Source organism: Sphaerodactylus townsendi, linkage group LG13, assembly GCF_021028975.2.
Source record: "Sphaerodactylus townsendi isolate TG3544 linkage group LG13, MPM_Stown_v2.3, whole genome shotgun sequence".
NCBI classification, from domain to species: domain Eukaryota; kingdom Metazoa; phylum Chordata; class Lepidosauria; order Squamata; family Sphaerodactylidae; genus Sphaerodactylus; species Sphaerodactylus townsendi.
The window spans coordinates 118,452-695,167 of NC_059437.1; the positions used below are offsets into that span (position 1 = coordinate 118,452).

General features: G+C 48.0%; 2 protein-coding genes and 2 long non-coding RNA genes across 9 annotated transcripts in view; 3 read left to right on the top strand and 1 right to left on the bottom strand.

Annotated features, from left to right (window-relative positions):
• The first annotated feature begins 14,095 nt into the window (after positions 1-14,095).
• ARHGEF9 (Cdc42 guanine nucleotide exchange factor 9) lies at positions 14,096-282,610 on the top strand. 5 transcript variants are annotated; one of them, XM_048513765.1, is made up of 12 exons: positions 14,096-14,265; positions 31,742-31,889; positions 38,081-38,193; positions 192,213-192,392; positions 220,019-220,213; positions 233,252-233,431; positions 240,675-240,907; positions 246,775-246,904; positions 262,423-262,554; positions 272,338-272,581; positions 273,429-273,497; positions 280,590-282,610. In XM_048513765.1, the coding sequence occupies exons 1-12, from the start codon at positions 14,116-14,118 to the stop codon at positions 280,769-280,771; spliced, it is 1,956 nt and encodes a 651-aa protein (XP_048369722.1). In that variant the 5' UTR covers positions 14,096-14,115; the 3' UTR covers positions 280,772-282,610. The 5 variants fall into 5 exon arrangements, with proteins under 5 accessions (XP_048369722.1, XP_048369725.1, XP_048369724.1 ...); XM_048513767.1 differs by lacking the exons at positions 14,096-14,265; positions 31,742-31,889; positions 38,081-38,193 and adding exons at positions 138,062-138,544; positions 143,698-143,759; XM_048513768.1 differs by lacking the exons at positions 14,096-14,265; positions 31,742-31,889; positions 38,081-38,193 and adding an exon at positions 102,585-102,750.
• Positions 53,299-77,844, bottom strand: LOC125442424. Its single transcript, XR_007246000.1, has 4 exons — positions 77,714-77,844; positions 54,883-54,889; positions 54,524-54,526; positions 53,299-53,311 (listed from the first exon to the last, which is right to left on the bottom strand). It is a non-coding gene; the product is annotated as an uncharacterized LOC125442424 (long non-coding RNA).
• A 766-nt stretch (positions 282,611-283,376) lies between the features above and the next one.
• Positions 283,377-296,008, top strand: LOC125442423. The gene is made up of 3 exons (XR_007245999.1): positions 283,377-283,773; positions 288,187-288,190; positions 295,998-296,008. It is a non-coding gene; the product is annotated as an uncharacterized LOC125442423 (long non-coding RNA).
• A 52,422-nt stretch (positions 296,009-348,430) lies between these two features.
• The window catches only part of LOC125442741 (vascular endothelial growth factor receptor kdr-like), a 264,688-nt gene continuing 36,402 nt past the window's right edge, over positions 348,431-576,716 (top strand). Inside the window, exons 1-24 of one of the 2 annotated variants that reach the window (XM_048514384.1) lie at positions 348,431-349,059; positions 435,451-435,547; positions 439,768-439,988; positions 461,942-462,069; positions 465,912-466,077; positions 466,234-466,370; positions 467,421-467,589; positions 470,018-470,135; positions 471,427-471,602; positions 493,751-493,910; positions 506,841-506,961; positions 518,341-518,449; positions 529,056-529,349; positions 537,826-537,972; positions 539,838-539,963; positions 540,935-541,041; positions 545,184-545,319; positions 549,468-549,572; positions 551,892-552,008; positions 558,766-558,854; positions 562,996-563,161; positions 565,084-565,181; positions 568,746-568,868; positions 568,990-569,101. In XM_048514384.1, the coding sequence (XP_048370341.1) occupies positions 348,963-349,059; positions 435,451-435,547; positions 439,768-439,988; positions 461,942-462,069; positions 465,912-466,077; positions 466,234-466,370; positions 467,421-467,589; positions 470,018-470,135; positions 471,427-471,602; positions 493,751-493,910; positions 506,841-506,961; positions 518,341-518,449; positions 529,056-529,349; positions 537,826-537,972; positions 539,838-539,963; positions 540,935-541,041; positions 545,184-545,319; positions 549,468-549,572; positions 551,892-552,008; positions 558,766-558,854; positions 562,996-563,161; positions 565,084-565,181; positions 568,746-568,868; positions 568,990-569,101 (3,319 nt within the window). In that variant the 5' untranslated portion in view covers positions 348,431-348,962. The remainder of the gene's footprint in view (positions 349,060-435,450; positions 435,548-439,767; positions 439,989-461,941; positions 462,070-465,911; positions 466,078-466,233; positions 466,371-467,420; positions 467,590-470,017; positions 470,136-471,426; positions 471,603-493,750; positions 493,911-506,840; positions 506,962-518,340; positions 518,450-529,055; positions 529,350-537,825; positions 537,973-539,837; positions 539,964-540,934; positions 541,042-545,183; positions 545,320-549,467; positions 549,573-551,891; positions 552,009-558,765; positions 558,855-562,995; positions 563,162-565,083; positions 565,182-568,745; positions 568,869-568,989; positions 569,102-576,716) is intronic. The other variant, XM_048514385.1, reaches the window with a different exon arrangement.

Genomic DNA, 576,716 nt, shown 5'->3' on the forward strand with positions numbered 1-576,716 from the left:
CTCCCACTGACACCCCTACAGCTGCCATGGAAACGGCACAGGCAACAGAAACAGGTTCCATGAACCCCTTGTTGCCTGTGCAGAATCAGCCCTATTCTCCCCATCTACAAGCAGTGATCATGAAATGAGCATTTGTCAAGTTAAGCCAGGAAATCTGCATATTGGACTCTGGTTTCACAAGCTATCCAACTCAGAGCCCTTTGGGGGTTGGGCGGTATAGAAGTTTTAAAAATAAATAAATTAAATAAATTAAATAAATAAAAGAAACCTTGGCTTCATGTCAAGTCTAAACTGAGCATTGTTACTATAGGCTTGAAATTTACTAATACTGTGAGGTTCAATTATTTTAAGGTATCGATTCTTTCATACCCACACATTTGCCCATTCTGGGCAAAGCAAGCAAAGGGAAACATGCTGGCCAGTGGTGGTCAATGGTGGCAGCTCTACCAGCGGAGATGACCTATTGGAATGGTCATTTTCTGATGCTGAGTCTATGGCTTGTGACAAGAGTCCCCAAGCAGGGCAACTCTCCCTAAGATCAGTGCCTGAGACAGTAACTTGCCCCTAAGTCCAGCCCGAGTGGGAATTATTTTTGAGTAAATTTACATAGGAATTTTTGCATCCACAATATGCATGAATGATGCAGTCCACATAGTGGGAAAATGGGCAGCGCTTCACACAATGAGTATGTTTCGCAGTGTGCAGGGGAGATTTATTGCTGTCTGCACTTTGGGTTTTCCCATGGGGAGGGCACGCTGGAGGAATGTTCTGCACATTTGGGGCAGCAAGGCCTCCCTCTTACCATGTTAAAATCTTTCCAAGGTTGGCCAATGGTTTGTGTGAGTTGTGATAGTCAGGCAGGTGCCAATCTCTGATGAATTTTCTCAGGGCAGGACAAGCCCTAACCAGTTGGCTTCTTGTGAGTTCAAACACAGTGTCCCGCTGTTTGATCTCACCCAACTTGTCTCTTTTGCCTAATGAAGAATTTGAAGCTTCCACTGCAGTGTGTTTTCCAGCCAGGAGCCTCCCCCCTTCTTCCTACAGTTTTCATGCATTTCCTTCAGGGAATCAGCACCGGAAGTTTGGGCCTGCCTGCTGTGAGTCCTTCAGATTTCTTTAACAGATGTTGGTAGCCGCCTGGTTTTTTTCCTCCTAGCTCCTCCCCAACTCACACAACCTGTTGTAGTAAGTAGCATCCCAAACTCTTGTGTTCCAAGTTCACTGCTAGATAGATGAAGTCATAAAGCTGCTATGTACCAGGCCAGGCCAGCAAGGTTCCTCTAGCTCCGCTCTCCCAGCCTCTCTCAGTCAATCCCTGAGACCTGGTCTATATAATGCAGCAGAATCAGGCGATAAAATCTGGAGGTTTTTGAATGCATGGGAGCGTCAGACTGCAGATGGAGGATCACATTTTCTGAAAACTCTATTGCATAAAGTATCTTGCAAATAAGAATCAAATACAGCAGGGAGCACCCAGAGCTAGAACTCTGGTCTGCTAAGTCTTTACTGACAGAAAGTTTACAACTCTCTTGAACCCAGCCCTGCTGGGGAAGGGTAGGGTTTAAACCAAATCAAATAAAAAAAATAGTTTTTCTAAAATAATAGTTTCATTAATTTTCTCAAATATAGTTTAAACACAGATAAGAAAATGTAGAAAGAGGAAAAAGAAAATACAGTTACCCATAAACTATAACTATATTAGCTCTAACACATTGGTTCTTAGACTTACCACACTAATATCATTTAGAGAGAATATTACATAGCTTTAAAATTCACTACCTTCTAACCTTTAGTTCCAAAACAACAATAGGTATCTAGTAAGCAGTAAATTGTATCTTAATAACAAATGAACATTCTTACTATTATTATTCTTACATAATTAATTCAGCCTTATATAAGAAATACAATTCCCATTTCTCATCAAATTCTTGTTTTGACCGTCTGTTTGCAAGACTTGTTAATTGGGCCATTCTCTAACTTTGTCTTCCCAGAGTTCTGTGTTAAGATCTCTTTCAGTTTTCCAAGGGATGCAGCTGTTACCCTTGCAGAAAAATAAAATAATTTTACAGAAAAATAAAATAATCGCTTTTGACATGGGGAAAGCATTCAAAAAGGGCTGCCTTCCACCTGAAGCCAAGGCGCTCTATTCTGCCATGTTCTCTGTGTCCCCAACTTGGAGGTAAAGCAGGCAATGACTAGAGAGACACGGCATTTTCTGTGTTGGCACATCACCTCTGGAATGTCTTCTCCATTGAGCCTCATCCAGCACCTGCTTACTTTCTTTTAGGTGCCAGGGCAAAACACATCGGCCCCTTCTGCACACGCAAAATACTGCGTTTTCAAACCACTTTCACAACTGTTTGCAAGTGGATTTTGCTATTCCGCACAGCTTTAAAGAGCACTGAAAGCAGTTTGAAAGTGCATTATTCTGCATGTGCGGAATGAGCCATCTTTTTTAACCCAGACTTTTAATTGGGGTTTTTACTTTACCTGCTTTTTTAATGGTTTTCTTCTGTTTTATAGATAATTTTTACATCACAATATGTCCAAGGGTCATATTTCTCAAGGGTTTAAGAAAGCACAGATTAAAAAAAGCTTTCACGTCTGTTGATATTTGCTTGACAGAACTGCAGAACATTAATAGAGCTGGAGGCATTAAAGAGATTTCCCTGTTGCTAGATGACCAAGCATCTGTTTCCTCCCCCCCCCCCCCATTTTTTTGATGGTCAAATATAGTAGCAGAAATGTGTTGTTGCTTTTGGTGGGGGAGCTTTCTTGCTTTCTTGTTTTCTGTGCAGCGGGAAGTTGTGTGCTCTGGATCTTAAAAACATCTGAAATAAAGAGTGTTTCCCTCAAGGGTCGCAAGACTGTCCCCCAGTTTCCCCTCTCCCTTCCCTGCCTTTTCCCTTCCTGGAGAGGAACGGATATGATTCTGAATGAAGCCCGGGCAGAATTTCCTTTGCTTCCTCGGTGCCTTTGGGAAATCAGAATTGTGTGCCTCATGTTAAGCTCTCCCTCCTTCAAGCGAACAATGGCTGCCACACAGGCCCATCTGCTGTTTTTACATTTTAAAGCAGGAGAGCCAAATAGGAACATCTATCTCCAGGACCCAGAGTTGCATTTCATAATCTTTCACAGGTTGTCAGAGGTATTGGATCTCTTGAAATGCAACTGACTATGCCGCATGCACGCAGTGGTGGGGAAATAGCTGCATATACACATATATGGAGTGAAGAGTGTGTCTTTACATGTTGGAAATGAAGAGCTGTCCAGATGGTACAGTGGCCAACCACTCCTGTGAGCTCACAGGGGGGGAAAGGCCATAATTCAGGGGTAGAAAACGTGCCTTGCAGACAGAATATCCAGTGTTTTATTCTGGAGTAATCTCTTGCAGCAGCCTTGGGGAACTGTATTCAACTACTGGATATGTGGATGTGAGATGCCAGCAGCGTGACTTGGTAGGATGCAACTCTGGTAGGTACATATAAGAAGGAGGAGGAAGAGGAGTTTGGATTTATATCCCCCCTTTCTCTCCTGCAGGAGACTCAAAGGGGCTTACAACCTCCTTGCCCTTCCCACCTCACAACAAACACCCTGTGAGGTAGGTGGGGCTGAGAGAGCTCCGAGAAGCTGTGACTAGCCCAAGGTCACCCAGCTGGCGTGTGTGGGAGTGTACAGGCTAATCTGAATCCCCCAGATAAGCCTCCATGGCTCAGGCGGCAGAGCTGGGAATCAAATCCGGTTCCTCCAGATTAGATACACGAGCTCTTAACCTCCTACGCCACTGCTGCTCCTGACAGGTTATCAGAATTTGGGGACCCAGAAAAATTGATTGGGTGCGGCTCACCTGCAAACTTATGTTTATCTACTTGCCATCAGGATGAGGGCCCGTGCGTGTTTTTTTTCTAGGCCACATCACACTTGTCACTTGGTCCCCTTTCCCTGGGCCCAGCCCATGCTTGTAATCCCGTGACACACACAAGGAAAGCATCTCTTTTCTTTTTGAAATGCCATTAGTAAACACTTGCTGTCTTCACTGGTTTGTCACAGAGCACAACCCACCAGGTAGTTGATTCACTATGGTCTGTAGCCCACCTTTCAACCTTGTGGATCTCTGGCCACATCCGTGGGCTTACATGACAGTTTCCCACACGAGACAGGACCAGGGTCTGAGCTGTAATGGCTTCCAGCCTGCCACACATCATGAACAGTGATGACTGCTGTTGATTTTTCTCACTGGCTGTAGAGCCAGGTACGGAGGATAATGTCAGTGTATTGCCCTCAGTGACTAACTGGGCTAACTCAGTGGCTAACTGGGACCAATAACCATTATATGCCAGGATAACCCTGGGTGAAAGCTCTCAGATGAAAAATCAGTTGTACCATGAACAAATGGAATTTTATTAATAATCATGATTGTAAACAGGGAATATATTTCAAGCAATTGACACTTAGGCTCATTCCGCACATGCAAAATAATGCACTTTCAAACTACTTTCAGTACTCTTTGAAGCTATGTAGAATTTCAAAATCCACTTGCAAACAGTTGTGAAAGTGGTTTGAAAACGCATTATTTTGCGTGTGCGGAAGGGGCCTTACATGCATAGCACGCAAGGGCTGACTAAGCAAAAAAGGGAAAAAGTTGGATAGGATTTCTGGGTGTCCAGTGGAAGCAGCACTGAAGAAGAAAACAACCAGCGTTTTCAGGAACTGAGGAAAGACACACACACACCCTCACGCAAGTGGGAGTGTGCACATGGATCCAGAAAACACACACACTATGAATGGCCAAAGGATCAATATTTGTAGTCCAAAATGGGTCATGAGGTAAGCGGGCAGGAATGCCAGAGATGACAAATGGGTGGCTTTTCCGGGGTAGGAGAGGATGGATCAGCCATCAGGACCCAAGAGAATGCCGGGACTGTTCTCTTGACTACCAATGGATTGCTGGGGTGGGTGCAGATAGGATAATTGCTAGTCTGCTTGGAGTGGTGATTAAATCACCTTAGCAGTGGTGGCGAACCTTTGGCACTCTAGATGTTATGGACTACAATTCCCATCAGCCCCTGCCAGCATGGCCAATTGGAGTGCCAAAGGTTTGCCACTACGGCCTTAGGGTGACACAAGGGGGTTAGCTAGCCCCATAGTTCAGCCAGGCATACTTTAGAGCCAGGAAGTTCAGTTGCCAACCTCCTTCTGGACCAGGCTTGACCCTCAAGATCAGGGGTCTGCAACCTGCGGCTCTGGAGCCGCATTCGGCTCTTTCAGCTCAGCATGGCCTGGAGGTTGGCGTGTGATTGTCCCTCCAGAGCAGCCGCCATCCCCCCTCTGTCCCACGTTGGGCAGAGGGGTTTCCCTGCCTGGCACCACTGCCTCCTGCAGAGCGAGAGGCGGCAGAACCGGGCAGGCCACAGCCACCATCCCCCCTTTGCCCACAGAGCAGGTGGCTGCCTGCTCCATCTGGCAGAGCGGGTTTCCCTGCCCGGGGCCACTGTCTCCCAAAGCGCGAGAGGTGGTGGCACCGGGCAGGCCACAGACACCATCCCCCTCTGCCCCGTGGAGCAGAGGGGGTTTCCCTGCCCGGTGCCTCTGCCTCCCAGCGCTGTTTTTAGTGGGACACTATATACCCAATCCATCTGGGATGTTCCTGTGGCAGAATTTACTGGGGTTTTAGGTTCTCTGTGCAGGTTAGCTGACAAAACATTTTTTTAAAAAAAATTAGTTGGAACCTGTTTTCTTTCTTTTCTTTTTCTTTTTTTTAAAGAGCTGGTCTTTGGCAGCCGTACTCATATCCACTCCAGTCTGTTATTCCAGAGCAGGGGTCTGCAACGTGCGGCTCTCCAGATGTTCATGAACTACAAATCTCATCAGCCCCTGCCAGCATGGCCAATTGGCCATGCTGGCAGGGGCTGATGGGATTTGTTGGGGGGGGGGGGGGTGGGGGGGTGGGGGGGGTGGGTGGGGGGGGGGGGGGGGGGGGGGCGGTGGTTTGGGGGGGGGGGGGGGGGGGGGGGCCGGGGGGGGTTGGGGTGGGGGCGGGGGGGGGCGGGGGGGTGGGGGGGGGGGGGGGTGGGGGGGCGGGGGGGTGGGGGGGGGGGGGGGTGGGGGGGGGGGTGGTTGGGTGGGGGGGGGGGGTGGGGGGGGGGGGGGGTGGGGGGGGGGGGGGGTGGGGGGGGGGGGGGGTGGGGGGGGGGGGGGGGGGGGGTGGGGGGGGGGGGGGGGGGGGGGGGGGGGCGGGGGGGGGGGGGGTGGGGGGGGGGGGGGGTGCGGGGGGGGGGGGGGGGGGGGGGGGGGGGGGGGGGGGGGGGGGGGGGTGGGGGGGGGGGGGGGTGTTTCCCCCCCCCCCCCCCCCCCCCCCCCCGAACTGCAACATCCTTGTCGCAGTTATGAACTACACTTTTCTGCTGGAACAAGGTCGATACCGCTTCAAAGCTTCGAAGTGGGGAAGCAGAGAAACGACACCTCATCCATTCAACCAATCAGGAGCCGCTTCTGTGGAATGCGCAGAACGGGAGAGTTGTGGCGGGCAGAAAGCGCATGTAACTGTAAACTGTAAAAACTGTAAAAAAAAAAGAATGCTCCTGTTTCCCGCCGTAACACAAACGTCAGTCACGATCGCGGAGCGAAACAGGCACCAAGATGATCCTGCCCACTTAACTCGGTTCCAGGGGGCCAACTCAGTTGCTGTGGGGACAGCCTGGAATCGCCCTCTCCTTGTGACTGACCACAAGGACTCACCCTTCAAGCTTCCAGAGCACTGGGGATTCAAACAGGTGTCTTACAGATCCTACTTGGACTCTCTAACCATTACACCACCACAGCAATGTATCTTATGGCCAGAGGTTGGATGCGTCTTCACTTCTGCTGAAATTTTGATATCCAGCCTAGAGAAACGGCAGGATACCCACCCACCCCGCCTCAGCTGGAGTTGGTCAGTGAACTGAGAGTTGCATGCAAAAGGAAGACTGCCTTACAGTGGGGCAGACCCAGAGCTGAGCGTCCAACATATGCAGAAAGTCCCAGTAGTGGTCTTTGGTCTGGGAAAGGGATATGGTGGAGACCCTGCGGAGCTCCTGCCAGTCAGTGCAGGAGACATTGAGAGAGCTGGATCAGTGGTATGGTCATAGGAGGACATCCTGTTGTGGAACACTTTCAGTTCCTCGTCCACCTATGACTATGGCCCTTTCCCCACTTTCCTTAAGCCCCTCGCTACTCTCCTCAAGTAGCGTGGGGTCCAGCTGCACTCCCCACTTCAGGGGCGGCGAGAACGCAGCCCCCCCGACGCTGCCTCTCTCGCGCCCCCTCAGTGCACGTAATTCCTGGTGCCTTTTGAAATGGCGCCTTTTGATGACCCCGCGCAGAACGTGGGGTTGTGGGGAAGCCGGGGCGCGCGCCAGGAATTGCGCACGCTGGGAATTGCGCGCAGCAACCCTTGGACAAAAGTGAGTGGGGAAAGGGCCTACAACATTGCCTGAACCTTGTCAGTAAGGGTTTATGTTTAGGCGGGTAGAAAGTGTCAGACTCTCGAACGAGGGAATTGACCGTAGGAAAGTCCAAAAGCAGTTTATTCCAGGTGATGCAAAGAGTAACAATGTATAGCAGGATCTGAGCTTATGTATTTTTGTTCCTGAGGACAAAGCAGCAACGTGGCTGGAAGTTCAGGATCTTTGCCAATCTGTGGTTGGGTGGAGAAGTGAAGCAGCCCCATCCCAGGTTGGCCCTGCCCCTTGTGAGGAATTCCAGCCTGCAGAGTTGCCCCTGGGTGGTGGCGGGTGGAGAATTGGCTTGCAGCTGCCACAGAGCCCTTGACCACGCCCATAGTTCTTGGGCGCAACCCAGGCTTTGGGCCCTGCTGCAACTTGTTCACCTTGGATGAGAAAAAGGAGGCCGGGGATCTTTCCGTGTCTGATGAAATATAAACATCCTGTTCAGGTTGATTCTTCCTTTTTTGTTCACCTCGGTGTCCCTTTCTTCTTGTGCCTTGGAAGAACAAAACAACGTGTAAAATTCTGGGGGAAGAAAAGGAGAGGAGAACCATTTCGGGCTTTTGTGAGCATTTTGTGAAGATTTGTGTGCTTGTTGCTGTTTCTCGGGGGCTCTTTTTCTTGCCTTTTGTTTTGAACGATCCTGAAAATGGCCGCCATGAATCTTGGGAATGATGACGAGACTCTGGCACGGGAATGTTTGGCTGGGGCCAGAGTTTCCAGGAACCTAATTGACTCATTTGGCAAGGAACGTGTGAGTTTTAGCAAGTGGTCAGTTCTCAGATCTGCACTTTCCATTGTCACCAAATGGAGGCAAAGTGAGTCATATTGGTCTCAGGGTTGCCTTCAAAATGATTATGTGCGATTTCAGACTTCAAGCCTGCCCCTTTTTACTAATTTTTGTGCAGCAGTTAGAGGTGGGTACTGTATGTACTTATTCTGGAAATGTGTAATGTTCAACAGTCCAAATTTCAGCAATTTCTGTTGAGAAAAATCTGCATTTTTCTCTCATCCCTTTGAGAGCAGGTGCGGAGTGGGTGGAGGTTGAATTTTCAGCCAAGAATTATATCTTAATGGTACACACTAGATTTCATTGTAATAACTCAATTCTCAAGGTTGAGGTGGCATGGCTGCATGTTTTATATCAGTGATGCTCTTTGACATGTCACCAGTGGTTCTTCTGAGCACTGTTCCCCAATGTGGCCCCTGCTCCATGTCCCAGGACACTGGACAAGGCCCACTGGTAGGTAGATCCCAGCCTACAACCGCTGGAGTACTAGGCACAAGCAAGCTGCAAGTCTCCCTGAGATGCAGGCCTGATGCCAAGAATATCAGTGTGGTTGTCTGGATTGACGGCAAATACCTACAGGACCGCATCACCCCTTATGTCCCACACAGGCCGTTACGATCAACGGCGGCAGAACTACTGGTGATCCCAGGCCCTGCGAGGATGTGGCTGGCCTCGACCCGGGCCAGGGCCTTTACCGCTCTGGCCCCTGCCTGGTGGAACGCTCTTCCTCCAGCGGTCCGGGCCCTGCGGGACCTTGGCGAGTTCCGCAGGGCCTGTAAGACAGAGCTATTCCACCGGGCTTTTGGAGGGGCTGGCCGCGGTTCCCCCCCCCCCCCCCACTGAAACTGAAATAAAAGCTGCCTGTCTGGACCACCTTGGTTGGGCCCTAATTCCATCTTGGGCCCTGCCTATCTCCTCCCCTTCTTTCTTCTTTTTTCTTTTCTTCTTTGGCCTTTAGATCAAGCGCCTGTGTATATGTGTTCTACACAATCTTGTTGTTTTAATTATTTATTGTTATTAATTGCTGCTGAGTTTTAATGGGTTAACTTTTATGTTGTATCAATCTCCTGTTGAAACAGCTGTGTTGTGAGCCGCCTCGAGCCCTTCGGGGATGAGGCAGCCTGTAAATTTAATAAATAAATGAATAAATGAATAAATGAATAAATGAATAAATGAATGCAGACGTGGCTCTCTGCAAGCCAGAGAGAGAGAGAGAGTACCTCTGCCTTGTGTCCTTGATGGCCCCCTCGGAAACAGACGAAGTGGCCCAACTGGGGTTCAGATCAGAAGTGTGCAATGTCCTTGTGTATGAATACATCTGAAACCAGGTCAGACTGGTAAGACTGAGATGTTCCACCAGGCAGGTGGTTGAGGACATTGACATCCAGCTCCACTTCCCCCCTCACCCCCTTTCCTCCCCCGGGTGTTTGTGTTGAGGACATTGACATCCAGCTCCACTTCCCCCCCCTCTCCTCCCGTGTTTAGTATTTAGGGACGTTGGCATCCAGCTCCGCTTCCCCCCTCACCCACACTTTCCTCGGCTGCCTTTGTAACTGTAGAAGCTGCCATTTGAAGCCATCTCTGGATTCAGGGCTTCTGGATTCCATTGCTTGCCGTAGCTTTTCGCCCTGTATGTTTTATTACATAATATAGTTGCGAAATCCGGCCTGTTTATGCTTACATTATTACATCTTATAACTTCTGATGCAATACTTTCCAGACCCGGTGATGAGGTATAAAATAAAGGTGAAGTGTCCCATCCTCCTTCCCGCGGTGGCCCTCGGGTTTCGTTTGAACTGGAGAAGCCTGGGACTGGAACCTACCATGTTTTGCATGAAATGCACTGCACTCGGAGTCTACTGAGTTACGGCCCCTCCCGCAGTGAATTCCCCACAGTCAATTACACGATGGTGTCCATTACTCAACAGCGAAATATCAAGATTTCAACAAGAACTCCCCACTGCTTGAGCGATGAACAGGGATTTATCCTGGCTGCGGCTCATTTTCCCTTTATCCCGCGTCCACGGGCGGGCCGCCATTTTCCATTACCCAGCTTTTATGTTAGCACGCGGATCCAGTTTCGTGGGGAGGAATTGATTCCAGTCAATCGTTAAAATTCCCGCCATGGAGCATGGCTCGGTCTGGCAATACATCAGCTCTCAGCGGGCACTGGAGTGATCTTGGCAGGCCTCTTCCGAGTTCCGGTTAGCCGTTGATCTCATAGAGATGTTAGTATAACAAAAAAGCGTAAACCGGCGAACCACGGTTCCCCTTCCTTCTAAGCGGGCGAGCCGGCTTGGCGCCTGGCACTTAAATGTTTCATCCTTTGCGAATGAAACCAAACCTCCGGGTTAGCAAGTAGCAGGGAAAAGTTTCCCACCCCAAAAAGGTCCCACCCCAACACGGCACGCCAGCCAATCAGGAGAGGGCCGCGAAGGAGACCAAGAACAGTATGGGGATTGCTACATTTCCGGGATCTAAGATGGAAGCCTACATCATCTTCACTGAACCATGCCGCGGTGGGGAGGTTGAGAGCCCAATGAAAGAATGTAGGTTTCTTCTGAAACTTGGTTTGATCTGAATCAAAATTTCCCGTACGGAATCGGCAATCAACCAGTGTGAGTCACTTGCAAGTCCTGGTCGTGCTCACGAGTTTACAGTCCATTTTCAAGGCTGATGTCACATGCTCTTCTTCCCTGTTAAAAATAAAGGTATAGAGTTGGTGGGTGTTTGAATCTGACATATTAAACGTGTGCTGGTACTTTAAGGGAGAGAACATCACAAACACACCCACAGAGAGAACACACTGATGGAGCAAAGGCCTCAAACTCTGGCAAAGGCTTCCTATTGTGTCCAGCCCATTATTGCTTTGCTCTTTGCTCCCTTTTGATGGTGCCAATGAAGCTGCGTAGGGGAGGGTGACGGTGGTACAGAGCTACTTGAATGCCATTGATAAATATAGCTCGATTTGAGTCCAGTCGCACTTTAGAGACCAGTAGGATTTTTGGGATATAAGCTTTGAAGGGTCAGAACTCCTTTCTTCTAATACATCCTTCCTAAGCACGCACACACTTTTACTCACTGTCTTCTCTGTCTCTCGCCCATCCATACACACTCACTCTCACACACTCGCACTGATCCATACAAAGCAAATCTATCTGATGGTCCTACCGCATCACGGAATCCCCCTTTTCCGTACCTGTTTTCTCACCCCCTCCTCTGGCGGCAGTGCAGCTGGGGACCTTGGCAGTGAGATGATATGAAGGGAATCAAAAGGGTTTGGTGCATGCTTTGCAGAACTGCGTGAAAAATATATTTGCAAAACTACAGTTTTGGATAGGATTTTGGGTTTGGACTTGTCCTCTTTGGTTTCTGGCGAGGGAGCTCACTGCTACAATGCCTGGAGAAATTCTGCACTTTACAAGACTAAAGTGTTTTCAGTTTTACAACAGATAATGTCACACACACACACACACACACACAATTGCATATTCAGCATTACATGTTAAAAGGTTTTTTTTTAAGAAATGGCCTTGACAGCATTACTTCCTCCACCCATACAGAAAGTGGTTATGTTCTGTGTTTAAGACCCTATAGAAGCTGATTGCTAAAATAGCAATTGATATCGGAGGAATATAGATCTGTTTTCAGAAACTGAATTGTCTAATTTAATTAATGTTTTCCATACCAATATCTGCAGAACAGGAGCGCCGGAATTGAGAATTGTGTTGGGAGCCACTCGGCGTTTGGATGATGGATTTGTCAGTTGGAAGGATGGAATTTGTAGACCACAATCAACATGCTTGTTCGACACCAATTCCAAATGGATACACCAATAAGATTTTTCAGACGCATTCAAAGGAAAGAACTGTGGTTCCAAATTCTGGTGGCTGTGATAACCATGAACAGGAAAATGCAGCAAGATATAAAAAGAAGACTAAGGGCAGTCGGATTTGGAATCTGGTTAGCCGCAAGAAAGGCACCTCCATGAATACCAAAAGGCCCCAGTCTATGATCCTGTTTGGAGACAGCATGGAGATCTTGGAACAAAATCATAAGATGTCCTTTATGGACAGGGTGAGATCTTTCAAGAAGCTACGGTCGTCTGGCACATCCAAGAACACTTCCAAAAGCAAGCCCTCTGCTATCGCTGAGGAAACTGAGGGTGATGTGGAGCAGAAGGCACACCACAGAATTAAGAAGCTAAGTGAAAATCAAAGGCCTTTCCGTCATTCCTACGCAGGCTACATTGAGGATTTGGATTCTTCTTTTGAAGACATGGAGCTAAATAGCTGTGTGCTAGATATGGACACCAGTGAAAGTAAATGGCAGCGGATTGTTGACATTGGAATCAATGGGGAAGATACCAGCAATGACTGTCACAAAACTTCATCTTGGAAAAGTGGGGCTCCAGGGTTTGAGAATCATCAGAAATCTGAGCCTACACCTGGGGACACTCAACGGAGACACACAGTCGTTGTGCCGGAGAACAGAAGAGGGAGGAGTTCTGACGTATGGAGTTATCTGAAAGGGATTTCACTAACAAGCAAGGATAATTCAAAGCTACGAGATGAAAGAATTAAGCCAAATTTTCAGGAGCTGGACAGTGCAATGGATAAGTCCTCATCTTATTTAGACTTTGATTTGAGATGTGAGGAGGAGATGGAAGTTTGCCAGATGAAAAGAACCAGTAGTGTGGTTAAAAGCACTCACTTCAGTGGAGTTCGTCGATTTTTCAACAGCGTTGCTGAGGCGGCTCGGAAATGGCGAGGGTCTTCCAGATCGTTTACACAGGAAGAACAGAAACCTGACACCAATAGTGGACCTCAAGAGGTCTCTCCCCACCAGCAGCCGTTGGTCATTGCAAACGATAATGCCAGATTTTTATCGTCTACTGGAACATTTCCAGATTCTGGTATCTGGGATAAGCCCAATTCAAAAAGCTCAGGAAAGGAAAAGGTGCTTCAAATAAATGAAAAGACAGAGATTTCTCAAGAAGTCTCCAATTCTATGTTAAGTAGTGAGAATAGCAATTTCAATGAGGCATCCTTTCTGCCCCACGGGACAAGCATGGCTGCTTTTCCCTTCTCAGAATTTTCTGATGACAACTGTGCATTTCTTGGTGCGCATGATCTAGCCATGGATTTGTTGCCAATAGATGATGATCTTCTTCATCAGGTTGATCATAGGGGTGTAGGTACTCCTCCAAGAGAAACCTGGGTATCAGATGCTTGGGTCCAGAATAACACTGGCAGCTTGGATGATACTTCAAGAGATACTCTGGGCTTGGATACACCTTGGTTAAAAGGTCAGGATTTTACCCAAGCTAAGCTGGATACTATAGACATGGAAAACACTCCTCTGGATTACAAAAACTGGTATGACCCTGAATCAGAACTTCCAAGCAAGACTGACAGGAGTACTTTGGGCCTAAGTCTTTCCACAGAGGATATTGGACCTTTAGCAAGAACTATGGATGATGCTCAAGATTTGGGCGGTGCTGTAGCACAGATGTGGATCCCAGCAGATAATAAGTGTGTTGATGGCATTGCTCAAATTAGCCCAGCTATGGCGTTTATTCCAGTGGATAACCCAGACTTGAGGGCTACCCTAGCAGATATGCTAGATCCCTGGGAGTAGCTAGGGGAAAGGCAGCATCTGGTGCCTGGTGAGGGTTTAGCTGGTACAGGTGATTGAGAAGGTTCACCACTGAGACCTCAGAACATTTAGGCCAGAAACTAATACACACAGTATGGACAGTAAACTGGAGGGATTTGGTTCCTGTCCATCTGCTTCCTTGGCTGTCCCACTGGCGTGGGATCAGAGACTACAGGTCCCTGCATGGAAGTCAACGGAGAAACCTTTCCATTCAGACAGAACTTTAGGAGGAAACTGCATAGTGCAGGAGACTTTAAGTACCGGGAGGTCTGTCACCCATTCCAGATGAGGCTGTGCACCATCATCTCCTTCAATGAATTTCACAGGGAAAAGGTAAGACCTCACTGAGATCTAGCAGTCTTCTCCATTTGTCATTATCAGAGACTAGTGGGGCTCGGCCATGCGTTGCTGTGGCAATTGTCCTTCTCATCACAGTCCGCAACCCACACAGATGTCCAAGCAGGTCCAATGATCCGCAGCATAGCCTTTTGGGGTGGTCAAATGGAATCCCTCTTTCCCTTTTCAATTCACATTGTTATATGGTGGTGTCTTGTTTTTTTAGTATAAGGTAACCCTTTCCATTCCACAACGGAATTGTCCAGAGTGTGAATCCCACTGTCCATGAGGCTGGTTGACACGCACTGATCTGGCAGGAAGGCAGAACTGAGACAAGGAGGCTATCCCAGTCAGGCAGCAGAGGCAGGGAGGTGAGGCGGCTCAGATCGAGAACCAGCTCCCTGGGTTCTCCAGGGCCCGCGTCTGCAGTGAAGCAGAGCCGGTAGTGTTGGTTTGCCCCCACCCCGAGGATTTTCTTAGAAGGAAAAGACAAACTCCAGCTCACTTTTAGTAAAAGAGGGAGGGCAGAGTGAGGTGTGTGAGGATGAGCTGGATGTGTATGAGAGTATGTGTGTTGTGTGGTAGCAGTGGGTGAGGCACAGAGAGTGAAAGTTACCTGCGTGTGAGGGGGGGGAACCCCACCTGACGTCTCACACGGCAAAGTATGTATGTGTTTCACTTCCACTCGTATTACCTAACAGTATTACCTATTTACTGTTTTCACTGCTCATCTCTGACCATCTGCGTGAACATTGTAAGGGCAGACCAAGCCCTCAGGCCACAGACTTGCTGCACGAACCTTCTAAGGGTGACAGTTAAACACAGCCAGCTTCATGGCCTGGTGCACCAGGAAAAAGACGTTTTACCTGGCTCAGGTATGGACTTTTGGCGATTTGAAGGTCTGATTACCTGCCCGCAACAGGGAGGGACGTCATGTGAAAATTTGGGGGCGATCCGTCCAGCCGTTTCCGCGTTAGGGCATGAGGGCTCGGCCATGCGTTGCTGTGGCTGAGTCTGGTGAAGTGGAAAAGAAAGAAAAGGGGAAGCGAACAGTTCGAACATGTGTCATTGCACAATGATTGCGGGAGGGAAGGGCCTTGCAAGGGAGTGAGGGCCCCTCACTCCCCTCCCTCTCTCCTGTTCCCTTGCATGGCAACCCAGCTGGTCCCTCCCTAACGTTCCCCTTCCTCTGCTAGGGTGGGTGGGCCATGTGCAGGTGGGCTGATCCTGTCCCTTTCACTCCTTCCCCTTGCAGGTGAATTATCTAGCGTAAAACACGCTGGGAGGCATGAGCTATGTTGTGTTCAAATTTCACAGCGTTTGGTCCAGCAAACCCCTGGACCCTCCCTCACCTTCCACTTCCTCTGCTAGGGTGGGTGGGCCATGTGAAGATGGCCCGCCCCATCCCCTTCACTCCATAAGGCAGCGGTTTTCAAGGAAGGCATGGTTGTTTCCCTTGTATCAGAGGGTGTTGCTTTGACGGCCAGCAGATGGCGGTGTTGCGGAACAGAACTGTGGTTCCAACTGTCACAGGTGTGGCATGTACACAATAACTGGCACAGTTGTGACATGTGTACAGGAGGTATGGAAACGGTATGGAAACCTGGCCACACGCGAATGCGACGTTGTGTGAAAATTTCAAAGCAATCGGTCCAGTAGTTTGGGAGATTACCTGTCAGCAGAAAAACGCACTGATAGATTTTTATATATATAGTTGAATGGAGTTCCTATCCTATTGCATTCCTTCTGTGACTTTGTTTCCTATTGCATTCTGTTCCTCCTTAATTCCAGAACTGGGCATGCACAATATGCTTAGTTTTCATGTCTTACTTCAACTCCTTTCCATCTTCTTTTCTGCTCCTCTCCTGAATGTTATTGATGTGCAGATGAAACACTTCAGAAATGCAGTCTGAATGTAATTATATGTATGATTGCATCCAGATTCTTTCAGTGTGTTGTTTTGCGAACATACACATTGCACAAAAGAGAATTGTGGTTGTACATACAATTACATCATGGTTGCTTTTTTTAAGCAGTTCCTCAATATGTGTGTGTACACAGAAAAATGCCCAAGTGAGCTGGAGGAGCTGAAATCTGTAGTCAAGTGCATGTGCACAAGAAGATTGCACAGTCTTCTCTCTGTAATAAAAAAGTGGAACATTGGAGGCTTCCTGATTAATTGGCTGGACTTTAGAACCAAGTCCAGCTAATTTAAAACTCCCCAAACCAGGGAGAATTTGAGAGACATCCTGAGTCATTGTGGCTTATTTCTTACTACATTTCTCTTCCCTTTAAGCACTGCTGTTTATACACACTGTCATTTTTGAGCACAACTCAAATGTACGAAGATGGCCAGTTATCTTGTATACATTTCATCTTTACCTGGAAAGGTCCCAGATTGTGCCTTTGTGTCGCTGAGCTTTTTAATTCCAGTGTTTACTGTTTTTCACCTTCTCTGCTCATGTCTGTGTGTATTTGCCAGCTGTGTCTCATGTATCTGATGATGCACTCCTTAATGCTCCAGGACACCCATGTGACAGCCAGAGAGAAGAGGAAAGATTGTGACCATTACAGAAGGGGGGACAAAGAGCTACTTTGAGAGGCTTGGAGGGTGACTGGCCTGCCCACCCATTTTAAGATGCCCCTGTGTGCTTTGATGTGCTTAACCACTAATGCTGTCCCATGGCCCCACCTACAGGCCGTGCCAGGTTCTGCAGCCCAGTCTGTTGTGTTTTTAGCGCTCCTCTTTCATTGGGGTGCAAAATTCCAGTGTTCAATTAGCTGCAGTTACTGAAGAGCAGAGAACACAACTGTTTTGCACCCCTCTGCAGCCTGTTTTGTAGTATCTAGCCAGTGGAACCAGCGTTCTGCCTCCAGAGTATAGAGCTCAGTTCCCCTGGACAGCAAGGGAGCTTCAGAGGGCGGCCTCTATAGCACTACACCCCAGCTGAGCTCTTTCACCAGGAATTTCCCAACCTGGAGTTGGCAACTCTCCTTGCAACAGCACTGTCATGTTGTAAATTGGTCCTGGCCTCAAAATCCATCTGATACTGGGAAGAAAAACTCATCCCGTCAATGGAGATGAACACAGCACATCGATGGGGATGTCGGCCAAGCATCAGAAGTGAAGAGGGGGCCAGACAGAAGATGCTCACCCACAAAAAGAGAAGAAGAAAGCCAAGCCTGGCAGGCGCCCCCCTCCCCCCCCTCTGGTTGGCAACCCCAGTTGCAAGGAAGAGTCATGGAGAAAGTTGGGGAGGCTGCTTATTGCTCTTCTCTGCGGGGCTTCAGGAAGCAGCGGTGGGCGCTGTAGAGCGTGGCATATCCTCCAGCAAATGGATGGCATTGAATGCCCTGCTGAGTAGCTTTGCACCCCCAATTCCAGAAGAGAGCCCTGCTCTGTGAAGTAAAGCCAGGTTGCAGAATGGACGGTCCTTCCTGCATCACGTGAAAGTTGCCGTTTTTAGCACGCTCCCCTGGCAAGTACACAACTAGCCACTGTTGAAAGAGGCCCCAACTCAGTCTGCTCTGTGCTCTGCCAGCATTCTTCTTCCTCTGAGTCGTTGCTTTTTAAAACATGGATGCTTGGAATCTTGTTCCATCGCCTCTTTATAAGCAGCATGTTTTGATCAGACCTCACTTCACGGATAGCCTGGAACTCTCCTATTGGGCAGCCTCTGAGCTGTCCTGCTCATCAGAAAGCGCTCCAGAAAGATTCCTGATGGGGTACAGGGTTGCCAACCTCCAGGTGGGGCCTGGAGATCCCCTGGGATTACAACTGATTTCCAGCCTACAGAGATGAGTTCCTCTGGAGAAAATGGTTGCTTTGGGGGGTGGGCTGTGTGGCATTACACCCACTGAGGTCTGTCCTGACCTTAAACCCAACCCGTCCTAAAGCTCCCTCTCCCGACATAGAGCTGGCATTCTTAGATATCTCAGTAAAATTGGAAACTCCTATTGTACCCTGAGTTCCCATATTTAACTGGGAGGTGTAACTCAACCCTCTCCCTTGTAATTTGCTTGTATGGCTGCATCTGAATGGTTTTCCAGGGCAAAGGCACCAAACTGGAACAAAACATGTGTTTGTTTGGTTCTGCTGTAGCTTATAAAAACACAGTCTAGTCAGGCAAACTGGCCTGAGAAAGCACTCCGGAAATCCCCCCCCCCCCCGCCCCGCGAAAAGGAAAATCTGATGAGCGCAGGGGGCGAGGTGATAAGAGTGAACTATTGACTCTCTGGCCTCAGGAATGCAGAATCGTGTGCTATTTTGGGCAAGAAGGAGGCCAAAAGGCACAGAAATAATGATCCTCAGCTAATTTGTGATGCTTTTTGCAGACCCAGATAACAGGCATCTTGAGAATCAGAAAACTGGTTATAGGGCATCAGTGTTCTAGCGAAGGGTGAAAGCAGAGCCGCTGGCAGTTGCCCTCCGTAAGTGGGACTGGGCTGGCACCCTGGGCAAAAGGGCCACGTGCAGAATCATCATGACGCCTTTTTATGACTTGATCTGGAAAAAAACAAGTGAAACAGCCCTGCGCCCACCAAGCCCAGCACAGCCCTGCTCTCTTGTGTTGGGCTAGCTCCGCCTTTGATAGAGCAGCTCAGAGATGTGGTGTGGAAAATTCACGGAAGGCTGTTAATTGGCAGGAGAAGAGCAGTCGGAGTGGCGGGTGGCTGCTTAGCCATTTTACTTTTGCCGTTTGTCTGTTAAAAATCCCTCTTTCAGGGCCCCCTGCAGAGGAGAAGGTGGAGGGCCCAGGTGCCTCTTCTGCTGCTCACAGCTTCCCAAAATGGTTTTCGATAGAGAAAAGAAGCCACGGAGGAAAAGAGAGCTGCTATAATGCCATTTTGTGTTTAGTTGTCCTTGGGGGTCTGGGGATGTGTGTGTAAAGAGAGAATCTGTGGCCCCCAGTTTAAACATTGAAAGTGATGCTGTTTCAGGGTGGGGGATAATCCACCCCAAAACAGCATAACTTTCAATGTTGTTTTAACTGGGGACTCCAGAATATCCCTTTTAGGTGGATTTGAAATGAGAATCAGGGCTCCCTAGTTTAAACACCGTTGAAAATGATGCTGTTTGGGGGTGGATTCCAGCATCACAGCAGCCGCTCATTGCGGGGAGTGGGGGCACAAAACTCAGATTTTGCACCGGGCTCCATTTTCCCTAGATACGCCTCTGCCTGGAGGGGAGGGCAGAAGGGACAGCTGGCTGGGAGCCCAGCCCGGGGGGAGGGGCAGGGGAGTCTGCCATCCCTGACCTCGGAGAGCTGCTTTTATAAGCACTGAGGCTGGGGGCAGGGCTTGGGGAGGCATGGCCACACCCCCCTGAACCCACCCCATTAAAAATCTATACCTACATCCCTGCTTAATACTGACACGATCCATTTCTTGCAGTGTTGTTGACCCCGAAGGGTTCTCTGGCAGGGAGGGGCTTTTCCTAGTGCCTGCTGCTTGAGGTGGCAGGGATCGAACCTGGGGCCTCCCAGATGCAAGGCAGATGCCCTGTCACTGAGCCACACTCCCAGATCAGAAAATAGCCCCAGCGGAGAAATTTAGAAGAAGAAGAAGAAGAAGAAGAAGAAGAAGAAGAAGAAGAAGAAGAGGAGGAGGAGGAGGAGGAGGAGGAGGAGGAGGAGGAGGAGAAGAGGAGGAGGAGGAGGAGGAGTTTGGACTTATATCCCCCCTTTCTCTCCTGCAGGAGACTCAAAGGGGCTTACAATCTCCTTGCCCTTCCCCCCTCACAACAAACACCCTGTGAGGTAGGTGGGGCTGAGAGAGCTCCGAGAAGCTGTGACTAGCTCAAGGTCACCCAGCTGGCATGTGTGGGAGTGCACAGGCTAATCTGAATTCCCCAGATAAGCCTCCGCAGCTCAGGCGGCAGAGCTGGGAATCAAACCCGGTTCCTCCAGATTAGATACACGAGCTCTTAACCTCCTACGCCACTGCTGCTCCTTATTAATTTATTAAAACATATCAGTTATAAAGATCCAAGTAAGGGATTTTTAGTGGTCACTGGACCCCTCTTAGCACTCTGGACTCTGCGGAGGACTGAGCAAAGGAACTTCAGCCATCTTAAGTCTTGGCAGGGAAGAGCAGAGTTCAGGAATTTCCAGTAAGATAACAAGGGAAGCAATGGAGACACTTTCCCGGGCAAGGTCATGTCAGGTGTTGCTGGGAACGTTCATCATGTTTCTGTAATGCTTTGACTTCCAGAATGGAACAGTTAGGCGTGTTTTGTGGGTAAGAGGTGAGAAGCCAAGTATCTGCTTGTTTTTAGGTTTAGTGGGGGCAGCGTGCCAGCAGAGAGGTGCCCGATCTTATTAGCTGTAGCCAAACACAGTGAGGCACGTTGAGCTGTTGTGTTCTGCCGGTCGGAGAAGACGGAGATGCTGTCCAGGTGCTGCTGATGGGCAGCAGCCACCTGTGTGTTTGCGTCAGTTTCTGATTTGGAGACCCAGTCAGCTGTTTCGATCTGTCTAAGAGAAGATCATTTGGACTTTCAATAACCCGCAAGTCAGCTTATCCCAGGTTGACTCCTCACTGGGTACTCAGCCCCCTGGCTTGTACCTCGCTACAGTTTACCTCTTGGTGCTTAGCTCCTGTCCTGACTGTCTTGGCCTCAGCGTGTTTTGCTTGACATAAGGGGGGTTATAACTCGGATGCACACTCTTCCTGTCATGTGACTGTGACATCACATACTTGAAGTTCATGCTACCTAAGGGTTAAAGGTGGATCCTGGGTCTGGAGTGGCTGAAGCCCCCTGTGGTTGCCTGTGCCACAAAAAGGAAGAGAGTGTGTATCTTTCAGACGGGCTCACTGATGCCCGTGGTTGTACAGAGACTTATTGCTCAGCCTGAGGGCATGGACTGCTGAAACATTGGCCTGGGATTCTTGGAGCCACGGTGTGATGGGCTGGTGGGAAAGAGCCACAGGGCGGCCAGTTGGGACTGAACTGAGAAGTCCATTTGGAGGGAAACTGGAGAGAAGATGGGGGCTGGCAAGCAAACCCAGAAGTTTGCCGGCAATGGGCAGATTCCCCTGCAGCCTGAATGCAGAGCTCTCTGCACTGTTTTGATCCTTCGGACACCTTTGGAGCTCTTACAAAGGACAATGGTCACTGCGATGTAATCTTAAACTTTAACAGCTTATTCCTTCAGGAACTGAGCAGTCCTTTTAGCGTGGTGGTTCTTGAAAACATGGCGTGTTTAAGTTCAAAAAATCATTTTAGTTTTTTCCTTACAGACCTGAACAACTGTGCCCTTTTGAAGTAAAGTTTCACTTAGTCTCAACCTCATAGTATTTTTTTAAATTTTTATTTGTGTGTACAAAAATCAAACATATGAGTCGAGTCAATCTCTGACATCAATCTTCATTAGAATTTTACAATATCACATATATACAATCTTTAAAAAGATTAAAAAATATAAAAAAGCTAAATAGACTTCCTTGTTGTATTTCAGGAGTTAATTTGCCTTCAACCTCAAAGTATTAGGCTTCCTTTACACACCAGGTTTATAAGATTATGGTCTGAGACAGTCTTTGGTAAAAACTTTTACCTTGCATACTTTAGACACCAAATTCCTGGAAATTCAAATCATATCTTTCTGAGAAAAAGGCATATTCTCTTGAGCTTCATTTTCACTCCAAATGAAGATAAAGGAGTTTTTTTTTAAATAAACATCTTACTGATAAACTTGTAGAATTTTCCTGTGAAAGCTGGTACCTGATGGGGGACTGGAATGGAGTGATAATGCCATCGCAATTGAACAGATTTTTTTGAAGGTAATATTTAAAATACACAAGGTAAATTGCCAAATGCTTTTTTTGATGTGGTAGAAAATTTGGGTCTGGTTGACAAATGGGTCGTATGTCAGGTTTGAGCAGCTGTACCTTGAGTAGGGAAGGAATGGCTGTTGCTTGTCTTCATTCAGCGCATGCGCATGAACACGAAGGTACCATACTTAGCCAGCCACACGTGGCAGATGCCGGGGTGTATTTTGAACAGTTGGCCACAGGTTGAAGAATATGTTTCTTCCCGAAGGCTGTTTGCCAAAGGACAAAACCCTTTTGGCTGGTCAGGTGGTGGCAGACAGACGGTGCTTGCCGCAGACAGACGCAGCCTGCCACAAGCGAGTACATCCATCAGCAATGATTAGGAGCAGAGAGGGTGGGCAAGGCCCCCCCCCCCCACTTTATCAGCACAAAGGTCAGAGGGGCGCTCTTGTCCCACTTGACTTTTATTTATGTCTGATCCTATCCATTTTTTCCGTTGGACCAAAGTCCCAGAGAATCAGGTCACGTGGGTGGGGCATATTGCACCCATCCCTCTGTGTTTCTCATAACCAACTAAGCAATGAACAGGGTGGGCAAAGAGTGGGGTGGCCCTGATCCCCCCCTCCAAGTTGCTTCCTTCCATGCTCACCGAAATGATCAAAAAGGTCCCCCAGGCATCCAGTTCTTTGCTTCCTGGAAAGAAATGGGCAGGATTTCTAGGGGCAGGATTCAAGAAATTTGATCCATGTGAGGAGCAGGAAGTTAAGGGGCTGTGGCATCAGCCAGGGCCCTCTACGATGGAATCAAATGTGGCAATTGGAGATCTGAGAACAGGGGTCCCAACATTTCTTACAAAGCAGAAAACGAAGTGCACAGAGGTTTAACCCTGATTCTGCCGTGCTGTTTCAAATTGGCTCCTCCCTGTGGTGTACATGCCCTTGAAGGGGAGGTGACAGGGATGTGTCTGACCCGGTTCCTTTACAGGCCCAATAATAATCCCCAGGAAAAAAGGACTGTTTTCAACTAGCAAATTTAAATACGGTACACGTGTACTCAGTGGTGGGATCCAAAAATGTTAATAACAGGTTCCGATGGTGGTGGGATTCAAACAGTGGCGCCGCTGCACACACGCACCTCCAGTCCCTATTGGGCAGGCAGGTTGCTTTAGGAACCCCTTCTCGGCACTCAGAAAAAATTAGTAACCACTTCTAGAGAAGTGGTGAGAACTGGTTGGATCCCACCTCTGCATGTACTGCAGCCTTGACTTAAATGTGCATAGCTGCTAGTTCCGTATAAAAGTGTTGTGGAGTGTTGTGTGATTGAGCGCCTCCTTCCACTAAACCTGCAGTGCATATATATAGTAGCCATGGCTAGCCTTTGGTTTTATGGACGCCTGCTGTTTCTTCACTGTAGTCTTTGAGCGCCCTCTGCAGGCGCTGGGTGAAATCAGAGTTTTCTGTTTTCGGAGATTTGAAAAGCCCTGTTTCTCCAGCCATCTCTGAAAGACGTCCACTGACCTCAACCTGGCACAACGGCTTGTCTGTTGACCTTCCGAGTTTCTACTTGTGGGCTTTTGATGTGGTTTTCGCTGCTGCCTCCTTCCTGAACCCTCAGAATTGCCCCCGCCACCCCCCATCTCCCCCCCCCCCTCCACTCATATGTGATTCTGTTAAGTGCTCTGCACACGCTGGTGAGGATAAATATATTAGCACATATTGTTCATCTTCTTTTCAAAATAATAGCATTTGTCTTCTGTGGCAGATGACCTTAAAGTTTGTGTGTTTCCAAGAGGATGATGAACTACAAAATGAACACAAACAGGTGCGCGGCGTGAAACTAATTAACCCAGGAAATTGCGCAGCACACCGGCTGGCTGGTAGTGAAAACATAAACTATTATGGTCAAATAAATAATCTACTATCGTCTCAAAAACTCAAATGTATCTTATTGACATAAGTTCTTAAACTATTGGTACAATTGCATCACAATTCTTAAATGTAAAGAGGTATAGTTCATAAGAAGCTAGATTCCTGAGCAGCACTCGAACTCTTTGGCAAGAATTTGCTGGCACTGCATTCTGTTATGGACTTTTGCGGTTTGCATTCTGCTGTTTTTGATACATAGCACTGAATAAGGAATCTAGCTTCTTATGAACTATACCTCTTTATATTTAAGAACTGTGATGCAATTGTACCAATAGTTTAAGAACTTATGTCATTAAGATACATTTGAGTTTTTGAGACGATAGTAGATTATTTATTTGACCATAATTGTTTATGTTTTCACTACCAGCCAGCCGGTGTGCTGTGCAATTTCCTGTGTTTCCAAGAGGAACGTGGGGCAGCACCGATGTGCCCTGCAAAGGACCAGGGAAGGGAAAGCCCTGCTCGACGCGCCTATGCAACCCTTTCTTCCACCATTTGGTATAGAGTGCCTGTCTAGGGTTTGTGATCTGCTGGCACAGGCTCTCTCGTGGACACCCAGGGCAGGTAGGCGTTGTTCAGCTCTTTTCATGCCTTGGAGGCCTGCCCTTCTTTTCCTCCAAAGGCAGCTTGCAAAAAGCAGATGTAAGCCGATGCTGGTGGTCATGTGTTGGCAGTGCGCAGAGCCATAGGTCCTTCCTGGAGAGCTGGGAACTGTCCCAGAGGGAGGAGCCCAGAGCGGCCTGTCGTCTGCTTTCTCCCCTTGGCATCTTCTGGCTAGGAGGTGGCTGCTGGCCAGGAGGAGGGTGCTGCTCAGGGCAGGCAGCAGAGCTGGGGAATACTCCTGGGACCTTCCCTGAGGTTGTGAACTGAGACAAGGCGGGGCTGGGGAGCTGTTCCTGGTGGTTCTTGGCTGGATATCCAGGTGTGATAGACAGGGCCGGAAAGCTCCTCTCCTCCTTGCTGCAACATCTTATTGTGTCGTTGGCAAAGAGAGGCAACCTCTCCCTTGAGCCTGTGGTTAAGTGATGGTGATGAAAAACACAGGGGCTCCCTCTGAAATCGGCAGCCCCTCAGCCCTCATAGTGTTGCCATCATAAGGTGGGGGGCTCACTCAGCAGTGTTGGCTTGAGGGGGTGGGGGAATGCATGGCACTCAGGTTCAGGAGCCGGAGAGTGATTATTGCAAGGGGCCAAATGCTGCGGTGGGAGACAGATTGCCACGGGACGCACATTCACCCCGCCCAGGTGGAGCCTTTGGGACTCTGCAGAACAAGTGTGCAGGGAGCTCATGACTCCTGATCTTCAGGGTAAAATTTTCTTCTCAGTGTTGACCTATGTTATCAGCAGTGGTGTAGTGGTTAGGAGCCAGGTGTACTCTAATCTGGAGGAACCGGGTTTCATTCCCCGCTCTGCCTTTTGAGCTGTGGAGGCTTATCTGGGGAATTCAGATTAGCTTGTGCACTCCCACACACATGCCAGCTGGGTGACCTTGGGCTAGTCACAGCTCTTCAGTGCTCTCTCAGCCCCACCTACCTCACAGGGTGTTTGTTGTGAGCGGGAAGGGAAAGGAATTTGTAAGCCCCTTTGGTCTCCTTACAGGAGAGAAAGGGGGGATATACATCCAACTCTTCTTCTTCCTAATAAAATCCCGTGAGATTTTCCTAAGCTTGCTGTTCTACAGAAGATGCTCATTGCAGTTTATGTGGGGGAATGTGCCAAAGGCTCCAAAATGCTGTGTCCTGTGGCGCAAACTGCTCCTGCATTTAACTTTCTCGCCCTTAAAGTGATGGTCGTGGGGCTCAGCCATTGGGCTCAGCTGGCCTGTTCACAAGGTGGGACACAATGCAAAAGAAGAGCCATGTTCCAAAACAGCTGCACCCCAACTAGCAAAAATGGGAGGGGGGCTGCTGGGTATCAGAACAATACTAAGGCGAGAACAGGGGTCCGAAGACGTCCTGGGAGCTTGTGGGAAAATCCAGGACATTGTCGAGGAGGAGAGATTCCTCAGTGGCCAGGATGGATGGATGGAACTCCCACGTTCAAAGACAGTGTACCTCAGAGTACCAGTTGCTGGTGTGGGGCAAGCAAAGAGGGGAGATTGTGGTCTCGGGGCTTCTGTGCATGGGCCTTACTTGGGCATCTGCGTGGCCAAAGGAGAGGATTAGGTTGCCAGATGAAAACTGCTTTGGATCTACTCTCCAGCTTTGTATTCTCAGCCCAATAGAGACTCAAACCCAGCACTTTCAAATGTCTGGTACATTTCAAAACTGAGTGGGTTTTTTTTCATAGCATTCTTTTCTCAGAAAAGAGCACAGAGCTGACATATTGTACCCAGTCCTAGTGGCAATGAGAGCGGCACGAACACAAATGGAATAACTAAAGGGATATCCCCCCCCCCCCGCGCCCCCGATTTTGAAATCCTAGTCAAAGCCTTGAGGCCTGGTGGCTGGTGGGAAGACCACTAACTGGGAACCTTTATATCTGCTTCTTGGTCTTCAGATCACACAGCCCCCCCACCCCCCACCCCCCCACACACATAGCTCGGTTCTGGTGCATGTGAATAAGACCCAATTTGAGCTGAGATTCCACAAAGGCTTCCCCTCCTGAAGACTACATGGGCATCTGTGAAAGTAAAGCAAGCAAAGCAAAGCCTTTATTGGCATGCATAGAACAACAGTAACAAAACACGGCAAACATAAAAAATTTTAAAAGGCAAAAAGGATAACCTCAGATAAATACATATTGTTCCTGGCTCTGAATTATTTCCGTAACAAAGCTTGCAACCTCTTCACAAAAAACAGAATCAGAATTGTTCAACAAGAGAAATAATCTAATCGAATTTGTTAACTCAGATTGGAAGAGATTGTAGATTGACATATTAAGTCCTAGTTTTAGCAAATTTAGTGCAATGTAATAGCTGGTGAGCCAATGTTTCAACTACCTTAGAATTACAGCTACACAACCTTTTAGATTTTTCCAGGTTATTAAACCTGCCATGTAGTAAGGCAGATGGCATGACATTGAATCTAGCAATTGTGAAGGCTCTCCTTGAGCAGGGGTTAGTTAGAAAATATAAGTAGCGGGCCATATGACCCATGGGCATCTGTGGCTGAGACCAATTGGTCATAACGGACAAAGGTCAGCATATCAACACCCATCCGCTGCCCTTGAAAAGTAGGGAGACTGGGATGGTCAAAATGAGGGGCTTGCCTTTGCAAGAGCGATTTTGATGATTGGTTCCCCAACCCTTGAGACTTTTGACAGAGATCAGGCCACCTGTGTAAATGTGGCATTTCTAATATGGGAAAGTTGGGATCCTGGCCTGAGTTCAAATCCCAGCTGAAACATGAATGAACTTTGGGCTGGACTTTTGGACCTTGGGCTGGGCAGAATCTTGGGTTCTAATTCACCTTGCAGGGATTTGGGGAGGGGGGGGGGAGAATAAAAAGGAATTACTTTGTCAACATCTTGGAACAAAATTGGGATCAGTGAAGCACATTCTTGGCCATGCTGCCAGGGGCTGATGGGAATTGTAGTCCATAACATCTGGAGTGCCAAAGGTTCACCACCACGGACCTAGGTGCATTTTACAGAAGCAGCCCTCGTTTTCTTTTAAATAGTCGTCCTGAGAGTGGAGAGGTGTGTTTTCCATTAATTTTGTCACCTGGGAGACCGATCCATGTTTTAGAGGGGGAAATTAATCTGTTTTAAAGAGAGAGGAGGTCATTCGTATAGTGCCCCGTGAGCGCCGTGTTGGGGACCCTTGTGTTAGTTAGTCCAACACTCCAGCCTCTATTCTCTAGGCACTCTAGGCGGTCTATTAAATTTTAATAATAATAATAATAATAATAATAATAATAATAATAATAATAATAATAATAATAATAATAATGAAGAAGAGGAAGAGGAGGAAGAGGAAGAGGAAGCAGCAGCAGCAGCAGCAGCAGCAGCAGCCAACCACTCTGGCTTTCAACCATCACAGCAGTAAAATATCACCACCAAAAGTACCTTCATCTGTGGCCTAAAGGCCATCAATCTGTTGTCACGGAGAGCACCGAATCTTCATTCACCAACACTAGACTCGCCTTGAAGGCAAGGGTTCCTGCAAGAGGACCCCTGAGCCTAAGGAATGAGCAGGGTCCCAAGGGAGAAGGTCTCTTTCAGGTATCCTGGACCAAAGCCATTTAAAACCCTGCAAAGGAAAGCCAGCTCTGTGCCTAGAACAAACAGGGGACGTTTATACATGCTCTGTTTTGCCCCGTGGCTGTTTGCTTTGCAGGGCGGCTTTCCTGTGGCCTTTTTTGTTCATTTGTGCAGGGATTCTCCTCCTGCGAAGGGTCCCTACCTGAGCTGATCTGCCATTTTGCTGGCTGCCGTTTCCTCATTGTTTTCATGCAACCTTCATTTGAGAAGGGTTTTTTTTTAAGGGAGTGGGGTGGTTGCTGTAGTTGGACTACTAGACCATGAACATTTCATGCCAATTTCACTGGCTCTATCGTTCCAGTGACAGACCTTCAGCATTTGAAACGAAATAAAACCTTTCTGGCCATTGTGACATGATAGCCCAAAGAGTGGGATCTGGGTGGGGGATGTGGGGGGCACGAGAAAATCTGAAGAAAGCCAGATGCATGCTGATCTCCTTCACTTTCCTGCAGAGGGAGAGTGCACTTTGTGATCCTTCAGAAACCACTGGGATTCTCTGATCTGAGAGGATGGTCAGTTCCGAAGCAGGAAAATGTCTGCGTAACCAAAAATCTAACCTGAAGAAATGTGCGCTTGATGCAAAGGAGACCATAAGTGCAAAGGAGACCAGACATAAATGCCTGAGAGCTGGTGAAGATCTTTTAACATCTGGAAGATCTGAACTCAAGCTCTGGCTGAAACCCTGGTCTTGTCAGCTCTTGGGAGCTAGCCTGGTTGCCATCTCCTGAACTGGTAGAAGTCTCTGAACAACCTTCAAGGGCAGTTTCATATAGTGCACAGTTGTAGTCTAATATGCATTTTACTAAGGTATTGATAAATTTTGGAAAGTCTGTCCATTAGCCGCCAATGGCACACTAGCCTGTGGTAGTGAATGGTTCCATTATACCATGGAACCACTTGAACATTCAAAGTAAGCTCCTGAAGCTCAGACTTTAAGTGGCAGAGCATAGAAGCTAGGGGGTGGGGTCCAATATATTAGGGACGGGGGGGGGCAGTGGGTGACTATTTGGGGTTAGGCCCAAGATTTTGACCATCCCTGATGCCTCTGATGGAGTCCAGTGGACATATGTGAATTTGCTGCAATGTCAACAACTGTCATGGCCAGTCCCTTTTGATTCTTCGATGTCTTTTATCTCCTGCCTGGGATGTGGGAACCTTTCTCTTCTTATTCCCTTTTCCTGTTGTGCTTATGTTTTTCCGCTTTGCTTCTCAGGCCTTATCAGCTCATTAGACACCTGCTGTTGTAGCTCTGTCAATAGTGTAGAATGTAGGCTGTTTTGACCCTGGAGGGAGGTGGTTTCTTCTTCTCTGGACTGTGGGACTGGAGGGGTGCCATCCCCCCTTGGGAACTGGTAGTAAGGGGTGGGGGGTGATGTGATGTGATGTGATGTGGGGGTTAATGTGGGGTATAATGATGGTTGCAATGCTGGGTATGCTTAGTTCTGTCACTAGAAGTCTAAATGCTTATTCCTGATGCTGTTTCATAATGAAGACATCAACTGAATACAGAGTCTCATTACTGAAGAGTCCAGGGGCATGACAACAACTCTCAAGCCAAACAGAAAAGAGGATGCCCCTTCGATTACGACCCCTCACCCTGAGATCAGTAGCATTTGCAGAGGCCAAACTAACTTGGGGCCCGAATACTCTAGAGCCGTGGTGGCGAACCTTTGGCACTCCAGATGTTATGGACTACAACTCCCATCAGCCCCTGCCAGCGTGGCCAATTGGCCATGCTGGCAAGAGCAAATGGGAGTTGTAATCCACTAACTATCTGATATGCCAAAGGTTCGCCACCACGCCTGCAACATTCCATTGTCCTGGTGAAGCAAAGGTGCTAAAAAAAGAATACATTTCAATTTCCAAGGTTTCTGTTTGTCCGTCCCTGGTCATTTCCTGCGGTGCCAGTTGGGGGCACCGCAGGATCAGGAATGGGGGTGGGGGGGAGGGGGAGGAAGGAAGGAAGGAAGGAAGCTTCTTAGATAAAGCTGGACATTCTCCAAGCTGCTGTTTTTGGATCGAGGTAATAAATGGATTGGAATCTGCTGATCCAGAGCAAAGAATCTCACCTGGTCCATCAAGGCTTTCTGGTTTGGCCAGTGCAGATGCCTCTCCAGCACAAACAGCAGAAAAGCAAGTTCATTCGAACAACAAGAGCACACCTTGCTTTTGAACATGGAGAGGAAACATGTGTCACACATCACATATTTTTGAAACGCTGCTCCGACCTCGATGGCTGAGAATGAAAGCCCTGAATCTTATGAAACTCTTAAGGGCTAAGCATGGTTGGCCCTGCTTTAACCTTGGATGGGAGGCTGCTTCGGGGTCCCAGAGACACCTTACAGAGGCTGTGGCTGGCGGTTTGGAACTCCTTTAGTTTGGAGAGGAGATGTCAAAGGGGGGATATGATTAGAAGTCTATCAAACAAAATTATGCACAGAGGGTAGAAAGAATGTGGACGGAGAGAAATTTTTATATCTTTCTCACAATACTAGAACCAGAGGGCATACATTGAAAATGCCGGGAAAGAATTAGGACTAATAAAAGGAAACACTTCTTCACTGTGGCGTGATTGGTGTTTGGAATATGCTGCCACAGGAGGTGGTGATGGCCACTAACCTGGATAGCTTTAAAAGGGGCTTGGACAGATTGATGGAGGAGAAGTCGATCTATGGCTCCCAATCTTGATCCTCCTTGATCTGAGATTGCAAATGCCTTAGCAGACCAGGTGCTTGGGAGCAGCAGCAGCAGAAGGCCATTGCTTTCACCTCCTGCAGGTGAGCTCCCAAAGGCACCTGGTGGGCCACTGCGAGTAGCAGAAAGCTGGACTAGACGGACTCTGGTCTGATCCAGCTGGCTTGTTCTTATGTTCTTATGTTCTTAAGTCATTCCTGTTCCTCTCTTGTCTTGAAACCCCCAAGCTGTTTCGCCATCAGTTGGTTGAGACTTGAAGCATTTTTTACCACCAGCTCGCTTTTTCTTCTTAGATGCTTTCTTGTATTTTATGAATGCAAAAAACAAGCGTTACTTACCAGGATGCTCATCAGGGGGTCAGACTGGCTCAAGCAAATACGGACCACAGCTGCGTCTGAAGGCTGAACTATTTTAACCATATATTATGAAGGTGTCCACATGTTTTTAAGTGTGTTTTTAACATTATTATACTATTTTACCATAGTTGTGTATGTCCCTCTGTGTGTCCTCATTACAACGGCCCTTAGCCTTGTACCATAAAAAGCCCTGAGAGGTATCCTGATACACCTGGATTGATTTCTGCAGGGCTGGTTCAAGGTGGTTTTTCAGCCCAGAAAGCTACATTCCTCTCTTGGGATTACACTGTTGCCAGCTGGCTCCACGAGGGAATGGGAGCAAATCACCTGCTGTTCTGGTGAACCCCAAGGGTGAGGAAAGCCCCTGAGGGGCACTGACGCCTTCCTTATTCTGATGCCCTAAGCAGTTATCCAAGGGAGGGGAGGGGGGTAAGCTGGAGAACCAGTCCTGGCTTGCTTAACACCTTGAAAAGTCTCAGGAAATAATTTCCCTCATTTTTTCCCTTTTCTGTCTCTCTCACAGCCGCTTTCTCATCCTCTTCATCCATCGCCACAGTCTCCACCCTTCAGACCCTACCTGGACAGGTGCCACTCCTTACCCCTTTCCCAGAGCACACCAATGGGGCTAGATCAGCTGGGCTGGAAGAGGAAATTGTTGCTAAGTACCGGAGGTAAGTTGAATTTCTCCAGGGCTGCTGTGAAGCAAAGGAGACAAAACGTGGTAGTGTCATGTCCAAGGGTACAAAGCCAAAGGCTGTTTCATCCACGCAAAGTAACTTGCAAGCTGCTGCAGCCTCAGTTTGCCTTGGGGCCCTGCAGGAAAAGGAAGGGATTAATGCTTCATCCTCTTGTTGATTTTGCCATTGGCAAGTGGGCTTTCTTAGCATTTTAAAGGAGAAAAGATGCATCTCTTACAGCAGGGAGCCCAGTTTGGAAAGTTTGTGGGAAACTGGTGCAGAGACACATTAGAATAACCTGCCTGCCAATTATCCGTTTACAAACACTGCTCTGTCTATTGCTCTGCACTGGCTCACAATAATTGCCTCCTGGCACCTCAGTACCTGCGTATCTTGCCCACTCTTTGCAGCCTGCATTTTGTGAACAAACACACTAACTCCCTTCCTAGATCACTCGAATGCCAGAGCTAAGGTTTGAACCCACAGTCTTTTTGTTCCAGGGCCATCCCTCTTGAGCCCGTCTGCCTGGAGCAATCGCTCTGCAACGAGCCCTCATCCTACTTTGATGCACAACGTCACGTGGGATGAAGGTGGCTGAGAGAGGTCGATGTTAAAAACATGCGTGGAGTGGCATGTAGAGAGGTTTCCACCCCTTTAGGTAGGCGGGAGAGACCGTCCACTAGCCAGGGAAAAAATGTACAGTAAACTGGAAGCGAGAGAAAAAGTCTGCCCAACGGAGTTGTTTAGCCGACATTTTGGTGGGGGTAGACAAGGCTGTTAAGTTCTTATGATCTGACCAGACCTGAAAAGGGTGCGCCGCCCCCTCTAACCAGTGCCGTCCAATTCAACTCAGGGCCGGACAATTTTTTCGACAAGTAAGCACACGGAACGAGTTTTCCATTTTTTATTTTTCTGCAGTAGGGTGGCGCCTAGAGCTTTATCGGAGGCATCCACATGAACAACAAAAGGGATAGATGGATCGGGGTGAGCCAACACCGGTTCTGTGGTGAGAGTAGTTTTAAGCTGCTGAAAAGCCCGTTGACACTTGTCAGACCAACGAAGGGGGGCACCTGGCTTCGCAGCCGAGGGACCCTTGCCTTTAGTCCACAAAAGATTCGTTAGTGGTAGAGCAATTTGAGTGAACCTCGGAATAAAATCACGATAAAAATTGGCAAACCCTAAAAACGACTGCAGTTCCCGCCGAGATGAAGGGGCAGGCCAATTAACCACCGCCTCCACCTTGGCAGGGTCCATTTCTAAGCCCTCTGCAGAAATCCAAAGCCCAGAAAATCCAACTTCTCCTGATGGAAAGCACACTTGGGCAGTTTGAAAAACAAAAAGTTATCGAGGAGACATTGTAAGACTGTTCGGACTAACTTGATATGCTTCTCCTCTGTTTCCGAGTAAATAAGCACATCATCCAAATACACCACCACACCTTTAAATAACAAATCCTGTAGCACTTCATTGATCAAAGCCATAAAATCCCCCAGAGCCCCGTTTAATCCGAAAGGCATGACATGGTATTCATATTGACCAAACTTAGTGTTGAACGCTGTGAGGTGTTCAAAGCCTTTGGCAATCCGCACTCTATAATAAGCTTCTTGCAAGTCCAACTTAGTAAAGATCCGTCCCGATCCCAGGGCATCAAGCAAATCCTTAATCAGCGGCAAAGGATATTTATTGGAGACGGAAATAGCATTCAGACCTCTGTAATCAGTACACAATCTCAATGAGCCGTCTTTTTTTTTTTTTTACAAACAACACTGGAGCTGCGTACGTACTTTTAGTCGCTCTCCGAATGAAACCTCTGGCTAAATTTTTATCCAAAAAGGCCTGCAACTCAGACTCCTCTGTTGGACTCATCCTATAGATTCTTCCCTTGGGGAGTTTGGCACCAGGAATCAATTCAATTTTACAGTCAGTATCCCAGTGGGGTGGCAATTGATTACACTCCCCCTCCTCGAATACCCTGGATAGATCCCAATAGTGTGGGGACTCCGGGCAGTTCCGGTGGTGGGGTAACCTTCGATGCTGAGGCAACGATGGCCATTTCGGGTGGGTCCCCTTCTTGCATGTGATCCCCACAAGGAGGATCGGTGAACCAGACTATGCGGGGAGACCAATGTATGGTGGGATCGTGGCCCTCCAACCAAGACATCCCCAAGACGATGGGGTGTCTCGCCACCGGAGCCAAAATGAAACTGCGACGTTCCCAGTGTTCGGCACAGCGTAATAGTACAGGTTCAGTTTTAAAACGAGCTGGTCCTCCCCCCCCCCCCCAGTGGGCTACCATCCATTTGGGTAAACGGGATGGGTTTGACCAAGGGGATACGTTCCAAACCCAATTCTTCTGCTATTTGTGGATGCATGAGGCAATGGGAACAACCAGAGTCTATAAGGGCTCGTGCAAGAACACGAGTGTTTTTTGCGGGGTTGGTTAGGGTAGTCATAAGAGTAATAGGGACACCACCCTCACTCACCGCATCTTTCGGAGGCTCGAAACTCTCAGAGGTTGCCGTAGAAAGGCCGACTTCAGCCGGTTCCTCATCCTCCTCGTCTGGGTTATCCAAGTCCTCTACTGTTAACGCCTTGGAGATGCCTTGGGATGACTTTGGAGCAACTGAACGGCGGGGTGGTTTCGCAGCCGCCTTCTTGGTTTGGGATCCGGGACCGGTTATACTCTTCTTTGGGCAGTTGGCAGCCATGTGACCCGGTTCCCTGCAGTAGAGGCAGAGTCCTAATAGACGACGTCTGTCGGAGATGGTTTCCGACGTACCCACGTTTCCAGTAGGTTTTTTTGTTGCCGTCCCAGCTGGCTTAGTTGGTTGGGTCTTGACAGTAACCCCCTTGGAACGGTTGAGACGGCCGACTATGATACTTCCGACCTTGATCCATTCTGCTACGGTCTGAGGTGCATAACAGCCCATTGACGAATTTCAGGGTCAACAGCTTCATAGAAATATTCACATTTCATGCGGTCGGGCCAGTCAGGGATTTTGCTAGCGGCGGCCCGAAATTGACGTGCAAAGTCAGCGAATGGGCGGCCGCCCTGCTTGATAGTTTTTAGGGTTTTTCGCGCCTTCTCCACCACATCTTTATCTTTGAAACAAGGCGAAGGCGAAGCCCTTGAAGTAATTCAGCCACCGAATTCAACTCCTCGGCTGTTTGAGATTTGGGGGTCAGTCCTCGCATAATGTAAAGAACCAGTAAAGTCCAGTCAAAAGTAACCGTGTCAAGTTCTTTATTGAGCTGGCATTCTTAGTCATGAACAGGCAATGCGAGAACTGACTCCCCAAATCTCAAGCAGCCGCTTATACAGGGCATCAAACAAGCTCCCGCCAAAAGAAGTTGAACAAGTCAAGTTCTCACACAAAATCTCACACAGACAGTTTCACACAGGCAAGGAGCTGAGCTGACCTAGGGAGGGTCCAGGACAGACCATTGGTACTTACCCGTGAAAGGTCCTTCTCCTCTGAGTGGAAGGGGGACATCTTGCCCTCCCTTCTGTCATCACCTTATATTCCTAAAACACTCTAATAATCAAGCAACCGAATTGATTCAAAGTTTACTAAATTTCTGTTTTCTAACATTGTTATAATCATTCATCTTATTTCCTATTTCACTCTCTATGCCAAGTTTAAGGGCATGTTATGCAGCTTTAGTTGTTAATAGTCCACTGCTTTTTACAGTTGAGGGAAGTGGGTGTTCCCACCCCAACAGGAAGAGGAAGATAAGGGGAAAAAATCATTTTCCTGCCTTCCTGATTGAAGGATGGGAAACATCCACATCTTTCCGCTTAGAGGAGAAGGGCCTTTCACAAGTTGATCTCGCCATTCCAACCCCCCCAGAGCTCTTGGGAATCCTTGGGATTCAATCCTTCTTCAGGGTGGACCATCTGAATTGGTCCCCCACTGTCAGGACCCCTGGACTCTTCAGGGAAAGCCCTTCTGTTTTAGCAAAAGTCTTTATTTAGAAACAGCAGTTCAGGTAAAATAGGCCTCCAGACGTTTATTGACAGAACTGGATAATCTCTGCCAAAATTCCTCTATGAAAAACAAATGACTAAGTGCCCTCAACATCTGAAGCCTAAACTTGTCCATCCATGACAAGGGACAAATCTATTTCCCAAAGAACAGATCACCTCCAACCTGGCCTGTTGCAAAGGCCAAGCCAAGAGCATGTCCAGCTGGGTGTGCTGAACCAAAAACAAACTGAGACAGCCCCGTGGTGGCCATGAGGTCCCCAGCTGGACCGTCAGAGGCATCCCTGATGTGGAGATCACTGTTCAGCTCAGGCAGGGAGGAAGCTGGGCAATGTGGTGAGTGGGACACTAGCAGCAGCCTCAAGCTTGAATGGCCACAGGCAGGAGGGTCATCTGAGGAGGAGGATGGAATCTCTATGGACCACACCCACTCCCCACCCTGCTCCACCAGCCTAGGCTGCTGCTGCTGCTGCACACAGTAACCTGGGAGGGAGGCAGAGCTGGGTAATTTACTGGTCGTTATCTGTACATTTCCCCAACAATGCAGATGGCAGCTCCCCAGGATCACTTTTGGTCAAGGAAGCAGTACAGGGTGGGACAAGCTAAAGATCCTTTGGCTCTTCTGATCCAATTTTGTGCATGCCTGAGAATTAAATTCCCAGCAGGAACACCACGCACGTGTGTGACCCCCAAGTCCACATGGTGACCCTGGGAGATGCTGTGTATTTTAGGTTAGAAATGGAATCACAGATGGCCACGCGAAAGATCTGTGACCACAATCCAGGAAGTGTTTTAGGCAAAGCAGCAGAGAATAGACTGGGTTTCAATCCATGCACTCTGGTTTTGTGAACTGGGTCATTCATCCAGTTGGGTTGACCAGATGTAAAGGAGGTTGTACCTTAATGGTTGCAGAAGAGGGCAATTTGAAGAGGTGTGCCCAAAGTTGATTCAAGGAATTTTGTTGCTTCAAGCATGGTTCAGCCATTTCCCTTACCTATGGAACTGAAGGGCAGGAAAGAGAAAGCTAGCTTTTGAGTTCCACAGAACTCTTCCTCAGACAGCTTAGTGAATAACAGGAACAGTGAGACAGTGCTCTGACTATGTATCAGGTCATTTCCTATGTTCACATGGTCAAGAATCTGGGTTTTTCCCCCTTCCAGAAAATAATGTCATTATTCAGTCTCTACAGCGACTCCACCCTATAACCTCATTCTTCTGCACCTGAAGTTACACCCCAGTTTGGAAGTTTCTGTGTAATAGGTGCAGGAGTCTTGGTCACCCTACATCAGTGGTGGCGAACCTATGGCACGGGTGCCAGAGGTGGCACTCAGAGCCCTCTCTGTGGGCACGCGCAAACAGAGTCGCGCCCCCCCCCCCCACATCTAGGCTGGCCTGGGCCGCTGGGCTCAATTATTAACATTAAACCTAAGACCTAGTTTTGGGGAAGCAGTGTAGGTAACCCTGATAAGCGCTGCTAAACCCCACTGATTTTCATGCAAAGAACTAAAGCATGATCCTTTACCTGGGAGTAAGCTCGGTTGCTGGCAATGGGGTTTGCTTCTGAGCAAACCCTCCTGGGGTGTGATTGATTGATTGATTGATTGATTGATTGATTAATTGATTGATTGATTGATTAATTAATTAATTAAATTTATAGGCCGCCTCATCTCTGATGGGCTCGAGGCAGCTCACAACATGACTGTTTCCAGAACAGTAAATCAATATAACATAAAATCTAACTCATTAAAATTCAGCAGCAATTAAAACAATAAATACAGATTAAACAACAAGGTTGTGTAAAAACACACACACACACATTTACCTGTTGGAACAGTTGCACGGTTGCTTCAAAGCAAAGCCACTGACTACCATCAAGCTTACTCCCGAGTAACGCACGCCTCGGAGCCAACCGTTTTTTCTAAACTAAAACCTCAGTATTCAGGTGAAATTGCTGTGTTGGCACTTTGCGATAAATAAGTGGGTTTTGCATTGCAATTTGGGCACTCGGTCTCAAAAAGGTTCGCCACCACTGCCCTACATCATTTCTTGTTTGTGAAAGAGTCAGTGGTTAGAGTTCAAATCCAAGGAAGCTGGAGACTCAAGCTAGGACTTGGCAACTGGAGAGAAGTGAGATTGATCAGTTGGGCCTTTTTCCAACCACGTCTTTGTTTCTTTCTCCTCCTGAATCTCGCCCCGGCAGCGGAAAGTGACTTGGGTTCCAAAACTCTACAGGTGTGCCATCGACACTGCAAAAATGGGAGGAATAGATGGAAGCCCCTCAAGCCTGGAGTGGAACAGCTACTGCTCAGTAAAGTAAGTCCCCTCTAGTCTCAAGGATGCTTCTAACTGTCTTCCTAACTGCATTTATCTTCTGCACAGTTGCGTCGAACGTGAGCAATACGGTTGGTGGAAGCATTTCCAAAATACATCCAAAATGTGTTTTCTTGAGCAGCTGTGGTCTCAATTTTTTAAAAATTAGTAGTCTCTTGAGTTATTTTATGAAAATATAAAAATAGCACATTTAGCTTGCCATTTCTGTCAGCTGTCAGTCAGGGAGTCAAAACCTCTTTCCCTTTGGCTGAGCTGTTTTCGCAGATGGAGAAACCAGGTACTTTTAACATATTCTGTGGGATTTGATCGGTGCTGTTTTTTGGTCTGGGAAAATGTTATTGCTACCGAACCTATCCCAATGGCTTATGTGTGCAGTTGCTTCATTCCAAAGGAGGCTCCAAATACAAATCAAGGGATTCTTAATGAAATAAAAACGCAGCCCGCTCTTAGGTGCACTTGGAATGCCCGCGTGTCGCACAGTCAGATGCTCTCCTGGGGTGCAGCCTGGGGTCACAGAGGAGGGGCTTGGTGGGACTGTGGGCAGACCCTCCCTCATAAAAATCTCAAGCATTCAACGTCTGAACTACAGTGCAGAAATGTTGTGCTCCATTTGAGGTTGAGAACAGTGGGAAGATTCCAGTAACACTTTCTGACACACTGAAGAATGCACTTTGCAACTGGATTTCACTGACTGAAAAGGCAAAATGTACTTGTGAACCGTGCATTGGAAGTAGGTTGAAAGTTCATTGTTCATTGTACGTGAAAGCAACCCAAGACTGGAAGAACATGCTAGTTAATTATCGGTTGGGTTAAACTTTAGATTGGGAAGAGAAGACCGTGAATGGATCATTGGGAACATAGGCTTGTAATTACTTGCAGCATTTAATTTAACTCCTAATTTAACACTTAAACCTATAATTTTTAAGTTGAACCCTGCAGTCTGCCAAACCTATTTCCAAATAGTGCACTTGAAAAACTGCAGTTATTCTTGCTACCTTGCCTACGGGTCAGCCTGCCCGCTGATCTGTATTGTTGCTGAAGTCACCATATCTGGGAGGACCCAGTGGCAGAAGATGTGCTTTTCGCTCTCAAGGTCATCTCAGGCTCAATCCTCAACATCTCCAGTTAAGAGGGTCAGGCTGTAGGTGAAGTGAAAGACCTGAGTAGTGATCTTGATAGACCGAGGGCCCAACTACTGTCCCCCAAAATTGGATGCTAATATTCCAGTATACCAGTGACGTAATTGGCTGAACTTTCCTTCTATCACGGAAAGGCGAGTCATTCAGAAGGCCTTTTGGTTCTCACCGGCTGTTGTGCTCTGAGCCAGGTCAAGTTGGAGCAGACTGAAGAGCTGATGGAAGGGGAGGTCAAAGGAAGGAGGAAGCAGCAGGCCAGCCAGGAGGAGCTCAAGAAGGGAAGGAGCGCTGAGAGAGGGCACGTGGGCAAAGAGCGAGTGGGTGAGGGTGCAAGCAGGCTGCGATTGAAGGTCACATGCATTTTTATTTATTTATTTATTTATTTATTAGCTTGCGTTATTAGTGCACCACCTTTCTTTCTAGTGGGGACTCAAAACAGCTTACTTTGCAGTACAATAATCAGAGTTTTTTTTGCAGACAGTAGACAGACCTCATGATATGTTTTTGGGGAATACCGTTGGCTTGTTCCAGGAGGAACTCCCTGCTCTGGGGAGTGATTTGGAGTGGAATTTTGAAGGATCGTGTGTGTGTGTGTGTGTTCCTGTCATTACTGGGCTTTGTGATGCCTTATTCCTTGGGGGGTGGGGGCTCTAGGGCCATTGTGCTGTCTCCATGGAGGGAAGAGAGGAGTCAGTCCTCATCTTTTTCTCTGCCTTGCTGGATTTATGAATCCTGGTATCGTTGCTGGGGCTGGCCTGCCTTCTCTTCTTGCCCTTGAGTGGCATTTTTACCAAAAGAGGATTGAGCCACAGGAGGTGAAATTGGTCACAAATCAGGAGCTTATTTTATGAGCTGCTAGCTTGTCACCAGCTTGGCTCCTCTAAAACAGCTTGCTTTGTTCTCCTTTCGTCCATTTTATCTTCTCAACAACCATGTGAGGTAGGCTGCGCTGGGAATGTGTGACTGGTCCACAGTCACCCAGCAGTTTTCCATGGCAGAGTGAGGATTCGAATCTGGATCTCCCAGATTCCACTATACTTTAACCACTATACCATGCTGACTCTCAAAGAACCACTCTGATGTTGGCCGTCAGGGCTTTAATTTTACCTAAATGTGATAACACACGGTGGAGAAGACGGTTCAGCTGGGAAGGTTAATATTTCTGTGGGAATTCTGCTACAGCTACAAGTTCCTAGTGGACTGTGTGCCATTTGCAGGCCCTCCTGAGCGTCCTGCTTAAACGAGGTGGTTGCTTTTTGCCTTTTTCCCTGCATTAAATAATCCTGTTCAAAAACATGTCAATGCACCATTCAGCAAAACAAACGAATGTTATTCATTTAAAATATAGCATACCCACTGTTCTTCTCTTTAATGTGCTGGAAGCAGCACTGGACCAAATTACACCAAAATCCAGTCAAAAGTGAAACTGGAAAAAAGTTACCCTTTGCCAGTGGTCAGAAATAAGACAGTTGCTTAAATATTGTAACCAAAAAAGCATCAAGAATGAATAGTGAAAGTTAGTCTCGTTGTTGATAGGGTATGTGCACCCAAGCAGTTCAGTGAATAAGGCATTTCAACTTCATTAGAAGTAAAGGAGGAAGACAGAATTTGACATGTGACCGCGGCTCCTCCCAATTCATGTCTTTCTCCTCAGACGGCTCTATGTTGAGAAGAAAGGTTTCAATAGAATTGAGATAATGCTTTTGGTGGTATAATTCACTTAAACTTTTTTGTGCTCTTGGACCACTGAATGGGAGAATTAGTGAACAGCATCTTGTGGATCCATCTTGCTACCGTGTTTTCCCGAATATAAGACAGTGTCTTATATTAATTTTTGCTCCCAAAGATGCGCTATGTCTTATTTTCAGGGGATGTCTTATATTTCTGTATTCTGTTCGTCAGGCATGCTTCCAAACAAAAACTTTGCTACATCTTACTTTTGGGGGATGCCTTATATTTCGCACTTCAGCAAAACCTCTACTATGTCTTATTTTTAGGAGATGTCTTATATTCGGGGAAATAGGGTAGTGAAGATGCGTTCCTTACACCAAAAGAGCCGTTCTCCTGCTGCGTGAGCCTCAAAAGAGGGACGCTCCCCCCTGAGGGCCCAGAGTGTCTCTATGAACACAGTGGATTCAGCCCGCAGGCTGGCACATTATCCTTTCCATGGTATCAGCAGTACTGATTTGTGACCAAAATGTGTCAGTTGTTTTACGGCAGAATGGTGCAGTAGAACACACAGACCTGGGGGAAAGGGGAGACCGTATTGGTGCAGGGTCCCGATCCATCTGTCGTTCCTGTGTCAGGGCTGTGGTTGTTCAGAGCTTGTGCGGTGCTGCTGTGCTGCCCGGCTGCTGCCTGAGGAGCGCGAGAGGATTCGGAGCCCAGAGAGGGGGGGACCTGCTTCGTCTTCTCGTAGGCCTGATGTGAAATGGGGAAGAATTCCCCAGGCTGATCACATATCTGTCTGAGATGGCCTTGCCGTGCAAGTGTTACTGCAGCGTGCATACTGTTCTCATGCTGGCTGAGGCTGTGGTTTTTTGGCTTGCTAAAGTTGCACCCCATGCCGTGGGGGGCCCAGGTGACCTGGGAGCTGAGCTCCCGCCCATCCACCCACCATTACGTCAGGCCTGAGAAGTTGCTGCAGGGTTGACGCTCTGGGTTGAGAGCAGCTTCCCATACCCCCGGGGCAGGGGTCTGCAACCTGCGGCTCTCCAGATGTTCATGAACTACAATTCCCATCAGCCCCTGCCAGCACGGCCAATTGGCCCCAGGGCATCTCATTGGGGCCTCATTTTTGCTGCATGTTTCCCTTTAATTCTGCCTCCTTGCCTGCTGCGCAGACTTGACGTGGCCGTTCATGTCTGTTTTCATTCTATAGATAGGAGGAATATTTTGAGGGGGGGGGATTTGTGGCTGCCGGTGAGCCTGGATTCTGGGTTCCTCTGGACGGGTCTTGGAAGATGGCTTGCACGAGAGGCTTATTGGCATGTGGGAGGCCTCCACGTCTGCTTGCCAAGCCGCCACCTTTAATTGGACATTGTTTCTCTATTGATTTTGCTGGCTGGGATATAATCCATAGCAGAGAAACTTTTTAATTAGGGGCAGAGATGGCCAACTCTTCACCTGCTCCGTTCTGTTTCAGTTTGGATGGTAATGGCTGTTGTATTTTATCTGCAACAGGAACTAGAGCGAGTTCCTCCTTCATGCCAGATGCTGTCAAATGCAGAGCGAAAGCCTTAGGCCTCCAAAATAGATGGGAGCAAGCATTGGGAGGCAGCTGACTCAATTAAGGTAGCCTGGTCAGGCGCAAGCACAGCCCACCTGATCTGAACCTTGGCGGGAACTGGCTGTAAGGACCCTGCACCTTCACCGTTGCACAGTCGGCGTAGAGTGCATGGAGTTTGCTGCTAGGCCTAAATTTGTGACCTTGAGAGGGGTCTTCTCTGGCTCAAGCCACTGGTGGTCAATAGCAGAGGCATCGCTCAAAGGGGATGGGGGGCGACGTACAGGGTGCACGCCCCTGTTGAGGTGTGGCGAGGGCGTTCCAGGGCAGAGTGGGGCGTTCGGGGAGGCGGGGGCAGAGGACACACCAGTGCACTGGGCACTTCCCCCCCTTGCTTGTAACGAACTAGTCCAGGCAGCTAGTCCAGGCAAAAGTAACCGTTCTCAGTTCTTTATTGTAATGGCAGTCATAGTCGAATACAGGCGATGCGAGTTCTGAGAGCCTCAGAACTTTGATAATAGTTTTAACACAGTAGCAAACCTCTTTCCCGCCACAAGAAATTCAACAGCAAATAGTTTCACACAGTCAAGCCGAGATGACGTGAAAGCGAAAGTCCCCAGCCTAGGCAGAGAGCCAGGGCTGACAGGCGGGAAAGATTCAAGGACAGAGCACACACCAACATCATCCTGACATTGCTACACCTCTGGTCAATGGCGAGGGCTGGGCACTTAAATTTGTAAAGCTGAGGCTGGGAGGTCCTACCCCGTGACTGGTAAAGTCTAAAAGGTCAGATTCCCATGATTTAGAACACGCCTGGCTAGCCGAGAGGCTTGCACTAAATCAGGACTGGATCAGGACCAGAGAGATGAGGGTCACACCCAAGAGTAGTCATCCCTGCAAGGCTTCTTTTTTGGTAGAATTGTATCAGTGCTCACACAATAAGATCTAAAGCGGAGAGGAAAAGAGGCAGGAATTAATGGAAGGAGGTGGAAGTTGCAGCAGCAGGTGTGTTGTGTAGCACAGTATATGCAACTTGGAAATCAGCAGGTGGGACAATGGGGAGTGTTCAGTGCACCAGTTCAAGTTGGCAAATGTGGGTGTGTAAAGTGCTGTCAAACCGCAGCCAACTTAAGCTACCCAGAAGAATTTTCAAGGTAAGAGACTAACTGTCATGAGCCAGTCGCTGGGTGACGCAGACTCAGAAGTAGAGTCTGAAGACATCATGAGACCAGAACTGGCTCCTCATGAGGAGATGCAGGCAGTGGCGTACCACTAGTGGGGACATGGAGTATCCCATGTACCCACGCCCGGCCTCTCCCGCAGCACAGAGACCCAGCTGGTGCCGGCCCCCCCCCCCCCCCCCCCCCGGGTGCCGGGGCAGTGCTTGGCGGGTGAGCTGTTATGCTATTTTTATGGAGATTTATATTTGATGTTTTAGTATACTATTGTACAACCCTCCAAAGCCCTTCAGGGGTGGGCGGTATAATGGAACAAACGAACAAACAAACAAACAAATAATGCCAGAAATGCCTCTGCTCATTACAGTTTCTGTGATATAAAACATCAATAAAAGCAAGAATAAATTTTTACCATAGTTTGAAAAGGTTTATGGCATGTGCCACTTTACCTAATCCAGAGTCACCTAGAGTATATTAGAAAATTGTAGTTTATTCTGTTGCCTCTTTGATGAGTCATAACATGAAGACATTCATTTTAATATGCCACAGTTAAATACATGAGAATGGATCCTTAATTTGTGGGATTTTTGTCCAATGTAACTGAATGCTAAGTAACTCTGTGTCCCTGTAAACAAACTTCCTTTAATGTAGTATAATTGAGACATTTGCTGGAGATGCCAATTGGTGCCATTACTACAGGTGGTCAGAAGGTGGCATTGCAAGCACCTGCTTATCAGGGGCCAGGTGATCCGAGAAGCCAGAAAGTTGCTGGTTCTAAAAACTGCCTTGGCTTCACAGATGGAGCGATTCGTCTTTCTAGCACAGACTGAGCTGCCCTTCACACTGCCCGCTGCCCCCGGGGTTCTTGTCTTGTTGATTCCTGCTTGTCTTTGTAGCACCAGTCCTGGTAGCTTTGTCCCATGAAGAGCTCATGACATGAAATCCAGAGAGGATGCTGTCGGGTTCTTCTGAATGCCTACTGAGCCTTGTTAGCAGCCTCTGCCAGTGAGATGTTGCATCTGGGGTAGAAGGCACTGCTTAAGGAGGGTCTGTCAGCCAAGTCTTCCATGTTACAAAGGTGTGCATGGGGTTTGTACACGTGTGTGGGAGGAGCTCCCAGAAAGGGGCCAGCTTGAAACCATCACAGTTTGTACCTGAGCAGGCAGAGTGGAGGCCGGGGCGAGCTGAAATGACCTGGGCTGGGAACCTGATGCTGTCCTGATGTGATGTGTCCCTTCACCGCCTGGGACCCGGAGAGCCTCTGTCAGTCCGAGTAGGCTGTGCTAATCTGGATGGTCTGAACAGCGTAAGGCAGCCTCCACCGTGTGCGCCTCAGGACTCCACCGGCTCAGCCTGCTGCACCCAGCAACAGGAAATATGCAGGAATTCTGTCCCCGTTCTTTCTGTTCCGTAACCACTCGGTTACGTAAGCAATCGGGCCGGATGAAAGCGTGCTCTGTTATGCAAGGCAAAGCCCCTGGGCTACTTATCTCCTCCTCTTTTTTTATTTTTAAGTGGAAATTCCGCATCTGCCGTTGGCTGGCTTTGCAAACACCCCTCTGCGCTAATAGCAGGGAAAGTGCAAACCTGCTGTGGGAAGAAGGTGTTTAGTATTCACAGGGGATGTGCAGCTCTCTGAAATAAATGCAGGCTATTTCTGGAGGCTGCTGGGATTGACGTAGGTGCGTGTGAGGGGGCTGTGTTCCTGATGGGCGGTGCCCCCAAACCCTTCCCCTCATGTAGATTTTTCCAATTCATGAGAAAACAGTCAAAGCTGTGCTTTCCCAGAGGACGAAAGATACGGGCAGTCAGGGTGGTTATCTCTGTGTTCATGTGACGTGCAAAGACAGGCATCCAAACGGATATTGGATGTCCTACCCCATCCTGGCTTGATAGGTGGCTGTTTTTATCCCCTAGTGAAATGCTGAGCGAGCGCTTTGTTTGGAGGGCCTGGTTCTCAACTTGCTTTCAGTAACTTGTCTGACACCATAATTCTCTCCTCAGAATGGGGCAAAGAGGGAATTGTCACCTGTGAGAGAGAGGGAGGCACGTCCAGGATTTAATTAGGTCTGTTTGCAATGTCCTTTATGTCTGAGCTAAAAAGATGGCAAGAAGAAGAAGAGGAGGAGGAGGAGGAGGAGGAGGAGGAGGAGGAGGAGGAGTTTGGATTTATATCCCCCCTTTCTCTCCTGCAGGAGACTCAAAGGGGCTTACAATCTCCTTGCCCTTCCCCCCTCACAACAAACACCCTGTGAGGTAGGTGGGGCTGAGAGAGCTCCGAGAAGCTGTGACTAGCCCAAGGTCACCCAGCTGGCGTGTGTGGGAGTGTACAGGCTAATCTGAATTCCCCAGAGAAGCCTCCACAGCTCAGGCGGCAGAGCTGGGAATCAAACCCGGTTCCCCCAGATTAGATACACGAGCTCTTAACCTCCTAGGCCACTGCTGTTAGTTGCACAGACTTACCTGAGCGAATTAGTTTTAGTATCCGTTCACTCTGAGGTACTTGTGCAGAGCAGCCTGAGACGTCCCGGCAACCTCTCCAATCCACTCGTGCCCCCAGATCTGCTCTTTTAAGAAAGGACTGTTCTCTTCCTTCACCTGACCTTAATTTTGGAAACTCGTGGAGACCAGAGTTTTGAAACAGACGTTTGTGCAGCCTCTTGTGGGCCTGGGGGCGGGTTCTGTGGGAGAGGTCACATGGGATCTTTGGGACGAGCCTGTGGGAAAGCTGCTGTCCTTATTGGGCTGGATGTCTTGTGCTGGTCTGATGGCTGCAGGTGATGTGGAAGACCTCTACCTGACACCCTGGAGAGCCACTGTCAGTCTGAGAACAGCATGGAGCTGGATGGACTGATGCTCTGAGTCAGTGGAAGGCAAGAACCAGCAACAACCTCCATTCAATAGGCTTTTTGGTGTTTTTTTCCACCCTGGTTAATCCTCAATTGTGTTGTTGTGTATGGAAAAATCAGGGGCAGCTGGACATGCTTCAGGATTCGCGGCTCAGTTCAAACTGGGCCTTTGCTGGTCTGGTCTTCCCTGACACGGGCTCTTGTTCCACTGACCCTGACCTCTTTTCTGAGCTTCTGGATCCTTCTGGTCATGGCTGTGCTGTCAGCCGGTCACCTGTGATCACCTGTGGGGCTGATGTGGACAATGACTGCCAGACCTCGAGAGCGGTCTTTCCATCGTTATATTTTGAGCCTTTCCTCTGGAGATCTCCAGGACAGGCAATTCCACAGTCTCCTTGGCGGGCATTTTCACAGCTGATGAATAGTGGATCCTCTCCAAGAAAATACCAGAGGTCACGCCCAGCTTGCGAAGGTGAATTCTTGGGAGAAGAGCTGCATCTAAAACCGAGAGGCACTCTCTTGAGAGCCCTCTGAGGCAGGACCCTCTCAGCACCCCGAAGTAGGGGGACCACTGGTAAGGCTCACTAGCAGTAACAGGCTGGTGTGGGTGTTTGCAGCAGCATCCAGGAATGCCTTAAAGCAAGGAAAAGGCGATTGCTGAAAATGTTTATTTCCTGCTTTTTCCTCGCAGGGCCCAGCTAGTGTTCCAGGTGACAAAGGAAAAAGAAAAGTCATTGGATAAGAAGAAGAGTTTGGATTTATACCCCTTTCTCTCCTGTAGGAGACTCAAAGGGGCTTACAATCTCCTTGCCCTTCCCCCCTCACAACCAACAGTGGGTGGGGCTGAGAGAGCTCTGTAGAGCTGTGACTAGCCGAAGGTCACCCAGCTGGCATGTGTTGGAGTGCACAGGCTAATCTGAATTCTCCAGAGAAGCCTCCACAGCTCAGGTGGCAGAGCTGGGAATCAAACATGATTCCTCCAGATTAGAGTACATCTGCTCTTAACCACTACGCCACTGCTGCTCCCTGCTCTAACATCTATCCCTGCTCTAATTCTTGGCCTCTCATTGATAAAAGGTCTGACAGCATAGGATTAGATAGGACATATCCACCTTGTCATGGTCCACATGCGTTGTAAGCAAAGGCCGTTTGGTTCTCCGGCACAGCTGCACTGCCTTCTGAGAAAGGCCAATTGCTTAGAAGCAGTTCTTACGTGTCACAGACCCAGGCTGTGCTGCTGTTTACAAGGCTGGGATTTCTGCTGCATGGAAGAAGCTGCGGGGTATTTTTCTGGTCTCTCACTCCCTTGCAGACAGCTAACAAGCCTGCTTTGTTACAAAAAGGACAGGGATCTTCTTCGTCACCTCTGTATCTCATCCCCCAGCTTCTGTCTGCTCAAAAGGTGCAGCATCAAACTTTCCAGACCATTCAGATTCACGTAATCTCACACAGCAGAACTGTGTGGGGCTTCCCGGAGCATTTATCTGGGTGTATCTGGAAAGTGCTATCGGCCTCTTGATTTCCTGGAAACTGGGCCAGGCCCTGCCAGGGGAAACCCTCCTCACAACTGCCCTTCTTCAGGATGCACATGGATTCCTTTTAGATTACAGTTGGGGTTTGGTGGACAGAGGTGTAGATAGGGGAAATGGAGTTTTGCCCCCCCCCCCCCCCCCCCGGTGTGGACGGCCTCCCCGAGACCAAAGGCCGCCCTTCCCCACTATGACCAAAGAACAATTTTTGCACCATGTCATCTCAAAGTCACAATCACATTATAGAACAGTGGTGGCGAACCTTTGGCACTCCAGATGTTATGGACTACAATTCCCATCAGCCCCTGCCAGCATGGCCAATTGGCCTCTGAAGATGCCAGTCACAGATGCAGGTGAAACGTCAGGAGAGAATGCTGCTAGAACACGGCCAGACAGCCCGGAAACCACACAGCACCCCACTTGTCAAATCTGCTTATAGAAGTTGGGTTTGCTCAAGCAGCAGCCTGAGCCGGACTGTAAGTCCACCTGGCATTCAGCCATCATCCATAACTGTCCATGGCTCTCTGTAGTTTGCACTGAGAAGGACCTTTCTTGACATGTGCTAAAATCCTTAAATTGAGATGCCAAGGTTCACAACGTCCATGGCTTGCCCTCTCCCACCAAGTGGTGGAAAATGCCATCAAGGCGCAGCAAACGTACGGCAACCCCATAGGGTTGTCAAGGCAAGAGAAGTTCAGAGATGGTTGTGCCATTTCCTGCCTCTGTGAAGCAAACCTGCACTTCTTGGGTGGCCTCATTACTAACTGGGCCAGCCCAGCTTAGCCTCTGAGATGGGAGAAGGTTTGGTTAGCCGGAAGGCACCAAGCCTCTGTCTCTTGGGGAAAAAAGTCCAGAGCTTGCAATCTGAATTTGGACGATCTTCACCTGAATACATTACAATTGTACTGAGCTCAGTTGTTTTGCAAAGGGTTGTGATCTTGACTGGGCTCCTCCAAAGTTGCCTTCCTTTCTGTGGTGGCTGGAGGGGTATGATAAATGCAGTTGGAGCAAGCACGTACAAATGTCATGTTTATGCTCCTGCAGAAATCCCACTCTCCTTCCAAGACCACGTCAAAGGATTTTCCTCTTCCCTTGAACATGATCTGTGGATTGCTTTTTAGTACAATGTGCTGATTCTAATCTCCTAATGATTTCATTTAGCTTTGATCTGAAATAATTCTTGCTGCAGGTTCTGATTTTTTTTTTGTTTAAAGACATGATAGAGCGCAAAAGCTGCTTTGTACAGAAAAGTAAAAAGGAGCACAAGCATCCTTACTGAGTAATCACCACTGAAGGATTACACAACGTTAAGGCTGACGCGGAAAAAAAACGACATTGTTAAAGATTTCCTATTTCTTGGATCCATCATCAACCAAAAGAGAATCAGGAAATCAGAATGAGATTGAGGCTGGGAAGGGTAGCCATGAAGGAGGTAGAAAAGGTTTCTTATGTTTAAGAATGGGTTGCTGGTGACAAAAACCAAGAAGGGGGAAGGCGGTGGGTGTGTTTGCGTGGTGCAGGCCGGGTCTCTTTTTAGACTCAAGTGACGGGAGAAGTTTTCATGTGCCGGGGAGGGGGTGACCTGGCAGGTTCCAGGGTTGGCGGAGCAGGGAGGAAACAGGAAGCTAGATTCAGCTGGTAAGAGCACAAGATCCTATAAAAGACTCAGGTACCAGAGATAACTTGCTGTGTGACTGTGGATGTGTTTCTTTCCGTGTCATTGCAATTGAAAAAAAAGTTCTTCCCATCAGTGATGAAAAATGGGACGATTGCCCTGTCAGGGAGACAACGCTGTCCCGTGGCATTCTCTCTCCCTTTTCTAAAAAAGATCCTGCCAGCATAAAATTTAATCATGTTGCCATTTACAGTTTGCACCCAGGACATAGATTCCTGGTGTTGCAATTCTGCATGCCCAGGAGCTGTATTCTTGAACACTCACTCGTGTCCCGCTCACTAGTTGCAAGCAGGATGCCATTCAGACATGCCCAAATGAATGTGAGTGTGTCTGTTTCCATGATTGTGGTTTTCATATATGTCCACAATGCCCTGCCGCTGCTCCTGCTACTCATCTGGGCACATAGTGGGGGGATATCTGCTTTGCGATGCTTTCAGCTGACTTTTAGCACTCAGGGTCTCTGTGGTCTCTCAGTGTCTGCCCATGCATGGTAAAATCCCATTTAAAAAAACATTAAAATGAACACCCCTCCCAAACACATCATTGACCAATTTAAAAGAGAGGTAAAATACATTCAAAACATAAAAAACAGCAATTGGAGCTTTGGTCAGGAAGGAGGGATCGCTGAAGGAACGCTAAAAGAAACAAAAAAAGCCTTCATCCCCTGGTAGAAGAGAGCAACCGAAGGGGGCAAATGAATCTCCCGGGCCTCCTTCCCTCCTTGCCACCTGCCTAGCCTGGAGTCGACTGTAGAGGTCCAGCACATTTATAATGGAGCAGGCAGCCCTTCACGTATGTCGGTCTCAGACCATATGGTGCTTTGAAGGTCAGATTATGCCCAGAAGCAAAATGGGAGCCGGTGGAGACAGGCTGGTGCTCTTTGCCCCATGTCAACCTGACAGTGCGCAGGCAACCTCTCCGATGTAAAGCAGCAGGAGAGCAGGCTGCAAGTTCTTAACAGGTTGCTCATTTCAGAGGGTGGCTGTGTTGGTCTGCAGGGGTGGCCAACCTATGGTGCTCCAGATGGACTACAATTGTAGTCCATGAACATCTGGAGCACCATAGGTTGGCCACCCCTGAGTTAGATCCAAGTCAGGGAGCTCTTTAGGGACCAACTCAATCTTTTGAGAATCAGAGCCAAGAAAAGTTTTTCAAAGAGTCTGACAAAGGGAACTTTGACACTTAAAATCTTATATCTTGAAAACCTTGTCAGCCCTTCAGGTGCTCCTTGACTTGGATCTACCTAAGAACATAAGAACAAGCCAGCTGGATCAGACCAAAGTCCATCTAGTCCAGCATTCTGCTACTCGCAGTGGCCTACCAGGTGCCTTTGGGAGCTCACATGTAGGATGTGAACGCAATGGCCCTCTGCGGCTGTTGCTCCCGATCACCTGGTCTGTTAAGGCATTTGCAATCTCAGATCAAGAAGGATCAAGATTGGTAGCCATAGATCGACTTCTCCTCCATAAATCTGTCCAAGCCCCTTTTAAAGCTATCCAGGTTAGTGGCCATCACCACCTCCTGTGGCAGCATATTCCAAACACCAATCACATGTTGCGTGAAGAAGTGTTTCCTTTTATTAGTCCTAATTCTTCCCCCCAGCATTTTCAATGAATGCCCCCTGGTTCTAGTATTGTGAGAAAGAGAGAAAAATTTCTCTCTGTCAACATTTTCTACCCCATGCATAATTTTGTAGACTTCAATCATATCCCCCCCTCAGACAGCCTCCTCTCCAAACTAAAGAGTCCCAAAAGCGCTGCAGCCTCTCCTCATAAGGAAGGTGCTCCAGTCCCTCAATCATCCTTGTTGGCCCATTCTCTGCACTTTTTTTCTATCTCCCTCAATATCCTTTTTTTGGAGATGCGTGACCAAGAACTTCGGACACAGTACTCAAGAGATGCGCGTCAGCATCCACTGCTTTATATCAAGGCCATGACAATCTTTTGCAGTTTTATTCTCGAATTCCTTTCCTAATGATCCCCAGCATAGAGTTTGCCTTTTTTTACAGCTGCCATGCATTGAGTTGACATTCCCATGGAACTATCAACTAAGACGCCTAAATCCCTCTTTCCTGGTCTGTGACTGATAGCACTGACCCCTGTAGCGTGTATGTGAAGTTTGGATTTTTTGCCCCTCATGTGCATCACTTTTACACATTTTGCTACATTGAACTGTGCATTTGCCATTTCTGGAGCCCACTCACCTAATTGATCAAAGGTCCTGCTTTGGAGCTCTTAATCCTTTGTGGTATTCTCACCACCCCTACATAATTTGGTATCATCTGCAAACTTGGCCACCACGCTACCCACCCCAACTTCCAGGTCATTTATGAATAGGTTAAAGAGCACTGGTCCCAAAACGGATCCGTGGGGGACACCACTCCCGACATCTCTCCATTGTGAGAACTTCCCATTTACACCCACTCTTTGTTTCCTGTTTCTCAACCAGTTTTTAATCCATAGGAGGACTTCCCCTCTTATTCCTTCATTGCTGAGTTTTCTCAACAGTCTCTGGTGAGGAACTTTGTCAAAAGCCTTTTGGAAATCCAAGTAGACAATGTCCACCGGTTCACCCCTGTCCACATGCCTGTTTACCTGGTCTACTGTAGACCAAAACAGCCACCCTCTGAAACGAACGATGGGTTAAGACTTGAATCTAATTGCTGTCATTTTTAAGGCCTCTTGCCCAATGTTGAAGGGAAGCAAAGCCCAGCAACCCCCCAGAGCAGGAGAGCTCCACCCAGCCAGCCATTTGCTTACTTCAAGTGGCCAACATGTAGCTTGAGCGTGGCTCAACACGTAACTTGGAAGGATACCAAGTAGGCCTGCCCATGCTGCTTGCCTAGTGGCTGAGAAACCAGTTCAAACATGATGCTGGCCTGGCAGGCACACTTCGCTTGACCCTCCCCATCTGCAAGGCAGCCCCCTGTGGGGGGTGGGCAAGCTGGGACCAGCGCGAGGTCCCACAACCTGGTGCAGCCGCACTCAATCCCTTTGACACTAATATATGCAAACATGGAAGCCGCAGGGAGTGCAGCACCGGCCGGTGACTGGAATAATAAGCAGGCTGCGACAGGTACAGCCTGAGCCACAGCTCTGGCGCTGTGTTTATTCTGCAAATAGGCAGAAAATAACCAGGGATGAGTGAGCTCAAGTCTGGGCTATTGCCAAATTGGAGAAGAGCTAAGGCTGAAATGTGGGGGGGGGGGGGTGTACGCAAGGGGTGTCCCTGAAGCTGCCTACTTCAGAGTGTGTGTCACAGCTGCTGACTAACAACTCACGCATCCCAGTTTAGTTTAGCCAACAAGCCAGAAAAGCTTAAAAGGCACAAAAAGTAAGTCAGTTTGGAAGGTAAGATTGGGATCCAAGAGATAACTTTACTGTAATGGGGTAGATCAGTGGTTCTCAACCTTCCTAATGCCGTGACCCTTTCATACAGTTCCTCATGTTGTGGTGACCCCCAACCCTAACATCCATTTTACAGATGGAGAACACTGATGCAGAGAGTCTTAGGCGACCCCTGTGAAAGGGTCGTTTGACCCCCAAAGGGGTCCCGACCCAAGGTTGAGAACCACTGGGGTAGATTTATATTGCACTCACCCTGTTTGGGAGAATCTTCATAGCCTGGCCTGCAGGAGGGATTTCATTTTAAACCCTTCTCTTTTCAAAACTCCCCCAGAGACATTGCTGAACTTGAAGGGTCAACCTCAGGATTTGGCACAAAGCCAGTTTAGATGTACCTTCGGAAAGCAGGATACAGTGGCTCCATGGAGCATTTGCTTGCCATTCAAGAGGTCTCTGCTTCCATCTCAGGTCAAAGAATCTCAAAATGGGGGCGGGGGGGGGGGCTTGGAAAGACCCTTCCCTGCCTGGGACACTGGAGATCCTCAGCATGGAGAGCTGAGACTGTGGTGTCGTGGTTAAGAGCAGCGGACTCTAATATGAAGAACCGGATTCGATTTCCCATTCCTCCAAGTGATGCCTACTGGGTGACCTTATGCCAGTTACAGTTCTCACAGAACTAACTCAGCCTCACCTATGTCACAAGATACGTGTTGTGAGGAGAGAAAGGGAAGGAGTTTGTGAGCTGCTTTGAGACTCCCTAAAGGTAGAGAAAAACAGGATATACAAACCAACCTCCTCCTCCTCCTCCTCCTCCTCCTCCTCCTCCTCCTGCTGCTGCTGCTGCTGCTGCTGCTGCTGCTGCTGCTGCTGCTGCTTCTTCTTCTTCTTCTTCTTCTTCTTCTTCTTCTTCTTCTTCTTCTTCTTCTTCTTCTTCTTCTTCTTCTTCTTCTTCTTCTTCTTCTTCTTCTTCTTCTTCTTCTTCTTCTTCTTCTTCTTCTTCTTCCTGGAGTCAGCAGCAGTGGTGGTGGTAGAAAATGCTGTCAAGTCATAGCTAACATATGGCGACCCTGTAGGGTTTTCAAGGCAAGAGGTGAACAAAGGTGATTTGTGGTTTCCTATCTCTGTGTCGCAACTCTGGACTTCTTTGCTGGTCACCCATCCAAGTTCTGTCCAGGGCCAACTCTGCTTTTCTTCTGAGATCTCTGAGATCTTCTGAGATCTCTGAGATCTTCTGAGGCCCACTCAGGTCAGGGCAGAGTCAACGGTACTTGGATTTACAAGAAGAGTTTGGATTTACATCTCCCCCTTTGGAGACTCAAAGAGGCTTATAATTTCCTTTCCCTTTCCCTTTCCTTTCCCCACTCCCACAACAAACAACCTGTTGGGTAGGTGGGGCTGAGGGAGCTCGGAAGATCTGTGACTAGTCCAAGGTCACCCAGCTGGCTAGTGTTGGAGTGCACAGGCTAATCTAGTTCCCCAGATAAGCCTCTACAGCTCAAGCGGCAGAGCAGGGAATCAAACCCAGTTCTGCAGATTAGAGTGCACCTGCTCTTAACCACTATGCCACTGCTGCTCTCTAAGAGAGTTTCACATGTTCCAATATGCTTGATCTGAGAGTAAACTGGAGCCATCCTTGGGCAAAGCAGAACTTTGATGGGTGTCAGGAAACTAAATTAATCAGAATATTGTTGCAAATATTCTTTCTTGTGGTGTCTTTCGGGTGCTTCTCAAGACACTGTTTCTATCAGAGCTGCTTGGCAGAAGGTATTTTCCCAGTCATTACATAGTGTGCTGCTTTTGGCATGATTCTCTGTTCTCAGCGTTGGAGTGTGATGGTTATGTGGGCTGCATTCGGGAATCAAACACTTCAGCAGACATGAGCAAAGAGCAGGTGAGTGTGGGAGCCTGCCTCTCAGATTGCGGACTGACGGAAGCTCAGGTCCTGCTGGGAGGTTCCTCCCCACCCGCTGCCCCCCCCCCGCCCCAAATAGTCTTGTTCTCTCTTACATGTCTTTGATCCTTGGGTAGGAAATGAGCCGGGTTTGTTCTTTAAGTTAGGACCGTTCACTGTGTTTCGGAGAACAAGAGGCTAGGATCTGAACTCGACCACTTCGGTCTGCAGGGAGATTCACTCGTCCCCCTCCCTCTGCCGGCGAGTGAAGACTTGTTCAGTCCACTTGGCATGCCCCCAGGAACTGTTGTTTATTTATTTTATTTATTTATTTCTTCGATTTTTATACCGCCCGATCCCCAAAGGGCTCCGGGCGGTAAACAGCACAATTCAAACATCAAGCAGGAGCAGGTCATACACAAAATATAAATACATAGGCTCCATCCCATAATCATCAATAAAATAACCTAAAAACTCATATAAAACAGCAAGTAACAGTTAATACATAAATAAACAAGAGGCGTCCCGGCGTCCAGAAACCCCAATTTAAAACCTACCCCCAAAAGGGGGGACGGCAGCCCACTCAATATGAGGGGACCCTGATGTAATAGCACCAAGGCAAAGAGCAGTAAGGGGGCACCATATCAGCAACTGGACACTCCAAAGGCCTGGTGGAACAGCACAGTCATACAGGCCCTACGGAACTCGCCAAGGTCCCGCAGAGCCCGGACAGCTGGAGGAAGGGTGGCCCTCCTCCCTGGCTCTGAGGTTGTTTACATGTTTTCATTGAACTATTTTATGATTTTAAGTGTTGTTTTTAATTGTGCAAATGTCAGTGTGTGTTGCCTTGGGGACCGCGATAAGGTAAAAAGGCAGCATAAAAATGTTTTCAATAAATAAAATTAAAAACAAATTTTTGAATGTTCCGCCAGGCATGCGGTGATTTTCTTCCTGAGTGCAGTCAGTTCGCACAGTTGGTCTCAGATCAGTTCACACATCCCGGAGACAGCTGTGCCGAACCAGACATGCTAATTCGGAATGCCTTCTGCATGACCCGGGGTTTCCTCTTTCCACATTTCTGAACCCACGGGGCCAAACCACCCACTTCATACCAGTTCATATAACAAAACCCTCACCGTGGCTTCTATGAAGGAATATTACTTGAAAGGGGGACAGTTAGGATCAGAGAGTTTCTGCACAAGAGGATGCCAGTCCCCCCCCCCCCCATCCACGCACACGTACGCATTCCTTTTCTTCCTGCAATCCTGCAATCCCCATCCCACTACGGCCCCAAATCTATGTTTGCCCCATGGATCCCCACAAGGAAGGGGAGACAAGGACCTGGCAAAGGGAAGCGACAGAGGAAAAGTTATGGGTGTATCAAGTATGTAAACAAGTATGTATTCCTCCCCCCCCCCATTTTTTCTTTTATTTTGAGTAACATCTGTGGGGGTCTCATCAGATATGTCCCTCATAGCTGGAGCCAAGCCGGAATGAAACTACTGAGGTGGCTGGTTGAGTTGTCCCTGCCATCTCACAAAAGGCCCCTGTGAGCTTTGAGCCTGGTTTTCTCACACACAGGACCCACAAAATGTTACCTTTATCTGGGACAACTGGTGAGAGCAACCATAGTAGTGGATAACTGGTATTTGTGTGTGTGTGTGTGTGTGAGTGTGTTTTTTTAATCCACTCCTTTGGTATAAGTACAATAGAACAAAAGGTAACATTTCCAACCCCTATAGAACGGTGGAACATTCGGCCTTTCCCCACTTACCTTAATCCCCCCTATGCCGCGCGCCCTGGCGTTCCCATGACCCCGCTCTCTGTGTGGGGTCATCACAAGGTGCCGTTTAAAAGCGCGCCAGGGATGCCGCACGCTGAGGGGGACGATTAGGCAGCAGCGTTGGAGCGGCTAGCCGCCGTCGCCTCCCCTGTGATGTAAGAGTGCCAGGACCTCAGCGCTACTTTCGAGTAGTAGCGTGGTTTGCTTAAGGTAAGTGGGGAAAGGCCCATTGATAGTATATTGATCACAATAGGATGTGCCACAATTTTGTAAGGAGGTTCACTTAGGATTTCAGAGGGTGGGCAGTGTTGAGTTCCTAAGTCAGCCTTACAAATAAGTCCAGAAAAGTTGCTAGCCCTCTTGTTTACCGAATTATTTGCCCACAGGAGTGGCACAAACGGAAATGTTTAAAACTGTTATAAAGTTTCTCCTTCCTGGTTATTCAAAGCCAATTCTTGCCATAGATAAAAAGAATAAGAAGCAGTTGCCAGTGTTTGATATTTTCTGGCTGTTATTGGGCTCTGACCTCTGAACTTCTCTTTCCTTGAAAACCCCACGAGGGGGTCACCACCAGAGGTCAACAGCAACTTGACAGCAAAAAAACCAAACAAAACCTCCTTTCAAGTGGCTGTTGCAGTGCTTTAAAATAGGTTGTCGGCAGGGTCCCTCTCTCTGAGTGTGGCAGGACTCTGAGACATCTGACTGTTGTTGTTGACCCTTGAAAGGAAGAGATTGGCGTCCTGTGAGAGTGTTGACATGAGAAGTCTTTCACATGGAGTGACATATTTTGCAAAACAAGGGCTACATTTCAGCTACCCCCTAGAATAGTGGTGGCGAACCTTTGGCACTCCAGATGTTATGGACTACAATTCCCATCAGCCCCTGCCAGCAATTGGCCATGCTGGCAATTGGCCATGCTGGCAGGGGCTGATGGGAATTGTAGTCCATAACATTTGGAGTGCCAAAGGTTCGCCACCATGGCCCTAGAAAATTGTTTCTTTCTTGCTAACCTGTAGAGTAAAACACAACCTGTGCTATCACCTGTCTGAAACAATGCACAGGGAGTGCCAGGAGGAGAGGTGTGTGGCTCTGCCTGCTATCAAACTGACAGTTTCACAGAAGGATATTTTTGTATTTTGTCTCGCACTGGCCTCTGCCAGACCAAATGCTGCAGTTTGCTCAAATAAGCTGACCGGGTCTGGAAATCAGCATGCGTAGCCACACCCGGCAAAGGGCGATCAGTGCTGATGTATTGGCCTGTCAATTAAATGAGATCACCGGGATCCTTCTCTGCACGGCTGCAAGATAAATGATGAGGGGGCAGCTCAGACCAGCCTGTTAGAGTGCCGTGCACACACCTGCTCTGTCCTATGAATTGGTTTTAAATTAAAATCTTCGTGCATCCTGCCCACTTTCAATATTGCTTTGGAGATTAATTTTGAACTGCTGCCAGGGGGATATGTTTGTAATGCTTGTTTCCCTCCTCTGTTATCAGGAAGGTGATTATTGAGGAAATTGCATGTAGATTTAATTGATGCACAGGAACATAAGTGGAGGCGGGGCAGAAGAAGGTGCAAAACCAGATTCAGATTTGATTGTGGGTGACAGTTTATTTATTTAGACATTTTATCCCACCTTTCCATTAAAATCTTCCTCAAGGCATTTTATAGATTCGGGAAGATGATATAAAACAATAAAAGTAAATTAAAAATGGTCAACACAAACTGCAGTGAACGGAATAAATAATTAGTATGAAGAAAATTACCCCCAGCATTTGATGTCGATAAAAACGTGGGCAATATTAGATTTTATTAACAATATGGGCGAACAAGATAGACTTCAGTGTATTGTCGAAGGCTTTCACGGCCGGATTCAACTGGTTGTGGTGGGTTTTCCGGGCTGTGTGGCCGTGGTCTGGTGGATCTTGTTCCTAACGTTTCGCCTGCATCTGTGGCTGGCATCTTCAGAGGTGTATCACAGTTTGGACACAGTGTGTTACAGACTTCCTGTTAGGAACACGATCCACCAAACCATGGCCACACAGCCCAGAAAACCCACCAGAACCAATGTAGACTTCATTTGGCTCATAAAAATTTGTAAAGGCAGCATCAAGAAACTCTGAGGGGGGCTCTCCACAGCCAGGATACAACCACAGAAGATGACTTCTCCCTCATAGCTTAATTTCTGCTTATCACTGAAAGCCAAGTGGAATGAGCTGGATTATTTAAGTGGTGGGTATTGGCTGGGGGAATGCCATTTGTTTTAACAGCCCTTCTAGGACTATTTTAAAAATATTTTCTGTTTTAATGTTTTTGTTACTTGTTTATGAAGCATGTGCACTTGGCAAGTTAGGTTTCCAACCACTGGAACTAGAAAACATGATTAATCCTTCCTTCCTTCCTTCCTTCCTTCCTTCCTTCCTTCCTTCCTTCCTTCCTTCCTTCCTTCCTTCCTTCCTTCCTTCCTTCCTTCCTTCCTTCCTTCCTTCCTTCCTTCCTTTCCTTCCTTCCTTCCTTCCTTCCTTCCTTCCTTCCTTCCTTCCTTCCAGGAAGCCACTTGATGTGGCTTACAAAATAAAACATGATAAAACATAGAAATCATTTTAAAAAATTAACAACCATTGGAAAGCCAGTCATTAAAAACTCAGCTGTAGCACAGCATTATAAAATATTTAGCAGCTTAAAATAATGATCACAAAACAGTCTTCAGATCAAAATCACACACCCCAAAAGAATTCGAAAGTGATCACCTCCCTAATTAGAAGTTGCGGGGGGTGGGGTGTTGATGTTTGCTGGAAGTTCAGGGGTCCCAGATACACAGTGGCCCAATTCAGATTAAGACTGCAGTGTACTGGAACCCCCCCCCCCTTTCACTCCAAGAGGCTTGAAAATAGAGCAGAATGTGATCAAAACACAATACATCTAAAGTGACGCGGGGCAGTGAACTGATGACTTTAAAAAAAGGTTGAAGACTTATTACAGTAAGAAGAATAAGGAATTGGCGGTGTTTGGAAATGCTGTATAGTTTATGCTCTTCCACTCTGTGATACCCTCCACACATCATTTGCTTGAATTATTGAGTGAAACCATTTTCAGGTTTGTGCAAGAAAAATCTGATGCTTGCCGAAGAACCTGCTCTGTGTTATCCCTCTGGATCAATACTTTCCCATTGATTGCACAGTCTGCTTGAAATGTACTGATTTTGTGCTTGCTTCTCACTCAGGCGGGCGTGGAGGGGGATTTCTCAAAAGGAATTCAGCTCTAAGCAAGAGTTCTTGGGCTCCAGACTCGAAAGGCTTCTTTTTTCATTTGCACCTCTGTCTTTGCCCCTTTTGTGAGATTTTCTGCAGTGGCGTAGGAGCAGCAGTGGCGTATGAGGTTAAGAGCTCGTGTATCTAATCTGGAGGAACCGGGTTTGATTCCCTGCTCTGCCACTTGAGCTGTGGAGGCTTATCTGGGCAATTCAGATTAGCCTGCGCATTCCCACACACGCCAGCTGGGTGACCTTGGGCTTGTCACACTTTTTCGGAGCTCTCTCAGCCCCACCCACCTCACAGGGTGTTTGTTGTGAGGGGGGAAGGGCAAGGAGATTGTCAGCCCCTTTTGAGTCTCCTGCAGGAGAGAAAGGGGGGATATAAATCCAAACTCACCTCCTCTTCTTCTGGCTGCCCTTCATCTGTGTTTCACCATTGCGAGAGTCGGGAAGCAAGTCAGGGACTCTCCTGTATTAATTAGTCACATTTTTATTCCTGCTTGCTCCGTGGAGGTCTGGGTAGTGTGCACGCTTTCCTTCCCAGTGCACCAGTGAGGTCGGTTGGGCTCTGAGTGCGGCAGAACCAAAGGCCTCCCGTGGACTTCGTGGATGATGGTGCAGTCCTCCATAGGACTGTGCTCTTCCAAGGCAACAGGTTTCAGTTCCCTTCAGTGGAAGGTTTTAACTCAGCCTAGGATAGCTCTGGGGAAGGGTGTTTGAGCTTCTAAATCTCAGCCTGACCCATTAACTAACATACCGCACAGTCAGAAAAACAGAAAGTGGGAGCTGAAAACAGGGGCAGTTCTACGCAACTAATTTGGGAGAGGGAGGGGAGGTGGCACGGCGTAGCTCGCTCTGGTCAGACCTCAGAAGCCAAGCAGGGTCGGTGCTTGGAAGGGAGGCCGCCAGAGAAGGCTCTGCAAAGGAAGGCAATGGCAAGCCACCTCTCCTTCTCACTCGCCTTCTGGGGTCACCAGGATTCTTAATGGCATTTGGACAGAGAATGTGAGGGAGCTACGAAGTGGCGGCGGGACGGGCCATCAGGTCGCAGCCCCCCAGCGTGGGGTTTTCAAGGCAGGAGATATTCAGAGGTGATTTGCCACCGCCTGCCTCTGTGTAGCCACCCTGGACTTCTTTGGTGGCATCTTATCCTAGTACCAGCCAGGGCTTGACCTGCTTAGCTTGTGAGGTCTGATCAGATGGGGCTACCTGGCCCATCCAGCTCAGGTTAGTGGTGGCTAGAGAGACCCTGTTTTTGTCTGCTTGTTTGCATGTGTTGCCATAGTGAATAGCTTTAATCTGCTGGGACAGATCAGTCATTTGTTTCTCTTTCCATGCGATTTATATGATATTTATGTGTACACACACACACACACACACACACACACACACACACACACAGAGAGAGAGAGAGAGAGAGAGAGAGAGAGAGAGAGAGAGAGAGAGATTTTTTTGAAACATGCAAAACATTGCTAATGCATACATTTTATAGGAAGAATTCAACCTCAAATTTTTTTTAGGGGAATTAGGCCTCCTGGATTTGCTTCTCACAAGGGAGAAGCAGAATCAAACTGCAGATAGTCTGGCTGATCCCGCAAGCTTGTGAAATTCGGTTGCATCCCCAGTGAAAATCTGGTGGCACCTCGGAGACTAATAAGTTTTTATTTTAGCAGAAGCTTTTGTGGACTGCAGCCCGCTCCATCAGGTGCCTGTAGTGTGTCGTCACTAAACAAACATTTGTGTGTTAAGTTCCAAAGGAAAATATGTATCTATCCACAGAAGGGTCATTGTGGTGGAACGGGCTTGCTTTGCCTGGCAGGCCCTATTCTGCTCTCTGCACACCCCCAGGAGTTACCAACTTTTCCTGGGGAGGGCTAGCTTTCTCTCTGGCTACGCTGCCACCACCTGATCATTTGAGGACTACTCGCTAGGGAAGATCAGGATTCCCCAGCTTCCTATCTGACCATGAGGGCTCTGCCTCAGTTTCCCCTTGGTTCCCCTCTCCTGGGTTCCACAGGGTAGGTTGGAGATCCTGGAGGAAAAGGTGCTCAGCCTTCCTCTCTCTCCTCCTACTTAGATAGCGCCAAGACAGTGGGCCATTCGTGGTACAGAGAAGCATTCTCCACAGCTAAGGTTTAAAAATATTTATTACAAATAAAAATGGATACCAGTATATTTTAGCACAGCACCAGATTGAGCAAGGGTTTCCAAAGCAAATGAGATAGAAATAGTGACCCCTCCGTTTTTTTGTGTCACCTCTTGTCTGGCCTAGACTGATACTCTCAGGTCTAATATCCTGCTTCTTCTCAGAGGTTAGAGACTCTTCCTAGCTAGCTTCCATGCTGGCAGGGGCTGATGAGAATTGTAGTCCATAACATCTGGAGTGCCAGAGGTTCGCCACCACGGCCCTAAGGGGTCCTTTATATGCTGCTGTTACTTTCGTCAATCTTTAATGTTGTCTGGCACCAGCATTAGGCCTCGGGCAAGCCTGAGTAGGCATGAAAGTCTGATGGACTCCTGTTGGATCAGGTTTGGCCACCCATGCTTTTTGTCTCCTCCTCTGGCAGGTGCTATCTGATGCTGTCTCTTAGGTCTGCGTGTGGGTTTCAGCATGGGGCAAATGTAGCGGCCGGTGCCAAGTCATCACCTTGCTGTGGCATCGCTTTCCACATCTTTCTCAGTTCAGAACAATCTTGGAAGGCAACATCTGCCCCAATAGAGTAAGCGGATTCCCGCGAGGTATAAAATACAGCACCCCTGGAATGTAAAACCATCGCCCGTGGAGCCAAGTATGCGTGGCTGCCGCTGCCTCTGAATCCAGGCAGCTCTTGTGCTTTCCCCAGGCCTGCCAGCTCCCCTTTTCAGCACCTCCATTTCCCCCCACAATCACCTGCTCTCCTTGCTGAGCTCTGCAGGGACAGGGAGCCCCTCCCATGCTGCCCTTCGACCCCCGGGGGCAGAGGGTGGCGTGGGCGTGGCTCCTCATCCCTGCGGAGCTCGGCAAGGAGAGAAGGTGAGTGCGGGGAAAGGAAATGGAGCCGCTCTGGGGCCGCTCGCACCTCAGCATGCAAATGGCCCCGGGGCTCCACCGGCATCATATATGCTGGTGGAACGCTGCTGCCCCCACCCGTGTGGAATCTGCCATAGTATTTCAGGCAGCGTAAAAAAATTCTGTTAACCATTTGGCACGTGGTGTCCAAGTGTGCATGACACAGTTCAAGCATGCTTCACACTAGGCCGTTTCCACATGGCCACGCTGGGGGTTAATCGGCGCATACGACGCCGAATTCAAATCCCCGGTAACCCCATGAACGTCCCGAAACTACCGGAAGACGGGCGCCAGAAAGTTGTCTATTACCTCGATATCGAGTTTGCATCGCCCGGGCGAACGGCTTATGCCAGGGGACATGCCCCCTACCTCTACGCCGACCGCTTCCAGAGTCGCAGAGGGCAGGGGGGGGGTGTCTCAGGCCTACACGCGCTCTGACGGCTCCAGGGAAGGTAAGTCGATTGGGGAAAGGGGAGGGATATGCTTTCCAGCGCCGCCAGTTACGACAGTAGCAGTTGTGCCACTGTTTTCAAAAAACCTCGCCGGGAGCGTAGGTTGAAACAGCGCCGCAACAGCTCCTCGACAGTGTTTTTTGCCAGGGGCCTCCTAGGCGCTAGTAATTTGGCCCATGCGGAAAGGGCCTCAGTGAAAATACTGAAACTCCCTCCCTCCCACCCAAAAAAAAATGCTGTCTGAGCAGGTCTGAAGTCTAGCTGGAAAAGGGTTGTCATCATTGTTTGACTACCTGTCAAACTCAAATCAGACTCTGCAATTGGAAGGTTAAGAAGCCTTTATTGGGAGACTCGTGGGTTAGAGAGAAAAAGCTGATTCTGCCAGAACATTCAGACAACCCGAATACATCAAACCACGTTCCTCCCCCCACCCCCCCCCCCCCAGCCCTGCCCGGTATTTATCATTCCAGCAGGACAGAAGCGGCGTATGAAAGGAAAGGCAGGCGTTTGAGGGGATGGACTCATACCTGTGGGTCAGGTGGCTGCGATGATGTCTCTCATCCTTGGGAGCCTCTGCTCAGTTACCTGGGGAAAAGTCAAGTCTTTTGCCAACATCTGGAACTCTGCATCCCCCCGGATGCCTTTTGGCTGGTTGCCCAGCTCCAGCCTGACACCACCCTTGCTTGAGACAACCATGTAGGATAAACTATCAGTGAGAATGGTCAGTTTTACTTCAGTGTTGCAGAAGATAGAAATGACATTGCATTTCCAATCCCTTCTGTTTTGACTCAGAAGTCTCCATTTTGATTTTGATTCTTCCTTGTATTAATCTTTATCTTTAAAATAAATTGCTAATGCTGTTTTCTGTTTCTTTGCTCTGATCCCCCCCCCCCCAGTGTTTAAAATATTATTGGTATGTCAGTAGATCTACATTGTACATTTATTATGTGTATATATTGCTGTATAAATTGCTTGTAATGAGCATCCAACTTCTGTACACAATACCGGGCCAATGCTTAACCTATAAAGCTGAGGAGGAAAAATGAAGGAAATCAAATATGTTGGACAAAATAATATAAATGGTGGGTATAAGAAGCTGAACATGGCAAGGACGTAGGCCCGCTAAGGGTCAAATCCAAGGAGCAGCAGTGGCGTAGGAGGTTAAGAGCTCATGTATCTAATCTGGAGGAACCGGGTTTGGATTCCCAGCTCTGCCGCTTGAGTTTCAATTTTTTTTCAACAAGCCTTTATTGGCATACAGAACATACAATTATAAATGGCAGTTAAAATTACTAGATAAAACTTCACACTGGATCATAATGCTTCAGTTCAAGGCAAACCTCAGCCAGAAACTTTGCCACCGCTGAGATCTATTGCATACAGTCAAGATCATTACAGTTTAAGAGCATATTTACTTTTATCAAGCTTCATGGTTGTCAGGGTTTTTCATAGAGTCAATGATTTGTAATAATAATAAGCTGATTCTTGGATTCTGCAAAGTGGGCAGTGGAGGAGGATGTGCCATCGGAATCCAACTGCCCTAGGCTGCAGGGCAGCCCCTCTTTATCGCTTGGTAGACCCTTGAGTCTTCCTCTCTATGGAGCTGGTAGGATGGCATAATATTAAACCTAGCCAGCAATGTAGGCTCTCTATATATAGGCTTGGTAAGCACTGCAAATATAGTAGGCTGGGGCTCTCTGCACAAATGGAATTGCCACGCTCATTGGCTGCAGCAGTGATTTGCTGCTGGCCAAGCTCTGCAGTTGTTGATAATCCATTGCTAGTAGCCGCTTCTCGATGAGGGCAAATGTCTCTAGTAAAGGTTGCCATTAGCATGTTCTCAGAGAGTCATCACTATCATATCACCAATTCCGCTAATCTTTTGATATAACTGTTGTGCACCATTTAGAGGTGATGGAGTTCTCTCAAGGTGAGTTAAGGCCAGTGAGTTGTCGGAGCTCTTGATAATGAATATGCAAGCCAAAATTTATGGCGATGTTTAACCAGATTGTCAGGGCCTCTATTAAATAGAGTATGATTGAGCCAGATTGGGATCCGTTTCGATTCCAGATGCTGAATCGCTAAATTCCTTATCAGCTCTTTCTGTCAGCATGGCCAATTGCCATGCTGGTAGGGCTGAAGGATGGGAATTGGTAGTTCCTGGAACATCTGGAGAGCCGCAGGTTCTCTACCCCTGTTCTAGGTAGACATAGAACCGCATATGGGACGAAGTTTGGCACGCCAAAATAATTCTATGCAGAAATTTAGAAATGGAATGATCTAATGGCACTGTTGCTGGGTGTTAACTAAATGGACGCCCATAAAGCAGTTGTGCTCTCGCCCTTGCTTTGAAAAAAACTTGGAGAGCTGGGGAATATATATTGGGCTGCTGCCCCCCTAGAGCTGATAGAACCTCCTAGTGGCATTTGGCGCTTTGACTGTCCGGAGCCCCGGTTACAATATATATTTTGGTGATGAGTGGTCAGCTTCCACTCTACAAAGTTATTGCTAAAACCAGAGTCCTAGATATTTGAAATTTTTTAACTTGCTCAATGTAGTGACCTCTTTATCTTCCAGACTTGTTTTTTTACTGCTTTTTCTCCAAAAAAAACCAGGATCTTAGTTTTATGTCATAATTCACCTGCAGATCATCATTTGTCTCGACAAAAGTCAATGAATCCATGCAGGAGTCTTGGTTAGACCCACACTTCCAGAAAGGGATAATAGGGCTGCATCATCCGCAAATAACAGGAGAGGGACATGCTTTGGGCCGATCTTAGGGCTGTGCCCATCCACTCAGGCCAGGGCTATGGGGAGGTCATGTAAGAAGATGTTAAATAATAAGGGGGCTAGTACACAGCCTTGTTTGACTCCCTTTTTTACCTGGACTGGGTTCGACAAAAATCCCCTGTGGTCTTTTACCTGGCATGAGTTTGGGGTGTGCAGTTGTTTTATCAGAAAAAGAAGTCTTGAATCAATATTAAGGGCAGCAAGTTTTATTAAGGGCGAAAAACAGGACCCCTGGAACAGTAAAAACACCGCTTGAGTTGTGGAGGCTTATCTGGGGAATTCAGATTAGCCTGTACACTCCCCCACACACCAGCTGGGTGACCTTGGGCTAGTCACTACAGTTTCTGGAGCTCTCCTCTACACTCTCCACCCTCACTTACAGGGTGTTTGTTGTGAGGGGGGGGAAGGGCAAGGAGATTGTCAGCCCCTTTGAGTCTCCTACAGTAGAGAAAGGGGGGATATAAATCCAAACTCCTCCTCCTCCTCCTCCTTCTCCTCCTCCTCCTCCGCCTCCTCCTCCTCTTCTTCCTCTTCCTCTTCTTCTTCTTCTTCTTCTTCTTCTTCTTCTTCTTCTTCTTCTTCTTCTTCTTCTTCTTCTTCTTCCAAGTGTTCGTTTCTACTGAATAGCTTTCCCCTGATGCCTTCCACTGCCACCCCCTAACTCTCTGGATTGGATTTTCCACCAATCTTCCACCTGGAAGATTTGATCTGGAAAACATCTGCAGTGGGGCGAAAATACCAGTGTCTTCAAAAATGTGTCCTTGTGCGCTGCAACAGTTGAGCCAGCATCAGGGAAGAAAAAAGTTTCTCTTCCCCAGCTATCATTATTTTTAATGTGCTGTCGAGAGTAAAAAAAATATTGTAAAAAAGAGAGGAGAGTAAAGTCTACCAAATCTAAGTTAAGAAGTGTGTTAAATTTTTAAACAGTTACATAAACCCATCAGAGTCTGTCAGCTTGGAAATACAAGTTCCTACAGGAAAAAAATGAAGGCAGCAGGGTTTTTTGGGAGGGGTGTTGGGGGAGGGGGGCTGCTAGAAGTTTGCAGTAACTGGGAAAGTCATTTTATTCTCTGAAGCTGATAGCTAAATTAGACGTCATGGGACGTCATTTCATAGGGAAAGAAGGGCAATAATCAGTCTGGATTTCATGCTCATTTTCCTGTCTTGGACATGTGTCTAACAAGCAGCCAACAACAAAAAAAAAGGGGGGGGGGGCAGGAGAGAAAGAACTCAACCAGAAAATTACAGAGAGCCTCAAAAGTTCAGTTAGAAATGGTAAAATCTATAACAAAATAATTATTTTTGTTATATGGTGCGCATAACAAGGTTTGTTAAAAACAGAGAGTCTGGAGTACAGGCTGCACATTTAAAAAATCAGTACATGTTACAAAGATCTTAAACACTGTTGATGGTACAATCATTATAAATGACTGATGTAGGATTCATTTTGGACTGTTTGGCCCTCTTCAGTGGTCATAATTGAAGACAAAAGAGGACGACTACTTAGGATTTGTACCCTGGTTTTCTCTCCCGTAAAGAGTCTGAAAGTGGCTTCTAACTCCTCCCTTCCTCTCCCCACAACTGGCACCTTGAGAAGTAGGTGGGGCTGAGAGAGTTCTGAGAGAACTGTGATTGGCCCAAGGTCACCCAGCAGTCTCCATGTGTAGAAGCAGGGGAACAAACCCAGTTCTCCAGATGAGAGTTCACTGCCACTACATCATAATATTCTTAAAGAAAACATCTGGAAATATACCTTACAAATATTTTTGTCTGAAAATGGAAAACTCTTATATTTTGTGTGGCCTGATGTTGCCTATTCACACACACAAGGGGTCTTTCAACACTGAAATTGGCTCACCATTATTTCCAGATGTATATGACATCAATCAAAGATCAATCATGTCACAAGCAGCACCTTCAGGCTGGAGCGAGGGTGGGATGGGGTGGGGTGGGCTTAGGCCCCTTGAGTCCTGACCCTGTGCACAGAAATGCTACTCTTCCCCTTTTCCTGTTTTTATGCAAACTACCTAGGGAGTTGGGTGTGAGGTGATGTATATATATTTATACATATCTGTGTTTCTCCAAAAATAAGACAGGATCTTATATTACTTTTTGCTCCAAAGGATGCTAAACTTTTTTTCAGGGATGTCTTAAGTTTTTTTCTCCCATGATCCCCACCCATGGTGATTCAGCTTCTGCACCTGTGCAAAATCTGTAACTAGAAGAAGAAGAGTTTGGACTTATATCCCCCCTTTCTGTCCTGCAGGAGACCCAAGTTGGCTGACACCTCTTTTGCCTCTTCCCCTCACACAACAAACACCCCTGTGAGGTGGTGCAGGGCTGAGAGAGAGCTCCGAGAAGCTGTGACTAGCCCAAGGTCACCCAGCTGGCGTGTGTGGAGCGTAAAGAAGCTAATCTTGAATTCCCCCAGAGAAGCCTCCACAGCTCAGGTGGCAGAGCTTGAGAATCAAACCCGTTCCTCCAGATTAATAGATACATGAGCTCTTAACCTCCCTATTTATCGCCACTGCTGCTCCTAGCAATAAACTAGGGCTTATTTTTGGAGTAGGACTTATATTTCAGGCATCCTCCAAAACTCCTGAAAAATCCTGCTAGGGCTTAGCATATAAAATTAAAAAGTGATACATATAGGACTGCCCACTCTGTGCCAGGCACTTCCTGGAGCCTCGGGGGTGGGTGGGGGGTGGATTTGGACGCCCACCGGACCCTCTGGCAGGCTGTCAGCTGGAATTGCCACTTGAAGCCTCACCTCCACCAAAGCAGCCATTTCCTCCAGGGGAACGGACCTTGGTTGTTTGGAGATCTGTTGTAATTCTGGGAGGTCTCCAGGCCCCACCTGGAGGTTGGCGTAACAAACAATATAACAAACATTAACCCGGGCCAACCCTGCTTAGCTTCTGAGTGAGATCTGACGAGATCGTCAGGCTAGCCTCGGTAATCCAGGTCAGTCCTGTTGTGGGTAATGCTTGAGAATCACTGTGGTGACCTGTGTATGGCTCATGGCTGATCCCAAACCCATCGTCCCCTCCTGTCCTCGCTGGCAAGGGCTGCCAAAGCGGCTTGCCAGTGAGCCAAGAGTTGCCTGGGGAGTGGCCAGGTGCCACGAATGCCGTTCCTTTGGTTTGAATCTTGGACCAAAGAATAGTTACAAATTATGCCCTCAAAATCCCTTCGTGCTGGAAAGCCATTTTCAGCCTTCAGCTCTACATGGGGTGTCTCCATGGATACCTTTCTGCATATAGGAGAGCTGTCATTATATGGAGGTGGGCATTTGGAGAATTGCGGCATCCTTTGGATTTCTGATTTCCTTGCCCCCAACTGTCATGCTACACAAATCCTCCTTGTCTCTGATGGAAGAATAGGAGGACTATAGTTAGATTGTATTGCTAGGAGACCAGGGTGACTCTTAGCAACCTCTTTTTCTTCTTCTTCTTCCAGCAGCTCTTATTTGTTGGTAATTATTAACGCAGGGCAAACCCTGCCTTGGGAAACAAAAGGGGTTTCCTTTTCCTTTTCCATTTATTTTTGTCTGTTTTTATCCCACCTTTCCTCTGAAGCATTTAAAATTGTTCTGCCTAGGAGAAGGCACTGGTTTCTAACTTTTCTCTACCGAAAGGAGTCTCGAAGCAGCTTACAGCTTTCCCCTCAACAAGCACCTTGTGGGACTGAGAGAGTTCTGAGAGAACTGTGACTCAGCAGCTCTTTTGCTTTCCAGCATCCGTGACGGGTACCAGAGGAGGTAGAGACCCAATTGCAGGGAGTTGGGAACTTTATCTTCAGAGCCTTTTTTGAAACGCAGCCCTGAAGACCTCGACAGGCTGCCTTGCTGAACACGCTCTTCCCGTCCGCCCTTCCTGCCCAGGCCCTGTGGAAGCACTGACAGCAAGCAGGGCCTGTGATGTGCAGATATGACTCACTCTACATTTCTTCATCCCTGCTCTGGTGACGCTGGACCTGGGAGAGTATCTCAGGCTGCATAACTTGTTGCAAAGCAAATAAATTCACAAGCAGGCAAGCTAGATCAGAATTCTGCAGGTTTATAATTAGAAAGGAACTTCTATTCCACAGTGACTCTTTGCTTTCCTTGTCCTTGAACTTGCAATGTTATGGATTTTCCTTCCCTCAGAGATCAGTGGAAACACACCCTCCCCTTTAATCTGGGTCTTCAACATGGTTCAAAAGCACTGTGGCCAATTAATATCTGACGTCTGTTAGCTGAGGGTCAGAGGAGAGATTATTGCTGAAAGAGATGTGTGGCAGGCTCCTTTTTAAAATTAAAAGCAACCACAGGAGGCTGCATTTGAGAGCAGGAAAGACTGGGCGGGGGTGGCCTTTCCCACAAGGGCGAGCAAGGCAGTTAATAAGCTAAAACATAGATGGTAAAACCATATTGGCCGATTACTGCTGCTGCTGTCTGTTCCCTGCCCTTGCCCCATTCTGGCATGAAAAGTTGTGCCAGAAGTTCTCTCACTTTCCCCATGGAAAGTGAGAAACACGCGCAGGGCAAGAGGGAGCGCAAGAGGACAAGGAATCATGCCCCAACACGCCTCCTCTCTTGGTGCGCTGTAAAGAAGAAGCGCGTCAGGACATTTCTTGCTGATGTGCTTCCAGTCACACCTCACGCCCCAGCGCCGGTGGGCAACCAGCCATTAAAAACTTCTACATTCAACCCCTTCCAAACCTCATCAAAACGATTTTAAAGAGTTTAAAAACAGCTAACATACATACAAACATGGAAGCATTCAGGAAGGAGGAATCATTACAGGAATGCTAGATGAGACAAAAAAAAAGAAGTCTTCACTTGCTGGCAGGAGAAGGTAACAGAAGGGGACAGGTGAATCTCTCTGTGGAGGGAGGTCCAGAGCTTTGATGCTACAACCTAGAAGTCCCTGTCCCAGGTTGCCTTCCGCCTAATCTCAGAAGGCGGGGCACCCAAAGCAGGGCCTCCAAAAATGACCACAGAGGTAGGATGGGTTCATAAAGGATTAGGCAGTTTTTCAGGTGTGTGGGTCCCAAACCATACTGGGCCTTGAAGGTCAAGACCAGCACCTTGAACTGTGTCCAGAAAACAAATTGAGAACCAGTGCAGGTGGACCAAGACTGGAGTGATATGATCCTTGTGATTGGTCAACATTGTGGCTGCAGAATTCTGTATCGTTTTAAAGTTTCTAATCTCTTCTTCAAGGGCAGACCCACATAGAAAGCATTGCAGGAGTCTAATCTTGATGCAAGCAGGACATACCCCATAGTGGCCAGGCGAGGCCACAGCTGGCTAAACCAGTCAAAGCTGTTAAAAGGCACTTCTGCAGGTAAAAAGAAGAAGGTGGGGTAAGTGTAGAAATCCCTGGTGGGTGAGGAGTATCATCAAGTAGCCCCTTCCACCGGCCATTCTGTCTACTAGACCACAGAGGCCCACCTTTGCTCAACTGAGAAAGAGGCATTATGAGGCCCTCCTTCCAAAATGCATCTAGGTCAAGCCTAGGATGGCTTTTTAAATCTGTATTGAAATTGGAAGGATGCTTTGCTTGGATCTCCCAGACACACCTGTATCTGCATTCATGTCAATATCTGCAAATAGGGTGGGGGTTGGGAGCCTCCAGTGGAGCAGCAGTGGCGTAGGAGGTTAAGAGCTCGTGTATCTAATCTGGAGGAACCGGGTTTGATTCCCAGCTCTGCCGCTTGAGCTGTGGGAGGCTGAGCCCTGTGTGGAATCTCAGATTAAGCCTGGGCACTCCCCACCCAGGCCGCTGGGTGACCTTGGGCTAGTCACAGCTTCGGAGTTCTCTTCAGCTCCACCTGCCTCACAGGGAAAGTTTTGAGCAGAGGGGGGGGGAAGGGCAAGGAGATTGTAAGCCCCTTTGAGTCTCCTACAGGAGAGAAAGGGGGAATATAAATCCAAACTCCTCCTCCCCTCCTCCTCTTCTTCTTCTTCTTCTTCTTCTTCTTCTTCTTCTTTCTTCTTCTTCTTTCTCCTTCTTCTTTCTTCTTCCTCCTTCCTCCTTCCTTCTTCCTCCTCCTTCCTCCTTCCTTCCTTCCTCCTCCCTCCCTCCCTCCCTCCCTCCTTCCTTCCTCCTTCCTTCCTTCCTTCCTTCCTTCCTCCCTCCTTCCTTCCTTCCTTCCTTCCTTCCTTCCTTCCTCCCTCTTCCCTCCTTCCCTCCTTCCCTCCTTCCTTCTTCCTTCTTCCTTCCTTCCTTCCTTCCTCAGAGCAGGTGTATTTTATGCTTTTTTATTTTTGCAGAGGTGTCTGTGTGGCTGGCTTGAGGGAAGAAAACCAGGTGTGGATGTATATTTTTTCTGTTGAGGGAAGGGACGGGAGATTCTGCCAGTGATGCCGGCCAACCCTGCCTTGGCGAGGTTCTGCCTTTAATTAACATGCTCTGCGCTGTGGCAGACGGACGATAAGCTGAGTCCCTCATTTCTTAAAAAAGGTCCTTGACCGTGGTTGTCTTGTGCTACTTCCATCAACAGCAATGAGAAATGTGCAAGAGACAGCATTGACAGCACAGGACTGAGAGGCGCCTAGAGATTTTGGGGGTAGAGCTTGAGAAGCGGCGGGGGAGAGAGAAGGAACTGAATTGGTTTACGATGTCATAGAATCCACCCTACGAAGCAGCCATTTTCTTCAGGAGAACTAATCTTCTTGGGAATCAACTGGAACAGCGGGAGATCTCCAGACAGGACCTGGAGGTTGACAACTAGGGTTGCCAGCCCTGGGTGGAGAAATACCTGGAGATTTGGAGAGTGGACCCCAGGGTAGGCAAGGTCTGGAGGAGCGGAGCGGCAGCATCTACCCTTCAAAGCCGCCGTGCTCTCCTGGGGGACTGATCTCTGTTGCCTGGAGATCAGTGGTGGTCATCGTGGGGAATCTCCAGCCCCCACCTGTAGGCTGGCAACCCCAGCAAGAGAACTTTCTCCGGCTGCAGGCTGGCATAAGCTTTGAAGCGTCATGCTCCAGGGTGGTTCTTCTCAGCTGACCCCTGTGGGAAGTGTATCTTTGTTAGCAATTCATGTTTCCGGCGGAAATGCGTCACAGCCATCAAAAGGAGATATTGGCCAAGACCTCCCCGTCAGATGAGAGCATTAAAGGCCTCATTTGGGATAACAGCAGCTCTGGGCATCAGGAAGAAAAAACTCTTTCTTGAAAGCATTTTCTCCACCATTTTCTACTGTCATCTGTTTATAGCCCTGCAGGTATTCCTGGAATATCCAATTTTAACTTCTCGACACCTGTTTTGTAAAAGTCGGGAGGTTAGCAGAATCCTCTCCTTAGCTCTATTGTGACTCGCTCTTTCAGGAGGCAAGCCTTCCGGTGACCCAGTAAAAGAGACTGAAAGAGTTCAGGCTGCTTCAGGTTGCTGCTAAGTCAGACTCGGTGGGAAATAACAGAGACCGTAGGGAGCTCCTGCAAGTAAAGCAGCTTTATTTCTTGCAAACTCGTGAGAGTCAGCCAATAGAAAGCAGGATCTCATTTCCAGCTCTGCTTTGGATCAGGCAGTTGTTTGCGCTAACAAGGACCCCTCTTCAAAAAGGAGCATTCGGAGGAGCGGGGAGACTAAATCCCCCCCTCCCCTTGACTTGTGAGGGCCTTGTGCTCAGTGGCCGAGTCCATGTTTTGATCCACAGTCTGCTGGTTCCCATCGCTGCCATCCCTGGTGAGAATAACAGTTTGGATTTATACCCCACCTTTATACTGCAAGGAGTCTCAAAACAGCTTACAAAGCCTTCCTCTCCCCTCCCCAGAACAGGCACCAGTCAGTTGAAGCTTGGGGCCAAGCCAGCCGTAGAAAGGTAGAGGCTCAGTCTGGAAGCAGGACCCCCCCCCCCCCAGGCTGGATGAGGCCAGGGTCCAAGGGGCCCTTGCTGCTCTGATCTCCGCATGGAAACCAGGGGTCTTGAACTCAGGGTGAGCCTTGCTCGCTGACATTCAACTGTTCCCTTGTCTCAAACTCTACAGGGGATTCCGGACTTGGGTGCAGTTACGGTGGGGGGCGGGGAGGGGGACCTTAAATGCGCCCCCTGGAAGTGATACCTGGGGCTGCAGCCCTCCCCTCTCCCCAGCTATGCCACTGGGTACATCCGTCTTATCTTCACATTGCCAAAGGGAGATGAGGGTAAGAAGAAAACACTGAATTTTCCAATTCCTGCTGAAGGTATTTTAATTGGCCGCCCTGCATCCCTGAGATGAACTGCCGGGCGATTTGTCTTTGACTTGCTTTGTTCCTTCCCTCTTGCAAGTGGCGGTTGTGCGTCACTGGCTCACCTAGTTATGCCATATTGCTTTCTAAATTCTGTTCAAGCCTCACTTTGCTCAGTGGGCAGTTTTGGGAAAGCTCCTTGCTTTGGAGCTCCTTTCCGTGTTCCTATTTTAGATCAGGGATTAGTGAGCTTCTGTGTCTCATGTTTTGTGCCTTTGAGCTCTTCCTTGAACCAGAGAAAAGTTTGCACACCGGGTGTACCTTCTGCACTTGGCGTAGAAGCTCTGTCATCTCCCAAGGTGTCCAATCAGGAGTCTCTCTCTCTCTCTCTCTCTGTGTTCTCTGCTAAATGATTCAAGAATATTAAGAATAATCCAACACAGTTTTAGTGGGATTTCCAGAGAAAGAAGCAATGCTCACTTAGGATACCACAGCAAGACAGCTGAGCAAGGGGACTTGTCATTTGATGGGGGACGGCCTGTTTGAAAGCTTGCCTCCGGCTGCTACATAGTCTGCTCCAGGTAGAGTCAGGGACGTAAACATCAGCATCATGATCTCCTGCATCTGACATCTGTTGAAGAAAATTATGTGACTGGCTCCTGAACCCAGCTCCTAGATAAGACTAGAGCACCTAAGACTGGGATGGCAAGATAATGCAGCGAGTGGGCCTCGCTTGTTTTGTTTTGAAATGGAAGCTAAGTACCATTTTTAGTGGCAGGTGGATAAAAAAAGGTAAAGGTAGTCCTTTTTGAAAAGCCGAGCCGAGGCATCCCAGCCAGATGGTTTGTATTTCATTTCTGGTGGGTTGTTCTAGGTGGATCTCCAGTTTCAGATTAGAATATACTTCATCAAGCCCCTACCAGCATGGCCAATTGGCCATGCTGACAGAGGCTGATGGGAATTGTAGTTCCTGAACATCTGGAGAGCCGCAGGTTCCCTACCCCTGTTCTAGAGGGCAGCTGTGCTCGTTGCAGTGAAACAGTTTGATTCAAGTCCGAAGCACCTCAAAGACCAACAAGAGTTTCAGGGAATAAGCTTTATTTTATTTATTTATTTATACTTTAGACTTTTATACCGCCCTGTCCCCGAGGGGCTCTGGGCGGTGTACAACATATAGTGTGGTACAATCGTAAGATAACTAAAACCTTTAAAAGCAGCGATAAGAACAATAAAACTAAGTATACTAATATAATAAATACAAATTTAAAGATATGGCATCCAGCAACTCACAGTTTTTCAAAAGCCCATTTCCCCTAGAGGGAGGAGCCATGAAGTCCCATTAGCTGACAAACGCCCGATGTAAGGGCCTAAAAAAGGCACTATCACGGCTGGTCCCTCCAGCGCCTGGGCGAACAGCCCACTTTACAGGCTCCCGCGGAACTCACTGTTGCGAGAGAAGGGAGAGCTTTGTCCCTTGAACCTTATCCCCTGGTCTCCTAGTTGCTCCTGAACTTGGAATCTAGTAATTTCTTGAGGGGTTATTGTCACAGAAAGGCACTTTGTTAGGAATTAGCAGGGTGCATCACCTGTCTTATGGAAGACTGAAGGCTAGCCATCCATGGAGACTCTGTTTGGCAGGTAATTGCCATTCACAGCCTAGAGGTAACCTGAGACAGAACTGCCTAATGGGTCCCCCGGTGGCATCCGCTGGTAATTCTCGGTTTACTTCTCTTCAATGGTGCTTCGATTCGCAGATAGTTAGGTGCTCGCAGGAACTTGTTACTTCCAGCGCCATCTATTTCAGCCCCTGCCAGCATGGCCAATTGGCCATGCTGGCAGGGGCTGATGGGAATTGTAGTCCATAACAACTGGAGTGCCAAAGGTTCACCACCACTGGCCCAGGCTATCTTTGAAAGCTAAGCAGGATCAGCCCTGGTTAATTCTGGACACGGCGACCCCCGGGCGGAAAGGTGAGTTGCCGCGCTATAGAGCAGGAATAGCCAACCACCTTCGTTCGCCTCTTTCCTCGAAAACCCCACGAGGGGTTGCCATACATTGGCTGTGACTTGATGGCACTTTACATACTCGGTGTCATCTTGCTTCTGAGGTGAGCTGCCTCCCCTGCCCAGTGGTCGGCTGGCCTGGTGCTCATGTTTCTTCAAGCAAGTGCCCCATTGGTACATGGTCACTTGCCCATCTGTGCTTGGTTTATCCCTTGGAATTCTTCTGGGTTCTTCAAATCAGATCTTGCTTTGCATCCCATCAAAAGTAGAACTGTGATGGCCAGAAACGGAGCCTTTCTAGTGGTAGCCACAAAGTCCTCGGGGCTCTTAGTGGGAGGGAGGGGTCCATCTTCCAGTGTCTGCTGGTCTTCTGACTGTGATTGCAACCAGAGTGTCTGTTCCTTTCCTCTGACTTCTGAACCTCCCAAACAGCTGAAATTAGACCAGAGTTATTTCTGGCTGAAGAGGTGGAGTGGGGTAAGCAGGCTCCTTGGTAGTTGCTCACTCTCTGGCTAATGGCTGAGGCCTACTTGGTCTTCTTCTGGCCGGGATACTTTCCAGGGAGGGGGGGGGGGGGTTGCAGCCTCTTCCAGTCCTCTGGCTTGTGTTTGCATGTGTGCACACTTGTGCATGCATGAACACAAATTCTTCTATGGTGTAACGAACTATCAAAGTCCAGGCCAAAGTAACCGTTCTCAGTTGTTTATTGTGCTGGCAGTCATAGTCAGATACAGGCAATGCAAGGTCTGAGAGCCTCAGACCTCTGATAGAAGATTTTACACAGTGGCATAATGGCCATATCTCCGCCAATACAGGCGAATAAACAAAGCCAATACTTTCAAAGCAATACAGAATAAAACAAAGCATAGCTTCCTGTTCAGGCAAGTTGGGAGATAACCTACAAGCTACAAAATCCCCTATCCCAGGCAGAAAGCCAGAAGCAGCCGGGCGTCACACTCCTTAAGGACAGTAGATGCGCACTAAATCTCATTATCCTGATATATGGCTTATTTATGCCCTATCTTAGGAATATGGGGGGTGGGGGGGATACCGAGTATGACAGGGTACCCAGGGGGGTGCTTCTGGGCACCAGAGCACTGGCCAACCTAGTTCCTGGTGCCTTCCAATTGTTGTTCATGCATGGGGCCATCGTGTCGGACTTATCTCTTTAACCTCCCCGTTACTTCACACCAAATGTCCATTGCAGTTTCTGCTACAAAGCTGCCAAAGGACTCTTGAACCTTTCACACCTTTTGTAAGATGGGCTGACGCCAGGAGATTGCTACCAGGAAAGATTGCTAGGAAGGAAGAGGGAAACAGGAAAACAATTGCAAATCACCCACAGCAAGACATCAAGATACTGACAGGCATTTTTTTGGTCCTTAATAATTCATATAGGGCTTTTGTCCCCTAGCTGTTCTACTTAGGGGAAGGGTGACCTTTTGGCACTCCAGATGTTACTGAAAGATATCAGCCCCTGCCAGTATGGCCAATTGGCCATGCTGGCAGGGGCTGATGGGAATTGTAGTCTATGACATCTGGAGTGCCAAAGGTTCACTGCCACAGAACTAGGGGCCATGTGGGGCTTTTGTCCAGCAAGGCTTCTGATTAGCCATTGGAAATTTGATTGACCAATTTTTAAGAGCGTTGCTTTGGCAACAGCTGCCACCACAGCCAAGGATCTTCACCATAGCTGGTTTTGCTCCCTTTGGCAGCCATTTTGTGGCTGCTGCACCATGCTGTGTAGAATTGCAGTGGTGCCTGCAAGTTCAAAAAGCTCAGGGATTCCTGGAATGTGGCAATGCGTGCAAGCAGCAACCTGAGAATCTAAAAATAGCAAATTTCTAGCTTCGGCTGTACAGAGATTTGCATAGAGACCTTGTGGCCACAAAGACGTTAGAGAAAGCCGTGCTGGGTGGAGGCTTACAGGGAGAGCAGGTCTTTGGGGCTGCTGTAGCTCCTTTCCTTCTCCCTATGACTGGGGCAAACAAAGAAGCAAAGAAACAACCCAGAGCCGTGATGCTCAGTAACACAGAATACTCAATTTAGTAAACAATTAAAACTGCTACCAATAATTAAAATTGAGTCCAAAACTAATTAAAATACAACTGAAATTAGAATCTACTTAAAGCTTAAAACCAAGATTAGGGCCGGCAACAGATAACATAAGAACATAAGAACTAGCCTGCTGGATCAGACCAGAGTCCATCTAGTCCAGCTCTCTACTACTCGCAGTGGCCCACCAGGTGCCTTTGGGAGCTCACGTGCAGGATGTGAAAGCAATGGCCTGCTGCTGCTGCTGCTGCTCCCGGTCACCCAGTCTGCTGAGGCATTTGCAATCTGAGATCAAGGAGGATCAAGATTGGTAGCCAGAGATCGACTTCTCCTCCATAAATCTGTCCAAGCCCCTTTTAAAGCTATCCAGGTTAGCGGCCATCACCACCTCCTGTGGCAGCGTATTCCAAACACCAATCACACGTTGCATGAAGAAGTGTTTCCTTTTATTAGTCCTAATTCTTCCCCAGCATTTTCGGCAATGGATGCCCCTGGTTCCTAGCGGATTGTGAGAAAGAGAGAAAAATTTCTCTCTGTCAACATTTTCTACCCCATGCATAATTTTATAGACTTCAATCATATCCCCCCTCAGACGCCTCCTCTCCAAACTAAAGAGTCCGAAATGCTGCAGCCTCTCCTCATAAGGAAGGTGCTCCAATCCTTCAATCATCCTCGTTGCTCTTCTATAAATTGTATAGGCCTCAACTGAAGGTCTGGCAAAACAAATCTGCCTTACAGGCCCTGCGGAATTGCACGGATCCCACAGGGCCCTGATGTCAGGTGGCAGAGCATTCCACCAGGTGGGGCAAGAGCTGGAAAAACACTGGCCCTGTCTGTGGCCAGTCCAACAGTAAAAGGGCTGGGGACCACCAGGAGGCTTGCATCTGCTGACCTCAAACTTTGCTGTGGGAAATATGGGGCAATGTGGTTTCAGAAGTATGCAGGGGGACATTCATGGCCTTAAAGGTCAAAACCAATACCTTGAACCTGATCTGGAATTCCACCGGTAGCCAATGCAGTTTGCAGAGGATTTTGGGGTGGGTGGGGAGATGTGCTCCCTCACTGATGCCCCAACAACGACTCTCGTGGCTTCATTTTATCCCAGCTTCAGTTTCTGGATCAGAGCTAAGGGCAGGCCAGTGTAGAGCAAATTACAGTAATCTAGCCTGGAGGTGACCATTGCATGGATCACAGTGGCTACATCAGACTGGAAGAGATATGGAGCCAGCAGCTGATCTAGGCAAAGATGGAAAAAAGCTGTGCGCACAGTATGGGCGATCTGGGCCTCCATAGAAGGAGAGGCATCCAGAAGCACCCCAAGAGTGTGGGCAACAGGGATAGGCTGGAATGCCATTCCCTCTAGCAACGGCAGCTGGATGTCCACTGGCCTCTCACCACGACCCAGCCGGAGGACCTCCATCTTAGATGGATTCAATTTCAATTTGCTCTGCTTCAACCAGCCAGCAATGGACTCCAAACAATGTGGAGAGCTTCGGGGGCAGCTAGTGGACAGCCTTGGTGACAGTTCGGCCAAGCAACGGCGACAAAAGCGCTTCCTGCGGCACTCCACAACTAATTGGGTGGATCAAAAGATCATAATTGACCACATTAAGTGCTGCGGTAAGGTCTAGTAACACCAGCAGCACTGTCTCGCCTCGATCCAGTTGCAGGTGGAGTTAATGTTAGGTCTCAGACCTTGAATCAATAAACAGACTCTGTATTGTTGATCAGCAGTGTTTATTGGTAGGCAACGAAGCACCAAGCTCGGTAAAGTCAGTTCTGGTGAATGTGGCTTTTGCTATCCCCTTTATGCAGAAATTAGTCCCTCTCTCCCAATTCCCCAAAGAATATGAGAAAGAGTTATTTCGGAGCTGAGGCACCCCAAGGTCGGCAATAGCGAAAGCCACCTGGCCTCCTGCCCCCACAGAACAATGGAAACATCCTGTTTCCCACAAGACCAGAAGTGTCAGGGGTAAGCCTAGTTATCTACTAAGCTTGTGAAGCCTTATCTACTAGTTATCTACTAAGCTTGTGAAGCCTTAAAGTAAAGATCAATGAAAGAATGTCCCATTACAGCAGTGGTAACATATAGCAGGCTGGTTACATATATCTTGTAGCAATTGCATTGAGGCAAAAATGCAGTCAACTAGATACAATCACCAGCAATATATTTTGCAACAACTACATTGAGTTAGGAATGCATCTCAGTCAACTAAGTGCAGTCCCTGATAGTTCATCTGTTATGGTGCCTAGTACAGTCTCCGTCCCAGGCCCACACGGAAGTCAGACTGGAAGGGATCCCACACTGATGCGTCATCCAGAAAGGTCTGAAGTTGCCTGTCACCTTACCCAGGAACGGGAGATTCAATACTGGGCGGTAATTGGCCAGATCACCAGGATCTAAAGATGGTCTGCCTCCTTCACCTGACCTGGATACACTCCTTGCTCAAGGGAGTGGTTGACAATATCCAACAGGTGGCTGCTCACCTTATCCTTACTTGCCTTCACCAGCCAGGACAGGCAAGGATCTTGGAGGCAAGTACTAGGTCTAACAGCAGCTAAGACATCGTCTGGGGAGAGCAGAGAGAAATGGTCTAACAACTGACTGGAAGATGACAAGGGAACCTCCAGTTGCACTGCTGTATCATAAGTGGCAGGAAGGTCATGGCAGAGGGATGAGACTTTATCCACAAAAAAGCTCCCAAATGCCTCACAGCTAAGGGCGATTTCTCATGATTTGAGCTCAACGATAATGCCGAAAGTTGCCGAATTACCTAAACAGTTGAGCTGGGCAAGAGCTAGTCCTTCTTCGTGCGCTTTGTTGCCATCTCATAAGCCTTCATCAATGTCCTATAAGATGCTCTCGCACCTTCGTCATGAGATTTCCGCCACATTCGCTCAAGCCATCTCAGTTCCCACTCGCTCTTGCCTCGCCCCTCGGTATACTGAGGAGTTGCGAGGAATGCTCGCAACTCCTCAGTATACCGAGGGGCGAGGCAAGAGCGAGGACAGAGAGGACGCCGGGGAGCAATCCTGTCACTGGCCTCGGAGAATCTAGTATTCCAGTCCTTGACCACATCATCCAGGGAGCCGGTAGCCTTTGGAGTGTTCTGGTAACCCTCTGGATCCATGAGACTCCACGGGTGAGCAAAAATGCGCCCGTCGCCTACACCGGAGCTGGCAGCTAAATCTAGTCTCATGGATCCAGGATGCTAATTTGGGCCATGACTTGACTTGCAGATTTGCTTTGTGTGAATAATTGATATCAGGCTCAGACTGTTGCTTGCCTGGCTGCAGAATTTGCATTTCTTTTAAGAGAGAAGAAGAGCACACTCAGCCCTGAATATGTTCTGAAGAATAAATGCACCTCTTCTCCCTGCCAGCTGTTAGGAATGGGGTAGCTGTTTGTCAGGGAGGGAGAAATGTCCCCTTTTTTGTATCTTTTTATAGTCTTTTGTATAGTTGCCTGGGGACTGCGTTCGCTGTGGTAGATTTGTTTGCAGTGTGGATGTGAGTTGTATGGTTTTATATTCTGTTGATACAATGTTCATACAATTTAAATGAATATATACATTTAATATAAACTGGAATGCTGATCTGTTGATACACAAGAAATATTGAAAAACAGCATCATTTTATGGGGGAAATCATGCAACAGAATAGAAAATGGTTTGAAAATAAAGAATCAATTCATTCAGTTTGCACAAAGGAGAAGTGCTATCAAAATGAGATTTTTTTTTTGTACTGAAATAGGATAAGAAATTCAAAATCCTCCCTACTGCCTGTCTTGATTTGAGGCTGTTTATGACCTGGCCCAGTTTGCTCATGCTGGTGAGGAAGAAGAAGAAGAAGAGTTTGGATTTATATCCCCCTTTTCTCTCCTGCAGGAGACTCAAAGGGGCTGACAATCTCCTTGCCCTTCCCCCCTCACAACAAACACCCTGTGAGGTAGGTGGGGCTGAGAGAGCTCCGAGAAGCTGTGACTAGCCCAAGGTCACCCAGCTGGCGTGTGTGGGAGTGCACAGGTTAATCTGAATTTCCCAGATAAGCCTCCACAGCTCAGGCGGCAGAGCTGGGAATCAAACCCGGTTCCTCCAGATTAGATACACGAGCTCTTAACCTCCTACGCCACTGCTGCAGGTGGGTCCATCCTGGCTATTGCTTGGGTAGGAGACAATGAAGGAAGTCCAAGGTGGCTACTCAGAGGCAGGCCATAGTAAACCACCTCTGTTAGTCCCTTGCCTTGAAAATCCTACAGGGTCACCATAAGTCAGCTGCCATTTGCAGTTTCCACCACCACCACCACCACCACCACCACCACCACCACCACCACCACCACCACCACCACCACCACCACCACGTGGGTCATGAAGAGCAGACACACATTGCGTGTTTAAGTAACACTTTCCCCAAGTCCCTGGAATGCATTGTCTCTAGAATCCATACAACAATCCTGTGCAGTAGATCCACTAAAGCCAAGTTTTCAGTATTTCTATATGACAAATGAAGTGGGGTGAGGGCTAAACCTGGAGAAAAAAATGACTGATGCTATGTACTGAGATTTGAACCCAGGGCATCTTAGTGTACAGCTCATACCTTTCATTCTCGTGGTACACCAGGCTTCTTACCATAAACATGATATCTTTGTAAGGCCAGATGACTCGATAAGGCGGTCAAGGGGATGGCGACGGTCTATGGCCGAGCTGGCTGGCCGTTGCTGGAAAAGCTCAGGGCTTGGAGAGGGGAGAGGCAGAGAGGAATCCCTTGGCCCAGATCAGGCAGCTGCCGGGACAGGGAAGCGCTCCTCTTTCACTTGAGGATTGTGCTTTGCCTTTGGTGAAAGGCACACAAGAAGGTTTTGGACGGGGTTCTGGGAGAAGATCATCACAACTGTTGGGAGAGCTTAGCTGTTTCCTGTAGTCTTACAGCAACGGAGGCAGCATGTCGTTTCGGCCAGTGAGAGATGCAGGGGACAACTCTGCTGTCCTGTTTTCCCCCAAGCCCTTTTATTGACAGTTTACAAGAGGAAAAACAAACAAGGCAGGCAGGGGTCTGCAGCACCTGGATACAAGACAATGAACAGGGCAAAGGACGCAGGGGGATTTGGGCTGGGGATTTGGAAGTTTCACTACACATTGGAGCCAGGAGGTCTTGCAACCTCAGCGGTTTCTCCGAATCCACACTTTGGAAGGAGAGGTCAGTCAGGGGAGTGTGAGAGACCCTTTTCCGGTGATGTGCCCCCGTACTTGAGCATTTCCCAGGCCCTCAGGCCCTCAAACGGTTTCCTTTCTTCTTTTAGTTGCATATTGAGGAAGAAGCGTTGCATACTCCGCGGATCTCGGTACACAGGGAGGAGGGAGAGTTTCTTGGCCTGGAGCTCCACTGCGGTCCTCTGCCTCTGAACAATGGAAGGATGTGCCCTGCCTTCCATTTGTGAACGGCACAGCCAGCCCTCTCGTGCCTCCCTTGCATAACCACCTTACATAAAGCTCCTGCTTGCAGGCAGAGATGCTTCCTGATCAAGAGACTGCACCCTGGCACAGCTGCCTCCTGCTGCTTCCCTCTGACCCTCTCGTCCTAGAAGGATTAAGGCAACCCCTGGTGAATAACAATGATGGGCTAATTATGGGATGGAGGAGTAGGCCGCGCCAGCTCTATGCTCAGTGCTGCTCAGCTTTGAGCACAGGACTGGGAGCTGAAATACCACACCTAGCGGCTGAGTTAACTCTGGGTTTACTTACTTCTTTACTTCTTTCATATCCTGCCTTTCTCCCCTCGGGGATCCAAAGCTGCTCACATCCTTTTCCTCCTGCATTTTATCATGACAACACCCCTGTGAGGCAGGTTAGACTGAGAGCGTGCGGCTGGCCCAGGGTCACCCAGCGAGGTTCCGTGGCAGAATGGGGGATTCAAACCTGGGCCTCCGAGATCCTAGTCCAGCACTCTAACCATTACACCACGTCGGCTGGCACGAGGATGAGAAGAAGAAGAAGAAGAAGAAGAAGAAGAAGAAGAAGAAGAAGAAGAAGAAGAAGAAGAAGAAGAAGAAGAAGAGGAGGAGGAGGAGGAGGAGGAGGAGGAGGAGGAGGAGGAGGAGGAGGAGGAGGAGGAGGAGTTTGGATTTATATCCCCCTTTGTCTCCTGCAGGAGACTCAAAGGAGCTTACAATCTCCTTGCCCTTCCCCGCCCCCCCCACAACAAACACCCTGTGAGGTAGGTGGGGCTGAGAGAGCTCCGAGAAGCTGTGACTAGCCCAAGGTCACCCAGCTGGCGTGTGTGGGAGTGTACAGGCTAATCTGAATCCCCCAGATAAGCCTCCACAGCTCAGGCGGCAGAGCTGGGAATCAAACCCGGTTCCTCCAAATTAGATACACGAGCTCTTAACCTCCTACGCCACTGGCCCCTAGCTTGAACCCTGGCTCAGTGGCACAACGGCTGCTTGGTGTGCAGGCAGTCCCTGGCTCAATCCTTCACATCTCCAGTTTAAAAAGGTCAGGTGATGTGGAAGATCTGAGGCCCTCCGGTGCTCTGCCTCCGAAGTGCCGCCTGTGCGCAATCAGTAACAGACGTGCCGTAGAGGAGGGAAGAGGAATGCTGGCATTTGGAATGCAGAGTCGTTCCAGTCCTTCTGGGATATCTTCTTGCTTGCTTGCTTACAGCTCTGTGTTCTCGTGCATATGTGGGTGGGGGTGATGATCAAGGAGTTCCCTTGAGTTTCTTTTTGGAGGCAAGCAGGGTATGAATATCTTAAAGAAAGAACAAACTATTTTAACTCCTGCCGCCAAGCACACATGGATCTGTTGCAAGGACCAGCAACGTTCTCAGACTACTCCGGCAAGCATAAGTGGGACCATCCCATTTTCTCCTCACTACTTCCACCCTGTGAAGTCGGATGGAGATAATCAGTGATGGAGCCCCAAGGATGTCCAGACCAGCTCTCTATCCACTACACTACCCTGCCTTTCCACTGCAGTGGTTTTAGACCTGTGATGGCGAACCTTTGGCATTCCAGATGTTGTGGACTACAATTCCCATCAGCCCCTGCCAGCATGGCCAATTGGGGTCAATTGGGGGGGCAATTGGCCATGCTAGCAGGGGCTGATGGGGATTGTAGTCCTTGAACATCTGGAGTGCCATAGGTTCGCCACCATGGATCTAGACTGTAGGTTCAGATCCTGAAAACTTGCTGGGTGACCTTGGGCCGATCACACACACTCAGCCAAACCTACTTCACAGGATTGTTGGAGGAGAAGAAAACAAGAGCTATTTTGGGTCCCCACTGGGGCAAAAGGCAAGTCATTAAAGAAAGTCAATACATTCTATGCTCAAAAGTGCATCAATACTACAGGCCCCCCCCCCCCCCCCACCCAGCTGCCTGGTTTCAGCCAGCAAATGTGTTTATTAAGCACTGAATCCTCTCTGTAATTCCCTCCCGCTCCCCCCGCCCCCCGCCAGAGGCATCTGCTACTCTCTGTTGGATGCTTTTGTTTCTTAGCAAATAACTTTCAGATCATTTGCATTTTGAATATCCTCCTAGTACTGGGCACTGTTTAGCATCATGCTTGGGTGGCATCCCTTAAATGTCTCAGTGGCTGGACGCTGGAACTCATGTCTCTTTGGGAGCACCACCCCTGGGAAGCTTGCTGGGTGACCTTGTTTTTGAAATTTTTGTAGTATTTATACCCCGTCCTCCCTGGCTGAAGTCAGGCTCCGGGCGGCTTACATACAAGATTAGAAAAAAACATTCCAACCCCTGGTTTTCCATAATTGAAGAAAAAATGGCCTCTATTGGACTGTCAGTGGATTCACTTTGCCCTTTGTCCTATTCAGAAGCTTATAGGAAATTAAAAGGTCAACTATTGGATAGAGAGTTCTCTTACCCTAATCACCGCAGCCAAGAAAACATGCTCCCCCCTGTATTTTTCTCTCCCATTTGAATGGGGCCACTTGGCACACTACCTGTATTGCTTAATAAACCCTGTTCAAAGGAGAGCCATAATGCTCGCCAGGTTTAATGTTATGCCTTCTGCCTTGTTACATGGTAGATTTAATAAGCAAGAAAAGGCTAAAAGATTGTGCCCGTGTAACAATGGCGCCGTTGAATCTCTGGCCCACCAATCACTTCACTGTCTCAGATTCAAGGAAATCAGAACCAAGTATGTGAATCTTACTCCTTTACATTTACTTAATCTCCCCAATTTAATTAGATTACACTACTTGTTGGACAACCCTGATCCTTCTCTCTGTATGATAGTGGCAGATTTTCTCCTGGAAATTACTAAATGCCAGTAGATTTCCTTTGACCTAACATGTAGTTTGTATTGTATATGCTTTTTAATCCGTTTTTTATTATTGTTGTACTGCTGTCTATGCCAATAAAGGCTTGCTTCTGCTTCTTCAAAGATAAGAAAAAACAAACAGTTCCAATAATATCAGATAAATGAACACTAAAACCTATTATCCATGCAGATGGTGACCTATTTGGTATCCAAGGAATCAGCCTACCATTTGTTTCCTGTCCTGTCCCAACATAATTCTTTCTCAGTTTTTCGGGAAGGTGGGGGAGAGGGAGGAAGGTGGGCAAGTTGGAAAAGGGCAAAGTGGAGTGAAAACAAGTCTGCAAAATAGATTGCAATAACTTGAAGCGAATTTGAGATGCCGGCAAGATGGAACAAATGAGACTAGTGGTTAGCCTCAACCAAAACCCTGGGACCTGTGGAACTAATTAATACAGGACCTTGGTGTCAGCTGGCAGACAGTTCCACCTTGGGCCAGTCACATTTTCTTAGCCTTACCCACCTCACAGGGTTGTTGTGAAGGTAAAATGGTGGCTCACATGGAGCTGGCCCCAGGAGTGGAGCTCAGCACAAGGCCACGTGGATCCACTTTTTACATTTTTATCCCACCTTGGTTCACATGGCTGTCCCCTCCCAATATGTGTCTTAAAGGCAGCAGTCAGTAAAAACCAACAGCATTATACAATGATAAACTTAAAAAGCAAACTATAAAATAGGGGTGCCAACTCCAGGAAGGGGAATTCCTGGAGTTTGAGGTGGAGCCTGAAAAGGATGGCATTTGGGAAGGAGAGAGGCCTTGCTGGGGCCTCGTCGTAGACTCCGCTCTCCAAAGCCTCCATTTCCTCCAGAGGAACAACCCCGTGGGTCTGGAAATCAGTTAAACTTCATGGAGGATTCCAGTCCTCACATGGAGGTTGACAACGTGTTGGCAAATGATAAAACAGGGTAGAGTAATACAGTGAAAGGGGAGGAGGAATCTACTCAAAAAACATGGCGGACTAAAATGTTCTGTCCTGACTCCTAGATGCTAGGACAGTGGTGGCGAATCTTTGGCACTCCAGAAGTTATGGACTACAATCCCCATCAGCCCCTACAATTGTTGGCAGGGGCTGATGGGAATTGTAGTCCATAACATCTGGCATGCCAAAGGTTCGCCACCACGGTGCTAGGACATGCGATGCCAGTCCTGTCTTTTTATGCAGACTTAGTTTGGAAAAAGCTCCCTTGAGCTCAGTTGGCTCATTATTATTATTATTATTATTTAATTTTGTTTTCTATCACAGCTGCCAGTTCTTTAGCTGGTTGTTGGTCTTTCACTACAATTTGAGCCTCACCCGGAGACCTAGGAAGTTGGAATGTATTCATGCAGATCCCAGCAGGGCTGCCTTCTGAATTTGATGGATGTTGATCTGAAGATGTTTCAAGTAAAGTCCTAGTGTTTTCGGAACGGCAAAATAATAGTAATAATATCATATTAATATTATAATTATTATATGATGATGATGCCATCAAGTCGCCGCTGACTTATGGCAGCCCTGTAGGGATTTCAAGGCAAGAGATGTTTGGAGGTGGTTTGCCATTGCCTGCCATTGTGTCATGAACCTGGTATTCCTTGGTGGTCTCCCATCCAAACACTTGCCAGAATGGGGGCTGAGAGTGTAGGACTGGCCCAGGTTTGCCCAGCAAACTTCCATGGCACAAGTTGGGATTTGAACCGGGGCTTCCCAGGTCCTAGTCCCGTGGTGGCGAATGCTGGCAGGGGCTGATGGGAATTGTAGTCCATAACATCTGGAGTGCCAAAGGTTCGCACCACTGTACCTAGTCCAACACCTTAACCACTACCCCAAGCTGGCTCTCTTCATTGATTTTCTTCATCTCAAAAGGCAGGACATAGCTAATGTTTTACCAGCATCCAGACCTACAAAATATGGGCTATCCCTGTTAAACTAGGAGACTAGAAGACCATGCTGTTGACTTCTACTGGAACACGGTTAGCCCAGTGGGCAGCAATCTTACGCACAGTTAAATGTTTATGAGTCTTACTGCCGTGGTGGCGAACCTTTGGCACTCCAGATGTTATGGACTACAATTCCCATCAGCCCCTCCCAGCATGCTCAATTGTCCATGTTGGCAGGGGCTGATGGGAATTGTAGTCCATAACATATGGAGTGCCAAAGGTTCGCCACCACTGTATTGTGTGGGGCTCCTCAAGAGCAACTGCATCCAAACTACCCTTCAAAAAGGCTTCATATCCTAACCCTGCCTCGCTACGTTTGTCCTGGGGAAAGAAAGTGAATACAAATATTTTGTAACAATAACCATTTATGCGCCTTGGAACAAGCATTAAAAACATAGAAATGTGCATTATTTAATGCCAAAGCCAACTAGCCTTGTGTGTTTTCAGGGTCTTCAAGTGGGGAATAAATGTTTATTGTTGAGATTTGCATGGCTTAAAGACCCCTTTGGGGATCAGAGTCATTTGCATGGATTACCCAGTTCTGTTGGCCGTGCCTTCGGGGCCTTCTTCGGCTGACCTGAAGTGGACCGTTCCAGAGAGACTCATGTCTCCTCTCATTTCCACCCCGTCCCCTTTGGCCAGCTTGATTATTTAAAAAGTCATGCACGCAGTTTGCCTGCAGAAAATATTGTGGAGTTTATGCTAATACATTTTTAATGGTTTTTTTTTCCTTAAGAAGTTAATCTGGAATGATTGGCAGTCCCTTTTGTTAGCAAGAGTAGGAATGCAAATAACGCCCTCCACGGAGGTGAGCAGAGAGGACCTGGCAGGACTCTGGGAACCTGCAAGAACATTCGCCGTTTGGCAGCGAGGAACACTGCTCATCTGAGTAACTTTTAATCCCCCTGAAATAAAACAGAATTGTGAAGGTGCAACAGAAGAAAATCCTCAAGGACTCTGGTTCTTTGGAGATGATTTTGAGAGAGTGTGTGTGCGTGTGTGCGCGCGCATGTGTGCGTCTCCTTGACATCATTGTGCACTTTATGAAGAACATCAGGGCAGAAAGAGACTCTCTTCCATGCCCACATTGTAAACACCGGGGGAAGGGCCTCTCGTGGCACTCTCCCACACAGACGCAGCCATAGCATATTTGAACGTTTCATCTACCAGGGTAGCATTGATCAGGTGGATCTTTCCCACCCCAACTATCCTTGAATCCTGGCTACAGTCCACATGTGTGTGACTTCCACTCGTCGCAGTGTGTGTGAATCGGAAGGAGCTCTACAGTTGCTCTACAGCATTTCAGGCATAAGGAACTTTCTCTCAGGACTCTGGTTCAGCCCCCAGCATCTTCGGTTACTTGGCTCTGGTGATGACCCTGAAGAGCTCTAGCTGCTTAGGGTTGCCAGCCCACGGTTGGGAAAGTCCTAGAGATTGGGAGGTGGGGGCCGTGGAGAGGGGAGGGGCCTCAGCAGAGCATAACGCCAGGCGCTGTGCCCGTCAAAGCTGCCGTTTCTTACAGTGGAACTGATAAATTTGTCATCTGGAGGTCTGCTGTAGTTCTGGGAGATCTCCGACCCCCACTTGGGGGCTGGGCACCCTAACTTTGGTGGACCAAGGATCTGGCATGGTACGTGCAGCTTCATTTGTTCAAGTTTCTTCCATGTCAGAAGCCATCTCCAACCACAGCTGTCTAGCAGCAGTGGCGCAGTGGTTAAGAGAAGGTGCATCCTAATCTGGAGGAACCGGGTTTGATTCCCCACACTGCTGCTTGAGCTGTGGAGGCTTATCTGGGGGATTCATTCCCACACACTGCACTCCCACACATGCCAGCTGGGTGACCTTGGGCTAGTCACAGTTCTTCTAAGCTCTCTCAGCCCCACCTACCCCACAGGGTGTTTGTTGAGAGGGGGGAAGGGTAAGGAGTTTGTAAACCCCTTTGAGTCTCCTTTCAGGAGAGGAAGGGGGTAAATAAATCCAACTCCTCCTCCTCCTCTTCCTCCTCCTCCTCCTCCTCCTCCTTCTTCTTCGTTCTGATCAAATCCAGATTAGATTACTGCATTATACTGTTGTGGGTTCAGTAGCTGGTACAAAGCACAAGAGCAGGAAGATTGCTGTCTGGTGTTTGCTATTTCTCACTCATTTTGAAACAACAGTGTAAGGTACTAGTTTGGTTACAGATACCCTGGGACAGGGACGTAGGTATAGATTTATTTTGGGGGGGGGGTTCAGGGGTGGGGCCATGCCCCCACCACCCCCTGGGGCATGGCCACACCTACCCCAGCCCTGCCCTTGGCCTCAGTGCTTTTAAAAGCAGCTCTCTGAGGCCAGGGACGGCAGACTCCCCTGCCCTGCTCCTCCCCTCCCCCCCGGTTGGGCTCCCAGCCAGCAGCCGGCAGCACCTTCTGCCCTCCCCTCTGGGCAGAGGTGTAGCGAGGGAAAATGGAGCCCGGTGCAAAATCTGAGTCCCCCCCCCCCCCGCATGGGCAGCCGCTGTGATGCTGGAATCCACCCCCAAACAGCATCACTTTTAATGGTGTTTAAACTAGAGAGCCCAAATTCTCCTTTTCAAGAGAGAATCTGGGCCCCCCAGTTAAAACAACATTGAAAGTGAAGCTGTTTGGGGGTGAATTATCCCCCACCCTGAAACAGCATCACTTTCAATGTTTAAACTGGGGACCTCAAATTCTCCCTTTAAATCCATGCCGAAGGGGGTGGATTTAAAACGAGGATCTGGGGAAATTTGGGGGGGTGCCTGCTGTCAGGGGTGTAATTGTTAAGCTAGCAACACCAAACTTTCAGGGTATCTTTAGGAGACTCTCCTAATGATACCACCCACATTTGGTGAAGTTTGGTTCAAGGGGTACAAAGTTATGGACCCTCAAAGGTGTAGTCCCCATCTTCTATTAGCTCCCATTGGAAACAATAGGGGATGGAGCACCCATTTTGGGAGTCCATACCTTTGGACCCCCTGGACCAAACTTCACAAAACCTAGGTGGTATCAGTAAGAGACTCTCCTGATGATACCACCCAGGTTTGGTAAAGTTTGGTTTAGGGGGTACAAAGTTATGGTGTAGCCCCATCTTCTATTAGCTCCCATTGGAAACAATGGGGATGGGGCACCCCCTTTGGGAGTCCATAACTTTGGACCCCCTGAACCAAACCTGGGTAGTATCATCAGGAGAGTCTCCCAATAAATCCCTGAAATTTTAGTGCTGCTAGCCTTAAAAATGTGTCCCCTACAGGCCAAAAACCGAAAAACACTAAAAAATACAAAAAAAACCCACAAATGGGGGGGTGGAGCTTTGGACATGTAATGGGGGATTTTGAACCCAAGGACCCCCCCCCCCTTACCTACATCCTCGCCCTGGGATCAGAATGTTTGAAAGACTTCTTACTCCCTGTTAAGAGCCCCCTGTGCTGTTTGCCCCGATTGGGGGATCTACTAAAAACAGGGTCGTATTTTTTTGGGTGGAACTTTCTTCCTCATGGCACTAAGGTTACTTCTCTTAAGGCACCAAGATGGAACTGCAGCCAGAGCCTTTCCCTCCTCTCCCCGTGCTTGCTGTCTGACTTGATTGGCATATGTCTGCCCCGCTGTTCCTTGGCACCTTTCCTGTGGAATGGCTGAAATGTTGTGAGAATTTCACTGGGTGCCCCAATTCATCCAGACATCACCAAGGTCTGCAGGTGACATTTGAAAGTAAATATTTCATTGGCAACCTGCCTCTCTGAATATTAAGGATTGTTAAGCTCTGCAACCTTTGACCCTTCCTCATTTGTATCACCAGAAACCTTAGAAGTGCAAATGACTAATTAATTCACAGCACACAAGTATGCAGCTACGTACTAAGCAGGATGGGAACTTGAAATCTTCTGCTTTTTTTCTTTTTAATTAAACTTTCTGCAGCTATCTTGTCCCTTTTGCTTTACAAGACATATGCATCGAGCACCTCGGGCACAAAATCTGCTCATTGTTCAATTGATACTGCTCCGGCATCCAAAATAATGAAAAAAACCAATCCCAGAAACCTGAAATGTGTGCTATAGCATCTGCAATTAAAAAAAAAACCCTTCTCCTGGATGGTGTAGGCCATGTTGTTGGGGTGCTTCCCACCCATCGTCGAAGAGGCAGGAAATATCTGTCGGTCACTTCCTGTTAGTTGAAGCGGCCATTTTAGATCCCAGTATCTTCCCTGCCTCGTCACGGAGAGTAGTGTTTGTCGTGAGCTCTGACTCTTCGCTTGTTTTGGGCTTCCTTGTGTCTCCCCATGTCTTTTTTGTGGAGAGATTCCTTTGTTTGGTCTCGTCGTGCCTTTTGGTCCCCGTTTTGAGTCTCTGTTGGGGTGATTTGTTTGTGTGTTTGGCTCCGTTCCCCTTTCCCGCCAAAACAGCCCTCATCTGCAGGGAGTTGGCTACGGCGCCATTTTCTCCCCCCCACCCCGCCAAGAGTTCTGCCGCTCTGCCGTTGAGAATACCAGGGCTCTTCTCTTTTCGGCACGGAATCTTGGTTCAGACCAAGGACAACAGGAAGACCATGCCTAGCTTCGTTCGGTCTGACAAGCCTCGATTCGCTCCCAAGCCCGCGTTCCGCAAGTTTCGGTCTTCCTTTCATTCCAACCGGGAAGACAACAGACCCAGCTGGGCACCACAGAGTTCCTTTCGGAAGAGGTTGGATTTTCGCAGCCAGGGGAGATAGGGCAAGTCTTTCAAGGCCGGCTCCACCAGCAACAACAACAGCCACAACAACAAGGCATGACTGCGACAGCATTCCGTTCGGCAGGCAGCTTCTGTCCTTTCACCATCGTTGGACGGGACCGCATGTAGACTCCTGGATCCTAGAGATCGTTTTCGGTTACTCTGTGGAGTTTCGTCGCTTGCCAAGGGACAGATTTCTTCCTTCTGCAGTCAGCTCCAGGCCAGAAAAGAGGGAACGCCTGCAGACTGTGGTAGAGCACCTCTTGTCCATCCATGCCATTGAACTGGTTCCCAGGGGCCAGAGAGGCAAGGGAGTCTACTCCCACTTCTTTATGGTCCCGAAGAAGAATGGGGATGTCAGGGCCACTCTCAACCTCCGCCATGTCAACCTCTTTCTTCGCCGTTTCAGGTTCCGTATGGAGACCCTTCGGTCTACGGTCGCAGCTGTGCAGCTTCCTCACGTCGTTGGACCTGACCGAGGCCTACCTGCATGTCCCCATTCACCTGAGCCACTACCACTACCTTCAGTTCAACACTATCAGTACGTGGCTCTCCTGTTTGGGCTTGCCGCGGCTCCCAGAGTCTTCACCAAGGTTCTTGTGGCTCCCATCATGCTTCTGAGAAAGCAGGGGGTCCACTTGCACCCCTACCTGAACGACATCCTCATCGGGTCCAGGTCATGCAGCCGGGCAGCTCAGAATGTCACTCGAGTCCAGAATCTCCTGTCCAGGTACGGGTTCGTAATCAACCAGGAGAAGAGTGTGTTCACCCCCTCTCAGAGGATGGAGCACCTGGGAGCCATGATTGACACCATGGTTTGTACCCTCTTTGTTCCCAGTCACAAGGTACAAAAGATCCAGAGGTCCACCCTCCAGGTGTTGGCTGCACGGTCCTCCACATTGCTACAACTGTCCAGTCTACTAGGGCTTCTCCTCTCGACTATGGATCTCATCCAATGGGGGAGGACGCATGCGAGACCCTTGCAGGCTTTTCTTTGGCCCTTCGCCGGGAGGATAAGTCTCAAGAAGGACTGCACATTAGTCATCTCGCCATCTGTACGTCTCAGCTTAAAATGGTGGACTTCCCAGAGCAACCTCTCCAGGGGGAAGGTGTTCGCACCGCACCAGCAGTTCCACATTTACACAGATGTCAGCCTGAGGGGCTGGGGGGCCAAGCTCGACGCGCAAGTAGCCCAGGGATTCTGGACCAGCTCCCAGGCTCAGGCCCCTATCAATATTCTGGAGGTAAAGGCAATCTTTTTAGCTCTTTAAGAGTTCCAGCAGGCGATCCGCAACTCTCACGTTGTCATCCACATGGACAGCATCTCTGCCAAGTGCTATCTCAACCATCAGGGGGGATCTCGGTCCTCCAGTCTGCACAGGAAGGCCTTCAAGATTCTTCTGTGGGCGGAGAGCAACATGGCTTCCCTCAGGGCAGAGCATGTCAAGGGTTGTCTCAATACAGAAGTGGACTGGTTGAGCAGGACCAGATTGTCTCACTTGGAATGGTCTGTGAACAGGGAGGTGTTCCGAAGCTGGTCGCATGGTAGGGGTCATCGACCTGTTTGCTACCCCAGAGAACGCGCAGGTTTCACCCTTCATTAGCAGGTTCCATCATCCAACTTATGGTCTTGCATTGCTGAGGCACATAAGGCCTGTCATCTTCCAGTCCCTACGAGAATCACGGCCCATTCCACCAGGAGTGCAGTGGCCAACGCTGCGCTTGTAAAGCATGTTTCATTGGAGGATATATGTAGGGCGGCCACCTGGGCCTCCCCTTCCTCCTTTGTTCGGCACTATAGGTTAACATCTATAGATGCCATGCAGGCCTCCTTTGGGAGGAGGATCCTGGAGCATGTTATTGGAGATTAACAGAACCCGCCCTCCTTGGGATACTGCTTGGGGAGTCCCAACAAGATGGCCTACACCATCCAGGAGAACGACCCATTGGATACTTACCATGAAGGGGTCTTCTCCTGGGTGGTTGTAGGCCATCTTGACCCTCCCTGTTCGGATTCCTCTCCAATATCGTGCTCCCGTTAATTTCTAGAGCTCATGGTTATCAGTGTTCAGATTCATAGGTTTCGGTCACTTCCTGTTGTTTGTTGTTCTGTGTGTTTTCAAACTGTTTCAGTGTTCATGTTGGGGCTTTCCCCACTTACCATTTGCTGCGCGCTACTCCGGGAAAGTAGCACGGGGTCCAGCGGTGCTCCCCACTTGCAAGGACGGCAACCACGCAGCCGCCCCGACGATGCCGCTCTCCCGCCCCTTCAGCGCACGTCATTTTTGGCGCTGAAGAAACGGCACCTTCTGAAGAAACGGCACCCGCAGCAGAAATCACTCGTGCCGGGAGCGCGCTGGGAGTAGCGCGCCGCAAAAGGTAAGTGGGGAAAGCCCCCTTATGACAGTTTGTTCTTCTCAAACTTCTCCCTCCCCAAGATGCTTTTCCCAATTCTGCATCCCACCCATTTGGGAAAGTGGGATTTAGCATGGCGGGGAGGGGGGGGGGCATTTTCTGCTTTATACTCTGGTGGTTATAAGCTGTCTCTGTCAAAGTGAATGCCTTGGCAACAGATTGCATTCCTTGACAACAGGTTTCCAAAGTTTAATTACAGCAAGCATGAAAGTGGAAAATGTCACTTTTGGGGGGAAGGGATTGAAAGACAAGTAGTTAATCAAGCAGGGCTGAGTGGGAACTGCCTTGAGGGTTCCCTGCGGAGGGAAGGTGTGTGGAACAAGGAAGGCTGAGTTGCAAAGTAAGTCGCCAGGTACCAAAAGATGCCTGAAGGCCAGGGCTATCTTCATGCAGTCATCCCCTCACGCCTCAGATCAATCAAACTGATTCTTGACACATACGATTGCCTTTCTCCAAGTGCCCAGGATAAAGTTTGCTACAGTATTTCATGACTTGCGTGGAAGCGAAAGGAAGCCGGGCGATTCTCATTCTCCTGCCTCCTGAGTGTAGGATTATATCAGCAGTGTGGCTGACAGTGCAGACATGTGTCTTTTCCACTGCCTGCGCAGGGGAAGTGAAGCAGACCAGCGTGCATTTGCCTTCCTTTTAAGTTTCTACTTTTTTCTGCCCCCCCCCCCCCCCCCCCCCCCCCGCTCATGCATGAGCAACTCTTCCCACTCCTTGGCTTGCATTTCCAGGGGGTTGATGGGCCTGCTTCTTATTTAAGAAGGCAAAATGGCGGCTAGCCTCAGAAGAATCATCAGGGTACTTCCTTGCATATAAACCAAGAAATGTGGGAAGACCCCCCTGCGGAGCAAAGAGCTCTGGGATTAGTGCTGCGTGCATAAAAGGCCCAGGTCCTCAGTGTCACTGCACTGGCTTTTTGCATTTATTTGTATCCTGCTGTTCTTCCCAGGTAGGACTCAGAGTAGCTTTTAGAAAACCGTTCTCCCCTTGTCCAATTTCTCATCACAACAACACTTTGGGGTAGGCGAGGCTGAGATTTTGTGACAGGCCCAAGGTCACCCTGCGGGCTCGCATGGTAGAAATGGCGATTTGAACCTGGATTGCCCAGGATGTCAGCCCACGACTCTCTGTCCACGGTGACACGCTGCCTCTCAGTGGATTAGTGTCAAATGACTAATGTTCCTGAACAAAAGCAAACTTTGCTGTGTGTGACACCGTGACAAACATTGGGGATCTAGTGATACAGATACAGTACAGGTAATGATAGAAGCAAGCCAAAGATCACATCGCTGTTATTTATGACCTGCATAATAGCCTCTGCTGCAAACCTTAAAAGCAGTTTTTTTAAAAAAAATTAATCAACCTATGTGTGCTGCGTTATGTTTGCCACAGTTAGATGAATCACAAGCAAAATTTTCTGAAGGGGCTGTTACAGTAGAAGAGGGAGAATATGAAATAAAAGCTATGAGTCAGAATGTGAGCGTGGGAACAGAAAGGTCCCCATATGTTGGGGCCAGTCGGTTGATCCCCTTATTCCATGATGCTGTTAAAGAAGACATGGGTCAAGGGACGTTGCCAGGACCTGAAAGAGTACGGTTGTTATGGCCCTTCCTAAAACAATGACAGGGATTACTGGTACTCAAAATGTTGAATTCTAGGCCCACTTCACTGATCAGCTGTGATGCTAAAATATTCTCAGCAATAGTGGCTGAAAAATTGACACAAGTAACTGCTAAGACTCATTAGCTAAATCGGTTTTCTTAATAAGAGGCAAAGAGCAATTTACACAGGGCTCCTTGGAAAAATAATGGAAAGAGGTGGGAACAGGCACTTATTGGGGTCAAATGCCGGAAAGCCCTGCAGCATCCACTTCCGAGCGCATTAATCTTGTTATGCCTGGGAAGTTTTGCATCCCAGTGGCTTTTAAAGACAGAACAAAATTATCTGATCAATAGCAAGAGTGGTCACTAATTCCATTACCTCTGGTCCTTTTCCAGTTGCTTGCGATGTGGGACACAGGTGTCATTTCTTTTTGATCAACATGATGCTCTTTTAACTGTGATGGAGCCAGAACATCCATTTCCAGTGTTGTTGATGGTCTGGTTAAGTAAACTTCTGAGGTGAGCTGTAAAAGTCTGAGGCTGTGCTTTTGGGAACTTTAGTCCCAAGGGAGTCTCAATCAATTATAAATTTGAACTGGTGTGGCACAGGAAATGAAAGCAAAGGGAATAAAAAGGTGGCTCTGTGTCTGGTGGTGATAAAAACACCATCAATTTGCAGCCAACTTATGCCATGGGGATTTCAAGGCACAAGAAGAACAGAGGTGGCTTGCCCATTGCTTGCCTCTGCATAGCAACCCAAGACTTCTTTGGTACGGTGGGCAATCTTGCTTAGCTTCCAAGATGTGATCAGATTGGACTAGCTGGGGCCATCCAGGGTTCTGTTTCTGCTGCCCTATTGTAAATATTGTAAACTAGAATCTGAGAGGTTGTGAGTTTTTTTACAATGAAGACCAACCTTGACAGAGAAAATGCACTTGATGATGGCAACTGATTTAGATGGATTTAAAAACAGCTTGGACAGCTTTATGGACGGCAAGGTCTATCATTGGAAGACCTCCAGCCGGTGGTGGGATTCAAATAATTTAACAACCAGTTCTGGTGGTGGGATTCAAATAATTTAACAACTGGTTGATTACAAGCACCATTTTAACAACTGGTTATGCCAAAGTGGTGCGAACCGGCTGAATCCCGCCACTGCCTCCAGCACTTGGAATGAGAACTGCTAGTCAGGGGCTAATTTGTACGTCTGCTGAATGGGACTTCTGGGTTCAGAGGCAGAGTGCCTTGGGTTGTCAGGTGCTGGGGAGCAGTCAGTAGGGGGTAGCTGCTGCTGGCAGGGTCTGCTTGTGAGTTTCCCTGTGACATCTCAGTGACCATCACTGGAAATCGGGTGCTTTGGTCTGATCTGGCAGGGCTACCCTTCTCTTGGAGGCGGAGACCATCTTGATGGGTGATTTCCACCCCCATCTCAGGGAGGTAGGATCAAATTCTTTACTTCCTGTCTAGCTAGGCTCCACCCTCTCCAGTATCTTTCCTACCTCGATAGGGAATGCACGGATCTGCTAGGGCCCCTTAGCTTCTTCTCAGCTTTTTCCTTGTTTGTCTTCCCTTGTGAGTCTCCTGTGTGAACCTTCTTGTTTTCCTTTTGTGTGTTCTTTTTTAGAGTACGGAGGCGTGGGGAATTCCTTTATTTCCCTCGTTTTTTCCTCCTCCCACCTTTTTTCCCCGGGGCACTTGCTTCCCGCCAAAACATGGCGGATCAAGAATTCTTTCCCCCGAGGGAGACCTTTCACAGGGGAACCGCAGAGGCTACTAGAGCCTACGCTAAACGGGCTCTATCGCCCCAACAACCCATCGCTCCAGGCGCAAATCCTCTTCAGCCACCAGGAAGACGCAATCGGAGGTGGCAGCAGCTCCGGCGTGCTGCAGCGGGATCGCTAGTGGCAAACGCGCCAACAAAGAAAAACACCTCGAACCGCGAGTAGCAGAGAGCTGGACTAGATGGACTCTGGTCTGATCCAGCAGGCTGTTTCTTATGTTCTTATGTTAATAATTAGTTTGATCTCTGTATGGGTTTTTGTGCACAGGGGAGCATTCAAAAATTGCCACCACCCTGCACCTGCTTAGAAATCTGCGGTGGGAGACTTTTGCTTCAGCCGCTCCACGGTCTGCTGACCCAGCCACATGACCCTGGCCTTGTCCTCTGAGGCTTCCCTGAATATCTGCCCGAGAACTCCAGGAACAAAAGGCAGTCTTGTTGCACCTCAGCGACACAACAGATTTACTGTGGCGTCAGCTTCTGCTCAAATCAATCTGTTCAGTTTCTAAGGTGTCCCAATATTCCTTTTTGTTTCCCCCACAAAAGCTTAATGTGGCTCTCCGTCTGGAGTAGAACGCTAGCACACTGCAAAGGATTCTGGGTAGTGTGTGCTAGGGTACATACCATAGGGTTGCCAACTTCCAGGCGGGTACTAGAGATCTCTCAGAATTACAGCTGACTACAGAGATCTGTTCCTCTGGAGAAAAGGACTGTGTTGCTGGTGAACTCTACAACATCATATTCTGCTGAGTCCCTTCCCGAATTCCACCCTCCTTAGCCTTTGGCTCCAAATCTCCAGGAATTTTCCATCCTGGAGCTGGCAACCCTATAGGGTCATGTTAGCCAACCACTGCATGTCCCGTTCTGTCCATGAAATACAAATGGCCAGTTCACGTCACCTCAGTTTGCATCAGGTCTTTGCAGAGAAGGGGCTGGAACGTTAACCCATAAACCTTACCTCCCTACTCCTCATTGAGTGTTGTTAATGCTTTGAAGGACAAGAGATGAAAAATGTGCATCTGTTTCCTTTAACAAGCAGCAAGCCCAGTTTCAGTCAGCAAAACCGAGTGGTGGTTGAACAGTTAGACCCCACTGTGAGTCTCTTGCAGCTCAAGGTAGATCTGTCTGTCTGTCTATCTGCCCATCGATCCAACTCTCTATCCAAAGTGAAAGGAAGCACTGGCAGGGGGGTGAGGTGGCTGCTGACCTTGCGGCAGGCCCTGCCTCCTGGGCCAGCTCCATGTCCTTGCTGGTGCCGGCAGGAGACACCACAAAAGCAAGGGGTGCCAGTAGTGTTGCCACGGTACCCCTGGGGCATGCTCATGGCACCCCAGGGTACCACGGAACCCTGGTTGGGAATTGCTGCTCTGGGGATTCAAGCAGTGCAGCGCAGGCCTGCAAGTTGCATTTCGTGGGCACATGAAATGAGTGTGCGCCTCTAAACGTGGCTCTGTGCATTATGGGCAGGTCTGTCGCTTGGCAGGGGTGGGGGTGGGGAGGAACGTCAGGGCCCTGCAGGGCAGCCCAAAATGAAGGAACCCCATTTTCGTGATCCAGCTGATAGGGTCGCCAGGTGCCCCCTCCACTGATGGGATTCCAGATCCAGGTTGGGAAACCCCTGGAGATGTGGTTGTGGAGTCTGAGAAGGGAAGGAGCCCCAGTGGGGCACGAGGCCATCCAGTCCACCCTCATTTCCTCCAGGGAAACTGATTTCTGTAGTGTAGAGATGAGCTGTAATTCTGGGAGATCCCCAGGCGACCCCTGGAGGCTGGCATCCCTACCCACCAGTGTATTTAATTTCAGACAGAAAATAAAACATGTCCATTCGTGACTCGTGTGGGACTAGCAGCATTGCCGGACTACAGAGGCCAGTTTAACCTGCAGCCGATGGCTGCTGCAGAGAGTGGACTGTGCTATCTATGCATTAGATGCCAGGTGAAAGGCCACCCCAAATCCCCCCTCCCCAAATAAGCAGTGCTTGTTAAGGGGTGCAGTACTGAAGCAGGGTTCACACCCCAGATAGCAGGGATGCGCAACACTCACACTGGAACACACAGCAGGAACTGAGACTCACACAGCTATATCAGCTTCCCGGAAGCGATCCTTCTTTATTAGGTTCACAGCAATGTTGCTCTCTCTGACAAAGTGCTTCACCAGACGGCAGGAAGACAAGAGTCTCACAGTACACAGCACACTGCTGCATTATATGCATTTCATCAACCAATCAGAAAACCTTTCCAATTAGCTCCAGAAAGAGGCTGTCATACAGAGGTAGTCATATGACACCTGTCATTTAGATTTTGTAGATCAGACATTTGTCCTGACAGTGCTTTCTCAGGCTGGAGTTGGCAGCTCCTGAGGGGGCCATGGGGGCACATTGGGGGCCAGAGAAGCTTTGCTGTTGTCATTATTGGCCCTGCACCTGTTTGATTGGAGGCCTCACAGTGAAAGGCTGGAATCCCCCCCCCCCCTCTGCCCGCTGTTTAGCCCCAGTCAGTGGTCCTGGCAGGGCCTGGGACTGAGCTGAGCCTGGGAGGTGCTGCCCCTTCCTCAAACTGTCCCTCCTTCTTGGTAGCTTGGGTGCAGGACCCCCCCCCCCCCAGTGTGGCCTGCCTGCGGCCTCCCCTGTGCATCATGTCTTGTGACGCGGGTGGCCCATTGGAGTCCTGTACTTTCAGTGCTAGATGGGAGAAGGGGGGTTTCCAAAGGTAATGCGGAGTCGCTTAAGGAAAAAGGACTGGATGGGGAATCCCTGCCTTGAAATCCAGGTCACCTGCGAACTCGGAAGGGAAGAGGAAGGAAGCGGAGCTCTCTCCTCTCCCACCCCCACTTTTTGGAGATCCTGGTTGTGCAGAAGCTCGGGGAGGGGGGGAAGCAAGCAAGGAAGAGGGAAGAGGGGCTGCTGCCAGGTGTGGAGAAGCAGCCCCCCCCTCCCTTCAGAGTCAGCGGAAAGCCAAGTGGCTAACTTGAGCACAAAGGGATTTGCTGACTCTGCGCCTTCGGGGTAGGGGGGGGGGCGGTCAGAGCGGACGAGGGATCCTTCCGCAGCCCCTTGGGCTGGCTGCTTCGTTTAGCAAGCCTCTCTTGCCCCCCCCTCCCCTCCCCAGAGAGCAAAGCCCAGCTGGGGGGATCAGGAGCCAACAGGGAGGGAGGGAGGGAGGGAGGGGGCTCGGTCCGTCCGCCCGCCCGCCCGCCCGTCCGTCCTGCGGGGCTTGCAGACCAAGACCCCCCCTTGCCAGGTAGCGCCAGGCGGGCGCCCGCTGCTCTCCGCTCCCGGCAGCCTTGAGCGGGGTGGGGAGGGGGCTTCCCGCGCAGCTCTCGCCAGGCAGAGTCTCCCCCCCCCCCCCCCCGAATAACCGGCCAGCGCAGCAGCAGCCGGGGAAGAGATGCAGTGGCTCCGGAATGGACCCGGCATGGTGAGTAGCGCGCCTTCCTCCTTCGGCTTTTCTCGCCGCCTCCCAGCCGCTCTGCTGCAAGAGCCGCCGCCGCCGCCGCCGCCGCCCCCGGGGGTGTCTTCCCCCCGCCCCCTCCCGCAGTTTTCCAGCTTGATGGGTGTCTCCATTTTAAGCCATGCAAAAGCCAGAGGAGGGCGGGGGGGGGGAGGGTTGACACAGCCGCCTCTTGCGGGGGCTTGGGGGCCGGGGGGGGGCGGGCTGGCAGAGGGGCCCCTCGCCAGGGATGCTTTGTTGAGGGTGGCACGGCCAGCCGAGGCCCAGAGGGCAGCAGCCCACCTGGAGGTGGAGGGTGGGGGGGATCTCCTTGGGGTCAGGGGCGCCTGGGGGGGCTGGGGGTGGGGGGCAGGGGCAGGCGAAAGGTGTCCTGGGGGGGCTGCAGTGGGCACGCGCTCTGGCCAAGGAGAGAAGGACAGCTGCAAATCGCGGCTCCCCCTCCTCATCTGGCGCCCTCGGGTGTTTCCTGCCCTTGCGGGGCTGAAGGGGCTTTTGGCAAAGGACCACGGAGCACCCCCCCCCCGCCCCCGGCCTTTGCATCCGGGGCCAAACCAGGACCTGATCTTGGGAACTGAACAAAAATTCTCCTTCTCCCTCTCAAAGTACACGGTGGGGGTGGGGGGTGGGGGGGACTGAAAGCCAACGGAGGAAGGAAGGACCAGAGAACACTGGAAAGGGTGGGGGGCTTTTGTCTGATGGCAAACCACACATTCAGAGGCGACTCTCAGGGGAAGGCTGCTTGCTTGCCGTGGAGATACTCTTTTGTTCTGGCTTGGTACTTGCCTTGTGGAATGAGCTGCACATCATATTCCTAAGGTGGGACTGGATGCCTTTGTTTGCCATATGCTCAGTTTTTGGCAGGTGACTAGGGACCTCCCCGCCCCCCCATAGGCTCAGGGCCTCTGTGCTATTCTGAAAGGACGGGCAGAGGGCACACTTCAATAGCCTGGTTCTGAAAACCTCACCTGGGAGCTGGGCTGAAGTCCACACCCCGGCCTCCCTTTCTGAGACTTGCAAAACTTCCTGAGGGCTGTAGTCAGATTAGCGCATTGGGCAAATCATCCGTGATCAGACTCCTGGGGCATTTGACCACGCAGACTGCCAAAGGAGCGCCACGCTTTTCATCCACTGCCACCCACTCTTGTCCTCCTACACATCTCGTGTGTCTCTCCATGCCCCCCCCTCCACATCCAATGTACAGCATGTAATATTCCTGCCGCATGAATTCTTGTTCCCCGGGCTGTCGAAGCCGCCCAAGCTGTTCTCTGCCAGGCTGCTTGCTAAGATGGTAAAACAAGGACCATGTTATTAATGTAGCGATGGGGAGATAGTTTTTTCTATGTCTGGGAGGAGGGGAGGGGGGGATTTTGATTGAACAAAATATTCTGTTTCCTGAGCATCTGTTTGCTATTTCAAAATGGGCACTTTTGGTTAATTTTCTTCCTCATTCTTCAATCTCCGGAAGTGCAAGGATTGTTAGATACCTTGATCTTCTCTTTAATGTTCTGTAGGGATGCCCATTCATTGAATATATAGCACTTTTCCAGACATCTGTTCAAGTGTGCCCTCAGATTCTTTCTTCCCTTCATTCTTCCCTTCTTTCTTTCCACCGCAAAGGTAGCAACTTAAACAATCCAATAAACATAACACATATTCGAATGCTACATGTTGCTGTCTATGTTGTACTAAAAGCGCCCCATGCCTGCTAACCTCCACCCGTACAAAAATGTAAGAGTTAAAGCACTTTCCCCGATATGTTCACTTTCTGTGCCCCCCCATTTATTTCTTTATATAAAAGCAGATTTGAGGAGGAGGAGGAGGAGGAGGAGAGGCCTCTCAGTGACCACTAGCCGTGGTGACTAAAAGGAACCTCCACATTCAGAGACAGTAAACCTCTGAATCCCAGTGCCAAGAGGCAACGTCCAGGGAAACCTGTTGTTGGACCTCCAGAGGAACTGGTTGGCCACTGCGTGAAAAAAGATGCTGGAGTAGATGGACCACCGGTCTGATCCAGCTCTTCTTCTGTGTTTATGCTTATCACACAGAACTGGGGGAAACCCCCAAAAGAGCAGCATATTGTTATAAAATCTTATGTATCAAACCACTTCAGCACAGGGTGTGTGTGTGTAAAAGAACCTGCTGTGGCATTGTGACAAAAGCACTGATAGGCCAGCCCTTTCCATCCCCACCTTACATCTGCAATTCTGGGATTATGATGCCCACTCTGCAGGACTGTTGCCAGACTTGTAGAAGAATAATGTATGCAAAGCACCTGAACACCTGAGAGGGCTATGCAAATATTAAAGATTAATATTTGCTTCTAGTGGTATTAATAACAAGAAATATGACTGATGGTTTGGTCAGTTGTGCTTGCTGTTCTTGTGGCCAGTGCACGGACGTTCAGTTGGACAGGGCTGTCTTGACGGGAACTGCAAGGCAAACATACTTGGACGCAGGGCCGGGTTTAGATGAAGGAGAGGCCCTCGGCTACTCCACTTGTGAGGCCCCCTCCCAAACCCCCCCCCCCACAACTAGAGGAAGATGGCGAAGCGTTTTAACACTGCGTAAAGGTGTGGATGATAACAGGTTTAAAATTCCTCAATTCACAATTTTTCCTCTAAAGGATGGACATAAGATGTTGTTGTTAAATACTGTAGTGATTGAAAAAATGCATAAATGTTAAAATCAACACTGTGAAAAATTTGCCATAATCAATCTTTGTGCAGGAATTTTTAGGAAAATGAAATTGCAAGTTTACTGTTATATAGTTAGAAAACCCTTGAATTTACACTTTTGCCTGGGAAGTGTTACTAAGATGATCAGGACTACCTGAAAATGACAGTGTGACACTTTTAGATTCTACTTTATATTGTAATTAAACAGTCGGTTTTAAAATACGCATTAAGAAATAAAGAAACTACAATACTCAAATATACTAAGACCAAAAAAGTTTTTTTCCTCATAGCAAAATCACCCAAAGATTCACCAACATTTATTTGTCCAATTTTGTCACAATGCACAGAATGCTCAGTGCAGACAATCCCTCTTAAGACTTTGTAACCCTTCATTCATGTTTAATTATTTTGAATTTTGAAAAAAGATCTCTCCCCCAAGCTGGTAGTGACCATTAAGCTAAGAAATAGCCGCAAGATTGCTTCCACGTTAGGGAAGGCCATTTGGATTTTTTCCTTGCATATAGTTTGATAAAGGTCTGTATGAGGGAAAGAGTGCTCTTTGTAGGCCTATGGCTTTGTCTCATGTACAAGTGAAAGTGCAAAAATTCATCAGTAAGTTTCACGCCAACGTCTTCTGGGTCTGCTTCCATCAACAGTTCAACATCTTGCTGAATTTCTTGCTTAATTGCTGTCCGATTAGCAAGAAAGGAAACCATTTGTGCAATATCACTGTACACAGCAGCTCTTGTTCTTAAACTGGCTTCAAGGGTTTAATCCTGAGTGTATCTCTTGAAGAAAGTTCATCTAAAGTATCAGGACCATCATTTCCTTGCCGTTTTCCTAACTCTGTCTCCTTGTGATCGTTCTGTAGTTAACATTTGGCAACGTGGCTTTTGCTTGTTGATCAAGATCATCAAAATCTTCTCTAATTTTGTTCAAAAATTCTGAAGTGAACTGTACTGAATAATAGTTCAGATTTCTGAATGGTTTTGCTGACCCTGTGAAAATGACCTACCACATGGGTCCAAAAATGCAGCATAAACACCAATTCCAATTCTTCCATTTTCTGCAAAAGGTCGTTATCTTGGGAGCTAATTTGCGATCCTTCCCGTTCTAGCATCCGTGTACAAAGGGCTGAAATCAGTGATGAAATTTGTATAACTTTCCAAAACAGCTTCTGTGGCTTTTGCATGTGCCTCTCACCTAATGTCTAATAAATATTTAGGCACTTTTGACTAAGGGTGCAAAAATGATTTTAGAACTGTCCATCTCTTTGAGAAGGTTGAAAAGAAGGTATAAATGTCATTGATAATGCCAAAACAGTTCACTGCATCAAGGCAGCAGTCGACAGCCCAACGGCCCTCCAGATGTAAAGAGTGACCAGTGCATGGAATAGAACAGGGGATAAAGCATGGAATAAATGGAATAAAAAATGCAAGCTAATAGCCAATCAATGTAAACACAATCCCCCCTCCAGCAATCAGTATAAGAAATTCTCATACCTAGAATATCAATGTGTAGTTTATATAACAAGGCTGGAGTTCTTCTGAGGGGAACGACCTGCAGCTTCAGGCCCTCCAGTCAATCTGAAAAGATGCACCTTTTATTCCTTGTATGAAATGTCCTAACTCTCTAGCTCCCCTAGTGGACCCAGGGTTACACAAGGAGAATGGTGATGGAGGTGGTGATGGCCACTAACCTGGATAGCTTTAAAAAGGGCTTGGACAGATTTATGGAGGAGAAGTCGATCTATGGCTACCAATCTTGATCTGCCTTGATCTCAGATTGCAAATGCCTTAACAGACCAGGTGCTCAGGAGCAGCAGCAGCAGCAGGCCATTGCTTTCATATCCTGCATGTGAGCTCCCAAAGGCACCTGGTGAACCACTGCGAGTAGCGGAGAGCTGGACTAGATGGACTCTGGTCTGATCCAGCAGGCTAGTTCTTATGTTCTTAATTGCAGTGCAGATTACAGCATGTGTAAGAAAGGCCTATGAGACAGTGTCAAAAATATTATCCACCTTGGCTGGAGGCTTCCTAGATTTTGAGGCCCTCGGCTTCAACCTGCCTGGCCTGTAGATAACTCTTGCTCTGCTTGGATAGCCCAGCAGAAGGTTCATCTGGTTGTTCGAAGCTCCACACCACGACTTCCAAAGCTGGCAAGGAACGGTGCTTGTCTCGGGCAGCTGATTGTCAATTATTGAATCTACTAGCACTAAAACTCATTTCAGATTAAAATAAAATACAATGGGCTCTAAATACAGGGGAGGGCAAGCGACCCCTCCCCTTTCCTCTTAGCATAAACCAGCCTCTGCCCCAGCAGCAGGGCGGGGGAAGGGGGCAATGGGGAGGCTTGGGGCAGGGCAGCGGGCGGCCAACCCATCGGCTGGGGGTTCGCTGTTGGACATTCCATCCCAATTATGAAGAAAGATTATTTTATTTTTATTGCTTAGGTGGAGGGAGAGTCTGATTCAAACACCTAGATCCGTGGTGGCGAACCTTTGGCACTCTAGATGTTATGGACTACAATTCCCATCAGCCCCTGCCAGCCTGGCCAATTGTCCATGCTGGCAGGGGCTGATGGGAATTGTAGTCCATGAACATCTGGAGTGCCAAAGGTTCGCCAGGCTGGCAGGGGCTGATGGGAATTGTAAGTTTCGCAGCAATACGAAAATTTTAAAAGGTTCGCCACCACTGACCTAGATGTTTGGGATTTCTTAGCCTGTGATGCAGAGGTGGGGGAGGCTGTGTGTGGGAGCAAATCAGACAGCAGGCTGTTCTGTTCAAGACTGGCTCCAGAATTCCTTGGAGGGGAGTTGGGAAGCAAATTTATAAAGCCACAGGGTATTTAAGTCTAGTGATTGTGTGAATTGTAATGGGTTAATTATTATTCAATTAAAACTGCAGCCCTAAGGAGGTCTACTCAGGATCTTGCTCAAGTCTATTCAGTGGGGCTTGCTCCCAGGAACGTGTCCTTAGAATGGCACTGTGAATGTTTCTATTTACTTGGCATCGTGTGCATAATTTGTACATTGGCCAGAGGAAGTTCTTTCTCAGAGGGAAACCTGTGTCACGGTGCAATCCTCTGAAGGGCCCCAGGCCAGGGATTCCCATAAAATGTCATTCCAGTTTAAGCTTTTGTGGGCTCAAATGAAATAGGCCCCTTCCGCACACGCAAAATAATGTGTTTTCAAACCACTTTCACAACTGTTTGCAAGTGGATTTTGCTATTCTGCACAGCTTTAAAGAGCACTGAAAGCAGTTTGAAAGTGCATTATTCTGCATGTGCGGAATGAGCCGTAGAGTCTAGTCAACAAAGTCTTATTTGGGAATACAGTTTGGTTAGAAAAAGAGTTGGTTTTTATACCCCGCTTTTCTCTACCTTTAAGGAATCTCAAAACAGCTTCCAAACTCTTTTCCTTTCCTCTCCCTGCACAGACACCTTGTGAGGTCGGTGGGGCTGAGAGAGTTTGTGGGGCTGTCACTAGCCCAAGGGCACCCAGCAGGCCACTTGAAGAGGAGTGGGGAATCAAACCTAGTTTTGCAGTTCAGAGTCTGCCACTCTTAAGCACCACACCGCACTTATCGTTTATAGCACTACTGGGCTCCTATTTGTTTCCTAGAAGAGGCCTCCCCTGTTTTAAGAGAGAGCAGGAGAAGGAAAGTCTGCTCTGAGCTTGCATCTGTCACCTGAGTTGGTTTGTTTTTGTATGCGCTCATATTCCCAGTAGCCCCGATTTGCGTGGTCCTGGATTGCCCAGTCTTGGAAACTAAGCAGTCGCCCTGGGTCAGTGTTTGAATGGGGGACCTCCGAGGAAGTCCACAGTCCCAGTGCAGAGGCAGGCAATGACAAACCACCTCTGAACGTCTCTTTCCTTGAAAACTTTGCGTACACACATTCACAATCATAATTAGCCATTTCTTTAAAAGAAACGTCTGCCGTCCAATAAATCAGGAACACCTCCTCCATTCATCAGAACATTTTTTGACTGGGAAATCTGATCAATGGATGTATTGTTCTGGCCACGGCAAATAAACAAATCAGGGCATTCAAGTGAAATCTTTATGGCTTTGCAGCACGAATTGGAAGGATCTACAAGATAAGAGAAGGTCAGGTCATCCAAGAGCCCCCTGGTTAGACGTGACACAGCAGAACTGGATTAAGCAGGCATCCAGTTTGCTAGAATCACGTCTGCCAGCTCCAGATGGGGAAATTCCTGGAGGTTGGGAGGTAGGTTGTGGAGGGTGAGGTTTGGGGAGAGGTGATCAGTTGTGATGCTGGGAGATCTCCAGGCCCTGCCCGTTGTTGCCCCCAAAATTGGTGTTGGGAGGCTGACTGCTTCTGAACTTAGAGGTGGTGACATCTGATTATGATCAGAGCCCTGGTGCTAAAAAGAAGGTTATTGTACACAGTTTTCCAGAACTCAAATGCTTCCATGCTCCAGAGCTGCTTGCTTTTGCTTTTGTGAACTAATAGCTGCTTTGGGTTGGCTGTGATTTACAGAGCAATCCTGAACAGAGAGCCTCACTCAACATTACAAGCTGCACAAGTTTGCCACAGGGACTTGCAACTGTTCTGCAGCGGCTAGTTTTTGGCAGCAGCTCATGAGGAAAAGCTCAACATTGACTGGTCCTGATGGGGGCTGTTGGGGGCGGTGGACTGCGGGAAGGGAGTTATTTGATCTGAATAACATTGAACCAGTCCCATGGTCAGAACACTTTCTCCGAAGGGTCGGTTTGGGAGTGGGCATTCTCCCTCAGGGGTGATGAGCATGTTTATGCTCAGCAACTAAGGGACCCTGACGGTTTCCAACATGCTCTGCGAGATTTATCCAGACTTTCCAGCAGCTCCCTCAATGAGTTGACAGAGGTCTGTAATAGAGGTCTTCAGGAAGCTATTGATTAGATTGCTCCCCAATTCTCTCTGTGCCCTCACGTCTCCTTGGTATGATGAGAGTCCAGAAGATCATAGGTTGCTCAAATGGCTAGAGCAGAATTGTGGACAAAATTGACACAAAGCTCTGAGAACACACTATAGAGCCGTGGTGAGCTTCTTTGGCACTCCAGATGTTTACTTGGACTGAATTCCCATACATGCCAGCATAGTAGTGTCGTGTAATGAATCTATTGAAGACCTGTGTGATGCCAGTGAAAGTAACAAAAGAGATTTTTTTTGGTTGCCTCCATTGTGTCGGCTAGTTCACAACCAGCTCAGTTATTGAAACTGGCTTGACAGATGACCATTCCTTTGGTGTGTCCTGTAACTGACACTAATTTGGCCCTTAGCTGTGATTCATTTGCTACCTGTTTTGTGGATAAAGTCTCTACCTGCCCTGAGACTGTAGTAAAGGGCAGGACTAACAACAACAACAACAACTGTGCAAGGAAGCCAACGAAACTGTAGATCACATACTCAGCTGCTGCAAAAAGATTGCCCAGACTGAGTATAAACAGAGGCAAAACTCAGTGGCCCAGATGATGAATTTATGCAAGAATTACAACATTAGGTCAGCTAAAAATTGGTGGGAACATTGTCCAGAGAAAGTCATGGAAAATGAAGTCAAGAGCTTGTGGGACTTTCAGATCCAAATGGACCAAGTGATTTATTTATGATGACACATAATACATCAGACAGCCCAGTGATTGAGGACAAAAAGGTGACCATTGTCAATGTAGCAGTACCTGGTGGCAGCAGGTTCATTGAAAAAGAACACGAGAAGGTCACTAGACACCATGATTGGAAAATCAAGATTCACCGACTATGGCACAAGCCAGCTGAGGTCGTCCCAGTGGCAATCGGCACTCTGGGCACCATTCCGAAAACACTGGGGCGCCACATCTTCAAATCGACAACATCGGTCAGATTCAGAAGGCAGCCCTGCTGGAATCCGAATGAATACTATGTCGATACATTACAACTTACCAGGTGTCAGGGGGGGGGGGGGGGGGTGTATCTAGGTGATTGAGAAGTATTCCTACCTCATTGTAACTTCTTAACACTACAAATCAAGTGCTGCTAAATGATATATTAAACCAACCTTCTATATGTTAGCACTGCCATCTGCGGTATTCTTTCCTTGATCTTTACTTTATGGCTTCACACGCTTTATAGATAACTAGGCTTCCCCTGACACTCTGGCCTCATGGGAACCAGGATTGTTTCAGTTATCTCGTGGGACGGGAAGCCAGGTGGCTCTCTATCACTATCTGTTGCTGACCTTTGGGCGCCTCAGCCCCGAACTATCTTTTACATTTCTTGAGAAAATGGGAGGGGGGATTAACAATGGGATAAAGGGGATAGCAAATGCCAGGTTCGTCAGAATGGACTTTGCTCTGACGCTTCTCAATAGACATTACTGATCAATTATACCGAGTCTGTTTATTGGCTTAAGGTTTGAGACCTAATACTAGGTCTCTGGGTGAGGCTCAAATTGTAATGAAAGGCAAACAACCAGCTGAAGAACTAGCAGCTGTGATATCAAACAAAATTATACAATAAAGCTCTGCCAGCAGTTGGCCACCAAACTTAATAACAGTAGATCGATGGAGGTTGGACTTTGGCCAGGTCATCCTTGCAGGTGGTGACAGAATCCTGATAGCTATAAAGCCAGCTACCTACTCCTTGGATGCTTGTCCCTCGTGGCAGGTAAAATCATGCCACTAAATGGTAAGTAGCCCTTTGAGAGAGATTATTGATTTGTCTGTCTCACAGGGCTGTTTTCCCAGCTCCCTTGAGGAGGTGATTGTTAGATTTTTGATAAAGGAATCCTCCTTAGATTAAAAAGGAGCTGGTCTATTACAACCCGGTGTCTAGGCTACCTTTTCTTGGGGAAGGTAATTGGGTGGGCAGCGGCAGCTCTTTCCAGGTGAGGCAGCTGTCAGGCTTCAAACCTGGGTTTGGGGCTGAGAACGTGCTGGCTACTTCGGTTGATGATCTCCATTTACATGGAGCAGCAGTGGCGTAGGAGGTTAAGAGCTCATGTGGTGTAGGAGGTTAAGAGCTCATGTATCTAATCTGGAGGAACCGGGTTTGATTCCCAGCTCTGCCGTCTGAGCTGTGGAGGCTTATCTGGGGAATTCAGATTAGCCTGTGCACTCCCACACACGCCAGCTGGGTGACCTTGGGCTAGTCACAGTTCTTCGGAGCTCTCTCAGCCCCACCTACCTCACAGGGTGTTTGTTGTGAGGGGGGAAGGGCAAGGAGATTGTAAGCCTCTTTGAGTCTCCTGCAGGAGAGAAAGGGGGGATATTAATCCAAACTCTTCTCTTCTTCTACATCTGAATAAAGATATGCTGGTACTTGGGTGCTGTGTGGTTTCCGGGCTGTATGGCCGTGTTCTAGCAGCATTCTCTCCTGACGTTTCGCCTGCATCTGTGGCTGGCATCTTCAGAGGATCCTCTGAAGATGCCAGCCACAGATGCAGGCGAAACGTCAGGAGAGAATGCTGCTAGAACACGGCCATACAGCCCGGAAACCACACAGCACCCAAGTGATTCCGGCCGTGAAAGCCTTCGACAATATGCTGGTACTGTTGGTCCTTCTGGATCTATCAACAGCCTTTGATACAGTTGATCATTTTGTCCTGATTGACAGCCTTACCTCCCTGGGAGTGAAGGAAACGGCCTTCAGTTGCCTCACCCTGTTGCGCCAGAGGGTAGCTGTCAGGGCGGAGAGGTCAGGATGTGGAGGCAGGCAATGGTAAACCGCCCCTGAAGTCTCTTGCCTTATAAACCCTACAGCAGTGGTGGCAAACCTTTGGCACTCCAGTTGTTATGGACTGCAATTCCCATCAGCCCCTTCCATCATGGCCAATTGGCCATGCTGGAAGGGGCTGATGGGAATTGCAGTCCATAACATCTGGAGTGCCAAAGGTTCGCCACCACGGCCCTACGGGGTTTCCATTAGTCAGCTGTGACTTGATGGCAAAAACAAAACAAAAACAGGGTTCAATCCTCTCTCCAATGTTATTTAACATATATAGTCACCCTCTTAGTGCGATTGTCTGGAGTTTTGGTGTTGGGTGCCAACTATATGTTGATGACCCTCAGTTCTTTGTCCTGCTGGATAAACAGAAGAAGAAGAGTTTGGATTTATACCCTCCTTAAGTCTCAAAGGGGCTTACAAACACCTTCCTTCCCTCTTCCTAAGACAGACCCCTAGTGGAGCTGAGAGAGTTCTAGGACAGGGGTAGGGAACCTGCGGCTCTCCAGATGTTCAGGAACTACAATTCCCATCAGCCTCTGTCAGCATGGCCAACTGGAGAGCCGCAGGTTCCCTACCCCTGTTCTAGGAGAATGGTGACTGGCCCAAGGTCACCCAGCAGGCATCATGAGTAGGAGCTGGGAAACAGATAAGAGTTTGCTGCTCATGTGGAGGAGTGAGGAATCAAACCCAGTTCTCCAGATTAGAGCCTACCACTGTTCACCATTACATCCTGCTGCCAGCAGCAGAACTCTCAATGCTATTCCTGTGCCTAGATACAGTAGTCTAATGGTTAAGGGGGAGCTGGCTGAAGTTGAAGGTCATGTGACTGGGAAAAAGTGAGATGCTAGCTGGAGAGTCACTCTTGAGACTTTATGGTGCTGTCATTGGATAAACATGGGTTGGCATTTTTTTATCTACATCTAGGCGGACAGCTTGCTCCTTATTTGTCTGGGTCAGAGCTCACCACATAGATCCATATAATAGTCACCTCTGGATTGGACTACTGTAATCCACTCTACGTAGGGCTACCCTTGAAAACACTGTAAAGCTGCCAGGTTGCTGATGGGAACATCATGGTCAGCTCCTATTATTCTGATGTTGCTACAGCTGTACTGGCTACCAGTAAGTGTCCAGATCCAATTCAAGGTGTTGGTGTCAACTTTTAAAGCCAACATTCTGAGACCCTCATATCTACAGGACCTCCCCTCCTGGTACAATGCCTGCATTCCTTTCAGTCATCTTCTAGAGCAGGGGTAGGGAACCTGCGGCTCTCCAGATGTTCAGGAACTACAATTCCCATCAGCCCCTACCAGCATGGCCAATTGGCCATGCTGACAGAGGCTGATGGGAATTGTAGTTCCTGAACATCTGGAGAGCTGCAGGTTCCCTACCCCTGTTCTAGAGCATAGGTGTCAAATTTGCGGCCCTCCAGATGTTATGGACTACAGTTCCCATAATCCCCTGCCAGCATCATGCTTGGTTAGCTGTCACCAGGATTGTGGCCCCCACCTTCTGGAATTCGCCCTCAGGTGACACCTGTGCCCTGCTAGACATGGTTAGTTTCCGCACAACATGCAAGTCCAAATTGTTTAGGTTGGCCTTTGGAGTGTGATCCACAATTTTGGACTGTTCTATTAGTGGATGGTGCATATTTTGATAGCTTTATATTTTATATGATCTGATGTATGTTATTTTCAACACATCTGTATATATAAAAAGCTAACCATCCATTTGTTGGTGACTCCCTAACGCCGAAACGGCTGGACGGATCGCCCCAAAATTTTCACATGACGTCCCTCCCTGTTGCGGGCAGGTAATCGGACCTTCAAATTGCCAAAAGTCCACACCTGAGCCAGGTAAAACGTCTTTTTCCTGGCACACCAGGCCATGAAGCTGGCTATGTTTAACTGTCACCCTTAGAAGGTTTGTGCAGCCTGTCTGTCTGTGGCCTGAGGGCTTGGGATGAGGGATTAGGATGTTTGTGCAGATGGGCAGAGATGAGCAATGAAAACAGTAAATAGGTAATACTGTTAGGTAATACGAGTGGAAGTGTAACACATACACATCCAGCTCATCCTCACACACCTCACTCTGCCCTCCCTCACATCCAACCACCACTTACCCACTTTCTCACCCATATTCGCCACAGCTCTCTTTTACTAAAAGAGAGCTGGAGTTTGCCTTTTCCTAAATCCGCGGGGTGGAGGTGAAACAACACTACTGGCTCCGCTTCTTTTGCACATGGCCCTTTAAGAACCCAGGGAGCTGGCCTCGATCTGAGCGCCTCACCCTCCTGCCTCTGCTGCCTGACTGGGATAGCCTCCTTGCCCGAGTTCTGCCTTACCCAAGCCAGGACTGTGCGTGTCAACCAGCCTCATGGACAGCGGGATTCGCACTCTGGACAGTTCCGTTGTGGAATGGAAAGGGTTATTTTATACTAAATAAACAAGAAAGCACCATATAACGATGTGCATTGAAAAGGGAAAGAGGGATTCCATTTGACCACCCCAAAAGGCTATGTTGGGGATCATTGGACCTGCATGGACATCTGTGTGGGTTACTGACTGTGAGGAGAAGGACAATTGCCACAGCAATACGTGGCCGGGCCCTGCTAGTTTATACTATTTTAAAGATATAAGTTGCTGTGATACCTTTGGATTAGCAGCAACTAAGAATCTAATAAATAAGAAACAGTAGTAAAGCGTGGGGAACAAATCTAAATAAATTTATAAATGCAAATGAAAATAAATATGCTCCATTGGGAGCTAGCATGTGTACGCATTCTGTGCATGAAGTGAACAATGCTCCCCTTTCCACTGCCAAAAATAAAGGGGGGGGGGATTCCTCCTTCTTCCACACAGTTTCTGGAATTTTTTGGAGCCTGCTGTGCTTTTACTCATGAGTAGCCACCAGGAAGTGACAACTACAACTTAGTTGTAAGTTGTCATGGTAAAACTGTGCAGTGTGTAATATCAGGCAAGGCTCAAACTTACACTTCATAGGACTTGGAAAGGTGTAGCTCTGCTTACAATTGCACAAAGGTGGGGCTACAAATTAACCTTCCTTGTACCACGTTCATCAAATGTGGAGATCCTGGAGGCCTTTTAAAATGTTTTATGTGCTCTCACAGATCTTAGAAAAGTTGACCTGAAGACCAGGGGAAAGACATTTTAAAAAATGTTTTGAAACATTATTACCCGATCTGAATGGCAAAAAAATCCCTTCCCACCCAATATCTCCAATTCAGCATAGCATGCCATTTTTCTTTTTGAAACCTGTATACCTCTCTGCACTGTACTCAGTTGTTTAATGGTTGAGTACCCAGATTTCCATCCATTTCAAAAACTATTTAATCTTCAGCTGTTGATGTGAACTTCCCATGAGGATAGTTTACCTTCGTCATTGGAAGTAGCGAGTGTCTGAACTCTCTCAGTATCTGCTGTAAAATAGCTGCATCTCCAGTCATGAGGATAAAGATGAACATCCGATTGGCACAGCAATGAAGGAGCGGCCTGGCTCTGGAACTCGCACCCATGGCCACCCACACTCACCCCTCCTTTTCAGATTTATGGACCCTCATTCCTTTCTGAAACAAAACCTAAGAGTTCAAGAATGCATATTCTTCCCCATGGGCAATTCAAAGCCAGATAGACTAGTGATGGCGAACCTATGGCACGAGTGCCAGAGGTGGCACTCAGAGCCCTCTCTGTGGGCACACATGCACAGGGTTCATCATGCGGGGGGGGGGCAGAAAATCACACCCACACACACACCTAGGCTGGCTTGGGCTGCTGGGCATGATGCCCCGCGGAGAGCAGGGAGGAGTCGGTTGGCGGGCCTGGTGCCTGTGCTCTGGGTGGCTGCTGCCCGAGGCGGGCAGAGGCAGAGGAGGCAGAGATGCTAGAGAGGCGCAGAGCAGTGCGGTCAGGACTTGCTGGAGGCTAGAGCAGGCTGGCCCCTGCTCAAGGGGGTGGGGCGGAGGCACTGGAGCAGCGCAGGACTAAAACCTCAGCATTCAGGTTAAATTGCCGTGTTGGCACTTTTCAATAAATAAGTGGGTTTGGGGTTGCAATTTGGTCTCGAAAAGGTTTGCCATCACTGAGATAGACCCTTCCTCCCTGGGTCCAAACTCAAGACGTGCCTGCAGGGTCTGGCCAGGGGTGGCCCCAGGTGCTGATGCCAGTCATCTTCCATTGCTACTGGTGATTGTCAAGCGCCTGAACCTACATAGCTTGGTATTTAAAATGGCCAGTAGGTGAAGCTTATTGATTGCAAAAGAGATGGAAGTGGAATGCCTGATGCTAGAGAGGCAGCGTGGTGTACTGGTTAAGAGCATTGGGTCAGGGTCAGAGAAACCCAGATTTGAATCCACGCTCTGGCTGGGTAGCCTTGGGCCGGTCACACACTCTCTCATCCTAACGTAGCTCATGGGGTCATGGTGAGAATAAAATGGAGGAGAGAATAACTTACACTGCTTTGGGTCCCCACTGGGGAGAAAGGCGGGGTAACAGTGAAGTGAATTGGGCAGGATAGATGGCCGCGGCGATGCCAACGACGGCAAGTTGCACTTGGGACACGGCGAGCGCGCCTCCTTCCCTGCCCCCTCCTCCCTCCCTCCCTCCCTCCCTCCCTCTGGCGTCCTTTCCCCTCCTTCCCTCGTCTGGCACCTGCTGTCACCTGCCTGGCTGGTGGCGTCCTCCGTTAATGCAGCCACTCCTGCAACTTACTTTGTCCGTCAGCTTGTGTGACTGCCTTGCAGGCTGAAGGCGGGGCTTGGGGAGGCTGGAGGTGGGGGCGGGGCTTGGGGAGATGGGGCCACGCCCCCATGGCTCTTTGGGTGTTAAAGCTTGCCGACCCTTGAACTGGACAGTCTATGGGACCGTCTCTCCCGATATGTGCTCCACAGGAGGCTGCAGTCTGCAAATAGCCGTCTGCTGGTGGTCCCTGACCTGAAAATGGGGCGGAATTTCCATTCGTGCGTCAATGTGAGATGGATGCCCGTATGCCCACAGATGCTCAAAATGCCCCGTGGTCGTGTGAGGGAACGTCTGCCCGAACCAGCTCTTGAATCAGAGGGTTTTGTGTGAAAGATGCTGTCTTATTATCCTTAATTACTCTTTTTAGAACTCCAGGGAGGATTTCCACCCTGGCCACCTTTCCTCTCAGAATCTAAGCCCTGACCGCAGCAGTGCTGGTTTTGTGCCGTGGCAGCAAGCCTCTTTGAATAAATGCCATATTATTGTTAGATATCTACACAAAATTGACTCGAGTGCCAATCAAAAAGTGTGGATGGAATATCAATGAATGCTAGAAACGTAGCTAGGAAAAAATGGAGCCTGGGGCAAAATCTGCCCCCCCCCTCGCCACGACCAAACAATCTGCTAGCAGCAAAGCCCATTGCAGGGGAGATGCAGTAGGCCCTAGAAAAGGGGGGAAGAGGAAGGATCTCCCCAGCAGTGGGCTTTAGTTGGGCTGTAGCAGCCCCCACCCCACCCTTACTCAAGGTGTGACACTTACCCGGGTGTGCATCTGTGGCTTGGGGGTGGAACAGGTCGAAGAGTGTGGCTTGAGGTAGGGAGGAAGGTTAGGATAGGTGCAGTGTGGAGAGGAGTGGGGTGGAGGAGGGCAGCAAAGTGAGGGCTGGAGTGGAGGAGGACGGAACGGAGTGGCTTTGGGTGGGGTGGGGGGTTGAAAGGGCCGGCTTGGGGTGGCAGATTGGGAGAGGGTGGAATGGGAGGCTTCAGGTGAGGGAGGTTAAAAAAGTGAGGGTTCTGGTGGAGCAGGGTGGCAAGGTGAGGCATGGGGGAGGGTTGAAATGTAAGGTTTAGGGCAGTGATGGTGAACCTATGGGTTGGGTGCCAGAGGTGGCACTTGGAGCCCTCTCTGTGGGCACGCACACACAGAGTTCATCCTGTGGGGGGCGGAAAATCACACACACACCCCACACACACACCTAAGATGGCCTGGGCCACTGAGCATGATGTGCACGCACCACAGTGAGCAGGGAGGACTCGGCTGGCGGGCCTGGTGCCTGCGCTCTGGGTGGCTGCTGCCCGGGGTGGGGTGAAGAGGAGGCAGAGATGCTAGAGAGGCACCGAGCGGTGTGCACGGGAGTTGCTGGAGGCTAGAGCAGGCTGGCCCCTTCTCAAGCGGGTGGGGTAGAGGAAGAGGGAGCCAACCGTTTTTTTCTAAACGAAAACCTCAGCATTCAGGTTAAATTGCCGGGTTGGCACTTTGAGATAAATAAGTAGGGTTTGATTTGCAATTAGGGCACTCGGTCTCAGAAAGATTCACCATCACTGGCTTAGGGTGGTGGGGTGGAAGTGTGGCTAGGGGTGGAGATGGTTATAGGAGAGCATGAGGGTGGGTAGGGTTATCAGGTTGGAGATGGGGTGGGGTGGAGCAGGGTGGCAGTTTGAGGGTTGGAGTGGGCTCAGGCTTCCTTGTGGGGGGGGGAGTGAGCCAAAGAGGGCTTGCTGGGGTGAGGAGGGGGGGCGATAGGCTTTTAGAGCCCCAGAGCAGCGGCAGTAAGGTACCGCTGCCCTGGGGCAGGGGTGTGGCCATGGGGGGCAATTTTCCACCTCCCCCCACATGAGTGAACAGCGGCCACCCGGGGCGTTTGTCCCCAGGCTGCCCCGTGGAAGCTCTGCCTCTGAGGAATGCTGCACTTGGACCTCTAGGGCCTATTTTTGAATCTTTAGGGATGCTGGGTCCTGCTCGTCCCAGGCTCCCTGTTGAGAACGAAGGCCATGTTTCAACTGGATGAAACCAAACACAATAGTTCCCAGAAGATTAATCTTGATTCACAGGATGCGTGTGTGTGTGTGTGTGTCTGTGTGTGTCTATTTATCTATCTATGTATCTGTCATAGTGCAATTCTCTCATGCCAGCTGTTTCCCCTTTTGTTTGTGGAACTGAAATGGCATGCCCTGTCAGGACTAAAACACCCAGCATGCACCGGCTCCCACCTTTTTCCAACAAGAGTGGGAAAACAAACTGGGAAGCTACATCCCACTGGAGCTTCACGGCCAATGAGAGGCCAGAGACTGGGCGGGGGGAGAAAACTGATTGGTTGTTGTTAAGTTCAGAAATAAAATAAATCCTGGAACTGAGAACATGAATCCTCAGTTCCAGCACACTGTAGTTAGGGCGACACAAATCAATAAAGCTCTTTTTTAAAGTTTTTGATGCCCACATTTGCAAATTTTAGAAAAAAACGTGAATTGCTTGCTGAGGAGGGGGACATATTGTTTTTCACTGTTTAAATCTGAATGGCAAGTAAGGTCTTCCTTGGAACTGCACCCAAGGATGTAGGTAAGGGGTGGGTTCCTGGGTTTAAACCCCGCCATTACATGTCCGAAGCTCTGCCCCGTTTGTGTTTTTTTGGTGTTTTTAAGTGTTGTTTCAGTTTTTGGCCTGAAGGGGGCACGGTTTTTAGGCTAGCTGCACCAAAATTTCAGGGATTTGTTGGGAGACTGTCCTGATGATACTGCCCACGTTTGGTGAGGTTTGGTTCAGGGGGTCAAAAGTTATGGACTCCCCAAGGGGGTGCCCCGATCCCCCATTGTTTCCAATGGGACCTAATAGAAGATGGGGGCCACACCTTTGAGGGTCCATAACTTGGGATCCCCTGAACCAAACTTCACCAAACATGGGTGGCATCATCAGGAGAGTCTCCTAAAGATACCCTGAAAGTTTGGTGCTGCTAGCTTAACAATTGCACCCCTGACAGCAGGCACACCCAAAATTTACCCAGATTCTTCTTTTAAATCCACTTCCTTCGGCATGATTTTTAAAGGAAGAATCTAAGGTCCCCAGTTTAAACATTGAAAGTGATGCTGTTTCAGGGTGGGGGATAATCCACCCCCAAACAGCTTCACTTGCAATGTTGTTTTAACTGGGGACCCCAGATTCTCTCTTGAAAAGGAGAATTTGGGCTCTCTAGTTTAAACACCACTGAAAGTGATGCTGTTTGGGGGGGGGGGGATTCCAGCATCACAGTGGCTGCCCATGTGGGGGGGCACAAAACTCAGATTTTGCACCGGGCTCAGATTTTGCCTAGCTACGCCTTTCCCCAGAGGGTAGGGCAGAAGGGGCTGCCAACTGGGAGCCCAGCTGGTGCGGGTGGGTGGGGGGCAGGGCAGGGCAGGGCAGGGGAGTCTGCCATCCCGGGCCTCAGAGAGCTTTTATAAGCACTGGGGGTGGGGCTTGGGGAGGCATGGCCATACCCCCTGGGGTGGGTGGGGGTGTTGCACCCACCTCCCGAACCCACCCCATAAAAATCTATACCTGTGTCCCTGGCTGCACCCACTCTTCAATCACGGGGACACCCCCAATGATAAGGCATAAGTGTGTGTAGTCTACTAAATGGCTGTCTTCATTAAGTGTCTTCAAATATCACCTATTGAGATGGGGTGACTTTTGTTTAGATCTGTTACTAAACCTCAGGTAGTTAGAAGCAAGGCTTCCAATGGAGGAATCAGGGTAGGGTTTTTTGGTCATGTGCTTATTGTTTTTCTTTGAACTATCCTCCTCATTTCATATGATTACAATAGTGCCGTGGTGGCGAACCTTTGGCACTCCAGATGTTACGGACTACAATTCCCAATTGGCCATGCTGGCAGGGGCTGATGGGAATTGTAGTCCATAACATCTGGAGTGCCAAAGGTTCGCCACCACTGCAATAGTGTGTATCTGGCGTAACAAATGGAGGACTGAAGTGGAAATTGGGTAAAATGCTGAAGCGTAAAGCTGCCCTTAACAAAGAGAGAGAAAATATGTGGAGAGGCAGAAAGGTATCTCTCTTCGTGTGTTTCTGTTCCCATGGTATTTGACGAAAGCACCGTTAACTCTCAAAAGCTTATGCCCAGAAATGTTTGTGACTCTCTGAGGTGCTACTTGACTCGAATCTAGCTCTTTTTTTGCATGACATTACAGCTATGCTCTGAAACTGTTCCCATATGATTATTTCTCTGAAACTCCCATGTTTCTGACAATTTCCTAGGGTTCTCTCTATGCACTAAGGATCTGTTCAGATGGCATACACAAACTAAGGGGGTTTTTTTTGGTGAAGATCAAAAAAACTGGTTCGGTATTCTGTGTTCCCTTCATCCTCCCTTGATATAAGGAGCTGTTCTTGAAGACTTCCATTTTTAGGAAGTCTTTCATCTTACTCTTATCTGTAGTGGTGTTAGACTTTAGACGTGTTAACAACGCATCTCCAAGGACGAAAGGCAGCTTGGTATAACTCGATCTTGGTAACTAAGCAGGGTCAGTACTTGGATGGGTAGACTCCCATGAAAAGCTCTGCAGAAGAAGGCAATGGTAAACCACCTCTGCTTCTCAGTTGCCTTGAGAGCCCTTTGCTGGACTCTCTATAATTCCTCAAAGACTTGCTAGCATTTTATATGCACACATCTCAGTTTAGAGTCCTCATTACTAAGAAACAAACAAACTCCCAATTACATGAGTAACCCAGTTTCAGACAACCCAACAAACTGGACTTCATTTGAATATTTCATAAATCAAAAACTCTTTATTTGTGGCTCCATGAAAAAGGCAGTCAGAAGCACATGACTGCAAGAATAGATCACATTCATGCCTGTCGCAAACAGCCAGCAGTGGGAGGATCTCACTGCATGGTCATTTTCCCTGGAGTCCACATAATTAGGCACTTGGAACTCAGTTCCCAGATGCAGGGAGCTAGGAAGGAAGGGAGGGAGGGAGGGAGGGAGGGAGGGAGGGGTTGCTGCCTCTGCCCCACACCATTTTCCCTAGTTGAAATGCCCTGGTGGGGGTAGACTTCATGTCTACTTGGGTGCACGAAGGTTTCCCTGATGAGGAATTTCAGACTGGGAAAATAGCTCAAGTTGGTAAAGCGCAAACTCCTTCCCCATGGGCACCTTTCCCCCAATATGAATCTAGCTCAGTGTGCTTGGGAGTTCCCAGCAGGGAGTTTGCAGGTGGGCATCCCGCTGACAGTCCTTGTGGTGCTCCCAAACCCTTTCCAGAACTGTGAATTGGATAGTTAGTGTCTGAGTAATTGTTTTCATGAACTTAGAAGCCCTGTGGCCTATGTGTGCTCAGACATTTTGCAGCAGACTGCAGTCCCTGATGGTTTCAAATCATTGCCGTTCAGACAAACTTCCGTACATTTTGGAAGAACAAACATATGGAATTTATGTTCTACTAATCTTAAAGCTTGTACGAGACCAGTACATATCTGGGTTCTCATTAGCTTAGTAGACTTTCTCTGTATTACATGGGATCTTTGCTTTGTATTACTGATTTTTATCAGTGTTATTAGGGTCTGCATTTCAGATCCCTTATATTATTTATAGACTAGCAGCAAAGCCCATTGCGGGGGAGATGCAGTGGGCCCTAACAAAGGGTGGAAGAGGAACTATCTCCCCCTGCAATTGGCTTTAGTGGGGCTGTAGCCCCCCCCCCCCCCGCTCCTGGCATACCGCTTGCCACTTACCTGATTTTTGGTCTATGGGTTGGGAGTGGGAGAGGTCTCACAGGCATGCACGTAGGTAAGGGGGGGGGGTTCTCGGGTTTGGACCCCCCCATTCATGTCCGAAGCTCCGCCCACCCGTTTGTGGGTTTTTAAAACGTTTTAGTGCCTTTTCGGTTTTTGGCCTGCAGGGGGCGCATCGTTGTTTAGGCTAGCTTAGCACCAAAACTTTCAAGGAGATTGTTTGGGGACTCTCCCAGTGATGATACTACCTGGGTTTGGTGAGGTTTTGTTTGGGGGGTCCAAAGTTATGGACTCCCAAAGGGGTGCCACCCCATCCTCCATTGTTTCCAATGTAGGAACTAATATAGAAGATGGGGACTACACTTTTGAGAGGTCCACGCAACTTTGAACCCCCTAGAACCAAACTTCACCAAACCTGGAATGCTCTATCAGGGGAGTCTCTTATTGTCTGCCACCCAGGTTTTGTGAAGTTTGGTCCAGGGGGGGTCCAAAGCTATGGACTTCAAAGGGAGTGCCCCATCCTCCATTGTTTTCAATGGGAGCTAAAAGAAGATGAAGGCTACATCTTTGAGGGTCCATAACTTTGGACATCACTGAACCAAAGCTTCATGCCAAACCTGGGAGAGGAGGGATCATCAGGAGAGATCTCTTATTGGTACTCTATACCTAGGTTTTGTGAAGTTTGGTCAGGGAGGCCAAAGCTAATGGACTCCCAAAGGGGAATTGCCCCCCCCCATCCCCGATTGTTTCCAATGAAAGAGCTAATACGAGATGGGGGGGCTACACTTTTTGAGGAGTCCATAACTTTGGACCCCCTGAACCAAACTTCACCAAGCCCTGGAGTGGTATCGATTAGGAGAGACTCCTAAAGAATACCCTGAAAGTTTGGTGCTGCTATCTTAACAATTGCACCCCTGACAGCAGGCACCCCCCAAATTTCCCCAGATTCTCCTTTTAAATCCACCCCCTTCGGCATGGATTTAAAGGGGAGGGAAATCTGAATCTCAGTTTAGAAGAAGAAGAAGAGTTTGGATTTATATCCCCCCTTTCTCTCCTGTAGGAGACTCAAAGGGGCTTACAATCGCCTTGCCCTTTCTCCCTCACAACAAACACCCTGTGAGGTGGGTGGGGCTGAGAGAGCTCCGAAAAGCTGTGACTAGCCCAAGGTCACCCAGCTGGTGTGTGTGGGAGTGCACAGGCTAATCTGAATTCCCCAGATAAGCCTCCACAGCTCAAGTGGCAGAGCAGGGAATCAAACCTGGTTTCCTCTCCAGATTAGAATGCACCTGCTCTTAACCACTACGCCACATTGAAAGTGATGCTGTTTCAGGGTGGGGGATAATCCACCCCCAAACAGTATCACTTTCAATGTTGTTTAACTAGAGATCCCAGATTCTCCCTTTAAGGTGGATCTAGTTCAAACACCATTGAAAGTGATGCTGTTTGGGGGTGGATTCCTGCATCACAGCGGCTGCCCTGGTGGGGGGGCACAAAACTCAGATTTTGCACCAGGCTCCATTTTCCCTCTATGCCTCAGCCCAGAGGGGAGGGGCAGGGGAGGGCAGGGCAAGGGAGTCTGCCATCCCCGACCTCACCTCGGAGAGCTGCTTTTATAAGTGCTAGGCCAGGGGCGGGGCTTGGGGAGGCGTGGCCATGCCCTGGGGTGGGTGGGGGTGTGCCCCCCCGACCCCCCCCCTAAAAAAATCTATACCTACGTCCCTGCTCACAGGTGTGGCTTGGGGTAGGAGAGAAGGGGAGGATAAGGGGAGGGTGGAGAGGAGCGGCTTGGGGTGGGGCGAGGGCGACAAGGTGAGGCTTTGCGGGGGGTGGATTGTGGAAAGGGGGGACAGAGTGACTTTGGGTGAGGGGAGGTTAGAAACATGAGGGCTCTGATGGGAGAGGGTAGCAAGGTAAGGTTTGGGGTGGGGGAGGATTGAAAGGTAAGGCTTGGGGTGGGGAAGGGTTGTTAGGTGAGTTTTAAGGTAGGGGAGGGTTGGAAGGTTAGTATAGGGGTGGGGAGGGTGGCCAGGTGAGTATCGAGGTGGGGAGGCTTTGCTGGGAAGCTGTTCCACAGCCCGGGCTGGCTGTTGTGGGAAGGCGGGAGAGTCTCTGGGGGCAGGGGAAATCAAATGTCCCAGGCATGAACCCTCTACCAATGGAGGAGTCCTCCTCCCCCATTGTTGGAGGATTAGTTGTCCAACATTAATTTCCTTAGCATTGTATTGTTTAGGATTTGGACATATATCGTACTTATAACAAAGACTTCATCTAAAAGTAGACAATAATTGCTGTGAGCTGCCTTCAGTGTAATTTCTGTCAGGTGTACTATTTGTGCTCATGACGGAGACTTCCTTTAGGAAGAAAAAGCATAGATATGTGATGTATTGATAACCCTGTTGTCATTGTTATGAGCCACAGACTCTGCAGAAATATGGGTAGATGGAATAATTTGAAAATTGCTTGGCACTTTTGAGGTTTCCTTCCAGATTATATAAATGTTCAAAGGCATGAAAATGTTAATACCCACCCACACCCACCCTGCCTCCACTGCCAATTTAAAAGCTGTCAATATTCTGAGTCCTTGGAGTTTATTCAAACCTTATCAAGCTGGTTTTTGAATGGTTTCTAAAAAGGGATTGTTAATGTAATGCTAGTCCTGTTGCTTTACTTATTAGATGTCTCAGCCTATTCATTGCGTTGATTTACATTGTGTGATCCATCTTGAATCTCAGTGAGAAAGACAGACTATAAATAATATAAGCACATAGTTTTCTGCATATCTGGGGGATCCTAAATATGTAGAGACACCTCCTTTTTCTGTGTTGCGTTGCAATTGCCATCCCTCCTTGTCTGCCATTTAATCTTGATTCAAGAGCAGGTCTTTAATGTGCAGGCCTTTAATGTGTCTATTCTTAAAATGTGGGGAGATGCTCCCTTTGTGGTCCTGGTTTGGCTGGGATACTTTGAAACAAAAGGGTCCATTATGATACTGTCAAAACATTACATGTGATTTGAAATGTGAAAAGCTGGTGGATTTGTACACATTGGCCCTACGATGGTGTGACACTTTTGGCATCTTTAACTGATCAGCTTGTATCTAGGCAGAGCCTTTTATTTATTTCACTATTTTGTCTTGTTTTATTTTATTACGCTTTTACCCCGCCCAATTTCTGCCCCAAACCTCTCATATTGTAGGATATTTTTGGTGCTGATGTGGCTTCAACATGATTAGGGCAGAGAACATTCTGTGATTTTTGACATGGCTAATTGAATTCTAAGGCTAGCTGAGATGTGAGATGCTCATCAAATTACTCAGCAATTGCACGGCTTGGGAAAAAAGCTTTGAGTTATTACAGTGTAGTGATTACAGTGCATTGATATATAAATGTTTTAAATGTACGAAAAAGCTTTGCTTTTTAAAATAATGGTGGCATTATAACCCTAGTCAGTAGTGGAAGCATGGTTTTGGAATAGGTAGCGAAGGTTATAGGTGTCACACTTGAAATTCAACTCCAGGTATTGAAATAATTTTGTAATTCCAGAGGAATAGCTGTGTTGATCTGTTGTAGCAAAATTAAACAGGAGTTTAATTTTTAAAATTCTAGCGTAAGTTTTCATGAGTCAGAACTGATCTGACCAAGAGAGCCCGTCTCACAGCAGTTTATAGCGAAGTAAATTTTGTCAGTCTCAGGGTACAACGGGGCTTCATTTTAATTGACCAGTTATTAGTCTTTTGAACCCAACTATCTTATTTTTTCTCTTTTTTAAATTCAACAATCAACAATATTATACAAACGATCAATAATCAAGAACAGTATAATTTACAAAAAAAACACAAATTACAAAGCGCTCAGAAATACATAATGGACTCAGCTTATTCACTCAGCTTATTCACTCACATAACCAGTAATTTCTTCCATTATAGATTACATTAAAATCTACAACTTCCTGCTAGGGAAAAAAAACTTGAGTATAGTTCTCAATTCTGCATTAACTAAAGCACGTATATCCAAACAACAGCATAGTATTTCTGTGAAAATCTTTATCATATCCTATGTCCTTGTATAACTTATTTGTGTATTTCCAATCTTATCTCTAATATAAATCTTAAAACTAATATTATCCATAACCTTTCACCAGTATTTTAAACACTCTTAACATTGTTTTCTTATATCTTTATTTGCCTTCTAGCGACTTTATAAATATCATCATTAGCTAGAGTTGCGAACTTAATGATACTCAATGTCAAATGTTTGTAATCCTCCATGCTTCCCAAAAACACAGTTAATGGTTTCCATATTTTAGTACAATTTTCTATGCTTTTATTATTCATCACTGTTGAAAACGTATCTATTACCATATATTCTGTTAATTTATATTTCCAGTTCTTTATTGTTGGCATGTTCAGGGATTTCCATCCTTTAGCATGTAAAATTCTTGCAGCGGTAATCGTATATAATACTAAAGTTTCATTTTGTTTTTTAAATATTGTATCTATTAAATTCATCAGAAAATTTTTGGCTTACATTCAAATTAGTTTTTCAATATACTTTTCATTACTTCAAATATTTTAATGCAGAATATTTTAACCCTTTTACATGTCTACTTTTTTCCTTATTACATTTCCAACAGCATTCCAATATTCCCTTATATAGCTTAGCCAATTTTGATGGAAATAAATTCCATTGGTATAACATTTTATAATAATTTCCCTTTAAATTCATACAGCTGGTAAATCTTTCAGACTTTTTCCCACTCTTCTACAGTAATTGTTTTGTCTAAAGTCTGGGATCATATGATCATGCTTTCTTTTACTTATTCAGACTCAGTTTCAATTTGTAGCAACAACTTATACATTTTTTAAATAAGAGATACTTCTTCTTTACGTATAGTATTCCATAATTGAGATTATTTATCTTCAAAACCTATTTTTTTAATCTTGCTTGTATTTCTCCTTTAATGGATAATAAAGAAACCACTGACAGTGGTCCTTATTAATATTAATTTCCTCCCTTTTAACATGTAAACTTCCTGTTTTTTAAACAGTATGTTTTTATACCTTAAATATCCACTTTTTAAACTCCCTCTCATAATTGTTGCATCATGTGGTGAAATCCACATCGGTGTTTTTAAAATATTTTTTCCTATATCTCCAGATTTTATCAATTGATTTTCTTATATAATGATTGAAAGTCTTTTAACATTTTCTCTTTCCTATACCATATATACAAATGCCACTCATACTATAAATCAAAGCCCTTTAATCTTCATTGGTTAATAGCATCCATTCTCGAAACCACACTAAACCTGCAGCCGGATAGTAAACTTTTAAATCAGGAAGGGCTAGACCACCTCTCTCGGAAGAATCACATAACATTTTATATCTTATGCTAGGCCTCTTCCCTTCCCAAATGAAAGATAAGATATCTTTTTTCCATTTCTCAGAATGCTTTTCTGGAATTATTACCAGGATTGTCTGAAATAACCCAACTACTTTAACTTGACTCTTCATCCGCAGAGGAGAGAAATGGCAATGCAAAGTTCTTTCTCTGGCCCTGATACTTTAAACTGCTTACATAAGCCAGTACTTTCTGTTTGTCTTGAAAAATCCCCTTCTGGTGTTGGAGAACAGTTGTTGAGATAATTAGTATTAACGATGGGGGAACATCTCCTCCCCCCCCCCCAAAAAAAAAACCTGCCAGCATTTATTTTAAGCAACTTGAAAATGTTCAGTGGGGCATTTGCAAACATTTCAGATGCTTACAAAATGTGTGCATCTACTTCGGAACCGACGCCAGTTCCTCCTGGCAACGGAGGGCAGCTGGCCAGTTCCAAAGCTCTCTAGTTCAGCTGGAGGAGAGTATTTTATGGGGGGTATATTTTACAATAAGTCTGTCCTGAGCACGTGTCTTTGCTGCCTTTTGTGGAGCTAGTGGCTAAAGTTGGTTTACTTCTTGAGGCCTTCCAAGTGGAGGGATTCGTTGGGGTCTGGGTGGCGGGAGGGTATTCCAGAGCAGATCTCTGCAAGGAGGCCCAGAGGAGCTCTTCCTAGACCAGTGGTGGCGAACCTATGGCACGGGTGCCAGAGGTGGCACTCAGAGCCCTTTCCGTGGGCACACATGCACAGAGTTCGCCGGGGGGGGGGGAAATCACCCACCCACCCACACACATCTAGACTGGCCTGGGCATGATCCTTTACCTGGGAGTAAGCTCGGTTGCTGGCAGTGGGGCTGGCTTCTAAGTAAACCTTCCTAGGGTCATGATTCACACATTCGAAGCATTGCATGGTTGCTTCACCAAGCTTACTCCCGAGTAACGCGCGCCTCGGAGCCAACTTTTTTTCTAAACTAAAACCTCAGTATTCAAGTTAAATTGCAGTGTTGGCACTTTGTGACAAATAAGTGGGTTTTGGGTTGCAGTTTGGGCACTCTGTCTTGAAAAGGTTTGCCATCACTGTCCTAGACCTATTTTTGTCATGGTTTGGCCTGATACACAAATGTGATATATCTAAATATATAGATACATAGATATAGATGATCCGGCTGTGGGGTATTTATATAGAAAGACAGAATCTGAATATTTTAAATAACTAATTAGAATAGGCTAGAAATTTCAGTTGGTAGGTTGCACGTTCTCGTGCTTGAAGCCATATACATTCTCAGTTAAAAGTAAAATATTATTTAATTCAAAATTTCTATCCTACCTTTTGGCCAAATAGACCTTAAAGAGGTCATTATACAGATCTTTATTAAGTATTTAATGTGCCATTTACAGTTGCTTGAAGCCAATAATTTTTAATGGGGAATGCATAATACAGACATTTTAGGCAGCCAGTCCCAGCTTCAGCTGCTTCAAAATCCCTTCCTCTCTCCGTAGATGATGAGTGTGGAATTCACCCTCGCCACATAAAGCTGTTTTCAACCCTGTTTCTGGGAACGTGTAAAAAAATCGGCAGCTTTAAATACTATCAAACTGGCTTCTGGCACAAGGCATTCCTGTCTTCCTGTGCTCTGCAAGGTGTGTCCATTTTGATCTGAGAATAACACACATAATGGCCAAGCTGGTCTGTCCTGTGGGATCTTGAACCCAGCTCCAGAGCATAAGCATTTATTGTCATTGTGCACGCACAACGAAATTTACAGCAGCATTCCTCGATGCACACAATTTCAGACTCATACCCCATCCTCACTTCCCCTTCCTCCACCCATCCCTACACAGCCCCAAACACATCAACACGAAGCCATGGAGTTCAGCAGCTCTAGAGTAGAAGCTGTCTCTAAGCCTCTTTGTCCTAGTTTTGATAGACCTGTATCATCTGCCGGATGGCAACAGTTCAAAAAGAGAGTGTGCTGGATGAGACGGGTCTCTCAGAATATTTTGGGCTTTCTTTAGGCTTCAGGAATGATAGAGTTCTTCCAAGGAGGGGAGAGGGCAGCCGATAATCCTCTGTGCAGTAGTGATCACCCTTTGGAGCGACTTCCTATCTGCCACTGTGCAACTGGAGAACCATACACCTTGCTCCATGCTCTAGCTTCACTTCACACCCTCCTCGAGATGGCCGGAGGAGGAAGGGCTAAAGGACGCTTCAGGGCACAGCTGATTGGATAGAGTGGTGAGATCTCACCAGGATGTATAAAGCTGCTGCCTCCAGGCTGTGGCTTCAGGCTGCGTAACTCATTGGTAATGTAAAGCCTCCGCTGTTGCTGCTGGCCATGAAACCTGCTGGATGACATTGGGCCGGTCACAGTTCTCTCAGAATTCTCTCAGCCCACACAGAGGCAGGCTGTGGCAAACTACCTCTGATTGTCTCTCGCCTTGAAAACCCTGCGAAGTCTCCATGAGTCAGCTGTTTCTGGACATCACTTTCCACAACCGATATTGGACTTGGTGCCTCACCTTCTTCTTGGACAGCTTTGCTTGTTCTGACTCCTGTCTTGACCCTGACAGTGTTTCTGCTTAATTCAGAACTGCCCCCCATGGATGCTGACCCAACAGTGCCTCCATCATGCCCAGCAGACCCATCTGCTTCTGATCCCTTCATCACATGACCTCTCAGTCATGTGGAGCAGCAGTGGCGTAGGAGGTTAAGAGCTCGTGTATCTAATCTGGAGGAACCAGGTTTGATTCCCAGCTCTGCTGCCTGAGCTGTGGAGGCTTCTCTGGGGAATTCAGATTAGCCTAGGCACTCCCACACACGCCAGCTGGGTGCCCTTGGGCTAGTCACAGTTCTTCTGAGCTCTCTCAGCCCCACCCACCTCACAGAGTGTTTGTTGTGAGGGGGGAAGGGAAAGGAGATTGTAAGCCCCTTTGAGTCAGGGAGAGAGTCAGGAGAGAAAACCCCTTTGAGTCAGGAGAGAAAGGGGGGATATAAATCCAAACTCCTCCTCCTCCTCCTCCTCCTCCTCTTCTTCTTCTTCTGTTGACTTCCTCTACTCTGCCAGAACTAGCAGTAAAGCCCATTATGCTGAATGGTGCCGTGTGCTCTAGACAGCTGTGTGTGGGTCAACAGCACCCACCAATCCCCCCTTGGCCACCTTTTCTCTCTGTTCTCCTTCTCTGCCTGTCACTTGTCATCCTGCTATCCAACATAGGCACCCCCCCCCCCTTAGTCATGTTATTGGATCAGCTGAAGGCTGCAAACTGGAGCCGAAGACTAGCCTTCGGATTAGCATTCGCATTCCATTTTCCACCCCCCCCCCCACCTGCCCCGACCCCACGGCTTCCCCGCTTCCCACACTTACCTTAGTTTGTTTTTCAGAACTTTTTCAGGCTTCAAAAGGCCTTGTTCTCAGTAAAAAAGGCCTGATGGGAACTATACTCCCCAGGAGACCTTGTGAGCCCCAAGGTCTCCTGGGAACTGTAGTTCCTCAGGCTGTTTTTACTGAGAACAAAGACTAGCTAACCTGAACAAGGAACTAAAAGTAAGATGTGGGAAGGAAGAGTGGAGACGCCGAGGAGCAGACGCGGGCGCGTGAGGAAGTGGAGGGGCCTGGGGGCAATGTTTGCGCCCCCAGGCATGCGCCCGGTGCACGACACACACACATGTCCCCTTGTGGCTTCACCACTGTATCCCGGCTTTGCAAAAGGGAGTGGGGAGAGAAGGGAAGGAAGCCCACCTGGTCAGCACACTTCCAGTCTGCCCCAGAGTTGTACCAATTCCTTCGGGTGTGTGTGTATGCGTATGTACCTGCCAGTGTGTGTGAGAAACAGGCAGGGTTCTGTGGCATATCACAGGCTGTTTGCACAGAGCATATGGCAGTTGCCACAGTAGGACGAAAATAATGAGGGCAACACAGAGGCTCTCCTTTCCGCACTCTGGGGTGCTTGTCCCTTGTCCTTGGCTGTTCCGGTGTGTTAGCAGGCAGGTAGCCGGCGAACAATCTCCTTCTGCTCTTCTCTTCTCTGAAGAATTTCAGCGCACCTTTTTTTCCTTGACAGCCCTCTGGGATCTTTTTAGTGGCCCCCTCCTCTCTTCCTTGTAAGACATTCCTTACCTGGATTTCATTTGCCACTGATAGTCTGGAATGGGAAAAGGAAATGTATCAGTTCTGTCTTCATCTTGCCTCCATCCTGTAGCAATGCTGTTCATGCAGTCGTGCCAAGAATATAAAATATGCCACATGAAGTGAAGCTGATTAGTAGTTACTATGATTCAACAGCTTTTTCAGTTACCTCAGATGCTTTGCATTCATTCTGGCAAAGGACAGGCAGGTCACAGAGAAAAGGCCGCTTGGGGGCAGCCTGAGAAACGCAAAGAGAGAGAGAGAGAGATGTTCGGAGCCTTTAGTGGGAAAAGGACTCTGGGAGGGAAATAAAAATGCGTTTAGTGGCTTGGAGGTGAGGGCCCAGGAAAGGGGTTGGGAGAGGGAATGGCTTGCAGGAGAAGAGCATTTAGAACTGCATATTTTGGAAGAGGGTATAAAACAATTCACTGCAAAGGGTATCTGTTGTGCATTCTAAAAAAAATGAATGTTCAAACAGCATTCCTGTTACTAAGCTGCACTGTAGCCTATTTCTTACTAAAATCTGAGATTTACAGGAGATTTACGACCTTGTTTCTGAGATTATTTGAGAGGTGAAAAAGAAATAGGAATACATTTTTATGTGTTTACTTCATTTGTACCCAAACTTTCTCCACAACGGGAGCCCAAAGCAGCTTACATCATTTCCCTTTCCTGCATTTTATTTGCACAACAACCCTGTGAGGTAGGCTAGAACAGATATGTGTGTATGACTAGCCCAAGGGTCACCCAGCAAACGTCCATGGCACAAATGGGGATTTTGGTGCTGATATCTCTAAAAATGCACCCCCTGCAGGCCAAAATGTGAAAAAACACCAAAAAAAAATTAAAAACACAGGAGCATGCCCTGCAAAATTTCTGAGCCGTGGGCAGCTGCCCACGTTGCCCCACGGACATGACGCCACTGCCTCCATGAAAGAATCATAGTGACCAACCTGCAATTGATTCAAGTTGAAATAGCTTCATATGGTGGGCTTTATTTCCTTCAAGCAAGTCCTGGGCCATTCCAGGGCATTCCAGCGAGTGGGTGGGGGGCGCTGGCAAACATTTCAGCTTCATTTCTTTAACCATTCTCTTCTTGGTCCTTTGACTGCCTAGAAGCCTAAATGATACAGCCCTACTTTGTACTTAAAATGCTGATCTGAGATTATTTATTTTTACTTATTTTATCGAATTTATATACCCCCCCTCCCCTGAAGGGCTCAGGGCAGTGTCCAACATAATTAATAACATTAAAATCAATTTAAACAATTTCTATAAATGGCAGATGGTGTCAAACTCCCACCCAGCCCCCTTTCTTTCGCCCACAGGAGGCCAGATGTTTACTATATAGAGTGGGATGTTGATGTTACCCCGGCTGGCCAAATGCCTGGTGGAACAGGTCCGTTTTGCAGGCCCTGCGGAAACTCTGTATGTCCCGCAGGGCCCTGATTTTACTTGGGAGCCTGTTCCACCAAGTAGGGGCCAGGAATGTAAAAGCCCTGGCCCTTGTAGAGGCCAGTCGGACCGCTTTGGGGCTGGGGATCACTAGCAGGTCTGCCTCCAAAGAGCGGAGGGGCCTAGCGGTGCAATACAGGGAGAGATGGAAGGAGCAGCAGTGGCGTAGGAGGTTAAGAGCTCGTGTATCTAATCTGGAGGAACTGGGTTTGATTCCCAGCTCTGCCGCCTGAGCTGTGGAGGCTTATCTGGGGAATTCAGATCAGCCTGTACACTCCCACACACGCCAGCTGGGTGACCTTGGGCTAGTCACAGCTCTTCTGAGCTCTCTCAGCCCCACCCACCTCACAGGGTGTTTGTTGTGAGGGGGAAGGGCAAGGAGATTGTAAGATGCTTTGAGTCTCCTGCAGGAGAGACAGGGGGGATATAAATCCAAACTCCTCCTCCTCCTCCTCCTCCTCCTCCTCCTCCTCCTCCTCCTCCTCCTCCTCCTCTTCTTCTTCTTCTTCTTCTTCTTCTTCTTCTTCTTCTTCTTCTTCTTCTTCTTCTTCTTCTTCTTCTTCTTCTTCTTCTTCTTCTTCTTAGATATGCAGGCCCAAGACCATGAACGGCTTTAAAGGTTAGAACCAGAACTTTAAACATGACCCAAAGGCCCTGACGAATCTGTCAGGCCTGCACAATCCCGGCAGTGTGTTCACCAGGTCAGTGGATTGCCTCGGGCAGCTTCAGAGAAGCGTAACTGTATTGTTGAAGTCTTTAATGGCCAGAATTAACCAGCTGTTGTGAGTTTTCCAGGTTGTGTGGCCATGGTCTGGAAGTTTTTGCTCCTAACATTTCATCTTTGAAGATGCCAGCCATAGATGTAGGTGAAACATTAGAAGCGAAAACTACCCCACAACCTGGAAAACCCAGCCCAGCCGTCTGGTAAACCTTTAGGGACTGAGTCTCTCATCCCCTTGAGCGAAGAAAATTTCTACCTTGGGGTAGAAAATGTTGACAGAGAGACATTTTTCTCTCTTTCTCACAATACTAGAACCAGGGGGCATACATTGAAAATGCTGGGGGAAGAATTGAGACTAATAAAAGGAAACACTTCTTCACACAACGTGTGATTGGTGTTTGGAATATGCTGCCACGGGAGGTGGTGATGGCCACTCACCTGGATAGCTTTAAAGGGGGCTTGGACAGATTTATGGAGGAGGAGAAGTCAATTTATGGCTACCAATCTTGATCCTCTTTGATCTGAGATTGAAAATGCCTTAACAGACCAGGTGCTCGGGAGCAACAGCCGCAGAAGGCCATTGCTTTCACATCCTGCAGGTGAGCTCCCAAAGGCACCTGGTGGGCCACTGCGAGTAGCAGAGAGCTGGACTAGATGGACTTTGGTCTGATCCAGCTGGCTTGTTCTTATGCTCTTATGAAGAGAAGGCAGGCAAGGAGCACAAGCTGGGTTGGCTGAAAAAGGCATGAGGATCAAGGTCCAGCGTAGGGTACGGAAGTCCTGCTACAGGTTTTCAAAGTTTAATTATTATTAATTATTATTATTATTCTGAACCATGTTCTAAGGTGGGATGGGTACTTTATGCACCTGGAGGAGACTTCTGTCACAAAAACGGCCCTAAACCTTGACCCTGGTGGCCACTGCCCACGTGGAAGACCAAAGAAACGGTGGATGGACAGCATTGCTGAAGACATGCATGTGCTGTCAACCTTACCCCTGAAAATGTCCCAAATTGAGCTATTTGGCGAAGAAAATGTCAGTGCTAACCCCCTTAAGGGGAAATGCAGCCCAAGAAGAAGTTCCCAGAATGCTGTCATAGGAAGTGAGATGGGGCCCAATTTTTAAAACAGTCCGGCCAGAGTTTTGGTTTTGTGGAATTGTGTCATCATCTTCCCTGGGAAGTCAATGGAGTTGCAGTGTTGAAAGAAAGCCACTCTGCACATGCCGGAGCAGATTTGCTAGGTAACTACGCTACTTGTTAACCTCTGTAGCAAAGATGGGTTCTGTCCAAAGACAGCAGTGAGTGATGCTGAATGGGAATGATTTGGGGGAGGGGGGGACAGCAGCACCCACTGGAGTACCCCCCCCCCCGCCCTCCCCTTTACACTTCTGTTACCAGGCTGTGTATGAATTTCCTGGCGAGGTATCTGATGGATGGCAAGGAAGCGAAATCCATCTAGCAGGCTGATGCACCAGGACAGTTGCGCCACCATTCCATTTGTGTCTTCTGGAGACGGCTACATTGGTGTCCTGCCTTGTGGAATTCACAGGTTCCTGAGTAAGGACATCGACCGATAAGCGCTAGCTTCTGAAGCAGACTGGCTCTTCACGTGTCCAACAGTCCCTGCCATTCTGACACTTTCAGGCATGATTTTCTTCTGTATTAAAAGTGGAAACACACTTCTGGGCTGCATCTAAAAAGGTTTGTTGTTGCTGCTGCTGCTGCTGCTTTTTATTACAGAGGTGTAACTACAGTTGCTGGCCCTCTCCCATCTAGCGTTTCTGCACCAGTCACAGTGGGATCGAGGCATGCCTCCATGCCTGTTGCAGAGATGCAGCAGGTAAAACTCTGTTGCACCTCTTTTTGGGGAGTGTCTGAATTCTCCAGTGATAAGGCACAGAGGCAGGACAGAGGCTGAGCAGAAGAAGCCAGACCATAGCAGGAAATCATGCAGAGAGGTAACAGGCAGCATCTTTTGTTCTGTGGGTTGGTCATTTGTCTGCTTCTGAACAGAATGCTCTAGTTACACCTTGAGGACACAATGCATAATTAAATGATGGTATTTTCTACTGTCCCGACATGTGGTGCCCCTTGACTGGTTTAGGTGGTGTTAAATTCATGGTTAAAAGGCTACAATAAATGTGAGAAATCCTTTGCTTTCGGAGACCGTTTGTGCCTGAATACTAATTGCTCATGTCAGGGAACATGGAAAGATGGCTGCTGTTATGCACTGAATTGAGGTTTCCTGGAAACGGGATACAGGATTTGGAGAGATCTTTGGTCTGAACCAGCAGTTCTGCCCTGGCTTGTTTAAATGTTTAAGTAAAGGGTTCCTTAAATTAATGACTTGTGGCGTGAGTCAGCAGCTATTCAGCATGAAAGCTAGAAATGGACCCTCCACATTCAGGAGCAGTGTACCTCTCAATTCCCGTTGCTCAGGCAAGGACAGGGCAAATTCATTGCGCTCTTCGCCCAGAAATGGAGCCTCCCCTCGCCAAGGCAGTCTATCTCCGCTTGCTGCGGCTCGGCTCTGCCCCGGCGCTGAGTGACGGGCAGGCGGGGGTCTCCTTTGGCCCAGCGCGGGGGCGGCAGGGCCCGGGAGCGGGGCGGCGAGGAGGGCGGCGGCGGCGGCGTCACGCGCGGGCGGGCGGGCAGGAGCGGAGCGGAGCGCGCGGGGCCCCGAGCGCAGCAGAGCGCGCCGCCCTCCTCCTCCTCCTCCTCCTCCTCGCCCGCGCCCTGCCGGCCGGCCATGCTGCCGCCGCTGCCTGTGCCGGGCTCGTGCGCCGCCGGGCGCCGGGGCTGAGCGGGGCCGCGTGGCGTGGCCGAGCATGCTGGCTGTATGGACAGTGTGGCCGAGCAGAGGCTGACCACCGCCAGCCTGCCGGCCCCGCACCTGGAGCACTACAGCGTCCTGCACTGCACCATGACCTTGGACGTGCAGACGGTGGTGGTCTTCTCCGTCATCGTCCTCCTCCTCCTCGTCAACGTCGTCCTCATGTTCTTCCTGGGCACCCGCTGAGGAGGGGGGGGGGCACCCGACCGACCGACCGACCGACCACCGCCCGCCCGCCCGCCCAGGACCGCGGGCACCCCACCCCCCGAGAGGGACTCGGCCCGCGCGGCCGCCGACTGAGCGGGCAGCAGCGAGACAGGAGGAGGAGGAGGAGGAGGAGGAGAGCGGCCCCGACGCGCCATGGCCGCCCTGTGAGCTGGATGACGGTGGTAGATAGTCTCCCTCTCTCTCCCTCTGTGTGTGTGTGTGTGTGTGTGTGTGTGTGTGTCCCGCGCTCGGGTGGGCTGCGGGGGGCGCCTCCAGGACCCCCGGTGCGGGGCGGGGGTGGTCGTGCGCCCCAGCAGCCAGCCAGCCTCCCAGGACCTCCTCGCTGGGTCCCTCTCCACAGCTCCTCTGAGGAAACGCCCGCTGCCGCCGCCGCCACGGGCCCGAGCAGGGGGGGTTGGAGCATCTCTGCTGGCCCTTGTGGGTCTCCCCAGCTGTGTGGCCACACTCCGGTGGTTTTGGCTCCTAACGTTTTGCCCGCATCTGTCGCTGGCATCCTCGGAGCCGTGGCACGGCAAGACAGCTCAGGGTGCCACGCTTCTGAAGATGCCAGCTGGCGAAACATTGTAGGAGCAAAAGCTACCTGACCGTGGTCACGCAGCTGGCGGAAACCACAACAGCCAGCCAGTTCCAGCTGTGGAAGCCTCATGCTCAAACACTTTGGCCGCTGTGGCCAGACAGGCTTGCTTCGAAGCAAAGGACAGAAAAAGCAGAATGCTTTGGGAAGGGGAGATGGAGGCTGGAGGACGTGGATGCGTGCGTGTGGTGCTGGCTGGTGGTAAATGTGAAGATACCTGCCTGCTCTTCAGGCGAGGGAAGAGATAACACCTTTTGCTGGGCTTCAAGTGAGGGGGAGAGGGAGCAAAGGCTCCTTGGTTTTATTCTTTTCAGCGTGACTGGGATCCTGAAACACCGAGCATCCTTCCAGTTCTCCCTTCCTGCCAGTTCCGAGCCGTCATCCTCTTCGATGTGCTGACGCTCAGCTGGCTGGGCTGGAGGTGCCGGCGGGTGCGTTGCCATCTTTGCAGCCCAGCAAAGGGGGACTAGAATTTTTGGGGTGACGGTTTTCTCCTAAAGCCATCTCCAAGGCTTGGCTGGGCAGCACTGTTGGGGGCAGGAGGGAGATAAAGAAAAATCTCTACCCACCAAAGAGATAACAAGATTCCAACTGACTTGATTGTCATTGATTTTCTTGACAATGAACTGCTGAATTACATATTACAAGATTGAGGAAAAGGTGACCACTGGGACATAGACTTCCTATTCAGGTTACGGGGGGAGGATGAAATCCTCACATGAGAGGTCACTTGCGGGAGGGAGAAGATATTCAGGCTGCAAGCACAGAATGAATGTCTGGGTGATATATCTGATATGTGTGTATTCCTGCCCTGCTTCGTTCATTATTGTTCGTCTTTAAAAAAACAACGTTCTACAATGCCTTTTGCAAATGTTTATTTCCTTGACCATGTTGCCTGTAACCATATTTCTGGTAACATAGTGTGAGCCAGTTCCCCCATTCATGTTCCTATTCCCACTTATGCACTGTCTGTTCTATGTACATCTCTGTGTGTGTGCATGCATATGTTTCAATTCTGTGCACAATTTTACAGGACCAGGTGCTGGTATTTGAAATGTTTAAAAAAATCAATCTGGCTCTTGAACTTGATAGACCACAGCAGACGAGGTGAGGTGAGAAAATGGAGGTACAGTCTGCATTCTCCTAGATTTATGGAGTCAAAAACATTGAACACAGTCTATCAACTTTAATGTAGTTGTACTGTAAAATAATACCAGTGTTTGTGCGGAGTCTGTAGCTTGGATTTCCAGTGCCTGCTACTGGGAGTTCTTTCCCCTCACTTGTAGATTTCCCAAGGAACAGGTTGCCACCAACTTCATGATGTCCGGATGAGGTTTTGGTTTATTTTCCCTTTTGAAATCCCTAATGGGGCACGATCCCCCCCCCCCCAACACCAGCTATCTGATCCCACAGATTGGTGGAGGATGTAAGCAACATTTCAGAACACAGGTTCTCATGACCTCAGAATGTTCAGTTGAATTTTAAGACACCCCCCTGTGATATGGAAATGGATCGTATAACTGTGCAGAGTAAAGGGAGAATGAGTCATAGCAGGAAGGAATGGATAGAAAAGTGGATGGCTTGAAGCATCTCAGAATGTTGTTTGTGTCTCTGAGGCTAGATTTGGACACGTACGCTTATCCAAAAATAATTTCTACAGCAATGCTTGGCAACTGCTAAATACCACCACCTGGGTGAATCACATTTCTTCTTGTACAGATTCTACCGTCTCTCTCTCTCTCTCTCTCTGTGTGTGTGTGTGTGTGTAAGAGAGAGAGAGAGAGAGAGAGACTGTGAACTTTTTAGTATGTGAAGCATTTATTTTGACATGGCTGTAATGACTCCTTTTGATTTCCTCAGCAATATTTTTTGTTTTAATTTGGGGTTGTATTTAAGCAAAATTAGAGTACTTTTAGGGTATCCTGATTGGAGCTGCTGTTTTAGAAAATCTCCACAGGCATCATTCCTTATTTGCTCAGAACCACTGCCCGAAAAACTGATACTTGTGCTAAAGTCAGTCTGAAAATTAGCTAACGTTCTTTCTAGACAAAAAAATTGTGGCAGATGCATTCGTATTGTCAGATTATTTGGAAAGTAGATTGCAAAATGTGCCCATGTGAATATAAAAGATTTGTAGCCAGAGGATTTGTATGTTTATGTCTAAGTAGTAAGTCTCCCTCAATTAAATGGGGTTTGTGCCTTGATGAACATAATACACGGGATTGAAGCTGTACCTTTACGCAGAAGAAAGTACCAGCATTCTCAGTCAGATGAAATCGAGAGTTACAATGTCCTCCTAAACAGAGCTACGCCTTTTTAATTCTCATAACTTCAGTGGAATTAGGAGTGTGTAACTCTCTTTAGGATTATACTCTTTATCTGGGAATTGGGTCTTTAAGTGTGATGCCATTCATGATAATATTAGTCCATTTTACACCAGCAAGTGTAAGAAAGCTCTGACCAAAAGTTTGATGTAGCTCATAACTGTGTGAAGGTTGAAAATGGTGCCGATGCTGTTTTTTAAAGCTTGGTAAGCAGGTAGTAAATTTGGTTAGAGGCAAATGTCCTTAGAGCCAAGTACTCTGGGACGAAAATCTGTTTTCTTAATGAGGCGCTGTGGAGTTTGGCCTTCAAAAAAACACATTGTTCTTATGCATAGCTTGATCTTGTATAAATCTGCCCCCAAATAAGTCTTGCTCCCAAATAAAAGTTTGCCAGGTTTGAAAGGCAGTCTTAAAACTGGTCCCTTCAAACATGGTGAGCCTCAGACGTTGATTGTGTCTTTGGCGACCCTGCAGTTTTGTGGATGGCCATCAGGGCCTTCAGAATTTTGCACTTGGATCGTTGCTACTTCCCTCCTCCTTGTAAACACAACATCCCTCTTAAACGTATGTTGATCTGTGTGGTCAGTGCTGTTATTATTTGAAAAACCAGGCAACAGCAGACTCTCCAAGTAGGAACCAATTTCTCCCAATTAAAGGACTTTTCTGCAAGCTGGTCTTACTCCTGATTTTCTTGGCCGTCAGTTCACAAGGAGTGGAATCAGTTTGAGCAAAGTTCTTCCGCACGTCTGCACTCCCTGTGCATTTTCACAGTTGTGGAGTCAGTTTGTTTTCTTCCACATGTGCCTTCAAGGGAGGGAGCTGTCGTCATCAGTGGCGTCACAGAAACCTCCCTTTTCATTTTTTTAATGTTGATATAACAGTATTATGACTGTATTTTTTTAAGAAAGGCACTAAAATATTAATATATTGATGATAGATAGTGATAGATTTAGTGGATTCTCTGTATTTTCTGCTTTTTTAAAAGTTTCTAGGACCTTCCCTCATGGAAGTATGCCTTTTCCTCCCTCATATCTCTGCCTGGGCAGGAGCAAGGGAATTATTAGAAATTCAGAGAACCTTAAACTATCACCGTAACACTAATATCAATTTTAAAAAATTATAAATGAAAGTTCTTCTCTTCAGGGCAGGGGTCGGGGGGGGGGGGGTGAGGGCATGGTTTGTCAATAGGGACAGTTCAGGCATTGAAAAGTGGGTGGGAGTGAGAACGACAAAGAAAACCAACAGAAATGTTACACCCTAGGAAAAAGGCGACTCAGAATTGGCTTCCAGAAAAAGCTTGGTGTAAAAGCGACCTCAAAAGAAACAGGGAAAAAACCAGGAAACAAACCAATTTTTAAAAGAATTGAAAACAAAAGGCACAAGAGTACATGCAGAAACCAGGGAATAAAATGAAGCAGGGTGGGGCCAAACCATTGGGGGAAAGAACCCCACGCCAAAAAGCCCTAGGAAAGACAGACAGATCCTAGCAATAGTGACCACGTGTGAGATAGAGATGAAAGCCCTACATGGCTGAGTGATCCAAGAAGAATGCTGCTGCACGTATCATAGCAACCTCTGCATCACTCAGTACATTAAAAACACCTCGGTTCCTCTTGAGTGGCGTTCACATTCGTAAAGCTCCAACTAGTTGTCAAGAGAAAAGCAGCCTCTACCTTCCACCTACTCCCCCCCCCCCCTTCCTTCAATGCCTTGGCCAGGAAGGATTTCTTACCATGCAGTTTGAGTTCTGTCCTTTTCATACTGATAGATAGCGCCATTTCATTATTCAAAGCTACTTTCATGTCATTGCCAGCCTCCTCCCCCCCCCCCCCCCCAATGGTTCATTGCGAATTTCACTTGTCAAGGAGGACAGGAAGAAAGAGAGAGATAGTACCGCTCTAAAAAAAGAAATCTGATGTTTTTCAGCCTGGCCATTTGGGAGGATGTATTTGTTGTATTGTCGAAGGCTTTCTCGGCCGGAATCGCTGGGGTGCTGTGTGGTTTCCGGGCTGTATGGCCGTGTTCTAGCAGCATTCTCTCCTGACGTTTTGCCTGCATCTGTGGCTGGCATCATCAGATCCTCTGAAGATGCCAGCCACAGATGCAGGCGAAACGTCAGGAGAGAATGCTGCTAGAACACGGCCATGCAGCCCAGAAACCACACAGCACCCCGATGTATTTATTCATTTCCATCCCCTTCAGCCAGTAAGGATGGCCAAAAAGAGTTTTGCTTGCCAGTTTTCACTAGTAAATGGAGATGCTGACTGGATCCCAGAAAAAAGTGACCCACAGGAGGGATCTCAGCTAGGGGCTCCTTGGAACATTGTTAATAGCTGCATGTTCAGTCCAATTCTTGTTCTCTCCCCCCCCCCCCCTGTCTCTTTTCATAATGTGGTTATATTTCTCTTTGGATCAGGTATTCTGTACACAGCCCAACTGCTGTGTATAATGACCGAAGGAAAATTGCCAAAAATCAATGTAAGTTTTTTTTGTTAAAATTGCAATTTATTTCAGTTAATAGAGCCCACATTTTATGGTTTCTTTTTTCCCCTTGTCTTGTTTTCCTTTAAAAAAAATTCAATGGATGCTTCCTGTGATGACTGAAACATTGTCCTTAAATTCTCTCATTGTGTCCTGCCTGCCTGCCTGCTTGCCTGCCTGCCTGCATGTATGTCGACCAGTCCTCTCTGCCTGTGCTATGGTTGTGTGTGAATCGTCTTGTGAATGATGCATCTGTGTTGAGGAGAAGCGGGGAAAGAATCAGAAATGTGACTTGGTATGTTTTCTTGATGGTGTGCAAAGCATTATTTTTCTAAACAGGGTCATAATATTTTAAAATGCTTTTTAGCTGGGAACATATGAATGGAGTTAATGCATTAAAGGCATACCTCGGATGCTACTGGTTGCTGGCATAGAGCTGTCAGTTCACCAACCTGGCTGATGGATAGATCTGTCGTGGAGGAGTTGCGATTTCCTTTTCAGCTGCTGGAACTGGGCAGTAAGACTCAGGGGCTGTTTTGGCTGCTCCTCAGTTTCCTGTGGAAGGGAAGAGGGTCTCAGCATTAGGTTGTGTGCAGATGGGTGTGATCAATTCCTTGTCAGGAGAACACATGGCCTTCAAACACGGAGGGCTCATGCCCCAGCGGCCAATCTCAGCCAAAGCATCAACAGTTGGGCTTTTTCGTGTTCCTTTCAAAGCAAAATATGGAGCTGAGCTGAGAGTGCTGCAGTGATTTATATGCTGCTGCCTAAAAATAGATGCTCTTAGAAGGAAAGCCACCAAGAGGGCGTGCGCCTCTTCATCCAGTGCACTGTGGGTGAATTTCTTGTGACTCTTGGCTCTCAGTTTTGGTGAGAGAGGAGGATTTTATCCTCCATTTCAGGGAACATGCAGAGGTTTCAGATGTTTTACCCCCTCACCCATCTTTCCCTGCCCCTCGACCTTTCTGAGACCGAGATCCTAGCATGCCACTGGCTGTGATTTCCCTGGCTAGCTCGGTCCCTTCTGAGGAATGTCACCTGCTGTCTCATGGGGCAATGCCATCTTCTGGTGTTTGATGGGAAGCCAGAATGGCCCAAAGTGACTTTTTGATTCCCTTGATTAATTCTGTGCATTTCTTTGTTGGACAAGATGATCAAAATTAAGAAAGAGCTCTGAGATTTAGGGGAGAACCATGGCAAGACTCTTAAAAATGTGGATTAAGGTTAGATGTTTTCAACACTGGCTTGGTGAAAAAGACCCAGAGAGGCTCTTCTTTGACATATAGCGAGTTCACCTCTCTAAACTTTGCAAAATTAATTTACATTTGTAGCTGGAGATGCCATTCTGCCCATCTGTCTGTCTGTCTAGCTATCTATTTTCCTACCTACTTACCCACCCCCTGAGCAATCTAATTTTTATCCCATTCTTCCTTTGATGGTCCATTGTAAAACAGCCTCCAGTGGCTCCCAATGCAGAAAAAGATTCAGACTATTCCACAGTCTGTTGTGAACTGGAACAACCACAGAAAATCTTTGAAGTGTGCATTAATGGGACTGATGGAAACGATAATCGGTAATCTCTGCATGATCCTGGGTTCCATGAGTGATCTTCTGCATCAATCTGGAACCACTTTTATGACACTAGACCAGTGGTGGCTAACCTTTGGCACTCCAGATGTTATGGACTACAGTTCCCATCAGCCCCTGCCAGCATGGCCAATTGGCTATGCTGGCAGGGGCTAATGGGAATTGTAGTCCACAACATAGTGCCAAAGGTTCGCCACCTCGGCACTAGACCTTCCATTGCTTATGATCTCCCTATAAAGGCTCCACCTGACTGTGACTGTAGCCTATTTTGATGGCTACTGGGAATCTCCATACAGGGCCATAGTGGCATTTTGTCCAGCTGCAGCGCTCTTGGTCAGCTCTTAGGTTGCCAGTTGTGTTTTTTCCATGATGGTGCTCTTGTGATATTAACAGTGAAGTGCTTCCAGTGTATATGGGGCTTTTCAGTGTGATGCTAAAAAGGTAGGTCCCTGCCCTGAGGTGCTCACAATCCACATTTCAACAGAGAGGAATCCAAGGAAGGGAATGGGGATGAAAGGGTACCCTTAAGAACATAAGAACATAAGAACTAGCCTGCTGGATCAGACCAGAGTCCATCTAGTCCAGCACTCTGCTACTCGCAGTGGCCCACCAGGTGCCTTTGGGAGCTCACGTGCAGGAGGTGAAAGCAATGGCCTGCTGCTGCTGCTGCTGCTCCTGAGCACCTGGTCTGCTAAGGCATTTGCAATCTGAGATCAAGGAGGATCAAGATTGGTAGCCATAGATCGACTTCTCCTCCATAAATCTGTCCAAGCCCTTTTTAAAGTTATCCAGGTTAGTGGCCATCACCACCTCCTGTGGCAGCATATTCCAAACACCAATCACACGTTGCGTGAAGAAGTGTTTCCTTTTATTAGTCCTAATTCTTCCCCCCCAGCATTTTCAATGAATGCCCCCTGGTTCTAGTATTGTGAGAAAGAGAGAAAAATTTCTCTCTGTCAACATTTTCTACCCCATGCATAATTTTATAGAGTTCAATCATATCCCCCCTCAGACGTCTCCTCTCCAAACCCTTGGTCCTTGGCTAACAAAATGATGCTGAAAATGAGGGAGCCAATTAGGAATACCATCAGTAGCTTCCTTAGAACTTTGGAGCAACTCTTGCAAAACAACTTCAGGGTTTCTCGCCAGGTCCTCTGCCCTTGATCGGCTTCTGCCTGGTTGCAGACCTGGCTGTGGTGTGGGGCTGGCTCGCCCTGTTTGTTGTGGTAAACAGTCTCTATTGAAGTATGTATGAAGGCTGTCCTTTCCTATTATTGTTGTTGGATCTTTAGACAGCCTGTGACATTGTCAGCCACTCAATACTGACGATGTGCATGGAAATAAAATTGTGAGGAATGGAATTCGAACAGTTAAATGTTGTTGCCGAGGAATGTCGCTAAGGAGGTTGAATGAACGAGATGAAATCTCTCTTGAGGTGTACCAAGGGATGTCTTATGTGCTTTTGAATGTCTGTGTGAAGCCTTTGGGAGACAGTCTGTAGCCTCAGTAGGGTCTCACGGATATGCAGATGCCACCCTAGCAGACATCTGTTTCTCTAAGCCACCGGATGTAGCCATCTCTATCCTGGGCCAGTGTCTATTAGCTATGGTCAAGAGGTGAAACGTTTAATCCAGATAAGATGGAAGGCTGAACTCTTAGAGAGTAAAGGGCTCCTCTGTTTTAGTAAGAGAGATCTTTGACTGTGGGGTGCTGAGGAACTTTGTAGGACTCTGCTCTTGTGAGAAAGAAAGAGATCAACAACGCAGTTGTGAAAATCCAGTTCTGTTGTCTCCATCTTGTGCTGAAGTTGACCCCCTGTTTGGACTCAGCCAACTTGGCCATGTTGACCCATGACATGGTAATCTCCTAGCTGCATGATTTTAATGTGCTGTATATGATGCCCTAGAAACGTCGGCCAGTGCAAAATGCTGTAGCTTGTCTTGTTTTTTACCTGGAATCAGCTGCAGTTCACGCATTACACCTGTTTTAAGAGAGGTGCAAGCTACCTGTTGGTTTCCTGGACCAGTTCAGGATGCTGGTTATCATCTAGAAAGCCCTTCACAGCCACTTGTCTTCAAGACTGTAAATAGTCTTGGGTGGTCGCTCCATTGGCTGTTGTGGGCTTTCTGGGCTGTGTGGCTGAGGTCCAGCAGTTTTGCTCCTAACCCTTCACATGCATTTATGGCTGGCATCTTCAGAGGCATGTCACGGTAATATGTGTTTCTGTCAGTGGTGCAGCGTGGTGTGATTGTGTGTGTGCAGGGAGGGATATATGTTTTGTCCACCCAATGGGCACATTGTGTTTGTGGTTCGGTGGAGCTCATTTCCTGTTGCATTTGCAGTCCTGCTCAGAGCTGCATTTGCATCTTCAGACATGCCTCTGAAGATGCCCGCTGTAGGTGCAGATGAAACATTGGGAGCAAAAACTGCCAGACCACAGCTCGGAAAACTCACAAAAGCCCGTGGATTCCAGCCATGAAAGCTGTTGACGGTGCATCGACCTCTCCATTCTGTGGGCCTTGAGGGTGCCAGTGTGCCGCAGGCAGACGAGATCAGCAGAGCGTTCCCTTCAGTGGCTCTTGCCCTGGGGCCGTGATCTTCCTGAGCATGCTGGGATGGGCCCTGGGCTGCTCGTATTTTAGTGCCCCTGGGATGCTGAGTGGCTAAAAGGGCCGTTCTGGTAGTTGGGTGGCCATTCTGAGAGCAGGTGTGTAATTACTAATCTTTGGTGGTTTGAGTCTACTTTAATTGTTGTAATGTAGTTGGTTTATTCTGAGATGGCAACCAACCTTGAGTCCTATTTCGGAGATAAAAGGGGAATCATATCGGCAAATGCTATTTGCGCTTACTATTTGCACTGCTATTGATATTGCATGGTGTGTTGCTACTTATCCAGCTGAACCGACCTTCTTTTTCCCTGTGAGAACCTGTATACCACTACTTGAAAGTAAACGCCATGGAAATCAGTGAGATTTACTGCTGAGTAAACAGTATGAAATGGGATGGTAGGTTCGTGAACATGTTTTGCTTGGAATTCTCATGGAAACGGCCTCCACGTTGAATGTCTTCATTTCCCAATTTTATACGTGAGATTTTGAATTTAGCTTTCTCCGCTGTGTTTTGGAAGCAGCGCTGCCGCCTGTGCCAGGGAAACAAAAACAGGGGGAATGTGGCTCCCTGACAGCCGTGCATGGAGTGCTGGCCTCCTGCGGGCAGATATTTTTGGAAGGTTATTGTGTTTGATAAGAGTTTCAGAAAATGCATGGAGGCAGGTCAGAGGGTCTTCTGCGCCTGGGCTACAAGTTTCTGGTTTTCTGAATACGGAGAGCCTGGGTTCTGTGCCTTTGCCCAAAACCTGAGAATGCATTTCCCAGATGTTCTCTGTTTCTGTGACTTAAAAAGGGGTCATCTGCTGCCCCGCTTGCCGTTCACTGTAATTCTTTGGGAGCTGTCAGATTAAGCTGTGTTTGCTTCCGGATTTGGTCAGTATTTGGACAGAACATCGCCAAAGACGCTGCTGAACATAGTGTTGCAAAACCAGAGGGTAGAATCCTTCAGTCTGAGTTGGGATGAAGAGAAGTGTCAGGATTCAGGTGAGCAGTAATTTCCATTCTTTAGGCCATTAGACTAACTCAGAGGGTGATGCTTGAGGCTCTGAAAATAGGATGTCCTGTTGGATATTTCTCTACATTGGGGACAGGCCTGTCCATGGGCTACTGTTCTTGGGTAGTGTCCTGCTAGAGAAAATGACATTTCTTTCTTTCTTTCTTTCTTTCTTTCTTTCTTTCTTTCTTTCTTTCTTTCTTTCTTTCTTTCTTTCTTTCTTTCTTTCTTTCTTTCTTTCTTCCTTCCCCCTTCCCTTCCTCCTTCCCTTCCTCCCTTCCTCCCTTCCTCCCTTCCTCCCTCCCTCCCTCCCTCCCTCCCTCCCTCCCTCCCTCCCTTCCTTCCTTCCTTCCTTCCTTCCTTCCTTCCTTCCTTCCTTCCTTCCTTCCTTCCTTCCTTCCTTCCTTCCTTCCTTCCTTCCTTCCTTCCTTTTCTTTTTCTAATTCCTTATTTAATAGGAAATGTTTATGTTCTATTCTGGACATCCTATTTCTGGCCTCTCATTCGTAGTACTGTGTACTCCTGTACTACTCTGGTGTTTAATCCTGAACTAACTGCCTCAGTCTCCCCAGAGGTAGCCACATCATGGTAGCAGGGAGTAAAGTAATTCTGTGTACATTTTGAGTGTGAAAAGTGCCACCTACTTGCCAGGTGTTATTTTGGTTCTTCTCTGGAGAGAAGGTGCCAAGCGTGTTTCCTGCGTTTGTTCTGGCTTATGCCAAGAGATCTTATTTATAACAACAGTCGTCTCCTTCACTGAACTTATATGTCAGAATTCTCCAGTTACTGATAATCCTTAAACTGTCCAAAAACCGTACATCTAAAATGCTGTATTTTTGAGTCTACTATTGATATCGTATATTCTAATAGCAAAGTCGGCAAACCTTTGGTTACTTAAATCCGGTGACTGGAACTGTGAATGGGCAAGATGCATCTTTCTGCAAACCTACAAAAAAGGGCATCAGATTTGCAGAAAGATCTGAAATCTGGAAAAAAAATTACATTGGGGAAGTTTTAAAAAGCCAAAAGTAATAACAAGAGCTCCTGTAGCTTTAATCATGGGATTCCCACAGTGGCCTCAGTAGGAAGTCACAGTGTCCCAAGGCTTGGTTCTGACAGTAACAGGCAAGGCCAGGGCTGGCGATGGGCCCTTTCCAGGCTTGTTTTGGCCTTTGAAGGAGGGCGCTCTGGGGCAGGGCCTCTATGACCAGGCCCCGGTCCGGAAAGCCCTGGAGATTTTGTGGAGGAGTCCGAGGAGGGCCAGGTTTGGAGAGGCAAGAGCCTCGGCAGGACAGAGTAGTTATTGTTCCGTTGCAACTCAATGGATCTCCAGTTTCTATGACCTGACTTGCATGACTCAACTAGGCCGGACTGCTTGCTGCTGTTCAACAGTGGTCACCTTATGCAATCCGGCGTAATGTGGTATGGCGGTTAGAGCTTTAAAGCAAAGCCTGGGAGATCCAGGTTCAAATCCCCATTTTGCTGTGGAAATTGGACCAGTCACATCCTTTCATCCTAGCCTACCTCACAGGATTGTTGTGTGGATGAAAGGGAGAAGAGGCTAATGTAAGCTACTTTGGTCCCCACTGTGGAGAAAGATTGTAATTTTCCAAGGTAGAGGCTGCAGAGGTGAGGGGAGGAGATGGAAAACTTAAGACAGACAGAGAAAGGTAGCTTGACTGTTGAGTAGGAAGGAGGTCGGGCTGCCAACTGTAGAAATTGGGAAATTCCTGGAGATTTGAGGGGTGGATAGGGTGGGGTTTGAGGATAGGAGGAGCCTCAATGGGGTATAATGCTGAAGACAATCATTTCCTCCTGAGGAACTGGCATTGTCAACCTCCAGGGGAAAGCTGGACATCCCCTGAAATTACAACTGAATTCCAGATAACAAAGACCAGTTCTCCTGGCGAGTGATGTCTACATCCTTCACATGCAGCATCAATATAATTACGTAATAATAATCTAAACAGTACAATATAATAATTTTTTTAAACCATACAATTATTAATATTTACATAAACTGTAAAACTGCATTTGGCATCCTAAAATTATATCCATAAAACAGCCCACAGTCAAGATGCAGATCATGGAAACAGTTAAACAAGATGGAACCCTTTAAAGGTGTCAGGACTAAGTTTCATTTCTCCGAATCCCCCGGTTCCCACTGCAACGAAGAACCACCCACCCACGCACCTCATATATACTGGAACTGAGGGCGAGAACCCTCAGTTTCAGCACCCTGTAGCTAGGGTGACACAAATCAATAAAGTTTGTTCCTTTTTTATAAAGTCAACTTCATTTGAGTGTGTTCAGCCTTACATTGTGCTGGAACTCCTCTCAAACGTTCTACCACACGCCCAGACCTCCGATCGAGAATGGCTGAGCCAGGAGAACACTTTTGCTACCTCGGATTCTCCCCAGGGGGCAGAGGAATCCTGGCATGGCGCCCCACATCAGAAAACGTGGGGGACAGCCTTCCACGACGTTCGTCTTGGACAGGAGTTGACTCCCTCCGTGACGCTATGGAGCCAAGATGGCGGCACCCATACACAGTGGCACCCATAGGCGACCCCCACAGGACCAGGGGAGAACCGAACCAGGAGGTGAACAGGCAGAATAGAGCCTACGAAGCACTATGGCTTCACAACAAGGAGGTCACTCAAGAACGAGACCAATTGAAGGCAGACCTCTCAACCTTATAGAGCCAGGTGGCCTATTTGATGGCGGAGCGCAATGAGGTGCACACGACCCCGGAGACCTCTACTACAGAAAGAGGCCAAGCAACGGGAGACGAAGAACTGAGGGCTGAACTGCGTGCCCTACAGCAACTCCACAGCTTCACATGGAATCACAGACCCCACCAGAAGAGCGACGAGCTAACCACCCCATTCCGCACCCTGACGACGACTGACCCTGGCAGGGGACCCCAAAAGGGATTCAAGGTCGAGTTCAATGGGGACCGCAACGAGCTAGCCTTCTTCCTGATCCAGGTTGGCTCGTACATGGAGGTTTGTGGCGATGGATTCCGGTTCGACCGCGAATGAGTGTTTGAAATCGGGACCCGGCTACGAGGGGAGGCGGCGAACTGGCTCGTCGGCCTAGTGGAAGAAGATGTACCGGAGATCCGTGACCTGGAGAGGTTCCTCCTTGCCCTGCGTTGCAGATTTGAGGACCCGTTGGTGGAGGAGAAGGCCTGGGCTGCACACCAACAACTGCGGCAGGGAAACCGTTCAGTCAGTGACTTTGCCACGGAGTTCCTGTGGGGGGTGGCCTGAAATGGTCTTGGTGCAACTTTTCAAGGACGCACTCCACCCCAAGATGCTACCCCGGGACCCTGATGGAGTGGATCAAGAGGGTGGGTGATGCCAAGTTGTGGATCCAGCAAGTAGAGCAATCGGAGCAATGTTGGAACCGTGCCCAGCGGCCCCTGATCCACCCACCAACACAACCCGCCAACATGGGGACTTCCCGACCGGGGCCTTCCAATGCCGCACCCAGGCGACAGTCTCCAGAGACAGCATCCGCCAGCGCTCAGGAACCTCTATGAAAGCCTCCAAGGACCCTTCCCGTTCCAGGACCATCACTGCCTCGATGGCTTCTGCCCAAATCGGATCAAAGGAGTACTTGAGCAACTCCGAGACCTCTGAGCCCCTGGACTGTGGTGAGCTGGCGGGAAACTCCATCGACCTGGTGTGAGGAGCGCTGGGAGCTAGGTCGCCCCAGCAGGCGCCAAATCACGGGTGAGTGCCCTTTCCACTAAGCCCGTGGTTATCTCAGTCACCCTTTCCATCCTGGGATCCCCCTCTCACAACCGCTCTGAGGCCCTCATCGACTCGGGTTGTTCGAGGTGTTTAATTCACCCCAACCTGGTAGAGGCACTTGGCCTCGGACTTGTAGAACTCAAACACCCGATCCGGTTTGAACAGATGGATGGCTCCTTACTGGGCGGGGGGGGGGGGGGGCTCTCGCAACACACAAGTTGGAACCGGTGTCCATCTCCTTTGCAGGGCTCACGGAGCAGCGCCAATTCGTCATTGCCAAATTGGGCAGCTTCCCTTTAGTCCTTGGCATGCCTTGGCTGGCATGGCCACGCCCCTGACATCAAGTGGTCAGAACACACAGTCCGCCTCCTCAACCAACCGCGTACGCCCGCCCGCCCGCCCACCCAGCTTCTGGTGGGGTCCCTGATGGTGACTCAAGACTAGATCCTACCCGGCCCCTACATGTCACGGGGAAGCAACCTGGCCTGCTGCAGCCGCTTCCAAGCCCCGAAGCCCCATGGCACTTCATTTCCATGGACTTCATTACTGATCTCCCCGCCAGTGGTGGGAAGTCGGTTGTTTGGGTGGTGGTCGACCTTTTCTCAAAGCAGGCCCACTTCGACCCTTGTGGAGGGCTCCCTTCAGACCAGAAACTGGCCTACTTATTCCTAACCCAAATCTACCGACTCCACGGGGTTCCCTGCAAAATCATTTCGGAACGGGGGCCCCAGTTTATCTCCCACTTTTTGCGGCTGTTCATGGGACTCCTGGGAGTTGAGTTGGGACTCTCCTCTGCCTACCACGCAGCAAGGGACGGCCAGACTGAACCGGTCAATGGCATCCTCGAGCAGTACCTCTGCTGCTACATCAACCGGCATAATGATGATTGGGCAGCCCTCCTACCGTTCACCAAATACGTATACAACAATGCTGTGCACTCAAGCACGGGCCAAAGCCCATTCAAGGTGGTCTATAGGCACGACAATGCACCTTTCCCCATGGAGGGGGCACTGCCGGACAGACCGACGGACCTTGGTGAGTGGATCGCCTCCCTCTGCGCTACATGGAGCGCTGCCCTAGAATCCCTGGCCAAAGCCAAAGTGGACTATAAGCGCTTTGCTGACTGCAAATGCAGGCCAGTGGATTACAAGGTGGGAGACTGGACGTTCCTCTCCACAAAAAACTAATGGGGTCTACTGGGGATGCGTAAGCTGGGTGCATGGTTTATCGGGCCTTTCCGCGTCTCTCAGGTAATCAACCCAGTCGCTGTTGAACTCGAGCTCCCTAAAACATTGGCCTGCATTCACCCAGTGTTCCACGTTAGCCTCCTGAAAAAAGCGGCCCCTACCTAGTGACGCCTGGCCCCTCCGCCTGAAGTGTACCTAGTCAATGGGGAGGTGCACCAGGAAGTCAACATGATTGTGGACTCTCGGATGCATAGGGGAACTTTGCAGTATCTGGTTGAATGGAAAGACCTCCCTCCCAGATACAGCGAATGGGTGGCGGTTCAACACATTGCTGGACCATGCCTACTCTGGGCATTTCACCGGGCGTATCCAGACAGACCGGGTGGGGGGGTCTTAAAGGGAGTGGGATGTCAGGACTAAGTTTCATTTCTCCGAATCCCCTGGTTCCCGCCGCAATGAAGAACCGCTCACCCTCACACCTCATATATACTGGAACTGAGGGCAAGAACCCTCAGTTCCAGCACCCTGTAGCTAGGGCGACACAAATCAATAAAGTTTGTTCCTTTTTTATAAAGTCGGCTTCGTTTGAGTGTGTTCAGCCTTACATTAAGTGACCCTCCTTGAAAAACCCCTGCCTCTGTTTACCCCACTGTTGACACACTGACCCAGAGAAGGCACAGACGGCAGAGCTTAGGAAGGGACTTTGAAACTAGCAGGATGGGGTGAGGCAGCCATTCCTGGCCCTGAGCTGTTTGGGGCCTTATGGGAAAGAATTTGCGGTTTGAACGGTCCCCAGAAACATTTTCAGAGCAAGCTCCCAGATTCGGAGGCAGAGATGCTGAGCTGCAGGACATATTTTGCTATTTTGCTGAGCTGCAGGAGATATTTTGTCAAGTAGCGAATATGTCTCCTTGGGATTCCCATTTGGTCCTGACGGTCTGCTTTGGCTTGGTAAGGATTTCAGCCCCTCAAATTCTGGGCTGATCTTGTCAGTTGCCTCACGGATGTACCGTTCTTGGCAAAGAAATCAGAGTGGAAGAGCTGGCCGGAGAATGGGTGAAAATTATGGCTTCATTTGTTCCTTTCTGCCAAAGTTCAAAGCACTTCACAGACATTACTCAGTAACCATTACAGTAGCCACTGTGGGTTGTGTGTGTGTTTGTGTAAAGTGCTGACAAATCACAGAACCCTTCTCTGCTTACTGCAGTTTCCCTCGGATGTGATCTTCAGTGGCAAAAGCAGAGGACTGGGTGGGGATCTGAATCCATAATAATGATGGTTGCCTTTCCCTTCATCATCTTGCTGCACTACATCGTGGCCCCCACCTTCGTTTAAGAACTTGGCTTCAATTTTAATCTCTAGCTGGACCGTAAGCACAAAAAACCAAGAAGAAGAAACCCTTTTAGATGACTCATAAGTTGAGGGCCAGGTGAGCCCTCCCTGTGTGCCACCACAACACTGCCAAAGGAGGAGGCCCTTTCTGCTATGTGAAATAGGGGCCTTGACTCCCAGAGAAGGAGCAGAATCGCTGGTAATTAATGGGGAGAGACCGCAATCATTCACCGGGGTTTAGGTGACAGCCAAATGGATTTCTTGCATCCCTCTGGCCACGTTTAGATAAATCTAATCTCCACCGTGCCCAGGGCCAGACTGCACCAATCTGCTGGAAACTGATGGGGCTGCTGGAGAATTGTCAGAGTCCTCTCAGTTGGATGAAAATAAGAAGAAAGGAAGAAGCAGGAGAAGAGGGAGGCAGAGCCGTAGATTAGATGCTGCGTCCCTTAGCAAAAAAGAGCTGTTCTTATTTGCGCCTAAATGTTCACTCTGGAGACAAGAACAGATGTGACCCCCAGCAGAAGACTTTTGTTGTCTCTGGGAGACCATGCGCACCACATAATTTGTTTCTCCCAGTATTATTACTACGAACAAATTCATATTGCCTCCATCATACCTTGAGAGAGGACAAGGGTGGGGGGGACATGTTCAGAGTGCTGTTTCCTCCCTGCTAAATAACACACCCTTCCTGTCTCAGATGAGAGTCGGAGGAGTAATTCTTAGTCGGATGGAGCCCTGGAAACTGTTATTTTGTCATTAAGTATCTTCCCAGTAGCTCCCGTTGCCCCCTGGCCCCCTTGCCTACACCTGTCTCATCAGAGTTTGTGCCTAGCCATCAGGCCACCTGCTGTGGTTGTGGTGCCCTCACACAGATTGTTTCTCCCTGCATAGCCAATGTTAGATCAGACCAATTGCTAACATTTAAAAACAATTAAAAATTGAGAAATGGCTGTAAAATGTGACCTCTGTTTCTAGGAAAGACTGACAGCTTTTTAGAGTTTGGATCTGCTGTAGCTGGATGATATTCTCTCGCGCCCAGATACCCACTTCTGTTGTTGCTTTTTAAAGGCATCCCCGAGGTCTTCCCAGGTGCCACTTTTGGAGGGTGAATTCAGAATGGCTCATTTTTAGCATCTACATTATTGTCATTCCTCACCAGGTATGTAGTGGTGTATGGTTGTCACCTGTCACAGTGATGCAGCATCGCCTCCCACTAATGCAGCTGTGGCTTTGTATATGTGATGTGCCAGATTTCTATCTTCCAAGAGCTAGCAAGCCATCGCCAGATCCACCGTCTGGTGCTTCTGCTGAAAGAGTATTGGGGAGAAATACTCAGAAAGGCCTCTGCAGCTGCTTCATACCTCAAGGGCCACCAGTACTCAGAGCATACAAGCGAACCTCGGTGGCAACTGAGAAAGGCAGCTCTGACGCTCACAGGCTGATGCCCTGGAGGCCGGTTGGTCTTCAACGTGCTCCAGGTCTGTTGCTGTCGTTGGAATCTGAGCATCTGTGCTTTTGTAGAGAGCTTGAATGAATTGCTTGTAGTATGTTCTTCATACTTTCACCAACAGTGAAATAACTGATGGTCTCCAACCAAGTGTAGGTACTATTTAGTGACATTGTTGTCTTTTTGTTTGATATCACTGCTGCTGGTTGTTGGCCTTTCATTACAATTCAAGCTTCACCCAGAGGCCTGGGAAGTTGTAATGCGTTGACGACGTAGTGTTCATGCGGATACCAACAGAGCCGCCTTCTGAATCTGACAGATGTTGATTTTGTCGATTTGAAGATGTTTCAAGTGCTGCCCTAGTGTTTTCAGAATGGTGCCCAGCGTGCCGATTACCACTGGGACGACCTCAGCTGGTTTGTGCCGTAGACGCTGAAGCTCGATTTTCCAATCATGGTATTTAGTGACCTTCTCGTGTTCTTTTTCAGTGACCCTGCTGTCACCAGGTACTGCTATGTCGATGATGGTCACTTTCTTGTCCTCGATCACTGTGATGTCCGGTATGTTATGTGTCATCACTTTGTCCGTTTGGATTCAAAAGTCCCACAAGATCTTGACCTTCTCATTTTTCATGACTTTCTCTGGACAATGTTCTCACCCAGTTTTTAGCTGTCCTAATGTTGCTGCTGTTGTTGTTGTTATATTGTTTAACTAATTAACAACAACAACGACAACAATGTGGAGGATTTTTCTAATGTTCCCCAGGGAGAAGTTAAATCTCTTTAATGAACTGCTTTGAAGCTGATGATCTGGCTGCACTGACTCTTGTGTGCCTGCGTTGAACATGTGAGCATCTGACTGTTTGGTCCCGACATGGGCCGCTGAATGTAGTGGAGGATTATGGTTACATAATAGCTTGCAATGAAGAACTCCATTGCAGTGGAGGCAGCTTTTGTTAGCATCACCAAACCATCGGGGTATGCGTCTCTGCCAGCTGACCTTGTTTTCCTGCCCTCTGCAGCTCTGTCAGACTTGCAGATTCTCTTCTGCTCAGTGTTTGCCTTTGCCCCCCCCCCCGCCCCCCGCCTCCTCCCATCACCACTGGAGTAGCACGACCAGAACTTAAGGTGGCTGGCATTGCCTGCCCTTTATGTGTTGTGTGTAAGAACATGGCTTACGTGGTGGGGGCAGAGGGAGAGAATTCCCCCTCCCTTCTTTCTGTAATCACGCTGTATTTCCAGTACGCTTTCTGCCTTCCTCCCATGCACCTACGCCCACTCTTCTGCCTACATACAAAACAGATTGTAATCAACGCCCACTTTTAGCCTGGGCCTCTGTGCATTTTTTGTGCTCTGATTCTGAGTAATTCTTTGCCTCTTCCCCCTTCTGCCCTGCATATGTGCTTCTGATTGCTGTGTGGATTAATGGTAAATTAGGAATGAATCTCAGTGTTATATTAATTAGCTGTGGAGCTTTAAGATCCAATTCTGGAGGAGCTCAGAGTGTCAAATATGTTTGCTGTTTGATCATTGAAAGCAGAGAGCCGGCTTCCTCCCCGAAAGGGAAGGCCGGAGCGGCAGGAGTTTGCCTGCCATAGAACCTCTCTGGTCTCCAAAAGCCACAAGGGAGCAGGGAGCAAACTGCAGCTGAGTAGGAAAGGCAATGAAAACGCCACTCTCCAAGGTCTTTCCAGGAGGGGGGCTGGGCAAGCAGAGCCAAGTGGGGGCTGGGCAAGCAGAGCCAAGTGGCTCTATGCAGCCCTCAGTGGTGCGACTGGGACAATCGTGTACTCTTGCTTGTCTGATTGAGAAGATGTGCAGGTCGCTATGTGGGCATGTGCAAGAGGGAAAGAGCGCACTGCATAATGTTGTACGTATCAGACTTCCAAGATACTGTAGTTTTCAGAGACACAGATTGTGAAATGGGAGAAACTGACTCTGAGTGTACATTGTAAAAATCAGGGCTGTCAATCAGACTGAGACATTGTGGAATGAAGGGCATCCATCAACCCCCGATCCAGCTCCTGTTAAAAGTTGGGGATTGTGGTGTCCTGGTGAACCGCTGGTCAGCCTCTAGTGCAGTGGTGGCAAGCCTTTGGCACTCCAGATGTAATGGACTACAATTCCCAGCAGCCCCTGCCAGCATGGCCAATTGGCCATGCTGGCAGGGGCTGCTGGGAATTGTAGTCCATTACATCTGGAGTGCCAAAGGTTCGCCACCACTGTGAGTCTAGTGGGAGCCAGGGTGGCATAGAGGTTAGAGCACCCAACCAAAATCTGGGAAAGCCGGGTTTGCAAGATGATAGTAGAGGCAAGATTTGAATACCACAGGCCCCTTCCGCACATGCAGAATCATGCACTTTCAATTCACTTTCAGTCCATTTTGCAGATGGATTTTACTGTGCGAAATAGCAAAATCCACTTGCAAACAATTGTAAAAGTGGATTGAAAGTGCATGATTCTGCATGTGCGGAAGGGGCCACAGACTTGCTAATCCCCACATCCATCCTTCAGCCTCTGTTGGCTGGTTTGTCAGATGGGGAAGGGGCTGCCTTTTCACAACCCATCGCTTTTCCCCACCCCTTCCTGGAACACAAGGAAGTAGAGGCTTTGCCATCCTCTGCGTTGGTATTCTTGCATTGATCACTCTTTCCCTGAGATTGAGCCCTGTGGCATAAAATGGAACCTACTTCTGAATAGGCCTCCTTAGGATGGTTCCCTAAGTGTGCAGCATCCATCCCACTGTTCTTCAGAGTAAATCAGTTGAAGACAATGGGAGAACGTGGGAGGGAAACTATGAGACAGCTTGAGGCCGTGAAACAGCCCTGCCCCTTGTTCACCTCTGTTGACTCCAGTGGAGGAACAGCTGGCAGAAATCCATCCCAGGAGGCACTTCTCCAGCGCACAGATTATGGATAAGAATATAATGCACATGCGTAATACCTTCAGCGCCACAAATATTTATTTGTGTCCATCTCTTAATTTAAAAAAAAACCCTGGTATCCTGCTTATATTCTATCAATAAGACCTTCTTTCATTTGTCCGGTTATGATTTAAAAACCCACTGTTGTAGATATTAAAGAGGCATCCGCGTGGCTTCGCTAGGTGCTTGCGAGTGGCGCTACTCCAGGTGTGCATCAGTGCCGTGTGGCTGGAATGGTGTCTGTAGAGACAGAAGGGGAGCAAATGATGGGAAATTTTGATGTTTCCATAATCATAACTCTTAACATGTACATTTCATTTTCTGAGATTAAGTGGGATTGGGATTTATTTGCCGGGTTTAAAGATAGCCTTAGAGTCTGTGTTGGACGTGCTTTAGGAACCTGAGACAAGTGATAAGTGTATTGTCAAAGGCTTTCATGGCCGGAATCACTGGGGTGCTGTGTGGTTTCCGGGCTGTATGGCTGTGTTCTAGCAGCATTCTCTCCGAACATTTCGCCTGCATCTGTGGCTGACATCAGATCCTCTGAAGATGCCAGCCACAAATGCAGGCGAAACGTCAGGAGAGAATGCTGATAGGACACGGCCATACAGCCCGGAAACCACACAGCAACCAAGTGAAAAGTGTTTCAGGAGAGCCTACATGGATCAGATCAATTCATAAAAGCAATTAAAACTAAAATACCTATTAAAAATACATGAAAAGCAGTGGCGTAGGATGTTAAGAGCTCATGTATGTAATCTGGAGGAACCAGGTTTGATTCCCAGCTCTGCCGCCTGAGCTGTGGAGGCTTATCTGGGGAATTCAGATTAGCCTGTACACTCCCACACACGCCAGCTGGGTGACCTTGGGCTAGTCACAGCTTTTCAGAGCTCTCTCAGCCCCACCCACCTCACAGGGTGTTTGTTGTGAGGGGGGAAGGGCAAGGAGATTGTCAGCCCCTTTGAGTCTCCTGCAGGTGAGAAAGGGGGGATATAAATCCAAACTCCTCCTCTTCTTCTAAGACCGTAGTAGGGCAAGATTGAGGGGTCATTAAGGGACTGCCAGATGAAACAAAGAAGTCTTCACCCTCTGGCAAAAGACAGCGACAGAAGGGGACAGGTGAGTATCCCGAAGGAGAGAGTTCCAGAGTTTTGGTGTCACAACTGAAAAAGCCTTCTCTCTGCTGGGTTGCCATCTACCTGATCTCAAGTTGTGGGTGCCCTGTGTCCCACAGTGCCAGCCAAGTACCAGAGGAATGTTTATAGGCTGAGAAGCCTGGAGTCCCGGAGTCCCCTTGCTCCCCAGCTAGTGGCATTCAAAGATACGCTACCGCTGTATAGGGATGTTCCATTTAACCATGATGGCCGTTAGACATCTTCATCCCTGGCTAATCCAGTTACCATCACCTCCCATGGCAGTTAATTTTGTAAGTGACTTATGTGGTGTGTGAAGTATTCTTCTGGCTTCCCTCTGTTCTAAATGTGTTTCTCTCAGGCCTGGCTAAAAGGTACCTCTTGAGAGGCAAGGCTACGCCTAGGGCCGTGGTGGTGGCGAACCTTTGGCGCTCCAGATATTATGGACTACAATTCCCTTCAGGCCGTGCTAGCATGGCCAATTGGCCATGCTGGCAGGGGCTGATGGTAATTGTAGTCCATAACATCTGGAGTGCCAAAGGTTCACCACCACTGGCCTAGGGTTTAAAAAGTATAGGTTTTTAGAAAGCTGCATGGCATGCAAAGATTCAGTAGGAGGTGTCCTCAGCCTTGCATCTTTATTCTGTGATCAGGTAGATTGGTTGAATTTCAAACGTGTGTATTAGAGCTCTTAAAGGCTCAGGGACTACCCTGATAAACAGCGCAGGAGCCCCAAGCTGTTCTTGCATTTGGGAGCCTTGGTTGCAAACGTGGAAGGGGGAGACTGAGCAGAAATTTGGAATCTGGCAGAGGAGGCCCAATACTCCCCCCACCTCGCAGCTACCGCTTGCAAAGACAAGCATGCAAAGAGCTCTCCCCGCCCCTGTAGCTCAGAGAAGAAACAGCATCACGAGGCTGATGCGGGTTCTCTGAACAGATGCGCTTCCCTCTGTCCAAATGTGCCGGCCTCATTGTGGTGCCTTATCTTAGCCACTGGCAAACTCTCAATAGGACGATGATGTAGCAAATGGAATCTGTGTCGCCTGAAGCCTAATCCCTGAGTTAATAAAACATAAAGGCGGGTGGAAGTAAAATAGCTCGGCTGGAGAATGAAAGAGAAATAGAACGGGGTGGAGAGAGGGGAGGGCGGGGGGAGAGAGAGAGAGAGAGAGAGAGAGAGAGAGAGAGAGCGAGCAAGCTATAAACCACAGGTTCATTCATCTTCTGCTTATCATGTCTAAAAATGGGAAAGCTTTCTTCGAACCTTGGGGAGAAAATGGTTTCTAAAGTGAAAGTACTATTAGTGGCACAGCATAATGCTTTTGGATTGCGTGCCATCTAGAAATCAAGAAGGGTACATTTCCATACCACAGACGTCACTGGGTTCACTCAGTTCCTCTCCCAGGGAATTCTGGGGAAAGTAGTTCCCTAAATGGGGGTGGAAGATCTCTAACAGAAGAAATCACGTCAAACTGCAGTTCCCAGGAATCTTTGGGGGAGTACTTTCGGAGGGGCGTAATGGCAAAGATTAGAGCAGGCTTGCTGCTCAGTGGCTAAAGAAAGGTAAGAAGCAAGCCTAGCCCCCCCACCACTACCACGACCACCTTTGTACTTGCCCCATACAAGGAAAGTCCTGTCTGCCTAAGAATCAAATTGATTCTTCACCAGCTCTCTGCCCCACAGCAAAGGTATGTTTCCTTCAGGGCAAAGATTTCCTTACAGATGCGCTGACGTGACGCCAAAGATCCCGGAAGCCCTGTGGTTCCCCAGCGGGGTGAAGTGCCGATGTTTCTGCCACTGCAGGGGTGTCTGCTCCTTCCAGTCTTTCCCTTTCCTCACTTGTCGCAAGTATTTCCAGTAGATCAAATGTCAGCTTCTTCCCCCAGAACAAAAATTGGTGATAACGTTCCTGCACAATAGCAATATTCCTAATGCCACTATAAAATCCGTCAGTCTTGCGATTGCCAGGGAGCAACCCAGGAGTAGGACAGGCCAGCCCCACAAACCACACAGGAGGCGGTGAGGCACCTTCTTGCTGGTAAAAAAGGAAAAGTGAGGAGACCCCGCCGCAAACACACTGCGGAGGGAGGGGCATTGCAGAAAGCACTTAGTTCAAAATGGGCCTCTGAGAGTTGCTGCCAGTCAGTGATAGGCAATGCTGCCCTTGATAGACCAGTGTACTGATGCTGCATAAGGCAGATCCATGCTCTGTGCCGGGAGTTGGCTAGAAGACCCTGGAGGCCCGTTCTGGCTCTTCTGTGATTCTGCACCTCTGTAACGGAGGTATGGACAGAGAGCAAATTATGCCCTCATGGAAATGGTGCCATTCACTCAGAGAGATGTGGAAAGTAAAGATCTACTCCAGGCGTAGGGAACCTGCGGCTCTCCAGATGTTCAGGAACTACAATTCCCATCAGCCTCTGTCAGCATGGCCAATTGGCCATTCTGGTAGGGGCTGATGGGAATTGTAGTTCCTGAACATCTGGAGAGCCGCAGGTTCCCTACCCCTGATCTACTCCAAAGAGCACTACTTCCATGAGGGCAAAATCTTTCTCTGTCCATCCCTCTGTTACAGAGAGGTGCCCAGTGTCTCTGTTTGTTGAGCGCACAGGGGCACTTCCTTCCCCCTCCTGGGAAGCTTGATCCCGTTCTAATGCTGGGTGTTTTGCTAGTTTGTCTTTGCAGCGTCCCCTTATAAGAACATCGGCAACATCTTTGCAGCAGGAAGCCCTCTGCCGCTGAGAACCCTCCGGGCTGCAGGGTAGCTGTTTACCCCTGTGAGAATGCCCTGGTTATTTCTGGGAGGATGTGAGACCATGCATAACGAGTGGCATCCGGTAGGAGACACAGGTGTACAGATCGCTGTGCTAAGCCAGTGGTGGCAAACCTTTGGCACTCCAGATGTTATGGAGTACAATTCCCAATTCCCAATTGGCCATGCTGGCAGGGGCTGATGGGAATTGTACTCCATAACATCTGGAGTGCCAAAGGTTCACCACCATGGCGCTAAGCAGTCTGGCTCATTCTCACGCGTCCCCAAATACCAACGGAGGTGACAGAACATTGATTCAAAACCTGGATCTGTTATCCCAGGATATGAATAATCATTTGTTTCTAGCCTCCTTTTGGGCTGCAAAGTTGCCTGCGCTGCTTGTAGAAGGCCACCTTCCTACCTGAACTTCACCGGGGGAGGGGTCTTTTTCTGACAGCTGTTGTCCCACAACGTTCTTGAATGTTGGCGTAGTGCTGTGAGAAAGCTCCATCGGTTAGATTTCTGCCTGCCACATGAACACACATGAAGCCTCCTTGTACTGAGTAGATCCCTGATTCATCAAAATCAATATTGTCTTCTCAGACTGGCGGCCACTCTCCAGGCGGATGTCTCTCTTTTAGGCGGATGTCTCTCACATCACCTTCTGTCTGGTCTTCTTAACTGGAGATGCTGGGAACGGAACTTGGGGCTTTCTGTACGCCAAGCAGAAGCTCTGCCACTGAGCCGGCAGCCCCTCCCCACAGTCTTAAGGATAGACAATAGGACCACTTTCCACTAAGCGGCATTTCCTTTCTCTGTGGAGATATAATAGGTGACAGGTCGCAATTGGGCATTTTAGGAAAACTCCAAAATCTCTAGAAAATGGGATCCGCTGACTAAGTGCAGAATGTTCTACTCAAGTGGTTTTTATGCTTCTTATTGTTCCTTTACATTTGTTCAGAGGAGAAAGACTTGAGAATTATGGATCATTTTATTTTCGAATTTTTGCCAGCATGCAATCACTGGCCATGCCATTGGGGCTGATGGGAATTGTAGTCCATAACATCTGGAGTGCCAAAGGTTCGCCACCACTGTGTAGAGAACCAGGCAGAACTGCCATCCTTACACCACGTTATATAGTCCAAATCACGTTAGAAGAGACCTTGCCAGTCTGCTAGGGGACTTCTATGCATCACAAAGGATTCAGGGTATTTCATGCAGGTACAGGCCAGACACATTGGGCTGCACCGTCCTCTCATGTAGCCTGTGAAAGCATTCTGCAGAACACTCACAACTGCTTTGTGGATACACACTGGAGGGGAAGATCAATATGAATGGATCGTGGGGCCACCAAATTGAGGGATGGCATTCCCAGTCCATAGTCTCAGGGGCCCCAGACTAGCAAAGTTTCCACAAACGTTCCTCCATCACAGCCATTCTGCCTTTGCAAGAAGCCCCTGAGAGGGCATGGAAGAATTCTCAGATTTCAGCCCTTGCCTGATTTCCAACTTCGGGGGCTTGACTGTGCCAGGACACCTTGTTTGGGGCCCTCCAATTTCCTGAGCTAGCAGTGATATCCCAGCTGCCTTTCAATATAGCTTGTAGGCCTCGTCATCAAGGGATGCTTGATGAGTTTGCAGAGACCCTAAGAAAACAGTTGGGAATCTCTTGGGGAGGGGCCATAGCTCAGTGCCAGAGCGCCTGCTTTGGGAGAAGAAAGGGCCACTTCCAGTCCCTGACATCTCTAGGAAAAGGAACTCAGGTAGGAAAAGGCCAAGGTGCTGGAGAGGAGCTGCTAGTTGGACCACAGGACTCAACCAGGTAAACTAAGGGGCTGGTTCCATATAGGGCTTTTGGTTGTTGCTTTTCCCCCCATGTTACCATGTCTGTGACTTCCTTTTGGAGATCCTCTCTAGTGTTCAGAAGTGCTGTTCTAAGAAGAAATTCCTGCAGAATTTGTGGCTGTTGTAAACCAGGCTGTTGATCAAAGCTGCCTCTCAAGGGCAAAGAGAGGATGGTCCCCGGAAGCCACTGATGTCCAGCTCGTAAAATATGGAGTCATCTGTTAGTCTTAATTCCTGGACTGTGTCCAAGACTTATGAAGAAGTTGGAATTTTTTCTGTCTGAGTGTCCTGAAAAGCAGAGCTTTCAGGATTGCTTGACTGACTGGCAAAATACCGCATCTGTCCTCCAGAATGCTTTACGACTGACATGCCTTTTGCTTTTCGAGCCAGAAGCATCTACGCTTTTTGGCAGGGTTCTGGGTAATTTGCCATTCTTGTCTCTTTCCAAAAGCCTTGGCTGACCCTCCAGTGTTGCCTTTATGTGGATTAAAAAAGAAGATTTTTCATGGCTGATCAGTAGCATCAAACTTGCACGAATTTGGGAACTGAGGTCATCTTTGTTGAGCACATTTATTTGCTGGTCATGGATGCAAAGATGTGCTTCACAGATGCTGTTTTCTCAGAGGCTCCTCTGTAGAAATTTCATCTTAGGTGCATATATGGAAAAGACAGAGAAACTGAAGCAGCTGTCCTTTGTACTAATTGAATTTTGCATACATATAAAAAAATAAGAAGAGCCCTACAGGGTTGAATCAAAGGCCCATCTCCCCTACAGGACGACCCTGTTTCCTCCTAGCATATAGTATTTAGAGGAATATTGCCCCAGAACATGGAGGATCTATTGAGCTATGGAGACAATGATGGGTATTTCCATGAATTCTTCCATCTGTTCTTCCATGAATTTGCTTAATCTTTTTTAAAAGCCCATCTGGGGTCATCTGAGTGAATTCCATAAGGTATGCTAAATTCTACCTTCGCCTCTCTGGCCGGAGCCATTGGCTCAGAAAATAATTATAATCCATTTCTGGGTGCTAGCCAAAATGCTGCGATTCCAGGAAATGTTAAGTTTGTATTAAGTCATTCAGACAATGGTGAAATTATAGATGAGCCCACACTAGTATTAAACTTCAGAAGTTTTTTGACTGTTGAGTAACACATAGTGAAGCACTTCCTGGCTTCAGAAGATGGATTTAATTTTCCGCATGTAAAAATAAAATCCATTCAGACGGTTTGCCATGTCTTGTGATGAAAGGTGACATCAACTCAGTGACTTTTGAGCATCTTACTAGGTTGACTGGTCTGCACTAGAGTTGGCAGTGAATTTTTGTTTGTTTTATAGTGATCTATTGGTTTCAGCCCAGTCCAAATGTTGACTTGCTCTCAGAAGATCTCAGCTCTTTAACTGACCAGCAGATGAGTGGCATGGGCAGCACCTGCCCCCCAAGTATCTTGGGCACATCCAAGATTCAGAACTGAGTCACGCAAGGACCAAAGCCTCTCTGCCATGGAAAACAGAGTGAAAGACTCGTGGCCAGAGTCTGGGTACAAGAGAAAGAAACAAATGGCTGAGAAGCCCAGAGACTGGATGACAGAGGGCAGGTGGAAAGTGTTTGGGGGCTGGGTTGTGCTCTCGGGCCACCTGCTAGTAATCTAACTGCAGTTGGAAGCCAGGTTGTTGTGGCACTGTAAGCTCAGTGGCAGTTTTATGGATGAAGTGGATGAGGCCAGCATCAACCTGGTCATGTTGTTGAGCGCACCAATGAAGGTCCCTCTCAGAGAGGCCAAGGTTGAATTCAGTATGTAGAGAAGATTCCTTGGGTCTTCAAAAACCTCTTGCCTTCTCAGCTGAGAGGTGCCCATTTGAAAACAGAAGTGAGACAGACAGACGAGATTTAAGTGTGCCGTTCATGGAGGGGATGTCAGCTTCCTCTTGAAAGCCATCCCTGGGTGGTTCAGAGAAGGGTGGAGCTAAGCCAGCGGCTGATAATTTGACAGAGAGTGGCTGAACAACCCCTGAGCCCCATCACAGACCTGTGGTCAATTCAGTTCAAATCAGAGTATAATTTGTAATGCTGCACGGAGGGAGCCTCTGTGAAATATTGTTACAGCCGGCTGGGAACAGGATCCAAACTGCGGCTCTGCAAAATGCACTCTCTGCATGCGGTAGCTGCTCGAGCTGGCCAGGCGCAGGTGAGAAATGCCTTCAGGGGCAGTGGCAGAAGAACTAATAGTTTGGAGCCTACTGTGTTCTTAGGCCCCATGAGTATATGCAGAGACGGAGGAGGCCAGGCAGGATCTCACACTCTACCCGATGGCAGAGGTCACTTGGCTGTTCTTTGACTCCAGCGCTTGGACTGCCAAGGATCAGGCTACTGTAGTGGAAGCTGCCTGACAAAATGACTGAAAGTGGAGTGAATGAAGAAAGGTTGCAGCTGGGGCTTGTTGTGCTCGTAAGAGAATAAACGGTGGGGGAAAGCAGTCCCTTCGCTTGAGGAGTCTGATGCTGCTTTTGACCCCTTTCCATCACATAGATTTGGGCTCCAACGTCCTTGGTTTAGTTTCCAGGTTCTAGTCTAGAAGTAGAGAGCATGACTTCTCTCTCCTGTTGTATATTTTTTTATGGCAGTGTAAATGGATTGGTATGTCAGTGGATGGTAGCTTGTATATTCAAAGTCTTCTGGTGAATTGGTCAGCCAGAGTCACAGCTGTATCTGACTACCGAATACTGGGGAGGGCTTTCCTCTTCATACCATCGCGAGCTTTTAGGGAGCAGCTGACTGACCGTTGTGAGGAAAGCAGGGAGGTTCATGACGTCTTCCACAGAGAAGGGCAACAAGGATGATTGAGGGACTGGAGCACCTTCCTTATGAGGAGAGGCTGCAGCGTTTGGGACCCCTTAGTTTTTTTTTTTTTTTAATTGGAGAGGCATCGCCTGAGGGGGGATATGGATTGAAGTCTATAAAATTATGCAACGGGTAGAAAATGTTTGGACAAGGATAGAAATTGTTCCTCTTTCTCACAATACTCAGGAACCAGGGGGCATAAGCATTGAAAAATGCGGGGGGGGGGGAAGAATTGGGACTAATAAAAGGAAACACATCTTCACGCAATGTGTGATTGGTGTTTGGAATATGCTGCCACAGGAGGTGGTGATGGCCACTCACCTGGATAGCTTCTTTAAAAAGGGGCTTATGGGAGGGAGGAAGTCAATCTATGGCTGTACTTCAATCTTATATCCCTCCTTTGATCTCTAGGATTGCAATGTTCTTAGGCAGACCAGGTGCTCAGGAGCAGCAGCAGCAGAAGGCCATTGCTTTCACCTCCTGCACATGAGCTCCCAAAGGCACCTGGTGGGCCACTGCGAGTAGCAGAGTGCTGGACTAGATGGACTCTGGTCTGATCCAGCAGGCTAGTTCTTATGTTCTTATGTTCTTATTGCTGTCTTTCTCAAAAGCCACCACTGTGACTTGTGGTGGTGAGTTCCATGAGCTGACTGTGCGTCCCGCAAGGCCGTTGCTTTTGTGAGGCCCCAACTGCTCAACAGGATGCAGCTCCATCCTGGAGGGTGCCAGAGAAGAGCAAGGAGAGCCCCCTTTGTCTGCTGCATGAGGATGATTAGCATTGAGAGAAGAGGAGTTTGCCCTGCGGAGGGGAAGGCAGATATTAGTAACAAGCAGGTGGGAGGGAAGACTCAGGCTGCTTATGGAGAGGATTAGCGTGATTAAGGTGGTGGTCCAGGATCGCACCAGAGAGAGATGAATGGGGAGGACAGGTGTGGGAGAAGCGGAGAACAGACAGACACAAGGTTCTGGCAATTACCTACCAAATGAATTAGAGTTTCAATAGCTCTGCAAAAATTAAGCCAGATGGAAGCAGGAATCTCCAGGGTCTCGTGGAAGGAAGAGCACAGCACACATTTCATTTCATTTCGCCAACTTTTACATTGCTTCAACCAGCCTTATTCCGGAGGACTGGGAGGCAGCCTCCAAGAAAATGCTGTAAGGCAGAAGCCCACACCTGATTGCGCCTGGGAGGAGTGCCGCGGAGGAGGTGCTGCTTGTGTGAAACTGGATTCACATGGAGGCTGTGGCCGTTGCTGCCTCCATTCCCATGAGAGTTGTTGTGACTCATGTTACCCACCACCCCTACGTGTCTCTTGGCCCTCTCCTGGAATTACGACTGGTCTCCAGAGGGCAGCAAGAAGTTTCCTGGAGAAAAAAAGGCTGTTTTGGAGGATGGACGGGGGAGGGGGGATTACATCCTGCTGAGCTTTCTCCCTTCCCCAAAACCTGCCCTCCCCACATGGCTCTTCTTCCACTCCTTTAATCTTCTCCAGGAATTTCCCTAACCTGAGAGTTGGCAGCCTTGATCGTGGGCACTGCTTACAAGCAGCCGAGAAGTTCCTACCTAGGGCAGCAATCCCTCAGATTTCCTCCCCCACACACACACACTCCTCGCTGGAGGGATAAACCAGAGGGTTTTTTAAAACAGAAAGCGAAGGATCATTCATCACATTGCTGTGGCATTTGATCATGTCTGGATCACTGCTTGATCACAAATCCTAATTAGTACCCTTGAGCAGACAGTACAACGTAAGCGTGACTTGTGTGCTGCCCTTATCAGTGGAAGTGGAAGAGCACTTCAGGAAACGGTTCACAAATAGACGCCAAGATGCTGTTTGAAACCTCCATTCCCACCTCACTTTTCATGAACCTGGGCCAGTAATGGGTAATAACGGGGTTAAAACCACAGTGTGAGTGGGGCCAGAGCATTGTGCCAACCCAGCAGTCAAGACCGGCTTTGTTGCCACCAGGCAGCTGTGGGCTGGCCTGTGAAGACCGTACCTGGTGCTGGAGGGAGGTTCCCGGAGCCCCCTCGTGACCAAAGGGGAACCCAGGGCAAGGGCGCAGTTGGCAACGGAGAAGTAGCAGGTGGAAATCAGCGCCTCCCTCTTTTCCCACTCCCCGGCGGTCTCCACCTCACTCAACCCCCCCCACACCCCCCGATTATTTTCTGGAGGGGAAAGGGTCGCAGAGGAACAGCAGTGGGCTTGGGGAGGTTCAGCACCCACTTTCCCTCTGCCATTTTGAAGTGCTTTGGTAGGGAGTGGGCTTCCCAGCGCCAGGCTGCCCTCAGATGCCTGGTATGTGCCTCCCTCGCTTTCCCCGCTTCTCTTTTGAACTTGTGGGCATTTGGAGAATAGGTTGCAGTCAGCACAACAGAATGAGAAATCATTGGAAGGTATTACAGAATGGGAGGTTCCAAGCCAAGCATTCCCTGGATGGAGGCCGCTGGTTCTCAGTGGGCTTTGCTTGCAGGTGCGAAGGAGCTGCCTCCGGAGCTCTGATGACGTGACTGTGGAAAGCTGGGCTTTGGGGAGAAGAAATTCAGCATTAGGAACACCTGGGTGGGCTCCCTGGAGGGTTGCCATCCTCCCTGGGTGACCTGGAGCCCTTCCAGAATTATATCTGATCCTCTGGAGCAGGGGTCTTCAAACTATGGCCCTCCAGATAGCCATTTGATGGACTACACCCCAACTCAACTCTCTCAGCCAGCATGGCCAAAGTGGTGTAGGGGCTCCAAGGGAATTGTAGTCCCAGTGAACATCTGAGGGCTATAGTTTCCAAGACCCTCTGCTCTGGGAGGCAACTAGTAAGAGAAGGTATGACCCTCAATGTGGAGACTGCTCCAGACGAGGACTCGTTAAGTGCTCTCCGGCCTGCCGACCGGGTTCAGCCTTAATGCCTGGAGTATTTGCTTGTGTCTCCTTGTATGTTTTTGCTTCTTGTTCCCATTGATGGATTCCTAGACACCATCAAATGGAGCGCTTGCTGTATATATTCCGTAGCGTTGGTCGGTTTTATGTAAGTAGCCTGGGTGCAGTGGGTCTTCTCTAGTGTAAATATTACCTCTGGAGCAATTGGCAGCTTCAGATCCTACGGCACCCTCCCTTCCCCAAATTCTGTTCTCCTCAGGAACCAACCCCGAAATCGTCAGAGATTTTCCCAACTGGGAGTTTGCAGCCCTGGCTCTGACTCCTGGGTTGGGAGCAGGAAGTGGGGCCGGGACTCCGGGGATGCCTTCCTGCCTCCCTCATGTCAGGGTTGCCTGCAGCAGAACCTGGTGGTTGAGCTGGTCTGTGATGCTTCTGGCTGTTCCTTAGAGGAACCTTGGAGGAACCAACACGCTGGCTCTCTGTATGCATGCCAACTCCAGGGTGGGGAATTCCTGGAGACTTGGGAATGGAGCCTGGGGAAGGGAGGGACCTCAGCCAATTACACTACAGAGCCCACCCTCCAGAACAGCCGTTTTTCCCCTAGGGGAATTGATCCTTGTGGCATAGAGATCTGTTGTAATTACAGTTGATCTCCAGGTTCCCCCTGGAGGCTGGCAATTCTAGCAGGGAGGGATTGAGCAGAGAGAAATCCGTACTCCTTTTCCCCCACTTATAGTGGGAAGTGATCTGTTCTGGGAAATGCTTGACCCCTTCGCTTCTGCTGGATTGATGAACTGCCCTGGGGCTAATCTTGGTCTGGTGGTGGCCACAAATGAAGGGGCTTGAACCAAAGAGGTCATAGTAGGAGAAGCTCGTGTTGGAAGTAGCTGCTGTGACCTGGCTCTCACCCACCCCACCCCAAGTCTGTGGCTCCCTGGGTTCGAACTCCCCTTGGCGCTGAGTAGGAAAACTGGTTTTCGAATGTTGGATTTGGATAGGAGAGCTGTGCTGCCTAGTGACAGTGGGCTCGAGGGTGGAGTGCAAGGAAGTTTCTCGTGTAAGAAGTGAAGGGAGGCAGCTATGGTGAAACGATGGTTTTTTAAACCAAAGTGTGGTTTGAAGGGGTCTTTGTTTGCTGCGAGGCTTTGGCCTGGTTTTCTTTGATGCTGTCCTGCAGGTAAAGGCTCTGCAGGATGCTTAGCCCATGTGAGAATGATTGGCGCGAGGTCACCATAGGTCCCGCTGGGAGATTCGAACCCAAGCTCAGTCCTCTAACCTGCCCATAGTTGGAGGTCTTCTGGATTTGTTTTGTGTGAAGCGAGAATAATTCACAGTCAGGAGGGGACTTTCCCTGCTGCCCCCCCTTCTCCCCCCACCCCAGCTCTGGACCTGGTTGTTTTTACACCTTCGATATTATTTTATTCTCTTTACATGCCACCCTGAGTACTTAATAAGGGGAAAGGGGATGAGAATTGAATTCTTAGGAAACAGCCAGATCACATGTTTGGAACCCTAGTTTGAAGGAAGGGAACAAATTGGGTTGCCAACTCCAGGTTGAGGGGGCAGCGCTTGGGGAAGGCCGAGTTTGGGGAAGAGAGGAAGCTAAGTGGGGTGCGTGTGTGTGTGATTCCATAGAGCTGATCCTCTGAAGTGGCTGTTTCCTCTGGGGGAATTGACCCCCATAATCTGGAAATCAGTTGTAATAGCGGGAGCTCTTTGCCCCACCTGGAGGTTGGCAACCCAAAGGACAAACCATTAATTGTAATTGGGAGGAAGTGGCCGATTCATTTCCAAAGGACACGTGAGGGTGCCGGGAAGGGCTCTGACCCTAAAACTGCCCCACAGCAAGAAGCCATGGTTTGTTGTTTTGATGTGCGGTTGAGGCTGTGCTTAAACTTATCCCCCCCACGGTGTATGGAATGGTTTCATCCAGGTGAGCCAAAGCGAGTTCTCATATCCTGCAACATTTGGATTATGGTTGATGGATGTTTCTGAACTTCATTCCCTAAAGGCTGACCCTTCCTAGAGGAGATTAAGACACTCTGCAAACTGCTTACAGAGACGCGACAAAAATCTGTGGCTTCTTTTGCAGGGAAACTAGGGAGACAGATGAAGGATGTTTAGCTTCAAATTAAATGCACCAGACAGAAATGATCACCTGAGATTTCAAAGGCAATACTTGCTGGCACCTTTGTGGTTGTCTTTTTGGCATCCTTTAGTGTGTGTTTTGTTCCAAAGTTTCCAAGGAAATGTTGGTACAGTCCTTCCTACTAGGCCTAGGGCAGTGATGGCGAACCTTTTCGAGACCAAGTGCCCAAACTGCAACCCAAAACCCACTTATTTATTGCAAAGTGCCAACAGGGCAATTTAACCTGAATATTGAGGCTTGTTGTTTAGAAAAATGGTTATTCCTTTGCTACTCGAGTAAGCTTGGTGGTAGTTGTTGGCTTTGCTTTGAAGCAACCGTGCAACTCTTCCAACGGGTGAATAACGACCCTAGGAGGGTTTACTCAGAAGTAAGCCCCATCGCCAGCAACTAAGCTTAATCCCAGGTAAAGTATCGCACTTTAGTTCTTTGCATGAAAATCAGTGGGGTTTAACAGCGCTTAACAGGGTTACCTACACAGCTTCCCAACTAGGTCTTAGGTTTAATACACAATTTGTTTTTTGCTGCCCAGGCCAGCCTAGATGTGTGTGTGTGTGTGTGTGTGTGGGGTGGGGGTGATCCCCCCCCACATGATGAACTCTGTTTGTGTGTGCCCACAGAGAGGGCTCTGAGTGCCACCTCTGGCACCCGTGCCATAGGTTCGCCACCACTGGCCTAGGGTGAAATGACTGTGGTTGCAGAGTTGGGGACAGGAGATTTCATGTACTGATTGAGGATTTCCTTATTATTATAGCCACACAGAAGGAAGGAATCCCTGTCCCAAAGATTTCCCCCAATAAACAGGTTTCTGGTAGAGCCTTGCCACACAGTGTATTTCAGTGAGACCCACCATGGAATAGTAGTGAAGAGCAAGTGTGCTCTGATCTGAAGAACTGTGTCTGATTCCCTGCCCTTCCATGAACTCTTCTGGGTGACCTCAGGCCAGCCTGAGACTCCTTAAGGGATATAAAAACAAATCATTTTTCTTTTTCTTCTTCAGTGGGTATAGGCTTGTCTGGCCAGCAATGATCACAGATGCACTTTTCCTTTAAATATTTATTTTCTACTTTTATTTATTGCTTACTCATTCCAGGTGTTTTTTTGTCTTGAAATGCAGAGAAACAATTTTGTCACTTAATTTGGCATTTTCTCCTCTTTATTTCCTTCCAAAGTTTCCATCCTTGCTCCTTTCACAGTTCTGCTCCTTCTCTTTTTGTCTCCACCGCTGTGATTTTTCATTCTTCCCCGTGGACTGTTGCCTATTTTATATCGTTTTGCTACATTTCTCCAGCCTTTGGTGGCAGATATCGATCTGTAGCCTGGTCTGCGACATTCCTTTCTGTTCTCTCCCAAAGCCCACAGTGTAAATGGCTTGCTGCAGTTTTCCAAATGTGTATGTTTGACAAAACATCTTCTTGCTACTATTCTAACCTTCCTTCAGACTTCCCTGTTAACTGTATTGTCAAAGGCTTTCACAGCCGGATTCAACTGGTTCTGGTGGGTTTTCCGGGCTGTGTGGCCATGGTCTGGTGGATGTTGTTCCTAACGTTTCGCCTGCGTCTGTGGCTGGCATCTTCCGAGGTGTATCACAGAGGGAAGTGTGTTACACACTGTGTCTAGTGAGAAGGGTATGTTTAGTGGGGTATATATTGTCCATGTCCCAGGGTGGGGAACCAATCAGTAAGTGTTTGGGTGGAGCTTGCTATGCAAAGATGTGGTTGATAGTATTGTATTGGGAGTGGGGTTTTTCAGTCCAGGGAGTGGGGTTTTTCAGTCCCACCCGCAATACAATACTATCAACCACATCTTTGCATAGCAAGCTCCACCCAAACACTTACTGATTGGTTCCCCACCCTGGGACATGGACAATATATACCCCACTAAACATTCCCTTCTCACTGGACACAGCGTGTAACAGACTTCTCTCTGTGATACACCTCGGAAGATGCCAGCCACAGACGCAGGCGAAACGTTAGGAACAACATCCACCAGACCATGGCCACACAGCCCGGAAAACCCACCAGAACCAGTTCCCTGTTAACATTTCACATTCATGACACGTCCACCTATTTCCTTTCCTTGTTCCGTATATTCTTCACTTCACTTCATTCTCTGTGCATGTTATGAAATGTGGACACTCCGGCCCCTCGTGATCTTCCAGGTTCCTTATTTTCTCTCTCCTTAGTAGTGCAAACATATCAACTTTTAGGTAAGATGCAGAACTAGGTAACTCACACAGAATCCTGGGTTGGATAAGGGTGAACCATGTGTCACTTGCTTAAGGCTCAGCTACTCCTACTCTCCCCGTCCCGCCCCAGTATTTTGAAGGAAAGCAAAACTCAAGCAGGACAATTATTACATGCAGTCGTACCCTCCACCCCAGTCAGAAGCAGCATTTGGCCAGCAGACTTGTGCATTTCTTGCATTAATAATTACAATAATTACAAAAATGAGATGTTTTGTAATTATAATTAATATGAAAGCAAAATAAATACCTCATCTAAACATCCTATACCAGAAAAAAAACACATATTGTTTTCTTTGGTTTGGTTCTGGTTTCTTTTGTTCTTGCATGTGCATGGGAGTTTCTTTTGTTCTTATTCATTCCCACAGAGATCATTCTATGGTTGGGTTGTTTGATTAGGGTTTCCCTCCCCCATTATTGCTTCTTTCATTATCGTTGTTTCATTACCATGATTCTGTTCCCTTATTATTTTCCACTGGTTTCAGTGGAAGACCCCCACTCCCTTATTCTGTAGTCTACGCCTTTGTGGTTTTTCATCTGAATGGGACAAAACTCACTTTGCAAGGGCATCCACATCACCACACTGCAGATGGCAAGAGAAAATTTGGCACAGCAGGAGAAAGGAAGACAGAGTCCCACCCCATGTCTCTCAGGAGTGGAATACTTCACACATGCATGTAATCCTAGTGGCTGCGCCTTGCAGTCAATCAAGAAAGCCTAGAAGCTCCCCCGTGCATATGGTTGCCAACTTCCAGGTGGGACCTGGAAATATCCCAGAATTACAAATTATCTCCAGATAGCAGCGATAGTTCTCTTGAAAAAGGCTACTCCTGAAAAAGGCTACTAGGCAGCTTGTAGGCAGGACTTGGGCATCTTCCGGAAATACAGTTCATCTCCAGACTACGGAGATCGTTCTCCTGGAGAAAATGGATGCTTTGAAGGGTGGAGAATGTGGCTTTGTCCCCCACTAGGGTCCCCGTCCTCCCCAGGCTCCATTCCCAAATCTCCAGGAGTTTCTCAACCTGGATCTGGCCACCCTATCTCCCCCCACCCAAAAGCTCTCCTGGTGGCAACCCTGCTGAAGTCCTTCCCCTCTGCAAACCCTTCCCTCTCCTGGCTACAACCCCAGAACTCCAGTGATTTCTCAACCTGGAGTTGGCAACTCTGCTATTGACCCTGAGGGACTCTGTGCTCTTTTCAGGATAAAGATGACAGGAGATTTGTGAATTCATTCACCATTTCCTGGACCGTCTTTGTTCTAGGATGCTCTGCTTGGGTCCTAGTGCCAAATCACCTGTCATCTTTATCCTAAAAAAGGTGAAGGATAGGAGTTCCCAACCTGGTGCGCACGTACCCTCAGGGGGTGCGAGATGGAATTTCAAGGGGCGTGTGACAAAGCGTGGCTTGTGTCCCTTACTGACAAATCACGAGTCGCCACTCAGCCAGCAGCCAGTGTGCCTTGAGCAGTGGTAGTAGATTGTTGTGCTGCGTAGAGTCTCGTTATTTATTTAATCCAAAGGAGAGAATAAGAGAATTAACATAGAAGTAAAGTAAGTGGTGGAATCTCCTTCTTTGGAGGTTTTTAAACAGAGGCTTGATCAACATCTGTCGGGAGTTCTTCGATTGGGTGTTCCTGCAGGGCAGGGGGTTGGACTGGATGGCCCCCGTGATCTCTTCCAACTGTTTGATTCTATAAGTGACTGATTGTCAGAACATTGCTTTTAATTTAACATCATTATAATGCAACATCTGACATAATCACTGCATATTGTTTCACTCATAAATTCATGTTCGCAAGAGTTCATTAAGTATTTCATCCCTGCACAACTTCAAAGGATATGATGCAGCTGGTGAAAGACTTCTTTGCCAAATGCAATCTAGATTTCAGAGTCGTGGGTTCTGTGCTCACTGACAGGGCACCTGCGGTGCTTGGAAATGAATCTGGCTTTGCTGCATTGATGAAAAGGGATATTCCAGACTGCTTTGGCATCAGAAATGTTGCCTCTAAATCTAAAGGAAGTCCTTGATCCTTGTTTGCAATGTCTTTGGGGACTCTGTTCTGAGCAGCACAAATATGTCAGTGTCCCAGTTTTCTACCTGTTCTTTAAAAGCTGCAACTTGGCTATGAAGCGTTCCCACCTCACTGAGCAAGTCTGGCTGTGGAGCAGTCTTCCAGCAGCTGCTAGGGTTGCCAACTCCAATCTGGGAAATTCCTGGAGAATTGGAGTAGAGCTTGGGGAGGGACCTCAGTGGGGTATTATTTATTTATTTATTTATATTTAGACGACTTACAAGCCGCCCTCCCCTGAAGGGCTCAGAGAGGAACTCTAATGCCACAGAGCTCACTCTCCAAAGCGGCCATTTTCTCTTCTGGTGATCAGTTGTAATTCCAGGAGATCTCCAGGCCTCAACTGGAGGTTGGCAACCCTAGAAGCCACCTCCAAGCTTCTGGCGGCTGCCAGTTTGCTTCTTTGTCATTCTCTCCACGGCTTGCCGTACTCAGCATCCTCTTTCGAAGGGAGGGAGGGAGGCAGGCAGGCAGGCAGGCAGGCAGGCAGGCAGGCAGGCAGGCAGGCAGGCAGGCAGGCAGGCAGGCAGGCAGGCAGGCAGGCAGGAAGGAAGGAAGGAAGGAAGGAAGGAAGGAAGGAAGGAAGGAAGGAAGGAAGGAAGGAAGGAAGGAGAAATTGGCCAGACCAATCACCAGTCTGCCTTCTTCCTCCAGCTGTAGCTCCTGCTGCCCCCGATGCTGCTGCTGCTGCTGCAGAAAGAGAGAGCGGCCTGTTGCCCCCAGTTCTCCCTTTTCCAGGAAATGTCCCCCTTTCCCTCTCTGCCCTGCTTTGGAGGAAAACCCTGACCCCCATCTACCATTTGGGCATTCTGTCTGGCCACCACTTCCCTTTTCCCCCCTTTTCCCACGTCCCCACATTAAATACCAGGGTATCTCAATATTCCTGTATTACAGCTATCATTATTTTGATAGATCTAATTAAAATTAAATTTTAAAAACCCTCCCAATCATCGGGGAGGGGAAAAGTAGAGTGGGGGAGCTGGGGCGGAACAAAACAGCCCACGGCAAAGAACAAAATTCAGGGCCACTTCTTTTGTCTTCCCTGCTAAGCAAGAGGAAGGGTCTCCGCCCACTTTCACAAGAGAGGAGGCTGCCAGATCTGCCACGCAGGGAGGGTGAAAGTGGGAACGGGCACCTATAACAGAAATTCTGCCCCGAAGAGGCAGCTGCCTGGTCCTTTCAACTAGAGGATCCAGGGACAGGATCTGGGACCCACTACATTCCAGGCAGATGGTCCACCACTGTGTCACACCCCTCCCCTGAGCAACCTGTGAACAGAGACATTCACTGGATGCAGGAACGTAGCTATAGATTTTTTATGGGGTGGGTTCGGGGACGTGGCCACACCCCCACCCACCGTGGGGCTGGGGTCACACCTCCCGAAGCTCTGTCCCCGGCCTCGGTGCGTATAAAAGCAGCTCTCCAAGGCCAGGGACAGCAGTCTCCCCTGCCTCGCCTGCCCCCGCCTCCACGCCCTGCCCGCCAGGGGCGGGTGGGGGCATGGCCACACCTCCCAAGCCTCACCCCAGCCTCAGTGCTTATAAAAGCAGCTCTCAGAGGCCGGGGACAGCGTGGTCCCACCTGCCCCGCCCCCACCCCCTGCTGGCAGAGGATGATGGGAAGTGTAGTCCATAACATCTGGAGGGCCGCGAGTTTGACACCTATGGTGTAGAGACTGTGAACCCCTTCATACCAAATGCCAGGAGACAGCATGAGGGGAAGGGCTTGGCCTGTATCCCCTGTTGTTGGTCCTCTAAAGGAGCCATTTGACTTCTGTGTAGGACAGGATGTTGGAGTAGATGAACCACTGCTCAGGGCTGTTCTTACATTTTTATGATCTTCAGAATGAAGAATGCAATTGTAATATTTTTGAACTGATGTGAAAAATAACAGCAAATGCGGGTTAAAAAAATCAGTCAGTACTTGCTTTGCATTGTTCAGAACAAAACAGTCAAGCAGTAACCTCAGCTGCATTTGTGGTTTTCTGATTCATTGCCCCTGAATTCTGCAAAGAGGTCGAGAAGCACATACCTGAGCTGCACACGATTCCCCTCGGGTGCCGAACACGTTAAGTAGTCAGCCTTGCTTCAATTTTTCCTCAGACTCTGCTCTTTCGATGGGCTTTCCAAATGCTCTTTCCAGGACTGAACAGTGGAAGAGAAGAGCGTGCAACGCACGGCCCACGCAAGTGAACCCCCCCCCCCCTCCCTTCGACATTACTGGCCTCTTCCCTTGAGCTCAAAGGTAGTGACTGGGTGGGGACCTTTCTATAGGTGGAGCAAAAGGTTGCTTCTGGTCTCAAAAGTTAACAGTCCAGCAATAACAGGAGGTGAAAAGAGCATTTGCTGCGGGAAATGATGGTCAGAATCCCACTATTTTGCTCAGATTTGGAAGGCCCGGGCGAGTCGAGTTTCATCCGATCTTGGAGGCTAATGCTTGGACGGAAGACCACCAAGGAAGTCCAGGGCTGCTACGCAGAGACAGGCAATGGCAAACCACCTCCTCCCCCCCCGTTTTGGTGCTCTCAGAAAGGAGCTGGGAGTACAGTATAATAAATCAAGACGAAACAGAATAATCTGAGTGGGTTTCTAGTGTCCGCTAGCCAGCACCCTGGTCCGACCTACACAATGCTGATTGGGTTTTCTGTCTGGGCTACAAGCCTTGGCCCTTACCCTGTTTCCTCGAATATAAGATATCCCCGGAAAATAAGACATAGTAGAGGTTTTGCTGAAGTGCAAAATATAAGGCATCCCCCAAAAGTAAGACGTAGCAAAGTTTTTGTTTGGAAGCATGCCCGACGAACAGAACACAGAAAAATAAGACATCCCCTGAAAATAAGACGTAGCGCATCTTTGGGAGCAAAAATTAATATAAGACACTGTCTTATTTTCAGGGAAACACGATAGGATTCAAGCCTATGAATTAGTGGTGGTGCTTCCTGGCCATAGAATAACTTCTGTACAGAGGGATGGATATCTTTGGACCTCTGGATTACAGCAGCACTCTAGTATATCTCCTCCACTCCATCTCCATCCACAACTCTCTGTAGCAGTGCTCCTCAGCTTGTAGACTAGCCAGTTGAGTGCAGCTAGAGCCCGAGGAAGGTGCAGTGCCACCCCAAGAAGGCTCCGCCATCTGTTCCTGGGCTCCAGCACTGCTCATCAGGGCTTGGCTCAGACCCAGCCTGTATCGTGGGAGGCAGTGATCTCTTCCTACAGGCTGCCAGGGACTGGGAGCAGCAGGCCAGGCCCCAGGAGTACTTCCAGTCAGTGGGGGGCGGGGGGGGGGCAACTGGTGGTTGGAGTTTTAGAATCCCACCACTGCTTGTGCCCCTTCATCATGTGAGGCCCATGATTCAGATGCATCAGCTCATCTTCCCTCAATGGAAAGGGCTGCCCATGTGTAATATCTCTACCAGCCATGTATGGAAGGAGGCCCACCAGGGACACAGGGACTATGTTTGCTGCCTGGAATGCAGAAATTGTGCACATGACAAGCACATGACAAGCTGCTGTACAAGGCAGGTGGGTCATGTTTAGTTTGGTGTCTGGCCTAGCACAAGGCCTTCCTTGATGCTGTTGCACATTCCTGAGATGTTGCTTTCATGCACAGTTCTTGCTGAATGGACCATGGAGTGCCTGATTGCAGTGGTATAAGAACTCTTCAGCTACTGAGCCTCCTCCTGTGTCCAGCAGGCAGCAGGAGATGACTTCGTTGAGCACTGCTGATTTGCAGAGAGAATTTTTCCTGCCTTTGGGGTTTTTTTTTTCCTTCTGCATTCTAAATTTCTTGGATTATTTCTTCTGAGCAACCAATTCGGAGTCCATCTGCAATCCAGCCTCTTCAGCAGCGCTCTTTAGGGGGCGAGGGGGTTGAAGCTGGGATGCAAAAGACGGCAACAGCCAATGAATAGATTTCTGATGAGTTGTTCATCCACCCTTTTTTGCGCTGGCAGAAAAAGGAAACTCAACAAATTATTTCAGAAGGGAGGGCTAGTCTGCAATAATTCTAAATTTTAAAAAAATCCACAAAAAAAAGGCCACAGAGTGATGAAATTGCTTCTGCAAGTGTTCCCAGAATAGCAGCAAGATAAGCAGAATGGGGAAAAGGGGATTTGGGAAATGGGCGGATTACGAAAATGTCAGATGCAGTACGAAGACGTCAGCAGCCCGTGTGGCTGCTTGCGGACTGGATCAGGCTGTGTATCTCCCCATCTTTATATCAAACAGTCATGTTTTCCTGCTCCCCTGTGGACCAAAAAACCCACACAGTGGGGCCAGCCAATACTCAAATATAGGTTTCTGAAAACCTGGAACACTGATTTCCACAGAGAATCAATTTGTTAAAAAATGGGGGGGGGGGGGGCAGAGGGTAAACAAGCCGGAATTGTACTAACACTCTCTGTATTTAAACTTTTTCAACAGTACAACAATAATAAAAACGGATTAAAAAGCATATACAATACAGGAAATAAATGTTAGTTCGAAGGAAATCTAATGGCATTTGGTAATTTCCAGGAGAAAGTCTGCCACTATCATACAGAGAGAAGGATCACGGTTGTCCAACAAGTAGTGTAATCTAATTAAATCGGGGAGATGGGGTAAATGTAAAGGAGTAAGATTCACATGCTTGGATCTGATTTCCTTGAATCTGAGACAGTGTAGTAATTGGTGGGTCAGAGATTCAACTGAGCCGTCGTTACGTGGGCACAATCTTTTAGCCTTTTCTTGCTTATTAAATCTGCCATTCAACAAGGCAGAAGGCATAACATTAAACCTGGCGAGCATTATGGCTCTCCTTTGAGCAGGGTTTATTAAGCAATACACTCTCTCTGTATTTGCACAGAAAGTGTGACTACTTTTCTCATATGACTACTTTTCTTTAGCAGTCTCACCAGCTTCAGAAAGTGCATGAGCCCTGACACAGCATGCTGACCAAGGGGAACATAGGATGAGCTGATGTTCTCCACCCGTCCATCGCAGCTCATCCAGAAGTGGATCAGACCAAAGGTCCATCTCTCCTGAGGATGGTCCTGGGAAGCCCACTAGCAGTGGACGGAGGCCGCTGCCTCTGTTTGCCTACCAGCTTCTGGTGTTCAAAGTCACTGACTTCAGGGCCTTCTGTCTCACAGGGGGCACCAGGGCAGCTGTCTCATTAATCCGCCAGAACCAATTTGAGAAGAGTCAGACTCAGAAGTCCTTAATTGTATTGCAAATGTTTTCACCTGGACAGTATTTGAAAATTTCTAGGGCAGCAATCCGGAGGAGGAGGAGGAGGAGGAGGAGGAGTTTGGATTTATATCCCCCCTTTCTCTCCTGTAGGAGACTCAAAGGGGCTTACAACCTCCTTGCCCTTCCCCACTCACAACAAACACTCTGTGAGGTGGGTGGGGCTGAGAGAGCTCCGAGAAGCTGTGACTAGTCCAAGGTCACCCAGCTGTCGTGTGTGGGAGTGTACAGGCTGATCTGAATTCCCCAGATAAGCCTCCGCAACTCAAGTGGCAAAGCTGGGAATCAAACCAGGTTCCTCCAGATCAGAGTGCACCTGCTCTTAGCCACTGCTCTTAGCCACTACGCCACTCTGCTACGCCATCAACATTAGTGGGGCTTACAGCATGTCTGGGATGAAGCTCAGAAGGCTTTCAGCTTGTACCCTAGAAGTTTCTTGCTCATAAAAAATAGCTCCTAGGCAGTCTGCCCAAGCTTTCTTTCCTTGCTCTTCCCCTGCTGGGTCAGGGAGGCAGGCTGCTGTTTACAGGCCTGTTCATAACAGCTTTGGATGATGCCCGTTTCGTTGTCTTTCTTTTTTTTAAGCAGCAAGGTCAGGTCTGTAGTAGCTGAATCCAGATGGAGGAGATTCTTGTGGATTTCCATTTGGGAGGCTGGTAATAGAACCAGCGAAAGAGACTCGTAAATAAGTTATGGAACCTGAGTTGGTCTTTTCCAGAGAGAGACTTTCTGTGCAAGTTCATGAGCTGTAAGTGCTAAGTTAGGAGACAGGGAGAGGAAGAAATGCTTCAGCCAAGTGACCTGGAAGAGACGAGGGACTGATTACGGAACTGAGCCCTCAGATTTCCGCACGGCCTGTACTTCCAGCAAAGAATTTAAATGGACGGCCTTTATTATCCAGGGAGAGAGGAGCCATTCTGGGCCGGCGCTGTCGTCATTCTCCAGGCCAGACAGTGTCACCTTGCCTACCAAGCGGGCCGTGCTATTATTAGCTATTAATTATTTTGCTCTAATGCTTCGTAATAACCAGAAGTGTGGGATCCGGAGAGAGTCTGCGTGGAAGGTGGTCTGCTGGAGAAGTTAGTGGAATCGTTTCGATTCCCTTCCGGAAGCTGTGGTTGGTGGGAGTCCTTGAGCAGTCTCTGCCCCAAAGCACATCTGCTCAGCCCGTTCTGTGAAATCCTTGAGCCTGTGTTCGCAGTCACCCTTTCCTGCTTCCAGCTGTCTCCTATTTAAGGTGACTCTGGCCAGTATCTGTAGGATTTCATGGGTACTTTTTGGAGAATTGGGGGGCACTTCGTGTTTCTCTGCAAAGGTGGAATCACTTTAGGGCTCCATCTCTGGTCTTATGGATAATTCCACAGGTGACCTCAGATGTGGTCTCCCTTTCCTCTCTTCAGTCTACCGTTCCTTGCAAAGGGTGTGCTGGATGCTCTCTGGCTGCCCAGGCTTCCTGGCTGCTCTGCCTCTCCGTGGACTGAGGCAGGCCAAAGGTGTTCTTTCCCCCTCCCATCTTTCTGAATGTTTTCCCTTTCACATGACAATGCAGTGAAGAAGCAGGTGGCAGACTTGCCTTTGGTTCTTTTGTTAGCATTCTGCATAAGAGTTGCACTTCCCTGTCCGGCAGCGTAGCTTTTAAGCGGTTCTGTCTTTGTGGTGCCAGGCAGGTATACTCTGTCTCAGCAGAAGAAAAAAACCCCAAATTGTAACTTCATTCGCCACGTGCTGGACCGTCTTTGGTTTAGAATTCTCCAAACGGATGACGATCCAGCACGTGGCGAATGAAGCTACAATTGGGGGGGAATGAAGCTACAATTGCTGAGACATCGTATAGAAGGTGTAGGCCAGTGGTGGAAGCCGAGATCTATGTACGGCGTGCCAAAAGCGAGGGTGGCCACTCAGGAAAGACCCCTCTCTATGGGCACACGCAAACGGAGTGCCTCCCCCCCCCCCCACATCTAGGCTGACCTGGGCTGCTGGGCTCGATTATTAGCATTAAACCTAAGACCTAGTTTTGGGGAAGTAGTTTAGGTATCCCTGTTAAGCGCTGTTAAACCCCACTGATTTTCATGCGAAGAACTAAAGCGTGATCCTTTACCTGGGAGTAAGCTCAGTTGCTGGCAATGGGGCTTGGTTCTGAGTAAACCCTCCTAGGGCCGTGATTCACCCATTGGAAGAGTTGCACGGTTGCTTCAAAGCAAAGCCACCGACTATCACCAAGCTTACTCCCGAGTAACGCAGGCCTTGGAGCCAACCATTTTTTCTAAACTAAAACCTCAGCATTCAGGTTAAATTGCCGTGTTGGCACTTTGCGATAAATAAGCGGGTTTGGGGTTGCAATTTGGGCACTCGGTCTTGAAAAGGTTCGCCGTCACTGGTGTAGGCTGATGCAGATTGGAGAGAACCAGTTACAGAGTCCTAAACGTGCCCTGGGATAAACTCTTCTCTTTTGCATGCTGGACCATCTCATGACTGTGGGGACATTTTTTGCCCTGGAGGTTTCTATAAGAGCTCAACACAAAAATTGGGAAATGAAGCTTCCTGACCACATTTTGTTCTTCATCTTGTGCGTCTTCAAAATGTCACCTCCAAAACTGACTTCTCGTGATGCAGACCTGTGACCTGTCGAGGTCCAGTGTTGTCTACTCTTGATATGCTGCCTCCCTCCAGGATCCCAGGTGCCTCACCTGATCTGTATCGAAGGGTTGACTTCCAGGAAGCAAAGAAGCCTGCCCATGCCAATAGAGTGAAGCAGGCTGTCCTCATGGAGAGCAACAAAGGGATGGGTCACTTGGAAGAGAGGGGATCACTTGAGCTCCCAGCAGTCCTGTCTTCTTGCTTTGGGGCCCATGAAAGGACACAGGTTTTGCTGCCCTTAGTAGTTAAGGGCAAAGGGAGGGCAGTTCTATTCCCTGCTCAGTGTATTTGGGCATGGGGATGATTTCATTGGCAGCTGCTGCTTGGATGTTCACCTTCCAAAACAGCTGCAGGAGCCCTGCATGATTTCTGCAAGGGAGTTGAATTATCAGCAGAGTCTTAGGGGTTGTTGAGTGGCGAATCACAGACAGCAATTAAATGGCCTCAGGTGACCGATTCTGGGGGAGACGTTTCTCTGCCGGAAGTTCTGGAGAGCCACTGCCAGGGTGAGCGGCCTGCTGTCGTTTTGCAACTTCATAAGCGCTCCTATGTAATTGCTCTGGGATGAGAAATAAGTCCTCTTAGGGAGGAACTGCAGCTCACTGTCAAGCATCTGCTCAGCGTGCAGAAGGTGTCAGGCTCGATCCCTGGCATCTCCAGTAAGGATCAAGTGGTTGGTGATGTGAAAAACCTTTGCATGAGACTCTGGAGAGCGGCTGCCAGTCTGAGTAGGCAACACTGACTTTGATGGATTCAGTAAAAGGCACTGCACGGATCCATGGAGACATTCAGAGGCCCTTTTCTTCCATTCCAGCATCAGGTGTGGTGATGAGAGGCCATATTGGTCAAGGGCATAATTATCATTGGATAAGGAGGAGGAGGAGGAGTTTGGATTTATATCCCCCCTTTCTCTCCTTTGGGAGACTCAAAGGGGCTGACAATCTCCTTGCCCTTCCCCCCTCACAACAAACACCCTGGGAGGTAGGTGGGGCTGAGAGAGCTCCGAGAAGCTGTGACTAGCCCAAGGTCACCCAGCTGGCGTGTGTGGGAGGGCACAGGCTAATCTGAATTCCCCAGATCAGCCTCCACAGCTCAGGTGGCAGAGCGGAGAATCAAACGCTCGGTTCCTCCAGATTAGATACACGAGCTCTTAACCTCCTACGCCACTGCTGCTCCTAGCTAAATGACCCACGGTCAACAGGCCCTGTGAAAGAGTTTTTTTTCCAAGTGGCAGAAGAGGTAATCAGAACAAACAGACAAAAAATAGAATACAAGAAAGAGGGAGGAAGTGTGATTCTACTTGTGGATGATTAGATGTGATCAGCAAAGGTACTGAATGACTACCGAGCGTTTCTGTTGGTGGGACAGTGGCGTAAATCCTCCTGGGTGAATGTGAGAAGACCGAGCCTGTGAATCCTCTCTTTGCAACATGAGATTTCAGTAGCTGTCCTTTAAAGCCTTCCATTGTCGTAACAGGTCATTTGTGATTAGCTGAACATTGAAGAAGAATTGCTCTGCTTCTGAGCTGGTCACAGCAATGATATGTGGTGGGTGTTGCTGCATTTTTTTCCTGAAAACTAGGAGCCAACTGGACATGGACATCTTTGGTGGGGACCCTGGGGGGGTGGGGAAATGAATTCACTTCTGAACATGCAGAGTTGCTTTTAACCCTTTCCCAACTTAGCTTAAATCTACCCTGACCGGCAGCTGCTCATCTGAGTCCAGGTGTAGGCCCCCCCCCCCCATTATGTAAAACCCTTTTGAGATGCTGGGCCTTGAGCCTTGGGCCCATTCCGTGCTTGTCCCACATCGTGACCTTTTGTATCTTGTCCCACATGTTGCTTCTCCAAGAGGGCGAACCCACGGGCAAAAGGGGCCCAGTCATCACTCAACTGCAACCTTACCAGAGGTCCAAGTCAGGTGGCACATGCTGGGTACCATTAAAGGCAGCAGCTCTGACCTGGAGGGCAGAATCCACTTGCCCTCCTGAGCAAAGGCCCACTGTGGTGCTTTGGGCGGGAGGCCCTCTGATAGGTTGCTGCACAACAAATCTACCTGTTTAGGGTGCCATTTTGATTTTCCCTCTCTGGGCCCTATTTGCTGGCAAGATCTGCTCCCAAGTTTTTAGAGACCTCACAAGTTTGTTAGGAACCCATGCTGCTTGAGAGAAGGCCATTGCTTTTCCTCAGCCCAGCACAGATTGGTGTACGTCCCACCTTCTGAATGGAAAAAACAACAACAACAGGATAAAATCATCACGTGGTGGTTCTGCCCTTCTCAAGCCCAGCTTCGAAAAGAATCAAAAAAGTATTTCGCTTAAACGGAATTGTCAGGCAGCTTATTTGAAGGAATTGACAGAGTGGCATTGACAGATAAGCTAAACCAGTTATCTGAGACACTCAGTCCTCTGAACTTTTACCAGCCTGTGATTTAACTAAATCACAAACACAAAATACTAAAGATCAAGTTTTAACACTTTGCCAATTTTTTTTAAATTATGACAAAACGTGACCGGCCTAGGAATGTGTCACCATTTTAAAAAGTGAGTTCCCAGTGGGCAAATAATGACTCTCAATACCATTGGGTGGGGGCGGGGAGGGAAGGTTCCTCCCTCCCTCTTTGCTGCAGTGGTTCTGAACAGAATCAGACCTGTGTGGTTAAAAAGCAGTGCACAGTGAACTTGGGGATGCCCATCACATCTAGTTGGGACCTGAAGTCTGATCTTTCAACTTTGTACCCCAATTCTGTCTCCTCTGATTGGCACCCATTCTCCAAGGTTTCACACAGAGATCTCTTCCAGCCTTAATACCTGAGATCCTTTAACTAGGAATGCTAGAGATGGAATCTAGAATCTTCCTCACATGTTTGTTTGTTTGTTTGTTTGTTTTGTTTTATATCCCGCCCAATCCCCGATGGGCTCTGAACTGTGTGGCCCATCACGGGAAGTTCACAGGTTTCACAGGATCACTACCAGCCACGGCCACGTCACACACGTTCAGAGTAGCATCTCTCTGATGCCTAGAACTATGGAAATCTGTTTTAAATTTTTAAAAATCCAATTAAAAATTTTAAAATTTTATGTTCAGTTTTTTAAAAAATCATTGATTTTTATCCACTTTGCTCCCTGGTCCCTTTTCCCCGATTCAAGTGAATCATAGTTAAATGAATCATGGTTTGTGTTATATCTGAGCCTGGCCCATGTGCGCTTGTCACTACAAATGGCAGCCACTGGATTTTTCTCCAGGGTTTCCTGGTTATTATATCATGACATTTTGTAGCTAATTCTGAATTAGTCATGTTTGTATCTCACCTTTCGTCCGTCATGAAATGCAAGATGGCTCTGAGACCCGAGTAAACCGTACCAAACAGATTGTGAGATTGCAGTCATGTGCAGACTGAAATAATGCTGCATAGGATTGCAGTGTTTATTTTTATAATTTTTTATTGTATCATTTGAATATTTCATTTTATATTAATGCTTTTCTTCATTCGTTTTCAAACAATACATTTTCCCCTTTTTCCCTTCCCCCCTATATTTTTTTCATAGTTTTTTCAAACAAACAGCAGTAAGTTCATTCTTTGTAATCTCTTCTCCCATATTTCCTCATTGACTCCAGCTTCTTTCATCCAGTCCACATATATTGTCCATATCTTCAAGATTTCGCTCTGTTTATCTTGCCACAGTTTATTCTTTGTTATTATTTCAAAAATGTCCAGTGTCACTTGTTCCCAGATGTATTCCAACCATTTCTGGATTGTCCATTTTTTTCTTTTCTTTCCAGCCTAAAGCTATTGTTGCATGTGCTGCTTTGATCATTATTTTGTACATATAGCTATATTTTTTATCTACCCTTATATCCTCCATTACACCCATGAACATTAAATCATTATTTATCCCAATATTAATCTTCACCAGTTTCTCGATATATAACATTACGGTTGTCCAAAATTTTTTCACGGATTGCAGCGTTAACCCCCAGACTATGAAGTTCCTAGTCAATAAACCTCACATTTTGTCTTAGCAGTTGTAGTCAAAAGTCACCACCTGAGATCATCATTTTTCTAGACATGAACTAGGAGTTCCAGAGGTTTTTTCAACAACCTTCACTTGCTGACTGCCTTAGGCTGTATGCTTTCCAGAAAGCTATTGACTTTGTCAACTGCCATCAGTTACTATTCTGAATTGATCCCCTGATCTCACCAACTGTTCTCATTTTAAAAATGTCAGCCCTGGATTCACCCTGTAAATGCATTCTCTAAAGCCATGTTCACATGTCACAGTGAAGGGGCGCACGTCCTGCAAGTGTGTGCATGCAGCTGTTTATGCCAAGGAGCCAACATGCGTTGACTTTATAGAGCAGTGGTGGCGAACCTTTGGCACTCCAGATATTATGGACTACAATTCCCATCAGCCCCTACCAGCATGGCCAATTGGCCATGCTGGAAGGGGCTGATGGGAATTGTAGTCCATAACATCTGGAGTGCCAAAGGTTCACCACCATGGTTATAGAGGACAACAGGGACCAATACCTTAATAAATGTGATGTTTAAATCACATCCTCAACTTTACATGTATTGAATGTAACATGAGAACTACTCAGCACATCAAGAAAAATCAAGCTTTCTCTGTGCACAGATTGTGCACGGGTGCACTTGTAATTTGTGAGCAGGGTTTTTAAGTTGGAGGTCAAAATGAGTTTTCTATTCCAAGGGACCTGACTATGTTGCCCCTCTTGATAGCTCCTAAGTGAAGCCATAAGGAGTTGCTGCTTACCTAGAGAGGGTGATTTGCCAGGTAGAAAGAAGGTAGGAAGTTGGAAGGGAAGATCAAGGGCAGTTTAGGAGGAAAGCAAAACAAAAAAGGATAAAAACTTCAATCACATAAAATATTTGTTTCCAGTGTGTTGACATGGTTAAGGCAGATGTTTTCAGACTGTGTTGTGGGATTGGAAGCTGAGAACTCAGAAACTGAGCTGAGCATGTTGGATAGTCAAATTTACCATAGGAGTAGACAAAAAGAGAAGAGTTTGGATTTATACCTCCCTTTCCTTACAGTTCAAGGTGGCTTACAAACTCCTTCCCCACCTCTCCCTACAACAGGCACCTTGTGAGGCAGGTGGGACTGAAAGAGTTTTGAGAGAACTGGGACTAGCCCAAGGTCACCTGGCAGCAACGTAGGAGTGGGGAAACCAATTTGGTTCACCTGGTAAGAGTTCACTGCTCATGTGGAGGAGTGGGGAATCAAACCTGGTTCTCTGGGTTAGAGTCCACCATAAGAGATATACCACACTGGCTCTGGGTAGCTGGGTCTTTTCAGTTTGGCATCAAACAGCTCCTAGAGGTTTGTTTGTTTTGGGGATCAAACTCTACATGTAAAAATTGCCAAGGTCAACTTAAATGAACCCAGAATAGCAGGGTGGGTTTTTTTTAAACAAAACACGACATTTATTTCTGATTGATTTGATGATTTATAATGGATTGAACTGCCTGTGTGAACAATTACCGCCCTAGCAGAGCAACTACACAGAACAGGGGAGGAAATTAAACTCCGTCAGGGTGAGCAAATGCACACGTATGCCAAAAAGCCAATTGCACTATGCTTTGCTACTAGGAAGCAACAATTGAAGCAACTTGCAAGACAGCCAAGAACAGGTTGGCAAACAGACAGTCCGATCAGCTCTCTGGAGATCACGTGAACTGAACCAGGGGTTTTTTGAGTGTTCCTTCTCAGAAACTTATCTGGGGTGTCTCCATAATGGCCGGCCACCTTTTGTGGGTTGACTTAAAACACTTGAAAGAGTGTGGGAGCAGATTCTTTTTTCAGCTGGAAGTTCTGCACTCCACACTGGTGTCGACCACCAGTGAAGAAGAGGAAGAAGAGTTTGGATTTATATCCCCCCTTTCTCTCCTGCAGGAGACTCAAAGGGGCTGACAATCTCCTTGCCCTTCCCTCCTCACAGCAAACACCCTGTGAGGTGGGTGGGGCTGAGAGAGCTGTGAGAAGCTGTGACTAGCCCAAGGTCACCCAGCTGGCGTGTGTGGGAGTGCACAGGCTAATCTGAATTCCCCAGAGAAGCCTCCACAGCTCAGGCGGCAGAGCTGGGAATCAAACCCGGTTCCTCCAGATTAGATACACGAGCTCTTAACCTCCTACGCCACTGCTGCTCTGAGGGGTGATTTTGAGATTCATATCATTGTTGAATGCCGGTGTGGGGGGTTGGAGATATAGAAATACTTCAGTGATGTGTCTCTGCTGGGATCTAGCTTTATTTGGGATGTCCCAGCGGCCCCTGAAACGGGGCACAATATAGTTGGTGCAGCAAGCTGCTGATTGGTGAGGCACACTTTAAACTGGATAATGCAAGATATTTTGCCCCTTAAGATAGCAAGCAGGGATTGGCATTAAAAAGTGCCTACTCTGGGTAAATTGTAGACAAGAAGACAGCTTGTCTACAACTAGTTTTCTGGCGTACTGACTGAAATGGCGAGTCCTAGGTCAGAGGTTGGCAAGCAGATCTCACCACAGGAAGGATGCCTGCTGTGTGAACAGAACAAGAGACATCTAATGTGTTGGCGCATCATTAACAAATTCAGAATTCTTCCCTGAAGGTAGATGGTTTTCAAAACCACTGCCCTGAGAGATGACTGAAGTTCATGGGGGAGCATTTTTTTAAAAATCTGTATCTTCCACCAGATAACCCTGTGTTGTGGCAAAGAAGAAATGCCGGTGGTGGTGGTGATGGTGTGGATTGTTGGAAGATGGTGGGAGGAGGGGGTGCTGATTTCCCTGCAGAAGAGGAGCCCCTTTTTCCTGATTGTCCTCTCTTTTGTTCCTCAAGCTGATCAGTGGCGGTTCTATTGTAAGTGCTGAGGCAGTATGGGATCACGTCACCATGGCCAACCGGGAGTTGGCGTTTAAAGCAGGAGACGTTATCAAAGTCCTGGATGCCTCCAACAAGGACTGGTGGTGGGGTCAGATTGATGACGAAGAAGGATGGTTTCCCGCCAGCTTCGTGAGGGTGAGTGTCTCCCTATTTCTTTTTCCTTGATATTACCTAATGCGTGTTTTTTTGCGGAGTGGCAAAGCACGGACATCGTTTGTGGCATCTCTCTGACAATTATTTTGATTGTGTCTTCCTACGTGGCAGCAGGTTGGACTTGATGGCCCTCGTGGTCTCTTCCAACTCTATGATTTGGTTCTTGTTTTCTCAGCTTCATAAGCAACTCTGCATTGGTCTCCCAGGCAGAAAAGATTCCCATTATTAAGAACAGAATATCTCAGGGATTTCTTTAGGCTGCAGAACAGTGGACCTTAACCTTTTGGAGCCTGCAGGCACCTCTGGAATTCTAAGACGGTGTGGTGGATGCAACCACAGAAAGGCTGCCACAGAAGGGCGAGCCATACGTAAACACAAAGCAAGTGCAGGAATAGTTTTAAAAATACAGTGGGAAAGAGGGGTAAGAGATTAAAACCAGTGCTAGTGGCTGCACTGAAATGACAGTATTTTAATCTGCACAGCCAATCAGATCTCTTAGTGGATTATCAGAACCTGGCTCTACCCACTTTCTCAAAATACTTGGTGGGCACTAGGACTGATGTCATCGGGCACCATGAGGCCCACACACCCTATTTTGGACCCTGGAGTCCCTGCTCCAGTGAGTAAGAACAGTGTGGAGAGACTTCTTTCCCGCTCGCATCAGTTCCTGCCATGTTAGCGGGTTTCTTGGGAATCTGGGGGGAAGGAGGAGTCAAGGGCCTGACCTTCACTCCTGTCCCTTCTTCTCCTTTCTCCCCTTCGTGGAATGACTCTGCGGCAGGCAGGGAAAATAGCCCTGATGTGTTCTGAAGCTAATAAGAGATGGCACAGTAATGGAAACCTCCTCTCCACGTCTGAGGCGAAAGCGTTCCGTTCACATTTCCAGGCCGTTGGTTCCGCTCGGTGCTGGGAGGCTGTGGATGTGCAGCACAAGCAGTACTTTGGGCAGGTGGTTTGTTCTGCCATTTCCACGCCCTGAGGTGATTTTCCTGATCTCAGGCAGAGAGCATCGAGCTCCCGTCTTCTTTTCTCTGCAGTACGCAGCGTCCACCAAGGATGATGGCGACTGAGAAATCACCCCTTGCTGTCCCGGGGAGGTGGGAGGATCAGACGGCAGTTTCCCAGAGGTCATTTCTCTTGAGGAAGTTGTACAACAAAAAAGGGTCTGAGCCACAGTTTCTCCGTCAGGGTGGCCCCAATCCAGCACAGCTGCTCTGAAACCTCAGGAGATCTGATCGGGTGTCTTCCTTGTGACCCGTCCTCAGTGGCACCCCAGACTGCTGTCTGTAAGTTAGCTATGCCCAAAAGTGATGGCAACAGAAGTCAGAGATCCCTGCCATGTTCCATATAAATGCACCTCCCTCTCTCCTGGGCACATCTCTAAATAGAAAATGGTTCTGCAAATTTGAGTGAAAACTGTCTATAAATGGCACCAGCTGGTTCAGACCCATAACATCATTGAAACACTTCCTGGCCCTAGTCCCTGGAGCAGTGTGGCAACTGTTTTCTCTGTCTGTCTATGTCTATGTCTATCTTCAATTCATTTGTACCCTGTCTTTTCCCCAATGGGGCTCAAAATGACTTGTATCATACTCCTTTCCTCCATTTTATCCTCACAACAACCCTGTGAGGTAGGTTAGGCTGAGAGAGTGCGACTGATCAAGGGTCACCCTGTGAGCTTCCATTGGCATAAATGGGAATTCAAATCCAGATTTTAAATTGAAAAATCCATTTTACAAAATAAAAGTTAAAGAAGAAGAAGAAGAGTTGGATTTATTTCCCCCCTTTCTCTCCTGAAAGGAGACTCAAAGGGGCTGACAAACTCCTTGCCCTTCCCCCCTCACAACAAACACCCTGTGAGGTGGGTGGGGCTGACAGAGCTCAGAAGAACTGTGACTAGCCCAAGGTCACCCAGCTGGCGTGTGTTGGGAATATACAGGCTAATCTGAATTCCCCAGATAAGCCTCCACAGCTGAAGCATAGTGAGCAAAAGAAGAAGGTACACAGCCACAGGTTAAGAAGAGACAATATGCACCATACAGGCTGAAACAACTGCTTCAAAAGTGAAGTAGTTTTTCCTGGTAAGTAACAGTATATATACACAACGGTACAATTAATTATACAAAACAAGAAATAAAGCAAAGCTAGTCGGAATCTAGATAAGTGACCAACCTCATTAAGAAAACTTCAGGCCTGCTCTGAAAAGGAATAGACAGAAATACAAAATGTTAAACAATGCAGAAGCATGTGCTTGGATAACAATTCCAAAGCACACGGAATACTTAAAAGTAGAATAGAGATAAGAACTTTCGATGTAATAATAATAGTAATCTACAAGAAACAAAATAGTTATTTTAATACAACCTGTCAACCAATAACAATTATTATTGTATCAGCAAAGAAAAAAGAAAGGAAAAATTAAGAGCACAATTACCAAAAAGGACTGTGCTCTGCCAGTTCTCTTAACCACTATGCTACTGCTGCTCCAGCATCTTTGAAAAGGGCAAAGATGTTTCACAATGGCTGTTGTGGGTTTTCCGGGCTGTGTGGCTATGGTCTTATAGTTTTTGCTCCTAACGTTTTGCCTGCTTCAGAGGCATGTCATGATAAGATGTGCCACAGAGAGAAACACCGAGACATCCCTCTTATGATGCCAGTCATAGATGCAGGCGAAAGATTAGGAGCAAAAACTATCAGACCATGGTCACACCACCTGGGCAACAGTTAATTGATTCCAACTTTGACAATACGCTGCAAAGCCTTTGACAATTTCAGAATTCTTAAAAATGGTGGATGGCCCGCCTGAAGCTTATTGTGAACCTGACAACTGAGCTCTCCCCCCCCCCCCCCCCGCTGGCTTGACTGGCTGCTGTACAAAAGGCAGGGCTGTTCAATCAGTTGCCAAACCAAGGAGGCCACGCTCATGCCCACATCAAAAGTCCTGCTGTGTGAGTTCCCTTGGAGCATTGTGTTTGCTTTCACTCCCTAGTTCTGCAGTCAGTAGTACTTCAAACAAATTTAAACCGTATCCTCTTTCTCCGAAGATCAAAAGACAAGTTTGAAATCTGCAGTAGCAGCACATAAACAACCCCTGTGAGCAACCGTCCACCTGCAGCCCAAACGGGACACAGTGGGAAGAGGCTGCCTGCCGTAGTGGGCCTGCCAGATCGTTCCTCACAAAAATCATTATTTTGAGCTGTCCAAAATCTGAGCCACTAGGCTAGATGAGGAATGTTGCATATCATTCTGCTCTGTACTTAGAGGGATTCTTATTATTGGGACCAGACCTGGATTGGTAGGGCAAGTCCCATATTAATTTATTGTTGAAGGATTTCTTGGCCGGATTCAACTGGTTGTGGTGGGTTTTCCGGCCTTTGTGGCCGTGGTCTGGTAGATCTTGTTTGTAACGTTTCGCCTGCATCTGTGGCTGGCATCTTCAGAGGTGTATCACAGAGAAAAGTCTGACACAGTGTGAAACAGACTTTTCTCTGTGAGAACCCTCTGAAGATGCCAGCCATAGATGTAGGCGAAACGTTAGGAACAAGATCTACCAGACCACGGCCACACAGTCCGGAAAACCCACCACAACCCATATTAGTTGTTTTTTCTTTCAGTGGGTTAAATCACACACCAGCAATAATTATTTTTGAAGGTGACAAACTAGAGGTGACATAAGTGCCCATGTGGACTTCAATCTGTCTCCAAAACTGGACCCCAGAACAGGAAGAATGATACAATCAGTAGTATTTTTGAGCACCATAAAAAAAAATAGGAACCTACAGTCAATGCATCAACTCTCTACACTCTCTCTCTCTCTCTCTCTCTCTCTCTCTCTCTCTCTCTCTCACACACACACACACACACACACACACACACACACACACACACACACACACACACACACACACACACACACACACACAGAGAGAGAGTATGTGCGTATTTATGCTATCATTGCAGGTCCACAGAATTGGTTTGCTTAACCCCACAGGACAAGGCAACTGTACATCTGGAAAACACATGGAAGGAAAGACAGTTAAATGAATCCAAATTCATAAACTGATGCACAACAAGCCACATTAATGTTCAGTGTGTCCCTTCCATTGGAATCCTCAGTGAATAATGACACCTTCCTCATTCTAGCAGAAGAGATCTAATGTGCCTAAATATGCTTATGCATGAGCATTACTTGATAGATTGAGAATCCCAGCCCTCAACTGGATGCACATTCAGAAGTACATCGAAAAAAAGAATTCATGTGTTTGTGCTTCCAGTCGCAGATTAGTATGTTGTTGGCATGCCGTTTTAGCTGCCTTGTGACTTTGATGACCTGGTCTCGTCCTCACCCAAATCAACTCCCACTGCCCTTTCTGGAATCCCCTAAATAACTAGACTTTGATTCCATCAGTCATCCCTCCTTGCTGAAAAGATGCATCTCCTCAAAATGGGAAAAGTGATTTAAAAAACCAAGTCAGGCTAGTCCTCACTGTGGCCACATGCTGGCATGCAAAAAAATGAGGTGGGAGGCAGCTGAGGGGGTCATCGAGGCGGGCCACATGTCCAGTTGCCGCCAGAGAACTGCCGTCTGGAATGCTTATTGATTTTTTAAAATATTTTTAAATGTTTTTCACAAAACAATACAATGATAAGAGGGAAAGGTTTCAAAAAAGAAACAAGAAAATTTACATGGATCAGCAATATTCCATATGCTGAAGAAAAACCTCCGCAGATAATCTGATTGAGAAAAAAAACCTTTTTTGATAGACAAATTCATATAAACTTAAACACATACATTTTAGCGTCCTAAAATCAGCACATATGCTTAAATAGAATTTTATCATACATAATACTTAATGGACTCCCTTTTTTTAAAAAAAAAAATCATGCTCTGGTTTTCTGTTAACAAGGTTTGTCAGTTTTTTTCTTGGGTCGATTCCCCACAGACCATAAATTGCGTGTTACTCACACGAACAAACACGTGTTTATTACAAATTACCCACAGCCAGGTCTCCGAACCAGCAGTCAAGCAGATTCCGGCACTCGTTCTCTACCTTCTCCCGCGTTTTCCCAGAACCTGCTTATTTCTGCAACTTTTTCAAAAATCAAGCATCAAAGCATTTTTTTTCCAAAAAAAAAAAAAGCAGGCTGGTGGAGAATCTCGGGTGTTGAAGCCAGATTTGGCGTAGGGGATTCCAGCGACTCCTAGCCAATGGGAGCGCAGCGGGCTGTGCGCGATGTGCGCGCAGCCCTCCTTTTTTATTTTGCTCTGAGGTGTCCACATGTGCATAAGCACACGTTCTAGCCTGATTTCTGGGGAACAAAACAGTCTGCAGGGCAACTAAATGCCATGCGCACAGGCAGCCGAGACTATATGGAAACGGGACTTGGAGTTATCCCCGTTTCCACATTGCTCCATTGCACGCACGTGCATGCCGACAGGCCTCCTGTAACAATTTTTTAAAAAAGATCCCGCCCCATCTCGGCGCGGCAGCCAATCAGGGCAGAGCGGCTGAGCAGTTCCCGGATTAGTGGGGAAGGGCACATTGCCAGAATCCGTGGTCAATGCACATTTCCTCAAGGGAAAATTGTGCAGTGGGGACGGAGAAACTGGGATGGAAAAATGCAGTTTTATTTCTATCTGGATGCAATCCAGATAGAATTTCCTAGTGGGGAATCGACCTTGGACAGGATATCCTTCTGTTTTCTAGCAAGGGCAACGATGACTCTTGCTACAGTTAATAAATACAGAAATAATTCTTGTTGCTTTGGTAGGTTTTCTGGGACAATTCCCAACAACATAATTTTTGAGACCATTTGAAATTCAATTTTTAATATTTTTTGCATTTTATCATCATCATCATTATTATCATCATCATCATCTTTATTTACAGTCAACAGACCCATAAAACATATTAAAAGAGCTAATAATTTAGCAAGTTTAAAATACATTCTGGAAAAAAATACAAAATTAAAATTGTTCAAATTAAATCTAGTCAATTTATCAGCAATTAACCTCACAATCCAGGCTAAATGTGGAAACCCTAATCCTTGCTGCTACAGACAAAAATTTAGCAACTGCAAGAGTAATATTTGGACATTTGTCCTCTAGGAAAGTATTTAACTAAAATTACTGGGGAATAATTTCCAGAGGCGGAGATACAAGGGGGACGGGGGGGGGGTTGCGGGTTGCACCGGGCGCGCGCCTGGGGGGCAGCAAAAATATCAGGTTTGTTTTTGTATTTTTTAGTGTTTTTCAGTTTTTGGCCTGCAGGGGGAGCTGGTTTTAGGCTAGCAGCACCAATATTTCAGGGAGTTTGGGGGGGATTCTCCTGATGATACCACCCAAGTTAGGTGAGGTTTGGTTCAGGGGGTCCAAAGTTATGGACTCCCAAAGGGAGCACCCCATCCCCCATTGTTTCCAACGGGAGCTAATAGGAGATGGGGGCTACACCTTTGAGAGTCCATAACTGTGGACCCCCTGAACCAAACTTCACCAAACCTGGCCTGTATCATCAGGATAGTCTCCTAAAGATACCCTGACATTTTGATGCTGCTAGCCTAAAAACTGCACCCAGAGCCTGACCCGCCTCCATTCGCCCCTCGCTCCTCCCTTAACCTCCACGCTTGATTTTATAGGCGGTTCTGACCTGTCCCTCATGACAGCAAAAGTCGGCAGCGAGAAGTGGCAGCAGGTTAATCTCCAGTTTAGGTTTTATTTTTCTTTGAGACAAGGTATAGCAAATTATATATTTTTAGTCCATAATATTTCCCACTGCTGGAAGATAGTCTCCTCTTGAAAGTTTTGCTTCCTTTTTATCATACAATTTTTAACCTATTCTGTCTCTGAATCATACCTAAGTACTGACTTGTAAATTCTGCCCATTAAGTGTTGTTTCTGTGGGTGATTTCTCTCTCAGATTCTGAAATTCTTCCCAGAGTACTTCCTGTCACCTTGAACCTTTTCTTAACCTTGATGCTATTTGAAAGTCTGTCATCCATTGTAATTTCCCCCCCTTCTTCTTTCACTTCTTTCCATGATTGGATCTTGGTTGTTAATCAGGTCTTTGTATGAAATATTATATTGGAAGGAGGGTTCTCATAATAAGCTTCAACGGGAGACATTAAGGGGAGATAGTGGCATGCTTAATCTTTTGTGTGTCTTTATCCATATTCTAAATAATCCTCTTCTTAATACATGCTTATCTTTACGGTATATTTCTCTTAGATTTGATAGCCATATATAATTATATATTCCAGTTTTCAAGTCACAGATCTCTAATTTCATCATTTTTTGCCTTGGGTTTTTAATCCAATCTGTGGTCCAAACCAAACCAGCCACCTGATAGCATAGCTTGATATTAAGTACAGCGAGGCCTCTTCATCTTTTAGGACTTTAAATCTGATCCTGGGCTTTTTTGTTTTTCCAAATAAATGCATTTATGTAAGATTGCCATTCTCTTAATGTACTATCTTGTATATTGGTAGCATTTGAAATTTAAAAAAAACATTGAGGAGCAGTATACTCATTTTAATCACAGCAGTTCTTCCTAGCCAGGACAGTTCTAATTTTGTCCATCTTGATAGGTAATCTTTCTTTTTTTCCAAGTAGCTGAGTGGTTACATTTAAATAATGTTTCATTGCAACCTGTTATATGTTTTTGAATGAATGTCACAATCTTCAACTTCAACAACCTTTATTGGCATAATCATACAATTCTATTAACAGAGAATTCAGCCACCAAACAGGTAATGAAAATAAAATTACAAATAAATATCAGTACATAAATTGAAAGCTAAAACAAGGGGGAGAGGGGGAGAAAAGAATTAGGCAATGGACTAAATTCTCCCTCCAAAACAGTCAACGTATTTAACAGATTGCTGATGTTATCTGTATCCATTATCGTATTAAAATCCAACGTGAACATATATTAAGTCATAAAAAACTAGGCAATGCATATATTGCCTCAACACAAACCAAGAGAAGAAGAAGAGTTTGGATTTATAGCCCCAATTGGCCATGCTGGCAGGGGCTGATGGGAATTGTAGTCCATAACATCTGGAGTGCCAAAGGTTCGCCACCACGGACCTAGAAGGTCAAGAACATGTTTAAAGAGCCACTAAATTTGCAACGACTGGATGTTAGAACCGCATACATATTTATGACACATTAAAATCATCTACACATATAAAAGACCCTCTACAACCTACCTCATACATAAAAAAATAACACAATACACAGATGGGTCCAACAAGACACTTTTTTGATCCTAACAAAAAGACGAATTTTGGCATACCACAGTTGGCAAAATTAATACATTAAGGTAGCATCAAGTTTCCAGGCTACAAATAGCAGTTGTAAAGCTTTTTAATATCTGAGACCAATTTAATTGTCTGAGACCAACATTAAATCTTCATAAAGAACATTTCATAAGTACAATTTCTAAAAAAGCAACTTACTGAAGAGTTGCTGAGATTAGCACCCACGTCTTCCACACAAGGTTATTTCTTCTTTAAAAGTGTAATACAATGTGCCAATCATGTCCCAATTCTTAAAGAAAAAACAAATTAAAAATACTAATTATTTCCAACTAGGGTAAAATTTATCTTGCATCCAGCCTGGCTTCTGGGGGCTCTGAGCACCAGCTCGTCTTCCTTCCGACGCATGGTCACGTGGACGTGGAAGGCAGGGAGGCTGGCGTCCAGTTCATGGCTCTCAAAAGCCAGAGAAGACCCAGATGTTTGTTTGTGTTACTTATTTCATTTATACCTCCCACTGTTCTCTCTTCTTAAATTCCTTTTGTATCCCTCACAACTGCAAAATAACCTTTGTTGAGGTAGTTTCCAGGGCTGAGAGGGACAGCAACCCGACTCCAAGGTCTCCTCTTTCCTGCCTCTCCTCTCTGTGCCTTTACTTTCTTCACTGCACCTGAGGTGCCTAAGACCTGGAAGGCATGCTTTACTGTAACAGGTTATGACAGTTGGACCACAGTCACAAACCGATTCTTCAGTGACGGTGACCCAGATTGGGCCTTTGGAGGGACCAGCCGCTGATGGTGCCCCCCCCTCCCCTCCCCCCCTTCTTCGATCTATTTTGGGGCTGGTACCATCTGATGGGGTCTGCCACCTCTCTCCTAGGGGAAGGATTTATGTTGGGTTATGGGGCGCCATCCACACCCATAGGTTATAGGACGTTTATTAAGAGATTACACTCGCTGCTTTTATAGATTTTATAGATTTTATCTAATTTATGATAGCTTTATGACTGCACTTATTGACTAATTGTACTTGTTATATGTTGTGCACCGCCCGGAGCCCCTCGGGGACGGGGCGGTATAAAAGCTGAAAGTATAAATAAATAAATAAAATAAATAAACTCCTCATACTTGCTTTGGAACTCCTGCAGTATCTCATGACCTTCTACAGCACTTTCCTCCCATGGGAAATATCCCCTCCAGCCCCCTCAGTGATTTTGACTTGGAATCCTTAGAGGACCACGAAGGCCCCAGCATCACAGAGCCACCTGCAGATGCCACATCCTTAGTGCCAGAGACGCCCAGCGCGAGCCTGCAAGGGAAGCTTCTCCTCCAACGCTGGAGACAGCCTCCAGGCTTCTGCCGTGCAGAACTTGAGTTGACCCTGTAGCCTCCCCTAAGGACCCTCCGCAGGACGTGGGTGGTCGAGGACCTGGGCTTAAGTGGCACAGAGGAAACACAGTGCCAATGCACTTGCTGTGTCCAACACATGCATGGAGGGGGCAGGATCCTGTCTAGTGAGCAGAGCTGCCTCAGAAAATCCAGCACTTGCCCGCAATTCAGCTAGACTTCAGAGGTTCTGGTAGGGTCGTGAGATGGCCGAGACGTCCAGTGCGCTCCCAGCCACCTCATGGGGGGCCCCCGCCCGCAGCGGCAGGTGGCCCGATAGATGGTCGCCGCAAGGGGGGGTCAACAAATCGGATAGAGTTAGAGGACCAGGAGATCTTGGGGTCGTGGTCCCGTAGCCAAGGCACTCCCAGCACCAGGGAATATTTGGCCACCTCAGTGCTGATGAACCGCCGCTCCTCCCAGTGCCCCCTGCATTGGAAAAGGACTGGCTCCGTCCGATGCGTGGCCAGTGCGCCCCCCAATGTGCCCCTGTCCATCTGCTCGAACAGGATGGGGCAGCGCAGGGGGACCCGCTGTAGCCCCAACTGGGTTACTAGGGACGGCTGCATTAGGCAGCGGGTACACCCCAAGTCAACAAGAGCCTGCGTCTGCACACTAGTCCCACAAGTCTGATTTGACACAGTCACGGAAAGAAGGAACGTGCCATTGGTTCCACTCACTCTCAGTTCCGTGCCCTTAGAAGGGACATGGCATCGGGCGCGCTTCAGGCCAGGTTGCTGTCGTTTCCCGCCGACTCCTCACTGGACTCGGGGCCACCCACCTCCTCAGAGGCCGAATTGGCCTCACGCGGCTCCACTTGTAGTCCCGAACGCTTCTTGAACGGGAACTTTTTCCCTGGACCCTTAGCCGTCCCGGCCTTCACTTCGCCACTGGCGGGGACTACTGGAGGGTCGGGTTTCTTGGTAGGGCACACGATCGCCATGTGTCCCTCTCCACCACAACTCAGGCAAAGTCCCAGCCGCCGCCAGGCATAAAGAGATTCCCCTGTCTCCTTGCCACCACGAGCTGGAGAAGTGCCCCCCGAAAGGGGACAGGGGGAAGCCAGAGAGGGGGTTGCCCCACTGTTTCAGTAGCTGCACTCTGCGCAGACGGACCTCTGCTTCGCCCGCCCGCGTATACCACCCCGCCAGGGAGGTCGGCTCCGCAGTCACCATGGCCCACTGTGCCACCTCTGGGTGAAGCCCCTCTCAGAAGAAGTGGATTTTCACCTCCTCCGGCCAGTCCTGGACCACCCCGGCTACCTGGCGGAACTCTGAGATGTACTCACTCACAGATTGGGACCCTTGCCGGATCTGCCGCAATCTGGCACAGGGCTTCTCCTCCTCGAACGGATCCTCGAACTGCCGCCGCAGTGCCAATATGAAGCAGGGGAAGGAACGTAGCTCGGGCGCCCGGCCTTTGTAAAGTCCCACGTACCAGCCGGCCGCCGCCCCCTCTAGGAGGGCCCCCACCTCATGTACTTGCTCGACCTCGTCCTCATAGTCATCGCCGTACTTCTCCATATGCACCTTGACCTGTGCGAGGAAGTAGGGCAGTGTCTCCGTCACCCCGTCGAAACAGGCCTTCAAACGCTGCCGCTGCGAGAGCAGCTGTGGCCCGGGCGGGCCCAGCAGCCCTGGCTGCACGGGCAGCATGTCGTTGGGAAGCGCAGGCACAGGTGCCCCCCCCCCTCCAGAGGCGGAGGCGGCTGCAGCAGATCCTGGCGATCCCGCTCTTCCGCTTCGGGGCAGATCAAGAGGAGTTCCATGTTGCGCCGTAGGAAGTGTATCTCCTGCTGCATCTCATCTGGCTCCCACCGCCAGGCAACCACGCCTCACTCAGGGGCCCACGCCCCTGCCTGGACTTGGACCTGGACCCGCGACCACTTGCTTTGCGCCACCAGGTCCCACTCCGAGTAAATGTCCTGGTCCATGGGTTGCGTGAGCCAAGTGGACTCACGCCGCCCAGCCGCCTTGGGCCCCCAGCACGGCCGCCAAGAGGGGCCCCAAGAGTAGTGCGATCCCATGCTCTCCTCACCACTGGTGCTTCACGCGGCACCCAAGTGAGGATCGTGTCGGTCGGGTATGGGAGCATCCTTCTCCTCGTCTCCTAAGTCCGGGTCGCGGGGCATCTCGTCCTTGTTTGGAACTTGCCCCGTTCCCTCATCAGGTTCGCCAGCCCACCTGTCGTTACATCCTTGCCGGCCATGGATCCGAGTGCGGGTCAAACAAAGATCCTGCTAAATGTCAGACTCTCTAACATGGAAATAACAGAGACCATAGGAAAGTCCCAAAACAGTTTATTCCAGGTAATACGAAGAGTAACAATGTAAAGCAGGATCTGAGCTAGAGACCTCAGATCCAGGACCTATATCCTTTAACCCTCCCCCCGTTTCGCCCACACCAAATAAGAACATAAGAACTAGCCAGCTGGATCAGACCAGAGTCCATCTAGTCCAGCTCTCTGCTACTCGCAGTGGCCCACCAGGTGCCATTGGGAGTTCACATGCAGGCTGTGAAAGCAATGGCCTTCTGCAGCTGTTGCTCCCGAGCACCTGGACTGTTAAGGCATTTGCAATCTCAAATCAAAGAGGATCAAGATTTGTAGCCATGAATCGACTTCTCTTCCATAAATCTGTCCAAGCCCCTTTTAAAGCTATCCAGGTTAGTGGCCATCACCACCTCCTGTGGGAGCATATTCCAAACACCAATCACACGTTGCGTGAAGAAGTGTTTCCTTTTATTAGTCCCAATTCTCCCCCCCCCCCCAGCATTTTCTTTTATGCCCCTCTGGTTCCTAGAAAATAGTGAGAAAGAGAGAAAAATTTCTCTCTGTCAACATTTTCTACCCCATGCATAATCTTATAGACTTCAATCATATCCCCCCTCAGACGTCTCCTCTCCAAACTAAGGAGTCCCAAATGTCTACTACAGTTGCACTACAGAGCTTCAAAGAACCTGGGAACCTTTCACACCTCTTTTGAAAATGGACTGATGCCAGGAGATTGCCAGGAAGGAAAGAGGGAAACATTTACAATTCACACACAGCAAGACATCAAGGCACTGACAGGCATTGTCCTGACACAGACAGTGGTTCTGCCCACCTTTGCCACAGGTCAGTTCAGTGTTGTTCAAGAATCAGGCAGAGGGTTTTGCCACCTGACTCCCTTGTTCTTCTTTTGATGCACCGGGACATAAAAACAGGATCTGACGGGTAGATTTGCTCTGTGTTTCATTTCTGCTTTGGCACATTAGACATTCAACTGACTCTCAGCTGTCCTATCCTAGGAAAAGTACAAAGTGTTAGGAGTCGGTAGATGGAGTTCTTATATAACTGGGTGCAAAGGTGAGAGAAGAGCAAAGATGCAGTTTCTGGAGATTTAAAAAAGAAAAAATTTAGTGCACTAAAACTCCTACTTGTTCTAGTTCAATTTTGACCTGGTCATGATGCCAGAAACCAAGGCTAATAAAATACCTACGGACCGTGTATGTGTGCACGTACGTGTAATAGGGAAATATATACAGCAGTAGTTCACTCTCTGTTGGGCTGGCTTGAGAAATAGATGTGAATAAATAATTAAAAGCTCCTATGAGTCCAGACTAGCCACCCACAGAAGAGACTGCCTGCAGCATCTCTGTGTGACTTACTTTTCTAGCCTTGTGTGCGGCCGGTCACCCACCACTGGGACAAGGAATTCTGGCCAGGTGGGACTCCTGCCCAGTGGAGTTTCTGATTTGTCACTGGAGAGTAAAACACTGTTTTGGTGGCAGCTGCCACAACAGGGGCAGCTCTACACTCTCTCTCTCTCTCTCTCTCTCTCTCCCCCTCCCTCCCTCCCTCCCTCCCTCCCCCCCCCTTGCCAAGTGTGTGTGTTTTTTAATCACTCTTTGGGGTTCTAGAGGATTCACTGTCATATTTGTCAGTGTTGTAAGCTGCTATGAAAATGCCTTGAAAAGCAGCATATAAATATTGAACATAAATATATAAAATAGCCAGTGCAATTTCAGCCAAAGGAAAATGTGAAGCTTATTTTTCTGTGCCACTCAAAGAACACTTTTTCTGGATTTCAAGCCCACTGAGGAGATTTCAGTAGGAATTTGAGGAGTATTTCCACTGTTAGTAATTCCTTACTCAGCACATTTCACACAAAGCTGGAAAAATTCCAACTGAACATCTGATTTTGTGGCTCCGGGCAACAGGATCCACCCATCCATGGGTTCTTCCCAGTTTCTGCTTGAAATGCTTGTTAGTTTGGAAATTACTCATTGGACAAAATATATGAGGATTTTAAAAAAATTAACCAGCAACTGTGGGGAATCAAGGTTGCTGGTTAACCCAATAAGCCAATTAACAAAGCTTTGGCTCCATTTGTTTAATAACCAAGGTGCTGCCCTCCTGAGTCAGTCAGCTGGCCAGCATACTGGTTAACTGGCCTGTCCATTTAATTGGGTACCAGATTTTACTGTGTTTTTCTCTTGCTCTGAGCTGGGGCTTGCATTGGTTCTCCATCCAAACATCTAGGAATAGTCCTGCTTTCTTCCAGATAGGTTCAGGAACATACCCCATCAGTTTTTCTGGGTCAGCATGGCCAATTGGCCATGCTGGTAGGGGCTGATGGGAATTGTAGTTCCTGAACATCTGGAGAGCCACAGGTTCCCTACCCCTGATCTAGAATATCCCAGTGTGGTGTAATGGTTAAGAGCAGGTGGATTCTAATCTGGAGAACCGGGTTTGATTCCCCACTCTTCCACCTGAGTGGCAGAGGCTTATCTGGTGAACCAGATGTGTTTCCGCACTCCTACCTTCCTGCTGGGTGATCCTGGGCTAGTCACAGTTCTTCAGAACTCTCTCAGCCCCACCTACCTCACAAGGTGTTTGTTGTGGAGAGAGGAACGGAAAGAGCTTGTAATCCACCTTGAGTCTCCTTGCAGGAAAGAAAGGTGGGGTATAAATCCAGATTATTAATATTAGTAGTATTAGTATTATTATTTACAAAAAACAACAAACACATTTTATCACAACCACCAGATCACTGGTTGGTTTCGGCCTTCTCTCTGCTTTGAGTTGTTGTTGTTGTTGTTGTTGTTGTTGTTGTTGTTGTTTGATTTCACAGCTGCTAGTTCTTTAGCTGGTTGTTGGCCTTCATTACAATTTGAGCCTCACCCAGAGGCCTAGGAAGTTGTAATGTATCGATTTCCTGTACAGCTTCAAATCATCCATTGTCCGGGAGCGGGGCCAGCCCCCTCCCCGGATTTCCCCAGCCCTCGTTGCGAGCCCAGACTCACTGGCTGGGCAACGCCAACAACAACCCCCTGCTGAGGGCCCCCCGGGAAAAGGGGGATGAAACGAGGCGTGCGAAGAGCGAGGAGTTGATCTTTTGTACCCCTCTTTTGTTCCCTTTTTGCTCCACTGGCAGGATGTTATTTGCTTCCAGGTAGTCCATGATGTTATCATGATGTTATCCACCGGTGAGCAGTTTGAGCATCGTGGGCAAACATGTTGTTGGCCTGTAGTTTCCAGGTGTTGTTCCTTTGACTGGATCTTTCTGAATCAAGTGTGTCTTCCCAGTTGTTAGCCTTTCATCGATTTCACCATTTTGCATGGTTTTATTGAACTGCTTGGCCATTGTCAGGTGCAAATTGGTGAGGTATTTGAGCCAGAAGCTATGCAATTGATCATGTTTTGGTGCCGTCCAGTTTTTCACTTTCTTGCTTCGATTTGTTATAATATCAGTTATTATTTCCAGCTCTTGTGTTTGTTTTTGGCCAACATCTTTCTCAAAATCTTTTATCCATTGCACTTTCCTGTTGTAATCCTTTTCATTTTCCCACAGATCTTTCCAAAACTGAAGTGTTGCATTTTTCTCTGTTTTTTTGCTTTCAACCTTGATCTTTGTGTTGAGGCTTTCATAAAAATGCCTTTGGTCTGATCGAAATTGCTGATTTTGTCTGTACTGGATGTTTCTTGCTTCATATCTTTCAGTTTTTCTTGCTGTGGCTGTCGTTTGTTATTTGGTGATCTCCAGGGCTTGTTCAATTGTTCTAGTGTCTAGCCAGTACCTTCTAATTAGTTCTTTCAGGATCTTGCCATTCATAAATCTTTGTTCCTTCATATTTTTCAGGTTACTGGCATCTAATCTTAGTTTTTTGATCGTTTGTTCCAGCCTAACTTTCCACTTTTGTTTTGATGGTTGATTTATCTTGGGTTTAGCTATTTCAATGCCCAGTTCTCTTGTGACCACTACTGCAGTACTTTACATGAGCTGATTGGTTTGTTTGATGGCAGTTGTTTCAGTTGTCATCAGTGCCATGTTTACATCCCTCATTATGGGTGCCAGGTCTTTTTTTGGGCACCATTTTCAATGCTGACAGCCATTGTCTTTCCTCATTTGATTGTCTATACTGGATGATCTTTTCCCTTAGTTCTTTTTTTCTTTCTGTCAGTCTATCAGTTTTTTTCCTGGGGACTTTCTCTGGTGGTTGTACTATTACAGTGGTGGCAAACCTTTGGCACTCCAGATGTTATAGACTACAATTCCCATCAGCCCCTGCCAGCATGGCAAATTGGCCATGCTGGAAGGGGCTGATGGGAATTGTAGTCCATAACATCTGGAGTGCCAAAGGTTCGCCACCACTGTACTATTATTTCCTCCCCTGTACTGGCATTTTCATCTAGCAGTCCTACTATTATTTCTCCTTCTGTTTCTGGAGTGTGTACTGTTCTTTCTTCAGGTGTTACAGTTGATTTCTTTTCACAATTTTTCTGGATTTCTTCCAGTTCTATCTCTGTAAACATTTTACTCTGTATGATGAATTGCCTTTCATCTGCCAGTCTTTGCTCAGTGATATTCGAATCTGGGTAGTGTTGTTTCCATTGTTCATACATCCGCTTCAAGTATCCTCTTTTCCTGGCTCGGAGTTGTAGTAACAAGCCATGATGGCATGATTTTCTTGTGTACTGTACTTCTTTTGGATGGTTGGTCCACTTGTAGCCCACTTGTCGACGCATGGCCAGGGACCCCAGCATGTGACGCAGCCCTTGTTAACCCGCAGGACTCAATTCTTCAATGCAGTGCACATGAAATAATTTTTTATTTAGAAGGGTTTCTTTATGCCCAGACAGGTTTCAGGACTGGAGAACAAAATTAAGAGTACCACTCAACCCATACAGTATGGTGAATACTGTATGGGTTGGTGAACACTCTTAGTTTTGTTTCTCAGTTGAGACCTGTCTGGCTTGGGAGCCCCTTCTGGTAGTTTCCCTCCAGCATAGCTCTCAATGTCATTGAAGCACCTTTCCCCATGACAAGGGGATGCCCACGAGGGGCAATTATTTATTTATCTATTTTAATTTACTTATTTTTAGAAGCATTTACCTTGTTCCTTCAGTGGCTTTGGATCTCTGACTTACGCTATTGCTTTTGAAGATTGAGTTATATTTTGTATGCATTTTATATGTTTATTGTACATGGGTTGTACAGCATTTGTATGTACAAGGTATATACAACATTTGTATGTACAAGGTACATTATTTATACTTTGAATGTATAATTCATTCATGGGCAAATACTATTGAAACACATGCTTTTATGGTGAAGCAGAACATGGTGCAAAGATAAAGAACTGCAGAAAAGATGGAACCATGTTTCTGTCCCTCCATGGACTTCAAAGAAACGTGTGTTTTAATAAGTGCAGGTCTCTCAGGAGCCATTATTGTTTACCTTTCAGAGTGAAGAAGAAGGGTAGGAACTGGAGAAGCCACCTGATTGGCTGTGGCATCCTGCCCTCTGATTGGCCTAGTGGCTAGATGATACAGAGTGGGGAGGCGGTTAACTCCCTGACTGAACAAACTGAGGAACTTTTGGGAGTGTGATGTTTCTGAATAAAGAGCTGTTAGCCTTTTCTGTGACAAAACATCATAACTTGGAGAAAGTAGTTCAGTCATTGAAGTAAATCTGTGCTGTGGTTTAATCAAATATACACAGACTGGAAAGAACTGGTGGTTAGGTTACTGAGGAGCCCAGGCTGAGTAGCAGATATATAACCAAGGAGGGATAGATCTTCCAGGGAGGGGAGAAGAATCCCAACAACCAGTTAGTCTGTTTATTGAGTTTTGCTTTGAGTTTCCTCTAAAGAGCGTTTTTAATGTTTATTTTGGGGTTTTCTATCTGTGAGGGCTGAGCAAGGATTCTGAAGTGAATGCACCAAGTATGATAGAACCCAGTGTGTTAATCCTTAAGCCTGACATCTTAAGTAACAGAACCATCTAAGTAACTGTACTATCTGAGAAACATCTAAGCTTACTGAAACTGACCAAACTTCTTTAAGTCTGTGCCTGAAAACAAATACTGCTTCTCTGCCAAAGATCTCTGTTGTAAACATGTATTTCTGCTGTCTTATTCATTTCTTTCTCCAAGTTATTCATCTTCCATTCCCATCTGCACTCTTGTTAAATAAATCTTTTAATCTGTTTTACATCTATGCCTCAGTATTATTATTTTGGTGTGCCTTATGGAGGGGGTTTCCAAGAAAGTTTTTAAAATAGCAGGCTTCCTTCACCATCTGCGAGTATAACAGGGCTGAGAGAAAGTGTTCCTTATCACCAAACACTACCATATTAGAAACAGCTCAGTCCCTAAGGTGAAAAAGCTGGGGAAATCCAGCAATCTAGGCCCGAGAGTGGTTTCGCTGCCTTCGTGATATTGAAAAGTTGGGGGGGGGGGGGGCGCACCATTCTTTCCCTAGATGGATCAATACATTTTTAAAAAGCGAAACCTGAGTTACAGAGTTGCTTGCAACTTCTAATTTTAGCTGTTTTCCTCCCAACTCAAAGCAGTGAGTTTATGGAAATAATTTGGGGGGGTGGGGGGTGGGAGAGACTGCTTAACCCTTTCTCCTCCAGATGTTGTTTTGACCAGAATCCTCCATCTGCTTTTCCCCTTGGTTAAGAAATAAATGAGTGCCTTTGTTATTTCCCTGAAAAAAATAATGTGGCCAGAGGGAGTGATTCCAAGGGGAAAGATATGTAAAGGGGAAAGGGTCAAGTATTGCCTTCTGCTGCACAGAACTTTTGTCATCTTAAGGTTGCTTGGGGTTAAAATAAAAGCACTTTGGGGAAGATAAATGTGTAACGGTCACTTTGTGTTTTAAATGCCTCCAGTCAAAAGCCAGTGAAGGGCATTTGATGGATTACTTATTGGGTATCCACCCTGAAATGGTAATGAACACATGGTTGCCATGTATGTGGTACAAGTGTACTCACAGGGAGGTGGATTGGCTCTAGTTCCCTGCCACTTGGTGTCAAACACATGTTTACTTCTGGACCACGCATGAAACACACAACGATTCCCAGAAATTGTACAGAAAAGGATCTCTCAAGGCACATTTCTGTCACCTTAGCTACCCTCTGGATTTTTGTTCGGAACTATTTTTCTCTTGTGAAGATTTTCCATGAATGACTAAGTTCTCCTTGGCCCAGCCTGAAGGCTGAAAGAACCCTTGTGTAGTTTTTCTACTTAATTTTGAAAATAGGCTCTTTTCTGTTGGCTGTGTCTTTAAATCCACTGTTTGGAAAAATAGGTGGGCTGTCTCTGAAATCTCCAATTTCTTGACCTTTAAAGCTCTCTGTAGGAAGAGAAAACACTGGTGCAGTAATAAAAGGAACGTTGTTTAGAAAAAAATATAATCATCAGCTGGAAAAGCAGCGAACGCAAGAAAGGAGATTGACGGGGTCTTTTGTGAATTAAAAGGACGCAGCCGTTCCCAAAGGTACACATTAGCCACAAGTGCAACAGCAGCTTCTTGCTTATAATAATTTTAGTTATGAAAGTTGACCGTTTCTTAGAATACATTTCAGTGCAGGTTCAAAAGTATAATGGATGTACTTTTCTTTCTGAATAATGCTTCTTGTGACTTGGGTAGTGAATGCTAATGAAGACGTTTTTAATCTGTTTGCTGTACTCGGAAAGGAAAGGTGCAATTGAAAACCGTCTCGCACGCCATACTTACTGTTAAATACCCCAAAATGCTTCTGTTCCTTTTTCTCCTCTTCCTGCTGATTCTATTTTTCAAAAAGGGGAGGGCCCATTATTAAGATAGACTGCACTTGCCTCCTGGTCCTTTTCTGGGGGGGGGGGTTGAAGGGGGAGGAGGACATTCCCTGCTCTGGAAGAGGTTTGTTCCCCTTCTATCCTGTTGAAATCAATGAACTCTGAGACCAGGGACCTGGAGACCCCCCCAGAATTACAGCTCATCTCCGGGCTACAGAGAACAGTTCCTCTAGACAGAGAGAGGGTGCTTTGGAGGGCAAACTGTATGGCGTTGTGTCCCATTGATCCCCCCCCATCCCCTAAACACCAGGAATTTCCACATCTGACTCTGCCAACCCTATATCTGTTTCATGGAGATCTGTGATTTCTTTCCCCTGCGTTTCTGTTTGAACCCAAAGCAGCCCTCGGAGGTCTCTTTTTGCTCAGTGTTTTCCTCCCTCGCCTCTGGTAATTCACAATCCCTGTTTTTGCCTTTTAGGGATGCTTTCCAAAATGTCGGCTAGCATGCACTGAACTGTCATTCACTGGGCTCAGCCCTTTGCTGAGTTTCTGGCAGTTCAGTCTCTGTGTGGGGGTGGATGCATCATGATCCATGCATAGGAATGCGTGCCCATGAATACGAAGGCGCCACACAGTGCCCAGCCTGTCGTTTCATATGCTGCAGCTGCTGGAGTACTCTTTGAGTGGATGGAAACAGATTGCAGGACAGTTCGGGTTTTCTAGGACATCTTTAGGCAAAGGAACAAACACCCTCTTGGCTTTCAGTCAGTGGAGGATGGGATTATTGCAGAGGCAATGAACGCAGCATATGGAGCAGAGCCTTCAGAAATGGGTAATGGCGGGATGGGGTCAGGCTTTGAGAAGGGATCTTCGCTGCGAGAGGAGAGATGTTAACGGTAGGCAGGCAGACGGCTGAATTTCTTGGTTTTGCTCTTTTGACCTAGGAATACTCTCCCCTCCCTAGTCACATTCACTTCTCTCTTGCGTAACTGGCATGCGTTTGTGCCTTTCCTGCAACTGAATTCTTCCAGCTGCATCCACCTGTGTTCTGTGTATATGCATTGGCAAAGGCATGTGTGACAGGTATAAAAGGCATCTAAAAACTGTACATGGTGATTGTGGATTTGCAGGATTGTGGATTTGCCTGCTCCAACTTCTGCTGGACTTTCCCTCTTCGTCATTTGAGAGCAAGATTTTTTCCTTCAGTATCCTTTTTTTTGTGGCCTGCTGTTCTCCCCCCCCCCTTCCCCCCCAACACACACCCTTCATCTAACACAGTGATGGCGAACCTTTTTGAGACCGAGTGCCCAAATTGCAACCCAAAACCCACTTATTTATCACAAAGTGCCAACATGGCAATTTAACCTGAATACTGAGGTTTCAGTTTAGAAAAAATGGTTGGCTCCGAGGCGTGCGGGAGTAAACTTGGTGGTAGTCGGTGACTTTGCTTTGAAGCAACCGTGCAACTCTTCCAACGGGTGAATCATGACCCTAGGAGGGTTTACTCAGAAGCAAGCCCCATTGCCAGCAACCGAGCTTACTCCCAGGTAAAGGATCATGCTTTAGTTCTTCGCATAAAAATCAGTGGGGTTTAACAGCGCTTAATAGGGTTACCTACACTGCTTCCCCAAAACTAGGTCTTAGGTTTAATGCTAATAATCGAGCCCAGCGGCCCAGGCTAGCCTAGATGTGGGGGGGGGGCAACTCTGTTTGCGCGTGCCCACAGAGAGGGCTCTGAGTGCCACCTCCGGCACCCGTGCCATAGGTTCGCCACTGTCCACTTTATTTGCTGGTTAATGTTTATTTGTTGATATTAACTCAATCCAGCCCCCATGTTCTACTTCTCCTCCATTGTGTCTAAACAGCAATCCTGTGAGGTCGCCTAGACTGAGAAGGCATGACTGGCCCAGGCCCACCCAGTGCACCTAATGACAGAACAAGAATTCGAACCTTGGCCTTCCAGATCCTAGCCTGACACTCCAACCCCTCCACCCCACCAGTTTGCCAGTTTTAATGTTCAAACAGCTCTCATTTGTCAAAATGGGAAGCTGTTGAAGCAGCGGATTTACTCGGAAGTAGACCACCTCGCAGGACGCAATGTAGACAAGAACTGACAGACACACAGACACCAGTGCAGTTCTCTTTATTGCTCTCTACTGACAAAGTGCTTCGCCAGACCACAGGTGTTTTCAGGCACAAGTCACTCTGTTGTCTGTGCTATCTATATACAAATGTGGTACCCATCAGGTGCCCTCACCTTATCAGGTTATGCACACGGTACATGTTGTGCACTCAGTCCTAATTATGCACACGGCACCTGCTAGAAGGAGGGTCCAGCTGTCATTTAGATCTTGCTCATCTAAACACATGTTCTGACAGAAGCTGCCTGTTGCAGATCATGTGACCTGCTTTGATCATGTGACTCTGCTTGGAAGAGAGGAGATGAGGGCTCAGTTTGCTCCTCCTGGGGCTGCCCTAGAAGATAGATCAGGAAATCGCAAAATATTACAGCCAGTTTGTCAGGGGAGGGGCTGTGGCTCAGTGGTGGACCGCCTGTTTGGCATGCAGAACGTCTCCGGTTCAGTCCCCAGCATCGCCAGCTAAGGATCTGGCAGTAGATGAGGTGAAAGACCTTTGAAGAGCCGCTACCAGTCAGAGTACACAATGCTGGCTTTGGTGGACCAAAGGCCTGGCTTAGTATAAGACAGCGTTGTGTGTTGAGTAAGATCAGGGGCAAGCTGATAGGACCCAGCTGCTCCTGGTGGGAGCTGTTCTGGTTGGCAGCAGAGGAGAGGACTCACAGAAATCGGTTTAAATTACGGGCGGAACGGTACCAGCTGGACATTAGGAGAACATTTTTTACATTTAGAGTAGTTTAGCAATAGAATTTGCTGCCTAGGGAGGTGGTGAACTTCCCTCCACTGTAGTCTTCAAGCAGCAGCTGGACAAACACTCGCCAGAGATGCTTCAGGCTAATCCTGCATTGAGGAGTGAAGTCGGTACGGCGACGCAACGAAGAAACGAGGCGCAGCGATATCATCCAGTGGAGAGAAGCCAGCGGCAGGCTAGCTGTAAAGGTTTCAATGGTGTTGATGGTAAGGGCAGCCGCCTAACCTTGAGTACATTCCACAGCCCGGGCGATGGGCCAGCTTCATCGGCGGAGACTTTATCTCTGCGCGGGAGATGAGGTCTCCGTTCCCATGGGAAGCAGGGAGGGGGATGGGATGAATAGAGTTATAACCTGTGCTTCTGGCGGGAAGTGTCATTCCTGCCACTGCGTGTACTTGAGCTTTCTAAGATGTCTGAATAAACGGTCTTTTTTCACCAAAGAGCCTTTTATTTCTGCTTCTATGGAATTCCTTACACTAGCACGATCCGTGGGTCTGGCTAATCTGCCGTACCGTGGTCCCTGGCACCTTTTATTAGGGTTTGGGGAAGGCGGGAGAAGGTTGCACAATTCATAGCCTGCGGGGGCAGCGTACGTGCAGGAAGAAACGTCTCCGTCTGGGTCAATTCCACATCTGGGGGTCTTGTGACCCATGACTCAGGCATCTGGTGACCTATGAGTCAGGGGGATCTCGTGACGGGTGTGCGTGGGCGCCCAGAAGGGGACAGATGGCGCAGGCATTCCTGTGCACTTTCTGAGGCTCTGCTGGGTTCGCTGGCTCACCCCCACAGAGGACGGGGCTGATGGCCTCTGTGGACCCTCCCAGCTCCGTGGTTCTATGTTCTGTGATTGCTTCTCTGGGGTCCCTTCGTTGGATACAGATTAGTTTTTTAGTCCCATTTAAGGTCCTGGTGCTTACCTTGAAAGCCCTTCTTGACTTTGAGGTCCACATTCTCCTCCCAGTCTAAGCCACGTTCTGCCACTGCCTGCGGCTCAGGCTTTAGGGGTGGCTGCCCCTTGCTTGCAGAGCAGCCTCCAGGCAGTGTTCAGGGGGGGCTTCCGCCATCCTGGCCTTTCGGCGTGGTGGCCAAACAGACATGCCCACTGCTATCTGGGTATTTTGAGCCTGGTCAAAACGACGACACAAAAGAAAGAATGTTTCTAACAGCTGTGAACAGAGTATTCCCGCACTGGTTATTTTAAAGCAATTTAAATGTGTTGGATATTTATTGTTTCTTGTTATACAGTTGTTATTCACTTGGGTTTAGATATGTTGGGAGAAGGCAGGCTTATAAATATTTTTAATAAACAAATGTCTAAATAACTGAATAAAGCCTCAAAGCACAGTGAAAAATAGAGCACCAAAAATCAGAAACCAATATCACAGAAATTAAATGAGATTTTCGAGGGTTATCCCGCTCCCCCCAGGGTTCGTGGGCGGGCCACGACTAGATGACGGGACCCCTCCCTCTCCCTCCACTTCTCCCCAGGGGACCAACAAATACCAAATTACAAAGCAAGTTTGTGTGTTTGTATGTGTTTTTTGTACCATCAAGTCGCTTTTGGTGACTCTGTGAATTAAAGACCTCCAACGTATCCTGTCATGAACTGTTTTGTTCAGCTCTTGCAAACCGAGGCCTGAGACTTCCTTTTTTGAGCCAATCCATCTTATGTTTGGTCTTCTTCTTTTTCTGCTGACCAACTTCTCTTTGCGTTATTGTCTTTGCCAGTAAATCTTCTCTCAATGAGACCAAAGCGTGAGACGCTCAATTTAGTCATTTTAGCTTGTAGGGAGAGTTCAGGTTTTAGTTGATCTAGAAAAAGCAAGATTGCAAAATGCTATTAAGCACCATGCTGTAAACTGGTAATAAATGTCTTCAATCTACAAACTCATGCTGTCAAAAAAGAGGCCACAAATGATGTAATGTGTAATGCCTTGAAAGAAGGACAGTAACGTGTAATGCTAAATAATGTATGAATTTACACTTGCACATCTACAAATGAGATATAGCTTGCTTTCACCCTTATTGTCACATGGACACACATCCTTTAGGAATCTGGCATTTGTCCTGTTAAAACAGGATATGAATTTGTATATTTAATACATTCGCTATATTTACAGTATAGTGCTCTTTAGCACTCCAAAATTCTACATAAGCTTATGTACTTGTGAGATATTATGAAGTTGTACGTGGGTAGGATGCACCCAAGGCAAGGAAGGTTTAGGTGTTCCTTTGCCCTCCAGGTGTTTTTCACCTCAAAATTTCCCTCCCCAAGCCACATTCTAGATAGCCAGCATGGTGTAGTTGTGACGATGTTGGACTAGGATCTGGGAAGCCCTGGTTCAAACCCCCGCTCGGCCATGGAAGCTTGCCGGATGACCTTGGGTCAGTCAGACATTCTCACTCTTGATCCTGGCTAGTACTTGGATGGGGGACCTTTCAGGAATACCAGGGCTGTGACATAGAGGCAGGCAAAGAGAAACCACCTCTGGATGTCCCTTGCCTTGAAAGCCCCACTAGGGGTCACCATAAGTCAAGTGTGACAATCTCCAGAGTTTCCGCAGGGCCTGTACGATGGACCTGTTCCACCAGGCATTTGGCCAGCTTGGCTAAGTGCATCTGCCACCATTCCATCTGGCCTCCCGGGAGGGAGGGAGGGAGGGAGGGAGGGGGAGTCCGACGCCATCTGATATTAATATTTATATGGTTCTGTTTAAATTATTGGGGTACTGTGCTGGTTTAATTGTATTTTAATGCTTTATTTACTGTGGTTGTTCACCGCCCTGAGCCCTTTGGAGAAGGGCGGTCTATACATTTAATAAAATAGACAGCAAAAAATCCCCAAACAGCATCACTTTCAGTGGTGTTTAAACTAGAGAGCCCAAATTCTCCTTTTAAATCCACCTTAAAGGTAGAATCTGGGGTCCCCAGTTAAACAACATTGAAAGTGATGCTGTTTTGGAGTGGATTATCCCCCACCCTGAAACTGCATCACTTTCAATGTTGTGTAGTGGTTAAGAGCAGGTGCATTCTAACCTGGAGGAACCGTGTTTGATTCCCTGTTCTTCCACTTGAGCTGTGGAGGCTTATCTGGGGAATTCAGATTAGCCTGTGCACTCCCACACATGCCAGCTGGGTGACCTTGGGCTAGTCACAGCTTTTCGGAGCTCTCTCAGCCCCACCCACCTCACAGGGTGTTTGTTGTGAGGGGGGAAGGGCAAGGAGATTGTAAGCTCCTTTGAGTCTCCTACAGGAGAGAAAGGGGGGATATAAATCCAAACTCTTCTTCTAATCTGAGGACCTCAGATTCTCCCTTTAAATCCATGCTGTCAGGGGTGCAATTGTTAAGCTAGAAGCACCAAACTTTCAGGGTATCTTTAGGAGACTCTCCTAATGATACCACTCAGGTTTGGTGAAGTTTGGTTCAGGGGGTCCAAAGTTATGGACCCTCAAAGGTGTAGCCCCCATCTTCTATTAGTTCCCATTGAAAACAATGGAGGATGGGGCACTCCCTTTGGGAGTCCATAGATTTGGACCCCCTGGACCAAACGTCACAAAATCCGGGTGGTATCAATAAGAGACTCTCCAGATAATACATCCCAGGTTTGGTGAAGTTTGGTTCAGGATGTCCAAAGTTATGGACCCTCAAAGGTGTAGCCCCCATCTTCTATTAGCTCCCATTGGAAACAATGGAGGATGGGGGCACCCCCTTTGGGAGTTCATAACTTTGGACCCCCTGAACCAAACCTCACCAAACCCGGGTAGTATCATCAGGAGAGTCCCCCAAATAATACCTGAAGGTTTGGTGCTGTTAGCCCAGGGGTAGGGAACCTGCGGCTCTCCAGATGTTCAGGAACTACAATTCCCATCAGCCCCTGCCAGCATGGCCAATTGGCCATGCTGGCAGGGGCTGATGGGAATTGTAGTTCCTGAACATCTGGAGAGCCGCAGGTTCCCTACCCCTGTGTTAGCCCCAACAATGCGCCCCCTGCAGGCAAAAAACAAAAAAACACTAAAATGTTTTAAAAACCCAGAAACAGAAGGGCGGAGCTTCGGACATGAAGGGGGGGGTTGAACCCGAGAAAAAAACACCCTTACCTACGTCCTTGCTCTGCTTGTGTGTGTTCATTCAAACTTTTTGTACATTGTCTATCAATATATGTGGATACCAAGTAAAGAATATCTCTCTACATACCTATCTACCTGCCAGTGCACACCTTGCCCAGTTGTTTACATCTGTTGGTGCCACTTCTCTCTCATCAGTTGGGAAGTATAGGTTATATCCTGTGGATCTTTTCCACTAACAGCAGAAAAAGCAGTCCCCCACCCATTTCTGTGTTTTCCAGGCCTTTATGCAAATGTTTATTTACTTATTTTATTTATGCCCCATCTTCCTTCCCAGAGGGGACCCATTTTATCCCCCAAGAACCTCGTGAGGTTGGTTAGTCTGGCCCAGTGTCAGCCAGCAAGCTTCCATGGCAGAATAGGGATTCAAACCTGGGTCTCTCAGATCCTCGTCCATCACTTTAACTGCTGCACTGTGGTGTGCAGAATGACTTGGTGTTTGTGCACCATTCTTTCTCGCAGTAATGCAAACCGTAACCTGAATGTTGCTTCGTGTGCAGGGCTCCCCACTGTCCTGGTCATTAGAGAACTTCTGAGTTGCAGCTCCAGGATGTGCTTCTTGGTGAGGAAAGAATCCTGTGAGCACCGTGTTCTTGGGACACCCACAAATAAGCACCTTCAGCACGGAGGTGGACAGTGCCCATAATTGTAGCCCCCCCCCCCCAAATAGTGCAGGGTCTCTGCCCTCCTAGATGGAAGACTTCTTCTCTTGGGATCCAGAGTCTCAGAGTCAGAGGAGTTCAGGTTCCTCGGCATCTTCTTGTCTTCCTCCGCTTGGCCTGGCCAGTCTTCCCACACCAAGGAAGGGGCCAGGAAAGCTTTGCCTGGGGAGGAAGGATTTTCTGGATTTTCCAGGAATGGTCAAAAAGCCTTCATAATGATCAGCCTTTTTTCTTTCCCCGCAGCTATGGGTTAACCAAGAAGATGGCGTTGAGGAAGGAACTAGCGAAGTACAGAATGGGCACTTGGACCAAAATGCTGCTGACTGCCTCTGTCTCGGTAGAACTCTTCAGAACCGAGACCAGATGAGAGCCAATGTCATCAATGAAATCATGAGCACCGAGCGCCATTATATCAAACACCTGAAGGACATTTGTGAGGTATGTGCCCATCTGCTGGCTTAAGATGTGTCAGATTTAGATAGTTTGTTATACTCATTGACCATCATTCTATTACATACAACCAGTTTTACAAAAGCAGAAAACTTTGATTTGAACCAATTGAAACAAAGAGCTTTCCAACAACTGTACAATGGAACCTCGGTTTTCATTGATAATCCGTCCGGGAAACTTGAGTGAAATCCGAAACCGACAAAAACCAAGGCAAACACTGGACAAGGAACTGCATGGGTTGCCGTTTGTTGTTGCAAAATTAGTGCGCACGCGCGCCGACGAAATCCAACAAAAACTGTAGCAAACGACAAAAACCAAGACAAAATTTTCGGGGAAAGAATCGATGAAAACCGAAACTGACAAAAACTGACGACGACGAAAACCGAGGTTCTACTTAATGTCCTTCCTGAAAGCAAACGAGATTAAAATATAAGACAACTTTAAAACAATACGTACTCTTCTTACATCTGTTTCAAAATTTGGAAGTTAACTTTAACAATTAAATATGGTGGACTTTATATACAAATGTGCAGACTTCACGATTTGAATAGTAATCTGTGATTGCTATGAGCTTTTCAACCCAAACTGAGTGCCCTGAGAGGGCAGCATTGTAGATTCACCCTTGTGTCATAGTGAATAAACTTAGGCTGGAAAAGCCTGGTTTCAAAATCCTGCTTGTCTGTGAACTCCCTAAGTGGCTATCCAATGTATTTCACCAGGCTGTAGACTCTAATTCATATCTGCAACTGAAGAAACATGGAGCGGGGCCTTTGAAGCAGACCTTCTAAGCTCAGAGATTCCAGATCTTTCTGATTAGATTTCTAACACTGGCCCATAAAGGAGCTAGTTGTCAAGACTTTCCCCCAGAGCTCCCCTTTATGCCCCAGTTTAGCTTTTTTGCTAGCCCCAGATACTAGCAGCAGCCCCGAAGACCTGCATCTGCCACAGGGCCTCAACCTTATTTTGTGTTCAGAGAGGCTTGTAGAAGAGATCGTAGCCACACTGAGAGAGACAAGCAGCTGCTTCTGTACCATGGGGAGGTGGGGGTGGAAAGTGCCGCCAAGTCTGGGGGAGGGCGGTATACAAGTATAATTAATTAATTAATTAATTAATTAATTAATAAAGTCACAGCTGACTTTTGTTGACCCCAGAGTGTTTCCAAGGTAAGAGATGAGCGGAAGTAGTTTGCCATTGCCTGCCTCAGCATAGCGACCCTGCATTTCCTTGGCTCGTATTCTCATCCAAGTACGAATTAGTTGTAGCTAGGCCCATATTCCCATCCAAGTACTAACTAGGGCTGATCCTGCTTAGCTTCTGAGATCTGGTGATCCCAGCTCAGTGTTCATGATGCAATAGATACCACAGTAATTCTCCTTGGGTAAGTTGGGTAACCAACAATATAGTTTTATTTATTTACTTCACTTATAGTCGACCTTACATGTCTTACATTTTTCTCCTACATTTTAGGGTAGACTCAGACTGCCCTAAGGTTATCCAACAAGTGTCTGTGGAAGAATGGGGGCTTGAACTTGGGTCTCCCAGATCCTAGGACCTAGTCCAGGGGTAGGGAACCTGCGGCTCTCCAGATGTTCAGGAACTACAATTCCCATCAGCCTCTGTCAGCATGGCCAATTGGCCATGCTGGTAGGGGCTGATGGGAATTGTAGTTCCTGAACATCTGGAGAGCCGCAGGTTCCCTACCCCTGACCTAGTCTATCCATCATACCCTGCTGGCTCTCTTAAGTATCACCTTTTTAAGCCACTGACTTGGGTGGGCTTGGGTTAAGATGGCACCATCAGTATTTTAAATTTCCCTGGAACTTGGAATATTTCTGTGCATGCAAATTTTAATTTCTAGTAAGTCCCATCACATTATCTTGGGGTAAATAAAAGCATATTAAAATGCAATTAAAACCCCTCAATATGGCCACAACTGCTAATTATGTTTTTGTAGAGTCTTAGCCCCCATATTCCCTTAAGCCCCAAGGACACAACACAATATACAGGAGGCCAAGTGGAAAGAAATGAACATAGCAAGCACAAAAATCTCCGCTGATTTCAGCTTCAGGTAGCCACCCACAAAGCAGCTGATTGTTTAGAAAGACATTTCAGGATTGAAATTTGGCCCGTATTCAGGCAAAGCGATCCGTGTAATTGTAGGGAGAGAGACACCAAACCAGAGAATGAAATGAACACCTTGTCAGGAGTAGGTTTTGATTGAATTCAGAGATAGTAGGGTGAAGGAACAGCACAAGTAGGCTTTGAGGGCATCTGATCTTCTTCAGGCGGTGTGCATTGCCCTGTATCTAGGTTGTCTTCTTTAACCCGAGATGGATCATTCCTATACAGCTGCTATTTTCAGAGGGCAGCCATGTTGGTCTGCAGTAAAACTGCCAGATTCAAGTCCAGTAGCTCCTTAGAGACCAACAAGATTTTCTGGGGCGATGAACTTCCAAGAGTCAAAACTGTCTTCATCAGATACTGTATCTGACAAAGGGAGCTTTGACTCCCAAAAGTTTATATCCCCAAAATTGTGTTGGTCTCTAAGGTCCTACTGGATTCAAATCTAGCAATGCTGCTATGATCATTTTTCTAAAGCTGCGTGGGGTTTTTTGTTGTTGTTTTGATTTTATGGTGGGGAGGGTTGGTTGCTGAGAGGAACAGGGTGAGAGGGAGGAATACAACAAACTGATAGGAAGGAAGCAAAGGGGAAATGGAAGCGTCCCCTTTTCTCCAAGCGGAAACTAAAAAGGATTCCAGATTGGGAAAGGTAGCAGGCAGTTTCCTCTTTTCTCAGTCACTGCAATGCATGGGAGTTGTGGGAGAAACTTCCGCTGATTTCTAGTTGCATAAGGCCATGCTTGGCTCACTGGCAGTGCATCCCTCTCTGCCTTTTGAATATTTGCAGTGGAATGCCAAATGCCAAATACAGACATAGAGGTCCATCCTGAGCAGGTCAGAATCCTAATCAAGTCTGCTGAATGAGTCTTACTTCCAGGAAAACATTCACAGAATTGCACAGTGAGTCCGATGTATTGTGTGGGACGTGAGAATACTTGTCATTTTCCACTTCCGTAGTGCTAGGTCTTGAACCTTAAGCCAATAAATGGATTCTGTATTGTTGATCATTAGCATTTATTGATAAGGCATCGAAGCACCAAAGCTGGGGAAAACCAGTTCTGACAAACCTGGCATTTGCCATCCCCTTTATCCCCCTAGCGAACCCCCCCCCCCCCCGGCTTTCCCAAGAAGTTGTGAAAAACAGTCTCTGGAGCTAAGGTGCCCCAAGGTCAGTGGCAGATAGTATGAGAGAGCCACCTTATTTCCTGCCCCCACAAGATAACAGACTTAATTCTGTTTCTCAAGGGACAAGAGTGTCAGGGGAAGCCTAGCTATCTACAAAGTATGTGAAGCCATAAAGCAAAGATCAACGAATGGTCCAAATGGCAGTGGTTACATATAGTAGGCTGGTTATATATATCTTTTAGCAGCATTTATTCATTGTTTCAAGCAGTTATGTTGAGGTAGGAATGCATCTTAGTCACACAGATACTGCCCCCCTGACACATAGCAACAGTTTCACCCTTGCAAGTGAGAATCTGAACCTGCAGCAGTGAGTGGCTGCCTTGCATGAAGCTCTCTAGCTGGCCGGTTTTTCTTTTGCCTGGAAAATACTCATCAGGCCCTGGCTTGATGTAAAGATGCTGCCAAATTTTGTGGACTGGCTTGTTCAGCTCAAAAATCCTCGTTTCATTTTTGTTTCTGTCTGATTCGAGTCAAATGTATGACCTACACAACACAAGCCTTTATTGGCATATAAAACAGGACAAAATTTTAAAACAAAACAAGGTTAAGAAATGCAGTTAAAACTACTAATTTCCAGTATAAAATTTGCAGCAGTTTCACAAAAGAGCACATCAGAGCTGTCCAGGAGGTTGGGTACCTTATAACACTCATGCCACTGAGAACATTGCAAGAAAATGGAATTCGTGTATTTCATGCGTATCTTATTGTATTTAGGGCATAGAAACAATGAATGGTCAAGTGTTTCAACCGTAGTCCTATCACATGAACAAACTCGATTAGAACGTTCCATATTCTTAAATCTTCCCTCCAGCAGAGCTGATGGCAGCACATGACATCTTGCAGCAGCCAAGGCTCTCTTCTGGGTGGGATTAATCAGAAGACGAAGATATGCTGCCATAATTCCACGCTCGCATGGGATTAATAATGTAGTCGGAGAACAGGTTGTCTTGGCAGCACGAGTCAAATTATGAAAATCAAGATCCAAGAGCCTATTCTTAACTATTCTGAAGGCTTCCACCTTTGTGAGCATAAGGAGAGATTCCAAGGGATGATCTTTTATTTTGAAACTGTGTTCTGAAATGGTATTTATAATGTCATTTTTGCATCAGTTGCAATACCATAAAAGCTACATGAAATGGCATCAAACATCAAATCCAGATCCCCATCAGCAGAGGTGGGTGAGATGCAGAGGCTCTATGAGAACAACCTGCAAAGCCAACGAGGGACCAAAAGGCAAATGGAGAAAGGCTCCAGCGTGTGGCACAGTGAACAGGCTGGTCTGTCTTTCCAACAGGGACCTAAAATAGAATAGTCCCGCTCATTCCACAACAGCTCACTAGATACAGGCTTTAAATGGGGAACTGATGAGCTGTGCAAAATAAGCAGTTGGCCGCTTAGCAAAACTCTGGATAGGCAAATGATCCAACACTTGCAGTGCCCAAGGTGGAAGAATGCAGGAATGGGGGTGGAATGGAACTCTTTTGCCTGTTCCTATTGTGGTGGGTCCATCATGTCTGCGTACAGCTTCTAGGCAACGGAGTCTGAACAACAGCTTAAGAACAGTGGACTGGATGGAAGGAGTGGAAGATGGAGGGCCAGGAAGGTAAAAATCAGAATCGCTCCTGGCAAGTATGCCATCAACCCAGAGGTGTTACACTCCTCGGCAGGTTTGCACAGCCCTTTCTTCTTCTGTGCCTGGGGTGGGTAGGTTCCTACTATATGTAGCCTGATTAACCCTAACTTGCCAGGGTTTGTTAGACTTTTGAAGCTAAGTAGGGTTGACCCTGGTCTGCACTTGGGTGGGGGCCACCAAAGAAGTCCAGGAAGGCAGTGGCAAATCGCCTCTGCTCATCTCTTGCATTGAAAATCCTATGAAAATTGGCCTTAAGTTGGTTGCAGCTTGACAGGCATTTTGTTGCTATTGATATGCAGCTTCGTGGCCGTTCACAAAGCTAGGCCCTGTTCCACACCCGTCTCTTTTCTCTTGCCAGTCTTCTCAAGCGGCTGTGGAGGGGAAGCAGCCTGGCCACCCCCACTGCATTCAGATGCCACTGCTTGGCCTCAAGTCCTGCTAAGGGAAACAGAGTAGTTCTTTTTCCTGTTTTGTAAGGTTCTGGAAAATTTTGTCTTCATCCCTTTTCCTTGGGGCAAAGTTTTAAACTCTTCTTATACGGGGCCCAAATCCATCAATCACCCTCTGTAGTATGAGGGACAGTCCAGTGGCATGGAGTTCCATCCACTTTTTCAAGTATAGGTGAAGGCTGATGATCTCAGCATAGAAGTGAATTAGTTTACATTGTTGTTTCTGTAATTTCCATCGCATGGGTCTGTTCCGTGGAAGAGCCTTCTTCCCTCTGGTTTGCTCTTTTCCCGTTCCCTCTCATGGCATTTTTTCCTAGTAGTAAAGAGAAGTTCAGAATGTATCAGGCTGGCATTCTTGCTCTTTTAATGGGCTCTCCAGGGCTACCTTCTCAGTGAGTTTGATGACTTTGGTGGAATAGCTGCCTTTTACACCAGCCAGCAATTTCAACCCCGTGCGTCAAGGCAAGTGATATTGCTGGAGTTTCTTACCTAGCTCTTTATTATCCCAAATGGAACAGAATGAGAAATCTTGCCAGAAGGTGGAGTTCCAACAAATGTTTTCAGATGACTTTTTAAGGCAGAGAAGACTGAGGACGAGCCGCCGGCTGCTGGTTCCGAAAGACTCCTTTTGCTCCAATTAAGCGATGTGCCCCCCCCCTCCCCAGCCGGAAGAGACAATTTAATGGCTTCAGCCTGGCTCTAAACAGTCGGCTTCTCATTGTGCTTAAATGGGACTGTGAAACCAGATTGCTCTCGTGTCTCAGGGCTGAAGAGCTGAGGGGCCGCAGTGACTTTCTTCTTCAGCACACTTGATGCCGTGTCCCTGGACTGTTCAAAAACAAGACTCTGTATTCAGAAGCATTTAGACTTCTATTGCCAGAACTACACCTTCCATTATACCCCTGGCCATGCCCTTCCACGTCACATAACAACACCCTGAACACCAGTTCCCGGGGGTGGGCCACCCCCCCACACCCCAGTCCCACGGTCCAGAGACAGCACAGCCTTCACTTAGGGCAAAACAGCCCACACTCCCCAGGGATGTGGAGGATGGCAGCTTGCAAGTGTCTAACAAGCACCTTAGACTTTGCTTGGGAAATGAAACTAAAACAAAAGCAGACAGGAGGGAGGGAGGGAGGGAGGGAGGGAGGGGGGAAAGAGGATCCCATGTTCCTGCTGGGGGACATGGCAGGGTCAAACCAGAACTGGGCAGATCATGACATTCTGCCCCCCTTAAGGCAACCCTGCCTTGCCCCCCAAAAGGGTGGGGATATTTACAGTGGAACTCCAATCCACTAATATTTACAGTGGAACTCTGTGGCGTAGGAGGTTAAGAGCTCATGTATCTAATCTGGAGGAACCGGGTTTGATTCTCCGCTCTGCCGCCTGAGCTGTGGAGGCTTATCTGGGGAATTCAGATTAGCCTGTACACTCCCACACGCGCCAGCTGGGTGACCTTGGGCTAGTCACAGCTCTTCGGAGCTCTCTCAGCCCCACCCACCTCACAAGGGGGAAGGGCAAGGAGATTGTCAGCCCCTTTGAGTCTCCTATAGGAGAGAAAGGGGGGATATAAATCCAAACTCTCCTTCTTCTTAACCCACTAATTCTTCCCAGCAGCGAAGTGTTTCCAAGCAACCAGATACTGCAGGCGGCTGTGATATAAGCAAAAGACCAAAAGATGGATAACTTCATGGTGCTCCTGGCGATCAATAAGAAGGGGAGTTGGGGCTTCCACTTATGGATGCCACAGGTGGGCAGGAGGTGTCCTTTTCAGGTGGCTGGAACGAAACGCAGGGTGCACTCTTCTATAAATCTTAGGCAAATTCACCTCCACCATTAGCTCAGTTAAGGCATGCACAATTTTGAAAGGTCCCAAATACCGATGTGGCTGGCTTGGGTGCAAAGCAGATTCTTAGTGGAGATGAGCACCAAGTCCCCCACCTGGAAATGTACATCCTTGTGTTTCTTGTCAACCTGGAACTTATAAATCTCCTTAGCTTTACACAAGACTTTGTGGATATGGGGCCAAGACTGCTGGATATTTCCCAACGGACACTCAAGTCTTTTGGGCCCTCCCTGTCCCCCTCCACGGAAGGCTGCAGCTTCCCCTCCTGTCCTTAAACTACTTTAAAAGGAGATTGACCAGTACTCTGATGGACAGCATTATTGTGAGCACATTCAGCAAATGGAAGAAGGTTGGTCCAGATCAGTGGTGGGATTCGGCAGGTTTGCACCACTTTGACAGAACCGGTTGTTAAAATGGTGCTTGCAAACAACCAGTTGTTAAATTATTTGAATCCCACTACTGGAACCGGTTGCTAAATAATTTGAATCTCACCACTGGTATAGATGTCCTAATGGTAGTTGATGTAACATCTTAGATACTGCTCTAAGACCTGGTTCGCTCTCTCTGATTGACTGTCACTTTCTGGATGGTGGGCAGAGCTTAATCCCTGCTCTACCCCCCAATAACTTGAGAAACCATCCCCTCCAGAAGTGCCTGCAGGCTCAACAAAAGGTTGAGGACCCTCGCCATAGCTAGTCCCGTTGTGCCTGCTGTTCCTGTCCACAAGTGCCTGACTCCGCCGCTGTTTGTGCCATGTGGAATCCAAGCTGCCACAGCTTCTCCTTGGTACATGTTCCTCCCCCCTCCCCCTGCTTCCTGTGTGTCACTCTTGGTCACCTGATGTTACCTTCTCTAACAGACCTATGGAAAGATTCCCAGTTGCAAAATTTTGCCTGCTTAAGAAGGAAGTGTGTAAATGCCAACTGCACATCCCCATTTTGGCCACACCATGAATTTGATCTCACAGTCTCAAGCTTGTGGATGGACCGAGCATCATTTTTGTGAGGAAATTCTGAAATTTCTCCAGCTTTGCATTTCCATACCATGATTCTAAGATAGGCTTTGATAGACCACAATTTATGTGTTTCTGGATGCCTCAGATGCACTCACAGCAGAAAACGAATGCAGCAGAAAATAACTGAATTTGGCAGATCGGTGCTGAACATGACTGCCTTAAAGTTTAAATCTTCCTCCCATCTATTTTTAGCATTCCAGCAATCTCCCACGTGGCAGCATTTTCACACCAGCCAGTTTTCCATCTGCAGTCCAATAGGAAGAGGAAGAAGGAAGAAGGTCACACATTCCTCCCCCACCCCAGTCATTATATGGGGTGAATAGGAATGTACAAAACCTGTCCCTTTAGTTCCATTGGGTTTTGTGCTTACCCACCCAGTGCATATGGTGCTCTTTGCTTTCAAGGGCAGTAAGTATTCAGGAACACACGGCCATTCTTGAAGCTATGACAAGCTCGTACAGCCACCAGCTGCAGAGAGAGAGAGAGAGAGAGAGAGAGAGAGAGAGAGAGAGAGAGAGAATGGTACAGAAGTGGGGCTTGGGATACTTGTCTGTGCCAGGGGAGCTGTACTATCTATTCCCCAAATCCACTCTACTGGAATGCAGCAGCATCCCCTAATATGGATGCTGTCCAGAGAACACTTGACTGGTTTATGATTGTCTGTGGAGGCTGCAAACACCCAGTGATGCAGTTGTGCTTCCTCTCTGTGAGCCAAGACACTGGTCAGGGGTCATTTGCTACTTCTCAGCACCAAATGGACCCCAAAGCAGTTCACAGAAAGGAATGAGAGTGCCAAGCAGTTAAATGGAGACTTTTTTCCTACTGGAGCAAAGCGCCTGTGCTCCAGTTGTCCCTGCTTACCAGGGACAGATTATTTTGAGTTCCTTTTCCCTAGCGTCAGTGTGGTATAGTGGTTAGATTGTCAGATTAGGATCTGGGAGACCCACGTTCAAAATCCTCATTCTGCTGTGGAAGCTAGCTGGGTAACCTTGGGCTGGTCAATAACTCTCAGCCTAACCTACCTCACAGGGTTGTTCTGAAGATTAAACAGAGAATGAAGGATGCAATCTGCTTTGGGAGGGAGGGAGGGAGGAAGGTAGGGTATAAATTCAGATCCCTTAATACCACTTTGTTTTATAAATTTGTGCCAAAAGCTCCCTTGGTGTAAGGGCAAACTAAATTCACAAATGTTGATAAAAAATATAAAATCTGAAAAGATAGATTAACCTGACATAACTGTTGAATGCTTCCTGGGTTACAGTTTCCCTGTTTATTTTAGGAAAGCCTCGTGCTTAGGATGCTGATGCATCATCTGATCATTGGAAGCTCTGCAGTGTGTGTTTGGCCCTTCAAACATTGGTGTGTGTGTAAAGTGCTGTCAAAGTGCAGCCAACTTACGGCAGTCCCCTAGGATCTTCATGGCAAGAGGTGAACAGAGGTGGCTTCACATTTCATTTCATTTCATTTCACATTTAATTTATATCCCGCCCTCCCCCGGAGGGCTCAAGGCGGCAAACAACAGTAGTGAACAAACAATAAACAGCAACAACAATAAATCATAATCAACAGCATAATAATAACAGCATAATAAACAGCAACAACAATAAATCAATAACAGCATAATAATGCATCACAATGATATACTATAAACAATAACCAATTATATCAGCTAACCCCCAAATCACAGTTCCCACAACTACAAAAACTAAAATACAGTGAACTAGCATAGAGTCTGCTCCATCAACCCTCCCCAGACAGTCCCTGAACGGGTGGTGCCCCTTCGGCCGCTGCCCAAGTCAGCTGCCTTGGGCTGCTGGTGGAACTCCTGTTGTAGCTGCCAGACCCCCCCCCCCTTGCAGGTGTTTCCAATGGGGTGGGTGGGGAAGGACTCTCACTCCTTCCCATGGGCAGCAGGCGGCAGCTCACCAGGTGGTCTTCTTGGCTAGCAGGCAGGCAAACCAACAGGGAGGATCTGTCCCAGGCAGGGGTGAACAGGCTGGCTGCAGTGCCTGCTTCTGTGTCGTGACTCTGGACTGCCTTGGTGGTCTCCCACCCACGTACCTAACCAGGGCCGACTCTACTTAGCTTCCAAAATCAGATGAGGTCAGATTAGCCCGGACCACCCAGATCAGGGCTTAACATTTGGTACAGAGGTTGAAAAAATAAATGTTGAATCAGTCAATCGACAAGCCTCCCGTGGACCTCGTCTCTAAGAGCCCAGCAGTGCGACAGTAGCCCCAGCAGGGACCGGTCTTCATCCCCTCCTGAGAATTCAGGCTTTTTCCTGTGTTTTAATTTTTTATTGTAAAAAGAATGAAAGAGCTAAATCACTATTCCTTTTTCTTATTTCTGGAAATATAAGGCCGTCGGTAGGGCCTGGTATTCCAGTCAACAAGCTGGTATTCCAGTCAATAAGAACATAAGAACAAGCCAGCTGGATCAGACCAGAGTCCATCTAGTCCAGCTCTGCTACTCGCAGTGGCCCACCAGGTGCCTTTGGGAGCTCACGTGCAGGAGGTGAAAGCAATGGCCTTCTGCTGCTGCTGCTGCTCCTGAGCACCTGGTCTGTTAAGGCATTTGCAATCTCAGATCAAAGAGGATCAAGATTGGTAGCCAAAGACTCAGGAACATTTCAAGAGCTTTATTGGAGCCATGTCAGCCCGAGGTTCAGATAGCCGACACTGACGTTCGGCTTGCTGACCTCTGGTATATACCTGTAAGTTGCAACACAGCTGAACTCATAGTCCCCCCACCCTCTCATTCCCATAATATCGGCATAATAAAGGACGGTGTGAACAGAAGCATTGTTTTGGGACAGGCGGTTCCCTCCTTCGGAGGAAGGCAGGTAACAGAGATGGGTTAATCTCTTTTGACTAGTTACATTGCAAGCGAGGGAGACCTCCTTGGCCTCAAGTGATGATAATGGCCTGGCCAGCTGTGGCCTTGATGTGGATGTGTGAGATGCCAAGCCGAGAATGGCGCTGCCTGAAACCTCATGGTCTAGTGGTTAAGGTTTCAGACTACAACCTGGGAAAAAGTGGGCCCGTCACCCATTCTCAGCCTGACTCTGGGTAGTATTCAGATGGGAGACCTCCAAGGAATACCAAAGTCATGACATGGAGGCAGGCAATGGCAAACTACCTCCGAACATCTCTTGCCTTGGAAACCTCACCGACACGCTGAACCCTAGCAGGTTTCAAATGGAATGTTTATTTATGGTTAACAACCAGTAATACAATAATTTATAAAAGGGCAAATTCCAAATTTTAACAATTTCCATTTATTATCTTCTCCAGCCCATTCAGTCAAGTTAGGCCCCAAGATTTCGACTCTAAGCTTATCATATAGAGGGGCCTTAAGCAACTTGTGTTCAAGGGAATCCACTTCTCCACGGGGCAACCACAGAGCCTCTGTTCAAAGGGGACTTTCTTGAATTTGCCCTCTAAGAAAGCGGAGGGCAGGGTGTTACTATAACAAATGAAAACATCCTCCTGTGATTTTTATTCTCTAGGAAAAATAGATAAGAGGCTGGTTCCACCTAGGATCTAAGGGATTCAAGAGCCAGATATTCTGGAGTAAGATTTAAATCAGATTGTCTCTCTATATTATAAACTCTTTGTCTGACAATCTCCCTAGATGAAAAGGGCATTGGGAGGGAAGTCCTATTTGCTGGACGGTTCTTATAACTGCACTATGCCAACTTGATTGGAAATTATCCTGCAGTATTGCAGGAAACAGACCATGGGGATTGAGGGGAGCTGTGAGCCATCCGTTCATTGAAGTTGTTTTGATTATGGCATCTTCCTTGACCATCTCAGCTTCTAATCTAATCCAGGCATTAGATATACAATTGGGCAGTTGCAAGAGAGACCCTAGAAATTTGGCTTGAACTTTCTCCAGGGTCCCAGCATGCTTCATGTGCAGGAGTGGGGAAACACACCCAGTTCTCCAGATTAGAGTCTGCAACTCATGTGGAGGAGCGGGGAATCAAACCTAGTTCTCCAGATTAGAGTCTACTGCTCTTAATCACTACACCACGCTGATCCACAGGTGCGTTTCTAGGTAGCAGAGGTGCCTAGCCTGGTATTAGCAATGGAATGCAGAGGAATGGAATTCCCTCTGTGTCTCTCCCTGTGTCTTCCATCTCTTCCACAAAGGACTTCTGTTTACTGTTCAGATTCATCTCATTAATACCTGCCTCATCTCCTCACCCAAGCACTGTCAATTCCCACCAGATTGGCAAGAGGGGAGTCTTATCAGCCTTGGAAGCAACTTCTGGAAAAGCTTGGCTTTAGCAGATAAGCAACAATTCCGCACCAGCAGCTCCTTCCAGCCTTCCCAGTGGGCTGTCCCCTCAGTCCTGCCAGCCATGAGGGAAGGAGTTACATCCTCACATGGGGCCACAAGGTGGTCCTCAGAAGAGATGAGAGGAGCTTGCCCCACCCTGACTGACTTTTAACTCCCTGGAGGTGTGCATTGAGCAGGCTTTATTTATTTATTTTATTTATTTTTCAAACTTATATACCGCCCAACCCCCGAAGGGCTCTGGAAGCCATAGGCCAGGCAGCGAGGACTGAGCTTTATATGAAAATAGCTTTGTAGGACAGCATGGAATAGGCAAAACCAGCGGAAGACAGAGAAGGGCAGGTGTATGTTTCTAAAACAAACCAACAAACCCTAAAAGTCCAGACATTTCTGCTTTCTGTTAAGCATCTACTGAACTGTGTTCACATACTGTTTCCACCATTGCCCTCTTCTCTCTCTGTCTCTTTTTCAGGGCTATTTGAAGCAGTGTCGGAAGAGAAGGGACATGTTCAGTGATGAACAGTTGAAGGTCATCTTTGGCAACATTGAGGACATCTACAGGTTTCAGATGGGCTTTGTAAGAGATTTGGAGAAACAGTACAACAACGAGGACCCCCATCTCAGTGAAATTGGGCCGTGTTTCCTGGAGCATGTAAGTCCTTCTGGGGGGGGTGAGGGGTAAAATGGACCTGCCCGATCCCATTTTCTTCATTCTTTTTTTGTAGCACAGTGTGATTTGAGTGAAAGCAAACATGTTCCCTGTTATGACCCATAGAACAGAAATGGGTAGGTGTGTGCAGGTCAAAAATTAAAAGGTGTTCAGCTCACTGATGGCTTTTTTGCTCTAGAAAGAGGCCAAGAGAAGGCTTCTTTTAGGAGCCTGAACAGTTTCTGCCTCAAGCCCCCACCCCTCCCACCAGGATGGGTGGGCCACAACCAGGTGATGAGCCCCCTCCCCCTCCGTCCCCCAGGGTGGGTGAGCCATGATGCCGGGGTCCAAATGGCTCTTTGAGTGTTAAAGGTTCCCTACCCCTGTTCTAAATCTACCATGGGGTTTCTGTGCTCTGGATCCAGCCCCTTCTAGTTGTTACAGCGGGACTTGTCATGCAGAGAAAAACCAGCCCCCCAAAAACATTTACTGTAAGGATGAATGCTAAAAATAAAATAAAATTAACAATTAAAAATTATAAACATCACACTTTTCTCTTAGATCTCACTTTAACAATCCACTAACCTTCAAACCTGCTAATCCTTTTTTTCTGTTTTGCCTAAATAATCTATCAAGGGTTTCCAGTTGTCCAGAAATGTAACAAAATCCTTTTCTTTAAGTCATGAAGTGAGTTTGGCCAACTCTGATAACTTTCCTCAGCCTGAATGAAGAGCAAGAAGCAGCCCTTACAGGTGTCACGAGATTGCAGAAGGGGGAAGTCGTGCTCACACTCTTGCATGCATGTTGGAATTATGTTACCAGCGGGCAGGAAATTATGTTAAAACTCCAGGCAGGAAAGACTGCTATGAAGCACTGGGGCATTCACATATAGCTGCATGCAACTCAGTGCTGGACATTTCAGTTATCAGGAAATGAGCCCATGGTGGGTGGTGTGAAGGAGAACTGTGGGCGCAGGGAAAGCGTTGTTCTTCTGCCCTTGACTCCTGTGCAATCAGGGGAATCCTTTCTGACAAGCCATCTATGACTTTTCAGTTCTTGGAGTGCAGTCCTAAGCAGAGTTATGCCCGTCTAAGCCCATTGACATCAATGGACTTAGGAGGATGTTCACTCTACTCTGGACTGCACTGTTGCTCTCTCAAAAAGAATATGAAAAGCAGCTTTTGGGGGCCAAAATGTTGAAGATGTGGTTCTCAAGTTTGGTGCTCCAAACTGAGCGACTTCTTGCTTTCTCTGCCCCCAAACCTTTCTGCTTCCTTCACATCCATTTCCCCCATCTTTAGTGATTCATGACTCTGTCCTTACATACACAGACTCATCACTGCCAGCCAGGAAACTCAGATAAGGAAAAGGTCCATGTGGGTTTTTTGTATGAGAGAACGTGTTGAATGGTTACTTGATTGTTACAGTTAGAAAACGGAACCTGAAATAATCAAGGCTGTGGATTGCCAGCCTGGGCTGTAGGATGCCATACCTGACAGATACCTCCAATACTTTTGGAGGTTTTTAAACAGAGGTTGGATGGCCAACTGTCAAGAGTGCTTTGATTGTGTATTCCTGCATGGCATGGGTTGGACTGGATGGCCTTTGGGGGCTCTCAGAGCCCTTGCAGTTAGTGAGGGAGCTTCCTCTAGCTCTCACGTTGGCATAAACCAAGTCAGATTCCTGTCAGGGCTATCTTGCATCCGCATGGTGTGATTTAGCAAAAACAACAGCCAAGTACTTTCAGAGCCATGCGGAAGATGAGCCATCGTGACTAGAACAGTAAATGAACGGCCTCTCTAACTGTGGACAGGTGGGCGGACTTTTCACAGTAATCTCAGCTGAGAATGGATTTTTTCACTCAAGAAGGAACCGCAAATGTGAATGGCTGGCAGAGGTAGGGCAGTTGGGCTGCATATTTCAGTAGCTTTCTTTCCTTTGGGGCTGTGCTTGAGATGCCACATCAGCCGCGGGTTCTTCACCCTAACCACCACCCTCAAAACAGATGTATGGAACCATCCAAAACCTTCCACTTTTGCCAGGTTTCACCCTCTTAGTTTCTTTGGCCGATTCCCCATGGTCAATTAATTGCGTGATGCTCATGCAAAATATCAAGGTTTCAGCAAGAACTCCCCACTGCTTCACTGCCAAACACAGATTCATCCCAGTTCCGGTGCTCGCTCTCCCCCTTATCATGTGTTTTTTAAGAACCTGCATGGAAGTGCACCTTTTAAAAAAAACAGGCGCCGAGGATTGGTGGGGAGGATCAGGGGACAGAATCTAGGTTTATTTTCCCACCGTAGGGAGTGACGTGGAGCCTTCCAGCCAATCAGAGCGCAGTGGGCGATGCGCACGCAGCCCTTTTTTTGTTTCATTCCGGTGGCCGCTATGTTGACACATCACTGCATGGAATGTGATTTCTGTGCCAACTGTAAACTAAAATTAGACTTTCGTGCAGGCGCAGCTGCGTGGGAAAAGAGTGCCAAAAAAGTCAAAGCTGCTCATAAACGAAGTTTAGCGTGAAAAACAGCTACCATTCCCACTCCAGCACAATAGCCAATCAAAAGAAAGCTGCTTCCTGCATAGGCAGGGACATTCTATCTACGCATGTGCGTGGTGACGTAGCTGTGCAACAAAAGTTTAAAAAAATTCCCGCCCCAACACAGCGCAACAGCCAGTCAGGATGAGGAAGAACAGAGCCGCTGAGCAGATGATCATGGGGAGTGCTGCATTGCTCGAAACCGCAACAGACATCGAGGTCTTCTCTAGACCCGCGCTGCAGTGGGGAGGGAGAAACCACAAGGAAAAGATGCTGTTTCTTTTGAAACTTGGTTGTATCCAGCTTTAATTTCTCAGTGGAGAAATGGCCTTTGTGTGCCTTCTTGGATTTCCCAGTATTTAATCTAGTTTGAACCTTGATAACTTAGCTGAAACACAAGCATCTTAGTTGAGCCACATATTGCAGAGAAGAAGATTAGAAGCTAGTCAAGGAAACTTTGGATTGCAGGTGTTGGACTGTCTCGTGTGGGGCTCTGCAGAATCTGTTTTGAACAGCGCTCTCAATGTATTGAACTTGTACATCTGGGAGAAGAGTCAAGCCGAGCACATCCCCAGATGATACACGCAGGGGGCATTGCATTTGTGGGTGAATTCCCAAATAGACCTCCCATGTGTTGTTTGATGCAGAACAGAGTACAGTGGACACGGCAGCTCAGCTGCAAGACGTCGAATGATGTCAGAGTCATGTGACAAGCAGAGTGGAAGCTAGAAGTATGGCCTTACTGGTGTCAAGGTCAGGACTGTGGGCAACAGACCCAAACAGTGGGGGCTGACAGAAAATACGACCATTACCCACGGAGGAATCCTGTCCCCTCCAAGTGACCTCTCCTTGCTGTCCTGCTGCTCTTCTCATTACACAGGAGTCATGGGGCCTGTGGTCTCTTGCCCAGAAGTCCTTTCAAAAAGAGCCCCTCAGAATAACAATGGCAGTTCAGTAAGGCTTTGCAGCCCAACAGAAGTGACTCTGCAGCTCACCTGAGAATAGCAGCCTACTGGTCTGAAGGCCCTTTTCTGTGTGTGCTGTCACACACCGTCAAGTTTTCAAGGCAAGACGTGTTTGGAAGTGAGGTGCCAATGCCTGCCTCTGCATGGGCTGAGAGACTGACTGGCTCAGGGTCACCCAGCAGGCTTCATGTGGAGGAGCAGAGAATCAAATGCAGTTCTCCAGATTAGAGTCCTCTGGTCTTAACTGTCAGACTCTCGAATGTGGAAATAACAGAGACCGTAGGAAAGTCCAGAAGCAGTTTATTCCAGGTGATGCAAAGAGTAACAGTGTAAAGCAGGATCTGAGCTAGAGAGCTCAGATCCAGGACTTATATCCTTTAATCCCCCTGTTTCGCCCCACACCAAATGTCCATTACAGTTTCTACTACAAAGCTACGAAGGACCTGGTAACCTTTCACACCTCTTTGAAGATGGGCTGGCGCCAGGAAATTGCTAACAGGATATTGCTAGGAAGAGGGAAACAGGAACACAATTGCAAATCACACACAGCAAGACATCAAGATACTGACAGGCATGGTCCTGACATTAACCACTACACCACGCGGGCTCTCCAGAGTCCTATCACCTCACTAAGCTTGACTTGTAAGAAGCTCATAGATTTTTCAGCTGGAAGAATAGCACGGGGATTAGGGAACTATGTAGAGTGAGGGCAGGCAATGGCTGCTCCTTTCCTGCACTCCATGCTCACACACACTCTTCTTCACTTCCTCTTCATGTTTCCAGCCGTGGGTCTTTGACTTGTCTAACTGGTCAGCCCATTTCCACCCCTGCCCCAGTGACTGTGGCCCATCACTTCTGTCAGGGTCATCTTTTTCCTGAGCAGGCTGGGAGAGGCACCCTGCCCCTGCTGTAAGAGGGGGGGGGGGGGGGGGCTGGCTCACCAGCGCACATTCAATTGCAAGCCTGCCCTTGGGCATCGCAGTGACCAGTTGTGCCACTGGCTGGGCATTGATATACAGCATTCAAGATCAGCCTAACCCTCTTTGCCTGTTACATAAGCCCCACGATGCTGGAGCTGATGAATTGGGCAGCGTTGTAAATACGTCAGGAGGTGCCAAGAAAATCAGGCAGCCTCGGCTTTTTTAGCTTGGCCTGGAGGGAGAATAAAATACTATCTTGGCACTTATGTAAGAGGAAACTGCTATCTAGGATGCTGGCTCCTTTAATGCATAACTACATTACATTCAATTGCTCCTTGGCTGAGCTACATTTCACACCAGCAACACTTCAGATGCTATTAGAGAATCACATGGTGGATGCTAATGAAACTTCAGCAGGACGCTGTTAAGGCTGCTGGCAGCAGCTTCTCCCCGAGTACCTTCAGATTTGCTGCTCCCTGCGGTTTTGTGCTCCTCTGTTTGAGGATGAGGCTGTAACAGCCGTTCTCTTCCCTGCCTCAGAATAGCTCAGGCTGCGGTGATGGGCAGTCTTTTTAAAATGCAAAAGAAATGAACAGGAATGGAGCCTGATAGCCCTCCTATTGTCCACTTTTCCAGCTGAGCATCTGCCATTTAGAGTGCCTGGAAAATACACATGGGACTCTGGTGGTGAAGCTCAGAGGGCATGATGGGGCTGAACTCTGCCCGGATGAGAATCAACTGGGAACTTTACGTGAGCTTCTGTCATGATGATTCAAGTCCAGCAGCCGAACAAGAGCGTAAGCTTCTGGGAGTCAAAGCTCCCTTCGTCCGAAACAAAAGAGCACTGACAGTTGAGAACTCATATCCCCTAAAATCTTGGTGGTCTAAGTTGCTGCTGGACTGAAATCTAGTTGTTTGACTGCAAACCAATATGGTTACCCTCTGGAAGGATGAATATGATGCTTGATAATGGACACCTGGGAAGAATTAAGGAAAAGATGTATCAGCCTGTTGCATTTTTCTCTGCCCCACATTTTTTTCTCCGGGTTATTACTGGGTTGAACTGGCCCATTTCCCCCATCCCATTTCCATTACTGCAGCTTCTAGGGTAGAGGTGTAAGGAAGTAGGGTTGGGGATTGGGGAAAGGACTCAATTCACTGTTTCTCTCCATCCTGTCAGTCTCCAAGGGCCTTTAACTTGCCCAAAGGTCCCATCTTATACACAAGATCAAACTCATACTCTGTCCATGTTACCCAACATTAGGCTCAACTACCTAGCCCCCATTCTTTTACTGCGTTCCACACTTTGGTTCCAGTTTAGCATGGAGAAATTCTAAAATTATATTGGAATTGAACACAAGGGTCATTTACTCCTGTTCAGTTCCATCTTTTTCCTGTTTGGGCTAGCAGTAAGCTTGTGTGTATTGATAAACCACCAAAGTGATTGTATATATACATGCATGCAGATTTTTTTGGTGTGTTTTGCCACTCTGCCCATACCATTCTGTGCATCGCTAAAACAGCACATCGCAGTATATAACCACAGTAAGCATTGCTACCAAATTGTAGGAAACATGCTACAGTTGTGAATCATGTTGTAAAATAAGAAATTGTGGAGGCAACTACCTTGTTTTGATTGCTTACATGCTTTGATCTGTTCAGGGCTGGCAGAAATACTTGGAATTTCCCAAGTGAAATGGTTCTTCTTCACCCAGAAGCAGGCAGTGATGGAATTTGCTACCACAAAATGTGATTTGTGTCCTCTAACTTATTTAAAGTATCAGATTGGTCCTATCCCTGGAAGATGGGCACTTTAAGGGAGCCTCCATTACTTTATATTTAGACAAATTTTATGCCATCTCTTGAAACCTACTTGAGGTGCCCAAGATCACATAATACAGTCTGACCATTAAAACAATAAATAATTATATGTATCCTAACTGATGGGCTGGGCAGAATGGGAGGCGTTTCTTCCGTCCCTGTGAACTGAGTCCAGGACCAACATGCGGAACACCCAAAGCTACCAATCTTGATCCTCCTTGATTTCAGATTGCAAATGCCTTAACAGACCAGGTGCTCAGGAGCAGCAGCAGCAGAAGGCCATTGCTTTCACATCCTGCACATGAGCTCCCAAAGGCACCTGGTGGGCCACTGCGAGTAGCAGAGTGCTGGACTAGATGGACTCTGGTCTGATCCAGCAGGCTAGTTCTTATGTTCTTAAAGCGAAGCAGACCCGGGCCTTTCAGAGTCGGTATCATCCACTCAGGCTACAGCTGCTCTCCAGTGCCTCAGGTTTAAATCTCCCATTTTCTATCTTACTGCAAACGATGGGGTTTGAACCTGGGACCTTTTGCGTGCCAATCAGTTGTTCGACCACTGAGCCACATTCCCTCCTTGGAGCTGCTAGAGCATGTCTTTGTATTCCTCCACCAACAGCCTCGATGCTGCATTGTAGAGCAGTTGATGCTTCCAAACTGTTTTCAGGGGCAGCCCCCTGCTCAGAGGCAGCTGTTTGGTTTCTTTGTGGTGCTGCAGGGCTGGACAGCTGACGTGGGGTTGCCAACCTCTGGGTAAGGTCTGGAAATCTCCTCTCATTACACTTCATCTCCGAGCAACAAATTGCAGTTCCCCTGGGTGAAATGTCTGCTTTGGAGGGTGAATTCCATGGCCCTGTACCCCACCAAAGGCCCTCCCCCTCCTAAACTGTGCCCTGCCCGGTCTCCACTTCCCAAGCCAGAGCTGGCAGCACTAAGCAGACGGCCGGTGGCTCGTGTCTCAGGCACTCTTTCTCTCCCTTCACCTCTTGTCTCACCCTCTTGCAGCAAGACGGCTTCTGGATCTATTCTGAGTACTGTAACAACCACCTGGATGCATGCATGGAGCTCTCCAAGCTGATGAAGGATGGCCGGTACCAGCACTTCTTCGAAGCCTGTCGGCTCTTGCAGCAGATGATCGACATCGCCATCGACGGGTTCCTTCTGACCCCTGTGCAGAAGATCTGCAAATACCCCTTGCAACTGGGAGAACTGCTGAAGTACACTGCCCAGGATCACAGGTACTTGGGCATTAGGGGGTGGCTGCTTGCACGTGGGGCAGGCATTCTCACAAACAGCTCAAGGTCTTCTCCCAAACATTCCTGCCCAGGAGCTCAGATCCCAGGGAGGGGCCTTCTTGATAGTCCCTCCAGTCAAAGAAGCTCACCTGGTGGGCACACGAGAAAGGGCCTTTTCAGTGGCAGCCCCCCCAATTATGGAACAATCTCCCGGTGCACTTAGTCCCCGCACTTTCGATCTTTAGGAGGTAGTTGAAAACCATTTTGTTTTAGGATTGTAATTGATTAAGTTATTAGCCTTCTTAAATAGTAATTTTAAATTTTTGCTTTTAAATGTATTTTATTTTATGTATTTGATCTGTATCAGTGGGAAAGGGCAAGAGTCCAGGATTATCACAACTGACAATGAAGCTCAAGACAATAATGCATTCTCCTGCACTGAACAGAGATCCAGGGTTCCTGCCTCACTGGCCATTGTTGATTTCTCCATTCCAGCCATGCATATCACAGCCAGTCCAACCATGACTGGTTTTGTCATATACCCACTGCTGACATTACAGGCGATCGCCATTGAATGTCTGAATTCACTCTCCTCTACTAAAAATCTCAGCAATGGTTTGGATCTGCAATGTCAGGATATATTATCAGGAGGCTGGCTTGGTTTGTATTAAAAAGAGATCAGTTTAAAGTATGAATAAAACCAGTAAAAGATGAAACATGCCATTTTCACCTTTAATGTTTGTAATTGAAGCCTTTTGTGATGTGGCTATCCAAAAGAATAATAGTGCCATAATATACAAGGATATAATTGATAATCAAGGAAAAATCAAATCCTAGCAAGAAATCAAAGTAAAAGGGAAAATATTCAATGGATGACATACTTTCAAATAGCATCAAGGTTAAGAAAATTAAAATTAATCTCATTTTAATAATCTTAAATTGAGATTAAATAATCTTAAATTGAGATTAAATAATCTTAAATTGAGATTAAAATTAATTTTAATAATCTTAAAACGAGATTAAAATTAATCTCATTTTAATAATCTGAGTAGAGTAAGAACTTCTTGAACTATTGTAATGCTGCTTTATGTTAAAAATGTAATTTGTTAATTCCTTTTCAAATGTAATTAACAAAAATGTAGTAAGAAAATGCTAAATTGCTTAATGCTGGAATGCTTTTCTTCCTGGAAGCCTGGCCTGAAAGTCAGGACCTAGAGGGCAAGACATTTTGGGCAGTGTTGCAGCAGTTGTGAGAGCCGATGACCTGTGGCCCACAACCATCACTCCTTTCTTTGATGACGGGGCGATTGGTCATCACATCAACCATTCAGGCTGAGCCAAGGCATCGAGCAGCGATGAACGGTGCCCCACCAGCTACTGTCCAAGACCTAGATCTGTGGTGGCAAACCTTTGGCACTCCAGATGTTATGGACTACAATTCCCATCAGCCCCTGCCAGCATGGCCAATTGTAGGGGCTGATGGGAATTGTAGTCCATAACATCTGGAGTGCCAAAGGTTCGTCACCACTGGCCTAGATCCTTTGTTCACATCCGTGTCTCTTCTCGCAGCCCACTCTCCTCATGAAGGTTGGAAACAAAGCCCAGGCATTCCTCCACTGGCTCCATCTCTGCTTGTGCCTCTCTACAAGAGGCTGTTCTCCCATCTAGAAGTCCCAAACATGTGTTTGCTGCAGATAGGAGACAAAAGTTGATTTAGTGAGGGGGGCATAGGGGAGAAGTAGAGGCAAAGCCAGGGGTGTTAGGTCCCCCTCCTCCACCCCTCCAAAATGGCGCTCCTGTGAAGCTGTTTAGTCAGAGGTCCTGGGAGTTGTGGGAGCAAGGCCTTATGGGAGGGGAGGCAGCCAGGAAAGGAGCGAGAGCCTCTGCTCGGCAGCATCGTGCGTTTATCTCATTAGTGCACCATCAGTAGCAAGCCCTGAGTTCATCGTACATTCCAGTGGCATCACTGTGACAGGCGGCCCCGTCCGTCTCCCCCGCTGAGACACACATCAAGGTCTCTTGGAATGGAAAGCAGAGCATAAGGTGGAAATCAATAACGTTGATTCCAGCATCACTTTTTCGAGAGACTGATCACTGTCCTGGCTGGCCCTGACAGGAGGTTATTTTCACTCAAGGCAACGATGCTTGCACAGATCCAGGAAGCAGAAGACACAGCTTTGCCTTGATCCGTAGCAGGAGCAGAGAGGCCTTTCCTGGAATCCCTCTGTGGCTGCAGACGGACCTGTCACAGCACCGCTGATCTGGCTGGGCTTCATCTCGATGTCTTCAGGGCTGCCGGATCAGCTTCTCATTGCCGATTCGTTCTTTGCCAGCTGCAGCCAACCAGCTGTGCATTTGGAGTTGCTATTCTAATCCGTTATGAAACCACAGCAGAAAGACCACCGCTTGAGAGACTGGCCTGCTCAGGAGCCAGGGAATGTCTTCCTTTGCACTGAGTAACAAGGACAGGCAACAGAGAATAGAAGAGTGGCAATTGCTTTCTTGAGCAAGGGATTTGGTAAGCCCCAGTGCCCACCCCCCAGCGCCCAGGGATGATTGGAGTTACCAGTTTGGAGCAGTCCCATCCAGCGTGCCAAGATCAAAACAACATGTGTGTTTCTGGAGCAGGTGATTAGTCAGCGCGAGGGTATGGGAACTAGAAGAGCACAATGGCTGGGACTGTTTCACAGGAAAGGGGAAATGGAATTCAGGAACAGATGCCAGAAAAGCCGGGCGGGGTGAGGGGGGGGGGTCGGTCATAAAGTAGGAAGAGTCTTGGGAAGTGCCTGGGGAGCCTACTGACAAGGCTGCTGCCTAAGCAGAGCCTCAGAGGCGTTTCATCTTGAGAAGTAACTGATTAAAAGGCATCTCTTTTGTCAACCTTTCAAGGGTAACTAGTCCAAATTTCCTACAGTGTTGAGAGAGACAGGGTCAGGTTGTTTTTCAAGCAGCATAAAAGGGTTGGATCCAGACGAAATTTTCCAGTGGCGGAATGGAACTTGCCTGGCTCCCCCACCCCCCCACCCCCGGCACGTTCACCCCATTGAGCTTCACAAAATGCTGCTTCTGAGGGACAGAAGACCCTGGAGAATGGCATGAAAGGGGTCTGCAGTGGGAAAAGGAAACCATTGCAAGTTGTCAGTGGAATCTGAATCCAACGCATTCTCTGTCGCTGTGCTGCTGCCTGCTTCCGTTTAACCCGGGTGTCTCCAACCTTGTTGGGCATTTTTGGAATTCTACACAGTGCAAAAAGGACTGTGTAGTGGAAAGCGACCAAATAAAACAAAACAAAAACCCACCACACCAATGACCACCAAACTGAAGCCACAAAGGAATGCGCTGCGTAAGAAGGTCAGCGGTCAGAAGACATAACACACAGTGTTTCAGACTGAGTCTTCTGTCTCCTGACCACTGGCCTCCTTATGCAGTGCATTCCTTTGTGGCTTCAGTTTGGCTGGTTTCCCTTTGGGATTCTGACAACGTGGATGGTGCAGCCACGAAATGGGGCCACAAGGCAGAGCCAGTTGCCAGATGGCTTCTGCAGCTCACCTGCAGTCAGTCTTCAGTGCAGACCCTGGACACCAGGTAAGGTGTCAGCAAGTGCCATGACATCCATGGGCCTGCATTTGGAGACCCCCAATTTAACCCTCCTGCCGGGGGTGCTCTCCGTGGCAGGTGTTGTGTCCCTCAGATCTTCCTGTAAACAGACTCAATTTTAAATAAAACCGATTTATTGATCAAAGTATCAGACAGATTACACCACAGAGACTTTTGTCAAGACTAACTTTCACACCAATACTCCCAGCGAAAGAAGCAATAGCCCCCTCCTGCTACCCCATTGCCAGTCAGCCTCTCCCCTCTGCATGCTCCCACCAGCTTGCCCCACTCCAAGGCCAGTCCCCAAGAACAAGCCCGTTGTGCGGCCTGGGAGCACCATTACATCAGAAGCCCGCACACTCCATCTGGTAGCCCAGCACTAGCATAAGCAATGTGACACAGTACAGACAGGAAAGAGCAGGTCTTGACATCAGGATGGGTCTCTGCAGTGTAAGGAACTTGCAAAGTCCAGGCCAAAAGTAACATTTGAGTTCTTTATTGATCTGGCAATCTAAGTCAATCACAAGCAATGCGGGAACTGGCCTCCCAGCGAACAAGCAGCTGCTTTTACGGATTCCCCTCCCAGTTCCCGCCAAAGACAGATAAACACATCTGTAGTTCAGTGGGAGAAAATGGGGGCGGAGTACACCTGGTCTACCGACCCATCACAAATCCCTCAGAGACCAGGGGTAGGGAACCTGCGGCTCTCCAGGATGTCTACAGGGAATCTCAAGCACCCTATCAGTCCTCTACTCTTCAGCATGGCTATCTTCTAACTCCCTAACTCCTACCCTGCCGTAGACCAAGTTTCTTGACTTGAGTGCAGATGTGAGAAAATGTGGGCCATTGAAGCAAACAGTTTCCAACGTAGACTTGAAAAATGAATATGAAGGGAAGGGGTTTGTGCCACTCCTGAAAACCTTCAGAGATTACTGTTAGCAGCTGCAGCTCATCTTCAATCATGGTACAAAAGCAAGACAAAGGTACTTTGAACAGAATTAAAGTATTGTGTCTATATTACAATTCTCAGATCACCTCTGTAAGATATGCCAGCGCTGTTGCCCACATGCTGCAGATTAGTCTAAGATTAGCAAGTACTGCTGGATGGACCGGGTGAGCCCGATCTAGTCTGATCTTGGAAACGAAGCAATGTCAGCCCTGCCACACAGAGGCAGGCAATGGCAAAGCACCTCTGAAAATCTGTTACCTTGAAAACCCTGCAGGGCCACCATAAATTTTATTTATTTTATTTATTTATTTGTTCCACTTCTATACCGCCCTCCCCCGAGGGGCTCAGGGCGGTTTACAACATGAATACAAACAAGTGGATAAACAAAATACAATGCTAAATATTGGTAATCAAGTTAAAATGCAGCGCTCAAGTTTCTTAACCATTTAAAATGCAGATGGCGTTCAACCATTAAAACTCCTCTAAAACTCCTCTAAGAGGAGAACAGCGGGTCTTGGCTGTTAACGAGCACGTATATCAGCAGCCAGCCTCCCCAAAAGCCCGGCGGAATAGCTCGGTCTTACAGGCCCTGCGAAACTCATTTAAGTCCGGGGCGAGTAGGCCCAGACAGCTGGAGGGCAGAGGCATTCCATCCAGGCAGAGGCTGAAGGGCAGTCAGAAAGCCCTGGCCCTAGTGGAGGCCAGCCACATCATGGAGGGGGCGGGGATCTCCATCAAATTGGCCTCTGCTGAGCGCAGAGGCCGACGTGGGACATATGGGGCTGTAATTGGCTGTAATTTGGCAGCACTGGCTTTCTTAAGACCACCTGGTGGCTAAGATCTTGGTCAACGTGCTGCAACGTGTCCTATTTACAGACAGGTGGCTCACGGTGAGAACTGTTTTCATCCAGACCTCCTACAAATGCACACACACACATTTTCCTTTGTGGAACTGGGCTGTTGTCAATGATCTGGCTGACTGTGAGATCAGAGAAGCCCCATCATTATGGTCATAAATGCTTCCAGCCATTGTCACAACCGCCCTGTGTGTGACTCGCATGTTCTGTATTAATCTGAATTTGTGGGTGGGGTTGGCCAATGGTGTTCCAGTGTTGAGGGAAAACCTTTTCTTTCAATGAGACCAGGGCATTCCATGTCAAAGTACGTTCTGGTGAAAATGGAGAACCCGTCAGCCACAGATGCTGGGGAGTCTGTGTTTGCGCCAACTGGTCAGAGGTACAAAGAATGCACGACATACCTGCCATGACACCCATGACATATTCCATGTAATCTTACAGCTTGCCTCTCCCTCCCCCCCCCCCAGTGACTACAGATACGTTGCTGCCGCCCTCGCAGTCATGAGGAATGTGACTCAGCAGATCAACGAGAGGAAAAGGAGGCTGGAAAACATTGACAAGATCGCTCAGTGGCAGGCCTCAGTCCTGGATTGGGAGGTACGTTGTACTCTATGGAAACCCCCAGCCCCAGTTCTTCAATATCCTACTTCCAGTCAGATCAGTCCTCGTGCTGTCTTGGCGATGAGCATTGCTTTTTTTCTTTTTTCTTTTTTTTTTGCCTGATGTCCCTCATGTTTCAGTGGTAAAATTGCACAGAGGCAGTCTTAGTCTACTGTGGCAGAATAAAGCTGGATTCCAGTAGCATCTTAAAGACAAACAGATTTTATTTCGGTATTTCATGAATCACAGCTCTTTTTCTGCAGATCTGCGCAGAGGAGATTGTTCTTACCAAACCCCAGATTCACTCTCCAGCATCTCCCATCAGTGGATCGTAGCTGGCAGAACCTCTGCCTGAGCCCTGGAATCAGCCACATCTTTGTAGGATAATATCCAAAAGATCAGTAGTTGTTTCTGGGAGGTTTCAAGCCTTGCCAGACTTGAGCCCTGGTCACCTGTTGATTTTTGATGAAATGTGTCAGTTACAGTCAAGGATACTTGTCTGCAAATTAATGCGAGTTCAATTCAATTCAATAAGCCTTTATTGGCATATACACGATAGTATAATAATATAGTTCCAGATAAAAAGTGAATAGTAAAAAACTTCACATTTGTCATACATTCAGTTTACAAACTTCTGACAAAAACTTTGCCACTATAAGGCAACAATGAAAATCCTGACAATTTAAAAGCATAACTACTTTACCTGATTCAGTATAATCAATCATAGAGTCTATAGCTTGGGATAACAGGCTGGATCGGAGTTCTTGGTATAATAAGCAGTTCAGGAGAATGTGTGGGATAGAATCCAGCTGTCCTATGCTACAGGTACAGAACCTCTTATCGCTTGGAAGACCTTTAAGTCTTCCTCTATGTAGTGGAGATGGCACGATGTTAAATCTAGCCAGCATATCGGCTCTCCTGTGTATGGGATTTGTGAGCGCTGTAATATAATAGGCTGGGTATTCCTGCGAGTTGCAACAGCTGTTCGAACGAATAGGAGTGTGGGCAAACAAGGTAACAGACAGTGCAGGTAAAGAGGGTCACCAAAAATGCCAGTGAAAAGCAAAATAGGTACACGTTGGTGGAGGTTAATCTTATTTCAGAATTAGTTGCAAATTGTGTAGATTCTGCCTTTGAATTTCAATGGACACATCAAAAAAAATCTGTGTTGCTTCTGGGAGCCAAACCGAAGTGGCCGGCATGACATTTTGGAATTAAATAGAGTAGTAGAAAAACTCAAAAAGTCTGCGAGCCATGCAGAAACGAAACACAGGATGGGATGCAGAGAGTGCTTTCTCAAGACAGAATAAATCCCCACCTGTTTCAATCCCATTGGCTCTCCATCATGGTTGTCACCACTAAAATACAAGAAGGCAGCTGTCAGGCACACGCGTGACTTAAACGGTTATTCGTTTGCTTACTAGTTTTAAAAAAATAGACTAGTAAATCTCTATAACCCTGACCTAGATGGCCCAGGCTAACCTCATCTCAGGAACAAAACAGGGTCAGCCTTGGACTCCACCCAAACACAGGATTTGCATTCACCAATACTACTGCTGCAGGGCATGAAAATGTAGACTGATAAGCCCCACCCGCAATACAATGCCATCAACCACATCTTTGCATAACAAGTTCCACCCAACACTTACTGATTGTTTCCCCATCCTGGGACATGGACAATATATACCCCACTAAACATTCCATTCTCACTAGACACAGTGTGTAACAGACTTCTCTGTTTAATCCTGGACGTTCCATATAAACTCCACAACTCCACGTGTTGCTGTGGCTCAGATTACCTCCACGTTTCTCGAGGAGGAGCAGCTCGCTTCCTCCTTCCACCCGACCTTTCAGTTCTCTCCCCCCACCCCCGGCCACTTAGCTCGAGACCGGGACTGGGTCCAATTGCCTGGGCCCCCGTGTCTTCCCACGGCGGCTGGCTCTCTTCCTCCTTCCGGCGCTCCACTCGTGCCTTCCTGGTGCGGTGGGCCTCTGGCTGTCTCCAACGGCTCAGAGTAATCGTGCATGCACACCGGATGCCACCCCTGCCTATCGGATCTACCACCCCGAAGGCTTCCAAGGAATGGAAAACACGCTCGGACAGATGAGCAGCGTTCCCTGAAAGTTTCAGGGCGTCTGCTCCAGCAGTTCCCGAGTTAAACCGTGAGTAACAAACGCACGGTTAGCTTTTTATATATATAGATTGCTTGATGTAGATTCCTTCAAACTAGAGTCAAGAGTCTTAAAAGGTACAGAGACTTTTTTCCTAGTTCTTCTCTGCAGCCCTCTATGGAGCTATAATGTTGTCGACTGGGGAATGACAGTGGAAAAGGAGATTAAAAAGTTGCTGCTTTCTAGCAAAGCCAAAGTAAGGGAGAATAGGACAAGAAAACAGCCTTTTTTGTTTTAGCCAGCTTTATCAGTGTAGAGCCTGCACATGCACAAATTGACTTTTTAGGCTGCCAGTAATGAAGGTCAGTGTAATTTGAGAGCAAAGGACCCTCCACTCCAGCTGGGCTGATGGCGATGATAGATTATTGCTGGTGTTAGTTGCTGGGGGTGGAAGATCATCAGATGTGGCTCCCTGGCTGATGTATCTTATTTGTGAGGCTGCCTTGACTGTGAAGAAACCCAGATTAAGAACAAATCAGCTCCAAGGTGCTCAGTGTTCATGTGTGGGTGGAAGGCCAAGGTGACCTCTGCCTTGGATCGATGAGATGACTGTTTCCATCCTGCCACCATTAATACCTTGAGACATTCATACTTAGCCAGCTGTGGCCAACAGCCAACTCTTCCTCTTGGGGATTCATTTTAGCATTAATTTTCCCACTCTGTAAGGAGCCAGCACCGTTCGAGGCAGAATTCTTTTTCCCCTGTAATGTTAAGTGGGTGGTTGGGGGGGTGGGTACCACACACACACACACACACACACACACACACCACACACACACTGCTTATCTCAATGTGGCTCTGGGACAAAACAGTTTGGATGCCTCTAGTATCAATACCAGGCACTTTATTTAATTAAGGCTTTTCTGTGCTAGGAGAAAAAACCATCTATTCAAAGTAGTTTACAGATCACAGAGCCAGAAAACAAAGGAAGGGAGGGAGGGAAGAAAGAAAGAAAAAAAGAAAAGAAAAGAAAAGAAAAGAAAAGAAAAGAAAAGAAAACCAACACATCTCTGGACTCCTTTCCCCGTTCTCCATCTTGCCAAACTTTGTATGACTGCACCTGCAGTAGAAAATGGATCTAGTTTTCTTAGCCCTGTCTTCTGCTGGGAGCCTCCCCCTTCCCATGGTTGCCAACCTCCAGGCGGTGACTGCAGATCTCCTGAGATTACAAATGATTTCCAGGTGACAGAGATCAGTTCACCTAGAGAAAATGGCCACTTTTGTGGGTAAACTCTGTGACATTATACCCCTTTGAAGTTCCTCCCCTCCCCAACCACCATAATACTGTGCTCAGAGTTAGACCTGGAACCCCGTACCACCACTCCCAAGCACTCTTAATCACTATGCAGCAGTGGCGTAGTGGTTAAGACAGGTGCATTCTAATCTGGAGAGCCGGTTTAATTCTCCGCTCTGCTACTCGAGCTGTGGAGGCTTATCTGGGGAACTAGATTAGCCTGTGCAACACACGCCAGCTGTTTATTTGAATTTGTTAACTTGCTTAATCTTTCATTATCCAGCTTGGCTTTTTGGGCATCTACCAAAGGCCATCACTTTTGTTTTATTAATGTTGAATACAAGATGTTCCTTTTCACAGTAAACTGTCGAATTGTTTAGTGCTCTCCGGAGCCCAAGAGGAGTGCTGGGTAAGAGCACGGCATCATCTGCATATAATAAGTTTGTCAGATAACACGTAGCAAGCTTTTTGGGGGGTGGCGGCATTCAATAGCCGTCATATGTTTTACTATTTTACTGATATAGTAATTAAACCAGGTAGGAGCTAATAGGCACCCCCGCCTTAATAGGTACCCCCGACTCCCTTAAAGATTTTTACTTGATCAGTGAGGAGTCCTTGATGGTTGCATCTCCCTCTCAGAGAGGATTGATTGTGTAAAGATCAAATAAGGAAGTATAGCCTTTTGTCAATACTAGAGGCCTCTAATTTTTCCCAGAGTTTCTTCCCTGATATTGAATTGAAAGCTGCTTTCAAACCAATAAAAGTAGCATATAAAGAAGTTGGGCCTTCTCAATTAAGTGCTGTAAAATCAAACAGTGTCCAGCTGCCCATCTTCGCTCTCTAAAACCTGCTTGTTCTAAGGCAGGGGTAGGGAACCTGCGGCTCTCCAGATGTTCAGGAACTACAATTCCCATCAATTACGCTGACAGGGGCTGATGGGAATTGTAGTTCCTGAACATCTGGAGAGCCGCAGGTTCCCTACCCCTGTTCTAAGGCGATAAAGTCTTCTTGCTCTGGCCAAGGTTCACATTTATCCAGGAGATGTCTCAAATATAATGTACCTATAATATTCAGGAGGCTGATTGGCCTATAGTTCTGGGGGTCATTTTTGTTGCCCCTTTTTAAAAACGGAAACAATAATGGCCAACCCACACTCATTAGGTATACTGCCAGTAAGTAAATAAAACAGTAAGGAATTGTGTCCACTGCTCTGTATTTTCCTTCAGAAATTTCGGTGGAATTCCATCCGATCCTGGGGCTTTCCCATTTTTTTAAGCGATTTATATGGGATTGTAAGTCTTTTGAGCTGACCAGAGGTCACAGTTGAGGATTTTCTGTCATCTCCATGGGAGTAGCCTGAATGTGATCGTCACGTAGCCTCTGAAAAAAAAGAAATCCAGTTATCTGAAGGAATGCATGAGTCCGACAAGGGAAAAGGCCTATTCTTCTGGCCTGGGATGAGTCTCCAGAATAAGGCAGAGTTGTTTTGTTTTGTTGTCTGTACAAGTTCCTCCCATGATTTCTTAGTGTACTATTTTTTACTTCCATTGAATAATCTCCTTGTGTGCTTTTTTGTGTTCTAATAATGCCAATTGTACCTCAGATCTTCTCTCAGGGTTATGGGTTAAAGTAAGCGAACATAGGGAGATCACTTCTTTTTTGGCATGAACACAATCACTATCGAACCAAGGTTTGTTGAGTCTGTATGCCGGTTGTGATTTATTACCTGCCGGGTCACTTAGCGTAGTGGTTAGCTGATAAATTAAATCCTTGTAAGAGCTCAATGGGTCTGTACAGAACCGGAATCTATAAATGGCAGGCAGTACTTTTGTAAAGTTTCCAAGTTGAAAATGTCCTTTATCTTGAGATTGAGTTTAACAGTCCATCTAACATTTTTACCAATATATTCCACCTGAGATGGATAGCGAGTCATTAGGTGAATTTGGTTGGACGATTGACAAACATGTAAACATAGAGGTCAATGGTCACCTTCTAAATACGGAAGTATTTGGAATTTATTAAACTTGGGTGATAAGGAATTACCCACCAACATATAGTCAATGGAACTTGCTCTATTGCCTATAATGAAGGTAAATTCTCCTGGGAAATCATCATAAAAAGCACCATTTAAAAATTGAGGTGCTCACCTGTGCACGAATTTGGTTAAACGCAGGCTAGCAAAGTTTGCATTTTGATCATTAGAAGTCCTTTTAAAAGGCAGCTTCTTTTGATCACTTCTTCCTCTGGTACATCCAGTAAAATGTTTAATTTAGCTGCCCAAAAAGGTTTGTTAGGACCTAAACGTGCGTTTTAATCACCCGCTACTAATATCTGGGCCTCAGGGTGTTCCAAATGGTAATGGTCAAGGGCTAACCAGTTTTCCTCAAGAAGAGCTTTCTTTGTTCCAGGTGAAAAGAAAGCATTAATAATAATCAAACAACCCTCGTAGTAAGGCCATAGGCTGGTGGGCCAAAGACGGTTTCATCCAGCACTTAACTTTGAGAGAAGTAGAGATGAAAATTCCCAGCCCACCCCTGGGCCTTTCCCAGGCACCACCTCCAACTAATAAAAATAGAAACCGTCTAATTTGAGGGATTTTGCCCACCGTGTCTCCTGTAAAATAATAGTATCAAAATCATGATGGGAAAACTGCACAAGAGGAGAGACAGCAGGCCTGTCCAGCCACATTCCAAGATAAAATTTCAAGATGTTGGTTCAAGAGCAATCATTTTGGCAGATACTCATGACTTAAAGTAAAAGGATCAGTTGACAGGAGTAGATCCACTTTGCTGAGACTGCAGGGCTATGTCCTTTATATTCTCACTCACACATTCTCACCTTTTAACTCTTTGAGGGGCAATTTCAGGATCTGGAAAAAACGTCAGTTCCAGGGAAGGGCAATTTCCAAGGCTCTTTTGTCCTTTCTCTAACAAAAGTGACTCTCTGCGTTTCAGATTCCATCTGTTTAAGGGTTTCAGATTTCCTTCTAGGCTTTTCCCTTTTAGTCTTAGGTGTAACACAAATGCCCTGCATGTATTGAGAGGCTGAGAAGCCATCTGTGGAATCTGTAGTCAATGGCATAGTCTCATTTTGGAGTGCCATTTTCAGAGGCCGTTTCCGCACGGGCAGAAAATGATGGCCTGGAGACGGTAAAAACGCCGTCTCCAGGCCGCCATTCGCGACGGGGCGAGCCGCCTCGCCAGCCTCGCCAGTCTGGCCGGGCAGATTCCCAGAGCGCTGGGAAGCGCTTTAGGGAATACGCCGCCCCTCGCCGGGTATCTTTACTTAGACTTCCAGCTCAAGCGTCGCCGAGGCTGGGGACATCGCCCTTCGCTGGCTCGCTGGAGCAGGCGCCAGGGTAGGGGCGTGTCCCCAGGCCTTGGCGACGCGCCGGAGGCCCAGGGACACGGCAGGTCGGCTGGGCGCCGGCGCTCCGTGGCGCCGGCGTCCTGCCTCTTCCCGGGACCGTCCGTGCGGACGGTCCCAGCGTCTTCGGGTCGGCGCACAATGCGCCGACCCAGCTGTTTCCGCCGCCGTGCGGAAACGACCAAAGAGTCTGATGTCAGTTTTCCTAAAGTGTTTCCCAGAAGATGTTGAATAACGTCAAGTTGGTTGCCTATCTTGTTTATTTTTGGGGAAATGTCAATTACTGTTCTAGCAGTGAGCAGGTGCTGTTTTTAGGATCTCTCCTTGAAAGCTCCCAGCCTCAGCTGCTGAGTTGGATGTTTTTTGAGAATCTATGGTGAGAGAAACTATGAGAAACTATGATGAGAAACTATGGTGAGAGGTGGGAAGCCAGTCAGTGGCTCCAAGCTCAACCAAAGTTTTTTCTTGTCCCACTTCTCAGTCAGATAATTGAGATGGAGAGATATCGTGTTCTTCTGGCTGATCCAACTGAACCAGCACAGCAAATCTGTTGTTTGTAGTTAAGGGAGCTGAATCAAGTCCAAAGAGCTCCTCCATACATAGCTGTTGATGGCTTTAAGACCACGGGGGAGGGGAAGAATCAGGGTTGGAGCTTAACCTGTTTCTTCTCCTTGTTCCTTGTTTTGAGTCTTCATACTTCCTCGGATTAATAAAATTGGAGGCTAAATTATAAGGAAAATGAGCTTTGTTCCCAAACAGAGCCAATTTGCTCAGTCATTAATTCAGCACAAGGCAGCTGATAACACTTCTTGGGCAGAAAGCCCAGAAATAAGCTCAGATAGGCCCATTGTTCATAGAACGCTTATCCGGGACTCCTCAGTTAGCAGAGGGGTCTCTTAGGTTTTTCTGTTTACACACCAGGAGCCATTCTCTGCCTGCCCCAAAGCTAGCTTGCTGGTCTCAATGGACCTCTGCAGCTTTTCCTGGCTCTCTTAACTCCACCCATCAACTCCCTCGTCAAGGCACAGATCTCATCACACCTGGTAGTTGCTAAATAAAGGGCTTTATTAAAGCCCTTTAAATTGCATTTTGTAGCCCCTTTCCCAACATACATAACCCCCACCCCCACCCACCCCACACACACAAAAGAAAAAGGCAAAGCCACTTCCTGGACCACATGCCGCTGAAGAAGGGTTCCATGTGCTAGATCCCCCTCCCATCCCCTCCACATTCTCTCTCTCTTTCTCTCTCCCTGCTGCTGCTACTGCAGTCAGTAAAATTGTTTTGAAATGCAATCTTGTTTGAAATAAAGTTGTAAACATCCTTCCCAATCATCAGGGAGGGCAGAAGCAGAGCAGGGGAGGCGGGGCCCCTGCTCGTGCTGATCCTTTGCAAAAGCCAAAGAGAGAGGCTTGTTTTTAAAACAAAAGAACGTTTTTAAAATGCCCTCCCGATCATCAGGGAAAGCAGAAGTGGAGCAGGGGAGGTGGGGTGGAGCCAGAAAGAGACCCTGCTTGTGTTGTTCCTGTTGATGTATCAATATAAGCTTTCAAAGAGGTGGGAGGGAGTTGGCAAAAGGGAAGAGGGCGAGGGGGGAGCGTGAGGGAGGTGGGGGTGAGACTAGGCAGGCTGGCTGTGGGCGGAGGGAAGAGGTTTGGGGCAAAGCTGTGCTCACTGGCAGCTCTGGCTGCAAAGGAAAATTAAATTCAGGCTTGAAGTTGCCTCACTTGCTGTGGGGAGGATAGAAAGTGAAAGCGGGGCTTGAGGAAATATGTCCGGTCAAGAAATCTTGCGGCGACACTCATTTGCCCCCGTTGCACAGGCGATGTTTTGGGCATAAGCAGGTACACAGGCATAAGCTGACCAGGTCTTTCCTTCCAGCACAACTTTCAGTTCTCCTGTGACTGGATATCACTATCTCAGTGCAGAGGAAAAAAGAGCGATAAAGTGATCTCCTTACCAGAGAGTTACAGGTGTGGCCACCTGCCGGACACCCTCTTGAAAGCCCAGGAGGGAAACTGAAAAGTACTTTCTCTCCATATGAGGTTTTAATCTCAACCAACCTGATAAATTTCGCTTCCCTCATCGTACCTGGATTGCAAACCCTTTAGTCCCCCAGCAACGGAACATTCTGTGCCTCCGCACCAGCTTAGTCAATCAGGGCCAGAACCCCTGCAAAAGCAGCAGGGCCCAGCCAGCGCCTCGCTTGGCTAGACCGCCCTGTTGATGAGCTTGCTGTGGCCAATGATGAACAGTGCGCTACAGCCGGGCTCTCTTCGGCCACCGGTGAGTATAGCACATCTGCGGCCGACCAGTCTTGCGTGAGATGTCACCAATGGAACCACCTTTAATCTCAGTCCATTCTGTCTATATCGCCCTTCTAGGCCCCTCCGCTCATCGGAGGCGGACCTACTGGTGATCCCTGGCCCCAAGGCGATCCGGCTGGCCTCTGCAAGGGCCAGGGCTTTTACAGCTCTGGCCCTTACCTGGTGGAACAGGCTTCCAGGTGAGATCAGGGCACTGCAGGACTTACAAAGTTTCCGCAGGGCCTGTAAAACGGACCTGTTCCGCCAGGCGTTTGGCCAGCCGGGATGATGTCAACTCCGCCATAAGAACATCTGGCCTCCCGTGGGTACATAAAGGGGGATGGAGGGGTTGAAGCCATCTGTAGTTTTAGTATTCTATGTATTATTTTATTGTAAATTATGTATTATGATGTTTTAAATTGTTTTATTATTGATGGACACCGCCCTGAGCCTTTGGGGAGGGCGGTATATAAATATAATAAATAAATAAATAAAAATAAAAAGCGCTTTTGTCGCTTGCCTTGGCTAAATCAGTGGAGTTTGGTCTAATCAAAACGAGATCCTTTTATTAGCTTGCTTTTTCTAAGGTGTCTTTTTCCTTTTTTTTTACACTTTCCAACTGTATGAAATTCACTGAAAGATGAATAATTGTGGGAAAATATCATCAGTACTGTCCTTTTAAATCCTTTCTCACTCAAATTTCTTCCAGTTATTTATGGATACTCTAACGGCAGCCTCTGTGCCCAGAATTATGTAACATACATGAACTGGCTGCAACAAAATGCTGCATTATTAAATCCAAAGGTTTCTGTGAACAAACAGAATGTCATGTTTCTCACAGCGAGGGCAGCGTGAGGACAGAGACCCTCCCAGGGGACCAGAAGCCGGTTCAGGACTGAAATTTGAGGGGGGGGGGGTTGTCCTCTTTTTTTCCTCCTTCAGTGACAGCAGGCTTTGGATCGTGGCTGATGGAAAGGATCTTTCTCTTCTCTTCTTTCCACTGCCCTAAACATTAATTGAGCAGTCAGTTCTCAGAGTGCTAGAGTATGTCAGAGGAAAACCTTTTTTTGCTGAATAGCACAATCAAAAGAAAGAGATTCTCAGAAGGAGTATCCAGGCTTCTTTGGGAAGGAGGGAGGGAGAGGCGGAGGGTGTTTTGCACCAACATCTTGATCATGCATGGCAGGGACTGCTACAGCTAATTTGCCCCTCTGTGCAGTCCTCTTCTACTATCCGAGGTCTTTCATTAACTTCTCTTAACCCCTCCCCACATCCTTCGTCTCGTTGCCTGCCCATGCAAAGAGAGGGAGAGTGCTGATTGCCACTCCGCCCCCCCCTGGACTTTGAGTACAGGGCTGGCAGTCTTCCTCAGCAGTGTGGAGACTGGCTCATTGGACCTCTCTTGTGCAGTAACCTCAGCCTGCAGAGAGCAGAGGTAGGGGTGGGGCAGGAGTCTTCCTAGAGGATGTTTGCCCTTTGGCGGGCCTTGACTCCCTTTGAGTGTTGGTGGCTGGCAGTCTTCCTCAGCAGTGTGGGGTACCTGGCCCAGCTGGACCTCTTTGCAGTAACCCCTAGCCTGCAGCAGAGAGCAGAGGTAGGGGTGGGGCAGGAGTCTTCCTAGAGGATGTTTGCCCTTTGGCGCTCTCTCTCTCTCTCTCTCCCCCCCCCCCCCACACACACACATTCATGTGTGTAAACCTTCCTGGACTCCTGAGCAGTATAGGAAGATTATGATTATTATTAAATTAAATTTATAGGCCGCCTCATCCCCGAAGGGCTCGAGGCGGCTCACAACATGGCTGTTTCCAAAGCAAATTAATACAGCATAAAAACTTAACCCATTAAAACTTAACAGCAGTCAATAACAATAAATAGATTAAAACAGCAAGATTGTGTAAAGCATATACATACACCCAGGCGCCCGATCTAAAGGCCGAAGAAGAAGAAAGAAGAAAGGGGAGGAGGTAGGCAGGGCCCAAGATGAAATTAGGGCCCAACCAAGGTGGTCCAGACAGGCAGCTTTGATTTCAATGGCAGCTTTGATTATCAATCATCTATGCCAGTGGAGGCGATAGAGAGCCTTACCAAATGGTGAGATGTTGTGGGAAAGATAGGTAAAGGGTGTGCCAAAGGTAAACCCAAAGAATACTCTTGAAGCTCAGCAGGAAAAATTGGAGATTGGTACCAGATTCACAGTCTAAGGGGCGGCCTGTCCACTAGGCAGTAGGACCTAGGACACCACAGGTGAGATGCCAACATGCCCTGTTGTCCTCTCTACCTGTGTTACCACTGTTTGCTAGGTAACAATAAGTGATTTCAGCTCAGCAACTTAATGAGGCGCAGGAAGCAGGCGTTCTTCAAAGCAACAGAATTTTATTGCAAGTGGTGGTCACAGCTCGGTCAGGAGAGAATCGCGCCTTGCAACGCAGTGCAAGAACTTTTATTCCCAAACTTCAAAAAGGGGCAAGGGGCAGGGAAAAGGGAGGAGAGGGGGCAAGTCCCTCTCCCAAACACCAATCAAAATAAACAACACGCAAACAAGATACATTTACAATTTCTGAAAGAGATTACAAATCTTGCTGTCCAAAGACATTCTCTTCCCATCTGAAGTGACCTCTGCACAGGTGGTGCCAAGAAACTCGGAAAGCAGATAACGTCTCATTCCTCCGTGAACACTCCAGGTGAGCTCGTTGCCGTGGGACCCAGCTTCATCTCCTCGCTATCAGAATGGTATTGATTCCTGTAGTAATGCCCACTGGGGCTCCCGCCCACATCGCTGCACAACAAAGAAAAAGTTCAAACTGTCCAATTGGTGGTCCCTGCCCGTCTCCTAACGGCTTGGGGACCTTTGGAGTGCTGGCAACATGATCCGATTCTATGCAAGTCCAAAGAGGGTCTGGTTGTCAGAAGAGTCGGCTTGGGTGTTGGTCTAAGCTGCATTCCAGAGCCAACGTTTCTTGTCCTTTAATATCAACCTTTCTTGGCCCACTGCTTTGGCCATCAGACACAAATTTCAAAAATAACATTTCCTAAACTTCTAAACGTCTAAGGGAAACCTTTTTTAACAATAAGCACACTTATATACTTTATAGGCAAGCTTTCCTAAACTCTAACAATAACAAAACCTTAAACTTAACTGGAGGAACCTTATCAAGCTAAAATCCTAAACTGCAGGCACATCATAAATTCAACTAGAGAGGGCTTTTATTACATCCTAGAATGGCATAAACAAGAGGGGAAACCATATAGCATTGGCACAGAAACATATATATATGTTCTTTAGTAAAGCCTTAGTGGAGGGCTTCTTGAACTACACAGAGTCTCCAAAGTCAGAAAGTCTGGGCAATGGAGCCAGTGTATTGCCAGGCAACCTGACTCCCAGGGAAATAATTCTTTGTTTTATTCTTTTCCTGAAAGCGGGTAGGCCACCCTGCTCCTCACTGCCCACAGCATTCGGGTCTACCATGGCCCACAGCAGCCCCAAGAGATTCCCCTCACTCCCCATAGGTTGCCCCTAGAAGCCTGTGTTTTTCCTTCATTGGGTGGTGCGGGTGGGGCCCAACCTTTCTTTCCTCCTACGAAGAAAGGAAGCAGGCACTGTCCAAGGAGAGGGCGGGCAAGGGCCACTTGGCCCTGCCGTAGCACAGGGGGCCAGGAGCACAGCCAGCACTTCTGCGAGGTTCTCCTTGATGCCGTGCAGGTGGGTGGGCTTCTTGCCAAGCCCTGTGGGAGGAGACGGGGGGTGGGGGACTGTTGCTTCCCCCCTTCGGCCTGCCCTGGGGAAGTGCCCGGTGGAATGTGTCAAATCTGCCTTAATGGAACAACCAAATCCAAAACCTTTATTAGGCATAAAACCGGTGTGTGTCAAGAATTCCAAATACAATAAGAAGATCATTATTGCGCAACTTGCAGTACACAGAGTAAAAATATAGCAACAGCTTCAGAGATTTCAACATTAGAGTTATTTAGAAGCTTAGCCATTTTTATTTTATCAGAAAGGAGCATAAATCCTGTTGGTAATACAGTTCTCAAATCAATTCTGATGTTGTTGTATTTTGAACAATGAAGCAGAATATGAGAAAGTGTATCAGTTGTATCAGGACAAAATCGACAGCAATCGACAGTTGACTTATGTGGTCCAAGTTGACATTGAGCAAGTTAATGGAACAACAAATGTTAACATCTGCGTCAAACCTTTGATAAAAACAATTCACAGAGTTACTTAGGGACTGTACTACTATGTATAGCCTGCTATAAGTTGGATCCTGTGGTGTAATCTTTGCTTTGCTTCCATTCTGAGCCTTTTCCGCACAACCAAAATAAAATCTTTTGAGACTGGAAATAAAACTTTTCCTTTGAGGAGTTCCGCAATGTTTTTAGCCCAAAACGTTTTACTTCCAGCCTCAAAATGTTTTAAATGCATCCTTGATTTTAGCGATTCTTTTGTTGAAATGTTTTCAAAACATTTTGGCTTTCTGTGTGGATTTCTTTAAAATGTTGCCCACCCTTCTCAGCAGTCCTCAGACTTTCTCCTTGGCGCCATTAATTAAATGTTCTTTGTAACAAGTAAAAATTGTTGACTATTGTCTTGCAATCTCATATTCCAATAATAAATAAATAAAATCAACTTGCCTACAGAATTGTCGGCTGGTATGGGGGCTTTTGTTTGTTTTTTGCTGAAACTCTTCTCAGCCACTTTATTAGAGTGGGATCTAACTTTATTCAAAGAATACAATACACATTTTAACAGTAGATAAATGCAGCACAAATTCCCTATCAGAGATATTTTCCACATCTTTTAGATACCTAAGCAAGGGTAACGCAGTGCTTGTTACATTTCTATCTAAAATCTCTTGCCTGAGACATCTAAATCAGTAATCAGTGAGTGATTCTTTTGATAGAAAAATGTGTAGAAAATATTCTACCAGAATGGGAATTCTAGTGCTGAAATTCTATGTGAGTTGTAATGTTGAAAAGTCTCCTGATATGTATGTTAGCCAACACACTGATGTCTTGCAGATTTTTTGGCATTTAATGTCATGGTTTGACTTGATTTATGACAGCTTTTGAGAGCTGAAAGTTTCTGGTAGTTAATATCTGACAATATGGGATGGTTGGTAATATTTAACAGTTCTTTGTGAGTGATCTGATAGGTTACATGAAACAACATCTGGCAAATGGTGGCTTCGGAAATCTTGTGTGAGATTGCTGAAGTGAAAATAAGCCTATTGCATATTGCTTTCATGTTTTGGAGAGAATGTTCACATTCAAGATTTCACACTTTAAAATGTTGCATTCAAAATTATCCATTTCAAAATGTTGCATTCAGAATTATCCAATATCTTATCTCTGGGTGTTTCTCCACAACTTTTCACCAGCATGGATTATGAACAGGCCAAAGAAGCCATTAAACAGCATGTGACAGCCATAGGACGTCAATCAAATCTAGCCAGGTCTCCACCTTTTATTTCTAATTATTGCTAGTGAATCCAATAGGCACTCTGCCTCTCCTGTGGTGCATTTAATTAATCTTGAAGTACCTAAACATCAGAGGGCTTTTACTGTGGCCCAATGCTGTGCCCTTCCTTCAGCTGTCCTTGAAGACCAATACTGGCTGATTCCTTATTGGAGAGACCATGTCTTTATGAATCTGGACACATAGAAACAATAGAACTGGTGTTTCTCCAGTGTCAGTACTATAAAAATATCCATACTAGTTTTATTTCACCACAGCTACATGGATTTCCAGGTAACACAGATCAATTTTATGTTTCCTTGTTGCTTACTGATAACAATCCTGATATAACATACAGTGTTGTCAGGTTTTGTGTGGCAGCAGGTGAACTATGTTGCAAGATGACTTGTGATGTAAATCAGGCTTCATGAATATTAAGGTTGTTTTACTAGAGTACAGTGTGGTTTGATAGTTACAGCATCTGCCAATTTCATTGCTCTCACGTGTTAGTTTTTTTGTTTCCTTTTACTATATGCATTTTCTTCTCTCAGACCTTTCCTGTGTTCCCATTTTTCCCCAGCAGATTCTTTTATATATGTATTTATTGTTTTAATATGCCTTATCTTGTTAACTGCTTGTGTTTTATCTATTGTTTTAGCAATTGATTGATTGAAATTTCTGCTCTAGGAGAACCCATGTGCAGTGTTTCGGACCATGGTGGTGAACCTTTTGGACTCCATGCTGGCAGGGGCTGATGGGAATTGTAGTCCATAACATCTGGAGTCCAAAAGGTTCGCCACCACTGGTTTAGGAAGAATGTTAATGCATCCCACTAGACTTCCAACTGCTCTGGTTCAGGGGGATTTTTCATCATGCTAGCATTGTTCTCCCCATATGGGCCGTAGTAGTAAAAGACTTCCCTGGGTCTTCCATTTTTACGTGGCATAGTTGTTTATTCCTCCTTCTTCCCCATGTCTCACAGGGGGACGACATCTTGGATCGCAGCTCTGAGCTGATCTACACAGGGGAGATGTCCTGGATTTATCAGCCTTACGGACGAAGCCAACAGCGCGTCTTCTTCCTCTTTGACCACCAGATGGTTCTCTGCAAAAAGGTAGTGAAATTCATACTGATCACTTCTGTTTGCAAGCAGGGCTTACTTATGGATCAGTGTTAGACCTTCATCTCCCCCCCCCCCCCACACACACACACACACGCCAGGGTCAGTTACTCCAGTCAATAATTGAGACTCATGAAGGTATCAAGAGCTTTACTAAACCATGTCAGAACCCTAAGAACGAGTAGCCAAATCTGGGGGCTCTGGCTCCTTCCTGTCCCTGGTATATATCAGAGAGCATTTCCAACTCATTGGCATGCCCCCCTCCCACCTCTCTCAAAACAATTTGTAACAGACAAGGAAGAGTGAGAGAAAGCATTGTTATGGAATCTGAGCCTGCAAAAGACTCCCCCTTAGTCCCAGGAAATGGTGATAAGGGGGACATATGCCTGAATCATTAGTTGCAAAGCAATAGATAACAACCTAAAACTCTAAAAGGTGATAATATATTGTAGGCTCCCTAAGTGCGCAAGTAGCAGGAACTGCCAGATTCCATGGAGCCAGGCCAGTCCCTGGGATGCCAGACCCAGCGGGAGCTGAGCCTGACAACAAAACAAAACAAAATTGCGCGCACCCAGGACAAAGAGGAACAAGAGATAACCTCTGTTAAGCCCTGTTAAGCCCCACCTCTCAGCAGCCTCAACAGCCTCACCTCTCAGCAGAAAAAGAGATAACTCTGCTGGTTCCAGAGACTGAACTAAAGACTGACTGACTCACCTCTCAGCAGCCCCACCTCTCAGCAGCCCAGGACAAAGAGGAACAAGAGATAACCTCTGTTAAGCCCCACCTCTCAGCAGCCTTACAAGGAGAAAAAAGAGATAATCCCTGCTAACTCCTGTTAAAATACACTGTTTTAAAAGATGTGGCTTTGAGAAAAGTCCTCCAAAATGAACACCACAGCTCACTCTGCTCTTCCTGGCCCAGTCCTCTTCTCCACTGCTACTCCTCTCTGCTGGTTCCAGAGATTCATTTTGGTAGGCTTTGACTGGAGTAACTCTGCACTGTAAATCATTCGGGAACTGCAAGGGGAACCTTTATGCAGGTTCCAGCCCACTTGTGCCAGGCCTGTCTCCTAACATTTATGGTAAGAGTGGTTCTTCCCAAAGCTTCCTGCCACCTGCCCATCCCAGGCAACTGAAAGGGACTCTGCAGCTTGCTCTCCCATAGGATCCTGGGGGAGGACCCAGCATTAGGCCACCAGACTTCCAGTGGAGAACCCAGAGCCATTGTCGTTCTCATCTTAGTGAGCCTCTCAACACAAGTGGGAAACTCAGGTTGCCAACCTTCTAATGGTTGACTCCCTCCCACTTCTGATGCACTTATTATGATGAAAAGAATCAAGGGTTATAATCCTGAGGCTGTATATTGATGCCTTCAGTTTGCCAGTGGTGGTTGGGCTGGTTAGAGAGGCAAGAAAGAAAAATCCAAACTGTTACTTAAATAGGAACAAGATCTACCAGACCACGGCCACACAGCCAGAAAGCCACAACAACCTGTTTCTTAAATGTGTATGTAAAGGGGAACGTGTGTATGTGAATGACTGAGATCCAAGACACTCTCAACTCCACTTTCTGCTCTTGAATCCAGCAATAATACTAACAAAGTGTACTGGGAGGTGGGGGCGGGGCGGCGGAATCAGGTATATTTATTTAGTTACTGTGCTTATAGTCACCTCTCTTGCTCAGACTCAAAGTGGGTTACAAAATTAGATTAAAATTAGAGATGATTAACTAGTTCTCCACTCTTCTGCTTCAAGTAGGAAAGTGCCCTACTACTTAGTGCAGCTGAAACCTGGGAGATTTTTCACCCTATTTTCAATTTCGTGGCACCAAGTTTTTCCCCGTAAAATGTAGGCAGCAAGAGTGGCACGTGAATTAATTAGCATTATATACTGTGTGTGGGATCTAATTGTACTTTCTTTGTTTTATTGTGAACTGCCTTGTGCACTTCTTATGAAAAAAAGGAGGAATAAATATGTACATTATGCATTCAAATGATGTCCATCTCACATCTGAATACTGTATCTCATGAAAACTGTACATGAAATGTGCCTCCCCAGTACAAACATCTACCATAGAAATTGTGAAAGACAGGAGGCTGAAAGCACTGGGCTGGCTATTGCAAATCCATTATGTTAATAATGGCATTTTCCCAGGGTGCAGGCAGGCTTCCTCCGACACGTGTGTAGCCAACCTGACCTGTAGCAGCTTTTGGGTAACACAAGAGCTTCTTTGACCCTGCCAGTCATCCAACTGATTCCAAAATATATATGAATATAACAGTAAATTATTTCCTTTCTTCGTAGAGCCTCATTCTTCTATTGGTTTCCTCTTACATTTTACTCTTAACAGTTTATTGTTCAGTTTGCAAAGCAAAAGCAGCAATACCCTCTTTGGTGAAGGACTTCGAAATATATCGAGGCAAAGAATTGTGTGGTGCTATTTTAAGCTCTCACTGTGTTTTCTCTTTTGTGTATTTGATACAAGGTGCAGTAAATGTTGTTACCCTTCCTGCCGCCTGGGAGTTCACATAAGAGGGAGAGCAGTTGCTCCCCTTCCGACTAATTGGCTTTGGATAATGCCCATTCTTTGCAACTCTCTTTTATGTGAGTGCTTATTAAATTCTAAAGTGGTGTCCCTCTCTGCAAGGCAAAAAAGGTGGTCTTTTCAGATTATTCTGCTCTCTTTGACTCGATAGAATTCAGCTTTGCTCATTCTTGACTGTGGTTGCTATGTACAAGGGAGGCTGAATTGAAATGTCTCAGGCCACCATAGCGCTTACCGTACATGGCCGTTTTGACTTGCCATCCTGTTCTGTTGCCTGTTGTCATGACACTGTGAAGCAGGGTGGAAGGTGTTTTGGATGCATGGAAGAACAGTGTTGGCCAAGGAGTGAATTCCTGTTGAACCAGGGGGGCATTCTGGCTCTCCCTGAAGCTTCTTTTTTGGGCTAGGGAGGGGTCACCAGTGCTGCCTGCAGACAGGAAGGCCTGCTTGCAAGAGACCTGTTAGCAGGGTCAGCCTCAGTGCAACCATCACAATTGTTTTATTTATTTATTTATTTATTTATTATATTTATATACCGCCCCATCCCCTGAGGGCTCTGGGCGGTGAACAACAGAATAATAATTGCATAGACAGCAATAACAATTGCAATAAACATTAATACAATTAGCAAAATTAAAACATTAGCAACATTAAAACATAAAATCACAGCGTTCCACATAGATCACTTGGCGTCCAGCTTAAAACTAACAATAAAAAACCCTCCCAAAGAGAGGGATGGTAAGGTCAGATGTCACAGGCTCCCAGAATGTTAAAAAGGGAGGGACGGGAGGGGCGCACACCATCAGCGGCTGGCTTCCCCAAAGGCCCAGTGGAACAACTCGGTCTTACAGGCCCTGCGGAACTCTCCAAGATCCCACAGGGCCCGGACAGTTGGAGGAAGGGTGTTCCACCAGGCCGGGGCCAGGGCCGTAAAGGCCGTGGCCCGGGTGGAGGCCAGCCGTATGATTGAGGGGCCGGGGACCACCAGTAGGCCCTGGCCCGGGTGGAGGCCAGCCGTATCATTGAGGGGCCGGGGACCACCAGTAGGCCCTGGCCCGGGTGGAGGCCAGCCGTATCATTGAGGGGCCGGGGACCACCAGTAAATTGGCCTCTGCTGAACACAGAGGCCGTGTAGGGACATATGGGGTAAGGCAGTCCCGAAGGTACGAGAGCCCCAGGCCGCACAAAGCCACATACCTTGTGGATGATCCGGAACTCCAATGCAGCTGGCGCAATACAGGCTGAATATGGTCGCGGTAGGCACCTCCTGTAAGTAAACGCGCTGCTGCATGCTGGACCAGCTTTGAGAAGAAGATTCCCTTTAGATGCACTTGCATTGAAGGACATTGAAACGGTGTGGCAGAAGTGGAGAAAGAGCACAGAAGGGCGGAGTCCTCAGATATTTCTTGCAGACTGAAATGCACGGCTGAGCCAGCTTTTCTCTTTACTTCCTCACCATCTTGCACAGTCCACCTGGAATGAAATTGAAGGTACATATTGGATGACATTTTTGCAAAAGGGGTAAAAGAGGGCTGTGATGTCTCCTAGGTAAATGGGAGAAATGAATAAAAGCATCCACCAAGACCCGCTACCCAAATCGCTGTACATGTCAAGGTCCCCCATTGAGCAAAGGCATCCCCGTGCTATCATGAAGCAGGCACGTTTATTTGGGGGTATTTTATACGGTATTTGGGATCTTTAACGCTGTGTATAACAAAGTCCAGATTCAGACCAAGACTCAAACAAAGGGGAGTAAGCTTTCTTAAAGAGAAAAAAAGATTTATTTAACAGAAAAGAAACCAAGATAAATTCAGTGATTTGCAGAGCAGAATAGAGATTTACAGAAAAGAAAAAAAGCATTAGAAAAGAAAAGCACCCCAAAACATTTCCCTAATAAACCATCTCCCTACTGGAGAAAAACTGAAAAGGGAAAGCAAAACCTGCAAGCATGATTTCTGAGTGGAGGGGTCAGAGGTCCAATAGCAGTGAAGTCTCCGGCCACGAAAGAAAGCACAGCAAAGCAAGTCGGTGCAGTGAAGAGGCAGAGAAGAAGGGTCCTTCCCAATTCTATCTGAGATCCTTCAACCAGAGATGCAAAGGGTTAAACTTGGAACCTCCTGTCCTTGTGTATAAATCACATGCCCTGCAACTGAGTCTGAGCCTTTCTCTCTAGATTAATAACAGTTAATCTAAAATGGGATTAACTCTGTCCTGCAGGCACATTAGATAAGCAAGTGTGTCAGGTCAGTCTGGTTATATGACTGTAAATTCAGGATTCTCCAAGTTTCTCCAGCTTTGCCTAAAGACAAACTTGAGAATAAAATTGGCCCAAAGTCACAACAGTCCAAAAACATTTGGTAATCCAGGGGTCCAAACCCTTGATCACACAGGTGGAAATTTCTCCCTGAACAACTGACCTCAGATGACAGAATAAGCACCCTGTGACTCTTCTCAAGAGATGGACCGTCCCAGGTTACCAGACAGACTGGAATGAGGGTGGATGTCAAACAGCCAAGCTCCTTTGCCTTTCTCAGTGAGACTCTCTGGACCCACAAGGAGACCTTTAAGCACCCTCCATTGCAGCTTGCCCAAGGTTAAAGGGATGGCTGAGGGAGACAATAACAGCTTCCCATTGGGACTCTCTCTTTGCACCAAGACACCTCTTCAGCAGCATCAGGCACCACCACCCCTGTTGCAGAATGTAGGAAGGAAGTATTCTGGACCACAGTGCGACAGAAGAATCCCAATCAGCACCCTGGAGAGCTACTCCAGGCAGCATCATGCCATTGCGGGATGGCATCACCCAGCCTGAGAAGTGCAGCTTTCAGAGTTGTAGATGAAGACCTGCTTCCAGAAGGAATGAATGAAGCTAAAGCAGCAGGGACCAACCATATTCCTTTTGTGCAGCTGTTTCCAGCATCCTCTTTTTAAAACTTCTGCCCTTTGTATGCTGATGGATGTAGCCATCTTTTTCTGTCCTATTTTTCCGGCCCTCCACCTTTTCTGATCATTCTCATCACCATTTTAGATTCAGCATGTGCAAGCTGAGAACTTGTAGAGTGCTTTCTTTCCCTCGCATATCCTTTGTAACCATCACTAGCCTCCCTTTAAGCCAGACTTTGACTCTAACTGCTCATTTGTCCTCTCCCCATATTCAGTTTGAAAACAGGTGCCTGCACAATATGATGAAACTGAGCCTTTCCTTTCTAGTCCCTCACTTGAAATTTCGCTCCATTTTCTGCACATCTTAATGGGTTTCCTTTGGTGTTCCCTTGTTCCATCACAGCCTCTTTGCTTCTGCCAAGAGCTCTTCTGTCAGAACCATTTGGCCTCTCATCCAGTCCACACATTTCCCTTCCTCAGTTCCCATCACTGGCTTTCCATCCCCTTCCGGATGCAGCACAAACTCTTTGGCCTTCCTTTTAGAGCTCCTCAGAACCAAGCGCCAAGCTGTCTTTCTCATTTCCCGTGACACCACCGGCCAGCTCTTCTCATTCTAATGCACTCTGCGTGCTGAAGTGTCCCTTCTTTCTGAAAATGCTCTGGCCGTTCTTCCTACGTGATGCTGCCTCTCTTTCCTTTCTCATCTTTCCTTTTAAAATAATGGGATAATCCCATGTGCACCATTTTGGATTCCTTGGTGGACAGGGAGCTTACAAATGTGGCAGACAAAAATGGGTAGAGGCACTTTTTCTATAAAGCCTTCACATCAATTTGATCCACAGTGAACTTGAAGTCAACACATTTGCTGGCATTCCTCTGCTCCTCAGTCACCTTCCCTTCTGGTACCTCCAGTTATCCAGCTAGTAGTAGTAGTAGTAGTAGTAGTAGTAGTAGTAGTAGTAGTAGTAGTAGTAGTAGTAGTAGTAGTTGTTGTTGTTGTTGTTGTTGTTGTTGTTGTTGTTGTTGTTGTTGTTGTTGTTGTTCAGGGTGGAACTCGAAGCGGATAGAAGGCCAACATCAACCAGTGATCTGGCGGTTGTGATACAATGTGTTTGTTGTTTTTGTCAATAATAATAATAATAATAATAATAATAATAATAATAATAATAATAATAATAATAATAATAATAATAAATTTATTGTCATTGTGCACACACAACGAAAATTACAAGCATTCCCCGATGCACACTATTTGAGACCTCACACCCCATCCTCACATTTCCCTTCCTCCACCACGAAAGCCTTCAACAATACAAAGAACCAAATTATTTTCCCTGCACCACGAGAGCAACCGGTCCACCTCACCCCGGTAGGCAGACTCATCCCCTCCAGAGATAAGCCCCTGACAACTTCCTTGCAAAAAACAGAGCCAACTGTCATGCTTTGGATGTGCAGTTGCATTCAGTCGCATTGCTGTACATATAACCTCATGAATGGGGTGTTACCTCATGACTACTCATCAGTTAAGCAGGCTGCAAGAGATACTTGGTTCTCGCAGCATCAGCACTGAAGACAGAGGTGGATTCTGCACAGCAGATGTATAACAGCTTGCAGTCATTCTAAAGGAACCTGTTTCCCATTCACATGTGTGCCCTTCACCTGTTCAGGCAGTGATTGGAGCCAGTAGAAACAATCCAGGTTGCTTTCGTGCTTTTGCACAGAGACACTTCTCTCTCTTTTTTTAAAATGTCCTGTGACACACGCGTAACTGCCAGAGGTGTATCTAGGCAAACTGGAGCCTGGGGACAAAACCTGGGTGTCCCTCCCTGGTATGGGCGGCCACCCTCCCCCACCACGACCAAACAATGATTTTTTGCAGCAGCTCACAAAACACCTCCCACCCCCAGAAAACATACATGGCTCTCTCCCCACCAACTCTCTTTCCTAATTTTGTCCTCACACCAACCCTATGAGGTAGGTTGTTAGCCTGAGAAACAACTCCAAGCCAGTGCAAGTGGGTATTAAGCATGTACATCTCTCACAAATCACCCCCAGCAAAACATTTACCAAACAAATGTCAGCATCATCTCTCACAAAACACCTCCAGTGGAATCCAACCCCAAACAGCATCACTTTCAATGGTGTTTAAACTAGGGAGCCCAGATTCTTCTTTTAAATCCACCTTAAAGGGAGAATCTGGGGTCCCCTGTTAAAACAACATTGAATGTGATGCTGTTTGGGGGTGGATTATCCCCCACCCTGAAACAGCATCACTTTCAATGTTTAAACTGGGGGCCACAGATTCTCTCTTTAAATCCATGCCGAAGGGGGTGGATTTAAAAGGAGAATCTGGGGAAATTTGAGGGGTGCCTGCTGTCAGGGGTGCAATTGTTAAGCTAGCAGCACCAAACTTTCAGGGTATCTTTAGGAGACTCTCCTGATGATACCACCCAGGTTTGGTGAAGTTTGGTTTCAGGAGTCCAAAGTTATGGACTCTCAAAGGTGTAGCCCCCATCTCCTATTATCTCCTGTTGGAAACAATGGGTGATGGGGCACCCCCTTGGGGAGTCCATAACTTTGGACCCCCTGAACCAAACCTCACCCAACCTGGGTGGTATCATCAGGAGAGCCTCCTAAAGATACCCTGAAAGTTTGGTGCTGCTTGGTTCAGAGGAGGAGAGTTTTAGAACCTGGATCTTCATAGCTGCAGAGTACTGTGGCTGACCATGGGGCCAAATAGATTTGTGTCCAGAGGCAAGCTGAAGACAATTCCCAAAATGAAATCCAGGCAGGGGAGAAAAGTGCAGCTCAAAAAAGTGGGTAGAAAAGCTGGTGGACTCAAAGAGCCAACACACGGCTTCCCAGGCCGGCGAGGAAAGGAGGGTCGTGTCATGATCCTGCCACGTCTCCTGCCCAGGATGTGGGAACCTTTCTCTTTTCTCTCTCTCCCCCTCCCTGCTGTGGCTGCATTTCCTCACTTTTCCAAAGAGCCTTGTCAGCTCTGTAGGCAGCTGCTGCTGTTCTCCTGTCATCAGTGCAGAATGTCGGTCGTTTTGACTCCGAGGGTGGCTGCTTCGTCTCTGGCCCGGGGGAACTGGCAGCCGGGGGGGGGGGGGGGGGGGGGGGGGGGGGGGGGGGGGGGGGGGGGGGGGGGGGGGTGGGGGGGGGGGGGGGGGGGGGGGTGGGCGGCGCGGGGGGGGGGGGGGGGGGGGGGGGGGGGTTTAAAGGGGGGGGGGGGGGGGGGGGGAAGGAAGGGGGGGGGGGGGGGGGGTGGGTGGATGGGTGGGGGGGGGGGGGGGGGGGGGGGGGGGGGGGGGAGGGGGGGGGGGGGGGGGGGTGGGGGGGGGGGGGTGGGGGGGGGGTGGGTTGGGGGTGGGGGGGGGTGGGGGGGGGGGGCGGTGGGGGGGGGGGGGGGTGGGGGGGGGGGGGGGTGGGGGGGGGGGGGGGGGGGGGGGGGGGGGGGGTGTGGGGGGGCGGGGGGTGGGGGGGGGGGGGGGGGGGGGGGGGGGGGGGTGGGGGGGGGACAATTCCCATCAGCCCCTGCCAGCAGGGCCAATTGGCCATGCTGGAAGGGGCTGATGGGAATTGTAGTCCATAACATCTGGAGTGCCAAAGGTTCGCCACCACTGTTATAGGCATTTTGCAATTTTAATGGTAATGTTGTTTTTAAATGTTTTATGGTGTCTAATTGTTGTAACCCTCCCTGAGCCTTCCCGGATAGGGTGGGATAAAAATGTGAACAAGGAAATAAGTAGTAAATAAGGTGTGAGTTGTGTGAGCCACACTGGGTGATTTCTTCCCCGAAGTGGCTCAGACCTTCAGAGTCTTCTACACCTGGTTATTTCTTATTCTCACGTGCACACCAGGAGCAGGGGGGACGCCAGTATCCAAGAATAAAGGTGTGTTGAGTGCCATCAAGTTACTTCCTGTTCATGGTGGCCCTATGAAGCCCCTTCCTCCAAAACGTCTTCTCATTGACATCCTTGCTCAGGCCTGGCAAGCTGAGGGCCACTGTGGCTTCCTTGATAGAGTCAATCCATCTCATATTGGGTCTTCCTCTTTTTCTGCTGCCTCCAACTGTTCCTAGCGTTGTTTTCAGTGCTTCTCATACAGTGACCAAATGAGAGTAGCAGAAACATGCAGAGATCCTGGTCAAGGGACAGACAAGCTCACCCCATGATTTAATTCTGTCACATAGTTGTAAAACAACTGAAGGGATAAAGAGGAGATGACAAAGACATCCAGCAACCAGAGACTCAACTGCCTTCATGAATGGCCACCCGTCCCCCAGTCTTTGCTGGCTTTTGAGAATGTAAAGTAAGGTTTAAATCTACCCTTTCTTTCCTCGTAGGATCTAATAAGAAGAGATATCCTGTACTACAAAGGACGCATTGACATGGATCGATATGAAGTCTTGAATATCGAAGATGGGCGGGATGATGACTTCAATGTGAGCATGAAGAATGCCTTCAAACTTCACAACAAGGAGACGGAGGAAATGCACTTATTTTTTGCCAAGAAGCTGGAGGAGAAACTGCGGTGGCTGAGAGCTTTCCGGGAGGAGAGGAAGATGGTACAAGAAGATGAAAAAATAGGTATGGCCCACAAGTTTGAACTGAGGCCGGAAGTTCGCGTTCGTGATACTTTTGCCAGCCTGGGTCCTTACGAATCCAGAATCCAGAAGTAAGAAATGTTTCTGACATTGTGTGGTGGACAATCATTGCCCTCAAAAGACGCCAACGACAACAGAGTCCTAGAAAGGAAAGCCTGTCCTAGTGATGGACTCCTGAAAGGGTTCCGGTTGAAGAAGGAATCTGTATAGGCTTTGGAGGACACATTGATTGGTGGAATTTTACAGTCCCATCCAAGAGTGGGTGGGGGGGGGATGCACGCATGGGAGTGATGCACCAGCTGTGCCAGCAGATTTGCCCTCTTTGGGGCACTTGCCCCAGCAGAGGGGATAATCCAGCAGCATGTAGCCACCCTGGGTGCTGGAACATGGTGCCAAATGCAGTTCCAGTGTCCCAGTGTCCCTGCCCTGCCACGGTCACCAGCTTCCTCCTGGCCATTCAATGCGCTACCCCGGTGGGCTGGAAATTGAGACTTACGCCATCTTCTTGTGGCTTAAGTCTGTGAAGCCCAATGAGGGCTTCTTGCCAGTGGGGAGGCTGCCACGGCCGTTTGGCCTTGTGGATGAGGCTGCCTGCCAGGGAAGCTAATCTGACGCCTTGACTGATGGAAGGACCCCTTCTTGCTGCTGATGGGCTCGGGGGGCGGGGGTGATTGGAGGGGCAGTAACCTTGCCACCCTCTGTCAGTTTCACTGCAGTAAACCTGATGTCGCTCTTCCCCAGAGAGTCCTGGGGCTTTTGACCAGGCGAGGGGGTCAAGCAGCCAAGCGTCCGTCTGTCTGGGGTGTTGATTTTCCGCTTTCCGTCCTCAGGCTTTGAAATTTCTGAAAACCAGAAGCGACAGGCCGCCATGACAGTGAGGAAAGTCAGTAAACAAAAAGGTAACTAACTGCCCCAGGGTGTTTTCGTGGGGGGGGGGGGGGGGCAGGGTTGGAGGCAGGGAGTGACGTGGGACTGGGAGACTCTCTTTGGCTTCAGCTTTCCTCCTGTTTCCTTGTCACACGTGTGTCTTTGTATGACTGATGCGTTGCTGATTCAAAGCATTCAACCCGACGGACAGAATGGCCCACGCCTACCCAGATATCTGTGCTTTCCTCTTGGGATACCACAAGAGAGGCAGAACCGGGGGAGGACACCTGGCAGCCTCCAGCCTGGTTGCACACCTGGACCAGGTTTTACAAACTGCCAGTCCAGCTGCACTGAGATGTGCACATTTTGCAGCTCTGATTGGAATAGGTCAGGATCAGGTGAGATCATTGTGCGACATTTGAATGGATCCTTTGCATCCCTAAATAAAAAATAGCTAAAGGACAGAAACCTGTGCAAAGGCAACCCATTCTCACCTTTGTGAATAGCATAAAAGAAGATTGCCTTCTCCTGAGGATATGTAGCTGAGGTTGGCAACCAGGCGCCCATGGGCATCATGATGCCTGCTGACACCTTTCCTGGCGCGCACTAAGTGTCTTTGGAAAGCGGGGGTGTGGGGGGGGGGTGGGCATGGAACTCTTGCAGCACAGCAGGGCTTTTGATTGGGCTGGGGGAAGTGTATTGGCAATGCAGCTGCCAATAACATTGCAACGGGCCGGGGGCTGCCCAAGGTATGTTCAAAATACAGAAGTGGATCTTTTCAAGAACTACCCTCAACCTCTGTGTATTTTAGTTTACTTAAATTTGTTATTCACTGAATTAGAACATCTTTAGCCCATCTTTCAATAAAATAACCTCAAGACTGACAGTAATCCATAAAATAGCTATCATAAAACCCACAAATCAATCCGATAAATAGCCTGGATATCTCTCTTCTGCATGATTAACTCACAGAATGGGGAAAAAACAAGACAGTGGAAGGTGTAAATGGTATTGTATGAGACAAGTTCCCGCACATATTAGAATTCCCATTTGCCCGCTTATGGTGGGAGATGTCCAGCCAATTGCAGTCATTGATTGTTGATACTCAGCTGATTGGGGAGTAGAAACTGGAGCCATAAGCAGGGGTGTAATAATCCCTGGGAAGGAAAGAAAAATACGACTGCATGTAGTTGCTGGAATTTGTGATGACAGCATTCCTGACCATTCCTAGAGCTACCTGGAAGTGATAAGAATAAATAAGGATAGAATAAAGAATAAATAAGAATAGTTCTAACTATCACCAGAAATGCTATGGTAATGTTACCATAAAGTTTCTGGAAATTGGTAGAGTTACCCTTGTCACTTCCAGGCAGCTCTTCGAATCACCAGGAACACCAGGGTCAGAACTTCCTGTAAGTAGCCGAGGCTTCATTTTGTACCCCTGCCTAGATTCTACCAGCCAAGCACTGCCTGACAACCCACACAGAGACTCTCACATAACATCCCCAAAGTTTCCATGATTTATAAATTCTATTGCTTGAGGACGGCCAGATTATCAGAGGGGGGCCTCTTCTCAATGGCCTATTGGGGGGTGGGGGGGGGGGGGTTTAAGAACATAAGAACAAGCCAGCTGGATCAGACCAGAGTCCATCTAGTCCAGCTCTCTGCTACTCGCAGTGGCCCACCAGGTGCCTTGGGGAGCTCACCTGCAGGATGTGAAAGCAATGGCCTTCTGTGGTTGTTGCTCCCGAGCACCTGGACTGTTAAGGCATTTGCAATCTCAGATCAAGGAGGATCAAGATTGGTAGCCATAAATCGACTTCTCCATAAATCTGTCCAAGCCCCTTTGAAAGCTATCCAGGTTAGTGGCCATAACCACCTCCTGTGGCAGCATATTCCAAATACCAATCACACGTTGCGTGAAGAAGTGTTTCCTTTTATTAGTCCTAATTCTTCCCCCCAGCATTTTCAATGAATGCCTCCTGGTTCTAGTATTGTGAGAAGGAGAGAACAATTTCTCTCTGTCAACATTTTCTACCCCATGCATAATTTTATAGACTTCAATCATATCCCCCCTCAAACGTCTCCTCTCCAAACTAAAGAGTCCCAAACGCTGCAGCCTCTCCTCATAAGGAAGGTGCTCCAGTCCCTCAATCATCCTCATTGCCCTTCTCTGCACTTTTTCTATCTCTTCAATATCCTTTTTGAGATGTGGCGACCAGAACTGAACACAGTACTCTAAGTGCGGTCGCACCACGGCTTTATATAAGGGCATGACAATCTTTGCAGGGTGTTGCAGGGGGGAATGCATATCTTGACCATTGCAGACTCATAGTGTCTCTGGAAGTTGTCCAGATTGGCTGGCCATCATCTTTGGTTTTCAAAGCAACAGAGCTGAACTGATTTTTTGGTAATGACAGAATCGCTTCTCTGCCTTTGCAATCTAAAGAAATACTGATAGGAGTCAAGATCCATTCTAATCTGCTTCTTCCTTCTGTTTAGTGTGTTTGAGGCTTGTAGCCCAGCCCAAGCCAAGGATGTGGAACGCTACCAGTATGCTAATTATTCTATTCAATTACTTCCAAGAGATGCATGTGCTCAGGCTCCAGCAGACAATTGCAAGACAACTCACTACTATCATGATGGTGCATTTTGCTTCAGAGGACATTTGTGGTTAATCCCAAAGGTTGTGGTAGACCAGAGTCCATCCCTTCGTTTTACAACGAGCGGCTCTTTAGGGCTTTGGTGTTCATGGTCAGCTCCTTGAACTGATCTTAGAAAGCCAACAGGAATCACAACAGACATAAAGCTTTGGAGTTCTTCTCCCATCAGTGTTTTGCATTCCTTCAGAATTATTTACTCTCAGTCTGGAGAGTCAGAGCAATTCTACAACTAATAGCATAAGCACCCCATGAATCATTGCAGAGTAACTTCAGTGATTAGCAACTACAATCTGAAAATGTAACATGCTCTTAATGTCTAGTTAGACAGTGCATTTCCTATCCGAGCATTTCCTGAAAGATAAAATTAGATAGCAATAGATAAAAACAAATCAGAACATCCATAACGGAACACCATGATATAAAAGCGAGTGCTTAAAACTCCTGGTTATCTGTCCCTTTGGACCTATCACCTGCAGAGTAGACAAATACCAGAAGGGAATACTCTTCAGACTCAGTTTGGAGGAAACTGCCAGGGAACTGGTGGTGCGCGCAGTTGCTGGGCTGGTAAAAAGGTCATGATTCCAGTGCAGGGACTTCGATTAGAAGGGAACACTTAAAGCAGGGACTCTCAATCTTTTTTTGAGCCTATGAGCACCGTTGTAACTGTAACACAGGATGGTGGGTACAGCCACGAAGTAGATGCCATAGAAGCAGTGGCACATCTGCCTAGGGACGGGGGGGGGGGGGGGGCTCTGTTCCCAGGCACCACTAATCTGGTCATGTGGGGGCGCAAAATCACCCCCCCACACACACATGACCAGGAAGTCCTGGTGCCTCGTCGTCTTCAGGCGCCCTCGGCCCCACCCATGCCATTATTGACATGGGCGGGGCCAAGGAAGCCCAAGGACACTGCCCCCAAGCCTGGCCCCCCCAGCTCCTGGCCAGCAACTGGCACTCCCATCTTCCGTCCTCTCTGGGAAGAGCAGAAGCAACTGCAAGACTCCATCCTCGTCTCCTTTGCTTTTATAAGCTCGGGGGTGGGGCCTGCCCCCAAGCCCCGCCCCCATGCTTATAAAAGCAAAGGAGACGAGGACGGAGCCTTGCCATTGCTTCTGCTCTTCCCAGAGGGGAGGGCAAAAGGGGCTGCCAGCTGGAAGCCGGGAGGGGGGGGTGAGGCCTGGGGAGACAGGGCTCGGGGGGTGGAGGGCCCCTCGGGGGGTGGAGGGCCCCTGAGCCCCACCCCCAGGTGCAGGGGGGAGGGGTGCCCGGAGAACAGCTGTCTCCATTTTCCCTCCTTACGCACCTGCATAGGAGTCAGAGCCAGCCACAGAGTGTAAGAGAGTGTTGTACATAACTTTAATAGTAACTTTCCAGCATTTCAGGCAGAAGCTCTGCTTAAGAGGATGATTTTTTAAAAACATGAAAATATTGTTTAAAAATTGTCTCTTGCATACACACAACTTATCTTCAGTTGTGCAGTGAAGCCCCCTGTGCTGTGGTGGCAGCTGCTACTAGAGCAGTGATGGCGAACCTTTTTGAGACCGAGTGCCCAAATTGCAACCCAAACCCCACTTATTTATCGCAAAGTGCCAACCTGGCAATTTAACCTGAATGCTGAGGTTTTAATTTAGAAAAAAACAGTTGGCTCCCTCTTCCTCCACCCCACCCACTCGAGCAGGGGCCAGCCTGCTCTAGCCTCCAGCAAGTCCTGCATGCACCGCTCTGTGCCTCTGTAGGATCTCTGCCTACTCTGCACCCACCCACCCCCCATCCCCCCGGGCAGCAGCCGCCAGGAGCACAGGCACCAGGCCTGCCAGCCGAGTCCTCCCTGCTCATCGCGGTGCGCGCACGTCGTGCTCAGTGGCCCAGGCCAGGCTAGATGTGTATGGGGGGGGGGGGGGGAACAATTTTCCACCCCCACATGATGAACTCTGTGTGTGCGTGCCCACAGAGAGGGCTCCGAGTGCCACCTCTGGCACCCGTTCCATAGGTTCGCCATCACTGTACTAGAGCAACGGTTTTAAAGATCTTCCAGCCAAGAAGATCTCTGCAAAAAATACTTAAATAACAAATGCAACAAATTCCATAGAAATCCATAAACATGTGTACATGAGCAGTATCAGCAAGTGCCTGAACAGTAACAGCAAGCAGCAAATATCAATTACCACACAAAGCAAACAGAAATCTGGATCGAAACTGTTTCAGGGTTCCAACTGTAGGATTCCTTTAATCAGTGCAGTGAGTGTATAAGTCGTTTATAGTAGAAAATTCCAGCACTCAGCGTGATGCGCTCTGCCGGGACTATTTCTTTTTCCTCCGTAAAGTCGAATGCTGATTTCAGACAAGAGCTCCAGATGCCCATGCTGCTTCATTGCAATCAGCTTTCGCTCCACTGGGCTGCCACTTAGGCACGTTTTGAGCCCGGTCGGTGAAAGAAGATGACGTATTTTTTGCTGATGGATTTTGATGGATTTATTGTTGATTTATAGACAGCGAATGACAGTCAGCACTCGCGATGTGATAGGTTTAATTTGTTTATTGAAATGTATGAATAACAAGATATGATTTTATTAATAAGTGTAAAAATACGACATATATTAATAAATCGTGTAGTTTGTGGAGTTCTTTACACACACATCAAATAGAAGAAGAAGAAGAGTTTGGATTTATATCCCCCCTTTCTCTCCTGCAGGAGACTCAAAGGGGCTTACAATCTCCTTGCCCTTCCCCCCTCACAACAAACACCCTGTGAGGTAGGTGGGGCTGAGAGAGCTCCGAGAAGCTGTGACTAGCCCAAGGTCACCCAGCTGGCGTGCGTGGGAGTCCACAGGCTAATCTGAATTCCCCAGATAAGCCTCCACAGCTCAGGTGGCAGAGCTGGGAATCAAACCCGGTTCCTCCAGATTAGATACATGAGCTCTTAACCTCTTACGCCACTGCTGCTCAACACATTTGTGTTTTTCCCTAAGTTTTGACTCTTAGGCTCATTCCGCACATGCAGAATAATGCACTTTCAAATTGCTTTCAGTGCTCTTTGAAGCTGTGCGGAATAGCAAAATCCACTTGCAAACAGTTGTGAAAGTAGTTTGAAAACGCATTATTTTGCGTGTGCGGAAGGGACCTTAATCTATGTAGACTTTTTGTGGTATGCTAATGACACCCTGGCTACAGCATTCTGTATCCATCAGAGTTTCTGAACACTTCTGTAGGGGAGCTCCATGTCAAGCGCACTGCAATAATCTAATCTGGATGTGACCAGGGCATGCACCACAGACCCATTCAGTCCATCCCAAAGACAGCCAAGTGGGATCCAGTGGGATCAAAGATTAATCGAATGTGTCAAGTCACCATATCATGAGTCTGGCACCAGAGATCCAGGCATAAAAACTCCAGAGCATCGCCCCAGGGTGTTTTAAACTGGAGTTGCCATGTTTAGGACCTTGAAATAGTCTGTATTCAGCACACGAGGTTTTTTAATCGCTGAGCTATGGTAGGTCAGCACTGCTTTGTTCTCCATTGGTCCGCCCAGCCAGGAAGGCCTAGAACTGTGGTGGCAAACCTTTGGCACTCCAGGTGTTATGGACTACAATTCCCATCAGCCCCTGCCGGCATGGCCAATTGGCCATAACATCTGGAGTGCCAAAGGTTCGCCACCACTGGGCTAGAATGTTCACAAGCAGGACCCAGTGGTGAGAGCCGTCTGTCTTGTCTCTACTTATTAGAGTGCTGGCCTGTAACTGTCATAATGAGAATTGATGTTATTTTTGGGAGAGATTTTGGTTGAATAGAACAAATCCAGAGGACAATTTCCTCACATTTTTCTGGCTCATTCAGAACTATAACTGTACTTTTCTGTGCCTCTTTTCATTGCTGATTGTCCTTGGTTTCTTTCTGCCATCTTTATGACTCAACGTCCTTATCCTGTCCTCTTCCATACCTTTTCACGCACTATTTAGACTGTATTACCTAATGGGAGCCAATGAAAACCAAACTCATGTTTATTGGAGGAGCAGCAGTGGCATAGGAGGTCAAGAGCTCATGTATCTAATCTGGAGGAACCGAGTTTGATTCCCAGCTCTTCCGCCTGAGCTGTGGAGGCTTATCTGGGGAATTCAGATTAGCCTGTACACTCCCACACATGCCAGCTGGGTGACCTTGGGCTAGTCACAGCTTCTCGGAGCTCTCTCAGCCCCACCCACCTCACAGGGTGTTTGTTGTGAGGGGGGAAGGGCAAGGAGATTGTAAGCCCCTTTGAGTCTCCTGCAGGAGAGAAAGGGGGGATAGAAATCCAAACTCTTCTCTTCTCTCTATTGTCATAACTGTTGGGGTGGGGATGATGTGAGAAGGTCATGGAATGTTGGGAAATGGCACGGACGGGTAGACGGCACGCAGTGACATTCTGATGAGCATCTTCTGTGATTCCACCCCTCCCTTCCCCTCTTTTCTTCCCCATCCATACAGGTGTCAGCTACTCTCGGTCGGTTCCTCCAGCCTACCCACCACCCCAGGACCCATTAAATCAGGGACAATACATGGTGACCGACGGCCTAGCCCAGCCCCAGGTCTACGAATTCACCGAACCCAAACGCAGCCAGTCACCATTCTGGCAAAACTTCAGCAGGTTAACGCCATTCAAAAAATAATATATAGAGTGAGATGGAGAATTTTAAAAATAAAGAAAAAAAATTAAAAATTAAAAAATTATATTTATAGATGGACCTTTTTTGGAGAAGCACTGTCGCAATTTTAAAAAATATCATATATGTGTGTGTGTTTGTAGATATCTATAGATATATAGCTATATAAATATATATATGTATAAATATATTCAGACACATACACATATATATGTATTTGTTGATATGTGTATATATATATACATACACACACACACACACACACACACATATATATATATATATATGTATATACTGAAGGACCAAAAATGTTTTTGTTGTTATTTTTGGGACGCAGTCTCTCTACCTTATTCCAGGAAGTACCGATGACTTCTCAATCATGTAACCCGCTTTATTTTGGCACCATTGGAATCATTGTTGTTGCTGTTATTCTTTATTTTACTTTGTGTTTGTGTCAAAATTATCTCCTGGGATTATTTGTTGTTTGTTGTGTATCACTCTTCTAACATGTTCCAACCAGCGTCGATTTCCTTTCTAAGCATTTTATTTATTGACTTATCTTCTCTTTGAAGGAGATGGGCCCAGGGGAAAAAGGACTCTCTTTTTTCCATCTCATTCCCACAGCCTGTCACGGGCGCCACCTGCTCCCCATCCCACCTTGGGGCCACCTCTGTCTGATCCTCATTCACTTCAGAGGAACATGCTCAGACGGTGTACCTGGGGTGGTGTGAGGAGGCGGAATTGCACTTTGAATGTTCTGGTGGTGGTTGTTTTTTTAAAGAAAAAAAAACAAGCTGCATTTTTATTTCCCAGCATTCTTCTGTTCTGAATCCATGCACTGCAATACTTCTGTTGGCTAGAGGGGACAGCACGCATGAGGCCCTGCTGTTGTGCCACTGCTATTCCTTTTCCTGAAGAAATGGAAGATGAAAAGCAGAGCGGCCCGGCAGCTTGCGCCCCAACCATGTGGAGAGAATGGGAACCCAGTTGTTATGCCTCTTTGGCTGATATCATTCTTGTTATTATAGGTTTTGCCTTCCTGTTATGTGGTTTGAGCATAATGTTTTCATTTCCCCCTCTAGTAATATTATTATGAAGGTCATTCTGAGTTGGATTGTGTATTTTTGTTGTAAATGGGGTTTTCTTTTCTTCCTTTTTTTTTCTTTTTGCATTGGGCAACTGCCACAAGAAATGACCAAGGTGCTACATTTGCACAACCTGCAGACTCAAAGGATTTGCAGAAAACAGGCCACGAGTCCACAGCCCGTATCCTGGCTTAGAACCAAATTGGCTCTCAGCTTCTAAGGAATTCTGCTGGATACGGTGCCTGATACGTGCCAGAGATTACAGAGATTTTGGGCCCAGTGAAGCTAAACCATGAAGTCCTTCTTCTCTGCCTTATTTCACCCGTCCCGAGCTTTATCCTCAAGTCCTTCAAGTACCGAGCACAGCATTAGCCTTTAACAACAAGCTATTTGCTGAAGGACGATTGCCTTAGTAATCCACCTGCTTGACTGGTGGTGGATGAGATTTGTGGAAGGAGCAAAGTGCGATTGACTTACCAGTGTCAGCAACATTGCTTTGGATAAAGAAATACATACCAAGTTGCTTGGTGCTTCGGTTCTGAATCCATGCACTGGTTAGTTGGGAAAAGCAAGATCGTTGTCACTCTCAATGGACTGTGAGGAGGGGCTCTCCCTCCCTCCCTCCCTCCCCCCCTCTCATATTCTTTCCCTCCCTCTCTCCTTTACTCCACATTCTCCAGAAAGAGCTGCATTCCCCAAAGATGTGAATCAGCTCAGTTACACTAGACCAGTGGTGGCAAACCTTTGGCACTCCAGGGGTTATGGACTACAATTCCCATCAGCCCCTGCCAGCATGGCCAATTGGCCATGCTGGCAGGGGCTGATGGGAGTTGTAGTCCATAACCCCTGGAGTGTCAAAGGTTCGCCACCACAGCACTAGACTTTGCATTTAAACTTCATAGATGTTCAACTGCCCACCAAAGTGTTAGGTTGAGACTGAAACTATCGGGGCGGACCGCTCTGCATTTTTCTCTTTTCTCTCCCCCCGCCCCCCCCCAGTAATAGTCAGCAAATGAAAATCTGCTAGGTCATCATTTTTTCTACACATTTGCATTTGCTAGACATTACTAGTGGAGCGAAGAGGAAGCCATGCACAGTCGTTGATTTCAGAGCCTTCCATGTGATCCTCCCTGCAGCCTGGAGTTGACAGTTGTAAGACAGGCTTTATTTGAGACGGAGGGTTTGCAGTGCTGGCTGCTGCTGGTTGTTAGGAAACGGGGTGGATTTGTTCAAACCTCCCCTCTGGTGGCTTTTCATGAATTTTCAGTCACGTTTCCTCATTCCCTTCGGAGGAATTATCCCGGCTTTTCAACGGGAAGGATTCATTGGCTAGCAACCATTCCATACTTAGCCCCACGATAACATTCTAGAACAGGGGTAGGGAACCTGCGGCTCTCCAGATGTTCAGGAACTACAATTCCCATCAGCCTCTGTCAGCATGGCCAATTGGCCATGCTGGTAGGGGCTGATGGGAATTGTAGTTCCTGAACATCTGGAGAGCCGCAGGTTCCCTACCCCTGTTCTAGAATGACAATGAACACCTGCCCTTTTGGGTCATCCCAGGAGGGCTCTTCTGGTTGTGGGACAGGACGCTTAGCATTCCATACCGTGTCCCGATCTCACCGGATGCCGCTCCTTGCTCCCTGCCTGTGCAAAACAACCTTGTTTGATGCTGATGTTGGCTTCTCCTGCATCACACAGTGCAGGGATCTCTGCTCTGCGCAGCTAAAGCTGGGCCACAGAGAGCTCTTGTGCACAAACATGCTTATTCTGCATGGCTGCAGCAAAAGTGGAGAAAAGAAATAAACTGGTGAGATCAATAGATGACAGTTTACATCTAAAGCACAAAGCACTTCTTTGGCCATGAACCTGCTCCTTTGTGGTTCCCCATCTCATTCCCATGATCTCTTGCAGGTGGTGGTGGTGGGGGGGGGTGGGGGGGGGCCCTGTTCCACCAGAACCCTCATCTTTCTGACCTCCTCCACCTAAAGCCTCCCATTCCACCCTCTCCCAATCTGCCACCGGCCCTTTCAACCCCCACCCCACCCAAAGCCACTCCGTTCCATCCTCCTCCACTCCAGCCCTCACTTTGCCACCTTCCCCCACCCCACTCCTCTCCACACTGCACCTATCCTCACCTTCCTCCCTACCTCAAGCCACACTCTTCAACCTGTTGTACTCCCAAGCCACAGATGCACACCCAGGTAAGTGTCACACCTTGAGCAAGGGTGGGGTGGGGGTCAGCAGGCCCACTAAAGCCCACTGCTGTGGAGATCCTTCCTCTTCCACCCTTTTCTAGGGCCCACTACATCTCCCCTGCAATAAGCTTTGCTGCTAGTAGATTGTTTGGTTGTGGTGAGAGAGGGTCTCAAGGGGGGGGGGTGACTCAGATTTTGCCCCTTGGTGATTGTTCTGTGTGGAATTTTGGCATATGTGCTTCTTTTCTGCTCAGCAGTGTGCTGATTCATTTCAGGGTCTGCATTCCATGGTGGTCTTTGGTGGTGCCAGTTTGTGACCCAACTCTCTGGGAGACCTGCCAGCCCCTTTCTGTGCAATCTCTTTTTCCTCCCTAAACTTGAGAGCAGGAGGCCTGAAGTGGGCCGAAACTAATTCATGGAGACACTTCTTCTTAGCTGTTTCAAACACTTTTCAATTATTGTTACTAATTGCAGTGCAAATCGCCAGAGGTGTAGCTAGGGAAAATGGTGCCCAGTGCAAAATCTGAGGGGGCCCCCCCCCCAGCCATGTTTGTTTGTGTTTTTTCAGTTTTTGGCCTGCAACGGGTGCAGCTTTTAGGCTAGCAGCCCCAAAATTTCAGGGTATCTTTAGGAGACTCTCCTGCTGATACCACCCAGGTTTGGTGAAGTTTGGTTCAGGGGGTCCAAATTTATGGACCCTCAAAGGTCTCCTATGAGCTCCCATTGGAAACAATGGGGGGATGGGGCACCCCCCCCCTTTGGGACTCCATAACCCTAAAAACTGCTCCCCCTGCAGGTCAAAAACCAAAAAACACTAAACATTACAAAAAAACACAAACCTGAATTTTTGTGGGACCCCCAGGTGCGTGCCCGGTGCAATGCGCACCCCCGGTCCCCTTGTAGCTTCGCCTCTGTAAATTGCTGAGCAGAGGATGTGGCAAAAGGAATGCATTTGGGGCAGGCCATCTCAAATTGCCAGCAAGATGAAGCCCTTGGCCTTATTCGTACTCATGGGGAGTGGTGGCCGGACAAGAGGGTGGGCACACAGGTTGCCTGACCCCTTAAAGCAAAAAGTACATAATGGATGGTTATCCATTGCATACTGACGCTCGTCAGGGCAAGAAATTTTGTCCCACCATGCTTCCTCCCTAGCACACGCCAAGACAGGAAGTGCAAGACGAGAAATCTTGCCCCAATGCGCTTCCTCGTGCCCGACATGTGCTTGCTGCTTTCCCCTCAGAAAGCAAGAGCACATTTGGTGCCACCTTTGCAGTAGAGCCGGGCAAGGGCGGGGCTGTCAGCCGTGGGTCATCGGCCTATTCTGACTTTGGGGACCCTGAGATGTCCATTTAGTCATTGTGCCCCATCTCTGGGGAGGATCTATCAGTTCAGCATGCCCAGTACAAAATGAGGGCAAATTATCTGCCATCTGAGGAGGTGCTCCCAGAACAGTGACTTTGGTTGAAGTGCGCTTCTCTGCGCATGTGGAAGCAAACTTTTTGGGACAGATGAATTAAGAGTGCTTCTGAGAAACTGGTGGCTTAGCTGTCAGAAGTCTGGGCAACTTTGGTGTAGTTAGATCCACCTCGAGATATTTGTTCTGTCCTGCCCTTCAAAGGTCAGCCCTCTGGCACTTTGCTTTTTGTAAGGTTGTGATTTAGTTAGAGTTGTTGGTTCGGCCTTGGAGGAGATTCCTCCGGCGCATTGGGCTGCTTGCCCAGCGTAGGTGTTATCGCTTGCTTAACCTTGCTTTCTGTCTGTGTGAAACTGTGGGAATGAGTAATTGTTTATGTCCAGTTCTTGGCGGGAAGAGAGGCCTGTAAAAGCGGCCGCCCGACAAAGGTGTGGGGGGGTAGATTCTGCATTGCCCGTGGAGTTGATCATGAAAGTCAGCTCATTAAAGAACTATTAAGGTTACTTTTGGACTGGACCTTGCTGATTCCTTACACTTTTCCACTCTCCCTGCACCATTCACTCTTGGCCCCTTTCTCCAAAGCGGTTGCACAAATAATCTTTAGAAATTAGACCCAGCTAGGCCCCTTGTCTAGCTACAAGTGGGGATGAAGGATTTCCATGCCCTGGTAAAAAGTAATCCATTCCCACTTGTTATCTGAAGGTTTACAAGGTGTGACTCAGAAGGGAAATCATCAGTTCAGATGAGTTGGTCCTTACCTGCTGTTACCATGGAGATGTGAAAAAAATCAATAGCCATGGCAACAAAATCTGACAAAGTGATGTGGGTGGGTAATGGTTTACGGTACCCCAGGGTCTGTCTGTTGGATAATGAGGCGTATTTTCCAACATGACGAACCATGAACTCCTACAAAGGCTGGTCTGGTGAATGTGAGATTTCAAAACCAAAAAGGAAAGAAAATCAGCTATGACTGTCGTCCCTTTCTGCATGTCCTCCGGGGGCCAGCTGGCCGACTCTTTGAAGACACCGATCCATGCTCTCAAGGAATCAGTCATGAGGGAAAGTGATGTGTGGGAGCATTTGCTGTGATTAGAGGAACACCCTGTCATGGAGTTTTTTTTTCCTGAGATAGCAAACAGTGCGCTGGCCTTGTGTTGCTGGAACTATGCAAGTTTAGGGGGACAGAGATCCGTCCCCCTGGATAAAAATGGCAGCTTTTGGAGGTGGGTTCTATGGCATTGTACCCCGCTGAGTTCCCTCCTCTCCCCCAACCTGGGGAAGGAAGCAAGAATAGTAGAATTTTTGGGAAGAGCTGCCTGCTGAAGCAGAAGCAGAAGCAGAAGCAGAAGAAGAAGAGGAGGAGGAGGAGGAGGAGGAGGAGGAGGAGGAGGAGGAGGAGTTTGGATTTATATCCCCCCTTTCTCTCCTGCAGGAGACTCAAAGGGGCTTACAACCTCCTTGCCCTTCCCCCCTCACAACAAACACCCTGTAAGGTAGGTGGGGCTGAGAGAGCTCCGAGAAGCTGTGACTAGCCCAAGGTCACCCAGCTGGCGTGTGTGGGAGGCTAATCTGAATTCCCCAGATAAGCCTCCACAGCTCAGGCAGCAGAGCTGGGAATCAAACCCAGTTCCTCCAGATTAGATACACGAGCTCTTAACCTCCTACGCCGCTGCTGCTCACTGCTCTTAACCTCCTACGCCACTGAAGAGGACAACTTTGGCATTTTGAGTCACGCCCAAGGCTGGGAGCAGGCGTGTCAGGCCCAGCTCCTGCTCGGCTGGCACCGAGGTCACACCTGCGCTTGCTGTTATCTGTGTGGTAATGGGCCATCACAGAGGCGTAACTAGGGAAAATGGAGCCTGGGGCAAAATCTGAGTTTCCACCTCCCCCATGTGGGCAGCTGCACCCCCAAAACAAAAGTATGATTTTTTACACCTGGTCATCTCAAAGTCACCATCACATTATAGAACATGCCCCAACTCACAAATCTGAACACACCCAGGGCTCCCTAGTTTAAACAACATTGAAATTGATGCTGTTTTTTGGGGGAGGGATCCACCCTGAAACAGCATCAGTTTTAATGTTGTTTAGACTAGAAAGCCCAGATTCTTCTTTTAAATCCACCTTAAAGGGAGACTCTGGGCTCCATAATTTAAACAACATTGAAAGTGATGGGGGGGGGGGGAACCCACCCCAAAACAGCATCATTTTCAATGTTGTTTAAACTAGGGAGCCCAGAGTCTCCTTTTAAATCCCCATTAAAGGGAGAATCCACCCCGAAACAACATCACTTTCAATGTTGTTTAGACTTGAGAGCCCAGATTTTCCTAGAGAACCCAGATTCTCCTTTTAAATCCACCTTAAAGGGAGAATCTGGGCTCTCTAGCTTAAGCAACATTGAAAGTGATGCTGTTTCAGGCAGGATTCCCCCACCCCCACCCCACCCCCCACCCCAAACAGCATCACTTACAATATTGTTTAGAAAAGGGAGCCCAGATTCTCCTTTTAAATCCATCTTAAGGGGAGAATCTGGGCTCTCTAGTTTAAACAACATTGAAAATGATGCTGTTTCAAGGTAGATTCCCCACCCCCATCCTCAAACAGCATCACTTTCAATGTTGGTTGTTGTGGGTTTTCTGGACTGCGTGGCTGTGGTCTGGTAGATCTTGTTCCTAATGTTTCACCTGCATCTGTGGCTGGCATCTTCAGAGGTGTATCACAGAGAGAAGTCCGTTATACACTGTGTCCAGACTTCTCTTATAACAAACTTCCCTCTGTGATACAACTCTGAAGATGCCAGCCACAGATGCAGGCGAAACGTTAGGAACAAGATCTACCAGACTATGGCCAACACAGCCCAGGAAATCCACAACAACCAGCTGAATCTTCGACAATACTTTCAATGTTTTTTAATCTAGGGAGCCCAGATTCTCCCTTTAAATCCACTCTGAAGGGGGTGGATTTAATTATTTTATTTTATTAGTTTTGTACACCGTCCTCCCCCTAAGGGCTCAGGGCAGTGAACAACAGTTTTAAAACATACAAAAACCTAATTTAAACATCAGTAGTCATCATAAGAACCCATAAAAAATGCAGATGGCGCCTGACTGATCCCCACTCCCCCCTGGTGCCCATGGGAGGCCAGATGGAAAGGTAGATGTATTTAACCAGGCTGGCCAAATGCCTGGCGGAACAGGTCCATCTTACAGGCCCTGCAAGTTCCTTAGGGAGCCTGTTCCACAAGGTGAAAAAAGCCCTGGCCCTCGTAGAGGCCAGCCTGAACTTTTTTGGGCCAGGGATCACAAGTAGGTTCTCCTCCAAGGAGTGGAGGGGCCTGACAGGGCAATATGGAGAGAGACGGTCCCTCAGGTACGCAGGTCCGAGGCTGTGAACAGCTTTAAAGGTCAAGACCAACACTTTAAACACTCGATTGGCAGCCAGTGTAGATAGTGAAGGATAGTGGGAGAATCTGGGGAGAATTAAAGGGAGAATCTGGGGAAAATTTGAGGGTGCCTGTCAGGAGAGCAGTGCTTAAGTTAGCAGTACCAAAATTTCAGGATATCTTCAGGAGACTCTCCTTCTGATACCTCTCAGGTTTGGTGAAGTTTGGCTCAGGAGGTCCAAAGTTATGTATGGTCAAAAGGGTAGCCCCATCTACTATTAGCTCCCATTGGAAACAACTGGGGATGGGGCACACCCTTTGGGGCTTCATAACTTTGGACCCCCTTAGCACTGTCCTTTCTTATGCTGCCTATTGTGGGAACAGGCGGGAGGGGGGGATACTGAAAGTGGGAAAATGGGAGATATATGCTTGCTGGAAAGCCTGGGCCCCCAGCTCTGGCTTTCGGTAGCTAAGGTCCCAACGCAGTTCAATAAAGCTTTTGAACCTTTCCTATTTATTTTATTTTATATTTTCTTACTTTTGTCAAATGTCGCATGGCTATGATATTATAATGTAATACCGCATAGTTATAATGTCACAGTGTTACAATTCATATTCTGATGAGCAATGTATAATATGATTTTCCTTTATTCTTCTATAAGTTATAACTCTATATCAAGGGGAATTATAGTAATTTATTATATCTCTAAGAAAGCATACCATTTATAACAACGAGATAAAACTAAAAAATTGGGAAATACTTCTACACGTTTACAGTAACAGTTATCACTGTGAGATTCCTTATTCTATTTTACCACAACTTATCTTACAATATTGTTAAACATTATTACTTTTTACTAAATATTGTACATAATATCTAATAATTAATGCTCAGATTTATTAAGATAATTATCATGTAATGCTTCTTATATCACTATTCAATGCTCATAGTGGTCATGATCATCGTGTGTTGTTTATTGTTTATTATATCATTGTCAATAATATTACATATATACTTATTCTTCCCTTTTTATTTTAATGCAACTGTAAATGTTACAATATGGTTCCTTTTTCTCTTAATTTTCTGTTCTGTTTATTCTTACAAAAATAAAATAAAAATAAATTGGAAGAAATAAAGCTCTTGAACCTTTCCTGACTGGAGTAACAATAAAGTAACCTTTATTGACTGGAGTAACAGACCCTTACAAGGAGTCCCCAATCTTTTTTGACCTGTGCCAGTATCCCAAGGGTGTCAGCAGCTCCAGGGGTCTGGGCATCCATTCAATAGACATGGAAGTTTTGGATATGGAACATTACTATGCACAAAAACTACATCTAAATCTAGAAAGACTCACAACCATGCTTATCGATAATTCTTTCTAATGAGAGAGGCTAAAAAGGAGGCGGGTTTGTATTGCGTTTTGCTTTGTAAATATTTAGTGCATTCTATTTCTGTGATTTAATTCGGAGCTTTATGTGTACAGTGGACCCTCAGTTTTCGTTGGTAATCTGTCTGAAAAGAATAGATGAAAACTGAAACCAATGAAAACCGAGGCAAACTTTTCCATAGGAATCAATGTAAATCCAATTAATCCATTCTAGGCACTCCAAAAAACATACCAAAAACACATTTTTTGTTGAATAAACATAGTGTTTAATGCTGAAAACAGTAACAAACAATAACACTAGGACCAGCTTCAGAGCCAGTGGATCAATGTCGCACCAGAAAGCTGTCCAAAGAGGTCTGTTTCTGACGCCTCTTTAAGATTTGTCTAAAATGAGGCAAGACATTGTCATTAGACAAGTTGCAGACACAGCCTGCAACAGCTTTGTCCGGGTGATTTTTCTCCACAAACCCCTGCACCTTACTGCAAATTGATGTTGTTGATGGCGAAGGCAAATGCGATGATGTAGTGCGACCCGCAGCGGTCAGCGTAATGGAACCCGAGAGCGAGAGGCAGCGGAGATAGTAACTTATCTGGTGGGAATGTCGCCAGCTTGGCGGAGACCCGGAGGAGTCCACGTGTTCCCCTAGCGAATCTCCGTCCTGCGGTTCCTGCCACCTTTTATTGTTACTCTATACAGTGTAGGAGGGGAGGACTGGGGAGTTCGAGGCCGGGAGAAGTCGGGGAGATCATCAGGTGATGCATGATCTCATCCTCTGGCAATACCGTCTTGAGAAAATCGTACAGCGTCTAAGGGCCTAATCCTCACCTGGGGGGCAAGATCATTGTCCCTGCGCCCGACGATTGAGCCAGACAGTTCCACGACCTGCTGACTCATGGGGGATGAGGAGTGGGGAGTCGCGATACAACCCGAAGCAAGGAGCCGCGGAAGCCCGTTAGGCGTCTGCTTCGTTCTACTACGGCACTGCGAAGATTGCGCCAGTGCACTACTACATCTCCCTCACTTTTTACATTTTTTAGAAAGCGAGGGGGGCGAAATGCTAAGAGGCGATTTAAAGGGGCATTGCAATACTCCTCCGTCGTATGGTCAAGCTGACCAAGCTGCTTGTGCAACATTAGAACTTGTAGTTGCGGGGTAAGGAAATCTGAGGGGGTTTCTTACACGTTACAGGCGCAATAATAGAACCGCGCATTGAGAGCGAAACAAGATCCACGATAACAAAGGCATACAATTAAACCAATGCAAGAGCTGTACAATAGCACTCAACCAAAAGCTCCACTCGGCGTAGCCAGCTCCAGAGGGGGCTGACCACCAATGGGGCAAAACATCATACTTCAGATTAGATACAACTTCTTGCAGCTCACGCACTTTCATGTGGATCAACTGGGAATTATCAGAAAGATTAAAACAACACATATTATGTACATTCTCACAACCTTGGTGATGCAACAACAACAAATATTAATCAATAGCTGCCACACGATTTGTCTAGGGTTAAACGGCGAAGCTGCACTGCTCGAGGAGGCCAGGGGCATCAGAAGCGGTGGAAGTGATAGGATTGAATGGACCACTTAAAGAACAGAGCCAGCCCGGCCAATAGTCTCTTAACATTGTATGGAAGCCGAGTCAGGGGACCCCCACTAAGGGGAAGTTGCGGAGGGAGGCAGAAGACTCCCGCTTTGGAGAGAGGCGACAGCGGCGTCAGCTCCGACAGGAGAATTCGAAACTTGGAAGCCGGAAGCGGCTGGCGGCGGCAGCGTCCGGGCTCCAAGTGGAAGCCTAAGGGTAGGACAATGGTGAAGGCGACTGAGGCAACAAGAGTTCCGGCAGGGAAGTCGGCCCGGGGATGTAGTTAAACGTCCTCTCCCGCGGAGTCCAGAACCAGCCCCTGGGGAACAGGATGTTTCCGAACCTGAGAATGTCCTCCATGTGGTGGTCTGCAGTTCCAACTGGCCGGAGCAAGCGAAGCGGGCCGAATTCGGTTCCCGTTCGACTGCGCCCGGTGATCTTGCGAGCGCCCAGGTGTTGGAACTACGTGGTTAGCGACCGTCTTGGTGACAAGGAAAGAAGCGCCAGCCGGAGGTTTGAGACAGACGGGTCCCCAGTAGAAGCTCGCAAATTACCCTGATGGATAGAGGCATTCATGAAGGGGCTCAGCGAGACTCCGCCAGGAAGTCTCCGGAAGGCGCTTACAGGCAGAGGAGCAGGCAGGAGCTTAGCAGGCTCCGACTCCCTAGAGTACTGGCCCAGGCAGAAAAGATGAAGGCGTTAGCGGCGGCGACGGCAAACTGCTCCCAGATGTTGGTCTGGTGGCTTCGTCGGGGGGTGGCCACGATGCATGCCATGACGGCAGAGGCAACAGAGCAGGCAAAAGGATGAGTGGATTGCTGAGTTGGTGGTGATATTCATCGCAAAAGAGGCCCGGCACAGAAGGTTCTCCGGGAATGTCACCGGGGTGGTATACTTGTTGGGCGCCAGCACGGCGCTAGGGCCTGGCTGGTGAAATTAGCCTTGTGGCGTCTCCCAAGGTCATCCGGGTCTTTGAAGCGTTAAGCGGCAGGCTACGTTCCTGTTGAGATAAGCTGGGCGGGATCCCTCTAGAAGATGCGTTCCATCTCTGGGATGAGGGTTGGTTCCTCACAAGCCATTCCATGGGTGGAGCCCCTGTCATGGCCGATCGGAGTCCACGGGAACCTGTAGGAAGAGGGACTGAAACATGCTTTCCCCGATTCACCCGAGGCCGGTCCCGCCAGGCTCAGTTCTAAGCCGGATGGCGGAGATTGGGATCCCGAGTTAGTGTTTATATTTAGTATGGGAAGGAAGAGGCTTGTTTTGCAGCCTGTGAAGGTTGCTTTAATGCAACCCTCTACGGGGCACGCCCTACCTCCTCTTTCTTTAGTTGTTTGACAGGAGGGCGAGGTAGAAGCGGCCCTGGTGAAATTAACTTCAGAGAAGCGTCATCAGAGATGCGTCAAAGGCGGTCCGAGCCTCGAGGAGGAACAGGCGGAGTCCTGGGGGGGATTGTGGGTATGCATGCTTAATCCCACAGCAACACAAAGGGGGGCTTTGGAAGCACCTTTTGGGGATGGAAGGTGCATCCGAGGAATGAAGCAATCCAGTAGATTAGAGGCAAATTCCTTGCACACACAAAGGAGAAAGGAAGGTTTTCTTTGCAGGGAGTTGCACTTACGTGACCTTGGTGGCCAATACAGGAAGCTGGATGGTGCTAAATTTTGTGATCGAATTATCTTGGGGGGGATTGCGCCGCCCGGGAGACCGCTCCTTAAAGGCGGTTTATTTGGCGCCTGACGCTGCGTGGTACTGATAAAGTTGCGAAGCTGGGCAATATAACTTAAGCGGGTTTGGGTATTAGCGGCATAATGGCGGCGGCCTTTTAAACTGGGGCCTGTCCTGACGGTGCTGCCGGTATCAGAGACGGGCCAGATTTTTTAATCCAGGGAGGCCAGTCAGCCGATTGGCCCTCCGCCTTTACTGGTCGAAAAAACAGAAGGAAAAGGGGGGAGGGAGAAACAGATTTCCTGTGGAATTAGGAGGCAACCGGAAGGCGATTGGAATCAATGATCGGTGGCGGCTTTACCCATCAGACCAGAGTCGTTTTAACCTGACTCATGAGGTCTCTTCCCCAGAGATTGACATGGATGTCTAGAGAGCGATGGGGCGGACTGTGAGCTGCCGCTTCGAGTCCTGGGCTGTTGACCGTGGCAGGCGGATACTCCGTCTCGCGGTTTGTCTCCACCCCCCCAGATGTGCGGGCAAGCCTCGATTGAGGCCACTGGTGGGGCCACTTTCGGCTGCTCTGATGACGGTAACATCAGCGGTGTCCACCAGGCCCTTGAACTTACATCCTTCTATGGTGAGCTCCAGATATGGGCCGGAGCTCAGTAAAGCGTCTCCACCGCTCGCGGCGGTGGCGTAGGCTACGCCATGTTGGCTGCTGGGGCTCGTAGCCTTTATTGGAGTGCGACGCCCGAGCAGCGTATGGGGCAAGAAGAATCAGCTGGCCTTAGCGGCTCCGGCGAACGCTCCTGTGGGATGTTTGTCCAGACCTGGAGGTGGATGGGTCGGTGGTGCGGGGAGTGGATCACGCCGGGGGCGATGAACGGTCGCTGTTCAGCGGCAGAGGCCTTTGGCAGCACTATCCCAATAGTCCCGCTAGGGATGGGCTCGTCATACTGGGTTGGGGCTGACAAGAACCTGCGTGGGGAACTTAAAGAGCGGGCTGGCGCATGTGGCCCGGGAGATGCCACGGAGAGAAGTGGTTTTGGCAGGGGCCTTGGCATTTTGAATTTGCTCTGGTACTCTCCTCCTTGGTCCTGGGCTGGGGAGGCGCCGAGGCGGGGAGTTTCCGGCGAGACGTCGTCTCTCCAGTGGAAGCCCTTCTACAACAGCGTGGGCACGGGTTTTGGTGGCCTTCTCCTCCTGGGGAGGACCCTCCTCCATCGGGTTGTAGGCCCCCGCCGGAGCTGCCTACACTCCCGCCGGAAGTGTCGGGTCTACATGAGTTAAAGCAGTCATCCTCGAGACCGTCTCCGCCCGGTGGAGAGTGCTGCGGCGAGGAGGCTAGCGGTGGTGAGGAGGATCCAATGTCCTGGCAAGCTTTAAGCATGTCGGCCAGTTCAGGATTTTTTGCCTAGGCCCGTGATTGCCCTCTCACCCGGCACTCCATGGGCGATTCTCCTTTGCGGTAGCATGAGGAGCCTTCGCTTTGGGCCTCCTCGCTATCTACCTGCCTCTTAGCGCTTCCTGGAGCCTGTTCACAAATTCCAGCATAGGGCTCTTGGGGTTTCTGCGGATGGAGGAGAAACTCTGAGTTAGCTGGCGGCATTGGGGACTTTGATAAGAAATGCCTTATAAGGCACTCAGAGAGGCGACCGTAAGGGTGGCCTCAGAGCAGGACAATCTGTTGTCGTTGGGGTTGGCAAAAGCATGAAGCCGTAAAGCTGAAGCGGCGGTGTATGGCGCCGCCAAGTGGCGGCTCTGTTGGTATTGCTGGCGGAACTCACTTTCCCAGACCACAAGTGCGCGCGGGGCTCAGGAGCATCTGCGAAAGGTGGTTTTCAGTCATCTGGAACCATTAGGTGGTTCCTTGCGATGGCTTCCAGCATGCCTCTCCGTAGGGAGCTGAAGTGGCTCCACGTCCGCATTCAACTGAACCGGTAAGATATTATAGCTCGGGGCGATTACTTCGACAACCAGCCCGAACTATGCCATCTCTTGGGTATCTGTGAAGTGGATGGAAGGGCTGAAATCACAAAGAATATCGGCATCGTCTTCCGTCAGGGTTTCCTTCTTCTGCAGATCGTGGCTATCATCTGCGTTTTCGAAAACCAGCGCCATTCACGATGGCGCTAGCCGAGGTCTTGATGGCTTCGGAGAAAATGAAGGCGGAGCAAGGGAAGGCGGCTGAGCGAGACTGAATTAAGATTGAAGAAGAGGCGAGGGGGGCAGAAGGAGGACGACGTCAATTTAGTGGATAGAAATTCGGGTTGAAATTGAAGGTGAAAGATCGAAAGGAGGACCTACAGCAAGGGAGCCGTAGGTCTGCAGGCTGATGGCGACAAAACATTGTCTCCGTCAGTAGCAGCGACATCGGTAGCGAGGCTCTGTCGAAAAGAAGTCGCCCGATGTTTCCCAGTCGCAAGATTCAATATCCCCCTCTCTGGGTACCATGGACATGGAGCGTCAATCTGGTGAACCAATTTGCGCCGCTCCCTTCTCTTCTGAGGGACCCTGCCGCATTTAAGTTGCGCCTTCAGCTTCGTCAAGCGTGCTTGTCATAAGCCCTGCTTTTGCAAGCTCCATACTCACGGTGTTCCGTCGGACGAGAGAGTGTCCTAGGGCGCGTGTCTCTGGATCGCGCCGATCTAGAGGACGAAGCGATGCAGCAGCGGGGTCCCTGGATCGCCCTGATCCAGCGGACCGGTATCGTGACCCTTCCCCAGGCGACGGTGAGCAGGGGTGGAGGTTGAAGTTCGGGTTCGACACCAACTTGTAGTCGACCCACAGCGGTCAAAGCGTAAGAGCGAGCGAAGGCGAGATAACATCTGGTGGAGATGCGCCAGCAGCGGGAGACCCGGAGGTCCGTGTTCCCTAGCGAATCTCCGTCTGCGGTTCCTGGCACCTTTTATTGTTACTCTATGAGCGTGTAGGAGGGGAGGACTGGGGAGTTCCGGAAGTCGAGGAGATCATCAGGTGATGCATGATCTCATCTGGCTACGTCGCGGAGAAGCGTGCAGCGTCTGAGCCTAATCCTCACCTGGGGGGCAAGATCATTGTCCCTAAGCCCGGTGATTGAGCCAGACAGTTCACGACCTGTGACTCATGGGGGGGATGAGGAGTGGGAGTGCGATGCAACGGCAAGGCCGCAGGTCGTTAAGGCGTGCCAGCGTTCTACTCTGGTGCTACTGCGAACCGGCAGTGCACTACTACAGATGAAAACCAAGACAATTTTTTCACTGAAAAAATAGATGAAAACCGAAACCAATGAAAAGCGGGGTCCCACTGTATTTGGATTCTGTGATTCAGTTTGGGTTTTTGTATGAGGTGATTAAAAATGCAGAAAGAGGGAAGGGGGGTGGGAAGATTGACTTTTGTGTATGATGATTGGAGGATTGCTGTCTGTGAGGGGGTGGAGTTAATGGTTTGGGGTCAGCGAAGCAGTCGAGTGTGTGTGAACGGGCGAGGAGGCAGGGTGCGAGAAATCCCTGTTCTGTGAGGAAGTCATTAGCCTCAGTGGAAAGGGAAGAAATAAGCCATTGTGACTGGGTCTATTTAAGGAAAGGAGGAGAATAGTAGCTATCAGAAAACATTTTGCTTATGGGATAAACAGAAACTCTACTCATGATTAAGTGAAAACAACTTTTATTTAAAGGACCTTGTTTTACCATAGAGCCAACCTCACAAAGTGACCAAACATAGAATCATAGAATCATAGAGCTGGAAGATACCAGAAGGGTCATCAAGTCCAACCCCCTGCAATGCAGGAACACACAATCAGAGCACTCCCAACATATGCTCATCCAGCCTTTGTTTGAAAACCTCCAAAGAAGGAGACTCCACACCACACTCCAAGGCAGTGAATTCCACTGCTCCGAACTAGCCCTGGCCAGTCAGGGGAGTTCTTTACCTAATGTTTGCAAGGTGGAATCTCTTTTCTTCCACCTTGAATCCATTACTTGATGTCCTAGTCTCTGAGGCAGCAGAAAACAAGCTTGCTCCCTCTTTGACATGACATCCCTTCAAATATTTAAACTTATGGCTATCATGTCACCTTAACCTCACAGCTTCTCCATACTAAACATCCCCAGTTCAGAGAGGCTCTCTTTGTAAGGCATGGACTCCAGACCCTTTACCATTTTGGTTGCCCTCCTCTGGACCTGCTCCAGCCAGTCAATATCCCTCCTGAACTGCGGTGTCCAGAACTGTACACAGTATTCCAGGTGAGGTCTAACCAATGCACAATAGAAGGGACAATTACATCCCTTGATCATGACACTATACTCCTATTGATACAACCCAGAATCGCATTGGCTTTCTTGGCCGCCGCAATATAATTAAGCGATCCTGGTTTTGGACGAAGTCTAAGGTTTTGGTGGCAGCAAAAATCAGTAGGAAATGCTAAGAAGGCAAGAGACCCCATAATCAATCCAGAACATTACAAAGAGGTCCTTTTACAGGTGTTACACGTCTGAGTTCTCAAAAAGAAGCAAAATGTTGAGTCTGAGGCCCTTTCCGCTCTGCGGAAAGGGCGCCCCTGAACCGGCAGGAATCCTGCCGGTGGAGGAGATGAGGGCTGTTCCTTGCAGGAGCATGTGAAGCCCCGCGAAGGCTGTGGTAATGGGAGAGGCTCCCACACGGGCGGCTCTTCCCCATCCCCCACTCACCCGTCGTCTCGCGTTAAGCCCTGCTGGACTACTAAGACCATGCGCTGCCCTCCAACGCCTCCAGGGGTGAGGAGGACAGCGAGAGTCTCAGCTGTCGGTAGACCAACGCTGAGATGGCGAAGATGGCGAAACAGCCTGACACTGCTCTGGGGGAGGTGGAGGGAAGCCAGGTCGGCGCTGCTACGTTTCCCGCTTAGCGCCCGCCTGTCTAATGGCGCTAGCAAAGGGACAACGCATTTTGCCGTTCCTGAAGGCGTGCGTGACTGGGCCGTGCAGAAACGGCCTGAGTGACAGCTTACCACTTTACTGGGTTCCACATGCTGAGTATGACATTTCTGACATAAAATTATTTCAACAGTGTTTCTACTTGAATTCTTCAGTGAAAACCATGGTTTCAGGGACACCTTCACAATATGGTGCTCAATATGCACCCAGCAACCTTTCCCCATCATCCCTCATAATTTCTGCCATCCAATTCAATCTGGCAGCTTGATAACACATTATAAAATGATCACCTTATAACTTCTTATTTTGCACTGAGAAATCTTGGTCCATTCAGCACAGCACATATTTTTGCATCCTGAGGGCGCAAGAAGAGGCATCTTAAGGAGAAGATCCACGCCCAGAATGCGCGGGCACAGTTTTATAACTGTTCGCCATTGGCTGCCGGGCCGCGGAGAATCCCTGCTGCCCCATGTACAATGTCGGTAGCGAGCTTTTAAACATCGGGATGGGATGAAGAATGTCGGACCTCTGAAGCTTACGAGGGAAGAGGCTTTTTAAAGAAATCCCCAGGACGTCTTATTTGTGCTGTGCAGAAAGGACCCGTGGGTCTTTTTAAAATCCCATATAAAGGCATATAAGAGCTGTTATCAATCATTTACTATTTTACTGGAAAACTCCACTGGTAGATTGCAAAGAAGGAAATTTATCTTGGAGGGAACCATCCTTTTTATCATGTTCACCTGTCCAAGAAAAGATAAAGTTAGGGTTCTCCAATTTTCCCTTTATTTCGAGTACCAATGGATCATAATTAATTGTATACCTTTGCTATTCACAGTTAACCAGATACCAATACACTTAATCTGATGCACATTTTTTCTGAAAGCAGTCAGCAATCCTAAATACGTGTACTATGGAGTAAATTCTATTGAGGTCAGTGTTAAGATTGCATAGTGACCGTGCAGATGCTAAGATGAGTTTGCCCTCTTTCTAAGTGCATTGAAAAAACTCTGCTTCAGAGGGCATTATGGCCGGTTCCCCCTCCCCTTTCTTGGGGATGCCGTTGATTGAATGCGGTCAGAAGGCTAATTACTAGTTGACTTTTGGCCAAGGATAAGAATTGCCAGCAGGAAACCTAGCTAGCAAGAGAGAGCTGGGGGGGATTTTTGCACCTTGGCTTTGAACATGCCACAATGATTCACACTGACTGCAGACAGATGGGCCCAGACAGAACCTTTGCAAGCTTTTGCAAGACTGATACAGTAGAGCAATTCGCACACAGGCCAAAAGTATCTATCACAAGGATATATCTGAACACACAACAGAGGAGAGAAGTTTATTTATGTAAACATATTCATGTGTCAACTAAATAATAACGAAGAGATAAGTAATTATAATAACTACTAAAGTAAGTATTTATAATAATAGCTATAGTAACTAAATATTCATTTACAATGCAGTCCTAAATTTTACACTTCCAAGGACACTGTAAGTCTGCTTAGGACGGCTCTGTTAATTAAATTTATTCAGCTTTCTGTCCCTCTGAGTCTGGATGTGTAAAAATATAAAAACTGCAGCCCAGTGACAGCAGGTAGTAGAAGAGTCATTTAATCTGCTGGAAATACTGTAAGCAATGAAAAATGACTCTGTGCCTGCATAGGCCAAAGCAAGACAGCCTTGCAGTACTTCTAGCATAGTACTTCTATGCTAGTACTTCTAGCCTTGCAAATGTAAGGAATTCCAAAGAGCAGAAATAAAAAGGCTTTTGATTATAAGTCCGTTTATTCAGACATCCTGGAAAGCACACACACACGACATGGCAGGAATGAGCAACCCGGCTCAAACAACAGGTTATGGCTGACTAACCCATCCCCTGCCCGTTCTCATGAGAGGCAGATTCTACAAAAGCGAGATAAGCATTCTCACAAGGTTGGTGCAGGTCCTGGCCGGACGCCCGGCCAAAAGAATCTCCGTCAAGGCCAGGTTAGGCTGTAAGGGAAACAAGAACGACTGAGATCCTTACACTCTGCCTCCCCTAAAAGAAATCTCCCCACTTTCCCCACTCGGTTTGTCGGAAAAGCAGTGAAATGCAGCAATTAAAGAGGGGCATCGATGTTCTCCTTATACACCCATTGATTATGGCCAGAAGAATAGCCAACCCATGACACCAGATATTGTAGGCGTTCTGCCGAAAGCGAGAGTCCAGGATAAGCGTCTATCTCATAATGCTTATGTCCATCAATTATAACTGGCGGGGAGTGTCTCGGAGGAGTCGTGCCAGCAGGCATCTGAAGGGAGCCTCCTTGAGCAAGCTGGAATGGAAGAGCGGGATGAATGTTACTTAGTGAATTAAGGGCAGATCTAAGCTGAGCAGTAACATCATTGATCACTTTGTAATCTGAAAGGGACCCACAAATTTCTTGCCAAGTTTTGAGTATTTGTGCCGTCTGGAAGGTTTTAGTGGACAAATAAGCCCAAAGCCCAACGTAGGGGAATTCTGGCCGGTGTTTATCTGCCTGGCTTTTGGGCTTCTTGAGCCTGTTTAAGGTAGACTGAACTGATTTCCAGCCTTCAGCTAGTAACAAAATCCATTGATTGAATTCTGGTGGCTGCAATACCTCCGCGGCAGCTGGGGCGGCGGGGAAGGATCGAACTTCGCCGAATGGGGTTTCTGCATTGCTGCTATGAATTGCATTATTGTAAGCATACTCTCTTGAAGGGAAGCAATTCACACCAGTTGTCCCCTGATGGTAGTTTGTATAACAATGTAAATATTGCTCTAGTGTTCTGTTCGTCCGTTCACTTTGCCCGTCACTTTGAGCGTGGTAGAGGCGGCGACTGCTGGTGGTTCCCAACAACTCCAGGAAAGCCTTCCAAAATCGAGAAATGAATTGAGGGCCGATCCGATACCACCTTCTCAGGAGAGGAATGTAGGCGGTAGATGTGTTGAATGAACGACCGGGCTAGTTTGGGGACTGAAAGTATGGTCCTGCAAGGAATGAAATAAGCCTGTTTGGAAAAGAGATCCACCACCACCCACAAAGCAGTGTTCCGTGACTGTTGACGAGTCAGTGATAAAATCCATTGAAATAACCTGCCAGGGTCGAGGAGGCAGCGGGGATAGGTTTTCAGTAATCCATGAGGCTTTCCGGTATTGACTTGGCCTCGCACATATGGAACACCCTTTAATGTAAGACTCAACGTCCTTGCGCAAAGCGCCACAAAACTGGCGGCAGACTAGGTGAAAGAGATTTTCACAAACCGAAGTGCCCAGCGGACCGGGCATCATGGCATGCTTGAAGAACCTGCTGGAGGGTAAAGGCATTACCAACACCCCTTTCCAGACACCATCTTCCAAAGCGTGGCTGTGCATCTTTTTCCTCTGTTGGCAGCTCGGCGTAATCCGCCTCCTTGAGTTCTTGAAGGAAGGGGAGGCGATGGCTGGGAATGAGCGGTAGGGGTGGCAGTAGAGGATTGTGGCCCGAAGGTGACAGCCAATCCCTGTGGGAGGAAGAGCGGTGCGTGGAATATCCGTAGGAATGCGTCTCCCCTCCCTGGAAGGGACAATGCATCAGCCAGCTTATTGCTTTACCAGGAAAACATGGACCGTAAAAGGCGAGAAAAAATCGTAGCGTTAATTGTTTGGCCGGACATTTTGAGAGGTGTGGAAAGCGCGTAATTTTATGATCCGACCAGACTTGAAAGGGGTGCTTGGCTCCTTCTAACCAATGGCGTAAGTGCTCCAGCGAGTTTGATGGCAGCGGTTTCCTTATCTCCGACAGTCCAGTTTAGTTGAACCAGAAAATTTTGGATAAATAAGCACACGGTACCAATTTATTGTCTTTATTTTCTGCAAGAGGGCGGCATGGCGCCTTGTCCGAAGCATCCATTGAAACGATGAAGGAAGCTCAGAAGTCGGATGTGTCAGAATTGGCTCAGTTGTAAGCTGTTTTCAGCTGCTGGAGCAGCTAATTGGCATTCCCTGCGACCAGGGGAGGGCCCGGGCAGCCCACTTGAATGATCCTTTCCTTTAGATGCGTAAAAAAGATCAGTGGCGGTAAGGCAAGTTTGGCAAAATGGGGAATGAAGTCACGATAGAAGTTAGCAAAGCCTAAGAAAGATTGCAATTCCCTTCTATTGGTGGGGGCAGCCCGATCAAACCCACTCATGACCACTTTAGCGGGTCCATTTCTAGACCGTCAGAGGATATTCGATAGCCCAGGTAGTCTATGGAGAGTTGGTGAAAACAGCACTTTGACAACTTGGCAAAGAGGGAGTTATCAAGTAGCGTTATAAAACTTCCGGGACTAAAGCCTCATGCTCTTCCAGGGTCTGTGAGTAAATCAAAACATCATCCAAATATCTGACTACTCCCTTGTACAACAAATCATGTAATACTTAGTTTATGGTTATGGCCCGGGGCCCCAATAATCCGAAGGGCATTATTAAATATTCATATTGCCGAATTTGGTATTAAATGCTGTTAAATGTTAGGTACCCCTCAGATCACCGGTTCCTTACGATAATAAACTTCCCGCCAAATCCAATTTGGTAAAATCTGGCCTTTGCCTAGGGGCATCAAGAGGTCCTTTATTAAGGGCAAAGGATATTTGTTGGAGTGGAAGCAGCATTTAATCCACGATAATCAGTACAAAGATCTCCAACGAACGTCTTTTCTTAACAAATAAAACAGAAGTGACATGGGGTGTGTTTATTATTTCCGCCCGTATAAATCAGCCGGGCTAAATTCTTATCTAAGAGACTCCTTTTCCTCGGTGGGACTCATGCGATAGATCCTACCCTTAGGTAATTGGGCTCGAGGTTGTAGCAGAGGACTACTGCAATCGGTATCTCTATGGAAGCTGATGCACTCTGTTCCTGGGAAAACTCTGGATAGGTCTTGATAAGCCTTTGGGATTTCTACAGCAAGGGGAGCCCGACAGTACATTGAAAGCTGTAGCGATGGTTTGCTTCCCCTCCCTACCGATGGATCTTCCCCATCCATGTGATCTCCGCGAGGGATCTGAGAATTGAAGGATTAGTTCCTTCCAAGCGAAGGTTGGTTAGTGTAAAAGTAGCCATGGCATACCTAATACAATGGAGTGCTTTGCAACCGGAGCAAAGAATGAAACTAATCTTTTTTCAATGATCGTTACCTTGGAGAAATTACCCGGTTGGGTTTTAGTGGGCGGACCCTCACCACCAGTGGGCTACTGTCCATTTGGGTGGAAGGAATAAAACTTCACCTGGGAACTCGGTCTAAACCGAGTTCTTATTACTGCGACCTCATAAGACAGTGGGGAGCAACCTGAGTCCACAAGTGCAGAGAGGCCAAAATCACATTATGTTTACTGGGGTTGGCTAAGGAAGTCAAAATAGTAATGGAAGTGGCGCTGCCTTCACTCACGGATCAGGAGAAGGACTAAGATCCACGGGTGCGCTGAAAGACTAAAGCGATTTCTTCCTCTTCGACATCCTCATCAAAAGTAGCTTTGGGCGATCAGCAGGTTGGCAGGCTGGATTTGCGTGGAGGCTTGGCAGGCAGTCGCGGGCCCCGGGAGGGAGTCTTCTGCTTCGCCGGGCAGTTGGCAGCCAGGTGGCCAGGACCTCCGCAGTAGAGGCACAATCCCAAAGCGGCGATGGCGTTCCGGCGTGGTCGGCCGTTACGGCCGAGTTTGGTTTTCTAGCGGCGGCGCCAGCGTGTTGGCTGGTTTGGTAAGGCTGACCTCCAGCGGAGCATAGGCAGAGCGGGCAGCAACCTGCAAGCCGAGCTTCGATCAATCCGCCAGCGTTTGCGGGATCGAATAAGGATCACTGTTTCCACAGTTTAATATCCATTGCTTGAAAAATACTGCATTTCATGGCGGCTCAGGCCGATCGGTGGAAGTTTACTGGCAGCTGCTTTCCGGGAATCACGGGCAAAATCAGCAAAGGAGCAGTTGCCCTGTTGGATGGTTTTACTATGCGGATAGCATCGTTTTCAGCATTGGGATCTTGGAGCGAATATTACAGCGCTTGGAGGAAGCCGGCTACCGTCTTGGTGCTCGTCCCCTGCAATTCATAAGAGTAACAAACCACTCAGCGTACCCCATCCAACACTGACCCAATGTCTGCGTTATTTTTTTTCGTTCAGGAAGCGATATAGATCATGAAATTCTTGCATATGAGCATCGAGGTTGCAGGATAAAGTAAGGAAGTTTGGACTGTGGTACCATCAAAACGAGCTGGGATGGGGGGTCTGTAGAACCCTGCTTTCAATCGCTCTAGGTGCGTGTTGGGGTTGCTGCTGCATGTAACCTGGTTGTTGTACTGGATAGGGTAGAGGCTGGAGGAGCAGGGGCGTTGAGGAGGTGCCCCAAGTTGAAAGCTGGAACGGGCGGCGCCCGGCGCCTCCGGCAGGAGAGGAAACGCCCGGTGCGGGGTGGTGTAGGCACCAACTGGGGCTCTATTAGCGTCTCCGTTGCCGTCGTGGTTGCTCCCGTTCAGCCAATTCCCTTTCGCTAGCGTGTTAAAGGCATCTTGGTGCGATGCAAGCTGCCCTCTCTCGATCAATTTGGCTCTTTCGTCTGCGTTGAGCGGCTAAAGTCAGTTCATTCTGGGTTTGGATGGCTGATGTTTTCACGCTGGCGTATAAATCCAGTTTAGACTGATCCAGCACTTTATCATGAATCGTTAGATTCTGTTGATACTATTGTACCGCGCTCACGGTCCAACTCCATTTGGATTTCCTTGCGTTGCTCCGCGGTCTCGTTGCGAACTTTTCCGCGATTTGTTACCCAGATTTTCGCTCCCTCTTCCCACAGTTGGCTTCGCTCCCGAAGTTTGGCGTCCGCAGCATGGCCACCGCATCGTCCCAATTTTCCTTCGAGGGCATGGGTAACAATTGAGGATCGGGGTCCAGTTCCTCCTCTGATGGTTTTCCTCCATGCCTCCAACTGCTCCACGGATTTCACCCATTCGCTCATTCGCTCCGGGTTTGGTACTGCCAGTGATTGTGGAACCCTCTTCCGATCATCGATCAACCCTCGTCATCGTCCCTGCTTCGCTGCTTAACTTTAGGGCGAGCTCGGTGCTGCTATGCCACTGCTGATCTTTGGGAATATCCTCCAGTATTTGTCCAGGAACCTTTCAAAGGGATTCTTGGGTGTCAGCATGAATGGTAGAATAATCCAAACTCCTCAGGGACTGGTTGCATCTGGGGTTTGTAATCCACGTTGCCGGGTGGAAATGAACGGTCAACAGGCTTTCGATCCATAGATAAGCCCCAAGTGCATGCATCTCCACCACGATCTGAACCGTAATACGTCGTCCCAAGGAAGAGAGGCAGACTGAACTGGACGAGGTGGAGAGTCACCGAAACCGGATCATCCCGGATCCTGGTCTGGAAAGGCTCCGAAACCCTCTATGGGGGGCTATCATGCCTTCCACATGGTCAAAGAAGTACTCAATCTCTGCATGTTAGAACACCAGAGATCCAAACACAGTCAAGAGAAAAAATGAGTTAGATTCCTGCCATAATGTAAGGAATTCCAAGAGCAGAAATAAAAGGCTTTTTTTGATTATACGGCCGTTTATTCAGACATCATGGAAAACACACACACAAGACATGGCAGGAAGGAGCAGACCCACTCAAACAACAGGTTATAATGCTGACTAACCCATCCCCCCACCCGTTCTCATGAGAACGAATTCTATGCAAAGCGAGATAAGCATTCTCACAAGGTTGGTGCAGGTCCTGGCCGGACGCCCGGCCAAAAGAATCTCCGTCAAGGCCAGGTTAGGCTGTAAGGGAAACAAGAACGACTGAGATCCTTACAGCAGTACTTGTAGCCCAGGGGTAGGGAACCTGCGGCTCTCCAGATGTTCAGGAACTACAATTCCCATCAGCCCCTACCAGCATGGCCAATTGGCTATGCTGACAGAGGCTGATGGGGAATTACTCCTATTGTAACCGCATTCTACTAACCTCAAGGGATGGGGCGATTATAAAAGTCTAAATAATAGATAGATAGATAGATAGATGATAGATAGATAGATAGATAGATAGATAGATAGATAGATAGATAGATAGATAGATAGATAGATAGATAGATAGATAGATAGATAGATAGATAGATAGATAGATAGATAGATAGATAGATAGATAGATAGATAGATAGATATTTTTCAATTCAAACTTTGATTCCACACTAGGTTGTTCTGCAGTAGCAGGATAGACTATAGTCTATGTGTTTTGTGGTGCACAGAGATGGGAATGTTTTCAGTTGACGTTAAAAATCATGACATCACCAGGCGCCTGAAGTCAAGGAAATTCAACTTTTCAGATGGTGTGGCAGTACCTCTGTGGTTGGTGGTGGCGGCGGTGGAAGAGGAGGAGGAGGAGTAAACGATCACTCTACTTTTGAAAGAGAAATCCATAGACATTCCACTTTCAAACTGTTTCAGACAGCATTATTGAGCAAGGTGTTTCATCAGGGCAGAGGAGCACATGGGCACACTGTTAACAATCCACACCCAAGAGAACCTTGATGCAGGCATTAAGAAGATTCTATAGCGATCGTTTCTTTGGAGTGTTTCCTCCTTGGGCATATAGGGAGGAAGAAACAGAAACTGCAGCAAATTGTTCCTGCTCCAATATGAGGATTCAATTAGAAATTCTCCAAGTTCAGCTGAAATGAAGGAGGAGCGCAGAAAAAGGCAGAAGAAAATCCAGAAACGATGAAGGAATAGGCTGGGGGAAACCTGCTTACCTTCAGTAAGGATAGCAGGATCTGCCATAGAACATAGACAGAAATCTGCAGTCTGATGCAAAGGAGGGCAGAATTCTCTGTCGTTTGCCTGCTTGTGTGGGGTGGAGAGGGGAAGGGAGACTTTGAAAAAGAAAAAGCGGGTTGGGGCAAGACACCATGTTCTTCTCATTGCTGCTCTCTTCTGGCTACACAGAGAACAGGCCTGCAATTTCAAAATATTGCTAACGCTTTTTAAAAAAACAATTTCCCCAAGAAATGGGATAAAGTATGAACAGGAGTCTTTCACGTTCACAAAGGAGAAGCAAAATCAAATCAATCAAAATCAAAACAGGACTGTTTAAAGGGAGCCAGCAAGTCTGTGAAGTCCCATTTTGCCACTCATGCCAATGGGAAGAATTTCCAAAGCGGAAATTCTCACTTCCACTTTGCAGGACATGCCAGGCGGAAAAGGAGCACGCATGGGGTTGCCAGTTCCATGTTGTGGGTGGGGCTTGAGAAGGGGGGGGCTTGAGAAGGGCGTTTGGCCGGCATGTGCTTCCTCCAAAGCAGCCATGGGGATCAGCCGCCTGGTGATCCGTTGCAACTCTGGGAGGTCTCCAGGCCCCAGCTGGAGGCTGGCATCCCTGTTCCTCATTACATCACAGTGAGGTTTGATAGACGTGTTTGTTCTGTTCTCAGGACTTGCATGAAATGGATTCCCTCCGTAAAAGGGCTGAAGCAGAGCCTGCGTTTACAAAAGGATGCTGCCTTTTTACCTCATTCAATTAGGGGGGGGGGGGAGGAGTTGGAAGTGAATGAAGCACTAGTGGGACTCCCGGGCAGGGGGTGTGCAGAATATGTCTGCCAGCTCCAGATTGGTAAACTCCTGAAGATGGGGGTGGGGGGCTGGGAAGGGGGGGTGGGGGGGAAGAGGGAACTCAGCAAGGATACGATGCCATAGAGTCCACCCTCTACCATTTCCTCCAAATGTAGTCTGAAAAGCAGTTGTGCTTCTGGGAAAACTCCAGGCCCCATCTTGGGGGTGGGGTGGGGTGGGGTGGCAGCCCTACTTGCAGAAAGCTAGCATGTCAGGATGTTGGACCAAGATGCAGACGTCAGCAAGGAGCAGCTGTAAGCCAACACACTTTTCCACTACTGATCCTTCGCCATTACTGCAACTGTCTGTGCTTTGAGGCAGTTCCCATTCTGTCCCAGCTCATACAAGCATAATAAGGGCAGGGGAGAGAAAATGCACCCATGCCTGGCAGGTTTGCAACTAAGCAAGGCAGAAAGAGGCCTGGGATACAGGGTTGCCAGCGCTCGGCTGGGAAGTTCCTACAGACTTGCGGGTGGAGCCTAGGGAGGGCTTGGGGGGAGGGGCAATGCCATGAGGTTTACCCGCCAAAGCAGCCATTTGCTCCAAGGGAACTGGAGAGCCGTTGGAATTCTGGGAAATCTCCAGGTCCCACCTGGAGGTTGGAATCCCCACAGTACTGGCTGCCCCAACCACCCATGCTGAGTAGTTATTCCTGGGAGAAGAGATGTGGCGCAAAGAGATATGGAGCTTCTCTTCTTTCCTATTGTGAGCAACACTTTGGAGCTAACTATAGAGATTACAACTTAATCATGAAACTTCTGATTGTAATGCCTGCATTATCATCAATAATCATTTATTTGCTAAGGAGATGGGGGCTACCCTTTGAGGGTCCATAACTTTGGACCCCCTGAACCAAACTGCACCAAACTTGGGGGGTGCCATCATCTCCAGATGATACCCTGAAATTATGGTGCCGATACATCCAAAAATGCACCCCCTGCAGGAACATCCTAGAAATTTGCCCAAGAATCTTTGTTCTGCATTGAGTTTTCTGCATTGCTGTCAATGGGGGTTGCAGGATGGGGGGGGCTACATTTCTGAAGGCACAGTCTCAAAACTTTCACGGTCTCATCAGGAGACTGCCCTAATGCCCAAGTTTGGTGCAGTTTGGTTCAGGGGGGCCAAAGTTATGGACCCTCAAAACTGTAGCCCCATCTCCTATTAGCTCCCATTGGAAACAATGGGGTATAGGGGCACCCCCTTTGGGAGTCCATCACTTTGGACTCCCTGAACCAAACCTCACCAAACTTGGGGGGGGGGGGTAGCTTAAGCACAGTCTCCAGATGATACGCTGAAATTTTGGTGCCGCTAGCTAGCCTAAAAACTGCGCCCCCTGCAGGCCAAAAATGGAAAACCACTAAAATACCAAAAAACGAACCCAGCATTTTGATGCCCCCCACAAGGTGATGCCCTGGGCAGCTGCCCACCTTGCCCAATGGGCATTACGCCAGTGTCTTGAGCTCCTTTCCATACATTTTGCCTCACTAGTCAGAGAGCCGCCTTCTGCCAACTGCGTGATGCCTGAGGTGGGTTTAAGACGTGTGACTTGGGCCAACGTTCGACTCCAGCTAATGTGAGATGGCATTTATTTCCCTTCTAATTTACATTTTGAACCACTGTTATTCGACTGCACAGCTCCAGAGAATGACACATTTCAAATCTGGTGCCCTCTTTAACAGATCTCTGGTAACAGTGGTGGATTCTGCACAACAGGTGTGTAGCAGGCTGCAGCTGTTAAAAAGGAACCTGTTTTCCTTTTTCCCATTCGCATGTGTGTCCTTCACCTGTTCAGGCAGCAGTAGGAGCCCATGGAAACAATCCAGGTTGCTTTTGTGCCTTCGCACAGAGATGCTTCCCTCTGTCTCTCTGTCTCTCTCTCTCAATTTCCTGCCACATTCCTGCAACCAGGCTGATCATCCCACAATCTGATCAGCTGCACCTGCGTAGCTGTGCGCGTGCAACACACAAAAGAAAAAGCGGCCTCCCTGCAAAACTAGAACCAGGGGGCATCCATTGAAAATGCTAGGGGGAAGAATGAGGACTAATAAAAGGAAACACTTCTTCACGCAACGTGTGAATGGTGTTTGGAATATGCTGCCACAGGAGGTGGTGATGGCCACTCACCTGGATAGCTTTAAAAGGAGCTTGGACAGATTTATGGAGAAGTTGATTTATGGCTACCAATCTTGATCCTCCTTGATCTCAGATTGCAAATGCCTTAACAGTCCAGGTGCTCGGGAGCAGCAGCAGCAGCAGAAGGCCATTGCTTTCACCTCCTGCATGTGAGCTCCCAAAGGCACCTGGTGGGCCACTGCGAGTAGCAGAGAGCTGGACTAGATGGACTCTGGTCTGATCCAGCTGGCTTGTTCTTATGTTCTTATGTTCTTAGTGGCCGGGCAATGATGAACGTTCTGCTGTATATCTATATGGCAGTCCTACTCGCTTCCATGGGGAGAAAGCCTGCTTGGGAGACTTTGAACACTGTAGGGCACTCAGAGAACCTGCCCACAATGTGCTGGGCAACGTGCACAGACTGGCGTGCGGGTGGATTCTCCTTGTCCTGGTCTCTGGAGCAGCAGAAACCAAGCTTGCTCCATCTTCAACATGACATCCCTTCAAATATTTAAATATGGCTGTCATGTTACCCCTTAACCTTCTCTTCCCCAGACTACCCAGCTCCTGAAGTCTTTCCCTGTAGGGTATGGATTCCAGACCTTTTGCCATTTTGGTCACCCACCTCTGGACCCATTCCAGCTTGTCAGTACCCTTCTCGAATTGTGGTGCTCACAACTAGACACAAGATTCAGGTGAGGTCTGGCAAATGCAGAATAGAGTGGTACTATTACATCCCTCGATCTTGACACGATACTCCTATTGATGCAGCTCAGAATCGCATTGGCTTTCTTGGCTGCCACATCACACTGCTGACTCATGTTCAGTTTGTGATTTACTAAAACTCTCAGATTCCTTTTGCTTGTAGCGTTGTCAAGACATGTGTCGCTCATCTTGTATCTGTTCATTTTATTTTTTCTGCCTAAGTGTAGTACCTTACATTCATCTCTGTTGAAATTCATTTTATTATTTTTAGCCCAGCTCTCTAATCGGTCCAGGTCATTTTGAATCCTGACCCTATCCTTAGCTGTGCCTCCTAATTTGGGGTCATCTGTAAATTTGATTAGCATGCCTTCATCCAAGTCATTGATAAAATATTGAATGGCAGCACCTCGCTAGTCACTTCTCTCCAGGATGAAGATGAGCCACCAGTGAGCACCCTTTGGATTCAGTCAGTCAACCAGTTACAAATCCATCTAACAGTAGCACTGTCTAGCCTACATATTCCAAATCAGATAATAACCTCTTGGCAATGGAGCAGCAGTGGCGTAGTGGTTAAGAGCAGGTGCACTCTAATCTGGAGAGCTGGGTTTGATTCCCGGCTCTGCCACTTGAGCTGTGGAGGCTTATCTGGGGAACTAGCGTAGCCTGGGCACTCCAACACACACCAGCTGGGTGACCTTGTACAAGTCACAGCTCTTCAGAGCTCTCTCAGCTCCCCCCACCTTGCAGGGTGTTTGTTGGGGGGGGGGAGGAGATTGTAAGCCCCTTTGAGCAGTGATGGGATTCAAATAATTTTAACAAGCGGTTCTGGTGATGAGATTCAAATAATTTAACAACTGGTTGTTTACAAGCACCATTTTAACAAGCAGTTCTGCTGAAGTGGTGCAAACCTGCTGAATCCCACAACTGCCTTTGATTCTCCTTACAGGAGAGAAAGGGAGGGGGGATTTAAATCCAGACTCTTCTTCTTTATCTTCTTCAATGTTCATAGTCAGAAGTGGACTGCGATGCTTGTTGGTACTGGAGGTTGGCAATTGTTGGCACCCATTTGTCTGCCACTGGAAGGCTTGCCTTGGGTCAAGGCAGGCTATTCTCCCGACAGCATTTAGTGCGGGAAGAAGCAATGATCTAGCTGAAGAAGAGGATGGTAGCGTTGGCAATGAAGCTGGAAGGCACTGGTTTAATCACTGAGCTAAACAGATGTATACAATGGCTGTAGGCGTAAGCGGCTTCACCGGATCAATGCTGGAAGGAGCATCTGGAGGAGTCATTCTAGCAGGCAAGGCAAAAACCTGCTCAGACTCCAACTTATAAGCATAAGCATTTTATTGAAATTTACAGTAGCATTCCTCGATGCACACAATGGCCCTTTCCCCACTTACCGTTTGCCGCGCGCTACTGCCCCCAAATAGCACGTGGTCCAGCGGTGCTCCCCACGAGTCCAGGCGGTGAAAACGCAGCCGCCCCGACTCTGCGCTCCAACGTCCCTTCAGCATGGGTGAACTGGTAAAAGGTCAGGGATGGAGGGAGGTTTCAGGAAGTAAATTTGGCAGGTAACAAACAACAACAGGAATGAGGAAACTTAAGATATTTGTAAACCGTAGATATTTTGTAATCAGAACATAGCTGTGTCAACGCAAAAACAAGTGTTGACACTTTTGATTTATACTGAGGCAGAGTTCACATGGAATTCACTCCTTAGTTGAACAGACACAAGCGTCTTGAAAGCATACTTCAAATGGAGAAGAAAAATTGGATTTATATCCCCCTTTCTCTCAAAGGGGCTTTAAAACTCCTTTTCCTTCGCCCCTCACAACAAACACCCTGTGTGGTAGTTGGGCTGAGAGAGCTCAGAAGAACTGTGACTAGCCCAAGGTCACCCAGCTGTTGGAGCTTACAGGCTAGACTGAATTCACCAGATAAGCCTCCACAGCTCAGGTGGCAGAACCGGGAATCAAACCCAGTTCCTCTAGATTAGAGTACACCTGCTCTTAACCACTACGTCACTGCTGCTCCTCCTCCAATGTTGGTGGAGTCAGGAACAAAACACACACTTTCCAGTTTTCTTCCTTATATCTGGCTAGGGATCTTCCCCTTTACTTAGGAGCAATTTACCTTAGGGAGGGATATTCAAATCACTTCCCTCATACGCAGGATCCTTCTTGATCCTAAACCACTATGCTCATCTTCATGACTTCCATGCAGTCCTACATTGGGATTGCGCATGCACAGGCCAGCTGCAGAAAAGATTCCCAAAGCTTTCTAGCAGACTAGCAGTGCCCCCCCCCCCTCCTCCTGGTGCTCTCCTGCTAAAATGATCGCATGACAAGGAGAAGGTGCACTATCCTCTCAGTTTTCTTTTTGCCACTGCAAAGAGAGGACCTCCATTGCTGTTCTGTGTTTTTCCTCACCTCATTTTTGAGGTTGAGGAGACTAGTTTATGTATCAGTAGTCATTCTAATGAAGAAAAAAACTACATTTGAAGAGGAAATGTTTCTGGATTTCCAGTTTGTCGTTATGGCTCAAGAGGAGCCTCTTCAGGATTGTGCCAACTGTGGCTTTAACATGGTGCTTGACAAACGCCTATTTTCTGTGCCTTGTCTGCTTGGAGGATCACACAGCACCGCTGCCTGCTCTTTCTGCCACCAGTCTCTTCCTGAAGGCATGATTGAATAGAGCTGGACCCAAAGAGCTCTTTCTCAAAGCCTTTGGCTGCATGCCAGCCTAAATGAAGGATCCTTCCCCCTCTGTGACAAGGGATGATCTTGGATTCACTAGCTCTTTTCAAAGGCTTTGGCTTTGTGCCAGCCTGAATAAAGACACATTCCCCCTGCTTGACTGTGGCAGCTCTGAGGGGAGAAACCAGGAATTTCTCCCTGACAGAGCCTCCATTTCAAAACAGCTCTTTTCAAAGGCTTTGGCTGCAGCCTGCCTGCCTGCCTCCCTCCCTCCCTCCCCTTCTTTCTCTCTTGATGTCAAAGTCCTGTCAGTTTTGAAGGGAGAAGTTTGGAGGTGTGGCCTGACACACGTTCCTTCTGTTGGCTCTGAGAGCCTGAAGGCGTGGCCTATTGGATCTGAAGAGAAAAGGCCTGGCTAATGCAGCCAGATTGAAGGCTCCCCCCCTCTGTCTGCTTGTGGGGAAGAAACCTGGAGTTGTGGCCTGATGAGAGTCTCTTTTAAAGGCTCAACTATGCCTGAGTGAAGGAACCTTTTCCTGGCTGCCCTCAGTTTCAAGGTGAAATCCTTGGACGCAAAGGGCTAACAGAGCCTTGCAGTTCTCAATGGCTCTTTGTAAACAGTGCTATCTATCAGGAGGGTTGTCTTTACTTTATTTAGGCTTATACCCTGTCCTGCTCAGAATGGCTTATACACAATCAACATACAATATAAAAATTCCACCTAACATAATTAAAATTCACATCTTGACAAATAATTTTTTTAAACGTTGTGCTTTTTAGTTGGAGTTGTTTGGATCCCTTTAGCCCCGGTTGTTTTTGGAGAGTGGATGGAATGGGTGGAGTTTCCTGTTCATCTGTTCTGAGACAAGCAAGCTTAAGGCCGGCTGAGCTTCATTTCACTACTCAACACAGTAGCTGAGGTCCATCCTTTTTGCTTCAGCCTTGTGGCACTGATTCTTAATCCTAAGGAGCAGCAGTGGCGTAGGAGGTTAAGAGCTCATGTATCTAATCTGGAGGAACCGGGTTTGATTCCCCGCTCTGCTGCCTGAGCTGTGGAGGCTTATCTGGGGAATTCAGATTAGCCTGTGCACTCCCACACACACCAGCTGGGTGACCTTGGGCTAGTCACAGCTCTTCTGAGCTCTCTCAGCCCCACCTACCTCACAGGGTGTTTGTTGTGAGGGGGGAAGGGCAAGGAGATTGTAAGCCCCTTTGAGTCTCCTGCAGGAGAGAAAATATATAAATCCAAACTCCTCCTCCTGCTCCTGCTCCTCCTCCTGCTCCTCCTGCTCCTGCTCCTCTTCTTCTTCTTCTTCTTCTTCTTCTTCTTCTTCTTCTTCTTCTTCTTCTTCTTCTTCTTCTTCTTCTTCTTCTTCTTCTTCTTCTTCTTCTTCTTCTTCTTCTTCTTCTTCTTCTTCTTCTTCTTCTTCTTCTTCTTCTTCTTCTTCTTCTTCTTCTTCTTCTTCTTCTTCTTCTTCTTCTTCTTCTTCTTCTTCTTCTTCTTCTTCTTCTTCTTCTTCTTCTTCAGGGGCTTTCAGCACAAGCAGAGGCAAGATTTGCTATTGCCTCCTTCAATTGATCACCCAGGATGCTTTTTTGGAGGCAAACCCAAGCAGTTTGCCTCTCCTCTCAGCTCTGCTGCCGCCAAGACAAATTAATTCACCAGCCAGCCAGGCAGGCATCTCTCTCTCTCTAGTGATCTGAAAAAGAAAGCATCAGAAAAGAAAGCCCAGCACCATTCTCACTTGAACTCGGAGACCTGTGTTAAAAAATATAGAAAGTTCTTTGTGGCCCCATCAAAGGCCACCTTCAACTCACGTGAGACTGTGGGGCCCCCAGGCGGTCCCGGCCAGCCACAAAGCAGCTTAGTGAGGTTGCTGCTCTGCCTGCTGTGGTGCACAGATCACAGTGTTTTCAATCTCATTCCTGATAATCTGCAGTCTTTTTTCATTGCTGCCACACCCCGTCATCATTTTTTCCTTGAGCTTTCCACTATAACCCCAAGATCTTTTTCCATCTCAGTCTTTGCCATCAGTATATATTTTGCCCTGAAGCCTAATTTTTAAAGACAGACTCGTTTATCCCAGGAGAAAGGTGTCCTGCTCACACTGAAAGGCACAAAAGTTGCAGCTGAAACAGTTATAGGAAGCTCTGGTCTCCCTTCAGAAAGTGTGCATTGTGTGATGTGATATGAACTCACCCACATGGATATCTGGTTCCTCTGATAGACTATTTGCTTATTGAAACAATTATAGTCCATTTTCCTGCCATTTCTTAGCAGATTGCAAAGAAAACAGTCACAATAGAAGTTAACACAATTCAACAATGCTCTTAAGCAGGAAATACTTGAAGTGCTCAAGGTCCAGCGTTACCCCCGCCATCAGCTAAAACAAAAACCAGAATCTGCTGAACAGAGTGAGCTCCGTTAAATGGGCTGCAGGAAGCCCAACAATAATGGTTTGGTACAATGGCCGAATTGACATCCATGCACTGCAGGCGGCCACAGCCAGATACAGCTGTTTAAAGCTGGATTTCAAACAAGGGTTTCTGCTCACTCCAATTTAAAATGATGCCTGAACTGACCAACCAGATGGAATAGCCCAGTGGTGGCGAACCTTTGGCACGCCAGATGTTATGGACTACAATTCCCATCAGCCCCTGCCAGCATGGCCAATTGGCCATGCTGGCAGGGGCTGATGGGAAGTATGAATCCTGTAACATCTGGCGTATAGGTACTCCTCCTTCAGGCAGCTGAACTGTGGAAACAGAAATGGTGAACTGGCAAACCCTGGTTTGTCTGTTTGGAAGCTCCCGCCAGTGTTTTGGTTCTAAACCAGGTATTCCCCGACATGGCATCTGTTGGTGACATGATGCCTTCCGACACCTTTCTTAGCACCCTCCAAGTGCTTTTAGAAAGGGGTGGGACTAGGGGGGGGGCTTTTATCCAGAAGAGCTTGTGATTGACTGTGCAGATTAAAATGCACCCCATGTCAACCAGAATGTCAGAGGTACATACAACCTATTTTGTGGTTGGCCCCACCTGGATCACCTTCCCTATGAGGAGAGGCTGCAGCGTTTGGGACTCTTTAGTTTGGAGAGGAGGCGGCTGAGGGGGGATAGGATTGAAGTCTACAAAATTATGCATGGGGTAGAAAATGTTGACAGAGAGAAATTTTTCTCTCTTTCTCACAATACTAGAACCAGGGGGCATTCATTGAAAATGCTGGGGGGAAGAATTAGGACTAATACAAGGAAACACTTCTTCACGCAATGTGTGATTGGTGTTTGGAATATGCTGCCACAGGAGGTGGGGATGGCCACTCACCTGGATAGCTTTAAAAAGGGCTTGGACAGATTTATGGAGGAGAAGTCGATCTATGGCTACCAATCTTGATCCTCCTTGATGTCAGATTGCAAATGCCTCAGCAGACCAGGTGCTCAGGAGCAGCAGCAGCAGCAGAAGGCCATTGCTTTCACCTCCTGCAGGTGAGCTCCCAAAGGCACCTGGTGGGCCACTGCGCGTAGCAGAATGCTGGACTAGATGGACTCTGGTCTGATCCAGCAGGCTAGTTCTTATGTTCTTATGTTCTTATGTTGTGATGTCACTGAGTCTGCCCTCCAAAGCTGTTATTTGCTCCAAGAGAATTTCTCTCAGTAGTCTGAAGATCAGTTGTAGTTCTGTAAGAACTGCAGGCCCACCTGGTGGATGGCAATGTTCCACATATAAAAACCAAGTATCTGTTTACATGCAAGGAGGCACTCCCTCTTGGGCACACAGTTTTTCTGCAAGAGAACTCTCTGGGCCTGGTTCTCACCCATTAACTTATTCTTAAAGGCACAGATCTTAAAAGCATTCTTATTCTTAAAGGCATAGATCTCATTACACTCGGTAGTCAAGATTGCTGGCTAAGTCTTTAAATTGCACTTTTATCAATATTAGTGTTTCAAAAATAATCCCCCCACAAAAAATGAGAAAAGCAATTCCCTGCACCACATGCTGCCAAAGAAGGGGACCATGCCTTTGAGCCAATATTCTCTTTTTCCCCCACTCCCCATTTCCTGCTGCTGCTGCTGCCGGAGACAGAAAGGCTTGTTATTTTCAAGCACTCCCTGTTGTTGTTATTATTTCAAGGTATCGCAATATCAATGCACAGGGTGAGTGAGCTTCTTAAGGAGCTGGCAACATGGAAGGGGGGTGAAGGGAAAGGTATGGATGGCAGTGGAAGGGAGTGGAAAGGCTGGCTGTGGCTGGAGAGAAGATAGCCGGGGCAAAGCTGTGCTCACTGGCAAATCTGCCTGCTCTGGTGGCAAAACAAGATTGAAATTGTGCTATAAGTGGTTTTTCTTGCTGTGATGAGAGTGGAAAGTGAAAGTGGGGCTCCAGAAAATATGTCTGCACAAGAAATCTTGCTGCAATGAACATTTGCCCCTACCTCTCAGCAAACATGTTGTGTCTAATCGGCCAGCCACTACCTCATCACTGGTATCAAAGACATTTTCCATTCTTGCACTTATCTCATTCTGGCTGAAATAATCAGTTGCCCTAACAAATTTTTGTCATGATATATAAAAAAGAGTGAAAAGTTCACATAAAAGGTCATTTCAAGTTAGCAGAAGGTTTGCCCAACCCAGAGAATGGAGACAGTCAGTCTAGAGGCAAAAAGTAGCAAAGATTAACCTTTAACATGATTGGTTAGTTCAACTGTAATTCTAGACCAATGAGAGGCTGTTGCGTGGGCAGAGAAAAGTATCCCTGATGTATGCATTTGTATATGCTGAGTTGAGTTGAGATATAATAGAGTCTGAGTTAAGTTCTGTATGTGTTGAACTTTATTCTTGCTGAAGAGTTCTGTATAGTCTGATAGTCTTGTATAGATAGACTTGTGTAACCTTGCAACTGCTAAAGTAAAAGCCTTCCTATGGAAAGAACATCTTGCATTGAGAGTATTCTTTTCCAAGTGTGATAGAAGGTTGCAGTGAGTGAAAGAAGACTAAATCTTCTAATCTTACCAGAGTGACTCCGCTTTATACTCTGCTGATAATTTTTCTGGGATTAGCTCAATCTACCCAGTAGTAGACTTTGCCAGGAAAGGGTGAGGTACAAATAAAATAAAATAAATAGTTCTGCTAAAAGATAACTTACTGCACAAAATTCAAGTGAACAGAGCAATATCACCAAATATGCAAATATCCACCTGAAATGCATACAGTATGTGAATAGCTAAGGACTTTTTAGAAAAAAGGAATAGCTAAGACTTTTTAGAAAAAAGAAAAAGTTTTAGCACAGTATGTGAAAATGTACACATTTTAAAAATGAATATAGCAATTGAGCAAACAACCCCCCCCCCCCCCCCCGCCAATGTATTGTTTTAATATCTACAGAAAATAAGAACTCTCTTGGCAAACTTCTAGAATGCCAGTGGGGAGAAAGCCACATAGACATCACAGGGAAAAGCATTCCATAAATGGGATGTCATTGGCAAAAAGGATCCTGCACTCATACGAAGTCAATCTCACGTCAGATGAGGGATCCATCTGGAGTAGAACTCCATTGAATTCTTATAATTCATTGGAAACTTTCTTGGGTGGAGGTGCTTTTTCTAAGATGCGTTAAACTCAAGACATGCTGATTGGCAGCATGCATTTATTAGGGAGTGACTGTCACAAAATCCCATTAAAATCCAGCACAACTACGGATAGATCAAATTATGTGCAGAAATCTCACTAGTGTATATTTGGATTAGATCCAGGGGACAGGACCAAGTGTCTTGGAAAACAGTATCACCACTCAACATCACAGCCTTTCCTCAAGGTTATCAGAGCCAAACATTTCCAGGCAATTTATTTTTGTCTCTGCTAATTTCCGATGGAACAGTTCAGTTGATATAAAAATAAAAAGTATATAAATATCACCCTTCCGCCCCAAAGGTAATTGCTTTTGATGTGACGACGATCTGTAAATTGACATTTCCTGTCCTTGCCCTTCTCCAGACATGCAGCACTTCCTGTTCAAAATTTCTCAAAAATTTGTAAACCTTTCTCTCCTCTTCTAATTAAAAACCTGGGAAGCACTGAGCCCCCAGAAATAGTGAATGGGAGACTGCCATGTTCTGATCATGATTTTTCCAAAGTTACGCTAATTCACAAGGACTCTGGTGCAGCAGGGGAGATCTATATTCTCCAGTGGTACTTTTGTCTGTGCTGCACTTCATCCAGGTCCTCCTAAATGGGAGGAAGGTGTCTTTTGATGATGATGATGATGATGATGATGATGATGATGATGATGATGATGATGATGATGATGATGATGATGATGTTGAAGAAGAAGAAGAAGAAGAAGAAGAAGAGGAGGAGGAGGAGGAGGAGGAGGAGGAGGAGGAGGAGTTTGGATTTATATCCCCCCTTTCTCTCCTGCAGAAGACCCAAAGGGGCTTACAATCTCCTTGCCCTTCCCCCCTCACAACAAACACCCTGTGAGGTAGGAGGGGCTGAGAGAGCTCCAAGAAGCTGTGACTAGCCCAAGGTCACCCAGCTGGGGTGAAGAAAGGGATTGAACCCTTCCATCAAGGTGCCCCATGACATTCTTGCAAGTAAGCTAGTAAAATATGGACTGGACAATGCTACTGTTAGATGGATTTGCAATTGGTTGACTGACCGAACCCAAAGAGTGCTCATCAATAGCTCATCTTCATCCTGGAAAGAAGTGACTAGTGGGGTGCCACAGGGTTCTGTCCTGGGCCCAGTGCTATTCAATATTGTTATCAATGACTTGGATGATGAAATAGAGGGCATGCTGATCCAATTTGCAGACAACACCAAATTAGGAGGAATAACCAATACCTCAGAGGACAGAGTCAAATTGACCTGGACAGGTTAGAGAGATGGGCTAAAGCTAATGAAATGAACTTCAACAGAGATGAATGTAAGGTACTACACTTAGGCAGAAAAAATAAAATGAACAGATATAAAATGGGTGACACCTGGCTTGACAACACTACATGCAAAAGGAATCTGAGAGTCTTAGACCATAAGCTGAACATGAGTCAGCAGTGTGATGTGGCAGCCAAGAAAGTCAATGCGATTCTGAGTTGCATCAATAGGACGTAATAGTACTTCTCTATTCTGCATTGGTCAGACCTCAGGCTCACCTGAAATACTGTGTTCAGTTCTAGGCACCGCAATTCAAGAAGGATATTGACAAGCTGGAACGGGTCTAGAGGAGGGTGACCAAAATGGCAAAAGGACTGGAATCCATGCCCTACAAGGAGAGACTTAGGGAGCTGGGGATGTTTAGTTTGGCAAAGAGAAAGTTAAGGGGGTGACATGATGGCCATGTTCAGATATTTGAAGGGATGTCATGTTAGTGAGGGAGCAAGCTTGTTTTCTGCTGCTCCAGAGACTAGGATTAAGAGTAATGGGTTCAAGGTGCAGGAAAAGAGATTCCATCTAAAGATTAGGAGGAGCCTCCTGACAGTCAGGGCTGTTTGACAGCGGAATACACTTCCTCGGAGTGTAGTGAACTCTTCTTTGAAGGTTTTTGAACAGTGGCTGAATGGCCATTTGTCAGGGGTGCTTTGATCGTGTGTTCCTACATGACAGGGAGTTGGACTTGATGGCCCTTGTGCTTCTTCCAATTCCTTGATTCTATGTTTCTACTATTAGTCAACATATATCTGATGGCAACATCTAGGATTGTCAGCTTTCAGTTGGTGCCTGAAGATCTCCCAGAATTACATCTGATCTCCAGACTACAGAGGTCAATTCCCTTGCAGTTGCTTTTGGAAGGTGGACTCTACAACGTCCGAGGTTTCTCCCATCCTCACACTCTACCCTCTCTGGGGTTCATCCTCCAAATCTCTAGAAATTCTCTGACCTGAAGTCACCAACTGTAGCATCATGTATCATATGGCAACGTGTATCAGAATAGTGGTCTTCAATCCTGGATGAGTCAGGACCTTTGGGTGACGGTGGAACCCCCTCCTGGTGAGTGATGAACTGCCCTTTGGATTGGGTTGTCAATCTCCAGGGGGTGGCTGGAGATGTCCTGGGATGACAGCTGATTGCCAGGCGACATAGATCAGTTCACCTGGAGAAAATGGCTGCCTTGGAAAGTAAACTCTATGGCATTATACCCCAATGAAGTCCCTGCCCTCCCTAAACCCCACTTTCCTCAGTCTCCACCCCCAACATCTCCAGGTATTTCCCAGCCCAGAGCTGGCATCCCTGTCTTTGGATGATAACAAGGGTGCCAGAAGTTCTGCCTCTCTGCATGCAGGCTGAGACAAACAGCACAGCAGTGAGTTGTCGTGGAGAGACTTCCTCCATGGCTCCGATCCCTGATTTCATGGTGCACTTCCTGGTGCTCAGTTTGTGCTTCCTGTCCCTGTTGCTCTTGGGCTGCTGCCCGTGGTCCCAGCCTTGTACCAGTGAGATCGTCACTCCCCCTCCCTCCCCCTTTCCGGTCCCATCATCATCACATGGGTTCCAGCACTGTGGATGAATGAATGTTTATTTATGGTTAACAACCAGTAATTCAAGAAATACATTAATTCATAAAAGGCCAAATTCCAAATTTTTACCAACAAAGAGGTTAAAAGTTAAAATATAAAATACAACTTATTTTAACATTCCTCTAAAAAAACCCGATGATCTCCGATCCACCTGCTTTCCTGCATTTATTTACTAAAACACAAAACCAGGCTGCATTACTGGAAGTTCTGGGGTCTTTACTCAACAGCAAATAGTTCAGTTTCCCTTTATTATCTTTTCCAGCCCATTTAGTCAAGCAGGCCCCAGGAGTTCTTTTCTAAGCTTATCCTATAGAGGGCACTTAAGCAGCTTTAGGAGCCAGTGTGGCGTAGTGGTTAAGAGCAGGTTCACTCTAACCAGGTTTGATTCCTGCTCTGCCACTTGAGCTGTGGGGGCTTATCTTGTGAACCAGATTAGCTTGTGCACTCCAACACATGCCAGCTGGATGACCCTGGGCTAGTCACAGTTCTTCAGAGCTCTCTCGGCCCCAAGGTGTTTGTTGTGGGATGTGGGAAGGAGATTGTAAGTCCCTTTGAGTCTCTTTACAGGAGAGAAAGGGGGAATATAAATCCAAACTCCTCCTCCTCCTCCTCCTCCTCCTCCTCCTCCTCTTCCTCCTCCTCCTCTTCTTCTTCTTCTTCTTCTTCTTCTTCTTCTTCTTCTTCTTCTTCTTCTTCTTCTTCTTCTTCTTCTTCTTCTTCTTCTTCTTCTTCTTCTTCTTGTGTTCCAATGAATCCACTTCTTCCAGGGAGCAACCACAGAGTCTCTGTTCAAAGGGGGCTTTCTCTAAGACAGCGGAGGGCAGGGTGTTATCACGAGCCAATGAAAACATCCTCCTGTGATTTTTATTCTCTAGGAAAAATAGATAAGGGGCTGGTTCCACCTTGAAGTGGGTTCCAGGCTCAGGGGAATTCCTTGTCCAGAAAGCTTAATGTCCATTCTATCAGATAATTCAATGGGTGGGCCTCATGACCCTCCCCAGAGTCAATGAATGATTACCCCATTTATCAAATTACATTGTGCTTCTGAGCGCAATTCACATAATTTGAATAACCTCTTACCATGCCTGGATCCAGCTTAAATATAGGGACCAGCTTGTCCTTGTTGGTAGGCCAACATCTGTCTTCTGCCTTGGCCCCCCACAACTTCTTATGGGATGCAACAGGCCTCCCCGGAATTAGTATATTTTTTCTCTCCTTTTTTCCCTGCCAGTCTCCAGGTGGGGCATGGAGAGCGAGAATTCCAGCTGCTCTCCAAACTACATAGATCAGTTCCCCTGGAGAAAATGGCACCTTTGTAGGGCAGACTTTGTGGTCTATATACTATGCATATATGGATGTAATGGAACAGCCTGTTTGGTGCACAAGTGATAGTCCAGTCTGACTACAAAGCCCTGGAAGCCATTCTAGCCAAGCCTTTTGGAAAGGCTCTACTACAGCTGCAAAAATATGACATCAAGATCATTTACACCACCCAGGGCAAAGACATAATGGTAGCAGACCCATAAAGATAGGCTACTAGGCCCCCTCCACCTCATCACTTGATCCCATTTACAAGGACAAAGTAATTTGCAGTTTGGCAGATACTGAACCACTTTGGGTTTCTTTGCTAAAGGTGCTGTTGTGGCACAAACTACAGGCACTTAGATCCTTGCATCTTCGTGGCTGGCCACACTGGCAAAAGCAGTTTGAACTAGTTCTTAGACCAGTGGTGGCGAACCTATGGCACGGGTGCCAGGTGGCACTCAGAGCCCTCTCTGTGGGCACATGCAAACAGAGTGCCCCCCCCCCCCCACATCTAGGCTGGCCTGGGCCGCTGGGCTCGATTATTAGCATTAAACCTAAGACCAAGTTTTGGGGAAGCAGTGTAGGTAACCCTGTTAAGCACTGTTAAACCCCACTGATCCTTTACGTAGGAGTCAGCTCGGTTGCTGGCAATGGGGCTTGCTTCTGAGTAAACCCTGCTAGGGTCGTGATTCACCCGTTGGAAGAGTTGCACGGTTGCTTCAAAGCAAAGCCACCGACTACCACCAAGCTTACTCCTGAGCCTTGGAGCCAACTGTTTTTTCTCAACTAAAACCTCAATATTCAGGTTAAATGGCCGTGTTGGCACTTTGTGATAAATAAGTGGGTTTTGGGTTGCAGTTTGGGCACTCGGTCTCAAAAAGGTTCACCATCGCTGGCTTAGACCATATTGATCTCTTAAGGATCAAATTAAGATTGAAGATAATTTACTCGTGACTGATCCCAAAATGTTGATCCTCAAGGTGCACAGTCTCATGTGCTGGCTGTGCTTAATTCTCCTCCTCAAGGTATGCAGAGGACAAAGGCATGGCCTTGTCAGATCATATACTGGCCTAACATAAACATGCCCATAAAACAGTGGGTTGTGTATTGTGCTGGCACCCTCTGGCTCACCATTTGGTCGTATTTGGGTCCCCTTGACCATGTCAGGACCATGCCTGTCAGTATCTTGATGTCTTGCTGTGTGTGATTTGCAATTGTTTTCCTGTTTCCCTCTTCCCTTCCTAGCAATCTCCTGGTGCCAGCCCATCTTCAAAGAGGTGTGAAAGGTTCCCAGGTTCTTTGTAGCTTTGTAGTAGAAACTGTAGTGGACATTTGGTGTGGTCGAAACTGGGGGGGGGGGGGTTAAAGGATCTAAGTTCTGGATCTGAGGTCTCTAGCTCAGATCCTGCTTTACATTGTTACTCTTCGTATCACCTGGAACAAACTGCTTTTGGACTTTCCGACGGTCTCTGTTATTTCCACGTTCGAGAGTCTGACAGACCACACCAAAGAAAAGAAGAGGGATGTGGTATACTTACTGTGTATAGACGTATGTAATGGAATCGTCTTCTCTTCACTGGGATGCTGTGGTTTTCTGGATTGTATGGCCATGTTCCCGTAGTGTTTTCTCCTGACGTTTTGCCTGCATCTGTGGCTGGCATCTTCAAGGGACCTGTTGGCAGAAAAGCAAGTGGAGTATATACACTGCTGACAGATCCTCTGAAGATGCCAGCCACAGATGCATTACAATTCAAGCCTCCCCCAGAGGCCTGGGGTCTCATCAGGGCTTTTGGTTGTCCTTCAGAGGAATTCCCTCTCTTTCCATCTGACAAGTGAGCTGCTTCTTTTAGTCTGAGTTGTGCAGAAGCTGGCTGGGGAAAAAAGTGGGGAAAGCTCAACTGCCAGGGAGAGATGGGCTGTTCTGCAGCATTCATGCCTGTACCCCCCCCCCCCGTGCCCCCATTAGGCAGCTGCAAGAAGCTGGGGGAGGGGGCTAAGATGCCCAGCAGAGATGCTTCATTCTGCTGCATGTGCTGCCTCTTCCCATGATTGGGCTGCTGCTAGGAGGAGGCCAAGGCTCAGTTCTACGGGGTGCACTCGCCCCATTCTCCCAGTTAGGCTGCTGTTAGGAAATAGGGGAGGTTGCATTGCCAGGAAGAGATGCCCCATTCTGCACACACAGCCCACCCCCCGGTTCCCCCAGCTAAGCTGCTGCTAGGAGGTGGGGGAGGCTCAACTGTCAGAAGAAATGGCTTGTTCTGCAGTGTGCCCCTCCTTCCCCCGATTTGGTTGCCGCCATGGGAGGTAGTCAACTTGCATGGAATAGATGGCTCCTTCTGCAGCAGAGTACCCCATTCCCTCAGTTAGGCTGCTGCTAAGAAACGAAGGAGGCCCTCTTTTCCAGCGGAGATGGCCCATTCTACAGCATGCACACCCTATTCCCCCAGCTAGGGTGCTGCTAGGAGGTAAGGAGGCGCAATTGCATGTAAGAGACGGCTCATTCTGTAGCACCCCTTCCCCATTCCCCTGATTAGGCAGCTGCTCGAAGCTGGGAGAGGCTCAATTGCCCAGCAGAGATTGCTTGTTCTGCAGTGTGCGCACCCCCACCCTCCCAATTAGGTAGAGGCAGAGCAAGGGGAAACTGCGCCTGGGGTGGTGTGTGCTCCATGCCCCAGCCATGGTGGCGCCCGCCCTGCCCCCGCCCGCTCCACGCCCCCTCCATGGCCTGGCCACGCCTCTGCCCCTGCCCACCCATTGGTGCAACTGGGGCATTTGCCCCCTTGCCCCATGGGGGCTACGCCACTGATGACCTCCCAAACACCCACTTGTCAATAGCCTTGCTCGGATCATGCAAACTGAAGGCCATGGCTCCCTTTGTTGAGTCAAGATGTCACAAATGGTGGGTCTTCCTCTTCTCCTGCTGCCTTCAACATTTCCTAGCATTACTGTTTTCCCAGTGAGTCTTTTCCACAAAACAAGTCTTTGCCACAAAACGAAACCTGGGGCTACCCCCGGCTCTGCGTCCAGCCCCAGCTTCCCAACTTCCCCTGCCTCCCCACTGCCCAACTCCCCCCGCCGATGAACTCCCTTGCCCCAACCACCCTGCTGCTACCCCCCAACCGCCCCACCCCAACAAACCTTTTCCTCCTCCAAGCAGCACCAGCCAGTCATACATCAGGAGCAGAAGCTTCCCGGGCCTTCCTCGCCCCCACTATATGGCCAGCTGGTGCTGCACAGAGGAGGACAAAGTTTGTTGGGGAGGTTGCAGGGACAGTGGCGGCAGGGGGTGATTGGTGGGGGGGGGGTCTGGGAGGAATTTGGCAGTGAGGGGGAGTTTGAGCAAAGGCTGGGCGCAAGGGGAGAGGGGGGTGGGTGCCAAAATGCCCCCTCCTCCTGCCCCCTCTGCCCCCCTAGTTCTGCCAGAGTTTCCAGCAACTGAAATACAGTAGCTTCAGCTGCTGCAAACAGAACTAGTGGTCATTTTAGCTTCTAACAAAATAATTACCAGATAAAGCTTTTCTGGGGCTGCATCAGGCTGCAGTGGGGTTTCCCAGTTCCCAAAGTTGTGTGTGCTGTGCTTACAAAGTTGTCTGGGAAAAAGTAAGGCTGGAAAACTTTCTCCTTGGTTTGAGTTTCAAGTGTGCAGAGAGTTTGAAGGAATATTCAAAAACTGATGATAGATAAAATAATATAAGAAAGTAATAATTCTTTAGCAATAGAGATCATCATAATTTATTCTATCATTTAAAAGAGTTGTTTACTAGATATATTTATTATATATGCACATATAAAGAATAATACATACATAGTTTATGGGGGCATCATTTTGTCCTTTTACTCCCCTCTGCTCTAGTCTGTGCAAAGCCATGCAAGGAAGCCTTCTCACTTTTTAGTCACCGCCTACGAGCTGTTGGAAGCGGTGGCTAAATTTTTAAATGGGGTTATTTTAACTCGTCAGAAATTGTAAAATTGTAAAGGCTGTTATTATCTTGCTAAGTTAATCTTAAACAATTTATATGCCATTAAAGGTATTCGAAATCGAATCAAATAATGTAGTCACAGCCCTGACGGTTTTGGGTTGCCAGCAGTTCATTGATCTTTGGACTCGCAGTGAGGAGTGTAGGTGGAAATCACAGCTGTTGGGCCAAAGTTCCCACAGCGCAGAGTTGAAAACCCCAAAAATAAACAAGGAGATCCTTGCAAGAGTTGCTTATGAGCACTGATGTAATGGCAATGCATTTTGCATAGGAAATGCAACTACAGAAACAATTAAAAATAGCAATTGGAAGGGCTGAGTATTTATATCACAAAATCAAACTGGTAAGTGCAAAGGGGAAGTAAAAGATAAGCAGCTCTTCTCTGACATGGATAAAATGTCCTGTATGTCTTCTTGTTTATTTAGGTCTCCATCAGGAAGGATGCTGCTTTTCCAGGATGTTTGTCTGTCTCCAGCCACGTTCAACAAAAGGCTAACTTGGGTGCTCTGAGCAGGTCAATTCAAGTTGTTTTGGAACCTGGAGGATTGACTAATCCACTTCGCAAGAGAATACGCACACATTTATAACTGTACATTTGACTGAAGTTCCCTTCCTTGTTCCCATCAATAAATCACTGAAATCAGTGTGGATTTACTAATCAGAAATCTTTCATTTGCCAAAAATGCAACCACAAGCAAGCTGTATTTCTTTCTTCTGGGATTGTAGATGTTTCCTGAGGGCAGAACTAGAAATAGGCGAAGCTCTGTGTGAAACAGGGGATCCTGGTGTTTTTATGAGTTTAATTAATGATGTTTTACATGATTTACTGTTCAAAGGAGTTGTGGTATACTTAGATGATGTGCTCATTTACTCAGAAGATGAACAATCCCACATAGGTTTGGTACGCAAAGTACTCCAAAGACTATTGGACAATTTCTTATTTGTCAAGTTGTCCCAGTGTGCCTTTCACCAGACTAAGTTGGACTTTGGGGGCCATAGAGCATAGGTGTCAAACTCGCGGCCCTCCAGATGTTATGGACTACAGTTCCCATCATCCCCTGCCAGCATGATGCTGGCAGGGGATGATGGGAACTGTAGTCCATAACATCTATAACATACTCTATAGCACAGGTGTCAAACTCGCGGCCCTCCAGATGTTATGGACTACAGTTCCCATCATCCCCCGCCAGCATAATGCTGGCAGGGGATGATGAGAACTGTAGTCCATAACATCTATAACATACTCTATAGCACAGGTGTCAAACTCGCGGCCCTCCAGATGTTATGGACTACAGTTCCCATCATCCCCTGCCAGCATGATGCTGGCAGGGATGATGGGAACTGTAGTCCATAACATCTATAACATACTCTATAGCACAGGTGTCAAACTTCAGCTGACCCACTCAGATGTTATGGACTACAGTTCCCATCATCCCCTGCCAGCATGATGCTGGCAGGGATGATGGGAACTGTAGTCCATAACATCTGGAGGGCCGCGAGTTTGACACCTGTGCTATAGAGTATCAACTCCAGGGTTGGAGATGGACACAGCTAAAGTGCAGGACGTCAGAAAATGGCCGGCCCCCACGGCCAGGAAGCAACTGCAATTCTTTTTTAGGATTTGCTAACTTTTACTGTGACTTTATCCTGAACTGTGCTAAAATTGCTCTCCCCCTTACCAATCTATGGCGAACTAAGGGGAAAAGTCCTGCAGCTGCCCGCCCCAGGGCATCGCTTCAGTGGTCTGAGTCCTGTCAGCAGGCATTTGACTCTTTGAAACAAGCGTTTACTATGGAACCAATTTAAAAGCATGCTGATCCATCCCTGCCTTTTGTTGTCCATGTGGATGCTTCCGATAAAGCCCTCAGGGCAACAAGACCAGGAGGGCCGCCTATTCCCATGTGCCTACCTATCAAAAAAATTCTCTGGTTCTGAATTGAATTGGACTGAGGGTACAAAGAAACCGGGGCCATCAAACAAGCTCTTGCTACCTGGAGGCGTTGGTTAGAGGAGGTGGAGCACCCTTTTGAGGTCTCGACTGATCATAAGAATTTGGTTGCTCTTAGTACCCCTGGTCGCTTGACTGCTAAACAGCTCCACTGGGCTGATTTCTTTTCCCGTTTTAAGTTCACAGTGCATTTTTTCCCGGGCAAATCTAACCGATCGACGGATGTTCTTTCCCACCTCCCGGATGAGTTGGGCAGGGAGGCGGAGTTACGGGACTCTCGTATGGTTCTCACGCCTGCACAACTGGGATTGGCGGTCACTCGTTCACAATCCCGCCCCTCAAAACTAGCACAGTCTCAGGTTGCTGATCTGCCCTGCCAGCTTCTTTCTGCATTTTTAGAGGTGGGACAACAGCCTGTCCCGGTCGAGGAGGGCAGTGACTCTCTGTCGCTACGAGATGGGTTGTGGAGGCTGGGCAACTGCCTCTACATGCCACCCTCTTTACGCAAGCAAGTTATCCAGAAAGGGCATGATTCCAAATTGACAGGGCACTTTGTCTTTGTAAAAACATTACATCTGACAAGAAGGCAATTTTGGTGGCTGTCCATGCGCAAAGACATTGAATCATATGTAAAGGGGTGCTCAATCTGTACTATGGAGAAAGGAAATCCAGGCAAACCTCAGGGATTACTTATGCCTATACCAGCTCCTGATGGACCCTGGAAAGTAATCTCGATAGATTTTATTATGGATCTGCCTGAGAGCCAGGGCAAGACAGTGATATAGTTGGTGGTGGACTTGTTTTCTAAACAGGCACATTTTATTCCTTGCTCCTCAATCCCTCCCGCCCCACGATTGGCTAAACTGTTTATTCAGCATATCTACCGTTTACACTCAGCTCCAGACAAAATCATATCGAATTGGGGGCCCCAATTCGTTTCCAAGTTCTGGAGGGTCTTTCTGAAGTTGCTGGGCGTGGTCCAGGGTCTTTCGTCAGCTTACCACACCCAATCTGATGGCCAGTCCGAATGCTCCAATCAGATATTGGAACAATATCTAAGGTGTTATAGTAACTACCACCAGGATAAAAACTCAATTCGAAGTAGTTACTGGACGTTCCGCTAAACCCCTCCCCTTTCTTGGCCAGCAAACAGTGGAACCCCCTGAGTTGCAAAACTGGATTCAACAGATTGTGGATGGATGGGATCCAATTTTAAAAGCCTTGCAGAAGGCTAAACATTCCCAGGAGAAGCAGGCTGATAAGCACCGCAAATGGTTCACTCTAACTGTGGGGGATTTGGTGTGTTTGTCCACCAAAAATCCGAGACATTCATAAATATACTAAGCTTGGTCACAAATACATTGGCCCATTCAAGGTGGTGCGAGTAATCAATGATGTGACTGTGCAAATTGATCTGTCTAAAACCAGTGGCAGAGCTACAAGGGGACCGGGCGCATGCCTGGTAGAGCACAGGAAATCACCCCCAGGCCCCTCCCCTGCCCCCCGCCCACCACGGCAGCCCCCACGGCACCTTCCCATTCCCCTTTCCACACTTACCTTAGTTTTTTTCCTTTTTATAGAACTTTTTCAGGCTGCAAAAGACCTGTTTGTGGTTCACAAGGTCTCCTGGGAAGTATAGTTCCTATCAGGCCGTTTTTCTGTGAACAGGCCTTTTGCAGCCTGAAAAAGTTTTAGAAAAAGGAAAGGAACTAAGGTAAATGTGGGAAGGGGACATGGGGGGCACTGCGGGGGGTGGGCATGGGGGGCAGAAAATATAGAATGCGCACCAGGTGCAGTTTGGCCCAGCTACACCTCTACCTAAAATGTTGTGTAAAATACATTCTGTGTTTCATTGCAGCCTCCTCAAAAAGGCCCCACCTCCAGAAGTGTGGCATCCTACATGCTACGTCTGCTCCTCCTCCTCCTCCTCTGATGGTTGATGGCGAACAGCATTATGAAGTTCAGGAGATTCTGAACTCTCGCTTACACTGCAAACGCTTGCAGTACCTGATTTCTTGGAAAGGCTTTGAACCTGGACATGAAGAGTGGGTGTATGCTGAAAATGTGAAAGCCCCCAAATTGGTGGCATCATTCCACCGATCGTGTCCAAGCAAACCAGGGGGGGGCCTTAAGGGAGGCAGGATGTCAGGATGGCAGCTGTCGGGTTGCAAAGCAAAGCAAAGCCTTTATTGGCATACATAGAACAACAGCAACAAAACACAACGAACATAAAACATTTAAAAGGCAAAAAGGATAACCTCAGATAAATACATATTATTACTGGCTCTGAATTATTTCCGTAACAAAGCTTGCAACCTCTTCACAAAAAAAGAATCAGAATTGTTCAACAAGAGAAATAATCTAATCGAATCTGTTAACTCAAATTGGAAGAGAGGGTGTAGATTGACATATTTAGATCTAATTTTAGCAAATTTAGTGCAATGTAATAGCTGGTGAGCCAATGTTTCGACTACCTTAGAGTTACAGCTACACAACCTTTTAGATTTTTCCAGGTTATTAAACCTGCCATGTAGTAAGGCAGATGGCATGACATTGAATCTAGCAATTGTGAAGGCTCTCCTTGAGCAGGGGTTGGTTAGAAAATATAAGTAGTGGGCCATGCGACCCTGCTCAAATGGAATTAAAAATTGTGTGGGAGAGCAAGTTCTTTTAGCTGCTAAATACAGTTCTGCAAATTCCCAATCTAAGAGTCGGTCTTTGAGTAGTTTGTACGCTTCTGAGCAGGAAAGAGAGTAGAGTGATTCAAGAGACAAACCGATAGATACAATCGGGTTTCTTTCCTGTCACTTGCAATAAAGCTTTGAACTTTTCAAGTTTGACTGTTTCATTGTCAATGCAGGGGAGTCCTGACAATCATGGCATCAGACTTGATGAACTGCATGGCCCAAGGCACCATCATGCTGGGGGAATCTCCACGGTCCAAAAAGTGCATGACACTCATGCTAAAAGTTCCGGTTTGGCCAAGACGTCCCCACAGCTTCAGTGCCCAACTCGGCTCCATACCGGCTCTGGCGTGCGCTCTCCCCCTCAGCCTGCGTTTTTCAAAAGCCAGCAAGAAGATACACCTTTTTGAAAAACGCATTGGTGGGGAGGCAGCAGAAAACCAATACGGTTTGTTTTTCCCGCCCTAGAAGGCATGCACCAATCAGAGCGCAGTGGACTGGGCACAGAGTGCACAAAGGGTTTTTTGTTTTTGTTTTGTGCTGGTCGTGGCTTCGTAGGCATGAACCTGCAAAGAGGAGGAGAGCTAGTGCTGAGCATGTGAGCCAACGAAGCTGCACTGCCAAAAAGTAAAAAAAAAAAAATAGAACTTCCTATGGGTGCTGTGTGGTTTCCAGGCTGTATGGCCGTGTTCTAGCAGCATTCTCTGCTGACGTTTCGCCTGCATCTGTGGCTGGCATCTTCAGAGGATCCTCTGAAGATGCCAGCCACAGATGCAGGCGAAACGTCAGCAGAGAATGCTGCTAGAACACGGCCATACAGCCCGGAAACCACACAGCACCCCAGTGATTCCGGCCGTGAAAGCCTTTGACAATACATAGAACTTCCTATGTTCCTACAAAGCTGTGCAGCCACAAAGCAAAGGGGAGCGAGCGGCCGTGGGGTCGTGTTCCTGCCCCTACACAACAGCCAATCAAAAAGAGCCGCAGAGCAGATTGCGGGCTCATGGGAATCGTTACAGTTTTTGATCCTGGAATTAACTTTGAACCCCTTCAGATGAGGGGTCTGTTCCTCCAGTCATCAACAAGACTCAGGAAGATTTCAAGAGCTTTATTTGGAACTGTGTCAGCCCAGGCTCAGGTAGCCGAAACTGGGGGTTTCGCTCCCTGGTATATACAGTTTGGTTCAACCCCTGAGTTCCCCCGCACCCTCGCATTCCCATAATATCAGCATGTGAAAGACAGTGGGAACAGTTGTATTGTTTGGGGATTCAGTTCACGCCTTCAGGAAGGCAGATAAGGAAGTGAGAGGCTAAGCATTCTTAACTAGTTACTTTGCAAGCAGGGGGAGGCCTCCATAGCCTTGAGCTATGATAACCACTGAGCCATTGACGTGCAAAGTGCCCGGCCTGGCATGGCGCAGACCTGACAGGGGTCACAGGTGACAATCATGCATGTGCAAACCTGTCCTAGGCTTGCTTGTCTCACACTATCATGTGCCTTTCTGTCTGTTCCTCAGCAGCTTCCCATAGATATGATGTGTGAGAGCATGCGTTCATGATATATGGCATCGTATTTCATTTGAGTACCTCAGCATAGTGATATTCACCCAAAGTAGTAGTAGCAGTAGTAGTAGTAGTATGTATGTATGTATGTATGTATGTATGTATGTATGTATGTATGTATGTATGTATTTATTTATTTATTTATTTATTTATTTATTTTGATATACCGCCCCATCCCCGGGGGGCTCTGGGCGGTGTACAACATAAAATCACATAAAACATCATAAACGTCCATAATTATAATAAAAACAGCAGTTAAAATAACTCAAGATGGAGTCCCACCTGAACCTAATCCTCTTAGAAGGAGGGGGATAATGGGTCCCGATGGTATGAGGGACCCATAGATCTTGATAATGGATCCCACTAATATTGGGATCTCCAACCGGGGGGGGGGGGCACACTCAGCGGCTGGTTTGACAACTACCAGGTGGATCTGGTATTCTAACTGCTTTCCCAACAGAGATCAGTTCACCTGGAGAAAAGGGCTTCTGTACAGGATGTACTCTGTGGACTTATACTCCAGGGGTCAGAGGGCAGCTTGGGCGGGTCTCAGCAGCCCTCCAGACTGATGCTGGAGGATGAGGTGAGTGGGGGGGGATGGGACGGGAACGCGGCGTCTTCGGAGCGGTGCTGTTCCCATTGCGCCAACGCAATGGCGGCACTTTCCGAAAACCTCCCTCGGGAAGGGAGGTGGAAAGCGGCGCCTTCGCACCACTTGGGGCCGCACAGGACGGCCCCACTGCGTTGCAGCAGCGGCACTTGTGTGAACAGCACCCCAGGGACCAGTGTTTTTCTGTCACTGGGCTGCTGTTTTTGGCCCCGGGCGGAAAGGGCCAAAGAGTTAGCCTTAGCAAATTATGATTTGATGGTGAGTAGAATGCAATTCTCCACATAGGGCTGTTTGGAAACAACAGTCAGTTTGGGGTGGAAAGAGTTTGAGAAACAAACATAGAGTGAACTGCTCTGTTCTCTGAGTGTGAACATTTTCTCTTTGTAGGGGATGAATCAGACAGACAAGAGTGGTCTGCTCTTGTAACCCCCATGCTCAGAATGGGTTGACCCAGTAAGGGATGGAGACTCAAAGCAGCAAGAGGCTGCAGCAGACCTCATGTAGTTGGAGGAGACAAGGCTACTAGACTCGGAACTTGGTTGTATAAGCCCTTAACACCTTGTTAAGGTAACTGCAATATTGTTGGGAACTAGTGGGAAGGTAGTTGTTTATTTTTGCTATGTTGTAAATGTTGGAGTTTATTGTTTCAGGGTTTCTTTTTGTGGTTGTAATGGGTGAGAGTTCTCCTGGAAACCTTCATCATGTTGAATCCTGTTCATCAAGCCCTTGGAGTCTTCAGGAGCCAACCCTCTTGCAAAGAATAATTGGACTTGGCAGTATCAGTAGACTGTAAATATAAGGACTTGAAAATGCAACCTGAACAGGACCTTGAAGTGTGATGTTAAATGTTGATGTTTGATGTTATATGTTAAGAAAGTAAACCATTTTGTTTTAAAAAATTATTGTTGCAAACTCATTCCAAGTTCTGCCCCACAGAACCCACAAGCTAAGGTTACACTCTGAGCTCCTGATGTGTAACAATGAAAACACACTGGTTATAAGAACAGAATTGTAGAGTTGAAGAGACCACCTGGACCATCCTGCCATGAAGGAATACACAATCAGTCAACTGAAATTTCTCTGGGGAAGTACACTGAATGGAAATAAGCTAGGAGGTTTATAGTTCAGTTGGCATTCACAGAGAGGATTTATTCTGAGAGAAGAAAAAGAGTTTGGATTTATATCCCCCCTTTCTCTCCTTGCCCTTCCCCCCTCACAACAAACACCCTGTGAGGTAGGTGGGGCTGAGAGAGCTCAGAAGAACTGTGACTAGCCCAAGGTCAGCCAGCTGGTGAGTGTTGGAGTGCACAGGCTAATCTGAATTCCCCAGATCAGCCTCCACAGCTCAAGTGCCAGAGCAGGGAATCAAACCCAGTTCTTCCAGATTAGAACGCACCTGCTCTTAACCACTACGCCACTGCTGCTCCTAAATCAGAAAGAAATCAGAAAGAAAAATCCTATTCAAAGTTAGTGAATGCACAGATCTGAGGACAGATTTGCCTCAGTCAGTGTCTGGTATAATCTGCTGGAATACATTTTGGCAAGTTCTCCCCCTGTGGATCCTGATTATCCAGTGAGGGTTTTTCACAGCCTGCTCGTAGAAGTCATAACGGTGTTGCTTGGAACTGCAAAAACAAAACAGAAACCCTTCAGGACAGCCGCCTGCTGCTGTCTCTTGGAGTTTGCTTCGCAGCAGAGTTGGCCTCTGAGGAATCCAGCAAGCGACTGCATTGTAACCTTGGATGTATTTTTTCTTGGGGGGGGGGGGGTTGTTTTGTTTTTTGGTTATCCTTTGGTTTTGCAAATAAAGAGTTAAAGTTAAGAAAATATTGCAATGGCAAAAATGGAGGCAGGGAAGCCCAGAAAGATCCCATTCTTCATGAGTTGTGTTTAATGGGACTTCCATATAAATATGTACAAAGCAACAATACAAGTGCAGGTATTGGAAGGTTTATTGACTTCATTCAGCAAGAGCGTTTGAGAACTTGGATGCCATTTGAAACTGAAGAGTACATTACTGCAAATTTTCCAACACTAATTCTATTAGATGGTTTTTTAAAAAGAAAAATGAGGGCAATATCCTCTCTCTTGCTGCAGATTTTGCCAAGAAAATCTTCTGCCCCCCCATTTGAATTGACAGTTTCCCTGATTAAAAATCACCTTTCTCCTCTGAGATGATCTCTCCCTCCCCCACCTGCAACCGATTCAACCACACTGAGCCTTCTGTTGACTTCTAAAAAAAAAAAAAAATCTCGTAAACATGATTCAAAGTTTGTCCTGCAGAGACATGAAACATTTACATGCGAAAAGTAGCGGAAAGATGGAACATTCAGGAGGACTGAGTCCAAGATGCTGTTTCTCCCCTCGGCTGTGGGCGATGAAGAACAGCAGGATGATCACAAACTCATTCAATACCCACCCAGTGTCTCCGAGGGATCGCGGCCAGGGTGAGGATGGTGCTTGGCCGCTTCTTGCTTCCCTTTGCCTGTCTTGCTCTTCATGCCTTGCTTTCAAGACCAGGACTCCTGGCTGTATTGTTCATCTTGCTGCCTCATCCAACTGCCCTAGGGTTGCCAGATCCTGCTGGGGGAATACCTGGAAATCCTGGGGGTGGACCATGAGGAAGGCAGTCTTTGGAGGGGGGAAGGTCTTCCGTGGCCACAAAGCCCACTTCCCAAAGCAGCCATTTTCTCCAGGTGAACTAGGGTTGCCAGACCAATCCCCCACTTTGGGCCCTCTCTCCCTGGTGTTGTCCAGTCAGCCAGCAGGAGTCTTACCAGGTACAAACTGAGGCCTAGAGTCAGACCTCCATATTGTTGGCATGTTAATGTCACTTCTGGAAGTGACATAATCACATCATCAACAGTGTAGGATACGCTCTGGTATTTGGGCAAAACTCTACAATAAAACCAGCTTATGTGGATCTTTGCAATTCCCTGCTCTGCCACTTGAGCTGTGGAGGCTTATCTGGGGAATTCAGATTAGCCTGTACACTCCCACACACGCCAGCTGGGTGACCTTGGGCTAGTCACAGCTTCTCGGAGCTCTCTCAGCCCCACCCACCTCACAGGGTGTTTGTTGTGAGGGGAGGAGGGCAAGCAGATTGTAAGCCCCTTTGAGTCTCCTACAGGAGAGAAAGGGGGATATAAATCCAACTACTCCTCCTCCTCCTCCTCCTCCTCCTCCTCCTCCTCCTCCTCTTCTTCTTCTTCTTCTTCTTCTTCTTCTTCTTCTTCTTCTTCTTCTTCTTCTTCTTCTTCTTCTTCTTCTTCTTCTTCTTCTTCTTCTTCTTCTTTTCTCTTACTCTCAGCAAACTGTAATTCCAGGGGATCCTTGGGTCCTGTCCATCCGTCCGTCCATCCATTTGATTTATCTATCATTTGATTTCTATGCTGCCCCTCCCCTTTCAAGCTTGGGCTGTGTTGCTGTGGTGGTGTTATGGTGCTGTTGCCACCCACCCCCCATGCACCTCTGCCCTCTTCCCATTATGCCTGCCCAAACGTGCACCCATCCAAGATGACTGGAGAGGTCTGTTGGTTTGCTTGTCTGAGGCTGAGGAACTTATGGGTTCAGCCAGATAGATGTGTCTCTGGGTGACAACTTCTCAGAGAAACAGAAGCTTTCCATTGATTTATCTGCCTTTTATTCTGCCCATTCAACTCTAACATGTCTTTGGAGCTTTGGGGAGAAGAAGGGAAATCACCATCATGGGTGGTTTAGAAAAGCCCGCCTGCTCTGAGCATGCTTTGACAGGTGGTAGCTGAGGTTCAGAATCCTCTGAATTATGAAAACAATAGTTCACAACCCGGACATGGGCATTACTCTTAAATGCCTCTGTCAGTAATGATTCTAAAACCTTCCGGATGATCATGGGAGGATCTTTATGCTCTTGCCCTAAAGCCCTGAACCTCAGCTCTGGGAGAAGCATTTTGATTAAAGAGGACTTGACCTGGGGCGTACAGACAGCCGCGGTGGTTAAGAAGGCCCAGCAAAGACTGTACTATCATAGACTGTTAAGGAAACAACAACTGAATGGAAAACTCCTGGTGTCCTTTTACCGCTGTGCTATAGAGAGTGTCTTAACCTACTGCATCTGTGTATGGTTCTCCAGTTGCACAGTGGCAGATAGGAAGGCGCTCCAAAGGGTGATCACTACTGCGCAGAGGATTATTCGCTGCCCTCTCCCCTCCTTGGAAGAACTCTCTAATTCCCGAAGCCTAAAGAAAGCCCAAAATATTCTGAGAGACCCGTCTCATCCAGCACACTCTCTTTTTGAACTGTTACCATCCGGCAGATGATACAGGTCTATCAAAACTAGGACAAAGAGGCTTAGAGACAGCTTCTACTCTAGAGCTGTGGTGATGCTGAACTTTGATGTGCGGCTTCATGTTGATGTGTTTGGGGCTGTGTAGGGATGGGTGGAGGAAGGGGAAAGTGAGGATGGGGTATGAGTCTGAAATTGTGTGCATCGAGGAATGCTGCTGTAAATTTTCGTTGTGCGTGCACAATGACAATAAATGCTTATGCTTTAGATCCATCTTTGCGGAGGAGAATAATCAAAATTTAGTTTCTTAACATTTCATAGAAGAACTACTTAACACATCCCCTACATGAAGCTGAGGAGGCTTCCAAGCCGATTATGCAGCTTAGATCTGGGAAAGCTCCTGGAATTGATTTTATACCAGCTTAATTGTTGAGAGTAAATCTGCACTGGTCGGCTGGCTCTGTTCGCCTCAATTCATGCTTCAGGTAGAATTCCAACCTGCTGGAAGCAGGCAATCATAGTTCCCATTTTCAAGAAGGGTTCCCCTATTAACCATGGAAAGTGTAGACCAATAAGCTTGATCTCCATTTTGGGAAAGTTACATGCCCGCCTCCTCTATAATAAACTTATATTCCACTTAAATGAGAATTCTATCATATCTGATGGCCAATCTGCGTTCAGGGCTTATCATTCAACCGTAGATCATTGTTTGATCCAGGCTCATTTTACTGAAAAATACTCTAGGAAGCTGCAGGGGAAGTTATTTGTTGCATATGGACATTGCTGTTGTTTGCAACGGTTTGCACAGGCAGGACTCCCCATTTTGTGTGTGTGTGGGGGGGGGGGAGTTTGTAGTAGAAACCCTCTTGCAAAGAAGTTTTAAGTGGAATATAAGTTTATTATAGAGGAGGCGGGCATGTAACTTTCCCAAAATGGAGATCAAGCTTATTGGTCTACACTTTCCATGGTCCATATGTCAGCGCCTCCGCACCACGGCAAGTGCACTGCCTAGCAGCTTCAAATGCCCTTTCTCCCGCCGGGAGTCCGGGGGAGTCCAGGACAGCCCACCACCATTCATTAACAAAATACACAGTAACCAATCATGCATTTGCAATACATGGGAACCAATCAGAGTTCGATGGGCAGCCCCTTCTTGGATTTCGCGGCTGAGGCGATGACGTAGGCACTGGCGGGAAGAACACAAAGAGTCCCTTGGGTGCCTGGGGTCGGGAAACTAAACTTGATGACGATGGCCCCCTTATCTGCCTGCTGGTGAGATTAGGCAGGGCGAGGCGCATCTTCTGGGGTTCCCTTTGTCAGCGTCCATTAAGAGTTTTACATGCTCAGGTAGAGCAGGGGTGGATTCCTGCCTTGAGCCAAGGAGGTTCCATGCAGACGCAAATACAGAGGATACAAAAGACAACTGCAAACCCTACTTTCTATCTAATACAGTTTGTTCCTACCTATCTAATACAGAAATAAAATACTGTTCCATCTTTATTAAAAACAGGTGCAGAAGTGGAATAAAATCACTTCTGGCTCCGCTATCAATATTATCATATCAATACTATATACAGCTGCTTACACCTGGCGCGGAAGTTTTATGGTGTGCTGTCCTCAAGTCTGAAATAAGTAATATTGAGCTAATGTCTGCATGAACCTCCAGGTGGTCCCAGAATGTGTTGTTCCACTGTTGTAATCCCAAGAGATCTCCAACTCTACTCCCATCCCAACGTCAAGTGGACTGCAACTTTAGCAGCCATATCACCAGTTTTTATTAAGCAAAAGAGAGAGAGAGAGAGAGAGAGAGAGAGAGAGAACATGCAAGCAAAAAGAAGGGCAGAGATAGATTTATGTAGTTGCAGTTAAAAGGGAGTCCTAATTTAAGAAGAAGAGTTTGAATTTATACCCCCCTTTCCTCTGCTTACAGCTTGTAAGCTCCTTTCCCTTCCTTTCCCCACAATACATACCTTGTGAGATAGGTGGGGCTGAGAGAGTTCAGAGAGAATTGTGACTAGCCCAAGGTCATCTAGCAGGCTTCGTGTGTAGGAGTGGGGAAATTAATCCAGTTACCAGATAAGAGTCCATGGCTCATGTGGAGGAGAGGGGAATCAAGCCCCGTTCTCCAGATTAGAGGCCACCACTCTTAACCACTACGCCCCTCTGGCTCTCAGATTAGAAGAGAAGAAGAGTTTGGATTTATATCCCCGCTTTCTCTCCTGCAGGAGACTCAAAGGGGCTGACAATCTCCTTGCCCTTCCCCCCTCACAACAAACACCCTGTGAGGCGGGTGGGGCTGAGAGAGCTCTGAGAAGCTGTGACTAGCCCAAGGTCACCCAGCTGGCATGTGTGGGAGTGCACAGGCTAACCTGAATTCCCCAGATAAGCCTCCACAGCTCAGGCGGCAGAGCGGGGAATCAAACCCGGTTTCTCCAGATTAGATACACGAGCTCTTAACCTCCTACGCCACTGCTTCAACATGAAGCTTCTTTATTCTGAATCAAACCATCAGTCCATCATGGTCAGAACTGTCTTCTCAGACTAGCAACAGATCTTTTCAGATCTCAAAAGCTGATCAGGGTCACTACTTGGAGGGGAGGCCACCAAGGAAGACTCTGCAGAAGAAGGCAATGGCAAACCATCTCTGCTTCTCAGGTGCCTTGACAGCCCCTTGTAGCGTAAGGTCTTCCACAAGCCTTTCGCGTCACCTACTACCTGCTCCTTTTAACTGGAGATTGGTGGGGTTTGAACCTGAGAACTTCTGTATGCCAAGCAGGGGCTCTTCCATTGAGCCACAACCCCCCCCCCCCCCCCGCAACTGATCTGGGATGGATTAGCAGCTGCCAGAATTTCTGTTGCCAGGAAATAAGCAGTCAAAGGCTGAAGGTTTCTATGAGCAAAGCAACCCCCCACCACCACCACCACCTGGAGTCCTGCAGTCTGAATCAAAATGGCCCAGATGCAGGGAAGGCAGCCACCTCCTTGGGAACGAAGAGTAGATCCAGTGGTCTGTTCCACAGGAATGCCCCCAATGCCGTCACTTCCATGTTTACCTCCAACGCACTATGCCAACCCGCCGCCCCCAGTGCCGAGCTGTTCTTAAGGTTTCCTGTAACTGTGAGTAAGGATGGACTTCTGACCAAAGCAGTCCCTAAGGGAAGCAACCACAAAGCCCCACCCGGCCTTCTGACAGGACCGTAAGAAGGCAAAACTGCAGCTGTTGTTCCTTCAAGGGGGCGACGGAAGAATCAGAAGACACCGAGACCTCTCTGGCCCTCCTGAGTTTATCTGCCACCCTTCAGCAAATTCTGCTGGCCCCAAGTCTTCTCTGACGTCTTCCACTAAGGTTTCATTTAGTGGCACATGCTGTTTCTTAGTTTTTCTCCGGCTGACATTTGGAGTGGGAACTGCAGGGGCAACGGGGTGGGGTGGGGTGGGGGTACCCTGCCCTAACTGAGGCTCTGGCAAGCCTATGAAGCAGCCATTTGGTAACGACACCCACCACCCTGTGTCAAAATTGCAAAGATCCAGATAAGCTCAACAGAGCTGGGCACCTCTGGCCAGAGGCGTATGGTGGGAAAATGGCGTCTGGAGACAGCTGTCCTCTGGGTGCCCCCCAAACCCCCCAGGTCTGGCCCCCTGGCTCCCAGCTGGCAGCTGGCAGTCCCTTCTTCCCTTCCCACTGGGGAGAGCAGAAGGAGGGCGGGGCCCCACCCCCGGGGCCAAGGATAGAGCCTTCCAGTTTCTTCTACTCTCTCCAGAGAGAAGGGCAGAAGGGACTGCCCGCTGGGAGCTGGGGAGGCGTGTCTTGGCGGCGGTGTCCGCGGGCTTCCTTGGCCTTGCCCATGTCAATGATGACATGGGTGGGACCCAGGGCGCCTGAAGATGACGCCTGAAGAGGACTTCCTGCTGCCTTGCCATCTTCCTGGTCACGTGGGGCCCCGATTTTGTGCCCCCCATGTGACCAGATTAGTGGCACCCAGGGACAGAGGGTACCCCCGGTCCCTAGGCAGATACGCCACTGCCTCGGGCCTGCAATACAGTAGAGCTGAAGAAAATAGGACAGAAAGCACTGAAAGCCTATGTGGTACATATACATTCAGCACGGTCCTAGAAGGGCCTCAGCATACCTCCTGGCTTCCTGCAATCTTGACTGAGGGTGGGTTGATGGATTAAAATAAAAATCCAGATGCGCCTTTAAGATTGCCATTACATCTGGTCATTGAGTGTAAATAAAGTCATCGTCGTCGTCGTCGTCGTCTTCTTCTTCTTCTTCTTCTTCTTCTTCTTCTTCTTCTTCTTCTTCTTCTTCTTCTTCTTCTTCTTCTTCTTCTTCTTCTTCTTCTTCTTCAGATTGCCATTTATGCCACTGTGAGCTTTTTTGAGTCACAGCTCACTTCTTCAGATTGTTGCGTGCACTGGCGTAATGCCCATTGGGCAAGGTGGGCAGCTGCCCAGGGCATCACCTTGTGGGGGGCATCAAAATGCTGGGTTCGTTTTTGGGTATTTTAGTGGTTTTCCATTTCTGGCCTGCAGGGGGCGCAGTTTTTAGGCTAGCAGCACCAAAATTTCAGCGTATCATCAGGAGACTGTCTTTATACTACCTCCCAAGTTTGGTGAGGTTTGGTTCAGGGAGTCCAAAGTTATGGACTGCCAAAGGGGGTGCCCCTATCCCCCATTGTTTCCAATGGGAGTTAATAGGAGATGGGGGCTACAGTTTTGAGGGTCCATAACTTTGGCCCCCCTGAACCAAACTGCACCAAACTTGGGGGGTATCATTAGGGCAGTCTCCTGATGAGACCCTGAAAGCTTTGAGACTGTGCCTTCAGAAATGTGCCCCCCACAGCCTGCAACCCCCATTGACAGCAATGCAGAAAACTCAATGTAGAACAAAGATTCTTGGGCAAATTTCTAGTATGTTCCTGCAGGGGGTGCATTTTTGGATGTATCGGCACCAAAATTTCAGGGTATCATCTGGAGATGATGGCACCCCCCAAGTTTGGTGCAGTTTGGTTCAGGGGGTCCAAAGTTATGGACCCTCAAAACTGTAGCCCCCATCTCCTATTAGCTCCCATTGGAAACAATGGGGGATAGGGGCACCCCCTTTGGAATCCATAACTTTGGACTCCTTGAGCCAAACCTCACCAAACTTGGGGAGTAGCATAAGGACAGTCTCCTGATGATATGCTGAAATTGTGATGCTGATATGTCTAAAAATGCACCCCCTGCAGGAACCAATGTCCTGGTGCAACAAAATTTTTGGTCATGGTGGAGTGGCCGCCCATGGGGGGGGGGGGGGGATCCAACTCAGGTTTTGCCCAGGGCTACAGTTTTCCCAGGGCTGCCTCGTTACACCCCTGGTTGCGTGAAAGGGGAATGGGACCTAGAAACATTCAGGGTGATCAGAGGGAGATGAGGCTTGATATGAATTACATCATGGGCCTCCACAGTATAAATTCTCAGCATAAGGAGAAGTTTGTGTTGCAAGATTAGGGGTTCATCTTGTCGTAAACCGATGGAAGTAACAGCTACACGTGCTGGGTGATGAGGGAAGTCAGATGTGTAACCAGAGAAGCAAATGGTTTCAGTGAAAATCGACTAGTATTGATGCAATGGTTATAGTTGGATAAAACAGGTTAAGAACAGCCAGTTAAGAACATTTCTAAATGCATATTCTGTAGTGACTGAGGAAAGCTAAGTCTCTCCTTAAGCCAGAATGAAATGTAGAGTTTAGTTTTTTGGATGAGTTCTAATTTTGCACCTTCAAAGGGTTTTTTAAAAAGAGAAACAGTGACTTTCAGGTCTGTAATAGTGTATCTGGGGAGGGTGACTAACATGCCCCCCCCCCCCACTGGTCTCTGAATGCTGTGATTTCTTCTGTTCGATTTTGTGTTCATTGATTCTCTTATGGAGAGACTAACGCATTCATCCAGTGTAGACAGTAGAATGGCATGGCCGACACATATTACATCGGGCGATACACAGGTGGATGGTGGTGTCATTGATGGGCCTGTGACCGTGGTGCTTGAGTGTGCATTGGGGACACAGTTGGCATCTAGGTTGCAGAGTTAGGTTCCTGGGCTTGTGTCTCTGTTGGGTGGTCCATGGTTGTAGGTGAGAAGCTGAGTCGAGCTGGGAGGCTGCCAATGAGTCAGTGTGGCAAAGTCCATGGGCCCTTGGGGGCATCCTCGTTTCTTTTGGCTCCTGGTACCATTTCTAGTCAGAGGTTCATGGCCTGAGAGAACATCCAAACGTGAAGACATTACGCTGCCTTATACTGAACCAGATGCTTGGTCAACCAAAGGCAGGACCATCTATCAAGACTAGTTGGGTCTCTCCAGGGTCTCAGGTGGTCTTTCACATCACCAGCTGCCTGGTCCTTTCAACTGGAGAGTCCAGGGACAGGATCTGGGAACCACTGCATGCCAGGCAGATGGTCCACCACTGTGCCCCACCCCTCCCCTGAGCAACCTGTGAACAGAGACATTCACTGGATGCAGGAACTTGGCTATAGATTTTTTATGGGGTGGGTTTGGGGGCGTGGCCACACCCCCACCCACCGTGGGGGTGTGGTCACACCTCCCGAAGCTCTGTCCCCGGCCTCAGTGCTTATAAAATCAGCTCTCAGAGGCTGGGGACAGCGTGGCCCCACCTGCCCCCGCCCCCACCCCCTGCTTGCCAGGGGCAGGGGGGGGGGGAGTGGCCACACCTCCCAAGCCCTGTCCCTGGCCTCAGTGCTGAAGGAGATTTATACATTTTCTTTCTCTCCTGCAAGGAGATTCAAGGCAGCCGACACACTCCTTTCCCTTTCTCTCCCCACAACAGACAGGCTTGTGAGGTAGGTAGAGCTTAGAGGATTCTGAGAAAACTATGACTGACCCAAGGTCACCCAATAGGCTTCATGTGGAGGAACAGAGAAATAAATCCATAAGGGTCCATCACTCGTGTGGAGGAGTGGGGGATCAAACCCAGTTCTCCAGATTAGAGTCCACTGCTCTTAACCACCATACCACGCTGGCTCACTGCAGACATTCTCTGGTGTGTCATGCACACACACCCCCAACCCTTTGGCGCTATGCCACTGTGGTTAGGACTTGGTTGGGAGGCCACTAAGGAACTCTGCAGAGAAAGGCTAAGACAAACCACCTCTGCTTCTTACTTGCCTTGAGAGACCCTTGCTGGGTCACTATAAGTCAGTTGCAACTTGATAGCATTTTACATACCAGCACTTGCCAGGGATTGGCTCCTAAATCTGTGTACCCCCAGGAGAGTTTGGACTGACACCTTTGGGAAATTGTTTGTAACCTCTGGGTAGAGTCACTTGTCTCTCTTTTTAAAAACTCTTTCATGAGTTACACTGAGGAACTAAATATCCTGTGTTAAACTGCTATCCTGTATTAAACTGCAGGCACAACCAATAACTGGTAGGCCTGTAAGCTGCCACTCTGCCAGGTCTGCTGCCCATACTAAGCCACTCGCCAAGCTGAGAGCTGGTTTTTCACCTACCACCCTGAAAATGCTTCAAAAATGTCAAACATTTCATTTTGCTTGGATTTTATGCCCTGTCCAAACAGGAGCCAGATTGTTTCTGAGCTCATCCTGGTCTTAATCTGGTGTTAGTTTAATCTGGTTTTAGAGGCACTAACAAAGTACCCCCATTTAACTAAGCTAACATCCCACCCCATTATAATTCAGTTTACAGAGAAAATTGGGGAGGGGAAGGGGGGATGGGCAGATCCGGGGGGCAGCAAGTTAGAAAGAAACCGAGCCACCTCAACCAAAGGCCCAGTGGGACACCTCCGTCTTGGAGCCCCTACAGAACCCGGTTAGTTTTGTCTTTTAAAATCCAAGCAGCAGACTGTTCACCACTGGATGTGATAAGAAGCACACGGCTGCCGCAGAAAATGGCAGTAAAGTGTCCCCGCCCCCCGCCCAATAAAATCTAGTCCAGTTTAGTGTGTTATAAAATCTAGTTTAATTTTCTCTTTTCCATGGTATCCCCCATGTAGTAGGCCAGGAAAACAGGAGGACCGTGAATTAGAGCAGGAAGCTGGAACTTGACGCCATTTTCATTAGCAGCCTGGTATTTCTTATGACATTTAACTCAAACCTAAATATAAACAAATACCTTCCGGGGGTTGAGACAAAAACAGACTTACAGGAGTTACCTGCAAGAATCCACTTCCAAAAATTACTTCTTATTTTTGGAAATTATTATCTGCCGAGAAAGATATGGACTCCAGGCTGGACTCCCAAGGGACGTTGCATGGAGAGCATTGCTGCCTCCCCTGAGGCACCCCTCTGCAAACATGGAGCCACTGAAACCCTCCGTGCGCCTCTAAGATCTTCACTCGCCTTTCTGCAGATGCTAGAAAGGCCACCAGCCTGGATCTTTGGGGCAAAGAAGAGCGTCTGTGTGGTGAAGTCAGTAGCCCCCCATCCAAGCCATCTCTCTCCCCCCCCTTTTCCCTCTTTCGTTCCCAAAATACTCCAAGGAGGACTTGGTGGTGGAGGAAGAAGAAGAAGAAGAAGAAGAAGAAGAAGAAGAAGAAGAAGAAGAAGAAGAAGAAGAAGAAGAAGAAGAAGAAGAAGAAGAAGAAGAAGAAGAAGAAGAAGAAGAAGAAATCCGGTTCCTCCAGATTAGATACATGAGCTCTTAACCTCCTATGCCACTGGAGCATCTGCTTGGCACGTGTGACGTTGACCCCAGCATCTCCACTTCAAAAGATCAGTTAGTCAGTGATGGGCAAGTCCTGGGGTTCCAGCTGTGGTTTGGGGAAAACCTGGAAAAGGTGGTGGGTGTGGTCTGGGGGCGGGGCTTAGTCAGGGGAGGCACTTCAGGAGGGTACAATGACCCAGAGTCCAGCCTCCAAAGCTCCAAGGGAAACCACCTCTGTAGAACTGTTTGTGAGAGATCTCCAGGTTCCACCAGTAGGGGGGCAACCCATAAGGTTGCCAACTCCCGTCTGGGGAAATATCTGGTGCTTTTGGGGTGGGGCCAGGGGGCTCAGGGGCAGTGGTGGGATCCAAAAATTTTAGTAACAGGTTCCCATGGTGGTGGGATTCAAACATTGGCGTAGCGCCAGTGGGGCTGGGTGGGGCACAACGGGGGCGTGGCCGGGCATTCCGGGGGCGGGGCGTTAATAATTTCTCTGTTACTATAAAAAACTCTTACTGTAAAAAAAAAGTTCCTCATTTCCAGCTGGTATCTTTCTGTCCATGATTTAAACTCATTCTAGCAAGTCCTATCGTCTCCTGCCAACAGAAACAACTACTTCTCCTCCAATTGACTGCCTGTCAAATACTCAATACTTTCAAATACTTAATTTTGTTTCTAGAAATCAAAAGAAGGAGACTTTCCTGAAACAAGGAACTTTACCATATTTCTAAAACATGTTTTTAAAACAGCCCAACAGGGAGAATGATCCCGTTTTCTACCTTCGCTAACCAGCCACATAGGAAACAACAGGACTTTATGATTTTTGGACCTAATGGGATTTCTAACGGAAAAGCAGACCCGATTAGTAACCCCCTCTCGGCACACACAAATAATCAGTAACCCACTCTCGGGAACTGGTGAGAACCTGCTGGATCCCACCTCTGCTCAGGGGGTCCAGGGGCCATCGAGTCGACCCCCCCCCCTCAAGTAGCCGTATTCTGCAAGGAAACTGGTCTTTGTTGCCGGGAGCTGAGTGGAAACACCAGGAGATGTCCAGCCGCCCCCTGGAGGCTGGCAACTGTCGCCCTGGCCCCCTTCTCGCTTTGCCCCGGGATCCGGTGACCGGCTGCAAAACAAACCCCATCGCGTGGGGATGCGGGGATGCGTGTCTGCGTGCACGTGAAGCGGCGGCCTTAAGCTCAGAAAGGGACAGCGGCGGCGGCGAGAGGAAAAGTGACCCGCAGAGAGAGAGAGAGAGAGAGAGAAGGGGGGGCAGAGTTTCTCTCCCCGGGGGGGGGGGGCGTTGGTGACGTCTCTCCTTCCTCCTTTTCTTCCCCTATAAAGAATTCCAGGCGCGCATCAAAAGTCCCGGCAAAAGCCAGTCCATCTGGGAGGGGGCGGAGGCGAGAGCGGGGGGGGGGGGGGCGGGGAGATAGACCTCGCCCTGCAGAAGAGGCGGCTGTCTGACGGGGGGGTGCCCGCCCCAGATCCTCCTGGGTGCCCGCCGCCAAACCCTGGGAAGTGGCCAAGGGGCGACAGGGGACCCCCCCCCCCTGCAAAGCCTGAGGCAGTTGGGGAAGCCCCCCCGGCTCCTGACGGCCACACCTGGCCCGGGAGAGGGGCTGGCAGAGCTGCTGCCCCCGGAGCCGCGGGAGCTGCCGGGCAGGACCAGAGCGGCGAAGTTCTGCAAAGAAACTTTTTTGGCGTGGCCGGACGCTGCGGGGGGGGCGGGGGGGCGCTTTTTAACCCCTCGTGCGCTCCTGCAAAAGCCTCTCCCGCCTCGCAGCACATGAGCCGGAGCTTCCCGCCAGCCCTCCGGCCAGGACAGCCCCCGAGAGAGGAGCATCGCAGGGCAGAGAGCACCGACAGGTGGATCAGACCCGGCACCTCCGGCTCCCCAGGCCAGGCCTGCTCTCGGCGGTGTCCAGGAGGGCCCCCTCGGACAGCATGGACCCCCGGGCGCCTCACCTGCACCTGAGAGCCACCCCCAGCCTCTGGACCACCTGGGCTCTTCTCCTCCTGCCTGCGTCACTGGGGTTCCAAGGTAAGAGAGGAAATCCCGACTTCCCCCTGAGACCTTCCAGCGAATTTGCATTGCCTGCACAAGCCCCTGGGGGCACCTCTGCCCACCTTCCCGCTTCCCTTCCCCGATTGGCCGAGCGCCACTTTCCCTGGGAGCCACCTGAACAGACAGCCACCCGTGCCAGGGCCGGCCAGCCAGCATGCCTACTGTGAGCCCCGGCAGCCAGGGGAGGAGGCCCGGGGTGAGATTGGCACTTGGCAAAATTCATCAGCAGCAGCAGCCGCCCGCCGGCCCGCCTGGCATGTTGATCTTGGGGAAGGCTCTTCTCAGCTGTGGCTTTGTCTCTGGCTCCTGGGTTTTTTTGGGTCTGGCTTGGAGGCCTGCAGGCTGGGCCAAAACACACAGTCTCGGGGATAGGGCTGGATAAGTGGAGAGCACAAATAATCCGCCTGTTTGTTCTGTTTGCGCTCCGTTTCTGCTTCTTCTCGCGCTGCCTTTCCTGTCAAGGAGTGCAAACTCTGGGGACCGATTCACACGTGAACACGGATCCCTAGACTGGTCGTCACATCGCCTGAGCAACTGCAGCTGAACATATGACAGATTTCACTGACATTTCATAGAGGGAAACAGGGTGGCTGCCGCATGCAGCACCTAGATCTGCCTTCTGAAATCACTGCCTGGTACCCCATCCCTTTGCTTTCATCCCGTTTCCTCTTGCTGGACTCATTTATTCCAACTTGTACTGGCTCTTGAAGCAGCAGCGTGTGTTAGCAGACTGGGGAGAATAGTTAGCTTTCCCCTAAGCCAGTGATGGTGAACCTATGGCACGGGTGCCAGAGGTGGCACTCAGAGCATTCTCTGTGGGCACACGCAAACAGAGTGACCCCCCCTCCACATCTAGGCTGGCCTGGGCCGCTGGGCTCGATTATTAGCATTAAACCTAAGATCTAGTTTTGGGGAAGCAGTGTAGGTAACCCTGTTAAGCGCTGTGAAACCCCACTGATTTTCATGCGAAGAACTAAAGTGCGATCCTTTACCTGGGAGTAAGCTCAGTTGCTGGCAATGGGGCTTGCTTCTGAGTAAATCCTCCTATGGTCGTGACTCACCCATGGAAGAGTTGCACTGTTGCTTCAAAGCAAAGCCATCGACTACCACCAAGCTTACTCCTGAGTAATGCACACCTCGGAGCCAACCTTTTTTTAAAAGCAAAAACCTCTGTATTCAGGTTAAATTGCCGTGTTGGCATTTTGCGATAAATCAGTAGGTTTTGGGTTGCAATTTGGGCACTCGGTCTCGAAAAAGTTCGCCATTGCTGCCCTAAGCAATGAGATCGCATAACCAGGGATTGTATCAGGTTGCTTTGATTCTCTAAGAAGAGTAGCTTGAAGATTTTGCCCTAAGGTTTGCTAATCTGGACAGGCAGCAAGTGGACAGAAAGCACATCTTGGCCCTTCCCTGATGCCAGGCCCATTCACGGGCACACGAGGACAGCTGAGTGAAACGCCCCTCCCCCATCCCTAAGGAAGGTAAATTCTACAGATCTGGACGAAGTGGCAGAAATTATAAAAATGCTTTGGTTTGGGATTTTTTTAAAAAAAAGCTGCTGTCCCAAAGTATAAAAAGCAGGATATCGGAACATTTCCAAGGGTTCAAAGCACCAGTGAATCTGCGTCTGACCTGGCTTCATCCTTTGGAACAGTTTAAGATGTTCCATCTGGGAAGGAAGGCTGCATCCATGTACTACCAGAGTGCTTCTAGGGGCAGGATTTGGGGTGTCTACGGCAGATTAAATGAGCACAGTTGACACTTGCAAGCCAATGCGGTTGGAGTACCTGGAAGATCCCACATTCCGATTCCTCCAGTGTCCTGGTGACCTTGGGCAGGTAGCTATCTCTCACTTCAGCCTACTTCACAAGGTTGTTGTGAGGATCAGATGGTGGTGGGGAGAAACACCTGTGCTGCTTGGAAGAGGGCAGCTGTGCCAGGTGGCAGAAACTGGGCCTCAGCCCAACCCAGCAGGAGCAACTTATTCATCTGCGTCCTTGTTGTTCTGCCCGTCTTCCAAGCAGCCTGCCGACGGGCTCCCTCCATTTGACCCCCCCCCCCGAGAAAGGAAGGGGCTCGGCTGGAAGTGGGCTAATGGCTGACCCCCAGCCGCCCCACGGAGCTTCAGAGCTGAGGCTTCAGTCGGATCAAAGTTCAGCGCTCTGGCTACTGATTGAGCGCGGCCGCTTAGTCAGGCAGGCTAATGGGCTCGACGTGGGCGGCACAAAACCCAAGCTTTGGCAATGCTGGCTGTCAGGGCAAGAAAGTCCCTCTTCCTTGAGGGTTCCCGCACATGGATGTGCAGTGGCTGAATAACAACTCCTCTAACCTGTGTGGAAAGACTCCAGAAACAATAACGACATTGTCTCTGAGGCAGCTTCGGGCCCTATTCAAAGAGGCTGCTTCGCGCGCAGGCCGGAATCATTGGGTTCCTTTGCTTTTCTGGTAGTCTTTTTTGTGGGGGAGATGTGAGGTGAGCCAGGTGGCCGTCGGAACCAGGGAGGGCCGGTTTGAGGCCTTGGTCTGCCCTCTGGTCTTTCCCCTCCTGGACCTCTGCTGCCTCTGGAAGGGTACAAATGAAAGCCAGGCTCTGTCTGGTGACAAGATGGGCCCAGGAGGAAATCCGGTGTTGTTGTTGGCTGGAAATGAGCAGAACCAGATGGCACATGGGTGCTTTCTTTATCGTGCCACCCCAAGTATAAGGTGACCAGATTTTTACTCCTGTAACGCGCGGTGCACGCAGCCACAGGAGCACACTGCCTTTTGGGGCGCTCCCCAGTCAGGAAACAGGGAAGCGCCCCAGAAGGCAGTGCGGCAGCGCAGGAGGCGCATGTGGCCACAGGAGCGCATTGCCTAATCGGGACCATTTTAAAACCCCGCGGGACGCGGGACACATTGCGGAAAAGCATGAGTGTCCCACCAAAAGCGGGACGGCTGGTCACCTTACCCAAGTAGCTACTGGCCCCAGAGTCTGCTTATGCAGGGCATCGTGTTGGCGAACTCTTCCATGTGGCGGGGATATTCTCCTGTAGGCAGCAGGGAAAGGTCACTCGTGCGTCTGTGGGGTCTGTCCAGCCTAACCCCTGAAGTTACCCACATCAGGTGGGAAGGATTATTTGCAGTAACCCAATGCCAAGTAGGGTCACCAAAACCTATCTGCAGTCTGCAGTTCCTCTGGAGAAAATGGCCGCTTGAGGGTAAACCGTGTGGCATCAGATCTTCTGAACACCCCTCACTTCCCAAACTCTGCCCATCCCAGGCTCCCCCCCCCTCGAAACTACCTGGATTTTCCCACCCCAGAGTTGGCAACTGTGTGTGTGTGAAGTGCCCTCAAATCACAGCTGACTGTGAGGAACTCCGTAGGGTTTTCAAGGCAAGAGGCTGTCGTTGGCCATTGCCTGCCACTGAACAACCACCCTGGACTTGCGTGGTGGTCTCCCATCCAAATCCTAACCAGGGCTGATCCTGCTTAAGAACATAAGAAGGAACCTGCTGGATCAGACCAGAGTCCATCTAGTCCAGCTCTATGCTACTCGCAGTGGCCCACCAGGTGCCATTGGGAGCTCACATGTAGGATGTGAAAGCAATGGCCTTCTGCGGCTGTTGCTCCCGATCACCTGGTCTGTTAAGGCATTTGCAATCTCAGATCAAAGAGGATCAAGATAGGTAGCCATAGATCGACTTCTCCTCCATAAATCTGTCCAAGCCCCTTTGAAAGCTATCCAGATTAGTGGCCATCACCACCTCCTGTGGCAGCCTATTCCAAACACCAATCACACGTTGCATGAACAAGTGTTTCTTTTTATTAGTCCTAATTCTGCTTAGAGACTTTATGAGGTCAGGCTAGCCTGGGCCATCCAGGTCAGAGACGTCGACAGCCCTACCGAGCCATCATTGTATTAAAAACATTTGTAGACCACCTTTCCACCCGAATAGGGGCAGCAAGGCAGCAAAATCAGATAATTCAGAGTGACAGCGGTCTGCAACCTGCGGCTCTCCAGATGTTCATGAACTACAATTCCCACCAGCCCCTGCCAGCCTGGCCAATTGGCCATCCTGGCAGGGGCTGATGGGAATTGTAGTCTGTGAACATCTGGAGAGCCGTAGGATGCAGACCCCTGATTCAGACACTTCAGTCAGCATTTGAAATGTGTTCGTAAAGTATATTAGCAATGTAATAAAACCCTTCAGACATGAAAACACAACACAAACAGGGAGGTGGACCAAGAAGAGTTTATGCAGCAATCCTTTGTGCGAACTTCCTTTGTGCCAAAGTTTCACCCTTGGAAAAGATTAATATTGTCGTATCAAACAAATGTTAGTTGATGGATTTATGATTTCTATGGGACCAGTTGATTGATTGATGATATTTGCATGTAATCGTGGAAATCAACGATACCGAGGAGGAGGAGGAGAGACTGTTCTGTGTGCCAGAGTTCCCAGGGAAAGGTCTCAAGCGGCAGCAGGCATCCCAACCTCCAGGTAGAGCCTGGAGATCTTCTGGATTTAAAACTCATTTCCAGATGACCAAGATCAGTTCCCGCAGAGAAAATGGCTGAATTGGGGAGGGAACCTCTGTAGGAGGCGGAGTTTGGGTTTATACCCCACCTCCTGTTAGGAGACTCAAGGTGGCTGACAGACTCCTTTCCCTTCCTCTCCCCACAGCAGACATCTGGTGCGGCGGGTGGGGCTGAGAGAGTTCTGAGAGAACTGTGACTAGCCCAAGGTCACCCAGCAGGAATGTAGGAGTGCGGAAACACGTCTGGTTCACCAGATAAGCCTCTGCCACTCAGGTGGCGGCGTGGGGAATCAAACCCGGTTTCCAGATTAGAATCCACCTGCTCTTAACCATTATATCCCACTGGCTCTCACACCACGCTATAGTATTCCACCCAGCTGGGGTCCCCTTGTTCTCAAACTCTGTGCTCCCACAGGGTCTACCCTCAAATCTCCAGGAATGTTCTAACCTGGAGTTGGCAACCTTAGGAGCAGGGAAGGCTCTGATTCCTGAACCAGCATTTTTCACAACATGACTCTTTGAAGAGGTACGGCCCTTCCTCTCACGCAGCACGGAATACCTCTCCTCCGACGGCCTTGGCCACCTGCAGTTTTCAGAAGCTTCTGCAAGTGTTCTGGTCTGCTAAGGCATTTGCCATCTCAGATCAAGGAGGATCCAGATTGGTAGCCATAGATTTCAAAAATTTGTTTCCGTTTTCCACATCTGCTGCTGCACAACTCATCTAGTTAACAAGATGTTGGGGTGGGGGGGGGGGGGGGTGGGGGGGGGGGGGGGTGGGGGGGGGGGGGGGGGGGGGGGGGGGGGGGTGGGGGGGGGGGGGGGGGGGGGGGGGGGGGGGTGGGGGGGGGGGGGGGTGGGGGGGGGGGGGGGTGGGGGGGGGGGGGGGTGGGGGGGGGGGGGGGTGGGGGGGGGGGGGGGTGGGGGGGGGGGGGGGTGGGGGGGGGGGGGGGTGGGGGGGGGGGGGGGTGGGGGGGGGGGGGGGTGGGGGGGGGGGGGGGTGGGGGGGGGGGGGGGTGGGGGGGGGGGGGGGTGGGGGGGGGGGGGGGGGGGGGGGGGGGGGGGTGGGGGGGGGGGGGGGTGGGGGGGGGGGGGGGTGGGGGGGGGGGGGGGTGGGGGGGGGGGGGGGTGGGGGGGGGGTGGCGTAGGAGGTTAAGAGCTCGTGGTACTCTAATCTGTAGTGGAACCGGGTTTGATTCCCCTCAGCCTGCTGCCTGGAGCTGTGGAGGCTTCTTATCTGGGGAATTCAGATTAGCCTGTACACTCCCCCACACGCCAGCTGGGTGACCTTTGGGCTAGTCACAGCTTCTCGGAGCTCTCTCAGCCCCACCCACCTCACAGGGTGTTTGTTGTGAGGGGGGAAGGGCAAGGAGATTGTAAGCCCCTTTGAGTCTCCTGCAGGAGAGAGAGGGGGGGATATAAATCCAAACTCCTCCTCCTCCTCCTCCTCCTCCTCCTCCTCTTCTTCTTCCTCTTCTTCTTCTTCTTCTTCTTCTTCTTCTTCTTCTTCTTCTTCTTCTTCTTCTTCTTCTTCTTCTTCTTCTTCTTCTTCTTCTTCTTCTTCTTCTTCTTCTTCTTCTTCGCAGACGAAGGCAGTGGCAAACTGCCTGTGAAGTCTCTAGCCTTGAAAACCCTGTGAGGGGGTGCCACAAATGGGCTGTAGCTTGACAGCACGTTATGCACACACACTGACGAAAGTCAGTGGCCAAACACTGCATCTTGTAACAGGGAATTCCACAAGCCAAATGGCTGAGCGGGTGCGGTTTGTGCTTCCTGCTCCTCTGAGTAATGCGAGTCCTCGAGAGTGAGAGATTGTGGGGATAATCAAGTCAGGGGACAAGAGCGCCGTGCAGAGTGGATTGCCACCCGGACGCTTTTTCTAGCAATCAGTGCCCTTCCTGTTTATTGGTATATTGACTTTCTTCATGGCTAGCCTGTCTTGCTGAGACTCAAGGGAATTGGACCGGTTATGACACCCAATAAGCTATGCTTGGGGGCTAGGGGGGCAAAAAAGGTATTGGACACAATATGCCATAAATAATGCACAAATTGGAATTTTGAAAGGAGCAGGAGAAAAGTTGGAGGAGGCCACTACACCAGTTTTTATTTGCAATACAGATGTGTCCTTAACCCATTCTGTTATATGACAGCTCTGTTCGCTCTTCCCACACCAGGTTTCTTGTTAAATTGTACTCTGATCCAGACTCAGCCAGCCTATCAGAATTTGCTCAGCAATCACACACACACAAACACACACACACACACACACACACACACAAGCACAAGCACAAGCACAAGCACAAGCACAAGCACAAGCACACACACACTCATTATCAGTGAAAAAAAAAGGCAGCTTGTGACTTCTGCCAGATGCCCCTAAAGCTCCTGTGGATTCTTCCTGCAGCCAAGACTGGAACCCGCCTCCTGCAGAATGCTGGGGCTCCTGAACCCCTCCTCCCCATGTCTGGAAGTGTCTTTAATTTGAATCAGTTTTCCTTCCTGACACCTCCTGGGATAATCAACCCAAAGGTGTTTGTGCTTTGAATGGAGAACTTCTTCAGCAAACCAGTGACTGCAAAGCTGCCTTGAAGTCATTTGGTGGCCTTCGAAGGGTTGTGCCATCTTAATCCCTGCTTCCCTCCACCAGCAGTGTGGGGATAATGATATTGTTTTACCTTTTGAGGCTGTTGTAAAGATTGTGGCAAGGCTGCTATAAGGATTGGCACACTGGAAACTCTGTACCAGCCCTGTGTTTTCAAAGTACTGCTGCCTAATTCCTTATACTCTTTCCCAATGTCTAAGACAGGCTAGATTCTTTGAGTCCAGATCAAGTGCTGTGTGAACCCAAACTGATCTTCAGTTGTACCTTGAACTCCTTTGATTGTGAACATTGGTCATTTCCCCACTTCGGTTGTTTCCCCTTTGCTGCGCGCTACTCTCAGCACACGTCATTTCTGGCGTGCGCCCGGGCTTCCCCACGACCCTGTGCTCTGCGCTCTGCGCGGGGTCATCAAAAGGCACCGTTTTGAAGAGCGCCAGGAATGACGCGCGCGGAGGGGGCACGAGAGCGGCAGCGTCGGAGCGGCTGCACTGTCGCTGCCCCTGTAGCGGGGTCCCCCGGCACTATTTGAGGAGAGTAGCGCGCAGCAGAAGGTAAGTGGAGAAAGGCCCATTGACTGGCAGTAAGCACATAGTTAAGAGGGATCTGATCCATTATGAAACGAACTGGAAAGTGTGTTGAGCGAGACATGGGTGTGAAAAATAATATCCCCACCTCCCACAGGTTGGGTCAAAGCATGCTTAGCTATGGAATGGGGAACGTAAGGCTACTTTAGGGTGAACATAAGCCTCTCCCCCAACGAAGCGTTGAGCGTCTTTTGCTAGTCTACTTCTGACACCATTGTAATACTGGCCCTGGCCAGGAGACTCACAGCCTTTGCTCACTCCAGTCCTCCACGGTTACTTATGCATTAAAAATAAACAGAATCAAGCAAACTTAGTTGCAAGGCCATTAGCCGCTATTTTCGCACCAAAGGTCATGAATTTGTACCTGCAGCCATTAAGGCATTTAATGCTAAAATCACCATGCAATTACTATACGGAATCCCACTGTGGATACAAGCATGGAGCTGCGATATGGAAAGAGTTCAGTCATGCTTTCTATAGTATACTCGGCTTACCTCACTCAGTCCCATATGCTGCGGTCTGTTTGGAGGTGGGCCAACATCTACTCCATACAAGAGCATGGTGCATGACCTTCCAATTCTGGATACGATTGTGCTTTAACAACTGTCACAAAAGCTTTACCTACCAGGCTCTTTCTTTCATAGCCAAAACCGAGTGGTGGTCCTTTGTTGAGGCGAAAATCCATGAAATGGGTCTATCCTTGGATGCATTGGTTTTTTAATGAATCGCCAATGAGCTTAAAGCTGACTCATCAAAAAGAGATTGTATGATCCTCGAAAGTATAGTCACCTGATGCAGCAGGCTAATAAACGCTGCTCTCCCTTGCACTTGGGTATACCCATTAAAACCTCTATACCATGGCCAGCCAAGTATTTCCATTTGGTCTTAGGAACCCAAATTGGCGACGTAGCCCCTGACTCCTGTTGCCAGGTGCAATATTCTCTCCCTTCAGCTACCACTCAGGGCAGAATACAGAAAGTGCCTTTTAATGAAAGATGATTTGTCCCTTGCAGTTCAGCTTTTCATTAAGAATCAATCCAACACGTGGATATTACACTGCCCGCTACACAGTTTAGCCAGGAATAAATATCTTAAACCTGTGGTATAAAACCCCCCATTGATAATATTAATCTATCAATTGTGGTAACGATGTTGGATTGTGGTTCTGCAAGTGTATTGGAAGCGCTGGCTAACTTTTTGTGCTCTGTCATCAGCAAACGGTTATAACTGTACTGGAGATTGTATCATTACACTGAGGTCGCCATTTTTCTGGTATATTGCTGCTGTTTTAATTATGCCATTAAAGGTTTATATATATATAATAAACAGACCACCTTGGCATAATTAGAGTCAGAACAAAGGAGATTTAAATCTCATGTCAGCCGGGGGTGACAGCAGAAGCCGGGATTCAAGGTCGGTGAATTCAAGCAGAGGCCGTGGGCATTCTCGAGTGGAAGCCTCTGTTTGATAAGTCCTGCAGTCCAGCAGTTCATGGGCTCATCACAGCAAACGGGAGGGGTTTGGGTCAGAGGCGCTGTGTTGGCATAAGGGAGTTGCTGCATTTCTTGGGCACTGCGGGGGGCGGGGGGGGGGGGCGGTGAACAGCTCGTTCAGCCAAGAGGTGACCTGTTTGCAGAGTTCATTTTGGTTTCCTTTATAGACATCAGTTATTTCAAAAATGTTGTTGGCTTAATTGGTTGGGATTTTCCTAGATATGGTTCCAATTATGTTGTTTTTTTCTACTCTCCGCGTTGAGACAGCAGGATGGTCGAGTGGGAAAAGGAGTCGGACCAGGAACCTCCACTAGGTGGCGATTCCTGCTGCACCCGGAAGGCAGTTTCTGTGCCTCCTATCCTGGGATCACGTTGCATTGAAGGGCGGACAGACCACATTCAACCTGCATGGAAAGTTCCCCGTGGGTAGCTGGCAACCGGAAGGGGGTCAAGCCAAGCTCCACAGTGGGACTATTTACCCTAAGCCTCATCAGTGTAAGGACAACAACAGCCATACAATGGGATTTTGGCAAAAGGGGGCCTTTCCCCACTTTTCCCTCGGCAAGGCCGCCAAGCTGCGCGCCGTTAATTCCCAGCCAGCCGCTACGGCACTCCCTAGCGCGCTACCAGCGCCCCACGCATCTCCCTTTGCAAGAGCGCCAGGGATGCCTCGCGCTGAGGGGGCGCAACAGCGGCAGCGTCGGGGCAGCTGCTCTGTCGCCGCCCCTCTCGTGGGGAGTGCCGGGGGACCCCGCGCTACTCTCCTCAAGTAGCGCGGGGCTTAAGGTAAGTGGGGAAAGGCCCAGGGATCCCTCCCCAAACAGTATTCAGAGATTTACTGCCTGTAAACATGGAGGCTCCCCTCGGGTGCCACGGCTAATAGCCACTGATCCTTCATGAACTGGTCTGTAAATTAAGTGCCATCAAGTCAAGTCACAGCTGACTTGTTGTGACTCCTCGTTGGGTTTTGAAGCCGAGACCTTCCTTCGTTGGTCTCCCACCTAAGTACTGATCAGGGTCAATCCTTCAGAGATCTGATGGGATTGGGCTCACTTGGGCCATTGTGGTCAGGGTGGGAAATGAAGCTGACATTGGCTGTGCTGTCAAACCACTGACTGGTGGGGACTCTGTAGGATTTTCAAGGCAGGAGTTGCTCAGAGGTGGTTTGCCATTGCCTGCCTCTGCATAGCAACCCCGGGCCTCCCTGGCGGTCTCTCATTCACACATGAACCAACCCTGCTTAGCAGCTGAACTGGCAAGGTCAGGTTATCCAGGGCTATCTATAAATTGGTTGAGTTCCTTTTTAAAGTAACGGGGAGAGAAGGGGGCAGGTACCGGTGTGTGCGTATAGAGATTCTTGAATTAATTTTGCAACAGGCTTCAGGAATTTGCACCTTCGATCTCAAAGGGTCAGTTGAAACGGCGTTTGTGATCCAGCTCTGCCTGGTTTCCAGTGTAGAAAGAACAGTGCCACAAATTAGGTCCTAAGTGGAAAGAATAAAGAGGATTCTTTAGACTCACATAAAGCCCCTCTGTCCCCAAGGGACATCCCAGTCTACACTTTGACAACAGGGGAAAGGAATAGTGAGAAAAGGCCTGGAAGATAAACCAGGGGTGAGAAACATGAGGCCTGGAGCTTCTCCTAACCTTTGACCCATCCTTACCCGCCATTTTTGTAAGCCAGGCCTTCTTCCAGTATGTCAGCCACGGGGCCCCAGAGGCCAATGAAAAGCACAGCCTGAGCTGAGAGCTGTGTTAGCAAAACCTTCTGGGCTGAGATCAAACCTTTCAGCCCACAGCAGTGGAAGCTCCCGTTCGCCTCCCTCCAAAGGGGTCACTGGCCTCATTAGAGGAGAATGAAAAGTCACGAAACTCCATCTTTGGAAGGGAGGAGATTTCCTTGAAGTTCCTTGCCCTTGAGAAGTTCTTTGTACTTTTTTCATCCCCTTGAGGAGACAGCAGACGCTTAATTGAAAGGCACGGCTTTGCAAGCCTTCGTTGCGTTTCTTTGTCTCTCGTCAGGACCATTTTTAGTGGATCATTCAACACTTGTCGATCTCTGCCAGGCTCAAAGAGCTGGGGCAAGCTGCTCGCACGAGACTCTGCTGTGTACGGACAGGGTATCATTCCATTCACGGAGCAGCAGGTGCTCTGGTGTTTAGAAGTAACAACCATTTTAAATTTCAAAATCACGCCACGCTTGAATCCTGCCTCACCATCAATTAGTTATGATTAAGCCCGAAGCTCCTATGAGGTATTAACCTTGCAACTCCAGATGTTATGGATTACAATTCCCATCAGCCCCTGCCAGCATGGCTAATTGACCGTGCTGTCAGGGGCTGATGGGAATTGTAGTCCATAACATCTGGAGTGCCAAAGGTTCGCCACCACGGCCCTATGGTCTACTCCAGGGGATCCCAGTCTTGTTGAACCTTGTGGGCATTTGGGGATTCCGAGTACCGCCACGGGGACTTCGCTCAGTCACCAAGTATTGGGAGATTCCAAGCCAAGTTCCCTCCTGAGTTGAAAACGTTGCTTTCTGCATCCTTGCAAATGGAAAGGAGACACCAGTGGTGGGATTCAGCCGGTTCGCACCACTTTGGCAGAACTGGTTGTTAAAATGGTGCTTGTAAACAACCAGTTGTTAAATTATTTGAATCCCACCACTGGGTGATACCCTCTTGGACTCTTCTGAAACATCTTCTACTCCTAAGAAATGACTGAAAATATAGGTGACCTGTTTGCTTTGGGGAAAATATGCCTTAGGACAGAAATGGGCACCAGAAACACATGGTGGGTCCTGTGATAGGCTGGTCTACTGGCCTACTGGGCTTGGGTGTTCCACAATTGCTGTCTGAAGCCTCTTTTCTGTTACCTAAAATCCTGTTGAAAAGAATGACTGGAGGCCTGAATCTGGGAGCTTCCAGATGTATCTCTCAGGACTCTGCCACTGAGAGTAAGTGCAGAAGGCTGTGCCAATTTATCCCCTGAGATAAAGTGACCAACTGGTGTCGTCTCTGTGTGTGTCCGGGGCAGGAGGAATCAGCCACCTGTAAGGCTGGACACACTCAGACAAAGTCGACTTTAAAACAAAGGAACGGACTTTATTGATTTGTGTTACCCTAAGGTACAGGGTGCTGGAACTGAGGGTTCTTGCCCTCAGTCCCAGTATATATATGGGTGGAAGTGGGTGGTCCTTTCTAGTGGCGGGAATGGGAATAACTGGGGAAACAGAAACTTAACACTAAGCAGAAACTTTAGGGAGGGTTGCGACCCTGACACCACCTAGGAGGTGGAAATGGTCATCCATACAGTAAAGATGACCTTCCCTAGCAAACTGTTTCGGGGCTGGTGAGCACGGGCAAAGATGCTTGCTTCAAAGTGGGAAGAAGGAATGTTTACTTGAAAACATTTCAGGAGGTTAGTGTTAGATTTAGTAAATGATGGACCAGCCCAGTAGTGTGTGTGAGTGCAGTTTGTCGCCCATTCCAACAGTTAGAACCATGGCCTGGAGGGGCACATCCACATCTATAGCCCCCCAAACGTAAATAGACTGAAGTAAATAGACTTAATTCATTGCAGTGGAGCAGCAGTGGCGTAGGAGGTTAAGAGCTCGTGTATCTAATCTGGAGGAACCGGCTTTGATTCCCAGCTCTGCCGCCTGAGCTGTGGAGGCTTATCTGGGGAATTCAGGTTAGCCTGTACACTCCCACACATGCCAGCTGGGTGATCTTGGGCTAGTCACAGCTTCTCGGAGCTCTCTCAGCCCCACCTACCTCACAGGGTGTTTGTTGTGAGGGGGGAAGGGCAAGGAGATTGTAAGCCCCTTTGAGACTCCTACAGGAGAGAAAGGGGGGATATAAATCCAAACTCTTCCTCTTCTTCTGCACTGAGGGGTAAAGGGTAATTTTGCCAGCAGCTGGTGGTGCTTCTTGCCCCAAACGAGCTGCTTCCACACCAGCCATCTTGCCCCTGACTTTGAATCTTCTCCTTTTTCATTTGCTTTGGCCTGTGTGCAACCTGACCTGGGGCAGGCCGGCTTCCTTGGATGTCAGTGGCCGTCAGGCATCCTGGGACTTCTTCCTAAGCCGGTGTGTTTAAACTGCAGGCTGCTTTTTAAAATATAGTTTGTGAAGAGTGTGAGGGACATGCGGCCGGAGCCTCTTGGGAGTCACCTTCGTGCTCCAAATCACTCTTGCTCTGTCTGCTTGTTGTTTAAAACAGTACAATGATTTCTCTTGTCATTCATCAAAAGAAGGAAGGGAGGCCAACATTTGCAGAGAAAAGCCCTGCCTGCAGACAGAAGGCGATTTCCCTTGGAAAGATTTGCAACCTAATCTTCAACCCACATTGCCCCACCACTGAGTTTTGTTCTAAAGAGGAAGAGATGACTGTCGGGGTCCTGCAGTGTGGCCATCCTTGCACAAGGTCCACTGCTATGGAAAGGCTTGTGTCCATGTGTGGAGGAAGGGGCTGTTCATTGCAGGGGCTGACGGGGGCCAGTAGAGCTGTGAACCTTCGGGTGAAGGCTGGAGATCTCCTGGAATTACGACTGATCTCCAGATGACACAAAAGGCTTGTTTGTTTGTTTGTTCATTTATAACAGTGATGGCGAACCTTTTCGAGACCGAGTGCCCAAATTGCAACCCAAAACCCACTTATTTATTGCAAAGTGCCAACACGGCAATTTAACCTGAATACTGAATACTGCTCTGCCTTCAAAGTGTTCTGGCTACGCTGACCTCCTGGCAGAAGGATTCCCCCCCCCCCCCCGCCACCGCCACCCCCAAGCAGGCTAAACAGTCCCTGCTCAATGTCTGGTTGAATGTTTTACCCACAATGTATTTATTTCTCTGCCAGGCAAACAGAGAAAACAGCAGGACTAGCCAAAGCCAACACGGCCCAGTGGTTATGTAGGAACACTTCTCCCTGTAAGCATCAGCTTACTCAGGGATCTTTTGGTGTAGCGAGAGAAGGCTTCATCTACCAAGAAGCCAGACAGTTTCCAGGCAAACCATATGGAGATGTTTTTGCCTGGCAGGTGGTGCGTGAAACAGCTCGCCCCGTGCCCATTCCAGCAAGGGTCTTGTGCAGGAGCGATACCTAAATGCCTTTTCTTGGGTTATTTATTTATTGTATTCGATTTACCATCCCGCTGTTTCTCAGCCAAGGCCAGGCTCGAGGTGGCTAACAGTATTCAAACAGCAACGTCTAATATGTAAAGCAATAAAACCATCTATAAAAACACACTTAAAAACATATAGCAGTCAATCAAAAATCAATACCAATGGACTGTTTTAAGCAAGCCTTTATTGGCATAGACAGCAGTACAACAATAATAAAAAACAGATTAAAAAGCACATACAATACAGGAAATACATGAAGGAAATCTACTGGCGTTTAGTAATTTCCAGGAGAAAGTCTGCCACTATCATACAGAGAGAAGGATCAGGGTTGTCCAACAAGTAGTGTAATCTAATTAAATCGGGGAGATCGGGTAAATGTAAAGGAGTAAGATTCACATACTTGGATCTGATTTCCTTGAATCTGAGACAGTGAAGTAATTGGTGGGCCAGAGATTCAACTGGACTAATGGACTGGCGTTGTTATAAATGTCTATGGCGCCAAGAAACATACAATTAAATTTCCAGTGCCAATTAAAAATAAATTTCATTTATAATATGAAAAAACCCATCCCTTCCATCCCAACACTAATTTCAGTTATACCAGAGTGAAGGAAGGGGACAGGTGGATTTGGGAAGCCAGCTAGCTGGGCAGCTGTTGCTCCCTCAACCATATAGGCCCGATGGAACATCTCCATCTTACAGGGCCTGGGTCTCAGCCTACAGAGAAGCTAGCCTGATATTTGGGGGGTTAGAGACCAGAGGTGGGATCCAGCAGGTTCTCACCAGTTCCCGAGAGTAGGTTACTAATTATTTGTGTGTGCCGAGAGGGGGTTACTAATTGGGTCTGCTTTTCCGTCTCAAAGGGGCTGACAATCTCCTTGCCCTTCCCCCCTCACAGCAAACACCCTGTGAGGTGGGTGAGGCTGAAAGCTGTGACTAGCCCAAGGTCACCCAGGAATAAAAAGGGAGTGTTAATGACTGATTTTAGGTATTTATGGGGCTAAAGGACTACAAAGCATTTTGTACAAGTGAAAGGTTAAAGGTACCAACTACTAATGCTTACTCAACTTTTTAAAAAGTCATGACCTGTGTATCCTGGCAGTAGCCTAGATATCTAGCTCTTGAATATGCCTATGCAGTAGGAATGGTCCATCGGATCCATGTTTTCATGAATTAGTGTCTTATTTTGCGTATTGAATGTATTAGCCCTTCAGAATATAGTTAACAAACAGTGGTGATGGTGAATCTTCACTAAACTGTAGTGACCACTCATGATTTCACAGTTGGCATCAAGTCCTGTTGTTTCCTATGTGGCTGGTTAGCGAAGGTAGAAAACGGGATAATTCTCCCTGTTGGGCTGTTTTAAAAACATGTTTTAGAAAAAGGGTAAAGTTCCAGGCTGGGAAGCCCCTGGAGATTTGGTTATGGAACCTGAGAAGGACAGGGACCCCAGCGGGCTACGGGGCCACCATGTCCATCTCCAAACCAGCCATTTGTTCCCCGGGGAAACTGATCTCTGTAGTCCAGAGAAGAGGTGTAATTCCAGGGCATCCCCAAGTCCCACCTGAGGGCTGGAATCCCTATTGGATTCTTTAGTTACTGCCATGTAAACATCAGTGTCCTTATTTTTATGCCTCCTCTGCTACTCTCTTACTAACGCCATAACCACTAGGTGTATCCGCCTATCTGGAACTAAGGCAATAATTTCTCTGTGGGAGAGGCTGATTTGCAGGCAGCCAATAACTCAGGCTCTCCCCATTTACTAAATCAAGATGCTGATTAATTGCCACCTCCCCCTCCACACACACCCTTTCCCAGCACAGTTTTGAACCTTAAGAGACACCCCCCACCTCTTAAGCCACAAACCAACAAAGAACGCTTTGTATGATTGTGACCAAATCGCCTCTCCCTGCTGATGGTGTGCCATATTGCAGGTGTGTGAACTGTGTATTCTGTTGTCTATGAGCCATTGTGGCTGCGTGATCACAGTTTCAGACTAGGATCTAGGGGACCCATGTTTGAATCCCTACACTGCTACAGAAGCCTAACCTACCTTTCAGGGTTGTTGCAAGCATAACCTGGAAAAGAGGAGAATGCTGTAAGCTGAATTGTGTCCCCACTGGGGAGAAAGGCATCACTGAAAGGATCGGATGATCAGGTTCCTTCATACGATATATCCTTTACTGATGTTGGTTAATTCTTTCATACTTCAAACTATCTCTTCTTAGTAGGTTATTTGTGTGTATTAAGTATCGGAAATTTGCAGTCAGCTCTGTAACGCGTTCAGGGAAAGAGACAAGCAGAAGCATTTTGCCATTGTCCCCCTCTGCATGACAACTGGGGACTTCCTTGACGGCCTCCCACCCAAGTATTAGCCAGGGCAGACTCTTCTTCCAAGATCTGACAAGATTGGGCTGCCTGGAACATCCTGATCCTGATCAAGGATGTTTATTGCATTGTTGTTAATTTTTGCCACTTGGGTGAGTGGCTAGAATCTCTGACTTCTCTCACCATAAGTTATGTAGCAGCTGGAGAATCTAGCTGATTGAGGGTAGCAGGCCTCTCTTTGCTTTGTTCCCCTCCACTCTTGCAACTTCCTTAAAATGAGGTAAAATATTGTCTTTCTTACTTGTATCTGAGGAAGTGAAGAAATGTTGGGCGTTTCTCCACTCAAAAAATAACGTGGAGACTTACCGTTTTTGTCTGCTGCGGGACCTTTTCAGTGCAGGGTCATGTTCTCCACCGCAGCCTTCCCCACTGCCTTCCCCATCAAAAAGGCCCCGTTCAAAAGAGGAGCCGAAAAGACGTGCGCTGAGGGGGCGCGAGAGGGGCAGAATCGGGGTGGCTGCGTTGTTGCCGCCCTTGTAGTGGGGAGTGCTGCTGGACCCCGCGCTAATTGGCAAGGTTAGAGCGCAACAAAAGGTGAGTGGGGAAAGGGCCGTTATTAGTTTTTAAGGTGTCACTGGACTTCTGTGTTGAATGTTTTGAGTTCTTTGTATAAGCTGACTTATCACAGTCCACCCCATCCCCATCCCCTTCCAAAGCTTTGGCTTTGAGGCTTTGAGGCTTCATTTTAGGATAGCAGGTTGAAATCTTGGGGCAGTAAGGGAGGGCAGCTTTACCCCCCCCCCCCCCCCCCCCCACATACTTGATGGCTTCTAGTATGTATGCTTCAGATATCAATTGGTGATGGAAAGGAGCACTCTGGTTTGAGCAGCTAAGCTACATTTTACATTTAGCACACAGCACACATTTAATTTTCATTTTAGTTAGTGCGCCCATACAAGATTACAACTACATGCAGACACCACCATGTGGCACAGTATCTAATGTGTATAGAGAGATGGTAGATGGATAGATAGATTAATAGTGTATAGTATTAATAGTGTTATTTTTCTATGTGACATTATCCTATGACTTTACTAGACTCCGACTATCACTACTGTTGGGATGGTGGAAACCTGGCAACTAACTGTACTCCCCTTTTGCATTGTGGTCTTCATCCTAAAGCTTCTGGCCACAGGTCTGGTTTATATGTTACTTTTAAGCACTTGGAAGGGCAGAGTCATGTTGCCTCAAATCTCTCTCTCTCTCTGTCTCTCTCTGAACTCCCCCAGTTCTTTCTCGTGAGGGAGTCTCATTCTTTGCTGAACTTTATGAGACTTTATGTGACTTTTCTTGCTACCGGTATTTTATTGTGTGCACCCAAAGGCAATGGGGTTTTTAATTCCCAGCTGGGGTGCGCACAGAGCAGAGGTTGTGTTGCATTTCTGAAATGGGAACGCTTTTAGCACTGCAAAAGGATTCTTGAAAATAACACGGGGTAGAAAATGTTGACAGAGAGAAATTTTTCTCTCTTTCTCACAATACTAGAACCAGGGGGCATTCATTGAAACTGCTGGGGGGAAGAATTAGGACTAATAAAAGGAAACACTTCTTCACGCAACGTGTGATTGGTGTTTGGAATATGCTGCCGCAGGAGGTGGTGATGGCCACTAACCTGGATAGCTTTAAAAAGGGCTTGGACAGGAGGAGAAGTCGATCTCTGGCTACCAATCTTGATCCTCCTTGATCTGAGATTGCAAATGCCTCAGCAGACCAGGTGTTCAGGAGCAGCAGCAGCAGAAGGCCCTTGCTTTCACCTCCTGCATGTGAGCTCCCAAAGGCACCTGGTGGGCCACTGCGAGTAGCAGAGAGCTGGACTAGATGGACTTGGTCTGATCCAGCAGGCTCGTTCTTATGTTCTTAACACGAGGTGGGAGGACACGATTGTTTGAGCCCTTTGCTGATAAAAGTCCCCCCCCCCCCCGCCCCTGCGTGCACTCTGCTTCCTTTTCAGTTATATAGGGAATGGCAAAAGCATATGGTCCCAAAGATTTCAAACTATAGCCAAACAATCTGGATTGGGCTGCAAAATGTAAAGGAAATGTATGGTGGGCCCGTCTATTTTCAGATCCCGTGCCTTTGTCTTGGTTGTTTCCATGTAGGTTTCCTTAGATCTTCCTGTGTTTTTTCTTAAGTGTGGGAAAAAATAATGCCGAGGAAGTGGAGAGAGGAGTTTTTCAGGATAACAGGGATTGTTCTGCGTTTTGCGGGTCAAGGAAGCCTGACCTGCCATTACCTGCCCACGTTTGTTTGCTTGCTCTTAAAAGCCTCTTGTGTGTAAAACACTTCAAATCATTGTGGCCATTCGTGTTCTCTGTCTTTGGGAAAGAAAAACGGAACCTGGCTTTTTTTGGAGTCTTGAATTTTACCCCCTGATTCTTTGAGCTGAAAACAGCATAATATTAAACGGGATTTATGGCTGCCAAATCCAGCCTTGGAAATTCCTAGAGATTTGAGTGTGGAGCCCTGGAGGGAAGAATGTGTGGAGTCCTTCACCTACACTTGATGGTTTATCATAGAGCAGTGATGGCAAACCTTTTCGAGACCGAGCGCCCAAATTGCAACCCAAAACCCACTTATTTGTCGCAAAGTGCCAACACGGCAATTTAACCTGAATACTGAGGTTTTCGTTTAGAAAAAAAAATGGTTGGCTCCGAGGCACGCGTTACTCAGGAGTAAGCTTAGTGAAGCAACCGTGCAATGCTTCAAATGGGTAAATCATGATCCTAGGAGGGTTTACTCAGAAGCAAGGCCCATTGCCAGCAACTGAGCTTACTCCCAGGTAAAGGATCATACCCAGGCCAGCCTAGATGCGTGTGTGTGGGTGTGTGTGTGGGGGGGGTGATTTCCCCCCTCCCACATGATGAACTCTGTGCACGAGTGCCCACAGAGAGGGCTCCGAGTGCCACCTCTGGCACCTGTGCCATAGGTTCACCACCACTGTCATAGAGGTTCCCCCCTGATACTGCCATTTTCTTCAGAACAACTGATCTCTGCAGTCTGGTGATCAGCTGCCATTCATTGTCAGGTTGCCAGTTTCAGGTTGGAAAATACTTCTGGCAGAAAATACTCCGTTGCCTGGAGATTGGTTATGATAGTGTGAGAGCTCCATCTACCACCTGGAGGCTGGCAACCCTAAGCTCACCCAGCACCCAGCCCTGCCTGGGCTCAGCTTGCCCGCTGGCTACCAGCAGCCTTCCAGGTCAGCAGCCCCGTGGGAAGCTTCTGGTGAGCTCCACATTCCCTGGTCTGATGGGGGCCAGCAGCTTCCTGCATTGCACCTGGGAGGGTAGAATTTGAGAGAGCGCTGCTGGAAATGGGTGGAGGAGGTGTTATCTCTGAATGGTTTCTTCAGGGCTTCAGAAGTCCTCGTGTGTCGTTCACCTGAACACCCTGAAGCTCCTCCTGAACTTTTCTGCCTGAGGTCCAGTCTCCTTTTCCCTCCAAAGGAATCACTTAAAAACATGGCTTCCTCACTTTTGGCTTGAAAGGCCGGACAGAACTCAACTGCCTCAGCTGAGAGTCACATGTGCTGAGATGGGCCTCTCACCTTGATTCTTTGGCACTGCTTTTTATGCTTTATTTGTAATCTGCTGAGGTAACCAAAATATCCTTTTCCTCTTCCTGCGTCTTCCTGCTGAAGGTTCCCACCCAGTGACATTTGCTGGGTTTGTTTTCAAGCATGTTCTCGGCCTTGCCTCCAAGGTATTCTTAGCACCCAAGGAACTCTTTCATCCCCCCCTACAAGATTCCTCACAAATTGTCAGAGGGATCAAGAACTGAGTCAGTTTGTGAAGACAGTCTGGTAGGGGTTAAATGGGGGGGGGGCAGTTTCACTGAACAATGTCCCTCCCCTGCGTAAAGCTTTTGTTGCCTTTCTTTACTGGTATGAACTGGTGAGATGTTCTCTTCTACGATTTTACTCACCAGCTTTTGGAACCCGGTGACAGCAGGGTCACTAAAAACGAACACGAGAAGGTCACTAAATACCACGTTTGGAAAATCGAGCTTCAGCGTCTATGGCACAAACCAGCTGAGGTCACCCCAGTGGTAATTGGCACACTGGGCGCCATCCCAAAAACACTTAGGGCAGCACTTGAAACATCTTAGAATTGACAAAATTAACATTTGTCAGATTCAGAAGGCAGCCCTGCTGGGATCCGCACGAATACTACGCCGATACATTACAACTTCCTAGGCCTCTGGGTGAGGCTCGAATTGTAATGAAAGGTCAACCAGCTAAAGATCTGGCAGCTATGAAATCAAACAGTGGCCCTTTCCCCACTTACCGTTTGCTGCGTGCTACTGTCCCCAAATAGCGCGTGGTCCAGCGGTGCTCCCCACGAGTCCGGGCGGCAGCCGCCCCGACTCTGCGCTCTCACATCCCTTCAGCGCGCATCATTTCTGACGCTGAAGAAACGGCACCTTCTGACTGCCCCGCACAGAGCACAACCCCGCGGCAGAAATCGCTCGCGCTGGGAGCAGCACGCCGAAAATCGTAAGTGGGGAAAGGCCCAGTAATAATACCAGTGGAACCCAGGTGCAAATTCCTACTGGGCATTGAAGTTCACTCAGTAACTTTGGAGCACACTCATTTTGTCAGTGAAATCTACCTGTCAATGTTTTTCCTCATAGAAGACCAGAGCAAAGCAGGAGCAAAGCAGCTATATCGGGGTCTTGGGGAGCTGTGTAGCCTGTAAAAGTGCTGGGGAGGCATAAATAAGCACTGACTTATCTTGCTTGACTGAGCTGTTACAAAATATCCACTATATTTCTGGGGAAACCTTTGGAGGTGTTGCATATCTGTGCACTTGCAGAAAGCTGATTAGAGAATTGCGCTTGACGAAGGTGATCCAAAATAATAACCGATCCAAAGGTTATATTGCCCTAATTTGTGTTATATATACATTGAGAAAATATATGTATTGTTGGGCATGTGTACAAGCACAAGCCCAGAGGCTTCTACTGCACATGATAGTCGTTCTGTTAATGAGTCAAAATCAGAGACCTTCTTGTTTATTTTGTTTATTGTGAAATATCAATACAGTCTTTATAGCTAGATTATCTTGAGTTATCTGTAAAAATAGAGAATTAAGAGTAAAAGTTATTTAAGTGACTAAATGTGTTAAAGACTTGCACGTGTTAACATACCTTTGTGCGTTTTGATGCAGCGTGGCACTTTTTTAACCTTTCAGGCACACCTACCCCATTTTTTGATGGCTAACTTCCAGGTGGAGTCTGAAGATCTTTTGGAGTTACAACTGATCTCCAGATGACAGATGGCTGCTTTGGAGGGCTGTCCTTTGTATGGCATTAGGTGCCACGAAGGTCCCTCCCTGTGCTTTACTTCCAAACCCAGAGGTATCTGCCAACCAGGCAACCTGCCTTCGTGTCTCTGAGGATTCAGAGAGATGGTGGCTCTTGGCAGAAACAGGATAACGAGGCGGATGAGTCTGAGGTCCAGGGCCGCTCTTCTTGGGTTCCAAGTGTCTCTCCAATTGGCCCAGGGTCGTTCCACCTGGTAACTCTGGCCTCTGGCAGAGGATTGCAGCCACTGCTCTGCAACCGCTCTGACAAGGAAACGAAATCCAGTAAGAACTGGTCTGTCACAAGAATGACAGCTCCACGGAGACACTTGTGCTGCGTGAGGGATTTTATTTTTAATCTCTAAGCCCCAGCCTCTGGGGCAATGCCATTGAAACAAAACATTGCATTTCATGTAAAAAATCATGGAGAAATGCATCGAGTAAACAATGGCAGAACTAGCTCAGGCAAAGGAAGACATCTGAGAGCCGCTGATGAAGGGCTTGCTGACAGATAACTCAAGAAATGGCAGGAAGTTCAGCCTCCCACAGACATGCACGCGTGCTCCTTTCCTCCTGACAGGAGAAGGCGAAAGAGGAACGAGGAAACAAACTCTTTCCGTGCTGAGGGAGAGCCCCACGCCCGGCCTGGTCTCCATCTGAGCCACCCACTTGATCCCCTCAGGGCTCTGAGTAGGATTGCCAGCATGCAGCCTCACAATTACAGGTCATGTCAGAGATCAGTTCTTCTCTACAGCAAATGGATGTTTGGGAGGTTGCATTGTATGGCATTATACCCCACCCCAAACCTCCAGGAATCTCCCAGCTACCCCACGCCCCCAATTCATGCCATCAAAGGCAGGACCCTGCAATGCTGTTTGATTCAGGGAGGGGGGCTGATACCATTTCACAGGATAGCAGGGTTATCTGTTGGGTCCCCCTGCTTTTGTCTTTCCCACGAGAGGCCCAGGTGTACCCTGAGTTGCTGGCAAGCATAGAGTTGCCAACCTCCAGGTGAGGCCTGGAAATCTTACCGTAATGATCAGTTCTCCTGGAGAAAATAGCAGCTTTTGAGGGGAGGCTCAATGAAATACCTCAGCATCTAGGAGAAATGGAAGTGACGCTATAATAAGGTGACCAGATAGTCACCTTCGCGAACCGGGACAGGCGGGTGGGCGGCCGCGCACATGCGCGCGCAGCCGCAGGAGCGCACTGCCTTCTGGGGTGCTCCTGTTTCCCGCCCTGTCACAGGGCGGGAAATGGCTTGGCGCCCAGAAGGCTGTGGCGCCCTGGGGCAGCAAGCAGGAGGGCTTTCAAGCCGCAGAGACTGCCTTGTCGCTCCCAGAAGGCAGTGCGGCAGCCTTCCAAAACCCGGGACATTTGAAAAAAACCGCGGGACGTGGGACAAGTTGTTTCAAGGCAGGACTGTCCCGCCAAAAGTGGGACATCTGGTCAGCCTACGCTATAACCCTATGAGCCCTCCAGGATCCACGAGGGTTACCAGCTCTGGGTTGGAAAATGCCTGTTCATTTTGGGGGTGGAGCCTGGGAAGGGTGGGGTTTAGGGAGGGGAGGGAGATCAGCAGAGGATAATGACACAGGCTCCACCCTCCAAAGAAGCTATTTCCTCCTGGCGAGCTGATCTTGGTCATCTGGAGATCAATTGGAATAGTGAGAGATCTCTGAGACCTTACCAAGAGGCTGGCAACTCCAGCACCCACCCCAAATCTCCCAGAATTCCCCAACTTAGAGTGGGCAACTCTACGCAGGCCTGGCCATCTGGGCAACAGCTCTTGAGCCAAGGGGCACAATGGGGTTTTCTGGTTTTGGTGCCCCAATACCCTCAGTTCTTGAGCACCCTAGGCATCGTCCAGGATGCCCTAGTGCAGGGGTAGGGAACCTGCGGCTCTCCAGATGTTCAGGAACTACAATTCCCATCAGCCCCTACCAGCATGGCCAATTGGCCATGCTGACAGAGGCTGATGGGAATTGCAGTTCCTGAACATCTGGAGAGCCGCAGGTTCCCTACCCCTGCCCTAGTGCCTTCCAGGGAGCATCTTTGAATACTCCAGAGGTTATAGATCATACCTATCAGCCCCTTCCAGCATGGCCAACTGGCCATGCTGGCAGGGGCTGATGGGAATTGTAGTCCATAACATCTGGAGTGCCAAAGGTTAGCCACCACTGCCCTAGTGGGTGGGCTGCCTCTGCTCCCACTCTTTTCTGTGCAAATAAGTGGATACCATAAAGATGCTGTAGATTCCCCTTGCTCTCTGGAAGCAAGTCCTGTCCTCAGGAACATGGACGTGTGTGGCGCTCTCAAGTGAATGCAATACTTGACCAGTGTAGGCACAATTCTCTCTTTCTCACAATGCTAGAACCAGGGGGCATACATTGAAACTGCTGGGGGGAAGGATTAGGACTAATAAAAGGAAACACTTCTTCACGCAACATGTGATTGGTGTTTGGAATATGCTGCCACAGGAGGTGGTGACGGCCACTAACCTGGATAGCTTTAAAAGGGGCTTGGGCAGATTGATAGAGGAGAAGTTGATTTATGGCTACCAATCTTGATCCTCCTTGATCTGAGATTGCAAATGCCTGAGCAGACCAGGTGCTCGGGAGCAGCAGCAGCCGCAGAAGGCCATTGTTTTCACCTCCTGCATGTGAGCTCCCAAAGGCACCTGGTGGGCCACTGCGAGTAGCAGAGAGCTGGACTAGATGGACTCTGGTCTGATCCAGCTGGCTTGTTCTTATGTTCTTATTTTCTCATGTTTCTGTGCTTGGTCCGAGTTCCTGGTGCAAAAAAGCGCGCCAGTCCTTTCCTTTTTGGTTGGCTGTGGGAACGATAAAGTGTGCCATTTCCCTAATTCCTGCTGACTTCCAGGAGAGTGTGTGATGTTCTGAGATCCATGGGATTTATAACTTAGTCTGGATCACACCCTCTCTCTTGGATATTTAGAAAGCCAGAAATTTAAATGGCTTTATCTGGGCATGACGCTGGTTGGGGGAGAGACCAGATTTGGCTAGTTGAGAGGATTTTTGTGCTATTACAACCAGCAAATATGCAAGTGAACGTAAACAAATTGTATCACTCCAGGATCATTTATAAACACATTTTTGAGTGGTTGCGTGAACTGAGGCCAAGAAAATCATGTAACCTTTTAGCCCTTAGAATAGTTTTCATTTTTAGGCAGATGTGGCTATTTTGGGTAATGTATTTTTGTTTGCTGTCACAGGATCCTGTCGGGGTTAGGGTTAGTATACCGGGGTGGGGGGTTCACAGCCAGACTACTCCTAGCTTGACCGGAGTCTGTTGAATTTCTGCACAAGGCTCCTTCAGGCTGCTCTGTAGTATGGGAGTCCACAGAACGAGGAAGTAGAAGTCTGGACAGGCCAAAAGCATGGGGGATGGGATCAGGACACAATAATAGGGCTGAGTAGGGTGGCCACCTTTTAGGTGGAGATTGGACCATCCTCCAGAACTGCAGCTGATCTCCAGATGACAGAAATAACTTCCCCTGGAGAAAATGGCTATTTTGGAGGATGGATTCTATGACGTCACATCCCTGCTGAGTTCTCTCCCCTCCCCAAATCCCACAGGCCCCAAATCTGCAGCAAGTTCCCAACCTCGAGCTGGCAACTTTACAACAGAGATCAGTTCCCAGATAAAATGGGAATTCCAGAGGGCAGATTTTATGGTAGACCATAGAGTCTAGGAGAAACAGATGTCCCTCCAGGAATCTCCCAAGCCAGAGTTGGCAACCGTAAGGCTGAAGACTCTCTGTACGGAACTGCTCGTTTGCTCACCCTCTTCTCAGGCATCCCCAACGCTCCAAGAAGCTCCATCAGAGGGCACGGCAGTTCAGTGGCTGAGGACGAGCTGAAAGTCTCTCCTCATCCAATCTTCTTCGTCAAAAGGTTCGTAAACAGGGACCTTTTCAAACACAATCACAGCTCCAAAGAACGTTGTCCAAATGAAGTTCAAAGATTTATGGGCAAAAATTCACAAGGTTAAATCATCAGCTTCCCATGTAGTATATCAAATCTTAAAAGAGACAGCTAATACAAAATTTACACTCCAAGTCACAGAGACTTAGGGAGGAAGAACCGACTCTCAGTTAATACACTAACTCCCTCCTCTTCTTCTTAGGTTGCTTCTGCATCGCCCAGGTACTTCCACGCCGCAAGAATTCTGCCGGGCGGAGAGGCGGATAAGGCCGCTTTGCATGCAAAGATGGATCGCCTCTGGAGAGGTCGGGTAGACGGCAGGCGTTCCGCGATGGAGTCGCCACTGTTGATTACTCCATTCGGTTAGCCAGTGCCGTGTTGGTTGCCGAATGCTGGCCACGCTGCCCTCCGACCTCCAGGGGTCGGAGGACAGCGTGGTACTTTGACGGCCAGCAGGCCGACGATGGGGACAAGGTGAGCCTAATCGTGGAAAATAGCGGTTCCCCGGGCGGTGCTGTTTGCACCGCTACTGAACAACACGCTGTTGAGGGAAACAACCCTTTAGCGGTTAGTTTTTCAGGGCGCTTGATGTCGCCTGGGGAGGGGAGCGACGCCAGGTCGGGCGCTGCTGCTTAGCAGCAGCGCCGCCTGTGTGAATGGCTCCCTGGGAACGGCGTTTTTACCGTTCCCAGGGCACCATAAAAAGGCCGTGCGGAAACGGCCTTACTTCCCAGCTATCTTTAAAAGTCAGTTACTCAAGGATGGGCCGCCCCTTTCATCACTGAAACCTGTGATAACCATTTTCAGGTGTCATTAGGCAACGAGCAAGATTGCAGGAGACAGTTCGTCCGGTAAAGTCAATCCTCACACACTGGCCCAGGCCACAAACCTATTGCCATGACACAATCTGTGAATGCCAAATGTAACGGACATTTTTCTTGCATGAGAGGAGAGGGATGTTACAAGTTTGTGCTGCAGCTGGACTCAGCGAAATGTTACTTGGCCCCAATTATAGACTGTTCCAGAGGAGTACAACTGCAGGACCTAACCCTCCGGCCCGCATCATTCAGAATGGGTTTCAGCCTGTCCATTTGCACAGCGTTTTGCATACAATGAAGCAACAGCAAATGTCCAGCTGAGTCTAACCCCGTTTAACAGCACCAGGACATCCGGGGCGGAGGGAGAAATGCAGCAGGTCTTTAATGGAGCCTGTTCCTGGTTCCTGCCCCTGCAGGCCCAGACTCGTGCTGACCGCTTCAGCACAGCTGATGCAGGTCTGGACCAGGACTGCCAGCTAGAGCCAGCAACCGCCCAGGAGGAAACAGGGACGGTGCCTTCGCTCCATGCCAGCCTGCAACATGGCTTCTGGCAGAAAACCAGAAGTGATGTAATCGTGTTGTGGCAACATTTCAGAGTTTATCCCAAACTCTAAAATTAAAAAGTTGGGGGCAAATCCTAGTGCAGTGGTGGCGAACCTTTGGCACTCCAGATGTTATGGACTACAATTCCCGTCAGCCCCTGCCAGCATGGCCAATTGGCCATGCTGGCAGGGGCTGATGGGAATTGTTGTTCTTAACATCTGGAGTGCCAAAGGTTCGCCACCATGGTCCTAGTGCATTATCATCACCTCTGGTTTGTTGTTGGAAGTGACATTGCTGGTAGGGCACCCTCCCCATCCCCCCCCAAGTGTCTACGGGAGTCAGCAGCCAAATGTATCTTGGTATAACAGGAGTCTCGTGGCCCCCATCCCAGTCCACACTTAACCCAGAGACCAGTTTCCAAAGCAAAATGGGTTTTCTTTCCTTCCTGCTTATCCTGTGGCCTTGAGGGCTAGTCTCTTAAACATCTGCTCAACGTTCAAATTAGACCCGTTGGATTTGGCAAGACCTCTAGGATCCAGAAAATTCCCAGTTCTCTTGCTGGAAGTACCATGGGGCCTAGAAGTACCCCTGCAGCCTGGGTGCCTGTTGGGAACCAGTGAGAGTCTGGGGGTGGAGGGTACCATTGAGGTACCATTGAGATGCCAGCCTCCAGATGGAACCTGGAGATCTCCCAGAATTACAACTGATCTCCACACGACAGCGTTCAGTTCCTCTGGAGGAAATGGCTGCTTGGGAGGGACTTTATAACCCAGGACTGGATTGTGTCTTTTAGCGCTTCGAGCCCAGAGTTAGCAGCCCCCACTGCCATCGAGCAGTAGTGTTATGTTCCTTCTGGGAAACCCCCAGAAGTGATAGGCCTCTGTTGGAAGCACTAGAAACTCTATGGTAAAACCTTCGTTTGCAGGGATCTCTAGAAGGGTGCTGTAGCTTCCAGGTTTTTCCCAGAAGGGACATAACACCACTGTGCTTGCTGTGATTTTTTCCTCTCCTGCCAGCTTCTGTCAGGCAACAGAAGATGTGGGCAGGAGTGGCTAAGTCGATGTGGCAGATGCGTGGCTGCCATGTGAACTTTGGATCAGATGTCTGTTGGAGGTTCTGTGCTGGGAAATCATTGCCTGGCATATGGGGGTTGGGTTGCCCCCAGTAGCACTTAGAGGGCCAGGACAGGTGCTCTGGCACCTTAGCAGTAGGCAAGAAAATGGGAAGTGATGTCAGAGGAAGCCCTAGGATGCTGGCAAGGATCAGTCATAGAGTGTGCCTAACAACTAGATTGATGGGGTTTAAAGTATGGGATCGGAGTTACATGTGTTTTATTTTCAAACACAGAGGAAAGATTTATGTGATTTCTTGGACCGGGGCAGGGGGAGGGAAGACAAAGGAGCATGTTTTAAATCCTGAAGCATAATGAAATCCTGAAATTTGAATAGCAGACTCACAGAGAAGAGCCCCAAAACGAATAATTCCCATGAAGCATTTTTATTTCTGCCTGGCTTCCAAACACGGCAATAAATAATAGCAGCTCTCAAAGGGGGAAACTTGATGAGTGCAGCCGGGCTCTGCTGGTGGGGATCTTGGGGCTAGCTGCCCAGTTTGCGTGCTCCTCGCTCCTAAGCACCAGAGAAGCGCTCTTGGGAAATCATCATAGCTTGGCCTTTCCTCTTGGCTAAGCTCAAGAGGATGTGTGTGGTAGTGAACACTGTTTTGCAAGGGAAGTCTGTTGGCATTGCCGGCAGCTGGCTTCCTGGCTCAGACTTTGCCCTTAGAACAGTCAAGGAGAAAGGAAAACGGGTGCACCAGGAGCTACTGTCACTTCATAGGCCGGGACCCACAATAGGGTGCCCACCCATGCCTCCACTCCTCCACTGAGCTTTGGGAGGGGCTGTTGCAAAGGCAGGGTTTTCTATTGGCTTCCCTCTTTCAAATGGAAGGGTTTTCCATTGGAGTTCCAGGAGGACTGGTATGTTTCTGGGCTTTCATTAGCCAGCATGTGGCTCCGCTCCTCTAAGGTTTCCTTTTTCCCAGGGTGTGTCAAGAGGGAGTGTTCCATTGGGCTCTGTCTTCTGAGGCAGCCATTTTGGGTTGGTGCTGAGCACCCTGTCCGAAAATTCCAAAGGGTTCAAAGAGTTTCAGACATTCCTCTCATATGGCAGTGGAACATACGGCAGGGAAGGCAGAACAGGGTCTCAGGAAGAAACGCTGGTCACATTTGACCAGTTGACCGAAGAACTGGCCGTGCCCTGCTTGATCTTTGGCCACACGTTGCCTACATCCTACTTTATGGCTCATGTACAGGACAGAACCCAAATGCTCTAAATCTGGGGATGCGCACTCCGGACTGGGAAATTCTTGGAGATTTGGGAGCAGAGTCTGGGGAGGACAGAGTTTAGGGAGGGGCAGGAGCCCACTGTCAAAAACTGCCACACACACACACACACACACACACACACCCAGGAGCACTGGTCTCTGAGTCTGGAGTGATTGTAATTCCTGGAGAACTTCAGGAGCCAATCAACCATGGCGGCAGAGGTGGGATTCAAATAATTTAACAACCGGTTCCAGTGGTGGGATTTAAATCATTTAACTACCGTTTGTTTACAAGCACCATTTTAACAACCGGTTCTGCCAAAGTGGTGTGAACCTGCTGAATCCCACCACTGCATGGTGGATCTTAAAAGGTGGCAGCCTTACCAACCGTAGTTGAATTTATGGCTCATTGCGCACATGCAGAATAATGCACTTTCAAACTGCTTTCAGTGCTCTTTGAAGCTGTGCGGAATGGCAAACTCCACTTGCAAACAGTTGTGAAAGTGGTTTGAAAACGCATTATTTTGCATGTGCGGAAGGGGCCTATGTCTGAGTAAGGACCCAGATGCCTGGTGAAAGCAGGGGCAAGGATCAGCCCCATGTCAGCAGATAACAAGGCTGCATGCCAGACAGCCATCCCATGGTATAAGTCTTTCCAGGACTGTGTCTAAACAGGAATAATCTGATTTGGGCACCATAATAAAGAGGAGAGATTTTAATTTTACCTATTTCAGGCCTTCAGACCATCTGGTTTGGGGGCGGGGAGGGGGGGGCTTCCTTACTGAGCTTCCTTCACAAGCTCCCCTGTCCCTAAGCTCGCCCCCAGATTCCTCAACCCAGAGTTGGCAGTTCTAGGGGCAGCGTTGTTTAAATACAAATATATTGTTCGTGATAAATAATGTGGTGAGAGCTCTCATCGGAGACTGTGGAGAGGGCCTGCCAGTTTGAATAAGCAGAACTGATCTGGATGGGACCTGGGGTCTCATTCAGTCTAAGGCGTCTTCATGTGCAATATGCAATAATGTGCATATACCAAGGACGTAGGTAAGGGGGGGGTTTTCTCGGGTTCAACCCCCCCCCCCCATTCATGTCTGAAGCTCTGCCCCTCCATTTGTGGGTTTCTAAAACATTTTAGTGGTTTTTTTGGTTTTTGGCCTGCAGGGGGCGAATTGTTTGAGCTAGCAGCACCAGATTTTCAGGTATTGTTTTGGGAACTCTCCTGATGGTACTACCCGGGTTTGGTGAGGTTTGGTTCAGAGGGTCCAAAGTTATGGACTCTCAAAGGGGTGCCCCCATTTTGCACCGGGCTCCATTTTCCCTCTATGCCTCTGCCCAGAGGGGAGGGCAGAAGGAACTGCCGGCTGGGAGCCCAGCTGGTGAGGAAACAGGGGAGGGCAGGGCAGGGAGTCTGCTGGCCCCTTAGCCTTCGGAGAGCTGCTTTTATAAAGCTTAGGCCAGGGCTGAGGGCTTGGGAAGGCGTGGCCATGCCCCAGGGGCAGGTGGGGTGTGGCCCCCCCGAACCTCCCCCCATAAACAATCTATACCTATGTCCCTGGCATATACGTTAATAAAGAGTTGAGCACTTTTGATGTTCTGACTTTCAGCTTAGTGCCCAAGCACGCTGGCAGGCCTGTCTACTTTGACTCCGCAAGAGAGTTTCTGTCCACACAATGCACTTTATTTTGCTTACCATGGAATTTGTTTCCTATTTTTTCCTGCCCCTTAGATAGCAAAAATTATGTCAGCCTCCCAGGTTGCCCACCCTACCAGTGCATTTGCCAAATGTGCTGGTGGGGTAGGCAAACACACTGGCTCATGCTGGCTCAAAAGAGTCATTCCCTCCTCCCTTTTGGATGGGGCTGTAAGTTATAAATGATCCATTTCAGGTATTCCACCGGTAAAGAAGTTTAAGTTTGAGGCAATAGTAAATATACCAGTCATTTCAAGTTACCCCGAAATGGTTATTTTCTGCAAAACAAACAAAAACTGTTTTCTCCATGGCTTGAACATATCCAGAAATTTTACATCCACCCTTATGAAAACTGAAGTTATTATTTTTATAACATTTTCAGCTCTCTTGCACTTTAAGAAAATCTATAAAATGGATGCATTTTGTAATCTAATTTTTTCAGCAATATAGCTGCAATATACATTATTGATATTCTGTATATATAAAGAGAGAGAAAGATCTAACATGAAATGGATTGGGGTGCTGTGTGGTTTCCGGGCTGTATGGCCGTGTTCTAGCAGCATTCTCTCCTGACGTTTCGCCTGCATCTGAAGATGCCAGCCACAGAAGCAGGCGAAACGTCAGGAGAGAATGCTGCTAGAACACGGCCATACAGCCCGGAAACCACACAGCACCCCAGTGATTCCGGCCGTGAAAGCCTTCGACAATACATGAAATGGATTGACTCTATAAGGGAAGCCACAACTTGCAGTTTGCATGACCTGAGCAAGGCTGTTAATGAGAAGTGTTTTGGAGGTCATGAATTCATAGTTAATTTTCAATAAGTTGGAAGTGAATTGACAACTCTTAGCACACACACATTGTACATATAAAGGCTGTAGAAACTACACAGAATCATAGGAAGAGACCACAAGGGCCATCAAGTCCAACCCCCTGCAATGCAGGAACACACAATCAAAGCACTCCTGATCATCCAGACTCTGTTTAAAAACCTCCAAAGATGGAGACTCCACCACTCTCCGAGGCAGCGAATTTCACTGTCGAACAGCCCTGACGGTCAGGAAGTGCTTCCTGTTTAGGTGGAATCTCTTTTCCTGCACCTTGAATCCATTACTCCGTGCCCTAGTCTCAGAGGCAGCGGAAAACAAGCTTGCTCCTTCTTTGACATGACATCCCTTCAAATATTTAAACATGGCTATCATGTCCCCCCTTAACTTTCGCTTCTCTAGATTAATCATCCCTAAATCTCTTTTTGTAGGGCATGGATTCCAGACCTTTTACTATTTTTGTTCCAAGTAGTCTACATTAAAAAATCTGTAAAAGGAACAACAAAATAATCAATACCAGCAATGAAAATAGGCTGACTGAAATATCATAAAGAAACAAAAACGAAATGAAAAGGGATGTATTATCATTATTGTATTATTTACTTCATTTATACTGCCTTCTTTACAATGGGGACCCAAAGCAAATAATATTGTTCTCTTCTCCATTTTATGTGCCCAACAACCATGTGATGTAGGCAGTGTTGGGATTCAAATAATTTAACAACCGGTTCTGGTGGTGGGATTCAAATAATTTAACAACTGGTTGTTTACAAGCACCAATTTAACAACCAGTTCTGCCGAAGTGGTGCGAACCTGCTGAATCCCACCACTGGATGTAGGTTTGACTAAGGTCGAATCCCCACTACCGTCTTAGCCAGGTTTCAGAACACAAACTAACCAGGTTTGAGGTCGCTTGTGTACCTGTAGAAACCTGGCTAAGACGGTAGTGGGGATGTCACCTAAGACAGTGACTGATCAGCCCAAGAATCACTCAGCAGGCTTCCCGTGGCACAAGTAGAGATTTGAACTTGGGTTTTCCAGATACTAGTCCGGCACTCTTTCACCACTATACCACGCTGGCTTTATCCACAAACTCTCCTGACTTCTATTTTTGAATGCTGCAACCTCTCCTCCCCGCACCAGCATTCCTTGGCCACAAACACAATGAGGCTTCCTAATTTCCTAGGAGGGACAATGAATATTGTGCATTGAATACAAAACGAAGGGGGAAACAGAACTGCTTCGTTCGTGGACTCCTTCCAGCGTGGCCTCTCTGTTATCTCTTTCAGTTGCAGTCCTAATGAGAATGAAATTAGCCAAGTTAATTTCTGCCTCCACTAAATGGGTTTCTGTCATTAAACATCTGTAAGGGTGACAGACCTTCCTTTTGATACCCACTCCCTGGTGATGTTTTAAGTGTTTTAGAGATCTGTAGGCCCATCGCTGAAGGGCAATTGCACCTCTGGACTAGAATTGCCAAACTGGCCCAAACCCACAGTGCTCCCTGTAGAAATACGATGGGAAATTGTTTGAATTCCACTTGAGGAGAGTTTTCTCGTCTACACTAGAACCATTGCTTGTGAGCCAGAGTTGCCAGACTGGAGATCCCCTGGAATTTTACCTGATCTCCAGATAACTGAGGGTAGTTCTCCTGGAGAAAATTGGCCATGCTGGCAGGGGCTGATGGGAATTGTAGTCCATGAACAACTGGAGAACCATAGGTTGGCCACCCCTACTCTAGAAGCCATCTCTGTCCAGCTCCTCTGGAAATTGCTACCAAACTGAGCCACCACTGAAAGCAGTCAGAACATTTCTCCTTAATATGGCTGCTAGCTCATAGCTGCAGAAATGCCACCTCTGCATTTGGAAATTCCTGGAGATTTTTTGGGGGGAGGGATAGGCTGACCAGACGTCCCGCTTTTACGGACAGTCCCACCTTTGAAATAACTTCTATCTCAGCTGGCCCCGCCGGTTTTCTTCAAATGTCCTTGAAGCTTCAGTACGGCTGCCGCACTGCCTTCTCTGGGGGCGCCAAGGCAGTCACGGCAGCTTCAACAGCTTGCAGGAGCCGCATGGCCTTCTGGGGTGCTCCTGCTCACTTCTGTCACAGAAGCTTCCAGAAGGCTGTGGCTTCCCTGTGGCTAATGCCAGATGACGCCGCCGCAGGGCACGCCTTCTGGGAAGTCTTCTGTCAAGAAGGGAAACTTGGGAAGCTCTAGAAGGCAGTGCGCCTCCTGTGGCTGCGGTGCATGTGTGCGCTACGTCACTTCGTCCGGTCCCGGATTGCAAAGGTGACCATCTGGTCAACTTAGGGAGGGAGAGGGGGTGGAGCCTGGAGAGGGCAGGGTTTGGAGAGGGGAGAGATCTCAGCTGTGTATGATGCCATCTCCAAAGCTGCTATTTTTCTCCAGGTGGGCTGATCTGTGTTATCGGGAAATCACGTGTAATTCCAGGGGATTTCCAGGCCTGACTTGGAGACTGGCTGAACACATTCAACACATTCAACACATTCAAACACCAATAAAATAACCTTATTGATTTGCATTGCCCTAAATACAGGGTACTGCAACTGAGGATTCGTGTCCTCAGTTCCAGTATTTATTTTATTTCTGAACTCAACAACAACCAATCAGCTTTCTCCCCCCACCCAGTCTCTGGCCCCTCATTGGCCGGGAAGCTCCGGTTGGATGTAGCTTCTCAGTTTGTTTTCCCACTCTTTGTGGAAAAAGGCGGGAGCCGGTGCCTGCTGGGAGTTGTAGTCCTGACACACACCTGGCTGCCTTGTGTGGGGGTGGGGGCTGCTGTCTCGCAGAAGGCGGAGGCCACTAGTTCAGTTCAGAGACCTTTATTAGGCATCGGGAGATAAATCCAGAAGGAGGCCATTAGTTTATGGTGGAACCTCCTGCCCCTTCATGGGGGCTGCTGACTTTGCAGAAGCAGCCAGTGGCGTAGCACTAACGGGGGGCATGATGCCCCCGGTGTGCACTGCAGCGGCGGTGTGGCTGGGGCATTCTAGGGGCATTCTGGAGCGGAGTGGGGGCTGTTGGCACCGCAGCAGGGGCACAGGGCGCGCGTGTATCCCAGGCGTGGTTTCCCCTCACCCTGCCCATGGAAGCTGCCCTGAACTGGTCTTAATGGCCAAGCCACCCTGCATGATAGTTACAGCAATGTTGAACTTTGGCCAAAATAACCACCGGGAGCAGCCATAGTGGTAGTTTTTCATCTTCATCATAGCCAATCCAGTGTCTCAAGACTTTCTCAACATTTCTTCTCCTCCCCTTGATGGGCTGGAGCAACATATGACATCATGGTTGCCGTCAAGGCTCAACCAGGTGGGCCATCTAGGGCCCATCACCAGTCTCAGAGTGTAAGGGCCTGGTACTCCAATCAGTAATAAGGATCAAGGTACATTCAAGAGCTTTATTCAGGACCGTGTCAGCCCAGCGGCCAGATAGCCGAGACTGGGATTTGGCTTTCTGGCCCCAGTATATACCTGTAGGTGATAGTTTGACTCATCCCAGAATCCCCTCCTCCCTCGCATTCCCACAATATCAGCATGTGAAAAGACAGTGAGAAAGAGATATTGTTTTTGGGACAGGCGGGCTACTCCTTCAGAAAGGCAGATAAGAGTAGCTGGTAAGCACTATTGCTAGTTTCATTGCAAGCGAATGAAAGATGCCCCATGGCTAAGGTGACCAGATTTTCACCTTTGCAATGCGCGTGGCAAGTAGTCTTGGACACTCGCGGGCTGCAGGATGGCTTAGGCACAGCTGCTGTGGCGCTCCCGGTCCAGGGAAACAGGGAAGCGCTTATAAGGCAGCGCTGGTGACAGCAGCGAGGCGCCTGTGACGCAGGAGTGCACTGCTATGCTCGCTCCCGGTTTGCGCGCTGTCACCTGCCAGGGCGGTGAAACCGGCGAGGCCGCAAAAGGGCACGTGCAGCTTCCTGCAGCCACGTCGCAGCTACCCCTGCTACGCCAGCACTGCCTAATTGGGAGAATTAAAAAACCCCGCGGGACGCAGGACACATTGCTCAAAAGCGTGACTGTCCCGCCAAAAGTGGGACGGCTGGTCACCTTACCCATGGCCTTGGGCGGTGATAATATTTGGGCCATCTGCACCCAGGCCGTGTATGTGCGAGCTGCCAGGCCAAGTATGGCGCAGGTCTGACACAGAGGTTTGGTCCATTCGTTCTCACCAGACCACCATCAGTGCCTTTGAGTTGTCACAGAAGCCTTTGGGAGTCATTTCTTGCTTCATGCTGGAAGCACTGATGTGGATAGGGCTTAAAGGCATGCAGATAGGGTTGCTCGCTCCTGGTTGGGAAATTTCTGGCAGTTTGGAGATGGGACCTGGGGAGGACAGGATTTGAGGAGGGGACAGACCTCAGTGAAGTATAATACCACCCACCAAAGCAGCCATTTTCTCCCAGGAAAGAAACCTCTCTAGTTTGGAGAAGGGTTGTAATTCCGGAATATCAACAGGCCCCACGTGGTGGTTGGGACTTTTATGCTTAAAAACACACGTTCTGCCCCTTCTTGAGGAGTGTAGTGTGCGCGCACACACACAAGAGAGTCTGAATGCTTCGTGAGAGCGTATGTAGTTGGGATGGAGCCCCGGAGAGCCTTCCAACATTATAATCAAAATCAGCCCTTGAGCAAAGATGGGCTGCATCTGGGATACATCCCGTTCCATTCGCAGAACTCATTTGACCCTTCCGAGGCAAACAGAGCTGGAACCAAGCACCACATCTGTTGTTTGTTGTGACTTTAATTCTGGGTGAAATGGAAACAAAAGATTCCAGGCCAGGGAAGGTGTGAGCACTTGGGTCAGACTGTTAGATGTGCCCCTGCCTCACTGACGCCTAAAATGGGAGCAACCAACATATCCTGCAAAGACTTGTGAATTAATACTATGCAGTCAGGTTACTTATTCAAGGAGCAGCAGTGGCGTAGGAGGTTAAGAGCTCGTGTATCTAATCTGGAGGAACCGGGTTTGATTCCCAGCTCTGCCGCCTGAGCTGTGGAGGCTTATCTGGGGAATTCAGATTAGCCTGTGCACTCCCACACACGCCAGCTGGGTGACCTTGGGCTAGTCACAGCTTCTCGGAGCTCTCTCAGCCCCACCCACCTCACAGGGTGTTTGTTGTGAGTGGGGAAGGGCAAGGAGATTGTCAGCCCCTTTGAATCTCCTGCAGGAGAGAAAGGGGGGATATAAATCCAAACTCTTCTTCTTCTTCTTCTTCTACTTATGCAATAATGATACCATGTACCGGTAGTATTGTCCAAGGCTTTCACAGCTGGAATCAACTGGCTGTTGGGGTTTTCTGGGCCGTGTGGCCATGGCCTGGTAGTTTTCGCTCCTAACGTTTCACCCCCATCTACATCTGGCTTCTTCAGAGGTGTGTCATAGTAAGAAGTGTTTCTCTCCCTGTTGGAACTTTCCTTCGGGGCAGTGATGCAGGGAGGGGAACTGCTCCTGGGGCATGAGCTGCCTGCGCACCCCCTCCTGCCCCCACCCCGACACCCCCCGCCCCCAACATGTGATGGCAATGGAGGCACCCGGGACAAGCCACCCCAGATGTCCCCATTGCCACCACGCGTCTGCTTCAGGGTCAGATGCTGTTGCCAAATCTGGGTTGAAAAATTCCTGGAGATTTGAGGGTGGAGTCAAGGGAGGGGGAGGTTTGGAGGGGCGGGACCTCTATAGATTCTACCTTCCGAGGCAGCTGTTTTCTCCAAGGGAATTGATTTCTGTATTCTGGGGATCAGGTGTAACTCCAGGAGATTTCCAGGCCCCACCTGGAGTATCAGGTGTGAAGGAACCTGTAATATCAGACCACTCCATTTAAAAAAAGACTAAATGGCTATGCTGAATGAACAGACTTCTGCACCTATCAGCGTGATAGACTCCAGCTGACTGAAACTTGTCAGAAATAGATGATCACACATTAGCGTGGTTTGGCATGCAGGGTGCTGGTTTTTGATTAAATAATTTTGTAACAGTGACAACTATGGGATTTGTCAAGTCAGGGCAGCACAAATCCTTGTAGGTTGTGGCCAGAGCACACAGATTCGATATCATTGTCCACAGATAATTGACTGTTCACCTCACAACGATGCCTTTATACCAGATCAATCAGTTGGTTGAGCAAAGCCGGAAGTGTGCCTTCTGACTGCCAGTGGTTCTCCAGGGTCTAGAACCGTGGTGGCGAACCTTTGGCACTCCAGATGTTATGGACTACAATTCCCATCAGCCCCTGCCAGCATGGGCTGGCAGGGGCTGATAGGAATTGTAGTCCATAACATCTGGAGTGCCAAAGGTTCGCCACCACTGGTCTAGAATATCGTTCCACCTTGATATCTTTTCACCTAGAGTTCTCAGGAGATGACTCTGGGACCAGGTGTGGTCTCTACCATATAGGCCTTTCCAGTGGTGGATTGGCCGCTTAACTGGGAAAATTCCTTTGGGCTTCTGCTCTGGAGTCTGCTCTGGTCACACTGTCATGCTGTGGTATCTCCCACCTTCTCTGTACCTAATTGCTCTGATATTTGCTCCTTCTGATCTTCATGCTGGTCACCTTTACTGTACGTCATCTTCTGGATTTTTTTTTATTCAATTGTACCACCCCATACCTCTCTAAAGAAAATGTATGACTGAAACAGCTGAAGGAACTGAGGTGATCCCCTCTTTCTTTCTCCTGTGTTTGATCTCAGAGATTACAATGTTAGAGGCTTTTCAAAGTTCAACCACAAAACTTTAGAATGTTATTAAACTCCTCAGGGGAATAAGGTAGGGGTGTGGAGAAATTTGGTGAGAAGGAAAGAAGCAGTCTCTGGAACCAGCAGAGAGGAGAAGCAGCAGAAGAGACTTGGCCAGGAAGAGCAGAGTGACCTGCTGGTGTTCATTTTGGAGGGCTTTTCTCAAAGCCACAGCTTTTAAAACAGTGTTATTTTAACAGGGGTTATCTCTTTTTCTCCTTGTAAGGCTGCTGAATCTGGAAGGTGGGGCTTAACAGGGGTTAACAGAGTTCATCTCTTGTTCCTCTTTGTCCTGAGAGGTGGGGCTTTTGTCCTGAGAGGTGGGGCTTTAGTTCAGTCTCTGGAACCAGCAATTTTAATTTAATTTTTTTGTTTTTTTAAATTAATAAGGACATATTTGACAGATAGTACGTGCAGATAGCTCCAGGGGCAGGTGACTAAGCTTAATATTTAAACATCTAAACAAATCAGATATGAAGGCAGAAAAGCCAGCAGGGGGGGGGATGGGGGCTTTCCAGCTGCTCTTTGCACTGAGTGTCACATGTATGACTATCTGCCACTAGGACAGAAGTCGTGGGTGTGCCCTCGCTGCAATGAGCTCCTGGCACTCCCTAAGGAACATTAATGCGTTCTCTTGAAGCCAAGAGTGGCAGACCTGGAGAAGCTGAAAGAGGCAGAGAGGGTGACAGACGAGGGCTTTCAGGGACCTAACAGCCGGGTCCCACTCTCCAAAGCGTGAGCATCTCTTCAGATGTCATGTGAGAATGAAGGCCTTGGGGATGGAGGGGTGCCAGTCTGAGGTGGGGAAGATGCTCCCTTAGATGGGATCCTCTTCCTTAACTGAGTGATCAGCTATCCTTCCTTCCTACATAAGACTCGGAGGGATACCCCCCCTCGGGGAGGTGGGGAGCTCCCTTTGTAGGTGGGTGATCTCGATCATTAGAAATGTAGAGAGAGTTGGGTTTGTGAGAGGCGTGGATGACCGCGATGGTGACTTGTTGCCTGCCTGGTAAAGCAAAGGTTTAGGATGTCATGCTTTGTCTAGATAGGGCTTTTAGACAGTGCTGGGGTGGAGTCAGCAGTTGTGGTCCACATTGATTGGCACCAAGCGAAGCATTGGGAAATGTAGCCGGGAGGTCTCTGGAAGCTAAATTTAGGCTGCTAGGAAACAGGTTGAAGTCCAGGACCTCCAAGGTGGCATTCTCAGAAATGCTACCTCGCTCCATTAACGCAGGGCCGCAGCTAGAAGCAAGCGCCGGAGATACAGGGTCTCAATGCGTGGATGAGAAGGTGGTGTAAGGTTAAGAGGGTTTTGCTAGATTTGTCAGGAACTGGGGAACCTTTTGGGACAAAGGCAGGCCTGTACAAACAGGGACGGGCTTCATCTTAAATCCAAAGAGGAACCAGGCTGCTGAGCGCCCTACACAACATTAAAAGGTGGCAGAACAGCTTTTAAAACTGATCACTGGGGGAAAGCCGACAGGAGCTGAGGTGACTTCGGTTCGGAATACAGTATCTATGGGGATGCAGACAGAGAGGAGGTTTTTCTCTAAATCCAACCACATACAAGCGAGGGAACATAAGCAAATGTGCATGTGACAAGGGATAGTGTCTGCAAAAAAGCACTTGCAGAGGGTAAAGCACATAAATCCCAGGTTAAGGACAGAGACAGGGTATACAAGTAGGCAAGTCTCTATGCTTTAATAGTAGAAGCATTATCTACCTAAAATGGGGGAGCTAGAGTACAGAGTTTTGAAGGAGGACTTTGATATAGTGGGCATTAAGCAGAGACATGGTGGAATGAGGAGAACCAGTGGGATGCTGTTATACCAGGCTACAGGCTCTATAGGACGGATAGGACAGGGCGCATTGGGGGTGAAGTTGCCCTTTACATCAAAGAGAGCATAGTATCACATAAAATAGACAATGGCAGAGCTGGTTCCCCCTACAGAATCACTGTGGATATCAATAATAACGCTCAGGGGTGAGAAGGACAGTTTAATATTAGGAATATATTATCAGTCCCCCCTGACCAAAAAGTGCAGCACAAGAGGATTCTGGAGATGGAAAACAAAACAAAACAACAACTTGAAAATGTAGTGGTAATGGGTGATTTTAACTGCATCCCCATACATAAACTAGGAGAAAATGCATGTTCAGGTCATAGTAAGGAGAGAGCATTCCCTGGATATGCATAAATGACTGTGGCTTAGGAGCAGATGGTTGTGGAACCAAACTTCAGGGGAGAGGTGATCCTAGATCTAATTCCTATAGTGGGACTCCAGGACCTGGTACAGGAAGTCAGTGTTGTTGAGCCGATAGGGAACAGCCACCCTCACAATGCTCGTCAGATTCAGGTATCTCAGCATGCGAACAAGTGGCAACTACTAATGTAGTTACATATAAAAGGCCTTCAGAAAGGGAAATTTCTCAAAGATGAGGGGGGGATAGGTGCGAGGAAGCTGAAAGGGAAAAATCAAGAGAGTTCCTCAAAACCTGTCCAGGGATGCTTCTTGGGAGGTTATTTAAAAAACACAGGTAATAAAAGCTCAGCTGGAATATGTGTTCCACAGGTTAGAAAAAGTGCAGCACCCAGTCCAAAAAAGAAAGCCACCATGAAGTTAACAAGAGAGGTTGGAGGAAATTATCAGAGAAAAAAGAAAATGTCTTTTAGAAAATGGAAGTCCAGTTTGGCTGATAGAAGGAATATGAGAGGGAACACAATAATGGTGGCAAAGAGAAGCCAAGTTAGCTGTAAGGGGAGGCAAAAAAAAAAGGATTATGAGGAACGCATGGCTGCGAACATCAAGACCAGCAACAAACAGTTCTTCAAGAATTTTACACATCAAAAAGCAGGAAGCCAGCAAGGGAAGCCGTAGGCCTGTTAGGATGACAAAGGAACAAAGGGTGTGCTAAAAAAAAGATGGCAGGGAGATTGCAAGAAAAGCTGAATGAATTCCTTTGCATCTGTCTTCACTCCAAGAGGAGGTGGAGGAAACATTCCTGCACCTGGAACCAAGCTTCTTAGGAGGCTAATCCGCAGGAACTAGCTAAGATAGCAAGTGATAGGACAAGGAAGAAGTTCTGGCAGCCATTGGATAAATAAACTAAATGTTACTCTCAAAATCCCCTGGCCCAGATTTCAGCATTCACCCCAAGAGTTCTTAAAGAGCTCAAGCATGAAATTGCTGATCTTCTCACTTTAATATGCAACTTATCCCTGAAATCAGGCTCCATCCCTGAAGACTGGAAAATGGCCAATGTCACACCAATCTTTAAGAAAGGATCTAGGGGGGACCTTGGGAAATTACAGGCCCAGTCAGTTTGACATCTGTTCCTGAGTAAATTAGTAGAATCTATCATTAAAAGATAAAATTATAAAACATGTAGAAAAGCAAGACCTGCTGGAGAAAGAGCTCAGCATGAAACTTTGCAGAGGGCAAATCCTTGGTCTTTTACCAAACTTACTAGGAGTTCTTTGAGGGTGTAAATGCAGGCATGTGGACAGGGTGAACCGGGTGGACATTGTCTACTTGGAAAAAGTTTCCAAAAGGCTTTTGACAAAGTTCCTCACCAGAGACTGTTGAGAAAACTCAGCAATGAAGGAATAAGAGGGGAAGTCCTCCTATGGATTAAAAACTGGTTGAGCAACAGGAAACAAAGAGTGGGTGTAAATGGGAAGTTCTCACAATGGAGAGATGTCGGGAGTGGATCTGTTTTGGGACCAGTGCCCCAAGGATCCGTTTTGGGACCAGTGCTCTTTAACCTATTCATAAATGACCTGGAAGTAGGGGTGGGTAGCGTGGTGGCCAAGCTCTGCAGTGTGATGATACCAAATTATGTAGGGTGGGTGAGAACCACAAAGGATTGCGAAGAGCTCCAAGCGGACCTTGATAAATTAGGTGAGTGGGCTCAGAAATGGCAAATGCAGTTCAATGTAGCAAAATGTAAAGTGATGCACATAGGGGCAAAAAAATCCAAACTTCACATACACGCTACAGGGGTCAGTGCTATCAGTAACAGACCAGGAAAGGGATTTAGGCGTCTTAGTTGATAGTCTCCATGGGAATGTCAACTCAATGCATGGCAGCTGTGAAAAAGGCGAACTCTATGCTGGGGATCATTAGAAAAGGAATTGATAATAAAACTGCAAAAGATTGTCATGCCCTTATATAAAGCAGTGGTGCGACTGGTGACTTTGGAGTACTTGTGTCCAGTTCTTGGTCGCCGCGATCTCAAAAAAGGAATATTGGAGGAGGATAGAAAAAGTGCAAGAGAAGGGGCAACAAAAGGATGATTGAGGGACTGGAGAGCACCTTCCCTATGGAGGAGAGGCTGCAGCGCTTTGGGGACTCTTTAGTTCTGGAGAGAGAGGCTGAGGGGGATATGGATTGAAGTCTACAAAAATTAAGTGCATGGGGTAGAAAATGTTGACAGAGAGAATTTTTTCTCTCTTTCTCACAATACTAGGAACCAGGGGGCATTCATTGAAAATGCTGGGGGAAGAATTAGGATCTAATAAAAAGGAAACACTTCTTCCACGCAACGTGTGATTGGTGTTTGGAATATGCTGCCACAGGAGGTGGTGTGATGGCCACTAACCTGGATAGCTCTTTAAAAGGGGCTTCTGGACAGATTTTACGGAGGAGAAGTCGAGATGGCTACCAATCTTGATCCTCTTTGATCTGAGATTGCAAATGCCTTAACAGACCAGGTGATCGGGAGCAACAGCCGCAGAAGGCCATTGCGTTCACATCCTACATGTGAGCTCCCAAAGGCACCTGGTGGGCCACTGCGAGTAGCAGAGAGCCTGACTAGATGGACTTTGGTCTGATCCAGCTGGCTTGTTCTTATGTTCTTATGTTCTTACATACAAATATTAAGATGTTCTTGACAGTAAAGCTCATATGGAAAATCTGGTTTGTTACACATTTCTAAATTACTAGTGGGGCCCGGCCACGCATTGCTGTGGCAATTGTCCTTCTCATCACAGTCCGCAACCCAGACAGATGTCCATGCAGGTCCAATGATCCCCAACATAGCCTTTTGGGGTGGTCAAATGGAATCCCTCTTTCCCTTTTCAATGCACATCGTTATATGGTGCTTTCTTGTTTATTTAGTATAAAATAACCCTTTCCATTCCACAACGGAATTGTCCAGAGTGTGAATCCCGCTGCCCATGAGGCTGGTTGACACGCACAGTCCTGGCTTGGGTAAGGCAGAACTCGGGCAAGGAGGCTATCCCAGTCAGGCAGCAGAGGCAGGGTTGTGAGGCGCTCAGATCAAGGCCAGCTCCCTGGGTTCTTAAAGGGCCATGTGCAAAAGAAGCGGAGGCAGTAGTGTTGTTTCACCTCCACCCCGCGGATTTAGGAAAAGGCAAACTCCAGCTCTCTTTTAGTAAAAGAGAGCTGTGGCGAATATGGGTGAGAAAGTGGGTAAGTGGTGATTGGATGTGAGGGAGGGCAGAGTGAGGTGTGTGAGGATGAGCTGGATGTGTATGTGTTTCACTTCCACTCGTATTACCTAACAGTATTACCTATTTACTGTTTTCATTGCTCATCTCTGCCCATCTGCACAAACATCCTAATCCCTCATCCCAAGCCCTCAGGCCACAGACAGACAGGCTGCACAAACCTTCTAAGGGTGACAGTTAAACATAGCCAGCTTCATGGCCTGGTGCGCCAGGAAAAAGACGTTTTACCTGGCTCAGGTGTGGACTTTTGGCAATTTGAAGGTCCGATTACCTGCCCGCAACAGGGAGGGACGTCATGTGAAAATTTTGGGGCGATCCGTCCAGCCGTTTCGGCATTAGGGAGTCACCAACAAACGGATGGTTAGCTTTTTATATGTATAGAAGATTGCTGTGAGGGTAAAATGGAGGAGAGAATGATATAAACCACTTTGGGTCCCCAGTGAAGAAATAGGCGGGTTACAAATGTATTAATAAAATAAAATAAATAAATGGCTGCTGTTTGGGCCACTTGCCGCCTCTCGACTGCTGTTTTAAGATCTCAATCCTGTCCTTTCCCCGCTTGTACTGACCACATCTTTCTTCAGATCTATGGAAAACTTCACTTCTTTTAGAAACAGAATCCTGTCCAACTTAGATATTACCCAGGAAGGAACAGAGGAAATGCAGGCATTTTTAAAATGTACTAGTAAGCCTAAGGACACCCTTAGGTAATTTGAACAAAATGTTTTAATGAGAACCAAGAAAATATAATAGCAAAGGAATTTTAGAGTTTCAGTAACAGCAGTTCCAAAAGCAGGCATTTTTGGAATCCTTGGCACCACACAATCCTATTCCTGGGAGGATTGTTTCCTTTGGGTGAATAGACTGGAAAAATCTCTCCTGTGGAATTTCAAAAGATGTATTAGAGCCAGTAGATGCAATGGGCAGAAGCAAGATTTCCTGGAATCGTGTGTTGGGTAATGGACAAATATTAGCTATAATACTTGTTTAATTTGCCAAATCTCATTTCTCCTTCGTATTCCAATTAGGAAAAGAAGTGCTTTGACAGTCTGCATAACTCCACCTGTTCACCTACTTTGTTCACGTACCTCCTCCGTTTTTGATAAATGGGGAGTCTACTAGTGTCATTTGATTTCTTCATCGTATTTACAGATACTAAGGAAGGAATTGCCTTCTCTTGGCTGCTATACATTTTGCCACTGACTGGTTAATCTTAAGAAGGGCACAGACAAGACACTGACTATTCAAATGATGTGTCAAAGAGAGACAAGATATTTGGGGGAAGGTTGAAGACACCTCCAAATCAACCCCAAATGGGCTGATAGATCTGCCCTGGCATCTGCCATTTGGAAATGTACTGTGGCCCGTCCTAAATGGCCCAGGCCAGCCTGATCTCATTAGATGTCTGAAGCTAAGCCGGTTGTTTCTGGTTAGTGCTTGAACAAGGGGGCCAAGGAAGTCCAGGGTTGCTATGCAGAAGCAAGCAATGGCCAGCCAACTCTATTTGTGCCTTGCCTTGAAAATCTTATGAGGTCTCCATATGTCAGTTGTGACTTGACAGCACCACAGTCGGGGACCTGCAGCAAAAAGCAGTGGTGTAGGAGGTTAAGAGCTCGTGTATCTAATCTGGAGGAACCGGGTTTGATTCCCAGCTCTGCCGCCTGAGCTGTGGAGGCTTATCTGGGGAATCCAGATTAGCCTGGGCACTCCCACACACGCCAGCTGGGTGACCTTGGGCTAGGCACAGCTTCTCGGAGCTCTCTCAGCCCCACCCACCTCACAGGGTGTTTGTTGTGAGGGGGGAAGGGCAAGGAGATTGTCAGCCCCTTTGAGTCTCCTGCAGGAGAGAAAGCGGGAATATAAATCCAAACTCCTCCTCCTCCTCCTCCTCCTCCTCCTCCTCCTCCTTCTTCTGGTCTAAAAGTATGTCTGTTTTTGCCTTTGCAGCCATTCTTGGGTTCAAAGAGTATTCCCAGCAGCCCCCCACTCTCTGGCCATGGAGGGGGACTGTAAATGGTGGGCCTTCAGGGTGTAGGTGAGGGAAAATCTTAGCCCTCCCCCCTCCTCCCTTCCCTCTTTCTCCTTGACCATCTTGCTCATTCCTCCTTCCCCACTCCCCTGCCTGCTCCTCTTTCCACCACCCTGGTTCTCTTGTGACACCCAGGCATGCAGCTGCAACGGGGACATCTGGGGCGGCTTGTCCTGGGCACCGCCATTGCAGTCACGTGGGGAGGTGTGGCGGGGGTTGTTTTGGGGCACAGGGGGCACGTCAGGGGCGGAGAGGGCACACGCGGGCAGTTCATGCGCTGAGTGCAGTTCTCCCTCCCTTCGTCACTGGTGACACCATGTCAAACTCCCCGTTCAGACAAGAACTCGCCTGAAGGGTTCAAGGATTTTATTGCAGACATGAGAGTAACAGTGAAAGACATTTCGGCCGAAAGGGCGCCAAAACTGTTGATAATATGTTGTAGCAAACACACACCCCCCCCCCCCGAGAACCAGGACAGTGAAGGAGTCCAGTCTGAGAGCTCGCCCCAGCCGTAGAGCTCCAAGGCCAGAGAAACAGAGGAGCTCCTGCAAAAGCTCCCCCCAGCACCTCCCCCTCCCAGCAAATGGCATCCTGAGACGCCCCCACCTTCTTGTCTCCCTCCCCCTCCTGTTTTTGTTTTGATCTGTGCGTTGGGAGTATATATTAGAAACCCCACTCCAGAGGTCTGCTTGAGGTGGAGTTGAGAAGGCAGGCTCCCATTGGCTGATTCTGCACAGGCAAGCAGGAAGGGACTGAAACCCAGGTTGAGACAAACGTCATGGGTTAGAAGTGTTTGAGGGGGCAAGTTCCATGGGGACTCCTCCCCCATAATCCTTTTAGGAAGGGCCTGAACCCATTATATTTGGCCTGTGCGGAATCACCCGTTGATGCTGCCTACTTTGGTGGCTCCAACAGGGAGAGGTGTGTTGATGCCCTGAACTGTCAAAGGGTTGTCAGAGGGTTTACCACTTTATTATTTAAAGTTAATTTTTGAATGAATTGGGGAATTCCGCTCCAGACAAAAAGATTGAGGACTTTCAAGAGAGCCTCCAAAGAAAGTTTTGATATGATTGGCAAAAAGGTTCCCAGAGGGGTTTCATTTATTGGTTGTTCTCAGAGTCTCAGCCTCCTCCTGGCTGCTGACTATGATGGGGCCAGGTGATAGGTAAGTTTGCACCCAATAGCAACAGTGCCCCTGGATAGTTGCCCTCCACTGAACATGCTTCCGGGGTACCTTACAAGGTATCCAAGGGAAGTCTTTTCATGTGCCTCTTTTTTTTTTGTCCTTCTTGAAGTCCCTTGTTATTCTGGTTCATTTATGCCTGATCTGTTTTCTCTCTACCACAGAGTTTTAAACCTTCCTCCTTTCAATCCTTGACCAAAGACTAAAACAATCAGCAATGTTCTCACATATTGCAGTAAGCATGTACAGCAGTGGCGTAGGAGGTTAAGAGCTCGTGTATCTAATCTGGAGGAACCGGGTTTGATTCCCCTCTCTGCCGCCTGAGCTGTGGAGGCTTATCTGGGGAATTCAGATTAGCCTGCGCACTCCCACACACGCCAGCTGGGTGACCTTGGGCTAGTCACAGCTTCTAGGAGCTCTCTCAGCCCCACCTACCTCACAGGGTGTTTGTTGTGAGGGGGGAAGGGCAAGGAGATTGTAAGCCCCTTTGAGTCTCCTACAGGAGAGAAAGGGGGGATAGAAATCCAAACTCTTCTTCTACTCTTCTTTTACTTCTTGTTTATGCAAATATCTATCATCTGTATGATGTATTTCAAGTGTCCCCAAGCTTTTGGGACCTGCAGGCACATTTGGGATTCCAAAAAAACAGAATAATTTGCACAAATAATGACTAGCAGTCAAAAGACTGACTATTTTAACACTTTACCGCATCAACAAAGTCTGGCTTTTATATCTTCAAAGGTTCGTGTGCTTGTGGTATCTACGATAAGAATATATACATTGTAACACAAAGAATCTCATGATGTAATTCCAATATTATAGGCTTCTGTCCTACTTACTTTCAATAATCATCAAAAATGATACAAAACAAGTTTTCATACAATTCTGTAAAATAAAATACAATACCCAACATTATCCTCATTTAAATACCAAAAAAGCCAGCTTAGCAAAAAGTCATTTAAAATTCAAGAATCTTTAGTTGGATAGTTACCAAGTTGGACTGCATTTGACTCTGTACTGCTAATCTCTGATCGTGAAATGTCCTTGAGACAGCAAAGTTCTAGCAGTTATTTAAGGAGTGCAGCACACACACCTGGAAGCAGGTGTTAGCAATTAAGGTGCGCTTAATTGGAGGAAAGGCAGAAAGTTTTAAATTGGTAATAAGCCCTACAGGTTGCACTGTCTGTAAACAGTAAATGAAGAATACTTCCATCTTTTGCAATTCTAGTTGAATATTAATCTGTGTGCCATTTTTCTTTCCACATTTGCCAGCACAAATAAACAAAGAGATTCGGGCTTGGTGTTGATGCTGTACAAAATGTTCAACCAATGGAGGCCCCATAACCTTATTGCAGATCCGGGGCAAATGTTCAAGTATTCTAGTTTTTACCTGTCTTCCTGTCTGCCCAATATAATTTAAACCACATTTGCAATACATACGATAAACAGCATTTTTAGTTAGTAAAACTGCTTGATCTTTTAACAATAGTTTTCTGTAGGAAAAGAGATCTCTTTATATTCATGCACAAGAGGGCATGCTGCACACCTTCCACATTTGAAATGTCCTGCTGTACTTAAGGTGGTCTGCAGAGGTGGGGCGAGAGGAAACTGACCCAGGTTGCACACCCTGCTGCAGCGCTGCTCACCCCTGCCCTGTCCCAGAATGCCCCCACCATGCCCCCGCCAATGCCTGGCCACACCTCTGCCGTGACTCCATCCGGGGCGCTGCACCCTCCTGTCCCGTTGGCGCTACGCCACTGGTGGTCTGAGCTAATGGTTTTCTAACATCAGCCTTAATCAGAATATCTCCTAAGGATCTAGTCTTCCTGTATTCCAAAAGAGATGGTATATCACACCCTGGCAGATGTTGAATGATTGGCCAATATCTATAATTTTCCTGATTTTCTCACTCATATGCAAGAATTCAAAGGAAGTAAACTATTCTGTCAGTTCCCAGTTCTTATTCACCCATGAATCCTCCCTCCTGATGTTGTCTGCCCTCAGTGTAGTTTTTGTTTTTTTATTAAACTTTATAAAATTTTATATTACAACCAAACAGAGGAAAAAAGAAAGAAAATAAAAAATTATATTAAAAAAGTAAAAAGAACAGAAAGAAACAAGAAAGAAGAAAGAAGAAAGAGAAAAAACAAAAAAAATCATTACATTTTATTGGCTTTTTGTCAATTTGAATCAGGAATAATAAAATCCATACTGTAGGTTAACAACTTCACCTCCTACTTTTATCAAATTTGTATAACTTAAATTATGGACGGACAATAATTAAGTCAATCTTCAAGGCAGTGGCGAAGTTCCCAGGGGAAGGGGGGTGCGCAAAATCCCCCGGACCCCTCCCTTTCTTCGCTAGCTCCCTTCGCTGCTCTGCTGCCCCCATTACTATTCACTTACTTTAGAAAACCGAGCAGGCTGGAGAACAGGCCTTCCTGTTCTGGTGGGAACTACATTTCCCATGAGACCCTGGGAAATGCAGTTCCCACCAGAATAGGAAGACCTGTTGCCCAGCCTGCTCAGTTTTCTAGGGTAAGTGGGGGGGGGTGCTGCCGCGGGGAGGGGGGGGCGCCACGGGGGGAGAGGGCAAAAAAGCCAGAGTGCGCACTGGGCGCACTCTGGCCCAGCTACGCCTCTGCTTCAAGGTACTTCCATCAGATGTCATTGTAGGCCAGTTTTCTTGCACCAGTAAGCCTTCATGGGGTTCCATTTTTTCATATTGCCCTCAGTGTAGCTTTTCTGACAGACGGCCATGGGTATTCCCTACTCAGAAAGACAGAAGCCTACAATATTGGAATTACATCATAAAATTCTTTGTGTTACAATGTATATATTGTTATTGTAGATACCACAAGCACACGAACCTTTGAAGATATCGAAGTCAGACTTATACCGGATTCTGGCCACTCGTCTGTAGGTTTTCAGAGTAGAGAAGTTTGTGTACCTGATACAAATGTTGAACTGTGATCCACATATTTGGTGCATAGGCATGTTGCGTTTCATAATTCTGAAGTGGCATGATGGGAACAACAACAAAACGGCTGCCCCAAAATTGTTCCCCTGGGAGGCAGAGCCAGCCTGAAGATGACTGGCACAGCTTAACTTCAGCAACAGTGCAGATCCTTGGCCTCTTCCGCACATGCAGAATAATGCACTTTCAGTCCACTTGGCAGCTGGATTTTACTGTGCGGAATAGCAAAATCCACTTGCAAACAATTGTGAAAGTGGATTGAAAGTGCATTATTCTGCATGTGTGGAAGAGGCCCTTGTGCTGAGGCAGCAGATGCTTCCGAAGAAACACTTAAAAAATATTCACAGCCAATCAAAGCCCCAGTAGCTAATCAGAATTCTTGCTGGGTAAAAGTCTACTTGGCCCCACCCAATTCCTAAAATCATGTGGCGAGCACCAGAAAAGGTGTTGGCAGGCACCACCTGAGGGACCCCTGATGCATTCCAAGCACCTTCTTTGGGGGGTTCCTTATCTTAAAGGGGGAGGGGGAGCAGCCTTCAGATCAGGAAAAATAAACAGCAAATCAAAATAGCAACGGAAATTTAGAATGACCTCAAAGGAGAAATCAAGATGCTGATGCGTTTCCTTTATCCAATTAGAAACATGAATGTAGTCTTGAAAAACAGTGGAGGTCAAATTTACTATGAAGTTCAAGAACCAGTGATTCATTTTCCTTTTTCTTTATTGTTAACTTTCCACCTTGAACACCAAAGAGCTTTTTAAAAAAAGATTGGGGATTGTCTTTAATCCTCCCCAGTGGGATCTTTTTCTTAAATAATAAAGCATCTTGAAAAGCGGGGACTGCTGTCTCAACAAAAGGAAAAGGGGGGCGCTTTGGGTATACTCAGGAGACGGGAAGGGGCCCGGGCACCAGGGCAGTCGCAGATAAAGGAATTCCGCCCATTCTTTCTGGCGATAGGAGACTTCCTTGGCCAAGCAGTAAATAGGCTGGAGGCTGTTGTGCAAAAGGGGGTTCTGGGGGAGGGGGCGAAATCTCACTGCCGCTAAAGGAAAAGTCAATCTGCATTCCAAACATGCTCTTTCAAGCGGAAAACAAATGTTCTCCGTCACAATGTCCTCCTACAATCCATATTTAAAATAAGAAACGTCACTCAAATTTCACTTATCATTTGACAGGCTCTGAGCAGTAACAGCGTGTACCACAGCACTGGTAACAAGAATTGCTCCTTATAAATGACTTGCAATACAAGGTTTGGTACAGTTCATGTCAACTTCACCCTTTTAACCAGCGTAAAGAGAGAAGACACATTCATGTCACACTTGAGTTGCAAAATTTGTATTTGAGAATGGGAAAAACTGCCAGATTTTGAAATTGTGCAGTATTTTTCAGCACTGCGACTCCTCTTTGCCGCTAGGTTATGATTTTTGGCTCTTGTCACAAAAGCCTCCTTAGTGTTATGCACATCAATTTGTTGGGTTGCCAACCTCCAGGTAAGAATTGCTGGTATTATAACTGATCGCCACACCATTAAGATCAATTTCCCTGGAGAAAAGAGCTGATTTGGTTGGTGCCCTCTAGGGCAGTGGTGGCGAACCTATGGCACGGGTGCCAGAGGTGGCACTCAGAGCACTCTTTGTGGGCACGCGAGCTGTCGCCCCAGTTTAGGCACTTGGCAGTGGCATAGCGCCAAGGGGGCGAGAGGTGCAAGACGCACCCCTGCAGGGGTGTGGCGAGCGTGTTTTGGGACATTCCAGAGGCATTCCAGGGCATGGCAGGGGCGAGGAAGGGGCACAGGGCGCACACGTGCCCCAGATGCAGTTTCCCTTCGCTCTGCCCCGGCACTCAGTCTTTAAAAGGTTTGCCATCACTGCTCTAGGGCATTATATTCCGCCAAGGCCCCAAACTGTACCCAGCCCTGGCTTCACTTCCAAATTTCTAAGAAGTTCCCTACATGGAGCTTGCAACCCTAAATTGGGCATATCTCCTAGGATGGCAGGAGATTCTACTCCTCAAGGGCAGTTGACTGATCATAATAATACCCAAAGCAAAGATACTTAGGAATTAGCCCTGTGAAAGCTGCTAGGAGGAAGCCAGACAAGAGCAATGACTCCTGCAGGGAAGCAGTAGGCAGCCTCCTGTACAAAGTGAGTGCAGGAGTACTTCATTATTAAATGTAATTTCCTACAGCACTCTAGCACTTCTTTAAATGCATTCAAGTTGACAATTACTGAGTTACACAAATGTGACAGAAAAACTGTACTTCCCAAATGCAGTCAGCATGAGAAAATTGTAAGGAGATGAAATGAGTCAGAGAGTATGTTGAAATTGTAAGCAGATTGGGTTTGCAACTGAGATGTTGTCGGCATGCGAAGGATTAGCAGATGGCCAAGTGCTAATTTTGGTTTCCAGAGAAAATCCCCGGTCATCAGTGGAAACGCAAGCCATGTACACAGGCGGCCTGACATGGTGATCTGGTCAATAAAAGTAACGAACCGGCAATGTGGCGTTCTTAAGAACAGGGATTTGCATGCGTTGTGGCTTTGCAGAGCCCCGTCTCCTGAATTTGTGAACTGAATCCTATTTTCTTCATTGGAGTTAAAAGGCTTTTTGCCTCAGGAATTCTATTTTCTGACATACTTATAAAAGAACAACAGTAAAGACTTTAAGCTCATCTGCTGTGGAAAAAAAGATCACAAGAAAGAATGAGATCCACAAGTTAAAACAAGCCGTGTTCTTTTTCAAAGGAAAAGAAAAGAAAATTCAAGCCAGCATTTATATCAGAACTTTACAGCAGCGGGCCCTTTGGTCTCCCCAGTGTGGCATGCAGCATCCCCACATTACAATATACCAAGGGCTGGACCAACTTCAGAACCTGAAATGGTGCCCTCAGGAGGGCAGGAAGGCAGATCTACCCTGGCTGCATCGGCCATTCAATTCAAATTAGCTGCGTGGGCTCCAAGGAGCAGCAAGAGTATGCGGCTGGCCATCAACCAAGTGAACTCATCAGTGGTCAGTAGAAAAAGGAGATTTGGAAGATAGGCAGGAAGCGAGCAGCTGTTGTGGCAAGCAAAAGGATGCTGAAGGCCCAGCAACACCTCAAAGCAAAGACTCCCAGGGCAACCAGCAGCCTGGACATCTCCCAGAACTATACCTGATCTCCAAACAGAGATCAGTTCCCCTGGAGAAAATAGCTGTTTTGGATAGTGGATTCTATGGCATTACACCCTACCTGTCCCCAAACTCCACTTTCCCCAGGCTTCACCCCAGAAGCACAGCTGGGCCATTCTACGCCTGGTGCGCACTCTGCGTTTTCCGCCCCCACCCCCGGCGGTGTCACACTTCCCCACACACACACATACTTACTGTAGTTCAGCCTGAAAGTGCAGGCTGGAAAAAGCAGCCTGTTCACTTGAGACTGAAAACGGCCTGGTGGGAACTACACTTCCCAGGAGACCTTGGGGCTCCAAGTGTAGTTCCCACCAGGCCGTTTTCAGCCTCAAGTGAACAGGCTGCTTTTTCCACCCTACACTTTCAGGCTGAACTGAGGTAAGTGGGTGGGAGGGTGGGCACCACGGGGGGGGGGGGAATTTTCTACCCCCCAGGTGAGCCCCTGGTGCAATGCGCACCCCCAACACCTGGTAGCTCCACCTCTGCTTCACACCCAAATCTCCTGGAATTGGCAACCCTATTTGAACGGCTCAGAGCAGTGTCCTGGCTGGCTCAGCCAATGTTGGCAAAAACCAGGAGCAGGGCCAGTGATTGTGGGGTCTGGGCAAAAGCCAATGGTGGAGCCCACCCGCCCTTTATTTTCTCCCAACATGTGTGCAATGCGGATTCAGCCCCCCGTTTTTGCAAGGCAGGTCCCTTCGAAAATACACTGAAGTTTACATTTTGACCACCCCCCCCTTTTCTTATTCCTGCTGGCGGTTAGGGCCAGGGTGGCTAGTCTCCACACAAGACCTGGCATTCTCCTGGAATTCCAATTGGAGTTACCATAAATTATCTCTGAATAAGAATAACAACAAAAGCCTGTGTTGAGATTTAATGTCTATTAAATTGTTGCAGCTGATGTACGTTGGTACTTGTGCTCCTGTCACCTCAGCTTATGGGTTCTGTGGGGCAGAACTTGGAAGGAGTTTGCAACAACTAATTTTAAACAAAATGGCTTACTTTCTTTAACATATGACAATTATCAAACATTAACATTTAATGTATTGTCGAAGGCTTTCACGGCCGGAATCACTGGGGTGCTGTGTGGTTTCCGGGCTGTATGGCCGTGTTCTAGCAGCATTCTCTCCTGACGTTTCGCCTGCATCTGTGGCTGGCATCTTCGAGGATCCATACAGCCCGGAAACCACACAGCACCCCATTAACATTTAACTTAACACTCCAAGGTCCTGTTCAAGTTTCATTCCAAGTCCTTATAATTACAGTCTGATAATGCCAAGTCCATTCTTCCTGCTGGTGGTTGGCTCATGGAGACTCCAGAGGCTTGGTGAACTGGATTCGAGATGATGAAGGTCCCCAAAAGAACTCTCACCATTTACACACACAAAAACCCTGAAGCAATAAATTCTAGCATTTACAATATAGCAAAAATAAACAACATTGCAGTTACCTTAAACAAGAAGAAGAAGAAGAGTTTGGATTTATATCCCCCTTTCTCTCCTGTAGGAGACTCAAAGGGGCTTACAATCACCTTGCCCTTCCTCACAACAAACACCCTGTGAGGTGGGTGGGGCTGAGAGAGCTCTGCAAGCTGTGACTCAGCCCAAGGTCACCTAGCTGCTGTGCGGGGAGTGCACAGGCTAACCTGAATTCTCCAGGATAAGCCTCCCACAACTCAAGCGTGAGCTGGGAATCAAACCCGGTTCCTCCAGATCAGAGTGCACCTGCTCTTAGCCACTGCTCTTAGCCACTACGCCACTGCTGCTCCCGAGGTGTTACGGGCTTATAAAAATCAATCAAGGTCTCAGCCCGGTAGCCTTGCTTCCTCCAACCTCATGAGTTCTGCAGCCTTCTGCTTTTTTTTTTCAGACTCCACCCCTTTCTGGGTCATCCCATTCTGAACATAGGGGTTACACTTACATCAGCATAAGTAGGATAGTTTGCATAATCAATCCAGAGAGGACTACCCTCGTTACAAGTGATTTCCAGACTACAAGGAGCAGTAGCCTGCCTGCCTGCCTTTGATGGGACTGACATGGACAGACCCAATGCCTGCCAGTAGAGCTGCCCCCAGTTCAGGGTCTAGGGGCTTCGGCTAAGTGGCTACTCACATGACCTCCCTGCTCATCCTACAAGGTCCTGAACAGGTGTGAGGGACAACTCCAAGGGCAGCAGCCCTTGTGGCTGAAACTGCCTGAGGAGACACTTTCCTTTCCTTATTGACCTCCCCCAGACCATATGAGGTGATCAAGACTCAGGATACCATCAGAGAGGGAATGGAAGGAAATTTCACACATACTTTGCTACCCGCAAGAATCTCTTTCTGGATTGTTACTCGATGCCAGCTACTTCTCCTTTGTCCGGTTTTAAATGATAGAATTTGAAGCATTTATTGGAAAGTTCTGGTGACATATACACAGAAACAGAAACAGAAAGCCTTTATTGGCATGTTAAAAGAACACCGCAGCTACAAACCAAACCAAAACAAACCAATACAGCAATGGTGACATATACTTTCCTCTGGCCCTTCTGAGGCTCCAAAGGGCAGCCAAGGCCAGTGACAGAGTTGCTAACTGTGACCTGGGAAATTCCTGGATATTTTAGGGGTGGTTGCAAGGAGGGTGGGGGGAGTTTGGGGAGACATCACATCTATGGGATATAAAAGGTTGCCAGCCTTGTGTTGGGAAGTCCCCAAGGGTGAAGCGTGAGGTGGACTGGGTTTGGGAGGGGGGCAGAATGTCCTGGACTCCAATGGGGCAGAATGTCCTGGAGTCCACTTTCCAAACAGCCACTTCCTCCAGATGAACTTATCTTTTTTGCCAGGAGGTCAGCGTAATCACAGGAGATCTCCAGCCACAGTGTTCACCCTCCAACGCTGCACTTGTCTCCGTGGGAACTGATCCCTGTAGGGTGGAGATCAGCTGTTATTACAGAAACTGTCCAGCCCCCACTTGGGGGTTGGCACTCCCAGTACCCTTTCAGTGATGATGTGGGGACCTCTTGTTTTAAGCTCACTCTCAACATCCTTTTCTTCGCCAATCCTTCCTTAAGCACATCTAAGCTGGCCCAAAACTGCTTTGCCTCCACGTGGTAGAATCGTAGTGTTGCCACGCCCCTCTGGCAACTGGAAGGAGGATGGGGAGGCTGAATGATGGAGCAGCAGTGGCTGTGGTTAAGAGCAGGTGTAATTCTAATCGGGAGGAACTGGGTTGGATTCCCCCCCTCGGCCTCTGCTGCCTGGAGCTGTGGAGGCTTATCTGGGAATTCAGGATTAGCCTGTGCACTCCCACACACACGCCAGCTGGGTGACCTTGGGCGAAGCCAAGCAGCTCTCGGGAGCCTTCTCAGCCCCACCCACCCTTCACTAGGGTGTTTGTTGTGAGGGGGGAAGGGCAAGGAGATTGTCAGCCCCTTGAGTCTCCTGCAGGAGAAAAAGGGGGATATGGAATCCAACTCCTTCTTTCTCTTTCTTCTTCTTCTTCTTCTTCTTCTTCCTCTTCCTCCTCCTCTTCCTCTTCTTCTTCTTCTTCTTCTTCTTCTTCTTCTTCTTCTTCTGTTTGCCCAATCCATGTTAGAAAACTCCTGGAGATTTGGGGATGGAGCCCAGGCTGGGCAGAGGCCTCAGTGGGCGTGATGCCATGGCATCCATTTTATTTCAAAGCATCCATTTTCTTTGGGGGGAGTGATCTCTGGAGCCTGGAGATGTCCTGTAATTCTGGGGGGTCTCCAGGTCTCGCCTGGAGGCTGGCATCCGCATGTGACTAGCGGGGCAGAGGATGACTCCTTCATGTGATGCTGTCCGTGCTGTGGTGACCTAGAAGGGGACCAAAACGTTAGCAATCATCACAATTTTACCACTAGGCAAAATCTACCGCTGCCGGTGGGGAACAGAACTTTTAAAACGTTTTTCATGCTTTTAAAATATGGTGTGGAAAACTCGTGTATCAGGGAAGAAGGATCAGGGAAGAAGGTGGGGTTGCCAGCTCTGGATTGGGAAGTCCCTGTAGATGGGGGGGGGGGGTAGAGTCTTGGAGGGGGGCAGTTGGGGAGAGACCTCAGCATAGTATAATGCAGCCAATATCTCCAGGGGATCTGATCACTGTTATCTGGTTAACTGGCCGTGATTCTGGGGGGTCTCCAGGCTAAACCTGAAGGTTGGCAATAATAAAATGAGGCCCAGCACACAGCCCCCCCCCCCCTTTGATGCAAGGAGCCTGCAAGGAGCGTGGCTTTTTTCTCAAAGGGAGGATGGTTCAAAACTATCATGCACACAGCCTGAAGATTTGGAACCGTCCAACATTGTGTGCATAATGCATAGGTCTGCCACGAGGCTGATTGATTCCTGAGACACGCATGTCCGTCTGCATGAAGTGTAGCTGTAGACAGCCACAATGAACGGCTGGGAGTGTGGGGAGAGGAGAAAAGGACAGAGTTGTTTGCTGCACAAAGACTTCACAAATATGTGGAGTGCTAATGCAAAGCAGATTCTGCACAGCTCTGCCACAAGCAGGATTCTTTCAGAGCCAGTCATCAAAAACATTATGTCACAGTTTAGGAGGGACCAGGGGCGTAACGAGGAAAACTGGAGCCCTGGGCAAAACCTGAGTTTGATGCCCCCCCCCCCCCCGTGGGCGGCGGAAGGAGGCGGAGCTCCCCGTCCTCCTCCCCTGGTGGCTTGTGGTTTCTCCCCTGCCGGGCTGAACTCAGGTGCCCCCCTTACCGGCAAAAGGGCATGAGATGTGGGGGGCGGGTGGGCGGTGGCGGGCAGCGGCGGCATCCAGGGGAGAGCGGCGCGGTCGGTGGGTCGGCCAGGTGTGCGTGCACCCCTGACTGCTCGTCCTCCCACCCCACAAAGATCCATCTGAGGAGGCAGCAGGGCTGACAAGAGGCGGCGTACGGGCAGCAAGGCTTGGCAGTTTGGCTCGGCTCGGCCCGATCCGTGGAGGCACAATCACAGAACTTTCAGGGTATCTTCAGGAGACTGTCCTGATGACACCCCCCAAGTTTGGTGAAGTTTGTTTCAGGGGGGCTAAAGTTATGGGCCTTCAAAGGGGCAGCCTCTATCTTCTTCTAGCTCCCATTGGAAATAATGGGGGATGGGGCACACCTTTTGGGAGTCCATTAACGTTGGCCCCCCTGAACCAAACTTCACCAAACTTGGAGGTCATACCAGGACGGTCTCCCTGAAGATACCTTTGAAATTTTGGTGTCACTAGCTTTGAAAATGCTGTTTTTTTGTGGGAACTCCAGCAGGCTTCATGTGTTGGAGCAATGATAATTCTTGGAAATTTTGGTGGCAATATCTCTGAAAAATACGCCCCCTGCAGGCTGAAATGCAAAAAACACCAAAAAATAAAAACTCATCCAAGAATCTCGGATGTTACCGCAAGTTCGGATCGTGCAGAGGAGTGGGAATGCTCCCTAAAAAAAACCCCAAATACAGTGGTAGCAGACTGCACAATACTGATATAAGGAATATTGATATTACATTTTAAAGAGCTTTTAAAAATAATTTCCTTCAACCCCTAAACCCTTGTGCCAATCTCTTTCTTGGCTTGGAGTGGGGAGCAAACCTAGAAGTGGGGAGCAGGCAAGCCGGTAGCGAAGCAGAAGGGGGGCACCTCCCTCTGTGTAAACAAGGAAATGCAAGGAGACTCCACTGCAAAGGCACTGGGGGTGAGGAAGTGCTCCGTGCGTAATGAGCCCCAGTTAAAGGAGAGAGTGTTAACTCTGTGCCATAGTTCTCTGGATGCAAACAGGAGTCTCCTGCAGGCTGGCAAATTTTGCCAGTGAAAAATGGTTAGTTAGTCAGCACCCATCTAATTTGACCCTACAAGGCATCCTTTTTAAAATAAGGGACACCCACTGAATAACCTCTAGAACAAATGTCCCATCATGTCAAGTTTTTGTTAGCGAGTATTTACTCGATTCTAACACGTGCAATCCATACGGTTCAAAGAAATGTTTCTAAATTCAGAGAAGGCAGTTAATTCTTCCTCTGATCACTGCAACGTTTGGCTCTGTTGCTTCTGTGTTTGTCTTGTGTTCCAAAGCTAATTGTGGGTACATCTGGGCCACAATGAAGTTCAAGAATGTAATTTGATTTCCAGATTTTCTTGGGTCTCCGCTGCTGAGGTGGGCCCACTCCAAGCCAAAGAATGACATAAAAACACAAGTCCAGAGATTCATGTCAAGGAGAAGATCTTTTCTGGAGCCAGATTGTGGGATCAAAGACCAGCAGCCAACTTTGTGGGCTGGCTCCCTCTAAATACCATTCAAAAAAAAAATCACCAAACCACATGAAAACAATTTTTGCCATATTAAATCCTTGTCCAGAAGAGAACTGAAATAGGACGCAAGTGACGTGTATACGGCCTATCTGCCGCTTTCAAAGTATCTCTTTCTTTCTTAAATTTATGTGGGGACCCACAGCAGTTTAAATCATTCTTCTCTTCTCCATTTTATCCTCACAACAATCCTGCGAGGTAGCTTAGGCTGAGAGAATATAACTGGCCAAAGGTCACCTTGTCAGCTTCTATGGCACGAAACGAGGGGATTTAAACCCTGGATCTCTTCCGAGATATTCTAGTTCCAGGAAAGTATGGACCTTACACTCCAGATACAGGGACTGTTATTCTCCATCAGCCTTCCAATTGGCCATGCTGGAAGAGGCTGATGGGAATTGTAGTCCATAACATCTGGAGTGCCAAAGGCTCGTCACCACTTTTCTAGTTTGACACTCTTAATCATCACACTAGACAGTTTTAGACACAGTGGGAACAAGAAATGTAACCTACAGATTTCCGGTAATGTAAGTGTAAGAGCTTCAAATTTCAGGGTGTTAATTGTTTTTCTGTATGGGTCCCATACAATTCCCTCTTTTCCATATTCTACTCATCCTCCAAGAAGTATACATGGTCTCCCCCCATTTCTTCCTCAAACAACCCTATGAGGTAGGCTCAGTTGAGAGATACTCGTTGTCCCAGGGTCACATCATAACAGCTCCTCCTAGTCCCCTCCCCTTTTTGGTAGCACTGATCCCCTCAGACTACTTTATCTTCAAGAAGACCCAGGATGATTCAGGGTACTGTTATTTCAGACAGGATTGTTTGGTGTTGATGCCTCCTAATCCGGGCTCTTGGGTGCTGCAGTGAACAAGGCTGCCCAAGTGCAATAGAGGATGAAGGGGCAGAGGCGGGCGGGCGGGCGGCTGGTTCCTTCTTGGGAAATTCCATGTTGGGGGTGGAGCTTGGGAGGGTGGAGTTTGGGGGCCTCAGTGGGCTATAAAACCCACCCTTCAGAGCAGCCATTTTCTCAGGGTAGCTCATCTCTGGCCCTTTCCCCACTTAATTACCGTTTGTTGTAGCGCCATTGCCCTTCCAAATAGCGCTGCGGGTCCAGCTGTGTGCTTCCCCCTTCTACGATTGCAGTCCAACCGGGGCTAATTAACGCGAGTCACTCACTCGACTCTGCTTCTCCAACTTCCTTCAGCGCTGGCCATTTCTGACACTGGAAGAAACGCACCCTTCTGATCGCTGCCCCGCTGCGTATAGAGCTGCTGGGCAGTGGGGAAATACACGACTCGGCCTTCCAGAAATCGCCTTCACACTGGAGTGGGTACCCACGACTGTGAAATCGTAAGTGGGGAAAGGCCCTCTGTCATCTGGAGATCAGTTGTAATTCTGGGAGATTTCCAGGCCCCGACTGGAGTTTGCATGATGGCTTCAGGACTCAAACACAGCAGCAGCTGTAGCAGGGTGAGTTGAATCTCTAATAAAAGCTAGAAGAGGGCCCCCTTTCTGCAACCAATTCCAACCATGTATTCATTTCAGAAAGCTCCCAAGGGGATGTTTTCCCTCGTCCTCAGCTGTGTAGAAAAGGTTGTTCGTTTTGCTAAACTAGCCTTGTCTCTATTGAAGGTTAATAGTCCAATAGACAGGGTTTTTTTTAAAAAAAAATTGGAATGGGTAAGAAATCATTGGAATGGGTAAGAAATCATTCTCTTGGCAAGTCTCAATAGGTGGCTGCTAGGAGGTCCGGCCATGTATCAGGATCAAGTCTGGTAATGAGGAGATTTCTCTCTCCATGCTAACAGGTTGAAGAAGGCTCCCCAGACCAGATCCAGTCCAACAATTGCTGTCATTTGTCTGCAGCTGCACAGAACAAATCAGTCTGGAAGAAATACAGGAGGGGGTGCCGAGGGGGGTGCTAGTGAGAGATGTGTGCGAACACAATGCCGAAGGCCGCAGGAGCAGCGCACAGCAAGATCACAGGCTGGCAGTTGGGGTTGCTTGTTCCTCTGCTTCGCCTGTCATCTTTGGAGAAAGGAGCGAGACACTCGTAATCACATTGCAGTTGAGTCGGGTGTTTTCTAAGACAGGCTCTCCTTCAGGTCCCAGAACTGTCCAATGTAACTATGCATGAAATAAAAAATGATCTCTTCCAAAAGGGGTTGATTAAATTAACATGGATGAACAAGGGAAGGGGGGGGGGCATTTGGCAAATGAAAAGCTTCCACATGTGGTTCCCATCTGACTGTTGTCTGCACCCATGTAAGAGTGTCAAGCGGATGTACCGGAGAACAGATTTCTTTATTATTAGATAAAACTTGTAGCTCAGAGGATTCTTGTTGCTTTTTTCCACTGTTTCTCCCAAGAAACCCAGAGCTGCTAATTCAGTCCACAGGGCCCCAAAAAGTACTGGATTAGCAGGAGCAGCATAAATAATTTTCCTCCATGTTATCTCTAGAAGAACCTCCTGGGATAGGTGTGGCTAAGTGGGTCCATACGTCACCCAGTGAGATTCTTTCTCCTAATGGGGACTCCTAATCCAAGTCTTCCTCATTCCTACTCCCTAACCACCTCCACCATATTGGCTTCGTTCTGAGGTTCTTGAGGCTTATCTGGGGAATTCAGATTTCTCAGCCTGTGCACTCCTACACACATGCTAGCTGGGTGACCTTGGGCTAGCTACAGTTCTTCAGTGAGTTCCTTCTCAGCCCCAACTCCACTTCACAGGGTGTTTACAAGCGTGAGGAGGAAGGGCAAGGAGATTGTAAGCCCCTTTGAGTCTCCTATAGGAGAGAAAGGGGGGATATAAATCCAAACTACTCCTCCTCCTCCTCCTCCTCCTCCTCCTCCTCCTCCTCTTCTTCTTCTTCATCATCATCATCATCATCATCATCATCATCATCTCTTGGCTCAGGGTTATTCAGCTGCTGAGCTCCAGGTTTTCATGGCAGTCTGTGGAAGAAAGATCGCACCATCAGACTGATTTCAGGCGGCCCCATCTAAAAGACAGCTCTTCCTGGGCTCTCAGCTTCTCATCTTAGAGACTGCAGCAGCCAGCTTTTTCAGTTAATTGACTCCCGGAGTCCGAAACAACACTCTTTGTTCAGCTGAGGTGAACAGCAACAACCCCGGGAAGAACAAGAGATTCCTTGTTTCCATTCAAGACTCCTGTCATCAGTTCGAGGAAGGCTGGGCAAATTTGTGGTCATGTCAGCAGGCCTCGCCAAATTTTTATCAAAATAAACAAAACCATGCATGCGTGCGGTGCAGTTGGAAGAGAACTGTGCCTTCCTCCCCATCCTGTGGGAGAAGAGCAGAGAACAAAATGGCTGCTTCCCTCGCTCAGTCTGTGCTGAGGCTATTGTGCCTATCATTGTTTTCTGCCGGGGATGAAAGCAGCCCAGGACAGCCACTTCCAAATGGGCAAATGTTGAAGACTCCCTTCCCCAGTAACCAGGATGGAACCTCAGTCATCCTTATCCTCCTCCTCCCTCCCGACCCCTGTTCCTGTGAAAGTCCAATGTTGTGTCTCATTTGACGCTCATTTGTGTCTTTAAAGAGGCAATTTGGTGGAAACCAGATCAACAGCAGCCAAGAAGAGATGATCCAATGTTGTGTCTCATTTGACGCTCATTTGTGTCTTTAAAGAGGCAATTTAGTGTCTTTAAAGAGGCAATTCAGTGGAAACCAGATCTACAGCAGCCAAGAAGAGATGGGGAGCAGCAGTGGCGTAGGAGATTAAGAGCTCGTGTATCTAATCTGGAGGAACCAGGTTTGATTCCCCGCTCTGCCACTTGAGCTGTGGAGGCTTCTCTCAGGAATTCAGATTAGCCTGTGCACTCCCACACACGCCAGCTGGGTGACCTTGGGCTAGTCACAGCTTCTCCGAGCTCTCTCAGCACCACCCCACCTCACAGGGGTGTTTGTTGTGAGGGGAAGGGCAAGGAGATTGTAAGCTCCCTTTGAGTCTCCCTGCAGGAGAGAAAGGGGGGGATATAAATCCAAAACTCAACCCTCATCCCTCAAGCCAATTCTAATTCTCAAGCAGGGAAAGGAGAGGCTTTCTGGAAGGGCAGGGTGCCTACCTCCAGTGGGTAGGATTTCAACTGATCTACAGGCAACAGAGATCAGTTCTCCTAGAGAAAATGGCAACTGCAGAGGGTGGACCCGATGGCCCTGTACCCGGCTGAAATCTCTCCTCTCCCTGAACTCTGTCCTTCCCGGGCTCCACCCTCAAATCTCCAGGAATTTCCAAACTCAGAGTTGGCAACCCTACTGAAGGGTCAAGCAGCTGTGAATTAGCTGCCAAAGCTGCTGAGGACCAGAGCGAGAGGGTGGAACTGCTTTCCAGATGGGCTCAGGGTCTAGGCACCCCATCAGTTTCCGTCAGCATGGCCAATTGGCCATGCTGGTAGGGGCTGATGGGAATTGTAGTTCCTGAACATCTGGAGAGCCGCAGGTTCCCTACCCCTGGTTTAGGGCATTGGAAAGACAGGCTGTGGCGTGGTTGGAAGGAAGGAAGATGCCTCCATCTTTCTGAGACAGGGTGACTCTACTGGCTGGCTACTGGCTGGAAAGAGAGGAAGGTTCAGGTTTTTCTGTCTCAGAACATTCTGGGGTACCAGTTTATAGTGTCTCCTGCATTTTCTGGGGAGATACTTCTTCTGGGCAGACTCCATTCCACCAAGAGGGCATGAGAAAGTGTGTGTGTGCCAGGACGCTGGAGCCTGTGGAGGAGATCAGGGGCAAAATGATTCGGGGTGCTTTGGGTGAGATTGGCATAGATCGGTGATGGTGAACCTTTTTGAGCCCCAGTGCCCAAATGGCAACCCAAACCCCACTTATTTATCTCAAAGTGCCAACCAGGCAATTTAACCTGAATGCTGAGGTTTCTAGTTTGTGGGGAAAAAAAAACGGTGTTGGCTCCCTCTCTTCCTCCACTCCCCACCCGCCGAAAGCAGGGCCAGCCTGCTCTAGCCTCCAGCAAGTCCCACGAGACCGCCCCTGTGCCTCTCTCAGCATCTCTTGCCTTCCTCTGGGCGCCCCTTTGGGCAGCAGCCACCCGGAGCACAGGCTCCAGGCCCGTCGTGCTCAGTGACCCAGGCCAGCCTAGATGTGTGTGTGTGTGTGTGTGTGTGTGTGTGTGATATTTTCTGCCCCCCATTACGAGCAAACTCCTGTGGGCATCGCGCTCCTACAGAGAGGGCTTCGAGTGCCACCTCCGGCACCCTTGCCATAGGTTCACCATCACTGGCATAGATAGATGGATCTCACTCTGGTGCTGCAAGACATTTTGTCCGTGTCCATCCTTTGGCCTGGGGAGTGACATCCACAAGGAAATGCAAGCCATTGTTTTAGTACTACTTACCTGTGCACTGCCCGACCCAATGGTTAGAGATGAAGTATGGGTGTGGCCGTGAGGCTGTGTGGGGAAGGGAGGATATTTCTGACCTTCCAGAACCATTTCCACAAACCTGCAACTCATAGTTGAGAGCCAGAACCAGGGAAGCAAGCGGCGCTCCCTGCCTGATGGCTCTTTTCAAGGAGAGCGAGGGCACAAATCAGAGGCTGCCTTTCAAACGTGGGGGAAAAAAGAAATCACAGAGGCCCCTTCCGCACATGCAAAATAATGCGTTTTCAAACCACTTTCACAACTGTTTGCAAGTGGATTTTGCCATTCTGCACAGCTTCAAAGAGCACTGAAAGCAGTTTGAAAGTGCATTATTCTGCATGTGCGGAATAAGCCAGAGAGAGCTCTGGTGATTCAAATGTGCAAGCAAGGAGCATGGGCAACTGAGTGACCCCCACAAAAGGTTGCTGACTGATCGGGGGTGGGGGAGAGTGAGCATGACCCCCATGTCAGTTTGACATGAAAAGCGGCTTCCTGATAACTGGTCAGCCTGGGCAGGGCCACAGAGCAGGAACTTCTCATGGGGCATAAATTCCAAGGAAAGCTGCGTTATCTTATCTTTAAACCTTGGCCTTCCTCATCAGTTGTTTTTGAGTATGATGGGATAGATGAAGAATGAGGGAGTTCTATCTGTGGACACTCTGTGTGGGTTGGTTCATACCCAGGTCCCAGGGCCTGTGTGCAGCATCTGTTTTGTACAAGGCAAAGGAAGTTAACTGATACGAACTTGACTCCACCATGTCTTATTCTGCAGAAACAGCCAATGCTGGCTACAGTGACTTTACTTTTCTGGCCCATTTTTGAAGTTAATGGCATGAGTGGACTCAGACCATTCTGAAGTCCTCCTGCACAGATCGTAGCTGCATAGCACAACTTCCAGGTGGATAATGTCCGCAGCGCATGCCGCTGACATTTCTGTCTCCGTCGTCACTAGCCCAAGCTCAGTCCCACACTGTGAATGGATTTCTCATATTTCCTGAGACCATAAAGTAGTTTGTAAAAGTAAAACATGAGTGTAAGAGTAGACCTCGGGGTGAAAAAAGATTATGGGATTCTAGTTTATTTATGTTGTTTATTCAGTTTTAAACTCTGCAGTTCTCTGTTTGCAAGGAGGACAAACCAGATATGATTACAAAAGAAATGTAATTTTCTCAATTTCACTCCCATCCTTGCATTTTCCAGTCCTATCACTTGCTATACTATACATTGTAGTCAGATTACAAAACTATGAAATGAGTAGACTTGCAGACACACTGGGCTAAACCACAGATGCACAACAGACAATGTCCTTGTTTTGTTCATCTCTAGTGGGAAGATGGATGTAATTCCTGTGTTACAAGTCAAAGAAATGCTGCTGAGGGAAAGACCCATCCATTCATGAAGTAGAGCCCTTTGAGGGTGGGCAGTCTATGAAATTCAAGAGACAGACAGACAGACAGACAGACAGACAGACAGACAGACAGACAGACAGACAGACAGACAGACATCATCTTAAAGCATAGGTGTCAAACTCGTGGCCCTCCAGATGTTATGGACTACAGTTCCCATCATCCCCTGCCAGCTGGCAGGGGATGATGGGAACTGTAGTCCATAACATCTGGAGGGCCACGAGTTTGACACTTATGTCTTAAAGCAATGACTGCCACAGATCACCCAGTCCTGATTTTTATTTTCCTGCGGCCATAAGTGCATTCCTGTCTCTGTAGTGTGGAAGAGCAATGACTGTAATTGATGTCTCAGTTCAAACCTTACATAAAACCGCGGTTAGTACAAATCACGGCTTGCAAGCCCATTTCAAATGGTAGTTTCTGACACTGCCTTGCAAACTGCAAGGCATGCCAAAACAAGGTTTATGCTTTCTTAATTCATGGCTTTCCTCAACTTCAGTACTGATCAAGAGTCCCATTAGTGCCTAAATCAGGGACAGAGAACTTGGTGGATGCCACCCCATCCTAGGTTGCTCTCTAGGCCAGGCCCCAACCTCAGGGGATATATTCAGATCCTCTGAAGATGCCAGCCACAGATGCAGGCGAAACGTCAGGAGAGAATGCTGCTAGAACACGGCCATACAGCCCGGAAACCACACAGCACCCCAGTGATTCCAGCCGTGAAAGCCTTCGACAATACATTGAACACTCTACAGGGAGAAATTGTTCCAAGACACACGGAGATTGGAAAAACTATGGCTCAGGAAAGCACACTTACTGTGTTCTCTAACCTTTCTTCTATGCTGCAGAGACACAGGTACTATCCCATCATTTCTTGCAGCCAAAAGGACTTTCAAAACACCACAGGCTCACCGCATCTATAACCGCCTAGAACATACGCTTTTACGTGAGAGAATGCACATGACCCGCATCAGATCCTCTGAAGATGCCAGCCACAGATGCAGGCGAAACGTCAGGAGAGAATGCTGCTAGAACACGGCCATACAGCCCGGAAACCACACAGCACCCCAGTGATTCCGGCCGTGAAAGCCTTCGACAATACTCAGGGGATATACTTCCTGGCTTAAGCCCGAGAGTCTCTGACACTCCCTCTCTGTTCTGCACCCCTCCCTTAATGGTTTTTCCACGGCATACGTTTATCAGCCATATTTCCTTGCAAGTTTTCTGCTGTAGCTGAGCCATTTTTGGCAACGTCAAAAAAATATCTGCCCTGCCTGTGTTGTCCTTGGCACAAAGCTGCTGCTTCAACATGTGGTTGAACCAAGTGGCTCAGATTCAAATGTACAGAAAGTATCTCCTCTTTGGGCCGAGGGCTTGGCTGGAGAGGCTCTGTGTGTGTTTGCTCCCAGAGGAGGTGTCTGGAGGCCTCTTTGTTTAATTGTCTGTGTCTTTTTTCAGCATTGAGCTTGGATGAAACATGGGCAGAAATACAGTCTGGTTTGCAAGGGGGGGTCGTTTTGGGCAGAGCGCAGGACCAACGTAATTGTCTGGCTTCAGGAAAACTGTAGGGGAGGTGGTTGTTCATTTACGCAGGCTGTCTTCCAGAGATGCACTGGCTGCGTGCACCATAATGTAGCAAGCAACGGAGAGCCATTCACCCAGATTTCTCACTGTGGATTATAGTGGATGGTTTTCAGTAGCTGACCAGGAAGGATTATTTTGTACCAGGAATCTAATTGCACCAGCTTCTGATGGACAGCAAGAAGAGGTCTTAAAGGACCTCTGCGGTTTGGAGAATCTATTCTTAGGGTTTAAAGCTGAAGCTTAAAGAGGTTTTTGCTGCAAAATTTTATTTGTACATAAAGTCTTTAGAGGCAGAAATGCTCATTTGCGTTACAAATTCCTCACTTCCATTTTCTCTTCTACCTTAAGTAACAAGCAGACATTTACACATATATACAGGTAAAAGTCTGGATTGGTTCCTACTTTATTCAATTTATTCCTCAATGATTTACCTCATGCTTTGGTGTCACTGAATGGGCATAGTCCTACGTTACATCTTACCAATGTTCCTTTGCTGTTGTATGAAGACGATGCAGTGTTATTGTCCTTGTCCAGTATTGGTGTTAAACGCCTAATGTACGGTTATGCTAATTATTGTGAAGAGAACAGACTCAGTGGTGTAATGTCCATTGGGCAATGTGGGCAGCTGCCCAGGGTTCAGGAATTTAACAGGGCATGCTCCTGTGTTTTTATTTTGTGAGTGTTTTTTCACATTTCGGCCTGCAAGGGGCACATTTTTAGAGATATCAGCACCATAATTTCAGGGTATCATAAGGAGACTGTCCTAATGATGCCTCCCAAGTTTGGTGCAGTTTGGTACAGGGGGTCCAAAGTTATGGACCCCCAAACGGGTTGCCCCATCCCCCATTGTTTCCAATGGGAGCTGTAGAAAAATTCTGTAGAGGAGGACTTACTCATCATAGTCTGGTGTGAATGGATCATTATCCTAAATAGCCTGGCAGGGGCTGGGCAGTATAAAAATCTGAGATAAATAAATAATCCAAATTCTGCATTGGATCCAGAGCTGATCGTGCGGTTCTCACCATCTCTGCACGCTCAGCGCACAGCAGCATCCTGTAAACAGAAGAAACTACCATTCTCCTTTCCCTTCTGGAATCTAATCTAATTTGCTTGAGCCTATCTGGGATGCTTCTGGGAGCCTTGGTAAATGGAGCAAAAAGTCAGCAGAGGGATAATGGGACTGGGGCAACGTCTGAGCCATAATGGATCGAGCTACATGACAGAGGATCTGGGGCCGAATCCCCACTGGGAAATTCAATCTAGATCAAGTTTGAAAATAAACTGCACCTTTTCATTGAGGTTTCAGCCTCCCCAGCGCAGCATGTTTCCAGTGAAGACATCTAGGCCTATTTCAGATTCAAGAAATGTAACAATCCCCAGTTCCCCACCACCACGTGATCAGCCTGGGATCCATCCAATTCTCAGTGAACATGCAGGGGAGGGTTAATGCCTAAAAAATGGTGATCACCCATCCTTTGTCCTCAGCAATATGGGATCTTCTTTGTCTCTAGATTTATAGAATCATGGAAAAACCAGGTGAGATTGTGAAAGTAGCTTCCTCCAGCATACAAAATAAGGAAGGTGCCCACGTGTAGCGGTGTAGCACGAAGGGGGAAGGAGGGGCGTGATGCTGGTACGGGGGCAGGGGCATGGAAGGGGCGCAGGACACATGTGTGCCCCGGCGCAGTTCCCCCTCGCTGCGGCTCTGCCTATGTGGATAGATAATTGTGAATAAAAGTCCAAATCCCCACTCTCCCAAGAAAGTGCCTTTATTGTGAAGGAGTACTGGCTTTTGTGATGAGCAGTGTGTTACATTTATTTATTTACTTCATTTATACCCCTGTGGCCGTTTCCTCACGGCGGCGGAAGGGGTCGGGTCGGCGTAGATGACGCTGGCCCGACCCCTCTGGGACCGTTCGCATGAATGGTCCCAGAACCTCCCGGGATGACCTACCTGTCCTGCGGCCCTCCGGCACGTCGCCGAGGCCAGGGGACACGCCCCCCTGCCCTGCGCGACCGCTCCGGAGTCGCAGGGCAGAGGGGGCGTGTCCCCAGGCCTCAGCGACACGCCGGGGGGCCGCAGGACAGGTAGGTCACCCGGACATGGGGGAGGGAAGGCGCCATGGAGTCGCTGCTGTTCGCATAGCAGTGGCTTCAAGCCGCCGTTTTCCAAAAACCTCGCTGGGTAAGCGAGGTTGGAAAACGGTGGCTTTGCGCCGCTCGGGCGGAGTGAGGGTGGCACGGCTGCGAAGCAGCTGCGCCCCCTGTGCGAACGGCTCCCTGGGGACGGCGTTTTTGCCGCCCCCAGGCCGCCGTATTCCGCCCATGCGGAAGGGGCCTATCTTTCTCCCCAATGGGAACCCAAAGCAGTTTACATTGTCTTCCTCTCCCCCATTTTATCATCACAACAACCTTGTATGGTAGCTTAGGCTGAGATAGTGTGCCTGCCCCAAGGTCTAAGGTCCCGTGGCGCAAATGGGGATTTGAACCTAGGTCTTTCAGATATTAGTTTGACACTCTTAACCACGGCACCACACTGGCATGTGTCGTGGTCGTATGTTTGGAGCCATCCTTCAGCTTCCACAAGTGCACAACACAGTATAGACCACAGGTGTCAAACTCGCAGCCCTCCAGATGTTATGGACTACAGTTCCCACCATCCCCTGCCAGCATGATACTGGCAGGGGCTGATGGGAACTGTAGTCCATAACATCTGGTAGTTGATAGTTCCATGGGAATGTCAACTCAATGCATGGCAGCTGTGAAAAAGGCAAACTCTATGCTGGGGATCATTAGAAAAGGAATTGAGAATAAAACTGCAAAGATTGTCATGCCCTTATATAAAGCAGTGGTGCGACCGCACTTGGAGTACTGTGTCCAGTTCTGGTTGCTGCATCTCAAAAAGGATATTGAGGAGATAGAAAAAGTGCAGAGAAGGGCAACAAGGATGATTGAGGGACTGGAGCACCTTCCCTATGAGGAGAGGCTGCAGCGTTTGGGGCTCTTTAGTTTGGAGAGGAGACGGCTGAGGGGGGATATGATTGAAGTCTATAAAATTATGCATGGGGTAGAAAATGTTGACAGAGAGAAATTTTTCTCTCTTTCTCACAATACTAGAACCAGGGGGCATACATTGAAAATGCTGGGGGGGAAGAATTAGGACTAATAAAAGGAAAGACTTCTTCACGCAACGTGTGATTGGTGTTTGGAATATGCTGCCACAGGAGGTGGTGATGGCCACTAACCTGGATAGCTTTAAAAGGGGCTTGGACAGATTTATGGAGGAGAAGTCGATCTATGGCTACCAATCTTGATCCTCTTTGATCTGAGATTGCAAATGCCTCAGCAGACCAGGTGATCGGGAGCAACAGCCGCAGAAGGCCCTTTCCTTCCACATCCTGCATGTGAGCTCCCAAAGGCACCTGGTGGGCCACTGCGAGTAGCAGAGAGCTGGACTAGATGGACTTTGGTCTGATCCAGCTGGCTTGTTCTTATGTTCTTATGTTCTTACCTGGAGGGCCGTGAGTTTGACACCTATGGTATAGAACATTTCTTGTGCTGGTAAGATGATTCAGCTCCCTGCCTTTCTCCCCTGGTCTCTGTCTGAACAAGCATTTCAAAATACATGTGCACAAATGCACGGATGACCCAGGGCGCAGGTCTGCCTTCCTCCCTACCAATGGAATTATGGGCCAGGTTTCTACGGCTGAGCTTTTATTACAGGTGATAATAATTTCAGCCAGACATCACACGTGGAGTTATCTTTATGGTCCCCCAAATGGTACTTTGCTTCACCATTTTGGGAGCAAAATGTACCTCTATTCCTTCCTGTGTTTTGTTTTGTTTTATACTTGCCTCGTTTAACTAGGACAATTGGGTTGTTAGACCTGTTATAATTTCACAGCTTGGGGTGGAGAGCCCCTGCTACGAAGCAATGACATTAAAAAAGAACATTAAACAGGCACTTATTTCCAACATAATCTAAAAGCAGCTCTGTGTGGCGAGTGAGGCTGCAATACGTTTTTCTGTGTGAACAGTGGACAGAGTGCACCAGTGCGCACACAGGGCCTCACTCAAGGTGTTTTGTTGTCCCAAGCAAGGTACACCCAGAGGTGGGATCCAGCAGGTTCTCACCAGTTCCCAAGAGTGGGTTACTAATTATTTGTGTGTGCCGAGAGGGGGTTACTAATTGGGTCCGCTTTTCCGTCTCCACGCCCTCGCCTCCCCCTCTCTTCTTCTTTCTCGTAGCCCGGAGCTTGCCGGCTAGTAAGAGAAGGGACCCTTTATCTACTGTTGGGTCCAGGGACTCTTTACTTGTTTGGTAGGCTATTTATTTTGGCACTCTGTCCGTTCATTTTATGATAAATTGTGATTTACCGGGATGCTTGGCCACTTAAAAGCTCTGTTTTCCTGTATGTGAGAATGTTATGCTAATCTGTGTCTCTAATCCTGGATTAATTAATGTGAAATATTGGCAGAATATACAGTATGGATTGCGAATTCTAGTTCACAATGGATGATGTTCTGGTTTATTTTTTACTTTAAACAGAAGAAGAAGAAGAGTTTGGATTTATATCCCCCCTTTATCTCCTGCAGGAGACTCAAAGGGGTTTACAATCTCCTTGCCCTTCCCCCCTCACAACAAACACCCTGTGAGGTGAGTGGGGCTGAAAGCTGTGACTAGCCCAAGGTCACCCAGGAATAAAAAGGGAGTGTTAATTTTAGGTATTTATGGGGCTAAAGGATTACAAAGCATTTTGTATAGGTTAAAGGTACTAACTACTAATGCTTACTCAATTTTTTAAAAAGTCATGACCTGTGTATCCTGGCAGTAGCCTTGATATCTAGCTCTTGAATATGCCTATGCAGTAGGAATGGTCCATCGGATCCATGTTTTAATGAATTTGTGTCTTAATCTAAAGTGCAAATTATTTTGCGAATTGAATGTATTAGCCCTTCAGAATATAGTTAACAAACAGTGGTGATGGTGAATCTTCACTAAACTGTAGTGACCACTCATGATTTCACAGTTGGCATAAAGTCCTGTTGTTTCCTATGTGGCTGGTTAGCGAAGGTAGAAAACAGGATAATTCTCCCTGTTGGGCTGTTTTAAAAACATGTTTTAGAAATATGGTAAAGTTCCTTGTTTAAGGAAAGTCTCCTTCTTTTGATTTCTAGAAACAAAATTAAGTATTTGAAAGTATTAAGTATTTGACAGGAGGAGAAGTAGTTGTTTCTGTTGACAGTAGACAATAGGACTTGCTATAATGAGTTTAAATTATGGACAGAAAGATACCAGCTGGAAATTAGGAACTTTTTTTTACAGTAAGTTTTTTTTACAGTAACACAGAAATTATTAATGCCCTGTCCCCGGAATGCCCGGCCACACCCCCATCGTGCCCCGCCCAGCCCCATTGGCGCTATGCCACAGTTTGAACCCCACCACTACGGGAATCTGTTACTAAAAATTTTGGATCCCACCACTGGGTACCCCCACCCTCTTCTAGACCCACACTGCCCCTAACATGCCATGGGGGTTTTCCTGGGCCCATGCAAAGGATGCCATGGGCCCAGGTGAGGCCTCTTGTCTCCACATGCTACTCAGGACTGGGAGGGAGCCTTTGTATCACCATAAGGAGACGCTCAGTGTCTCGGCCTGAGAAACAGCCGTGTTTCCATGTCTCTTTTGACTCACATTTAAAAATGTTTGCCAAGCTAGGTTCCCAGATTAATTAATGCAGTTTATTGTACTCACATCCATGCCACCATCTGGGTTGCAAGTAGGGTGCAGAACTCATAAAGGAGAACCAGCGTGGTGTCGTGGTTAAGAGAGGTGGACTCTAATCTGGAGAACCGAGTGTGATGCCCCTCTCCTCCACTACAGCATTGTAAAAAAATCTGCACAGTCAATCAAATCTCTATTGGTCAGGCAGAAGCCTTGCTGGACAAAAGCCCAACCTGGTGCCACCCACTTCCCAAAATACTTGGTAGGCACCTGAAAAGGTGTTGGTGGGCACCATGAGGCGCACAGGCATCATTTGAGGGAATCCCGTCTCAGGTTCTGTGTGGTCTGGACTTTTCATGCACAGATCTGTACATGGAGAGACATGATGTTCTCAGAGAGTTAAAATCCCAAGAGTTTTAATTGTTTCTGTTTGGTGTAACAAAACTAATATTCTGAATTAATACATAGAAGGAGAACACCCCCAACCCTGAGCATTATTGCATAATATTTTTAAGTACATTTCATCCCTGCCAGCAGTCTAAAGTGGTACCTCTGTAAAATTTGGTAGCTTTTCCAACACCCCCCCCCCCCCCCGCAAAACAAAAAAAATTGGCAGTCAGGTTATATAATATTCTGTCTGCAGCACAAAGCCCAAGCAATTGCTGTGAAAGAAATTGTTCTGCAAGAGGAAAGCTGTAATTGAAAAGCACAGCAGGGGCATATCTATTGAAAATGGTGCCCAGGGCAAGCTCTCAAATGGTGCTCCCCACTCCAGCTGACCCCCAACTAAACTCCCCTCACCCCCGCCTGCTGCTGCCCCCATTCAAAACCCCTTTTTGGTAGGTACGTTTAAAATTCAGAGTGTGGCTGCTGGATCATGGCGGTGACCAGCTGCTTCCTTGCCCCCTTGGATTCATAGGAGAAGCGACAAGCAAAGAAGCAACAAGTGAGCGAGGCGAGTTCAGGCGCTGGGCAATCCCCAACCAGCCACTCAGGTCGGTTGGACCCTCCATGGCGGTGCCCCTGCTTCTTCCTTCTGCTCCGCCCTGGAGAAAGGGAAAGAAGAGAGGGCAAGCCGGGCGAAGAAGCGGCTGTGCGGAAGTCCAGGGCCAACAGAACAGCCTGCCACCCTGCCAGGGTCACTGAAACTCACCTGGTTCATCACGTGTTGCTCTTCACTTGCTGCCTCTCCGGCAGGACAGAGGGCGTGGGGTTGGCCACCGTCACCACAGCCCAGCAGCGACTCTCCAAATTTTAATGGTCCCTACCAAAAGGGTTTTTTGGGCAGGGGTGGTTGTGGTGCCACCCACATGATGCCTTAAAATGGTGCCTGGGCTGTCTGCCCCCTCTGCCCTCCACCCACCCCGCACATCTGCTGCTGAAACCGGGCCATTCAACTCTTGTGCAGAGTGGTTTGCAAGATTATGGAAGTTCTGCTGCCCACTTCTGAACTTAAAAGAGCAGCTTTCCAGACCAGATTAGTGCTGCCAAGTTCCTTGCAGGACCTGGAGATCTGGAATTGCAACTGATCTCCTGACTAAAGAGATCCATTGTCCTAGAGAAAATGCTTTGGAGGCTGGTTTGTATGGCCTTCTCCCTAGATCAGGTGCCTTCCTCCCCCAGGCTCTGCCTTCCAATTGCCAGGAGTTTCCTAGGCTGAATTTGGCAGCCTTAGCCCAGACCGTGCCCACTGCATAATCCTGCCTCCGATGACTGGCCCCCAGCCCTGGGCTAAAATGAAGTGCTTGAGCTATGCCACGAAACCCAAGTTCAGCACTGAATCAGGGCATAGAGAGAATGAAGCCCCTTACAAAAAGTGCCAGGCTGGAGAACCTGGAAAAGGTTTTGTTTTCTTTTTAGGTCACTTATATCCTGTCTTTCTCGCTTTTCGGAATCCAAAGTGGCTACGTCATTCTCCTGCCCTCCATTTTATCCTCACAACAATCTTGCGAGGTCGACTAGACTGAGGCCCCTTCCGCACACGCAAGTGGCTCTTTTCAAGGAGAGCGAGGGCACAAATCAGAGGCTGCCTTTCAAACGTGGGGGGAAAAAGAAATCACAGAGGCCCCTTCCGCACATGCAAAATACTGCGTTTTCAAACCACTTTCACAACTGTTTGCAAGTGGATTTTGCCATTCCGCACAGCTTCAAAGAGCACTGAAAGCAGTTTGAAAGTGCATTATTCTGCATGTGCGGAATGAGCCTGACAGTGAGTGACTGGCCCAAGATTATCCAGACGGCTTCCGCTGCAAAATGAGGATTCCAACTGTGGTCTCCCAATGCCAGTTGGACAGTTTAACTCAGGAGTCCTTTGGACGCTGTGGCCCCAGACCTCTTTTCTGGCATCTTCCAAGTATTGTGAGAAAGTGGGCAAGGTGCCGTGGGGCTTTGACCAGAGGTGACAATCCTACTGCCCTGACCACTCAATGGACTATAGGCTGTCCTGGGTTGCTTCCACCTGGGGTCAGTTGCCCGGCAGAGGCATTCACAGCAGCGAGGCTCCTCACAGGGAGATTCTCCATTCTTTCTGTTGCCCCCTGGAGCCATTCCCTCAGCCCACCTGTGCCCTGAGGTGATTATAATAAAGTGTTGGCGTAAATGTATAGCAAAGCAAAGCAAAGCCTTTATTGGCATGCATAGAACAACAGTAACAAAACACAGCAAACATAAAAACTTTAAAAGGCAAAAAGGATAACCTCAGATAAATACATATTGTTCCTGGCTCTGAATTATTTCCATAACAAAGCTTGCAACCTCTTCACAAAAAACAGAATCAGAATTGTTCAACAAGAGAAATAATCTAATCGAATCTGTTAACTCAGATTGGAAGAGAGGGTGTAGATTGACATATTTATATCTAATTTTAGCAAATTTGGTGCAATGTAATAGCGGGTGAGCCAATGTTTCAACTACCTTAGAATTACAGCTGCACAACCTTTTAGATTTTTCCAGGTTATTAAACCTGCCATGTAGTAAGGCAGATGGCATGACATTGAATCTAGCAATTGTGAAGGCTCTCCTTGAGCAGGGGTTAGTTAGAAAATATAAGTAGTGGGCCATGTGACCCTGCTCAAATGGAATTAAAAATTAAAATTTTTAGCGTAAATGTGTTGATGTCTCTTTATATCTCACTTTGGATCATCCGACCTTTATAATAAAAGAAAATAAAAATGTTCTTTGGCTCAGTGTGGGCGTCTCTCAGCCAGGCAGAGGTTTGCTGTGAGGTAAAAAAAGAAACCCTTTTTTTCCTGTCAGAAACACAACTAAGGCGCCAGATGCTTGATAACTTTACAGAAAAGATGAAAATTGAAGTTGTAATTTACAAGAACAAAAATAGTTTGGGCAAAATACAAAATTTCAGGAAACATAAAGCTGTTAAGTATTGATGTTAATAAAGACAAGCTATTGCTGAATCTCACTTCTTATTTGGTTACAATTTAATTCAGTTCTCTAGCTTAGTTTCTTTCAGTTGTTGTAATCAGGCTGTTATATATGGATATATACCCTTAAGTAGTTGTGAAACAATGTTCTGTTTCCCCTCAAACAGATTTTTGAGCCAATTTCTTAACTAGATATGTCTCACCCACATGTTGCCTTCCAGAGCAAGAATTACTTCTAACCCTTCGAAAGTAATTTTCCCCTCTTTGCTCTATTAAAATCCCACAAGCTTCCCTGCTTAATATCTGAGTGTGGATTCCTTTCAGAGAAATCAAACTAGCAGCATGTGTGTTTCTTTAATGTGACTATTTTGTTTACACCAAGGACTCAGTCTAGATTCCTTTTATCTGAGGTCGATTCCCCTCTCACGATTAGATGCGTGCTTGTCCCTCCAAATATCCAGGGGCCTTTCCCCACTTACCTTAAGCCCTGCGCTACTCTCTTCAAGTAGCGCGGGGTCCTCGGGCACTCCCCACGACAGGGGCAGCCACAGCGAAGCTGCCCCGATGCTGCCGTGGTCGCGCCCCCTCAGCGCGCGCCATCCCTGGCACTGGAGAAAACGGCGCCTTTTGATGACCCCGTGCAGAGCGGGCGGGCTCGCACCAGATGTGGATCTGACAGGAAACAATTTTTTTAAAATTCCCGCCCAGCAGCAGCAGCAGCCGCTGCCAATCAGGATAGCTCCTGAGCGAACACGCGTTCGATGGCTTCAGAGTGGAAATCCTGCGTTGCTGCTGCCTGAGGATCGTCTGGGGGGCAGAAGCTGCCATGGGGAGCAGGAAAACAGGATGAAAAGGTGCCGATTCTTTAAAAACCTGGTTCTATCTACATTCTAGTAGTGAGTGGGGAATCGACCTATCTTTCCAGACCCTCAATCAGAATATATTTAAAACCACCAGAGAACAGAGCTGTTTTCACACATCCATTGGTTAGCCCACTCTGAACAGAACTCCTTTCCAAAACTGTCCCCAGAACTCCCCTTCAAGCAGCCAGCCAATCACAAGCATTCCTTTCTTAACTCCTTGTGGACTTCATTCCAACTGCAGTAAATGCAGCTAAGTGGGGAATTCATCACACCCCACAACACATTGTGGAGGACCCTGTCCAAAGAGAAAACAGGGCAAGAATGAACTCCAGCGGCCTGATCCTCCACCTGCTATTGACTCATGAGTCTAATGAGAGCAGTGGGAGGTGTACTTTGTGGAGGAGAAGGAGAAGGAGCATTCAGGGTCCTGAACATTTCTTCTGTCTACCAGTTGTCTGCTACAAATGCAACTTTCCCCTGCCCATCCAGAAATCCCAGAGAAGGAGGTGGGGATGAGCTGGAAGGCTTTGAAAGGAGTGGGCAGAAGCAAAATTCCTCTGAATGCAGACTTTTAGCACAAGCTCCATTCCCTGTCATGCAGGTTCATGCAAACAAATGACAACTACTAATGTAGTTACATTTGCCTTCAGAAAGGGAAATTTCTCAAAGATGAGGGGGATAGTGCACAGGAAGCTGAAAGGGAAAATCAAGAGAGTCAAAACAGTCCAAGATGCTTGGAGGTTATTTAAAAACACAGTAATAAAAGCTCAGCTGGAATGTGTTTCACAGGTTAGGAAAGGCAGCACCCAGTCCAAAAGAAAGCCATCATGGTTAACAGGAGAAGTTGAGAAAATTATCAGAAAAAAGAAAATGTCTTTTAGAAAATGGAAGTCCAGTTTGACTGATGAAGAGTATGAAAGGGAACACAAATGGTGGCAAAAGAGAAGCAAGTTAGCTGTAAGGGAGGCAAAAAAGGATTATGAGGAACGCATGGCTGCAAACATCAAGACCAGCAACAAACAGTTCTTCAAGTACATCAAAAGTAGGAAGCCAGCTAGGGAAGCGGTAGACCCATTAGATGACAAAGGAACAAAAGGTGTGCTAAAAGATGACAGAGAGATTGCAGAGAAGCTGAATGAATTATTTGCATCTTTCTTCACCCAAGAGGAAGTGAGGAAGATTCCTGCACCTGAGGAGGCGAATCCGAGGAACTAGTGAAGATAGTGGTAGACAAGGAAGAAGTTCTGGCAGCCACTGATAAACTAAATGCTACCAAATCCCCTGGCCCAGATAGCATTCACTCAAGAGTTCTTAAAGAGCTCAAGCATGAAATTGCTGATCTTCTCAGTTTAATATGCAACTTATCCCTGAAATCAGGCTCCATCCCTGAAGACTGGAAGATGGCCAATGTCACACCAATCTTTAAGAAAGGATCTAAGGGGGACCCGGGAAATTACAGGCCAGTCAGTTTGACATCTGTTCCTGGTAAATTAGTAGAATCTATCATTAAAGATAAAATTATAAAACATGTAGAAAAGCAAGACCTGCTGAGAAAGAGTCAGCATGGCTTTTGCAGAGGCAAATCCTGCCTTACAAACTTACTAGAGTTCTTTGAGGGTATAAACAGGCATGTGGATAAGGAGGAACCAGTGGACATTGTCTACTTGGATTTCCAAAAGGCTTTTGACAAAATCCCTCACCAGAGACTATTGAGAAAACTCAGCAATGAAGGAATAAGAGGGGAAGCCCTCCTATGGATTAAAAACTGGTTGAGGAACAGGAAACAAAGGGTGGGTATAAATGGGAAGTTCTCACAATGGAGAGATGTCGGGAGTGGTGTCCCCCAAGGATCCGTTTTGGGACCAGTGCTCTTTAATCTATTCATAAATGACCTGGAAGTAGGGGTGGGTAGTGTGGTGGCCAAGTTTGCAGATTACCAAATTATGACGGGTGGTGAGAACCACAAAGGATTGTGAAGAGCTCCAAGTGAACCTTGATGAATTAGGTGAGTGGGCTAAGAAATGGCAAATGCAGTTCAATGTAGCAAAATGTAAAGTGATGCACATAGGGGTAAAAAATCCAAACTTCACATACACGCTACAAGGGTCAGTGCTATCAGTCACAGACCAGGAAAGGGATTTAGGCGTCTTAGTTGATAGTTCCATGGGAATGTCAACTCAATGCATGGCAGCTGTAAAAAAGGCAAACTCTATGCTGGGGATAATTCGGAAAGGAGTTGATAATAAAACTGCAAGGATTGTCATGCCCTTATATAAAGCAGTGGTGCGACCGCACTTGGAGTACTGTGTTCAGTTCTGGTCGCCACATCTCAAAAAGGATATCGAAGAGGTAGAAACAGTGCAGAGAAGGGCAATGAAGATGATTGAGGGATTGGAGCAGCTTCCTTATGAGGAGAGGCTGCAGTGTTTGGGACTCTTTAGTTTGGAGAGGAGACGTCTGAGGGGGGATATGATTGAAGTCTATAAAATTATGCATGGGGTAGAAAATGTTGACAGAGAGAAATTTTTCTCTCTTTCTCACAATACTAGAACCAGGGGGCATACATTGAAAATGCTGGGGGGAAGAATTAGGGCTAATAAAAGGAAACACTTCTTCACGCAACGTGTGATTGGTGTTTGGAATATGCTGCCACAGGAGGTGGTGATGGCCACTCACCTGGATAGCTTTAAAAAGGGCTTGGACAGATTGATGGAGGAGAAGTCGAACTATGGCTACCAGTCTTGATCCTCCTTGATCTGAGATTGCAAATGCCTTAACAGTCCAGGTGCTCGGGAGCAACAGCCGCAGAAGACCATTGCTTTCACAGCCTGCAGGTGAGCTCCCAAAGGCACCTGGTGGGCCACTGCAAGTAGCAGAGAGCTGGACTAGATGGACTCTGGTCTGATCCAGCAGGCTAGTTCTTATGTTCTTACCTCAAAGAAATATTGCTGTTTCATTTCTGAAATGCCATAAGTTGACCATATCAGTGGAGGGGTGAGCTAACAGCACGGCATCCCTCCCCCACTCATTCCCAGACCCTCACGGCTCTGGTGGTGTACCCATTCCGAGGCCCTGTGCGTAGACCATGGGGAAGTGTTACACAATTCCCACAGAATAACACCAGTTTGATCTAAGTTGAAAATAGAGTGAGCATCCCTCAAGCATCAATCCGTCTTCCAAATCATCTTCAGCTCTCTGGAAAGAATAAATCTGGCATTCGTTTTTAGCCCAAATCAATAAAGACTGTTTATTTCTTCCATCATTGACTCCAACAGGCTGATTTCCCATCCAGGCACTAATCACAGACAGAATTACCAGGCTCCTGGTCCTTCACACTCTGACCACTCCTTGGATACAGGCATTTACCCATCTACATTTCTAGCTTCCTCAGGGCAGGGGTGCAGTTGGACACTGGCGAGCAGGGTTCGCTCTGCCCCCAAACTCCACATGGAGCTCAGGAGCAGCATTGGGCCCATTTGATGCTGCCTTAGCTCACCCCAGTCCAGTGTGCAGGCAGGAGGCAAAGGCATGGTCCAGGCACAAGATCAGGCAGGCAGGCTGAGAGCTGGGGGCCAGCGGGAGACCAGGCACATGGAGCTTTCCAGGAGGTACGCTGGGTACACCCAGGCAGAGCCAAGTCCAAGGCAGGGTTTATATAGGGAGGTCTTGGCTAATGAGGCTGGGATCCTGCAAGAGCACAATCCTCCTCAGAGGCAGATGCCTCCATCTGGCAGAGCCTTCTGCCATACCTTGCAACAATGCGAGCACTTCTCCTTTTGACTCTGTAGCCTCTGCCTCCTTCACGCAGCTGGCTTGTTACTTGGTTCTTCTGAGATTCCAGATGGCTCTCCCAGCTGCCTGGCATCAGGCTCTGCCTTGGTTTGCAAGGAAGGGCTTGGAACTGGCTCTGCTGCCTGCATTTCCCTGCAAGGAGCCTGCTCTGAATGCACAGCATCTTCAGGCTCAACATCAGAGTCCTCAGTACACAGGTCAGTGCCCAAGATCCTGGCTCAGGACACTCAGCTTTAAACTGCAAGCTGGAAGCCTTCCTTTAAACTTTGATCCAAGCCTCATTGAGACCAGGATCAAACTGAGCATCTGGGACTGGTAGGCTCTAACCTTATACTGTTGTCTCTGCCCCCTTAGGTACTCATCTGCATAGTAGCTATAAGAGAGAAACAACCTATAGTTGCCACGCAACAGACAGAAGAGGGGCAGAGAAATTATACAGGTGTGGTGTCACCCTAACAATGATGTCACTTCCAAGGAATGATTTGCTGGCAGGTGCAACTTCAGAATCTCCCATTTTAGCTATGAAGGAAGTGATTGCAATTTCCCCCATGCCCAGACCCCCGGCTTTTTCAACACTGTTTTTGTATCCTACCTTGCAGTCTGATGCTGTAAAAGATCTCTTTGAGAGAAGACGCTGAGTATGTAGGGGAAATCTAACTGGCTTGTATTTGGAGATTCGTTGCTGGGATAAGGTACCTGCCAAACAGAGAAAATGAAAAATACTTAAAAATAAAATGCTTTGTTGTAGCTGGCATACAAGGAGAGAGACTGGGGATCCCGAGCCCAAATCTCTTTCGAGAGAGCGAGAGAGCGAGAGCTTATGTTCCTCTTATTTCTACAAATTTTGGCAATTTCCACTTGCTTATTCATGACCTTTCATTTGGGCAGCGCGCTCTGACCAGGTAATTCATTAACTGTTGTTTGAACAAGCTAAGCACACAGGGTCTTACTGTTAACTCGGTGAAAAGAATGTCTGCATGGCTACTGTTAAGTCCCTTTAATCAGACAGGGAGATTTAATGGCTTCTTTTGAGTTCATTCCAGCCTACTGTTAAAAGCTGAATTGCATGTTAATTTCCCCAACAAGTGATAGCACATATCTTTAAAGCTGCATGATTGTGAGTCCGTACAGGCACCACGGGGTTCACACCTAGGGGATATGCAGAGCTACTGCTGTTAAAACTGCAGCTCAATGTGGCATGACCTCATTTTATCCCATAATATCAGTGTCTTCTGTCCTACCCAATGAGTCTGAGACCTCTTCCGCACATACAGAATAATGCACTTTCAATCCACTTCTCATTAATTGGTGCCTTTTCCACACATGCAGAATAATTAACTTTCAATCCATTTTCACAATTGTTTGCAAGTGGATTTTGCTATTCTGCTCAGTAAAATCCAGCTGCAACGTGCACTGAAAGTGGATTGAAAGTGCATTAATCTGCATGTGCGGAAGGGGAAGGAATAACGGGGCACCTGATGATAGGCTTTGTCATTTGTCTGCTGCAGGAGGGAGACCTCCTGCCCCATCTCCTGCTACCCACTGACACTCTGGCAGTTGTTGGGCAACAGTGTCATGAATACCTGGGATTGATGTTGCTCTAGGAATCACTGGAAAGTCTCCAACGTGGTCCTCTTTCCTGCTGCCCACCAAGTGCTTTTGGAAGATGGGCGTGGTCAGCTAAAGATTTTGCCCAGCAGGGTTTTCTGATGCATCATTGGAGAGTTAATTGGCTGCAAAGATTTTTAAAACACTTCTTCAGCAGCAGCTCCCACCATAGCACAACGAACCTCGTGGTGTGGCCGAAGATAAGCTACTTGTGTGCAAGACAGCATTTTTAAGCAATACGTTCATCTTAAATAGCATCCTGCTGAGCAGAGCTTCTGCTTGAAATGCTGAAGAGCTGGACTCTGCTGGAGCTTTGTGTAGGGGTGAGCCAGCGAACCCAGCAGAGCCTCAGAAAGTGCACAGGAATGCCTGCGCCATCTGTCCCCTTCTGGGCGCCCACGCACACCCATCACGAGATCCCCCTGACTCATAGGTCACCAGATGCCTGAGTCATGGGTCACAAGACCCCCAGATGTGGAATTGACCCAGACGGAGACGTTTCTTCCTGCACGTACACTGCCCCCGCAGGCCATGAATTGCGCAACTTTCTCCCGCTCTCCTGCCTTCCCCAAACCCTAATAAAAGGTGCCAGGGACCACGGTACGGCAGATGAGCCAGCTCCACGGATCGCGCTAGCCCGCCGCTGGCTTCTCTCCACCGGATGATATCGCTGTGTCTCATCTCTTCATTGCGTCGCCGTACCGATTTCAGCTTCGTGTGACTTCACACCTGGCATCCTGAGGTTGACTCTGCCTCCTAGACCAGCCATTTTGTGGTTGTGCCTACTACCCTATGTCAGAAGCCCAAAAGTGCTTATGGACAAGAGTCCGGGGACCCCTGTGGTTGAATGTCCAGCGACTCCTAGAGCAACACAATGCCACTTCCAAGGTTTTCCTGGAAGTGACTGAATGCCATTGCCTGGTGTACTCATGCTACCTTATCATAAAATTTTTGGCTATGGGCTGCGCTGGAAAGTCATTGGCCAATTATTCTCTGGCGCTCTGCCCCACATCAAGGGTAAGTTTCCTCCAGGTCTGAGATTTCTGTCCTGACATAATCCCACTTACAATGCCGAAGATCTCAGAAGCCCCCACAGTCAGCAAAAACAGGGAAACCCTGATGGTTCCCCCTTGCTCCTCCATCCAACGTAAGATTGAAGACTTGGCTTTCTTTAGCCCTTTAAAAATAATATTGATATTCCTTATGTTGATATTGTGCAGACGACTATCATTGCTTTTGTTTTTTAAGGGAAATGCTGGCCGTCAATTCCTGCAAAGAGTGGTGAAAAAGACAACCCCCCCCCCCCTCTCCTCACAGGGATCGATGGCTGGCATTTCCCTAAACTTCCCCAAAAAGAATAGTAGCAAGCGGGCACAGTATCAATATAAGAAATATTGACATTATGTTTAAAGCCAGCCATCTTCAATCTTGCGGTGGATGGAGGAGCAACCCAGAAGTGGGGGCAGAAAAAACGTGTAAGCCAGGGGTGGGCAATTATTTTTTCCATGGGGCCGCATAAGAAACAGAAAATATTGTGGAGGGCCGGGCCAAAAGGCAGGGGCGGCGAGGTGCTTTTGAAAGCTCCGCAGAAGCCGGCCGCCAAGGCAACCGGCTTCTGCGGGGCTTTCAAAGGCGCCTCGCTCCCCAGCATGGCAGGGGGGCCAGTCAGGGTCATCCGGCGGGCTGGATATGGCCCACGGGCCATATAATGCCCAGGTCTGGTGTAAGCCATGCAGTGGGCATGTAAACAAGGAAACGTGAGGACACCCCATTGCGAAGGTACTGCATAGTGGGCCATTGACTATTCATTAAATGCCTGGAGAATATTTGACCTCCAATCCATGATATTTGATTTCCATCCCTGATATTTTGTCTTGATTTCTGATTCCAAGGTTAACTATTGGGCATCATTTGCTAATTGATAAGATGGGATGCCATCCCAGGGGCCAGTAATGACGCAGTGTTTGTACCGGGGACTACTTTTGCCGCTGTTCAATAGCACTGCTTATGACAACTCATACTTGACCTGTGCTCAAATTGAAACAATCCAGTCAGCCAGTGATATCTAAAAGCTTTTTTCCCCATAAAATGACAATGTGGAAGTAAATATCACTTATTTCAAATGGCATTGAACAAAGGAAGGATGACTGGAAATCCAAGCAAATATTGAATATGTGCAGGTTATATATTTCATCACTGCTTCTGTGTTGTATCATATTTACATCGGTGAAACACACTGAAAGGCAATGGAATGACAATAGCTATGGGTCAATGGCCTCCATGGTGTGGAAATGGAACATGTTTTTAGTCATTAGGTAACATGATGGAGCAACCAGCAAGTGAACAACATGGCAGATTTCATTCTTACTCTCTGATCTCCGATGCTTTACACACCCACACACCCTCACTTTATCTCCTTAAGTGGAGAATAGATGGAAGGGAAGATGGTTGCTGTGGCTAGATTAGCATTCCAAAACCACTCTGTTGGTTCCAATTTTTGGAAAGAAAAATGTTTGCACTAAAGAATTCCCACCTAATACATCTCGTTGCTTTTGTGTGCTTGTTTTGGCTCAGGGCTTGCGAAGGAGGAGAGGCTGATGAAACCAGAGCTGAGCTTTGCCAGAGAACACATTATCGTCCACGCGGGAGAGCCCTTCACCATAACTTGCAGGTAACCGATAACTTCGGAACTGGATAGGACTCATGAAGATTTCCCCTTGTGAAGTGCCCCCAGGGTGCTGCCTGAGAGAACTAAGCATCCTCAAGTACAAGCCAAGAGGCAAAAAAGACCTCCCTTCTTTCCAAAGAAGACCTTGTATGAGTTGATTTGGGAGTGGGAAGGTGCAGTATCTGCTGCACACACAAAAAATCTTTCTTTATTCAGGCATTTATATCCCCCCAGTTTTCCAAATCCAAAGGTACACAAGCCAGGTACACAATACAAGAAAATCCCTTATGAAAAGAGGCTCTGCCCCTGCCCTCTAGGCGAAATAGACACATTAGAACACATGTTGTTTAGATGTCCCACTTTTGAAAAGCCCCGAAAGGAAATCCTCAGCCCACCATGATAGGTCTAATAGGCCTAAACTACAAAGATGTACTGGCCTACATATTGACAGGTAGGGACCAGAAAATTACATGGGCAACGGCCCGTTTTTGTTCTTTAATCTGCAAACACAATAAGAGACAACTGCCGGCTGAATAGTTAAGGGAGGGAAAGACTGAATAAATTGTGATCCTTAGAAGATAGGGTCAGAGGCCGGAGTTTTTTTTAGTAATGTCATTATAGGTTTTAGCAAGACTGCACAGGCACTTTACAAGTGTTGCTGTAATAACTTTTTAATCTTTTGCCATAATCAAATGTATTTTACCTACTACTTGCTTTTTCGCGAGTTGACCTTTTAGTAAACAGTCACCGACTGTGTATAAGTACAATAATAATTATATTAGTGTCGCAAATATTCCTTCTTGTAAATACCCTAGACTATGTAATATTTCGTAAAGTGCTTTTAGTACTCTTATTATAGACTACAGATTACGTAACATTTGAATAGTGCTTCTAGTACTCTTTTGTCTATATATATATACATATATACTATGGTAACGGTACCTTGAAACTGATGTACCCTGATCTTGTACTACTGGTTGCTGACTGTAAATAAAATGACTTACTTATGATTTTTTTTAAAAAGCCATGCACCTATAAAATGGCAACATGTGATAAATAGTAGAAGTGGTTCGGGGGTCTCAGGATAGGGTGTGTGTTGCAGAGATCAAGCAGAAGGTACTGTAATAATATAGCAACTTGTTCATATTTTACATCCTTTGGAATGGGTGATTTCTTTCCCCCTCCCCATTGCTGATAACAATGCAAGCATAGAAGAGCCTCCAGCTCTGGCAGCAGGGAAGGGAGGGGGGTTGCTCAGGCCATCCTGTTGCAGTGCCTTTCGTGTGAGTAGAAAAGGGGCATTAAGAACGAGGATACACGTCCCTCACTTCCTTTTTAAGATGCAGGGAATGAGTTTGCCATCTTCTCTCTTTGCTTTTTAAATATGCCCCTTTCCCCCCAGTGTCTAACCTGTGAGAAAGAGAAATAAATTGCAGCTGTCATGTGGTGGGTTTGAAGGAACTCAGCTGCCCAGTCCAACGTGGTTTCTCTATTAAAGATATCCCAACCTTGTAAAAAGAAAGGCGGCTGACCATAACTTCAGGGGGATTTTTCTCCTGGTGAGAACAACACGCAAAATACTATCGGCAGCCACATTTCTGGCTTCCAAACTTGGTTTTCAGGGGAAAAGACCAGAAAAATCCCAAATAAGAAGTCTTGCTTGTACTTTGTTGGATGGGAAGCTGAGCATTCCATTCAGCAAGAACCCGGGGTCGTCAGAGCTGCGTGTGGCTGGTCCAGCGTATTTGGCAGGACGGGCAGGTGGCAGCTCAGACGGCCAATTCTGGTTTGGAAAATTCCTGGAGATTTGGCAGTAGACCCTGGATCAGTGGTGGCAAACCTTTGGCACTCCAGATGTTATGGACTACAATTCCCATCAGTCCCTGCCAGCATGGCCAATTGGCACCACGGCCCTGGATAGAATGGAATTTTTGGAAGAAGAGGAGCCAGAGGAACCTCAGTCTGGTATTATGCTGTAGACTCTACTTTCCGAAGCAGCCATTTTCCCTGAGGAAACTGTTCCCCGTTGTCATACCAGGTGCTCTCCAGGGCCTACCTGGAAGTTCAAGAGAAAAAGAGGAGGAGCTCAACCCAGTGCACATATGCTATATTAGTCAGGTAATGCAAGCTTGGCACATGTTTTAGCAATCAATTTTTATTAATCAATGATTTATATTGAGATAATCAAATTTGTCACAGTAAGCAATACATTTTTACAGTTCTGTCAGAGTCGACATGCATCTAAATGTGAGTCTAAATATACTGTGTTTTCCCTCTTCAAATACTTTATCTTTCTGCTTGTTTTCTGTCCCAACAGGAGCCTGTTTCTCCTTATTTTGCTCAGTGGCCTATTCAAAGGACCTTGTATGTGTAGACACATTATACCAAGTTAATACATACGTAGCATATTCAATACTAAATCAATTTTACACTTATTGTTAGGTTTTTTTTACAGAAATGAATCTTACTTCCTTACTTTTAATCTCTTCTTATTTTCCTCTAACTTATGTTTCCAAATGGAGGTTACAGTTGATTTGAGTACAATAACATACAATAGTTAATTAATACCACTATAAATTGCTAAGAGCAGCAGTGGCGTAGTGGTTAAGAGCAGATGTACTCTAATCTGGAGGAACCGAGTTTGATTCCCTGCTCTGCCGCTTGAGTTGTGGAGGCTTATCTGGGGAATTCAGATTAGCCTATACACTCCCACACATGCCAGCTGGGTGACCTTGGGCTAGTCACAGTTCTTCTGAGCTCTCTTAGCCCCACCTACCTCACAGGGTGTTTGTTGTGAGGGGGGAAGGGCAAGGATTGTCAGCCCCTTTGAGTCTCCTGCAGGAGAGAAAGGGGGAATATAAATCCAAACTCCTCCTCCTCCTCCTCTTCTTCTTCTAATTATACAATTTTAAAAAAAACATTTCAAATATTTAAACAATTATTTTTACCTTGTTTGCAATGAATGCTTATAATCCTCCATCTAGTATTTAGTTTGAAATTTCCATATATTGTTAACATGTAAACTAGGTATAATAGACACAAAAATCATTTAACCATAAGCATTCTGTAGCATTAATCTAGTATACTGTACAACATTTTTATAAGGTATTTTTATAAAGTATATTTCTATCCCCAACCTACCTTACCTGGGAACAGAATGTAAATTGTTTTGAGGAATAAAAACTGGTCGTTAAAATATGTGCCAAACTTACACAGTCCTTCTTGGAGGTTGACAAGCCTTAACTCTGGGACTTGTGCATTAGTCAAGGGAAATCAGACAGTCCCTGGATCTTTACTCAGTAGCCCCCTTCTGTGTTGCCGGGGTCCAGTTCTGAGTTGAGCCGCATGACTGCAGGGCTGCTTTAGTGCAGTGACGTGTTGGCCTAGGGGCAGGGGGTACTCTCTGTCCCAGGGCGCCACTGATCTGTTCACATAGGGAGGCGCAAAATTGCCCCCCCCCCACGTGACCAGGAAGATGGCAAGGCAGCAGGAAGTCCTGCTGGTGCCCTCGTCTTCTGGTGCCCTCGCCATGTCATCAACATGGTCGGGGACAGGGAAACCCAGAGGACTCCCCCAAGCCTCGCCCCCCTCCCGGCTGCCAGCTCCCCCCAAGCCGCATCCCCTCCCGGCTGCTGGCTCCAAGCCGGCAGCTAGCAGCCCCGTCTGCCCTCCCCTCTGGGGAGGACAGAAGCAACTGGAAGAATATGTACTGGGGGCTTTGCTTTTATAAGCTTGGGGGCATTGTCCTGCCCACATGACCCTGTCCCCAAGCTTATAAAAGCAAGGTCCCCAGCCTTCCCGTTGCTTCTGTCCTCCCCAGAGGGGAGGGCAGAAGGGACTGCTGGCTCGGAGCCGGCAGCTGGGAGGGAGCAGGACTCGGCGGTGGGGTCCGCAGTGGGGCCTGCCCCAGGCGTAGTGGGGGGGCACCCAGAGAACAGATGTCTCTGGGCGCCATTTCCCCCCAGTACACTTCTGTTTTAATGTCCTAGTCCCGTGGTGGCAAACCTTTGGCACTCCAGATGTTATGGACTACAATTCCCATCAGCCCCTGCCAGCATGGCCAATTGGAATTGTAGTCCATAACATCTGGAGTGCCAAAGGTTTGCCACCACTGTCCTAGTCCACTTGCCTCTCATGTCCCCCAGGCAGACAGCGACCTCCCCCCTCCACCCCTGCCAGTTATGTCTGACTTCCATCCTGTACCTCATTTCTTCTGTTGACAGGGGCTTGCCTGGTTTGAGGTGGCTCTGGGAAAATGACCCCTCCAAAAATGGCGGAAGGTGGCACGTCTATGAGCAGAAGTGTTCAGACCGGCCGTGGCTGACCTGCAGCACGCTCACAACGGACCAAGCCTTTGCTGGTGACACTGGCTACCTCACCTGCCTTTACAGCCAGTTCCATTCGAATGAAGAGCTCAAGGCCAAGATCTACGTGTTTGTCAAAGGTCAGTTCTTTGGTCCCTCCCCCCCCCCCCCCGCCCCCCGCACAATGCCAGTCTGAGGCCAGGACAGCAAGAAGATGGAGCTGCAGAAAGAAAAGGAGTTGCTACAGCAGGGCGACAGGGTGACATGGATTTGGTCCAGGCAGGTGTTCGTGGGGTGCCTGCCCATCGTGTGCCAGGAAGTTTGAAAGGCAGCTTTCTCTGCCTTGGTTTGCAGTTAGTTTCATTTAGAAGACAAACTGCGGGAGAAACCCCAGAGGGACGGACGGAGAGAGGCTGCCTCCTGGAGAACGTGCAGAGGTGGGATCCAGCAGGTTCTCACAGGTTCCCGAGAGTAGGTTACTAATTATTTGCGTGTGCCGAGAGCAGGTTACTAATGGGTGATTTTGCCACGTGATTTTTGCCTTAGTTACGCCCCTCCTCTCAGCAGTAGCGCGCAGAACTTGAAGCAGTCTAGCAGGAGGTGCACCGGCGTGCGTGGCAGCCTGCGCCTGCGTGCATTCGGTTCCCGCTCAAGGACCGGCGCAGCGGCTGCGTCCTTGCCACAGCCCCGCCCAGGAATGCCCTGCCCCCGGAATGCCCGGCCACACCCCTTCGTGCCCCGCCCAGCCCCATTGGCACTATGCCACAGTTTGAATCCCACCACCATGGGAACCTGTTACTACAATTTTTGGATCCCACCACTGAGAACGTGGCTACTTTGGAAGATGGTCTCTGGGATGGCACAAGCCCTGCCCTCCCCAGGATCTCTCCCCAAATCTCCAGAATTTCTCAACCCAGAGCTGGCAACCCTGGTTCTATGAAGTCAGGAATGCCAAGAATGTCGCCATGGTGACAGCAACCTCCTTCGCTCCGCAGCTGAAAATAGGGAGCACAAAATCCTCTTCGTGGTTCATTACAATGATGGAACCTCTTTGCTCAGGGAACTGAATGGCTCAAGGGGAGGGCATCAAGGCGGAGTTTAAGCCCAGCTGGGAAGCAGAGCAGCCCTGGGTTGGTGGAGACTTGCCCAGTCAGCACAAGGAATCCTGCCAGATGATTTTAAGCCCCCCAACCTCCAGCTTCACAGACTTTCGAAGTTTGGAGTAAGCCTCCCTTAGGAATCTCGGGAGATGGCAGGAGATGTACTTGGTGCATTTTAAGGCAAGTATAGACCCTTGGTCTGACTACAACCGCATGTCATAATTTTGCAGTCAAATCTGGTCAAATTACTTGCCTGTTATTTGACCCCATTTGACCCAACCCCATAATAGAAGATGGGGGCTACACTTTGAGGGTCCATAACTTTGGACTCCCTGAACCAAACTTCACCAAACCTGGGTGGAATCATCAGAAGAGTCTCTTACTGATACCCTGAAACTTTGGTGCTGATAGCTTAACAATTGCACCCCTCACAGCAGGCACCCCGCAAGCTTCCCCAGATTCTCCTTTTAAATCCACCCCCTTCAGCATTGATTTAAAGGGAGAATCTGAGGTCCCCTGTTTCAGGGTGGGGGATAATCCACCCCCAAACAGCATCATTTTCAATGTTGTTTCAACTGGGGACCCCAGATTCTCCCTTTAAGGTGGATTTAAAAAGAGAATTTGGGCTCTTTATTTTAAACACCATTGAAAGTGATGCTGTTTGGGGGTGGATTCCAGCATCACAGCGGCCACCCATGGGGGGGGGACTCAGATTTTGCACCGGGCTCTATTTTCCCTAGCTACGCCTCTGCCCAGAGGGGTGGGCAGAAGGGGCTGCCAGCTGTCAGCTGGGAGCCCAGTTGGTGGGGGGTGGGGGAGGGCGGGGCCAGGGAGTCTGCTGTCCCCGGCCTTGGAGAGCTGCACTGAGGGCGGGGCGGGGCTTGGGGAAGCGTGGCCATGCCCCCAGGGGCGGGTGGGGGTGTGGTCCCGCCCCCGAACCCCCCCCATAAAAAATCTATACCTACGTCCCTGGAATGTACAATATAATTAATACCATTTCTTGTGTGCCTGGTTGGTGTGAAGGAGCAGACATTTGAAGCAGATGTCGGCCCCGATCACCATGGGGACATTCTTGGCATTCCTGATGTCATAGAGTCAGGGTTGCCAACTCGGGGTTGAGAAATTCTGGAGATTTGGGGAGAGATCCTGGGGAGGGGAGGGCTTGTGCCATCCCAGAGACCATCTTCCAAAGTAGCCACGTTCTCCAGGAGAACAAATTTCTGCAACCTGGAGATCAGTTGTAATTCTGGGAGAACTCCTGGCCCCACCTGGAGGTTGGCAAACCTACACAGAATACTGGACAGTGTGTGACTGAAGGGAAATTATAGGCTATTGCTTGGGACAACCCTGTTGGGTAGGCCAGTATTATCATCTGCAGACAACTAGAGCCACCAGGCTCCAAAACTTGTGAATGATTATTTTGATGTCTTTGTTGCGCCTTGGGCTCTCTCTCAGGTGCCCAGATCACTTCTTTGCTTCTATATTCATGGATGCTTCTATATTCATGGATGCCCTGACCTGGATAGCTCAGGCTAGCTCGATACTGTCAGGTATTAGAAGCTAAGCAGGAGACAGGCAATGACAAACCACCTGTGAATTTCTCTTGGCTCAAAAAACGGAGGCAAGAGACATTCAGAAGTGGTTTGCCATTGCCTAACCTTGGACTTCCTTGGTGGTCCCTCCTGTTCAAGTATGTCTAGCCCAGGGGTTGGCAACCTTTAACACCCAAAGAACCATTTGGACCCGTTTTCCACGGAAAAGAAAACACTTGGAGCCACAAATACTTTTTGAGTTCTAAAATGAAGATAACACTGTCCTTATTCTCATGCAGGGAGCAGTTCCCTTCTTTGGGGCCCATTTTTACCCATCAAAGCAAAAAGGGGGGGGGGGTAAAAAGTCTGTTGTTTTGTACATGATTCAAATGACCAGCAATAGAACCCCCATTTCACACATTTCTCTTTTCTTGTGTTGAAAGACACTGATTATGCCCCCCCCCCCAAAAGAACTCCCTCAAATTCCACTTGGATGGTGGATCAAAATTGGTGCCTTTAATGGGGTTGTCAACTTCCGGGGGGGACTGAACTTCTCCCCCCCCCCCCGAGGAAATGCCTGCCATGGAGGGTGGACTTGACAGCCATATTCCTCACTGAGCACGGCCCCCACCCTGGTCCCAAAAGCCACAGTTTCTGAGAATCTACCCCTAAATTTCCTGGGATTTCCCCTCCAGGAGTTGGCAACCCGTGACTACCATGGCTGAGGATGATCCCGGCCTTCCTCCCTTCCATGATCTACAAGCTTACCCTCCACTTACTCTGAAGTAAACCTTCCAAGATCCACATGCAAGGCTTTCCCCATGTGCTCCTGCCTTTCTTGGCAATTCAGAAGCAAACAATTCCCACCTACCCCCGCCTCCCCATCAAACAGCCCCGACGAATGCACCCTTGCAGGCCTGCAGGTAATAACTCCTTTAAAACCTGGCATTGTCTTTCTCACCTGGACTCAGCCAGGCTGCCATCCACCAGGAAAGTCCCTCGAGCTCAGTGGGGCTGCTGGGGGGTCTGCAACCCAAGGTGGCGCTGCTGGGGTCCCCCATGTAGTCCCGCCCCCAAGAAGGATCCGGGGGAGGGGAAATTAGGCCACCCAAAGCAGGGTCAACCTCTGGCCCCCATTCAAGGGGGGGGGGCGGACTGAGGTTAGGATTGCTCTGAAAATCTGTGCTCCTGCAACTCCCTCCCGTTTCCCGCCCACCGCCCACCTGTTCAAGAGGATCCACCAGTGGTGCTCCACCCCCACCCCGCACCGTCATCACCGTCATCAGCCAACCAGGCAGCTGGGACAGGGAAGCCGGAAGTGGCTTGGGATAGCCGTCTCGGGCTGTGCCTCTCTAGGAACAGGGACTCTTTCCCATTAACCCTTAGGGCGACTCTCCGAAGGAGGCTGAGAGGACCCAAGCCACACAAAGCCGCAGTGCAAGGACGAAAGAGCCGCATGCGGCTCCGGAGCCTCAGGTTGCAGACCCCTCGTCTAGCCAAAGCATTGTAGGGAGCAATTCCATCAATCAATGTCCCATTTTTTTTCTTTTCTGTGCTGCCGCCGCCTAGGAATTCTCTCTCCTGAAAATGCATCATAAGAACATAAGAACAAGGCAGCTGGATCAGACCAGAGTCCATCTAGTCCAGCACTCTGCTACTCACAGTGGCCCACCAGGTGCCTTTGGGAGCTCACGTGCATGATGTGAAAGCAAGGGCCTTCTGCTGCTGCTGCTCCTGAGCACCTGGTCTGTTAAGGCTTTTGCAATCTCAGATCAAGGCGGATCAAGATTGGTAGCCATAAATCGACTTCTCCTCCAGAAATCTGTCCAAGCCCCTTTTAAAGCTATCCAGGTTAGTGGCCATCACCACCTCCATCACCCCAGGGATGTTTGGGGCTTTGAGCATTCCCCACCGCATATTTCTCAGGTGTCCACATCTTGTACACTTTGAGGATATGAGCTATACATGGCAAGGTATGCTCACATTCAGCTTCCTGCTCACGTATTATGCCTTTGATGAATTAACCGCTCTGTCAGTCTGAGCTGCTTTTGCAATAGTGCCTCCGCGTGGGCTTTGAGACCTGTTCTGGGCAGCCCCCGAACACAAATCAGTATCATGTAAACCAGAACACCAAGCGCTGATTTAATCTCTGTCCATGCTTGGATGCCTGTGAACCATCCAGCCACTGGCTATTTAGGATGAAATCAGTCTTGCGTGTGGCTGATGCTAAATGGGGTTGTTTTTTTAAAAAGGTATTAAGATTTTGCATAACAGGAATCTATCTTGGACAGACAAAAACTTAAAAAAATAAAAAAATGTAAACCTTTTGAAAATACAACTTATATCCTAACAGATAGGTGTCAAACTCGTGCCCCTCCAGATGTTATGGACTACAGGGGGTGATGGGAGCTATAGTCCATAACATCTGGAGGGCCGCGAGTTTGACACCTGTGTCCTAACATGACATTCATACGTAGGTGTATATGCAGAGGAATCTAGATATGTTTGATTCCAACAACAACAAAAAACCCTCTAAATATCTTAAGAGGCAAGGCTACAGTGACTTACACAATTCTTCATTCACATTTGTGTTTAATTTTACCCAACACATTTGTGTTTATTTTTACTGCATCTAGAAGTAGATGGGAGAAAGGGATCGATTAACCCTTTCTTCTCTGCCCCAAAGGCACACTCATCAAATTGCCTTTTCTCTTGGTTCAGAAAAGAAAGGACCCCATAGCTTCCAGAAGTAAGCATGCAGCTTGGCTTGGCGAGGGTGAATCTGAGCTGGGAAGGGGGCTGGAAAGAAACAAGCATCTCCATGTCCCCCTCCCCCCAACCCAGACTTTCACTGGCTATTTTCATGCACTGAATTCTCTCCCATTTTTCTGCATGATTTATGTGTCAATAAGTCAGTATTATACATTATAGTATGTGTAAGGTGACCAGATGGTCACCTTTGTGAACCGGGACAGGGGGGTAGTACAGAGTTCTCCCATCGCTCGCGTGCAGCTGTAGGAAGCCTTGGCCTTCTATGCTGCTGTTTCTCACTCCCTGTCACAGGCGGGAAACCGCTGAAGTCCCAGTTGGGCTGTGCCCCAAGACCTTAGGAGGTATTGCCGAGACCGCTCATGCCTCAGAAGGCAGTCTGACAGCCTCCCGTAAATCCAGACAATTTAAGATTTTCGACAAATTGTTTGAAGGCGGGACTGTCCTGCCAAAAGCGGGACGTCTGGTCAGCCTGAGTATGTGTATAACTGGCATATATATTACGTATAAATGCTGCAAATCAGTTGCATATGAAAACAGCACAATGGGTGTAGTTTGTCTCTAAACCACAACTGGAGACTAGTCTAATCATGGGTGGTTTGGCATTAATGTGTTGTCACTGCGCTGGAGGGCCACCTATAATCATGTATATTTTAGAGCAACACGCTACAGTCAAAGCAGTCTAAAATAAATGACTGAATGCATGTGTGTCTTCTACTTGCAACCCCATTTATTAAAATACACGGTGGCCATTTAAAATAGGTCCTCCAAATTAATCAGCAAAACCTTCTGTTGGTTTATCTGCCAATTAATGCTCGGGACCCCAGGCCAGTATTTTACTTGCACATGTAGTGTTTCCACTTGGGCAAGATTTTTGCTGATTCTGCAGACCCCTTCCCTGCTGACTCTCTCCTTTGGTTCTTGAGAGCCCAGCAACCCTGGGCAAGAATTCAAGCTGCATGGCAGGCTGTAGTAGGGATGGTGGAGAGGCAGGCACTAGGAGAAGCTAGCTAGCAGTACACAGGGGCCATCTTGCAAGAACTAGCTCTGTTTGTGGCTCATATTGAGACATTTTCAATGCAGTCCCAAGTAGGGTCACACCCTTCTCAGTCCACTGAAGGCATAGCTCTATTTAGGATTGTGTGGTTCAGTTCTTCCAGCAGCTTCATGTCAGTTTAGTTCAGGGATGGCTTAGACCTACCACAGCAAAGCACGGGTGCCAGAGGGTGGCACTTCAGAGCTCCCTCTGTGGGCATCGAGCAAATTGGCATCTAACCCTCTCTGTGGGGCACTCCCAATGCCCCTCCCTCCCCCCACACATCTAGGTTGGCCTGGGCTGCTGGGCTTGATTATTAGCATTAAGTTTTGCGGGAAGCAGTGTAGGTAACCCCTGTTAAGCTGTTAAACTCCCACCACTCATGTAAAGAACCAAAGTGTGATCCCACCTGGGAGGCTGCTGGCAATGGGGCTTGCTTCTGAGTAAAACCCTCTTAGGTCATGATTCACCTGTTGGAAGAGTTGCACGGTTGCTTCAAAGCAAAGCCACCCCACTGCCACCACCAAGTTTACCCCGAAAATTCACTGGAGCCAACCGCTTTTCTAAACTAAGACCCTCAGTATTCAGGGTTAAATTAGCTGTGTTGGCACTTCACATAGCCAAGTGGGTTCTGGCTGCAATTGGGCACTCAGTCTCGAAAAGGTTCGGCCACTGGTTTAAGAGCCATGCCAAGAGCAGAGCCACAAGCTTACCCATTGTGATTGGAGCTGCTGTTTTTTTTAAAGGTGCTTTACAGTTGATGCTATGATTTGTGGGTCCCAGGCAGGTGGGGTGTGTAGCAGAGTCAAGTACTTCTCCTCTGAGAGCACAAGGCCATTCTTCCAGGAGATGAAGAAGAATGTGTTTTGCCTCCTCCGTCCAGGCTAACTGCAGAAATCCCTGAGTGATCTGGGTGGGAGTCTAGCTTCTCTGCCTCTGTTTCCTGCTTCCACAATAGGCAGGAGCAGCTGTGGCGTAGGAGGTTAAGAGCTCATGTTTCTAGTCTGGAGCAACCGGGTTTGATTCCCAGCTCTGCTGCTTGAGCTGTGGAGGCTTATCTGGGGAATTCAGATTAGCCTGTAATGCTTCCACACGCCCAGCCAAGTGATTCATGGGCTGTCACAGCCTATCGAGCCTCCTCAGTCCCACCTACCTCACAGGGTGTTTGTTGCAGGGGAAGGGCAAGAGATTGTCAGCCCCCCTTTGAGTCTCCTGCAGGAGAGAAAGGGGGAATATAAATCTAAACTCTTCTCTTCCTCCTCTTCTTCTTCTCTCTCTTCCTTCTTCTTCTTCTTCTTCTTCTTCTTCTTCTTCTTCTTCTTCTTCTTCTTCTTCTTCTTCCTGACCTTGCTGTTGTTTCCTCAGCCTCCTTTGTAGAGTCCTGTAGGACCGTACGCTTCTTGGCATCATGTGCCAAAGCTGCTTGGGATCATTTCATGTAGACCTCCTTCCCCATCATTCAGTCCACCCAGCCAGCCTAATGAACCATTTACTTTCTGGCAGACTTCACATCAGCTGGGATTGTTTGGCTGGCCTTAAGGCCCAAGTGATGGTGGGAAGCCATAGGGTTAAACAACAGAAAGAGATCCCTTGTAGTATGCAATGGTTTTCACTGAACCCGGAAATTACTTTAATGGTGGTTTGTTCATTAAGCTACTATGTAATTTCCAAAACATAATAGCAGGAAGTTTACCCAGAACCTGCTGAATACTTAAATTAAATTACTTAAAATTAATTAATGAGTGAGGCACATAGCGTGGCATTGGGGACAGAGGAAAGGAGACCTCTCACTTGAAGGGATATCATTCATTTGAGGCCTTAATGCCTAAATATATAAATACCATCCATTTCACCCATTGATAATAGCCTTAATGCCTAAACCCAAGTATGTTATGTTGGCGGTCGCTTGCGAAGTGGCACCATCTGATTTCCAAAGTAGCACCATCATTTCCAAAGAATTACTCATCTTGAACATTCATGTTGGTTCAGTGCTGTCTGGTGCCCTTTTGACCCTGTGACAATTTCTTCTCACTGTCCTCCCCCTCACTGGTGGATTCCGTACAGGCCAAACTTTACGGGTGTAGACATGATGTAAACTGTTGCTGGGGGGCAGGAGCGGGGGCGACGACTTCACACAGGTCCCATTCCCAAAACGAGTTTGGCCTGTTTTATTCTCCTCAGCCTGGGATTTTCCAAGCTCACTAAACCAGCAGTCCTTCTGCACAATCCCAGGTTGGAGGCACTCTCGTGTGAACACAATAGGCAGGAGACGCTTCATTTCCCTCCCTTCCACCCGTTCACTTTAAGTTCTGTGCCGCCCACTGCGAGGGAGGATCCACCCACTTGCCATTCTGTGCAGTCTCCCAGCAGGTTGTGGGGCAGATTCTCTGAGCGCCCAACAGGGCACAAAGTCCCTCAGGCATGTTTTCCCCCAGGGGCAGCGAGTATGACTGATCTAGAGCAACACATTTGTAGGGCGTTTCCCCACTCACCCTGATCCCCCCTATGCTGCGCGCTGCTCTCAGCACACAGCATCCCAGGTGCTAATCTGGCATCTCCACGACCCCTGTGCATCGGGTCATCAGCACCCTTTGCAAGAGCCAGGGATGCCACGCTACGAGGGTGTGGCGGTTGTCACCTCTGGGTGGGAGTGCTGGGGACCCCGCGACTACTCTCCTTCTGGGTAGCACAGGGCTTAAGGTAAGTGGGGAAAGGCCCATTATTGCCCGGCCATTGCAGGGAGGTCCTTTTTCCTTTTGTGTGTTGCACATGCAGGGGCAGTCATTTGTATTGTGGGGCGATCGGCATGGCTGCAGGGGTTCATTTCTGAATGCCTGCACAGCTACACATGTGTTACAGGAAATTAAAACAAAAAAAAATAGAAGTGTCTCCGTGCAAAGACTCAAAAGCAACCCACATCATTTCCATGCAGTGGTGGGATTCAAATAATTTAACAACCAGTTCTGGTGGTGGGATTCAGATAATTTAACAACTGGTTGTTTACAAGCACCATTTTAACAACTGGTTCTGCTGAAGTGGTGCGAACCTGCTGAATCCCACCACTGTTTCCATGGGCTCCAATCGCTGCCTCAACAGGTGGGCACACCTGTGAATGGGAAAAGGGGCTCCTTTATAATGACTGCACGCCCAGGAGGGGAAGAGACAGGACCTGTTGTACCATACATATGCTGTGTGGAATTCACCATCAGGTCGTCTCTGCCGAGAAATATGATTACTGTGGCACCCCACATAATTTTGGTCGTGAATCGCTGTGGTGTGGTCACATCAGACATCATGTTGCAGTGCCAGCAGCAAAATTAAGTGGGTTACTATTATCCAGCGGAGTTAACTGAAGTGTGGGCAAGTGATGGTAAGGCTGAGGGCATAGAAAACGGGGCCCAGAAGAACGCATTGGAAAGAGTGCACATGAGGTCACAATGAGCACCAAAAGAGAGATTTTTTTAATGCTCTCCAAGATGAAAGAAATAGTTCTGGCTCAACTGTAGGTTTCCTGCTCTGGCCCGAGCATGTGACTTCAGTGCGACAAGCCCGGCCTTAGATTTTAGAATGAGCAAGATGTATTTAGTAGCAGCTGAGAGGGACAGTCTGTCTGCTTTGCTTTTGCAGCTTGGACTGGGAGCTTAATGTTCAAATAATTTTCATCTGGGTTTTAAGTGGGTTTCTTTAGCTCTCTCAACCACACATTTAAAAAACCCCGCACACAACCAGAGCCCTCACAGCCCTTCCTCCTGCAATTTGCAACTGCGGAGATATTTCAGTAGTGCACAGACTTCACCCAGTGGAACAGAGAGCAGATCCTCAACTGAGTGGTTTGAGTTTCTCGTCTCTTTTCTTTCTCCCCTGGCCACCCAGAAGGAATGCTCGCAGCGTCTCCTGCCTTCCACAAGCTACATGTCCCAAGCTGCGGCTGTTGCAGCTACTTACGAATTCAAAAGAAAAAAAAATGCTCCCGCACTCCCAGTGTGATGAAGGGAGACGCATTCGCAGTGAAACTGCGCCCCAGACTGCAAAGTTCCATGAACCAGCCCTTGAACTTATTGGGAAAGTTTCTGGTGGGCCACAGTCTTAGGAAGCTACTGCAATCCTAGCCTTTGTTGCCACATCCCAGGTCCAAGCCACGTGGATTCTGCAGCACCTTTGGATCCCCCGGAGAAAACAGCTGATTTGGAAGCTGGGCTTTTCAGCACTGTATTCCACTGAGGTGCCTGTCCTCCCAGGCTCCATTCCCAAATCTCCAGGAGTCTTCTGAGCAAAAGCTCTGATTCCCTTGACTCCTGACTCTGGACAGGACAATGTCCAGAGCTTGCGATGGCTGCCCTCCCGTCCTCCTGTCAGGGATGACTGAGGGGGCAGAGTGGGGGTTCCAATAGCCCAGGGGCAAGTTTAGCCAAGAGGTCAGTCCCATAAGTGAAGAAGAGGAGTTGGATTTATAACCCCCCTTTCTCAAAGGGGCTGACAAACTCCTTTCCCTTCCCCCCTCACCACAAACACCCGGTGAGGTAGGAGGGGCTGAGAGAGCTCTGAAGAACTGTGACTAGCCCAAGGTCACCCAGCTGGCGTGTGTGGGAGTGCACAGGCTAATCTGAATTCCCCAGATAAGCCTCCACAGCTCAGGCGGCAGAGCTGGGAATCAAACCCGGTTCCTCCAGATCAGAGTGCACCTGCTCTTAACCACTATGCCACTGCTGCTCCTTAGTTAGAACCTGCTAGTTAGAACCTCAGGGGCTGCTCGACCAGGCTCTGGGCTCTGGGTGTGGGCTGTCCCTCTGGTGTTGCTGCAGCACAGGCTCAAAGTGAGGCACTTCGCAGCTTCATTTTTCTCCTAGCAGTGGCGTAGGAGGTTAAGAGCTCGTGTATCTAATCTGGAGGAACCGGGTTTGATTCCCCGCTCTGCCGCCTGAGCTGTGGAGGCTTATCTGGGGAATTCAGATTAGCTTGTGCACTCCCACACATGTCAAGGGTGACCTTGTGTGTCACAGCTGAGCTCTCTCAGCCCACCACCTACCTCACAGGGTGTTTGTTGTAGGGGGAAAGGCAAGGAGATTAAGCCTTTGAGTCTCCTGCAGGAGTAGTGGGGGATATAAATCCAAACTCCTCCTCCTCCTCCTCCTTCTTCTTCTTCTTCTTCTTCTTTGTCTTCTTCCTCCTCCTCCTCCTCCTCCTCCTCCTTCCTCCTCTTCTTTTTTGTCTTCTTCCTCCTCCTCCTCCTCCTCCTCCTCCTCCTTCCTCCTCTTCTTTTTTGTCTTCTTCCTCCTCCTCCTCCTCCTCCTCCTCCTCCTCCTCCTCCTTCTTCTTCTTTGTGTGACTCTCCTGTATAATGGGGAAAGGGAAGGTTACAGTCCTGGTCTTTCCCCCCATAAGTAAAGTAGGACCAAACCTTTGGTGTCTCCTGCAATGCGGTGGCTTTTCTTCTGTGAGACTTTTTGTTCCTTTTGCTGCCGAGAATGCGCACACGCTCTGAAACGTCAGCAAGTGTAAGCATGGAAACAATGGCTGGGAAAACATTCGGCCCTCAGAGTTGTGTTTATTGCAAGGAAATCCTGTGGCTCGAATGCATGACAAGCAACCCCTCGCGCCATGCACACCGAGCCCGGGGAACCAAGCAGCGTGAAGCAGCCTTCGTGTTCTGATTGGCAGCAGCGGGCACTCCCGTAGGTTTCCACTGGTGTTCGCTCTTTCCATCTTGCACTTTGTCAATATGGCTGCTGCCCGCCTTCAGGTGGGAGATCTCCAGAGACCGGTTCCCCTGGAGGAGATGCTGAAGAAGGCTCACAGCCACTGCTGTCTACTTCCAGCTGAGGTCTTGTTAAATGTATAATACGTGTCCAAAACAACAAACAATACAACCAGAGGTGGGATCCAGCCGGTTCTCACAGGTTCCCTAGAGTAGGTTACTAATTATTTGTGTGTGCCGAGAGGGGGTTACTAATTGGTGATTTTGCCACGTGATTTTTGCCTTAGTTACTCCCCTCCTCTCAGCAGTAGCGCGCAGAACTTGAAGCAGTCTAGCAGGAGGTTCACCGGCGTGCATGGCAGCCTGCGCCTGCATGCATTCGTTTCCCGCCCAAGGACCGGCACAGCAGCTGCGTCCTTGCCACAGCCCCGCCCAGAAATGCCCCACCCCAGAATGTCTGGCCATGCCCCCATCGTGCCCCGCCCAGCCCCATTGGTGCTACGCCACAGTTTGAATCCCACCACCATGGGAAACTGTTACTAAAATTTTTGGATCCCACCACTGAATACAACAGTACCACAAGTTATCTGAAATACAGACCCTAATAACACTGATAAAAAATCCTGTGTAGTACAAAACGAAAGTCCTGTGAAATACAATGAAAGTCCACTAAGGTAACTGGAGCTTGGGTGTGTACCGGTCTTGAACAAGCACCAAGGTTAGAGGAACAAAAATTCCATCTGTCTGTGCTTCCAAAATGTACGAAAGTTTTGTCTGAATGGCAACGATTTGAAACTGTCAGGGATGGCCGTCGGCTCTGAAGGCTCTGGGTGCTTCAAAATGTCCCCTGGAGGAGATGGATGCGTTGGAAGGTGGGCTCAATGGCGTCATGCCCTGCTGAAATCCCTCCTGGGACCAAACCACACCCTCTCCAGGTTCCACCTCCAAAACCTCCAGGCAATTCCCCCACCAGAGTTGGTAACCCTATAAACCAGTGGTGGCGAACCTATGGCACAGGTGCCAGAGGTGGCACTCAGAGCCCTCTCTATGGGCACGTGCAGAGTTTGTCATGTGGGGAGGAACACATCTAGGCTGACCTTGGCCGCTGGGCTCGATTTTTAGCATTAAACCTAAGACCTAATTTTGGGGAAGCAGTGTGGGTAACCCTATTAAGCGCTGTTAAACCCTACTGATTTTCATGCAAAGAACTAAAGCATGGTCCTTTACCTGGGAGTAAGCTCGGTTGATGGCAATGGGGCTTGCTTCTGAGTAAACTCTTCTAGGGTCCTGACTCACCTGTTTGAAGAGTTGCATGGTTTCTTCTAAGCAAAGCCAACGACTACCACCAGGCTTACTCCTGAGTAATGCGCACCTCGGAGTCGGAGCCCACCGTTTTTTCTAAACTAAAACCTCCGTATTCAGGTTAAATTGCTGTGTTGGCCCTTTGCGATAAATAAGTGGGTTTTGGGTTGCAATTTGGGCACTCGGTCTCGAAAAGGTTCGCCATCGCTGCTATAAACCATTTGGAATATTTTCAAACACTCAAGTACTTTTAGAGATCAGTAAAGAAATCTCAACCATGCCACGATTTACTTTGCCTCTCAAAACTTTAGCTGGATTTTGTTCCTCTGATACAGAGACTGGGATTGCTTCCTGCTCATGCCTCTTCCGTTCTTGGCTTGCCCATCAGTGACTTCTTCAGCTGCTCCGTGTGTGTGTGTGTGCGTGTGTGCGGGGGTGTTTGTGTGCGTGTGGTTTCTGGTGCTGTGTCAGAGGTCAACTGTTGGCACCCCACCCAACTGCCTTCCTGCAAACTCCCACTGACCTGCCAAGCCAGACTTTCTGTCTGCAGGAGCTCAGAAAAGCAGCCTTTCCCATCTCTCAAACTTCCCTGACAGCTGATAAGGCCAAACGCTTTGCTGGCTCCAGGTGTGACGTGTTTTCCGACTCGCAGCCATGTCTCTCCTTTGGGGACCAGTGCGGGGTTCTCAGGTGGGTGGGAAGATCTTTGATCTTTGCCTCCTGCCATCTCGGCCGACGGAGAATGTGGGAGTGGCTTCTGTCCCTGGCTTGGCCCTGAGTCTGAGTCACTCTTCTATCAGCGCCCAAGGCCCGCCTGCCAGGATCTGATAGTGGAGGCCAGGATCTGATATGATATGACTGTTGGAGCTAGCAGTTCGTTCCTTTATCCAATTAAGAAACTTCCCTTGCACTGGCAGAAATTCTTGCAGGACTTCACCCTGCACCCAGCGACCCCTCTGTGTTTGGCAGGCAAGTCAGTTCTATGCATCATGCTTGATGGAGACCAAGAAATAGGACCTGGAATGGGGTAATGTGAAAAGGTGTCCACTTTGTTTGCCATGGTGGGGGGGGGGGGCATCACCAGGAAGGAGGAGGAGGAGTTGGATTTATATCCTCCTTTCTCTCCTGTAGAAGGCTCAATGGGGCTTATCCATCCATCCATCCATCCATCCATCCATCCATCCATCCATCCATCCATCCATCCATCCATCCATCCATCCATCCATCCATCCATCCATCCATCCATCCATCCAGTGGTGGGATCCAAAACACTTAGTAACAGGTTCCCATGGTGGTGGGATTCAAACTGTGGTGTAGCGCTAATGGGCGGGGCGGGACACGACAGGGGCGTGGGCGGGCATTCCTGGGGCGGGGCATTCCTGGGCAGGGCTGTGGCAGGGATGCAGCCACTGTGCCAGTCCTTGGGCGGGAAACGAATACATGCAGGTGCAGGCTGCCACACATGCCGGTGCACCTCCTGCTAGACTGCTTCAAGTTCTGCGCGCTACTGCTGAGAGGAGGGGCGTAACTAAGGCAAAAATCACGTGGCAAAATCACCTATTAGTAACCCCCTCTCAGCACACACAAATAATTAGTAACCTACTCTCAGGAACCTGTGAGAACCTGCTGGATCCCACCTCTGTATCTATCTATCTATCTATCTATCTATCTATCTATCTATCTATCTATCTATCTATCTATCTATCTATCTATCTATCTATCTATCTATCTATCTATGGCCCCTTCCGCACATGCAAAATAATGCGTTTTCAAACCACTTTCACAATTGTTTGCAAGTGGATTTTGCCATTCCGCACAGCTTCAAAGAGCACTGAAAGCAGTTTGAAAGTGCATTATTCTGCATGTGCGGAATGAGCCTATCTATCTGTCTGTCTGTCTGTCTGTTTGTTTGTTCCACTTATATACCGCCCTCCCCCAAGGGGCTCAGGGCGGTTTACAACATTTATACAAACAAGTGGATAGATAAAATACAATATTAAATATTAGTTATTAAAATAAAATGCATTGCTCAAATTCCTGAACCGTTTAAAGTGCAGATGACGTAAGACCATTAAAACTCCTCTGAAAGGGGGACAGCGGGTCTTAGCTGTTAACGGGCACATATATCAGCAGCCGACCTCCCCCAAAAGCTCCAAGGGAATAGCTCAGTCTGCAGGCTCTGCGGAACTCATTTAGGTCCCGGACAGCTGGAGGGAGAGCATTCCACCAGCCGTAAAAGCCCTGGCCCTAGTAGAGGCCAGCCGCATAATAGAGGCCAGCCACTAACAAACTCCTTTCCCTCCTCTCCCCACAACAAACACCCTGCGAGGTAGGTGAGAAGAAGAGAGCTCAAAAGAACTGTGACTAGCCCAAGGTCACCAACTGGCGTGTGTTGGTGAATTCCCCAGATAAGCCTCCACAGCTCAAGCGGCAGAGTGCAGAATCAAACCTGGTTCCTCCAGATTAGAGTGCACCTGCTCTTAACCACTACACCACTGCTGCTCCTACTGAAGGAGAAGTTTGGGGACCTTATAGCAGACACATGAGCGCACATGCAGCCACCTTCCACTGAATCAAACCCTTGGCCCGCCAAGGTCACCGTTGTCAGCTCAGATTGGCAGCTGCTGCTCATGGCCTCAGGGAGGAGAAGGGTCTTTCCCATCATCGGCCTCCTGGCTCTTTCTACTGGCGATGCCAGGGACGGAACCTGGGACCATCTGCATGCCAAGCAAATGACCTTCCACTGAGCCACAACACCGCCATGACAGTCCAGGAGGAAACGGAGCCAAGTAGCCCCTGCAGGGTGGCAGCATCCCTTAGCTCGTATCCAAGGCAGAGGCGTAGCTGCCAGGGGGATGGGTGGGGTGTCTTGCCCCAGGCACATGGGCAGTGTGGGGCCAGGGCCAGGGCATGGCAGGGGCAGGGGCAGGGGCAGGGGCAGGGCACACATGTGCCCCGGGCACAGTTCCCCCTCACTATGCCCCTGATTTCTCTCTTTCTCACAATACTAGAACCAGGGGGCATTCATTGAAAATGCTGGGGGGAAGAATTAGGACTAATAAAAGGAAACACTTCTTCACGCAACGTGTGATTGGTGTTTGGAATATGCTGCCACAGGAGGTGGTGATGGCCACTAACCTGGATAGCTTTAAAAGGGGCTTGGACAGATTGATGGAGGAGAAGTCGATCTATGGCTACCAATCTTGATCCTCCTTGATCTGAGATTGCAAATGCCTTAGCAGACCAGGCCTTTCACAGGTTTCTTATAAGCAAGAGTATGGATCTTGCCCCACATTATCATTTATCAAAGCCAGACATTAAAAGCTAGCAGCAATTTTCTGCCAACGTCACCCCTTAGTGCTCTGTTGTAAAATCAGTGGGTGGCATGATGGGTTGGCAATGGTCCTTGGCTCACAGGAGAGGCTCAGCAGATTTGAACAACCAACTCCAGCATTGGTTTCAAGCTCCAGAGGGATTTCATTCTGGCTTCTGGCAACACGATGGCCTAGAAATGGCCACTCAAGTAACGCCTGCAGCCATGAGAAATCTCCTAAATGTTCCTACTGTCTTGTCTGTTGATGGTTATCTTGAAATCTGTTGCCTCTAAGGATGGGATGTTTTTGAGTCTGCAGAAAAGATTTGCATGGCTGGGAAAGACTTGCTGGAAATGAAACATCTGAGACACCCACGACTGAAGTCTGGACTCATGAGCCAGGTTCCCGTCAAGATGACCTCAGAGCACATGTTGGGGGTGGGGAAGGAGAGGGGTGGGGACATTTATCCACAGCATGCTTATAAAATGCAGTCTAGAAGAGCCAGGCTCCTCTTTGTCCTGGCCTCCTCCCTCCAGGGCCAGCCAGACGGGGAGGTCTACAACTGACACTCCCAAATGTTTTCTCCTCTTCATCCTGCACCCCCCTTTTTTTGCTTTGCTCCTTTGCCCCTTTGCTCCCTATTTTTTTATAATTTATTTTTGCATATATATTTGTTAATTTTAGGGAGGAGTCCGACAGCCCTCCCTTTTGGGGAGGTTTTAAAGGAATTGCCACGGACGCCGTTATTATTGTTATTGTTTTTGACCGCTGTTTAAATGGTTCTAATGGTTTTTAATGGATTTTAGTAAATATGGTCACTATTGTGACCTTTGCTATATATTGTATACAGATAGTGTTGTGCACCGCCCAGAGCCTCTTGGGGATTGGGCGGTCTATAAATTTAAAGAATGAATGAATGAATGAATGAATGAATGAATGAATGAATGAATGAATGAATGAATGAATGAATGAATGAATGAATGAATGAATGAATGAATGAATGAATGCATGCCAGGTGTGCAAGGGCTCAGGTTGTACCAGAACCGTGGGGTGGGACAGGGGACAAAAACTCTACCCCTGTGCCACATTTATGAAATGGTCCTGTGGAGCCACTGCTCAGGAGGTGGGATTTGATTTTTCTTTTCAGCTTTCCACGGTATCCATAAAACTCACCTCCACATTCCGAGGGAATCTATTTTCTTCCCGTCAGCTTTCTTCATTGTGCAACATTCACATCCATACACAGTAACAGAGAATACTATAGTATGCATTTTGATCTTGGCCTCCAGTGATATCTGTACACTTAAGGCTCTTTTCTGATTCGTCCACGGCTTCTCTTCCCTTCCCCGTCTCAGTCTCCTTTTGATTTTTTGGCTGCTTTTTCTCTTTTGGTTGATGATGGAGCCAAGGAATAGAACATCTTTTAATGATATCCCTTTCCTCAGCGTCAACTGCAGCGTTGGGACAAGTTTAAAAATCTAATATGATGGAATGACCTTTTGTCTGACCTGTCAAACCAGCTTGGACTGAGACAGGAGGAAAGCTAAGTGCAGGGTCATTGCTTCTCTGGAGGGGAAGGGAGCTCGAGATTGTGAACTAGTTTTTATTTTACGAAGCAACTAAAAAGACATAGAATCTGGTCGGAGGGGTAGAAAGGAGGGGCCCGGTTTCCCCTGCTGCGTGGGCTGTATTCTGGCTGAGTGGAGAGGGAAGTTTTGATCCAGGTCTAGACTTTGATGACAGCAGCAACAGCAACAACAAAGTCTTCATTCGCATAAATATGATTTTAAAAATAAGACATTTAATACAGTTTAAGGCATCAAAGCTGACCAGGCTAGATTGGTGGAACCTCATAGCATGATGCAGGAACTTTGCAACCAGTCCCATTATAGTTGGGTTTGGATTTGCCAGAAGAGAAAATAGTCAGTTTCCCTGCAGCTTCTCCGCAGTAACTCCCGTGAATCACTTGGAGCAAAAGTCAGCACCAAAACTGTTTCTCCAGAACTGGGCCTACAGTGGGTTCTTTCGTACCAGCTACACCCTCTGGGCTCTAAAGGGGCAGTAATGCCTCTTCCAGGCCTCCTTGTTTCTCCCCTCCCCCCCCCCCCCCCCATAGACTCCAGGCATTATGATCTGTCGACGAGGCTCAGTTTAGTGTCGTCTCTTCCATGGAAGCAAGATGAGAGGAGGGCCCAATAATTTTTTGTGATAAAAATAAAGAAGAATTGACTTCTTTAGAATTTTTTTGGGGGGGGGAAGTAATCACCATGAAATGGCTACCATTATCAGCCATTTCTCCAAAGGTTGGAAGATCCTGGACCAGGCATCCTTGTGTGGTGACAATGGCTCCTGAGGCCATCTGAAGAACCTCTTGCTCCTGGGAGCTGCAGGAAAGCCCTGACTGGCTCTCTTAGGAAGAGATGTTTTGGAGAAGAAGCAAGTGAGCTACATCTTGCCCATGGGCGCTGCATTGGGAATCACTGCCTTAGAGGCGCATTTGACTTCATCACTTCCCCCTTCCAGAGACAAAGGAGGGCTTTCCCCCACTCTGTGCATTTGGAAATGAAGTTGAGAGTTTTCCTGTTCCCTTTCCTGTTTCTGTTTTTGATTCCTGCCCCCTTCCCCCCAAAGTTTTGCATTAAATTCTCCTTTCCCCATAAACTGTTTTGGGAGTGATTCTTTAAAAGAGCAGAATATAAATATTGTTAATAAATAAAGTATAAATGCTGCAGCTGTGGTTTAAGGCCAAAGCTGGCTTGAAGAAGAAGAAGAGTTTGGATTTATATCCCCCCTTTCTCTCCTGCAGGAGACTCAAAGGGGCTGACAATCTCCTTGCCCTTCCCCCCTCACAACAAACACCCTGTGAGGTAGGTGGGGCTGAGAGGCTGAGGAAGCTGTGACTAGCCCAAGGTCACCCAGCTGGCATGTGTGGGAGTGTACAGGCTAATCTGAATTCCCCAGATAAGCCTCCACAGCTCAGGTGGCAGAGCGGGGAATCAAACCTGGTTCCTCCAGATTAGATACATGAGCTCTTAACCTCCTATACCACTGCTGCTTGGAGGGGGGGCTGCGTTCTTCCCTTCCCCCAACATCCCAACAGGCATTGGGGTATCCCAGTCTCGGGGATACTGAGCAGAGCTGTCCCATCACACCTTTGCTGTTAAGAACAGCTTGTTACATTTCCTTCGGCATGGATGACACCAGGGGCTGTGTTGGCTCCCCGTAATTCAATCTCAGGTTGCATCTTGTTTATTCTGTCCATACAACTTAATGGGAGTCACAGGGCCAAATATATACGCTTTGTGTTTGCGAGATCACCAGTATGCTGGCAGACTGGCAGCCACTGAGTTCTTGGATGCCCATCTTCTGAATGGCACTGGCCTCTCATCAGTCTCCTCCCACACTTGCTGTATGACACCTTTCGATGAAGGTGCTGCGGATTGAATCGGGGGCTTTCTGCATTCGCAGCAGATGCTCCACCTCTGATTCTCTTGGCAGTGGTCAGGTCACCATGGCTGCACCCAGGTGTCTTGAGATGTGGTGGTGGTGGTCGATTAAACAGCCACTCGCTTGTCCGCCCTGTTCCTTACACCTGTTTTGTGAGCCAGGTGCAGCAAAGTCAAATGTCAGGGGTGGTGTGACATCTCTCAGTGGTACTGGAGCATACGTGCCTTGGATCTGAGGCATTGGATGATTTTGGCTGTGGGGAATCTCAGGCTCCGGATGAGACGCCCCGACATCTTGCCTCTTTGGAACAAGCCGTTCAGGCCCTCTGCGCTCTTGAGGCGTGCTTTGGGGGAACTGTCCAGCAGAAGAGCTCCTGAAACCATTCGGGTAACTTCACGTCTTGGAAGGCTCATTATAGAACCGTGGTGGCGAACCTTTGGCGCTCCAGATGTTAAGGACTACAAGTCCCATCAGCCCCTGCCAGCATGGCCAATTGGCCATGCTGGCAGGGGCTGATGGGACTTGTAGTCCTTAACATCTGGAGCGCCAAAGGTTCGCCACCACTGTTATAGAATGTACAGAGCAAGGGCAGAAAGCAAGCAACCGGTGTGGCTATTGACTCTTCTCACCATTGCTTGATGTGGAGGTGTGTGGAGGGAGAGCTAGTGGGCCATTTTCCTGTGTCAATTGCCGCTTTCTTTGCCCTCAAGGCACACTGACTTAGTGCAACACCATAGGATTTTTAAGACAAGAGAGTTCCAGAGGTGGTTTTACCATTGTCTGCCTCTGTGTCATGATCCTTGGGTTGCTTGGAGGTCTTTCATCCAAATACTACCCAGGGTCAGGGCTGGGAGTGGGTGTCTGGCCAAAGGTCATTCAGCAAGCTTCCATGGGACGAGTGGGGATTTGGACCCGGGTTTCCCAGGTCCTAGTCCAACACCTTAACCACTGCGCCCCATGAGCTGTAAGACTATTTCTTACCCCAGCAGCACAATATCTTTTAGGGCTTTGGAATGTTACTCCACTGGCAAGAGTTCTGCCACTTCTGGGGGTTTCAGAAACCCATTGAAAACTGAAGAGTACTAAACAGTCTTCTGCAGTTTAGACCAGTGGTGGCGAGCCTTTGGCACTCCAGTTGTTATGGACTACAATTCCCATCAGCCCCTGCCAGCATGGCCAATTGGTTCACCACCATGGGTTTAGACAATATGAGTGTGGTCTACTGACTGACTCCCATTTAATTCTTCATTAAATTGGCTTAAAGGTAATCCTGTTTCAATCTGGTTGAAAGGAGAAAGTGTTGATTCGGATGCTCCTCTGTTGCCCCCGTGGGGAGCAGGCGGAGGGAAGCCCAGCAGTCCAAACAGCAGGAGCCTCCGCTGTTTCAGGCCTTGCAAGTTGGGCCCTTTCCCTTTACAGCACAGCTCAGTTGAAGAAGGGAAAGGAGGCTTTCTTGGCTGGGCGGGGGGGGGGGGCACAGACAGTGCAAGTTTGGAGCGGCGGGGATGGGATGGGGGCTGTGAGCATAGCAGCAGCAGGTGTGTCTGGACACCATTCCCATTTGCTCTTGCTCTGCTGGCCGGTGCCTCCATAGCAAGGGCTCATCTTTGCATCCCCATATAGATGCCACCTCAGCAGGTGTAACTTAGCCAAGCAATAGCATCTCCTGTCTACTCAGTGTCCGTGATAATGATTAAAGGCACTAGTGGACAAGACCAGGGTCACAGAAGAATTCCAGGGAAATGCACATTGAGGCAGGATTGGCAGAACCCTTGCTGATCCTTCCCTGGGGGGACTTATTTCTCTCTGAGCTTAATAATTTTTCCCGTCTGAGCGGGCCTCCCCAGGACTGAGCAACAGCAAAACCAATCTGTCTGCCTGTCTGTGTTGTTCTGCAGATAACAAGAAGCCTTTTGTCGACCCACACCCAAAACATCCTGAAGTGATCTATGTCCATAACGGCACTGAAGTGATCGTTGTGCCTTGCCGGGTCACCTCTCCAGACATCATACCGGATTTGCGGCTGGTGAGTGTTAAATATTAGGGGTCCCCTTTTCAGCCATAGTTGCTGGCCAGAATTCTACCACTCCACTTGGCCAAGTTGGAAGTCTCCTTGAGGCCAGAGGAGACTTCCTGCAACTGTGGCTCTTTCACTAAACTTTCAAATCAGTAAAGGTGGCATTAAAATACAAGAATTGCCTCGCTGAGGCAAGAATTGCCTCAGATGAGAGGTTCAGCCAGCGTCCTGTTTCATATAGTGTCCAGCCAGTTAACCTTCAGGGCCAAGGAGTAGGGCGTAGGGGTTGCCTCTTATCCCTGGGGTACAGCTGGGAAGTCTGCACAAAGGACACCTATTGGCCTTGCAGCTTCTTTGGGACCTTCAGATGGTTTCTCCTACTCGGCCTGGAGTCCAGTGTCTTGTTATTAAGGTCATGGTCTTCCCCTTCCTGGCTCTGAATCAAACTTCCTTTCCGGTCATTTCTTGGCACTGAACAGAAGGCCCCTGTCTTTGCTAGGAACTCTTTGGATGAATGAATGACTGTTTCCATTCCAAGCTACTAACATCTGGGCCAAAGAAAGGAGACAAATGGGGGGTGGGGTGCTCGGGCCAAAAGGAAGCTTGGCTGCAAAGAAGACTCCATCAGAGGGGCTGGCTCTCCTGCTGGAGGTGTGCGTGTTCACCTTGGTCATGCTGTTGCCATTTAAGGAAATACTATTTGTTGTTTTGCCTTGCCTATAAACATTATGTGGAGCCATTCTGGCTGCTTCCTGTACTCAGGGGAAGTTGAGGGGGCCGAGAAGGAAGGAGTCAAGCAATCAGACCAATTTAGAACATCCTCTTCCCAAATTAATCACAGTGGAGAGGAAAAATACCATAGTATCTTCTGAAGTGATGGCTAGATACTTGCCTTGCTTTACTCCCAGTGTAAGCATATACACATTTTTTATGCTGTATGAAGAATTTTAATTCATGGGTGTTTCTGAAAGTGTTCCTCCCCCCACCCCATTTTTCTGACCATCAGAGACACTCCACCGCAAAGTCATAATATTCAACTTTATTCGGTTTTATTATTCCTGTAGCAAATGTACTTTTCCATCATAGATTACATTTCTTATGTTTCCATTATACTTTAAAATGACTGCACTCCATGCCTGTTAAATATTTATGAGGAAGTGTACAGACTGCTAATATGAAGAAGATCCTAACTCCCCGTGTCAGCTGAACCAGATGAGTTCCCAGGGCTGAGCCTGAAACGGAAGCTTTCAACATTTACCTCCCTAATATAAAACTAATAGTGGGGGGGGGCGGAAGGAGGGGGAACGGGGAGGCGTGTAAGTCATCCCTGTGGAGGCTGATTCATTCATCCAAGACGGTCCGGCAGAAGGATGCCATCGTGCGCATGATTATGCCACGGTGACTTTTTTTCATGCACAGAGGTAATGCTGGGTCAGTCACTGTAGCATCTTGGATGTGACTGTCAGGGCATCATCCTGCTTGTATCAAGCTGGTCTTACAAAATAGGAATGGTGACACCGTAAATCAGGGGTGGCCAACTGGAGGACCACAGTCTGCATCTACCTTTGTTTTCTCTTCCTCTTGCTAACCTGCACCGGGTGAGGCATGGGAAGTGCTCCTCCTGGGGGAAAAGGAGGATCTTCTCCTTGGGTTTCTCATGGGAGTCTCTTCATATGCTTACTGCCACAGAAATTTACCATCATCTAAAGATCAGACTGTACGACCAGGAATACCAATCTCTCCTGAGTGCTGCACAAAGCTCCTGTTCCCCTCTATACTTTGGGATCACACCCCAGAAATCTGGCCCTGCTGTATATTTAGAACAGCTTGTTAATTATAAGTGCAGTTGGGTCACGACAAGAGCAAGGTGCAACTCATTCCCCTCTGTCTGTCTTCAAGGTCGTTTCCTTAACATCCCACAAAGTGAGCGTTGTTGTCGGTACTGTCCCGACGCTATGGACTCAATCCCTCATATCCTGCTTTACTGTTCGAGGTATAATGATATTAGAACCGATCTGGGAGCTTTACTACCTCTAGAATTTATGTTTCTCTCAGACAAACTAAAAATGTTTAAGCTATTGAACAGCCCTCATGTCGAAATGTCTGAAGCAGTTGCTACATTTTTAATCTATGTTCTACATGATCTGTAACAATGATCCTGTTTTTGTACTTGGAATGTATGGTACTTCTGGTTTATGCCTAATAAAGATATTTGGATTGGATTGGATTGATTCTCCCTCAGAGTTACCTCCCAGGTGGGCTAAAGTGCCTCCTATGCTGTTTTTAGCCCAGCCAGAAAGGTATGGCTAGAGCAGGGGTCCCCAACGTCATGCGTGTGAGCACCAGGGTGCCCTCTGACACCTTTCTTGGTACCCACCAAGAGTTTATGGAAAGGGGGCAAGGGGGGGGGCTTTTCTCCAGAAGGGCATCTGAAAAGCTGTGCAGAGTCTTTGAAAAGAAGTTGCTTTGGTAGCAGCTGCCTCTACTGCAAAGGGATCTTCACTTTGTAACTGAAGGTGAACTTTTTTGTGGTGGTCCCATCATTCTGTATCGGAGTTCCAAAAGGGTCCACAGGCTCAAAAAAGTTGGGGACCCCTAGACTAGGCAACAGCACAAGGATCGGACTCCAAAGCATTGTTGGTTGGATGGAAAAGCAGCAAACAAACCGTGGTTTCTCATCCAGCCAGCACTAGAGAACACACTGCCTCTGGCATCATGGAATTGCCTCACCTGTTCAGGAGATGCAAGCACTTCAGAAGATCAGCAAGTCCTTCCAGTTCAGGTGGCATTCCCAGAAGAGGCTCTGCCCAACAGGGACCCCCTCACCTTGCTGTGTCCATGTTCTCCGTGCCCAGCTTCTTCCAATTCCCGGCCACGCTGCCGTTTTACACTGCTTACACCAAAACGAAAGACAAGAGAGAGCATTTTCCTCTGACAAACCATCTTTCTTCCACCCTGTGCCCCATTTAATTGGATCATGGCAGGAAGCATCAGTGGGCATAGAAACATTTCTTTTTTATCAGTATAAATCTTTATTAGTTTCAAAATTATAAAAGAACATAAAAAACACATAAATTACATAATTTCCATTTCTTCCATATTCTACTGTAACAAATATTAACATATTTTACATCCTCATTATTACAATCTTAAACTTAAGTCTCAAATTAATTCCTAATTTTGTATAACCATTCTTCTTTTTTCTTTACTTCATTCAAAGCTTGAAGACAAATTTCTATTATATTTATATACACTTTAACTTTGACATAAACTTGGAAATATATCATCATTTTTTTCCTTTTTTCATATATTTCAGCAGTGGATCCCAGTCTTTTAAGTATTTATCAATAGATTTTTGGTTGATTATAGATGACAATTTATCATGTCCAAGATATTCTATTAACTTATTCATCCAATCTCCTTCTTCTGGAAGCTCTTCGCTTTTCCATTTTTTTGCGATTAATGTCCTTGCTGCTGATATCATATATTGAAAAAATTTTCCTATATTCGATTCTTATCTCTGGATCTGTAATATTTAATAGAAAGGTTGGGCATAGAAACATTCACTTACATCCGTACAGAATTGTGTTTTGCACGATTACAATTTCCCCGCCCCGTTGTAGGTGGGAACCTGATTAGCTCAGCTGCCTCTTTGTTTTCCTTCCTTGGACTAGAGCAGTGATGGCGAACCTTTGGCACTCCAGATGTTATGGACTACAATTCCCATCAGCCCCTGCCAGCATGGCCAGCACAGGACTAGAGATTGACTTCGCTCCATTGTACGTTCCATGTCCCAGACCTCTGATCCTGTGGGTTATTTCTTTTTTCTTATATTTATCTTCCTTGCCTAGCATTCGCCCACCCCTGTGGTGTTCAGCCAGAAACAGAGGGATTGGGACCCCAAGAGAGGGTTCCTGGTCACTTCGCCCTCCTTTGAGTTCTTCAGCGGCATGCTCAAGTGTGTCACCGTGGTAGATGGAGTCACCTACACGTCCTCCTACCTGCCGCAGAAAGTGGGTGAGTGACCTGCCTTTGCTGTGTGCACTGAATTTGCTTCTTCTCATGTGCCTTAACTTCTCAGAGAACATTGTGTTTATTTCCCCAGCCTGCTCTGAGAGTTTGGCGTGGGCATGGCAGGGTCGGTGGTTTAAATTTTCTGTTGATTTCTTTCAGAGGAGCGGATACGGAATCTGGTTTTGAAAGCCACTCCGCAGAAGCTGCTGGTTGGAGAAACTCTGCATCTGATGTGCACGGCTGAGACATTCTTCAACGGGCGGATTGTGTTCGATTGGAAATTTCCAAAGGGGAAAGTGAGTCATTGCAATATGTGCCTTGGCTGGGAGCAGAGGAAGAGAAGGCTGTTCGTTTCTTAGTGATCTGTGACCTCAGCTCTTGCGTATATCTTCAAGATTTGACTGTAACAGTTTCTGAGCAGTATTCAAATACTGATGGACCAACCTAGGGGAGAGTCATCATAGCCACCCTCCTCCTTTAGGTGGAACAGCCACATAACGTGGTGGCCCTTCCAATGGGGGAAAGGAAAACCAGTGCCAGTACCCCTCTTACCAAGTCCTGATGTACCTGTGCTTTTACTCAAGTTGCACATCGCCATTGGTTTTAAGTTCAGAAGCTTTTGCTGGTCATGAACACTTTTTAAAGATCCCTTTTGCCTCTTTGAAAGGACACTCACAGGGAAGCGAAGGAGGAATTCTTTTCCCCCCAAGACCATGCGAGCATTTTAAAAATGATTGTGTCCTGACCTGGACAGCCCAGGCCGGCTCAACCTCATCAGGTCTCAGCAGCTCAGAAGAGTCGGCCCTGATTAGTCCTTGGGCCAGTCACTGTTCTCTCAGAACTCTCTCCATCCCACCAACCTGACAAGGTGTCTGTTGTGGGGAGAGGAAGGAGTTTGTCAGCCCCTTTGAGTGTCCTTAGAGGAGAGGGGGGGTATAAATCCAAACTTCTCCTCCTCCTCCTCCTCCTCCTCCTCCCCTCCTCCTCCTCCTCCTCCTCCTCCTCCTCCTCCTCCTCCTCCTCCTCCTCCTCCTCCTCCTCCTCTTCCTCTCCTGGGCAGTGAATGAGCCCTAACAGCATTACATTAGGGTGAAGTTTAGAGCACTTCACATTTCCCAGCTGAAAGTTTGCCCACAAGAAGATTCACTCTGGTCAAGCCTTGTCCATTGTCGGACGCTGTGTTCTCCCCGGGGGGGATGCCTGCAGGTGCCCTTCATGTTTCTTCACTGCAGGTGGTCATGTATTGATTCAGCCTGCTCTTCCCTGCCTTCCCCAGCCTCCGCAGGGGCTGGCTTCGGGCGGCTGCCTACAGCATGGTTGACACGGCGCTCTTCTCTCCCTTTTAGGTGCATAAACCCGTAAAAGCTTTGGACCAAAGTGAGCCAGTGTATAAAGGCACCAGCAATGTGACCATCCCAAACATTTCGATGGAAGACAAAGGCCTATACGTGTGCACCGGACGAGTCGCCAATAACACGAAGGCACTGGAGACCAACGTCACGGTCACAGTATACAGTAAGATGGAATTTGACATATTGCAGCCTGTCTAGATTGGAAAACTGCCGTGGTCAGAAATGCCTATTGTACAGGCCTCTCTCGTGCCACTTGTCTCTGGAATCAGGGCTGCGCCTCAGTGCTTGGCATCCAAAAGGTCCCGGTTTCAATCCCTGGTGCCACCAGTTAAGAGGATCAAGTGACAGGTGATGTGAAAGACCTCTGCCGTTGACAGTCTGAGTCAGTGGTGGCGAACCTTTGGCACTCCAGATGTTATGGACTACAATTCCCGTCAGCCATGCTGGCAGAGGCTGATGGGAATTGTAGTCCATAACATCTGGAGTGCCAAAGGTTCGCCACCACGGGTCTGAGTAGACAATATTGCGTTTTCCTGGCAGACCAAATAGTCTCCCCCACCAGATCATGTCATGTTGAAAAAATGGGTCTGGGGGGAAGGCTCAAGTCCCTTTTCCACTTTGACATTGTCTGAACTGGGAATTGAGGAAAAGCAGCGACTCACACCTGACCATCACCCGAGACACAGGGTGAGGACCCCAGACCCAAACAATGTATTCTGTAATGTGTAAACCTCGTGAGTGTTCAAATGCAGATGGCATAGGGACTTGTTCTCCATTCCTTCCCGTGGCCCTCTGAGGCTCGCTGAGCAAGAGTGTGGCAGGGTGGTTGGAGTGTGTCAGACTAGGGCTGCTGGGGAGATCTGGGTTCAGATCTCTGCTGGGCCATGTTGTGAATTGGGGGGGCCAGTCATCTCAGCCTAACCTACCTTTGAAGGAGGGAAGAGACAAATACTTTATCACTCCTTTCCTCCAAGAAGTGCAGAGTGCGTGTCTTCTTCAGAGGAGGTGGTCCGCTGTATCTCTGCATGAGTCATTGCTCTGGCTTGCCTCCTTCCAGGCAGGAGACAAGCCCAAAACAGCAACGCATCCAGAAACACAGCGAATGGGCTCTTCCAAATGCAGGGGACTCTGGCTCCATTTTAGCAGGGATGCATGCACCGTAGCTAGGCTGGACTAGAGCTAGGCAGACCCGAGTCCAAAATCATCTGGATGATGTCTGTATTCTGGGAAGCTGCAATGCTTTTCTTCCTGGTTTCCTTCAGGCCACTATTAGGATGGGCTGTGTAAACCATCGGGCAATGTGACAATGCCAATAAGGCGTCCAAGTTGTTGTTTTAAAATATAGCTACCAGCCTAACTGGACCTGGCCTGGATGGCTCAAGTTAGCCTGATTTTGCCAGATGTTGGAAGCTAAGCATGGTCGGCCCTGATCAGTACAACAACAACAACAAGAGTTGGTCTCTATACCTTGCTTTTCACTACCCTTTAAGGCGGCTCAAAGCAGCTTCCAGTTGCCTTCAGTCCTCCTCCCCACCACAGGCACCTTGTGAGGTGTCTGTGGGGCTGAGGGAGTTCTGAGAGAACTGTGACTGGGCCATGGGCACCCAGCAGGCTTCACATGGAGGAGTGGGGAATCAACGCTGATTCTCCAGATTGCTGTACGCTGCTCTTTTCCATCTTGCTGGCCTCCTTTTCCCCTTCCCCTCTGCCTAGAGCCGTGGTGGCGAACCTTTGGCACTCCAGATGTTGTGGACTGCAATTCCCATCAGCCCTTGCCAGCATGGCCAATTGGTTCGCCACCACTGGCCTAGAGGATGGCATTGAGTACAATCCCTTGTAAATTTTAAGGTGCACCAGGGCCTATCGCCGTGGTGGTGAACCTTTGGCACTCCAGATGTTATGAACTACAATTCCCATCAGCCCCTTCCAGCATGGCCAATTGGCCATGCTGGCAGGGGCTGATGGGAATTGTAGTCCATAACATCTGGAGTGCCAAAGGTTCACCACCACTGGTATCGGAATTATTTTGGGTTTTATTGATTGTTTTAATTGTTCGCTGTAAGCCTCCTGAGCCCAATTTCTAGGAAGAGTGGCCTAGACATCAAGGAAACCAACAAACCAACAAACACCACGCCGGCTGTCAGGGAAGTCCAGAGTCATTACGCAGAGACAGGAAAGCCCAGGGTCACCATGCAGAGGCAATCAGTGGCAAACTACCTCTGTTGGTCTCTTGCCTGAACAACCTACTTGGTGGCCCCAAGTCAGCTGTGATTTGAGGGCACTGTCTACCACCATTACCTGAATTGAGAATTTATGATACTGCAGTTGCGTAGATGGAGATCCAAATGCAAATGCGTCATTTGTGCACATACAGCTGCACAGAAGTGAAGCACAGACACGGGGGCAGCTGAAAGGCCTGGCAATTGGCATTTTGCTTCTTTTGTCTTCTGGAAACTTCTGGTTGACTGCTGTCTCCTTCCCTGCTGGGACTGGGAAGGACACTTCTGTTTTGTCCCACTGATTTGATCTGTGACTTCAAGATTCTTTTGCAACCACAAACCAATGCCGACTCTTTCTCTTCTTTGCTTGAGGGGAACCTTTCCTCAAGGTTTTCTACAGGAAAGAGCAGAAGTACGAGGCGAAGGCCGGGCAGAAGATGCTGAGGCTGGCTTGGAAGGTCGACGCTTTCCCACGCCCAAATGTGACCTGGTCAGTATCAAGGTGGTCCTTTGGACCAATGAGGAAAAGGCAGACTCAGAGCGAATGGGGTGGGGATGGACCAAACTCTGTTTGCAAACCGTCAGATGTAGATTGCATCCTCCAACAACGCTACGGAAATTCTCCACAGGCCTCTGAAAGAAAAACACTGCCTTTGTCCCTCCCACCCACATTTGAAGGGGAGAGAGGAGGGAAAGAACTCAGTGGGGTGGGAAACCTTTGCAAGAGTCCATAATTGCTCGTTTCACTTTACCTGGCAAAAACACAGCACAGCGGGGGGGGGGGGGAGGGAAGTCCTCTTTTTATGCAGCAGAACAGTTCCCCTGGTCTTATGTCATGCGAAGGATTAAAAAGAGTAGTTACAGTTCTCTAGAGAGCTTTCTAGACTAAACCCGGTCCCTGCAGGCATCGTGCTGGATAAAAGGCCTGAGAGGAAAAGGAGGCCAGGGGACTTTTTAGGTGCCCCCAAACAACCTGGGCCTGGAGAATGTTGTGTGCCAGTTCCTCTCTCATAGGCCCTTTCCCCACTCACTGTTTGCTGCGCGCTACTCTCGCCGAGTAGCGTGGGGTCCAACTGCACTCCCCACTACAGGGGTGGCTAAAACGCAGCCCCCCCGACTCTGTTGCTCTTGCGCCCCCTCAGCGCGGGTCATTCTGGCGCTGCTCAAAACGGCACCTTTTGATGACCCCGCACAGGGCGCGGGGCAGTGGGGAAGCCCGGGGAACACGACCCTCGCGCTAAAAAGGTCCTGGACCAGACGAAACGGACGTCATTTTAAAAGTGGGGAAACGGCCATACTTCTTTAAAGTTAACTGAGGGGGGCACTAGACAGCATCTTGTCTAAGCCCCTCATCCACCCTCGCAACCATGTGGACAAAAATTACCAGATTGGAGGAGTTCAGTATAAGAATCGACATACCCGGGCTGAGGGAAGGGGGGGCACCCTGTTTCCTTACCTCCTGCACTTGTATTGGCGTCATTTCACGGAGGGATCCTGGGCTACTGTGTGCAGTGAGGGTCACTGATCCTCCCCAGCCATGGAATTGTCAGCCTCCACAATGGGATCTTGAGGACTAGCTTCATGGTGGGTCCTGCACATGGCAGAGTTCCCCTACCACTGGACGGAGGCATTTTTGCTGTGATGACTTGAGTCCCTTTGGTGAAAGTGAAATCTAACTCGGCTCTAAGTTTAAGGAGAATGTAAATGGTTCTTGTGGTGGGAGTGTGCCACATTGCTTTTCTCCACCATCTTTGACTCGTCTTCCTTGCTGTTCAAAATAGGTACAAGGATGGCAAGCTAATTGCAGAGAACAGCTCCTGCTACGAACTGGATCCTCTGAAGTACAGACTGGTCATAAGGGATCTGAGAGCAAAGCATGATGGGAACTATACCATCTCCTTAAGCAACACTAAACATGGCCTCTATGAAAACCTCACCAGTCATCTGGTTGTGTTGGGTGAGCATCTGATATAGCAGGATAACTCTACTGCTTATTTCTCTGCTTCCGTTTTCCAAGCAAACCAAGAATAATGTGCTGATACAGGCCGGACGGTTTGTTCACATGAACCCAGAGGTACGATAAATATACAGATGGAAAGGATGATGGTTATCTGTTCTGAAAGCTGAAATTGATAGTTGATGGATGCCACAGAGGTGTGATGGAGGCCCCCGTCCACCAGGATGTTCTTCAGGTTTGCAGGGAAGGAGAAATTGTGTGTGAGGGGAAACTGCAGGACATTAGGACCCAGCAAGACACTGGCAGCCTTCGAGGCTTCTGTACTGCTGTGGAAAGGAACCAGCTGGGAGGGGCAAAGACATCAACTACATGCTTAAGGAGCAACAGTGGCGTAGTGGCTAAGAGCAGGTGCACTCTGATCTGGAGGAACCGGGTTTGATTCCCCGCTCTGCCACTTGAGCTATGGAGGCTTATCTGGGGAATTCAGATTAGCCTGTGCACTCCCATACACGTCAGCTGGGTGACCTTGGGCTAGTCACAGCTTCTTGGAGCTCTCTCAGCCCCACCTGCCTCACAGGGTGTTTGTTGTGAGGGAGGAAGGGCAAGGAGATTGTCAGCCCCTTTGAGTCTCCTGCAGGAGAGAAAGGGGGGATATAAATCCAAACTCTTCTTCTTCTTAATTTATAGAAAAACTGATGTCAAGACTCCCAGGTAATTTCGAAATTTCCCCTTCTGATATGGAAGTGGTTTCCCAATATTTCCCATATTTCCCTTTCTACTTTTTCAGTGATACTTTGTACTCTCCGCCTGCTCAGAGGCAGTGGGCGATTTCCCACTGAAAATTAAAAGTAGATTAATCCAAGTTTCAAAATGAACCACAACTTTTCATTGTGGATTCAACATCCTTATTGCACCATTTTTCCAGGGAAGACTTGTAGGCCTGCATCCAGAGGTGGGATCCAACAGGTTCTCACAGGTTCCCGAGAGTAGGTTACTAATTATTTGTGTGTGCCGAAACAGGGTTACTAATTGGTGATTTTGCCACGTGATTTTTGCCTTAGTTACGCCCCTCCTCCGCTATTCAGCAGTAGCGTGCAGAACTTGAAGCAGTCTAGCAGCAGGTGCACCAGCGTGTGTGGCAGCCTGCGCCTGCGTGCATTCGTTTCCCGCCCAAGGACCAGCGCAGCAGCTGCGTCCTTGCCACAGCCCCGCCCAGCAATGTCCCACCCTGGAATGCCCGGCCACGCCCCCGTCGTGCCCCGCCCAGCCCCATTGGCGCTACGCCACTCTTTGAATCCCACCACCACGGGAGCCTGTTACTAAAATTTTTGGATCCCACCACTGCCTGCATCAGATTCCAGAAATGCAACAATCCCCACTGCCACGCAATCGATTTGGCGGGTCTTGGCAGGTCTCTCCTGATTGGCTGTCGTGCCGTGTTGGGGCGGGAACTTTTCTTCATGCATCACGTCAGCCGGTGAAGACGTGAGACTGTGAGCAAGGCACCCCCTCTGAGTGTCCCCTTGCTCTCGTTCGCTCGTCAGAGAGGTGGTTAAATGTTAGACTGAAACAGAAGAAGCCGGGCAAAATGAAACCAAATGAGATTTTAAAAAATTGTGTGTGCACCGCACACAGGTCGCCACACTCTGATTGGCTGGCAGCATTTGTGTCATTGTGAATGGCGGGAAATTGAACTACATCAGGCCCCTGAACATCCCCACCGATGCGGATTGGTAACGTGTTTTGCCCAAAAGTTGCACAAGCAACCGGGGAAATGCAGGATAAGGGGGAGGGGGAGCGACAGAGCCGGGCTTGATCTGTGTTCCGTGGTTCGGCAGTGGGGAGATCGCGGGGAAACCTGGATATTTTGGGTGACTATCCCAGGATTAATCGCCCAATGTCATCTCTTTTTTACTTCGCTTGTCCTTTAGTTAAGTCGTGCCTCGGAAAAGAGTGAGCAAAGAGAAAATGGACTTGAGTTGTGTCAAAAATTCAGTGGCAGGTGAAGACATGACATGTAGATGAAGTGTTGGATACAGAGAGTAGAAATAAAGAGCAACCGAATAGTAATCCACATCCAAACTGCATCTGTTCCACAAACGTAACTCTGTGTGTGTGTTAAGTGCCATCAAGTCGCTTCTAACTCATGGCAACCTTATGAAGCGATGTCCTCCAAAGAGTCCTACAGGTGTCAGCCTTGCTATGGTCTTGCAGACTGAGGGCTTTGGCTTCCTTGAGTGAGTCAATGTTGGGTCTTCCTATTTTCCTGCTGCCCTCCACTTTTCCTAGCATTATTGTCTTTTCCAGGGACTCTTGTCTTCCCATGATATGACCAAAGTACAATAACCTGAAGTTTAGTCCTTTTAGTGTCTACGGACAGTTCAGGCTTGATTTGATCTAGAGCCATCTTTGGTGGTATCCACAAAATTCTCCTCCAACTCCACATTTCGAAGGAATCTACTTTCTTCTTGTCAGCTTTCTTCATTGTCCAGCTTTCACACCCACACATAGTAATAGAGAACACGATGCCATGAATTAACTTGTCCTTCACTGCCAGCGAGTGACACATCCTTACATTCAAGAATCTTTTCTAGCTCCTTCATGGTTGCCCTTGCTAGTCTCCATCCCCTTCTGATTTCTTGATTGCGGTCTCTCTTTTGGTTGATGACGGAGCCAAAGAACAGAAAATCCTGGACAATCTCAGCTGAATCAGAGGGAGAGCATTTGTTGACCTTCAGCTGCCACAACAATAAACTATGCCTGAAAAAGGTGGAGAGTGAGAGGCAAAATAAAGATTAAAAGTTGATTCAGCGAAGAGAGCTCAGCAGCTGCTGTTAGCTCGATGCCATCTTAGAACCGTGCTATGACAATCTCAGTGGCCGCATTGTCAGCCTTAAAGTTGAGTGATTCCCCAGTAGATTTTTGTCTTCTGGATGTTTAGCTGCAGTCCTATTTTGGCCTTTTCTGCTTTAACCTTCAGCAGTAGTTGTTTTAAGTTTTTGCTATTTTCTGCCAGTTAATATCGTGTCATCTGTCTTATTCAAAATATTAATACTTCTTCCACCAATTTTCACTCCATCTTTGTCTAAATCTGATCCAGGTTTCCTTGTGATGTGTTCTGCATACCGATTGAAGAGATAGGGAGATAAAATACATGCTTGTCTGACACCTTTACCAGTTGTAAACCGTTCTTTTTCTCCACGTCCTGTCCTAACAGTAGCCTCTTGTCCAGGTTGTGCATCAAAACAATCAGATGCTGAGGCACAACCATTTCCATAGCTTTTCATCATCCACACAGTCAAAAACTTTGCTATAGTCCATGAAACACAAGCTGTTTTTCTTTTAAATTCTCCTGTATGCTCCAGCAACCATCACAAATGTGCACTATGATCTCTAGTGCCTCTTCCTTTTCTGAATTCAACTTGAGCACCAGGCATTTCTCATTCCATGTATAGTAACAGTCTTTGTCACATTTGATCATCGCTTTACTCATGTGAGAAATGAATGTGATGGCCCAGCAGTTGCTTCAGTCTTTGACATCTCCTTTTTTTGGATTTGGATTGTAAACTGACTGTTTCCACCCTGTGGGGCATTGTTTTGTTATCCGTATTTGTTGGCATATTCTTATTAAGATTCTGGTGGATTGCATTTCTGTGGCTTGGAAAAGCTCTTCCTATATCCCATCTGCTCCTGGTGATTTGTTCCTCCCCACTGCTCTCTGTGCAGCTTTCACTTCCAGACCATACTAGGTAGTCTTAAACATTCACGCCACCTCTTAGACACCACCCGTAGCTGCAGTATCATACAATTTAATAATACCAAAAATGTATGTGAGATCTTGAAATTGGCATTCTGTGGAAGTAATGGGCTTTTTGATTTGTTTGGATGGCACTTAAATATCAGTTCTTATAAGCTGTCAGATGCTAAAGGACTTACATGTGAACTATATTAAATAAAGTTAAATACCATTGCAACCCTGAAGGACTATCAAATACTACATATGTAATATTACGTGGAAATATTGAAATCAGACTCCATATTGCACCAAATACAGTCAGAAAATATACAGCAAATATTTCAATATCTGGGAAGTATCTGGAAAATATTTGGCATCAGAACTTGCAGAGAAGAATGTATGGGAACAAATTAGTTTATGCTCCAATTTATTCTTTTTGTTTGCTGTATGTCATCAATTTGTCACATGGTATTGTTAGAATTGCCTGATTGGATGATATAAGGCTTACAGTTCATGGATACTTTTGTGAGGGCACAAATGCCCTTGTCTGTGAGACAGAATGTGTGTTCATGGAAAGAAAGGACTGTCCAAATAAAACCTGTGGCATAAAATCCATGGGCAGCTAACAAAAGGACTGGCATGCTTGATCCCATCCATTCAGTTTGTCTCAGTTAATGGCTTTGAAAGCTTTTCATCTTTGTATTTGTGTATAATTTCATGCACAAATGCTCTCTGGTGTTCCTTTGTCGCACATCAGCTCAGCAGAGGGAATTAATCAGGAATAATTATTGCACTTATTGTAAATATGTCATTTATCACAAGCATACCAGCTCTGAGAATGCTGATGATTCATAAAGAAAAGAAATATTAATCCATGGGGAGAACAGAAGGGAAGTAAACTGCAGGTGTTTCATTTTGGGTAACAGAAGATTACTCCCTCCGAAAGGATGATCTGCCAAGAAATCTCTACGTTTTCCCTCCCAATTATCTGACCTCAAAAAAAGAAAGAAAGAAAAAAGGATGATCTGCCAAGAATTCTCTGTGTTTTCCCCCCAATTATCTGACCTCAACAATTTAGTGAAGTTATCTGGCTCTGACCCTAAGCTCACCTTTGTCTAAAAGCCCCAGTAAATGTGATGTGATGATAGTCACATGACTTCGGCTGGTTCCATGGCAAACAAGGAAAAAAACCCAACCAGGTATGGCAGGTGGGGCCCTCCATGATGGGAGAGGTGTGCCGTAACCTCGGTGTCCACCCTTTAACCAATCCTCTGTGTATACATTTCCCCATCCCGGGAACTTATCTTGCTGGCTGCATTAATGTGATGAATTGAAAGGAATTATTACTTTCACCAGCCCTCTTCAGGAAGTCATAGATCAGAAAGAAAAATACAGAATTTCAAGCAGAAGCAGCTGGATAAACTTGACAGTGAAAATGCGTCTCTTCTCTTCCAGGAATGCAATTTCGGGGGTTTCTGGGAGGGGGAGGGGGTGCCGATTGTAAGGGGCTCATCAGGCTGTCCACAGGCCCACAGCCAGAAACGTCTGAGTGTGGAGTAGCTGAATTTTTGGGGTTGCCAACTCTGGGCTGGGACATTTCTACAAATGAAGGCTAGAGCCTGGGGGTGGGGGGGGTGGGGGAGGCTCCAGAGGAATGGATCGTTGTTATCTAGAAGCCATTTGCGATTTCCAGGGGATCTTCAAGTCCTACCTGGATGTTGGCAACCCTGCACAAGGGGCAACAGGGCTGTGCCCTCCCATCCCAGAGATGCACGGGGACTAATAATGCCAGGGGATGCATTCTGGTCACGTCTCACTGAATAGCGCAGTGGTTCTCAACCTTCCTAATGCCACGACCCTTTAATACAGTTCCTCATGTTGTGGTGATCCCCAACCCTAACATTTATCCATTTTACAGATGGAGAACACTGATGCAGAGAGTCTTAGGCGACCCCTGTGAAAGGGTCGTTCGACCTCCAAAGGGGTCCCGACCCCCAGGTTGAGAACCACTGGAATAGCGGGTCTCACCTGGTGTCTGTGTGTTGTCCAAGTCATGCAGCTTTGAAAAGGTGGGCCACTGAACAGTCCGTACAAAACGATATGGAAATGAAATGTGTACTAAATGTAAAATGTACTTGATCTCTTAGGCTCATTCCGCACATGCAGAGTAATGCACTTTCAAACTGCTTTCAGTGCTCTTTGAAGCTGTGCGGAATAGCAAAATCCACTTGCAAACAGTTGTGAAAGTGGTTTGAAAATGCATTATTTTGCATGTGCGGAAGGGGCCTTACTGCTTATTGTTGCTGCCCTTTCCTTTCTATGGGCGCAGCGGATGCTGCCAGCAGATCCATGTAGAAATCTTGGGATGCACCTGCAGTGTTGTGCCCTGCCAGCTCTCCAGGGGAAGACTATTTACTTAGGATCGTATTTGGAATGTTTTGTGTTTTTGCAGTCCTACCTTCTCTCTCAAAAAGACTTGCAGGGCATAAGACTAAGGAGGTAAAATTCAAAAGTCTGTCAGGAAAGCTGAAGGGTAAGAGAGATGTCAATTAATAAGTGTTTTAATTACTAAAATCCCAAGTTTCATCTCCCTGGAACTCACTGCTTCTACCCTAGAAATTATCCCCTCATACACAGGAAGCAGATGTGTGGGTGGCCATTGTGGAAAAGCACTCTGCACATGTTGAATGCTGTTGCATTAAAAAAAACCTGACTATTCTTGGCTCAGATTTCTTTAGATTCTCTCAAAGATCTTATTTTTCTGCAGTGGGAGGTGGTGGGGTTTAATCTGATGGGGAAACAACCCACCCCTTCAGAACCGGAAGCTGGGAGCCTGAGCAAAGTCACTTTGCAATTGTTTGTGGATGTTGGCTTCATAAGCTAAACACGTAAGGCTGGAGGGGACCTGAGGGCTGTTGAGTGAAGAAATGAGCTGGATCCAACCCACAAAATGTAAAGAGCAGGTATGCATCCCTAGCACACAGTGAGGCTGGGTTAGAGGCGCACGGCCAATCAGGGACCTTCGGGGCCTGCCACCAAGTTTGATGAGCACGTTTCTTCCTATCTTTAGAGGTTAAGCTGGCCCAGCCCTAGGGGAAAAAATGGTGGCACAAAATGGCAGATAGTTCTAGGGGGTGTGCAGAGCTGCTCCCTGCATGTGTGAATGTGCCAATGGGTGCTTGATCCATGTGCCTTCTTTCACATAGAAGAAGAAGAAGAAGAAGAAGAAGAAGAAGAAGAAGAAGAAGAAGAAGAAGAAGAAGAAGAAGAAGAAGAAGAAGAAGAAGAAGAAGAAGAAGAAGAAGAAGAAGAAGAAGAAGAAGAAGAAGAAGAAGAGGAGGAGGAGGAGGAGGAGGAGGAGGAGGAGGAGGAGGAGTTTGGATTTATATCCCTCTTTCTCTCCTGTAGGAGACTCAAAGGGGCTTACAATCTCCTTGCCCTTCCCCCCTCACAACAAACACCCTGTGAGGTGAGTGGGGTTGAGAGAGCTCCGAGAAGCTGTGACTAGCCCAAGGTCACCCAGCTGGCGTGTGTGGGAGTGTACAGGCTAATCTGAATTCCTCAGATAAGCCTCCACAGCTCAGGCGGCAGGGCTGGGAATCAAACCCGGTTCCTCCAGATCAGAGTGCACCTGCTCTTAGCCATTGCTCTTAGCCACTACGCCTAATGAAGTTTAGCAGGGTCCCTGTTTAAAGCCACAAACCTTTAACTGCCTCAGAAAACTAAGTGAGTGCCTGAGGGCTCTGAAAAGGGAGTGGGACTTTTTCCAGTATTTGATCGTGTGGACTCATTTCCCAGCTGGGGACAACAAGTGGGTTGATTCTGAACATGTTCAAGCCCCTCGCTTAGTGAAGGTGTTTCACCGGGCTTACCCCGATCGCCCAGGATAGGGGGAGGTCTTAAGGGGGGGGGGCGGAATGTCAGGGCCATGCCTGTCAGTGCCTAGATGTCTTGCTGTGTGGGAATTGCAAATGTTTTCCTGTAAATGCTTTCCCGTTTCCCTCTTCCCTTCCTGGCAACCTCCTGGCGCACCGGTCGGACGGAGCCAGTCCTGCTCCAATGTGGGGGGCACTGGGAGGAGCAGCACTTCACCATTGCGGAGGTGGCCAAATATTCCCTGGTGCTGGGGTGCCTTGGTTGTGGGGCCATGATCCGGATATCTCCTGGTCCTCCAACTCTATTTGATTTGTTGACCCCCCTTGCGGCAACCATATGTCTGGTCCCCCTCCGATGCAGGCGGGGATCTCCCACGTGGTGGCTGGGGGTGCACTGGATGTCTCGGCCATCCCTCGACTCTACTGGGACCTCCGGAGGGTGTTCAAGGAGACGGAGTGCGACAAGCTGCCGCCCCACCGTAAGACTGACTGTAAGATCGAGTTACTCCCTGAGGCTAAGCTCCCGAGAAGCCATCTTTACCCCATGAGTCCATCGGAAGCCCAGGCACTTCAGGAGTTTTTGGACAAAAACTTGAAATGGGGCTTCATGAAATGGGTGACCAGTGACTTTGCTGTGCCTGTCCTGTTCATGCGGAAAAAGGATGGCTCCCTACGCTTGTGTACTGACTATCGGGGACTGAACGCAGTCTCCGCTTGTAACAAGTACCCCCTCCCACTGATCAAGGACTTACTAAGTTGCTTAGGCGAGGGCAAGATTTTCACTAAGATGGACTTGCGGGAAGCCTACTACCGGGTGCGGATTGCCAAGGGCTTCGAGAACCTGATGGCTTTCAACACGAGGCTAGGCCAGTTTGCCTACCACGTCCTCCCGTTTGGATTATCCGGGGTGCCCGGGACTTTCATGTGTTTGATAAATCAGGTGCTCCAGGATTTTCTGTTCAAGGGGGTGGTAGTGTATTTGGACGATGTACTAATTTACTCCCAGTCGGAGGAGGAGCACGTTGCAACTGTGCAGGCTGTGCTACAGCGACCCCTCGACAAAGACCTGTTCGTGAAGCTTTCCAAATGTGACTTTCATAAGGAGCAGCTAGACTTTCTGGGTTGCCGGATCTCCAGCCGGGGGTTGGAGATGGACCCGGGTAAGGTTCGAGATGTGGTGCAGTGGCAGGAGCCCCACACCAGTCATCAGTTGCAGTCATTCCTGGGCTTTGCCAACTTCTATTGGGATTTTATACTGGACTTTGCCCGGCTGGCGCTCCCTCTCATTGATTTGCTACGCACAAAGGAGAAGGGGCCGGTGGCGACGAGGCCTTTGGCTCCACTGCTGTGGTCGCCGGAATGCGAGGCAGCGTTCCAGGCGCTCAAACGCGCCTTCATGTTGGAGCCCCTCTTACACCACGGCAACCCCTCCAAGCCCTTTGTTGTTCACGTTGACACTTTGGACAAGGCTATGGACGCGGCCCTATTGCAGAAAGGGGAGGATGGGAGGTTGTATCCCTGTGCCTATCTTTCCCGCAAGTTTTCGGGAGCTGAGAGCACAGTTGCAACGGAGCAGGACTGGCTCCGTCTGATGCATGGCCGGTGCGCCAGGAGGTTGCCAGGAAGGGAAGTAGTCAAAGCACATTTGATCATTCCCGTCTCCTTGTCACCAACCGGGAATGAGCAGGATGTCTTTTGGCCCAGGGACCTCCAATAGGTTCTCCCCCGAGGAGTGGAGGGACCTAGTAGCAGGGAAATACAGAGAGATGCGGTCCCTCAGATATGCAGGCCCGAGGTTAAAACCAACACTTTGAAGATGATCCGGAACTCGATGGGCAGCCAGTGAAGATGGTACAGCAAGATGGTACAGGTGTAATTGGGTCCCGACTAGATGCCCCAGCTAGGAGCCCGGCTGCCACGTGTTGCGTGAGTGCAAGTTTCCAGGTCACAGTCAAAGGCAAGCCGGCATAAAGCGAGTTACAATAATCCTGTCAGCACGTAGGAAGCTGTTTCTACCAAGTCAGACCGTGCCGGTTAAGCCAGCTCCCTCCTGCCTTCCCTGACTGGCAGCTGCTCTCTGGGCTCTCAAGGAAAGAGCCTTCTGACCTTTTGCTGGACATAACTTGTGAGATCTGAGAGATCAGGCTAAACTCTCTAATTCAGGGCAATAACCTGGCAGCATGAAAAAGAAACGCTTCTGAATGCAACAAATGGAACAAAGGAGAAAAATTAGTTTCCAGGAGGAGGAAAAAAATACGTTCTGCCGTGTCCCGGTAGTGACTCTTGCCATTTGCTTGGCAGCTCCTCCCCTGTGCTTCTGCAGTCCAAAGTGAACAATGGAAAGAAGACATTTTACATGTTCCTCTGGTGAAGGGAGGAGCTGTTAGATCTCGAACCTTGAAGCCATAGCAGACTCTCTATTGTTGATCAGTAGCATTTTTTGATAGGCATTGAAGCACCTAGCTTGACAGAACCAGTTCTGGCAAACCTGGCTTTTGCTGTCCCCTTTATTCTGATGTTAGTCCCCCCCCCTCCCATTTTCCCAAGGAATGAGATAAAGAGCTAGTCTGAAGCTGAGGTGCCCCAAGGTCGGTGACAGACAGAGATAGGGAGCCAATCCTGCCCCACCAAGATAAGGGAAACGATCCTTGTTCTCATGAGACCAAAGTGTCAGGGGAAAGCCTAGTTACCTACTCAGTGTGTGAAGACATAAAGTAAAGATCAAGGAAAGAATGCCCCAGAATGGCAGTGGCATGTATCTTGTAGCAATTACATTGAGCTAGGAAGGCATCTCAATCACCTAGATACAATCCCCCTGACTGGAGCATTTGCCACTGGTGTTCTGGGTTTGCTCATTCTGCATGTAGGCCAGCCCACCTTCAAAGCAATGCTCAGCAATGTATTCTTCTCTCTGAATGGGCACTTGGATGTCATCACTAAGGGACAAACAACATGCTGCCATACAAAACCGGTGGGGCTGGGTTCCCCTGACTTGGCTTTGGCTCTGCCTGTCAGTAGTAAGGAGACTTGTTCTCAGAGGTGGGATCCAGCAGGTTCTCACAGGTTCCCAAGAGTAGGTTACTAATTATTTGTGTGTGCCGAGAGGGGGTTACTAATTGGTGATTTTGCCACGTGATTTTTGCCTTAGTTACACCCCTCCTCTCAGCAGTAGCACGCAGAACTTGAAGCAGTCTAGCAGGAGGTGCACTGGCGTGCGTGGCAGCCTGCGCCTGCGTGCATTCGTTTCCCGCCCAAGGACCGACGCAGCGGCTGCATCCTTGCCACAGCCCCACCCAGGAATGCCCCGCCCAGGAATTCTGGCCACGCCCCCGTCGTGCCCCGCCCAGCCCCATTGGTGCTACGCCACAGTTTGAATCCCACCACCATGGGAACCTGTTACTAAAATGGTTGGATCCCACCACTGCTTGTCCTCCAAGTGCGCGGAGCCACAATTCAGATGAGGATTGCAGCATGAGGGGGGAAGGGTCTTCGGACTCCCTCTCCCATGCCATTTTCCCAAGCCAAAACAACTCTGACATCATAGAGATGCCCGCTCAGGGTTGGGGAATGCCTGGAGATTTGGGGGTGGGCCCTGAGAGGGCAGGGTTTGGAGGCTAGAGAGGCTTCCATGGGGTTTAATGCCACAGAGTCCAGCCTCCAAGGCAGGCGTTTTCTCCAGAGGATGTGATTTCTGTAGTCTGGAGATCAGCTGTAATTCTGGGGAGGCCCAACTAGGAGAGTGGCAACCTTAGATATTTGCTCCCATTGTGGGATTATGCACAAAGTCTATTTTGCAGTCCTCTGTGAATGCATTGATGGTAGGTATGGATTCTGGCCAATATCCCTTTGGTCTGCTGGGATCATTTGGCCACCCAGATGGCTCCCTGGCCTCTGGAGATTGATCTGGCAAGCACTGCCCAGCCCTCTAGCCGGCTCCTGCTGCCTTTGCGCATTGCGGTTCTTGGGTCTCCAGGAGGTGGCTGATCACAGCAAACAAAAGTTCCTTCTGTGTGTCTTTGCACATCCTCGGCTGTCCAAGATGCTGGCAGGTTGCTCTGTTTTTGTTTTTGTACATCCCTGTCTTGTCTAGAGCCAAGAGGCGAATGTCTTGAAAGGTTTGTGCATAGGGTGATTTTAGTGAACAGCTGGTGATTACGTGTCTCGGCGAGCCAAGAATGGAAAATGTTGGAGAAAACAGTTATTTCGGGCTCGAGTACAAATGGAGGGAGGGGAATCATTTTTAAAACTACTTATGGTCAAGCGAAGGCGATTTTCATTTTCAGGGCAGAACAAATAAACAGAATTTGTCAGGTCGTTTCAGAGTCTTTTATCCAACAGCGGTCCTTCCGTTCAAGCCGGTGGGAGACAGGATTGAGCTGCTTTGCCAAATGGAACGAACGCAGCGGCTGTCTTGGGGCCTGTTTCCTTGCATCGTAGATGGCTAGCCAGTTTTCACTGCACTTCCTTAAGGTTGCCAGCTCGGGTTTGGGAAATGGCTGGGGACTTGGGGGTTGGAGCCTGAGGAGGGCAGAGTTTGTGGAAAAGAGAGACCTGGCGGGGGGGAGTGTTTACCATCAGGTCACAGCTGACTTTTGGTGACCCTATAGGGTTCTCCAGGCAAGAGACATTCAGAGGCGTTTTGCCTTTGCCTGCCTCCACATCACACCCTTGGTATTTGTCGGAAGCCTCCCATCCAAATATTAGCCAAGGCTGACCCAGCTTACCTTCTGAGATCTGAGAGATCAAGGCTATCTTGGGGCTATCTTGGTCAGGGCTCTACTGCCCTCCAAACCAGCTGTTTTCTCCAGGGGAGCTGATCTCTGTAGTATGGATCAGTGTATGGATCAGTGTAATACCAGGAGATCTCCAGACCCCAGAAGAGAGCCCTTTGGAGAAATGTAAATAAATAAATAAATGGAGGGTGGCAGCAGTTGGGTGGCATCGGGCTGCTTCAAGAAAGCCATCCACGTGTGCAAAAACCATCTGATCATTTAAGAAGAAGAAGAGTTTGGATTTCTATCCCCCCTTTCTCTCCTGCAGGAGACTCAAAGGGGCTTACAATCTCCTTGCCCTTCCCCCCTCACAACAAACACCCTGTGAGGTGGGTGGGGCTGAGAGAGCTCCGAGAAGCTGTGACTAGCCCAAGATCACCCAGCTGGCATGTGTGGGAGTATACAGGCTAATCTGAATTCCCCAGATAAGCCTCCACAGCTCAGGTGGCAGAGCGGGGAATCAAACCCGGTTCCTCCAGATTAGATACACGAGCCCTTAACCTCCTACGCCACTGCTGCTCCTGAATTGCCTTGAACATGTCCCAAGAGCTTGTTGAACGGTTAGCCCCTTTTTGTGACTGAAGGGGCAGATGTTCAAATAAGTCACTGCAGACCTTTGGCTGAACACTCAGACATGGTGTGGGGCAGGGGAGGTTACTGACCTGCTCCTCTCTGGAGGCAGGAAGGCTTCATTTATTTCAAGCTGTGCCATGGCCCATCTGCTTTTTGGAGGGGACTCATTTTAGAGCTATTGATGGAGAATCCGGGTCACCCGCTGACTGGCATCAAAGTTTGGGGACCTCAGTTGCACATGGGAGAAGGAAAGGCAGGCTTTCAAAGGAGGCTTTTGTGGGTATTTTTAAAGCCAAGTGTGAAAATGAGTAAGAACAGCCCTGGGTAGCTGCTGCAGAAGTCGAGCTGGTGTGGAGCAGTAGTTAGCGACTTCTGGGCAAGTTCTTCTCTCATCTCCTGACTTTCCCCATCCGATTTTCTGGTTTTGCAAGCCACTCATCCTCTGAATTCTTCGTGTTCTCTGTGCAGGAGTGGGGTGGGGGCAGGCAGGCAGGGGGTGTGCTTTAGGTCACTTCCCCATTGATAAATTAAAGCCGGATACAACCAGGTTTCAAAAGAAACGCCACCTTTTCATGGCAGTTTTCCCTCCCCACTGCAGCGTGTGTCTAGTGAAAACCTTGCTGTCTATCGCAGATTCAAGCAATGTAACACTCTCCACAAACATGCGATCTGCTCAGCAGGTCTGTTGTTCCTCATCCTGATTGGCTGTTGTGTTGTGTCGGGGCAGAAACTTTTTAAAACTTTTTTTTCGCACAGCTACGTCATTACGTAGATGCGTAGGGAAATTTTCCCCGCCTTCTGATTGGCTATTGTGCTGGAGCGGGAACACTACTCTGCCCCTGATTATTCTTCTTGTTTTTCTTCTTGTTTTTCTTCTTGTTTTCCTTCTTGTTTTCTTGTTATTCTTCTTGTTTTTACGTTCGAACGGAGCCACGCATAAACAATTTATCAAAATCGTTATATCGTAGCTTCCTATTTATGTTCCTTCGTAGCCATGCCCAGTGCAGCACAAAGAAAAGGCTGTGCGCACTCTGCGCACAGCCCACTGCACTCTGATTGGCTGAAAGGTTCAAAGGGCGGGAAGAATAAGCCGTGTCTGTCCCCTGTTTCTCCCCATCGATCCGGCTTCGGAGTGTGATTGAAAAAAAGGTTCACTTCAATACAGGTTCTAAAAAAAACGCGAGATAAGGGGGGAGTGGGAGCACGTGCCAGAACTGGGATGAATCCTGTTCATCACTTAAGCGGTGGGAAGTTCTTACTTGAACCGTGTTTTTTTGCGTGAGTATCACGCAATAAATTGACCGTGGGGAATCGACCTTACTGAAAATGTCATTGCAGCTGGATTCATTTTGTAGGATCACGCAGGAGAGAGACAGGAGGGTGTGAAGAGAGTCCCAGACACCTATTTAGCGAGACCTGGGAAAAGATAGCAGGTGACACACGAGGCCACCTGATGGACACCTGCAGATTGACAGGTGCCCCTCCACCTGCAGAAAAAGGGGAAAAAGCAAGCCAAATGAACCATCGGCTCCCCTGGAGACAGGAAGCTTTTCAAGGCTAGAAATAATGACAGAGATCAGGCTGTTTTTGTATAGTCATCAATCATAGCGAAAACATTAAAAGAAGAAAAAAATTTAAATTATTACTGGTCTGGTTTTGAGCAGCCCTCATACAACTTAATTGTTGATTACAACTGAAAATTTAAGAAAGTGAATACAGAAAAATCAGACTTTTTCTGCAGTTGGATGCTCATGTAAATGGGGTGGGAGAGAGATAGTTAAATGAGCCAGAGAAAGTAGACTGTGGAACTCTTTATGGATGGGGAAGATTGCTGCTGGAAGAACAGCCAGCCTCCTTCATGGAGAACAAAAATTACCAAAAAAATATGGCAGAAATTGCACTTTTTGCTCAGACAAATGATCCTTTTGTTGGATAATTCAACAATTCTAACAATTTTACAACAGCATCTGCTTAAAAAACCCCATTTTGAACCTTATATTGAACTAGACCAGTGGTGGCGAACCTTTGGCACTCCAGATGTTATGGACTACAATTCCCATCAGCCCCTGCCAGCATGGCCAATTGGCCATGCTGGCAGGGGCCGATGGGAATTGTAGTCCATAACATCTGGAATGCCAAAGGTTCGCCACCACGGAACTAGACTATTGCTCCATCAAGGCCAGTACGCCACTCAGACTGGCCGTGGCTCTCTGGGATCTCACGGGAAGGTTTTCCATCTTCACCTCCTTTCGTGATCATTTTAGCTGGAGAGGTTGGAGATTGAATCTGGGGCCTTCTGCAGGTCACGTGGATGTTCCACCACTGAGTCACAGCCCCTCCCTGAAATGGATATTCTCATCAATGTCCTGCTGGGGGGTGGGGGGTGTTCCAATTTGTCCCTCTGCCTGCACAGAGGAGCATCTGCTGAGCAGAACTTTGGCTGTCGGGTGGATTCTGTGGATTTGTTCTGCTGATAGTGGCACTTTCCCCTGCCACAAAGAGCCACTGTGTGTTTCCTCATTTCTGTTATGACTGAGTGTGGTGACGTTAATTAGCGTGGGCATTTTTGGGCTGGCCCCGTGGCAGGCCATTTCGAAGCAGCTTTCACATTCTATTGTATCATTCTTCATTCTCATCCTCCGTTTTCAAAAGGATATTATTGTTATTTTTCCCTTTGTCATATTGCATTTACAATGTAAGTTAAGGCAATTATACACTTCGAGTCTGCAGTTAGACGCCCCTGAAATTGATAAGGGAAGTTGCTTTTGCAGGAAGAAATTGATAAGGGGCTGCTGCCATGACAACTGTGTGTTTCTGCAGGCTCCAGTTTGACTGAAATGTGGGGGTCGGGGGGGGGGCGGGGAAGGGGCTATGGGCTTCTGTCTCTTCAGGTAATGGTGCCTGCCCAGTATGTTGTTGGGTTTTTTGGCTTCCATTTCGTGTGGGTGGTTCTCAGAAGTAGAAATGGAGGCTGAGACATTTTTGAATTGCCCCTGCAAAATGTAAGTGTGCAGTAACACAACAAGAGCACCTGCACAAAAGGGGGGGAAAGGGGGGGTTGTTTTTCTGCATCACAGATGATATCCAGCCACCATTAGGAATGCTAGGTTTGCAGATGTAGGATGTAGAATGAATGCGATTGAAGAGAAAAAGAGACAAATAACCACGGGGCGGGGGGGGGGAGGGGAGATGGAGGTGTGTGGCATGATTTCGTGGAAAACATTTCCAAGACACATGGTGTGACCTCTGGAAAAAAAATCTGTGCTAAGTTGTGCATTCAGAAAAGGCCCCCATGAGGAGGAAACACTTCTCTCTGTATTTTAAGTCTGTTTGAACATTGTGCCTTTGAAATGTGGCCGCTGATTGAAGGACTTTGAAGATTTCTTTCCCCTACTGAGCTGTGACAGGCAGTGGCTGAGGAGGGGGACGCGAGCAAAGTTGCCAGCAGGGTTTCCAACAGTGCCTTGAACAGCATCTTGATGTGCAGATAACGACAGGTTCTTCCTTCCCATGTAAAGCTTCAGCTGATGTTATTAAAAGGGCAGCTGCAGAGGTTGGTGGAAAAGGTGCTGGCTTCAATGTTCCGCTGTGTTGCCTGAGATCTTTGCTAAGGTTTTTGAAGTGGAACCCAGTTTGCCTCCTGCTTGCGAAGGAGCCCTGTGCCACCTTCCCTCCGCCCGATGTAAAACATGAGAACGTCACATCAGTTAACCCAGAACAAGAGTTTGATGTTCAGCTTTTACAAGAGCAGGGTCTGCAAAGATGTGGGAGGAAACAAAATGCCACCACTGTCCTGCCGCCTCTGGCTTCAATCCCTTTTGCTGGCTCCCTGTTGCACCCCCCCCCTCCCCGAAAGTCTTCTCTTCTGTCCTCATCCATCCCATCTGCACGTTCTCTCCCCATCTCTGCTTTCTCCATTCAGACACTGCTTTTAAAAATGCCTCACTGTAGGCAATGCTGATATGATCTCACAAGCATCTCTTGGCAAGGATTTGTTTCGTTTTGGAATTGATAAACATCTGTTTACATGCCCACGTTGGCCCAATCTTGTCAGATCTCAGCTGCAAAGCAGGATTGCCCCTGGCTAGTATTTAGTATGGGAAACCACCAAGGATGTCCAGGGTTGCCAGGTCACTTCTGTTGGTCTCTTGTCTTGAAAACACTACAGGGCCCCCCTGACTTGGTTGCAACCAGATGACACTTTATGCACACACCTCTTTACTGAAGCACACAGACCTGGCCCCCTTGTGTGAACTGTTTGTCCATAGTTCTGGAGCCAGGCTCAACATTGCACATGCGATTGCATTTCATGGTCGTTTCCCACCATTTGCAGGTGCAAACCCAAAGCTGGCCATAGAGCCTTCCAGAACTTCATTATGCACGTTTCTTCTTCTCCCTCCTGGCCTTCTGCCCCACCTGCAGGAGACTTCAATTCGCTTTTCCCACAGTTGGAGACCCATTGAGCTAACAGTAAAGGTTGTAGAACAATGTGACCCTGCACAAGTCACACTGCTGAGTAAGACCATCACTTGCCTCACACATTTGTTGCTGAATAGCTCCCACTGCCCTCCCCTGGGTAACATTGCAGCTAAACATCATAAGGGGATATTAGGGTATAGTTCACAAAATGCATGCTGCATGGCGTGTAACCTCTATCTGTGGGTTCTGTGGGGCAGAAGTTGGAATGAGTTTGCAACAACAAATTTTAAACCAAAATGGTTTACTTTCTTAACATATAATATCAACATTTAACATCACACTTCAAGGTCCTGTTCAGGTTGCATTTTCAAGTCCTAATATTTACATTCTACTGATATTGCCAAGTCCAATTCTTCTTTGCAAGTGGGTTGGCTCCTGAAGACTCCAAGGGCTTGATGAACAGGATTCAACATGGTGAAGGTTTGCGGGAGAATATCACCTCAACATTACAACCATTAAAGAAACCCTTAACAAGGTGTTAAGGGCTTATATACAACCAAAGGTCCGAGTCTGGTAGCCCTTGTCTCCCAAACTACATGGAGTTTCTCTACGGCCTCCTTTTGCTGCTTTGGGTCTCCACCCCTTTCTGGAGTGTCAACCCATTCTGAGCATGGGGGTTACACGCGCACATGCACACATGTACACACACACACACACTGTTTGCCATTGCCTTCCTCCACAGTAGCTTCCTTGGTGGTCTCCCATCCAAGTATCGATCCTGCTTAGCTTCTGCGAACTGATGAGATTGGGTTATATTGTGCTGCCTGGTGGTACATTGTCCTACTAAGACCGGAAGCTTACATGCCTGCTCATGTGCTAGAGCATCACCCAGCTAGAGCATTACTTTGGCCAGTTCCAAATTCACATCAATTAAGTGCGTGGTTTCCCTCCTGTGGCTCTATTTTTGCAAAATCAGCTTTGCTTCATAGCCCCTGTTTTCTTAAACCTGTATTAGAGATGCTCGATTTCAAATGTGCCTTGAGTTATATTTAGATTTTGCATTTGTTAAAAGAGGGTTGTCACACGTACATAGTGACAAGGAGCTCTGCCCCTTCAGGAATTTCCCAACCTGGAGTTGGCAACCCTACTTGGGTATGACACCAGTAAGTCCATCAGTACTGTGGGTACTACTGAGGAATAATCACATGGTCTGAAATGGTGAGGTTGAAGACACCTTGGGACTGTTTCCTCGTCTCTGAGGCACCCTCAAGTGCTGGAAAAGAAACCTGCAGGGAATCTCAGCTGGCCTTCCATTGTCAATTACTTATTGTTGGGATAATGAAGTCAATCAAAGTTTTTTTTTAATACTTCTGGATTAAGAAACATAATCTGATTGTGCCCCCCCCCCCCCACCAGAACAGATCTAGAATTCTGAATTATAGTTCTGGGAGCTCTCCAGGGTCAACCTGGAGGTTAGCAACCCTATCCCCGAGAGATTTCTGTTGTAAACTATGGCTATGTTTATTAAGTTGTAGAAATTGCCCTTATAGGAAGCGGTGATTTTATAGCTTAGATGGATTTGCAGGGCAGTTGGATAAATTTATCAGGGCAACGCCTCCCAGTGGGTTTTAACCATGATGGCTGAATTGCAGAGGTGGGATCCAGCAGGTTCCTCACCCAGGTTCCTAGAGGTAGCAGTTTACTAAATTATTGTGTGTGTGCCAATTGCTTGAGGGGGTTACTTTCATTTATTTATTTATTTATTTATTTATTTTATTTATTTATTTTATTTTATTTATTTTATTTATTTATTTATTATTCCGGTTTTATATACCGCCCTACCACCCTGAAGAGGTGATTTTTAAGCCACTTGATTTTTGCCACATGATTTTTTTTTGCCCTTTAAATTCAGCCTCCTCAGCTAGTAAGCGCCATTGCAGAACTTGAAGCGAGGAGTCTAGCAGGAGGTGCACCGGCGATGCATGGCAGCCTGTGCCCTGCATGCATTCGTTTCCACTCGCCCAAGGACTGGTGCAGCTGGCTGCATCCTTTAAGCCACAGCCCTCACCCAGGAATGCACCGCACTCAGGGATACTTCGGCCACACCCCGATGGAAATGTCTCCTTCGGCCCCAGCTGGCCCATTGGCACTCATACTACAGTTTAGAATCCCGAATTTCACCGCTTAGGAACCTGTTACTAAAATTTTTTGGATCCCACCATTGCTGAATTGGATCTCCATGTGAAAAGGCAGGGTTCCTCTGAATGCCGGTTGCCAGGGGCAACAGCAGAGGGACATTTTGGTCTCTCTGCTGCCTCAGTTGGCCTTCCAGAGGTTTCTAGGCTGCCTCTACAGGAAGCAGGATGCTAGGCTAGATGCGCCATTTGTCTGATCCAACAGGTCTTTTCTGATGCTCTTATGTGTTTCTTGTTGTTGTTTTTAACATTGTTTTTTAACCATAAAGCTCCCTGGCAGACCTTGGGGCAGTCATATTCTCCCAGTTTATGTCCTTCACAAGAGCACTGTTAAGAACAAAATGGAAGAGGAGGAAACCATGAATGCGATCCTGAGTTCTTTACAGGATGGATAGAATAAAAGAAATTAAGGACTGAGTGCATTATGAAATTAACTGCTGTTAGAGTTTTATTCTGGGATCTGTGGAATCCAGGTTCAAATTCCCTCTCTGCCCTGGGAACTTGCTGAGTGACTTTGAGCCTGTGGCCCACGCTCAACCTCATCTTCTTTTACAGGATTAAAGGGATAAAATGGAGGGAAGGATGTCAGTCGCTTTGTGTTCCCTTCGTGGAGAAAGTCAGGGTACAAATGAATTAAATGAACGCATAAATATTTATCTGGGTCTTTTTCCAAGGAGTTCTGAAACTGCGCGTGCGGTCCTATGAGGGCTGGTTAAATTCGAGAGAAAGTGGTAATAGTCATCATGTTAGAGGTAACATTTGTTTTATTTCTGAGAAATAAAAGTCTGTGCGTACTAATGGTGAGGAATTGGGGGGGGGGGGGATTCCTGAATCTTTTGCCCAGCTGGCTACTTCTGGAGAAAGGATCCAGGTTTTCCTGATAAAAGCTGCCAGAAGAGAGTGAACCAGCATGGAAGCAGCTTGTCTACAAATGTTGTGTGCCTGATGGCCCACTGTAGAGGCCGTATTTTTGACCTTCTAGATCAGGGGTCTGCAACCTGCAGCTCTCCAGATGTTCATGGACTACAATTCACATCAGCCCCCAATTGGCCATGCTGGCAGGGGCTGATGGGAATTGTAGTCCATGCGTTTATCTGGAGAAGCAGGTTGCAAATCCCTCAGTTCTAGACTGGGCTAGTCCGTTTGTGCTCTTCAGATCTGCTGTTCTGGTTTGATGCTTGGACTTATGGATACTTACAGTTTGGCCCTGAACTGTGTTTGGACTACATTTGTTACCGCTTGTCCCAGTTGCTGCCTGAACCAGGATCTGAGGTGGACCCAGATTTCAATCCTTACCCTGCCATTTAGCTTGCTATGAGAACTGGCTCGGTGGTACAGCATTTGCCCAGCATACATAAAGTTACAGGTTTGGTCCTCGGCCTCTTCAGGTCTGAAGAGATGATGCTGGGGCCCTGGAGAGTGGCAACTGTGCCTCTTGTAGCCCCTAGTTCTACCCAGGCCTGAAGGGGCTTGAAAAATGTGTTGCCCTGGCAACTGGAGGAGGCTGGCCAGAGTGGATACCCCATTAATTAGCATTCAGTTGGCAGCCCAGTGCTGGTCAGCCAATCAGCCTCTTCCTATGAGCTTTAATCACCAGGGATCAAGACTAACACCTGCGGGCTGAATTGCACCTGTCCTAATAATTGATTATCTAATATAATCACTAATTCCCTGGCTATTGCTCATTTGCCTCTTACAATTGTTACATGTACACATAGTATCTTTTAAACGTTTTAAAAGTGTTTTCAGCAGAGCTGTTTTTCAGTTTACAGGCAATAATTGCTGTTTTGTTCTCTAGAAATTACATTCTTCAGTTAAACATATTGCCTTGTTTTAAGTTTCGAGTAATATTCACTAGCACCCTGTACTTAAAAATGGTTAGAAATTCATTGAGCATGCATGCGTCATTAGATCTAAAGTGGGATAATACTTATAGTTAGATAATTTAAATAATTTCATTAAATAATTAAATTTAAATAATACTTTCAAACAGATCGGGGGAGCAGGGCCAGGTAGGCACTTAAAAGAAGGGAAGGGCCCACCACAGAGGAGGTCCTGCAACAATATTGTATGATGAGGCTTCACTTGTGGCTGTTGCATTTTGCAGTTTCTGAATGCTTTTCTTGCCTTTCCATGCAGCATGCATGGCTCTTGAGTAGGCTGACCAGACGTCCCGCTTTTGACGGGACAGTCCCGCCTTGAAACAACTTGTCCCGCGGGTTTTTTCAAATGTCCCGGGTTTTGGAAGGCTGCCGCACTGCCTTTTGGGGCGCAAGGCAGTGCGGCAGCCTCCCACGCGGCCGCAGGAGCGCACAGCCTTCTGGGGCGCTGCCGTTTCCTGCCCTGTCACAGGGCGGGAAACAGAAGCGCCCCAGAAGGCAGTGCACTCCTGCGGCTACAAGACATCACGTCGGGCCGGTCAGCCTTTGTATCCCGATTACCGCGAAGGTGACCATCTGGTCACCTTACTCTTGAGGGACTTTCTGCCACCCAGTGTTGTATGTCGAAGTTGTGCTTCAGCAGCTTTCTGGAAGAAGTTGGCTGTTGGGTGAATTGCTTGTGTTCTTTTTCTTTCTAGAGAGACCCAAAATTTATGAAAAGGAGACTGATTTTGACAAGAACAAAGGCCAAGACCTGTTCACAAAAGGAGGGGAATACAGCCTCACGTGCACAGCGAGCGGGGTGCCACTTCCCAGCATACACTGGGCATGGGAGGCATGCGGCCTTCAAGACAGCCTGTGAGTAGCATTTGGATCTGGATTTACAGCACTTTGTCTTGTTTGCATCATTCATTTTACGATTTATGTAGGTCTCTAATGTCAAGTTACAAAGTGTCTTTGTGGTAATTTGTAAGATCTGGAAAGGGGGATGAAGGTTGCCTGAAATAAGTCAAAACTTGACCTATGGAGAAATTTCTTAAAACCTGATGGCTGTTAATAGCTTTATCCTCTATGCATAGCTTTATCCTCTATGCATCTAACCCAGGCGGATTCTGCACGGGCCAACTTCACCCGTGTCGGCCCAGTACAAACACCGTTTGTGGGGGGAACTTCCCACGGCTGCCGCCTCCAAATCGAGGCACTGCTGCTCCCCCCCCCAAAAAAACCCCGGTGTTTGAGTGAGGCAAATGAAAAATAGCGGTGTCCACCCAGTGCCGAGTGAATGGCACCAAGCGGAAGCTGCTGTTTTCCGGCATGCCGCTTAAAAAAAAAAACCTCTGTGTCCCTGTGTAGCTTTGTCAGGACGAGGGGCCATACCCCCTGCCCTCTGACCCCCAGGCCATTGCCTGGGCCACGGGGGCGTGTCCCCTCATCCTGATGGAGCTACGCAGGGACACAGAGTTAAGGTTTTTTTTAAAGCAGCGCACCTCGGGCAGAGGCACTACCGCAGCCTACTACAAGTGTGCCAATGGCCCAAGGGCTATACTGGTGTCTTTTACGCTGAGATCCCGCCACTCCCTGGGCCCATGTGGAATCTGCCCTAGTTAAAACCCATTTGTGCTAGTGGCCCTCACGGTTTGAGGACGCTAAGGAAGAGACGCAGCAAGGACCCACACAAGTTTTGTCTGTACAGGATAGTCATTTGCAGGATTTCCATCCATGCACATTTTTGGAGCATGAACATTTTTTGCCATCATGTTCACAAAACACTGCAGATTTTCTAGACTGGGTCCCAAGTATTGCCAGGATGAACAAGGTGGGCCATTCCTGAGTGGTGTCTTGGGTGGGGCTTTCTGCTTGGCTCTTCTGTAACCACTGTCTGTTTTCTGGAACTCAGAGCTGCAACCTCAGCAGATCTGCCATCTTATCCCCAAACGGTCAATCGGGGAACCAGTCGCCTCAGGCATATCCCCCCTCCCCCATTGCCAGTTTGATTCCAAGGCGTTAAGGCTTTTGAAAGAATGAGCAGCTACCCGCAAACATCCACATCCCACAGGGAAGTTTTGAGAAATTCCAGTTGAAGCAGCTGCTCAGAAGCAAATAAACATGCCCCCTGTGAGACGTATATCCTTGGATCTTCATGCTGGACACGGAACAGAAACCAAGCTGGATTTTTGTTGAGTTTTACAGCACAAGCTGAGATGTTAAGAAAAATGGATAGTGAGCCAACGTAGCGGAAATCAGCAGGTCTTTGGAACACTGTTTGGCTTGCAGTGTCACAAAGGTGGCAACGCTCACGTGTCTGTGTCGTTGGTGTTTGAAAACACATTAAAATGAGTGCCTCGTTGTGTGGGTCTTTTCTGCTAATTTCAGAAGCACCGTGTCTGTGGCTCGGCTCTTTTTCCCTACCCGATTGTTTCAGAGGCAGCCTTGTGGGGCTGCAGCAGAAGAGCTAAATTGGAGTCTGCTGGCACCTTAGAGAGGAACGCGTTTTGGTGTGAGACTGCAGTCCTGATATAAAGCGGCCTGTAGTTTTTCTTTAAAAAACGTAAGACTTTATTGAGAATTGAAGCATGCGAGAGATAGACGAATTCTAAGGAATATAGAAAGAACAGCACCTAGCTGGGCCCAAGAGCCACAGTTACAGTAAGATAACAAAGGGAAGAATACCAACATTGAGATACAGAGTTAACATTACAAAAGATAGTGGCTTGGTCACACCTTGGAGAGCTGCGGCCGCATTTTAGTTTTCGTTTCCTGGAAGGCTAGAAGGGGGAGGGGGGATGAGCCAAGGGGCCCATCCTGACGTTTGGGGGATATAAACATTTGAGAGTCAAAGAGCTTTCCCCCCGAAATCTTGGTTGTCTCAAAGGGGCTGCTGAGTTTGGATCTATTTTGGATCAGACATTCCATTTGATGGCAGTTTTTTAATCTCTGCAATAATGAGGACTAGCAACTTGCGCCACATCAGTTTTTCAGCTTGGATGAGCAAGTGCCAGGCAAAAAAGCCAGAGGACGAGCATCAAATTCTAGAGGCCCAAAAGATGACCCAGCCATTGTGGGCAGGGTGAGAAGAGATGAGAAGAGGACAAGGCTAGACAGACACCGCAGGCAGTAGAAGGCATTGTTAGCGTTGTTTTGAAAGATCAGCCACATTCACTGGATTGTTGCTGGTTGCAGATGATCCCAGTCTTTGGCTCTCCCTTGCCCATATGGTGCCTGGCAGATGGAGAGGTAAGGATCCCAAACCCACCTTGTGAGAAACTGGGGGTGGAAGAAGATTGCTAAACCTGGATCTGCCATTCAGGAATTAAGCAGTTAAAACACGAGGTGCTTGTGGAGGATTCTTTAGACAAATAGACAGTTTGTTTTGTTCCTGTTGAAACATTAACAGAGCAACCCATGGGAAGAAGCCAGAATGGAGCGTACTTCACTGGGTGAGCACCAGTGGGGAAGTTTGGGAGCCAAGCGTAACAACTCCGCTTGCTCTTTCACCCTTCTCTGCAGCAAGATAGCTGGAGTCGGGTTTTCCACCCTAAGAAATAAAGGACAGATGTGGGGATCTAAAGCACCAGGTGTGCAGCCTTTTTGATGTTTTTCAGGGCGTTGGAGGAGAGTTGGTGTCATTTGAAAAACACCAGAGGAAAATGTTTGAAGTTCAGATTGCCTCTTAATTTGTTGTCCAAGGTCACGTCTGGTGATAGTTCACTGGGTGAACAACCAGGCACACCTAGATCAAAGTGCCTGCAAGATTCTTGGGAGGAGTCCCTTTTCAGAGGTCTCGGGGCCCATGTATTACTCAAGATTCTGCACAAAAAAATTTTCCTGTGAGAAACCTCAGGACAGGTTTTACTATAACTCTGACCTTCTTTCCTCGCTATCAGGGGTAAATGTGTGGCTAGAGGTCAGTGGGGTAGAAGTTAAAATACAACATGCATCCTGCGTTGAATTCAGGCCATTATGTTTTGGTTTGCTGCGTTGTGTGCTCTCTTTGCAGCTCAGACCAGTGGGCAGCTTCAGTGCTCCTGTCCTTTGTGCCTAAGAGTGAGTTCACAACCGTTTCTTTCCCTGCCAATCCTGGGCAGGAGACTCATGAACACTTTTTGGTTTGTTTTAAAACCCCACAACTTGGGACCACGACTCATTCGAGACAAGACTGAATTCTCCTTCCCATGCAAATGTGAAGATACTTGTTCATTGTTTCATCTCTCCCCTCCTCCACTTTCTGTGCTCCTTCAGAGTAGGTGGAGATCAAGGGACCAACATAAGGGCCCTTTCCCCATTTACCCTTGTTGGAGGAGGTTAAGCTGCGCCGCATAAATTTAACCCAGCAATGCAATTCCTGGCAGTCGTGCCCCGGCTTCCCCACGACCCTGCGCTCTGCACGGGGTCATCAAAAGGCACCATTTGAAAAGGCGCCAGGAATTATATGTGCTGAGGGGGCGCGAGAGAGGCAGCGTCGGGGCGGCTGCGTTCTCGCCGCCCCTGAAGTGGGGAGTGCAGCTGGACCCCGTGCTACTTTAGGAGAGTAGCGCGGGGCTTAAGGTAAGTGGGGAAAGGGCCCTTGGACACCCAGGGAAACTCAGGACCGAACACCAGGATCCAAAGCAAGATCTCCCAGAACCAGTTCCAGCTCCAGATGGGGGTTGCCAGCTCCGGGTTGGGGAATACCTGGAGATTTGGGGGATGGAGCTTGGGGAAGGCAGGGTTGGGAAGAGGAGGGGCCTCAGCAGGGCCCAGGGCCACAGAATCCACCCTCCAAAGCAGCCATTCTCTCCAGGGGAACAGATGGTGGATGCCTGGAGAATGATGGTCATAGTGCGAGATTTTCAGAGGCCACCTGGAGTTTGACAACCCCGGTCCAAACCCTATTTTTTAGCTTGATCACATTCGCTTCACTCCATATTGGCACCTTTGGAGTATAAAGTTGGACAAAGTAGTGGGCATTTATGTTTTTTACTTAGAAGTAAATTTTGGTTTGTTCCATGTGGCCTAGATGACAATGTATTGGTTCAATTTGTGCTGATCTCTTTTTCCTGCTTCCTACATCTTCATGGTGCATTCGTGCATCTCCCAGAGTTTTTGTAGGATTTCTCTGATGTCTCTCAAACCTGTTTTCCTGCAAAGTTTTGGGGAAGGTGATATGCAAACCTAGATGGGTGCTGCTGTGTGACTGGGAAATGTTGGACTTTCCTGCTTCCATGCCATCCACTTTCCCATACGCTGACCCCTCAGGGGCCATTTCTCCTTTCCTCCCACCACACCAGGGGGCAGTTTAATTTTCTTTTAATCATCAGCTGAATATCATTATATTGATAGAATACCGCTACAAAATGTTGTAGTCATCCCCGCAGGGTCGTCGCTAAGGAATAGGCGAGACGCGGAGGAGGTTTCATCTGGTGGAGAGCGTCAGCAACAGGAAGCGCGGGATTTCGTGATCCTGACAACTCTCCCTGTGCTGGTCTCTGGCACCTTTTATTAGGGTTTCATTGTGGGCGTGTAAAGGAGGTGGGTAGGGAGATGAGCGGGAGACCGGGAGACCTGGAGATCATCATGTGATGCATGATCTCACCTGGCTCTACGTCGGCGGAGAGGTGGAGCTGTATGCGTCTGAGCCTAATCCCTCACCTGGGGGGGCAAGACCAGGCAGCCCTGGCGCCCGGTGACTGAAGGCCAGACAGTTCATGACCCGGGTGACTCATAGGGGGGATGAGGAGTGGGGAGTGCGGATGCGACCAGCAAGGCTCGTGAGGTCCGTTGGCGTCCCAAGCGTTCTACCACGGTGCTGCTGGGTCAGCATGCATTACTACATCTCCTCCTTTTTTTACATTTTAGAAAAAGGGGGACCGAAATGCTAAGGGGCGATTTAAAGGGACGGCTTGTCTCCTCCGCCCGTCTGGTCAAGCTGACCAAGCTGCTTGTGTGTAACATTAGAACTTGGCTGCGGGGTAAAGGGGAAATTCGAGGGGCTTCTTACACACGTTACAGGCAATATTAGACACGCGATTGAACGAAACAAGATCCGATGCAACTTGGTGGGCACACAATTAAACCAATGCAGAGCTGTACAATAGCACTCAACCATCCTCCCGGCAGCCAGCTCCAGAGGGCTGGACCGACCACCAATGGGGCAAAACATCATACTTCAAGATTAAGATACAACTTCTTGCAGCTCACGTACTTTTCATTATGAATCACCTGGGAATTATCAGAAAGATTAAAACAACACATATTATGTACATTCTCACAACCTTGGTGATGTAATAACAATAGGTAATCAATAAGCCGCACGATTGTCTAGGGTTAAGCTTGATCAGAAGTTCCTGCTGCTTTCGGAAGCCAGAAGTGTCCAGGAGCAAATGGAGGTAGAATTCTGATGGAAGCTTTCGCGAAGGGCACAGGCCAGCCGGCCAATAGTCTTGGTGTTACAGGAAACAAGTCCTGGGCTCCCACAAAGGGAAGTTGCGAGGAGACAGGCTCCGCCTTTGGGAGAGAGGCTGCACGCCGCTGTCTGCCGTATTTGAACAGGTGAGTGGGATCAAAAGGCAGAGCGGAGCGGCGGCGGCGACGTCCGGGCTCCCTGGGGTGGAGCCTGCAGCATGAAGAGTCCCGGCAGACACGACAGGCGAGGAAATGCAGCAATAACAAAATAACATAGCAACTTCAAAAAATTAGGGCATGCAATAAATTCAAACAATAAAAAATGGCTAAACGATACATAGGCTGGATGGGATGTATCGGGAAGGGAAGAGGCAAACCCCGGTGGTTGCATAATTGTCCAATGCATACGGCTCTTGCTGTTTGACTACCAACAAAGCTACAGAAGCGATGGGCGTTAGAGTCCATGGATTTCTCAAGAGCGTAGGGGGAGCTACTGATAGTCTTTAGCATTGCAGGTTCAGTGATTCTCACGAGCAAAGGCTTGTGAGAGAAGGCGTGTTCCAACAATATTCAAGCGACTGAGAACAGCGGAGAGTTCTAAGGGTTAATCTATCAGGAATGTCCCTGGCTGCAACTCCAGAAGAAACTTCAGCCAGGGGCTGACAGAGAGGGAGAGAGAATAGCGATTGTCAGATGAGGGAGCAGCAACACTAGCGGCATCAACCTCTGAGCCACAGCTGGTCTAGGCTTCCGTTCCCCCCAGGGGGGTGGCCCCAGCGGGGGCTGTGATCTTAGTGGAAGAATGGGTGTGCTGGCTCCAGAGAGATCCCTCCCATTCCCCGCCCAGGCTGGGGGGCACCGGGCCCTCTCGACAGGGCGGCGGGGTCAGATCCTCCAGGGAGGCCCCGCTCCATCTCCCGGGAGGGGGGGGTCGGTCTGGCACAGGCGCAGCTGGACTCCTGTATGGAAGAGAAAAGACAAGCAACGCTTTTCCCCTAGGGCTCTTAAGTGCTGGCTGAGTTGGGTTCCTTATAGATGACAGTGGAAGGCTCAAGTCCTGAGTGGGGGGGGCGGGCAATTTTTTTTTGATAGAGAATAGAGAAGAGTACTTTGGATATGGTCTGCTGGATGAGACCCTTGATTGGGTCAATAGGGGGGGGGAACTACTCCCCTTTCGCGTTTGCTTTGGCCAAGTTTTCGTTAGGCGCTTAGTTGGCCCATTCCGACAAATCCATCACTTGCAAATATCCAAGCATGCTAAGAGATACAAGGTAGTGGAATTGCCCTCAAAGGCTTAGGAGAAGGGGAGAGGTCATATCCAGGTCGGATGTTTGTTTGTAAAACAATCCCAATCAATCATCTATGGTGTGGGTTTTTGGCAAAGCAACTTGAAGTCACCCGCCACTATAGTCATATCGCAATATGCTAGCGCCTATAGGAAAGATATAGAGAAAGATGCAAAGAAAACAGTTCCTCGGGCTTGGAGGCTCTGATCACAGGAGCAAATTGAGAGAGGTCAGTAAAAAACCCTTTATCAGATCCCAGATCTAGAGGTGGGGCGCGCCAGCCCATTAGAAAGAGGGAGGGTGTGCAGAAAGGAAGGCAGGGGGGGGGAAGGGCGAAGTCAGCTCTACCTTCCCCTCCCGTAAGGGGACTCTTTGGTCGGTTTGAGCTCAGCTTCCTACCTTCACAGCGGAGGCTGTGTAAGATAGGTGTGGCTGAGAGACCCCCCTTGGCACTGTGACTAGCTGTGAGCCGCTCAGCAGAGAATGTGGGAGCATGAAAATGATTCGGCTTCATATGTAAACTTGCGCCACGCCAATGTGGCAAGTGTAGGCTCAGATGGACAAAGGAAAAGGTTCTCAAGGAGAGGTTTGAAGAAAGCGGTTTGAAGGTTTAAACTAAGATGGAGGCGGCTTCAAGCAGGTCCCATCGGTATCCTTGGGAGCACGCACGAAGCTGTGTGTCCCGCGCTTAAGGCGGATGCTGTAATACGAAGCCTTTCAAGGCATTGGCACACATAATCAGAAGGAGAAAAACTTTAATTGAAGTAACAAGAGCATAGCGCAGAAGCAATGGAGAAATCCCCAAGGAGGGGAAACCTTATAGGGGTCTCTTGAAAGGGGGCAAGACACATACAGAACATACATAGGCATACAGAGCACATATAAAGAAACGAGGAGGATTGCAACTCTGATTTGAGATTTTGCTCTCTCTGAGGTGCTGACGCATTTGCTGCCACTGGAAGCTTTGAGCTTTAGGGCTTTGCATTGTACATAGAGGCTGGGTGAGATCTGGTTTGAACCTTACAGCATGCTGAGAGGGCCAAGGGGGCTTCTTTCTTCACGAAGGACTTTTGGCCAAGGCCATTGTGCGAAGATCTTCCCCTTTCCATGCCTCATTGTCCTGTAGATTGCCTATGGTGGCATTCTGAGGAGGGCTCAAAACGGCAAAGTCCTCTTCCGTCAGCATTCCTTTCTGCTGCAATTCAGCGGGACTGTGGACTCTGCAGAGATTTTGGAAATGCGTGCCATTCTGGGGGCACTGGCGGAGGCATGGTGACTTTGGACGTAGAAGGGCTACCGTGAGCAAGCGCATAGGACGTAGGGGGGGGGAGCAAGCTGGCAAGACCAGCCCAATGGTCTCCGTGGGGATGGGATCACTATACCGAGCTGGGGCAGCTAAGATCTCATGGGGGAGCTCCGGGGGAAGGCTTTGAGGTGCTGATCTCGGGTTCCGGGCTGGGGAGATGCCCGGGCGCTGGGCCTCCCCCCAGCCGGCATTGGGAGAGCCTCGGCCTTAGACTTTCCTGGGGGTCTTCGCCCTCTGGGGAGAGACCCTCCCTCCATCAGGGGTTGTAGGCTCCCTCACCGGGCAGCCTACAATTCCCTCCTGAAATGTCCTGGCTATTACCGCACTGGAGACACTCGCCCCGGGGCTGTCTCATGGCAGCGGAGAGGCCGGGCGGCTAGAAGGCTGGGCTTGATGGGCTTAAAGACCCCATATCCTGGCAAGCTTTGAGCATGTCGGCCAGCCCGGGGTTCCTTCCTAGGCCCGTGATCGCCTTTGTGGCACCTCAGCGGAGGCGCTCTCCTTGGCAAGGCGCTTTAAGCGAGTTCAGCCTGGGCCTCCTCGTTGTCAACCTGCCTCTTGAGGGCCTCCCGGAGCCTGTTCACAAACTCAGCATAGTCTCTTGAGGCTTCTGCCGGGTGCTAGAAAAACTTTGGGCTTGGCTGTCCGGCATTGGGGACTTTCAAAAAACGCCTTGTGGAAGCATTCAGAGTCGCACCGTAGTGGGTACACCGGCAGGACGATTACCTGATTGTTGGGGTTACTGAAGGCATCAAAGCCGGTAAAGCCGAGCGGTTGCGGTAGGGCGCTACCGGAGGCGGCCGTCCTGGCTAAAGCATTGTTGGCGGAACTCGCTCTCCCAGATCACAAATTAGCAGGGCCCAGGAGCATGCAGAAGGTGGTCTTCCCAGTCAGTCCGGAACCATTAAGTGATTCCTCGCGAATCGCCTCTAGCATGCCTCTCACATAGGGTCAGGTGACTTCTAATGCCCGCACCGCCACGGAGCTCAGTGAGTGATGTTGTAGCTTTGGCGGGCGATACTCGACAACCCGGCCGAATGACGCCACCCTCCCCCTCGGTATTCGTGAAATGGACGGGGCACAATGCAAGAATATCGGCATTCTGCCTTCCCGGTCAGGGTTTCTTTCTTCTGCAGATCGTGGCTAATAATGTCATGCGAAAGTTTTGAAACCCGCGCCATTACGTGGCGCTGACGGGAGGTGCAGTGGTTTCGGAAAATGAAGGCGGAGCAGGAGGAGGGGGCGGCTGAGCCGCTGGAGAGTTTGAAATGGGCTAAGGAGCAAGGGGGGCAGAAGGAGGACAGGCGCCCAATTTAGCCGGATAGAGAAACTTCCGGCGTTGAAATTGAAGGTGAAAGATCGAAAGGAGGGCGGCCTACAGCTGTAAGTGGGAGCCATAGGTCTAGCGGGCTGATGGCGACAAAACATTGTCTCCACGTCAGTAGCAGTGACATCGGTGAGGCTCTGTGTCTTGAAGAGTGCGCCCGATGTTTTCACCAGTCCTTAAGATTCAATGTACCCCCCCTCTGGGTAGCCATGGACACTGAGCTTCAATCTCCTCGAACCAATTTGCGCCCAGCTCCCTTCTATAACTGGGGACCCTGCCGCATTTATTCGCTGAAGCTTTCAGTTAGTCAACGTAAGCTTGTCATAAGCCCTGCTTTGCAAGTCTCCCATACTCACCGGTGTTCCGTCGGACGAGAGAGTGTCCTAGGACGCGTGTTCTCTGGACGCGCCGCATCCAGAGGACGAGGCGATACCCGAAAGCGGTGGTCCTCCTGGATGCGCCGATCCAGCGGGACTTCTCGGTATCGCTGCCCTTCCCTGCATGACGGTCGAGCAGGGTGGAGGTTCGAGGATTCCCGGGTTTCGGCACCAGCTTGTAGTCACATCCCCACAGGAGTCGCCGCTAAGGGAATAGGCGAGACGCTGGAGGAGGTTTCATCTGGTAGAGGAAGCTGTCAGCAACAGTAAGCGCGGGATTTTAGGTGGATCCTGACAACTCTCCTGTGCTGGTCTCTGGCACCTTTTATTAGGGTTTCATTGTGAAGTGTAAAGAGGGAGATGGAGTACGGGGAGATGAGAAGGCGGGGAGACCGGGAGACCTGGAGATCATCATGTGATGCATGATCTCACCTGGCTACGTCTTGCGGAGAGGAGCGTAAGCCGTCTGAAGCCTAATCCTCACCTGGGGGCAAGACCATTGTCCCCAAGCCTGGTGACTGAGGCCAGACATGATTCATGACCAAGTGGACTCATAGGGGGATGAGGAGTGGGGGTGCGGTGCGACCAGCAAGGCCGTAGGTCCGTTGGCGTCCCAACGTTCTACCACGGTGCTGCTGGGTCAGCAGTGCATTACTACAAATGTGTAACAGTTTCCATGAACTTCTGGGTATTATTATTATTATTATTATTATTATTATTATTATTATTATTATTATTATCATCATCATCATCATCATCATCATCATCATCATCATCATCATCATTATCATTATCATTATCATTATCATTATCATCATCATCATCATTATTATTATTATTATTATTATTATTTAGTGGTGTGTATGCAGCCCCTTCAATTGCAGAGGTATAAGGGGAAAGGCACATATTTGCAATGGAAGAAGCTAAAGACTTTTTTATTGGATGCTGCAAATTTAAATAACCCCTTACACATATTGTTATAGTGGTATATATTCAGTTGCCAATTTTTAAAAAATTGAGCAAGTTCCCGTGGCCTGGGGGCTGGGGGGGGGGCGGTGGCCACTACTGGAGGACTGAGGCAAGAAATTGGGGGGGAAGGCGTGCAGTGAATTCGCAACAGCTGCAGCAATGAGAACACCTCACAAATCTAACCCTAACAAGCTGCATCCATTCCACGTTTTTGAGATTTAAACCCTAAAGAATATAAGTTTGGAACACTCATTGAAACACATTTTTGACAATTTGTTTGTTTGTTTGTTTGTTTCAATTTATAGACCGCCCCATCCCCAAGGGGCTCTGGGCGGTTCACAACGTTCATATATATACAATAAATAGAGGTTCACAATAGTGACCACATAACAATCAACACATTAGCTAAAACCCAATAAAATCTATTTAAAAACAGCGATCCACATAACAATGGTAGGCGTCCTATACCCAGTTCATTAAAATCTCCCCAGAAAGAAGGAAGGAGAGGCCAGATCCCTCTCTAGGAGGGTAGCATATCCCACAAAGGGAACAATATGAACAAAATAGAGTAATTTCCCAGGCCCAGAAACCAGAGGTGGGATCCAACCAGTTCTCACCACTACTCTAGAAGTGGTTACCAATTTTTTCTGAGTGCCGAGAAGGGGTTACTAAAGCAGCCTCCCTGCCCAATAGGGCCTGGAGGTGCGTGTGTGTGGCAGCACCACTTTTTGAATCCCACCACCATCGGAACCTGTTAATAAAATGTTTGGATCCCACCACTGCCAGAAACCAGAAAATACCCATAGTTCCTATACCTTGTAAATTGGGTAGGAGGTGTGGCTCGGTGTTAGAGACTCCACGTGACATGCAGAAGGTCACAAGTTCAGTCCGCAACCTTTCTAGTTAAAAGAATCGGGGGAAAGGTGTCATGAAATCCCTGTTGCCTGAGAGTTGCCATTTTCCTTCACACAGTGCAGGACAGAAAGTCAGCTAGTATTCTTGAGACATGTACATGTTTGCATGCCCAGCTTCTTCCACCTTAAGCGGACCCACAAAGGGCGCTTGGCTTCTGAGTCCCTAAAATCCTGAGGCTGGTCCTGCTGGCCTGCAAGGGCCACCTTGAAAACCTCCCTAAAAACTTGGAGCATGCTCAAGGACCCTGCTCCAAAAAAGGCTTTTAAAGAGGCCTCTGTAAGAAAGGTGAGCATCAAAAGAAGCAGATGAACAAATGAAGGATGCCGAGTTAAGAACATAAGAACATAAGAACAAGCCGGCTGGATCAGACCAGAGTCCATCTAGTCCAGCTCTCTGCTACTCGCAGTGGCCCACCAGGTGCCTTTGGGAGCTCACATGCAGGATGTGAAAGCAATGGCCTTCTGCGGCTGTTGCTCCCGAGCACCTGGACTGTTAAGGCATTTGCAATCTCAGATCAAGGAGGATCAAGATTGGTAGCCATAGATCGACTTCTCCTCCATAAATCTGTCCAAGCCCCTTTTAAAGCTATCCAGGTTAGTGGCCATCACCACCTCCTGTGGCAGCATATTCCAGACACCAATCACACGTTGCGTGAATAAGTGTTTCCTTTTATTAGTCCTAATTCTTCCCCCCAGCATTTTCAATGAATGCCCCCTGGTTCTAGTATTGTGAGAAAGAGAGAAAAATTTCTCTCTGTCAACATTTTCTACCCCATGCATAATTTTATAGACTTCAATCATATCCCCCCTCAGCCGCCTCCTCTCCAAACTAAAGAGTCCCAAACGCTGCAGCCTCTCCTCATAGGGAAGGTGCTCCAGTCCCTCAATCATCTTTGTTGCCCTTCTCTGCACTTTTTCTATCTCCTCAATATCCTTTTTGAGATGCGGCGACCAGAACTGGACACAGTACTCCAAGTGCGGTCGCACCACTGCTTTATATAAGGGCATGACAATCTTTGCAGTTTTATTATCAACTCCTTTCCTAATGATCCCCAGCATAGAGTTTGCCTTTTTCACAGCTGCCATGCATTGAGTTGACATTCCCATGGAACTATCAACTAAGACGCCCAAATCCCTTTCCTGGTCTGTGACTGATAGCACTGACCCCTGTAGCGTGTATGTGAAGTTGTGAGTCTGTCAATTTCAGGTTACTTGTTTTAATTTTCAGATGCAGAGAACAGGGACAAAGAACTGTGGTGAACCAAATCACTGGCCACGAAACCATGTCCCGAGCCAATACAATCAAGAACATAGAGGAAAGGAATGTCCGGCAAGGTGATAAGGACAAGGTATGTTGCTGGGAATTCTGACCTCATGCGCTTCGCCGTGCTCTTCTGGAGCTTCCCAGGGACCAGTTTCCTTTGAGTTCAAATCTTTGACATGCTTGGGATTTTTTCACCCTGGGATCACATTCAAACCTTCTCTGTTGATCAGAATTCTAGACGGTGGCAATGATGTCATTTTGTCCTTTTCCAGGCTCTTTGGAGTTGCATGACTCCAAATGCCTTTTGGGTGCTGAGCTTGAGAAAGTGCATAGAAAGGGCTCAGCCAGGGCGGCACACTCATCCCAAGGGAATCCAATAAATGTGCTCTCTTATCTCATCAAAATGCTTTGCAGTCTTCGGGGACTCTTTTCTGCCCTGATTGTCCTGTTTCCAACCACTGTGCCTCCTTTGTGCTGTCTCCGGAATGTGAATTGTTTCCAGTTTGTCCCCACTGTCAGCATTTTGTAAAAACACTTTGTTTCCATGGAAGAAAAAAAGGTAAAGGCAAGCACCGAAGTCTGGGCTGTTGTGTGGTTTCCAGGCTGTATGGCCGTTTTCTGGTAGCATTTTCGCCTGACGTTTCGCCTGCATCTGTGGCTGGCATCTTCAGAGCACTGGGGCATTAGTGAGTTATAAGAGTGACTAGGCAGACAGTGTTTACTGGGTGGTTTGCCATTGCCTTCCCCAGTCTTCTTCATGTAACTCCCCACAGGCTGAGTGCTCACTTTGCCGACTTCAGAAGGGGCCTTTCCCCACTTACCTTAAGCCCCACGCTGCTTGAGGAGAGCAGCCACCCTGACGCTGTCGCTGTCGCGCCCCCTCAGCGCGCGGCATCCCTGGTGCTCTTGCAAAGGGCGCTGGGAGCAGCACACAGCAAAGGGCTCACAAAGGTAAGTGGGGAAAGGGCCAAGGATAATGTCACCCTTCAGTTGGTTCCCTGCTTTGACTGCAGTACTGCAGCTTACCATTCTGTTCCACAGGAAGAAAGCAAGGTGAGAAAAACACAGTTTAATTTCCGAGTGGCTTGTGTATTCTTTCCCTCATCCACCCACCCACTCACCTGAACCACGCTCTGGTAGGATAGCTAATAAGAATAAGCTTTAACCCCACAGCATTCCAGCAATAGCAATGATATGAAAAATGCCAACCGTCGTTTTATCCCGATGCCCAGCTTTAGCTGCTCACAGCTAAAGGGCAGGCCAGGGTAGAGCTAATTACAGTAATCTAGCATGGAGGTGACCACTGCATGGATCGCCGTGGCTAGGTCAGATCGGGAGAGATACGGAGCTAGCCGCCGTCCTTGGCGTAGATGGAAAAACGCTGTGCGCTGAGGTGGGTTATCTGCGCCTCCATTGAAAGGAGGGCATCCAGAAACACCCCAAAACAGTGGGCAACAGGGCCAGGTTGTAAAACCATCCCCTCAGGCAACAGCCTTACAGAACAGACCAATTTTTCCTAAAGGTGACAAGAGATGCATATAAGATGGGAATGACCCTGAAGTTCAGCATCCCTTGGTTCAGAGTATTTCCTAATGTCCCTGCCTGGGAATTGAGATCAGAGGGAGGGGTCTTCCAGACTGTTCCATCAATCAGAGAAGCTCGTCTGGTGGGCACACAAAAGAGGGCCTTTTGGGGGGGGGGCAGCCCCTTGATTGTGGAACAACTCCCCCCGCAAGGTGCACCTGCCCCTCCCCTTTCAGTCTTCAGGAGGCCGTTGAAGAGAGTTTTATTCAGGACTGAATTTGACTAGTTTAGTTTGACATTGCAGACGATACTGTTTTGTTTACATGGGAAGCTGTCTTTTGTTCCGCAAGGCAGAAAAGTGGCTATACAATTTTTAAAACAATTGAGTAAGTATACCTGGCTAACTGTCAATCCTCTCCTCCAATGTGGGGCAAGCAGCAGGGATGTAACGAGGCAGCCCTGGGCAAACTGTAGCTTTGGGCAAAACCTGAGTTGGATGCCCCCCCCCCCCCTCCATGGGCGGCCACTCCACCACGACCAAATTTTTTTTGCACCAGGACATTGGTGCCTGCAGGGGGTGCATTGTTGTGCATCATATCAAAGCACCGTAAAATGTCAGCATATCTTAGGGAGACTGTCTCCATGCTACTCCCCAGGTTTCCAGTGAGGGTTCATTCAAGGAGCCCAAAGCATGGACTCCCAAGTTGGGTGCCCCATCCCCCATTGTTTCGTAATGGGTTTGGCCAATAGGAGATGGGTTGGCTACAGTTTGGTAAATCCATAACTTTTGGGACCCCTGGAACCAAACTGCACCAAACTTTGGGGGTGCCATCATCTCCAGAGGGTAGCCTGAAATTTTGGTGTCGATACATCCAAAAAATGCACCCCCTGCAGGAACATCCTAGAAATTTGCCTGCAATCTTTTGTCTGCATTGAGTTTTCTGCATTGCTGTCAATGGGGGTTGCAGGCTGTGGGGGGCACATTTCTGAAGGCACAGTTTCAAAACCCTCAGGGTTTCATCAGGAGACTGTTCTAATGATGTTCTCATAGGTTATGCAGTTTGGTTCAATAAAGTTATGGACCCCCAAAGGTGTAGCCCCCATCTCCTATTAGCTCCCATTGGAAACAATGGGGGATGGGGCACCCCCTTTGGGAGCCCATAACTTTGGACTCCCTGAACCAAACCTCACCAAACTTGGGGGGTAGCATAAGGACAGTCTCCCGGTGATACGCTGAAATTTTGGTGTCGCTATCCTAAAAACTGCACCCCCTGCAGGGCAAAAATGGAAAACCACTAAAATACCCAAAAACGAACCCAGCATTTTGATGCCCCCCACAAGGTGATGCCCTGGGCAGCTGCCCACCTTGCCCAATGGGAATTACGCCAGTGGCAAGCAGTTCAGACTTTTGAGCCAAACTCCAGTGCTTGCTTTGGTAAGGACCCAGCAAATGATGAAGCGTAGTGTAGTGGTTAAGAGCAGCAGACTTTAATCTCCATAAGTGGGTTCAATGCCCCACTCCTCCCCATGAGGGGCAACCTGTCACCTGGTGAGCCAGATTTGTGCCCCTGCTTCTCCACATGAAGCCTGCTGGGTGACCTTGAGCTAGTCTTGGGGGTAGCAGATCTCCACATTAGCTGTGGCAAGATTATCCTAGCAAACAGGAAAGAGCCTGGCCCCCACCTCTGACACAAAGGTGGGATTCAAAAATTTTAGTAACAGGTTCCGATGGTGGTGGGATTCAAACTGTGGCGTAGCGCCAATGGGGCTGGGTGGGGCACGATGGGGGCGTGGCCAGGCATTCCAGGGGTGGGGCATTCCTGGGCAGGGCTGTGGCAAGGACGCAGGGCGCGCCCGCCCCAGGTGCAGTTCCCCTTTGCCCCGCCTCTAGATTCAAATAATGACAGTTTAAAGTATTTTAAAAGCAGTGGCAGTGGACAGGTTTCCATACTGGGTACCATTCTGCATTTGTATGTGAACCAGCAGCTTATTTAACATGTAAATATTTCTTTGTTACATGATCCGTTAAATTGGGCCCCTTCCGCACGTGCAGAACAATGCAATTTCAATCCACTTTCACAATTGTTTGCAAGTGGATTTTGCTATTCCGCACAGTAAAATCCAGCTTCAAAGTGCATTGAAAATGGATTGAAAGTGCATTATTCTGCATGTGCGGAAGGGATCATAGGAAAGCATGCTTCTCTTTGCACATAACCTACATGCAAGGAATTTCATATGCTCAGGTGAGCTGCAAAAGCACAAGTACAGAAGAAGTCCCGCATTGCGAAGTCCCAAAGGAGTTGGACTGGATTTTAATGTAGCTGAACTCTTCCTGCCCCACTTTTCCTCAGCACATACACTTGATGGATTAACATGCTAGATCTTTCTTCTCCAACCCATAATTAGAAACATGTGGATAAATTGTTCCCTTTTATAAATAACATTTTCAGTTCCTCTTGAGCTTGCTGATTAAAAAAGCTTTCTGAAGGGTCTTTTTGATAACAGTATCTCTCCATTAAGATTTATTCTTGTTAATAAAAGGAAACCATCTCAGCCTGGAATTTCAAAACTGTCCCTGCCAGGTCCCATTTGTGACAACAACCCTCCTCCCACACCTACCATAATGAAGCTTTTAGATAATACAATATAATTTTATAAACCACACTCTGGTGAAAATCTTATAGTCTGCGGATAATTCCCACCAGAAATAGAACGTTCTGGAAACAGACCAAACCCTCTCCCACCAAGGAATTTTATTGATGTTTGGCTAGCCAGATGAGACAATAAAAACGTTGGGTGGCTCTGACATCCTGATTTCAGCGGACTGAGTTATGATGCTGGCATTGGCACAGACAGGATAATCTTTCCTTAGTGCTTTAAGTCTATTGTACCAGACCAAGAATTGCACAACTCAGAATTTGCCCAGGAAAGGAATTTTCCTCAACCTCCGGCATACGCTTCGTGCATCAGTTGCCCACCATTTCAGAATGATGGTGCAGATTGTGCATATATTGTCCCTCACGATCAAAAAATGGTACTAATTCTGATAAGTGCTCATCCAGATACACGGTTCTTCTGTTCCTGGTTGTGATACTTCCCTAGACCCAAGATCTCGTTCCTGCAGGGGCAGAGACGGACTCTCAAAAGCTCATGCCACACTACTTCTGTTGGCCTCCAAGATGCTGTGTGTGTGTGTGTGTGTGTGTGTGTGTGTGTGTGTGTGTGTGTGTGTGTGTGTGTGTGTGTGTGTGTGTGTGTGTGTGTGTGTGTGTGTGTGTGTTAAGTGCCATGAAGTTGCTTCTGACTCATGGTGACCATATGGATTGATGTCCTCCAGAACATATCATTAAAAGCCTGGCTCAGGTCTTGCAAACTGAGCACTGTCAGACTCTCGGACGTGAAAATAACAGAGACCGTAGGAAAGTCCTAAAGCAGTTTATTTCTTGCAATGCGTAGAGTAACTAGAAAGCAGGATCTGAGCTAGAGAGCTCAGATCCAGGACCTATAAACCCATCAACCCCACCCCACCCCGTTTCGCCCCACACCAAATGTCCCTTACAGTTTCTACAACATTTGCACTACAAAGCTTCAAAGAACCTGGGAACCGTTCACACCTTCTTGCAGATGAGCTGGTGCCAGGAGGTCGCCAGGAAGGGAAGGGGGAAACAGGAAAGCATTTACAGGAAAACGTTTGCAATTCCCACACAGCAAGACATCTGGGCACTGACAGGCATGGTCCTGACACGCTGTGGCTTTCTTTATAGAGTCAATCCATCTCAGAATAGATCTTCTTTTCTTTCTGCCCTCAGCTTTTCCATCCATGTTGTGTGGCTGTTTTACTGCCAATATGTGCAGCTATTCTCCAAAACTGTGTTCATTATGGGCTTGATGTATGGGAGGCCGCAATATTGCCGTCAGATTTAGGAAGTCTCCCCCAGGGCCCAAGTTATTTTTTCCTCCTTTTTATTTGTGTGAATGGATACATTTCCCACAGTCACTTACTTGCGTCTCTCAACGTAAAACCACATTTTCTCATCACCACTCACTTGACAGATTTGGGGTCTAATTGAACAAGGCTGGTGTGATCTTGCTAATTCAGCCTTCCCACAAATACCCTCCGCTGCAGCCCTGGAGGCTCCCAAAAGCTGAAAAAATTTCCCACCCACCCCCATTTGCTCCCTCAGCAACGCTGCCTCGGTACAAATGAGGGCGATGGGCCGTTACGTCAGTGCTGTCGGTTTTCACCGGCTCCTGTTTACTGCTCCGTGGTGCTTGGCGGGGAGATCGTTTTTCAGAGCTTTCCCCCTCCTGCTTCTTTGCCTTCCCCAGATTATGGTTGAAATCCCAGCTCTTAAAGAAAAAGGCATAATATTCTGTCCACACGTGACAGGCAGGAGAGCCTTCCTTTGGGGCAGATGACTAAGGCGCCTCTTCTCCTGCATCCCTCCCCCGTAACCTTTCAAAACAAGCGTGCTTGGTCTCGCAACCAGGAGATTTGCACAAGAGGATTTAAACTGATTGGTCTCAAAACATAGGATTTCACACATGCGCAGCATACCCCTGACTTCACGCCTGGCAAGTGATTGTGTGAGCTGACTGCACTGGAAAAGCTTGGTCTCAGTGGTGATTCAGACATTCTGTCAGGCTGTACCCTAGCTTAAACAACATTGAAAGTGATGCTGGAATCCACCCCCAATCACTTTCAATGGTGTTTAAACTAGGGAGCCCAGATTCTTCTTTTAAATCCACCTGAAAGGTCGAATCTGGGCTCCCCAGTTTAAACAACATTGATAGTGATGCTGTTTTGGGGTGGATTCTCCCCCACTCTGAAACAGCATCACTTTCGATGTTTAAACTGAGGACCTCAGATTCTCCCTTTAAATCCATGCCGAATGGGGTGGATTTAAAAGGAGAATCTGGGGAAATTTGGGGGGTTCCTGCTCCCAGGGGTGCAATTGTTAAGCTAGCAGCACCAAACTTTCAGGATATCCTTAGGAGACTCTCCTGATGATACCACCCAGGTTTGGTGAAGATTGTTCAGGAGGTCCAAAGTTATGTACCCTCAAAGGTGTAGCTCCCATCTCCTACTAGCTCCCATTGGAAACAATGGGGGATGGGGGCACACCCGTTGGGAGTCACCATGGCAGATCCTCTTGCATGTACCTGCCGCTCTGCCCTGTGCTGCTCCAGCACCTCCGCCCCACCCACTCGAGCAGGGGCCAGCCTGCTCTAGCCATCAAGTCCTGCATGCGCTTCGCTGTGCCTATCCAGCATCTCTGCCACCTCTGCCTCTGCCCCCACTTGGGCAGAAGCCACCTGGAGCACAGGCACCAGGCATGCCAGCCAAGTCCTCCTTGCTCACCGCAGTGCGCATGTCGTGCCCAGCGGCCCAGGCCAGCCTAGATGTGTGTGTAGGGGGCGATTTCCCACCCCCCACATGACAAACTCTGTGTGCGCATGCCCACAGAGAGGGCTCTGAGTGCCACCTCTGGCATGCATACCATAGGTTCGCCACCACTGGTTTAGACATAACAATCACAACTCAACAAAGTAGTCATGTTGGTCTGCTGTAGATCAGTAAGATCCCTTAGAGACCAAGATTGGGGTGGGGGGTGGGTGGGTATAAGCCTTTGAGGGTCAACGCTCATTTTGTCAGTTATGACGAACTGAGCTCTTAAAAGCTCAAACCTCCAAAATCTTATTAGTTTTTAAGGTGCTAGTGGACTTGAAGCTAATTGCAGCCAGTCGGTAATTGTTTAATGCACCAGGCATGCCAGCCAAGTGGGTCATTACTGTGGCCGATTACCCAAGGGGCAGCTACCATGTCCTGGAGCACCTCAAGGTACAAATCTTGCCCCAACACGCTTCCTCCATGCAATGTGCTGAGAGAGGAAGCCTGTTGGGGCCATATTTCTTGTCCTGATGTGCTTCCTCTTGCCCCACCCAGGCTTCTCACTTTCCCCGTGGAAAGCAAGACCACTTCCGGCATGACTTTTGCAGCAGAGAGGGGCAAGGGCAGGACAGAACTGGCTGAGGGTAATCAGCTAGTATAAAAACAGAGCACACATATATATGCTTGCATAGAAAAGGGGGGAGTAAAATGTAAAACAAACATTTCCATTCTTAGAAAAAGAATACATGCACGAACAGTCGAACACATAGCAAACAGTGTGAATATATACACTCGCACCCTAGCAAACAACGTATAGATAAAATTGCCTTCTAAAACTGTTAAAAGAAAGTCGTTCCTTCTGTGTGTGTGAATCGAGTTCTAATCTAACTAATCGCAGCTTAGTAAAAGCTTTAGCTATTGATCAGGTTACACCTTTTGAAAGCAATCTCTAAGTGACACCAGCAACTAGTTCCTTTGCCATTTCCCGTTGTTTTAAGTAAATGACTGGTTAGCTGTGTTTGAATATTCATTTTTTAGACTGGGATATGAGGCTCTAAATTTCAACCAACTACCACTTAAGGCATTTCTGGGCACAGCAATGAGTTTTTGCACTCATAGTGCAGGATTTGATCAAGACAAGACAGGCCTGTATTCAATCCCACCTTAACTAGCCATTGTCTAACAGGCCAAAAAGCAACTGGAAGATAAAACATGAAGAGATCAAATGGGGTGGAGTTTGACCATTCCCCACAAGATAAAAATATAAATAAAACATTGCTCAGTGAATTTATGTCAGAGGCAAAATTTAAACAGGGGGCTTCCTTGATCACACCTCAGCTGTGTATCCTCCATTCTTCATCAGTTCATGAATCATGTTATTGCTTGAAAGTGTGAAAGTAACCAAGGCTTAGGGTGAGGCAGGAGAGATCTAGAGAGGAAAGGAACGACTTCAGATCTCTACGGACATCCTCCTTCTTCCAAGTGCAGAACATCTGGACATTTTCTACCTTGTCATTTCCCCAACCTCGGGCGTTTCTGTCCCGTTCGCTTCCTGCATATCAACGTTATAAATAAAATAGGCTCACTCAGCTTGTAGCTGGCCTGCAGCATTTACAGTGGAGATCACTGGAATGAGTTATTTGCCTTGTGTGGGCCAAACTCTCCTTCTCCCCTCTCTTGACACTCACACTGTTGACAATTCTTTGTCATACTGCAGATGAAAATTTGCCCAAATCACTTTGCCCAAGACTTCAGGAGGTATGCCTTTATGTATTCCTTTCCAGGCCAGTGCTCGGGCTAAGCTTCATAACCTGAGCATTTGCTGCTAATTCTCTCTGAGGCTGTTTCTGCACGGACGGAATACAGCAACCCAGGGACGCTAAAAACAGCGTCCCTGGGAAGGGGTTTGCATGGCCGCTGCCGCTGCATCACAGCAACGGCGGCCTTGCAACACCCAAGCGGCGTGAAGCTGCTGTTTTCCTTTCCTGAATGCTTCCCTTCCCTCCGACCTACTGGTGCGTCGCCCAGGCCTGGGGACACGCCCCCCCCCCCCGCGACTCCAGAGCTGTCAAGCAGGGCAGGGGGGCATGTCCCCTGGCCTGAGCGACGTGCCGGAAGGTCGGAGGGAAGGGAAGGCGTTCGGGCAACGGTGCAGCCTCCGTGCAGGCTGCGCCGTCTTCCCCGCCCCTACGGGACCGTTCGTGTGAATGGTCCGGGGGGGGTGCATCGGCGTCATGTACACCGACGCACCCCCCAATTGTGGCCGTGTGGAAAGGGCCTAAATTACATTTGGGGGATTTTTTTTCAGTCCCCTGCCACTACTCCAAATGAATGCCAGTAATTAATGCCTGTTCTTCTTTCTGCTTCATTGGCACTTGGGTTGTGCCTTAAAATTCTCCATCTCAGTTCGTCATTGTCATGCAGCACAGCACTGAAGCATGGAGCTAAGTAGAGAAATTCAAATGTATAAGGCTACACCATGCAATAGATAAAAATAGATTTGTCATTAAAAAATCAAATCACTCAGAATTCAGACTTGAACAAAAAGGCGTTCTAAATCTGGCTGCAGAAGTTGACATTCTTTGTCCCAGGATGAGACGGAGGCGCCCGTGAAACTCACGTGTCCAGAGCTGACGACTGATCTCTATGCATGTTGCCTTGATATGATGGGAAAATTACATTTTGTAGCAATCAGGGTTGAAAAGATTCTGCTGTGTTCTTTTGGTTGCTGAGAAGTCAGCAAAGAGAAAGTGCTCAGGCAGGGTTGATGGGTATTAAAGTCTATAAAATTATGCATGGGATAGAAAATGTTGACAGAGAGACATTTTTCTCTCTTTCTCACAATACTAGAACCAGGGGGCATTCATTGAAAATGCTGGGGGGAAGAATTAGGACTAATAAAAGGAAACACTTCTTCACACAACGTGTGATTGGTGTTTGGAATATGCTGCCACAGGAGGTGGTGATGGCCACTAACCTGGATAGCTTTAAAAGGGGCTTGGACAGATTGATGGAGGAGAAGTCGATCTCTGGCTACCAATCTTGATCCTCTTTGATCTGAGATTGCAAATGCCTTAACAGACCAGGTGTTCAGGAGCAGCAGCAGCAGCAGAAGGCCATTGCTTTCACCTCCTGCATGTGAGCTCCCAAAGGCACCTGGTGGGCCACTGCGAGTAGCAGAGAGCTGGACTAGATGGACTCTGGTCTGATCCAGCTGGCTTGTTCTTATGTTCTTATGTTCTTAAAGTACAAAAAAGATGGGAAGATGTCGCATTGCAGCAATTTGCATGGTGTAGTAGTTAAGCATGGTGAAGGTAGGGTTTGATTCCCCACTCCCCCAGATGAGCAGCCAGATCTAATTGGGTTAACCAGTCCCCCCCCTCCACTGCTACTCATGAAGCCTGCTGGGTGACCTTGGGCTAGTCACAGTTCTTCTGAGCTCTCTCAGCCCCACCTACCTCACAGGGTGTTTGTTGTGAGGGGGGAAGGTAATGGACTTTGTAAGCCGCCTTGAGACTCCTTATAGGAGAGAAAGGCAGGATATAAATCCAAACTCTTCTTCTTGCCAAATCAAATATCCAAACTATCCAACAATGATAAGTGTCCCACTACATGGATTTAAAAAAAACTCTTTGGGGAAGGAGCCCAGGTATATCTGTCTGCAAAATAGAGGTGACTCTTGGCTTTGCAAAAGAAATATGAAAACTTAGAATAAATTGGGGATTAACCCCCTCCCCGCAAAAAATAAAAACGGTCTGTCCTTGTGCAGACGTTGCAGGGAAACCCCTGGTGTTTGGGTGGCATTTTAGGTTGCTGTGAGCCTAGAGTGGTATGTGACATTCTGTGGCCCCAACCAGAAGGTAAAGGGAGTGGAGAGAAGGCAGAAGGAAGATGCAGGGACTGCGAGGGGCAGGGAGGGAAGAGAGGGCTGCCAGGAGGGACGACACAGTTGCAAGGCAGGGGACAAAAAGGCGGGGACAGGGAACAGCGGGGGTGGGGGTGGGGGGGAAGCAGGGCAAGAAGACCACCCGTGGGGCAGTGGGAATCCCCCTCCCTTGTTTGGCTTCTTTGCTAGTTTTACCTTGTGTGCATACAAAGAGGCTCCCTGATGGGATTTGGCAAGTGCCAGTCACACAATCCAGTAATGAAGGAGTTAATTGTTGCATGCTAATTAGTTAGTGAGGTCAGAAGTCAGTGACCAGGTGATTGATACCTATTGGTTGGGTGGGCTACATGCAGGTCTGCACGTAGGCTTTAGATATATCTTCTTTGTGTTGCACTCTGCACTTGTTCAGTTCAGATCACTCTATCCATAGCGTAGTAGCCATGTAATAGTCTAAGCAGCAAGCTGGCTGTTGGTGCTAGCTAGTAAGAAAGATGTTCATTGTTTTTCTTCCAAGTTTCCCTTCTCTGTAGTAAGTAAACTTTATTTCAGTAAAGCAACTGGTCTCTGCCTCATTATTGCATTAACTCTGCTAAATAAGTATTTGTCCACACGACACTCCCCCCCATAGGCAGCCATCTGACTTCTTCTTTCTCCTGTGACAGATCCTGAGTGTCCTGACAATCACAGCAAGCAACATCTCCGGGATCTACTTCTGCATTGCTTCTAACAAAGCTGGCACAGATGAAAGAAGCATCAAGTTCTATGTCTCAGGTAAGATACCTGCACGACACCCATGGGGATTTTTTTCACCCATTGGAGACTAAGACTCTGTTTTGGGATAGATATGAACATGTTCAGTCATTGGGGGGTGGGGCGTGGGATGACCATTCATCATTCCTGCTTGGGATAGTTTCTGACCACTAACGCCACATGTGTGTGCATAACCTGTATGATATGCCAATAATCCTTTCCTTTTGTTTGTATGTGGGCCAGCCTAGGCAACGCAGGACTCAACAAGTGAAAGTCAGCTCCGCAGGGGTGTAATAAAACTGCCTTCTGCCCTTTTTTGACAGTCCCAAACTGATTTCAAACCTTATCAAGCCCCTGGGGAGCCACCAGAGAGAGCTGCTACCTTATGGTCAGTTTGGTGGGTTCCAAGTGGGACAGACCTTCTCTCCAGACGATTTCCAACTTCGGTGTTTCATGTGCCACAGTGGAGCTCTTTGCACACTGCTTTCTCTGGATACTTCAGGGAGATCAGAGCAGAGGCCAAGGCAGCAAGACAGAGGCCAAGGCAGTAAATCTCTAAATCCCAGCACCATCAGGGGAAAGTCTATATCAGTGGTGGCGAACCTATGGCACGGGTGCCAGAGGTGGCACTCAGAGCCCTCTCTGTGGGCACGCGTGCACAGAGTTTGTCGTGGGGGGGATCGCCCCCCCCCCACATCTAGGCTGGCCTGGGCCACTGGACTTGATGTCCGTGCAGTGCACCTCAGCGAGCAGGGAGGCTGGTGGGCCTGGTGCCTGTGCTCCAGGTGGCTACTGCCCGGGGGCCAGTGATAATAGAGAGGCACAGAGCGGCGCATGTGGGACTCGCTGGAGGCTACAGCAGGTTAAATTGCTGATTTGGCACTTTGCGATAAATAAGTGGGTTTTGGGTTGCAATTTGGGCACTCGGTCTCAAAAAGGTTTGCCATCACTGGCCTATATGAGGACCAACTTGTTGGTCCTCCAAGGCAAATGGTCGGCCACTGTGCGAGACAGGATGTGGGCTGTTCTTATCCCCTTGCATTCTGTTCACTTTGAGGCTACTAAAATCTCTCAGCATTTTCAACTGCTTTAAAAATGCCTGTCCCGGATAGTGGAACATAATCTCTAGGTTGGCCCTCAGCGGCAGAGCATTTGGCTTGCTTGGAGGACGACCCGGGTTCAACTCCCAGCATCTCAAGTTAAAAGGCTCCGGAGAGCTGCGAGAGCCGTCTGCAGCAGGTGAGGTGGGCCGGCAGTTCAGTCCGGGAGCCCTATGCAGATGACGTTCCTCTGAGCCTGCTTCTGCTCTCCAGGGCTGGCCTGAAGTGAGATTCCGCAGGCATAGATCAAGTGGTGACTGGGGCAGGCAGGGGACTTCAGAGGGCCACACCTATACCTATCAGCAGTGAACCAGCCAGGTCCAACCTGAGTGGGCCCAGCAGTGTAGCCAGTGGCATGCAGCTTGGCCCTGGCCACCAACAGCCTCCCAGGTCAGCAGCCCGTTGAGTTAAAGAGCTGGTTTGAGCCTGTGTGATTGGGGAGGGGGCTTGACAAACAGTCAGTCTCCTCCCTACCCCAGTATTTACTGCACTTTTTGAAGTCGTTACGGACGACGCAATGAAGAGACGAGACGCAGCGATATCAGGAAACTGGTGGAGAGAGGCCAGCGGCAGGTCTGGCTGATCTGGCCAATCTGCCGAGCTGGGGTCCCTGGCACCTTTATTAAGGGTTTTGGGAAGGCGGGAGAGCGGGAGGAAGTTGCGCAATTCACGACTCATCGGAGGGCTGCATACGTGCGGGGAGAAACGTTCCTGTCTGGGTCGAATCCACATTCAGGCATCTTGTGACCCGGGTGTCTGGGGGATCTTGTGATGTGCGTATGTGTGAGCCCAGGAGGGGACAGATGGCACAGGCATTCCTGTGCACTTTCTGAGGCTCTACTGGATTCGCTAACGCACCCCTACAACTTTTCTTACACAGAGAGCCAGTACCAGACAACGTCATGCGTTTTGTAGGGCTGCAGCCATTCCTGGCTTTGACTGGTGGGCCGATCAATTAAAACTTCTGTCTGGTGACTTGGTGGCAGCTAGTAGCAACTATTAATCAATCAAGGGGTTACTTGCTTATGTTTTGAGACTATTTGGTTCTGGTGCAGTTCTGGACATGACATGAAAGGGCAGTTGCTCTACTAAACATTTTTTAATTGGTTGAGAGCAGTACTGTTTAGAGAGACCTCACGATAATTTTTAAAACTCAATAATAATAATCATGCAACCCAGCAGAAAGCTTTCCTGCACAAACCCCGTGGAAAGAAACGGAAGCCTGTTCTTGTGTGAGAGAACTTCTCTCTACATGTCACTCTTTGGGAACAACTGGATATCTTCACCAAAAGCTTTTAAGCCATTCCTTAGAGAGCCATCATAAGAGTTGGTGCCAAATTCCCCAAGAGGGGGGAGTTACAGTTGCCCCAGGCAGTGTGTTCATTTGAGACATGTTTAGGGGGGGGGGGGGGGGGAAAGGCCCTGTGTTGTTTCAGACTGGCAAGGGGATTTCTCTGGTCCGTTCTGGCTGAAAGCAACCCAGCCGTTGCTGGCAGGCTCTGCTGTGGAATGCGCAAAAGCCCAGCAGTTTTAGATTACGCAGAGTATTGTGCAAAGGACAGGAAATTAAAACCAATTAATTCCTTGTAAATACAAATGAAACCAGACTTCCTTTTGATTTACGCTGACAGTTTACCTTCCCCAACAACGCATTTCCCCATTTGCATTAGGGAATCCCAAGCCATTTTGAATGGCTAAGTTGTAGTAAAAAACAAAGACAATAGTACAGAGACTGTTGACAGAAGAGAACATGCCACGTGGCATATATTTACAGGGATTTTTTAAAAATAAGTTTTGCATCTACTCAGAATAAGGATGCTAACTGCATTTATGTCCAGAGCATGTAAACAAAGTCATTCAAATTTATGTGAAATAAAAGTGTATCCTCAAAGGTAAAATTTTCATCTTATAATGATGTATGTGGAGAGAGAAGTGCCTTTTTTCATGCCAGTTACAGCCTGCTGAGTTTTCTTGGAAAAGATTGGAATAAAGCTGCAGAAAGCCCAACAGAAACACAAAATGAAGAAATTATACTTAGCAGAAGGACCAAAAAAACCTCTCAGCCGGTATTCCTGAAGAAAAGGTGTCTGTGGGCCTTTCCCCACTTACCTTAAGCCCTGAGCTACTCGAGGAGGGTAGCGCGGGGTCCCTCGGCACTCCCCACTGAGAGGGGCGGCGACAGCGCAGCCGCCCCGAAGCTGCTGCTGTCGCGTCCCTCAGCGCGCAGCATCCCAGGCGCTCTTCTTAACAGCGCCTTTTGATGGCCTGGGCACGCGCCTGGGATGCTGCGTGCTGGGAGCAGCATGCGGCATAGAGGGGAACGACGAGAGTGGGGAAAGGCCCTGTGGCACTTTCAAGATGGAAGCTAAGAAAGTGGGAAATGTGAGAAATGTTGGGATGGGAATAAAATGACATAGCATGTCAGAATGTGAAGAGTAGGGGGGCGTCAGCTTAGCAGCGTGAGTTGGCCATGCTGGCAGGGGCTGATGGGAATTGTAGTCTATGAACATTTGGAGAGCTGCAGGTTGCAGACGCCTGGTTTAGAACCACTCTGGACCACTGAATGGTTCTATTCCATTTGGCTAATTATTTCAGAAGAGGGAGGTTCAGATTATATACGGCTTTTTTGGATTTAAAATGTGCTTTTAACACCATTCCAAGGGAACTCTTATGGAATAAACTAGTCCTAATGAATGTACACCAGAGGCTTTTGTTCCTCATTTGAAAGTGACATGCTTCTACGAGTTGTCTACATTGGTACAACCTGATCCTTGGGAATGTTTATTCAGAGGTAACTGTGCTCAGCAGGGCTTGCTGGTTTCAGCCCGATTTGGGCACCTGCTTTCTGAGCCTGCAGCCCATTCCCCAGATCCCCCCCCCCCCAAGTATGTCCCTGACAGCACTATTGCCTCTTCAGCTCAGCGTCCTTTTCCAGCGGTGGTAGTGAGATGCTTCTGGGGAGCACCGTCTTGTGTTTCAGGATGAAATCATGTTCTGCAGTACAACAGCCAGATTCAAGTCCAGACGCCCCTGAGAGACCAACAAGATTTTTGGAGTATGAGCTTTCAAGAGTCAAAACTTTCTATTTAAGGAAGAGCACTGACTATCAAATGCCTCTACCCTGAGCGTCTTGAAAGTCTCTAAGGTGCTAGTGGACTCAAATCCAGCTCTTCTGGGCCCACTGTTGATCAGGGCAACAACAGACACATCCCGTCGCTTTTCCCCAGCAGTGTGTGAGAATGGCAGGGCTCCATACACTCCATTTGGCATCAGACTGCATCATACAGCAGCTATTGTGATGGAATCTGCTGCTGTATAAGCAGGGCTGCCAACTCCAGTTTGGGAAGCTTTGTCATATTGGAGGAGTCCAAAGTCTGGCAGAGTTGGACACATACAAACTCATTTCCATGTTGAAAACAACTCTCAGCTCCCTCTGGCATTATCCAATGGACATTTCAAATACATATATCTATATATCGGTACATGAGTTTATATCATTGTTCATATTTTTTTATATTTCATTAGTTATAAATACAATCATTTCTTGTCGACTACATCCAACAGGTAAGTTCAACTTATTTTTAACAATGATAACAAATAGATTCAGGGTCATCCGTATTAATTGAGGTAAGTATTTAGTTCATACTCTCCCATCAGTTCAACATCCTTAAGGTAAGTATTCAATCAATGCGAAAACATGTATATACATAAATATATTCAGTCCATCTTGATTCATCAACGACATGAATCCACTCAGGTAAGTATTCATATACGTATTCAATGATAAGTCCAAAATTGTGCACAGGCATACGTACAGAATACTTACCTGAGTGGATTCATATAAAATGTTGATGAATCAAGATGGACTGAATATATTTATGTATATACATGTTTTCGCATTGATTGAATACTTACCTTAAGGATGTTGAACTGATGGGAGAGTATGAACTAAATACTAGCTCGAAATTATCGGTATTCGGAAATATTTGTTATCATTATTAAAAATAGTTGAACTGATGAATAACAATCATTAGCATGACCAATATTAACTAATGAAATATAAAAATATGAACAATGATATAAACTCATATATATAGATATACGTATTTGAAATATTAGTTATAGCCAGAGTGCAACAGTAGTGGTAGTTCTATTATTATCCAACGGACACCTTACAATAAGGCCACATTTTTGTTTCTCCCCCTAAATGCGTGCACAGTGGTCATTAGAAAAACAATCATTTTCTTGTGTCAGAGCTTACAACAACTCTGTCTACAGAGCTTCCAGCAACAGCCCCGTAAGTAGAGTAGCCAGCTCTCGGTTGGGAAGTACCTGGAGATTTGGGGGGGGGGGTAGAGCCTGAGGGGGGGGGATTAAGGAAGGAGGGTGCTTCAGTAGAGTATACTGCCAGAAAGTCCGCTTTTCAAAGCAGCCATTTTCTCCTGGGGTTCTCAGTCTCCAGCAGATCATAGAATCATAGAGTTGGAAGTGGCCTCTAGTCCAGGGGTCTGCAACCTGAGGCTCCGGAGCCGCATGCGGCCCTTTCGTCCTTGCACTGCGGCTCCGTGTGGCTTGGGTCCTCTCAGCCTCGCCGGTGCAGCCCTAAGGACATGGGGAAGAGCCCTGTTCCTAGAGGCACAGCCCGAGACGGCTATCCCAAGCCACTTCCGGCTTCCCTGTCCTAGCTGCCTGATTGGCTGATGGCAGTGATGATGGTGCAGGGCGGGGGCGGAGCACAACTGGTGGATCCTCTTGAACAGGTGAGCAGCGAAGGGCGGGAAATGGGAGGGAGTTGCAGGAGCACAGATTTTCAGCGCAAGTACAATCCTAACCTCAAGTCTGCCCCCCTTGAATGGGGGAGGGGGGCAGGGAATTGCTGGGTGGCCTCATTTGCTTTGGGTGGCCTCATTTCACAGGTCCTTCTTAGGGGGGTGGGACCATGGGGACCCTTGGCTTGCACCTTTGCGGCACACTGAGTTCCCGAGGGCTTTCCTGGTGGATGGCAGCCTGGCTGAGTCCAGTGAGATATCGATGTCAGCTTTTAAAGGGAGTTGTGCCTGCAGCCCTGCAAAGGTTGCACTCGTCGGGAGCTGTTTGATGGGGAGGAGGAGGTGGGGGTGGGTGGGAATTGTTTGCTTCTGAATTGCCAAGGAGGGCAGAGACATGGGGAAATATGGATCTTGGAAGTTTTATCTCGAGTAAGTGGAGGAGTAAGCTTGAATAGTGGAAGGGAGGAAGCCGGATCATCCTCAGCCATAGTAGTCACGGGTTGCCAACTCCTGGAGGAAATCCCGAGAGTGAGGTGGTTCTCAGAAACTGTGGCTTTTGGGACCAGGAGTGGGGGAGCCCGTGCTCAGTGGGAATACCAGCTGTAGAGTCCACCCTCCATGGCAGGCATTTTCTCCCAGAGAGGATTCAGTCAGGGAGGTTGGCTAACCCATTAAAGGGACCAATTTTGATCCACCATCCAAGTGGAATTTGAGGGGTTTGGGGGGGGGCATAATCCAGCGTCTTTCAACACAAATGTGTGAAAGCGAGGGTTCTATTGCTGGTCATTTGAATCATGTACAAAACAGACTTTACCCCACTTTTGTGATGGGTAAAAATGGGCCCCAAAGAAGGGAACTTCTCCCTGCATGAGAATAAAGGCAGTGTTATCTTCATTTTAGAACTCAAAAAGTATTTGTGGCTCCAAGTGTTTTCTTTTCCGTGGAAAACGGGTCCAAATGGTTCTTTGGGTGTTAAAGGTTGCCGACCCCTGTTTAGTCCAACCCCCTTCTCCATGCAAGAGCAGCCTAAAACTGTGGTGGCGAACCTATGGCACTCCAGATGCTCATGGACTACAATTCCCATCAGCCCCTGCCAGCATGGTCAATTGGCCCTGCTGGCAGGGGCCTGAAAAGGCCAGTCCCACATGAGCATCTGGAAGGCTCTCTAAATCACTCACCACATCCCTGACCAAGTGTTTGCCAGCAGCAGCTTGAAGACTGCCAGGGAGGGGGAGTGTGACGGATTAGACTCTTATTGGGTTAATTTGTGGGGGTGCAGTTAGCCAGGACAAGAGCACCCCAGAGATAACCAGAGTGCAACCTGATTGGCTGGGCTGTGATGCTATAGCTGGCAGCCACAGATAGGGTGCGCTGTCTGCTATAAAAGCAGGAAGGAGCCTGTCAGAAAGGGGGAGTTGGGGAATGGAGAGTCTGGGAAGCAGGCTGAGAGTGGGGGTGACAAAGAGATCCCTGTGGTGTCCTCAGAGTCAGTCGAAGGAGAGGGTGTCTGAGGGCACAGAGAGCCAGAGGCCAAGGGGGTCAAGGCCGAGGGGGCCTGTATTCTCAGGCTGAGGGGAGACAGCCTTGTTTCCGCTCTGAGCCCTCCGGGGGAGGGCGGTATATATATTTATTAATTTATTAATTTATATATATATATAAATAAATTTCCGCAAGAGGCGAGAGGTCTGGTGGGTGGGAAACAAGAGGGCTTGTCACTGAAACAGCCAAACAACCTGCATGTGCTCTGTAACATCTCAGAAGTAGCTGCCTAAAGTGACGCTTGTGTGCCTCTCTGAACCATCATCCTGAGAAGAGAAGTTTGTTGAATAAAAACCCAGTTTTGTGTTTTAAGCTTTCTAAAAGCCTCTCTGGACGTTCCAGTTATTTTGCTTCAGTTTCTGGTGGCAGCTTTATACCTGTAGTTTAGTTTGCCCTGACAGGGAGTCCTGTTTAAGAGGCCTGTGTGTGTGCGTGAGTTGAGGGGAGTGCCTCAGGCCAACAAAGTCAGCTACCCAAATATCCACCCTCAGCAACAGGCTTCTCTCCCTTTTTGGGGTCGCTGTCCACCCTCAGGGAGTAGGTGCTGTTATAGGGAGCTTCACCACCATTCTAGTTGGCCGACTCCACTGCTGAGCTGTTCGTGCAGTAAAAAACCTACTACCTTCCCGCCTGTACTTTATACCTTTTGTTGCAAGCCGTTTCCTCTGCTGTCAACAGGACCGGCTCCATGCCCTCCATTCCTCACTCCGAGCCCCCTCCTCCTGTCCTGTTCATCTGGCTGGTGGGGGGACTTCCTAACTGCAAGGAAAGGCCAGCATCGACTTGTTGATGTCATGGCTGGAAGTGATGTCATCATGTGTGTTCAGATCTCATTGAATTCTGTATTTCCAGGGCATTTGCTACTCCTCCGCAGAGTATTCCTTCCATCCTCTCATCCAGATCATTTATAAAAATATTGAAAAATGCCCTCTCACTGGACGCCCTCTCACTGGACGCCTCTTTCCAATCAGATGAAATGTCACAGGCAGTCAGTCTTTGGGTTCCATTCTCCAACCAGCTCCCCAGACACCCAGCTGTCCTTCAACCTTACCTAGTAGAACATGATGGGAGAGTCTGTCAAAAGCTTTACTGAAATGGAGGTAAACAAGGCTGACCACGTTCCCACAATCCAGTAAGCTTGTCATTCAATCAGAGAAGGAAATCAGTTGTAATAGCTGGATATCTCCGGTCACCACCTGGAGCTTGGCAAGCCTACCCACAAGGTAGGTCAGGTATTACCCCTTGCCCATAATCCTCATGGCAAGCTGAGGTTCAAAGAAGACAGCCTGCTCCTAACAAACCTGTATTTCCAAACCTGTCTTGCCAAAGTAGTGTGAAAGCATAGAGTGGCCCAGCAGGAATGATTCCTGGGGATGCAGGAGTGTTACTTTCTTCCTGTCATCTCAAGTGGCTGTTTAATTTTCTTTCTTGGGTGAGAGTGGAAGGATCATCTATAATTCAGATCCATCTGATCTGGGCAGAAACTCTTTGCAGCTACTGAAGTTTCATAAATAATTCCAAAGAGACAAGCATGTAATTCTCCCAGACAACAGAAACATAAATAAAATATCTTAGGGGGGAGAGTGGGGGTGGGGGGGAACACCTCAGGGTAAATATTTTAATACCCTGCATGGAAACTTGTGTGTGCAACGTCTGTTAACAATTGCAGGATTTGTCAGTGCGAGACCCAAATATAACCCCTTCCACTGCCAGTCCCAGAGCACTCCACCTGCGTCATACGGCCATCTCCTTAGCAAAACATAATTCAGAAATCGTGTATCATGGCCCCGGGGGAATAGAAGACTGAGGACAGCTATCTTGGAGATGGCCGGTCCTACGTAAAAGCCAATTTTTTAAAAAAATCATTACTATTTACTTCATTTTTCCCCAATTTACAGGAAGGAAGGAAGGAAGGAAGGAAGGAAGGAAGGAAGGAAGGAAGGAAGGAAGGAAGGAAGGAAGGAAGGAAGGAAGGAAGGAAGGAAGGAAGGAAGGAAGGAAGGAAGGAAGGAAGGAAGGAAGGAAGGAAGGAAGGAAGGAGGCAGGGAGGCAGGGAGGCAGGGAGGCAGGGAGGCAGGGAGGCAGGGAAGAAGAAGAAGAGTTTGGATTTATATCCCCCCTTTCTCTCCTGCAGGAGACTCAAAGGAGCTGACAATCTCCTTGCCCTTCCCCCCTCACAACAAACACCCTGTGAGGTAGGTGGGGCTGAGAGAGCTTCAAGAAGCTGTGACTAGCCCAAGGTCACCCAGCTGGCATGTGTGGGAGTGTACAGGCTAATCTGAATTCCCCAGATAAGCTCCACAGCTCAGGTGGCAGAGCTGGGAATCAAACCCGGTTCCTCCAGATTAGATACACGAGGGAGGGAGGGAGGGAGGGAGGGAGGGAGGGAGGAGTCTTCTTACATTCTCATACAAGTTACTGCTATGTCCAGTATTCAAAAACCTTTTGTGTGTAACTATTTTATGGGGGTAATCTTATTTATGTATTTTATTTATTAAAATATTTATATCCCACCTTCCCTGATTCTTCACAGTGGCTTACGATAGTAGCTAAATATATTTTCATTGAAGAGCAAACTAAAATCTCTCTCTCCCCTCTTGAGAGATGCCTGCCAATTCAAACCCTCTCAAGAGCCCTGCCTGACAGGCAGGCCTGGCCGTGCCTCCTGAAGACCCTCAAGGAGGAGGGGGCGGGGTCCTTCCCCTCTCCAGGGAGCTCATTCCACAGTGGAAAAGGCGCAGGCTCTGGGTGATTCCAGGCAGGCCACCCTACGCCTGGCAACCATTGCTGGCGTACCAGGACACCTGGAAACGGTCTTATATTCAGGCTTATCTTCCTTTCAAGAAAGACAGGCTTGCTTTTGGACTGTTTGAGCTTCCCAGTTCCCAAACAGGGGAGGGGCTGTGGCTCAGCAGTGGAGGTTGGCATGCAGAAGGTCCCAGGTTCCAGCCCTCATATCTCCAGCTGAAAGATCTAGCAGGAGGTGATGCAGAAGACCTTTGCCTGAGACCTTAGAGAGCTGCTGCCAGTCAGAGTAGACGATTCTGACTTTGATGGACAAAGGGTCTTGTTCAGTGCAAGAAGGCAGTTGCCTGTTCTCAGTCCTCCTGGGCCTACATAGTTTCAGCCTGTTGACCTCCCACAAGACAGCCAGACGGGCCTCCATTTTCCCAGGTGCATCTCAAGTCCTGCATTGTGTCTCCTTGTCTCCTACTCCAGATATGCCGTCCAAGCTACAGACAGATCAGCAGATCACCGCCATTGTGGCAAACAGTGTTCAAATGACCTGCAAAGCCAACAAGTACATCTACAACCACCTGTCTTGGTATGATCCCGCCTTGCAGGCCATTCCCACCACCTCGACGTGGCAGAAAGTCAACAACTATTCCATCTCCTTGACGCTGGATATAAAGAATGTTTCTCAAGCCCATGCCGGGCTGTATAAGTGCAGAGCCCGAAGTCACCTGACTGGCACTGAGGAGCTGGAGAAAAGTACCTTTCTCCGCGTCAAAGGTGAGTCTGGGAGGCTGGCAGCAGGGGTGGGTCTGGAAGCCCAGGAGCTAGTCGAACCTCACCACCACTGTAGGGCTGCTTGACTTGATCCTGGCTGATGAGCCAACAGCCTCTCTCCCCCGTGCTTGCAGAATTTCGACACCACCACCCCCTACGCTTAATGCAACTCACCAGTAGGTCCCATGTACTCCAGCATTTCACAGATACAAAGGAAAACGTGGTTGCAACCAGGGCGGGCAGCCACTAAGTCAGTGATGGCACACCTTTTTGAGACCGAGTGCCCAAATTGCAACCCAAACCCCACTTATTTATCGCAAAGTGCCAACCCAGCAATTTAACCTGAATGCTGAAGTTTTAGTTTAGAAAAAAAAACCGGTTGGCTCCCTCTTCCTCTAACCCACCCGCTTGAGAAGGGGCCAGCCTGCTCTAGCCTCCAGGAAGTCCCGCGTGCACCACTCATTTTCTCTCACAGCATCTCTGCCTCCTCTGCACCACTTTGCCCCCCTAGGCAGCAGCCACCCGGAGCACAGACACCAGCCCCGCCAGCCGAATCCTCCCTGCTCACCGCAGTGCGTGCATGTCGTGCTCAGTGGCCCAGGCCAGCCTAGATGTGTGTGTATGGGGGTGATTTTCCACCCCCCGCATGATGAACTCTGTGTGCATGTGCCCACAGAGAGGGTTCCGAGTGCCGTGCCAGAGGTTCGCCATCACTACACTAAGTGCAGCCACGTGAATGTTTTCCTGAATTAGCACTGGTCACCAGACAGCAGAGAGAAGTAGCCCTTGGAGGGTGGGGCGTGTGGCATTATACACAGAACCCTCCCCTTCCCACCCTCTCACGCTCCACCCCCAAATCTCCAGGAATTTCCCAACCTGGACTAGACAGCCCTGCTTGCAACCCCCATATTTCCATGCCAAGAATCACTGCTCTCCCCCCTCCACCCCCCTGATGCCACTCTGCTGGGCATCAAACCTGGGACCTCCTGCATGCCAAGCAGAGACTCTCCCCCTGAGCCACAGCCCCTGCTGCTGCCGCTGCTGTCCTTTTCCTTGCAATGCCACAGGACCAGCCTAACGAGAGGAAGAAGATGCAGTTGGTCAATGGTGGTAGGGATTGATTCTGTGGTCCAAGGTAAGTCAGCCCGACCCGAAGCAGACACATGGGCTAGTTCCGTGGTGGCGAACCTTTGGCACTCCAGATGTTATGGACTACAATTCCCATCAGCCCCTGCCAGAATGGCCAATTGGCCATGCTGGCAGGGGCTGATGGGAATTGTAGTCCATAACATCTGGGGTACCAAAGGTTCACCACCACTGGGCTAGTTGCACTGGCTGCTTCTCATTGGACATCCCTCATGTATCCCCAAAACAGCACTAGAGTTGGCAGGAAAGGTGTCAGAATCCCAAAAACACACACAAACTCTTGTTGAAGAACAGCAGCTTTAATGGTTTAGGATCTTCCCTGGCCAAAGCCAAGACTGAGAAAAGCCCGCACAAACTCCAATAGTTAAAACAACTGGCAGCCCACCCCCCTCCCAGCCTGGGAAAGCGCGCCTAAAAGTAAGTGTTAGGAGATAACATAAGATGGGCAAGAGACAACCTTGGACACCACCTGGTGCTTCTCCACATTCCACAGCAAAAGTGAAAAGACAGTGGTTGAATCCCCACTACCGTCTTAGCCAGGTTTCAGAACACAAACGACCGTTAGTTTGTGTTCTGAAACCTGGCTAGGAGGGTAGTGGGGATTCGACCGGGGAGGTCGTCCCTCAAACCTGGTTAGTTTGTGTTCTGAAACCAGGCTAAGACGGTAGTGGGGATTTGACCAGTTAGAAATGCAGTTAACCCCTACCATCCTCCCCCCAGTGCAATGAAACAGCAGCATAAGCAGAATCCCAAACTACAGGCATCCTGACAAAAGGCCACACGTGGGCACCCAAATAGACAAAAGAGTGAGCTGAAGTTATAAAAAATATTAACATGGGGTGCTCAGGTTAGGATGATTTGAAGCATCGCATCAAAAATCCGGGCATTTTAAAATATTATCTTGCATATAGACAGTTTACTTTCAGTCACATAGTGAAGATGTTTATGTAGTGGTGTAACCTTTTTTTTAAAAAAAAGTCTGCACAGTCAATCGCCAGCCCTGGCAGACAAAAGTCCCACTGGCCCCACACATTTTCTAAAAATGTTTATTAGCAGATGAACAGCCTGTCAAAAAAAGAAATTGGCTCCCTTTACATGACTAGTGAACAGGATGTAAGCCAAACTGGTGGGTGTTCGAGTATTGATGTATTTTGAAAAAAAAGAGTCATCATGGTTGACAAAACGGCAGCAGGATTTCCCAAAGAAATCAAGGCAAAGGAAGAAACCCAGGCAAAGACCAGATCGATTTTCACATCTTGTGATAATTAGAGCCCTATTTGGGCAGGGAGGGGGGAGATTGAATCCACCTGGCCGCTCCAGTACATTTGCCCTCTCCAAGGCACCTGCCCGAGGCAGAGCGAGGGGAAACTGCACCCAGGGCATGAGCGTGCCCTGCCACAGTGCCGCCTGCCCCCACCTCGGAATGCCCCCTCCATGGCTCAGCCATGCCTCCGCCACTGCTCAGCCCAGGGCGTTGCATCCCACCCTGTCCCCTGGGCGCTACGCCTCTGCACCTGCCCCAGTGGAGGGGCAATTCCTCTCAATCACCAACTATCTTTAAGAGTGCAATGTCAACATTAGCCCAAATAAACTCAAAAATACACACGTTGCACTCTGGCTGTGTCTAATCTTATATATTAATCTTATAGATAATTGAACAACTTAACACTTCTATTTGTATTTACATTTCCTTATTTCTCTGACAAAGTTCTTAAGAGTTGGAAGACTTATGCTGTATTGTTAAGAACTTTGTTAAGTTGTTCAATTATATATAAGATTAATATATAAGATTAGACACAGCCAGAGTGCAACGTGTGTATTTTTGAGCTTATTGGGGCAATTCCTCTGCCATGCGTCCACCGCGGCCCTCCTTGATGCTGGAACATGTGCTGGACATAGCGTCAGCATTCCAGTGCCCCCACTGCTAGCAGACCAGAGGCACGGGCAGGGGAGGAGCCAGCGTTAGGCTGCTGCTTCCCAACCTTTGCTGGTGTTAATGCTGGCAGATTTAGACGTAAACCAGCCTTTTGGTTGGCGCAAGACCATTGCAGCCTGTAGAGGTTTCTCAGCAGCAGGGAGGCTTTTGCGCTTTTTGAGCCTCCCCACGCCGCTGGGAAACCTCTTTGGGAGTGGCGTGGCAGCGCTGCATTGGCGCCACGGCCCACCGCCTCCAGTTTGGATGTGGCTGCCCATCTTACTTTATAATTTTGAGGGCTTCTGAACAACGGGAGTCAAAAGCCGCACCAGATGTTCTTGGTTAGGTAATCCACAGAAAAAGGCACGACTGGCACTTGGTCAGACTTCTTAATATGTCAAAAATAATTTTCCTGGGAATTAAACGGTGCTCATTTCAATGCTAACATCTTTCTTGGCACTAAATTACTAAACAGGGATATTCAAATAATATAAAAACAGTAATCTCTGATTTCACAGAAAATCGGCGACCTCGTAAATCTCACACAACCGCACAATACAAGACTGCAATCAGTTGTCCTCCGGTGTCCACCATGTTTATGGTAATCGTTGGGGAATATGCAAATTAGATGCTTCTCCCCAGTTCATTATAAATCACCACAGAGTCTTTATTACCAAATAAATTCCCCGAAGCCTGCTGAAACTGCAAAATACTGATAATGAAAGTCAGAAGCCAACCCCCACAGTGAAAACCACAAGGTCAAAAACAAGAAATGCAAAGTAAAGAGTGGAACAGCTTCTCAGCCGGCCACTGGATTTGCTATAACTTTCTCTGGGTCAGGGAGAATTTCTCCAGCAAAGCCAATGGAAATGCCCGCGTCAGCTTTTTTTTTCATCCGAGACAGCAGCACTTGTCTTGTCAGGGTGTTATTATCTGCAAACAGGTCCAGAAAACACTTCAACTGAAAAGAGCCGCCCCTGTCATTTGCTTGGTCCGCAAGACTCCTGCTGCGTGGTGGAAGGAGTTGCAAAGGAACTGACTCTTTCCTCTGTTAGATGAAAGTATTTCAATTGTCCAGACAGCTTAATCTGAAACTAAACACTCTGGTCTGTCGCTGCTGTGGATCAGCAATGTAGATGAATAGATCCAGAATGCAGGGCTAGTTCACAGTGTTGGGTCACTCCAATCTGTGCCGTCTGTCCTTTGCCATGCCACTGAGGGCTTGGAGTGAGCAGAGTCCCTGAGGGGCGGCTGTACCCTCCACATTGTTGCTGATAATTTAATGATGTCACTAACGGAGCACCCTAGAAGTGACGTTGCCGCATTGCCTGAAAAAACACTGTCCCGCCAGGCTAGGCTTCCCTCCACCGCCAGTAATTCCCCCCACTGGGCAGCTGATCAAGGGCAAGGGATGTCCCACCCTAGAGGAAGCTTGGCAACCATATGTCTTGCCCCATATGTACCGAACCGGCCTCTGCGCTCTGCAGAGGCCAATTTGCTGGTGATCCCTGGCCCCTCCATGATGCTGCTAGCCTCTACCTGGGCCAGAGCCTTTACAGCTCTGGCCCCCGCCTGGTGGAACGCTCTTCCTCCAGCTGTGCGGGCCCTACGGGATCTCAACGAGTTCCGCAGGGCCTGCAAGACTGAGCTGTTCCGCCGGGCCTTTGGGGAGGCTGGCCGCTGATGCCCCCCCCCCCCCGTTAACATTTGTGGATCCTGCCGTCCCTCCCCTCTTTTAGGGGATTAGTTAGTAGGCCGCCTCTTGTTGTATTATTTATTGTATTTGATACTAATACGCTGCTTTAATGGGGTTTTAATGATTCAAAGACTATAGAGCCATTTTAGTATGATTTATTTAATGATTTGAGATTTATTGATTTTATTTTGTGCTCTATTCGTATATTCATGCTCACCGCCCTGAGCCCTTCGGGGGAGGGCGGTATATAAATAAGTAAGTAAGTAAATAAATAAATAAGTAAATAAATAAATAAATAAATAAATAAATAAATAAATAAATAAATAAATAAATAAATAAATAAATAAATAAAACCCTATCAGCCCACTATTGGGTGGGGGAAGAGGCACAGCTTCTAGTTCTTGCTCCTCTTTGGGAGCCTAGAATCTGTCCATATGTTTATTTAGGAACTATGTTGACCCCCTCCACTGAGCCGCTTGAGGCAGATCAGGACTCAAACAATAAAACGAAACCAACCCCGACTCTAAAACAAGTCAATAGAACAAGTCATGCAGTAAATCAAGACAGCAAAACAGCCAAACAAAGGGAACAAACAAAGACAAACAGGATGCATACCAACATGCCAATAAAAACAAACCAAGCCATGGCATGAAAGCACATAGGACAAACAGTGGTTTAAAATGATGTTGACTTAACATGTCTCAGGTCAGAGGCGTAGCTCCAAGGGGACAGGGGGTGCATGACACACTGGACGTGCACCCCTGTGGGGGTGTGGCAAGGGTGCTCCGGGGGCAGAACGGGGCGGAGGACATGCTGGTGCACCGGGCTCTTTTCTCCCTTAATACGCTTCTGTCTCAGGTTCATAGCAGACCATACCCAGCTAAAAAGAGAAAATGTTTTAGCTTAAAAGCTTGAGTTAAGAGAAATGTTTTGTTCTGGTGCCTGAGAGAAAGTAAGGTGGGTGCCCAGTTAGACTTGAGCAGGAGGCATCCCACTGGCAAAGCACCAACACTGAAAAACTTTGCATGCTGCGTGCCACCTTCCTGACCTCTGCAGAGGCCAGGGCTGAGAAGATGAGCTTAACTAGTAGGCCAGAGAGTCAAGGAGAAGGCCATGCTTCAAGTACCCTGAGCCCAAGCTGCTTAGAGCCTAATAGGTAAGAACCGGTACTTTGAATTGTGCCTGGAAACAGGTGGGCAGCCGGTAGAAATCTTTCCATGCAGGGGTTATGCAGTCCCCAGATGCAGCACCTGCAATAATCTGGGCACCAAACTCTGGATCAGTTGAAGTTTCTGAATGGTTTTCAAAGGCAGCCCCACATAGAGTGCATTGCAGCAATCTGACTGAGATGTGATCATAGCATGGATCCCTCTGGTCAAGTCACACTTCTCAAGGAAGGGCCAAAACTGTTAAAAGGCACTAAGAGCTGACCCTCAGCTCCAAAAGTTGGTCATGATGCAGCAGCACCCTCAAGCTCTGAGCCCCCTGCTCCTTTGGGGGGGGGGCGGAGTGCAACCCCCTCCAGCACAAGCTGACTCCGCAGTCCTCGAGCAGAATGTAGTATGTTGAAAGTGTTAGATTTAGGGAGGGAGTTGCACTTCCCAAGACACAAGAATATGTGTTTGAGGGGACAATCAAAAAGAGCAATAGGAAATGGCCCCAGGCTCTTAAAACTTATGCCTCCTTCCCCACTTGCTTCTGTTCTGGTTCTATAGTGCCAGAAATAAATGAATAGACTAGAATGAAAATGTCTTTAAGATGCTGCAAGACTCCTGTGGTGTTTTATACCACAAGAGACTCTCTCCGGGAATGAATCTGAATTAATGTTCAACTGTGATGTTTGCTCCAGATTGTTACCTGGCAGAATCAGCTACCCGTTGAGCCCCTTATCCTCATTACTGCCATTTTGAGGCAAGGCTGGGGACAGCTCCTGCCCTGAGCAGAGGCGTAGCAAGGGGGGAAAGTGCACTGGTGCGTCCTCTGCCCCCATCCCGGAATGCCCCCATCCTGCCCCGGAATGCCCCCGCCACAGCCTCGCCACACCCCCATAGGGGTGCAAACCCAGTGCATCACGGATTTCCCAGCCCCCTTGGTGCTATGCCTCTGGCCCTGAGTGGAACAAGAAGCCGCTTGGGGTGGCATGAGGATATTGTCTTTCCCCTTGTCTTTGGCAAGGTTGCTCAGGATGAACAGCTGATTATCCTTGAGTGAACCAAGCAGTTAAACATCTGCTTTTGATCACAGCAAGGTCAAATGGGACAGGTGCAGTTAGCTCCTATAAAATAGTATAAACAAAGAGAGTGAACACAGAGAGAGAACAGAACAGACATTCTGGATCCTTAAAATCATCCTGCCCAGCAAAGGATCAGAACTACCATATATACTCGTGTATAAGTCGACTTTTTCAGCACATTTTTTGTGCTGAAAAAAGCCTCCTTCGGCTTATATTCGGGTCGGCTTATACTCGAGTATATATGGTATTTATATACAACTGTATGTGCCCTAGTCTGTGCTGATAACCTCACACTAGCTATAGCTGAAGCTCTGTTTGGACATACAGATGAGGAGGAGGAATCCAGTTTTGATGGATTTTAACTCTTGTGTTTTAGCTTGGTTGCTGATTATGCTAAGGTTTTTGTACTTTTAAAGCTATTGTTGAGACCATATTGTTTTTGTTGACCCTCTTTCCCACTTACAGAGCTAGTTTACCGTTTTTCTTTGAAATAAATATTCAAAAAACATTTAACCTATTGATGCTCCCAATTAATGTAATTTTTATTGAGTATCTATTTTTTGTTTTGAAATTTTACCAGTAGCTGCTGCATTCTACCACCCTCCGACCTTACATGTACGGAGAGTCAATAAGTTTTCCCAGTTTTTTGTGGTAAAATTAGGGTGCCCTCAGCTTACATATTCAGAATGGAAACTTATACTTTCGAAAAGTATATACGGTATCTTGTCAGCACCATCCTGGTGATGCTGGACTTATGCAGATCTACCTATCTTCATTTTTGTGAGTTAGATATTTTCATTTTATCATACATACTCACTTGCCTGGTGTTTGTATGCTTTTATTGGTGTGGTTTAACTGCGTAGGCAAGTGTCCTACCCCGTTCTCAGCCAAACTACCAGAAGGGGATTAATTCCAGGGTACCAGGTTTGGGATGGGGGTTGAATCGCCATGGGGGTTTGGAAAACCCGAGTTGTCCTTTATACTCAGGTTCTAGACCCTCTTGCAGTGGTGGTAAGGATGAGGGAGAGCCAAATGGCCCAACTGGCCATGACCAAGGGCTGCCCAAAGCATCTATTGGAAGTGGCTGCCAGGCTACATTTGTGGGATGGTGTAAAAGCAAGAGCATCTGGCCTACTTTACAGCCATGTGCCAAGCTGCTCTTGGCATCCATGAGGACTAGGATCTTTCCTTTGCATTTCCTTGAAGGCCGTGTTTTTGGAGACTTGCTTTCATCTCACTGCTGGAAGCTCGACGGAATACATTATTTAGAAAATCATTTCCCATTTGATTGGATTTCTGTAGTTAAGTGCACTAATCTTCAGGTTATTTTTTTTTTCTGACGCAGTATTTATACCAATATTTAAATTGATTTTGTTTGGGTTTTATTTTGCTTCATGACTTCAGAACAAAATGTTGTTTGCAATGGTGTTGAAAATGCAGGCTGTTGCAAGATAGGTCTTTAAGAGTGCCTGTTGCTTTTCATTCGCAGTGAAGACGGCACCTCACATTATCGAGAACTTTACAGACTTGGAGGTGAACATCAGCGGGAAGATCGTTCTAGAGTGCAGAGTAAATGGGACTCCAAAGCCAACAATTTCTTGGCTGAAAAATGGCTATGCGATTGCTCCTGCTTCAGGTGAGCTTGGGTGTCCTAAATGATTTGATCATGGCTTGGTGGCATCGAAAATGTTACTAGCATTTTGAAGAAGAAAATATGTGTCATTTTGAAAGCCACAAACCCCCCCCCCCCCTTTAAATGCTTGTAGTGAAGCTGAGAGCCTGGCGAAGAAGAAGAAGAAGAAGAAGAAGAAGAAGAAGAAGAAGAAGAAGAAGAAGAAGAAGAAGAAGAAGAAGAAGAAGAAGAAGAAGAAGAAGAAGGAGGAGGAGGAGGAGGGAGGAGGAGGGAGGAGGGAGCGTGAGAGGAGGGAGAGGCAGAGGAGGGAGCGTGAGAGGAGGGAGAGGCAGAGGAGGGAGGAGTTTGGATTTATATCCCCCCTTCTCTCCTGCAGGAGGCTCAAAGGGGCTGACAATCTCCTTGCCCTTCCCCCCTCACAACAAACATCCTGCGAGGTAGGTGGGGCTGAGAGAGCTCCGAGAAGCTGTGACTAGCCCAAGGTCCACCCAGCTGGCGTGGTGTGGGAGTGTACCAGGCTAATCTGAATTCCCCAGATAAGCCTCCACAGCTCAGGTGGCAGAGCTGGGAATCAAACCTGGTTCCCCCAGATTAGATACACGAGCTCTTGACCTCCTAAGCCACTGCTGCTCTCAAAGAATGCCGAGTAGAGGTTGGAGGTTATAGCCTCTCTCCCATTCCTTTCATGGCCCCAAGACGAATTGACGCTCCATGGACAGAGTCACAGGACATTTTCATTTGGCCTGTGTGTGCTCTTAGACACCAGATTGCATTTGGGCCAGAAGAATTTAAAGCTGAACTTCTCTCCAGAATATGTCTGACTTGTTAACCAGCATTGATTTTTATGTATGTGTTGCTTTAGTTTATATAATTTGAGAAAGATGTTTCAAGTCTAGGGGTGTAGCTACTTAAAATGGCACTCAGGGCTAACCTTGGTGCCACCCCCCCCCACCCCCCACCCCCCACAGCTGCACCCAGGGTGCAGTTGAAGGCCAATGAGCAGGTCTCACCCCGCTGCCTGCAATCTCCACATGGAGGTTGGGTGGGCCTGCAGCTTAGAGCTGGATCCAAGCCTGACTGATGCTAAGCTCAAATGGGCCCTATGGGTCCAGTGGCGTAGGAGGTTAAGAGCTCATGTATCTAATCTGGAGGAACCGGGTTTGATTCCCCGCTCTGCCGCCTGAGCTGTGGAGGCTTATCTGGGGAATTCAGATTAGCCTGGGCACTCCCACACACGCCAGCTGGGTGACCTTGGGCTAGTCACAGCTTCTCGGAGCTCTCTCAGCCCCACCCACCTCACAGGGTGTTTGTTGTGAGGGGGGAAGGGCAAGGAGATTGTCAGCCCCTTTGAGTCTCCTACAAGGAGAGAAAAGGGGGATATAAATCCAAACTCTTCTTCTTCTTCTTGCTTATCCCATCTCCACATGGAGATCGGGCACAGGGTCAGCCACGTGGCCTCGCCCAACCTCCACTCGAAGAAGGGGGGTGAGTCCAGCTGGCTCCGTTCCCAATCTCCACATGAAGATTGAGGGTGGGGCAAGCCCTGCGCATCGGCCTTCAACTGCACCTCTGCCCCAAACCCCTTGGGGAATTTGGGATCGGACTGCAGTTATGGGGGGGCCAAGGCTGTAAATGCGCCCCCCAAGAAGTGACCCCTGAGGCTCCAGCCTCCTTGCGCCCCCTACCTACGCCATTGCTTAAGCCCTTAACGAGAGGCAAGAGGTAAATATTTAAAAGAAATGAAATTAAAATAATAACAATATCTGAAGCAAAGTCAATAGTTAGCAACCCTGATAACAATTATCTTTTGGAAACTTCAGTTCCTAGCAAACAGTCTACATTCCATTGACTTATGATCCTTTCTTCAGGGATTTCCATGGAGAACAACACACTGGTGATTGAGCGCGTGAAGAAGGACGACGAGGGTCAGTATGAGTGCAAGGCGGTCAACGAAATGGGCCAAGACAGTGCCAGGGCGTTCATCAGGATCCAAGGTGAGGACTATTTGATTAGACAGCTGGTCGATTCAGGCCATCCAAGAAAATATGCTAAATATATCCTGTATATATTTATAAAGACATGGAAAATGTTAAGTGTAGCACAAAGTAATGTGAGCGTCCGTCTGAATCTCAGAATGAGCCATTTCTGTAGTACAGGCGTGTCTGCTGATAGAAATAGGATAGATTTTTCCTTGTTAGCACCCTGGAAGAATGCTGAACCTCCCTACTCATTTTGCTCTTTGCATAATTTGTGATGCACAACACAAGCCTTTATTGGCATATAAAACAGGACAAAATTTTAAAACAAAACAAGGTTAAGAAATACAGTTAAAATTTCTAATTTCCAGTATAAAATTTGCAACAGTTTCACAAAAGAGCACATCAGAGCTGTTCAGGAGATTGGGTATCTTATAACACTCATGCCACTGAGAACATTGCAAGAAAATGGAATTCGTGTATTTCATGCGTATCTTATTGTATTTAGGGCATAGAAACAAAGAATGGTCAAGTGTTTCAACCGTAGTCATATCACATGAACAATCTCCTTGCCCTTCCCCCCTCACAACAAACACCCTGTGAGGTGGGTGGGGCTGAGAGAGCTCCGAGAAGCTGTGACTAGCCCAAGGTCACCCAGCTGGCGTGTGTGGGAGTGTACAGGCCAATCTGAATTCCCCAGATAAGCCTCCACAGCTCAGGCAGCAGAGCGGGGAATCAAACCCGGTTCCTCCAGATTAGATACACAAGCTCTTAACCTCCGACGCCACTGCTGGTCCCTCAGATCAGGCATAGGTTTGGTGCAAGTGAGCTCCCTCTTGTACTGAGTACTGTTTTGTCCTTTCTGTGGTCTGTTGTGTCCGATTCCCCTCGTTCCTGATTAGATTGTGATGTGTGAACTGCAGCGCCAGCCCGGCTGTCAGTCAGCGCAGGAGCATCAGGTGGAAATCTGACCATGTTTTTCATTGCAGGCTCTGAGGAGAAATCCAACATCGAAGTAATCATTTTGGTTTGCACCGGTTTAGCAGCCACGCTCTTCTGGCTCCTCCTGACCCTCTTTATACGGAAGCTGAGAAAAGTAAGAGGATCTCCACCATGCTAGAAATGGGCATGGAGGTTCTGTAGTATAGGAAGGCCTTGGGTGCCCATGGGGAATCTCTGGGGTGAGAGTTATCCGCTTCTTAATGCAGTTGTTCTAACTAGCAGTACAGGCGCTACGGTCATGAGGCGCATGTGCTCAGACACAGCATTGCTTACAAAAATGCATGTTTGAGCCATTACATCAAAGTTTGGAAACACTATTTTGTGGAACCTAAAGAGATTTTTGGAAGGACCCCTGAGTTACCCATTAGTCATTACCTGCTGTAGCTCTTGGCTTCATAACTTCAATCTGAAGTTGATTCAGTTGGGAGACATCGCATCACAGGAGCCTTACAGGCCACCTGGCCCAACCCCCAGCTCAGTGCAGGATCCGCCTCAAGCACCCCTAAATTGTCCAGCAGGGTGCTCACCACGTCCCCCGCCAGCCAGCCGGCTGCACTGCTCAACTGCTCTCCATGTAAACAAGTTTTTTTCCTGAAATTCAGTGGTTTACCTTTCCTCCCGTAATTTAAACCCATTCTTGCAAGTCCTACCTTTTGCTGACAAGAGGAACAGCCCTTTACTCTCCTACTAAGTGACAGGTCTTCAAATACTTAAAGCAGTGTTTCCCAACCTTTTTGAGGTCAGGGTACCCTTGACCTCACTCTTCATATCTCACGGTACCCCTGCCGCCACCCTCCACCTTCCCCTCCCATTGCTCCTGCTTGCCACACCCCCACCTTCCCCTCCCAGGGTGAAGGGAAGCACTGGGGGTGGTGGTGGCTGCTGACCTTGTGGCAGGCCCTGCCCCATGGGCCAGCTCCATGTCCTTGCCAGTGCCGGTGGGAGACACCACAAAAATGGGGGGGGGGGCGGTAGTGTTGCCGCGGTACCCCTGGGACATGCTCACGGCACCCCAGGGTACCAGGGAACCCTGGTTGAGAATGGCTGACTTAAAGAAATCAATCATGTCCCCCCTCAGCCTCCTCTTCTCCGGACTGAACATTTCCAACCGCTCAGCCTTTCCTCAGGGCACATCAGCCTCTGCTCTGCAATCTCAGATTATTGTTTTTCTAATGATGGATTCACGGTCTCTCCCATTTCCAGTCACCTTCAAAGTGGTTTGTGAAGGGATTCTGCATATTTCAGTAATTTACTGACTGCTTTAGTGGCATAACGGATTTTTGGCTTTCTCTCTGCATAGTTTCTCCCTTCCATGAAATTACAGGCAATTGCCTTAATTCTCACAAGTAATTTGTCTTATTTTTTATTGGGGCTCAACAATCTTCTAGTACCTAGAAAAACTAAGAACCAAGAATAGACATTTTTCTAGACTTGGATTTCTTAACAGTTTTCCCCCCTAAAATTCATTTAATGGCTATTCCATAACATTTAAATTAATACATTTTTATTTATTTTTATTTATTTTATTGTTCCACTTATATACCGCCCTCCCCCGCCCTCCCCAGAGGAAGATCAATGAATGCAATCCCTGTTGAACTTAACTGTATGCTCAACTGTCTGAATAATTCTGGTTGGTGTCAGATCTAGTATGCCTGTTTATGTGGTGATATGCCATTTTCCAGTGGTGGGATCCAAAATTTTTAATAACAGGTTCCGATGGTGGTGGGATTCAAACAGTGGCGCCGCCGCACACACGCACCTCCAGTCCCTATTGGGGAGGTTGCTTTAGTAACCCCTTCTTGGCACTCAGGCAGGGAGGTTGCTTTAGTAACCCCTTCTTGGCACTCAGAAAAAATTAGTAACCACTTCTAGAGAAGTGGTGAGAACTGGTTGGATCCCACCTCTGCCATTTTCACAGAATTACTAGGGCCAGTTATCAGTCTAAGACAGGGGTCTGCAACCTGTGGCTCTCCAGATGTTCATGGACTACAATTCCCATCAGCCCCTGCCAGCATGGCCAATTGGCCATTGTTACAATTGGCCATGCTGGCAGGGGCTGGTGGGAATTGTAGTCCATGAACATCTGGAGAGCCACAGGTTGCAGACCCCTGGTCTAAGACTACAGTGCTGAGTGAAATGGTACAAACAATGTGTGTTAGAAATCCCGCTGCCAAAAAAAAAGCAAATACTTTTTCATACTTGCAAAAATGGATGGAAAAATAGCTAAGTAGCCTTGACTCAGAGCTAGACTCAACCATTCTAACAGAATAGTTAAGAAATTATTTTGAGTGCCATCCAGTTATGCTCAAATAAAATTAGTGTTTTGCCATTGTCTTCAATGAAAGGATTACATATATGAACAATGTATCTGTGCATGATAAAACCCAATGTGATTCAGCCTCTGCTGGTTAAAAAGTTATGGTGTGATCCTGAACAAAATTGGATCTTCCTATGCCCATTGATTTAAGTGATCTTAGAGAGCATAACTCCATTTAATTGTGCACTGTTACACATTCATACTGCTCTCTCAAGTCCCCTTCACCTTTTTGAACAGTCTAACTGTTGAAGGCTTTCACGGTTGGACTCAACTGGTTGTTGTGGGCTTTCCAGGCTGTGTGGCCATGGTCTGGTAGACTAATATTAAAGAGTGAGAGAGAGTTTTGGATTTCTATCCCCCCTTTCTCTCCTGCAGGAGACTCAAAGGGGCTGACAATCTCCTTGCCCTTCCCCCCTCACAACAAACACCCTGTGAGGTAGGTGGGGCTGAGAGAGCTCCGGAAAGCTGTGACTAGCCCAAGGTCACCCAGCTGGCGTGTGTGGGAGTGCACAGGCTAATCTGAATTCCCCAGATAAGCCTCCACAGCTCAGGCGGCAGAGCTGGGAATCAAACCTCATTCCTCCAGATTAGATACATGAGCTCTTAGCCTCCTACGCCACAAGATCTACCAGACCACGGCCACACAGCCTGGAAAGCCCACAACAACCAGTCTGTATACTCAGCATACTGTTCTTCTTTTTGAACAGTCAAAATACACATCCAAAATGTTAAAAAATATATTAAAAGCCCTCTCCGGCTTGTGTGTGGTTGCCACGAGTAAGCAATTCTGTGGGTTCCTTAAGTTATTGACCCTGCCAACAAAGACCATCTCATTTCTGCGGCTCATTTGCTTTTAGGCCTCTCTGCCATGGTTCCAAGAGCTGGAGTCTCCTTCAGTTCCAGGAGAAAGTTAATAAACAGGAAAGCAGGTCTCTTGCCAGCCCAAGCCACCGTTTCTGACCATAAGCCATCATTATTTAAAATTATAAATATGAGATTACACTTTAAAATTAAGCAAATGGGCACCCAATTCAGATTTGGTCCATGGTATGCTGAGGAGGCTTTTTCAACCTTCCAAGCTGTTTTCCTGACCTGAAATGGCTCCTATTTGCCCCACAGAGGAAACAAACAGGTAGTGATATGGGCAGAGTTGTTTACCTCCCTGTGGAGCCTGGTGATCCCCCGGAATTCTGGTCGCCACATCTCAAAAAAGATATCGAAGAGATAGAAAAAGTGCAGAGAAGGGCAACGAGGATGATTGAATGATTGGAGCACCTTCCCTATGAGGAGAGGCTGCAGCATTTGGGACTCTTTAGTTTGGAGAGGAGACGGCTGAGGGGGGATATGATTGAAGTCTATAAAATTATGCATGTTGACAGAGAGAAATTTTTCTCTCTTTCTCACAATACTAGAACCAGGGGGCATCCGTTGAAAATGCTGGGGGGAAGAATTAGGACTAATAAAAGGAAACACTTCTTCACGCAACGTGTGATTGGTGTTTGGAATATGCTGCCACAGGAGGTGGTGATGGCCACTAACCTGGATAGCTTTAAAAAGGGCTTGGACAGATTTATGGAGGAGAAGTCGATCAATGGCTACCAATCTTGATCCTCCTTGATCTCAGATTGCAAATGCCTTAGCAGACCAGGTGCTCAGGAGGAGCAGCAGCAGAAGGCCATTGCTTTCACCTCCTGCATGTGAGCTCCCAAGGGCACCTGGTGGGCCACTGCGAGGAGCAGAGTGCTGGACTAGATGGACTCTGGTCTGATCCAGCAGGCTAGTTCTTATGTTCTTATGTTCTTAATTCTAACCAATCTCCACACAACAGAGATTAGTTCTGGAGAAAATGGCTCTGTTCTTTGGGCTGCAATAGTGTCAACCCTGTTAACAAAGTGTCTTCCACCCCCACCCCCCTGCAGCCTGATGCCACAGACATTAAAACAGGGTACCTGTCCATCATAATGGATCCTGAGGAGATGCCTCTGGATGAGCAGTGTGAGCGCCTCCCATATGATAGCAGCAAATGGGAATTCCCCAGAGACAGGTTGCGCCTGGGTAAGTGAGACTCGTCCTTGCATCGACTCTGGTGTTGTTGTGGGGAACGTTTGGGGAATCCTCGATTAGGTTGGTGTTCTGGTGGAGCGATTCTCAGCCTTCCTTCATGCAGACGGAGCCATTCCTGCACCAGCGGCTCTGCACTTTGCAAAGGATCCCGTGGCAGGTTCCAAAGCATGCACAAAATTCACACAGACCTATGGTTGCCAACTCCAGGTGAGACATACTAGGAGATTTTGGGAGTAGAGTCTGAGGAGTGGATAATGCCATATTGTCCACCTTCCAACAGTGGCCTTTTTCTCCAAGTGAACTGACCGCTGTCATCTGGAGATCAGTTGTAATACTGGGAGATCTCCAGCCACCACCTGGAGGTTGGCAGCCATACACAGTCCTCCTGGTCAAGCCTTTTGGGGACTTATTGCTGTCCTTTGTGAAGCGAGAGGGCGTCAAATGAACATACAAAGCTGCCTTGCAGAGTATGGTCCATCCACCTGAAGATGGTTCTCTGGGACTCCTCAGGGTCTTGGGCGGGCAGATGTCTTTTCTACCTTCTGATACCCAAGATCCTTTAATTGGAGACACGATGGCAGGGGTTTCCAGATTTTTAGTACCTGTGGGCACCTTTGGAAGGAATTCTGACACGGGGTGGTGAGCACAACCACCAAATGGCTGCTGCAAGAGATGGAGTCCACCACAGACTGTCAGTGGGTGAGGTGCCACTCTCGTACAGTGGCACAGCTGCAACAGGGACATCTGGGGACAAACGCCCCAGGCGGACCCCATTGAGTCAGGTGGACTGGCAGAAAATTGCCCCCCACACTCCAGGCTGAGAGGCCTGTCTGGCAGCACCTGGCTGCTCCCAGCTGCTCTGGGCCACGATTAGCCGGCCGCAGTGTGGAGCAGCCAGGCGCAGCTCGGGCAGACCTCTTGCGCCACGACCACCACCTCTGCCGGGCCCCATCCCGTGGGACGCAGGGGTCCCTGAGGGGAGCGGAAAACTCGGAGTCCCTGGGGGGAGCGGAAAACTCGGGCTCCATTTTACCCAGCTACGCCACTGTTCTTATAGTATCTCCTCAACATTTTAGGCAGAACCCTTAATGACAAAAGTGTATTGGGGGAAAGGCCCCCGGAGACAACCCCTTCTCTGGGCACTCCACCAGCATGCTTGGGAGCGTGGCTCAGATGCACCAAGGCCTGCCCCTGCTGGCCTGCATGGAGGCCAGGGCCGGGTTCAGGGGCAGGCCACCCACCACGGAGCCCCACCCCCCAGCCTCCGTGCTGGCCAAGCCCTGCCCCCCAGCCTCTGTGCAGGCCAGCAGGGCCCGGGGAGGGCTTGGTGTCATGCGGCTGGGGCACATGACTTTTGGTAATCCGGGGGGGGTCCGGCGCCCCCTCCTCCGTGTGACCAAAAGTCATGCTCCCGGGGGCATGGGTGACCCCATGTCCCTATAGGCTGTACACCTCTGCTAAATGGATATATTGTTTAGAAGTATTTTCTTGTATACCTTCAGTCATGCAGTGGAGTTCCTTGTGCTGTGGTGGCAGCTACTACCAAAACAATGTCCATTAAAGATCCACACAACCTATCAGATCTCCAGCAGCCTCTCAAAAGTCCCACCTGGCTCCACCCACTTTCTAATAACACTTGGCAGGTGCCAGGAAAGATGTTGGCGGGGGCCAGTGGCATCCACAGGTGCCGGCTGGGGACTCCTGCCCTAGAGGCTAAATCTGGGAGCTGTTGCATTCAAAATATCTTCTCCTCCACAGCCCTTTATCCTATAGGGCTGCCAGGAAACCCTTGGCAACTGTGATGGGTAGTGTCTTACCAGTTGCTAATTGAGGCCTAGGTATGTTGACTCACTTCTAGGAATGATGTCCTCATGTTGCCAAAAATGTGGGAGATACTCTGGTATTTGGGCAAAAACTCCATGGTATGTTTTTACCATAGAGTTTTCCGAGATACCAGAGCATCTCCCATGTCCTTGCAATGCGAGGACGTCACTTCTGGAAGTGACATCAATATGCTAATAGCGTCAAGCAATAGTCCCTTTTCCGTACCACTGTGTGGAAGCTTGCTCTCGCTGAGCAGAACTGAGCCACCCGCACGAGTTTCCCCAGCTGGGCAGCTGCCCGACCTGCACAGCACCAATATGGTGCCTGCACGGCCACGTGACTTATAGGAAACGTCGGCATTAGGGCTTAGACCTCAATTTGCACCTGGGAAGACCTCTGCTGACTGGCAGAATGGCGTCGGATGGAGGAGGTCCAAAGCAGGGGATTTCCTGCGCAGAGCAGGGGTCTGACAGTCCGATTCTCCTAGAACAGTGATGGCGAACCTTTTTGAGACCGAGTGCCCAAATTGCAACCCAACCCCCACTTATTTATCACAAAGGGCCAATACACTAATTTAACCTGAATGCTGAGATTTTATTTAGAAAAAAATGTTTGCTCCCTCTTCCTCCCCACCCACTCGAGCAGGGGCCAGCCTGCTCTAGCCTCCAGCAAGTCCCACGCGCACCACTCTGTGCCTCTCTAGCAGCTCTGCCTCTCCCCACCCCTCAGGCAGCAGCCACCTGGAGCACAGGCATCAGGCCCGCCAGCCGAGTCCTTCCTGCTCACCATGGTGCATGCACGTCATGCTCAGTGGCCCAGGCCAGCCTAGGTGTGTGTGGTTGTGGGTGTGATTTTCTGCCCCCCCATGACGAACTCTGTGTGCGTGTGCCCACAGAGAGGGCTCCGAGTGCCACTTCTGGCACCCATGCCATAGGTTCGCCATCACTGTCCTAGAAGACCACCTCCCAACTCTTCTGTATCTGGATGCTGGAATGGAAGAATGGTGGGTGATGGACCATTTTCTCGGAGAAACTCATGCTCCATAGCTGACCTTCTCAGGCAGAAAGCCATGATAAGCTTCCAGTTAAGTCCTGCCACAGTGATCTTTTGCAGACCTAATGTGTACAATTCAGTGGTTCCAAACTCAGTGCCCAGCCTTAGTGGGAGGGGGGGAGGAGTCCAGCATCGTTGACCTTAAACTCCTGACACAGGAATTGGAAATTTCCTGAAGCATCTTCAGATCAAGCAGAAGGGAAAAGCCAGATAGTATCCTTAGTTCCCGCTTGCTGATTTCTTATGAAAACAGGACTTGGTTGCGCTAACTGTGGAATTTCAGGGATGTATCTATCTCCACCGTCTGCCACACATGACAGTTCTCTACGTGTCTGGCTCTTTGTTTTTGGGAAAAAAATGCCAGTGAATGAAATTAAACTTCCCTTGGAAACTTCCTGATCATTTAGCCTTTCTTAACATTTTAGCTGCATGTTCATTTTACTCCAGAGATGACAGAGAAGCACTCTTCTCCATATTCTGGTCAACCACTACAAAGTCCACCCATGGTGTGTGGTTTTAGAGATTATTCTCCGAATGCAGCTCTTCCTGTCGCAGTTTGGATTTAATTGGCAGTGGGCAGGGAGTGGATTAAAGCAAAATTCTTCCCGTGAACGAGAAAACTGTCGCAGGCAATGCTTGTGACCCAGCTCAAATTCCCAGCAGAATTCCGAATGCAATCGTAATTCTGGAATATCCGCACTCTTAGCCTGACAGTCTTTATGTTCCTTGCAGCGTCTGCTGTCTTTGATGTCATTTTAAAAAACCTTGTATCACTGCATATGTTCATAAACTCTGTTCAGTTTATGCACATGATGCAGCATGTGATATGAGCCTGCTGTGGACTGCCATTTTCTGCTGCATGATGTGACCCGGGCTCTGAGGTTCTGCTCTCTTGGCTCCGCAAACAGCATGCATGTCTCTCCTATGTCCAGGGTTGTGTGCACGCTGAGGTTTCATGCAAATGCAGAATAGCCCTTGGCCGCACTGCTTGGAGGACGGATACTTTCGACGGTGCCGTGCTTCTGCCCATGACTAACAAAAGAGGAACACATTATGCAAAAAAGGCAAAAATCAGTGGAAAATATTATGCCAAAGCCAGAGGAATTGCGCAGATGCGTTTTGCATAATTTATTGAAGGCCAAGAGGCCGGTTTTCTTGGTTCCGGAATTTGTTCTTCCTCATACAGCACCCAGCCCTGCTTATGTCTTGATGCAAACGGTTGTCAGTTCTCTTTGGCTCACTCTTTCCTCTTGCCTCTCTAGGTAAAACTCTGGGTCATGGTGCTTTTGGGAAGGTGGTGGAAGCGTCTGCTTTTGGCATAGATAAATCTTCAACCTGCAAAACAGTTGCTGTTAAAATGCTGAAAGGTACACTGCTCTGAGATTCCAAAGGCTCCTCCCAAAATGTATTCTGCAGCAATGAGGGCTATTGAAAGGCGGATCTTCGCTTTCTCAGAAATATGGGCCATTTCTGGTCATTCCGGTGTGCGTTTTCTTACCTCTGCTCCACATAAGTTGCTGACAGGAAGTGGGGGATGCACAGTGGGATGGCGTGCAGATTTCAAGGAAATTGGACCGCACGTTTTTTAAAGGGGGAATCGACCCGAGGCTGCCATTTTAGCTGGCAACTCCGTGTTGGTTTTAATGTGTAATTTCAGATTCACTGTATGCAGAGATTTTGCCATATGAGAGCAATTATGTCAGCTGCATAGCATATACATCAGTATGTAGGGAATAACAATGGACTTGGTTTTTGACGGCTAATTACACCTCGTATTCCTAGCAGAGATGAAATAACAGCCTCTCAGTCTCTGGGGTTAGACAACACAATGGAATGTAATAGTCTGAAACTGGATATAAACCTTTGATCTTGGACCTTCCAGATGCAGAGGAATTCAAGGGCATGAAAAGGAAAGATGCCACAGAGCAAATTAAGGGTAATGGGTTACTCATGAGTAAAGGGAAGAAAGGCTGTTCCTAAGCAGGGCGGCTACTTGGGGCAGATGGTACTTCTAAGTGGTATTTGCATACCAACTTTCTGCAGGCATTTGACTATGTGTGTCACCTGGCATGCTGATTGCATGGACTGCAATTTTTTTAATCGTTTGATTGGTGTAACAAATATGTTTGCTCTAACTCTGCGAGTGACCGAACCGATTCCTCACTCTCTTCTCCTTACCACAGCACTTTGGTTTCTCCTTTGCTTCACGGTGCCAAATATTCTCCTAGATGCCAGCACAGAGTTTGCCCACCCTCCTCTCTCCTCCCTTCCTAGGTGCCCACCTCCTTAGGAAGACAAGAGGCCATTTCCTTTCCAGGGCAATTCTGGCAAATGACATTTTCAGGTTCTCTTTCCTGGGGCCAGTTGTGACAACTTATCCATGATGCTTTTGGAATATGGAACACTTGGCACCATACCTCATCGCCCATTTAGATATCTTTGGAGAAATTCTGGGAGAAATATGGAATTTCTGACCATTCTTGTCCAAAGACAGATGCACGGTTCTTCATTGTTAGTGAACTCACAGGCCCATTATGCATAGAACACTTATCTCAAGGCTCTTAGGTGCACAGTAGTGTGGTTTCCTTGCATTTCGCTGTTTATAGGCGAAGAGGCATTTGCTGCCTCCTCTGCAGCTTGCTTACCGAAGTCTCAACAGGCCTGGTTCCCATCAACTCCCTCTTAAAGGCACAGATCTCATCACACCTGATAGTTCCCAAATAAAGGGCTTTGTTAAAGCCCTTAAATTTGCAGTTATGTCGATATTCCTGTGATTGCAGTTATATCAATATTGCTACCCCTTTCGAAAAATACCTCCCCAAAAGACAGAGGCGAAACAATGCCCTAGAGTCAGACCACACTCTACTGAAGAAGGGGACCACGTCCTACAACTGATATCTCTACCCCACAAACATACACACAAATTTCCTGCTGCTGCTGTCGAGGGAGGAGAGAGTACCTTGTTATTAAATGGTGAACCCACCATTCATAGTTCATCCTTCAGACATTCTTCCACCCCACTCCCCATCCTGTTGTTAACTGCAACACCTCTGGAAGTGAGATCACAAGGGAAATGGCTGATCTGCCATTTGGAGGTTTTCAAATGCATTAAAAGACAGTGATTTTGCAGTGTCCAGGGCAAAGCTGTGCTCACTGGCAAATCTCTCTCTCTCTCTCTCTCTCTCTCTCTCTCTCTCTCTCTGGCAGCCAAGAAAATTAAAGTTGCATTTAAAGTGGTGTTGCTTGGCATGGGGAGAATGGAAACTGAAAGTGGGACTCAGGGAAATACATCCATCCAAGAATTCTTGCTGCGACAGACACTTGTCCCTGCTTTGTAGCAAACACCTTGTGCATAATGGCCCAGAGATGAGCCATCGCTGCTTCGGCCTGCAGTGCGGGATGTGGGTGGAAAGAGTTCTTTCAGCTATCTATCCTCAGCTGTAGAAGAAAGAAGGCAGACTCCACGCACAATGTGTTGAAGGTCAAGACAGGACACCATAAGAGGAAACGATCCATATTTGATTAGAGGATGGAAATGCACATTTACCAAAAAGGGACATTGGCTGGTCTTTTGTGCCATCCTTCCTGGTGATGTTTTCCTTCCCTTCCAAATATAAACAGGATGTTGCCTCCCACTTTGACCAGGTCCTGTTGTGTAAAAGTTGTTTTGTCTCATTTATCTCAAGCAGAGTGCGCAACGACCAACGAGTGCAAAGCTCTGATGTCTGAACTGAAGATCCTCATCCATATCGGACATCACCTCAACGTGGTCAACTTGTTGGGGGCTTGCACTAAGCCAGGAGGTGAGCTGCTGCTCATTATCCAGATCTGTTGTGTTTGTTGGTCTGTTTAAAACATGATCTTAAGAATCTGACTGTATTTTAGCAGAATGTACAGAAATGAGGGCAGGAAACTGAAGAAGGGGTTGATTCTGGGCTGAAGACTGCAAGGGCAGGCCACATGCAGGCCACGTGCTTTCCGTATTTCCCCGCACAAAAAGCTCTAGTCATGCTGTAAACTAGTCCATCAAGCAGAGTACTGCACTATGCTTTTCTCCTTGTAATGCACATTTTCTGCAAACACAGCAATTTTTAAAAATGTAGGTGAAAACTCAAAGTTTTCAGTTTTCATCCAGAATTTTGCCACCACATTTTGTCACAGAGGTGGGTTTGTAAAGGCCATCTAGTCCAACCTTCTAAATCACTGTAAGAGCTTCCCTGCTAAGTTCTGTCTGCTTTCTATGACAAGACTTCCATAGAAGGAGAACCCACACAGCCCAAGATAGTTGGATCGATTACCATTACCACTCTTCCTTTTTTTTAAGAATAATTTTTACAAAGACTTTAAAAGCATACAGAAAGTGGAAGAACCAAACATACCAAAAACCAAAATACCCCCCCACACACACACACATACACACACACACAAAGTACATAAAAAACACAGAACAAGGCTCTCGAGGTAATCTGTACCAAAGACAAAGATTTACTAATTACAATTGTAAAATTAATTCTTAATTACTGTTACTAATAAGGTTCACACTTTTCTGTATTATATCAATTTTCTTCTTCTTCTGTTCCTCAACTCCACAAATCATCAATTCATTATTTTTTGCTTTAACCAAAAAGGGTTTTTAGGTATCCATAAACATAGGCAAATTATTTTCTCTACTCAAAAAAGTAAGGTTAGCCATTTCTGACAGTTCCAGCAACTCCACTGCATTCTTTCGTTGTAGTTATAGATGAAGTTTTCCATTTTTACTTATATGATATTCTCGCTGCTGCTGTCATATATAAAAACAAAGTTCCATTTTTTTCCAACCAGTCTGTCCATAAGATCCAAAAGAAGAGCTTCTGGTTTAATTTGTTTATTAGTCTTTAAAATCTTCTGAATTACATACATACATACATACATAAGCCTTTATTGGCATAGTCAGAAAGAGTAAATCTTCTGAATTGTTGAATGTGTTTGTACCCAAAATTGTTTAGCTTTATTACACGTTTACCATAAATGATGAAAAGACGCTCAATGATGTTCTCATTTCCAATACATTCAGGACATTTTTATACATTTTTGCCACTTTCTCAATTTGAAAAAAAAAATACCAATACATCATTTTATAAAAATTATTTTAAAGGTTTCTATGCAAAGTACACTTGAGACCCTTTAGCCACAATCTCCTATTGTTCTATTTGTATATTAATATCCTGTTTCGTCAAAAAGTCTTTCACGCAACCAAAGCTTATACATTTTGACAATAATATGATGATTATTTGAACACAAGTCTATCTCAATTCCAGTCTTAGAATATTCAAAGCCGTAGGATCTTTTCTGTGTTTTAAATCTTTCTAATAATTGTGCACAAAGGAACCAATTCTCTTGGGCATTAATTCTTATCTAATTTAATTTTATATTCCCCATGAGAGAGATCTGAAATATCACATTATGCTATCCAACTATTTTCAAATATAATTTCTTGTCTGAATATGGCTTCTTGTGGTGAGAGTCACATAGGTGTTTTGTGACATAGTTTAGGTTTAAACTTGTCCCATATTCTCAGCATGGCACAATTAATATATTTGTTATTAAAATCCTTATTGACTTTTACTTTGTCACACCATACATAAGCATGCCATCCAAATCTCAAACTGTGTCCTAAATCAAGCAATCTTCTGTTTCTCAATGTAACCCATTTCGGAAATGACATCATCACCATGCCAATGATGCGAGAAACGCTCTGGTATTTGAGCAAAATTCTATGGTAAAAGCTGCTTTTACCATAGAGCTTTTGCCCAAATACCAGAGGGTTTCCAGCCATAGATGTGGGTGAAATGTTCGGAGTAAAAACTACTAGACTACGGCCACATAGACCAGAAAACTCACAACAGCCATTTGATTCTGGCTGTGAAAGCCTTCAACAATACCAGAGCGTTTCCCGTAGCATCGGCAATGTAATGATGCCACTTCTAGAACTCATGTCATTTTGCCAGCAACATTGAGGCCTAGGCCTCATTTTGTACCTGGTATGACCCGCGCACCCCTCCAGTGGTGTAGCGCCCAGGGCAGGGTTGGGGCATCTTGCACCGGGCACACTGTGGTGCAGGGGCAGGATGGGGATGCTCCAGGGGTGGCGTGGCCGGGGTGCAGGGCACACACGTGCCCAGGCGCAGTTTCCCCTCGCTACAGCTCTGCACCCCTCCTCCTCCTCTGCTGCTGGTTCCCAGGGGATATCTGGCCACTCTACCCCCAGCCTGCATTCCATAATTGCTTGCAAGACAAGAAATAATCCTGGGAAAGCTGTGTGTTCCAGAGCATCCTTTGCAGGTGCCCTAAAGACAATGACGTTTCTCATAACCTAGTCAGGGTAGATTGTAAGAACCTTGGTATGGGGATGTGGCGTTTTTTCCAAATGCCAACCTATATAGTATCCATGATGCTATGCATGTACAATATATTACAATCTACTTCCCCCTCTGAAACAAAATATGGTCAGCTTTTGCCGAGACATAACAAGCTTCAGTGTTTGTTTTGTTTAAGGGCCTTTTTGAAGTATCAGACAGCAGGCCCAAGAAAAATAGCCCGGAGCATCGAAGATCTAAGATCAGAGATTTCATGAAACCCAGAGCCTGTGCTTGTCTTGTGACATCAGAGAAACCTTTCTACAATTCATATCCTGCATTCAGATACCACATTTTCACAACGTTCCAGCTTGTCTTTCTTCAAGGTTGTTTTGGGAATGCCTTGTCAAAGTGTCTGAGGCTCAGGAGTTAGCACTCATACAAACTGGAATGTGCTTCATTAGATTAGCAGTGGCGTAGGAGGTTAAGAGCTCGTGTATCTAATCTGGAGGAACCGGGTTTGATTCCCCGCTCTGCCGCCTGAGCTGTGGAGGCTTCTCTGGGGAATTCAGATTAGCCTGGGCACTCCCACACACGCCCGCTGGGTGACCTTGGGCTAGTCACAGCTTCTCGGAGCTCTCTCAGCCCCACCTACCTCACAGGGTGTTTGTTGGGAGGGGGGAAGGGAAAGGAGATTGTAAGCCCCTTTGAGTTTCCTGCAGGAGAGAAAGGGGGGATATAAATCCAAACTCCTCCTCCTACTACTCCTACTACTCTTCTTCTTCTTCTTCTTCTTCTTCTTCTTCTTCTTCTTCTTCTTCTTCTTCTTCTTCTTCTTCCAAGCAGAAAGAAAGCACCTGGTAGCACTTGACTTAACACTTAACCAAGGTTGCCAACCTCCATGTGGGCTCTGGAGGTCTTCCTGGAGGCGCAAGTGCTTTCCAGGTGACAGAGATCACTTCCCTTGGGAAAAATGGCCACTACTGAGGGCGGACTCTGGCATTATACCTTGTTGAAGTCTCACCCCAAGCCCACTCTCTATAGGCTCCACCTTAAACCTCCAGGAATGTCCCAACACTAGCATCAACACAACCCTCATTCCACCATGGAGGGTTAGAACATCTTTGGCAGTAGAGAAATAGGATGTCCAGCTGCTTCTTTGCAAGAAGGAGGCAGTAGACATCTGAAGCATTCGCTTTCCTTTTGTATTGTTACATCATAACCACCCATATTTTCTCGTTGGACTGGGATAATATTAATTCTCTATTTTTTATTTTTATTTACTTTATAGTCTGCCTTTCTCATGGAGACTCAAGGCAGATTGCAGTTAAAGTCAATGCAATCGATTGTAGGAGACATCTAATAAGCAATGTAACAGGACTAGGATTACAGCAGCCTGCAACAAAGTGTTAAGACATGATATGTTAAATAATGCAGAAAATCATATTGCATAAGTGGAAAAACAAAGGCGTGAAACAGGAAAATGCATATAGCAAACAGATAATACATACTCTGTTCAGAGGTATAGTTCACAATCCCATTCCTCTTATAAAAGCAACTTCCTGAAACATTTTGTTCTAATGTAGCCCTATTGGTGGTAGAAAATGCTGTCAAGTCAGAAGGGATTTCATGGGTTCTTCGTCACGTCACCAGTGTTTCCCTTCCTTGCCTGCTGGGCTGAGACAGGCCCTCTGGTAGCATCATTTGCAGGCCACACACAGTGAATATGCATGCACACACACCTGGCAGAGTGCTCTGATTCCTTCACTCCTTTGAAAACATAAAAAGCAGCTATAAAATGAAAGCTTTCACGAGCAATGAAAGGCTTGCTTATGGTGAATAATAACAATAATTTACATTCAGTCAAATCGCACTGAATGCCTTCATTTACATGTCCAAAGCTTGCTTGCTTTTCTTTCTTTCTTTCTTTCTTTCTTTCTTTCTTTCTTTCTTTCTTTCTTTCTTTCTTTCTTTCTTTCTTTCTTTCTTTCTTTCTTTCTTTCTTTCTTTCTTTCTTTCTTTCTTTCTTTCTTTCTTTCTTTCTTTCTTTCTTTCTTTCTTTCTTTCACAGTAGCCATAAAATGCAAGCTGATAGCTCAAAACTGAACCTGCCTGATTCTCCACCAACTTTCACTATAATACAAAATCAATTGTTTTGCAGTGATGCCTTTCTCGACCTTTGGAATGTAGATGTTAAGATGTTCATTTGGGGGGGATAGTACTATACAAGCCAAATTACACGTGGATTGGATCCACCTTGAAACAGCGGGGCGGGGATCCACCTTGAAACAGCATCACTTTTAATGTTGTTTAGTCTAGACAGCCCAGATTCTCATTTTAAATCCACCTTATAGGGAGACTCTGGGCTCCCTTGTTTAAACAATACTGAAAGTGATGCGGGGGGGGGGGCGGGGGGGGGGGTCCACCCCGAAACAGCATCATTTTCAATGTTGTTTAAACTAGGGATCCCAGATTCTCCTTTTAAATCCACCTCAAAGGGAGAATCTAGACTCCCTAGTTTAAACAACATTGAAAGTGATGCTGTTTCAGGCAGGATTCCCCCACCCCATCCCCCAAACAGCATCACTTTCAATATTGTTTAGACAAGGGAGCCCAGATTCTCCCTTTAAATCCACTGCGGGGGGTGGGGGGGGGGAGGTGTTAAAGGGAGAATCTGGGGAAAATTTGAGGGTGCCTGTCAGAGGAGCAATTTTTAAGTAGCAGTACCCAAATTTCAGGCTGCCTTCAGGAGACTCTCCTGATCATACCTCCCAGGGTTGGTGAAGTTTGATTCAGGGGGTCCAAAGTTATGGGCTCTCAAAGGGTAGCCCCATCTACTATTAGCTCCCATTAGAAACAATGAGGGATGGGGCATCCCCTTTGGGGGTCCATACCTTTGGACCCCCCAAACCAAACTTCACCAAACCTGGCTGGTATCAGCAGGAGACCATCCTGATGATCCCACCTAAGTTTAGTGAAGTTTGGTTCAGGGGATCCAAAGTTAGGGACCCTCAAAAGGTAGCCCCATTTACTATTAGTTCCCATTGGAAACAATGAGGGTTGGGGGCACCATCTTTGGGGGTCCTTAACTTTGGGCCCCTGAACCAAACATCACCAAACCTGGCTGGAATCATCAGGAGTGTTGCCTGACAATATCCTGAAACTTTGGTGCCACTATCCTAAAAACTGTGCCCCCTGCTGGCTGACAAATTAAAAACACTAAAAATATCAAAAATACATTTTTGTCGTCCCCCCCCCCCCGTGCGCTTCCAGTGCAACGCGCATGCACACACACCCGCCCTGTGGTAGCTACACCCATGGGGGCCTGTAGATCGCACAGAATTTCCACTGATGTCCAGGCAAGAGAGATATCAGTTCCCCTGGAGAAGAGGGACGCTTTATAGGATGGACTCTTTGGCATTGTTCCCCACTGAGGTCCTGCCCTCTTCAGGCTCCACCCTCAAATCACCAGAAGTTTCATAACCCGGAGCAAGCAACCCTACCCTCCACCCCCATGCATGACCGGGAAGAGCCTGGCAACCCTGTACCCTACTGAGTTCCTTCCTCTCCCACCCCCAAAATTCACACCCCCAAAATTACAGGAGAGAAAGGTGGGCTATAAATCCAAAATCTTCTTTGTCCAATTTGGGGAAATCTCCAGGCCCCACCTGGTGTTTGGCAACCCTAGTGGGCTGGTAGGGATAACACCCTCCCCTGCCCCCCACATACACACACACAAATGCGGTGCACGAACCCGTACTTTTTCTTCAAGGCCTTGATTTGGATTGCAGTCCTGGATTGCAAATCCTCTTTCAAAGGGCCTTTCCCCACTTACCTTAAGCCCTGCGCTACTTGAGGAGAGTAGCGTGGGGTCCCCCGGCACTCTCCATGTGAGGGGCGGCGACAGCGCAGCCGCCCCGACGCTGCCGCTGTCGTGCCCCCTCAGCACGCGGCATCCCAGGCGCTCTTGCAAAGGGCGCCTTTTGATGACCCCGTGCAGAGTCATGGGGACCCCGGGGCGCATGCCAGGGATGCCACGCGCTGAGAGCAGCGCGCAACATAGGGGGGATAGGGGAGAGTGGGGAAAGGCCCAAAGATTCTGTGAAGATTCAGTGCTGGATCCTTTGGCATTTCATCTGCTTTGACTCTTACACCTCTTTGGTTATTTATACAGCATTTCCATGTTAAGCTGTGATAAATGTCTCTCCTGTCTTATTTGCAGGTCCTTTGATGGTCATTGTGGAATATTGCAAGTACGGAAATCTGTCCAATTACTTAAGAGGAAAAAGAGGAGACTTTATTGCCTGCAAGGTAATGCATGTGGGACTTCTGGGGCATAGGAAATTCGGGCATCCTTACCTGCAGATTTTGCCGATGGGTTTTGTTTCCTGCTGAATGGAGTCAGATATGCATAAATCCTGATTTGTCCTTCTGTACATGTCAAAGGGGGGCCCTGGGAAGTTAACTCTTTTCTTCTAGGACTGACTTTTGCATGAATACAGACCTTGGGTTTGGGGATCGGCAAAGGATGTCTGTTATGAGCCTCATATTTGCGTACTCTTCCCATCAGGAACAAACAGCATTATACTTTTCTGAGCACTTCAGCTTGAATGGGGGAAAGCCAATTGTGAAAGGAGCAGCAGTGGCGTAGGAGGTTAAGAGCTCGTGTATCTAATCTGGGGGAACCAGGTTTGATTCCCAGCTCTGCCACCTGAGCTGTGGAGGCTTATCTGGGGAATTCAGATTAGCCTGTACACTCCCACACACGCCAGCTGGGTGACCTTGGGCTAGTCGCAGCTTCTCAGAGCTCTCTCAGCCCCACCTACCTCACAGAGTGTTTGTTGTGAGGGGGGAAGGGCCAGGAGATTGTAAGCCTCTTTGAGTCTCCTGCAGGAGAGAAAGGGGGGATATAAATCCAAACTCTTCTTCTTCTTCTTCTTCTACCTACTGGCTACTACCAGTGATGTTGTTTCCCTCCTCCTCCCAAATCCCTAAAGAAGTATTGGTATTGCAAAATTTTTTTAAATAGTTGAGGGATTTTATTTTATTTTAGTAAAATGAAAGGTGAAATAAAAATATAAAGAAATAACGTTTCTAGAAAATTGTCAGGGCAACGAGACAACCATGAGCACGAAGGAAGCAGAAAGGCCTGGAGAAGGTCATGTGACCTGGTGGTGTATGACATTTGAAGATGGAAATCCCACTATGAGTAAAATAATGTGTCTGGACTTCTTAATTCCCTTCCAGCTTCTAAAAGCCAAACTAGAAAAGGTGCTGAAAAGATTGACACTGGAATTCTAACATGGCTCAAAAATTGCTAAATTAGACTGACAGCTGGTTAGTCAGTCTAGGATTTTGGATTTTGGTATCACAGTCTAGGATTTTGGTATCACAATACTGGAGGCAAACTATGTCACCAAGTGTTGTGATGTGGCTTAAGAAGAAGAAGAAGAAGAAGAAGAAGAAGAAGAAGAAGAAGAAGAAGAAGAAGAAGAAGAAGAAGGAGGAGGAGGAGGAGGAGGAGGAGGAGGAGGAGGAGTTTGGATTTATATCCCCCCTTTCTCTCCTGCAGGAGACTCAAAGGGGTTTACAATCTCCTTGCCCTTCCCCGCTCACAACAAACAGCCTGTGAGGTGGGTGGGGCTGAGAGAGCTCAGAAGATCTGTGACTAACCCAAGGTCACCCAGCTGGCGTGTGTGGGAGTGCACAGGCTAATCTGAATTCCCCAGATAAGCCTCCACAGCTCAGGCGGCAGAGCTGGGAATCAAACCCGGTTCCTCCAGATTGGATACACGAGCTCTTAACCTCCTACGCCACTGCTGCTGTTTGTTATTATTATGATCTTCTAACTGGAGATGCCAGAGATTGAACCGGAGACTTTCTGTACTCAAAGCAGAGGCTTTACCACTGAGCGACATCCTCCCCGACCTGATGGGACTGGGGTTGCATCCTGTATCGAGAGGGTTAACTCTTTCCCTCTAGGCTGTTTTCCTAACCTCAAACAACCTCTTCAGATCTGCTGTGCACCTCACTGGGGAAGTCAGAGATGCAACACTGAGGCAACCTATATGCTCCCCTATTGCTCAATCTGGTTCCTAAGGATCCATTGGATGTCAGGAGAACATTGTGAGGGGAAGGAATTTAATAAAACCATGATAAAATCTTCCCCACCTCTACATGATGCAGTTGCAGTCCAAACTGGGGATCCCCACAAGTAAAACAACACTGGAGGTTTCATTAACAGACCTTGCAGCATCTCCTCTGGTTTTATTCTGACCATTTCATTATTTGCAAGTATTTTTCCTTCTTGCTGTATTATTCAAGTGCCATCTCAGCATTGCCCACTAGGGGGCTCCCAAAAAGAGAGGTCCATGTTTACTACAAGGGTTACTCTCAAAGGTCATCATACCTGTGCACCGCAGCTGGACTCACCTGCTCTTGCCGTGACATTCAGGCGTTCCCATTTTTGAAGAGCACTCGACACAAAACGCTGAGCGTTCGGAAAATCCAGTCCTGTGATCACATCAGCACCTGTGTTAATGACGCTGGAAGAAGAGTTGGTTTAGATCCCCTGCTTTTTTTCTACCTGTTGGAAGTCTATATGTAGGGATGGGAACAGTAGCTACAGTTCAGCCCAATTATTTCCCTGCATTTTGCAGTTATCTTGTGGGGAGGAGGGGAATGTCTTGGCTTGCCTTTCACAATCACAGCATCGCATGGGGACTGGTGGAGATAGAGAAAATAATTTGTCTGTGTTTATAGTTACCTAAAAATCTTTGGTGGACTTTTTGTTTAAAACAGAAAAAAATGAAATGATTATTTGTGGACTTGAGGACTATGTGAATTAAATAATCAACATAATAGAAAAAAGAGTGATTCATATTTAATTAGTAATTATTAAGTAAGACTTAATTGGATTTTATTTCTATATCTGCAGTTAGAGAGCCAGTGGTAAATTTTTAATTGTGTTTATATTTGCTGTAGCATAAATTGGAAGGTAGCTTTTTATTTTATAGTATTGTGTGCATGTATCTTTAGCAGTTATTTGTTTGTCTTTCAAAACTTTAATGAAATTATTTACACTTTAAAAAGAGAGAAAAGTCTCCCCCAGGAAGGTATGCCTGGGCCCCTTCACTTTCTGTCTCTAGGAGGCATATGAAGGGTATTCATTTGTGACTACATGTAATTAAAACTGTCTTAAATTGTGGTTTTAAATTTTATTATGTTTTAATATATGCTTTTTCTATATTTGTAAGCCACCTTGAGCTCCATAAGGAAGAAAGGTAGCTAATTTTTTTAAAATGCATAAAAATAGCGATATGGATGAAAACATTTTCCTTGTTTTGCCTGGAGACCATCAGCTTCTGATTTAGGCTCTTCTAGAAGAAGAAGAGAAGAGTTTGGATTTATACCCCACCTTTCTCTTCTGTAAGGAGACTCAAGGTGGCTTACAAACTCCTTTTCTTTCCTCTCCCCACAACAGACACCTTTTATCATACACACTTTCTTGTATTCTTCTTTTGTTTCAAATTTCAACATTTTGGAAATAAAATGGTCATTATTCTTACATAATTTTACTTCAAAATCAGTCTTGAAGTCTTCAAAGCCAGGAATTATTTTACCTACTTTAAATCTTTCTAGTAATTGTGCATAGACAAACCAATGACAAGCATGTTATTCTGCTGTTAAATCTTCTTTTGATTTCATTTTACAATCCCCTTGAGAAAAATCTAATACGTCACGGTATGTTAATCATCTACTTTCAACTATCATTTCTCGTCTGCGTCGTGCTTCTTGTGCTGAGAGCCATAACGGTGTTTTCTGACGCATCCGAGGTTTATATTTTCCCCATCCTCTCAAATGTGGCACATCTAATATAAGGATTTCTAAAGCCCTTTCTGATTTTGTCGTACCAGAAATAGGCATGCCATCCAGATCTCACACCGTGTCCTTCTAGTTCCAACAGTTCCTCTAGTTTTTCCACAATTGTGGAGCTGCCACCAAAAAATGCCCTCTCTCAGGTACTCACCCAGTGAGATGCTTCGATAGGTGAGACAGTCAGGAGGCCCCTCCCTGTAGTCTTAATTCCTGGACAGGAAAGTATGGGAGAAGACAGCCCTTCAGATAAGACAGTCCCAAACCACGTAGCAGTGACTAGCTGGAATCTCTGTCTTTGTGATAGCTACTGTGTGGACTAAGGAGCTGAATCAAATTACTTTTAAGAACTGTTATCACCAATGACCTTGCACGGTCCGTTCAGGGATGCCTTCGGGGTGGGGGTCAACCCCCCTCCCAGCCTCGGAGGAACCCAGCTGTTGAGAAACAGTTCTGCTCCCAGGCAGGCAGCCCTTCTTGGTGATGCCAGGATTTTGACAGGAAGTTGGCTTGTCCGTGCCTTTGTTTTTTATATACAATTGTTCAATGGTGACTGATGCCTGGGCCTTGTCTTCAGCCTCAGGAGCATTCCGATTCTGGCGAGAAGGGCCTTGAGGAGTCTATCAGTGACTTAACGGAGCTGATCAAGAGGCGCCTGGAGAGCGTCGCCAGCACAGGAAGCTCTGCCAGCTCAGGATTCATTGAAGATAAAAGTTACACAGACTCTGAAGAGGAGGAAGAAGGTAAACAAGCTCACCTGGCTCTTTGGAGAGGTAACACTGTATGCTGTTGCTCCTGCCATCCAGAAATTGACATATTCATATCTTACTGGGAACTGCGCAGCATCCTCCAGCTCCAGGCACCACGACTTGCTGGCGGGGGGGGGGGGGGGCGCTCCAGCAGCCCCAGCCGCCGCAGCTCCCGCAGCTGGCTGTGAGGCCCCTATTTGCAGGCCCTCCAGCTGTTGCTGCAGCTGACAGGGGTCCCATCACAATTCCTTTTGACTCCGTCGGAGGTCGGCCGTCTGTCTCACATGGCCCCTGGCGTTTGATCTCCAGCATCTCTCCCCCCTCGACCTCCTCTGCTCAGAGCTTCAGTATAGCCCCAAGCCATGAGGCCCAGTGGGAAGGAGCATGCCTAATCCGCTCCCAGCGGAAAGATCTCGATGGGGTCTCTTCCATGCGGGCTGCCCCGGTGTCACCTGGGGTACTGTCGGGGGTCCCCCTCTCCAAGGCCCTTGTGGACACCCCCAGCTTCCCCACCCATAGCCCCATCCATGGAAGTAGGCGTGGAGGTCCAGGAGAACTGGCTTAATGTTAGTAGTGTTTATTGATAAGCGTTAGAGCACCAAAGCTTGGCAAAGCCAGTTCTAACAAACCTGGCATTTGCCATCCCCTTTATCCCTGTCGTTAATCCCCTCTCTCGTTTCCCTAAGAAATAGGAGACAATAGTTTACGGGGTCGAGGTGCCCCAAGGTCAGCAACAGATAGTGATAGAGAACCACCTGGCTTCCTGCCCCCACGAGGTAATGGAAATAACTCTGTTTCTCATGGGACCAGTGTGTCAGGGGAAAGTCTAGTTATCTACAAAATGTGTGAAGCCATAAAGCCAAGGTCAATGAAAGAGTTCCCCAGATGGCAATGGTAACATATAGCAGACTGGTTACATATATCTTGTAGCAGCATTGATTAAGTGTTGCAAGCAGTTACTTTGAGGTAAGAGTGCATCTCAATCACAGCCCCCCTGATGCCACACCCCTTTTTCTCTGTAGGATCTTGGGCAGATTACTAATAGGTCTCTTGTTGCCATGATAGCCATCGGAGACCCGCTGGCTCAGGGGCATAATGAAAGCCTGTTGCTGGGGAGCAGACAGCAGAGGAGGGCTTTTGTCTGGGAGCTCAGCTTGTGGTCTTCTCCGGGGCATTGGTGTGGCCTCCACAAGGTGCTGCGCTAGATGGAGCATTGGTCTGGTCCAGCAGGGCTTGTCTTCTGTTCTTCTGGTTCAGAGAGAAAAAGGATCATCTGGTTTGGTTCTGGCCTGTCTCAGATTATCCAACCCAGCTAGGGAAGTGAAAGGAGATGCTCTTCCTTGCAGTGTTGGGAACATATGCCCCATATGTCCCGAACCAATTTGCTGGTGATCCCTGGCCCCTCCATGATGCGGCTAGCCTCCACCCGAGCCAGAGCCTTCACAACTCTGGCCCCTGCCTGGTGGAACGCTCTCCCTCCAGCTGTGCGGGCCCTGCGGGATCTCAATGAGTTCCACCGGGCCTGCAAGACCGAGGAGCTTCGTCAGACGCTTTGGGGAATAAGCTGTTAGACCCCCCCCCCCCGTTAACATCTGTGGATCCTGCCGTCCCTCCCCTCTTTTAGGGGATTAGTTAGTAGGTCACCAACTGTTGTACATTTGTTGTACTTCGGTACCAATATGCTGCTTTAATGGGGTTTTAATGGTTTTAATGTGTATAGAGCCATTTCTTTATGATTTATTTAATTACCTTTGAGGTTTATTGATTTTATTCTGCGCTCTATTTATATGTTCATGTTCACCGCTCTGAGCCCTCCGGGTGATTTATATAAATGAACAGACTTGATATAGATGAATGAGCGAGCGAGCGAACAACCGAGATAGATAAAATGTAGCTGACTGCTTCGTTTCTTCCAGATGGCGAAGATCTGTATAAACGCCCCCTGACCTTGGAGGATTTGATCTGCTACAGTTTCCAGGTGGCCAAAGGCATGGAGTTCCTGGCCTCAAGAAAAGTGAGTAGGCTGAGTGGCTTCTACCTTACGGGTTGTGCTTTTCCCACATAGCCATGCGATTGTCTTCCACGGGGCCTGTGCTGATTTCGCTGCTCCTTGTCTCGAGGGCCATGCTTTATTCATCAGCTTTTGAAATGTTTTCCTGTGATATTTCAGTGGGCCTTTCCCCACTTACCTTAAGCCCCACGCTACTTGAGGAGAGTAGCGTGGGGTCCCCCAGCACTCCCCACGACAGGGGCAGCGACAGCACAGCCGCCCCGACACTGCCGCTGTTGTGCCCCCTCAGCACACAGCATCCCAGGTGCTCTTGCAAAGGGCGCCTTTTGATGACCCCGCGCAGAGCCCGGGATCGTGGGGAAGCCCGGGTGCGCACCTGGGAGGCCGCACGCTGAGAGTGGCGTGCAGCATAGGGGGGGATCAGGGTGAGTGGGGAAACGCCCAGTGAAGCTGCCGAGAGACAAAAGCTCAGCCCTCATGGTCTGGATGAGGGTTCCCAACCTCTTTGAGCCTTTGGTTGTAGTTTGGTGGACACAGCTACAAAAATGGTGTCACCGGAGGTAGAGCCAACTGCACCACGGCTACTGCAGGAGGTGGAGCCAGACACAAAGTGGATGCTGAGGCTTGCCTTCACTTGCACAGTGAAGATCCCTGCACTGTGGTGGTAGCTCTGCACAAATGTTTTAAAAAATCTGCACAGCCAATCAAATCTCCAGTGACCAATCAGAAGGCTTGCTGGTCAAAAGCTCCACCTGGCCCTGCCCACTTCCTAAGAAAAGTCAGTCTGTCTCCTCTCTCTGACTTTAAGATTTGGGGGTCATATTTCATTAGCAAAATGCAGTGCTTTCAAATATGAAACAGGCTTTGGTGTTATGAAGAAATATGTATAGACAGCCTAATTAACAACAGATTTCTCTCTTATTTGAAAGAAGAACTGAAGATCCCAGAGGCACCCTAGAGCCGTGGTGGCGAACCTTTGGCACTCCAGATGTTATGGACTACAATTCCCATCAGCCCCTGCCAGCATGGCCAATTGGCCATGCTGGCAGGGGCTGATGGGAATTGTAGTCCATAACATCTGGAGTGCCAAAGGTTCGCCACCACTGCCCTAGAGGCTAAGTATCACTGCAGTTCACTCACCCACCCACCCACCCACCCACACAACTTTGTGGTGGTTAGAGATCTCCTGGGGCGACAACTGATTTCCAGGGACAGAGATCAGTTCCCATGGAGAAGGGCCATTTTGGAAGGTGAGCGCTGTGCATTGAAGCCCCTCGGCAAACCCCACCTTTCTCAGGCTCCATCTTCAAAATATCAAGGTATTCCCCAGCACAGAGCTGGCAACACACACACACTGAACTGTTGTCTCTGGGCCCCACCCCATGAGCCTCTGGCTACTCTCTCTCCTCCTGCGCACACACACACACACACACTCAGCCTGGCGTGCCTCGCAGGGTTGTTGTGAGGAAAAGTGAAGGAGAGGAGAACAAACCTTCTTTGGGTCCCCACTGTGAAGAAAGGTGGGGTACAGACGAAGTAAATAAATGTTCACACTCTTTGTGGGGGGGGGTGTGTGAAAGCAGCTGGACAGCTCTCTGTGAAATGTGAAAGGTCCTCCTCTGATTGGTTAATGTGTACCTAACGGAGGGACTGGATGCCCAATCACAATTAAGGTGTCAACCAATCCCTGTGGGAGCACTCCCATGCGTGGGGGAGCTGCACAAAGAGATGTGCGGGGGTATTATTACTCTGCTTTTATAATCTTGTTGCATTTATTTTATCAATGGTTTTATTTACAATCACAATCACAATAACCTTTATCGGCATCAGGTATCAGACAGTGGTTATACACTATTATTAAATTATTAGATTTAAAATCATATGTAACATCTATGGATTTTGCCCTCCAACTTGACAGTTATCAATGGTTTTATTTATTTATACCCTGCTTTTCCCACCTTCCCTTAGAACAGTGATGGCGAACCTATGGCACGGGTGCCAGCGGTGGCACTCGGAGCCCTCTCTGTGGGCACGCGCAAACAGAGTTCATCATGTGGGGAGCAGAAAATCACCACCCCCCCACACACACACACACGCATCTGCTAGGGCTGGCCTGGGCCACTGGAACACAATGTGCATTTTTTCCCACAGTGAGCAGGGGTTCTGGCTGTACTCGCTGGTGGGCCTAATTGTGCCTGTGGCCCGGTGGCGCTGCTGCTGCCTGAGGGTGGGGGGGGGCGCATGAGGAGGCAGAGATGCCAGTAGAGGCACAGAGCGGTCGCTGCACAGGATTTGCTGGAGGCTAGGAGCAGGCTGGCCCCCTGCTTGAGCAGGTCAGGGGCCGGAGGAAGAGGGAGCCAAACCGGGTTGGCACTGCCCTTTATGCAAATAAGTGGGGCTTCACGTAGCTGCAGTTTGGGGCACTTTTCGGGTCTCAAAAAAGGTTTCCAAGCGCCATTTCCACCTTCGCACTTGTGAAGCTGCAAACAAAAATCAAACAAAACCATATAAATCCTACTCCCTGTAGTCCTTCAAATGCCCTGGGGAGCAGCATCGCAGAGTTTTTTTTAAAAGGAGGTACTTTCCTTACCTTTCTGGAAGCCTCTTCCTCAAAGCTGGAGCTGCTGCAGAGAGGGGGGGGGCAGCCCTCAGCAGGAGCGCAAAGAAAAGAAACTGGCCTGATAAACACTAGGAGGGAAACAGTAGTTCAAATATGTGAGTCCCAGGAATAAGCAGACTTTAAAATGAGCTTGAGAAAAGAACTTTTGTAAAAACTTCTGTAAATGCCTCGTCTCTGACAATGAGCGATTTCCCACTGGCGATTAATCCTGGGATAGTCACCCAAAATATCCAGGTTTCCTCGTGATCTCCCCACTGCCGAACTGTGGAACACAGATCAGTCCCATTTCTGGTGCCCCCTTTAATAATGAGAATTTCCTGGACCTTGCTTTCAGTATATGCATACTTTTTTGAAAAAAAACACCTGCTCCAATGGAAGCAAATAGGATATGGGGGCTTAGCACATGCCGGAGTGGGTCCCATGGCACTTTGGCCCCACATGAACTATAAAACTTCACTGCTCAAACCTTGGGTAGTATCATCACTGGAGGGAGGAGGGTCTCCTAAAGATACTCTGAAATTCCTTTGGTGCTGCCCCTAGGCTTAGCACGAATTGCACTCCCTGGACAGCCAGCCAATCCCCAAGGGGCAGGGCCCTAGACGTCTCTCAACTAGAAACCTGCTGCAGTGAGGATGTTGAAACCTGGATGAAAAGGTGCCGATTCTTTTGAAACTTGGTTGTATCCAGATTAAATTTTCAGTGGGAATTCGGCCCTCAACTGGGCTGTGGCATTCCATATGAGTTACAGTTTCTGAGTTGTTTTCAATGGCAGTCCCTTATAGTGTAGGCTACAGCAGTCCAACCATGAGATCACAAAACCACGGCTCGTTTTCTGGCCAGGTTGGCTGCATCTGCCCAGTAGGAACAGCTGGCACTTCCTGACTCGGGTTTCTAACAATCATCCAGGAAAACTGACTGATTCCTTCTGTCCTTGTGTTTTCTTCTAGTGCATTCATAGGGATTTGGCAGCCAGGAACATCCTACTGTCTGAAAACAACGTGGTGAAGATTTGTGACTTTGGACTGGCAAGAGATATTTACAAAGATCCCGACTATGTGCGGAAAGGCGACGTAAGTGCAAGAAGCTGAGCGCCGTGACGTACAACGTGGCTCTGGGGGTATTCCTGATGATATCCACCACCCTCACCCACTAGAATAGGAAGCATTTTAATTTACTGCCTCTGTTTCATAGGCCAGACTTCCGCTGAAGTGGATGGCTCCAGAGGCTATCTTCGACAAAATTTACACCACCCAGAGCGATGTGTGGTCTTTTGGTGTGCTGCTGTGGGAAATATTTTCTCTAGGTAAGGTTGCATTTGCCTTTATTTTAGACTGAATTTTAGGGTAACAAACTCTGCAAACAAAGGGGGTCACTTGACTGCTTGTGATACACTTCAGCCTCTCCACTGCCCAGAAGTGCGGCCCAGCAGTATGAGAACCAGCACTTACAAGCAATTTGGAGGGGGGGGGGGTTGTCATCTGCATGCATGATAATATTTGCTGGGTGACTTCTTATTCCTAGAATAACTCCTCCTAAAACGCTGACCCTCAGAAAAATAAAACACCCACAAGACCGCGTGTTGGCTGAAGACCCCAGCAACGAAATGTAGGAGCGGTTTGCATGCTATTTTGGCAAGACACGGGCAGAAGAGATGTTTTCCCTGATGCAAGCCACAGCGGGAAAATATTTACCTTCTGTTCGTGTCTGTGTGAATTCCAGATTGCGGAACATTTTGGAAGAGTGAACCACTGTGCCTTTGCTTTCTGACAGAAGATAAGCTGTTGCTTCCCAGAATGCTTACACTGAACTCAATCCTGTTTATAAGCAGTGCTGTTCTAAGCAATTACACCTTTCCTAGCACATTGACTTCAACAGACTTAAAAAGGTGTGTGTGTGTATTATTATTGTGTGTCGACAGTGCGATAAGGCATGCAGTGCAAGGCATAAAGTGCGTCGTCGCAGAAGCAGGCGCTGCATGTCGCGTCTTGTACATAGGATTACTCTAAATTTGCACAGGGTTTCCTGAATTCCCAGTTTGACCTACGGGGCTTCCAACAACCACTTTATTACCACCATCTATTCTCTTCTTCTTTCATCCCCCTTTACAGGGAGGCTGTGTAAGACTTCTGTGGAACTCTAAAGCTTGCACACTAATTTATGACTTCTGGTTGATCCTAATGAAGGAATTATGTTCTTGTTGAAATTTGGATTTTTGTATGGGTTCAGAGATTCTATTTCCAGTTTTTATCTGGGCAGAATTCAGCAAATATTTGCTGTTAATAAAATCAAGACCAAATCCCAAAGGGAAAAAAAGGACATTTGAGATTGTTTTTGAATAGGTCATACCATTGGTAGAACCGTCCTCTGTAGAGACAAGCACTCATTGTTGCTTTTTAAAGAAGCAAAGTGGCTTTCTTCCTTAGCGGTGGATCCCTCAATTAGTTTAGAGCAGGGCTTGTTACACTTTTTTATCTTTGGAGGAAAAAATCAAAGTACAACATCCTTGGCTGCTCTAACCTTTTGTACGCTTCGAAGGGGATTCTGGGTGGTCGCGTGTTTTTTTGGGACACACAGTCAATTATATCGCATGGGGCTCGCCAGGTCTGTTTTCCATTGGAAACTTGCACGCACTGAGGAACCGCCCCAGCAAAAGTCAAAGCAATTTGGTGGGGGAGGGGAGGGGGTTGCTTCAAGAAATGGCCTGGGAGGAAAAGGTTAGAGAGTCTCTCTGCCCCCAATACACCTTTGTTTCTCTCGGAAGAAAATGCAAACTCGGGTGGCTTGCATTTGCAAAATTGACTTTAAAAGGAATATAGAGGGAAAATGTACTGTACGGTTTGGCTTGCTGACTGTCAGAGCATGAGTTCAACATATATAAACTGGCCTTTATGCTTTCTGCGCATCTGTCCTAAGCCACCCCCACCCCCTACCAGTTTTATGGCAATTCTCCTTTATCCTCTCCCCTGGCCACATCTGACTACAATCATTGGGGCGCCAAAGAGATAATGGAATAGAACCTTGTGTTTAAAATAGGAAGAGTTTTACCAATTCAGAAGGAATTTTATTGTGAGTGTAGGATGCCTAATTTTGAAATTGTATTATTATGTGATTGATGTTGGAAACCACCCAAGACCTGACAAGTCGGGGGAGGGCGGGGTATAAATTGAATACAATAAATAATAAATCAGTCCCCAGTCAGAGGGGAAGATTTGGGAGGACTATCAAGCAGCTGTGGCGTAGTGGCTAAGAGCAGTGGCTAAGAGCAGGTGCACTCTTATCTGGAGGAACCAGGTTTGATTCCCAGCTCTGCCGCTTGAGTTGTGGAGAGGTAGCTTATCAAACGGGGAATTCAGATTAGCCTGTACACTCTCCACACATGCCAGCTGGGTGACTCCTTGGGCTGAATCACAGATTCTCTAGGAGCTCCTCCTTGGCTCCCACCTACCTCACAGGGTGTTTGTTGTGAGGGGGAAGGGCAAGTGAGATTGTAAGGCCTTTTGAGTCTCCTATAGGGAGAGAAAGGGGGATATAAATCCAAACTCCTCTTCTCTCTCTCTCTTCTTCTCTCTCTCTTCTTCTTCTTCTTCTTCTTCTTCTTCTTCTTCTTCTTCTTCTTCTTCTTCTTCTTCTTCTTCTTCTTCTTCTGAGGAAGTTTGTCCAACTGATTTTCTCAACCAGCCTACTTCCATAATAATAATGGTTTCTCATTTGAGACTAGCAATAAAGTCCATTGTGCAAAAAAATACAGTGGGCTTTAGAAAACTAATCCTCCCAGGGCAAAAGACACGGACGGAACGTTTCTACAGGAAATGGTGCCTGGTACAAACAATGAAATTGTGCCCCTCCAACATCCTAGTTTTGCCAAGGAGGGGCAGCAGAGTGCCTGTGAAGATGGGGGGAGCCCAAGCAGTGAAAAAAAATACAACAGGCTCCTATGAAGTGGGAAACGACAGGTGGGGACTGGAAAGGACTTTATTGCCCAACTTTTTCTTCTGTTCCCTCCCCCTTTTCTCTCTGCCGCTCATTTGCCATCTGGTCACCCCTTTCTCTTAATAGCCTGATATTTTTGGGTGCAGCTACTCCCTAATTCTTTTTTTTCAGCCCCCCTAAATGGCACTTTTCTTGCCCCACGACCCTCCAGCTCTGTTTTTAATTTTTCTGCCCTAGTACCTAGCTCTCCCTCCCCGGACCCCCCAGCTCTCTTGGTCTGCCCACTTATTCCATCTCTCTCTTTCTCTCTTCCTACCTCCACTTTCTCTTCTCTATTTTTCTGCCACCCTTACTGCAGCTTTCATTCTGGACACCCACCCTAGGTCCCTCTTTCTCTTTCTGCCTCTTCATGGTACCAATTTCTTTTTGCCCCTACTCCAACCCTCTCTTCCTCTCTCCCTGCCCCCCAGCCTAATTCTTGGTAGAGTCATAGAGTTGGAAGAGACCACAAGGGTCATCGTCCAACCCCTTGCCATGCAGGAAGACACAATCAAAGCACTCCTGACAGATGGCCCTTGTGGTCTCTTCCAACTCTTTAAGCCTCTGCTTAAAAGTCGTCTCTACAAACTTTTAAAGGCTCTGCTTAAAAACCCCCAGAGGAGGAGACTCCATCACCCTCCGAGGCCGTGTCTTCCACTGTCGAACATCAGGAAGTTCTTCCTAATGTTTACTTGGAATTTCTTTTCCTGCACCTTGAATCCATTATTCCTTGTCCTGGTCTCTGGAGTAGCAGAAAACAGGCTTGCTCCATTTTCAAGGTGACGTTGCCTGGAGTGCTCTGGGTGGGCCAGGTGAGGCCTCTCCCCACACAGCCCTGCTCTCACCACCTCAGGGCGTGGCAAAGCCTTCCCCCTCCCAACTCAAACAGCCTGGGGCAGGGTGGCCTGTTCAGTCCAGGACACTGGTGCCAGGCTCGCTGCTGGCTTCCTTGAGAGTTGGCCCAGGCAAGAGTTGGGACAGTTGTGCAAGGACCCCTACTGAATAATTGATTCAGGCAAGGAACATGACAACCCTGCAAGGACCCCAGTGCTTTAAAAAAAAGTGGTACTGGCTGAATAAGGAGGATTCTGGGAGTTGTAGTCCAGTCAGCCTTTCTGTATATGAGAAATGGTACCTTGACAATACCCTTGACTACACCTCCCAGAATCCTTTGCTTTTTCTGGTTCATCAGGATCACACTGGTCAATTATATAGTAAGATGGAGATGGAAAACTGGCATCTTTGCAGACTTCTCCATACAGCTACAATATTATTAGCTTTTGCTAAACCTCAGACCCCTAAGACCAGTGTCCCACAAGAACTGAGCATGCTCTGTAGATCATAACGCAGAATCCTCTGCAGTCCTCAGCACCTTCTCAACAGACACAATATGTTTCCTGAAGGCAGAAAACTTGCCCAAGATCAGGCTGACCAGACGTCCCAGTTTTGGCGGGACAGTCCCGCCTTCAAACAATTTGTCCTGCGTCCTGTGGGTTATTTCAATTGTCCCGATTTTTGGGAGGCTGCTGCACTTGCCTTCTGGGGCGCAGGCAAGTGCGATGCGGTAGCCTCCAGCAGCGCGGCTGCTACAGCTGGGAGCACGGCAACTTCATGGAACTTCGTTTCCAGCCCTATGACAGGCGAGCTTGTGAAACGGCAGACACGTCCCTGCAAGGTCAGGAGGGTTCTCATGGCCGTGCTGCATGCTGCTGACATGCCACCCCCGCTCCGGTTTACAAAGGTGACCATCTGGTCACCTTACCCAAGATGTGAATTTTCTTCTTTTTCTGAAGTACTACTTAAGTGACACAGCTAGTGTATGTTGCACCTGAACAACAACTAGCTGGACAGGTACAGGGAATCAGTAGCTCAGCCCAGAGGAGAAGGATTTCATCCCACAAACTGATTCTAATTCAATGCAGCCCCAAAGTGGTAACTGGCAGAATTCATCTCTCCAGCTTTTTCATAGAGCAGCTTTCGTTTAAATTAATAACATTCCATGCAAATATATCTTTTCCCCACGGACTGCATGAGCTGCCAGAATGGCTTTCATTTAGGAAGCTTCTTCTCCAAATCAAACTGCTCAACAGAGACAATGGAGTGTTCTTTCAGCAAAGGAATGCGTGAGATTGCACGGAGGGCTGGCCTGTGGACAACTTCCGATACCCTGATGATGACACAGGATTAGAAGCCCCATTCCCCAGTTTATGGCCCTGTTTCAAAAGCAGCTCATTCTCCCAGAGACAGATTTTTCAGGAGGTTCATCCAGGCTCACCCTCGGTCTGGCACCAGCACATCTTCAGCGCACATGCGGAATATTTAACTAATCAGCTGTACCAGCCAGAGAACTCACATCACTGAGAGGCAGGACACTACAAGGCGCATTTTGGCTCCTTTCCACGATTGTCACTTTGGTAGGTGCCCACCAGTCCAATAATGAAAAATAAAATATGTGGAGAATAGCCAATTATTTAAGTCCCAGGTCAGGTCAGTTTTAAGAAGCAAGCCTTTATTGGCATAGACAACAGTACAACAATAATAAAAACGGATTAAAAAGCATATACAATACAGGAAATAAATGTTAGGTCGAAGGAAATCTACTGGCGTTTGGTAATTTCCAGGAGAAAGTCTGCCACTATCATATAGAGAGAAGGATCAGGTTTGATTTACAGGGAAATCCCTTCATGGGCTACTGCACTAGAGGACCATTGGTAGCCAAGCTCCAATGGACCAATGGCACTGCTGCCATTTTGTGGGGTGAGATGCAAGGTGAACCAATGCCCACTGTTGGAGCCATGGAGTTCAGGATCCCCAAAGTCCTGGATAATGGGGGGCCTCCCCCTTCCCCCCAGGATAGGTGGGCCCTGGCCAGATGACAGGCTCCCTTCCCCTCTCCCCCTCACTAACCCTCCTCCCCGGGTGGGTCATGACCAGATGATGGCCCCCTCCCCCCATGGTGAGTAGGCCACAACAAAATGCCAGGCCCCACCTCTTCCCCCCAGGGTTGATGGACCATGACCATATGAAAGGCCCTCTCCTCCCTTCTTTTGAATACTATTAGTACGGAAAGCATGAAAGAACTCACACGAAGGAGAGATGCTGGGCTTTGAAGAGCCACCTCCTCAAATTTCAAGGCCATCTATCTGATCTGACTCTTGATCCCAGGACCGTTTCTTTCACTCCCCTGGTTGGACTCAGCCTGTTCAGGCTCTAGCTGGTGGCTGGTGGTCAAGGGAGAGAAGGTATGGCCAGGCAAGCCCACGCCTCCCCCAGTCAATTGGATTCATGGCTCATTTTGCTTCCAGCTGCCAACGGCCTGCAGAACGGCAGCCCACCAGGGATTTTCCAGCAAGCTAAAGAGCCTGCATAATACAAAGAGGCAGAGTTTAAGTCAGCCAGTCTTCTCAGAGCCACAGAATATATTGGTGTAAACAAGTGAGGCCTGGGGTTACAGCATGCACACAGCCATGTATCCAGCTATGATCGGGGCCTGATGCAGACATTATGCTGCTGGCACATCTGCAAACTGTGGTTTGCAAAACTGGGTGGTGGCCTCAGGAAACGATGCGCCTTTGTTCCCTCTCCTACACCTACTACGAAGCCAAATTCCTCTGCCTTCCACTCTTGGCCTGAAATTCATGGCTAGTGCTTGCTAACTCTAAATAATACTAATCAAGTCCCCCCCCCAAGACACACACACACACCACACACACACACACACACACACACACACACACACACACACACACACACACACACACACACACACACACGCACGCACTCTGTAGCTTTCTTGTAAATCCATTTCCCAAAACCCAAATCCATGGCATTGAGACCAAGGAAACTCTAGGAATTAGCATCTGTAAACCTTAACATTAATATGTTTAAAGCCAACCAAAGGAAGGATTTGATGGGGAGGGAATTCTTATCCAAGAAGAACAGGGATAAAGTCCCTGAGAACACTTTATTTATATCCTCTATTTCTGATTACATTCCTATTGTGAATGATATAATATAGCCAAAGAGTATTTCTCAGCTCCCCTGTCACTATCAAGGGAGAGGATTCTTTGCATCACATAGGTCAAGGGACCAAGCCCAGGTTATCCAACTCAGTTTTAAAGAAGGGTTATTTGTGGGGTGACGGTATTACTGTGTTCCCACTCACTGTGTTGTGTTGCTGTGTTGCTCAACTCAACTCCCCAGGGCCGAGTGCAAGCTGAAATGCCAGAATTGAACAAAAACAGGAAATAAAGGAGGAATGTGATATGATGTAAAGTGTACAGAGATGCCTTGAAACCAGGACTCCAATTCAGATCCCAACTCCTGTCATTTAAGCAAAGAGCATGGACGAATGTAAGTTATTCAAATTCCTTCTATCAAACTTCAAGGGATGCCAGTTTATTATTTTTTTTTTTTAAAGAGTTACCCAGTCAGCCATCTATATTGTCAGGATGAAGTTGGGATCAAAGAGAAACTTGTAAAGAGTTGAGAATCCATTCCCTTATGCTTTCTATGCAAAGTGTGTAGCTATGAAGGCATATTTTTTTGAAGAAGGGATGTGGGAAATAAACTGCAAAAAGGGAGGGAGGGGGGGGGGGAGGGGTAAATTGACCCAATGGAAAAGTTCAAATCCCAGTACGGTTGTGCTTTTAGTAGGGTCAACAAGAATGTCCTAAAGATAGCAATAAAGCTTTTAAGGCTGGGCAACATGCAAAAGACAAAACAGAAGAAATGATAAAGGAAGTGAAAAATGTGTTTCTGCAGCAGTTTGCGAATTGCAACAATGGAGCAAAGGATGTGTGATGCAGAACTCATGAAGGACAACCAGGCTAGGCACAAAAAGACCTCAGGTTGTCTGGCCTTCTCTGGGACCCAAATGTATTAGCAGCTCTCCCTTTGAAGAGATAAGCATCCGTTAAATCTCCATCCTATGCTTAGCAGAATATGGT

Excerpts from the sequence above, each read along its gene's own strand:
- ARHGEF9 (XM_048513765.1), top strand. The coding sequence starts at position 14,116 with ATGGAAGTCAACGGAGAAACCTTTCCATTCAGACAGAACTTTAGGAGG. Across the intron at positions 246,905-262,422 it reads CCTCAGTCCTGGATTGGGAG|GGGGACGACATCTTGGATCG; the intron begins GTACGTTGTACT and ends CATGTCTCACAG. Across the intron at positions 262,555-272,337 it reads AGATGGTTCTCTGCAAAAAG|GATCTAATAAGAAGAGATAT; the intron begins GTAGTGAAATTC and ends CTTTCCTCGTAG.